We start from the raw sequence: 576,716 nt of genomic DNA on the forward strand, positions 1-576,716 counted from the left end.
TTAAGGGGCGGAGCAGGCAGGTAAGAAGAGGAAGGTTTTTAATCTGTTGGGTCTGTTTTTAATTGGGAGGGATTATTCTAAATAATCAACATTTCTGATATAGGGTTCCTCTTGTAAAGAGAGATTAGTGCGGCATGTACTTGAAGGTTTGAGGACCTGATGCTTACAAGTAATAACAGAAAACATTTGGAAAGGTCTCCTGTGACGTGTGGAGGAGGGTACGAGCTAACAACCTGTGTGGTCATACAGGGGACAGAAAAATACAACTTATATAAGGAATACATACACATCTGTGTGGAGTGAAATTTGTGAATATCTCCCAGCATCCCTTCAGCTCAATATGCAGCTTCCATCCTGACCTTTCTCACAATGTCAGCTGACCCAAACTGAGGATAGAGAGAGAGGGAGAGAGAGAGAGGGAGAGCATAGTCTTGGCCTGACTCTGACATCCTGTAATGACTACACACACACCATACACACACTGTACACATACACAGCACTCCTTCCTAATGAGCCTGCATACTCATATATGTGACACATGAATACACACGTTGCATACAGTTAAAACAGCCTTATGCATGCATGCATGAACACATGAGAATACAAATGTGCAGAGAGCAGGGAAAAGGGTGGATCGGGGTGGGGGTGACATTTAAGAACCCCCCGCCATCTTTACTCTGGATCCCAGGAGGCCAGCTGGGGGATAAAAAGCTAATGGCTAATACTCAGAGGAGAAAGTGATAGACTTATTTAACAAGGAAGCTGCTTAATAACACATATATTCACAGCAGCAGCAGCTCGGGGGATTTCAGCAGGTGTGTGATGGCGCGCGCGTGTGTGTGTAAGTAAGGAGGACATTTCTCTCTTGGTATGAAGTGCCATCAGGGTAGAAGTGTTTTTTAATTAGCTTGGAGGAAATATTATATTTGTTGATTAAGAATATTCTACAGCATAAATAACATGAAACGTATCTTTAAAGTGTGGCCTGCAACAAACTGCTCCGAGGTTAAACCATGCTATTAAAAGACATCAGATATTAGATGTGGGGTGTTTGTCACTCCGATGTGTGCTCTGCAGCTCATCATGCTGCACATGTGGCTCAAAGGTAATTTAGGACGGTGACTCAGGTGTTGCTTATTGTTAGAGCGGCGACTTTCTCACACCTCCTCTTGTATTTTGGTCTCAATTCGGCAGGGCTTTGCAGGTTTACTGGAAGGTAAAAACAGAAACCCAAATGTCCAAACTTCCATTGAAAAACCTTTAAATATACCGACAAAATACAACGCCTGAAATCAAAGCTCTTGGATGCAGGAAGAAATGTAAGAGGTACCTCAAAGACACATGTCAGGGATTACCAGGGTCATTTTAATCTACCTCTCAGATAAACTTCATCCATCTGATCCAAAGACCTGGAGTCAGGCTCAGTTTGGGTTCTCTTTTAGGTTCTTCAGGGAGGATGGACAGGAGAGACAGAGAGACGTCCAGATTACACCAGCTACGTGTCTAGTCCGACTCCGATCCGTCCCAGCAATGGATCTGATAGGTTTCTATCCTAGTCAATGTGTTAACTTCCACTGGATCCACTCCGTTGCGTTCCGGCTGTGTCTCTGATCCAGCAGGTCGGAGCCCTCCAGATCAGATACACAAGACTTTTCAATTTTTGCCGGATGCCGGAGCACGACGCATCAATCTCAACAGAGCAGATGGAGCGGGACAGGAAGTCAGGTTTCACCAAAACAAAATGAAAACATCCGGTTAATTTTCTGAATAAAACCCCCCTCAGCCCGATCTACTAAAGGTTTAAGTGTATAAAAACACGTGCAAACTTGATAGCGCACACGCAAAAGTTGACTCGCACTGTCCTGCTCTACTCTGGGAATCTGTGTTCAGCTCTTGAGTGACCCAGCACTTGGTACTTTGGTCATTATTGTGGTGATGTTAATTGTTGATGATGATAATGGAAGGTCCTAAATTGTTTGGTTGCTTCATTGTTGAAAAAAGAAAAAAAAAAATTCCTTACTTACTTTTGTGCATAGCCTTTACACTGCTTGGCAGTACCTGCATCCAAAAATTGACTCTGAGCACTTTGATACCCGTACTGATCCTCTTGTCTAGATCTTTGCTTGTGTTGTTCTTGTTCTCGTATGTACGTCTCTTTGGATAAAAGCGTCTGCTAAATGACATTGTAACATTGTAACATTGTAGCAAAGCAGATGGGTAACACTTTACAATAAGGGTCCCTTAATCAGCATTAGTTAATGCATTATTAAGCATTAATTAACAGTTTAATAATTGTTTAATAATCGTTACAATGTATTACCTAACATTAACTAACATATTAGTTAGTGCATTAATAAGCAGTTGATTAATGACCACTGCTCAGAGTTAATTAATACATTATTAAGCATTAATAAAAGTTACAAAACTTAATCAGTTAACCATTAGTGAATGCTTTCTGGACCCTTATTGTAAAGTGTAACACATGCATCACTTAAGTAACACATTATAAATGCTACACTACCTCATAAGCATCAGCATAAGCATAAGCGTGTGCATCAATTTTAAGTGTCCTCTGGAAACACTTCTGTTGTGTTGCTGTCTATTTGCAGCGCGTTTTTCTAATGTATTGTGTTGTGGTCTTTGCATCGCGTTTTCTAAATGCTGCGCATGTGTTGTCAATTTGATGAAGATGTTTTCTTAATTTTCTTGTGTTTTGTCTTTTTGTATGTGTTTTCTTAAGTTGCAGTGCTGTGAGCTCTCAGGGCCACCGTACTTCTCTGTGCCAGTTGAGATGTTATCTGTGATTATCTGTTTCATTCTAAATAAAATGTGTTGAATTCTTTATATGTGTTGCTTCAACTACATTTCAACTCATTTTGCTTCAGCGTATGTGTTACCTAAGGGATACATGTGTTACACTTTACAATAAGGGTCCAAAAAGCATTCACTAATGCTTAATTATGGTTAAGTAATGCTTATGAGGCAGTTTAGCATGTATAATGTGTTACTCAAGTGATGCATGTGTTACACTTTACAATAAGGGTCCAGAAAGCATTCACTAATGGTTAACTAATTAAGTTTTGTAACTTTTATTAATGCTTAATAATGTATTAATTAACTCTGAGCAGTGGACATTAATTAACTGCTTATTAATGCATTAACTAATGTGTTAGTTAATGTTAGGTAATACATTATAACGATTATTAAACTATTATTAAACTGTTAATTAATAATGCATTAACTAACGCTAATTAAGGGACCCTTATTGTAAAGTGTTACCAGCAGAGGTACTAACCGGGAGTACCGAGGATTGCGTCTGTCAAATGAGCAAAATAGCACTCGCTATCCATTTAGTGTGTTTTCCTTCATGAATATGCAGAATACATGCAGATCATCAGAACGTGCAAAATACTGGGAGCAGGAGATGCAAATGTAATCATTTAGCACACGCAATGTGATCTATCAAACCTGAAGCAGATAGCGGGCGCTGTTTTCAAATGGCTGCGGTCACTGTAAAGCTCATCATAACTTTACAGCATACACATGCCCGCAACAGCAGGGCTTACAAGCACGACCACATTTTTACACACGGTTATGTCATTTTGAAGTCAATCAAACGGACATGAAGTCTAACAAACCAAGAGAACAACACAAACATTATATGAAACAGTTAAAGTGGGTGTCAGAATGATGCGGTCGCTATCCGTGGTGCTGAACTGCTTTGAATTTGTGTTGTTTTATTATTAGCCTAATGAGAGCACAGTAGGTCAGTGTATCAACAGCTGGTTTAGTCAAATTGGCACAGCGGCCCACATGTTCACATACAAACAAAACATCAATATGAAGTACTCGGCCTACTCACCACTGTTTGGACGAGCCTTAAGCTCCGCGGACTTGTCCTCGATGCGCTGTATGTCCATTTTCTTTGCTTTCTTTGACGGTTGTTTTTGTTTGGTTGTTGATGAACTGTGATAACTCTGAGGTGGAAGAGATTTATCGTCATGTTCAGAAAATGACTGGAACAGCTTTAATTTAATTGAAGAGAGAAAGTAGTTTACAGCCAGAAAACCTCATTTCCTCCACGAACACAAAAGAAAAACACACGCTGTCACAGTCCATGCTGTTTGATTGACAGCTGTTTTTTTTTCATGCCTGTGCAGCACAGGAAAAACACAGCTATGACAAGCGAACAAACATACCGTTTCCATGGATTATAAAACTCTAATACTTTGATGAAATAAAACCTGTCTTCTGTCTCCCTATCCATCCTTTCGTTTTCTTTCACTTGATTCTTCTCTCTCTCTTTTTCTTGTCTCTGCTGAATACCGAACCTCCTCTCAGACATCAGGTGCAACTCGTGTGTCACTGTTGACACTTTTGTTGCTGTGTGGCTCCATACGAATCACAGCAGCTGTCAGACACGGTCAACTAAAGGAGCGTCAGATGACAGAGAGGCGGAGAAGGTGAAAGGACAAGAGACAGACAGTGCTGTAACACACCGGGCGCACTGGACAGGAAGGAGATTGATAGAAGCAGATCAGAGGAGGTGAAGAATCCGCTGAAAGGCCTGAGACGGGTCAGTCTGTGTAATTATGGTTCAGAGTGTTATGTAGGAAAACAGACGGAGGCTCTGTGACTGCCTGCAGTATTTATTCACACCACCCCTACATCAGACCAGTTTGAAAGTTACTGTTAGCAGTAGTTTTAGTCAAGAAACTCAGCTCCTTATACCTAACCTAGTGCATCAATCTTTATTTGTATAGCGCCAAATCACAACAAAAGTTATATCAAGACGCTTTTACAAACAGGGCAGGTCTAGACCACTCTATGTCAAATTATGAACAGAGACCCAACCCCAAGACAGGATAAGACTCAGTCTGACCCCACCTTAATCCACCATGAGCATTGCACCTCACAGTATTTAGCTAGTTACAGCGGAGAGGACAAACTTCCTTTAACAGGCAGAAACCTCGAGCAGAACCAGACTCATGTTAGACAGCCATCTGCCTCGACTCATATCGGTCCACCTTTAACACTTAATGCAACAAAAGGGTTTAGACTCCCATAACCTGATGTGATTTTTTTTCTTACTGATCTTCCAATTGTGTAAGATGCTCAATTCTGATTGGTCCAAACCCCTTGACGATGGTTATTAACTTTCACTAACATGAGCAACACCAGAGATATACTGATCACACGTCATGTCAAATCAATCCACAGAGAAGAGTTCATTTAACCTCCATTTGTTGACACCATAGACCGTAAGGTGAGTGTAACTCCCTCCAGTCAAGACACAGACACAAGGAGGTCTTTTTCTTTACGGGCATTTATTTTGCACATCCATGCCTTTGAGCATGCCATGAGAACTGTGATAAAAAATCATAATATCAGCTTGATAAAGCTTAAACACAAATCACATAAACATATAACACACTGCTTATCTAATCAAATCAATATACATAGAAACTATATGCTGTTTAACTTATAATCACATCAAAGAAAATAATTCAGCCATACAAACAAACTTTACTACATACCTTATTGGCCCCATGAACTGAAAGGGAGTAAAAATGAATTTCTGGCTTTCCAGGTCTTTCAATTGTGCAGCAGCTTCCTCCTCTCTGCATTAACCTTGCTACATGGCAAGCATGAGGTGCATCTTGCTAAGCCCCGCCCCCTTTCTCATGATCTGGAAGCTTCTCTCTGCTCTGGATTATTTCACTTTAACAATTTCTTAATAACTTATATACTAGACAGCTAAATATTTCAACCTTAAATTATTATATGAATTGAAATGAATAAAGTTAGTGAACATAAATGACTGGCAGCTACAGTGAGGTAAAACTGTTAGTTTCAGTTAGCATGCCAATCAGCAGGCTACAGACGTTTCCATATTGGATCCTGTCCATCAATATGATGAAGGAGCGGAGCAGGTGAGAGAAACTTTAGGTTAGTGATCTCTACAAAGAAAGTTAAACCATGAGTGGTGGTGATGATAGCAGCAGGGTTCAAAGTTGTGACATTAGTTTCTTTTTAAAGGTGTGTGAACTGCAGAGCTCAGAGAAGAAGGAGAGCTGTCCATCCAAAGGAAGAATCATGGGCTTTTACTTTGAAATGCATACTACTAGTGTTTTGTACCATCATTTTTCATGCCTGTGACATAACATTAGCTGATGCAAAACCTCAACTTACATGCTCCTGATGCCACATTGATTGATTGATTGATTGATTGATTGATTGATTGATTGATTGAGTAGGTTGATTGATTGATTGATTGAGTAGGTTGATTGATTGATTGATTGATTGATTGAGTAGGTTGATTGATTGGTTGAGTAGGTTGATTGAGTAGGTTGATTGATTGATTGATTGATTGATTGAGTAGGTTGATTGATTGGTTGAGTAGGTTGATTGATTGATTGATTAATTGATTGAGTAGGTTGATTGATTGATTAATTGATTGAGTAGGTTGATTGATTGGTTGAGTAGGTTGATTGATTGATTGATTAATTGATTGAGTGAGTGAGTGAGTGAGTGAGTGAGTGAGTGAGTGAGTGAGTGAGTGAGTGAGTGAGTGATTGATTGATTGATTGATTGATTGATTGATTGATTGGTTGATTGATTGATTGATTGATTGATTGATTGATTGATTGATTGATGAGTAGGTTGTTGCTACCCAGTGTGTTGCAGTATACTAACTGTTTAGATGCGCCTGTGATATTTTGAAGGAGATTCTGCATCAAGAGGGTCATCTTTTCACTTTTTGGTGGGCTTCCACTCAGTAAGTGGGTTCATGCGATGTATTCTCAATCTGATGACAGGGGATACACTCCACACACGCCTACTCATCACACATTGAAGTGGTCAGAGATGCCAAACATGCTGTCACAAATATGAGGGTCACTGCAGAGAGGCGCAACTCAAATGATTTATTCATTCCTCTACACCACGGGGAGCACGGGGAGGCTGCGCCACTCATTTTGTGGGAGGTGCTGGTGTTCAGTAAATTTTGCAAGACGGTATAAACCCGACATTTGGTTTCATTTCATCAGATGACAGTGTGTGTGAGTCCTGAAAGTGTGTGTGAGATTTAATCTAGCCCTCTGCAGTGTGGGGCTGATGAGTCCTGCCCTGTAGGGAGGGAGAGAGAGGGGCTGATAATGATCAAGACCTGGTTGATGAAGAAGCATTTCAGCCTGAATGGGACATGAAGAGAGAGGTCATCAGAAATCATTTTACATAAAACCAGATTGAATAAAATCACAGCGGTCAGGAGCGCTCTGATTTGTCATAATGGGCGAGGAAATGGGCCATTCAGCCTCCTCGAATCACTCCACACACTCTGCATTAAGAAAACACATTTCTCACTCCTGTAAAAACGTCTCAGCGCCAACAATATTTTCAATCAATGGGGCAGTGATGCCAGTGAAATAACATTTTGATTACAGCACAACATAATGGGAACATTTTCCTAAGTGCCCTTGTACATTCTGTAATTTTGAAAAGCGTAAATTACAGGAGGACCAGAGGAGGCTCCGAGGAGAGGTGCAGGGTTCACACTCTTGCTTTGTGTTGTATAATAAAGCTCTGAGACTGGGGCAATATCAGACGCTTTATATAAGACATGCAACTTTAAAATCAGTCTTCATGTTGAACTGATACCTACCTGTCCCATTAAAGTTACTAACCATAGACCTTTCTGGAGTCCCTGAGCTCCCTTGTCTCGTAGGTTCCTCTGAGCTGCCGTAGACGTCCTCCTGCTGTGGACGTTCCAGACTCCAGCTGATACGGACGTGCTGGACTCCAACAGCAACAGCTGCTACTACTCATCTCATCACTATCACCGCTCCATCTCTCTCTTATTCTCCTCTATCCCCCAACTCGGTCGAGGCAGATGTGTGTCTAACATGAGTCTGGTTCTGCTCGAGGTTTCTGCCTGTTAAAGGAAGTTTGTCCTCTCCACTGTAACTAGCTAAATACTGCAAGGTGCAATGCTCATGGTGGATTAAGGTGGGGTCAAATACCTTGGAATCCATTAGTCTCATTCATTTGTTTGCTGCAGGACGGTGGCGGAAACATGTTTGGTTTGCATTTTTGATCACGGCAACCCCGCCCCCCGCCCCTGACGTCAGCTGCTTGCGTTCTAGACCAGCAAAGTGTTGTAACCGCTCTGTGAGCCGGTTCACTCGCAGTCAAAACACACAAAAAAGGTTCTCAATTGAGCGCCAGCTCCGAATCGGCCCTGAACCAATCAATTGATTGATATGGATCTGATGACTGGAGCAGATTTTATGGTGAAATAAGGTCTTAACATAAACATGAATCTGACTCTTTACAGCTTACTTACCATGTATGCCTCTTTTTAATAAATACTGTCTTCCTACGGAGAGATCATAAATCTTTGATTGGTTGTATTTTGCATAAGAAACATCCAGTGTAACCACGGGGGAACAGCAGCAGCTTCCTATAGATTCTTTCTTCATTCACACCTTACAGTGAGAGGTTTTTTCAAACACATTCAGACTCAGATCACATTTGAATGCCAGGTATATTTAGTGTTTCTCTCCCTTGCTGCCTGCGGTTACACCTCTGTTGGTGGTCTCCTGAAACATGACTTCCTGATCTTTGAGGTGACTAAAATGTCTTCAGGTGGTCGGCTAATTAAAGACACACAGCGGCTCTAAAAGGCCGGACTGTGAGGGAGGAACAAAGGACACTTTTATTCTGTTAACTTATTTTATTATTCCCAAGATGTTCTTAAACTTCAGCTCTTCGCATTGCTGGATAGTTTGAAGTGTGGGCTGGTTTCAACTCTCAGCAGAAAGAAGAACATTTCACTTTAACTTCATGGCTGTAAGCCGCCATGTTCAAGAACTAGATGTGTTTGGAATTAGGATTTATCCTAAATGGTAAATAATTTAACAGCAAACAATCTCCTCCTGTCATTGTTTTCCCCTGTTTCCCTGAGCTCCCTTGTCTCGTAGGTTCCTCTGCTGCTGTGGACGTGCCAGACTCCAGCTGCTACAACTACTACTTTCCATCTCCCCACTATCCTCTCTTTCTCTCTTCATCTTCCTCTATCCCTCTCTCCAACTATGTCTCAGCAGATGTGTGTCTAACATGATTCTGGTCCTGCTGGAGGTTTCTGCCTGTTAAAGGAAGTTTGTCCTTGCCACTGTAACTTGCTAAATGCTGCAAAGTGCTCTGCTCATGGTGGATTAAGATGAGATCAGACTGAGTCCTGTCTGTAAGATGGGACTGGGTCTTATCCTGTCTTGATGTCGGGCTCTGTTTGGAGTCTGAGGAGTTGGGATTTTGCGCTTCATAAATAAAGATTGATTGATTTTGCTGCCAAATGCATCACTGTGAATGTCTGCTGTAGAAAAAGTAAAAAGACTGTCACCTGGACTGACACCTGCTCCCTCACAGCAGTTACAGGCATTACAAAGTACACTAAATGATCAATCTTGTTGCATATGGCCATAAAAAGGCATCATTGTACATTTCAGTCTGTTTCATAACCAGATAAAAACTCCTCTAATTGTATGAGAGTCATCATACAGTAACTCCTGCTAGCTAGCAGTTGTCTGCCAGCCGTATGGCGTTAGATTGATGTCATAACGGGCGAGCTCTTAAAAACATGTACATGAGCAGATAATAATGTTTCTGTTACAGGTCCCGGGCACGGTGACCACAACAACAGAAAGAACAAAGCTGTAGAATACAAGTAGAGTCTGAGAACAAGAAGAACAGAAGCACTCGTATCTTTCCCCAGATTGCGTCTCTTTAATTTCTTCAACCTTTATACATTTTAAATTCAGTGCATTTCCTTGTCCTGTTGATATAAAGCTTTAAAAAGCTAAATAAAGTTCCTTTGCCACAATAGTCATCTGTAACTACTCTAAACTGTTTGTTATCAATGCCTAAAACACTTTCAGGGGGCTTACAAACTGGACTTACAGATCACATATGGCACCTTTAACCATTCATAGACTTCAATGAACATAGTGCAAAACTCAGGATTTCTCATGCATACTCTTATATAAGTGCTGTAACGTCATCATATATGGACATTGCACCTAGACCAGTGGTGTCAAACTCTTTTCAGTTCAGGGGCCACACACAGCCCAAATTGATCTGAAGTGGGCCGGACCAGCAAAATCCTAACATAATATGTTTGTATGGTCTTTTTTGCCATGATGAGTCTCACAGTGGGCTTTTGCTCTTTAAGCACTGAGACCTGCTGCGAACACACCAAACACACAAGCTATCCATTCACCTGACACCAAATTTAATGTTTACTGCAAAAGAACAGATAGATTATAATAATGAAGAAGGTAAAGTTGACTATTTTGGACTCCTCAGTTCCAGCATGAACAGTTGTCTTGCTGGACAGTGTTGTATGCAGCGGTGTAGTGCTAGTGTTAGTAGTTAGTGGATCATCTTATAGTGCCCAAAAAAATCGTCATGAATCTCAATCGGATTATGCAAACAGCAAGTCATTTATTTTATCACTTTGAGAAAAAAAGTCAGTCTTAGTAGATCAGGCCCTATGTACGTTAACGTCCTTACTGCAGGAATAAGCAGTCTGTGATCAGCACACACACTTCATTTATTTCACTGAGCAGCAACAATCAACAGCTTGTATCAGTTGTGTCACCAGAAAAGTAATGTTTTAGTGTATCTTTAATGTATGCAAAACTCTGAGGCATATCTCTGCCTGCTCATGTACAAGTAACTGTTTTCATAAATATCTTAATACAGACTATACTGGTGGGGGGAGAGCGGCTGTGGGGCTCTGATCGACCTTGCCATATGAGCAAAGTGTCTTTCAGCTCTAAGCCGACATTTCCTCAGACATTTGGCTCTGAAAGTCTTCTCGCCACATCAACACTTTCCTCCTGTGGCTGATCTGCGGATCATGTGCAGCTGCAGTCTGTTCCTGAGGTGTGAATTAGATTTCTCTGGAATGTTCTCTCATTTGTAAAAATGGGACAGACCAAAAATGCCACAGGCTTACGAGACATTTCTCTCTCTTATATTTCGGTGTGAAATCTGATGTGGCATTTACGTGTTATTCTGCGTTTTTTTTCTGTCACATTTTCCAGATGATTGAACACAGATGATGTCACCACCTGATAGGCTGTGGTGTTATTTGGCGTCTTTTGGTATGAATTGTGTGCACAATCAGGATTACAGGGAGGAATTACAGGCAGCAGGCTGCAGCAGGGAAGGAGAGGCGCTGGCTTTTATTAGCTCTGCTATTGATCACGCTGACGATAAGATAACGCAGTCGACATAAAATGGAATATGATACATCCCACTGCATTCTGGGGCCATTTCCACAGTCACAGAGCAGCAGTTCTTATAATTAGACTGAACTGCAGCAGGGCTTAAAGGCTGTGTGATTGACAGGGCGGTAGAAACTATCTCACATATCTATATCAAGGATGTCAATACAATTCAGCTGCATTACATACAGTACATGTCCAAAGGTCTGTGTAAATCTGAGCAAAGGATGTGGATAATAGGCCCCAATTAATACAAATATGATCAAGTCCAAATCCAGCTGCCTGGTTTATGCCATAAATCTTCAATTCACTAGCAAGGACCACGCCACACAAGGATATAAGTTGAACATTTAATGAATTAGTTGTGCGTGGTGTGCCCAGCAGAAGGAGACTCAGGATGGGGGTTCCGTCTCAGCGTTATCCTGCCGGAGCTGATCTTGACCCAGGTTGTACCTGGAAGTAGACAGGGCATAGAAGGAGCGAGCACGAGTTGAGTAGGAGAGGACAAGGAAATAGGTTAAGTGCAGTAGAGTAAGGTGAGGGAGGGTGGGTTGAAGAATCACGGACAAGCAGTTGGAGTAGGCTGGCTACGTTTAAGGTGATTGAGGGTGTGGTTTAGGCGTGGTCCTGCTCCCGAATCTAAGTTAACACCTTAACTTCATATATGTCAATCCAAGATGTCCCAGGACTTCAGTTTTCAATCAATCAATCTTTATTTGTAGAGCGCCAAATCACAACAAACGTTATCTCAAGACGCTTTAACAAACATCAGAGGATGTTTTTACTCAGATTAGGTCTGAAGTTGCACTATGGCAGACCTGTGAGTCCTGCATTTGTTTTGGGTGTGAGTCTTTAATTTATTTTGTAATGATTAGAGTTCCGCAGCTCAATCTGAGCCCTGAGTTAGCAGAACATATTTCATCTATTAAAATGTCAATAGTAAATGTCAGGTTTTGTTGTCGGTCCCTCGTAATGAAAGAGCAAACAGCTTCTCTCTGCAGCTGTCACTTTGCTCTCATGTTTAACAATCATCCAGCAGGAGATCCATCACACAGCACACAGAGCAGCTTCACTCACAGCAGCCTCTGTGCAGCACAATGTGACACGGGCAAACCTTTAGTGTTGAAATAAGAACATTTATGACATTCAGTCTCCACAGAAGTCTGCAGAATCAGTATGAAAGAACAAACATGGCCTGTTGAGAGTAAAACAACCATAATAAACATAATCACCACAAAGAGGCACGAGAGAAACACAAAGGCACATAAAAACAATGATAGAGGTTTTAGCTAGAGCAGGTAAGTGGGCAGAATGAAAGCAATATGACGGCAATGAGTCATGAAATTAAGGAATAAAGAACAAGATCAAAGAGATGTGAAACAACCACAAAAGACTTCAGATATATTTGAAAAAGGACTGCAAATAAACAGAAACCTGCAACAAGAACACAACAAACACAACAAAGCACCAAACAACTACAGACAGACTGTCCAGAAATATGTGCTGAATAACAACAAAGAGACTGAAAGTAAGTGACTGCAAATATATATATAAAAAAATACATCCTCACCACAATCAGTCTATTATCCTCACATACGCACAATATATTTATCTTTTTAGATTTATTGTTGTTTATTTATGCTGCTCCTTGCAGTCTAAATGCTCTTGCTTGTCCTCTTTTTTTTATTGTGTGTGTGTCTTATTGTGGCTTTATAAAGGACCTGAGAAACACAACTTGGTTCCATCTCATGCGACAGCTAGTGTTGGTATGACACTAAAAACCCTTGAATCCTTGAAGAAGCATCCAAAAACATTAAAGACAGGCCGAACACCTACAAAGAGACAAACAGCCACAGAACTGTTGAGACTGTTAGTGCAAAATATAAAAACAACAATAGAGATATTAATGCAAAGACAACTACACTGTTAAAATGAAAAAGCTTGAAAACCCAAAATTTCAAGGCAACTGTCTGAACTAGATTTTTGAGTTTTGAGGCTGACTAGAAATCTTACATTTGAGCAAACTGATGAGTTTTTAATGAGATAACTTATCATTCATATGTAGTGTAACTTCAAGTTTTGAGTTCTTCATACTAAGAAGTTAGTTCAGAAAATGTCCCTTTGTTACTGCATGTTACTGCACTGTTTTCACACTTACAAGGTAGCTAGCTAATGTTCAAGGTGGCTAACTATTGGTAATGACCTCGCCTTATTAAACTAACTAAACAATTAAAGTGACAGTAACCAGTAATCAACTCATCATCAACTGACCAACTGTAAAGCTAGAGTTTCAATACAATACTCAAACCACACACTCACCTTTAGGGCGATCAAATCCACTCAGGACAGGAGAGATGGAGCCACATGTGGGGAATTGAAAGTGTGGATGAAGACCCCTGTAGGTTTGAGTTGGAGACCCCGTTCTTTGCCTGAAGCAGACTCACATAATGTAGCTGAGCCTCAAACCCATCATTTACAGTTTTACCAACCTAACTTATGAAATGAGACCAACTTTACAACAGACTTCATACAGGGAGTTCGGATAACTACTTTGATGGAGTTTGAAACAAAATGGAACATTTTTTGTTTACTTTACCAAAAAATAATTTTCAGGACAACAATTTAAAGTTTTAATTTTTACAGTGTACCTTCAAGCAGCTTCAGACATGCAGAGTGCCCAGAACTACATTTAACGTGACAGCCAACTATTAACACCAAACTTCAACAAAATACAACCTTTACAAAGAGACCCTACAAACGAGGTCAGCTGTACCACGTAGTTTAGCTCATGTTAAAGAAACTACAATCCAGACAGAGATATCAGTGTGAGTGACTTTAAGAACATTTTCATCATTTGAAAGCTTGTTTGCTTTTTACTTTTCTTAGATGTGGCACATCCGTGTGCCTCCGCTGTGACCTCCTGTTCAGGTCTGAGTGCTTCAAAAGAGACTAAGAAAGACCACAAACTTTACAAAATGACCACAGATAGGCACAACACATTTTTAAAGACATGAACGTCAACAAAGACGGACACAGAAAATACAAAGAACGAAACAACAACAACTGTAAAGCTGTAAAAATACATCAATACATCAAACAGGACAGTATAGAATATCACATGATTAAGTACTACATGTAAGTCCCAAACATTGACTGTATAAAATATGGACGTAGTCTCTGCATTGGCTTCCAGTATCTTTTAGAATAGATTTTAAGATTATTTTATTGGTTTTTAAATCTCTTAATGGTCTTGGCCCTTCTTATTTATCAGATTTATCATATGAGCCAGTGAGAGCCCTCAGGTCTTCAGGTAGTGGACTTTTAATTGTACCAAACGTAAAAACTAAGACCCACGGTGAGTCAGCTTTTTATTATCACGGCCCACGCCTGTGGAACACCCTGCCTGAGGATCTGAGGGCTGCACAGAGCATCAACATTTTTAAAGGCAAACTCAAGACCGACCTTTTTAGTCTTGCTTTTAACTAAGTTTTATTTTTATTCTTAACAGTTTTATCTATTTATTTATTTATCTATTTATTTATTTATTTATTTATTATCTATTTCAAATTTAGTCATTTTTATTCCACTTTATTTATTTATTTATTTATTTATTTATTTATTTATTTATTTATTTATTTATTATCTATTTCAAATTTAGTCATTTTTATTCTACTTTATTTATTTATTTATTTATTTATTTATTTATTATCTATTTCAAATTTAGTCATTTTTATTCTACTTTATTTATTTATTTATTTATTTATTTATTATCTATTTTAAATTTAGTCATTTTTATTCTACTTTATTTATTTATTTACTTATTTATTTATTCTAAGTCTCACATCTTATTTTCTTTTAATGGTTTAATATTTTTGTCTTTTATTATCTTAGAAATGTATTTTACTTTGGTGATTTTAATTTCCTGTTCTGAGTTTTAACATCTTATTTTACCTCCAGTGTTTCCTCATTAAGATAACATGAGAGTGTTTCCTCGGTTCGTTCAGCAACTTATTTAGATTTTGTATTTATTTATTTTATTGTTTTTATTACTATTGTTGCATATTGTGTTGTTAAACTTAGGATTGTGGGGTGGGTTTGGGGTCGGGCTGGGACTGGGATCTTTTTCTTAATTGATTCTGTTTTAGTTAGTAGTTTTGGCATACTGCAGATTTTGCTCTTGTTCACATACTACATACTGAATTCAGACCAAATCAGTATGATATCCTGTGGCTGTGCTCTGTTGTAAAGGATTCTGGGAAATGTAGGAACAGACTGGCCCGGCTGTGCATGCAGATCTGTGATTTTGGAGTCAGTGTTTTGTTCCTTCCTCCTCTCTTTTGTTCTTTCTTCCTGTCCTCTCTTTTGTTCTTTCTTCCTGTCCTCTCTTTTGTTCTTTCTTCCTCTCCTCTCTTTTGTTCCTACTTCCTCTCCTTTGTCTGGCGTCTCTCCGACCTGCTGCTTGGTCAGACTCTGAGGAGGGAGGAGAGAAATATGAGCGTACGTGTTTGAAATCGTCTGATCAGCAGAACAATCGCCTGGTTCTTCACCAGAGTCACTGCTGACACATCACTACGCTCCTCCACACGTGAAATGTGTGTGTGTGTGTGTGTGTGCGCGCACGTGCGTGTGTGTGTGCCCCACAGTCGACAAACTGGACCGAAAATGCTCTGAATATTTGGAAACTCCTGCTTCTCTCCTCTTTTCTGAATTCCCTCTTTCTTTTCCTCTTCTGTTACACTGTTGGCTGTCCACCTCTTCTCTCTGTCTTGCCCCCTCTCTCTCTTTTCCTCCCCTGTCCTCCTTATTTATAATTTTTGATACCCTTCCTTACTCCTCTTCTCTTTCCTTGTTTTCATTCTTCCATCATCTTTCCTTTTCAACTTCTCCACCTCTCTTTTTCGTCTTGTCCCCTTCCATCCTGACCTCCATTTTTGACTTCCCTCACCTCCTTATCTCTGTACTTCTTTCTCTCTTCTTTTCACTTCCTTTCTTTTCCCTGTCTCTGCTGTCTATCCTTCCTCCGTCTCCTATCCTGTCACCTTTCTTTTCCTTTTTTATCCATCCCTCTTACTCCTCTACCTGTTTCATTTTTACGCTTTCCTCTCCTCCTTTTCCTACACTTTTCTTTGTCTTTTCCTTTCTTTCATTTCCATTTTACTCATATCCTCTTTTCCTCCATTTGTTGTCCTTCACCTTTTCTTTTTTCTTTTAATTTATATTATCTTTCTTTCTGTCTCTCTTTTTAATCCCTCCCTCCATCCTTATTGTCACCCCTCTCCTATTCCTCCTATACCACTTTTACTTTTTTATCCTCTTTCCTTTCCTTACCATTTACCCTTTTTTTCCATCTCTCTTTCTTTCTTTTTCTTCTAACCTGCTTCCCCCTATCCCCCCCTTTTCTTCCCTTGTTTTCCCTGCTTTTCTTCTTCTGTCATACTCAGAGTTTCTATGTGTCCTTGAAGAACACCTTGAAAACAGCTGAGCAGTTTTCCACTCCTGGAGAACTCCTGGAGAACTCCTGGAGAACTCCTGGAGAACTCCTGGAGAACTCCTGGAGAACTCCTAGAGAACTTGAAGTCTGGTGCTGTCCTGGAAACTGTTAACATGTTGTTGTTCACATCGTCGTCGTGTGAAGGATCTGAACGATGCTTGCAGCCTTCCCTTATACTCATTTCCTTTCCTTTCCTTCCTCATCTTATCTCCTGTGTATATTTCCTCTCCTTTGTCTGTCCTTCCCTTCTCTCTTCCCTCCTCTTCTTCTCTTCCTTCATCACTTTTCATCTTTTTATTCATTTCTTCTCTTCCTCTTTTCCACATCCCCTCACCTCCTCTCCTTTGTCCCTTGTCTCCTTCCTTCCTGCTCCCTCCCTGCAGCTTTTTCTTCTTCTTCATTATTTTTATGAATTCATTCTCTTCTTCTCTAAATTAATCGATCCCTTCTTTATTGTATTCACCTCTGGGCAGTTATTAATTGGACTCTCTTACCTTTATTTAAACTCCGCTCATGTTCTCTTTCTTTTTTTATCTCACACCTCCCACCTCCCACCTTTCCATTTTTCTCTCCAAAGCTCTCCCTCATTTAATTTCCTTTCATTTCCTTTCTCCTAATTCAAAATCTTCTCCTCTTTTCCCTTTCTTCTTCTACCTAAACATCTCAGCTCCTCCTTTTCCCCATCTCTCTTGTCTAATTCATTTTTCTTTCCTCCTCTTTTATTATTCTCCTCCTCTCTATCTTTTAACCGATGTGCTTTGTCCTCATCTTTTCTTTCCTGTGTGCCTTCTCCTTTTTTGTTTTCAATCTTTATCCACTTCTTTTTTTCTTTACCCTTCCGTTTTTTGTTCCCTTACTCTCCTTTCATCCTTTCTTCCTCCACTTCCCCTCCTTGTCTTAAAATCCTCTCTCGTTCTGTTTCCTCCTGTATCCTCTCATACCTCCTTTTTGTAATTCCTTATCTCTTCTCCTGTTCCTTCTTCCACTCTGTCTGTTCCTTTCTCCCTTTTTTTCTCCTTCTCTCCTTTTTTTTCTCCGTTGCGCTCAACATCTCAGCTCACTTTTACTCCTTCTTTGTCTCTTCCCTTCTTCTTTCTTTTCTTGCTGCTTGTCATTCTCTCAGATCTCTTTCCTTTTTTTATTTCCTTTCCCCTCTTTTGACATCCTACTATCTTATTTCTCCCTCTCTTCCTTTTCCTTGCTCACATCTTTCCCTCTCTCCCCTTTTCATCCCTTCTTTTCCTTTCAGCTGCCTTTTTGTTGTCTCTTTCCTCATCTTTACCTCTCATTTTTTCTCTCTTCTCCATTTCTACTCCCATCTTTTTTGTCGTTACACATCTTCTATCCCTTTGCTCTCTCTCTCTCCTCTTTTTACTCTCATTTCCTCCCTCTCTCCTCTCCCTCGTCTTAAATCTAATTTCATCTTCTTCTCTCATATTTTACCCTCTCCTCTTTTGCCACCTTTTCTTTGATCTGTCTTCTCCTCTTTCCTAATCTTGTTCCATCCTATCTTCCTTCTCCTCTGCATCTAATTCTTCATCTCTCTCTTCATCACTTCCCTTTTTATTTCCTTTTCATCTTTTCTCCCCTCTGCTTCACTTTCAACTCCTCCGTTACCCCTTTCCTACTTCCTTTCCTAATGATCTCCTTCTGTCACTATTTTCCACTCCTCCTTTGGTCCTTCATCTGAACTCATCCACTTTCCTCTTCTCCTGTCTCCACATCCTCTCACTGCTTTCCTTTCCTTCTCTTCTCCTCTCTTCCTTTCCTTCTACATCTCCTTCTTTTCATTACCTCTATCCTTTTTTCTCTCCATCTCTACCCTCCTTTTATTCCTCTGTCATCATTTATTCTCATCTTTTCTCCTCTCTGCTTCACTTTCACCTCCTCCTTTACCCCATCATCTCCCTCCCTTAATTTCCTCACTTCATCTTTTCTCCTCCATCCTCTTTTTCTGTCCGCTTTTCTTTTCCTACTCCTTTTGCTTTTACATCTCCTTCCCCTTCTTTTCATCTCCTCTATCCTTTTTTTCTTTCCCTCCTTTTCCCCCTCTATCATCCTTCATCCTCATCTTTTCTCCTCTTGCCTATTATTTCCTCCCTCCTAAAGTCTCCTCACCTCTTTCCTCCCCTCTCTCCTAATGTCTCCTCCCCTCTTTCCTCTGTCATCCTTTTCTTTGCCCCCGACTCTCCTGTCTTCATCTTTTCTCCTCATCTTTTCTCCTCCCCCCTCTTATTTCCTCTCTCCTAATGTCTCCTTCCCTCTTTCCTCTCCTTTGTCCTCCTTCCTTCTTTTTATTTCCTCTCTCCTAATGTTTCCTCCCCTCTTTCCTCTCCTCCTCTCCTTCTTTATTTCCTCTCTCCTAACTTCTCCTCCCCTCTCTCCTCCCCTCTGGTTTTCTCTCTCCTAACGTCTAATATCTCCTCCCCTCTCTCCTCCTTCCCTCTGGTTTTCTCTCTCCTAATGTCTCCTACCCTCTTTCCTCCCCTCTCTACTTCTTTATTTCCTATCTCCTAACGTCTCCTCTCCTCTCTCCTCTCCTTCCCTCTGGTTTTCTCTCCCCTAATGTCTAACGTCTCCTCCCCTCTCTCCTCCTTCCCTCTGGTTTTCTCTCTCCTAATGTCTCCTCCCTTCTTTCCTCTCCTCTCTCCTTCTTTTTTCCTCTCTCCTAATGTCTCCTCCCCTCTTTCCTCCCTTCTCTCCTCCTCTCCTTCTTTATTTTCTATCTCCTAACGTCTCCTCCCCTCTCTCCTCTCCTCCCCTCTGGTTTTCTCTCTCCTAACATCTAATATCTCCTCCCCTCTCTCCTCCTTCCCTCTGGTTTTCTCTCTCCTAATGTCTCCTCTCATCTTTCCTCTCCTCTCTCCTTCATTTTTTCCTCTCTCCTAATATCTCCTATCCTCTTTCCTCCCTTCTCTACTTCTTTATTTCCTCTCTCCTAATGTCTCCTCCCCTCTTTCCTCCCTTCTCTCCTCCTCTCCTTCTTTATTTTCTATTTCCTAACGTCTCCTCCCCTCTCTCCTCTCCTCCCCTCTGGTTTTCTCTCTCCTAACGTCTAATATCTCCTCCCCTCTCTCCTCCTTCCCTCTGGTTTTCTCTCTCCTAATGTCTCCTCTCATCTTTCCTCTCCTCTCTCCTTCTTTTTTTCCTCTCTCCTAATATCTCCTATCCTATTTCCTCCCTTCCCTACTTCTTTATTTCCTCTCTCCTAATGTCTCCTCCCCTCTTTCCTCCCTTCTCTCCTCCTCTCCTTCTTTATTTTCTATTTCCTAACGTCTCCTCCCCTCTCTCCTCTCCTCCCCTCTGGTTTTCTCTCTCCTAACGTCTAATATCTCCTCCCCTCTCTCCTCCTTCCCTCTGGTTTTCTCTCTCCTAATGTCTCCTCTCATCTTTCCTCTCCTCTCTCCTTCTTTTTTTCCTCTCTCCTAATGTCTCCTATCCTCTTTCCTCCCTTCTCTACTTCTTTATGTCCTCTCTCCTAATGTCTCCTCCCCTCTTTCCTCCCTTCTCTCCTCCTCTCCTTCTTTACTTCCTATCTCCTAACGTCTCCTCTCCTCCCCTCTGGTTTTCTCTCTCCTAACGTCTAATATCTCCTCCCCTCTCTCCTCCTTCCCTCTGGTTTTCTCTCTCCTAATGTCTCCTCTCATCTTTCCTCTCCTCTCTCCTTCTTTTTTTCCTCTCTCCTAATGTCTCCTATCCTCTTTCCTCCCTTCTCTACTTCTTTATTTCCTCTCTCCTAATGTCTCCTCCCCTCTTTCCTCCCCTCTCTACTTCTTTATTTCCTATCTCCTAATGTTTCCTCCCCTCTTTCCTTCCTTCTCTCCTCCTCTCCTTCTTTATTTCCTGTCTCCTAACGTCTCGTCCCCTCTCTCCTCTCCTCCCCTCTGGTTTTCTCTCCCCTAATGTCTAACGTCTCCTCCCCTCTCTCCTCCTTCCCTCTGGTTTTCTCTCTCCTAATGTCTCCTCCCCTCTTTCCTCTCCTCTCTCCTTCTTTTTTTCCTCTCTCCTAATGTCTCATCCCCTCTTTCCTCTCCTCTCTCCTTCTTTTTTTCCTCTCTCCTAATGTCTCCTCCCCTCTTTCCTCTCCTCTCTCCTTCTTTTTTTCCTCTCTCCTAATGTCTCCTCCCCTCTTTCCTCCCCTCTCTCCTCCTCACCTTCTTTATTTCCTCTCTCCTAACATCTCCTCCCCTCTCTCCTCTCCTCCCCTCTGGTTTTCTCTCTCCTAACGTCTAAAGTCTCCTCCCCTCTCTCCTCCTCACCTTCTTTATTTCCTCTCTCCTAACGTCTCCTCCCCTCTCTCCTCTCCTCCCCTCTGGTTTTCTCTCTCCTAACGTCTAAAGTCTCCTCCCCTCTCTCCTCCTCACCTTCTTTATTTCCTCTCTCCTAACGTCTCCTCCCCTCTCTCCTCCTTCCCTCTGGTTTTCTCTCTCTTAACATCTCCTCCCCTCTCTCCTCCTTCCCTCTCTCCTCCTTCCCTCTGGTTTTCTCTCTCTTAACATCTCCTCCCCTCTCTCCTCCTTCCCTCTCTCCTCCTTCCCTCTGGTTTTCTCTCTCTTAATGTCTCCTCCCCTCTCTCCTCCTCCCCTCTCTTTATTTCCTCTGCGCCCCCTGCTCTCTGGTCTGACCCAGGATCACGGCGTTGTCCGGGGGCCCCTGGGCGCAGGCTGTGGGCAGACTGCGAGTCGCTCGGCTGCGACAGAGGCCGGCCTCCATCGATCCTCCGCGGCCTCGGCCTTCACGCTCAGCAGATCTAACATTTGTAGCGTTCATGAAGTTAGTGATGTCTCCGAGGTATTTACACCGCAGACCTGCTGTAAATATCCACCTTCCTCCTCACATTCATCCCTCCCCTCTTTCTCCTCTCCTGGTTTTGCTTCACAGCCGCTCACAGTTTTTCCATTTCTCTGAGTGTTTGGGCCCTAAAGTCTTATCGATGTTGGCTTAAATTAAATCAAATTAAAATGCACATATTGACGTGTTCGTTTTGTTCGGGCTTCTGGAACATAGAGGATTAAATGTGGCTAGTTTTTTACATATTTAATGTCTGTTTGATCGATATTGCTCTGGATGTGGAATTCCCGCAGCATACGTCGATTCTAATGAGATATTTTAAGTATTTTTCTTCATGGTGTAAGTAAACTATTACTGTGCTGTGAGGCTGCTTCAGGCTGCAGGTAGCTTTAGTCCACAATAAACACTCAACACAAGCATGTCAGACCCTCTCAGACCTTCTCACCTTCACTGTGAACTGAAGCCAGGTCGCTCTGTTAACACGGCTGCTATTCAAGCATCAGAAAGACCTTTCAGTCCTTGCAGAGACTCCGTCCTATTGATGCTTTAGTGAAAAGGTGTGTTAGCTAAAGCAAAGAATACACTTGCACAATCGTCTATCAGTCATCGTTTAAAGTCCATTTACCTTGTTGAGAAGAAGCAGGGAAGTTTGCCACAAGAGGGCCTGTTCATCTGTTAGTGATGAGACTCAGTTTCACTGTATCAATCAATCAATCAATCTTTATTTGTATAGCGCCAAATCACAACAAACGTTATCTCAAGACACTTTTACAAACAGAGCAGGTCTAGACCACTCTATGTCAAATTATGAACAGAGACCCAACACCAAGACAGGATAAGACTCAGTCTGACCCCACCTTAATCCACCATGAGCATTGCACCTCACAGTATTTAGCTAGTTACAGCAGAGAGGACAAACTTCCTTTAACAGGCAGAAACCTCGAGCAGAACCAGACTCATGTTAGACAGACATCTGCCTCGACCGAGTTGGGTCTAGAAAGAGGGATAGAGGAGAATAAGAGAGAGAGGGAGCGGTGATAGTGATGAGATGAGTAGTATTAGCTGTTGCTGCTGAAGTCCAGCATGTCCGTATAAGCTGGAGTCTGGAACGTCCACAGCAGGAGGACGTCTACGGCAGCTCAGAGGAACCTACGAGACAAGGGAGCTCAGGGACTCCAGAAAGGTCTATGGTTAGTAACTTTAATGGGACAGGGAGAGTTCAAGTAAGTGATGAGGGGGTGAGATAGGATCCCAGTGTCAGTGCGCCAGTTCCCCCAGCAGTCTAAGCCTATAGCAGCATAACTAAGAGCTGGTCCAAGCCTCTAACTATAAGCTTTATCATAAACATAAACAGTGTGTTCTTGTGTTCCTAAATGAGCAGCATCAGTGCAGATATATGAATGTGTGCTTCAGTGAAGTACAAAGATTTATTTTATTAGGTTTCATCTGATACAGAAGAATATCAAGCGAGGTCACAACCCCACCCTCTTCAGCCCAGACACACACACACACACACACACACACACACACACACACACACACACACACAGAAGTATGAATGTATTCACTGAATGAAGAGTGGAGAAAGCAGAGAGAGGAGATGGCGTGGAAGTGGCCCTGGGTTTATTTCGCTGCTCATAATGTACAGAAAGGTCAAGAATGAAGATCCACACACACAAAAAAACGGGTCATGGAGGTATGCCACACACACACACATACACACACACACACACACACACACACAGTGGAGTATGTTGGGTTTGAAAGGGACATGTTTGTTTGAGAGCACTTCCATGAAATGATCTGGGTGGGTGTTAAAGAAGGCCATAAAGAAGCCTGCACGTAGTCTCGAGGAGTCACCTGTTGGTTTCTGAAGAGGCATCATGAAGCCGAAGATGAAACATGAACTTCCCATTTCTTTTCACGTGAGAATGATGGACGTGTTGGTGAAGTACTGTGAGCGTTGTTCCAGACTGCTGTGGTGAAGACGGAGCTGAAGGTTAATCTATGTTCCAACCCTCAACCGCGGTCGTGAGCTTTGGGTAGTGACCGAAAGAATGGGATCCCAAATACAAACAGCAGGAATGGGTCACCTTCAAAGGGTGGCTTAGAGGGTCCTGAAGGAGCTAGAGGGACTTCACATCACATATATCCCATCCCTGATATGGGTCGGGTTGGGTACTGTTTCAATTTGATCCATTCTGGTTCTGCTTATCCATTCCATTATTTTTGGAGAGTAAAATAAGAATGCATACTGCGTGAATAAAAGTTACTCTGCCTTTATAGTTTGGACATTTCGTCTCTCAAAATGAATCGTCAACTGTGACAAGGATTTTTCTTATTTCCTTCAAGAATCCCTAAAGGGTTGATTGATGTTCTGACAGGTCTCACTTCTTCTGTGCTCAACTGAATAACCAAAACTGTTTGACATTAATCAAAATCACAAATACAATCTGTAGAAGATCTTAATTTCAATCATAGCGCTGTCTGTTGAAGCAGACATATAAATATCAGTATCAGTTAGGCATCTTCTAAGAGAGGTGTGAGTGTATTTAGTAAATCTGTCCTCATTAAGTGAAGCTGCAGGAAGTAAAGTCTAGTTTTGAATGTTGCTGCAAACTAAATATTAGCAGCTCTAATTAAAATGTGACGCTCTGCTGATCTAAGTTTGTTGAGTTCTTCATGTTTTTCTCTTCTGTTACATTAATGATCTAAATGTTACCAAATACATTGAACTTTCTCTCTGCATTCAGTTTGCTTTATAAACACACAACTTTTAATGATGATGCTTATAAAATATAACTAAATTAAAATGTCAACATTAAAGCTGGGGTTGGTAGTCTCGGAAAACTAGCATGAATTTGAATGTAGCATGTCTTCAGGACTCCGTCTAACCCCTCCCCCCCTCCCCTCAGAGCCTCCAAAGTGACGCCTCCGCTCACATGCACGAGCGCCGCTGATTCACGACCGATGGTGACTGATTCAAAACCGGTCCTCACCAAAACATTCTCATAGTGAAAGTTAAAAACACTAACAAACATGGCTGCTGTTAGCACTCACAGCTGTCATGCTAGCATTATCCAGTTGTACTGGTGACACGATATCAGGAGAAAAGTTATAACACATATATAATACTGTAACAACTCTACTGTTTGTTAAACGTGTTCAGTGTAGATGCTCTTAATTCCTACAGTGTTGACGGTCAGTGGAGGCATCAGGAGAGGTGTAGAGAGTGTGAGCTGGACAAGAGGAGAAGTTCTTCATTCATTCAAACATTGATTGTTGGTTGGTGTGATCACGGCCGACAGTGACCGGTTATTAAAGATCAACATGTTCACGAATCGGCTCGTCATCCCTACAGAGTCCGGACGGACGCTACAGTACATCTACATTTTCTGTAGGACTTACTGAATGTTATTAATTCTTCTGCTTGTCAGAGCCCCCGTGGTGAGAGCTTTTAAGACTCTGATCCGGACTACAGTCCTGAGCAAAGCACCTCATCGGGTCAGAGGGGACAGGCCCGAGGTCGAGCAAGAGGGGCAGTCAGTAGAGTCAGGGGAAGCAGAGGCAGGAGACGGGGTCTCGGAGTGAACGCCGGGGAAATGTACGTGCAGGAGGCGGGCAGAAAGGCAGGATGGGATTTCATTGGTTTCACCATTTGGCTCCTGATGGCAGGGATTGGTTGGTGTTTTCCTACATTAACTCCGGCTGTAGATAGCAGTAGATAGTAGATTGCCATTGGGACAGAAAGATCATTTTAACCAGTATGATCTAAATCTGACTACCAACCCCAGCTTTAAAGAAAAATCCCATCCCATCCCACTCTCGTTGTTGGCAGAAATCATCTGGCAGCGATGAAGAGAGGAGTCAGGGTTTAAGAACTGCAGCAGGTGATTGATTGATGAGAACCAGGTGTTCCTGTACGGAGCTCCAGCCCCTGGAAGCCATGCCCATCCTCTGACAGAAACAACTCAGAGGAAAGAACAAAGAAATGAAAGAAAACAATACTCTGTGTTTCATTTAGAAGTCAAAGAACTGCAAAAATATAATGTTGTGATTAAAGTACACAGAGTAAATTAATGCTTTTCCTTCATGTGTGCAAACTTCTTCACGCCACCCGCCATGAGTCAGCGCTCCACCCGGGCCACCCCAGTCAGAACGTGACCCCAGCTGTGTCTGATACCTCATCCCCCTCCTCTCCTCCCTGCGCAGTGAGTTAGATGTAGTGGACTGTATAATGAGATCAATAGTGAGCATAATAACAACATCTCAGACACTACTTGGGGTCCAGCCAGACACTGACATCATTGATGTCACCCATTTAAACATGCAGCTCCACTCTGGTCGGGGATTAACAGCATGCATCCAGTGATCAGAGGTATACTGAGCTTGTTTTCACAGATACAATATAAAATGCAAAGGTTGGGATGCAGGATATTTCAATTCCATGACTATTTAGCTCAGCTTCTTTAGATGTGAGTGATTGCAGCTACAAGTACAGGTGATGCTTTTTGTTTTGTAGCTCGTTGTTGGTGCCCTAAATATCAACAGAAATGTTCTCGTCGGCAGGTATTGTTACCTTAACCACACATTTTGTATCACAGCTAGAAATCTCATACACACATACCAGTCCCCTGTCCCCTGTCATCATCATCATGAGGAAGAACTAACGTCCCATTACTCTTTATCTTAATCTAGACTAGAATTTAAAATCCTTCTTCTGACCTACAAAGCTCTTAATGATCAGACACCTTCATATCCTAAAGAGCTCATAGTGCCCTATTACCCCTCTAGAACACTACGCTCCAAACATGCAGGCCCGCTGGTCCTACCTAAAGTCTCTAAAAGTAGTATGGGAGGTAGAACCTTCAGTTGTCAGGCCCCTCTCCTTTGGAATCATCTACCAGTCAGGGTCCGGGAGGCAGACGCCCTCTCTACTTTTAAGAGTAGGCTTCAAACTTTCCTTTTTGATAAAGCTTATAGTTAGAGCTGGATCAGGCTTGGACCAGCTCTTAGTTATGCTGCTATAGGCTTAGATTGCCGAGGGAACTGGGGCACAGACACACTGGGATCCTATCTCACCCCTTTCCCCCAAACCCCCTCATCCCTTATTTTAACTCTGCCTGTCTCATTAAAGTTACTAACCATAGACCTTTCTGGAGTCCCTGAGCTCCCTTGTCTCGTAGGTTCCTCTGAGCTGCCGTAGACGTCCTCCTGCTGCGGACGATCTGGACTCCAGCTGATACGGACGTGCTGGACTCCAGCGGCAACAGCTACTACTACTCGTCTCATCACTATCACCGCTCCCTCTCTCTATTATTCTCCTCTATCCCTCTTTCCAGACCCAACTCGGTCGAGGCAGATGGCTGTCTAACATGAGTCTGGTTCTGCTCGAGGTTTCTGCCTGTTAAAGGAAGTTTGTCCTCTCTGCTGTAACTAGCTAAATACTGTGAGGTGTAATGCTCATGGTGGATTAAGGTGGGGTCAGACTGAGTCTTATCCTGTCTTGGTGTTGGGTCTCTGTTCATAATTTGACATAGAGTGGTCTAGACCTGCTCTGTTTGTAAAAGAGTCTTGAGATAACACTTGTTGTGATTTGACTCTATACAAATAAAGATTGATTGATTGATTTAAGGTTTTTATCTTTCTGTAAATGTTTCAAAACCCCTCCTGCATGTCTTCAAACTCTTCTTCAAATCACCTTGTTAATGAGAAGAATCAGACCTATCATCAGGCAGGGCTGATCACAGGCCTCTCGTGGATGTGGAAGTGTTCTGCACTGGTTCCTGGTCTCTGGAGGTTACTGTCAGGTGAAATCAGTAAGAAATGTTCCTGGAGGGAAATAAAAACGACACCTGCTTTTCAACAGGAAGACAAGCCGTACATTTCATGCCGCTTCACGTGTAAAAGTGGTCAGAGCCTTTCATTTAATCACTGTAATACATGTCACCGCTGCCGCTTAAGCTTCGGGGTTTCCATGGCAACCAGGAACCCTGGAGGCCGCTGGGAGCGTGGCAAGTATCGATCCGCTGATATTACATGTAAGACTCCGAGGCTCGTCCGTGATTCACAGGTCATTGTTTGAGTGACTGAAAGAATAAGAAAAATGATGTTGGATGGACCGGTGGAAAGTAAAAGAGATGTGTGTGTGTGTGCGACTGTGTGTGTCTGTGTGTTTGTGTGTGTGTGTGTGTGTGGGCGGGCTAGGGATTGGCGGTCATGAGGGAATCAGTGAAACAAGAAGAAGACAGAGAGGAAGAAAAGAGAGGGAGGAAAAAAGAGTGTTTTTATTCAGCTTTTCTGCCTTCATGTCTGGCTAAGCAATCTGCTGCTGCTGCCCTCCACATCCATCATGGTTACAGCCAGTGAGCAGAGTGTCCGACTCAGGGCTGCCACCAGTCTGTTTGTGTGTGAGTGTGTGTGTGAGTGGGCATACCTGAGTACTTTGTGCATCCATGTGTATGCGAGCGCACGCACACACACACACACACACACACACACACACACACACACACACACACATACACACACACACACACGCACACGGACACACATGGACACACAAAGAGCAGAGGCTGTACAGCTCCTGTGCCTACAGGTTTGGTGTTTCTCATCGCCCTGCCAGAGCCTGACTGACAGGAACAAGTCCAACCAACTCATCTTAAAGTAGTATGATAATAATAATACTAATACTACTACTACTACTACTACTACTACTACTAATAATAATAATAATAATAATAATAATAACAATAATAATAATAATTATAATAATAATAATAATCATAATAATAATAATCATAATAGTTACAATCATAATAATAATAATAATAATAATAATAATAATAATAATGATAACAATAATAATAATAATAATAATAATAATAATAATAATAATATAGTAACATGATGATGATAATAATAATAATAATAATAATAATAATAATAATAATAATAATAATAATAATAATAACCTTCAGAATATTTCCATACCGCCATAACAGTAATACATCCATTACCTTGTGCTTATCCCGCTTCTGAGTCACGGGGGGCTGGAGTCTATCCCAGCTGACTACGGGCAGAAGGCAGAGTGCACCCTGGACTGGTCACCAACCTATCACAGGGCAAACATGGAGAGACAGACAACCATTCACGCACACACTCACACCTAGGGCAATTTAGAGGGACCAATTAAGCTGGAGAGCATGTTTTTGGACTGTGGGAGGAAGCCAGAGCGAACCCATGCAAGCACAGAGAGAACATGCCCGACCATAACAGTTATAATTATTATTATCATCATTATTATGGGATTTATTTGTACAGTCATAATGCAGAATGGTGACATAAACTAACACCAAAGTGTACTAAAGTATTGTGAAACCAAAGAGCTGCGTCACAGGGGGTGCTGGGCACTTGACCCCCCACACCCTCTCTCTAGAGAGGCAGGTGGGGACTCAGGTCATGTCTTTAGGTACCTGGGCACTTAGACCGTCCCCTACACAACATGTAGACTGTATCTGTAAGAAGGGCGTGTTTCTACTGAGGAGGCTGAAAAGTTGGACTAACGGGTTTGAGTGATTTTATTGTGGTTTGTTGTTTTTCTGTCATTACGTTTTCGACAGACTTTATTTAAATCTTGAACACAGATTCCATTGCTTAGCGCCGCTCCAGTGGCTGTTTGTTGCAGCAGCTCTCTCTTCGTTGTTCTTTTTTCAACTCTTTTTCATATCAGTTTAGTTCTCTTTGTATTTGGAGCCTGTCATGACTTTTAATGACTCATTGGTTGGCCATAGACACCAAACTGGCTACGTTTGCAGTGGTGTTTTTACTATTTTTGTTCCTGTGTGTGTCCAGAAACCCTGCGTGTAACCTTGGTGACATTGTTTACACACGAGATCAGCTGTTAGCAGCCCGTAGCATGTCGATGCTAAACGATGCTAGGCCCGATTTTCCCTGCAAGTTGAGAATGAGGCAAGGACGACGTGCTGGTACTGAGGTGCTAGCTAAGAAAGACGACATGGACCTGTCCTTCCACCCACCATTATGGGGAATGTAAGATCTATCTACGATAAGGTGGAAGAGCTAACCCAGCACCAGAGGGAATACTGGCAGAGTAGCATCACGCTAACAGAGCTAACACCGGACATGAACGCCACATTGGAAGGATTTCACCTGCTGTGGGCGGACAGGATACAGGAGAGCAAGACTGAACTAACTGGTGAAGAAGGCCAGCTCAGTCCTGGACCCTGTGGAGGTGGTGGCTGACAGGAGGATTATGGCCAAGCTGTCGTCTCTGATGGACATTTCTTTTCTATATATATTCTTGTTGAAATTCTTGAACAGTACACCTTCTTGTTTGCTGCTGTAACTCCATGAATTTCCTCATTGTGGGATGAATAAAGGAGTATCTTACCTTACCTTATCTTATAACTTCTGCTATAGTTTGTAGCTGTTCCATGTTTGGTCCACATGTCCCTCCGTCTGTGTGACAGTGTCCCTCCCTCTTTGTTTCACCTGTCTGTTTAGTATCACCTGTAGGATTACCTCATGTGTATTCAGTGTCTGTGTTTCTTCTCTTCTGAGCCACTTTCTCATCAAACTTTTCCACCTCTGATCCTTGTGTTGACATTTTCCTGAGGCTCAGCGTGGTTTCTGATCCTCGTTGTTTTTTCATTAGGACATTTGATTTCCCTGGACTCATAACTAAAGCTCTTTGTTCCAATTCAACCATCTTAACGTTTGCATTTGTGTCTTCTATAAGACTGCTCTACTCCCAAAGACGGGTCAAAACAGGTAACACGAGTTGGTTCCCCTGAAGTTTCAAAGTTAGACTCTGATTATATATGACTATGAGTACACCATAAGCAAAGTATGAGAGAAGCTAGACCATGTACTGGGCTTGGATCTCACATGAGAGAAAAACAGCCTCAGGGTTTGTGTCAGATGTTTCCTCAGATCAGTCCAAACTGAATCACAACACCGTCAGACGAACGTCAGGACTCATGTCTCATAGATTCACAGAATATGTGAATGTGCATCTCCCTGGAGTTTGGTGTCAGGAGTTTAAGCTGAACCCAGATCCAGACAACCAAACAAACATGTTGGTGTAAATGCAAGTGCTTCATTGAGAAGAGTCGTGAAGGGGGCTGAAGCTGGTGTTTGGGTAGGGAAGGAAGAAGTTACCTGGGAGGAAGGTGGCTGGCAAATTGGAGATCAATACATGGCAAAATAATGGAGCAGGAACTGTATCAGAGCAGGGCTCCTGTAGGGTGAAGTGATTACTTGATGGCACAAAGGTGTGTTATTCAAGATCAAGGGCAGGTTTGCAAAACACAAAATCATTTTTCTTTTACATAGATAATTTATATATATAATAATAATAATAATACCTAAGTTTTATATAGCGCTTTTAAACAACTCAAAGACGCTTTACAAATAAATAAATAAATACAAATAAAGACATACAAGACAAGCAGACGACAAGGGAAGAGGTGGAAAAATGAATGTGTGGGGAATGCCTGTTTGAAAAGGTAAGTTTTTAACTGTTTCTTAAATGAATGAAGTGAGTCAGAAGCACGGATGTGTGGGGGGAGAGAGTTCCAGAGGGTGGGGGCGGCTATGGCAAAGGCCCGGTCCCCCAAGGTACGGTGCTTGGATTTAGTGATGGGAGTGAGGAGGTTGGAGTCAGAGGATCGGAGACGGCGGGAGGGGTGGTAGTACCGGAGAAGGTCAGTGAAGTATGGGGGGGCCAGGTTATTGAGGGATTTGTACGTGGTGAGCAGGATCTTGAAATGGATGCGCTGTTTTACGGGGAGCCAGTGGAGCTGTTGAAGGACAGGGGTGATGTGGTCTCTGGAGCGGGAGTAGGTGAGTAGCCGGGCAGCAGAGTTTTGTACGTATTGTAGTTTTTGTAGATGGGAGGAGGGAAGACCATACAGGAGGCTATTGCAGTAGTCGAGTCGTGAGGATATAAAAGCATGAGTTAGGGTTTCAGCAGCGGATTTGGAGAGAGTGGGACGGAGGCGGGTGATGTTGCGGATGTGAAAGAAGGCAGTTTTGGTGATGTGATGGATGTGGGGTTGGAAGGAGAGAGTCTGATCGAAGATGACGCCAAGGTTCTTGATCTGAGGGGAGGGGGTGACTGAGTGACCGTCTATGGAGAGCTTGAAGTCCTGGGCGGAGGGGAGGAGGGATTTGGGGCCGATGATGATGATTTCAGATTTGTTACTATTGAGTTTTAGAAAATTGGTGGTCATCCATGATTTTGTTGCAGATAGGCAGGTGGTGAGGGTGGAAACAGTGGCAGCGCTGATTGTTTTGGTGGAAAGGTAGAGTTGGGTGTCGTCGGCGTAACAGTGAAATTGGAGTCCATGATGGCGAATGATGTGACCAAGGGGTAGGATGTACAGAATGAAAAGGAGGGGACCAAGCACCGAGCCTTGAGGGACACCATGGGTTACTGAAATGGAGTGGGATGAGCAGTTGTTAATGGAGATGAATTGCTGTCTGTCTGTGAGGTAGGATGAGAGCCAGGAGAGGGCTGAACCAGTTATGCCAGTGTAATGCTGTAAGCGGTGGAGCAGGATGGAGTGGTCGATGGTGTCAAAGGCTGAGCTGAGGTCGAGGAGTAGGAGAATTGAGAGGGAGCCAGAGTCTGAGGCGAGCAGGAGGTCGTTGGTGACTTTGATGAGGGCTGTTTCGGTGCTGTGGTGGCTCCGGAATCCTGATTGAAATGTCTCAAGTAAGTCAGAGGGGAGGAGATGGTGTTTCAATTGACCGGCAACAGTTCGTTCCAGAATTTTAGAAATGAATGGGAGATTGGAGATGGGGCGGAAATTATCAGATAATTTGATCTTTGAATCAATGTTTTGCGTCAGTTCATTTATAGCATTAGTTGGTGGTTAGGTACATTATAATCTCTACAAGGTGAGACAGGTCACATCCACTTAACATCAGATCACTCAACTCAACTTTATTTATATTGCACCTTTCATACAGACAAGCATGCAGCCCAAAGTACTTCACAACATAACAGAAAGACAGAAAACACCAGTAATGGTAAAATTATAAAAGGCATGTGTCACAGTTATCACCTGCCACACCTGCTCAGCCTCTCAGCCCAGTACTTTTCCACTCCCCTTCAGTTTCCTTTCTTTTATCTGAACCACACTCTCCTCATTAAGCCAACACAAATCACCTGTTCCTCATTACCTGCTGCCAGTATTTAAGTCCCGGTCTCAGCTCACTCAGTGCCAGATTGTTCTCTGCTATGCAAGACTCTCCCGCACTTTTCCTTGGACTGATCTCCCGTTTTCGACCCTACCTGTCCCCGACCTTCCTTCCTCGTTTCTGCCCTGGTTACTACCTCAGTCCCCGACCAAGAGATTTGCCCGCTCCTCGTCTGTTTCCAGCCTGATCCTCCACACAGCGGCTCGGCGCGCCTTCGCCACCTCGCCGCCTGAGAAGCTGAACAGCATTCCTGCTGAGGAGATCCAGCATCTCAACAGACTTTGTGTTTCCTGCTGTTTCCTCCGGGCTCCAGTGTGCTGCTTTTGGTTCACCCTCACACCCGTAACAGCATGATTATAAATAAAATATTTAAAAATAAAATCAATACAGTAAAATTATAAAAGGCATAATCGGACAGAAAATACAAAAAGATGAAATAAAATCAGTAAAGTAAAATTAATAAAACCAGTAAGAGTAGAGAGCAACATTAAAATCAGTTTAAGTTAAACATTTCAGATAAATACAAGAAATAAATAGATGAATAAATAAATAAGATAGATAGATTTTGTTAAAACAATGATTGTATAGTCATGGCCAAAAGTTTTGAGAATGACACAACTATTAATTTTCACAAAGTCTGCTGTTTCAGTTTTTATAATGGCAATTTGCATATACTCCAGAATGTTATGAGGAGTGATCAGCTCAACTGCAATTAATTGCAAAGTCCCTCTTTGCCTTGAAAATGAACTTTATCACCAAAAACACATTTCCACTGCATTTCAGCCCTGCCACAAAAGAATCAGTAACATCATTTCAATGACACACAGGTGTCACACACATTAACACAGGTGTGGGTGTTGATGAGGACAAGACTGGCGATCAATCTGTCATGATTGAGTGACTGGACACTTTAAAAGGAAGATGGTGCATGACACCATTGTTCCTCATCTGTTAGCCATGGTTACCTGCAAGGAAACACGTGCAGCCATCATTGCATTGCACAAAAAGGGCCTAACAGGGAAGTTTATAGCAGCGAGTAAGATTGCACCTCAGTCAACCGTCTATCGAATTACCAAGAACTTCAAGGAGAGAGGTTCAATTGTTGCCAAACAGGCTCCAGGGCGCCCAAGAAAGTCCAGCAAGCGCCAGGACCGTCTCCTGAAGGTGTTACAGCTGCGGGATCGGGCCACCACCAGTGCAGAGCTTGCTCAGGAATTTCAGCAGGCAGGTGTGAGTGCATCTGCACGCACAGTGAGGCGAAGACTTTTGGAGGAAGGCCTGGTGTCAAGGAGGGCAGCAAAGAAGCCACTTCTCTCCAGTAAAAACATCAGGGACAGACTGATATTCTGCAGAAGGTACAGGGACTGGACTGCTGAGGACTGGGGTAAAGTCAATTTCTCTGATGAATCCCCTTTCCGATTGTTTGGGGCATCTGGAGGAAGGCTTGTTCGGAGAAGACGAGGTGAGCGCTACCATCAGTCCTGTCTCTTGCCAACAGTGAAGCATCCTGAGACCATTCATGTGTGGGGTTGCCCAACCATCCAAGGGCAGTTTGGTGATGAAGAATGCCTTTTGCAGCATGATGGAGCACCTTGCCATAAAGCAAAAGTCATAACAAAATGGCTCGGGGAACAAAACATTAAGATTTTGGGCCCTTGGCCAGGAAACTCCCCAGATCTTAATCCCATTGAGAACTTGTGGTCAATCCTCAAGAGGTGGGTGGACAATCAAAAACCCACAAATTCTGACAAACTCCAAGCATTGATTATGCAAGAATGGACTGCCATCAGTCAGGATTTGGTCCAGAAGTTGATTGACAGCATGCCAGGGAGAATTGCAGAGGTCTTGAAAAAGAAGGGTCAACACTGCAAATATTGACTTATTGCATGAATTCTGTGTAATTCTCAATAAAAGCTTTTGATACTTATGAAATGCTTCTAATTGTATTTCATTATACCATAGAAACATCTGACAAAAACACCTAAAAACCCTGAAGCAGCAGACTTTGTGAAAATGTAATAATTGTGTCATTCTCAAAACTTTTGGCCATGATTGTAATATTGAAGTCCAGGGCTACAAGAAAATTAATCCAAATTAAAAGCCAGATGAAAAATGTAAGTCTTTAATTTACTTTTAAAAACACACAGAGAGCTCGCCGTTCTGATGTCCAGAGGCAGAGAGTTCAGAGTTTAGGGGCATAGAAACAGAAAGCTCTCTCTCTTTGTGAGGGACACATTGGGGACATTTAAAAGGGAAGCTTTCGAGGACCTCAGTGATCGAGCTGGAACATACAGTATAAAGACAGGATATCAGTGATGTATGGAAGAGCTCGAAAAACAAGTCAAGGTGTTTTTTCAGCAACAGACCACAAGCAGTCAGAGTAGGCACAATAACATCTTCAACCACCATCACCAACACCGGTGCCCCTCAAGGCTGTGTCCTGAGTCCCTTCCTGTACACCCTCTACACCAATGACTGCATCAGCCCCTCAACAACCACAACATATTTCAAATACTCTGATGACACTGCCATACTTGCCCTCCTTAATGACAATAACTCTGTTCTAAATTACCAGGATTCCATCTCCCACTTCACATCATGGTGCACGGACAATCACCTCCAGCTGAACATTTCAAAAACAGAAGAACTGGTCATTCACTCCTCCAGCACTCACAGCCCGGCTCACAACCCCATCCACATCAACAATCAAGCAGTCGAAATAGTGGATCACTTCAAATATCTCGGACTCACCCTGGACAATAAACTCAACTTTGATCAACACACCACTGACATTCACAAACGCTGCCAACAAAGACTCTCTGCCATCCGCAAACTCAAAGCACTTTCTGTCGCCCCCCACCTTCTACTGTTACTGTACCAAAGCATCATCCAACCCATTCTCCTCTACTGTTCCCCCTGCTACTACAACATGCTAACTGTCTCCAACAATAACAAACTCATACGCACCACAAACACTGCCACCAAAATCATCCGCCTCCCCACACCCAACCTGTCTGACCTCAACAACAGAGCCATCACACGCAGAGCACGCACTATAACACTGAACCCCCAACACCCCCTCTACTCGGTCTTCACACTACTCCCCTCCGGTCGCAGATACAGATCCCCTTACTGTAGGCGAGCCCGGTTTGGCAGAAGCTTCGTCCCATCAGCCATAGCACTGCTAAACAGAATGCCACTGTAATGTGTTCGGTGTGTTTATATGTGTCCGGTGTGCATATTTGTGTCCAGTGTGTTCATATGTGTTCGGTGTGTTTTATATGTGCCCAGTGTGTGCATATGTGTCTGGTGTGTATATTTAGTGGGATGCGGGGCACCATTGTTGTGAGGCTGGGTGGATGTTTATGGTTATTGTGTTCATACATGTATTCCTGTACAGACGGTGGCAACAAATCTCCTTATTAAGGACAAATAAAGATCTATCTATCTATCTAAAATCAATTCTGAAATCACCTGCTCAATGTACATGAACCCATACAAAGACAACGCTTCAGGGTCAGCTGATGGGTTCAAGGACTGCATGATGGGGGATTGTGTCCCTAACCTTTGGCCATTGGCTAACCATGAAACTTTGGTAGACAAGGCATCTTAGACTGCAAATGGAAACCATAACCTGGTCCAAGACCAAAAGATACTTCATTTTTATGCAGAATCTGCAGATAGAGATCAATGAGAGCTTCTGTTAGTTATATATTGCCAATCTTTGCCTTCTGTTTTGGCCAGGTCTGATTTTAGACCGACTACTGTACATTAAACCTGTTATCTTGGTGTGATACTCTAAGTGTCCTCAGTAGTAAACCACAAAGAGCTGCGGATCTGCAGGGTTTTTAAATCATCAAATGAAGAAGGACCAGGTGGAGCTGAGCGTGCTCTGTAGTGATGAGCATCACCTCCCCTCCCCCCTCACCCCTCATCATAAAAGCTGGAGATATTGACTGACTCAGCAGTCAGATGTCACAGCCTTCAGCTTTATCATCTCACCTCCACCTTCACTCAATTATTCAGCTGCTCCATCAATCAATTGTTCAATATATTTTACAGATGGCTGACCAATGAATAAAAACCCTCCCTGGTGTCCTGGTCGGTTCTTACACCGCTGTGAGCCTCCAGAAAAGCTCCTGTGCTCTTTAGATCACCTTCTCTAAATAAGAAGTGTTTCTAAAACCAGATCCTCCACACGGACTGTCCACACTGCTATAAGTGATCACATCAAATCTGTTTATCCAGACTGACTCAAGGATCAACCTCAATCTGGATTCAGAGAGGTCAAATCTTTAAACTGATTCTGCATTTCAATCCAGATTCTATTATGACATGATTTTAATCTCATCCTGGTTCTGTACTGTAGGATTTAGGTTGTATTTCCCTGCTGGCTGACTTCAGTATAGCTCATAAGCCCCGCCTCCTCCATGTTAACAGATGGGACATGGGTCAAACTGTAAAATCAAACACCGGTCAAATAAATGTTCCTCAAACATGGTTTCTCTCATTAGAATTAGTTCTTATCATCCTGATTTGTGTCTGTGTTCATGTTCATGACTAGTTTACTTTGAATTAGTTATTGATGATATAAGAAGAGGGGGTGTGACATCATGATTGACAGCTGTGTTGACCAATGAGGCTCCTGCAGCACTGTGTGCACTAGATTATCAGAGTAGAAGAGGAACGGTGAGAGGAGACGAAACAAACACTAACACAAGAGTCATTGAACGCACCATAATCGAGAGGGTCTGCTTCAAACCCACACAAGAACCTGTGATGCTTTGGACTGGACCCACCTGAGGCCTGGATAACCTAAACTTAGTTTTTAAGGTTAGCAGCAGTAGGGGAGGGTCACCAATACCATTGCTCAACCAACTGATCCATATCGCTCATACTCTTGGAAAACTCTACCAATGCAGTAAGTCAAGGAGGACAGATTGTCTTTAAAGGTAAGTTTGAGTTTTTTAAGCATGAATGCCTCAAAATCAGTTACCTGCACTGTAAAAATGCAGAATTAAAATTGCTGTCCTGAAAATGTTTTTTTGGTTATGTAAACAAAAAATGTTCCATTTTGTTTCAAACTCCATCAAAGTAGTTATCTGAACTCCCTGTATGAAGTTTGTTGTGTAAAGTTGGTCTCATTTCATAAATTAGGTTGGTAAAACTGTAAATTATGGGTTTGAGGCTCGGCTAAATTATGTCAGTCTGCTTCAGGCAAAGAACGGGGTCTCCAACTCAAATCTACAGGGGTCTTCCACACTTTCAGTTCCCCACGTGTGGCTCCATCTCTCCTGTCCTGAGTGGATTTGATCGCCCTAAAGGTGAGTGTGTGGTTTGAGTATTGTATTGAAACTCTAGTTTTACAGTTGGTCAGTTGATGATGAGTTGATTACTGGTTACTGTCACTTTAATTTGTTTAGTTAGTTTAATAAGACATGGTCATTACCAATAGTTAGCCTCCTTGAACATTAGCTAGCTACCTTGCAGGTGTGAAAATGGTGCAGTAACATGCAGTAACATTTAGGGACATTTTCTGAACAAACAACAATAAGTTGGCACAACTTTCACTTCTTAGTATGAAGAACTGAAAACTTTAAGTTGCACTACATATGAATGATAAGTTATCTCATTAAAAACTCATCAGTTGGCTCAAATGTAATATTTCTAGTTAGCCTCAAAACTCAAAAATATAGTTCAGACAGTTGCCTTGACATTTTGAGTTTTCACAGCTTTTTCATTTTAACAGTGTTTCCTGAAGTTCAGTTGCCTTCAGGTTGAGAAACTGGAGTTTTCTTCTTCGATGGTAGATTACACATTTTAAGATTTGTGCAGACATAATCTAGAAAACTTCCATCACCATTGTCAGGGCACAGATCCATAAAGAAAAGTCCCTGCTGAAGTTGAGATGATGACATTTCTAAATTCTGGTCCTGGCGGGTTTGGGCCCTTAAGCTCAGCCTGACCTCTCTTTTTAAGATTGTATTTATTTACTCTGCGTGTATTACTGATTTAAGAGAGTGGTGAATTGTCGATCATCAGGTCTGTTTTGGAGTGTACCCATGGATTATACAGGCACCTCTCATTGCATACAGAAACACTGTTCACACATTCTGCAGTAATAAAAAAAACATTTGTCTGTTTTCTTTGAATTGACTCTGATTTTAAACCTTTAGTCAGGATGGAAGACAATCCTTGGAAAGTCTCACTGATGTATAACTGTGTGCACAACGACACACAAATCTCACACATCCTCACATCCTCCTGCTCCGCCTCTGAGCAACAACCCTGCTGTGATTTGTTAACATGAAGAAATAAAGGGGCTGAATAAGGTCGAGAGAGAGAGCAACGAAAGCTTTATCTGTGGGTGACCGCTAATAAATACCCACATCGATCTCTCCCTGACATTTGTGGAGCCAGGTGCCGCTGCCCTCTTTTCTTCCTCCTCGGAGTGAGGAGCGGAGAGAAGTGCTTGACTTTTCTTCCTGCTGAAGTGAAACAGGGAGTGCAGACATTTGTTCAGCTCTGCTGCTCTTCAGATGGGTGCAGTGAGCATGTTCAGCCATGGAAAGCTGAAAGCATAAAGCTTTCAGAGGGCGCAGGTTTGGAGCAGGGGGGATTTGAACTGATAAAGCACTAACTGGTTTACAGTTTCAACCTCCTCAGCATGCTCTGATTTATTAGAGCGCTGTGATGATGCATTTAAGGAAGGACTGAAAACATCCAAACCTGAGACTGTACCTGTGTTTGGAGGTTCATCCTTATAAAAATGAACATCCCTCTGGGCTTTTATGTGCTTTTAATATGTACATCATACATGGAGCCTGAAACCGACTCCTGAGAGCGTGACGTGCAGAATCCGTAGACAGTACTCTGTAAACCCGAACAGTCCTTCTATCTCATAGCCATTAAGGGTACAGCACTCTAAACCAGCTATTTAGTTCAACCAACAGTTAATTATTGAGTTATCCCAACGATTGTTGTTGTTTTAATTATGTGTGGTCAATTTCATTGAGTTAATATCCATGTCCAAATAACAACTTTTGAGTGTACAGAGGGACGATGTGTATGACGTCATCAACGTCATCACGTAAGTCTTCACACACTTGAAAAACCACAATGGCTGTGGTTCAAGAAGCGGCAAAACTATACTGGATACACAAGGACTCAGAACTACAAAATAAAACAGGAAAAACAAGGATTCAGAACTACAAAATAAAACAGGAAAAACAAGGATTCAGAACTACAAAATAAAACAGGAAAAACAAGGATTCAGAACTACAAAATAAAACAGGAAAAACAAGGATTCAGAACTACAAAATAAAACAGGAAAAACAAGGATTCAGAACTACAAAATAAAACAGGAAAAACAAGGATTCAGAACTACAAGATAAAACAGGAAACACAAGAATTCAGAACTACAAGATAAAACAGGAAACACAAGGATTCAGAACTGCAAAATAAAACAGGAAACACAAGGATTCAGAACTACAAGATAAAACAGGAAACACAAGGATTCAGAACTACAAAATAAAACTGGAAACACAAGGATTCGGAAATACAAAATAAAACAGGAAACACAAGGATTCAGAACTACAAAATAAAACAGGAAAAACAAGGATTCAGAACTACAAAATAAAACAGGAAAAACAAGGATTCAGAACTACAAGATAAAACAGGAAACACAAGGATTCAGAACTACAAGATAAAACTGGAAACACAAGGATTCAGAACTACAAAATAAAACTGGAAACACAAGGATTCAGAAATACAAAATAAAACAGGAGGCACAATGATTCAGAACTACAAAATAAAACAGGAAACACAAGAATTCAGAACTACAAGATAAAACAGGAAACACAAGGATTCAGAACTGCAAAATAAAACAGGAAACACAAGGATTCAGAACTACAAAATAAAACTGGAAACACAAGGATTCAGAAATACAAAATAAAACAGGAAACACAAGGATTCAGAACTACAAAATAAAACAGGAAACACAAGAATTCAGAACTACAAGATAAAACAGGAAACACAAGGATTCAGAACCACAAAATAAAACAGGAAATACAAGGATTCAGAACTACAAAATAAAACAGGAAAAACAAGGATTCAGAACTACAAAATAAAACAGGAAACACAAGGATTCAGAACTACAAAATAAAACAGGAGACACAAGGATTCAGAACTACAAAATAAAACAGGAAACACAAGGACTCAGAACTACAAATTAAAACAGGAAACACAAGGATTCAGAACTACAAGATAAAACAGGAAACACAAGGACTCAGAACTACAAGATAAAACAGGAAACACAAGGATTCAGAACTACAAAATAAAACAGGAAACACAAGGATTAAGAACTACAAAATAAAACAGGAAACACAAGACTAGACTAAGAAACACAACAAGAGACATGGATCACTAAACACTGAAGAGAGACAAATGATAACTAATACAGAATAAACACAGGGAGGAACCAAGGCAGGTGGTTCTGTGGGTAGAGCTGTTGCCTCACAGTGAGAAGGTTCCTGGTTTGAGACCCCGGTCAGGCAGGCGCCTTTCTGTGTGGAGATTACATGTTCTCTCTGTGCAAGCATTGGTTCTGTACGGCTTCCTCCCACAGTCCAAAATCATCACTCTAAATTGCACACAGGTGTAAGTGTTGTCTGTCTCTCCATGTTTGCCCTGTTATAGGTTGGCGACATGTCCGCCTGATCTCAGCTGGGATTGGCTCCAGCCCCCCGTGACCTCGAAATGGGATAAGCGGCCATGATAATGGATAGATGGAACCAAGGCATGAAACACAAGGACAAACTAAACTAACCAAACCATGACATGGACTCAGTTTCATCTAGTATATATATATATATATATTGTTTTCTTTCTTTTTTTATTTTCCAGTTTTTTTATTCATATATGAATAAAAAAACTGGAAAATAAAAAAAGAAAGAAAACAATTGAGTAAACTGAAATAGATTTTATAATTTCAGTTAAACATTTGGAGTCATTTATACTTGTTCAGGTTTACAGTGTTGAGTAACTTGAGATACTCCCTCAGCTGCTGTTATAGTCACACCTGTTCATGCTAACATAATCCCAGCTGGTCCTACTGTCAGACTCCCCAACAAGTTATGACCCTGAAAAGAAATGACAAGAGAAACACACATTTGTAGCTAAAATTTAACATCAGCTCCAAGATACTTTCAGAGGAACACAGACATGATTCATAAATCAGAAAAATTGGCAAACATGGACACTGTTCGGACAAATGAAACCTCACTTACCTTTAAAAAACCTAAGGGAAAGACTTTTCTGTTGGTAACGGGGCCGCTATTGTGTAAACAAGGCCTCAGAGACACAACGTGAAGCAAATCTGACAAACTGAAATGTTTGAACTCACAAAGACAGAGTTCTCAGTTTTATAAATGTGTGTCCTCTGTTGATTATGTGTCTTCCTGTTGACTGTCTGTTTAGATTTGTGAGGCGAGGCAAGTTTATTCATTACATTTCATCAACAAGGCAACTCAATGTGACGTGACAAAGTTAATTTCCCTTTGGTCTGAACGTACCTCAAAACTAACCAACCCTAAATTTAACTGAAGTCTTATTTAGCTCAGATTGTAATTAAAGCCAGAATCAGAGTGTGAACTCAGCTCCTCGCCTCACTGTGAAAGATTTCCTCACTCTTTGTTCCTCTAAAGGTCATCAGCCCTCCTCGTACCAGCACACACACACACACCCACCCACCCACCCACACACAGCAGCAGCACCCGCAGTAACAGTCTCAGCTCCAGCGCAGGGTGGCCTGCAGTCGTCTGCCGTGTTTGAGATAGATTAAATATTGAACTGGAACTTTATGTAAGTATTTACATTTCTGGGGCTGGCTCAGCCTCCAGGGCAGCCAAACAGTCGCTAAATCATATTCAGTTTACTCGGATAATTCCATGGATTGTTTTCCCTCCCCTCCTCCTCCTCCCCTCCCGTCTCCCCCATCACCTTCAAAGAGCCACATCCAGCCGCTGGGAGTCCGAGGGGGCCGCTCGGGTCCTCTGTCCCCTTTTTTGGTGATTTCATGCGCTGTCAGACAAAAGAGAGATGACATATTCATACATCTGCGTTGTGTAAATGCTGAGCGTGGAGCACCAGTAAAAAGGGCGATTATTTTGATTTGTGCCAGGCTAGGTGGAGGCAGCAGGAGGGTGGGGGGTGGGGGGGGTGCTGTCTCTGGAGGCAAATACAGCAGCAGTCATCTTCTCGGCATGTGGCGCGGGTATCACTGTAAGCGAACAGGAGCTTTACTGGATGTTTGCACAGCGAGATGAGAGCTAAAGCACAACGTAGAATAAACAAGTGAAATCCTGTGGGAGCCTGTGGTAGCTAGGACCGGATCTGCACGCCTGTCTGCTGGATTTAAACCAGAGTACCTGTCACCATTAGTCCTCATTCAAAACAAGAGACAGAGACAGACAGAGGCTGAGGAACAGATATGAAGCTGCTAACACGGAGAAAAACAAGAGAGAGTGTCAAAGGCGGAGGAGCAGGGAGGGAGTGTGAAAATGACAGAAAGAGAACAGAAAAAGACACAGAGACAAACTATGTCGCACGCAGAATCACAGAAACAGGAAACAAAGCAGCTTCCTCCTCTATTGAGTGAGAAGACAGTACGAGTAATAAAACCGACACATGGCTGTCTGAGCAGGCTGCGATGGCCCTGATGCACTGGCAGCCATCCAACCGGCACAAACCGCGAGCAAAGGAGTCACGCAGGAAACCAAACAAGCCAACAACAGCACCGGAGCTGCTTTCTGCCTGATTCTGCCAACCGCAAACATGACGCACAAATAACCTCCCCCGCCACACCAGCAGACACCATGTGAATTAAGTTTTTCGACAAGGAATTTCTCCTTTCTTTGTGAACCTGTCATCCTGTACAGTCAACAGTCAACACATTGGCTCTTTGCCTCCCCACTCTGAGGGGAAATAAAAGCAGCCTGGAACACAAAGGGATAGCTTTTAGATGGATGATCGAGATGCAATTTCCAAATTGCGCCCGTGATGTGCTCAAAAAAGGCTTTTATGCTTGCCAGAGCAGCAAGCATCTCCATATGCTGATGTGTTTTAAAGTCTGTAGTATACTATTATTGAGCTGTCACGTTAAGAGACGCCTGTGTTTAAAACCTTTTATGGACCGGCTCCTGCAGGGAGGTAGAGATGCCCCTGCTCCCTGAGAGTGAAATAACACAGCAAGGAACTACTCTGGAGCCCTCTGATCAGGCCCCTAGAGGCCACAACCTGAATTACACCATGAAAAAGGAAAACCTGAGATAGAGCCGTGTCATTATTGTGTTAAAACCTGTGTCATCTCGCTCAGCTCAAAGTGAGGCAGCCACAAAAACTCCTCCCCCTAGTGGCTGGCTGCAGTATAGGTCAAAAACTCTGTCTCCCCCATTCATTTGAATGGGGCTGCAGTCAAATGTTGAAAAATAAATACACGTGGTACGAATGTTTCTCATGTCCATATGCTGTGGTGATATGTAGTTATTATTCGACTCAGGACGCTACGCTGTAGGGCGGAGCTTGTTACGGTGGAAACACACAATTTCTCTACTGCGCAGACTCTGGCTGCAGAAAATGTACAAGATGTCAGCGTTCTGGGACAGGATATTTTGGCTTCAAAACTGTACAATGGGAAAAGGCAAAGCAACGCTGTCCATTATATATACAGTCTATGGTTGAAACACCCAGCCTCTTCCTTTAGGATAGACCTATTTCAGCAAAAACAACATCTACAATTTACATCCAATCAGTGTATTCAGTCAGTTCTAAAAGTCTTTTGACCTTTCAGAATAAAACCACAGATTACTGATAATGTCAGTCTTTTACCTTCTTTGTTGCCCTCTATTTATCTGCCTTTCACCAAGATGCATGATTGCAACATGTGCTGGATGTGTTTTTAGTCTTGTTTTTTTTTAGACTTTTAGACATTAGATGGGACAGCTGGAGAGAGACAAATGGTCGTGGCTGGGACTTGAACCGGCAGACGCTGCAACTAGAACTAGAGCCTCTGTACATGGCAAGGCCAACCGGTGCCCCGCAGTAAACTAGTCATACTCCAAATTCATCAAATATGTCAGCTTTGTTAGGAGTGGGAGAAGATAGTGATAAAGCCATGCATTTGGGTTCTGACTCACAATACGTTATTCTGAACAGAAACTTGATTCACCACATTGCTGCTTCATGACTTCTTGAGGTTGCTTTAATGTTTTTGAATATTTTATTTGTCACTTTTTTTGTTTTCTTAACACAAACACACACATACACAATAGACACAAGACACCCAGCGACCCCATGTGAAATAATAAAGCCAGGGTGTTGCATTATCTAAAAAGACCCACAGATAATCCCCAGTTGATAACAACGGCAACAATCAGTTATCAGGCCCCTCTCCTTTGGAATCATCCACCTGTCAGGGTCCGGGAGGCAGACACCCTCTCTACTTTTAAGAGTAGGCTTCAAACTTTCCTTTTTGATAAAGCTTATAGTTAGAGCTGGATCAGGCTTGGACCAGCTCTTAGTTATGCTGCTATAGGCTCAGACTGCTACACTGAACCCCCAGCCCCCCCATCACTTACTTTAACTCTCCCTGTCCCATTAAAGTTACTAACCATAGACCTTTCTGGAGTCCCTGAGCTCCCTTGTCTCGTAGGTTCCTCTGAGCTGCCGTAGACGTCCTCCTGCTGTGGACGTTCCAGACTCCAGTTGATACGGACGTGCTGGACTCCAGCGGCAACAGCTACTACTACTCGTCTCATCACTATCACCGCTCCCTCTCTCTCTTATTCTCCTCTATCCCTCTTTCCAGACCCAACTCGGTCGAGGCAGATGGCTGTCTAACATGAGTCTGGTTCTGCTCGAGGTTTCTGCCTGTTAAAGGAAGTTTGTCCTATCTGCTGTAACTAGCTAAATACTGCGAGGTGCAATGCTCATGATGGATTAAGGTGGGGTCAGACTGAGTCTTATCCTGTCTTGGTGTTGGGTCTCTGTTCATAATTGGACATAGAGTGGTGACCAATTACTAGACCTGCTCTGTTTGTAAAAGAGTCTTGAGATAACATTTGTTGTGATTTGGCGCTATACAAATAAAGATTGATTGATTGATCTACAAAAAGGAAGGCTGCCCCTCCTTCCAAGAGATTCCTGGATTTAACAGAGTTATATTACTTAAAGAAAGAACGCAAACAGAAAACAAACAAAAACTACATGCATGATAATAAAATAAAGGACAGTATGTTGATAATAAAGACAAAATAATAATAATAATCATTTGGATGAATTAAGGTGAGTTTGCATCTTGGAAGTTAACATTGTCATAGCAGCAAATATTATGGGTTACACAATTGTAAAAAGTATTATCTTCATTTGAATTTATGAGTGTTTGTTGCTTTTAATAAAGGACAGCTGAAGGGAGAGGGGACACGATGGAGGAGAGAGTTCCCAAATCAAACCCTTGGCTGCTGCAGAGAGGACTACAGCCTCCTCCTGAGGTGCATACAGGGTTCATCTATTTACACTAGAACAGTTTTATTCTGAGTTGTATTGATTTTATTATTTGTATTCATTTGCAGTTTTTTGGAGGAGGTTTCTGGAGATAATTCAGGTCCTTGAGGAAATCTATAAACAAACTAACTGAGCTGACGTCATGAACAGCTGCTCAGAATTTAGGTTTGTTTTGATGCCTGCATCCGCTTTTAAAAAAGGTGTAACAACATTAGAGCATTTAAATAATGGTACTCTGGGTCCAGGTCCCTTCATAATAAAGACAGTTATTGATTTTATTAATTTTATGCCTTGATAAATAATGACTCAGTGATTGTATCTTCCCCGCTCTGAAAAGCACAGGCCTGCTCCTTTAAGAACATAATGGTAAAATAAACCAAGTGTCACATGTAGTTGTTTTTAAATCGCTGTCAGAAACGTACAAGGATAAATTATCTTCAGATTAAGGATTTGCACCCCTTTGCGTTGTCAACCTGTTTAGCTGCTTTGGGATTAAGGGACGGACTTCAAACGCTGCAAAGTGTTGGAGACAGTGTAGGATAAATACCCTGTTTTACCCATTTATCATCACAACATTTCAATAACAATCCCTCCATTTAACAGCAGAAGATTTCCCCCTGGGTATAAAATACTGCTGTGGAAGCACAACACACACACACACACACACACACACACACACACACACACACACACACAGAGGCAGGGAGAAAACTGGATCAAGTGGAATGAACGCACAATGATGGACTCTGTGCCGGTGCTAAGGAAGCGCCTTGAGGACTGTAACACATGCAGTGGCAGATAAGGAAGCAAGAGAGAGAGGATAAAACGAGTGTGGTAATTCAAGTAAATGAGATGGAGAGAGAGTCACAGGGAGAAAAGAAGAGTATGAAGAAAAAGAGAAATAAAAAGGTGGAGCGCACTCCTCCTCCTGCCGCCTGCATGTTTCTGCTCGGCCTCTCTAAATGAGAGAGCTCAAATTGATTTGAATTTTCCAGTAATGTGTGTGTTTCTGTACAGAAGCAGGTCACAGAGAGGGGAAACCTTCACTGATCTTGAAATATCTCTGAAGTGCTGCCGCTGCATCGATGCAGAGAGGCCCGAGTCTGCCTGCTGATGTCTTCACCCGTTATCCAACAAATCTGGGGGCCGATGCATCCAGAAACACAGATCCTCAGATAGATATGTCCTCTGTCTCGACTTAAAGAAGCCCAGAATCCAAGTGGAAGAAACACACAACATCTACACCCTTTCTTTTCATCAACACGGTGACGCCGGGTATATAAAAACAGTGATGACGCCCTGTGCACATCAGCGCCACAGATAAGAGCTTATTCCAGATTAGGTAACATGAGTGGCTGTTAGGGTCCACTCTGCACGTCATGAGACACATCAGAGGTTTTATTTTAACCACAAAAGGTCAACAAACAGATCTAATTCAATGAGACAAAGGGGAACATGTATACTGCATGTGCTGGACTGAACCAAATTGAACGCAAGAAGTAAACAAAATGTCAAAAAGTGCAACAAAAACAACGCAAAGCAACCAAACTTCATCCATTACATCATTTAATGACTTCAGACCAGCTACCAACCAGGAAGAGCCAACAGCTACCAGGTTACTCCAAAGAAAGAAAAAAAGGATTAATTCAACCCAATGTTTAAAAAATGTAAACATGCCTAAACCATCAAATAATTGCCAGAAAATTCTAATTCTTTGGAAATGGAGTGTTTATTGGACCTTCTGACAAATTAAAAAAAATGTAATCACAATAGTCATGTGAGTTTTAATTGTATATCATATTTGATACATCAGGAATTTTGGGGCAATTTGCTCAAAGTTTCTTCTTTTTTAAACAAACTAAAACATATAAAAACAACATTTTTAGTCTATTAAACTTTGAGTTTCCTTCAAATATTTCCCAAAGTATTTTCAAACCTAGAAAATTGTTTTTTTTCCACACTGCACAACAACATCAAACAAATGCTGTATCTGCTTCTTCTTCTTCTTCTTCTCTGAATTGTTCAGTTTTTAGTGGAAATCAATGAGAAAAAGATAATTATTTACAAGGGAGTCATGGCAACATTCAACCAGTCATCAATCATCATGATACAGCAGGTTACATATATAAAAATACAATATACGTTATAAATATCTCAGTTTATACTCTAAATATACCTCATTATGTCATTTAAACATGTTCTTAAATAATAAAAAGACTGTATGTTGCTTTATGGAATGAATAATGTATGAAATGTAATAAAATGATGATTGACAGGTCTGTAAATACATTTCCTTATATACTGTACCTGCTGTATCTATTCTGACATGTTCAACACGGTTTGACTATATATTAAGTTCAGAAATATTAATTAGTTTTACATTGAATCAATCCAGTAACTATTCCTCTTGAAGTTTCAGGAACAATTTGAAAGTTTTTTTCATCCAAACTTTTTCAAACCTGGTAAAAATATCCCTGAAAAACCTGGAGTGGGTCTCTGATCCACAGCTGACATGTTGGATGTCTCAGGTGACGTCCTTCTGGTGCATGAATGACTCACACCTGGTGGATTATCTGTGCACTGCATGTATCTGATTGTATACATCAGGTTTTTACTGAAAGAATATATCACACTGATGATGTAGAGGTCTCAAAAACTGATGTGTCAAATACGATACGCTTGGCATTATAGGGTTTTAGAGAAAGGTATCTGGTATTTTGTGACGTGATAACCACAGACTTCTCCATGCTGTGGCTGGAAAAATGGATGGAGGCTTCTTGTGCTGCTGTCTGCTAATGCTAGCATTGTAATACAGGTTTCATCATGGGGCCCAACACGTGAGATTATTGCCGCATCCGATGTGCATACCCCCTATCTTCAAAGCATACAGACAGACAGACGTTTGGATAGTTTACCATCCTTCATATTAAAGTCCACATCACCCGGTCTCTGAGGTGGAGACTGTAAGCCTGCCTCGATTACTTTACACTACCTAACACTACCTGACCAGCTACTTAAGCTAACGCTAGTCTTGTGAAAGTTAAAAGGTCAATGTCAGAGTGTCACAAGGTCGAAGGTGCTAAGCAGTTTGCCAGATCCCAGGTTTAAAACTGAGCCATGGACCAGTTCAGGTGACATTTTTGCAGATCCAGAATGGTACGGGCCGGTGCAGTCAGATCTTTGACATAATGATCCACTAATAGTCTTTTCATACCTTGTGAGAAAGTGTCTCCGGTCCATTCAGCTCATCGTCTGCTTGTGGACAAATCTGAGATCTGTGATGCTGACAGCTCGTCTCCACAATCAGACCCAAAACAAGAGCAAACTTCACCAAGCCGAGAAGCTCTGTGTGCTTGTTTGCACCTGAACACCATCAGGACAGTAGGCTTTGTGACTTGGACCTTGAGGTGGAGCACATAACGGGGCCAAATGATGAGCAAGTCCTGGTGTAATTAGCAACCGCAATCCATTAACAGTGAATCTGCCCCTGAGGGGGAATTCACTAAGAATGGACTACGGAGGATAATTGCACCACAACATGAACAGTGATGGTGGAAAATAATGAGGCCAGAGTGTCAGAGGACGTTTTGTTACCTGAGTGTGGCTGTGGCCAACACACTGACCTGTACTGGAACCCTGACCTGAACCCAACCCAACACCTCCTGGCTGACCTTAAAGAGACTATCAGCTTACACGGACCTTTCTTAATACCTGTCATACAGGAGCCAGACAGTTCCTTTAAGTTCATTTTCCACCTATTAAGAAAAAACATAGCATTGCAGCCAGATAAAAATATCAGATAATGAAATTGAAAAAGACAGAAATACATTTATGAAAAACTTTGGTAACACTTTACAATAAGGGTCCCTTAATTAGCGTTAGTTAATGCATTATTAAGCATTAATTAACAGTTTAATAATAGTTTAATAATCGTTATAATGTATTACCTAACATTAACTAACACATTAGTCAATGCATTAATAAGCAGTTAATTAATGTCCACTGCTCAGAGTTAATTAATACATTATTAAGCATTAATAAAAGTTACAAAACTTAATTAGTTAACTATTAGTGAATGCTTTCTGGACCCTTATTGTAAAGTGTAACACATGCATCAATTAAGTAACACATTATAAATGCTAAACTGCCTCATAAGCATTACTTAACCATAATTAAGCATTAGTGAATGCTTTTTGGACCCTTATTGTAAAGTGTAACACATGTATCTCTTAGGTAACACATACGCTGAAGCAAAATGAGTTGAAATGTAGTTGAAGCAACACATATAAAGAATTCAACACATTTTATTTAGAATAAAACAGATAATCACAGATAACATCTCAACTGGCACAGAGAAGTACGGTGGCCCTGAGAGCTCACAGCACTGCAACTTAAGAAAACACATGCAAAAAGACAAAACACAAGTAAATTAAGAAAACATCTTCATCAATTTGACAACACATGCGCAGCATTTAGAAAACGAGATGCAAAGACAACAGCACTACACATTAAAAAAAGCGCTGCAAATAGACAGCAACACAACAGAAGTGTTTCCAGAGGACACTTAAAAGTGATCCACACGCTTATGCTTATGCTTATGAGGCAGTTTAGCATTTATAATGTGTTACTTAAGTGATGCATGTGTTACACTTTACAATAAGGGTCCAGAAAGCATTCCCTAATGGTTAACTAATTAAGTTTTGTAACTTTTATTAATGCTTAATAATGTATTAATTAACTCTGAGCAGTGGACATTAATTAACTGCTTATTAATGCATTAACTAATGTGTTAGTTAATGTTAGGTAATACATTATAACGGTTATTAAACTATTATTAAACTGTTAATTAATGCTTAATAATGCATTTACTAACGCTAATTAAGGGACCCTTATTGTAAAGTGTTACCAAAACTTTAAAAGAGGCAACCTAGAGTGTTTTCTTACAAATGCTTCAGGACGCTGGGAACCCAAATCTAAAGTCCTGCTACAGTATGCAGTCGAGGATCTGTTCTGCATAAAACCTAAATGTATTTCTCTCATTTCAGATTCCGCCATTTGTGTTTCTTAAAGCGACATGATCTTGAGTTTAAATAAGGCGGAGGAAGCAGCTGTTAGCTAATAGCAGCATTATAAATCAACAATCAATCAAGCTTTATTTATATAACACCTTTCATTCAAGTCAAATGCAACTCAAAGTGCTTTACAGAGATTGAAAACAAGAAAGAACCAGAAATAAAATGAAGGCAAGACATATTAAAAAACAAAAATCGATTTTAAAATAGAGGCCAATGCACACCAAAAACAATACAATATAAGTAATTTAGATAAGTTAAAGCATCAGATTAATATTAAGAATATAGATAGTTAAAATAAATCAATTAAAGATGGTAAGGGTAAGAGTTGAAAATAAAATGAACGCAAAAATAACTGAGTAAATAAATTAAAATAAATAAATGAACAAATAAATTAATTAATTAATTAAAAAAAAAAAACAAGATAAAAAGTTAAAATTAATAAAATAATAAAACAACATTAAATTCAATATAATAGTAAAAGTAAGTAATAAAATTGGTAAACCCTTCATAAAACCAGGCTGAATAAATATGTTTTTAGTTTACTTTTAAAAGTCTCAGTATCTCTATCAGCTCCCCTCAGATCCTCCGGCAGGCCGTTTCATAGTTTTGGCGTGTTGCTGCTGAAAGCAGCGTAACTGAAAATTGCAGTTCTGCTCAGAGGAACAGCTAAAAGAGAGGAGCCAGAGGATCTGAGAGGCCTTCCTGGTTTATACACTAAAGACTGAGATGTAGTCTGGTGTGAGGCCATGCAGCACCTTAAAAACTACGTCTGCTAGCAAGCCACAAAGACATCGTCTTCTCCACAAAGCATGCACAGTGTTAATTGCACCAAAGACAGTGCTACAGAGCAAATAACATTGTGAACTTTGTTGGTTGCAAACACTGAAATGAGTCATTATGCATCCATTTGGATAACACCTAATAACTAACAGCTCTGCACAGAAAGCGTGTCCGACAGCACCCAGATGTGACCTTCAATAACCTGGCACAGGAGGCCGAGCAGCAAGAGGAGGACCAAAGGGGACATAGGAGGACAGAGGTAGCATGCACAGCTGTGGGGGGCAATAATTACTAAAAGTCTCGTTCTCATGATATAGACTGGAAAGAGGAGCTGAGGCAAGAACGTATGACGGAGTCAAATGGCCAGTTCAAAGATTGGACTCGAGAACTACATCAGAGAGCTGAAACCCAGGAGCCCACCTCAGGGACCCACAGCTCAACACCAGCAGGTGCGGCGGAGGCTGCGGATAAGGAGAACAATACAAGAGGAGCTTCCACTCGGCTGCAAAGGAGGAAAGAAACAGGACGCTGGGTGCATAGAGAGAGACGGTGCAAACTGAGAGAAGGATGAGACGCAACGGGTTCACAAGGATGCAGAACAGGAAACAGGCAACGGTGTGCGGAGACGGAGATCCATGTGATCGACAGCCGGAGACTGTCGAAGGGATCCCCCAACTAGGAGTGTCGGCAGAGCAGGTAGTGTCCACCAACGCTACTTCACACAGGCCTGGGTCGGTAGTCCTCAAACTCTGACCCAGGAAAACCGTCTCCTTAAAGGAGTCAACGTGAGGCGGGCCGCGTTGAGAAGCATCGGAGCAGCTGGAGAAAGTTCAGAGACGATGGAAGGAACGTTCCACCTCAGACTCTGACTTTTATTTGACTTTGCTAAGTAGTGTTTTATTGTTGCAGCTTGTTATTACACCTGTCACTTGTTCTGGAGTCTATTTATGAACCTTTTATGGTCATAAATGAGATCATTGTGCATTTTAGTTTCTGGTTTTTAACTCTGCTCCCCCTGATTTTAAAAACCTGTGAGTCCTAGGCTCCGCATTTTAAATCCTAGGTGGAATTGTTGGTATATTTTATTATTATCAGTGCTTTTAACTCTAAAAGTTTTTAGCCTGGCCACATTTTTGCCATTGGTATTTGCGCTGAAGTATTTATGAGTGTTGTGGCGATCAAACTTCTCAGTGATCAAGACAACAGCTCAGTTGTAAGAGAGGATCATATGATCTGAATCCGTGGGTTAATATCACTCTGCAGCTGCCAGTGAACTCATTTAGCACGTCATCTTTCAAATGATTCTGAAGCCAGCCTTGAAGGAGAATGTGCATTATCTGTGCGGATCATTCAGAGCCAGTCAAGTAAAGGGAAGGACGGATGGAGGCTCAGTGCCGACAGACAAACAGCTCTGACCTCCTCCTGACTCCTGAAAAACACCTGAATACTCACAGAGACAGAGCAACAAAGTCCTTTATGTATCTCTAAAAGCTAAAAGATGGAAAAGTTTTGAGTGCTGCCAAATGCAGGCTGGGTTAGGGGATGGAGGAGGGGCTGTGATTGAGCCATTATACTCCCAGAGTGCAGTTCAGTTGTGATGAACGGTACAGAAGCATTCAAGACTAGAAGCATGGTTTTGAAGGGTTGGGTCAGGGGCCGGGTTAGGACTGAAGTTTGAAGAGGTTGAATGCAAAATGTGATGCATCTGTGTTTGTGTGTGTGTGTGTGTGTGTGTGTGTTTAGTGCCCATGCTCACAGGTCTATGCTGAATTCCCCGTGGAGTGAGAGCCAATCTGGGCTCTAGACCTTGAGCTATTGATCTGCTCCTGCAAGCCCATCATTCACTCCTCTTACAGCCACCCTCCACCCTCCCACTCTTCTCCTCCAGCACTCTCCACACCCCCTCTGTGGACCAGCCGAGGAGCTGTGAAGACTTTCACACCACAGTGTAACAGTTACGTCATTTCCCAACAGATAGGACAAGAGCTGTTGGAAGGAAACATGACCTGCAGAGCGGTTAGCCTCCTGAACCTGTTTACAACCAGCTCACACAGATCATAGATGCATCTACACCAGCAGGGAGCTGACTGTATTGCAAAACATTCAGCATGAAGGCAAAGGTGTGTTAGGACGTAGTATCTGTGATGTTACCCATCTGTTTCTGATGCACTGTTTTGAAGCCAATCGTCGGCTGCAGCCATATTGGAAATGCTGAACTCAACATAACTGCTGTCAAGCTAGTGTGAGGTAAAGAGGCGGGCTTTGAGCCTCCTCGCCAACAGCTACAGTGTTCCTGCCTGTCAATCAAGTCAGCTGTGCCTCTCATAATGGAAAACTGGTAATCTCAATATCTTTGAAATTGCCAAGTTATAAAAAAATTAACCCCCGTACAGTGTGTGTTGATAGAGAAATGAGCTATCCAGACTACAATCGTTTTTTGAACCAGGCTGTAAACATGTTTATTTCTGCTGTAAAGATCGTCTTCTTTGAATGGGTGTGTATGTGGTTTCCAGTACTTCTGCAGCCAGCCTCAAGTGGAAACTCGATGAACTGCAGTTTTTAGCACTTCCGCATTGGATGAGATTCATTGGAGCCATCAGATTTGTGTGATGAGTGTTGTGTGATGTTTGCAGAAACACGCCCGACGCTGCGGCAGAAATGGTTGATTTGACCTCAGCTTAAAAGCTGGGGTTGGTAGTCTTGGAAAACTAGCATGAATTTGAATGTAGCATGTCTTCAGGACACTGTCTAACCCCTCCCATCCTACCCTCGGAGCTCCTCCTAAACGACACCCCCGCTCACATGCATGAGCGCCGCTGATTCATGACCATATGATGGTGACTGATTCAAAACCGATCCTCAGCACAACATTCTCATAGTGAGAGTTAAAAACACAAACAAACATGGCTGCTGTTAGCACTCACAACTGTCATGCTAGTATTATCCAGTTCCTACAGTGTCCGGACGGACGCTACAGTACATCTGCATTTTCTGTAGGACTCACTAAATGTCATTAATTCTTCTGCTTGTCAGAGCCCCCGTGGTGAGAGCTTTTTAGACTCTGATCCGGACTACAGTCCTGAGCAAAGCACCTCATCTGGTCAGTCAGTAGAGTCAGGGGAAGCAGAGGCAGGAGACGGGGAGTGAACGCTGGGGAGTGAACGCTGGGGAAATGTATGAGAAGGAGGCGGGCAGAACGGCAGGACGGGATTTGATTGGTTTAAAACTTTGGGACCAAAAAAGGCTGATTGGTTGGTGTTTTCCCAGGTTTACTCCGGCTGTAGATAGCAGCTTTTTTTACCTCTTTTTTAAGAACACATTATGTATTGATTACCATCAGGACATAAAGATCATTTTAACCAGTGTGACAAAAAGTGTATCTAAATCTGACTACCAACCCCAGCTTTAAAGAAGTACAACAAGTCGGCTGCTTGATTTTTTTTTAAAAGCTGTCAAAAAATGCGGTCAGGGTTTTTACAACATATATCATGTAAGGGATAATGTATTGTCCACCTTTAGTGTGAGACAAGACCCTGATGTGAAGCAGAGTCAGGATTCTATTTCCCATAATTACCTGCTAATCATACATTATCCTGCTTATCACCCAGCTACTAACTTAAGATTCAAACATGTTGTTAAAAACATTCATTAAAGATGATTTTATTGATTTAAATGATTTATGTTTACAGTTTTTAAAAATAGTCCCAGTGATTCCTCGTCAGTGATCGTTCCATGGTGATGGATTCTTCTCTGCCTGTTGCGGTGGATTTAACCATCATCAAGGGGTTTTGGACCAATCAGGCATCTTACACAGCTGGAGGATCAGGAAGAAAGCCGGGTAGCTTTGCTAATACTCATGATGGACTTGAACCAATCACAGCTCTCCTTTCTAAAGCTTGCATGACGTACGCAGGTGGTCTGTACGGAGCTAACAGGGACTGACTCGGCTGTACCGTCTGACAACACTGACAACACGACGCCTCTTCAGTGCTGCCATGTTTACAGGTGTGCACTGGAGAGTGCTCCGTGCTCCCCCGGGTCAGTGTGTCTGCATATGTTCAGTCAAACTCGGCTCCATCAGCTGTGCTCTACTTTTCAGCTATCAGTTGTTAGACGTCTTGTTTTCACTACAAGCTGAGGACGGTAGTGGCACCACACGACAACAAGAGACGTGAGGAGAATAAATCATGGATCTGTGGATGATGTGAGTTTCAACGCTCCCTGGAGGCAGAGCTGACACTTTTACAAAAGTTCTCAATGATTCAGAAGAAACAAGCAATTCATTAAATCTAAATCAGACCAAACCCACAAAGAGCTCAACACTACACTGAAATGTGGGACTGCTCCTTTATTTACATACCGTGTATACAGTGACAAGCTCACAAATGCCTAGACTACTGTAACTCCCTCCTCCCCGGTATCACCAATAAATCTCTCTCTCTCTTCCAACTGGTCCAGAACGCAGCAGCTCGGCTTCTAACTGGTTTTAACAGACAACATCACATCCCTCCTGTCCTCTCTTCTCTCCTCTGGCTTCCTCTGTGTTTTAGATTTTAAGATTTCACTGACCACTTTTAAAGCCTGCCTGAGTCTTGCCCTGAACTATATTGCAGAAATGCAAACAAATTACAAGCCATCCCCCGGCCTCAGATCCTCAGGTTGGGCATTTTTGGTCTTCCAAAGTGGAGGCTCAAATCCAAAGGAGATCGAGGTTTCTCCATCAGAGCCCCTCGACTTTGGAACGACCTCCCTGAGGAGATAAGGCTTGCAGAGTCAGTGACATCTTTTAAACCACTTCTTAAAACCCATTTTTACAGACTTGCTTTTATGTGACTTCATCCTTCTAACTGCTCTTACTTCTATTGTATTATAATTATAGTTTTTATCCAACTAATTAATTGTTTTAAATTTTATTTGATTATTCACTTCTTTGATTTATTTTAATATATTTACTTTTCATTCAATATTTGAATGTTTCTAGTTTATCATTTTCACTTTTTCTAATTTTCTTGATGTGATGTCGTCCTCTTATTCTGAAAACCTCTTTTATTGTCATTTTAATGCTTTTATTTATTTATCCATTCATTTTAATTTATTTACTTAATTATTTGTTTATTTATTTATGTTTGAAAAACCTCTTAAAACAGGGGTGTCAAACATGCGGCCCGCGGGCCAAAACCGGCCCGCCAGAGGTTGCAATCCGGCCCACGGAACGACTTTGCAAAGTGAAAAAATTACAGATTAGACATTAACTGCAAATTTTCAATAAAAGTAACTAGTATTTTAAATTTGTCCTCTGAGGGTCGCATACAATCATAGTGCTGATGGAGCGCACCTGAACAGCACTTTTTCCCGGGACTTTTTTCTCAAAGTGAGAAAATAGATGACTTGCTGTTTGCATAATCCGGTTGAGATTCATTAAGTCTTTTTAGAGCACTATAAGATGATCCACTAACTACTAACACTAGCACTACACCCCTGCATACAACACTGTCCAGCAAGCAAACAGTTCCTTTCGGAGCTGAGGGGTCCAGGATAGCCAACTTTACCTTCTTCATTATTATAATCTCTCTGTTCTTTTGCAGTAAACATGACACTCTGTGTCAGGTGAATTGATAACTTGTTTGGTGTGTTTGCAGCAGGTTTCAGTGCTTAAAGAGTAAAATGTTCTGCCCCACTATGAGACTCATCATGGAGAGCTGTTTTTGTAGAAAGATAGTTGATTACATTTTCAGCACATACTTGTACTATTTTGCACTAAAACAAAGGGAAAAATGTAAAGTTGTCGTTATTTATAGGTTATTATGTTATGATTTTACTGGTCCGGCCCACTTCAGATCAACTTGGGCTGTGTGTGGCCCCTGAACTGAAATGAGTTTGACACCCCTGTCTTAAACCATGATTTACTGGTCTATTGTCTCACCACTTCATTCTGTTTCATGTACATGTATTCTTTTTAACCTCACATTATATTCTGTTTAGTTTAAATTCCTCCTCCCTGTCTGTCAAAAGGTTTACTTTGTTATTCCAACCATGCTTTGTTAAAGGTGCTATATTAATAAAGTTATTATTATCATAATCACACTCTTTTACTCCAGAGTTAACGGTCATCAGTTTGGTCTTACTAACACTTTTTTATTGCCTTTTATTGAACAATGATTCCCTCTTTTATGTATGTAAACTATTTCCCACAGTATTTCAGAGTAACACAGGACTTTCTAAATGCACCTTGCTGATGAACAAAACCAGGGATGTTGCAAAATGAATTTTAAATTCAGCCAGATAATGTGTTTTTATTTTATCTACATCCATAAACTGGAGTTCAGTTTTGAATTTAAAGTGACAGCTTTCCACAGGATGTATGTGGTGTTGGGCTAGTTACTGAATTTCAGTAATAATGTCATGGTTGGGTTTTGTGTGGGTATTTTTAGTGTTTCCATGTACTCTTATAGGATGTTGTGTTTTTTTCTTTCACAGGCTGTGCAGGCTGGTGGGCGTGGTGCTGAGACACTGGGCTCTCTCGCAGCTGCAGCTAGTTGATGGTAATCAGTGGCTCCTCGTGGCAGCGTGGAAGCTGCCAGAGTATCTCAGCTTGTAGACGGGTACACAGCTCCAGCAGTTTTCTGTATCTTCTGCAGTTTTTAAGATGTTTGTTAACCATTTGATTGATTTCATCACTTGGCTCCTGATGGCAGGGATTGGTTGGTGTTTTCCCAGGTTTACTCCGGCTGTAGATAGCAGCTTTTCTTACCTCTTTTTTAAGAACACATTATGTATTGATTACCATCGGGACAGAAAGATCATTTTAACCAGTATAACAAAATGTGGGTCTCAATCTGACTACCAACCCCCGATTTAACCCTGCTCCCTAGTCCAGTGTCTCACTCCTGGGCTCTGCCTTGCTCAAACATCACAAATAAGTCACAATCACTTGTTAATACTATCAAAAAGTGACTGACTGAGTTAGTGCATTATGAAAGTAATGAGTTAGTCATTAAAGAAACTTTAGCATAACTTCTTTTTAGCTTCAGTCCTCTTATTGATGACCCCTGTCTCTGGTCTCAGCTGTATTTTGCTCATTAGTCCTCTGAAAGCAGCAAACTCAACAGCTGATTTGTGAAGGATGTCTTCAACATAGCTCAAAGTCGGTCTGCTGGCAGTCCAGCTGTATAGATGAAGCGGTTCTTCTTTGGTCTGCAGTGCTAACGTGAGCTGCACCTGGGTCACCGGTGTTGGCAGAGTCAGGCTCTCTGGTAGCTAGCTTAAAAGACGCGTGTTAGACACACATCTGCTGAGACCATGTTGGAGAGAGGGATAGAGGGAGATGAAGAGAGAGAGATGATAGTGGTGAGACAGATAGTAGTAGTTGTAGCAGCTGGAGTCTGGAACATCCACAGCAGCAGAGATCCAGAGGAACCTACGAGACAAGGGAGCTCAGGGACTCCAGAAAGGTCTATGGTTAGTGACTTTAATGGGACAGGGAGAGTTAAAGTAAGAGACAGGCAGAGAGAGGAAAGAGAGGGAAAGACAGGATCCCAGTGTGTCAGTGTGCTAGTTCCCCCGGCAGTCTAAGCCTATAGCAGCATAACTAAGAGCTGGTCCAAGCCTGATCCAGCTCTAACTATAAGCTTTATCAAAAAGGAAAGTTTGAAGCCTACTCTTAAAAGTAGAGAGGGTGTCTGCCTCCTGGACCCTGACTGGTAGATGATTCCAAAGGAGAGGGGCCTGATAACTGAAGGTTCTACCTCCCATACTACTTTCAGAGACTTTAAGTACGACCAGCAGGCCTACATGTTGGGAGCATAGTGTTCTAGAGAGGTAATAGGGCACTATGAGCTCTTTAAGATATGAAGGTTTGTGATCATTAAGAGCTTTGTAGATTAATGATAGCTGAACTCTTTGATCATGAAATAGTGGAGTGGGGCTCACAGAAGCTACATAGAAAAAGAGGAGAGCTTTTCTGCTCATGTCCTCATTATAAATAATATATACATTTAAAATGAAAATGTTGCAATAATAATCAAACGTTTGTAGAAAGCAGGAATATTTGTCCACTTCCATGTTGATTAGAGTTTAGAAGTTACATTTACAACACATAAAGAAATGTGTGATTACTTTGTACGTAATCATGAGTGAACTATGGACAATCATGTGCTTGTACCTAGTTACCATGTGCTAAATAAAGATGTAAAACTAACATTTCATCATGTTGTGTAAATGACTAGCATGGTCAGGCAAATTCATCCAGCTCAAATACATTGTTTTCATGGATGCCAGCATTTAAAACAACAACAGTAAGCCAAATACTGTGAGCTAAATTGAGATCACTCAGATATTCCCTCTCCATTAGCTAACATTTGACTAACAGAGTGTAACATGTCAAGTAAACTCCAGGGCTTTAGTGTCCAGTGAGGTCTTTGCTCACGTTTCATCATCTCTAGATTATTTTCATCTTTCTCTGAATACTCCAGTTTGTGCATCTAAAGCGAGCATACCTCTCCCTGTGTTCATCCCCATTTCGTAACGCATGCATTTGTTCTGCCTCATTTTGTGGATGAATATAAAGCTAAAAGGAACAATAGCAGCTTGAATGTGACATCAGTGCTGTCTGCAGGGGCAGAGGAATGAAAGTAATGAAACGAAATAAAAGGAGCAGGATGAGCAGGTGAGTAAAGAGGAGAACTGACTGGAGTGCTGCTAAGCCCGGCCAAATCAGGGCCTCTCTCTCTGATGGGAATAGCCAAGTGCCTCATTGCTTCATCAGCCAGCCTTTAAAAAGAAAGAGGCTGTCTGTGCACGCCGGCATGCAGCGAAGCATTCCCCCTCCACCGGCTCTGATTGCACAGCCGAGAGCGGAGGGAGAGAACAGAAGATGGACCAGATAAGGAGATGTAATAGTGGAGGGGAGAGAGCAAATGAACACTTTTATAGCCCTCCATGAGCTCGCCAGCAAGAGCATGGAACTGTGTGTGTGTGTGTGTGTGTGTGAGGATGTCTTGAGGTCGACTTCTACACAATTACACAAAGGAAGATATATGTCTTTATGGACAAGTCTTCATAACGGGAAATGATTTAACCCCTTCATGAAGCTTCTCTGCTGCTCATGGTTATAGTCCGATCATCAGATGCTCGTTTGATTTGTAAAGAAAATGAAAGAAATGCAGAAACAACATTAAACTGAGAGATACTCAGACTCCATCAGCAGTAACCCGGGACTTCCACCAGATCAGTGTCCGGTCCGCTGCAGTCCGGCTCCGTGCTCTCTAATCTGTCAAAGCCTACCGGTTGCGTTTTCAAAAACCAGCACGGAGAAGGACCTCCGGACAGCTGGAGTCATGTGACCGAGGTTTTCCTGCGGTAATTACTGAATCAAAGATTCTCCTCCTCCTCTCCTCATCCATGGCTGTTTTCGAAACTGCCTACTATGCTAGCAGTACATACTGATTTGGCCAAAATTCAGTATGTAAGTAATATGTGAACAAGAGCAAAATCTGCAGTATGCCAAAACTCCCCGGATATCTACTGATTCAGGAACATGTCTCAGTCTGCATCAGACCAGTCTCCCTCACGTACTGTTTCCCACAATGCACAGCGCTTGTTCCACTTTTTCTTTTCTCTTCTTTTTAGGTGCTGTGTAAATTCCATATAAACCACTTCTTACCTTTTTAAATCATAAGTGATGCTAAAGAAGCAGTTTATCTATCAGCTTGGCCGTTGTTTACTTCCTCTTTCTGAAACCTGAAATCCAGCGACGTCTGGCTCAGCTGACCCAGCATCCTGAAACACAGATCCAACAGAACAGTCAGACTACATACTCAATTCAAACGCAGTATGTAGTAGACAGTGCCTACTGCCTACTAAATTTGTAGGTAGTATGTAGCAAGCCATTTTCAAAAACAGCCCATGTTGTCTTTCTGGTCCTCTGAAAACCTCTGACCTGTTGACTCCAGGCCTGGCTCCGCTCATCATGACTTTGGTTTGTTGTTGTAGTTAAGTGAAATACGATCTGGTGATAACACAGAGTGTTTTATTCTGAAAATGATGATGTTTTCATTTTGTTTTGGTGAAACCTGACTTCCTGTCCTGCTTCATCTGCTCTGTTGAGATTGATGCGTCGTGCTCTGGCATCCAACAAAAATAGAAGTCTTGCGTCTCTGATCCGGAGGACTCTGACCTGCCGGATCAGAGACGCAGTCGGAACACAACAGAGTGGATCCAATGGAAGTTAACACATTGACTACAATAGAAACTTATCAGATCTGGTGCTGTGGTGCATCAGAGACGGACCGGACGCAGATCTGGTGGAATTTGGCCGTTAGTTCCTCTAGTTTCTGTCACCAGACTTCAACAAGACTGAATCTAAAAATCAGTGAGATTGACAGCACAAGAGGGAACACAGCGTCATAATATGATGTGTTAGACCAGATCCTAGTAAGACTTTGCTGGATTGTTGTAGTTAAGTGAAATACGATCTGGTGATAAGACAGAGTGTTTTATTCTGAAAATTAACAGGATGTTTTCATTTTGTTTTGGTGAAACCTGACTTCCTGTCCCGCTCCATCTGCTCTGTTGAGATTGATGCGTCGTGCTCCGGCATCCGGCAAAAAATGGAAATCTTGCGTCTCTAATTTTTAGTCCTTTACTTATCTATCCTCCCTAATTTGGTCTGTCTGTTTTGTGTGTTGGTTTTTTTTGTTTTTTTTGTTATTTATTTATTTATTTTTGTTGTTGTTTTTTGTTTTTGTTGTCTTATGTAAGTATTGTGAGGTTTTGGGTGGGAGGGACTTGGGGTTATGGTCGTGAATAGGCCAGTAAAATTGTTGCAATATGTTGCATTGAAATGCGGTCATTTGTGCACACTCTTTGTACCTACCTTTTTTTTATACTGTCAAGCTTACATGCACTGTACTATCAAAATCAATAAAAAGAATTGTGAAAGAAAGAAATCTTGCGTCTCTGATCCGGATGGTTCCGACCTGCCGGATCAGAGACGCAGCCGGAACACAACGGAGCGGATCCAGTGGAAGTTAACACATTGACTAGAATAGAAACCTATCAGATCCGGTGCTGTGACGGATCAGAGATGGACTGGACACGGACCTGGTGGAATTTGACCGTAAGATATTCACCCATCAGCTTGTTTTGGGGCAGTTTCCATAATGTGGTGGTTCACCTCATGGTTCACTCACCTCCAAAGACAGTTCTGAGCTGGTCTGAGGAGGTCACACAGGTACAACAGGAGCCCCAGCACAGAGAATAACTCACATTAATGATCACTGATGATAAAGTTCTCTGTTTTGAATCTCATTAGAGAAAGTCAACATTATAATTCAAATTATAATTCACCTTTTGTCAGGCTGCACATCACTAAACATTGTAATCAATACTACACATACACAGAGGTTAATCCAAACTAAAAACAGGGATCTTATCCAAAGATCTGAAATGAAATGAATACGAAATGAAACTGTCAATAGGAAACATGTTCTAGACGTCAATGCACTGAACAGCAGACACAAAATCAACTGCCCCAAACACCTTCTTCCATCGCTCTGTGGTCCAGGTCTGATGCTCTCGTGTCCATTGCTTGCACTGGAGTTCATCCTGACCGGTCTGCAGCTCCAAACGCAACAAACTGTGATCCCTGTGTGTTCAGACTCCTCTCTATCAGAACCAGCATTCACTGTTTTAGCAGTTTTAGCTCTAATGTTGGAACAGACCACACAGACCAGCATTCAGTCCACACTCACATCTTTGAGCCTTGGTCAGCAATGACCCAGTTCTCTTTTCTTGGACCTCTTCTGGTAGGTCCTGACCCCTGCAGACCGGAAACACCCCAAAGGAGCTGCAGTTTGGTCCTTGTCAAAGTCAAGAAAAGGTGTTTCCTCTTCCAAGAAGTGAGCCTTCACTCCAACACTAAAACTATTTTAATCAATCTTTATTTGTATAGCACCAAATCACAACAAACGTTATCTCAAGACTCTTTTACAAACAGAGCAGGTCTAGACCACTCTATGTCAAATTATGAACAGAGACCCAACACCAAGACAGGATAAGACTCAGTCTGACCCCACCTTAATCCACCATTACCCCTTTTCGACGATGCAGTTTGAACCGTCTCAAGAGCAGTTCCTTCTCTTTGCTGGAGAGAGTTAAAGTTAGTGATGGGGGGCACAAGCAAAGCCAAATGCTGCAGACGCATGTAGAATAACCTCCGATATATTGGCACGGAAAAACCCCTCTTCCACACGCTACTGAGGCTGTCTTGTTTCTTCAGTCACCAAAGGTGTCTTTGGACCGCAGGAACTTTGCCCCTGAACTACGTGCGTTTTGACAGGTGGACCCAGGGTCTAAATTTAGTTCAGGGATAGATAATCTCCCTCCTGAAAAGCGCCTGCCAAGGGGTAGTACTTTTCAAAGGTACCGGGACTTTCGGGGGGCAGGGCCTGCAATGCTGAACATGTCTAATTGGTAGATTAACCTCAGTGTTTTTATTTCGCCCGCCGTCCACAATAACATCACACACATCTGTGATTCACTTGATTTCTCTTTCTTTCATTAGTTTTTATTTGTTCTATCTTTTTTGTATGTGTGTGTACTTTTCAAAAGAAGAAGCTGTGATTCTCTTGATTTAGCAGCTTGTAACAGTAGTCTTCTCTCAGCCCACCGTGAATGAGTCTCTCCCGGTGTTCCGGTTTTAAAAGTGACCCTGTAAACTGGAGAGTTTAGTTTTTGTTAATATTTCAAAATATCCTCATCAGATATTTAATGATCGTCTAAAGACGTTTATGAGGGATGCATCCGGCTGAGAGTCTCCAGTTAACAGGGTCGCTGTTTAAACCAAAACACCGGTCGATCTCTGCCACGGCTTTTTGAGTTAAAAGGATTTTAAAGCCGTGTTGAAACGTCTTTGCTACTCGCGCTTATCTCCTCTCACGTGTTGATTCAGTGAATCCATCTGTGATGAAATATAGCACCATCTAAAACAGCGCCAGCTGAGTCTCTTCATGCTAACAGGCTAACTGTTGTGTTGCTCATAATGATACCTGCCTGTCCGTCTGCTTCTATGGTGTCATCTGTGATGAATGGCATTATTCTTTGTTTTACTGCCCTCTACTGGTCTGGTGGTGTAGTGCATTTACTTTTTTTTCTCCATACATCACTGGCCTGATTTGCACAATCTACCCGGAACTTCAGCCTGCGGTCAAAACGCAGACAACAATGGCGGCACAGGAACCTTTTAGTTCAGGGTAAAGTAGTTCTGGGGGCTGAAAGACCCCGGAACTCTTGGTCGAAATGCATCTTAATAAGCTCGTGTCGCCATCAAACTTCTGTGCATGATGAAATGGAAGCACCATGCCATGACGTCCATGGGCCATCGAGAGAATCTGTTACATGAACAGAGTAGAAGGTTTAAGAGTACTGAAGAGTAATTCAGGCGGGTCACCTCTCCACAATAAGTGACACTGATGGTAAATGTCATGACAGGAAGGTTGCACCTGGGGATCTTTTATCCATTTTGAGGGCGAATTGTTACCTTCTCATGCAAGGTTACTTTGATAAAACCCTTTTCAAAGAGTTCTTGAACAGCTACAGATGTAAACTGGTCTTAAAGAAAGTAAAGGATAGATGAGTGTCAAAGGAAAGGAAACACAAAGAGTAAGGGATGTGGTGTGACCTGACTCATGCATCCCTTCAGCTCAGTGTGTTAAAGCTCGACAGTGTGAGAACACTTTCTTTGTCCATGACCAATGAGACGCAACAGGACAACAGGAAAGTGAGTCATCACATCAATACAATCTGCAGTGGATGTATGAATGGTCGTAATAACACAGTGCGGGTATGTTGACTTCTGAGAGGACCCGTCATTAAAACATAACAAAGCACATGATTGAAAAACATGTTCCCAGCTGAGTCACAGCTTCTTCATGAGAGACCCAAACCAGATTTATTTGTTCTGAGTATGTGACTCAGATCTGCTTCTTTATGACAACTTGAAGGGCTCAGATCTCTCAATTAGATTCTGACCAGCTTCCAGAGTCAGGTGCAGACCTCAGTGTGAACATCCTGGTTCCTCCTCACGATACTCCTGAGCGACATTCATTGATGATTGCAATCAATGAAAACGAACTTGGAGGACAGCTGTGATGGAGGTAGATCATGCAGGGATGATGCCTTGAGAGTCTTGTAGAGATATGCTGAGAGATGTAGTCTGAGCCTGGAATGATGTGCAGAAGGACTTGAAACTGACACATCTTGTAACTCTGGGGGAATTCAAGTCAATCATAAAAGAGAAACAAGCTCCACTGGATCTTGTGATTGCACTGTGTAATCATGTAACCATGTCAAACTGTGACCATTTTTTATTTGTGTTGTTTTGAGTGCTTGTTGTGTGTTGTAACCTGTTTTGTGCTGCTGTCTTGGCCAGGTCGCTCTTGAAAAAGAGTGTTTAAATCTCAATGAGTCTTTTACCTGGTTAAATAAATAAAGAAGAAAGAAGAAAGAAGAACAGTCTGAGTTCTACCTGTCCCATTAAAGTTACTAACCGTCCTTCCTGGAGTCCTTGAGCTCCCTTGTCTCGTAGGTTCCTCTGGATCTCTGCTGCTGTGGACGTGCCAGACTCCAGCTGCTACAACTACTACTATTCCTCTCCCCACTATCATCTCTCTCTCTCTCTTCATCTCTCTCTATCCCTCTCTCCAACACGCTCTCAGCAGATGTGTGTCTAACATGAGTCTGGTCCTGCTGGAGGTTTCTGCCTGTTAAAGGAAGATTGTCCTTGCCACTGTAACTTGCTAAATGCTGCAAAGTGCTCTGCTCATGGTGGATTAAGATGAGATCAGACTGAGTCCTGTCTGTAAGATGGGACTGGATCTTATCCTGTCTTGATGTTGGGTCTTTGTTAATAATAGTAACATAGCGTACGGTCTAGACCTGCTCTGTTTGGAAAGAAGATACTATTTGTTGGGATTTGGCGCTTTATAAATGAAGACTGATTGATTGATTGATTGATTGATTGATGATTGAATGAACCTGGACTGGTAAATAATCTTTAAAAGACTTGGTCTACTTAGACGGAAGTATCAAACAGACTTGGATGAAGTGCTGTCTTTCATCCAGCATGTCGGGTTAACATGCGTGTCTTCGTGCAGTTAAACAGAGATTTGTTGTGTTACAGGAAACCATAAGAAGTATCATCAAGTCTGTCGAGAAGTCGTCAGTACAGCTACAGAGAGCCAAGCACACTTTGGCTCATGGATGGATATGATAAATTGAAACCATATAAGGCATTGTACTCAGGTCATTGAAGTTAATCTACAAGTTGTATGAGGAAGGAACTCAACATTATCAGACTTTGACATGTCAGAGCAGTAACAATTAATAAACATGTCTAACATAAAGAGGTTCAGGTTTGGTGCTCACAACAATGCTCACAATGCCAAGTTAGTGTGACTTAAACTCCACTTCTGTGACAACCTTGTTCATCACAGGTGTTTACCTCCGTGTAACAGCCCATACGCACCGATTCGTTCCCGCTGGCACCACTATTCAGGTTCCCCCTGTTTAGCACCCATTCAGATGGATCAGAGTGTGGCGTGAGTACACGTCAGAGCAACACACTCATTTATGGGAGACAAACAGTGAGGTTGTTCTAATCCTTTTCGCTTTTCATGTGTAAATCAGCCGTTCACTGACCATCCACCACTTCAAAGCAGATCTCCAAAAGTCTCCTGGTTTGTCCTCTTTCCATCTGCATCTCAGCTGCTCATGGAAGACGGTCAACTTCCCATGAACCAGCAGTAAAACTTGGACTGGGCTTTTGACTGACTGACCATAGGAACTGAGTGTTTTTGTTTGGTTTGTTTGTTGGTTTTTTACACTTTGAGGTCATTTCTGTTTGTTACTTATATTTTGGGAAATACAAATCAAACTTAAAGTCTTATGGAAGTTATTTGTTGTGTTATGAACTGTGAACAGATTGTAAGAAAACCCAGAGAAGAACTGGTTGGATTGTGGGGTGTGGTGGTGGGGCATGGTGAGGGCTACTGGGTACTGCAAGGAGTTGATCTTCCGGTCACCTTGAGAGAAAGACTGAAGCAGGACCCAAGTGCAGATTTTAAAATAAAATGTTTTAATAAACAAAATAACAAAATTGTACGAACAAAACTACTGAACTGCCTAAAAAACTAAATCCAAAAAGTCCAAAATAACACAGGGAATACAAGGAAGGCTGAAACAGAACACAAGATGCACAATGATCCAACAAGGGACAGGGGAAACAGAGGAACTAAATACACAGAGTCAGGAACACAGGTGAGGAACACAGGACACAGATGAGACTAATGAGGGGAATCACTAAAGGAGGGAAACACACAAGAACATGACGTAAAACTAAACTGGAAACACAGGGATCAAAAACTACAAAATGAAACCTCTTGTAATCACAAGACTAAGAAACAAGAAAATACAACAAGAGACTAAAACACAAGACATGGATCAGTAAACACAAGGATAACTGAGAACAGTGTAACCAACGACTAGACTTGACTAGACTTCTTTCAGAAAGTTGTAAACCTACCCAGCTGGGCACAGCAAATGAAAATTCAATAATGTCCACCCAAAGCCTTTAAATTAAACATTATAGATTCAAAATAAACTTAACTTCACATCCTAACAAATTATATATTAAACAAAACATCAATTCACTACTAACAGTCTTTTCAGTCATTTAAAGTTTGTTTTGGATGTTTCAGGTCCGCCGATGTGGCTGTCCTCCATTAATCCACAACCCAGAAGTTCACCATGGAAAAAAACCACCAAGAGACCATCCAAAAGAAAAAGGATTGATCGCGTCTGGTATACCAGGAAAAAAAACAGCTTACATCTCACCCGACACCGCTGGCAAGATGAACCCCGTCCAATATCCCCGTCTTTGTTGGACGTCCTGATGTCGCCCCAAGATGAGTCCACAGGAAGGTCTGCTTAATCTGCGTTTGGTACAAGTCTATCCACAGTCTCATTCAAGGCGGTTATGCATAGTCTTTAAACAAACTTCAGCCTCAATCAATCTGTGTGAAAGCAGTATCTGCAGTTAGCCATGGCGCTACTAACTTTTTGGTAACACTTTACAATAAGGGTCCCTTAATCAGCATTATTTAATGCATTATTAAGCATTAATTAACAGTTTAATAATAGTTTAATAATCATTACAATGTATTACCTAACATTAACTAACACATTAGTTAGTGCATTAATAAGCAGTTAATTAATGACCACTGCTCAGAGTTAATTAATACATTATTAAGCATTAATAAAAGTTACAAAACTTAATTAGTTAACCATTAGTGAATGCTTTCTGGACCCTTATTGTAAAGTGTAACACATGCATCACTTAAGTAACACATTATAAATGCTAAACTGCCTCATAAGCATCAGCATAAGCATAAGCGTGTGCATCACTTTTAAGTGTCCTCTGGAAACACTTGTGTTGTGTTGCTGTCTATTTGCAGCGCGTTTTTCTAATGTATTGTGTTGTGGTCTTTGCATCGCGTTTTCTAAATGCTGCGCATGTGTTGTCAAATTGATGAAGATGTTTTCTTAATTTGCTTGTGTTTTGTCTTTTTGCATGAGTTTTCTTAAGTTGCAGTGCTGTGAGCTCTCAGGGCCACCGTACTTCTCTGTGCCAGTTGAGATGTTATCTGTGATTATCTGTTTTATTCTAAATAAAATGTGTTGAATTCTTTGTATGTGTTGCTTCAACTACATTTCAACTCATTTTGCTTCAGCGTATGTGTTACCTAAGGGATACATGTGTTACACTTTACAATAAGGGTCCAAAAAGCATTCACTAATGCTAAATTATGGTTAAGTAATGCTTATGAGGCAGTTTAGCATTTATAATGTGTTACTCAAGTGATGCATGTGTTACACTTTACAATAAGGGTCCAGAAAGCATTCACTAATGGTTAACTAATTAAGTTTTGTAACTTTTATTAATGCTTAATAATGTACTAATTAACTCTGAGCAGTGGACATTAATTAACTGCTTATTAATGCATTAAGTAATGTGTTAGTTAATGTTAGGTAATACATTATAACGATTATCAAACTGTTAATAAATGCTTAATAATGCATTAACCAACGCTAATTAAGGGACCCTTATTGTAAAGTGTTACCAACTTTTTAACTAACTACATACCGCAGCGCTGAAGACTTTCTTACACTCTGGATGTTTTATTTGTCAACAGTAAATCCAACAGCAGCATTTCAGGCAACATTCTCTAGCTTACAAGTTTGTGAAAATTGGACAGTCAACATTATTCAACAATAACAACTGAAAGCATCCCAGTTAGACATTGTTAATATTTAGTTCTCCTCAGTCCAGACGTCAGAAATATGAACTCACCTGTCTTGAAGAAAGGACTTGATTTGTTCACCTTAAGATTCCTGTTGATGTATGGGTTCAGGGCTGACTACACTTTCATGCAACTCAACGAGGACTTACAATAATCTTACACATGGGTGCTGCACAATTTAGCAACTTACAGAGAAAGGAGCAAAAGAGTTGAATTACATTCTGCACACAGCAGAGATAAAACACGACACAAAACACACTCAAAATGCATCAAACACAAACAAGCAGCCGTCCAGCTGGAAGGTTTGTGTTTTTCACCCAGAGACCATGGATCCTTGTTTTCCTCAACATCTTTTGCAATTCTGCACAATCAGTTCAAAGTTAACACACATTTAACAGATGTCTGTTGAGGTAATGATTAGAGGAATCTAAACAATGTCCATTACTGAGATGTTGCTTTCAACGGAAATCTGGAAAGCTCTCATAGCTTTCATCCTGGACTCCTTGTGAACTCTGTCATGTCTTTGAATTCCACATGGATACCGGTTGTAACAACCAGATCAGATCCAGAGATTTCTGAAGTTTATTTTCATCCAGCTGTCTGATGAATCTTTTCAAGTTATTCCCCACTTCCTTTTGCTTTGGAGTTAAATCAGCATCCAACATCAGCAGTTAACAAACATTTTTAGAGGTTGCTTTTGAGGGTGATCTTGCTCCAGCAGTCCATAACAAACGTTGTTTTTTTGGACAAGCTGTTGCATCAAGTACTGTGGAAATGCTCTCAGCAGTGATTCTCCTCCTACAGCCAGAGCCATCAAGAACTTCCACAAGATCATCATAGTCAACCATGGATAAATCTCTCCCCTTCCTCATGCTCACAAAGCGAATGTGCTTTAAGATCACCGTCCACACTACTGATGGGCACCTGCTCAAGGAAGGGCAAAGCAAGTTTGTTTGGCAAACACTGACAGTGTTGATAACCTTTCAAAGAGATCCTGCTAACTGCCTCCATTTTTCTGCTGGACAGTCATGGTGAATGGACATTTAACTGTGGTACCAATGTGTTACCATGATGTAAGGTTATTGTTGTAACATCCTCTGGAGGGGCTGGACTGGCAGGGATAAGAAAACCTTCATGGATCTGTATCCTGATGAACATCATAAAGTGGACCAATCTCTGACGAAGACTGGGTTCCATTAAAATCATCTATGCCTTCTAAGACATGCTGGATTGATTTCACTGAAACTGTCTGCTGAGACGAGGACCACTTCACCAGTTGTATCTCTGACGTCTTCATCAAGTTCTGTCAGCTTGGTCGAATGTGGAAGCACAACATTGTCAGTCTTGTAGTCTTGTGCATTGCGCCAATGGACTGGTATGCCTCATATGTAAGGAGGTTCTGTTGGAAGTCCCACACCTCTAACTGGAAATTCATCACTGATCCTTTGAGAGATTCTCCATCAGGAAAGAAAAGTTTCTTTCCTTCTTGCAGGGTGCCCCTCCCTGCCTTGCCCTCACATGTTTGTCCATTGTCTGTCACTGTTGAGCTGGAGTCTGGAAGTCCACAGCAGGAGGATGTCTGCGGCAGCTCAGAGGAACCTACAAGACAAGGGAGCTCAGAGACTCCAGAAAGGTCTATGGTTAGTAACTTTAATGGGACAGGGAGAGTTAAAGTAAGTGATGAGGGGGTTGGGGGGAAGGGGGTGAAACAGGATCCCAGTGTGCCAGTTCCCCCACAGTCTAAGCCTATAGCAAAAAGGAAAGTTTGAAGCCTACTCTTAAAAGTAGAGAGGGTGTCTGCCTCCCGGACCCTGATTGGTAGATGATTCCAAAGGAGAGGGGCCTGATAATTGAAGGTTCTACCTCCCATACTACTTTTAGAGACTTATGTGTCTTGTTTGGATTAACTTCCTTCCCTCCACTTGATTACCCCTCATAAGTTTCACCTGTGTCTGTATTAATGGGGTGTTCACAGCAACTGCGAATACAATCATTTGTGCAAATGAATTACATGTAAGGTCGATGTAAAGATGGGAGTACAGTCATGGCCAAAAGTTTTGAGAATGACACAAAGATTACATTTTCACAAAGTCTACAGCTTCATGGTTTTTAGGTGTTTTTGTCAGATGTTTCTATGGTATAATGAAATACAATTAGAAGCATTTCATAAGTATCAAAAGCTTTTATTGAGAATTACACAGAATTCATGCAATAAGTCAATATTTGCAGTGTTGACCCTTCTTTTTCAAGACCTCTGCAATTCTCCCTGGCATGCTGTCAATCAACTTCTGGACCAAATCCTGACTGATGGCAGTCCATTCTTGCATAATCAATGCTTGGAGTTTGTCAGAATTTGTGGGTTTTTGATTGTCCACCCGCCTCTTGAGGATTGACCACAAGTTCACAATGGGATTAAGATCTGGGGAGTTTCCTGGCCAAGGGCCCAAAATCTTAATGTTTTGTTCCCCGAGCCATTTTGTTATGACTTTTGCTTTATGGCAAGGTGCTCCATCATGCTGGAAAAGGCATTCTTCATCACCAAACTGCCCTTGGATGGTTGGGAGAAGTCACTCTCGGAGGACGTTCTGGTACCATTCTTTATTCATGGCTGTGTTTTTAGGCAAGATTGTGAGAGAGCCCACTCCCTTGACCGAAAAGCAACCCCACACATGAATGGTCTCAGGATGCTTCACTGTTGGCAAGAGACAGGACTGATGGTAGCGCTCACCTCGTCTTCTCCGAACAAGCCTTCCTCCAGATGCCCCAAACAATGGGAAAGGGGATTCATCAGAGAAAATGACTTTACCCCAGTCCTCAGCAGTCCAGTCCCTGTACCTTCTGCAGAATATCAGTCTGTCCCTGATGTTTTTACTGGAGAGAAGTGGCTTCTTTGCTGCCCTCCTTGACACCAGGCCTTCCTCCAAAAGTCTTCGCCTCACTGTGCGTGCAGATGCACTCACACCTGCCTGCTGCCATTCCTGAGCAAGCTCTGCACTGGTGGTGGCCCGATCCCGCAGCTGTAACACCTTCAGGAGACGGTCCTGGCGCTTGCTGGACTTTCTTGGGCGCCCTGGAGCCTGTTTGGCAACAATTGAACCTCTCTCCTTGAAGTTCTTGATAATTGGATAGACGGTTGACTGAGGTGCAATCTTACTCGCTGCTATAAACTTCCCTGTTAGGCCCTTTTTGTGCAATGCAATGATGGCTGCACGTGTTTCCTTGCAGGTAACCATGGCTAACAGATGAGGAACAATGGTGTCATGCACCATCTTCCTTTTAAAGTGTCCAGTCACTCAATCATGACAGATTGATCGCCAGCCTTGTCCTCATCAACACCCACACCTGTGTTAATGTGTGTGACACCTGTGTGTCATTGAAATGATGTTAGCTGGTCCTTTTGTGGCAGGGCTGAAATGCAGTGGAAATGTGTTTTTGGTGATAAAGTTCATTTTCAAGGCAAAGAGGGACTTTGCAATTAATTGCAGTTGAGTTGATCACTCCTCATAACATTCTGGAGTATATGCAAATTGCCATTATAAAAACTGAAACAGTAGACTTTGTGAAAATTAATAGCTGTGTCATTCTCAAAACTTTTGGCCATGACTGTAGACACAAATTCGGGTCTGGCGGCGCATATCACAGGAAATGGGCGACACAGTACGTGGGAATGACACAAATGAAGTGAAGTACACATACAAATAATTTGTGAGAGTTGAAAAATCTGAACTCAAGCGAATCTATCGCACCCCGAAAGCCAATCAGTGTGCATATCTTCTGGTGATGTATGATGTGACGTACGGACTGGTGGAGGTTCCTTCATCTGGAACATAAAGCACACATTGATTGTATCTCTGAGCAGCTTCCCTGAACTCTGTGACTCTACCTGTTTTTATGGGATCAGGAATAACCAGGAGCTCACTGTGAGGACAGAGAGGGAGGAGGATTATGTGCTGAGTTGGGAAAAACTTTGTCTGTCACTTGATTCCAGCTATCGTTTGTAGTAGGAAGTTAGCTCCACCCCTTTTAGCATAATCGGCTTCCCCATTCAATGTCGTCAAGCTCAATTGATAATAACAGACTAGTGTGGCGTGGGAACCCCGGCCCCCACTTGCAAAAATTGGTGTCCTAGGTACTCGTGTACACACGATTTTGACGCACAAATCGAGTGAGTCATTTGCACGAATTAAGCAAGTAAACATGAAACATCCTAACGTTAGTATTTGCGTGAATAGCGTGATTGTTATGTGTCGGTGTGAATGGACATAAAGTCTCTGTGTTTCCTCCTGTCAGTGTCAGTTCCAAGCGGCAACCAAGTGATCGATGGGAGCCGGCTCCTGACCGGGAGACGTTTTTTTTTTTTTTCCTCGTCTTTTTCTGTTAAAGCCTCATGTGATTGGTCAACACATGTGGTGGCATTTTGACCAATCACGGGTCCACACTGAGCAGAACGGGGAGGGGAGGGGTTACAGACACACACAGTACAGTCAGCACACCAACAGGAGAGAGATGAGAGGGAGAACATGCGCGACAGACAGAGAACGCACTGGAAAGGTGAGAAAACCAGTGACTGCAGGAAACACAGTAAACTTTAGACACATTGAAACGGCATAGTCAGTTTAAAGGCAGAGTGTAGACCAGGGGTGTCCAAACTTTTATCAAAGAGGGCCACATATGATGTTGTCAGAATACCTCAGGGCCAGTGGCTCCTACTGAGACTTAGGAATCCCAAAAGTTATATATGATAATTTCATTTAATAACAATCATTTTAAATTTTGTCTCAATAAATCAGTAACTAGGTAGTCCTCAGTTCTCCACAAGCCATGTACACATGAGCAAACGTTGTCTTCTTCTGGAGGAATATGTTTCTTATTAGGGTCCGGCAATGTGGGAAAAGTATGTTATCATTATTTTCCTATGGCAGGATCATGATCTAGATTTCATCACACTTCTTTTTTATGTGGTTTTTAAGACCTTTCTGACAAGCAGGCAACATTTTAAGAACAAAATAATTATTTTCCTGAGTTCTGAACATTTTTGATGCACCAAATTTCGCCTTTTCTGCACAATTTCATAATTTGATCTTGTCTTGTGTCCTCTTTTGTGTCTTCTGAAGTTTTAGTTTAGTGTTTATTTAGTGTTCATCACATCATGATAAAAACCTTAATTTGAAAACTTGTCAACTTTAAGAGTTCTTGTGTTTCTTCTTTATTGCCGCCTTGCAGAATTCCCAGAGCTTTGGCTTTAGACAGGTAGTCCATATGAAGCTTTTTGAGACGTTTCTGGATTAACTTTAGTTTTGTTTGTAGAAAGAAACTGTGATTAATTTCTTTGCTATAAATAATACAATTTAAGATGGAAACTTGGGGCCATAAATAAATGGACCTGGGGCCGCAATTGGCCCCCGGGCCGTACTTTGGACACCCCTGGTGTAGACTGTGTAAGGTGAAAATGTCATCAATCAGGATCCACAAATAAACCTGAAAAGGCACATTAGAAGTGTCTGTGAAGGTTCTCAGTCATCCAGGTCATGGACATTAGAGCTGTTTATCCATCAGTGCAATAAGTGAAGAATAAAGACAGTGAAGGGAACCTGCTGTTAATGAAGGTGTTTAAAAGTTTATAAATAATATACATACAATCAGAGATTGGACCTTTTTGTCTAATTGTGATGAGTCTTGTTTTTCTACTTTATAATACATTTTTGTAACACTCTGCTCCATGTTGAGTATATAAATACAGCTTTATAAATAATAAACATTTGATATAATGTTTGTTTTTACATTAGTTACTCATTTGACATATAATTTTACATTATTTTAGGTCATACATTCATTTAAACAAGAAAAAATCTGAGTAGCCGAAAGAGCCGGCTCTTTACAGTGAGCCGAGTCAAAAGAGCCGGCTCTCTAAAAAGAGCCGGAATTCCCATCACTGATGTGGAAGTGTGGAAAACTGCAGTTCATCACGTGTCAAAACCACATACACACCCATTCAAAGAAGACGATCTTTACAGCAGAAATAAACATGTTTACAGCCTGGTTCAAAAAATGAGTGTAGTCTGGATAGCTCATTTCTCTATCAGCACACACTGTACGGGGGGTGAATTATGTCATAACGCAGCGATTTCCAAGGTATTAAGATTGAAGTCTTCCAATGAGAGTCACATCTGACTTGATTGACAGGCAGGAACACTGTAGCTGTTTGCGAGGAGGCTCAAAGCCCGCCTCTTTACCTCACACTAGCTCGACAGCAGTTAGGTTGAGATCAACATTTCCAATATGGCTCCAGCCGACGATTGGCTTCAAAACAGTGCTTCAGAAAGAGATGGGTGATGTCACGAATACTACGTCCATTCATTATTTAATCAGTTCATTGAGTCTTACCTGCATCTATTCTCTTGAGTCTTGTTTGTATATTTCCTTGCTTCTTTCAGTGTTCCAAGTACGTTTTTGTTTCATCTCCTGGCTTTTGTTATAATACTCTTTACTTTTAATCTCCATTTTGGGGTCCTCTTCTTTAGTTTTGCCTCTGCTGTGACAGCACACCTGCTTCTTGGTGTCACTCAACATTTAAACAAATGTAAACAGGTATGAATCTGAGTTAGACGTCAGGACTCCAGGTAAACACCTGATCTGTATCTGTTCAGTCTGAAAAACAAAGAGCTGTTTGACATGAAAGCAGGATGAAAAAGGTATCTCATGCAGCTGAGCCTCTCCTTGATCTTTGTTAAATCCTCCCGTGGCTAAATTTGGCTTCAGTGTGATGTTTAAAAGGTTTAGAGAGTGACTCATCCTGGCTCGGCAGGGCCGGTCTAATCCGCAGTGGATCTCTGTTTCAGTAATGACGGGAGAACTTGAAGACAAAGCAGAGAAGAGTTCCTGCAGATGTTCCCGTCTGTCTCGGGAGAACATTTTGTTTCGACCCTCCTGCGGCTCTGTGGATCCCAGCCTGGATTAGCGCTTTCATTCAGCTGAACTGAAGATTTAACCTGGCCTATTAAAACTGTGTTTGGTGGATTTGACCTTTGACCCTGAATCAGACGCCGGCTGAGACAAAGCACAATTAAAGAACAACAGCAAAGAGCTGAGTCTGCAGCGCTGGTCTTCTTCGGGGAGAGAAGAGGGGTTTAATTGGGAGAATTAGGAGAACATGAGGACTACATCAAAGCAGTGCAGAGGTTATTAGCATAAAGTTAGCTGAAGAGCGTTTAGCAGCAGCCTTTGTCTGTCTTTAAGTTACCAGATTTAAATGCCTCTTCAGACCTTTCTCAGACTGTTTGTTTCCACATTGTGTTCTTTAACCTGAGTGAGCCAGCAAGAGTTCCTTCACAGTCATCTGTGTTTATATAGTGGCTGAAAAAGAGGTGAAGAATGGATCTTACAAGTTAAAGGGCTAAAAGAAAGGCTTCATAATAGACCTTTATGTGACTAATGGCCTTCATCCTCATATCCAGGGACTGAATAATATAATCCCATACTGATTGAAGATTGGTGGCTTTGATTGTTACTGTTATATCAAAATAGTTGCTGCCTAATTTTGATTGACTAAATTGCTAATATTTTAGCTTTTGATATGAAAAGCGTTTAATATTTAGCATTTAAGCTAAAGACATTGCCACAACATTTGTTTAAACATTAGAAACTGAAGCCATGAATGGAAACAATACCATACTTACTAGGGGTGTAACAATTTTTTTTTTTACAAAGATTATTATCATGATTCATAGTTGCTGATATGATTAAAGGGCGACATCGGTTCATTTAGAACAATACGATCCGAAACGATTCAGTGACTTGAAATTGATTCCATTGGCTTCCCATCCCCTTCAGAATACAGTACAAGATCCTACTCATCACCTATAAAGCCCTCCATAACCTAGCTCCCTCCTACCTCACCGACCTTCTGCAGCCATATAATCCCTCCCGCAACCTCCGCTCCACCAACGCCAACCTCCTCACCCCTCTCACCAAACCCAAGCACCGAACCTGGGGGGACAGGGCTTTCTCTGTCGCTGCCCCCACCCTCTGGAACTCTCTCCCCCAACACCTCAGATTCTCTCCCTCACTCACCAAATTCAAATCCGGACTCAAAACACACCTATTTACAAAGGCTTTTAAACTAGAATTGACATATACATACATATATACATACAAATGCACACACATGCAGTGAACATGTTTAGGGAGAGAAGTCAGAGTGAGGATGCTGCCGTCAACCAGCGCACCCCGAGCAGTTGGGGGTTCGGTGCCTTGCTCAGGGGCACCTTGGCAGTGCCTAGGCAAGTGAACCAGCACCTCTCCAGCTACCAGTTCACTTGCCAAACTTTGTCCATGCTGGGACTTGAACCGGCGACCCTTCGGTTCCCAAGCCAAGTCCCTATGGACTGAGCTACTGCCACCCCCAGGCAGCCTGAATTGTGTAACGTTTAACGTCTTTATCATTAAAAGTGTAAAAAAAAAAACCATCCATATAAAGTCTGCCGTGCTTAAATCCAATGTGTTATTTCCTAGTATGGATACAATCGATTTATGACCTTTTAAAACGATGTTAGATCCATATATGTCGTCTGGAAGGACAACTTGCCGAGCACAGAACGATGTAGTCGGATCATAGGAATATAAATCAATACATTGATGTAGTAGATGAATCGTAACACCCCTAATACTTACACATTTATAAAGCATAGTAGTCATTCAGTGACTTGAATCATTAACTTCTGTTTGCAAACGCGAACATCATTGAGCTTCTGTCGAACCACACCATGTGAGGTGAGCGTTTCCCTGCTGATGGATTCATTTTATCTTAGCTCTACAACATTTACAAAACATGAACTCACTTTAAAGCTGAACTGTCAAACATCTGGAAGCTGTGTGGTTGATAAGGTCATTTCTATTTTAACTCAACATTAATTACTGCAGGTGTGGAAACCTCCAGAGGCTGTGTGGTGGCAGAGGTGTGAGTGTTGTGGACTCACAGTCAGGTTTGTTGGTTGAATCTCGGCTGGTCCCTTTCTGTATGTTCGCCCTGTGTACGAGTGAGTTCCCCTCAGATACCCCTTTTGCCCCTCACAGTCCAAATGCTGCTCGTAAGGCTAATAGTGACTGTAATGTTCCTAATGGGGTAAGCATGCCTGGTTGTTTGTCTCTGTGTCATAGACTGGTGACAAACAACCAGGTGTACCTTTCACCAAATGGCAGCTAGGCGTGCGAGATAAGTGGTATACATGACTGATGGATAAATGGATAGATGATGGATCAACAGCTGGATGGTAATTCTCATTCAAGGTGGCGCCACAGATGGTGACCTCAGTCTGGAGCTCCTTGGTACTTTTCTTTTTGTTTGTTTTCTCGGCCCTAAGCCACTCTACTCGCCTCACTTTTACCAAAGGTGAACTTTTAAACATCAGGCAACACACACCTGATCTTTTACAGCCAGTTTTGGATCACATAGACTGTGTACTGGACATTTTGGTTTGAAGGAGTAGTGTCCCTCTACACGCGCTTCAGACGGCGCAAACGGGGGGGAAGCGGGCCGGCGTTTTGGTGCGACTCAGACAACGGGGGTTTAAGACCGCTCTGCCGAGCATCCACCAGGGGAATCTCCGCTCCCTCTCCAACAAAACGGAGGAACTGCTGCTCCTGACACGGACTAACAGGGACTTTTCAAACTCTGCTGCTCTGTGTTTCATGGAAACCTGGCTGAATGCGGACATCCCGGACAGCGCATAACGACTGCCGGGGTTCCAGCTGTTCAGAGCGGACCGCATCACGGAGGCTACGGGGAAAATGAGAGGCTGTGGATTGTGCTTCTATTGTTAAGGAAGGTTGATTCAGAGATGTAACAACTCTGAAGAAGCAACTTGAAAGCGCTCTTTGTAAACTGCAAACCCTTTTATTCGCCGCACGAGTCATCCTCGTTCATCCTGGCGGGTGTGAGCGCAGTGCAGCAACTCCTGGCTGAACTGGTCACTGACACAGAGTAACAACACCCGGACCCTTTCATTATCATCCTCAGGGATTTTAACCCTCTTCTTTTATGATACTATAATAACAGTTGAAAGGGAAAAAAAGATAAAACAGATTAAGATTTGTCAGGTTTATAACAGCATAAGAACTCTGAAATGACATGAACAAACAATTTCACATGAACAATTTGAACTTTTAACTATTTCACATATGTACAAAAAAAAAGTAGCAGTCCAGGCCCGTTGCTTCTCAATAGGCCAGGCGTTTTTTAAGTGGTGCAGTAGTCCATGAAGCAAAAAGAATATTGCAAAACAAACGATAATGAAAAATAAGATTGTGGTGCGGCTCTCCCCCCTCTCTCCCGCCTCCCTTCCACCCCCCCTATTATAATGCACCTCACTAGATACTGATATAGGTAAAGATATAGGGTTGGGGGGGCGGGTTTTATACGGGGGGGGGGGGATTGTGATGCAGTAGTGCACTACGGCTCTCCCCCCTCTCTCCCGCCTCCCTTCCTGCCCCCCCTATTTTAATCCACCTCACTAGCAAACATACATACAACAAAAAAACAAACAAAACAAAATTCAAATCATATCACACACACACAGATCAGGTTTGGCGGGGCCTTAGTGTTTGGCTCTGCCCTACTCGTTGGGGGTCCATCAGGGCTGGGTGGGTGGCTGGTGTCACTGTCACCCTCCGTCCCCCTGCTGTCCCCTCCCCTGCGGGGGCCTGGTCCGCGGCCGCCCTCGGGGCCAGGTTTCCCGGGGGTTCCTTCGCGGTCCTCTTTGGGGGTGGGGTGGCACGCAGCTGGGGGGGTGCTACTACGGCAGCCATTGGGGTGTCCCTCCATGCCCCCGCGGCCTGGTCCATCAGTCGGGGGGCGGGGCTGGGGGGGCTGGTCGGGACAGCTGGGGGGGCGGGGGGGATTGGCCCTGCCGCCTCTGCCCTCCCCCCACTCCGGCGCGCCGGTTGGCGGGCTCTGGTCCTGGTCCTGCCCGGCTGCCTGGCTGTCTGCTCCTGGTGCTGGGCCCCCTCGGCCCTGGTGGCTCCTTTGGCTCCGTCTTGGGGGGCTGTGGGGGCGGTGTTGTCGAGGTGTTCCTTGGGGGGGCTGCTGGATCTCTCCCCCCTCGCCCCCCTTTCCTCCTGCTGGGTGACCTGGGGGTCGCCCTGGGTGCTCCGGCGGTACCTGTTTGCTTCCCGTCTGGGTCCTTGGCTTGTCCCCTGGCCTGGGTCTCCCGCGGCGCGTTGGGTCCTTCGGTCTGACTGCTCTCGCGGCCCGGGTGCCGGGCCGTACCGCTCGGCTGATCTGACCCAAGTGGTTTCATCTGCACCAGTGGTGGTCTTGTTACACAAATAGAACACAGCACGGCGGCAACCCTCTGCGACCCAAGCTTCAGTAATGATTGTGGACACTAAGGGTTGCTTAATCATTAGTATCACCACACAGAGTTTTTTTGGCATCATGGTGAGATGGTCCCTCTCCATCTAAGTGTCTTAGGTCTCTCTCTCCTTCTCTCTCCCTGTCCCTTTGTAAATCCTTATGTAATCTTTCTTTTACTTTCTTTTATTTGTTTTGGCCCACCTAGGTGTGCACGCCCTCTTTTACAGAACATGATATTAGCTGTCAATAAAAGATAGGCCAGAGTTCTAAGAGGGATGGTGATGGTTGCATGCACACAGTCACAAGCACAGAAGAAAAAGGTTCTCTTTCTTTTCTTTTGCTGCAAGAATAAATTGCATTAATATTTGACAGTTTGTGACAAACATGACACAAACCAGAAATATATATGCAGACAAGAGGAAGAAAGAAAAGGATAAAAAAAAAAATAATAATAATAATTTTACATTGAAGCTGAACCTTATTTTGAGCAATGTAAATATCCACTGCACATACAAAAATAATGTTGCAATGCAGTTGAATCTAACTTTATCCAAGAAAACACCTAACATTACTGTACATTGATTAAAAAAAACAAAAGAAAAACTTTTCTACATACCCTAGTTCGCATGAAGTCTCTCCATCCTGGCCACTGTCAAAATCAATCAGCCTCCTGGGACGTCTGCTCACTCTCTCTGACTTTCTAGACATGTTTTTTTTTTTTATCAGAGCTAAAGCTCAAATATGCTAAAATATTCTTATTCAATGCTCACAAAATCTATCCACAATGTCCGCTGGTCGTTCTCTCTCTTTCACTCCTTTTCACTTCACTCCAAATGGCAAGTCGTATTTCCCACGCTGAGCAATCTTTACCATAATGTGCAGAGTATCAAACCATACATCACTGGAAAGCTCTGGTTCTCTACTTTTGGAAACCCTTTGAATTGTTTGAATTGTGTCAACTGTTAAGGAGTTGCAGTACTGAGAAGCTCGCGTCACAGACGTGTGACACACTGCTGAATTTTGTCTAGGAAGTCCTAGGTGTTACTGTAATTAAAACTATATGGGTGCAAAGGTCTATTTCTCCACTCTCTGGTGGTTTTCAAACTTTCTAGATCTTAAAAGGTTCAGGAGTTATTGTTTTTTAGAAGTAGGCATGCCAAATCCTGTTGGCGCTGACAGGCTGGTAACAACCCGTTAATCCATAACATCATTTATTATTATATTCATCCACTAAATGTGCACTCTGGCTTAGGTTAATTTAACTTATTCATGTCTTTAAGGAGTCTTTAAGTACTTCTATACCTTTCTTTCTACAGATTGTATTTTTATTTAAAATTTAAATTTTTAGATTAGATTTTAGGTTTTTATATTTATTGTCCGTACTGTCTTGTTGTTAAACACCAGTGTTCAAATCACAACATCAAATTCCTTGTGTGTGCGAGCTCACTTTTCAATAAAGCTTTCATGATTCTTGATTCTTAAAGACAAAACAGGAATCTGCATTCCTGGGCTCAGACTCACAGAGGCCTGAAGAGAAACTGATATTATATCCCATTTCTACAAAGTCTGTTCCACTGAAAACAACGTACTGTACCTTTAATGATGAATATATCACTCTGCAGGAATCCTTCTAAAGGATTCGTGAACAAAGGAACTTATCGTCTGCACGCTCTAAATCACCTCTTTTGACACCGACCTGCAGGCAGCAGAACGAGGCATTACAAATAAGCATGTAGAAAAACAAACTCTCCTCTCAGCATGTTCCACATTTCTGTTTTCACATTCCACCCGACCTGTTGGAGAGGTCGGCCTCGGTTCAGCTCAGCTCAGAATCTCTCTGATGGTCAGAACTTTTGATTTGATACAGCTGTGGAGAGCCTATCCATCTCATTCCTTTATCAGATAGCAGGATTTAAGTTCCTTTCCTAAGACATACCCTCAACATCACAAGATTAAGACAGCTGTGATCAAACATCTGATGGCCCTCACCTCCTGCTCAGGTATTCTTGGGAGCATCATTTAGTTCCCAGGTCTCATGTTTTCCCAGCACTTCCATGTTGGGTCCAAACGGGGTGCACATGAGCTGATCTGGGATAACCAACTAGAGCCAAAAAACAAGTTCATCATCAGTTCTCCATTAGGGTCCCATAGGTCAATAATGGGCACCAAACAGGACCCATCAGGGTAAATTATACATCAGCTTGACCCAACCAGTTCCCATGTCCACTATCTATATGGTCACCTTTTTGTAAGCCAATGGTTATTTTATTTGTACTTTAATTAACCAATTAATCTTTATTTCTAACGCACCAAATCCCAACAAACGTTCTCCTCAGACTCTTTCCAAACAGAGCAGGTACGACTCGAGTCTTGTTTTGCAGGACTTGTGACTCGACTTGGACTCGAGCATTGATGGCTCGAACTTGAGCTCAGACTTGAGCATTGACTGCGTAAGGACTCAAATGATTGAGTGGAGGACTTGGGCTTATATATTGATACAGACTGTTTTAATGTTCATGTTTTATTTTGTATGTTTCATAAAATGTATTCAGTTCTGAGCGAGGGTTGGCACAAGCGTTCGCCTGTCTGCACATTCACCTGACGTCTGCCAGGATCAAGAGACGCCATCAGCCGAGCATTTCTCTTTCAAAGATTTCACAGTAAATGCAGAGAGAGCAGAGCGACATGTTAGAGATTTAAGAGACCCATCAAGGAAAGAGACCAGCTCAAACTTTAACAGACATCTACTGGATGAACCCAAAAGTGAGAGAGATGCTAAAGTTACTGAGCCCGTTCATCACTTTACTCGCAGCCCTATTCAGTTAGCGGCCGTGGGCCACATGCAGCCCGAAAGCAACCCTTGAGTGTTCCAAAAGCAACTGCTGAGTGATTGTGACTTTACTAATCTTACTAATATCTTTTACTAACACTGACAAGTGCTGCTCTTTTATTGTGTTTATGCCATTTTGGATGTGGCAATACATTAATAAACATCCAGTGTGTTTGTTACCTTATCTATTTGTTTTTCTTTTAAATGGTTAACTTTGCTGTAAGGTTTTATTTAGAACTCACTACACAAACGCAAGACTTGCGAAAATGTACCCTACTGTTAGTGATTCCTGTGGCAGATGTAAGTCATCTCCTGCGAATCATGTACATATGTTTTGGTCTTGTGCTAAACTGGGGACCTTTTGGTCGTATATTTTTGACACGCTAACTAAGGCATACGGTTACACTCTTGTTCCAAATAGTTTATCTGCAATCTTTGGCATCGCCACTTCAGCAGGTGCTCCTAAAAATTCGAAGCAGGCCTTGGCATTCACCACCCTGCTGGCCCGTCGGTTGATTCTCCTCAGTTGGAGGCTCCCCCGTCCCCCCTCACATTTACATTGGATACGCGAGGTGATGTATAATTTGAAGCTTGAAAAGCTTAGGTTCACACTAAGAGGTTCGGTGAAATTGTTTCATGCTACTTGGGATCCCTTCTTGAACTATATACATTCTCTAGATTTTTCCTCGGAGTTGGAGGACTGATGTGTGCAACGTTTATTTATTACCATTATTGTTTTATTTTGCTATTTGTCTGTGTTTGTATTATACACATATTTTTCTTGTTTTTTTATTTGTTTTTTTATTTGTTTTTGTTTTGTTTATTTGTCTTGTTTTTGTTTTGTTGTGTTTGTTGTTGAATGGCCTTGTAATGGGTGGGTGGGGAAGGGTGTTAACATTCAGATGTGCCAATTGATGTCTATTCTACCTTTTTTTTTATATACCTCTTGTTGTATGTCACACTGTCTGTCTAAAATGTTGAAAATTTTCTATAAATAAAGTTGGAAAAAAAAAAAAAAAAGGTTAACTTTGCTCACTGTGCTAAAAATGTCCAGCCCAGCTCATGTCCTTAGTCTGAAAATCTGGCCCGACCAAATATTTAATTGAATGGCCCTGTGTTAGCATGCTAACGGTAATATTAGCGACTGAAGTAAGTAAACCATCGGGTCTGAGTTGATTGGTTGGTTAAATTCTGATTAATAGTGTTAGGGCTGAGTTTATTGGACACCAGCAGTGATCCCAGTGCAGCAGAATCTCTGAGTGCGTCCCCTCATCAACAGAAGCTTAGCGCTCATTTACACATGACACACAGCGCTGTGACTTCATTCATAAATTAATCTACACACACACCGGCAGGGTTTTGTTAGAATTTCAGTGGCAGTTAGACCTTGTCAGTTTACTAAAATCAAATCAGTCAGTCGCAGGTGGAGAGCGGATCACACAGGAATCAAACACATTTTAAAGGTCCAGGAAAAACTTTGGTTTCTCTGAAGTCTTAATAAACTAAAAGGTTTCTCATTAAACAGTCTGCAGCGTCCTCATGCTCTAACGTCTTCTGGTAAAGACACATTCACCTCTCCAGGTGTCGGCCCCTTACCTGCCCATCAGGAACAAAACCATCAAACTATCAGAACACACATGACATTGATCTTAATGTAAACAACAACAAATAAATGACTTAAAGTCAAATCATTATGTACATAAAATGATGGAAATAACTCCAACACTAATGTTAATGAAAGAAATGTGTTTCCTACACATCCAAAAGGTTCCACACAGTCAGACCAGGTCCACACTGTCAGTCCAGGTCCACACAGTCAGACCAGGTCCACACAGTCAGTCCAGGTCCACACAGTCAGACCAGGTCCACACAGTCAGTCCAGGTCCATACAGTCAGTCCAGGTCCACACAGTCAGTCCCGGTCCACACAGTCAGTCCAGGTCCACAAAGTCAGACCAGGTCCACACAGTCAGTCCAGGTCCACACAGTCAGTCCAGGTCCACACAGTCAGACCAGGTCCACACTGTCAGCCCAGGTCCACACAGTCAGTCCAGGTCCACACAGTCAATCCAGGTCCACACAGTCAGTCCAGGTCCACACAGTTAGACCAGGTCCACACAGTCATTCCAGGTCCACACTGTCAGCCCAGGTCCAACCAGTCAGTCCAGGTCCACACAGTCAGACCAGGTCCACACAGTCAGTCCAGGTCCACACTATCAGCCCAGGTCCACACAGTCAGTCCAGGTCCACACAGTCAATCCAGGTCCACACTGTCAGCCCAAGTCCACACAGTCAGTCCAGGTCCACACAGTCAGTCCAGGTCCACACAGTCAGTCCAGGTCCACACAGTCAATCCAGGTCCACACAGTCAATCCAGGTCCACACAGTCAGTCCAGGTTCCAACAGTCAATAGTTTGGATTGCTGCCCTCCTTGTAATAAATAGTACTACTCATGAGGACTCGACTCAGACTCGGACTCAAATCATGAGGACTCAACTTGGATTTTTCTCTGGTGACTCGGACTCGAACACTGAGGACTCGGGACTCGACTTGTCTCAAGGTTTCGTGACTCGACTAGAACACTGCATCAAGTCAAAGCAAGTATGGCCACGGTATAAGAACATGTCACCATGTTCCATCCAAGAACCCCGCCCCACCCACTCATAAGCCACCCTGCCTTCTGCTCCTTTATCAGCAGTTGTTCCATAATGTAAACGTCGTCCTGCTGTAGCTGCAGTACAGAAGAGCTGCCTTCCTCATTCTCCACGGATTAATTACACACACACACACATCTGAACACTTACTCTGCACCACACTGCATCAGATGACTAAACTACCTGCGTTCTCGTCATTAAAAAGAAGGAGAGTGATGGAGACGGAGACTAAAGGTGATTCATACTGCTTATTTTACTCCAAACGCTGGCATTTATATAAGTGGTGTAAGTTATGTAAATGGTATTACCAGAGCCTGTAGTGCAGGGAGAAAGTAGTTTCCTCTATTGCCCATGATTCTATTAAATGTTCTTGTTATTTGACTTCAACGTCGACATGATGGAGGAAAATAATTTCAGTTTACAGTTTACAATTACTTGCAACAGAATCCTTAAATGGCCCTTAGACATAATGATTTCCAGCAGGAGCAGCAGTTAACAGCATAATGTGCATATAGATAAGCCTGTAATTGTGTACCTGCAGTAAAGATAATCACTGGAGTATGATGGAGAGAGTCTCTCACAGGGACTCGGAGGAATCTGCTGACCCTCGGTGTCATCGTCGGGGCTCGTCGCGCCATCAAAGTGATGAATGGTGCAACAGTTCTCCCAGCCGTCGTTTCAGAGAAGAGACAACAACCGGGACGAGATAGGAGAAAGTTATCTGTCGGGCTCGGTCGAGTGCCCCGTCCTCCGGTGACACGGAGCGTGACTGTCGGATCCTCCCTCGGCGCTACTTAACATCACGGGTCATTAACAGGTACAAATGCCAGGGTGACCGTGGAGCCCCCTCCGTCAGTGACCTCCCTGTTATCTCCATCTGTCATCGAATCTGACGCCAAGTGATGGAGCATCCTGTCACCTGAATAAGTCCTAACCCAGAGAGAGAGGGAGAGAAAAGCCCCTCACAGACAGACTTAAAAGAAGATGCCCTCCAGCTTAGCAGAGACGGTATTAGCAAGCGCTGCTTAATTATGAGAGCAAACCTTTGCGGATGGCCCCGAGATATTCTTTTTAGGAATTAATTTGGCACATAAAGAGATCATCAAATCTAAACAGCCCTATGGCGGAGGAGGTTTTATCCTCACAGCAGGCGGATATCAGCACAGGCGTTTCATTCCAACACTTTGTGATGTGGGATATCAGTCCAGAGAATCTACGACTGATCTCAGAAAACCTGACTACGTTACAGATCAACTGTTTGTGCACAGACTTCAGGGCCTGAAGTATGAAACCAACACAACACTCCCAACACTGAGGGGATCAGTTTGCTGCTTCAACAGGCTCGACTTCTGAGGGACTTACTTCAAGATTTTGGGACCTATGACCAGAAACTCCTGAAGTCTTCATGGAGATATGTTCCTGAAAACTGCCTTTCAAGAAAACCAACATGGTCCTCACAGATGCAGCACAATACATCCTTACTTTGTGAGGTTAAGACTTCATTCTGGACTTTAGGAATAACAGTTGAATGAACTCAAGGTCAATCGAGATCTAAAGGTGACATATCATGCAAAATGGACTTTTTAATGGTTCTCTACCTGAAATATGTTTCCCTGGCATGTCTACAGACCCCCCCGAGAATGAAAAAAATCCATTCTGCCCCTGTTCTGATTTCTCCACCTTTCTGTAAATGTGTGTGAAACGAGCCGTTTCAGACTTCAGTGTTTTTGTTACGTAACAACAATATCCGGTCTGTCACAGAGTCAAAGCTCTGAGCTTGTTCAGCCCATAGTCTGTATAAAATAATACTGAATCCCTCCTCTGTTTTTCATTACCTGCACACATGTGTGCTAACAAGGAGCTTAGGAGGGAGGCATGCTAGTTGTAGGCTGTCTTAATAAACACAAAGGTCAGTTTTACTCCCCACGTCTGCAGATTTGAAGATCTAGTGGATGATTTTTATTTATTATGGATAAGTGCTAGCGCTAGTTAGCATAGCTACATAGCTACAAGTCGTAGCTGTGTACCAAGTCACACGTCGACATACTGACAAATAAAACAACAAGAAACACAGGATCTGTGACCAATCCTTCAGAAAGGTCCTGCTGCAGGCGCCTCTCCGTCAGGATCAGATTCTGGATCAGATTCAGAGGGTTGAAGTAACGCGATCTATGAGCAGACGTGTATATTCAGCCAACATGTAAACATTAGATCAACGTGCTGGACAGCCGAGGCACATCCACTTCCTGAGGGGGCGTGGTCAGAGAGAAAACAGAGTGTTCTGAGGAGGACTGAAGAAGAGGGTTTTTCAGGCAGACCAAAATCTGATTTCAAAGTGTTTTTTTGAGCATAAACTTTAAAGACATGTTTTGGGGACCTCTTAGACCAATATATATTGATGAAAAAAGCGTGATATGTCACCTTAAAGTAAGATTCAGTGAGATGGTAGATACATTTTTATAGATTGTTATATATTTTAGTATTTTATGAAACTTAAGGGGTCAGGTTTTATTTGTGAGATGTGCACAGTGCTTCATTTAGGGCTATAAGCATTAGTTTGCCTCCCAGCTATGAAGAAAAAACTAACGCCTGTGGGAAGGGATCATAAAATCAACTCCAGCTGTCTTACCTCCATGAGCTGTGACTGGATGAACTCTTCTGATGCTTTCAGCCTTTAGAGACTGACCAAAGTCCAGTTTGCTGACCTGTTAGCAAGGATCAGGACAAGGATTCCTCTGGTGGCAGTCCACAGTGTATTCACTCTAAATGTTAACTTCAGCACACTATCTTCGCTTATAATTGTCAACATTGTTGAATTTTAACTCAGAATATGTATCAAGTTAAGACTCAAAGATTCAGTGGCAGTTCTGGGGAGGGGCCAACATGGGCCAGTGTCCCTGTAAAACTGAACCTGGACCCCCCTGTCCCCCCCCATCCACAACAAAATAATATTATACAATAAAAAAAAAAGCTTCGGTATTGCGCCGATGTTACAGGCGGAACACATGCGTGTGGCACTTGGTTCCAGTCCCTTAGAGCGCTGAGGGACTCATGTTGAGTGTAAACAGCCAAACAGCTGCTGTGAGTCTGCATGTTGATCTAGTACACAGTAGTATTGTATGTCTAGTATATAGGGATGCACTGATGTTTTGCCAGTTTGTTCTCAGCCGGTCCTCGCCCTTCTCAGTCTCTCTTGTCAGGGTTGAATGTGTCCCCTGACACCCTTGGACCCAGCCTGCCCCCCCCCCCCCCCCCCCCCCCCCAGTAAAATTGGCCTAGAACCGCCACTGCAAAGATTATTATGCAGACACATGATAACTGGACCTACACAGTAAGTGTAGCAGAGCACGTGGACAACTTGACACTCCTACCTGCTCACGGTGCTTGATGGAGAGTCAGAACGTCACCAAGCTATAGTAAGACAGTTCTTGTCACTAGACCAGTGTGTTTTCTTTTTACCTTGACATGTTTGGACTCCAAACTTCCTGCTGTCTTCCTCAGAAAAGTCACGTGATGTTGTGGCGTCTGTCAGCTGATTGATAGAGGTTTGGTCGTCCTACCTGAAGCTGCAGGAGGACCTGTCCCCTGTTGTCTGACGGTCTTAAGACAGCATCCATGGAAGCCCTTGTAGGCTGTTTGATTTCCATTAAGCTATTTTATAATATGTACTTGAAGGTATAAATACAGATAAGAAATTAAATTTCCATCAATGTCAAAGGTATTCAGTTTATACTAAACTTCATCTGATGGAAATATGGACATTACCGTCGTTGGCCCTTAAAGAGAGCAGACCCAGAGCAGGGAGGGATAGATGGATGGATGGTTCCATAATAGAAAGAGTAGGGGTCAAACACGGGTCATTTGAGGCCTGTAACGAATAAAAAGTTGCAGTCTTAGTCCTCTGGAGAGAGTCTCTGTTTCCCTCGCATTGAGCCACGACAGCATCCTGCAGGGTTGAGCCAAAACAAGTCTGAAAAACCACCAAAAATATTCCACTTCCAGTCCTTAACCTCAGCTTTATTGTCCCCTGGAGGAAATATTGAATTTTAAAACACCTTCGCTAACTAATTATCCCTGGATAGCTCAATAAGCTCTGTCACTGAATGCTGCGTCTCCATCTCAACCTTGAGCTTCCTCCACGGGGGACGTGGACTTCAATGAGCCGGTCAGAAGAAAGAGTGCTGAAGCATTCTCTTTCTTCACTGCCTCTCCCGACGGACGGTGAAAACATTTGCTAATATCATGTGGACATCTTCCCTGACCTTTTCCTCTGCCTCATCCGACTCTGCTCCGCATACCTGATTGGGCGTTGGACTGATGGAAAGGAGCCCAGAGAGAAACACATAATCTGCCTTGGAGCATATGCTAATGCCAATGCAGCGAGCTCATATCTGCACTTCTTCATATTATTGTGACCTCGTTCAGAGACAGGTAGAGGGAGATAGAAAGGGAGGGACTCACGGGGACTGTAAGAAGGTCAGATGGAAAGATAATAACCATCACAAAGAGAGGCAGAGAGTCCAAAGTGAGAGGAAACGGCTCAAAGTGTCATTAGAGATGCAGCGGAGGGAATATATATTCTAAACCCATTTCTCTCTCTCTCATGTAGGAAATCAGGCTTTAAAGTGTTTGATATGTTTCTGCTTTTCAACACTAAAATGACAGACTCCTATAACACAATGAACCTCTGCAGGATGAAAACATCAGGGTTGAACCTTTACAAAAAAAGTGCTGTGGGTGTTTCTCTGTAAATGGATACAACTAAATAATAGAGTCTCATTAAATCACAAACCAACACCAGGATTGAGTTTCTCCTCCACACTGATAAAGGTTAGCTTGTGTTTGTTGATACCTGAAATAAATCCTGAATAAGTGCATTCTTACTCTTTTAGTTACACTAGAGATACCCACACACGGGCCTGAGGTTAGCAAACATGTCAGGATGTTACATTTATCCAGGTGAGGTTTGTAAACAGGTAAGTGTTTATAGAGGTGTGTATTTAATTTCTGTATCTGTACTAAATGGCTCAACCCCAGTTCATTAATGTCTAACTATGTAGTGTGATATACTGTATCTGCATTTAATAATACCTGACTGTCAACTTAAATGAATTCAGTTCAATTCAAAATCTTTTGAAAAAATATTTAAACCAGGGTTGCCAACCCTGTGTTTGACAGGAGAGAGATTTTTATGACATGGAATTTATCACACCTTTAATCACGTGCACTTATTTTGATCACACAGGATTGAACAGAAGAATGATCAGTAGTGGACTCAGGATGCTTCGAGGGGTAGGGGTGAGGAACATAGAATAGTCCTCCCTTTCAGACCTGATACCAAGAATTTAGGATTCATTCAAACATATGGAAGCAGATCATTTTGAGGATTAAACTCTTGATTCCCTGAATTCTGGTGAATATGTATGTGACCATTTGTGCTGGAAATTTAATTATGAAAAAGGAAAACACAAACTTATTGATACATAAATGACAAAAACATGAATTCAAATCCCTGAAAGAAGGTTACATTTCAGTAACATTTGATCTGTTATTTTTCATGTGATCCCTTTAAAACTGAGTAGTTCAATTTAAATCAGAGGTAAAAAATAAATAAATACAATAATAATAATAACTGATGACACATTTACATCAATAAACACTCTCTGAGGTGTTAAACTAAACTCCCAAACCGGTGGCAGTCAGGCGTCCTGATCATTCAGGACTCACTTCAGATCTGAGTGGGCCTGTTTGTTCAAAACCTTCATGCTCTGTCTCATGACGTTTCACGCTGGCTCTTTTAATAAGTGCCATGGTTTCATATGAGATATGCTGGTTTAGTGCTTTCAGTGGGATGTATGAACAAAAAAGAGTCTGTCCTTTTATATCTTTGCACTGTTGCATCGAAAATAGAAAATAATTTAAAAAATATAAAAATAAAAAACAAATAAATGAGTCTGTCCAGTCTGAATTAAATACTCTGTTTTCACTGCACACTTTTCTTCTATGGAGAGGGTCACTAGTTCCTTATTGTCTAAACTTTCTCCAGAGCAGTCGTCTGTATCGCTCCATTTCTCCGTCTCACTCCTCTGTTTATCTCCCTTTGTTTCTCTAACTTTATCGCTATCTTTCTCTTTCTTTCTACCGTCTTTTCACTTATAACTTGCCTCTAAGTCTCTCCTCTGTCTGATCTCTGTCTTGAATGCACAGACTTGATTGGCTGAGTAGTATCACGTGGGATGGCTTAACTCGCATGCAATTGGTCCGTACGTTTCCTCCGCCGGTAAACCACTACCATAAAGACTATGAAAGCTGCACCAGTTAAAATAGAAGGACTAAACTTACCTCATCTTAAAAATTACTACTGGGCAGCACAACTCAGAGCCATCATTATGTGGATAACTAAAGATACAGAAACTGTTTGGGTGAGAATGGAGCAAAACTCATGTCAAAAGGTACCCCTGGAAGCACTTCCATTTCTGACCGAAAAGATACAGAAGGGTATAAGAATTAATAATGAATGGATTAGGGAAACAATGAAAATATGGGCAATAGTACGTAAGAAATTAGGACTGTCAAATTAAATCTGCAGGGTCACGAAAATAGCAGCAAACCCAGACTTTGTACCATCAACTATGGATGCAGGGTACAAGAATTGGGCAAACAAAGGGTTAACATATATCGCACAAATGTTCACTGATCAAACCATGAAATCTTTCGAGCAACTTAAAAGGGAATTTAACCTCCCAACACATGATTTTTATAAATTTCTACAACTCCGAAATTACCTTCAAAGACATAAACAATGGGATAATATTTGTAAAACAACATCCGAACTAGAGGAAGTGTTCCTGTCATTTAAAGAGAATGAAGTTAAAAAAGGAGTGATTTCAAGAATTTACAAAGCATTGCAACACGAATCTGGGGATGACAATTTAGGGGTGAAAGAAAAATGGGAAATGGAAGCAAACATCATAATAACAGATGAAGACTGGATGGAAACATTTAGAGCAGGACACAGACTGACACACAGCCCGGCATGGAGAGAATTTGATTGGAAGGTCAAAATGCGATATTTTAATACTCCTTCTTTAACCTCCAAATACAGTAACACATCTGAGTTGTGTTGGAGGGACTGTGGGTTAGTCGGGAACTTCACACATATATTTTGGGAATGCCCAAAACTTAGTGATTTTTGGAAAAACATCCAAAAAGAACTCCAACAAATCTTTGGGATCACATTTTCTTTAAATCCTTCTCTCTTCATACTCGGCATAACCCCTGATAACATTAAAGATGCAGACTTAATATCTTTACTAAGAATTTTGCCTTTAACAGCCAAAAAAACAATTACAATGTCCTGGTTGAATCCGCTTCCTCCCATCATTTCGCAATGGAGAGGCAGAGTTAAAGCTGTCCTTATAATGGAAAAAATCACAGCAAGGTTACAGCTGAAGACAAACAAGTTTCTCAATACATGGGCACCAGTGATACAAGCGATGCCTGAGCTCTAGTCACCTCTTGTTTTATTTATTTATTTATTTACTTATTTATTTGATTTGATTTGATTTATTGATTCCAGTTCAGTTTTTCCCTAAATACACCTCTGTAAATGTAAACTATAAGTAATGAATCTATACTGTGAATTAAGATAAGAATGTAATGACGACGATTCTAGTTATAGGGAATTTTCTCAATAAGATGTAAATATTAAGTGTAAGGGAATACATCTCCTGTATGTATGTGTGCTTGTTGTGTGTCAATTGAAAAAAGTATATAAATAAAAAGTAAAAAAAAAAATCAGATTTTATATCTGAACCTTCTGTTTTGGCTGTCGGTCCGGGTCGGTATGGGATGGCTTCTGGGTCCGGACCCGGACCACGGTCCACCAGTTAGTGACCCCTGGTCTGTATTGACCCAACCGGTTTTTCAAGTTGAATCCATCCAAGAAGAGAGAGGACTAAACCTGGTCTTCCTGGGTCCAAAATGAGGGTCCTGAGCTCTAATGGATGCAGAATTGTCTACTCCAGACCTCATCAGGTCTGAGACTTTCACAAACATCTGTGTGCGACTTGTTTTATCTTTAACCCAGGCTCAGGTCTAAGAGGATACAGACTATGGAACGGGGCAAGAAAACAGACCTTTCAAACGATGAAACTGCTGATGTTCGTCGATTGTAATAATAATTATTTGTGTTTAAAGTGTGAGACAGCTTGTCAGAGTGAAGCAGGAACCTTTAATTTGTAGTTCCAGGAACCTCTAACACACCGGGAGCGGACAGAGATGCATTCACACTATCAGGCTCAGAGAAGACCAATGTTCAGGAGTTATTAAATCAAGTGAATCACAGTTGTGTGTGATGTTATTGTGGACAGAGGGTGAAATAAAAACACTGAGGGTACTCTTACCAATTGGAAACGTTCGGCATTTCAGGACCGCCCCCTAAAGTGTCTGGACCTTTGGAAATTACTAGCAGGGTCTTTTCAGGGGAAGATTAACTACCCTGGAAAAAAACTTAGATCCCTGTTCCTGCTGCTGAGTTCCACCTTAAAGGTCTGTAGTTCCTAAAGCACCTTTATTATCTGGCTCAACCAAATATACCAACAAAGAACATGTAAGAGGTGGAGCTAAGGCGTTTAAACTCCTGACAAACAGCTACCTGCCCTCCATCGTTTCAGCTCCACCCATATTTATGACAGATTATACATAACTGTCTGCCTTGATATTTACAATTTAGAGATGTTATACAGAAAATGATCCCTGGTACAGTTATCAGGAATAAATTCAAACTTATATGGGACCTCATGTGGTGTTCCCCGAGTTTACGGTCAGCCTACAGTAGACACTTGAGGAACTGCAGTGTTTTACAATTTGCTTCATTTTTCTTGGTTGTTCTGGAGCATTGAACACCAACAGGAGACACTATCTATCTGAGCAGATGTGGGTTCACTCTGCTAGATAAACAGAGGTGTAGAAAAGAAGCTCCTCATAACCAGCACTGTGAAAAACTGCTCTAAGGATCCTTCTGATCAACTCTGCTGGACCAGGAAAACACACACACACTGACACACAGCATGTGCACAGCGACAGAATGTGAGGCTGCAGGGATCCAGGGTTAGTGAGGTGTCACAGTGTGTGTGTGTGTGTGTGTGTGTGTGTGTGTGTGTGTGTGTGTGTGTGTGTGTGTGTGTGTGTGTGAACATGGTCCTCGCTCATGTAGCTTTAGCAACCTGTGTCTGACTAATCTGGCTGACCAGAGACAGAGCCAACTGTCGTCCACTGATGTGACACCTGTAGTCATTACTGACGTCAGCAGACTTCACACACAACAGCAGCAGCAGCACACACACACACACACACACACACACACACACACACAACCCCCCCCCCCCCCCCCCCCCCCCCCCCCCCCCCCCACACACACACACACACACACACACAGACACACACATGGTCAGACGTCCCTCCAAGCTGTGGTCATTGCTGTGTACGTGCATGATTCACCATGTTGTGATATTTTGATACCCTGCTGCTCTCACAAGATTACCAGCTTATTCAAGCCTGGCTGTGGGCAGTGTGTGTGTGTGTACGTGTGTGTGTGTGCGTTCAGGAGGTTCTGTGTGCAGGAGGGTGTGGAGTATGTCCTCGGGCTATTAGCACGGTCAGCCATAGATGTAGTGCAGTCAGAGGTCTCAATGAGTCAGGACTCTGGGACGCTGACAGGCAGGATCTGACTGGACCTCATGGAGCTGGCTCTGGTTCAGATAACTTAACAACAGGCTTTGAGCCTCCTAGCTAACAGCTATGTGTTCCCGCCTGTCAATCAAGTCAGTCATGTCCTTATTTGGCAGGGCTCAAGAGTGCGACCAAAATTTTTAAGAGTGTGATTCTAAATGTTTCTAGGTCACACAGGTGCACCTGACGCTGCCCGGGTGAAAACATTGATTTTTTTTTTTTTGCAAGCCATCATCTCTGCTCTCCTGTGACCGAACTCACATTCATGTTAGGATCATATCCTGGTCTAAACCAATAAGAGAAAGAGCTCGGGCGGGTCTTTGCCTCTGATTGGCTATGGTCTTTGTGACCTGAGCGCCAAAGCAGCCTGACTGAAACAGAAGAAGAACGCGGTGAAACAAGGGATAAATGAAGAGAGGTCGAAATATTGAAAGTTTTTTCATTAAGAAAACAGACCCTACTGTTACACCCAGCCCTGCTCCTGTCATTCTATCCATCCCCACTCCTGAGATTCCATCCAGCCAAGACACAGAGCCCTCGGTCCCTGGTAAGATGCCAAGCCCCGGTCCTTTGGCGATAACATCAGACTTGGAACCAGAGGAACAACCGAGTCTGAGCTCAGGCCTGGACCTGAGACTCAAATTAAAAAGCCCAAATTGTATTCTTTCAGACAGGACTGGTTGAAATAATTTCCCTGGCTGAGGTAAGACAAAGGACGGAACACAATGCACTGTGTTAACTGTCAGGAGTGCGGTCAGAATATGGCAGGTAATAGTGCATTCATAAGCGGGTCAACAACTGTCATATCAAAAACATACTCAGGCAGGCAGTAATGAATAAGGTCCTCTGAGTAATCAGAAATCTGTGCATCAGCTGAGGAGCATTTCTTGACACCTTATATTTGTTTGAAGGTGACATATCATGCAAAATTGACTTTTTAATGGTTCTCTACCTGAAATATGTGTCCCTGGCATGTCTACAAACCCCCCGAGAATGAAAAAAATCCATTCTGCCCCTGTTCTGATTTCTCCACCTTTCTGTAAATGTGTGTGAAACCAGCCGTTTCAGACTTCAGTGTTTTTGTTACGTAACAACAATATCCGGTCTGTCACGGAGTCAGAGCTCGGAGCTTGTTCAGCCCATAGACTGTATAAAATACAACTCAACCCCTCCTCTGTTTTTCATTCCCTGCACACATGTGTGCTAACAAGGAGCTTAGGAGGGAGGCATGCTAGTTGTAGGCTGTCTTAATAAACACAAAGGTCGGTTTTACTCCCCACGTCTGCAGATTTGAAGATCTAGTGGATGATTTTTATTTGTCATGGATAAGTGCTAGCGCTAATTGGCATAGCCACATAGCTACATGTTCGTAGCTGTAGCTGTAGCTGTAGCTGTAGCTGTAGCTGTAGCTGTAGCTGTAGCTGTAGCTGTAGCTGTGTACCAAGACACACGTCGACATACTGACAAATAAAACAACAAGAAACACTAAATCTGTGACCAATCCTTCATAAAAGGTCCTGCTGCCTTTCTGGCAGAGGTCGGTTTTACTCCCCACGTCTGCAGATTTGAAGATCTAGTGGATGATTTTTATTTATCATGGATAAGTGCTAGCGCTAGTTAGCATAGCCACATAGCTACATGTTCGTAGCTGTGTACCAAGACACACGTCTACATACTGATAAATAAAACAACAAGAAACACTAAATCTGTGACCAATGGTTCAGAAAGGTCCTGCTGCAGGCGCCTCTCCGTCAGGATCAGATTCAGGATCAGATTCAGAGGGTTGAAGTAACGTGATCTCTGAGCAGCCGTGTATATTCAGCCAACATGTAAACATTAGATCAACGTGTTGGAGAGCCGAGGCACATCCACTTCCGGAGGGGGCGTGGTCAGAGGGAAAACAGAGTGTTCTGATGAGGACTGAAGAAGAGGGTTTTTCAGGCAGACCAAAATCTGATTTCAAAGTGTTTTTTTTGAGCATAAACTTTAAAGACATGTTTTGGGGACCTCTTAGACCAATATATATTGATGAAAAAAGTGTGATATGTCACCTTTAAAAATCATTCTCATTATATCAAAGTTATGGAGAGCGATAACTGACTTTATGGTGTTAAAGGCAATGCAATAAAAAATGTGGATGCACGTAAATTTTGTGCTGGTGCACCTAAAAAAAAGTTAATCGCATTAGTGCAACCAATGCAGAAAGTTAGTCTGGAGCCCTGTTTGGGCAAAACTCTTAATCTTAATATCTTAGAAATTGCCGCGCTATGAATAAACCCATACCTGGTACAGTGTGTGCCAATAGAGAAATGAGCTATCCAGACTACACTTGTTTGTTGTACCAGACTGTAAACATGTTTATTTCTGCTGTAAAGATCGGCTTCTTTGAATTTGTGTGTATGTGGATCCCGTACTTCCTGAGCCAGCTTCAAGTGGATATTCAATGAACTGCAGCTCTGCATTGGCCTCAATTCTCGTGGCCTGAGGTTGCTGTTTGAGCAAAACCTGCAAGTGAGGGGCGTGTTTAAAGCTCTGCTCATACTTTCAAACCTACCACATGATGATACGACATTGATTAGGTGCAGACTGGTAGCCACACCCCTTTTCAGCTGTCCTACCTGTTTCTGCAAAAGTGTGCCTGATGAAGGTCTCAGACCGAAACATTGCCATTAAAATTACTTTTTTGTAAGTAGAACATTATGCTGGACTCTTTTAATTTTCATTTTGTGAGCTTCTCACTCCTCTCCTACACACCAAGCGGCAACCTCCAAACTAAAAATATAAAGCCCATGCGGAAGTGTTATAAACTGCAGTTCATTGAGCGTCCACTAGAGGCTGGCTGCAGAAACACCAGAAACCACATACACACCCATTCAAAGAGACGATCTTTACACCAGAAATAAACATGTTTACAGCCTGGTTCAAAAAACGCCTTGGCTCTACGTAGCTCATTTCTCTATCAGCACACACTGTACGGGGGTGAATTATTTTCTAGCGCGACGGTTCAGAAGATATTAAGATTACCAGTTTTTGCCCAAATAAGGACATGACTGACTTGATTGACAGGCAGGAACACGTAGCTATTGGCTAGGAGGCTCAAACCCCGCCTCTTTACCTCACACTAAGTTTGGTTGAGTTCAGCATTTCCTATATGGCTCTCGCCGACGATTGGCTTCAAAACAGCGCTCAGGAACAGATGGGTGACAGATACTACGTCCATTATGTATACAGCCTATTCTACACACCTGTGCATGAAGTAGATGTGTGAAGCCTTTTCCTCACTTTAGACCTACCTACATCTCCCAGCATGCACCTGTATGCTCCCTGTATTAATATATATCATCACTCCTCAAATTTCTGCAGGTAAAATAAATCAGGAGGAATAATGATGCTAACAATAAAAAACGTTAGATAAACCATTACAACATGAGAGGTCAGAATAGAATTGTCTCAGTGTAGTATGGTGTGTGTGGAGAGAGTGATGTAACAGCTGTTTGTGGTTAAAATCATCTTTCTCTTCCTCATAAAGCTCTCTCTCTGTAGGGATCATTTCTGAGACTATCAGGGACAAAAACAAGAACTGTTAGTGGACACACTTTGATCCATCAAGCATCATGTTGCAGACATTTTATATATATATATATATATATATATATATATATATATATATATATGATTATATGATGTCCCAGCGTTAAAAATGAGCAGAATCACCCTTCAGTTTAAAACCCAAAAGTTCTCTTCAGGATATGAAACTTGCTAGGATGTCTTCTCTTTGCTCAAACTGAAACCACGTTGATTTGATGCTTTTAGGCTTTAACAGAGCACACGAAGAGAGAGTGCGGCTCACAGAGATCAGGAGGGTGAAAGACATCAAGACGACTTCTCCACATCAGGGTCTGCCAGCGACCATTGGTGCGCTTGTAAATGCACACTACTGAGCAATCCAATCAGCCAGGTAGTTTCAAGCCTGAACTTGCATGGCTGATTTATTTGACATTCAAATGTGTATAGGTCTACAGAGACATCAGTGGGAAAGGTAGTGATCTGAGAAATAGTCAGTGCCAGAGTGGATGTCTCAGGTACATTAAGTTAATGGATCGGCTCTCAGATCTTCCATCACATTATAAACTCCAGCATGCAGGCAGAGCCCCAGCCTGTCCTGTTTCTTTAGTAATAAGTGGTCAGTAATAAGGTTTCAAACAGAGGAACAATACTCCTCTGCAGAGTGATCCATGATTGAAGCTTCCATTTAACACACAGGTACCTGATATGAATCAGGCCAGGCTTAATGTTGTATAAAATTGAAAATGTAAGCACTCACATCAGCTGTTTGATGACTTCCTTACTGACTTTTGGTTCTCTTACATGTTTTCCTGTGAGAGGGAATATTTGCCCTCCACACAGGAGGAGACTGTGTTTGCGTCTGCTTGGCTGCAGAGTCCATTACCCTCCCAATGAGCCCCACAACCGGTCCTCACTGTTTGTTTGCAGATACCTTTTTAAAAAACATGGATATGAAATCCACGTACCTGCTGAAACACAGCCGTCTCTGCAGGTCTGGATCTTGGAAAGTCCAAGTCTGTTATAAATCAGCATGTCCAGTACCTCTAGTACTTTTTGCTTACATGTAAACATTCTTATTTTAATCCATTTAAACGTTGTTGCAGATGATTCACCACTTGTGCCCTCCAGCACCAGGTGAACAAACTCATCAGAATCCAGCTCCACAGTGAGGCATCCGGTGAGCTCACGTCGGTCTCTCATGCTGGCCAACTTCTGGGTTCTGACAAAAGAGGTCCTGGAGGGACAGATGAGAGATTTGTCGCCTGATGACTGGGATAAACTGTGTGCTCTACACAAAACAAATGAAATAAATAAATAAAAGCTTACATGTCAGCAGCTCTGGATGAAGTCCTGTGTCCATCTTACATCGGACTCCAACCAGATCCGTGTCCGGTCCGTCTCCAATCCGCTGCGGTCTGGCTCCTTGCTCTCTTGTCCAACAAACGGAGCAGGACAGCTGGACAGCTGGAGTCATGTGACCGAGGTTTACCTGCAGTAATCACTGAATCAAGGATTCTCCTCCTCCTCTCCTCATCCATGTTGTCTTTCTGGTCCTCTGAAAACCTCTGACCTGTTGACTCCAGGCCTGGCTCCACTCATCATGACTTTGGTTTGTTGTTGTAGTTAAGTGAAATACGATCTGGTGATAACACAGAGTGTTTTATTCTGAAAATTAACCGGATGTTTTCATTTTGTTTTGGTGAAACCTGACTTCCTGTCCCGCTCCATCTGTTCTGTTGAGATTGATGCGTCGTGCTCAAGCGGCAACCTCCGGTCTAAAAATATGAGTCTAATGCAGAAGTGTTAAAGGCTGCAGTTCATGGAGGATCCGCTTGAGGCTGGCTCCAGAAGTACCGGAAGTCACATACACATGAATGGGAAAAAGACGATCTTTACAGCATTAATAAACATGTTTACAGCCTGGTACAAAAGACGAGTGTAGTCTGGATAGCTCATGCCTTGATGTCCTTTCACTGTGAGGGGGGTGAATTTTTTTCTAATTCGGCAGTTTCGAAGATATTGAGATTACTAGTCTTCCAATGAGAGGCACAGCTGCCTGCAGGAACACTGCAGCTGTTGGCTAGGAGGCTCAAAGCCCGCCTCTTTATGTCACACTGGCTCGACAGCAGCAATATGGCTGCCGCTGCCAATTGGTCTCAAAACAGCTCTTCAGAAACAGACGGGTGACGTCACGGATACTACGTCCATATTTTTTTCAGTCTATGGTCGTGCTCCGGCATCCGGCAACAATAAAGTCTTGTGTATCTGATCCGGAGGACTCCGACCTGCCGGATCAGAGACTCAGCCGGAATGCAACGGAGTGGATCCAGTGGAAGTTAACACATTGACTAGAATAGAAACCTATCAGATCAGGGGTCCGTTTCACAAAGCAGGTTCAATAAAACTCTGAGTCTAACCCTGAACTCTAGTTGATCTACTCTGAGATAGGAAACTCTGTGTTTTCGGTTCCACAACAGCTGATTTGAGTTAGTTAAATCAACTTGGAGTAGTTTCACCTGGGGTTAAGTGCGTGCACCACAACTTTAAAAAGACAGCATCAATGGAGCCCCGATTCGACGAGTCACCATGGCAAAGGAGGAGAAGAAGAGGGCGGCATTTTTCACCCCACTGGAACTGGACATCCTTATTCACTCATATGGCGAGTTTGAGCATGTTTTTTTTTTAAAAAAGCAACACCGCTGCAGGTGCCAAACAGAGGGAGACGGTATGGGAGAACATTGCGGCTCGGGTCAATGCGTACGTTTAAATGTAGTCCTTTGCAATCACAGGGGGAAACTGCTTGAATGGTAGCCTATTAATTTATTTCATTTAGGTGCAATCACGCGGGGGAGAAGCGCACCTGGCTGCAGCTTAAGATGAAATATAAAAACATTGTTCAAACAGGTAAGACCTCGGCATAATATCATGGGGGTACCTCATTTTGATCATGTTTTACATTGTAAAGTAAATATTAAGTGGCTGCTTGACTGTGCAGTTGTTTTATCCCCAACATAATGCTGTTTTCACACACATGCATGTATTTTCATCTATATCATGTTCTGTTAAATAATTAAGCCTATTTAAACTAACACAGACTTCTACTCAGCCAACAGCAAGCAACGGGTGGCGGCCGAGCACCGCCACCTCTAACGGAGGCAGAGGCGCTGGCCCTGAGCCAGAATTTTGGAAGGCCAGTGACTGAGGGAATCCCTGGAGGGAGCTCATCCTCTGAGCCCACCCCCCAAGACACAAGTGCCTTTATAACATGTAATATTCCTAGACCTATATATCTTTTTTTTAAGCGTATTCATACAAATATTTATTTCCCTTTTTCATTTTTTTTTTTTTTTTCTCCCAACAGATTCTGATGGTGCTATATGCCTGGTGGAGCCCCCTCACGCCACAACAGACCTTGTAACTGTAAGTAGGCAATACTCCAAAGATTTTGCCAAATGGTGGTTTAAGTATACTGAGACATATCACTCATCTAGGATGAAGAGTGCGAGGAGACTTTGTGTGCTGCCTTCACAGAGGGGGAACCAGAAAGGCCTATAGAGGTAACATTTGATATGTTATTGCTAGTTCTCTTCCCATTCACATTTCTTAACATTATGGTGTAAAATAGAGTGTGACATTTAGCCTACACTGAATTTATTAACACATTCTCATCCTTTTTAACAGGGCATGGCTGGGAAGCAGCAGGAGGGTCCCTCAACTTCAACTGCACAGATTGACACAGTGAGATGGATGTTCAGTAAACACCAGAGGTTCATTCTGTGGAATTCATGTGCAACTGTATAATTTAATGTCCTCCTTGTGTATTCCCAGTTACCAGTTAAAGATATCTATAAAATGTTTCTTCTGAAAAAAATTGAAAAAACCAACAAAGAAATTCAGTTCTTGGACCGCCAGATGAGAAGGGCAGATCTCGAAATTGAATTACTAGAGCACAAGTTAGAGGTGGGTGCATGGTCACAGGTGAATTATGTTAATTATGTTAACTACAGGAACATTAACTAAACTATCTCTTGTATTTGTAGGAAATAAAGAAGACCAAATGAAATTTGTATTATGTTTTTATTTGACTGCTGCTGTGTTGGTGGTGGTAGTGGTGATGATATTGTCTTAATCTCTGAAGTGGATGCGGGATATGGTGTCTCTGACTGCTCTGCCGTCCTGCATACAGTGGCCTTACGTAAGTGCCCTGCATCTCCAACATTATACAAAAAACTCCCATTTGCAGAAAAACGCAGAGCAACACACAATATCTGCTGGGATGTAAGAGCACGACTATGGTGGGTAATGTTGCAAATGTACGGACGGATTAGGTTGTGTATGTAGATGACCGACTGTGAAGTGAAACGGTACCGCTCAAAAAGATAATTGTCCAGAAATGCTAAAACATCTATGCGCGGTCTGATTATCATCTCCAGACGAATATTTAATTCTCTGCGCAATAATGCTGCACCTTCATCCACGGGATCATTAACAAAAGGACATGCCATTTTAGTGAAAAAAGTTGGCACCTAATCTAGGCCTACTGATTGATTTTTGAATTATTATTTAAATAACAGACGGCAGAAATATGCTACGCCTGCCGACTGAATGAATGAGGAAATCAAATACCGTGTGTGGCTGAAAGGGGGCGGAGACTGAGAGAAACTTGAGGTTCATTGAGAAAAACCTGGTCCCGACCAGATTAGGTTCATAGAGTCTGTTACTACGGTAACTGACCGAGAGTTTGAGTTACCTCCCTCTGTGAAACAGGCTAGAGTTACCCCTCTTTCTCTGGTTTGAGTTACCTCCCTTTGTGAAACGGAAAACACAGAGTTTCCCTCATTTCAGGGTTAACAAACTCAGAGTATTCACTAAACCTGCTTTGTGAAACGGACCCCCAGGCGCTGTGGCGGATTGGAGACCAATCTGGTGGAATTTTGCCATAACTCTCACTCTCACCAGAAACCATGAATGTTCATAAAGCAGGAAATAATATCACTTCCCTTTTTTTTTTTTTTTTTTTTTTTTTTAAAACTGAACTAAGGCCCCGCCAAACCTGAACTGTGTGTGTGTGATATGATTTGAATTTTGTTTTGTTTGTTTTTTTGTTGTATGTATGTTTGCTAGTGAGGTGGATTAAAATAGGGGGGGCAGGAAGGGAGGCGGGAGAGAGGGGGGAGAGCCGTAGTGCACTACTGCATCACAATCCGCCCCCCCCCGTATAAAACCCGCCCCCCGACCCTATATCTTTACCTATATCAGTATCTAGTGAGGTGCATTAAAATAGGGGGGGGGGGGGGGGGGCGGATGGGGGGGCGGGAGAGAGGGGGGAGAGCCGTAGCGCACTACCGCACCACAATCTGCCCCCCCCCCAGTATAAAACCGGTCCACCCAACCCACACCCTCCACCCATGTCTTTACCTATATCAGTATCTAGTGAGGTGCATTAAAATAAGGGGGTGGAAGGGAGGCGGGAGAGGGGGGGGGGGCTTGAACCAGAGGCCGCGCAGGCACCCGGCAGGCATCGCCAGCCCCCCGTCAAAAGGCCCCGAGCCCAACCACAGGCCCCAGCCACCCACACCGCGAAGGGCCCCACCAAACCCAACGCCCCAACCACCCCGGGCGGTTCCCATCTTTCATCAACCCAAATATCCTCCCTCAGACCAATCATACATGACTGTAACCACTTCTGATTGTATGTCAGTATACTGTCTGTCTTTTATTGTTATTGTTTGTTTTTGTTTCTCTCTTTCCTTTCTTCGTTGTATCACACATGTCACGTATTTCTCACGAATAAACAAAAAACAATTCAAATGAAATACAGTTGGCAGATGTTTTAATAAAACAATACAATAAAAGAATGTGTTTTTCTGTAATTATTTATTTATTTATTATTTACTGTGCAGTATCATGAGACCCCCGCCTGCACAGACACAAATGCTCACATCCACACTGAAGCCTTAAACTGTTATTAGCACACCTGAACCTTGAGGTCGATGTGTGTGTGACAAGTGTGATTTGAATGAGTGTGAAGGGACACATCTCATAAAATGGAAGTATATGAGCTGCAGGTATGTGAAGAATAACAGAAGGGGTCAGCTATGAGTATTGTCCTTCAATTCTTACCTCTGCAGGCTTCTCGCTCCAAAACGCCCGACCCAAACACTTCTGGAAATGTTGCATGTTCATAATAAAAACAGATGATGTCAGAGTTCAAACAAACCTCTAAGTGATTGATCTACTGCTTTGTAATTGGCTCCTTTTTAAGGCCATGTTTGCCTCAGAGTTATACCTCTGTGAGTAAAAGTTCAACCTGTCTCCTGTCATATACCTGTGTGTTTACAGGAGCTGATACCTCCACAAACACACAGGAGCAGACGACGTGCTGTACAGCAGTCAGTCTGACAGAAGTGGGGCATCACAAACATAAAGAGATACAGCTTCTTGATTCTTCTCATGTCAGCGTGATACAGTGAGAGATCGACATCTCCTGCATTCAGGATGTTTTATAAAGCATGTGTGATTCTTGGTGACGTCTTTCAGCTGCTTTCACAACATCTGCAGCCTCCCCTCTGGCCTCATGGTAACCTGGCTGGTGACTCTTTGGATGGAAGAAGTGTGTTCCTGCCTCATCTTGTCCTAAACCACGTCCTCAATGAGGTCAACACCGTCAGTGTCAAGGAACACATGTGTCATAAAGGTGGCAGACAGGTTTTAAACCCTTAACAAATCTACAGATTCACTAACACTCTGATCTCTTGGTGTTAGCATTAGCACGAAACACAGCTCCAGTTTGAACAGGTGGAGCAGAAAGAATGACTGAGCAGCTGAAGCAAACAAGTTGCTCTGTTGCTGTTCTGTTGATTTGATGTTTTGTAAATTAAAAAACTCCAAAGCAGGGCGGTTTTAGGATCAGACTTTAGGGGTGCTCAGCCTTGAAAGAGGTTGTGATATGAAGAGTTCCTCACAAGTGTGAGAACCTTCCACTAAACCCAGTCCCTCCAGGAAGTTGCGATTTCGCGATCGCAACTATCAACGCAAATTCAACCAATCAGCGCGATTTTTTCACGGCCTTGCAATTTTTTACAATCACCGCAACTTTCCCGCAAATTTGACCAATTACCTCAATCTCAGCCCCTGTACGTCATCAGGTTTGTCATCAATTTGACTTCCTTGGAACATAAACATAAGTCCTCACTTGATCGGCACTTTTCAACAGAGAACGGGTGAAAAGAGGGGACAGCAGGCAGGACAAGTGAACATGAGGGGGGCGGCAGTAGCTCAGTCCATAGGGACTTGGCTTGGGAACCGAAGGGTCGCCGGTGCGAGTCCCAGCATGGACGAAGTTTGGCAAGTGGACTGGTGGCTGGAGAGGTGCTGGTTCACCTGCCTGGGCACTGCCGAGGTGCCCTTGAGCAAGGCACCGAACCCCCAACTGCTCGGGGTGCGCTGATTGACGGCATTATCCTCACTCTGACATCTCTCCCTAAGCATGTTCACTGCATGTGTGTGCATTTGTATGTATATACCAAAAAACTGTATGTGTAGCATGTCCAAAATAGCATGAGTGAAAAAATTGAATTTCCCCCCTGGGGATCAATAAAGTACCTTTCTTCTTTCTTTATGACAATGTTGTTATTTATAGATTGAGGGGCTCAGTGTTAGCTTGGTCTCTACCTGCAGCAGGTGTACTTCATGAACCAGCTCTCCTCACCTCCATGTATCTGTCTCATCTTCATTGATGATTTTTACCCCCGGTGTGTGTTAGTGACAAAGACACAACCGGGGGACGTCTGTTTACTATTTGACGTTTGACGTTGTTGCCGTGGTTACCGTAAAAAGCTCTGCATCTACAGCTTGATTTAATCCAGTTTGGTGAAACATCAGACACATTCAGTAAGTTTTGATCAACTCCTTGTCATCAAAGATTCAGATTCATTTCAGAGTGCCGTGAACTGACTGCATCAGTCGCTGCAAGGTGCATTCAGGGACCGTCGTAAATGTGCAATACAGTCCTTTCATGGCATTTTTCTGTGAATCAAGAGAATCAAAATACAGTCAGTGGCCACATCAAGAATGTTTTCTAAAAACAACTGTAATTTAGCATATTTACTTGCCCCTGAGATGTTATTGGGGGACAAAAGCAAAAAAAAAACAATCGCAACTTTCACCGCAATTTTTTCAAAAAGCTGTCGCAAATTCAGGCTTTTTGGGGACGCAACAATCACAAAAAAATCCTGCGAAATCCTGGAGGGACTGTAAACCACTCATTCACTAAACAACATCTGTTTTTCCACATTTGATATTTACATTCACAACAGTAATTCTAAATAACCTTTTTTGAAAATGAAAGGTGGAAAATTCTGTTTTTGCAAAGGTATCAAAAAGGTCTAATTATTATTTCACAGGTAAGAGGAGGTTGGGGAAAATCAACACTAGAATAACAAAATCACGTTGCATTAGTTATTGTAATACAGTAACTAACCATATTATAATAATTCTGGATCTGTTAGTGATTCAAAGTTCCACCTCTTCATATGTAAATTATCAGGGTTCTTTTCTCACCACTTGAAAACAGACCTGTTATCTGTTGTCTCCTAAATTAACCCACTCTTTGCTTTTCAAACCTCTGAGTTTCCTGAGGGAGATATCTTCCTCTACATCATGACAGGACATGTAGACTTCATAAAATTGTCAGCCAGCTCACTCACCGTCATAAGACACACACAGGTCTGAGCTCCACATGTTGATATTTAACAGGATGCTGCATTATCACAGGCTGTAGCTAACGTTAGCTAGCGAGCCACAGGACTAAACCACCTGAATAAGGGAAGGCTAATAGCTTTAGCTGCATTTTATTTTTCACATTTTATTTCGCCTTTCACTTTGTCTGTGCCCTCCACAGGTGGTGAGGGTGTTAGCCTTTTAGTTGGTGCGCAAGGCACACTGGAGGAAAGGACAGGTTATGGCATACAGTCATCAGTGGTGGACAAAGTCTTCATGACTTCAGTCACAGTATAGGTCCTCCTGGTCAAACATTACTCCAATACAAGTGACAGTTGTTCAGTCAGATTCTGACTTGAGTTAAAGTCCTGGAGTGCTTTCTTTTAAAAATACTGAAGTATTCAAAGTACTTTTTAAAATATCTCTAAAGGTATTTTCACAAAGCATGAGGTCAGTCAAGAATGCATGGGTGAACATTCTGCTCCGTTCTGTTTCTCTAGAAAACATGATTTCATATTTAAAAAGTCTACCATGAAATCTAAACTAAGTTACTACAAGCACAGACAAGTTTACAATGTTCCTCTGGAATCAAAGCAGTGTGTTAGCTCCAGACCTCCACATGCTGTCTCAGGTTAGATGCTGATGTTTTGGAGGCTGTGATGAAGTTTGTGTGGTAAACAGATCAGAGATTTACAACAATACAAACAATCATTCTTTATTTCAAAAGCTCAAACGTGGGTTTAAAATATGGCCGTGGTGCTCAGGTAGAGAATCATCATCCTTCTCAGTCATAGCCATCATCACCACGACTAAATGAACGCACTGATCTGAAGAACGTTTGATCTACGCTCAACCCAGGTACGGCTACACCACTGAGACAAACCAAACACAAGGACACCAACAGTTTACGGTCTTTGGGATCTGATTTCAGAAAAGAAGACTCATCAGCTGACTTCAAAGATAAAGTAGAGAGTAACTAGAGCACTGATAGAAATGTAGAGGAGTCAAAAGGATGAGATTTGTCTTTAAATGGAGTCAAAGTAATAAGTTCCCCAAAAAATAATACTCAAGTAAAGTACAGATACTCAAAACATGTCCACCACTGACCGTCATTGACCCCAGGCGTAGAAAATACTGGCATTCACTAAGTTTAAGTTGAACAAAAAAAAGATTGTTTTCTTTTTATCGATTTATTTTTTCATTATTGCAATAAAAAACCTCAAGCAACTTTAATCATTGCTCACTGGAGTTCTTGATTTGTGACTGAGAGCCTGCTGGTGTGATGTAGATGCCCGTACACCATATGCTGAAGACAACAAGGTCAGGGAAAAGGGTACAGGACAAACCTAATTTTCAAGGTTTTATCCACTTCATGTGATATTTAATATTGTAACGTTGTAGTGGCTTACTGTCCTATACTTCTTCAACCCACAGCTCTCCATGTTGCTCTCCTGTCTGTACGTGCATACAGCCCAATCATAAATTTTGGAGGAGACCAACTGCAGAGAGAGAGGGGGGCGTGCCTTTTTCCTATATGGATTGGGTAGAGTATTTTATTTAATGAAGGGATAATGTATGGTTAGCAGGTTGTTATGGGAAAAATAACTACCTGCTAATCATACATTCTACCACTTATTACCCAGCTACTAACTTAAGATTCAAACATGTTGTTAAAGACATTGATTAAAGATGATTTTATTGATTTAAATGATTTATGTTTACAGTTTTTAAAAATAGTCCCAGTGATTCCTCGTCAGTGATCGTTCCATGGTGATGGATTCTTCTCTTCCTGTTGCGGTGGATTGAACATGAAACTGTCCTCATTCAGCTCTCCTTCTTCTCTGAGCTCTGTGGTTCACACACCTTTAAAAAGAAACTAATGTCACAACTTTGAACCCTGCTGCTATCATCACCACCGCTCATGGTTTAACTTTCTTTGGAGAGATCACTAACCTAAAGTTTCTCTCACCTGCTCCACTCCTTCATCATATTGATGGACAGGATCCAAGATGAAAACGTCTGTAGCCTGCTGATTTAGCATGCTAATGGAAGCTACATTGTTTTGATGCTAATAGAAGCTAACGGTTTCACCTCACCTTACGGTCTATGGTGTCAACAAGCAGAAGCTAAATGTGTCTGAACTCTTTTCTGTGGATTGATTTGACATGACGTGTGATCAGTTTGTCTCTGGTGTTGCTCATGTTAGTGCAAGTTAATAACTTTCAAGTCAATTATTGATTTACTACTATTTACAACACCCATGCTTTGAAATGAAAGATGACTCTAACTAAGTGAGCTGACATGAATATGTTGTCATGTTGTGGTGTGCCTTTTCGGTTGAGCTAAATGCACCCCTATCATTGCCTTCTTCAGGCCCTGTGATGGTTCCTGAAATGAATAAATACACAAACAAAAGAGTCAGCTCTTATGAGAGAAGTCACTTCCTGTGCTGCTCATTCATACATGTCTTTATCATCATTGTATCTGCAGGCTGTTTGGTTCGTCTGTTGTTAAGCACAGAAAAGTAATTTGTATTAAAGAGTGTCATGGAGGCTGTTAACACTGAGGTTATTCAGAATCAGCTCAGTCAAACTGAATAAATGAAACTGCTAAATAAAACATGATGTTTATTAAAACAACCTTTTCTTCTCAGGTTTAAAAGATGCATTGTAAAAATGTAAACGATCAGATGTTGAAGCCTGTCAGGCTCGTGTAAACTCATTTTAAATCAAGCTCATCTATAAAAGAGAGTTTATTTATTTGGCATTTATTTGTATAGGGGCGAGTTTGAGGCTTTTATAGCTGGAGGTAATTTGTAATCCCTGTCCCTGGACAGGCCTTTAAAACCCATGAAAATCAACAACACACACACAAGAGACGGGACAAAACACACTCAACTATAACACAGATACAATAACACAGCTCAAATAATATCATGTTCATATATAGATCTGTCATATTTCATCCATATTTCAAATAAAACCAATATTTATCATGTTTCTGTCACAGATTCAGGCTCCATGCTGACAGGGACACGTGTAATGAACGGTTTAATGATACAGTTCAGCCTGTTTATGTCTCATTCAGGTGTCACAGTCATTTTCCTCTTATTTGAGGACTAGTTACCTCAGGGTCATTATAAATAGGGACGACAGTTAAGTGCTGTTAGCCTGTGTCGAAAGATGCAGATCTCTATCTCTGATCCCCTTTGGTCTAATTTAGGCTGAAAAACCTCCCGTCCAATTAAAGGTAGAGGTATGATTTCTTAATTTATCAAAATAACATCTGGACAGGTGTAAATGTCTCACAGTCTGATGTTAGTATCAGAGAGAAGAGACGCTGCAGGTTTGATCTTTAGTCCTCTGTTGGACTTTGGTTGGAATAGAAGCAGGTGTTTTGGTAAATCATGGTGTCTGAGACTGTCTTGTCATCTTTGGCTGTTTCTGTGTACAGTCATGTCTGTATGATGTCGTATTAGGGCCATTGCAAAAAGAATATAGATTTATAAGTCCAAATTTTGTGAGAAAAAAGTCACACATTGTTTAGATTAAAGTAGAGTTAATTGAAAGCAATCCCCTCATGGATTACCTGGTAACTCCACTGGCAAACCCTGCAACAGCACCGATACACTAGCTAGCACAGACGCACACAGACCACATGCATAAGGCTGTCTAATGCAGGTGTGCATATGTGGTCTGACTTACTGTGCAGGTTTTTCTTAAAAGTGCATGGTGACCGGGTCCACAGCCAGATGATCCCATGCCCAGCCGGGTGTGGAGTCTATAACGGCCAAATTCCACCAGATCCGTGTCCGGTCCGTCTCCGATCCGTCACAGCCCCAGATCTGATAGGATTCTAGTCTAGTCAATGTGTTAAAGCTAGAGTTGGTAGCCACGGAAAACTAGCATTAATTTGAATGTAGCATTTCCTCAAGACTCCGTCTAACCCCTCCCCCCCTCCCCTTGTATGTTGTTTTATATAGTCTCAGGTACAGTACAGTTTCATCATGCTAGGAAAGTCTGATGTTGTGTTTAAATGCTCATACTGCGGCGTCTCCTGTTCCCTGCAGACACACTGTTTCAGCTGGTGTCATTGAGGGTTTGTGTCCTTTTAAATCTTTTTTCAGAATAAAGAAAATCACCAATCTCAACCTCAGCTACATTGTCTTTCTGTAGGAAACTCTGATGGACAGAAACAGCTTCACTGAGTGGTGGAGGGAAACAACCTGAGGCAGTTATTCTAGTTCTCCTTAGGCAAGGATTAGTGCTGGACCGGCTGTATTATTGACTCAAAGACAGAGAAATCCTTCATTTGAATTCCAGTTTTAGCTTCGTATAAATTAAGTAAAGGACTGTTAACGTGTGACTGGAGGTCTACCCAGGAGTCGTTGCGTCTCTATGCCACGTTGGCCCCACAGAAGACTTTAAACAGAATTCAAAGACGGAGACAAATCAATACTGAGCCTGTGAGTGATTCAGCTATTACCAGACAACTTACCACCAAGGCTTCAGTCTCGTCATATTCCACTCCGCTGCACAACAAACCTTCAATGTCAATATCTGTCAGCCCGACCCGCATCGTCCTCCAACGTCCCTTAAATCTGAGCAGAATGCTGATCAGGGGGACGAAGAGAGAAAGGACGCTGCTAACTTTGATGAAACTCTGATGGTTGGTGTCCACGTGCCTGAGCAGAGATCAGCAGCAGCAAAACAAAAGTCTATCGTCTCTCATCTGATGACGCTGTTTACGTTCGGGACTGATGGCTGACTTCTCTTTCCACTGAAGACTTCCTTTTCTAAACACTGCATTGTTCACAATCACACCAACAACCTGAGAAGTTAAAAATAAACACTGCTAAATGAACACTGAGGAGTGCCCATTCATCTGTGTGTGGTGAGTCTCAGTTTCACTGTAAACAGTGTGTTCCACACTCGGGCTTCCTTCAGCGGTATCAGTCTGAAACAGAAACTGATGTTCTTGTGATGTTCTTGTAATTAACAGGTCTTAAGTTTACTGATATAACAACATCATGATCCAGATTAGTCAAAAGTCCAAAGTCAAGCTTTGTCAGGTCTGTAAGTGGAGACCATAGACTGTAGAAAACATGGACGTCTGTAGCTGAAGTCTATCACCAGCAGTCTCCATATTGGAAATGCTGACTCAACCTAACAAGAGGCACAGAAGTGATGTTGAGGCGGGCTATAGCCTCCTTGCTAACAGCTACACTGTGTCGCCTGTCTGTCAGTCAGGTCAGCCATGACCCTTATTTAGGCTAAACGTGTACATTTAATGTCTTCAAAATAATCACATTCAGCCCCAGTGTGTGTGCTGATAAAGAGATGAGCTAACAGTCATTTGAACCAGGCTGTAAACATGTTTGTTTCTGCTTTTTTGAATGTGTGTGAGGTTTCTGGGGATTCAAGAGACACTTAAGGAGCTGCAGTTTTGAGCACTTCCTCAAAGCCTAGATTTGTTAAGACCAGAGGTCACCACTTGGTGGAGGCTGAAACATATCAAACATATATTAGATTAAAGAAATGAAAACTCCCAAGACTTTTCCAAATCAAGATAACCAAAGGGAAACAAACACCCCTTTTCAACAAGCTCTGAACCGGGTTGTATTTCCAGGGTGGTGCTCGTGCAGTTCGGAGCTGGTGGAACTCGTGAACCAACACGGCACGCATTTGTTTATCCGCCAGCTGGAGCCTGTAGAAGAGGCACGTCATGACGTCAGATTTACATGACCGCTTTTCACAGCAGCTCTAGAACGAACTTTCCCTCACAACAACAACGATGGCGGACATCGGCAGCTTGTCTCCTCAGCCTACCACTGCTTTGTCTTGGAATCCATTAGTCTCTTTTATTTGTTGCTGCAGGACAATGGAGGAAACAAGTTTGGTTCGTGTTTTTGATCACGGCAACCCCGCCCCTCGCCCCTGACATAAGCAATTCGGGGTTCTAGACCAGCAAAGAGTTGGAGACGCTCTGGAACTGTTTTTTTCCCCACCGGGAGCCGGTTCACTCACAGTCGAAACACAAAAAAACGGTTCTCAACTGAGCACCAGCTCCGTACCGGCCCTGAAATGACCTCGGATGAAAAAGGGTAAAAGAGGTTCTGGAGACCCAGGCCAAGAGGAACGACACAGTGGCACAGTGGACCAACACGCCCAGCCCTGGAGGAGGAGGGAGACAGAGAGAGAGAGACTTAAAGGAGAATTAAAAGCCTCCTGATACCTGATTGGTCAATACTACTCAGACTACAAATGTACCACAGATTTAAACTAGAAGACTGCCCGTACTGAAATCCAGATTTCCACCTCCAGATTGTACATTAGACTGTATAATCTGTAAACAGAGATTACAGCAGATACAATGTGGCCGGTCAAAGCGGCGCTGACTGCTGGTTTACTGTCACTTCCTCCCGGCTCACCCAGATGGCACTTTGTCCTCCTGCTGGTGTTATCCGGCGTATGGAAGCCATGTGTGGCTTACAAGCACACAGCTGTCTAATTAACAACACACACCCGTGTACACTATGGCCCCCCGCTGAGACCCTGAACCCTGCGCTACATCTGCTTTAAGGCTTTGTGTCATGTACAGTGGCTTCTATCCTTTAATATCTGCTCAGCTCAAGGCTTAGTCTGCTGTGGAGTTGTGTTTTAATCTCAACACGGAGTTTCCTAAAGATGGAGCAAAATGAAAACAAACACAAAATTATGGCGACTGTTAAAGGCCAGCAGTATTCCCTCTCTGTAACACTTCTCTTGCTTCTTTTTAATGCAGAATATATTCCACCCCTCCTAATCTTTAATCCTCTACCCCACACCATTTCTCTTCTTCCCCTCCTTTCATTGAAGAATGGTATAGGATGCTGCATTCAGGGGGGCAGCATCCCACAATTATGGTTTTAGCTGATTAACATGTGTCTTTCAATTTACCCTCCAGCCTCAGCTGAAGGATCATACCCATCAATAATATCTGATGACGCTATCGATGTGGAGACTACAGAAGAGAATGAGTGCCACTGAAAAAAATGAACAAAATAAGGTCTAATATATATTTTGTATCATTATAATGAAGAAAAAGACAGATTTCTGACTTTAATCTCAGAAATCTGACTTTTTCCTCAAAACTCTGATTTAAATGTCAGAATTCTGATTTTACTTTCAGAATTCGGACTCTTAAAGTTGGGGTTGGTAGTCTCAGAAAACTAGCATGAATTTGGATGTAGCATCCAAGGGGGTGAGGGGGCCCCCCTCACCTCGGAGCTCCTCCAAAATGACGCCCCCGCTAGCATGCACGAGCGCCACTGATTCACGACCATATGATGGTGACTGATTCAAAACCGGTCCTCACCAAAACATTATCATAGTGAAAGTTAAAAACGCAAACAAACATGGCTGCTGTTAGTACTCACAACTGTCATGTTAACATTATCCAGTTGTACCGGTGACACGATATCAGGAGAAAAGTTATAACACACATATAATACTGTAACAGTTCTACTGTTTGTTAAACGTGTTCAGTGTAGATGTTCTTAATTCCTACAGTGTTGACAGTCAGTGAAGGCGTCAGGAGAGGTGTAGAGAGTGTGAGCAGGAGAGAGGAGAGACAAGAGGAGAAGTTCTTCATTCATTCAAACATTGATTGATGTTTTGTTGGTTGGCGTGATCACGGCTGACAGTGACCAGTTATCAAAGATCAACATGTTCACCAATCGGCTCATCATCCCTACAGCGTCCGGACGGACGCTACAGTACATCTACATTTCTGTAGGACTTACTAAATGTCATTAATTCTTTTACTTGTCAGAGCCCCCGTGGTGAGAGCTTTTTAGACTCTGATCCGGACTACAGTCCTGAGCAAAGCACCTCATCAGGTCAGAGGGGACAGGCCCGAGGTTGAGCGAGAGGAGCAGGAAATAGAGTCAGGGGAAGCAGAGGCAGGAGACGGGGACTCAGAGTACACGCCGGGGAAATGTACGCGCAGGAGGCGGGCAGAACGGCAGGACGGGATTTGATTGGTTTAAAATTTTGGGATCCAAAACCGGTGATTGGTTGGTGTTTTCCCAGGTTTACTCCGGCTGTAGATAGCAGCTTTTTTTACCTCACATTATGTATTGATTACCATCAGGACATAAAGATCATTTTAACCAGTATAACAAAAAGTGGATCTAAATCTGACTAACAACCCCAGCTTTAATCTCATAATTCTGACTTTTTCTCAGAATAATAATAAAAACAAGAGGGCCTTCGCCAACCTTGTCGCTGCTCAGGCCCTAAATATATATTGGACCTTAATTGTTTGTTTTTTTCAGTGGCCCTAATGCACTTCCGTAGGAGACAGAGGTTAAACATTCAACAGACAGATTTTTTAACATCGTTTTTCAAACAAAAACATATTGATTAAGTAATATAATACTTGAAGGAACAAAGCACAGAACAGATTGAAACTTGTTTTTAAAATGTCTTTATTGTAAGAGCTGGATGCAAACACATCATTAACCATGCATACATTTTTATTTTTGCCTTTGTTGAAATCATTTATGTGTTTGTTTCCAAAAGCTTTAACGACTTAAATGTATGGCTGTGCACTTCATCACAATAACGATGGTACTGCAGGATGATCAGTAACCATAAACACATCATGGAGGTCTGAATAATAAAAGCTTTGGATGTAAACAAGCTCTCTCCTCTCTCTCAGCAGGTGTACGATTCACCTGTCGGATGGAGGTCTGCGAATAACGTTCATGCTATTACATCATGTTGATGTACGCTAACTATTAGCTACACTCAGATTAATTGGGGCTCATTTATTGGTAAAAAAAACCCCACTGCTCTCAGGATCATTATGTTTTTAAATTAAACACAGGTTTAGAGTGAAGCACAAAGAGCAGCTATAGGAAGTATAAACTGTGAGTTAGAAGTTATACCCTCTTTAATATATATATTTATTTAATGCACTTTATATCATGCCACGTTATTGAACAATGCACATGTTCTCTCACATGTCCTGTAGACCTGAGATCTGGACCTTGTCATGTTAAAATAAGTCTGTTGACATCATCATTTTGATTCATCATTAACATTGAATAATCCCAATCTGACATAGTGACTGATCACACACAGCTGTCTACATAAACATGATGCAAAGTACTTGATCTACATTTTATAATCTTTTATTATGTTAGAGTGAATCTTCAGAGAAACACACAAAGAAACGTACACACACACAAACACATACAGAGACATGCTTATGTACGTCCAAACTCTGCAAACACAGACTGAGGTGAGACTGTTTGATATAATAAATCAATCAATCAATCAATCAATCAATCAATCAATCAATCAATCAATCAATCAATCAATCAAGCTGTATTTATTTACCTTTCATACAAATCAAATGCAATTTTAAGTGATTTACAGCAATTGAAATAAAATAATAATAAAAATAATAATTAATGCCGCATGCGGCGATGAACGGGCCCTCGCACACCTGCAGCCACCGCCTCATGTGAGCCACCGCCTCATGTAAACCACTGCCTGATATAAGCTAAGCAAGATCTGATAGTATATACCGCTTGTGTCCTTTAGGTGGTGCTAATGTTCCAAGTTTTTGGCAGATTGCCAAGAAAACCTCCAAACTTGACAGTCTGCCACGCCCACAATTTTAGAAAAAACCTAGGATGAGTTCTCAAAAGTATGCACCCTTATTTGGGCATTATTATTATTATTTTTTTATTTAACCTTTATTTAACCCGATAAGTCCCATTGAGATCAAGACCTCATTTTCAAGGGCGACCTGGCCAAGAGGTCAGCAGCACACGTCAGAATAAATGGCACAACTCAAAAACATGGAACATATATGCAGACAGTATGTAGAAGCAAACAATAATAATTTAAAAAGTGCAACTTATTTTCAAGTAAAGTGCAGTTTGTGAATATAAAACAGCATTTAAAAACACAGGCACTGTTCTGGGGTCTTTCTTTCATTTAAGATACACTTAAAGGTGTCCAGAGAGATGAGATCCGACAGATTCAAGTCCTTCTGGAGTTTATTCCAAGCAGTAGGAGCAGCAAAACTGAACGCTCTCTTACCGAACTCTGTCCGAACACGGGGAACACACATCCGCAAGGTGTCGCAGGAGCGCAAGGCATAGTGACTTCCTGATCTCTGAAGATAAACACATAAATACATTGGGATCAAGCCAAGTAGACATTTGTAAATTAGATGAAGCCAATGTGTTTGCCTGCGCACACTCAGGGATGGCCAGTCGGCTCTGACATAAAGCCCACAGTGGTGAGTGAGGCGTTTGCAACCCGTGACAAACCTCAGCGCGCAGTGATATGCACTATTTAAAGACAACAAACATTTAGCCGAGGCTCCCAAGTACAAGACATCACCATAATCAATAAGAGGCAAGAATGTTGCAGACACTAAAAGTTTCCTCGCTCTGAGGGAGAAACAGGATTTATTCCTGTACAGGAAACCTAGTTTCACCCTAAGTTTGGATTATTCTTATCATTCAAAGCTGTATGTGCGTTTGATACACCGCCTGAAAGCTTGCCCCGCCCACAATTTTAGTCAGAACTGAATGCCTCTAAAAAAATTGGAATCATCAATGTGTTTACTCTACAATGTGCCTAGTTTGGACTGAATTAGAGAAAAATCCTAGGACAAGTTCTTAAAGGTGTGCCCCTCCATTTTGAATTTTCAAAGCTAGGTGGCGCTCTTCCTGTATGGTTTTGGATATGGGTGTAAGAGGCTTTTTTGTGCGTCCTGATGCCATGAATATGTGTATTCATTTTCATGCATGTAGCTCAAAATAACCTCTATGGGGAGGCGTTTTTGAAACTGGAGGGGGCGCTACTGATCACATTTTTGAGATTTTTTTTGCAAGACCCAAAAAATCAAAATTTTTACCAGGCCTGATGAGCGTGTTGGATTTGGTGGGTTTTTGGGCATTTTAAAGCCCCCCAAAATCTATTTTCTGTTCATGGTGAGACGTGCATTTGATGCACCGCCTGTAAGTCTGCCACGCCCACAATTTTAGTCTGAACGGTATGCCTCTAATAATTTTGAATTGTCAATGTGTCTTCTACAGAAGGTGCATGGTTTGGACTTGATCTCTTAAAGCTAGGGTTGGTAGTCTCGGAAAACCAGCATGAATTTGAATGTAGCATTTCCTCATGACTCCGTCTAACCCCTCCCCTCCTCCCTCGGAGCTCCTCCAAAACGGCGCCCCCCGCTCACATGCACGAGCGCCGCTGATTCTCGACCATATGATGGTGACTGATTCAAAACTGGTCCTCACCAAAACATTCTCATAGTGAAAGTTAAAAACACAAACAAACATGGCTGCTGTTAGCACTCACAACTATCATGCTAGCATTATCCAGTTGTACTGGTGACACGATATCAGGAGAAAAGTTATAACACATATATAATACTGTAACAGCTCTACTGTTTGTTAAACGTGTTCAGTGTAGATGTTCTTAATTCCTACAGTGTTGACGGTCAGTGAAGGCATCAGGAGAGGTGTAGAGTGTGAGAGCGGAGAGGTGAAGTTTTTCATTCATTCAAACATTGATTGTTGTTTTGTTGGTTGGTGTGATCACGGCCGACAGTGACCGGTTATTAAAGATCAACGTGTTCACGAATCGGCTTGTCATCCCTCCAGCGTCCGGACGGACGCTACAATAAATATATATTTTCTGTAGGACTTACTGAACGTCATTAATTATTCTGCTTGTTGGTGAGAGCGTTTTAGACTCTGATCAGGACTACAGTCCTGAGCAAAGCACCTCATCGGGTCAGAGGGGACAGAGGACGATCGAGAGGGGCAGTAAATAGAGTCAGGGGAAGTAGAGGCAGGAGACGGGGACTCAGAGGAGTGCACGCCGGGGAAATGTACGCGCAGGAGGCGGGCAGAACGGCTGGACGGGATTTGATTGGTTTAAAATTTGGGGAGCCAAAAAACGGTGATTGGTTGGTGTTTTCCCAGGTTTACTCCGGCTGTAGATAGCAGCTTTTTTTTACTCTTTTTTAAGAACACATTATGTATTGATTACCATCAGGACATAAAGATCATTTTAACCAGTATGACAAAAAGTGGATCTAAATCTGATTACCAACCCCAGTTTGAAACACATACCCCTGCAAATCAGGTGAAAAACCGAAAAAAAAAAAAAAAGATGTCCGTCTTCCTGTTGAGATCTCACTATGACATTAGGAATCTTTTTTGTAGGTCTTGGCCAGACAGATACAGGAAACAAATGTTGCTGGAAGGAAGGTGGCGCTATTGAGCCATTTTTGGGACTTTTTGCACGGGACCATCAAAATATGAAATTTTCACCAATCCTGATGCATGTGCAACTTTTGGTGAGTTTTGGGGAATGTTGAAAGCTCCAAAAAGGCAATTTACTTGGGTAGGTAGAAAGAAAGAAAGAAAGAAAGAAAAAATACTTAGGGTTACAAGAGGGCCTTCGCTGACCTTGTTGGTGCTCGGGCCCTAAAAATGTAATATATCATGATTATACATAAAGCAGAAAAGGATTTAGAAGTAGAGACTAATGCACACCAATTGCAGTAAAATGTTTATAAATAAACAGCAAAGGGAAATAGTGAAGAAATAAGTAGATAAAACATAAAACATAAATAGTTAATGCAATAACAAAGGTAAAGATAAAAGTCTCAGATAAATAAAAGCACTAAAATAGCAATAACAATAGTATAAAGATAATTCAAATCGAAGAATTAAAAGTAAATGAAACATTATAATATGAAAATAAATAGACAGTGATAAATTGAAATAATTTATATGACATAAAGCCTACATGAAAACCAGACTAAATAGATGGGTCTTTAATTGACTTTTAAAACTCTCAATATCTCCAGCTCCTCTCAGACCCTCCAGCAGGCTGTTCCATAGGGTGCCGTGTCCGCTGCTACCGTTGTATGCGCTGTCAGAGCCTATATTATATTCAAACCCAATGTGATGCAGCATTTCCAGCGCTCAGCGTCCTTTTCTGAGTTATGATTAACCATCTCAAAGTAATGCAGTAAGTCCACCTGTAATGGATTGTTTCTCATATTAAAAACACGTGTGATTAAGTGTGATTGATTTTGATTCATCCATCATAAAGCCTGTGATTCATTACATTAATAATAGCTTGACAGGAGTGGTACAAAAAATGATGAACAAAGATTCAAACAGCAGCTTCTCCGTGTTTTAAACTGAGCCTAGTTTAATGCTCTGAAGTCTTCAACAAACACATCCCTCCATGACACACAGATCAAGGAGGAAGGCTTGCTTCCACCAGGTCACTTCCTCTCTCTCTCTGCCTCTGGAGTTTATGACTTTGCGTCATTCATTGTTTCTCTCACTGTTTTATGAGCGTATCCTTTCTGCCCGCTGCTCAGGACACCTATAAACCCCTTCACCTTTACACATCACTGTCCAATCGTTAACGTTCATTTAAGACTTTACTCTCTTATTTTCCTGGAAACATGTTCTCCCTCTCACCCCTCATCTTTCATCCTCCCTTTAGCTCTCCATCCCTCTTTCCTCAGTCTCCAGTTGTCTGATGCTCTTGTTTGTGTGAGCGCGAGTAACTGTGTGTGTATCTTTTATCATGTGTCTGTATTTACATCCCTGGCGTCCTGCCAGTTCCCGGGTTGCGTCTCGGCTGGCGAGGGTCCATCAAACATCCCGCGGGTCAGGAGGGAGGCATCATAACGCTGTAACACACCATCATCACGCTGAGCTGTCTCCCCTCGGACCACCACAGCTCTCATTCAGAGACTACAAGACTGTGTTTCTGTGTGTGTGTGTGTGTGTGTGTGTGTGTGCCAGAGCGAAGATTCATGCATATTTGATTGCACCTCTGATGCTACCATGATTACAGGGAGTCCCGTTTGCAGAAAAAGCAGCGTGTCAGATTCATCTCTGCTGACGTCAGACTAAGACAAGAGGACAGATAACGACACGTCTGCTCTCCTGCTGCAGAGTCTCAGGAGCCACACACAGCGTTTGTTTGCAGTAGCTTGTTGCCGGTCCTCTTCCCCGCTCAGATCCAGAACCATGTGTGACAGCTTTAAGGACTCAGAGCGATTTCCCTCCAAAGAAGAAGCTGCTTTGTTATGTAAGAGGAACAGCTCGGTAATTGGGTTAACTTTAGTCGTCAACTCCTCTCCAGTGCGTCATGCTTCATCGTAGAGCCGACAGGGCCCGAGTCCAGACTGCGCACCACTCAGCGAGCATCATTAGACCACATTAAGAAAGATTAAGGCCACCACGGCGGCTCTGGTGAGAGAGGGGCGGCCCTGCTACATATTCCTTATGACCGGTTTCTGATTCACCCGGACGGATTAGTCAATGTTTCCCTTCTTCCTTCAGTCCTGTCCCTCCTCTTAGAAGCTGCACTGTGATTGGTTCTTTCGCCTCCTCGCAGATGCTGCCCAGAGATGACTGTCCAGCCAGGGACAAGTTAGCAGGTTGTGAATCTGCTCAAAGACATGAAAGTCTGGAGCCAAGCTAATCCGCGAGCTCTGAATCCCCTCTCTGCTCTCTCTCTTTCACCCTCAGTGTCTCTGCAGCCTTTCACTCCTCTCTCTGCTCGCTTCATGCCAGAGAAGTGAAAGGAATGGCATGATGTTTAGTGAATTATTCAGATCCAGGGAGCCCGAGCGGAGGCTGCTGCTGCTCACCAGGCCTGGCCCTTTGACTGGATCCCCCCTGGGGGTGTGCTGAAACCAGCATGACCCTCCTCTCTGCCTTACACCGATGCACACACACTCTCATGGCCTCACTCAGGGACATATGAACATACACACACACACACACACACACACACACACACACACACACACACACACACACATATATATATAAGAACAGGATGCTACAGGAGGTTTGCAGGAAAAGAAAGACATCTAGAAAGTTTGGATCCTGACAGCATCAAACTGCAGGGTCAGCAGCAGGACAGGCTGAGCTATGAAAGCTACACCTAATGTAGTGCTTTTAATCAAACTGATGCTGATGATCCAAGATGACATGTTATTGAATATATAGTACAGATGCTACTCGTATTACACTGATTTAAAATCTGTTTACCTGTCTATAAGGCCCACAAATAACACCCAACATGTAATCCTCACCAGCTGTCTGCACATGAACTCACTGTTTAACATTTACCCATCAGTATCCCACATTCAGTAACAGACAGCATCCATATCTGTCCTTCATTATAGCACAGCAACCAGGTTTGTTCCTGACTAAAGCATTGAAGAAACATGTTCACCAGCTCACCTGTCTGCAGACTGAGGCTACATGTCAGAAACATCTATCCCTCGATCTGTCCTTGAAAGCAATAGGGAGCAGTACAGTTACAGCCGGTCCACCTCTGATCCGTCACAGCACCAGATCTCTCTGATCCGGCAGGTCGGAGCCCTCCAGATCAGATACACAAAACTTCTATTTTTGCTGGATGCTGGAGCATGCATACTCAAGCAGCAACCTCCGGTCTAAAAATATATAAAGAGTCCAATGGGGAAGTGCTAAAAACTGCAGTTCATCGAGGATCCGCTTGAGGCTGGAAACCACATACACACCAATTCAAAGAAGACGATCTTTACAGCAGAAATGAACATGTTTACAGCCTGGTTCAAAAAACAAGTATAGTCTGGATAGATAATTTCTCTATCAGCACACACTGTGTGGGGGGTGAATTATTTTCTAACGCTGCATTTCAAAGATATTTAGATTACGAGCCTTCCAATGAGAGGCACAGCTGATTTGATTGACAGGCAGGAACACTGTAGCTGTTGGCGAGGAGGTTCAAACCCCGCCTCTTTACATCATACTCTTTTGGATAAGTTCAGCATTTCATATATGGCACCCGCCGACGATTGGCCTCCAAACAGCGCTTCAGAAACAGATAGGTGAAGTCTTGGATACTACGTCCATATTTTATACAGTCTATGGATCAGATACACAAGACTTCTATTTGTGCCGGATGCTGGAGCATGATGCATCAATCTCAACAGAGCAGATGGAGCGGGACAGGAAGTCAGGCACAAAAACAAAATGAAAACATCCGGTTAATTTTCAGAATAAAACACTCTGTGTTATCACTAGATCGTATTTCACTTAACTACAACAACAAATCAATCAATCAATTTTATCTTCTTTATTATTTACTAAAGTTCAACACAGACTCAAATAAAAAGTGACTTCATTAATCCAATAAGTGTCCATTACAAATCTTCAGAATAAAAGCATCGTATGAAAGCAGAGGGAGTGTCTTCACAGAAGAAAAATCCAAACACACCCAGCTTTTATTTTGAAACGCATCGTGGAAGTATTAACGTACTAGGTAACACTTTACAATTAGGGTCCCTTAATCAGCATTAGTTAATGCATTATTAAGCATTAGTTAACAGTTTAATAATAGTTTAATAACCGTTATAATGTATTACCTAACATTAACTAACACATTAGTTAGTGCATTAATAAGCAGTTAATTAATGTCCACTGCTCAGAGTTAATTAATACATTATAAAGCATTAATAAAAGTTACAAAACTTAATTAAATAACCATTAGTGAATGCTTTCTGGACCCTTATTGTAAAGTGTAACACATGCATCACTTAAGTAACACATTATAAATGCTAAACTGCCTCATAAGCATCAGCATAAGCATAAGCGTGTGCATCACTTTCAAGTGTCCTCTGGAAACACTTCTGTTGTGTTGCTGTCTATTTGCAGCACGTTTTTCTAATGTATTGTGTTGTGGTCTTTGCATCTCGTTTTCGAAATGCTGCGCATGTGTTGTCAAATTGATGAAGATGTTTTCTTAATTTGCTTGTGTTTTGTCTTTTTGCATGTGTTTTCTTAAGTTGCAGTGCTGTGAGCTCTCAGGGCCACCGTACTTCTCTGTGCCAGTTGAGATGTTATCTGTGATTATCTGTTTTATTCTAAATAAAATGTGTTGAATTCTTTATATGTGTTGCTTCAACTACATTTCAACTCATTTTGCTTCAGCGTATGTGTTACCTAAGAGATACATGTGTTACACTTTACAATAAGGGTCCAAAAAGCATTCACTAATGCTTAATTATGGTTAAGTAATGCTTATGAGGCAGTTTAGCATTTATAATGTGTTACTCAAGTGATGCATGTGTTACACTTTACAATAAGGGTCCAGAAAGCATTCACTAATGGTTAACTAATACATTTTTGTAACTTTTATTAATGCTTAATAATGTATTAATTAACTCTGAGCAGTGGACATTAATTAACTGCTTATTAATGCATTAAGTAATGTGTTAGTTAATGTTAGGTAATACATTATAACGATTATTAAACTATTATTAAACTAATGCTTAATAATGCGTTAACTAACGCTAATTAAGGGACCCTTATTGTAAAGTGTTACCATGTACTTTATTTTTCAGGCAAGATAGTTGATCCAGAGCCAACACAGCCCTCAGTTTATTATGTTTCTGTCTGTTTTTGGAGACCTGCACGTGACTCGCTGAAAACAATAGGCAAGCTTTGTGTTCTCTAGATTTTAGTCACGAGACAGATGTGAGACATGCTGCTCATGTTAGCTCTAATCTGTTGACATGCACGCTGAAATGAAAAATGTATTTAAGAAAGGTTTTATCACTGTATGCCGCTCGGTCAGCCGCCTGCTGTTCCACAGACAATAAGGAAAGTCTTTAATGCCTCACAGATAACATGCTCTATCAACATAATGAGGACATGCTTTAATGTGCTTATCTCCTCAGTCCTAATAACAAGCATATCTAAAAGTCATGTATTTCATCTGTTTTCCCAACAGGCTGCCCGCGGCAAACTCGCAAAGTGAAGCTTCTTGTGTTTTCATCAGGGTGACCTCAGGCGCAGTCCAGACAGAAACCAGATGACGCATGTTGCAACAAGTACGACCTTGAAATCTTTTGTCTGAAGTCCTTCCAGTTTAGTCAGCAGTTAGTGATAAGAGACAAGACTTCTGTTTCCATGCTTTGCTTTTGTTCACTGTCCAATCAGCAACTGGAAAGGCGAGGATGGAGATGGAGGTGTGTTATTACTTAATAATAATAAGAATAATAAGAAGAAGAAGAAGAAGAAGAAGAAGAAGAAGAAGAAGAAGAAGAAGAAGAAGAAGAATACATTTTAGTTATGATTGCTTTTCAGACGAATGCAAGAACAATAAAACAGACTTCATATAAGAGAAGACAGTATGTGATAAAACAAACAACATACAATATAAAAAGAACACAATGATAGAAAGGTTAAAGGTGACATATCATGCAAAATGGACTTTTTAATGGTTCTTTACCTGAAATATGTGTCCCTGGCATGTCTACAAACCCCCCGAGAATGAAAAAAATCCATTCTGCCCCTGTTCTGATTTCTCCACCTTTCTGTAAATGTGTGTGAAACGAGCCGTTTCAGACTTCAGTGTTTTTGTTACGTAACAACAATATCCGGTCTGTCACGGAGTCAGAGCTCGGAGCTTGTTCAGCCCATAGACTGTATAAAATAATACTGAATCCCTCCTCCGTTTTTCATTACCTGCACACATGTGTGCTAACAAGGAGCTTAGGAGGGAGGCATGCTAGTTGTAGGCTGTCTTAATAAACACAAAGGTCGGTTTTACTCCCCACGTCTGCAGATTTGAAGATCTAGTGGATGATTTTTATTTATCATGGATAAGTGCTAGCGCTAGTTAGCATAGCTACATAGCTACATGTCGTAGCTGTAGCTGTGTACCAAGACACACGTCGACATACTGACAAATAAAACAACAAGAAACACTAAATCTGTGACCAATCCTTCAGAAAGGTCCCGCTGCCTTTCTGGCAGAGGTCGGTTTTACTCCCCACGTCTGCAGATTTGAAGATCTAGTGGATGATTTTTATTTGTCACGGATAAGTGCTAGTGCTAATTAGCATAGCCACATAGCTACATGTTCGTAGCTGTAGCTGTAGCTGTAGCTGTGTACCAAGACACACGTCGACATACTGACAAATAAAAAAACAAGAAACACAGAATCTGTGACCAATCCTTCAGAAAGGTCCCGCTGCCTTTCTGGCAGAGTTCTGTTTTACTCCCCACGTCTGCAGATTTGAAGATCTAGTGGATGATTTTTATTTATCATGGATAAGTGCTAGCGCTAGTTAGCATAGCCACATAGCTACATGTTCGTAGCTGTGTACCAAGACACACGTCGACATACTGATAAATAAAACAACAAGAAACACTAAATCTGTGACCAATGGTTCAGAAAGGTCCTGCTACAGGCGCCTCTCTGTCAGGATCAGATTCTGGATCAGATTCAGAGGGTTGAAGTAACGTGATCTCTGAGCAGCCGTGTATATTCAGCCAACATGTAAACATTAGATCAACATGCTGGACAGCCGAGGCACATCTACTGAAGAAGAGGGTTTTTCAGGCATGCCAAAATCTGATTTCAAAGTGTTTTTTTGAGCATAAACTTTAAAGACATGTTTTGGGGACCTCTTAGACCAATATATATTGATGAAAAAAGCGTGATATGTCACCTTCCAATACAATAAAAAGGCACATGTGACGTGTGTAAAATATATAGTTCTAAAAAGGTGGGTTTTTTAGGCGGATATGAAACTTGGAAGAGTGTAAGGGTTACGGATGGTTAGCAGTAAAGAGTTCCATTGATGGGGGCGTGAAGATGGTGGAAGGACTGAGTTTGGTTTGGAGGACAGATAGAGCTGGGTGTCGACAGCGTAGCAGTGAAAGTGGATACCACATTTTCTGAAGATGTGACCTAGAGGTAAGAGGGAGATAATGAACAGGTGGGGACCCAGGACAGATCCCTGGGGACCGCCAGATGTTACAGGGGAGGGGTTCAGGTTTGTAGTTTTTAAGCTGAACAAACTCATCTTCTAACAGATATCTGTTTAAAGAGAAATATGACATAAATCCTGTCAGATGTTGTTGATCAGTTCAATGATTTGATTATATGCACTGTATTTTTGTGCAAAAACTGTGAACAGACTACAAAAAACATGATTTCATCTTAAAGCTCCTGTTGTCAACTCTCCACTTGTGATGATTTTGGCGCCCCCTGTGGACAGAGTGGGAACTCATTGCTGGTCTTGTCCTGTATCTGTGTGAGTCCTGCTTCAAATCTGTCACTGAAGGCTCCGACCTGCCGGATCAGAGACGCAGCTGGAGCACAATGGAGCGGATCCGGTGCAGATCTGGTGCTGTGACGGATCAGAGACAGACCGGACACAGATCTGGTGGAATTTGGCTGTTAGTTGTCATGGTTAAAGCCAAACCATGAGGTGTGTCTTGGCTTCGGCTTAGTGTCTGCTAACTAAAGACAGAGCTGCATGTAAATCCTCAGGTTCAGAGTTTGGTGGAAACGTTGTTTTTCTTTCATGTTCCTGCTTCTCCCTGAGATCATATGCCACGGTCAGTTTGATGGTCAATCACTGCATCGTACTTTTAAAAATATTCCCACTTCAGCCGCAGTTTCTCTCTTTGTGTTCGACTTTAAACTACTCTGATGCTTTTCCCTCGTAGGTCTCATTGAATGAAGGCAGTGGAGCGTGGGCGCGTGCAGGAAACCTGTAATAATAGTGAATTAATGAGAGCGAGAGGTGCTGACTGACACGCTGTTTACCTTGTGTTTTCTCTAATGCACCGACACGCTGCTCTCCCCTCCAACGTACCCGCAGGCAGGACTTAGTTCACAGACACACACGAGCACACTTCCACAGAGCGAGGCAGTGCGTCTGAATCAGTCTGGATGAATGACAGGGAGAGATGAAAAAGCCTTCTGAAAAATCCACAGGCCTCACTTAAGGGTCAAGAATAGAGAGAGAGGAGGAAGGATCTACAAAGGCTCTTGAATAAGCTGGAGTAGTGTCTCTAATGATACTGATGGTGGAAGAGAAGCCGAGTTATAAGCTCGCTGAACGTCCAAAAACTCTTCCTGCACAAGCTGCAGTCAATAAGCAGATCTGCCAGAGAGGCTCTCCCCTTGCATAAATTCATCTCCTCTTTCTTTCCTTCCACCCCGAGCCTCTTCCCTCTCCATGTTTGTGTGTGTAAGAGTGTGTGTGCTGTCAGGCTGCAGGCACTTTTCCTCTACGACATTACAAATGAGCTCCAGTGCTCGACCCAAAAGCCCCCTTTTAATCTTTGGCCCTAAGAAGGATGACAACATTTATAAGTAGACAGAGTCGGACAGGGGGGAGTAAAAAAATCTCCTCTTATTGACGCTGCTGAGTTTCACTCGGCCCCTGCAGCTATAACACACACACACACACACTGACACACACACACACCAGGGTATAAAAGGAGCCGCGGCGCCGTAGCTCCAGGAGACCAAGAGCAGATTCCTCCTCTCCACCGTCAATTTTTCTCCCTCTTCCTCTTTATTTGTCTTCCTATTTCATTTCCTGTCAGCTCTCTCGCTTTATAAAACATGAAAGATGTTTTCTTTAGCTCTCTCCGATAATGTGAAGATGGTATCTGAAATGGAGCTGGAGGTGGAGGGGGCACCAGGCGAGTGCTCGGGGGCTGCCGGGTGAAGAGTTGGAGCTGCTTGCGTTCCTACTGTTGGGAAGGTTGAATCCAAAGTCACAAATCTCCTCTGGATCCCAGTGAAGTTTTTTTTCTTTTGGCTGTGTCATCTGCTGTGCATCTTCCACACGGGGGAGGGGAGGAGGCAAGGAGGCAGGGAGGGAGGAGGATCACTCCTTTTAATCAGAATTATAAATCTGCTACAGCCTGTAGCAGTTATCTCCCCTCACATCGGGCACCATAGCTCTTCAGCGAGGCCCCGCAGACAGGTTAGATTAGAGCGGAGCCGGATCAGATACACAACCATCCCAAAACACAGATCCCAGATGATGCAGCCGCACAGAATCCCAAACATCCTGCAGACTCTGAACACACACTGTTACTGTATTTATCTAATGAAGTTAAACCTCTACTGCTCTTCTATAGAACAAGTTCAAGATATAAATAAGACCTTTATTGTGCAGAGTAAAGACATTATAACAACATCTTGTTATGACCCAATCAGGACACAATGGAGCGCTTCATAGCATGGCGTGGTTTGTCAGTATGTTGATCTAGTAAATGGAGATGAAGTTGTATGTAGGCTGTCTGTTTAAACTGACATACTGTATAACCACTCCACCAGAGACATGAGGAACCAGCACAGCCATGAGGATGCTAACCTGCAAGGAGGACTGAAGGCTGCTGGAGCTAGCTCTGCTAACTTTAGACACACTCTGTAAACCAGTTTACCCACAGACTCTGTGATCCTTTATCTAGCCATTTAAAACAAACAGTGCTTGGTTTTTACTGTTTTCTGAGAGTTTTCTTACATTTAGACTTGTTGGTTGGTCGTAATTTAAATTTGTGTTAAACTGGCCAGGAAATGATCCCTGTGAGGTCCCTAGTCTCCTTCCCTCCCTTTTCCTTCTCTGTTTCCCTTTCCCTGTGCAGTACCTACTGCCTACTACATACTGTGTTTGAATTTATTATGTAGTGTGACCATAGACTGTATAAAATATGCACGTAGTATCCGTGACGTCACCCATCTGTTTCTGAAGAGCTGTTTGAGGCCAATCGTCAGAGGGAACCATATTGCTGCTGTCGAGTAATTGTGACATAAAGAGGCTGGCTTTGAGCCTCCTAGCCAACAGCTACAGTGTTCCCGCCTGTCAATCAAGTCAGCTGAGCCTCTCATTGGAAGACTCGTAATCTCAATATCTTTGAAATTGTAGCATTAGAAAAAAATTCACCCCCCATACAGTGTCTGCAGATAGAGAAATGAGCTTTCCAGACTACACTTGTTTTTTGAACCAGGCTGTAAACATGTTTATTTCTGCTGTAAAGATCGTCTTCTTTGAATGGGTGTGTATGTGGTTTCCGGTACTTCCGGAGCCAGCCTCAAGCGGATCCTCCATGAACTGCAGTTTCTAGCACTTCCACATTGGACTCATATTTTTAGACTGGAGGTTGCTGCTTGAGTATGCATGCTCCGTTGGATCTGGTCTGCAGGATGCTGGGTCAGGCGTCGCTGGGTTCCCGGTTTCAGAAAGTGGAAGTAAACAACGACCAAGCTGATAGATAAACTGCTTCTTTAACATCACTTATGATTTAAAAAGTTAAGAAGTGGTTTATATGGAGTTTAATCATTTTCACAGCACCTAAAAATGGAGTTCCCCCCTCAAAAAAAGATGAAAAAAGAAGAAGCAGAACATCAGTGCTGTGCATTGTGGGAAACAGTATGCAAGGGAGACTGGTCCGCTGCAGACTGAGACATGTTCCTGAATCAGTAGACATCCAGGGAGTTTTGGCATACTGCAGATTTTGCTCTTGTTCACAGACTACATACTGAATTTAGGACAAATCAGTACGTACTGCTAGGATAGTAGGAGGTTTGAAAACAGCCAGTGTCTTGTTTGTCTGCTCACCTGGAGATGGGGGTGGACTCAACTCACCTTGCTGTAATCAAGTCTGCTCACCTGCTGCTAATCATCAATCAAGCCTACACTCTGTCTGCCCTACTTTAACCCGGCTCAGTCCTCCACTCATCGCCAGATCATCCGTTTACCAAGTGTGGTTTTCAGCTCAGGCCCTCAAACTTTTTCTCTCCCTGTGCCCAGATCTCCAACTTTTCATGAACCAAACGCCCAGCTCCAGAACTAAAGCAAGCCACTCACAATCCATAACGCACCCTGGAAACCTGAACTCTACCTGCAAGTTATTTCATTAATACCCTGTTTTCAAAACCTCATCCTTGCCTGTGTCTGTACTGTGGGTCCTAACCTGGATTTGTTACAACAGTCCCCATATCAAACATTTAGATAAGGACATGGACACCTCCAAACTCATACAGGGCTGGACCTTGAATGTGCATCATCTATCCCATTCATTTGAAGGACACAGACATTTTGCTTGTCACTTTGAAATAACAGATCAAGATACTTTGACGGTCTGAGGATGCATCAGGAACATTTAAATATTTATTTTACAAGTTGTTTATTGAGTGTTAAAGACAGACCTGATAAAGCATGATTTTTTACTTTCTTCAAATCTGCAACACCCTTCAGCCTGGTTATTCTCTCTCTTCATCTCCCTCTATCCCTCTCTCCAACACGGTCTCATCAGATGTGTGTCTAACATGAGTCTGGTCCTGCTGGAGGTTTCTGCCTGTTAAAGGAAGTTTGTCCTTGCCACTGTAACTTGCTAAATGCTACAAAGTGCTCTGCTCATGGTGGATTAAGATGAGATCAGACTGAGTCCTGTCTGTAAGATGGGACTGGATCTGATCCTGTCTTGATGTTGGGTCTTTGTTAATAATAGAACATAGAGTACGGTCTAGACCTGCTCTGATTGGAAAGAGTCTGAGGATTTTGGGTTCATTGCGCTGTAGACAGACACATCCTGACTTTAAGAAGGACTTGTTAGTTGCAGTGAAACTTTCAGCTGCTAGTTGTTGTGTATCCAAGAAATCCTGGCACAGATACCAGCTGAGGGATCCTGACCTAACTAACAGGTCATCAAACTGAGCTCCGGTCAGCCTCAAGTAGCTGAAAGCAGCAGGAGAGTTCAACCAGACACAGTTCATGGAGGAGCAGGGGACACTGATCCGGCTGTGTGAGAGTCCAGGTGATGAGATGAACACAGACAGGATGCAGTTTGGTTTACTGACAGATCTGAGAGAGTGATTTGTGAGTTGGGTTTAACCAGCTAAAAGGAGTGAGGCTAACCACCACGGCACAATCAGCTTAGACACAAAAACAAAGTAACCTCAGATATACTTTATTGACTTAAAGAACAACAACATGTAGTTTGCTTTTACTGATGAACTTGGAACAACATTTAAACAAAATCTCCAGCTTCTGTTAGCCTCACAGAGGTTCAATGAGTGTTCTACTCTTTCCAAACCGAGCAGGTCTAGACCGTACTCTATGTTCTATCATTAACAAAGACCCAACATCAAGACAGGATAAGATCCAGTCCCATCTTACAGACAGGACTCAGTCTGACCCCATCTTAATCCACTATGAGCAGAGCCCTTTGCAGTATTTAGCTAGTTGCAGCAGAGAGGACAACTTCCTTTAACAGGCAGAAACCTCCAGCAGAACCAGACTAATGTTAGACACACATCTGCTGAGACCGTGTTGGAGAGAGGGATAGAGGGAGATGAAGAGAGAGAGAGAGATGATAGTGGTGAGACGGATAGTAGTAGTTGTAGCAGCTGGAGTCTGGCACGTCCACAGCAGCAGAGATCCAGAGGAACCTACGAGACAAGGGAGATTCAGAGATTCAAGGTTTTCACTTTCAATTTTCACTGACTATACAAGACATTCAGGGAAAACGAGATGCTGTTTCTCTCTCTTCCAATTCTTTAAATATCTAAGAATTTAAATATAAAAATACAATAAAATATAATAAATACAGTTCTATCTATAATAACAGCCTATGTACACAGTGCATGTAGTGCAGTGACAGTTTAAAAATGTACAATGGAAATGAAAATAGATAACAGTACAAATGATATTAAGGTGCAGACAGTATTCAGAATAAGTAAATGATTAAGTAAACGGTAAATGTGCAAAAAGCAGCTGAGGTAGAGTCCTTGTGTGTGTGTGTGTGTGCGTGTGTGAGTGTGTGAGTGTGTGTGTGTGTGTGTGTGTGTGTGTGTGTGTGTGTGTGTGCATGTGTGTGTGTGTGTGTGTGTGTGTGTGTGCGTGTGTTAGTTAAAGTCAAAGTCCAGGGGGCAGAGGGGGGAGGTAGTTAGTGGAGTTCAGCATCCTGACAGCCTGATGGAAAAAGCTGTTCAACAGTCTAAAGGAGCGGGCCCGGAGGCTCCGGTACCTTTTCCCTGAGGGCAGGAGACTGAAGAGGGAGTGGTAGGGGTGGGAGGTGTCACCAGCGATGCTGATGGCTCTGCTGGTGAGGCGGGTGTGGAAAATGTTTTTGAGGGGGGGGAAGAGGAGCACCGATGATCTTGCTGGCTGTGTTCACTATCCGCTGCAGAGTCTTAAGGCAGGAGGCAGTGCAGCCACCAAACCACACAGCGATGCAGCCAGTGAGGACGCTCTCGATGGTACCTCTGTAAAAGGAGAACATGATGGGGGGTGGGACTTGTGCTTTTTTCAGTATACGGAGGAAGTAGAGACGTTTTTGAGCCTTCTTGGCCAGCGATGCAGTGTTGTTTGTCCAGGAGAGGTCAACAGAGATGTGCAGTCCCAGGAACTTGGTACTGCTCACCCTCTCCACAGCAGCGCCGTTGATGGTCAGTGGGAGGTGCTGCTGTCGGCCTCTCCTGAAGTCCACGACAATCTCTTTGGTTTTCCCCACGTTGAGGAAGAGGTTGTTGTCGCTGCACCACTGGACCAGTTGGCTCGTCTCTCTTCTGTAGTTGGCCTCATGGTTGTTGGAGATGAGGCCCACCACCGTAGTGTCGTCTGCGAATTTTATGATGTGGTTGGTGCTGTAGGTGGGCACACAGTCGTGGGTCAGCAGGGTAAAGAGCAGCATGCTGAGCACACATCCTTGAGGGGCCCCTGTGCTCAGTGAGATGGTTGTGGAGGAGTTACTGCCGACTCTCACAGTTTGTGGCCTCCCTGTGAGAAAGTCCAGCACCCAGTTGCACAGGAAGGTGTTAAGTCCCAGGTGGTCGAGTTTCTGGATCAGCTGTTGGAGGATGATTGTGTGACAAGGGAGCTCAGGGACTCCAGGAAGGACTATGGTTAGTAACTTTAATGGGGAGAGGGGAGATTTAAAGTAAGTTGTCTGTATCATGTTTTCTACTGTTGTGTTTGTATTGTTGAAAAGTCCTTAAACATGTTGAAGTGATGTCAGAAAGTTCCTCTCCCTCCTGTGCTCGTTACCCAGCCGCCACCAAACCCAAACTGAGTTCATCGAGTTACGAGAGCCAGACAGAAAAGGTCTCCTGCTGTGAGGTGCATGTTGAAAAGTAAAGTGTCAGAGTCTGAAAGTCCCTGATTATCCAGAAAATGTCAGGAGCTCATGTGTGAAAGCAGCTCCTGATAAAACATGAGAGAGAGAGTGCAGACATATTTCTGTCTTCATCACTTTACATTTGCAGCTTCCTGCTGTTCTCTCGTCTTCCTCGCCTGTAAAGTCGAGTAAAGTCAAACAGTCTTGGTTTTTATCTGTGTGTTTCAGAAAAACATCAAATATATAATAATCAAAAGATTCAGACAAAAAAACCTAAATCGATGAAGCAACTTCTCACTGAATAAACGAGTGGATGGGAACAAGAGGGAATAAGTTTACTCATCATTTCCTCAACAGAGAAGAAGATGATGAAGATCACTCTGAAACACAGAGGCATCAAACTGTCAGTGTATCCCTGCAGCAGCAGACAGGTCACACAGTTAAAAGAAATCAGGAGCATTGAAGAGATCGTGCAAGAGTGTTAGTTAAAAGTTGTTGTGGAGAAGCGGTGATTAATTCATTTCAAAGAAGTAATTTCAGAGTGCAGAACAGTCTGTTCCATTTATGAGCAGACGCACACGCTGAACTCACAGGAGTCTAACGTGGTAAACAACTTTAATTGAGCATCATCCTCTTTTGTTTTTATTCCTCTTGTTTGTCTCCACTACAACATTAAATAAATGTTCTATACAAATACATCTGATTCTGCTACAAGCACAGACTAAAGTCACGCCGTGCTTCTCGCTGGGCAGTGCGTGCACGGTGGCTTGGATATGACTTCAAACACACAAATTAATTTTTGATTCCTTAATGAGCTTAACTGAATTGTTGCAGAGTGTTTGTACGGCTCCGGCTGTGAAAACGAGCGCTGAAGCACTTTGTGACTAAGTAACTCCCTTTACAATCACAGCCGTGCAAACAGTGGTGAGGCCGGTGCCACAGAAGCTCCTAAAGCCTAATTTTTCTCTTCTCCTTGAGGCCCAATTAAGAGTTTGCTTACAGCCCTTAGAGTCCAGTAGACCGATAGAGTAAAAAAAACAAAATATTTAGATGATTAATTACCTCTAAAGTGCAGCAGGAACAACAACAAACCATGGAGCGACCATGTAGAAACAACATAATTGGGGATGGAGCTCCTGAATAGCTTGATGTGGAGCACAAAAGCACCGTTCTCTGTGATGTTCTGCTGTCTGGCTATGAAATATTAATGCACATTGTGTTTTCTCCAGCTGAATGCTTCGTGCTCAAACATTTGCTCTAAACAGTTATTGCATTCAGGCCGCTTTAAAAGCAAACTCTGATTACTCTCTACTGAAGGAGAGAAAAAACAACATGTCTTTGCTGGACCACAGACGGAGAGATCCAGCAGTCAGCTCCGTCTCAGCTCGTCTGTCAGTGATACGTGATGGAGAGTGGATCCAGACCCTCACACACACACACACACACACACACACACACACTCACACTCCTTCGTTATCAGGACGTGTGTCTCCAATGTGGCTGGTTTTTCTCAGATAAAAGGAGTTTTGGGAGGATTGTTGTTTTAAAAAATCATTCCCCTACCACCTCCACTTCTTACTGTATCATGTTTTTTATAACACCTTTAACATCTACACTTGTATTCTCTAATGTCTTTCAGAAAATAAACTAGAAACATCACATTTCCTTTGCAAGAAATTGATGCATCTCAGGCTTGGACCAGCTCTTAGTTACGCTGCTATAGGCTTAGACTGCCGGGGGAACTGGCAAACTGACACACTGGGATCCTACCTCACCCCCTTCCCCCCCAACCCCCTCATCACTTACTTTAACTCTCCCTGTCCCATTAAAATTACTAACCATAGACCTTTCTGGAGTCCCTGAGCTCCCTTGTCTCGTAGGTTCCTCTGAGCTGCCGTAGACGTCCTCCTGCTGTGGACGTTCCAGACTCCAGCAGCAACAGCTTCTACAACTCATCTCATCACTATCACCGCTCCCTCTCTCTCTTATTCTCCTCTATCCCTCTTTCCAGACCCAACTCGGCAGATGTCTGTCTAACATGAGTCTGGTTCTGCTCGAGGTTTCTGCCTGTTAAAGGAAGTTTGTCCTCTCTGCTGTAACTAGCTAAATACTGTGAGGTGCAATGCTCATGGTGGATTAAGGTGGAGTCAGACTGAGTCTTATCCTGTCTTGGTGTTGGGTCTCTGTTCATAATTTAACATAGAGTGGTCTAGACCTGCTCTGTTTGTAAAAGAGTCTTGAGATAACGTTTGTTGTGATTTGGCGCTATACAGATAAAGATTGATGGATTGATGGATTGATTGATTGATTGATTGATGAACCACTGAAAGCTGACAATACATATCACAACACTGTTGAAGAGTATTAATGTGAGAAAACCAAATGAAAAGCTGTAGTTGGCAAACTGTTTTATTGTAGAAATGTTTAAATAAGGTTGAATCATTCAAAATGTACGAGGAGTACAATCAATCACAAAGTATCATGTGGAATTACATTTAAGCCAATGTGAAGATGCGAGTAGACGTGAGTTTTTGTTGGGCTGCATAAATGACTGGAATTGGGGGGTAAAAATGGCGGGTATGAATAAAATCATACGTGCAAATGACATGAATTTTCAAGGTGTTTAACACTCCACTCACTTCATTCGCGAGAGTTAAAAAAATCTGAACTCCTGCTAGTAATCTGCAGTGTTGTAGCGAATCAGTGTGGAGATCCTCTGATGATGATGTGACGTATGGACCGGTGGAGGTTCATTCATTTGGAATATATGGGACTAGAGCTGGGAGATATTGAAAGAGATGTTACCATGATAAAATATTTCATATCAGTGGATATAGATAATTATCGCGATAAATATCAAATCATTATTTCATGTAAATGTAAAGTCAGATTTTTGCTCCTGAGTGAGAGTTGAAGACAGTTTGTTAGTTTGTATCTGGATTTAGTTTTCTGATGAACTTCTTGAATCCATCATTTCTGACGGTGCTAACAGGAAGCAGGTCTTTAATGTAAGATGAGGTTTTTGTGAAGTTTTAGTTTGTAGATTCTTATTTTTCATTTTTTTAATTTACAACAAAGATAAATCAAATTATATTCTGTTTATCAGTTTATAGAGTATTGTTTTGAGTTGTGCTCTCCTCTTTAAGATTACTAAGGGTTACGGGCAGAGTGATGTTGTTTCCCACAGTGCAGTGAATGCATCATGGTTATTCAGTGTTCAGTTGTCCTACGGTCGTGGTGGACATTAAACACGTTCACAGCAGAAGTTGTCTCTGTGCTCTTCCTTTACCCACATCCTGAAAGTAGATTTAATGAAGTGTATTAAGTTAATAGTTAATGCAGAGTCGACTCAGTGTCAGACTAACGACTCTACTTTAAGCTGTTGGTTTTGAGTTTTCTTCAGTGTCGCTGTCCCTCATTTTATCTGTGTTTACATTCCGCTTCAAACGTCTGTCACCCCACCTACATCTCACCCTGTGACATGATTGGCTGTCCAATGCTGGGTGGCAACTAGTGTTTAAGTCTCATTAGCACCTCCTCCCGTTCCAGTGGTTGGGGGGTCTAATTACAGGTTTAAATATATCACATTTTTATCCAACATTTGTCATATTTATATATAGAAAAATTATATCAGGATAATTATCGTCATTGAATTATCGCCCAGCACTATATTGGACACATTGATTGTATCTCTGAGCAGCTTCCCTGAACTCTGTGACTCTACCTGTTTTTATGGGATCAGGAATAAACAGGAGCTCACTGTGAGGACAGAGAGGGAGGAGGATTATCTGCTGAGTTGTGAAAAACCTTGTCTGTCACTTGATTCCAGCTATCGCTTGTCCTAAGAAGTTAGCTCCGCCCACTTTAGCATAACCAGCATAAGCAACTTATTCGCACACATTAAGCGAGTAAATATAAACATCCAAACATTTGTATGACATGCTATGTCATGACATGTTACTCATTCATTAGGTTTTACTTTGTGTCTGTCCACTCCTAACTTGGTCCTCTTAAGGCTTTTCTTATCTCTTATCCTAACTTTATAAAGAACCAGCTGTTAGTCATTCAGTTAGTGTTTGATGACAGTAACTCATCCCTGACTCTACTGATTACTCATGTTCAGTGATTGTCCCAGCACTGGTGATCAGCAGGTCGATATATATAGTGATCAAGTTGTTGTGGAGGAGGGAGACAGCAGGGCTCCTCTTCCTGTCAGGTCCCGGTCTGCTGTAACACCCAGCTCACCTTCCACTCAACACTTCAAGCTGCTTTCAGTAAAACAAATCATCAACAGATTGTTTTTATACTTCCGCTCCTCCAACTCAACAAGGTCCACAACCAAACTCAAAGTGGACTGTTGCCAGGCAACCTAAAAATTCTCCTGCACTCTGCCACTTAGTTAGTGTCCATGGTTACCACAGGGCAGATACTTTGTGTTATGTATGTTTATTTCCTGTTTTAATTCATCGAGCAGAGAAACCAGAGAGAGTGATTCAGAGGGATCAGCTCTGAGATGTTCACTGTGTTCAGAGTACCAGGCTGAGGTGGAGTGATTGTGTGCTCTACAGATGACAGAAATACATCCAGGTACTTTGCACCTAACGTATGGCCACGCCCCCTTTTGGGTAAAGCAGACCATCCGACCGAATGACTGGTGGTAGATGGAAACGAGGGGTCTAAGGCATTTTAAGAGCCTAAATTAAAAGAACTGTTGACTGCAAATGCAGTTAAGATAAGATGAGACAAGATCAACTTTATTGATCCCTCATTACTTTTTTATACCAGTTTACAACAAGAGGCAGGGGAGTACGGCAATTTACATACAAAGTCAAAATAGAATAATTTTAAGGCTAGAAAATACAAATAAAATATAGCAAAAACATACACACTGGAAACGTCTTACTTATGCAGGGTCAGGGTTAGGGTTAAGTTATTACAGTATGTCCCATAATGATGCCCAAATATAGCAGCCAGTCAGATGAACATACAAATGACAAACAAGCAACAAGCAGAAGCTAAATGTGCCAGAACTCCTCTCTGTGGATTGATTGGACATATAAATGTTAAATTAGTGCAGGGTGATAATTTGATGATGATAATTATCCTGAAATAATTTTTCTCAATATAAATATAAAAAATGTTTGATAAAAACTGGATATAAATAAACCTGTAATTACATCCCCCAGCCACTAAAAATGGAGAGGGCGCTAATGAGCCTTAAAAGCTAGTTGCCGCCCAACATTAGACAGAAGAAGAAGTAGGCATTGCACAGCCAATCATGTCGCAGGGTGAGAGATAGGCTGGGCTTAGAGACGTTAGACAGCGACACTGAAGAAAACTCAAAGCCTAGTAGCTCAAAGCAGAGTCGTTACCCTGACACTGAGTCAACTCTTTGTTAACTATTAACTTCACACACTTCATTAAATCTACTTTCAGGATGTGGGTAAAGGAAGAGCACAGAGACAACTTCTGCTATGAACGTGTTTAATGTCCACCGTGACCGTAGGACAACTGAACACTGAATAACTGTGATGCATTCACTGCACTGTGGGAAACAACATCACTCTGCCTGTGACCCTTAGTAACCTTAAAGGGGAGAGCACAGCTCAAAACAATACTCTATAAACTGATACACAATTTGATTTATCTTTGTTGTAAATTTACATCAAATTATGGAAATAAGCTCAACCTGAGAAAAAATAAGAATCTACAAACTAAAACTTCACAAAAATCTCATCTTCCATTAAAGACCTGCTTCCTGTTAGCACCGTCAGAAATGATGGATTCAAGAAGTTCATCGGAAACTAAATCCAGATACAAACTAACAAACTGTCTTCAACTTTCACTCAGGAGCATAAAAACTGCATTTGAATTTAAATGAAATCATGATTTGATATTTATCGTGATAATTATCAATAATGACTAATATGAAATATTTTATCATGGTAACATCATTTTCAATATCGCCCAGCACTATATTAAATACAAATGAGAAGTCTGCAGCTCCTGCTGTTAAACTCTGCGACTGTATGAGCACAATACCTGTACCACAGTCTACAACGTTAACCCACTCTGAACCTCTGGGCTCTACTCCATACTGTCTTCCACCCTGACAGGAAGGATATAATATTGTAATAAAAAATCTTGATTTCTCTCAGTCATGATGCTTCTCGTGTTTTCTCATACCGTCAGTAGTTTTATGTTGCACGCTGGAAGTACAGGCTGGTTTTACTGTAAGTGAATTGGTTTTATCATGCATGATTTGAATGTGTTTTCATGCTCTTGCTTTTATAGTTGAGTAATTTTATAATTGTTTTATTGCATGATTTTAAGTTGACATGGTGTTTTATTTTGAAATCAGTTTTTTGTATTACCTCCTGCCATGACGAATCTAATCTAATACCAATGTCCTGCACCTGTTGATGGACATATGCCAGGCCAGCGGTCCATCTGTGAGGAGGTTACACGGACAGAAGACAGCCAGAACTGTTTAAACTGGACTCTCTGTTTTTAAAGAGACTTTATGGACTGGTTTTAAAAGACATTTTTTATTTCTTCTATCTTACTGTTGCTGTTCACTTATAATTTATTTTAATAAACACACTTGGCTCTGTCATCATACAATTTAGTTATCTTGTGGTTGAACATACAGTAGTGCTCACCACTTTATTTTAAAACAACTTTTTTACACAATTGTACTATAGGGGAGAGTGGGGTAAGATGAGCAAATTTTTCCTTATGTTGCTCTCTAGGCTAGAAATAAATAGACAGAAGTACACTTAAAACATATAATATATTTCAGGATGTTTCCTATCAATTGCAATTGTAAAAATGCTTCTAGTACAAAGAACCCTGGAAATATGACTTCCCAAAAAAAAGTGTAACTGTGGCTCAACTTGCCCCAGGTTAGGGGTAAGTTGATCCAAGTCAGTGGGTAAGTTGAGCCATCATGAGGTAAATTGACCTTCTGATTTTTTTAGTTTAAACCTGAGCCATCTCGACCTAAAACAATATAATTCATACTATCAAGATATAAGTTAGCCTTTGCAGACTTTCAGAATCATGTAATTTCATGCACACCCTACCTGCTAAACCCTTTTCGTTCCAGTTATTGGGTACAGGAATGTTGTTCCTCTCTGCTAGTTCTAATGCCAGTTCACAGCATTTCTTTGGAGTAAGGCCGTGGAACTGCTCAGCTAGCTTTTTTATGTGGTCTGCTAGATCCTTCACCTCCTTTGTGAAGACCCTCTTTGCTTCTGCTGTTCCACTGTACCCTACTGATTTTACTTCCTTTACCTCCTTCTTTTTTATGTATCTCCGCAGGGTTGACCTGTCAACATTTCTGTCTTTAGCCACTGATCTGATGGATTTTCCACCCTTGACATCAGCTGCTGCTCTCTCCATCTCTTCAAGGGGTGTTGAGCCCCAGTTGGTCTTTCTTTTGTAGCTCCTTGGCATGATAGCTTTTCTAAAATGTTTAAAACCAAATCAGGTGTGTCATTCTACACTGAAATTCAGTTTTATGCTTCAGAGACTTTACTTAACTTCAGTGCATGGTGGCGAGGTAAATTGAACCAGTGGCTCAATTTACCCCACAGCATATGGCTCATTTTGCCCCATAGACGCCATTTTGGAAAAAACAGCCTAGCTAAGCCATTTGGGCTAATCTTTAGCTAAATGCTTCACTTGGTTTTATACGTTAGCAAATCACCAACATGCATAATATGCATTTTTAGACCTATATACATTTGCTTTGAAATAATATTCATTATAGCTGACATGCAGAAAATGTACTTCGACTAGTAAAAACATGTTTTTTGTGAAAAAAAATACCAACCAATTGTCCCATGTGCTTCTCTTGAACAGTGCCAGGTACAAATGATGGGTGCTTCCTGAATTTATGGTCACATGACAACAAATGTACACAGTTGCCTAGAAACAAGGGGTGGGTCAACTTACCCACTGGCTCATCTTACCCCACTCTCCCCTATATTCGTTTTAATCACCACACCCTACATTGCATAACATTTGTGGCGTTGCCGGCAGGATCAAGTTAAGAGAGCGCTGTTTTAACCAGAGAGAATATTTACACAATTGTGTTCACCCGGATGGGGGTGTGGTCACTGCAAGCAGGAAGTTAAATTTGACTTCTCTCATCCTTATAAGCACTCGTGAAGGGCCTCTCATCCAATCATCAAACTGACTCTTGTGTAACACTCACTGTAACCATACAAACACCCCATGGTCAGGAACGTGACATTAATGTGTAAATCTTGTGTTTGAAATGAAAGTGTCTGATGTTTCTCTGTGCGCGTGTGTGTGCGTGTGTGTGTGAGACACAGCTTGATTTCTCACCCATTAGTCTCACTGGATCACAATAGTAACACACAACCCCGAGTATCAATGAGAGAACAGCTGGAGCACTCTGCCTCTCGACACTGAGGCATGTTGGGAAATGTTGTCCAGTGTGTGTGTATTTGTGTGTGTACTCCACAATCTGCAGAGTACAAACAGATGTTAAAAATGCTGTTGGCATCTCCTGCTGTTCCCCTAACCTCCACATCCTCAAATCCCTCTCTCCCCTCCTCCACCTCCCCTCCTCTCTCCTCCAGCTCCCTCTATTTTTATCTCCTCCCCTCTATCTCTCCCTCCGCCACTCCCTCTCTTTATTAACTTTCTTCCTCTCTCGTTCTCTCTCTTTGACACAGTAAAACAGAGGAAGTCATTGCTTATCTCGCCACCAATGCAAGCGTGCCCCCCCTCCCCGCCCCCCCTCGGGGCTTGTTATGGTGTGGCGCACGCCAATGACAGATAACGACCGGGCTAATGAATTTCTAAACTAATCTATATTTGTACACAGTTCACAAGGGGCCAAGCAGGCGGAGGAGAGAGGGGGGATGGGGGAGGATAAGGGGGGTGGAAGGGGCACACAGCCAACATTAATGAAAGAGAGGGGGGAGGCGAGGGGAGAGCTAAACAGGCCGACTCTCAGAAGCAGGACAGAGACTGAGCTAAACGACGGCATCGATACAAGGTGAGGGAGGCCGCTCTCACTAGAAAGTAATGCTTCTTTAGACGGTTCTGGTACTGGGGTCTACCTGAAGACCAGGAAGGATCATGTTCTGGGTTCTGTGCTGCAGGGTTTCCTGAACCTAATGCACTGCAATAAGCTGAGCGTCAACCTTACAGTGAATCAGAAGTCAGAACCTGTTTACAGAGTTAGTCAAAGTAGACCAGCTGCCTGTTTCTCATGAAGCATGCTCCAGGATAATAAAGAACAATAACACAGGGGGGAGATGGGTGGTAGATGGTGCCTCTGAAACGTTGTGGCTCAGATAGACGATGAGCTGTGGTGAGAAAGCTTTAGACGTTAGCTGGACTTCACAAGAATATGGTGCCTCAGTTTTGGTAAGGTCCTATTGACAAGACTATAAGAATATGTTGGTTGATGTGTGCCAACTATCAGGTCTCCTCAGGGTTTAAAAGAGAAGCTGGCTGACCCTCACTGGAAGACACTGTGTGGCTTTAAGGCAGCGTTTTGACAAAGGTTCAGAAAGTCGGTCAGCTGTTCAAAAAGGTTTCCAAACCCTTAATGAATTTGGAGTGTAACAATGACTGATATTGTTTCAGATCCATGCATGGTCAGTGGCACAGCCGACAGTTAATGCATAGATTTAATTTTAGCTCATTCTTAATAACTCTCATGTGTAATGGTGTGTTCACACCAAACGCAAATAAAATCATTAGCGTGAATGAATTGCATGTAAAGTCAATGTAGAGACCCGGGTAGACGCGAGTAGGGGTCTGGCGGCGTCTATCGCGCAAATTGGGCGAAGGGATTGGAGCTATTCGTCCGAATGATGCGAACAGAGTTGAAATATCTGAAGTCCAGCGAATCCATCGTGGCGCGATAGCCAATCCTCGTGCAGATCACCCAGTGACGTGTGTTGTGTGACATACCTTACCAGTAGGCCACTCAGGTCTTCTGACCAGGGCTTGCTGGTTGTCCCTCGAGCGCGCTTAAGAACAAAAGGTGACCGTGCTTTTGAAGTTGTTGCACCGACATTGTGGAACGCTCTTCCTGTAAATGTCCGTTCTGCTATATCTGTTGTCGCCTTTAAAAAACTTGTGAAGACACATTTATTTAAACAGGCCTTCGACTCACTGTGTTCAGACTGATGTTCTATTTATGCTATTGTCTGTTTCTTTTAATGTGTTGGATATTTTCCTGTGAAGCACTTTGTGATTTTATTCTGTGAAAGGTGCTATACTAAATAAAAATTTACTTTACATATGGCCCAGCAGAGATTCCAGTGGAGATTCCTTCATCTGGAATATATGGGACACTTTGATTCTATCACCGTGCAGCTTCCCCAAACTCTGTGACTCTACCTGTTTTTATGGGATCAGGAATAAACAGGAGCTCACTGTGAGGACAGAGAGTGAGGAGGATTATCTGCTGAGTTGTGAAGAACTTTGTCAGTCAGCTATCAGTTGTAGTAGGAAGTTAGCTCTGCCCTTTTAGAATAACCGGCTTCCCCATTCAATGTCCGCGAGCTCAACCTTGTTACTGCGGTCAAGCCAGCCTCCACTTCAGAAACGAAAGTCAAGCCAGCCTCCACTGTATTCTGTTTGATGACAACAGACAGCTGTGGCGTAGGAACCCCCCTCCCTCTTGCGTATATTTGCATCTGTAGCACTCTTTTACATGGGATTTTGATGCGCAAATTGAGCGAGTAAACACAAAACATTCTTGATTCTGTATTTGGGCGAATAACGTGATCGTTCGCGTTTGGTGTGAACGCACCAGTGAGAATCTGTACTGAGCATAGACTGTATAAAATATGGACGTAGTATCCGTGACGTCACCAATCTGTTTCTGAAGAGCTGTTTTGAGGCCAATTGTCGGTGTGAGCCATATTGCTTCTGTCGAGCCAGTGTGACGTTGAGAGGTGGAGTTTGAGCCTCCTAGCCAACAGCTGCAGTGTTCCCACAGGCAGCTGTGCCTCTCATTGGAAGACTAGTAATCTCAATATCTTTGAAATTGTAAAAAATTCACCCCCCTCACAGTGTGAGCCGATCGAGAAATAAGCTATCCAGACTACACTCGTCTTTTGTACCAGGCTGTAAACATGTTTATTTCTGCTGTAAAGATCGTCTTTTTCCCATTCATGTGTATGTGACTTCTGGTACTTCTGGAGCCAGCCTCAAGTGGATCTTCGATGAACTGCAGCTTTTAACACATTGGACTCATATTTTTAGACAGGAGGTTGCTGCTTGGTACTGAGCAAGAAAACAAGGTATCACAGGACCTTATTAAGTTATATTTTTGGGCATTTTTGCCTTCAATGAATATGACAGCTGAAGAGAGACAGGAAGAAGAAGAAAGAATGAAAGGTACTTTATTGATCCCCAGGGGGGAAATTTAATTTTTTCACTAGTGCTATTTTTTTTGACATGTTACACACACAGTATATACATACAATCATGCAGTGACCATGCTTAGGGAGACATGTCAGAGTGAGGATGCTGCCGTCAACCAGCGCACCCCGAGCAGTTGGGGGTTCAGCAGTGCCCAGGCAGGTGAACCAGCACCTCTCCACCCACCAGTCCACTTGCCAAACTTCATCCATACTGGGACTCGAACCGGCGACCCTTCAGTTCCCAAGCTAAGTCCCTAAGGACTGAGGTACTGCCGCCCCCAAGTGTGGGAAGAAGAAAGTCGAGGAGTATCCAGCCAATGGCAGAGGCCAGGAGTCGAACCTACAACCGTTGTAGGACTACAGCCTCTGTATATGGGGTGCGCGCTTGAACTGGTAGGCCAATGGCACCCCAAGCTTTTCTGGTTAAGTAGGTCTTAATCATGCATTCAAATAAAACAGGGGTTCACTATTAAGTATAAATGTAAGACTCAAGAGCTGATGAGGAGGGGGGAGTTCTGCAGGTGAATCAGTTGCAGATGGTCTTAACTATGGACATTACTAAACTTCATGAAAAACTACACAGTGATACAGATGGTACTGGAGAGAGCTACACAGCTTCACAGCAACTTAACATAGTGGACGTTACTGAACATAAAGAAAGTCATCATGCAGGGAGACATTTTAAAGGTAACATACAGTATCATGCAAAATGGACTTTTTAATGGTTCTCTACCAGAAATATGTTTCCCTGGCATGTCTACAAACCCCCCGAGAATGAAAAGAATCCATTCTGCCCCTGTTCTGATTTCTCCACCTTTCTGTAAATGTGTGTGAAACGAGCCGTTTCAGACTTCAGTGTTTTTGTTACGTCACAACAATATCCGGTCTGTCACTGAGTCAGAGCTCGGAGCTTGTTCAGCCCATAGACTGTATAAAATACAACTCAACCCCTCCTCTGTTTTTCATTCCCTGCACACGTGTGTGCTAACAAGGAGCTTAGGAGGGAGGCATGCTAGTTGTAGGCTGTCTTAATAAACACAAAGGTCGGTTTTACTCCCCACGTCTGCAGATTTGAAGATCTAGTGGATGATTTTTATTTGTCATGGAAAAGTGCTAGCGCTAGTTAGCATAGCCACATAGCTACATGTTAGTAGCTGTAGCTGTGTACCAAGACACACGTCGACATACTGACAAATAAAACAACAAGAAACACTAAATCTGTGACCAATCCTTCAGAAAGGTCCTGCTACAGGCGCCTCTCCGTCAGGATCAGATTCTGGATCAGATTCAGAGGATTGAAGTAACGTGGGTCTGTGAGCAGCCGTGTATATTCAGCCAACATGTAAACATTAGATCAACGTGCTGGAGAGCCGAGGGGATATCCACTTCCTGAGGGGGCGTGGTCAGAGAGAAAACAGAGTGTTCTGAGGAGGGCTGAAGAAGAGGGCATTTCAGGCATGCCAAAATCTGATTTCAAATAGTTTTTTTGAACATAAATTTAAAGACATGTTTTGGGGACCTCTTAGACCAATATATATTGATGAAACAAGCGTGATATGTCACCTTTAAACCTTCTGAGAGATCCCCAATAAACAAAGTGCATCATTAATCAGAGCAACCTTCTTTGTGAGCCCAAAACTGTGAAGGAAGAGAAACTGTGATCCTCAGATTAGGTTAACTCGAACCGTCCAACTGTTGATGCTCCAGGTGATGGAGGTGACTTCCTCCTGCAGGTATGTTGTGTGATTTATTTTTCATGTCACTTTACAAACATTTTATCTGCCAAATAAGTTTTTCTATGAGATGCATTTAAAGTTTTTGATGTTTCTAAGAGATTTAATCAAAGATGAACTGAGAAATGTGTATTTTTAGTCCTCCCGTCTCATGCAGACCTCCAACTTGAGTCTGACTTCATTTCCTTTCTTTCTCCTCCAAGTCTATTTTTCCATTGTTATGCTTCTTTCCTCCCAGCACTGGAGCGTCAGTAAGTTAGTTTGAAATCCTTACATGCTTCAAGTGCAATTCTTCACTCGGATGCACAACATTAGAGAGCTGATTTATGTTTTGCATTTCCTCATTGGACTCAGTGGGTTTGATGGACAGAACCGCAGGCTGCTACACACACCATCACTGGAGCGTCTGATGGACTGACTAAGCTGAATCTACAGCTGTTATATTTTAAATTATAATGAGCTCTCGAGGCTCAAACTTAACTTCAAAAGAAAATAAAGTGACCACCCGAGTGTGGAGACTCTCCTGAAGGGAGCCCAGTCTGGATTTATCAAAGTTTAGTCTTTCCAGGTGCTCTGACGGAGAGATCTGTGTTAGGAGAGGACAGTTTAGCCGAGGAGTAGAGAAGTAAACAGAGGAAGAAAAAGATTGGAGGAAACACTAAACAAATGTGAGCACTGCTCAGTCTGCCAGCCAATATTTGAGAGCACAGTTGTACAGATTTATTAGAGCAGATTTAGTATTTGAGCAGAGGAGAGGGATTGTTAGAAAGCTGAAGTGATCAAAGATGCTCGTTACACTATCGTTCACTTTCTGAGAGCAGACTGAGAGCAGAGGGTCACCTGCTCAGGCTGACCGGTGAGTGAAGATCATACAAGACACTGTTGACATTACAAACAAACAAATAAATCAGGAGGGGAAGCTGGTTTTCTTCAGCACAACAGGTCCTCATCAAACTTGTCTCATACTCAGCTCAGTCAGTGGCTCCAAACTTGAAATGTTCAAAGTTAGACACATTTTAAGGCTGTTTCACATCTGAAACAATGAGTGATGTTTGGTTATTAACCCTCAAAGACCAAGACGGCCGGCGGCCACAAATAGCTCTTCTTCTTAAATGATTAATAACTTTTGAACCGCTGATCCTATCAACAAGCTTTAAAAACTCAGTTACAGCGGACATTCTCAGCTTTCCATCATACCTCATTTGTCTCATTTGCATATTCAGCAGCTGCGTGGTGACCGTGATGACGCCATCACATTTTGCAGCATTGATCGTCAGGGAAACCTCCGTAGTTTCTTCCTCTGAGCCAATTGGCAATGGGTGTAGATGCTTAGTCCCACCCCTGTGTATCGATTGGTTCAAAATGTAAATGTCCAGGATGTGTTTCGCCATGACAACCTTCTACTCCACCAATAAATTTGTTTTTTGGGGGAAATTTGAATGTAAAGAGCGGAAAACAAGACGGAGAATCCGTATACAAAACCGGACAGCAAAATCGAACAGATCTGCACGTTATTTGAACTCAACACAAAATAAAAATGACAACACAAAGGTACACAACAGAAGAGGCACTGTTTCTAATTTTATCAAATTTTGCAGAGGAGTCATCTGATTCTGACGCAGACACAGCTGAGGCAGAGAGGAGGAGTGCAGCAGCTGCATCGATCCTTTCCAGGACATATATAGTATATGTGTCTGTAATTTATGTGTATAATTGGTGAAGATCATCTGCACCTTTTGCTCATTTTTACTAAATAATTTACAGCTCTCTCATTATGTTCAGAGTTAGTGAAAATAATTTACAATTTGTTTATTTGCACTAAGTGTATTTCAATTCATTTATGAACACAGTTTCCACTATTTGTTACCATGTTTGCATGTGTTCATGATCAGAATGTATTTATCTGAAAAGTCACTTTTACCTCTGTGTCCTAATTTATGATATAATAACATCTCTACTTACTCTCAGACCTTTTTTACACATATCCACAGGGTCAGTAAATCAAACATAAGAATACACCTGCTTTTTCCACTAAAAACGTCTTAGAAAATACTATAATAAATGGCTGTAACTTGCTCAGTAAAGGTTTGATAGTGAGAAAAATGTACAACTTTCTAACAAAACAAAACAAAACTTCCTGATGTATGTCTGAGTTCACAGTAAAAAATGACCAAAATTTCCAGACGATTTTTAAAAAACTTAAGTATTTTCATCCATTATCAGACAAAACTAAAGTAAAACTGGTGCTTTAAATGCAGCACAGTGAAAGATAAGGTTCTCCTGAATAAAATGCTGTATGGCACTTGATGCTGAGTGCTTCAATAGGTTAGAAAAACAAGAAAAATACAGGAGAGTCTGGCACCCCCAAAAATGGTCTAGGTCTTTAAGGGTTAATGCAAAACAGCTGCAGTTCAGATTCAGGTGTAAATCGAGCTGAATTTAGATTTACAAAATAATCAGAGTTTGGATTTAAAGTCAATGTGAGGAACTTTCCTTCATGGCATCTGGTGACTCCTGTTGGTAAGGTGTATATCTACTGTAAGAGCAAAAAAAGGTTTAAACCATCATCCCATGTTCAATAAAGTCCACACCATGCTTGTGCAGTTTCTTTGCAGCTGTGTAGCTCTCTCTAGAACCACAATGTGGATAGCAATCCTGCTATATACCAGTCTGGTTGATGAGCTCGACCTACATTAACGTGGATGTTTGCCTTTGACCAATTTGTCTGGAGTTGCGCCGCCCATGTCTGCCGATGACATGTCACTTTACATTGAGGAGTCTTTTCAGTTGAGGCACTTCAAAAGATGTACTTGAAGGCACAGCTCAGTTTTATTTAATTGGATAGGGAAGAGGTCAATGATTGGAGTCAAACCCAAGCTGCCTGCCTGAGGACTATAGCCTCTGTATATGGGAGACGCAAATTAACCACTAGGCCAAACTGGCATCCCCTCTGCAATTTATTTGTATTTTGGTTCCACCTACAGTATATAGAGGAATCAGCCCGCTTTTTGGGTACAGTATATAACGCGTGTCTTCAACACCAAGTTTCATGGTGATCAGCAGTGCTACTGATGGTCTCGTTGGTCACGACTGACTGTAGATTGATATGGACATCATGACTCCATCTCCCATTGTCAGATGTGGAGCCAAAACACCTCTTTGTAGGGAGCTGACGTGGTGAGCTGGGGAAGCCAAGGCATGTGCAGAAGCAATCTGGATTGACAGCTCACCCCCGTCCTCTAACAGACCCACCTTGTTGATGAAGATGATGAGATCCTTGTGTGGGTTTGAAGCAGACTCTCTCGGTTATGGTGCGTTCAATGACTCTTGTGTTAGCGTTTGTTACGTCTCCTCTCACCGTTCCTCCTCTACTCTGATAATCCGGAGCACACAGCGCTGCAGGAGCCTCATTGGTCAACACAGCTGTCAATCAGTCATCTTTTTAAAATGAAATAACTAATTGAAATACAAGTTATTTGAAAAGAGAAAATGTTAGGGAAAATGTAAGATAAGCAGACAGTTATGGGAAATGGAATTCCTGACGCATATCATGCTCACCTGCTCTGCTCGTTGCTAGGATTGCTGGACAGCTTCCAACATGTTTAGCATGCAAACAAAAGCTAACGTTTTAGCTACATTGTGTTGATGGTAACGGAAGCTAATAGTTTCACCTCACCTTACGGTCTGTGGCGTCAACAAGCAGAAGCAAAATGTGTCTGAACTCTTTTCTGTGGATTGATTTGACATGACGTGTTGCTCATGTTAGTGAAAGTTAATAACCATCGTCAAGGGGTATTGACCAATCGAAATCAAGCATCTGACACAACCGGAGGATCAGTAAGAGAGCCAGAACGAGAGGAACCAGGTTTAAACAATATATTTGACATGTATTTTATATTTCTAGTTTGACCCATGTTCCATCTGCCATGTCCATGGTATCACACAGTCTTTGGCACAATGTGTGTACTGTGTTTTCGATGAGATAACTAACACATTTCATTTGAGTCAAACCCTGTTCATCTGATCCAAAGCCAACACCCTAAAGTGGGCTTTGTTCTCCTTACATCACCTCACATTCAAAAATGGAGTCTGAAAAACAGCATCCAGAACTCATCCTTAAGAGATACCTTGAGTGCAGCATTTAAAAGCATGAAGGTAGCTATATTAATGTTGGGCTGAGAACAAGCTAGCTGGATAAAGTAAAATGCATTAATGTTCTGTTATGAAGGCTTAAAGGGCGAAGTGGTGAAACCAAGGAAACTGCCTTTCCAAGGAACGAGCATGTATTCCTCATAATCATGTTTTCTCTTCCTGTAAAACACTAAAGCATGTTAGTGACTCATCCTTTACCTTGGATTACATGTACCCTCAACTCAATGTGGGTTTAGAGTGACTAGGGCAACATCTCCCATCACACTGAAATGCAATATTTCACCAGCTTTATGTCTCTTGAAGGATGTATTAGTTTGCATCATTATCACAGGATTGAGAGTTGTGAATCTCTGCTCTTTTATTTCTCACTGTTGTTGTTATTTGTTTCCATCAGACTTCTTAATTAGTCAAAGCAGATGCGATTGTAGTGTTGGCCAAATTAGCAAAGTAATCCATGTCACATGACAGAATCTGACTCTACTCACAAAGACAGCCTCCACTGTTCCCGCGTCCCGTCGCTGGTCTCCTGATAAGTCTCGAGGCTATACTGTACTTGTGTGGAGTGGTAAATCTCATCAGTGGCAGCTGGTGCAGACTGGATTTTCCATGCGATGCGGTGCCAATTATCCAATTCAATTATTCCTCTTTTGTAAGCTTCCACAAATAGGCTCAGTCTTGTTTCAGGCAATGTCAAATGAGCACGCTCAGTGGAAGAAGTGAAGAAGAGAAAACAGACAGGAAAGATAAACTAACAGGTTGTCATTAGAGGGAAGTGAGTGAGACTGAATGGAAGGTTAATTGTTAAAGGGGTTGAGTTAGCTTAGCATTAAAAGCTGCGATGAACGTATGATTGTGAATGTTTTTTAATCTTTAACTTTAAAACCAAAGTGCCTTTTCTCTTTCAATATATTTATTCTTAAATAAAAATTTCACAATACACAAAAACCCCACAAAGAAAATAAACCCATAATGCTCACAGAAAACATTATCAAAACAAAGCAAAACAAGACAAAAAAAAATTAAAATAAAAGACAATTTTTTCTTTCACAGTGTTAGTACATGCAGCAAACACAACCTGAAACATGTACTGTATACATTTAACATTTTAATGTGATACATTTGATACCCCTATACTTATTACTCTTACCCATTCTTCTTTCAGATAAGTTGCTATGGGTGACCAGTCTGTTACAAAAACTTCAAGAGTGCCTCTGAGAACATGAGATAATCTCTCTAATGGTAAAATAGACATGAGTTTTTCATACCACATGTTAATGTCAGGAGGCTCTTCATCCAGCCACTTCTGGAGAATAGTGAGCCGTGCCGCATAAAGAGCAATTCTTAGAATGTATCTGTGTTTACGTTGATAGGTTGAATCTAATCCCAATACAAAACTAAATGGGTTTAAAGGAACATCAATTTTAAATATCTTCTTAATTTCCCTTTGGACAGATTGCCAAAAACTTTGAACTTTCGGACAGGACCACATCAGATGACTATAAGTACCACAGTTAGTTTTACATTTACAACAAAATGATGAGCACATGGAATCATATTTACTTCGAATAGCTGGGGTAACATGCAGTCTGTGAATAATTTTGTATTGCGTTTCATAGGATTTGTTAGAACATGTCATTTTCTTTGCATTTAACAGAATATTTTTCCACATTACATCATCTAAGTGGGACCCGAAATCTTCACTCCAACTTGTTTTACTCTTTAGTATATATAACCTAGAATGTTCTTCTTTAAAGATGAGGCCTTGAGTACCGTCATTTCAAGTTGATTCACATTCAAACCATGTTTATATATTGGAACAGCTTGGATGTAACTCCTAAGCTGTAAATAATGACTAAATTGTGTATTGAGGAAGATCAAAATCAGCCATAAGTTGAGAAAAGGATTTCATAGTCCCACCTGAGAGGAGGTCTTGTATTTTAACAATACCAGCATCCCTTCATGCTCTAAAACCCAGATCTGAACAAGACTGAGCAAAATCAGGATTACAGAAACTTTGCGCAAATAGGCAAAGTGCCTTTTAAATGTTTTCCTCTCGTGTTGTTGTTTATCATCAGTCGACAGCAGAGATGCCCTCCTCCACTCCCAGCACCAGTGACAGATTTACTGCCGGTGCCCCCGGCCCCGGCCCTGGCCCTCTCAGCTCTCCTCCATGTTTAGGAGGAATGCTTTCATGCCATCTTCAGGAGTTCTGCTCTTGCCCTTCACCGAGGCAGAGCGGGAGTTGGTCCCCAGGCGCAGCAGACTGGCTGCCCACTCCCCAGTTAGACTCCGGCTGGGTCAAAGGATAAGGACGAGTTTCCTCACAGGGATAAACAGAGTGGACCTCGTGTGTCTTCTACAGCCTCAGTGTTTGGTCTACTTTAGGCCACAGAAACAGCAGAGGCAAGAATACTGAGATGTTTTTTAATCATGCTACAGACACAACCTCGCTGTTCTCCAAACATTGAATGAAAAACAGATTGTTTCAACTTAAGCAGTGTGCGATTTGTGAAATAATCAGCATGTCTGTTAGCATGTGAAATAATCAGCATGTCTGTTAGCATGTTTATTTCATTTATTTACCAAACACACAAATATCACTGTTATGCCCGGTGTTATGTTATGTCCCCATTCACAAAAACATACCACTCTCATCAACTACACTGACGCGTTGGACATGAGGAAGGCGGGGGCTGAGATTTGTTCCACGTTCCACTCTTCAAATGGAGTGCTATCAATCCTCCGTCAAATCAGGGGTGGACACCTGCAGCACATGATGGGGAAGTAAAACAACAGAGCACACACAAAAAGGAGGACAGCACCACACCAGCTAGGGAGGGATTTTGGCATTTTTCCTTTTCATGGTTTCGGCTCTCCATCGTCCCATTGATGAAACCATCTCTGTTAATGGCACGCCATTGACGGTCTTTTCTCCTTCTATCAAAGTGGGCTGGCTCCACAAAATCTTCAATCAAGGCAGAAGGGTGAAGAGGGCGGAGTGTGAGGTGGACGTATAACCAATAGGTTAAGGAGGAGGTTCAGTCATCCTGTTCAGGGACTCATCAGCAGACCCTTACCCCCAATTTACGACTTTATGTTATGGCTGTGCCACGTATGTCACAGCAAATACGTCGTGGCCCGTCTCTGCTCTGTCTTTGGAGCGTGCCTGCGGCGCTCCGCTGCGCTAACGCTACGCTAACGCTACGCTAACGCTACGACAGAGTCCGAGCCCAGCAAACGTCAATCTGCACAGAAAAGAACAACCTGGACAGGAAGTCAGGCACGAGGATCACATGCAACATCCGCCAATTTCAAAATAAAACATCATATACGGACTCCAGACCGTTCAAAGATCGTACAGATCAGAAATACTCATTGATTATGAATATAAGATACAAACAGACACATATCAGTGATCCAGGTCGACTACAACAGGACTTTAAGATGATCACTGTGTCAGAAGGTAACAGGACTTTAAGATGATCACTGTGTCAGAAGGTAACAGGACTTTAAGATGATCACTGTGTCAGAAGGTAACAGGACTTTAAGATGATCACTGTGTCAGAAGGTAACAGGAAAACGAATAATCATTGAATGGATGCTAATGATGATCGAATAGTATTTTGGTTTGAATGTCCATCCCTAATGGTCCTGCAGCATACTCAGTGATGATTAAAGCACAAAAGTAACAGAATACTCTCCAAATGATTCAACCACAGAAAGGCTCTGTGACCTGTTGTTTGTATGTAGTTCTCTCTATTCTGGACCCAGCTGATCCTGGCTGCTCTACGCTCCAAACATGCGTCCTGTGCAGCAGGGTGCAAGCTGTCGGACGGAGCAAACACGCTGCACAGCCGTGACGCAACGTAGCTTACAACTGGGGGTTACAATAATACATGCATGATATGCATCACCTATGCAAGGGGGACGTCTGACTCTCCGGGGTAAAGGTGGGCTATGTTCCTCCCCCTCATGTTACTCTGGCTCAAGCTCAGGTTCTGGTTGAGTTTAAATGAGTGAATTTTTCAAACTATGATTTTCAAAGTGACCTCTTAAAACAGAGAAACTTTGAATGTTGATTTTCCTGGCAAGTTTCATTTCCATCCCTTCAAAATTTCCCTTAAAGGATGCCTGTGTCTCATTAAAGCTGTCTTTTTATAGTTTCATTTTTCATGTGGATGATGGTAAAACTGTATCCTCTAATAATATGACAAGCTGGAAACACGATCAGCCAGACAGGAGGTAAATAAAGCCTCCTGTTAGCAAATCTGTCTGAAGCCACTTGTGCTGCATTTAGACTCTGCTGTCCATCAGAGTACACCCTCCAAACCCTGACACACAGCGGACACACCTGAGTCCTCTGACATGCACGGAGCAGGAACAGAAGAAGCTCTCTTTTTCCTTGGTTAGAAGCTAAAATAACAGGGATGTACCTGAGGAGTGACGGGAGGCTGCAGCTCCACAGCTGGTGAGGAAGCTGCTCTCTCCCACTGGGTGACATCAACAGGGCCCCGGCTCTCTACGCCTCACCTGGCCCGGCCCCCAGCTGGCAGAGGCCACAGAGGCTGCTGCTACCTGCAGATGTTGTTTACGTGAGGGAGGGAGCAGGTCCACCAGGCGGCCCTTTTTGATTGCAGCCAGCAGTGTTTGGCAGATGCTCCGGTCGCGGCTGCAGCAAACAAACCCCTCCTTTGAAACGCGGCTCTTGTTCCTTCTGTCGACAGCACAGATATTTGGAGTTTTGTTTAACATGTTTGCGGAGCGCTAATGCCCTCAGCTGTAGAAAAGGAGCATGTAATCCTCCCTGCATGTAAACGCGGCCAAAGTAACCTGATTTTCGGTCAACATGTGTGAATTGCAACAAGAAATTAGTTCACAATGTGCTTCCTTAGTCCTATTACTGTGGCTGGTATCATCATTGATCCTTTCTCTGCTGGTTTCCACCATCTGTGTAAATCTGCAGCTTTATGGAAACAGTCAAATGTAAACTGAATCACACTGTCAAGCTGTACTTCACACAATCAGACGTATTATCAGAACATTTTACCTGCTGCTCCTCAGTAAGAGGCGGAGCAGCATTTATTGGTTATTAGAGGAACCTGTGAGATAGACCTACTGAGTGGTCATGACCATATAAGGAGGCAGAGGCAGGAGATTGCAAAAACCTACTCGGTGGGCATTTATTTTAAGTGCAGAATTCACACCAACAATAAATCAGCAGGTACACAACCACATGCACAGGACAGAACCCCCCTAAGAGACAAAGATCACACTTAAATACCCTCCCCAATTGGGTGCTACCAAGTGGAGGGGTGCTACACATCAATCCTTAAAAATCACCCAAGACACCAAAACACATATTGACATTCTTCTTCCCACAGTTGTAATTATGCTCTAATTCACTTAACATACATTTAAACATGAAACAATTTAAAAGGAATATAACCAACCAACCCTCGGGCATTAACCACCCCCTGTACCTATCTATCGGTGGAACCCTCTTGGCACGATAAAGGCGCTGCTGTTTCCCCGGGGACTCTTTTGTGCACACACCCTGGGACTGGAGACTATGGTTTGGCCAAAATTCAGTATGTAGTATGTGAAAGAGAGCAAAATCTGCAGTATGCCAAAACTACCCAGATGTCTACTGATTCGGGGAATTTTCTCAGTATGCATCAGACCAGTCTGCCTCGCGTATTGTTTCCCACAATGCACAGCGCTCGTTCCGCTTTTTTTTCTACTTCTTTTTTAACGGGGGAACTCAGTTTTAGGTGCTGTGAAAATTAAATTAAATTCCATACAAACCACTCCTCGAATTTTAAAATCATAAGTGGATGTTAAAGAAGCAGTTTATCTATCAGCTTGGCCGTTGTTTACTTCCGCTTTCTGAAATCGGAAATCCAGTGGCCCAGCATGCTGCAACACAGGTCCAACAGAACAGTCATACTACATACTAAATTCAAACGCAGTATGTAGCAGGCAGTAATGCCTACTACATTCATATGTAGCAGGCCATTTCGAAAACAGCCCAAGCAGCAACCTCCAGTCTGAAAATATGAAGCCCATGTGTGCGGAAGTGTCAAAAACTGCAGTTCATCGAGCGTCCACTTGAGGCTGGTTGCAGAAGTACTGGAAACCACATACACACCCATTCAAAGAAGACGATCATTACAGCAGAAATAAACATGTTTACAGCCTGGTTCAAAAGACAAGTGTAGTCTGGATAGCTCATTTCTCGGTCAGCACACACTGTACGGGGTGAATTCTTTCAGAGCCCTGCAATTTCCAAGATATTAAGATTACGAGTTTTCCACAACGAGAGGCACAGCTAACTTGACTGACAGGCAGGAACACTGTAGCTGTTAGCAAAGAGACTCAAAGCCCGCCTCTTTACCTCACACTAGCTCGACTGAAGTCAGGTTGAGTTCAACATTTCCAATATGGCTCTGCAAAAGATTGGCTCTAAAACAGCGCTTCAGAAACAGATGGGTGACTTCACGGAGACTAAGTCCATTATTTATACAGTGTATGGTTATTACATTGGGGCTCTTATGAAAATCATGCTCCCTTTTAATGAGGCAGCTCACCTCCCTTACCTCATCTCATGAAGCTACAACGTTACCGAGCAACAGTAAACCATGATGGATATGACACAAGGAAGGTAAATAGATCTAACATAAACCAAAACTAAAAACCTTCAGCTGTTAACTCAAAGACCAGGTTGGATTTTTGCAAAACTAAATGCAAAAGATCAGAGTCACAAAATAGATCCAGATTAAACTCAGAACATCACAAATTTAAGTTCTGTTTCCATCAAAGACCTCCAGACAGCTACAATTTCAACATTTGATGTAACACTTTACAATAAGGGTCCCTTAATCTGCATTAGTTAATGCATTATTAAGCATTAATTAACAGTTTAATAATAGTTTAATAATCGTTACAATGTATTACCTAACATTAACTAACACATTAGTTAGTGCATTAATAAGCAGTTAATTAATGTCCACTGCTCAGAGTTAATTAATACATTATTAAGCATTAATAAAAGTTACAAAACTTAATTAGTTAACCATTAGTGAATACTTTCTGGACCCTTATTGTAAAGTGTAACACATGCATCACTTAAGTAACACATTATAAATGCTAAACTGCCTCATTAGCATAAGCATAAGCGTGTGCATCACTTTTAAGTGTCCTCTGGAAACACTTCTGTTGTGTTGCTGTCTATTTGCAGCGCGTTTTTCTAATGTATTGTGTTGTGGTCTTTGCATCGCGTTTTCTAAATGCTGCGCATGTGTTGTCAAATTGATGAAGATGTTTTCTTAAGTTGCTTGTGTTTTGTCTTTTTGCATGTGTTTTCTTAAGTTGCAGTGCTGTGAGCTCTCAGGGCCACCGTACTTCTCTGTGCCAGTTGAGATGTTATCTGTGATTATCTGTTTTATTCTAAATAAAATGTGTTGAATTCTTTACATGTGTTGCTTCAACTACATTTCAACTCATTTTGCTTCAGCGTATGTGTTACCTAAGAGATACATGTGTTACACTTTACAATAAGGGTCCAAAAAGCATTCACTAATGCTTAATTATGGTTAAGTAATGCTTATGAGGCAGTTTAGCATTTATAATGTGTTACTCAAGTGATGCATGTGTTACACTTTACAATAAGGGTCCAGAAAGCATTCACTAATGGTTAACTAATTAAGTTTTGTAACTTTTATTAATGCTTAATAATGTATTAATTAACTCTGAGCAGTGGACATTAATTAACTGCTTATTAATGCATTAACTAATGTGTTAGTTAATGTTAGGTAATACATTATAACGATTATTAAACTATTATTAAACTGTTAATTAATGCTTAATAATGCATTAACTAACGCTAATTAAGGGACCCTTATTGTAAAGTGTTACCGACATATTGAACAGAGCAGCTGATGTGATATATTACATCGTGTGTTTTTAATGTAAGGGTTTGTGTTTGTCCGTGAAGACGTGTGGTAAGTCATTATTCTTGTTTATTACCCGGCTCTCTTACTGATCTTCCAGCTGTGTAGGACGCTTGATTCTGATTGGTCAAAACCCCTTAACAACGGTTATTAACTTTCACTAACATGAGCAACACCAGAGTCAAACTAATCACACGTCATGTCAAATCAATCCACAGAAAAGAGTTCAGACACATTTAGCTTCTGCTTGTTGACACCATAGACCGTAAGGTGAGGTAAAACCGTTAGCTTAAGTTAGCATCGAAACAATGTGGCTAAAACGTTAGCTTCAGTTAGCATGCTAAATCTGCAGGCTACAGACGCTTACATATTGGATCCTGTCCATCAATATGATGAAGGAGTGGAGCAGGTGAGAGAAACTTTAGGTTAGCGATCTCTCCAAAGAAAGTTAAACCATGAGCGGTGGTGATGATAGCAGCAGGGTTCAAAGTTGTGACATTAGTTTCTTTTTAAAGGTGTGTGAACCACAGAGCTCAGAGAAGAAGGAGAGCTGAATGAGGACAGTTTCATGTTCAATCCACCACAACAGGCAGAGAAGAATCCATCACCATGGAACGATCACTGATGAGGAATCACTGGGACTATTTTTAAAAAGTGTAAACATAAATGATTTAAATCAATGAAATCATCTTTAATCAATGTTTTTAACAACGTGTTTGTATCTTAAGTTAGTAGCTGGGTAGCTTCGGGTCGGGGTCTTGTCTCACCCTGTCGGGATTCTTTGTCCCATAACAACCTGCTAACCACACATCATCCCTTCTGTAAAATACAGAAATAGAAGTTAAAAGAGAACCTTAAACCCTTCCTCTTCCACCTCCACACATCAGGAGCCTCACTGTGGGCCGTCTTTGTGGAGTGTCTGCTCAGAAAGTTACAAAAAGTGTTGGCCTCAGCCATCATCCTGACACTGGGAGGATGTGGGGGGCCTTCAGACGCTGTTTGATAATCTGACAGGCTGTTCTTTTGAAGCAAGTTGAGACCCTCAGGCTCCTCATACCGAGCAGCATGCAAGTGTCACCAAAACAGGAGACCCTTTTCAGTCAGGCTCAGAAGGAGACTAAGGAAACTAGACTTCATGATATTAATTAATATTAATATTAACTGGTCTTTATTCAGTCTCACACTCAGTCATTAATACATCCCATCAGCTCACTCAGACTTTATGCAGACGTGTTTCCATGTACCTGAAGTCAGGATGAAACATAGTCGGTTTAAGTTCACACATGCTGCTCATCCTCGGGTAGTTATCAGGAGTTTTGTGCATGTGACAACACTTTTGGATGTTGGGTAGATGGTCTGTAGGAAGCAGGCATTAAAAATGAAACAAATAAAGAATACACTCTGCATGTTTGAGTCTGGCCGAGGCAGATGGTCCTACACGTCCATACAGCATCCATACTGAGGGCTTTAACCATAATGACTTACCTTGGACTTGCACCAGATCCGTGTCCGGTCTGTCTCTTGATCCAGCTCCATTCTCTCTTGTCCGTCAACACCCACTGGTTGCATTTTCAGAATGCAGCACGGAGCAGGACCGCTGGACAGCTGGAGTCATGTGACCGAGGTTCTGGCGCCTGCTCTGTTGAGATTGATGCGTCGTGCTCCGGCATCCGGCAAAAATAGAAGTCTTGTGTATCTGATCTGGAAGGCTCTGACCTGCCGGATCAGAGACACAGCCGGAATGCAACGGAGCGGATCCAGTGGAAGATAACATATTGACTAGAATAGAAGTCTATCAAATCCAGTGCTGTGATGGATCGGAGACAGATCCAGTGGAATTTGATCATATACAGTAGCACCAGCATGACATCATAGGAAAATGGCCACCGTGTAGATATGGTGAAGGCTTGTTAATAAAGAAGATCACTTAAACACAGCAGCAAAGACTGAAATGGTAATAGACTGGTCACATGTACAGGCTTTGCTTTTGTGTAACACTGAGGCATCCTCTGTAGCACTCTTGCTCTTACCAGTTTTAAGACCTGTCCGGTTTTATCTCACAACAGTTTATCCTTTAGGGGAGACGGATGGCATTTCAACTACTAATGTCAGATAAACTCCTCCTGGGGATCCTTCACAGAGTTCACAGTCCAGCTGCAACTTAGGATGCAAGAATGGGGTTTGATTGACGGCTGATGTGTGCAACAGTGTAATCAGCACATAAACACAAACATGTTTTAGCCCTATAAAGCCAAGCGTATCATACTTGACACATCAGTTTTTGAGACCTCTACATCATCAGTGTGATATATTCTTTCAGTAAAAACCTGATGCATACAATCAGATACATGCAGTGCACAGATAATCCACCAGGTGTGAGTCATTCATGCACCAGAAGGACGTCACCTGAGATATCCAACATGTCAGCTGTGGATCAGAGACCCACTCCAGGTTTTTCAGGGATATTTTTACCAAGTTTGAAAAAGTTTGGATGAGAAAAACTTTCAAATTGTTCCTGAAACCTCAAGAGGAATAGTTACTGGATTGATGCAATGTAAAACTAATTAATATTTCATGACTTAATTTATAGTCAAACCCTGTTGAACATGTGTGTATCAAAACTGATACAGCAGGTTTATAAGGACATTTATTTACAGATCTGTCAATCATCATTTTATTACATTTCATACATTATTCATTCCATAAAGCAACATACAGTGTGTTTATTATTTAAGAACATGTTTAAATGACATAATGAGGTATATTTAGAGTATAAACTGAGATATTTATAACGTATATTGTATTTTTATATATGTAACCTGCTGTATCATGATGATTGATGACTGGTTGAATGTTGCCATGGCTCCCTATTAAATAATTGTCTTCTGCTCATTGTTTTCCACTAAAACTGAACAATTCAGAGAAGAAATATACAATAAATTAGTTTTTTTTGCTACAAAATAGGTATGACGATGTTGTGCAATATGGAAACAAAATAATGCCTATGTTTGAAATTACTTTGGGAAAAATTTGAAGGAAACTCAAAGTTGATTCGGCAAAAAAATGTTGTTTTTATGTTTTAGTTTCTTTAAAAAAGAAGAAACTTTGAGCAAATTGCCCCAAGATGCCAGATGTATCACATATGATACAAATTAAAACTCATATATGAAAATTGCTATTTAATGACATTTTTTATTTGTCAGAAGGTCCAATAAACAAAGAATTAGAATTTCCTGACAATGATTTGATGGTTCAGGCTTTACAGGGATAAAGATCAAACATAACCCTGTAGTTCAGGGGTGTCAAACATACGGCCCGCGGGCCAAAACCGGCTCGCCAGAGGTTCCAATCCGGCCCATAGGATGACTTTTGAAATTACAGAGAAGACATTGACTGCAAGTTTTCAATGAATGTAACTGGTATTTCAAATTTGTCCTACAGGGGGGGCACCTGAATGGCACTCCGGGACTTTTTTTTCTCAAAGTGAGGAAAAAGAATATTTGCAGTTTGCATAATCCGGTGGAAAATCATAGACTTTTTGGACCGGCTGGGGGGTCCATAAAGTTCTAGTATAATCTATCTGTTCTTTTGCAGTAAACATTACACTCTGTGTCAGGTGAATGGGTAACCTGTGTGTTTGGTGTGTTTACAGCAGGTTTCAGGGCTTAAAGAATATAATATATGGCCCTATATGAGACTCCTCATGGCGAGAAATACAACAACTGTTTTTGTAAAAAGATAGTTCATGAAATGTAAACATTTTCAGAATGTACTTTTCCTTTTTTTTGCAAACAAAGGGAAACATTTAGAGTTTTTGTTATTTATAGGTTATTATGTTGTGATTTTACAGGTCCGGCCCACTTGAGATCAAATTGGGCTGAATGTGGCCCCTGAACTGAAATGAGTTTGACACCCCTGCTGTAGTTGATAAATGAGGCGGACAGGTTTCACTTTGATTGAATCAAATTTAAATAAATATTGTATCCGTCCACAATGTAGCCCTGAAACACACAACACAGACGTGATTATACTTCATATCTATATATTTGACAGCAGGTTAAAAGAGTTCATCCCTGCATGCTTTCATTTTCTAAAAACAATAAGTAAACATATAAAAGCGTCATGCTGTGACATTAAGGTGATGCATTCTTTGCTCTGGACGAACCTGATCTCTGCAGTGCAGCATAAAAACAGCTCTGCAGCCACACTGTTGATCTCTCCGCTCCATGTGCACTCCTGTGGAAGCTGCCACACAGTGTAATGAAGGAATAAGTCGCCCAGTGCAGTACAATGGCTCTTTTATGTGTTTTTAATAGTTTTTAGATGACAGTGCAGTCAAAAGGTGACAGAGGCATCAGTAAAACAGACCATAAACTCTAGCTTGCATCTTCGGAGCTCCGTCTATTGAGCGTCTGTGAGTGCTTTGTGTGGTTAAAAAGTCCTCGTCTGACCCCGCTGGTTTTGTGTTGTTCAAACACCTGCACAGTCAACCTTTCATTTAGCTAAATAAGTCTTGATGTGGGAGCGACGCCGCCTGCTAATGGTGCTGGATGGGAGCGAGCTTTGTAAAGTCTTTATTGGATTTTAAAGAGATTCATTAAGTGGACGTCTTTACCTGTTGTGTGAGCCGCACCGATCCCAGAGAGGGGGAGCTAAAAAATGAAATTAAGCCGCCAGGTTTCAGATGGCACATTAGCATAACCGTAGCACTCAGCTAAGTGAGTCTGGCGTTAATTTGGTGGGCTCACTTTGCATAAAAACGAATTACGGGTGGAGCCATGGTGAAAATGTCAGCAGGGATCAGGGAAAGGTGGGGGCAGGAGGGGGCAGGACGGTGTGTTTGGAGAGAGGATCAAGGCGGTCTTCACGCACGGTTGAGTTAATACCACAGAGCAGCCGTGGAAGCAAGGGATTTTATCTGCTGAACAAGTAGTTAGTGGAAAAGGCCCGGCTCACGTTCACCGCCCTGACAGGGACGGGCTGCAGGGTCGACTGCTTTCTCCACACACACACTCACACACACCTCCATGAAAAACGTTTGATGTGTCTGCACTACCGCTGCTGTTATAACACATATTTATTCAGAGCAGCATTTCCAGTGAGACACTGAACGAGCAGATCTGTCTGACAGTGTGTGGCAGATAGATTCAGACGTCCACACACTGATGGAAACTTTAACGCAGCCTGTGCTGTTTGCTGTTTGCTGTTTGCAGGATCACAGGTGCTCTGTCAGGTCAGGTTTCTTGGCAGGCCAATCATAACTTCCACGTCGTACTGTTTCCTCCTGCTTGGTCCTTCACGCTCTGAGACTGAACGAGACACACACAAACTGTTGACTCAGAGTTGGAGGATCACTTTGTAACATATCTTTGATTTCTTGATGAAGGCTAAATCTCTCAAAGGTCCTCTCCTCAGAGTCGTAACAGTCTGAACTGATCTCTATAAACAGATCTTTTTACATAAATTAAGAATCTGAAAAAAGTTCTGCTCTCCAAGAAGTTTGATCTAATCTCATTTTAATGGCTCATTGGTTGTGTTCAGTGAAACTGTGTGTGTGTGGAGACTGTGAGAGTTGGATCATGTTGGCAGTCTTCAGTCCCTCTAGGATTTTGCAGGTTTTTTTGTGATTGTTGCGGCCCAAAAAAACTGGATTTTGCGACAATTTTTTTTTCCTCCACAACAACATGTCAGGGGCAAGTAATGCATTATAGTGCTAAATTACAGTTGTTTTTAGAAAACATTCTTGATGTGACCACTGTGACTGTATTTTGATTCTCTTGATTCACGGAAAAATGCCATTAAAGGGCTGTGTTGCACATTTACGACAGTCCCTGAATGCACCTCGCAGTGACTGGGGCACCGGACAGTCAGTTCACGGCACTCTGAAATGCATCTGCATCTTTGATGACGAGGAGTTGATCAAAACTTACTAAATGTGTCTGATGTTTCACCAAACTGGAATAAATCAAGCTGTAGATGCAGAGCTTTTTACAGTAATGGCAGCAACAATGTCAAACATCAAATATTAAACAGACGTCCCCCGGCTGTGTCTTTGTCACTAACGCACACCGGGGGTAAAAAATCATCAATGAAGATGAGACAGATGCATGGGGGTGAGGAGAGCTGGTTCATAAAGCACACCTGCTGCAGGTAGAGACCAAGCTAACACTGAGCCCCTCAGATAATAACTCAGCCTGTCACAGGAAGTCAGCACTTCATCTTTAAAGACGCACAGCGGGGGAAACATGGATTCTTAACGTCCACTACTAAAGTTTCCGTCTCATCATCATCTTGTCAACAAAATCAAAAGTTATGATCTATATCTTATTAAAGGTGACATATCATGCAAAATTGACTTTTTAATGGTTCTCTACCTGAAATATGTGTCCCTGGCATGTCTACAAACCCCCCGAGAATGAAAAAAATCCATTCTGCCCCTGTTCTGATTTCTCCACCTTTCTGTAAATGTGTGTGAAACCAGCCGTTTCAGACTTCTGTGTTTTTGTTACGTAACACCAATATCCGGTCTGTAACTGAAGTCAGAGCTCGGAGCTTGTTCAGCTCATAGACTGCATAAAATAATACTGAATCCCTCCTCCGTTTTTCATTCCCTGCACACATGTGTGCTAACAAGGAGCTTAGGAGGGAGGCACGCGGATTCAGAGGGTTGAAGTAACGCGATCTCTGAGCAGCCGTGTATATTCAGCCAACGTAAACATTAGATCAACGTGCTGGAGAGCCGAGGCACATCCACTTCCTGAGGGGGCGTGGTCAGAGGGAAAACAGAGTGTTCTGAGGAGGACTGAAGAAGAGGACTTTTCAGGCAGACCAAAATCTGATTTCAAAGTGTTTTTTTGAGCATAAACTTGAAAGACATGTTTTGGGGACCTCTTAGACCAATATATATTGATGAAAAAAGCGTGATATGTCACCTTTAATACTAAAAGGGTATTTGAGTATCTATAAATAACAACGTTGTCATGGTCACTTGTCCTGCCTGCTGTCCTCACTCTTCACTCGTTCTCTGTGCGTGTTTTGTTGTTGAAAAGTGCCAATCAAGTGAGGACTTACGTTTATGTCCCAAGGAAGTCCAATTGATGACAAAACCGATGACGTACAGGGGCTGAGATTGAGGTAATTGGTTATATTTGCAGGAAAGTTGCGGTGATTGTATAAAATTGAAAGGCCGTGCAAAAATCGGGGACTGAGTCATGCAAGCTCGGAGCCTTCATATCCAAGCTTGAGTGGTTATCAATTTATCCAAGTCATGGTCCAACTTCAAATAAATATCCAGTACATGTCAGAGAAAGTTCTGGATCAGAGATCCTTTATTACAATAAGCATTAAACCTTTAATCCCCTGAGACAGTCATCATCATCATCATCAGATAAAGGCTCATGGGTCAGGAGGTTGGATCTGAACAAACAGGTGTGATACTAAATGTGCTGGACACTGTGTTTGCATGTTTGTACACACAAAGGGTTAACCACATCATCTAATAAATCCTGTAAAGAAATACTCCTAATACCTTTAGATTCTTCAGATTACAGTCTGCATGAGACATGACGTAGTCTCATTTTCCTAAAAACACACACTTACATGACTGAGTCACTGATTTCCACACCTCATGCCTTCTGTTAATTGGTTGATTCTCTTATTTGTAAATAAATTAATCTTTTTTTTTTAATCCACTCTGTCTTCTCGCATTTTTTGTGATTGGCTTTGAGCCAGCCATGACACTATGAACAGGACTTAATGTTAATGCTGTCATAGGAATGCTACAGTTAGCATGATGACAGAGCCTAGCCTCATGGCTAACAGTTGCAATGCACCACCCCATCAAATCAGCCACGCCCTTATTGTGCCTAGCTATACATAACTCATACACTAAAATAATCAAATCAGACCAGTTGTACAAGAGTTCATCTAAATTAAGTTGTTATGAATAGAGAAATGAGCCACAGAGACCAGAAGTGCTTTGTACCAGGACATAAACATGGCCGAGCCACAAGTGGACACCGGAGGAACTGCAGAATTTTTGTCCTTCTATAAAGACTTCATTATGAAGGTTGCCTCTTGGTTCAGAGGTGGTAAAACACAAACATGTAGCAACATATGCTAATGCTAACCATTGCTTTAATTTGCGTGAAGAGTAAGAAAGCCAAATAAAAAACTCCCTCAATAGCACCATGATACCTTTTGTACACCACTGAAGGAAGATGGGAACTGTAGTTCATTCATTGTTTCCAAGAAATAAATAAGAATCTTGAAAAATAAACTGAAACATGAATAATAATGTCATCATCACTGAGGCTTGTTATGTGCCATCATCACTCTCTTTAGGGTGTAAATATTTAATGACGTTTGTGTTTACAAAGCATCAACCTGTCACTTTGAACATGCTTACAATGACTTTAAAAAATAACATGTTCTGTACTCATAGCTGTATATCTCGTGGAAGTAATAATACAGAACACAAACACAGCTAAGACATGCATAGATCCTAGGACCTGATTCAACCATACATGCAACCATCGACAGAGCACACTTAAAACCAGTCAAGGCCCGGGAGGCTGACACCCTCTCTACTTTTAAGAGTAGGCTTCAAACTTTCCTTTTTGATAAAGCTTATAGTTAGAGCTGGATCAGGCTTGGACCAGGTCTTAGTAGTGCTGCTATAGGCTTAGACTTCCAGGGGAACTGACACACTGTGATCCTATCTCACCCCCTTCCCCCCAACCCCCTCATCACTTACTTTAACTCTCCCTGTCCCATTAAAGTTACTAACCATAGACCTTTCTGGAGTCCCTGAGCTCCCTTGTCTCGTAGGTTCCTCTGAGCTGCCGTAGACGTCCTCCTGCTGTGGACGTTCCAGACTTCAGCTGATACGGACGTGCTGGACTCCAGCAGCAACAGCTTCTACTACTCGTCTCATCACTATCACCTCTCCCTCTCTCTCTTATTCTCCTCTATCCCTCTTTCCAGACCCAACTCGGTCGAGGCAGATGGCTGTCTAACATGAGTCTGGTTCTGCTCGAGGTTTCTGCCTGTTAAAGGAAGTTTGTCCTCTCTGCTGTAACTAGCTAAATACTGTGAGGTGCAATGCTCATGGTGGATTAAGGTGGGGTAAGACTGAGACTTATCCTGTCTTGGTGTTGGGTCTCTGTTCATAATTTGACATAGAGTGGTCTAGACCTGATTGATTGATGGATGGATGGATGGATGAATGGATGGATGGATGGATGGATGGATGTATTGATTGGTGTGTACAGGTTGATGTTCTCAGGTGAGTGGACGTACTCTCGGTGACTTCCTGTACCAGCCCGTCCTCCTGTGATGAGTCATGCTCAGCAGACTAAATCAGCTATCTCCACTTTACACTGCATTCATCTTATTAAGAAGCTTGCTGTGAACATTTTAATGATGTAAATGTGTTTTTAACCAGAAAAGCTGAGAGCACTTACTTTGTAATTAGACATTTGTATTCATTGATTCTGTGTATTACAGCGCACACATATGTTAACTTCAGGAGGCCGCACTGGAGGCTACAGCAGACTCTGAAACTCAGTTTAGGCTTTTTAATGAAAAGATTACTTTTTTACCTTGAAGGGCTGAGATTAATCCTCAGGAATGGAGTTTTTTCATAAATAAAACATAAATTATTTGATGTTTATGTATTCTGTGTTCTTTGTGAGCCTGCTGGTCTTCACTATCTGGAGGTCATGGTTTCATTTAGCCAATTACCAAACTAAGAATTATTTCTGTTTGGTTGTTTTCTGTGTTGTGACCCGAGGCTTCTTCACCTCCTCTCCTAGCTCCTCGTCTGACCAGGTAAACCTGCAGCCTTAACCCCAGCAACCCCTCCTCATATTCTCCTCCTCAATGCCAGGGAAAGAGCAACACCGGGGAGGAGGAGGGAGGGGAAAGAGAGATGGATTAGAGAGGAGGCAAGCGGGGAGAGAGAAGAGAAAGTGGTTTGGTTAGAAAGAGAGAGAGAGAGAGAGGGAGAGAGAGATTAGTTATTTCACTCTAATGGCGAAGGAGAGGGACTTCATTAGCTGGGCCTTGACTGATGTGCTCATCAGACGCAGCAGTTGATGCATGATAAAAAGCAAAGGGAGCGAGGGAGGCGTACGGAGGAGGGAGCGGAAAGAAAGGGAACGAGAGAGGGGAAGAGACTAAGAAAGATGAAGGGAAGGAGAGATGAGTCAGGTGGGCGGGAGGGAGAGGGGAGAAGAAAGAGAAGGAGAGCAGAGGGAATGACAGCGAGCGAGGGGGGAGGGAGGGAGGGAGAGGGAGTGACAGTGAAGGGGGGGAGGGAGGCTCGGTTGATCGTGCACAGAACTTCAGAGTGAATCCTCTCGTCACAGAGAATACTGCCACGACGAAGCAGGGTTAGAAGAAACAGAACAACAAGGAGGAGATACGATCTGGATCTGATCAATGCATGAAAGTGTTTATAGAACAAATAAAGTTCACACAAATGACACGCAATCTAACCAGCTGTGAGGAAACATCATCTGATCAACTCAGAGGGTGTATCCGGCGTGGGAGGAAGGCATAAAGACGGTCTGAACACAAACACTACTGCACAAAGAAATCATTCTGGACAAAAACCTTCATTCTGGACAATGATGAATAAATCAGTCACTCATTGTTTTATAAACAAAGCACCAGTGACCATTACATCTATGTCAGGACCAAGCGGCCACCTCTGGCCAAGATAACTGAAGCCAAGCGGAAGTGTTAAAAACTGCAGTTCATCGAGTGTCCACTAGAGGTCGGCTCCGTAAGTCTGGTTGTGCTCAAGGTTTCTGCCTGGCTCAGGCTTGGACCAGCTCTTAGTTATGCTGCTATAGACTAAGACTTCCAGGGGAACTGGTGCACTGACACACTGGGATCCTGTCTCACCCCCTTCCCCCCAACCCCCTCATCACTTACTTTAACTCTCCCTGTCCCATTAAAGTTACTAACCATAGACCTTTCTGGAGTCCCTGAGCTCCCTTGTCTCGTAGGTTCCTCTGAGCTGCCGTAGACGTCCTCCTGCTGTGGATGTTCCAGACTCCAGCTGATACAGACGTGCTGGACTCCAGCAGCAACAGCTACTACTACTCGACTCATCACTATCACCGCTCCCTCTCTCTCTTATTCTCCTCTATCCCTCTTTCCAGACCCAACTCGGTCGAGGCAGATGGCTGTCTAACATGAGTCTGGTTCTGCTCGAGGTTTCTGCCTGTTAAAGGAAGTTTGTCCTCTCTGCTGTAACTAGCTAAATACTGTGAGGTGCAATGCTCATGATGGATTAAGGTGGGGTCAGACTGAGTCTTATCCTGTCTTGGTGTTGGGTCTCTGTTTGACATAGAGTGGTCTAGATATAGTGGTCTTATAGATAATGTTTGTTGTGATTTGGCGTTATACAAATAAAGATTGGTTGGTTGGTTGATTGATTGATTGATTTACCTCACATTAGCTCGACAGCATTTATGTTGAGTTCAGCATTTCCAATATGGCTCCCACCGACAATTGGCTTCAAAACAGTGCTTCAGAAACAGATGGGTGACTTCATGGATACTACGTCCATTATTTATACAGTCTATGGTCAGGACACTAAAAGAAAAGTGGAAAGCTCTCTTTGTTTTAATATTAACAACTGTATCTGTATGAACATCAGAGTACTCATCTGACTCAGTGGGCAAGGTTACGTCTATGTCAGCACAGAGAAAGAGAAAGATCATCTGGTAATTGTGACATCACTCACTCTGATAATTCACTATCATGTTAACCCTCCTGTTATGTTTGTTTCTTAGGAACAGCAATAATGTTCTAGGGTCAACTTGACCCAGGGCATATTTTAATGGTTCAAGTGTCAGAACCCAAAAAAATCCCAATAAACATTTTTAAAATCTCATTATTTACTCCATTACCAACCATTTCAATCAATATATATATATGTCAATATATATATATATATTGAACTTTAAATGGGTCAATTTGACCCGCAACATAACAGGAGGGTTAAAATGTTGCTAGTATTTATTTCTCCCTTTTGCCCTTCTTTCACCATTCAGAAACCTAGCTGCTAACGGTACTGAATGCTAACGGTTCCTGCATGCAATGAATCACATCAGCTGAGGGAGATGAACTGAGCACATTTAAACCTCACTGTGTGTCTTACTGCAGCTATTTGTAACATTTAATATATGGTTAAATAACATACTTGTTATGGGAAAACTAATTGTAAGCTTGCCCAACACTGGACACAAAATTAATCAACAATTAGACAAAAAAAAGTATATGGGTCCGTGAATGTATATACAGTTGTGCTCATAAGTTTACATACCCTGGCAGAATTTATGATTTCTTGGCCATTTTTCAGAGAATATGAATGATAACACAAAAACTTTTCTTTCACTCATGGTTAGTGGTTGGGTAAAGCAATTTGTTATCAAACAACTGTGTTTACTCTTTTTAAATCATAATGACAACAGAAACTACCCAAATGACCCTGATCAAAAGTTTACATACCCCAGTTCTTAATACCGTGTATTGCCCCCTTTAGCATCAATGACAGCTTGAAGTATTTTGTGGTAGTTATGGATGAGGTTCTTTATTTTCTCAGATGGTAAAACTGCCCATTCTTCTTGGCAAAAAGCCTCCAGTTCCTGTAAATTCTTGGGCTGTCTTGCATGAACTGCACATTTGAGATCTCCCCAAAACGGCTCAATGATATTGAGGTCAGGAGACTGAGATGGCCACTCCAGAACCTTCACCTTATTCTGCTGTAGCCAATGACAGGTGGACTTGGCCTTGTGTTTTGGATCATTGTCATGTTGGAACGTCCACGTACGTCCCATGCGCAGCTTCAGGGCTGATGAGTGCAAATTTTCCTCCAGTATTTTCTGATAACATGCTGCATTCATCCTGCCATCGATTTTGACCAAGTTTCCTGTTCCCTTGTAGCTCACACATCCCCAAAACATCAGCGATCCACCTCCGTGTTTCACAGTAGGAATAGTGTACCTTTCATCATAGGCCTTGTTGACTCCCCTCCAGATGTAACGTTTATGGTTGTGGCCAAAAAGTTCCATTTTGGTCTCATCACTCCAAATGACTTTTTTCCAGAAGTTTTTGGGCTTGTCTCTGTGCTGTTTGGAGTATTGTAAGCGGGATGCTTTGTGGCATTTGCGTAGTAATGGCTTTCTTCTGGCAACTCGACCATGCAGCCCATTTTTCTTCAAGTGCCTCCTTATTGTGCATCTTGAAACATCCACACCACTTTTTTTCCGAGAGTCTTGTATTTCAGCTGAAGTTATTTGTGGGTTTTTCTTTGCATCCCGAACAATTTTCCTGGCAGTTGTGGCTGTAATTTTTGTTGGTCTACCTGAACGTGGTTTGGTTTCAACAGAATCCCTCAGTTTCCACTTCTTTATCAGAGTTTGAACACTGCTGACTGGCATGCTCAGGTCCTTGGATATATTTTTATATCCCTTTCCTGTTTTATACAGTTCAGTTACCTTTTCCCGCAGATCCTTTGACAATTCTTTTGCTTTCCCCATGACTCAGAATCCAGAAGCGTCAGTGCAGCACTGGATGAAACATGTAAGGGTCTGTCAGGAGCCCAGAAACTCACTGACCTTTTATACACACACACTGATTACAAGCTAACAGATCACGGTGAGGATGGTTACCTTTAATAGCCATTCAAACCCGTTTGTGTCAACTTTGTATACATGTTATCAGGCCAAAATCACCAGGGTATGTAAACTTTTGATCAGGGTCATTTGAGTAGTTTCTGTTGTCATTATGATATAAAAAGAGTAAACACAGTTGTTTGACAATAAATGGCTTCACCTGACCACTAACTATGAGTGAAAAAAAAGATTTTCTCTTATCATTCATATTCTTTGAAAAATTGCCAAAAAATCACAAATTCTGCCAGGGTATGTAAACTTATGAGCACAACTGTACAAATATACCTTTTCATTTCAACATTAGGTACACTGTTGTGTTTGTATATCATATGAATACTCATGTGTAGGTGTGTATGTTTATTTATGTAAGTATACAGTTCTCTTAATGTCTAAATTATGAAAGAAGAGGACAGAGTTGGATTTGGGGAGGGGGGAGGGAGGGGAGAAAATGTTATATTTTTTTGACTGTACCTTTGTAATGTACCTCTTTTTTTCTGAAAATAGAAAAGTTGAAACAAAAAAAAAAAAAGAAAAAACCTACCATTAGCAGGCAGATACCTCGGACAGAACCAGACTTATTGGTTGGCAGATATCAGCCTACAGTGTTTTTTATCTCTTTGGTGGGGCCGCTGAAGTAAAATGAAGGAGCATCATGATCAAAATCTCTGGTCAGGGGGCGATAGATGTTAAAAACACACAGGTTGATCGAGGCTAGCAGGATTTAACGTGATAACTAAACATGATAACCTGTGTGGATGGACGTGTGCGACGTCTGTTTTAGGTTTCATTTGATTTATTTCTGCTTCTTGGTGTTTGATTGATCTGTAAGTGTCTCATATGTTGTCTGCATGCTTCATTATTTTGGTTTCTGTGTCTTACTCGTGACATTTGGAGAAAAAGAGAGAGAGAGAGAAAGAGTGAGCAGATTGGACATCAGATCGGGAACACCATCCCTTCACTGCCTGCTACCATCTAACAATCTGTCCTGCAGCCTGTGGTCATTATTCTGACTCTGCTCTTTGATCACAACTCAGCTTTCCGTCTTAAAATGGAAACATGAGTCCAGTTTTCTTGGCGCTCACATAAAAATAAGACATCACTTTCATTCCAGCTGATATCCGAACCCCCTCGACTCTGTTGGTGCGAGTTAAAACTAAATGCTGGAAAGTCAAAGTTACAGTGCTCATGAATTCAGTGAGGGTGAATATGTAAAGCAGTGTCAGTTTGTATGGAGACATTAAAGAGGCTCCTGTCTCTCTGAAGTGGCAGGAGGGGAAGGAAAAGTGGAAAAACATTTCACTTTGGTGAGTTATTTCCTTAACACACTTTATAAAACTGTTTGCTGTTTTTGCCAACAAGTATGGCCTCGCAACTTTAACAAACCGTTTACTCTGGACATAAATCACTGCTCATTTAAGACCTGCTCTTATGCTTCCTCTCTCTCTCTGTCAGCTAAGCAGTCGCAATATCTAAAAGGGATATAAACATGAATCACAGCAGCACTGTGGCTGTCCATAGAGATGAATAGTGTTGGGGCGGGGGAGCGGCGCAGAGTGATTTGAACTCATAATCGTAATGCACGTCGCCTTGAAGGAGACTTCATGAATATGCTCAGTGAGTCAGAGTGGCTGGCTGGCACCAGGTCAGATCTGATTTGCATATTGTTTACGGCCACTAGCTTAATTTGAAGCAGAGGTTTGAGCCTGCGATAACGCCGCGCCTTATCTGCAGAGTTGGCTAAGTGGCTGCAGGAGTAAACTTCTCAAAGTGATCTGCTCCAGCAGGCTGACGAGGAGCAGAGGCCCTGTTGCACGCGGCGCCGAGCTTTGTGTGAAAAATGCTCAGAGGATGTGCACAGTGCAGTGTTTGGATGGAGATGTAAACATGTCATTTCTTTAAATGTTATCGTGCATCACAAAAAGCACATCAGGATGTAGTTTGGAGTAAACACAGCTCCACTTTTACTTGCCGAGCAGAGTTTCTAAACCCTTCTTTAAAAAGCTGATTCTAATCTTCCCCAGCAAAATACGCACACTAACGTTTATTTAGTGTGAGTGTGATAAGCTGGCTAAAGTGAAGATAAGGTGTTTTACAGAATAAGAGCTTCAACTAATGCTCGTAATACACTTTTACCCTCAACATGAGGTTATTTTCCATCCTTTTAAAGAGAGGATGAAGACATTTTTCTTAAATTTCCTGTTGTGTTTGTGTTACTGCAGCTCTTAATGTGAGGTTTAAGTACATAACAGATGGATTAGCATGCTACAACCACCAGAGGCAATCCCATTTAGAGTAAACTGGCTGCAAATTCAGAAAGTCCAAAAACATTCAAAGTTCAAAAAGCCTGAATACAATAATGTGCTTTAGAGAGCGAAAACAGTCACAATATGCAGCAAATATAAACAATGCAAAGTCAGGCGCACACACACACACATACACACACACACAGAGAGAAAGCAATGCTGTAAATACAGTTATTACAACAGAAGTCTCTGGGCCTGTCGGAGCACTCAGCGGTGCAGCTTGATTTCGAACAGGAGATAGACAGACCTGATCAGCAGTTCATCAGACCACTAAATGGTGGGTACTCTGGAGCTGAGGGTTTCTACGTGCTGAGTCTAACTGTGCAAAATCACAGCTTCATACCTTATCGCTCTATGATTTTTGGGAACTGGGTCAGTTGGCAATGCGAGAGAACTTTGGCATCCGGGAGTCGTGAATGAAGTTACTGTAAATATGTTTTAATACAAAAAAAGACTCTGAAATACAAACACAGCAAATATGAAGACCAATTTGTAAAAGTGTTGTGTGAATTCACCTGATACCATGCTCTGCTCAGAGAATCAGCCACAATGAATGGGAGCTAATTATCTGACATGTTGAGACACCTAGGAATGTGTACCATGCTAGCAGCATTACCGTTATGTTGTGTTCTTTGAATAACACTCTTTATTACCCGGCTCTCTTACTGATCTTCTGGCTGTGTAAGAAGCTTAATTCTGATTGGTCAAAACCCCTTGACAATGGTTATTAACTTTCACTAACATGATCAACACCAGAGACAAACTGATCACACGTCATGTCAAATCAATCCACAGAAAAGAGTTCAGACACATTTAGCTTCTGGTTGTTGACACCACAGACCGTAAGGTGAGGTAAAACCGTTAGCTTCTGTTAGCATCTAAACAATGTGGCTAAAACGCATAGACTGCATAAAATATGGACGTAGTATCCGTGACATCACCCATCTGTTCCTTTTTTTTTTTTTTTTTTTTTTTCTCTTGTCTGCATATATATTTCTGGTTTGTGTCATGTTTGTCACAAACTGTCAAATATTAATGCAATTTATTCTTGCAGCAAAATAAAAGAAAGAAAACCTTTTTCTTCTGTGCTTGTGACTGTGTGCATGCAACCATCACCATCCCTCTTAGAACTCTGACCTATCTTTTATTGACAGCTAATATCATGTTCTGTAAAAGAGGGCGTGCACACCTAGGTGGGCCAAAAAAATATATAATAATAAATAAGAGAAAGTGAAAGAAAGATTACATAAGGATATACAAAGGGACAGGGAAAGAGAAGGAGAGAGAGACCTAACGCACTTAGATGGAGAGGGACCATCTCACCATGATGCCAAAAAAACTCCGTGGGGTGATCCTAATGATTAAGCAACCCTTAGTGTCCACAATCATTACTGAAGCTTGGGTCGCAGAGGGTTGCCGCCGTGCTGTGTTCTATTTGTGTAACAAGACCACCACTGGTGCAGATGAAACCACTTCGGTCTGACTGCTCTCGCGGCCCGGGTGCCGGGCCGCGAGAGCAGTCAGACCGAAGGACCCAACCTGCCGCGGGAGACCCAGGCCAGGGGACAAGCCAAGGACCCAGACCGGAAGCAAACAGGTACCGCCGGAGCACCCAGGGCGACCCCCAGGTCACCCAGCAGGAGGAAAGGGGGGCGAGATCCCGCAGCCCCCCCAAGGGACACCCCCACAACACCGCCCCCACAGCCCCCCAAGACGGAGCCAAAGGAGCCACCAGGGCCGAGGGGGCCCGGCACCAGGAGCAGACAGCCAGGCAGACGGGCAGGACCAGGACCAGAGCCCGCCAACCGGCGTGCCGGAGCGGGGGGAAGGGCGGAGGCGGCAGGGCCAATCCCCCCCACCCCGCCCAGACGGCCCGACCACTCCCCCCAGCCACACCCATCTGTTCCTGAGCGCTGTTTTGAAGCCAATTGACGGCGGCAGCCGTATTGGAAATGCAGAACTCAACCAGGCAGAGTGTGACGTAAAGAGGCGGGGTTTGAGCCTGCTAGCCAACAGCTATGTGTTCCCGACCGGGAGTCGAGTCATTTATGTCCTTATTTGGGCAAAAACTTGCAATCTTAATATCTTCTGAACTGTCGCGTTAGAAAAAAATTCACCCCCCGTACAGTGTGTGCCGATAGAGAGATTAGCTACGAGAGCCAAGCTGTTTTTTGTACCAGGCTGCAAACATGTTTATTTCTACTGTAAAGATCGTCTTTTTCCCATTCATGTGTATGTGGTTTCCAGTGTTTCTGCAGCCAGCCTCAAGCGGATTCTTGATGAACTGCAGTTTATAACACTTCCACATGGGCTTCATAGTTTCAGACCGGAGGTTGCAGCTTGCTAAAATGTTAGTTTCAGTTAGCATGCTAAATCAGCAGGCTACAGACGTTTCTGGATCCTGTCCATCAATATGATGAAGGAGCGGAGCAGGTGAGAGAAACTTTAGGTTAGCGATCTCTCCAAAGAAAGTTAAACCATGAGCGGTGGTGATGATAGCAGCAGGGTTCAAAGTTGTGACATTAGTTTCTTTTTAAAGGTGTGTGAACCACAGAGCTCAGAGAAGAAGGAGAGCTGAATGAGGACAGTTTCATGTTCAATCCACCGCAACAGGAAGAGAAGAATCCATCACCATGGAACGATCACTGGGACTATTTTTAAAAGTGTAAACATAAATCATTTAAATCAATAAAATCATCTTTAATCAATGTTTTTACCAACATGTTTGTATCTGAAGTTAGTAAGCAGGATAATGTATGGTTAGCAGGTGGTTATGGGTAAAAGAATCCCAACCTTCATAATGTCTCTCCAGAAACAAATGGATGACGTCAACAAGGCAAGGCAAGGCAAGGCAGCTTTATTTGTATAGCGCATTTCATACACAAGGGCAACTCAATGTGCTTTACATTAAAACATTAAAAGCATTGGAGACATTCAGACAAGCATAAAATAACACAATTAAAATTACAAATATGATAAAACAGAAAAGAAAAGGAAAATTAGAAATATATTAAAAATTACATTAAAATTTGAATTTAAAGTTAGTTGATATGAGCTAAGATAGGAAGGCAGTGTCAAATAAAAAAGTCTTAGTCTTTGATTTAAAAGAGGTGAGAGTTGGAGCAGACCTGCAGCTTTCAGGGAGTGTGTTCCAGATATGTGGTGCATAATGACTAAACGCTGCTTCACCATGTTTCCTTCTGACTCTAGGGACTGAAAGCAGACCAGTACCTGATGACCTCAGAGGTCGAGGTGGTTCATAAAGTAGTAGCAGATCAGCAATGTATTTTGGGCCTAAACCATTCAGTGCTTTATAAACCATCAGCAGGATTTTAAAGTCTATTCTCTGACAGACAGGAAGCCAGTGTAGGGATCTAAGAACTGGAGTAATGTGGTCTACTTTTTTGGTCCTTGTTAGGACTCGAGCAGCAGCATTCTGTATGAGCTGCAGTCGTCTGATGGACTTTTTAGGGAGTCCTGTAAAGACCCCGTTACAGTAGTCTAGTCTGCTAAAGATAAATGCATGGAGGAGTTTTTCTGCATCCTGCTGAGACATAAGTCCTTTAATCCTTGATATATTCTTAAGGTGATAGTAGGCTGACTTTGTAATTGTCTTAATGTGTCTGCTGAAATTAAGGTCTGAGTCTGAGACTACACAAAGGTTTCTGGCTTGGTTTGAACATTTCATCTGTGCAGATTGGAGCTGAGCAGTAACCTTTAACCTTTCTTCCTCCAAAAACAATCATTTCAGTTTTTTCTTTGTTTAACTGAAGAAAGTTCTGGCTCGTCCAGTCATTGATTTGTTCAATGCATTTACTCAGTGTTTGTATGGGACTATAATCCCCTGGTGATATGGTGATGTAAATGTGTGTGTCATCTGCATAGCTATGGTATTTTATTTGGTTGTTTCTTATTATCTGACCTAAAGGGAGCATGTAGATGTTGAATAGTAGAGGCCCCAGAATGGATCCCTGAGGTACTGCAGTCGTATTTCCCTGCTGTATCTTAAAGGTGTTTTTGTATTTACCTCTTTTAAACAGACCACCAGTCTGAGGAGAGAAACCAGCCCAAAGCTTTGGGTATTGAAGTGGGTGGAGGAGTGATGTTGAAAACCAAGCTGTTTTGGGACCGTCCCTCTGGATAGCACATTTTTAGGCAGCGCATAGTTTAAATTAGCACACAGGCCCTGCTCACTCACCATGTTTACATCTCTGTCCTCGGGCCCTCTCTCTCTAAAAGCACTCTCATGGCTCTGTGAAAAGTGAGCCTCACACTCACAGCTACACCAAAGGCGACTGGAAACTCTACCGGCCTTCTTTATGTTGCATTTAGTGGGTGTCAACATGCATCTCATCCAAGTGTGGGAGTGTGTGGGTTTGTAGCAGGGGTTTGTGTTTGCATGTGAAAGCACGGCTCGTGTTATTCCACAGCAGATTCTGAAAGCAGCATGCGTGGAGTTGGCTGCTTGAAGTGGCTGTGTTCGCTGAAAGATGGCTGGAGGACGGAGGATGGTGCGGTGACAGTTGGCGGTGCTGGTGTGCGTGTGTTTCTGTGTGTGTGTGTGTGAGAGTGTGTGTGTGCAGTAATAGTTGAGGGCTGGTTGGTTTGAGTGTTGTAATTAGAGAAACAGCCTCCAGAGTGTGTTCACTAACAACGTCTGCTGTGTGGAGCGTAATAAGGGACGGACAGAGGGAGATAATCAGATCGAGGCGGTTTGTTGGAGGAAAGAAAGCAGAGAGCAGCTTAACACAGGCTATACATTACAGAGTCAGCCTGATGAGGCACATATTGATCCATGAATTAACCCCTTACACTCAGACTTTCTCCTAACATAGTTCTGGAAGTGGCCGAGGGTAAAAACACAATTGTTTTCCATTAAACGCTGATTTATAATTGTTTCAGCTCTTTTAGTATCAAACAGTCTGAAATAATTAAAGCACAGATTCCATATTTTTTATGACTGTACACTTATACCACATCGATCACGTCCTGCAGGCTTTGAGAAGAAGTTTATGAGCATTTCTCCAGAATAAACCTTGTGTTTGAAAGCCTCTGTGTGTGGACTTTCAAACTGGATGTGGTTTTGGTATTTGGGGAATTGGATGAACTCTGTCTCACGTGTTGTTCTCATTACATTGATGTTAGTGTGATGAAACCATAGCCTTAAAATACTATTGGATGTGTTACCAGGACAAGTAAAGATGCAGAAAGCATTGATGATGTCACGCAATACTCACGGTGCCATCATTAGGACCAACCTGGGACTGCACATCAATAATTAATGATAACTATCCGCTGTGCTGTAATGACATCAAAGTATAAAGAGTGGACTGACCTTTGATACTTTGATGTGTGTATATATATATATATATATATATATATTATGTAATTAGCAGACCTCTCCTCAGCCTGCCCTACAGGAGCAGTGAGTCGTGGTGACCGGCCCATCCTCCTGCACTGTGACCAGTGTTGCCAACTCCTCAGTGAGGAAAGTAGCTATTGGCTAGACTCCAAACCTAGGTCCCTCAGACATAATATGGCCACGGGCTTTCCAACGGTACCATCCACGACTCTCTACGACCCACGGTCCCGGAGATATGGCCATTTTAAAAATAAAATATGACGTATCTCCGGAACCGAAAATCGCACAGATTTGGGACCAAGCTCTATCCCCCCAGTTTCGGCCATGGCCTTTCCAACGGTACCATCCATGACTCTCTACGACCTTCCTATCAGGAGTTATTCAAAAAAGACTGATCCTAAAAAGACTGATCGTGGTTATAGCCCCTATCTCCCCTAACCCTAACCCCGAACTCCTAACCCTAACCCTAACCCCCTAACCCTAACCCTAACCCTAAATCCTAAAAGTCGTTATTTAAATGACATCATCATTTAATTTGCATAATTGTTATTGTAATGGATGCTGAAGGAAAGACGTGTAACGTTGAGGGAGACACAAAAAGAGGTTAGAAAACACTCTAAATATGTTTATAATTCCACTGAGGAGCCTACAACAAATCAAAGTACAACATTACATTTTTCAACCAGAACATTTTCAACATGTTTATTGTATACAGTCTACACTAACAATCTAAATGGAACTTCTGGAGGGAGATGATCAATAAAGTCAGTACTATTTTGTCAGTAAACATTCCAGTAGACTCCAAGATGATCTTGTTACACATGATTCCGAGTGGTCTTCATTTGAAAACCCAGCAATGCAAGTTTATTGATTTTGCTATACTGCAAGCTAAACAAACATTGGCCTTTAACTGGAAGACAACTGAAGCACCTACAATGGGTGCTTGGATTAGAAATATGGCACGATGTATGTCAATGGAGAGAATAATGTACACCTTGAAAAACAAATTAACAGTTTATGAGGGACTCTGGAAAACATTTAATGATTGTATCAAAAGTGGAGAAATAGGAGGCCTTTTGGTAACACTTTACAATAAGGGTCCCTTAATTAGCGTTAGTTAATGCATTATTAAGCATTAAGTAACAGTTTAATAATAGTTTAATAATCGTTATAATGTATTACCTAAAATTAACTAACACATTAGTTAATGCATTAATAAACAGTTAATTAATGTCCACTGCTCAGAGTTCATTAATACATTATTAAGCATTAATAAAAGTTACAAAACTTAATTAGTTAACCATTAGTGAATGCTTTCTGGACCCTTATTGTAAAGTGTAACACATGCATCACTTAAGTAACACATTATAAATGCTAAACTGACTCATAAGCATTACTTAACCATAATTAAGCATTAGTGAATGCTTTTTGGACCCTTATTGTAAAGTGTAACACATGTATCCCTTAGGTAACACATACTCTGAAGCAAAATGAGTTGAAATGTAGTTGAAGCAACACATATAAAGAATTCAACACATTTTGTTTAGAATAAAACAGATAATCACAGATAACATCTCAACTGGCACAGAGAAGTACGGTGGCCCTGAGAGCTCACAGCACTGCAACTTAAGAAAACACATGCAAAAAGACAAAACACAAGCAAATTAAGAAAACATCTTCATCAATTTGACAACACATGCGCAGCATTTAGAAAACGCGATGCAAAGACCACAACACAATACATTAGAAAAACGTGCTGCAAATAGACAGCAACACAACAGAAGTGTTTCCAGAGGACACTTAAAATTGATGCACACGCTTATGCTTATGCTGATGCTTATGAGGCAGTTTAGCATTTATAATGTGTTACTTAAGTGATGCATGTGTTACACTTTACAATAAGGGTCCAGAAAGCATTCACTAATGGTTAACTAATTAAGTTTTGTAACTTTTATTAATGCTTAATAATGTATCAATTAACTCTGAGCAGTGGACATTAATTAACTGCTTATTAATGCACTAACTAATGTGTTAGTTAATGTTAGGTAATACATTATAACGATTATTAAACTATTATTAAACTGTTAATTAATGCTTAATAATGCATTAACTAATGCTAATTAAGGGACCCTTATTGTAAAGTGTTACCGGGCTTTTACAGGCTGAAAACACAGAATGAGATACTTATATGTACTTGTGGTAGATCCCAGAAAAAGGATGAAGACACTGAGAACTGGTGTAACTTTATTTTTTTGTATATGTGGATGTATATTTTACTTTATTCAAGGTGCCTTTAAATGTAATAGAGATTCTGTCTTTTGTGCTTAACAGACTTTGAGAGAGAGATGAATGTGGGTGGGGAGGGGTGTTTTGTTTGTTTGGGAGAAATTAACAAAAAAAAATGACTTTGTATGGTACAAAATGATGAGGTAATATTTATGTCTGTGTAATGCAAAATGTACATGGAAAAGTAAATAAAGATATAGTTAAAAAAAAATCTATATGGACCAAAAAGAGACAATAGGCGGGATCAGCCAGCGGTGTCTTCGTACATGCGTGATACATTAGCAGTCTGGATGCTGAGGGATGAACACTTCAAAAACACGCATCCTGTGGGGCAGGGTGTGCGCTGTTGGACAAAGCAAACGTAGTGCTGTCTGAACACTGCGCACACGCTCCCTCTATAAATCGGGGGTTTTACTGAAGTCTTTGCAGATTACAAGATGCTTCTTAAAATTTCAGCAGATCTTGAGCGCCTCCTACAGGTTTAACTGTGACAACTGGTACACAAGGGAACTGAACAGAAACATACTTCAGACTCACAGTGTCCAGTTCTCTGTCTACTCGTTCTTATTGAGAAAAATAAACATGTGAACGTGGGCAGGTGTCAGTCGTGAGTGCAACCGTGTCAGAATCAGTCCGGAGGCGGAGAAAAAAAGCGCTCGTGGAGACCTGTCACTCAGCTGAGTGTCTCTGAGTGTCAGCAGTCAGCTGGTTCTGAAACATGCTTTAGACTTAAAACACCTCCAAGCCCCATACACACCAACAAATAAACATGTTTACAGCCTGCAACATAAAGTGATTTTGATCAGTAAAACTAATTCCTCCATCGCCACACACTGTGAGTTGTAGATAGGCAGTTAAGTTTAAAGGGCTCCCAAGTGGACACTTGAGGAACTGCAGTTTTAAGCACCTCAGTATTGGCTTCTTTTTCCCCACACCTTAGGTTGCTGCTTGAACTATCACCTCCAATCAGCACCAAACACATCATCTCATTGTCACCTGATTTTAATGACATGTCAGATAAAGACAGAGGAGGCTAACAGAAAGACACCACAGAGGAACCTAGTCCATCACAGCAACTAAAATACCTTCAATCCTGACCTCCATACAGCTCACTTCAAATGTTTATAAGTCACAGAAACCCTTAGTAGAGTGTTTTGTCTGTCAGGAACCAACAGTTCATGATATTTGTAGCAATGATTATCACTTTTTTGAATTAATTGGTTACTCTGTGTCTCCTCGTGTCCTGTATTTATCCTCATCCTTCTGTAAAGCAGCTCATCTGCATCCACGTTCTGTTGAGGCTTTTCTAAGAATCCAAATGGACTTTCATACAGTTTCTTTTATTGTGTTCAATTCTTCTCTGTGTATTTTATTCAGTAGAGAACTCCTCTGTGAGCTCTGGATCAATATTTATTCATAATGTTTCTCTAGAAAGCTGCCATTTTTATTTAACTCTGAGAATAACGTCAAACAAAGATTTGATTGGTTAAAGATTTTGCCCTGGCTGCTGAAGTCTAAAAACATTTGTATCAGTTTTCCAAGACCCACATCTGTCAAATCCAGCATAATAAGACACATGTTTGCATAGACACACACACACACACACACACACACACACACACACACACACACACACACACACACACACACACACACACACACACACACAAACACACACTTCAGACACCCGTCCATCCCCTGCAGCCAATTGCAAACAGGGTCAAGGGCACTTTGACGGAGCTATTGTTCCCCTGTTTTACTTCAGCCAAGCAGAAGGCCAAAGCTGTGTCTGCGTTCAGGTCTTCAGCCAAAGCTGTCTCCCCTCCAAGGACGTGACCAGACCGGTGCCTGCAGGCCCGGACTCAGAGTTCATATAGATTATTCATGAAAGGAAAAAAAAAGCTGAAGAGGTAGATGAGGACAGTGGAAACCCTGGACGTCACAAACCCAGATATCACATGCACTGAGCTATTTTTTGTGACAGGCCTGAATCTGTGCTGCTTTTACATTCTTCAAATTCTCCTCCAAGGAGGAGGGCCTGGGTAGGCCTGATCAGACCTAAATACAATACTGTATACATCTGAATTAATTATTTCCAAATTCTCAGTTTGACCTCCTTTACAACATAACCCTCATGGATCTTAGAATGATAGAGGTAGGGATGGAGAGCAGATTCGAAGAACACGTTCAATTTCTGAGGATCTTCAATCAATCAATCTTTATTTGTATAGCGCCAAATCACAACAAACTTTATCTCAAGACTCTTTTACAAACAGAGCAGGTCTAGACCACTCTATGTTAAATTATGAACAGAGACCCAACACACAAAGACTGTATAAAATATGGACGTACATACATAAAGAGGCAGGCTTTGAGCCTCCTAGCCAACAGCTACAGTGTTCCTGCCTGTCAATCAAGTCAGCTGTGCCTCTCATTGGAAGATTCGTAATTTTAATATCTTCGAAATTGCAGCATTATGAAAATAATTCACGCCCCATACAGTGTGTGCAGAAATTAGCTATCATCACTACACTTGTTTTTTGTACCAGGCTGTAAACATGTTTATTTCTGCTGTAAAGATCGTCTTCTCTGAATGAGTGTGTATGTGGTTTCCGGTACTTTTTAGCACTTCTGCATTGGACTCATGTTTTTAGACCGGAGGTTGCCGCTTGGTCTAGACCAGAGGTTCCCAAACTTTTCAGCCTGAGACCCCCAAAATATAGGTGTCAAAGACTTGCGACCCCCAACTGTCCCTCAAAGTGATTTAATGTGTCTTCATGTAGCTGGTCTGCAGAAAATGACCCTACCTATATGAGCATGTGTCTGTGTTTCCTGTGCTGTTATGAATTAACCTGCTGCTACTGATGCTTTGATAATTAACTGTTCACTAACTCTAAACTTAGGAGTCATCTGGAAACAAAGAAAGGCAGAAAACTCATTACATTTTCTATTTTCAAGGTTTTATTTCAAGTTTAGCTACTACTTGTATACATATTTTTTACTGTAATGGGTACAATGTACTATTTTTAGATTAAAAAAAAAACCTTTGGAAGACATTTCAAGACCCCCCATTTGTGTCTAGCAACACTGTGGGAACCCCTGGTCTAGACCGCTTTATGTTATGAACAGAGACCCAACACGAAGACAGGGTAAGACTCAGTCTGACCCCACCTTAGTCCACCATGAGCATTGATTCTCACAGAAAAACTTCCTTTAACAGGCAGAAACCTCAAGCAGAACCAGACTCATGTTAGACAGCCATCTGCCTCGACCCAGTTGGGTCTGGAAAGAGGGATAGAGGAGAATAAGAGAGAGAGAACAGGAGGAAGTATTTGTGTTAAATATTTACATCTTGGCTTGAGCCCGGGCTCTCATCTGCATCTATGAAAACACATTTTCAAATACAAAAGAAACCTTTAAAATGTTAAGAAATCCATTTTTTACTTTAAAATGTTTGAGGTCAAAACTTGCCACACGCTCAGAGACAATATACTCAGTAACATTTGCAAATGTCATCCTGTTAGTCATGTACTTCAGTCAGGAGAGGCCAGTGATAACCCGAAACTGTCAGAGAGCATGTCTGACCAAACTGATCTGACCGACTTCATCATGAAGGCTGAAGATCTTCTGATTCTCCCCTGACACAGATCCACATCCAGCTGATTCAGTACTGAACACTTGGTGCGGTGTTTCTTTGTGTGGTTTGTTTTAAAGCTCAGAAAGCTCTGACAGCTCAACCGTTGATATTTGTGACAGAAGTCACAAAAGTGGAGTTGCTCTGATTGATCCGTGCTGTAGCTCGGAGACACACAGAGGACAATGTGGGTCAGTCCTTTACAAACTTCATCGATCCTGAGCGTGGGAAATTATAGCATGAAATGCCTTTTTTAACAGTGATAATTCCGTGCTAGATGAAAAAAGGAGAGCTTTTTTATTTTCTTATTACATGGTTCATCTAAATACTTATCCAAACACTGTAAAGCCATCTGAAGGTAAATGACTTGGACTGCGCTCAACCCACAGAGAGCGAGGAGAGGAGAAAGAGCCAGGGTGCATTAATTTAACTGAGGGTCCAATGCAGTCTCATGGAACTAAGCCCACAGAGACTGCAACCCAATAAATCACTGAGGAACTACAGCCACATGCTGGGGTTAGTTACAGTGTCTGGAAAAGGAAAACTTTCTAATAGGAAAGCGCTCTGCAGACGCTGGTGCCAGGCTCAGCTGACCCACAGTCCAAAAAGTGGAGCTGAGGACGTGGACTATCTCTCTTTTTCACTAAGGTAAAGAGACTCTGTGTGGAGTAACTGCAGGGCTGTTTATTAGTGCTGTGAGAAATATTTTCAGCAGGAGACAAAGATATGATAAGGACTACATCTCTGATTTACAAATGTGTCAGATTGCTCTGTCCAGGTGATGTCAAACAGCTGCTCTAAGTCGAAACATTTTCATACCAAAGAAGGAATTTAAGACCGCCAGCGAGGTGCATGCTGATTATTTTTTTTCCATTCCTGAGTTTGGAGGGGAAAAACTTTCAATGAAACAACTTTAGATCAGACGGAGCAGCGATCACGTGTCGGATTGAGAGCGACAACAAACAGTGCTGTCAGGAAAGCCAATCAGCATCCTGCAAACATTTCCACGTAACTGTTCACATCCAACTGATTGAACCGGGTCTAAAATCAGGATTCGAAAACACCAGCGCTTGCCTCTGAGAGAACAGGGAGCCTATGAGTCTGCCTTGGAAGAAGCTTGTAGTTGTGTTTTAGTGCTAAATTTTGCAGAGGATCCCTTTAAACATGGTGATATAAGGGGCTCTCAGACATGTTTGCTCCATGACTGATCTGTGAAAGGTTCAAAGCTACAGTTTGATTCAGGACCCTTCAGTTAGTTCAGGCTCTCCTCTTGCACTTGTTCATAAAGTATTAAAGTCAATTTTAATTATTTCACAGCTGGTCCAGTTTGGTGGTCTTACCTGTAGCTGAGGGAGGCTGATGCGGGAGACTCTAGATTGTTTCTGCTGGTGCATTGCACATATTTACTCCAAAGTCATTAAACACTAACGGCCAAATTCCTCCAGATCCATGCCCGGTCCTTCTACGATCTGCTGCGGTCCAGCTCCGTGTGCTCTCATCCATCAACACCCATCGGTTGTGTTTCCAGAACGCAGCACGGAGCAGGGCCGCCGGACAGCTGGAGTCATGTGACCGAGGTTTTCCTGCTGTAATCACTGAATCAAGGATTCTCCTCCTCCTCTCCTCATCCATGTTGTCTTTCTGGTCCTCTGAAAACCTCTGACCTGTTGACTCCAGGCCTGGCTCTGCTCATCATGACTTTGGTTTGTTGTTGTAGTTAAGTGAAATACGATCTGGTGATAACACAGAGTGTTTTATTCTGAAAATTAACCGGATGTTTTCATTTTGTTTTGGTGAAACCTGACTTCCTGTCCCGCTCCATCTGCTCTGTTGAGATTGATGCGTCGTGCTCCGGCAAAAATTGAAGTCTTGTGTATCAGCCTTGAGGGCTCCGACCTGCCAGATCAGAGACGCAGCCGGAACACAACGAGCGGATCCAGAGGAAGTTAACACACTGACTAGAATGATGGGTCGGAGATGGACCGGACATGGATCTGGTGGAAGTCCTATGAGACACCTCCTCAAGCTCCTTGACATCTCTCACAGGCTTTCAGTTTATTCAAAGGTCCTTTTTACATTAAATTCTCCATATTTTGATTCTTCTTAGACCACATCTTTAAATAGTCTCTCATTTTCACCTCAGTAACAGTTAATAAACACCTCCACACTGCTGCATAGACATGCAGGAAGGTGCCAGATCTTGTTTGCTACTGAAGTCATGTTTCTTCCAAGCAGCAACCTCCGGTCTCAAAGCTCATGCAATAGTGTTATAACTGGATTCATCGAGAATCCACTTGAGGCTGGCTGCAGAAACACCAGAAACCACATACGGACCTACGCTAATTTCTCTATCAGAACACATTGTACGGGGGGGTGAATTTTTTCTAACGCGACGGTTCAGAAGATATTAAGATTATGAGTTTTGCCCAAATAAGGACATGACTGACTTGACTGACAGGCGGGAAAACACATAGCTGTTAGCGAGGAGGCTCAAACTCTGCCTCTTTACCTCACACTAAGTTCAGTTCAACATTTCCAATATGGCTGCAGCCGAAGATTGGCTTCAAAACAGCGCTCAGGAACAGATGGGTGACGTCACGGATACTACGTCCATTATTTACTGTGTGTCTCTGCTCTGCCCTCCGTCACAGTCACTATACCGCTAACCTTTCCCATTAACAGGTTAGCAAATACAAACTCGTTTAAGGTCCTTTTGGCGTCTAATGAAGATGCACAAGTTCCATGTCTGCTGCAGACAGACTGGGAGCACAGGAGTTATGTTTTTGCTAAGGTATCAAAAAAGTAATGCATGGTTTTGCAAACGTTTGTACTCAGGTCCAAATTCTGGTATCATAAAAACTCATTGACATCAGTATGTAAAGCACAAAGCAACAGCTCTCAGAAGACAGACACGGTCTGCTTTGAGTGGCAGGCTGTTGAAGAGAGGAGCTCTATGAGCACTGTTTGAACATAAAGGCAGAAAATAGATCATAAACATGTCATACATAAAAACATGTAGACATGAAACAATATAGTACACTGAAGCTACCTTGTAGGTGTGTGTTACATGTTAAAAGGAGGCCTTGGAAAAGCACCTGTGTTTGACAACCTGAATGAGAACTTGTTAAACATCCAGATTATTTCTGGATTGAGGTAACACTGAGGTCTTTGAAACCGGGTAGATTGAATAAATATATCCACAGTTATATGGTTAAAGAGTGGCAGAAATAAAAAAGTGATTTCATTTTTAGATATACAGTGAAGCTGCTCAGAGGGTAAACATAATTAACTTTACCTGTGAGCTATATTTAAAACAGAAACCAAACAGTAATGAAGCTATAAAGTCTGAGTAACATCTGTGTATAATGCATACTGATGTCTTACATTTCAGGAAAGATCTAGAAAAGGAAGTCATCTGGAGAATAATGAACAATAAACAAGTATTTAGGTGTCGTACTTGCCTCCAAGCCCAGACATTAGACTCCACCCATCACACCGGCTAGGCTGATTCACTTGAGGCAGAGAGTAAGGCTGGCCACATGCTACTTGATTTTGGGCCCAATCTGTCAGGCCAAATGATCGGGGGCGGGGCCTGAAACATTGTTAGTCTGAACCTATCATTTGTCCAAAAAATCTTCAAGTGTGTCAATATGGCACAGAGTCTGGACCTCCTGACTTGGGATCCTAAATACCAGGTATGTTTGATATTATCTGATGGTAAACCTGCAGTAATCCAGTTCTATTATTACTATATTTTTATTATTAGATTGTTATTATATTTTTATTTTTATTATTATTATTATTATTATTATTATTATTTTAATTATTTTTATTATTATTATTATTATTATTATTATTATTATTATTATTATTATTATTATTATTTTTATTATTATTAGTAGTAGTAGTATGTTTATTATTTGATTTTTATTATATTATCATTATTTAATTGTTATTGTATTATTATTATTATTTTATTATCATCGTTATTACAATAATAATAATAATTATTATTATTATTGTAACTGTTATTTTTAAATTATGTTATTTTATTGATATCATTATTATAATTATTATTTTGTATCATTATTATTATCATAATATATTATTTTATTATTATCATTATTACACAAATAATTATCATTAATATGCATATTCATGTTATTATTATTTATAAATTATATTAGTTTATTTTAATCATTATTATATTATTATTTTTCTATCATTATTATTATATTATGTTATTTTATTATTATCATTACTAGTAGTAGTAGTATTATAGAGGAACTACAGCACTACTCATAGTCAACACATCTACCAAGAAACACCTTGGCTCTGTATAACTCATAAAAATTCAAATGTATCCACTCACTGATGCTCTTATATCAGATGCACACCGTCAACATTTAATGTTAGAGATAGAAAATCATCAACGTGGATTAATGTGACCATTAGTTTGTTTTTTACACTGTTTACAGATGGCCTTGAGTTTAATACGGTGTAGTGTCTGCGATGTTTACCTCTCATCTACTGCTGCTGCTCTCGCCTTTCATCTGCCGGTGTACGGTCTATGGTTTGAATGGATCATATACTAAGAGCATGCTTTGTGATCTCACAGTTACAGCACACTAATGGCTGAACTGCATTGAAGAGAAACATTGGAACGTTTTTTTAAGAGAACTCACTAAATGGTTTATGTTCTTATCCATACGTCTGTTTTGGAACAAGAAGAGGAGACTGAGTGTGTTCTGCAAAGACGCGCTGTAACCTGATGATGCATTCATAACAGTTTTGCTTTTTAAATGTTTTTAGATTTTGGTGTGGCGCTGTGCCCCCATGGTAGATCCGCCCCTGCTTTGAAATATAATGAGTACTTATCAGAGTAGCATGCATGGTGCTGGTCCATCTGTTCCGTGTGCACAGTTTATCTGAGCGCTGTCTGCTCTTATTTATTCACCCCTGAGCTGTAAGTAGTCGGCAAAGCTTCGCTGAAAGGAACTTTTACTGCGCTTGTTGAACATTAAGTACCATTTTGGATTTACATCTCCCTGCACGGGAACAACCCATATTGGCTTCCAGTGTTGATTGTTTGCTGTGAAGGACAACACATCAGTCACTGTGATGACACCATACATCATTACGCCTCTTTCATGCGACCATAGTGGGTCCAATCAATTCACGGAGATAAGAGTGCCAGGGAACATGCCGACGGATTTACAGCACCATTATGTCAGGAGCACGACAAAGCATCTGTAAAAGCACGAGCAGCTTTTTCATTTCTCTGAACAACTCTCACTTTTCTCCAACAGTCTCTCTGGTTTCCTCTAACTCGCCCTTTCCTCAGCTCTCACACATTCTCTCAGTTTCTGTCTGACTTTCTCTACTTTGACCAGCTCCTCTCCTCTCTTCTTTTCCCTGCTTCCTCAATGCCTCTATTTTCCAGAGTGCAGTTGTAAACTATGCTGATCAATGAGAATGAGCCATAAATCTAAATGGAAATGCAGCCATTGCCTTTTAGTCTGTAAATGGATGTATTTTCCCAGGTCTCTAAAAGCACAGCCAGGTGAATTATAGGATCCGCCGGCTGTGTTCCTCTGGAGAAGCTGCCTTGCATACTGAGCAGGCTGGTGTAATGCCACAGCTACCGGACATATGGCATCACTTGTATTGGTTAGTGGACTCTCGTGCAAAATGAGAGGCTTATGTGACAGCAGGACAATAAACATCTGGTATGGCAAGTTGCCTTTATTTAAAACTCTTAATTCAGATGAATTTTGACAAACAACATGAACACATCAGTGATTCTGATTACATTTTTAAACTGTACTGAAATCAGCCGAAACCTGGGAAGACGCAACAATGCGAGACAGTAAGTGTGCATCTGGAGTAACAACCCCTACAGGTCTGATTCTGAGCTGAGGCCTGGTGCTGATCTATGTCGTGTTGGCTGGAAGGACACTAATACTTTAACTGTAATTATATAATCAATGCCTGCAACATGAACGTCTGTATGGTGGCAGGTAACAAAGATTTAAGGGGCAGTTTGGTCAAGGGGAACACACGGGTCAATCAAACATGATTTGAGACCTTGAGACCAAAGTTTGGGTCGACGTGTCCCTGACATAACATCAGTAAAAAGTGATCAACAATCCACAATCTTGTTTCCACACCATGTAAAGTACTTTTTGGTGGCAGCACCAAACTGCAAAATGTTTTATTACCAACAAACTTTGTTAAGTTGGGAAAAGATCATGGTCTAGACCAGGGCTATTCAACTACAGTCATGGCCAAAAGTTTTTTAGAATGACACAAATATTACATTTTCACAAAGTCTGCTGCTTCAGGGTTTTTAGGTGTTTTTGTCAGATGTTTCTATGGTATAATGAAATACAATTAGAAGCATTTCATAAGTATCAAAAGCTTTTATTGAGAATTACACAGAATTCATGCAATAAGTCAATATTTGCAGTGTTGACCCTTCTTTTTCAAGACCTCTGCAATTCTCCCTGGCATGCTGTCAATCAACTTCTGGACCAAATCCTGACTGATGGCAGTCCATTCTTGCATAATCAATGCTTGGAGTTTGTCAGAATTTGTGAGTTTTTGATTGTCCACCCGCCTCTTGAGGATTGACCACAAGTTCTCAATGGGATTAAGATCTGGGGAGTTTCCTGGCCAAAGGCCCAAAATCTTAATGTTTTGTTCCCCGAGCCATTTTGTTATGACTTTTGCTTTATGGCAAGGTGCTCCATCATGCTGGAAAAGGCATTCTTCATCACCAAACTGCCCTTGGATGGTTGGGAGAAGTTGCTCTCGGAGGACATTCTGGTACAATCGGAAAGGGGATTGATCAGAGAAAATGACTTTACCCCAGTCCTCAGCAGTCCAGTCCCTGTACCTTCTGCAGAATATCAGTCTGTCCCTGATGTTTTTACTGGAGAGAAGTGGCTTCTTTGCTGCCCTCCTTGACACCAGGCCTTCCTCCAAAAGTCTTCGCCTCACTGTGCGTGCAGATGCATTCACACCTGCCTGCTGCCATTCCTGAGCAAGCTCTGCCCTGGTGGTGGCCCGATCCCGCAGCTGTAACACCTTCAGGAGACGGTCCTGGCACCATCATTTCCAAATAAATTATTTAAAAATCCTACAATGTGATTTCCTGGATTTGTTTTCTCATTTTGTCTCTCATAGTTGAAGTGTACCTCTGATGAAATTGACAGACCTCTCTCATCTTTCTAAGTGGGAGAACTTGCAAAATCAGTGGCTGACTAAATATTTTTTGCCCCACTGTAGAGAACAAACTTTGATTACTTGCTTTTGTCCACCTAGAAGTCAACAAAGGAACTGTAATTAAAGCCTGCATGGATGATCCATAAAACAGAAACAAACACTGGCTTGCCTGTAAACTTACAAGCTACTAATGAGAGAGATTGCACTTTTCTGAATGGACAATGGCAGAGAAGGACGGTTCATATGAAGTCAGGGCTATGTGCAAACAGTGATGCAATCTCTCGTTTGTCAAAGAGGAGCTAGCGTGTTTTTTTTTATGGCGTTCATGTGAGAGAAGCTGGATTCACAGGTGTATGTAGATCCAAACATCGTTAACACATAGATGACCAGTTTCTTCACGTTTGGGAATATTTCCACATCAGTAAACACAGTCCAAAACTCTGTAAAGCCCTCTCTCTCATGTGCATGCTTCAGATCAGATGATGCCTGCATATCAATGATCTCCAGTTGCAGGGCACCTTCATCAACATTAAGTGTTGCGAGAAATTCAAGCACTTTAGAGGAAATATCTGCGTTAGCAAATGGGTCCCTTACGAAATTCAGCAACTCTTTTGGCATGTCAAAGTCATTGAATCTGGATGCAAAGTTGTCTCTCAACCTCTTTAAAGGTGACATATCACGCTTTTTTCATCAATATATATTGGTCTAAGAGGTCCCCAAAACATGTCTTTAAAGTTTATTTTCAAAAAAACACTTTGAAATCAGATTTTGGTCTGCCTGAAAAACCCTCTTCTTCAGCCCTCCTCAGAACAGTCTGTTTTCTCTCTGACCACGCCCCCTCAGCTCTCCAGCACGTTGATCTAATGTTTACATGTTGGCTGAATATACACGGCTGCTCACAGACCCGCGTCACTTCAACCCTCTGAATCTGATCCAGAATCTGATCCTGACGGAGAGGCGCCTGCAGCAGGACCTTTCTGAACCATTGGTCACAGATTTAGTGTTTCTTATTGTTTTATTTGTCAGTATGTCGACGTGTGTCTTGGTACACAGCTACAGCTACGACATGTAGCTATGTGGCTATGCTAACTAGCGCTAGCATTTTTCCATGACAAATAAAAATCATCCACTAGATCTTCAAATCTGCAGACGTGGGGAGTAAAACTGACCTTTGTGTTTATTAAGACAGCCTACAACTAGCATGCCTCACTCCTAAGCTCCTTGTTAGCACACATGTGTGCAGGTAATGAAAAACAGAGGAGGGGTTGAGTTGTATTTTATACAGTCTATGGGCTGAACAAGCTCCGAGCTCTGACTCCGTGACAGACCGGATATTGTTGTGACGTAACAAAAACACTGAAAACTGAAACGACTCGTTTCAGCACACATTTACAGAAAGGTGGAACAGAACAGGGGCAGAATGGATTTTTTTCATTCTCTGGGGGTTTGTAGACATGCCAGGGACACATATTTCAGGTAGAGAATTATTAAAAAGTCCATTTTGCATGATATGTCACCTTTAACAAATCGGACATTGTTTGAGTTACTGTAGTCTGTGTTGACAACTTAATAAAGTCACAGAGTGTGGGAAAATGGAGCATCCTGTCTGTGAGGTCGGACGAGAAAAGATCTAGTTTCTTTTGAAACGTAGTTAGTTTTTCAACAAGATCAACCAGTTTTATCTTTCCCCTGAAGTCCCAGATTAAGTGCCTTCAAATGATGAAAGATATCACTCAAAAAGCACATATTTGCCACAAATCCATCATCCAGCATTTGAGAAAGAACGTAGCGGCTTTCTTGTGCTTGCTGTTGCAGAGAAAACCGACAATTTCCTCCCTGAGCTAACAGACCCTCTTGAGAGCATTGCCCTTGCTTAGCCACCGAACATCATTATGTAAAAGTAAGTCAGAATGTTCAGCTGATATATTGGCAAGTAGCTGACGAAACGGTCTGTGTTGAAGACTGGATGTTGATCTGATGAAGTTAATAACAGACATAACAATGTCCATTGTATTTTTCAGCTCGCCACTAAGTCGAGCGCGTAGTACGCTCTGGTGGAGGAGGCAGTGGAGCGACTTCATCTTCGGTGCAACAGCAGACAGTCGCGCCGAAAGTCTGTTGACTCTACCGGCCATAGATGGTGCGCCGTCTGTGACCAGCATGTTTACGCACTCCAAATCAAGTCCATTGTTAGTGAAAAAAGCAACAATCCTCTGGAAAATGACTTCACCAGTTGTATGTCCTTCTAGTGGTATTAGGCCCAGGATGTCCTCTCTGAAACATTCCCCATCAAAAAAAAAGTACTAATAATCAAAGTTGTGCTGTGTCTGAGTTGTCAGTGGATTTGTCCACAGCAAGGGACATACCTCAGCTTTCCTTAATTCAGCCAAAAGAGTTTCAAAAACGTCTTTGGCTAACACATCTATCCTCCTTCCAGTTGAAGTATCGGACATGGGAATTGTCTTGATGCATGACATCACCTGTTCTCTCATTTCATTGTCCGTAACCACCTCCTCAATAGCGGCGAGCATGCACTCTCCACTTTGCACTTCTTCAGCGTTGACAGTGACATTTTGCCAAATCCAAATCCTGCTAACTAGCAACAAGCCCTCCACCACAACAGTGCGGTGCACGAAGGCATTGTCTTTTCTACTGACAACACACGCTTGTGATAGGCTGCGAGCACAGGGCCAAAGATGTTCTATTAAACAGGAGTGCTCTGCTGTCTGTAACGCTTTACTCTGGCAACAATGACAGTCTTCGTTCATTTGCAAAAAGAACTGGTCCGCGAGCCGGTCTGAAGTCATCCGCTGGCTGTATTTGGCCCGAGGGCCGCCAGTTGAAAAGGGCTGGTCTAGACTATCGACTGGAATTGAAATGGACTTTAAGTGTCTACCGACTGTTGAGCCAAAGTATTTGGAGTTCCACATAGGCCCCGCCTCCTCCATGTTAACAGATGGGACATGGGCCAAACTGTAAAATCAAACACAGGTGAAATAAATGATTCTGTTGTGATAGTTAGTTCTTATGCTGATTTATGTCTCAGTGTTCATGTTTCTGACTAGTTTAGAAGGTAGAGCTTTCAGTTAGCAGACCCCTCTCCTTTGGAATCATCTACCAGTCGGGGTCCGGGAGGCAGACACCCTCTCTACTTTTAAGAGTAGGCTTCAAACTTTCCTTTTTGATAAAGCTTATAGTTAGAGCTGGATCAGGCTTGGACCAGCTCTTAGTTATGCTGCTATAGGCTTAGACTGCCAGGGGAACTGGAACACTGACACACTGGGATCCTATTTCACCCCCTTCCCCCCAACCCCCCTCATCACTTACTTTAACTCTCCCTGTCCCATTAAAGTTACTAACCATAGACCTCTCTGGAGTCCCTGAGCTCCCCTGTCTCGTAGGTTCCTCTGAGCTGCCGTAGACGTCCTCCTGCTGTGGACGTTCCAGACTCCAGCTGATACGGACGTGCTGGACTCCAGCGGCAACAGCTACTACTACTCGTCTCATCACTATCACCGCTCCCTCTCTCTCTTATTCTCCTCTATTCCTCTTTCCAGACCCAACTCGGTCGAGGCAGATGTCTGTCTAACATGAGTCTGGTCCTGCTCGAGGTTTCTGCCTGTTAAAGGAAGTTTGTCCTCTCTGCTGTAACTAGCTAAATACTGTGAGGTGCAATGCTCATGGTGGATTAAGGTGGGGTCAGACTGAGTCTTATCCTGTCTTGATGTTGGGTCTCTATTCATAATTTGGCATTGAGTGGTCTAGACTAGGGGTCTCATTTATAAACGTCGCTTACGCACAAAACGGGGCAGGAGATTGGCGTACGCCAGTTTTCACGCCAAGTTTGTGATTTATGAAAAACAAACTTGATGTGAAAATGTGACTACCGGTAAACAAACTCTGACCCAGGCGTATGTTCATTTTAGAGTGAGAGGGAGAACTGAAGTCAGATTATATTTGAATGCCTTTTACACATTTCATTCATTGAATAACAACATTAAGTTGTCATTAGCTTGTCATTAAAGATAAAAGCTTGTCTTAAAGTTCAGCAAATATTTCATCAGCTTTGTCTCACCGTCACATTTCTCCAAAGTGTAGAGGAAACACACGGGCCATAACGTGTTCGTCTGGAGGTTAAACCAAAGTAACATCAGAAGACCAGCCACGGAGCAAAGTGACAGTCATGTTTTCAATGTTTCTAATGCTGTGCAGAGTCACTGAGTGGAGTTATACTTTTAATAAAGACTGCTGTACGAAGACACGGCCCCGGCTGCCTCAAACACTGATCACGTCTTCATCACCTGCTCGTGTTTACTGTGTTAATGAGAACAGTGTGGAGTAAAGCCATGCCCGGTTCTCTCAGTTATTATTCTAAATATCATCATAATCAGTCAAAGCGCAGGCCAAGCTGCCCGTGATGAAACCAGCACATTAAAACTTATATCATGGATCAAACTTCAGTGAGAGAATATCAGAGAGGAGGTCTCTGAAGGACGTGAGCTCTCTGTGATGTGAAATAAAAGTGTGTGTCCTGTAAACATGAGACACTGCAGTGAGACCTGTGCGTAATGATGAATGATGGATGATCTGGCACTGGTGACTGGAGTAACTCCATATTATTATTTCTTTTGTGTCCCTCCTGCAGTAAGAAACAAACAATGCGTGCTCTCTGACCTCCACTTCATTCATGAGGACCACGGTTTGTGCGTCAGTAACTTTATTTTCTCCATCCTCCTCTCTGTTGTTGCCGTGATTCACAGTGAGAACCTTTGATCTTTCGGCTCATTTGTTCTGCATGTTCATTCATGAAGTGCTTTGCATTGACTGTATGTGGTTGAATGTGGGTGTGAAAAGGGTGGAATAAGATGCTGATCTACGTGCACATATCTCCAGGTGGTTTGTGATTTATAAACAGAACGTTGCCTAATGTTTGCATGCAAACGGTTTTATAAATCAGAATTATTTTTGGCGCACGCCATTTCTGGGTTTTCAGAATAAGTACTCTTTTAATAAGGATTCTACACACTCTTTTATACATGAGACCCCTGCTCTGTTTGTAAAAGCATCTTGAGATAACTGTGTTGGGATTTGGCGATATACAAATAAAGATCGATTGACCGATGAGGCTCCTGCAGTACTGTGTGCACTGGATTATCAGAGTAGAGGAGGAACGGTGAGAGGAAACACAACCAACACTAACACAAGAGTCATTGAACGCACCATATACGTGAGAGTCTGCTTCAAAACCACACAAGAACCTGTGACGCTGGAGAATGGACCCACCTGAGGACTGAACCCACCTGAGACAATATAAACCTCTTGGGACAACGACCAGTTTGTCAGGTGTTCTGGTGTCGCCTTGGTTGGCTATAAACAGCTTCCAGCTAAGACTTCCTTTTCTGTGCGCTGCATTGTTTACAGCTTGAGAGGTGACCCTGTGTTCAAATTTAAAAAATGAAATTCACCCTAAAGTGTTCAGTTATTGTGAAGATCAGCTGTATGTTCTTTGTGGCTTCCCTTTGTTTTAAAGAACTCAGGAAACTGTCAAAGCTGAAATCATGCTCTTACTAAAACTACCTTCCGGTTGTTAACTTGTGCAGTCAACAGACTTCACAGAACGACTGCCTGATAGTTGTTTCTGCAGTGATTCCCTTGCTAGTCAGAAATGTTGCCTTGTATTCAAACATGAAGTACTCACTTCATCATCCTTCAAACCCTCCAGTGTTTGAATTCTTTGAGGCACTTTTGGTTTAAACCTGTTCAAATATTTTAAATTTGCATTTTTTCATTATCCTTTAGCAAATGATTTGAGTTTTATCTTAATAACCTTCATAGTTGCACATAAATGCATTCCTAATATTTTGACTTGAATACTCTGACATGTAAAAGGGTTGAATTGGTTTGAATTCATAAACACTCTGCTTATTTTTTTGCTTTTAAAGACAGTCTGGTCCGTCTTTGAGCAGAACCTCTGAGCTCAAGGTGTACAGTCATGGCCAAAAGTTTTGAGAATGACACAACTATTGATTTTCACAAAGTCTGCTGTTTCAGTTTTTATAATGGCAATTTGCATATACTCCAGAATGTTATGAGGAGTGATCAGCTCAACTGCAATTAATTGCAAAGTCCCTCTTTGCCTTGAAAATGAACTTTATCACCAAAAACACATTTCCACTGCATTTCAGCCCTGCCACAAAAGGACCAGCTAACATCATTTCAATGACACACAGGTGTCCCACACATTAACACAGGTGTGGGTGTTGATGAGGACAAGGCTGGCGATCAATCTGTCATGATTGAGTGACTGGACACTTTAAAAGGAAGATGGTGCATGACACCATTGTTCCTCATCTGTTAGCCATGGTTACCTGCAAGGAAACACGTGCAGCCATCATTGCATAGCACAAAAAGGGCCTAACAGGGAAGTTTATAGCAGCGAGTAAGATTGCACCTCAGTCAACCGTCTATCGAATTATCAAGAACTTCAAGGAGAGAGGTTCAATTGTTGCCAAACAGGCTCCAGGGCGCCCAAGAAAGTCCAGCAAGCACCAGGACCGTCTCCTGAAGGTGTTACAGCTGTGGGATCGGGCCACCACCAGTGCAGAGCTTGCTCAGGAATGGCAGCAGGCAGGTGTGAGTGCATCTGCACGCACAGTGAGGCGAAGACTTTTGGAGGAAGGCCTGGTGTCAAGGAGGGCAGCAAAGAAGCCACTTCTCTCCAGTAAAAACATCAGGGACAGACTGATATTCTGCAGAAGGTACAGGGACTGGACTGCTGAGGACTGGGGTAAAGTCATTTTCTCTGATGAATCCCCTTTCCGATTGTTTGGGGCATCTGGAGGAAGGCTTGTTCGGAGAAGACGAGGTGAGCGCTACCATCAGTCCTGTCTCTTGCCAACAGTGAAGCATTCTGAGACCATTCATGTGTGGGGTTGCTTTTCGGTCAAGGGAGTGGGCTCTCTCACAATCTTGCCTAAAAACACAGCCATGAATAAAGAATGGTACCAGAACGTCCTCCGAGAGCAACTTCTCCCAACCATCCAAGGGCAGTTTGGTGATGAAGAATGCCTTTTCCAGCATGATGGAGCACCTTGCCATAAAGCAAAAGTCATAACAAAATGGCTCGGGGAACAAAACATTAAGATTTTGGGCCCTTGGCCAGGAAACTCCCCAGATCTTAATCCCATTGAGAACTTGTGGTCAATCCTCAAGAGGCGGGTGGACAATCAAAAACCCACAAATTCTGACAAACTCCAAGCATTGATTACGCAAGAATGGACTGCCATCAGTCAGGATTTGGTCCAGAAGTTGATTGACAGCATGCCAGGGAGAATTGCAGAGGTCTTGAAAAAGAAGGGTCAACACTGCAAATATTGACTTATTGCATGAATTCTGTGTAATTCTCAATAAAAGCTTTTGATACTTATGAAATGCTTCTAATTGTATTTCATTACACCATAGAAACATCTGACAAAAACACCTAAAAACCCTGAAGCAGCAGACTTTGTGAAAATTTAATATTTGTGTCATTCTCAAAACTTTTGGCCATGACTGTAGACGGGATGGTTGGACTCTACCTGCATAGAAAGGCAACTTTATTTGTATAGCACATTTCATACACAAGGGCAACTCAATGTGCAATTAAAAGCATTGGAAACATCCAGACAGGCATAAAAGAGCACAATTAAAATGACAAATATAATAAAACAGAAAAGAAAAGGAAAATTAGAAAAATATCAAAAGTAAATTTAAAATGTGTATTTAAAGTGAGTTAAAATGAGCTAAGATAGGAAGGCAGTGGTAAATAAAAAGGTCTTTATCTTTGATTTAAAAGAGGTGAGAGTTGGAGCAGACCTGCAGCTTTCAGGAAGTGTGTTCCAGATATATGGTGCATAGTGACTACAGTTTACTTACTTAATAGTAGACCACTATAATCTTTAGATGGAGCATGAGGACACAGTGAAGGAGAAAAGCTGGAAGTGGCCTTGCTGGCCTGCTGCTTCTTTCTAGGTATTCCTGCATGCTTTAAAGTCACTTAGCGACGAGGTTAGCGGAGCCACGTTTAGACTGTTCTTTCCTGTTATTACGTCAGAACGATTTAATGAGCAGACTGAGAGCATGTACACATCATCCCAATATGACTGAAACACAGCAGCCAATCAGAGGCAGGATATCTGTTTGATGTGCATGTAATGAGAGGTGACTCATAAAGACTGAGCAGTGCTCTGACTGCTCATGGCTTCCCCTCCTCTTCATCCCCCCCTCTCTGCCAACCACAGCTCAGGTGAGTGTTGTGATGTTGGAGGTGCGCCACGATCTGATATCCATTACTTACTAATGACTGTGAGTGTCGGGCTGATGTAATCAGATTGTCACCTTGTTCTCAGACGGAGGTCGTGCTGTGTTCGAGGCTTCAAACTGTCAGTGTGTTGTCAAAGCAGACAGACAGGTGATCCTCGAACACACCTGGAGTGATGATGATGATAGAGGTGTTTGAACACTTCTTTTATTACAGAGGCCTGGTGTCAAGGAAATGAACAGTGAGGTTATTAGTGAGGTTATTAAAGACCAACATCAAGACTTAGACTATGTCTTCTCCCTCCTCCACCTCGTCTGTTCCTTCCTCTCATGGCTTTGTGTTAAATGTTTCACTCACAGTGATGATAAAGATGAAATGATAATATGATAATAAAGGTGAGACTGGGTGTAAATTAAAAGTGACCTGATGTAAAATAATAACTAAAAATTAAACTAAATGACAAAATGTGAGAGTCCTTTGTTTGTTTTTTCAAAAAGGTTTTACGTACAGTTTACTTTAACTGAGTAGGATTTACCTTCATGCTCTCTTGTCTCGAATTCACTGTTTTAAATTGAAATCCTATGACTGAGTATTGTGGTCACAATACGAACAGAACAAAGAAGTCCTAATAGCATGGGGTTAAAGCTGTAACATAATGAGAGTGAAGTCAGGAAATACAGTGTTTTTAGAGTTAATTTAGGCTATGGTTAACCTATTTATTATATTATGGTTTAGCTTCTACTATTATTTTATTTTACTTCATTTGATCTTTATCTTATTTTATTCTATTTTTTAAATCTTTATTTTATTTTATTCCATTTTGTAAATCTTTATTTTATTTTATTCTATTTTTATTTGATCTTTATCTTATTCTATTTTCATTTTATTTTATTTGATCTGTATTTTATTTTATTCTATTTTTATTTAATCATAATTTCATTTTTATTTTATCTTTATTCTATTTTATTCTATATTCATTTCATCTTTATTTTATTTTAATTTATTTATATCTTATTTTGTTCCTTTTTCTATTAAAGCTGGGGTTGGTAGTCAGATTTAGATCCACTTTTTGTCATACTGGTTAAAATGATCTTTATGTCCTGATGGTAATCAATACATAATGTGTTCTTAAAAAAGAACCAAAAAAAGCTGCTATCTACAGCCGGAGTAAACCTGGGAAAACACCAACCAATCACAGTTTTTGGGTCCCAAAATTTTAAACCAATCAAATCCCTTCCTGCTGTTCTGCCCGCCTCCTGTGCGTACATTTCCCCAGCGTTCACTCCCTGTCCCCGTCTCCTGCCTCTGCTTCCCCTGACTCTACTGACTGCCCCTCTCGCTCATCCTTGGGCCTGTCCCCTCTGACCCGATGAGGTGCTTTGCTCAGGACTGTAGTCCGGATCAGAGTCTAAAAATCTCTCACCACGGGGGCTCTGACAAGTAAAATAATTAATGACATTTAGTAAGTCCTACAGAAAATGTAGATGTATTGTAGCGCCCGTCCGGACTCTGTAGTGATGACCGATTCGTGAACACGTTGATCTTTAATAACCGGTCACTGTCGGCCGTGATCACGACAACCAACAAAACAACAATCAATGTTTGAATGAATGAAGAACTTCTCCTCTTGTCTCTCCTCTCTCCAGCTCACACACTCTACACCTCTCCTGATGCCTTCACTGACCGTCAACACTGTAGGAATTAAGAACATCTACACTGAACACGTTTAACAAACAGTAGAGTTGTTACAGTATTATATATGTGTTATAACTTTTCTCCTGATATCGTGTCACCAGTACAACTGGATAATGCTAGCATGACAGTTGTGAGTGCTAACAGCAGCCATGTTTGTTTGTGTTTTTAACTTTCACTATGAGAATGTTTTGGTGAGGACCGGTTTTGAATCAGTCACCATCATATGGTCGCAAGTCAGCGGCGCTCGTGCATGTGAGTGTGGGGGGGGGTTTGGAGGAGCTCTGAGGGAGGTGGGGAGGGGTTACACGGAGTCATGAGGAAATGCTACATTCAAATTCATGCTAGTTCTCCGAGACTACCAACCCCAGCTTTAATATCTAACTTTCTTACATACTGTTTATAAGAAGTCTGTAATGACCAAATTTCTCTCCCCGGGATAAATAAAGTATATCAACCCCCTTGCAGCCATTTATTAAAGTTTCCTCGAAGTCCTAGGTCTTTCTCTGGAAAAGGAGTTTTCACTGAAGTTGAATTGTGGCTGATAACAGCAGCAGGAACTGTGCATCATTTGGTCCCTGGTCTCAAGGTCTAATTCACAAAGCACATTGCCCTGGTGATTTTCAGGCACACACACCCATACAGTTCTGCAGCTCTCTGCAGTCTGGCATGTCTGTATATAAATGATGAGCAGTGGTTAAAGAAAGTTTGAAAGGAGCTACATGTGACCTGGCACGTGCATACATGCACATGTGTCATAGGTGTGCTCTGGTACTTCTAACAATAGCACGACACCCCTGATCCAAAGTCACACTTATTCTGACATGAAATTCATAATAATGTATGCATTTACAAATTAGTCATACATATGTGTGAATCTATTTCTGCACCAGCAGTAACAGCTCTGGAAGGAGGCTGTACAGAAAGTGATGTCACCTGCTGGTCTGTGGACTTCTGAAGGCATGCCGACGTGTTGCGCTCTAAAGGTCAGAGGTGAGCATGATTCGACCAGCAGGAGGAGCTGGAGAGTCTGCAAAGGGGGAGCCGGGGCTAAAATATCAGCTTGTGCTAGCTTGGTTGGTAAAATATCTGTTAGTCATTGTCATGTTTATTTTAAATGGGATTATAATAAAAGCTATAAACCTCAACAGCTGACTGTTCAGAGAGTCCATCAGAAGAAGACAATCCTGAATAAGACATCAGCTGTAAACGTGGTACTGTAAGAAATGTTAAAACAGGCGGAACTGTTGAGCGCCTGAGACGCCTCAGGATGTTTGAGAGTCTGAGTACTGCTGCGTTCAATCAATCAATCTTTATTTGTATCACGCTAAATCACAACAAACGTTATCTCAAGACTCTTTTACAAACAGAGCAGGTCTAGACCACTCTATGTCAAATTATGAACAGAGACCCAACACCAAGACAGGATAAGACTCAGTCTGACCCCACCTTAATCCACCATGAGCATTGCACCTCACGGTATTTAGCTAGTTACAGAGGAGAGGACAAACTTCCTTTAACAGGCAGAAACCTCGAGCAGAACCAGACTCATGTTAGACAGCCATCTGCTTTGACACAGTTGGGTCTGGAAAGAGGGATAGAGGAGAATAAGAGAGAGAGGGAGGGAGCTGTGATAGTGATGAGACGAGTAGTAGTAGCTGTTGCCGCTGGAGTCCAGCACGTCCGTATCAGCTGGAGTCTGGAACGTCCACAGCAGGAGGACGTCTACGGCAGCTCAGAGGAACCTTAGAGACAAGGGAGAGAAAAAGTAAGTGATGAGGGGGGTTGGGGGGAAGGGGGTGAGATAGGACCCCAGTGTGGCAGTGTTCCAGTTCCCCTGGCAGTCTAAACCTAACCCTCTATAAGCTTTATCAAAAAGGAAAGTTTGAGGCCTACTCTTAAAAGTAGAGAGGGTGTCTGCCTCCTGGACCTGACTAGTAGATGATTCCAAAGGAGAGGGGCCTGATAACTGAAGGCTCTACCTCCCATACTACCTTGTTTGACAACATGTATTTAAGCACTTTAACAGCAGTACAGACGACCTTCAGTGTCAACATTTCAGAGTGAATCAGGAGTCATGTTGTCACTGAGAGTTTGAAAGTAAAGTAAAGTTCTCTCTCTCCTCGCTGCTGTTCTCTAATTCAGTCTTCGTCTCTCTCCACGTCTGCACATGGAGGACAAACTGAAGCCAAAACAAATTGATACGCCATATTTCGTCCTGTGACACTGACTTCTCAGGAACAACTGATCAACACAAAGTGTCCTCCAAACCTTGTGTTTGACAAACCTTGCAGGTGATTGAAAAACTCTCAGAGTCTCCTTGTAACATTTAATCAACAGTTTACAAGGTTTCATCGATCTGTCAGCTCCCAAATAAAATCAGCATGCACAGCGTATTGGTGTGTGCTGTGTGATCAATCGCACTTCAAACAGAAATTATAAAGCAACACAACAAACAAATTGGAACATAAGTAAGGTCTTTAAACATTAGTCTCATCTTTTGGCAGAGTTTGCAGAACTCCCACAGAGTCCAGCAGCTCCTTTAAAGAGGACTGAGGACAGTTTCATGGCAGCTTTCACCGTCTGCCACTCCTGAAGCTGCTGATCAAGATCCTCCCACACCACCGAGCCTCCAGAGCCAATCTGAATCCTTCCCAAGGAGGACAACACAGACTGACCAATATCTGAGTTTTCACATAAAGCCTGATTCTGTTTCAGCAGGCCTCTCAGAGCTGAGTCTGCTGCTGAGGAGAGCTAAGTGGACTCCTTTTCCTTTCAGGAGCAGTTTACATCCCCTTAATCCCCACTGACGGAGGTCACTGCCATACCTGTTCCCCCCAGCGTTGCCACAAAAAGGCCTGTCTGCAGGCATAATGGGGTGCAGATGGGGCTCCACCAACCGCACAATAAGAGGCATTCTGCTGTGTGGAGGAAACAACAAAGGCTATGAGAGAAAATGAGGGAGAAAATTGGGAGGAGACGGAGGGAGATACAAAATAAAAGAGGAACAGGAGGGACGGGGAGAAGTCTGATGGCATATGCAGAAAGAGAGGAGAAGAGAGGAGGGGGAAGAGCACAGATTGAAGAGGATAAGTGGAGGGAAATAGAAAAAAGGGAGACAGGGGCAGACAGTGGAAGTGGTAATTGGTGGATCCAGACAGCCCGAGTCTGAGGAGAGGCTTACAGGCTTGTCAGAGGGGCTCCTCGGGGTCCTGGAGGCCCCTCTGAGGACAGCTCACATTCTGTTACTGCGTCCCGGATGGCGGGGCCTTAACCCTCCAAAAAGGGCTCTCAATTAGGAGAGGTGTCGGCCAGAGAGGAGACAGGAAGCTGACAATCGCAGGGGTTTCTCTGCTGGGCTTCAGGGAGACAGAAAGACACTGTTTACTGCCAGTACAGTCACAGCCTTTGGTATGTAAATAACCTGCTGTTCCCTCTCTCTCCCTGACCCCATCCTCTCCACACACACACACACACACACACACACACACACACACACACATGCTTTAAATCCGTGGCTGCACACTCCCTCTCTCTGCCTCTGCCACCTCCAAAGGGTGTCCAATTTACATTGTTGCATGGGGTGTTAAACATTTCAGAGTACACGCACAAGCAGATACGCTTCAGAGGTGGAAAAGGCTGAGTTTTCACACATTGCCTGTTTTTGAGGCTTTTCCCAGCCAAGCCATGAAATGGGATATTGTGTAGTGCCAAACTGTGTGTGTGTGTGTGTGTGTGTGTGTGTGTGTGTGTGTGTGTGAGAGAGAGGGAAAGAGAGAGAGAGAGAGTCTTACAGTGTCTAGATACAGACACATATTCTTCTGTTCTTATGTCGGCAGGTCCGTGTGAGTCCTCCTGAATCCATCTCCAGAACCATCTCTTTAATATGTTGATATCATTACTGAACATTTTAATATCATTAGAGTGTCATGTGCAGTGTGTGTGTGTGTGCGTGTGTGTGTGTGTCAGTCCTCCAGCCTGCTCTACAAACCCATGACTTCCTCACACATGATCAGTCCGCATGTAATTAGGGGGAAATTGGATGTTAATTTAATAACCTCATTATTGCTGGAGTCAGTGCATCCCATTATGACAGGCTCCTCGCAGCACAAAGAAAACAGGATCTCCAGAGCAGCCACTTTGTGTAACTTTGTGACATTTGAATGTCAAGGATACAGTGTGAGAGTAATGAAGTTTTGTTTGCATAAAGATGTGTGAGAGTGTTTTGTTCCCCCCTGAAGATCTTTACCTTACACGACTTCATATTGTTATGCTCCATGGAAGAGATGACTTACAGCCTTTTAAAAAACGCAGGATGAAATTGGTTTGCAACTCCCCGGGGAAATAAGGAAAGTGATTAAAAAAGAGCATCAAACAGTGTCGGTTTCTTTTTTGTGTCAACAATACGAGCTGTCTGTGCATAAATCCCTGTTTAATGAACACTACCTGTGTATTTATCTGTTTAATTGATGACCCCGCTGAGCTCTCCTCTTCCTCTCCTGCATCTATCTCAACTATTCAAAATTAAAGTTGGAGAAAGAAAGGAAATTTCATTTGAAAGAAAAGTTTTTTTTGTACTCACAATTCTGCTGAAATGTCACAAACACAGCTCCAGCTACCTTCAGCCGAGAAGTTCTAAAGGGACCCGGGGTATTTTGGGATCTGAAGACTGACAGGTAAGAAGAAGGTGAGTGTTTTTTGGCCACAGATCAGATTCAATTTTGGTGTTTTTGGTGTTCAGCTCGTTTGAAAAAAACAACTAATGAGGACAATGGTAGACAAACAACTCCCACATGTAGCAAAGTAAAGTGAGTGATAGCCTCAGTGTAATGTGGTGTGTGTGTGTAGAGTGATGGAACAGCTGATTGTAGTTAAAAATCATCCTCTTGAACTATAAACCCTCAAAAACATGAACTTTGAGTGGAAGTGTTAAGTGTCACTGATTTTCCAGTTGTGTAAGATGTTTGATTCTGATTGGTCAAAACCCCTTGACCATGGTTATTAACTTTCACTAACATGAGCAACACCAGAGTCAAACTGATCACACGTCATGTCAAATCAATCCACAGTAAAGAGTTCCTCCCATACTACCTTGTTTGACAACATGTATTTAAGCACTTTAACAGCAGTACAGACGACCTTCAGTGTCAACATTTCAGAGTGAATCAGGAGTCATGCTGTCACTGAGAGTTTGAAAGTAAAGTAAAGTTCTCTCTCTCCTCTTCAGACACATTTAGCTTCTGCTTGTTGACACCATAGACCGTAAGCTGAGGTAAAACCATTAGCTTCCGTTAGCATCAAAACAACGTGGCTAAAACGTTAGCTTCAGTTAGCATGCTAAATCTGCAGGCTACGTACATTTTCATGTTGGATCCTGTCCATAGACTGTCTTAATAATGGACAGTCTCTGTATAACTTTACAGTAGTTTTAACCATGTTTTATTTAAGTGATATATGTTTCATGAGACCATAACATGGCTTTATTTGATTGGAGCATCCTGATCTCCCAACTGTGTGTGTGAAGTGGGCAGGGCTTACAAAAAGTATAGATAGTCCTTTAACTTTCACTTTCATTTAGTTAAACGTCAGGACTGGTACTTTGTCGGTGAGTAGTTGAATAGTCAGTGATTATGTTCCAGACAATAATTAATGTTAACTTATAGTTGTTAATTTTGAGTTGTGTTTGTGCTTTTGTTGCAGGTTTACAACCTATCTAACTAATTAGCTAACTAATTGGGAGTCTTACATCTTCTAGCCACCGAGTGTCGGTAGGCACGTGTGCGTTATTGTGTGAAATAAACGGAAAAAGAAGGAGACTTGAGTTGTCCGCCGTATCATTCCTGACAACCCTTCCAGGGGGGAGTTTACTAACTTACAGCAGGTAGATTAGTCAAATCTGGACAGTCTCAGTGATGTCACCCATCTGTTTCTTAAGCGCTGTATTTCCAAGGTCAATCATCGGCGGCAGCCATATTGAAAATGTTGAACTCAACCTAACTTCTGTCGAGCGATTGTGACGTAAAGAGGCGGGATTTGAGCCTCCTTGCTACAGTGTTCCTGCCTGTCAATCAAGTCAGCTGTGCCTCTCATTGGAGGACTCGTAATCTTAATATCTTCCAAATTGTCACATTATGAAAAAATTCACCCCCCGTACAGTGTGAGCAGATTGAGAAATGAGCTATCCAGACTACACTCATTTTTGAACCAGGCTTTAAACATGTTTATTTCTGCTGTAAAGATCGGCTCCTGTGAATGGGTGTGTATGTGGTTTCTGGTACTTGCGGAGCCAGCCTCAAGTGGACGCTTGAGGAACTGCAGATTTTAACACTTCTGCATCAAATATCACTGCCGGAGTTTGCCGCTTCAACCAATATGATGAAGGAGCAGAGCAGGTGAGAGAAACTTTAGGTTAGTGATCTCTCCAAAGAAAGTTAAACCATGAGCGGTGGTGATGATAGCAGCAGGGTTCAAAGTTGTGACATTAGTTTCTTTTTAAAGGTGTGTGAACCGCAGAGCTCAGAGAAGAAGGAGAGCTGAATGAGGTTTTATAAACTGTAAACATAAATCATTTAAATCAATAAAATCATCTTTAATCAATGTTTTTAACAACATGTTTGAATCTGAAGTTAGTAGCCGGGTAATAAGTGGGATAATGTCTGGTTAGCAGGTAACTTAGTGTGCTTTCAGCCATGCTCTCATGTTTACATGGATTTCAGATGTCCAGTCTTTGTTGGACTAAAACAATAAATCCATTTTACTACCATGAGTGAAGACAAGTACACAGCTGGTTCCTGCAGTATGTTGAACTTACTCTGTGCAGGCCTCCATGCTCCTTCTCTTCTCGTGTTCAGGCTCTGTGGTGGGCGGGGTTTAACTGGAAACATGTGACATGACAGTATGATGTATGCCTCAGGTTTAAGCTACATTCAGACACAAATATAAGGAGCAGAGATAAATGAATTACATCTCCTTTTTAAGATTTAAGCTGAACCTTCAGATGATTTGTCTTGAATGAGCTCTCTCTGTGTTTGCTGTTCAAACGTCAGGCGACAAACATGATCCACCTCTTTGACCTCACTCCAACTCCAACCATTGCTTCTGTACACTTTTCGAAATCCCCTTAGGTTTGTCTAATTATTTCTTCGGCTTTAGAGAAGGAGCACTATCTGTGTCGGGGGGCTTCGGCGGGCGCACACATTCACAGGAAGCTGAGAAAAGGGAAACACATCTGGACGGGCAGAATGGGATCAAGCTCAGCGCCTGTTTTCTCCCTTCAGCCTGATCCCTGCTATTCCTCGGTACTGAGCGCCGCTTTCTCCGGCCTTATCTCCTCAGCCGCTCGCACCTCGCCGCTGAAATCTCAAATCCCAGCCATACCTAGAGGCGAGGCAGCCCGTGCTAACGCGCTAACACTGTATGCCATTCAACAATGGTTCCTTAGCAACCGCCTGAATAAAAGGTGTTCCTGTGTCTGTGTGTGTCAGAGTGCACAGTGTGTGAGAGAGTGTGTAACAGGTGCTTGTGTAAAACTCCTGCAGCTTAGTTTTCATCTGAAAGTAAAGTCAGGTTCACAGGATTATTTTTCTTGCTTTAGAGGCTTGATTGAAATTAATTGTGAGCACGTGTTGTGTCCTTCATGAAGGCATAAAAAACTCTGCTGGCACTGGATATGTGCGAACTTGGCCGTCTCCACCTAAAAGTTACCATCTGCTTTGAGCAGCACTCGCAGATGAAGGAGAATAAATGACTAAAAAATGTTTCTAGGCGTCAGTACGACTGGAGACAAAGAGACCATCTGTTTTATCAGTGTGACCAGTAATCTATTACCACTTCAGTTTATTTAAATCACGCCAAATGAGAGCTGATCAAGTACTGTAAGCATATGCACACTAGTTTGTACCAAGGGACGGTTAAGTTTGATCAAATTGTACAGACGGAAATAGTTGATATAGTCAAGATTCAAACAGAAAGCAGAAATTAAAGACGTCCTCACAAGAACTGAAGCTGCGTGAAGTGCTGCTTCAGTTTTACCAAAAAAACCCACTCAACATTTAAAACCTTAAAAAACAGACCTGCAGAGGCTGTGAGGACTCTGGCTTTTAGAATCACAGCCTCAAGGAAGGGTCTAAACTAGCTGCAGTAGATCTCTTCATCCTGCAGCAGGTGAACAAGCTGTAAGGTCTGCAACATAATGGGTCAAAGTTAGTCCACTAACAGCCAAATTAAACCAAATCAGTGTCACAGCACCGGGTCTGATAGGTTTCTATTCTAGTCAATGTGTTAACTTCCACTGGATCCGCTCCGTTGTGTTCCGGCTGCGTGTCTGATCCAGCAGGTCGGAGCCCTCCAGATCAGATACACAAGACTTCTATTTTTGCCGGAGCACGACGCATCAATCTCAACAGAGCAGATGGAGCGGGACAGGAAGTCAGGTTTCACCAAAACAAAATGAAAACATCCGGTTAATTTTCAGAATAAAACACTCTGGGCCCGATCTACTAAAGGTTTGCGTGTATAAAAACACGTGCAAACTTGATAGCACGCGCAAAGCTGACGTCCTAACCGGGAGCACCGAGGATTGCGTCTTTCAAATGAGCAAAATAGCACTCGCAAATCATTTAGCGTGTTTGCCTTCATGAATATGCAGAATACATGTAGATCATCAGAACACGCAAAATACTGGGAGGAGGAGATGCTAATGTAATCATTTAGCACACGCAATGTGATCTATCAAACCTGAAGCAGATAGCGAGCGCTGTATTTGCGTCTATATTTAGCACGTTTGAAAGGCAGGTGCAAACTGGCACAGCGTTACGCACACATGGCTGCGGTCACTGTAAAGCTCATCATAACATCGCTTTACAACATGCCCGCAAAAGCTGGGCTTACAAGCATTACTAAATGTTTTAGTCAATCAAACCAAGATAACAAAATAATAATAATAAAACAACACAAATTCAAAGCAGTTCAGCACCACGGATAGCGACCGCATCATTCTGACACCCACTTTAACTTTTTCATATAATGAGAGCACAGTAGGTCACTGTATCAACAGATATACAGTTTAGTCAAATTGGCACAGCGGCCCACATGTTCACATACAAACAAAAAATCAACATGAAGTACTCGGCCTACTCACCACTGTCTGGACGAGCCTTAAGCTCCGCGGACTTGTCCACGATGCACTGTATGTCCATTTTCTTTGATCTGTCATTCTCAATAGATAACATGACATGTCCACTCAGTCTATTCTGTCCCATCGTGCTCATCAAGGGGTTTTTAGTTAGTTTTAACTTGGAGAATGAGCGCTCACTGAGCTGCGCCAGGCAGCTCTGTGTAACTCCTCATCTCGTGCTTGCAGCAGAGTGTTGGGGCGAATTGAGTCAAACATGTTCCCAGTTCCATTTAAGCTGGTGAATCTTTGGGACAGTTGCTGGATGATGATATCAGGCATTAAAAACGTTCACCTGAAAGTTGCTCCCTGGGACAGTGAGGCGACTGTCTTCATCCAAGTGACGCCTAACTTTTCTAGAGCAAGAGTGGCAGACTAAGCCTCATCAAATCGCTCTCTAAACTCCATCAAAACACTGATTGTGTTTTGGAGTAGAGTAGATGCGTTTATTTCATCAGCAGATCTTCTGTTTTTTCTCACATCATTCACCTTTTAACAGATGGACTCCCAAATCGTGTTTCTAGCTGAGATGTCTCTGCTGGAGTTCACCTATGTGTTTATTTCCCTCCTCCACTAAAACCACCAACTCCATGTCTTCAAACTTCATTTATCGCTTAAGACCACTCTGCTCTCTCAAACTCTCCATGGTGACAGCCGATAGCACACGCAAAATCCTCATTAAAATAGGGCGGTCCACACCACTTTTGCACTTGTTATCATTTGCGCACGCAGTCTTAGTAGATCACCCGCAACACGCCCAGAAATAACACGTGCAAAATTATTATTTGCACACGCAAATTAGCGCTCGTTATTTGGGATCTTAGTAGATCAGGCCCTCTGTGTTATCACCAGATCGTATTTCACTTAACTACAACAACAAACCAAAGTCATGATGAAGAGCGGAGCCAGGCCTGGAGTCAACAGGTCAGAGGTTTTCAGAGGACCAGAAAGACAACATGGATGAGAAGAGGAGGAGGAGAATCCTTGATTCAGTGATTACCTCGGTCACATGACTCCAGCTGTCCGGCAGTCCTGCTCCATTCTGCGTTCTGAAAACACAACCGGTGGGTGTTGATTCACGGAGCCGGACCGCAGTGGATTGGAGACGGCCCGGACACACTCTTAGTGTAGTATGAACATTATGGTTAAAGCCCTCAGTCCTCACTCTTTGCTGTGTGGACGTCTAGGACCATCTGCCTCGGCTACAGGCAGACTATAACATGCAGGGTTTATGTCATATTTAACGTCTGCTTCCTACAGACCATCTAACCAACATCAGAAGCATTTTTCCTACATGCACAAAACTATGCACTAAATTTACCACAAGTGAGCGGGTAAGAGGATGATGATTATGTCATGTGACCTGTGTGAGATCTGAAGAGTGATGAATAAACATATGTGAGGTTGAAGAAGGAGGAGGAGGAGGGCGGTGAAGATGTCTGCACATCGTCTGTTGCCATGTAGCATTGGTATATATGTAAAAACTGTCAGTGTACGTCTCTGTTGTGTCGTCCTCCATCATGTTGTAAACATTACACACCCTGACCCTCTGTCATCTCTTGCCCCCTCTGTTGAAGTATTTTATCTAAGAATAAAAACTCACCAAACGTTTTCATGGACAAACACAACAAAGAACAAACTGTTCTTCTCCTGTTTAGACTACTGCAACTCCCTCCTCCCCGGTATCACCAATAAATCTCTCTCTCGCCTCAAACTGGTCCAGAACGCAGCAGCTCTGCTTCTAACTGGTTTTGACAGACCACATCACATCCCTCCTGTCCTCTCTTCTCTCCTCTGGCTTCCTCTGCGTTTTAGATCTTAAAGGTGACATATCATGCAAAATTGACTTTTTAATGGTTCTCTACCTGAAATATGTTTCCCTGGCATGTCTACAAACCCCCCGAGAATGAAAAAAATCCATTCTGCCCCTGTTCTGATTTCTCCACCTTTCTGTAAATGTGTGTGAAACCAGCCGTTTCAGACTTCCGTGTTTTTGTTACGTCACAACAATATCCGGTCTGTCACGGAGTCAGAGCTCGGAGCTTGTTCAGCCCATAGACTGTATAAAATAATACTGAATCCCTCCCCCGTTTTTCATTACCTGCACACATGTGTGCTAACAAGGAGCTTAGGAGGGAGGCATGCTAGTTGTAGGCTGTCTTAATAAACACAAAGGTCGGTTTTACTCCCCACGTCTGCAGATTTGAAGATCTAGTGGATGATTTTTATTTATCATGGTTAAGTGCTAGCGCTAATTAGCATAGCCACATAGCTATATGCTGTAGCTGTAGCTGTAGCTGTAGCTGTGTACCAAGACACACGTCGACATACTGACAAATAAAACAACAAGAAACACTAAATCTGTGACCAATCCTTCAGAAAAGGTCCCGCTGCGTTTCTGGCAGAGGTCGGTTTTACTCCCCACGTCTGCAGATTTGAAGATCTAGTGGATGATTTTTATTTATCATGGATAAGTGCTAGCGCTAGTTAGCATAGCCACATAGCTACATGTTCGTAGCTGTGTACCAAGACACACGTCTACATACTGATAAATAAAACAACAAGAAACACTAAATCTATGACCAATCCTTCAGAAAGGTCCTGCTACAGGCGCCTCTCCGTCAGGATCAGATTCAGAGGGTTGAAGTAACGCGATCTCTGAGCAGCCGTGTATATTCAGCCAACATGTAAACATTAGATCAACGTGCTGGAGAGCCGAGGCACATCCACTTCCGGAGGGGGCGTGGTCAGAGAGAAAACAGCCTGTTCGGAGGAGGGCTGAAGAAGAGGGTTCTTCAGGCAGACCAAAATCTGATTTCAAAGTGTTTTTTTGAGCATAAACTTTAAAGACATGTTTTGGGGACCTCTTAGACCAATATATATTGATGAAAAAAGCGTGATATGTCCCCTTTAAGATTTTACTGACCACTTTTAAAGCTAGCCTGGGTCTCGCCCCAAACTACATTTCAGAAATGCAAACAAATTACAAGCCATCCCGCGGCATTAGATCCACGCAGGCGGTGGGTGTTAATGGATGAGAGAGCACGGAGCCGGACGGGACATATAACACCATATTGTATCATATCCTAAAGGTTAGTGTCGGTATGTTGAATGTAAAACAAGAAAACTCAGAGAAACAGATCAAACACCAACTTCAAGAGACAAAGAGACCTGACTCTGACAGATGTGTGAGAAAACAAACCAAAGAGCATCATGTTGTTCTAAAAGACAAGAAAATAAAAAAATGACAGAATGAAATTTAAGAAGAGATTTTCCAATCGATTCTAACAATTTTAAGAAAATAACTTTTATTTTTTACTGATTGTCAACACTTCAAAAAGGCAATGAAATATAATTTTAAAGAAAAATTGAGGCAGTAAGAAAAAGTGTCAATAATAAATGATGACAACATTTAAAAAATAAACATCAGTGAATTGGAAAATGAAAATCAATTCTAATAAATATCCAGTTTTAGAGCGTCTGCCATTGTGTGCTATATTCTACTCTCTCCATCACAGTAAAAGAGCTGTACGCCTGTGTGTGTGTGTGTGTGTTCAGTGAGTGTGCGTGTATGTGTGTGTGTGGGTCGGCATGGCATATGTTCAGGTGTGGGGCTGAGCTAATTGATGGTAATTAACAGTGTTAATAGGCACATCAGGAGCGGCTTTGAGCTGGATTCTCTGGGTTGATGCGTGAAGCCGCGCTGCTGCAGCAGCTTCTATTCATCAAAGCTCTGCAAAGTCACTGCAGGCTGTTGGCTCCTGTACAAAATACTTTCCAAAGTACTTTCTTTTTTTTTCATCTCTTGACTTTTCGGAGCTCTGGTGAGTGGGGGCTGTTTCTGCTTTGTGTAACGGGGAATTAGGGGCTTTAGTGTGAGCGATGGATGTGGAATTGTAATCCCGGTGTCTGGCTTGTCGGGGAGGCAGAGAGCGAGATTTACGACACCTGAGGGTCTGAATGGTTGGCCTTTGAGATAACTGGATGTGTGTGAGAGTGAATTTACAGCCTCGGGAAGCTCATAGATTTCATGTCTGGACTCTAAACTCTGACCCGGCTGACCCACTGCGATGTAAGGAGCACAGGTGAGTTGAGTTTTACACGTTGCCAGCGCAGAGAGCATCAAATCTGGAGTGATCAGCTTCATTTAACATGATGGAGTAAAATCACCCCTGAAGGTGTAATCGTTATTATTTTACGGGCACAAAGAGACCATCATGCATCAGTATGGGTTTTTAAATGTTGCTCTTAAATGCCGGTCACTCCTCTGTTACCAGTAATGAATGCTGTGAAATCCAGGCTTTAAACAGGCTCTGTGTACTTCCTGGAACAGATGCGCTCTCTTCAGAATCACTACAGACATGATCATGAAGAAGCACTGTACATGCAGTCAGTATGACGTCTAGAGTAAAAACACAACACATGTCTTAAACACTCGTCTTATGATGGCTGAGTCCTTCCAGACCCCTACAGCTAATTATGGGCTCTGTGTAATTGCTGGGATAGATAATGCTCAGGGCTCTTTGCGTGCTCCCCAGCACTGGGTATTTTTTACATGTCAGTCCTTTAAAGCTTCTTGTGCTATCTCCAGTTAATGTCCATGTTTCCTGTCCTCTTGAGGCCAATGTAAAACCTCTGTTTTTAAACATCCTGCATGAGTGATGTCTCTTTCTCAATGACATGCTGCGCTGAAGGGATCAGGCCTCTTCCTGAATGTAACATTAAGTAGCCCAAACGTTCACCTCGTCTGTTTACTCCTGTTATGTTTTAATGCTTGGGGGATTGTAAATCAGACGGGGAATACAACAACTAATCATCAAAAGTTTTATAACAGTATCAAACTCTGATAGGCATCTCTTCTCAAAGCTTCTGTGAAGACTTACTGAGTGGTGATGAGACAGATTGGAAGTATATGATGACTCCATATGTGAGTAATATGTTTGAAAGTTCAAAGACAGCAGGAGGAGATTTTTTTTCATTAAACACCACTGAAGCATTTACAGTCATGGCCAAAAGTTTTGAGAATGACACAAATATTACATTTTCACAAAGTCTGCTGCTTCAGGGTTTTTAGGTGTTTTTGTCAGATGTTTCTATGGTATAATGAAATACAATTAGAAGCATTTCATAAGTATCAAAAGCTTTTATTGAGAATTACACAGAATTCATGCAATAAGTCAATATTTGCAGTGTTGACCCTTCTTTTTCAAGACCTCTGCAATTCTCCCTGGTATGCTGTCAATCAACTTCTGGACCAAATCCTGACTGATGGCAGTCCATTCTTGCATAATCAATGCTTGGAGTTTGTCAGAATTTGTGGGTTTTTGATTGTCCACCCGCCTCTTGAGGATTGACCACAAGTTCTCAATGGGATTAAGATCTGGGGAGTTTCCTGGCCAAGGGCCCAAAATCTTAATGTTTTGTTCCCCGAGCCATTTTGTTATGACTTTTGCTTTATGGCAAGGTGCTCCATCATGCTGGAAAAGGCATTCTTCATCACCAAACTGCCCTTGGATGGTTGGGAGAAGTTGCTCTCGGAGGACGTTCTGGTACGATTCTTTATTCATGGCTGTGTTTTTAGGCAAGATTGTGAGAGAGCCCACTCCCTTGACCGAAAAGCAACCCCACACATGAATGGTCTCAGGATGCTTCACAGTTGGCAAGAGACAGGACTGATGGTAGCGCTCACCTCGTCTTCTCCGAACAAGCCTTCCTCCAGATGCCCCAAACAATGGGAAAGGGGATTCATCAGAGAAAATGACTTTACCCCAGTCCTCAGCAGTCCAGTCCCTGTACCTTCTGCAGAATATCAGTCTGTCCCTGATGTTTTTACTGGAGAGAAGTGGCTTCTTTGCTGCCCTCCTTGACACCAGGCCTTCCTCCAAAAGTCTTCGCCTCACTGTGCGTGCAGATGCACTCACACCTGCCTGCTGCCATTCCTGAGCAAGCTCTGCACTGGTGGTGGCCCGATCCTGCAGCTGTAACACCTTCAGGAGACAGTCCTGGCGCTTGCTGGACTTTCTTGGGCGCCCTGGAGCCTGTTTGGCAACAATTGAACCTCTCTCCTTGAAGTTCTTGATAATTGGATAGACGGTTGACTGAGGTGCAATCTTACTCGCTGCTATAAACTTCCCTGTTAGGCCCTTTTTGTGCAATGCAGTGATGGCTGCACGTGTTTCCTTGCAGGTAACCATGGCTAACAGATGAGGAACAATGGGGTCATGCACCATCTTCCTTTTAAAGTGTCCAGTCACTCAATCATGACAGATTGATCGCCAGCCTTGTCCTCATCAACACCCACACCTGTGTTAATGTGTGTGACACCTGTGTGTCATTGAAATGATGTTAGCTGGTCCTTTTGTGGCAGGGCTGAAATGCAGTGGAAATGTGTTTTTGGTGATAAAGTTCATTTTCAAGGCAAAGAGGGACTTTGCAATGAATTGCAGTTGAGCTGATCACTCCTCATAACATTCTGGAGTATATGCAAATTGCCATTATAAAAACTGAAACAGCAGACTTTGTGAAAATTAATAGTTGTGTCATTCTCAAAACTTTTGGCCATGACTGTACAGAACAAGAAGTGCAAAGAGGTGAGCACACACCATCACAGGGATGTATTTACGCCATGACATCACAGCCTCCTTTAACCCACTGTGGAGGGGGCTCTGCAGACACAAAGGCAGAGAAACTGTGACAGCAGGATGTAAAGGTATGAGAGCAGCTTTGTGAAAGAGGAGATTCAGTATTGAGGACAGGTTACTTTGTTTCTAAGCTGGACTAAAATCTCTGAACCTACTGACTCTGGCAGGTACATTCATAAAGCTATACGCCACACAGCAGATACGTATTTTTACCAGTATAGCTACTTTACTTATGAACAACTTTTACAGGGTTTTTGGTGTAACTGCAGCTTCTTTCTTCTCCTGCTCTGCATGGTGAAGCTTTGTGGGGTTGGGCTGGAACACACACAGTAGCATATGCACACAAACGCACACACAGTAATGCCACTGTTTACTTTACTGGACTCCAGTTAAATCAGGTTTTCAGGATCAAGACTTTATGACAGCTTCTAACTGAAGGCCCATTACACTTTTGTTTTCTGTGAACCTGGAAGAGGCTTGATGTGTGTTTCTTCCAGCGAGATGATGCAATCCACGCTGCACTGAGTGCACTCTCTGCACCGTACAGCCCGTCTCGCTCCCCTTCTGTTTTCCAGTCCATGTGGCGACCTTGAATTTGAAAAACCTTTAATTCTGCACCAAACCAAAAGTCCTGTTTTAAAACTGTGTGGTGGAGTGTGATGAGTCCAGCATTCAGGTTGCTGAATTGATGGCACATAAACTGCTCCAGGGTTTGAGTGGAAGTGAGCTGAGACCACCTCTTCCAGGCGATCTCGACCCACTTCATTTGTTTACATCAGAGGACGACTGCTGTGTTCACACTGGTCCAAACAACCAGAGCCAAGGAGGGAAACGCCCCTTGTTTCAGAACTACCTCTCTGAACGATCCAGGTGGAAAAGCTCCCTAAAAATAAAAATAGGGCTGCTGTCTTCACAGCGTGTCCTGAGATAACTTCTGTTCTGATTTGGCGCTGCATAGCTAAAAGTGATTGACTGCATATGAAGCTTGGAGTTTTGCATTTGGTAGCCACCATTGTGGTTTGCTAAAGTCCTGGATGTCTACTGATTCAGGAAAATTTCACAGTTTGCATCGAACCAGTCTGCCTGTTTCCCACAATGCACAGCGCTCATTCCGCTTTTTCTTGTCTCATCTTTTTTGCCTGGGGGAACTCAGTTTTTAGGTGCTGTGAAAATTATTAAATTCCATATAAACCACTTCCTAACGTTTTAAATATTAAGTGATGCTGAAGAAGCAGTTTCTCTTAGATGTTGTTTACTTCAGCTTTCCAAAACCAGAAATCCAGTGAAGTCTTGCCTAGCGTACTGCAACACAGATCCAACAGAACAGTCACACTACATGCTAAATTCAAACGCAGTATGTCGTAGGCAGTACCTAGTGCCTAGTACATTAGCATGCCATTTCGAAAACAGCCGGACAGTCTGCTACACTGTGGTTCACTTAAATAGACCACGCCCCTCACCCTCCCTCCCTTTAATCCTTAATCTGCTGTAAACAGGTGAGTTGTATATAAATTCAGCCGTACAGTTGTCATGAAGAGAGAAATGAGCTCTAGAGACCCAAACTGTTTTTGTACCAGGCTGTAAACATGGTTATTTCTGCTGCAACATTTTAACATGGGGCTTTATGGGGACTGACTCACTGCAGGAGACACACTCTAGTGGACAAAAGAGGAACTGCAGATTTTAACACTTATGAATTGGCTACATTTTTTTAGCACAGGAGGTTGTTACTTGGTGTTTGACTCAGTGAGTAAATGTTTCCAGAGTTAGTAACTGATGATAAATGTGCAGAAAAAACTGACGTAGAGTCCAGGAAAATGCAAAGTTTGAGTTCTGTGATTTCAGCAGATCTTTCCTTTTCAGAGTGACACAAACTACTTTTTTTTTTTTTTAACCTTGTGCTCTACGTTTAATGCCACTGTAAATATTTCTGTGCATCACAGGAGGTTCTCCCCTTAGACCACATGAATCACTCTGTCTCCGGGCTGTTTTTGGATCTGTTGATCCCCGCAGACTGCATGAGAGAGCTCTCTCTGTTTGTGTTTAATAGTTCCTGTTTAGCGTTCGGAGGCCTCTCTGGCTTTAAAAGTCGTGCATAAAAATTGAATGTAGATGGATTGGTCAGGGAAATGTACTGGAGCAGTTATTGTACAGTTTTTAACCTCATTGTAACAAAGATCAGACACATACTCGTGACTCTGTAGCTGTTATGTCGCCTATACATTTATTTTTATGAACAGCCTCCAGACAAACTTTAAATTACAAGTCTGTCTGTTGTAACCCTCCTCGCTATGGAGGGACATTTTGACCCTGCCCACGTCTCTTCAGCGGCCTGGGGACACAATAACTTGCCCAAAACTAAAATTCAATAATCAGCCAGTGAGACGGGCAGAAAACAAGACAAAGTCTCAGGATTGTTATCGGCACATAGCCAAAGTTTTCAGATCACATGAGAGTCATGAGGTTCTGCAGACTGAGACTCAAGTCCTCCACAGGGCTTGGTTGTGCTCAGGACCAGAAGTAGAACCTGGGTGTGTCTTTCTTTGAAGGCGTTTTTCAACCGCAGGAACTTTACCCCTGAACTACATGCGTTTCCACCAGAGGACCCATGGTCTAAATGTAGTTCAGGGGTAGATAATCTCCCCCCCCGAAAAGCCCCTGCTAGGGGGGTAGTACTTTTCAAAGGTCCCCGGGCTTTCAGGAAGCAGGGCCTGCAATGCTAACGGTGTCTGATTGGTAGATTAACCTCAGTGTTTTTATCCCGCCCTCCGTCCACAATAACATCACACACATCTGGGATTCACTTGATTTCTCTTTCTTTCATTAGTTTTTATTTGTTCTATCTTTTTTGTATGTGTGTGTACTTTTCAAAAGAAGAAGCTGTGATTCTCTTGATTTAGCAGCTTGTAACAGTAGTCTTCTCTCAGCCCACCGTGAATGCGTCTCTCCCGGTGTTACGGTTTTAAAAGTGACCCTGTAAACTGGAGACCTTCAGCTGAACGTGTCAGTGTTTGTGGAGTTTACACAGCTGTTGAAACACAGAGGGAGTTCCTGGGAATGCAAACTAGTTTAGTTTTTATTAAGATTTCAAAATATCCTCATCAGATATTTAATGATGGTCTAAAGACGTTTATGAGGGATGCATCCGGCTGAGAGTCTCCAGTTAACAGGGTCGCTGTTTAAACCAAAACACCGGCCGATCTCTGCCACGGCTTTTAAAGCCGTGTTGAAACGTCTTTGCTACTCGCGCTTATCTCCTCTCACGTGTTGATTCAGTGAATCCATCTGTGATGAAATATAGCACCATCTAAAACAGACCAGCTGAGTCTCTTCATGCTAACAGGCTAACTGTTGTGTTGCTCATAATGATACCTGTCTGTCCGTCTGCTTCTATGGTGTCTTCAGTGATGAATGGCATTCCTCTTTGTTTTACTGCCCTCTACTGGTCTGGTGGTGTAGTGCATTTACTTTTTCTTTTCTCCATACGTCACTGGCCTGATTTACACAATCTACCCGGGACTTCAGCCTGCAGTCGAAACGCAGACAACAATGGGGGCACAGGAACCTTTTAGTTCAGGGTAAAGTAGTACTGGGGCTAAAAGACTTCGGAACTCTTGGTCCAAATGCACCTTAAGATGCCCATTATCTTTTCTTAAATTATTTTAGGAGCCAAAAAAACAGAACATTTATCAAAAGCTGCTGATGAAAGAAACGTTGTCCTCACACTGAAGGAATCCTCCAGACTGAGGTGTAACAGTGAGACACTTTCTCTTCTAATAATAATACAAAGAGAAAGGATTTTAAAGCTTCAGCACGTTTTCACAAACCTGTTTACTTCCATCATAACACATCAAAAATAAAAGTCAGTCCCAGGGGGGTTTCGTGTGAAACATTAAGATTCATTCTGATCAGTAATAATTGGGGAAGTCAAAACAGCATTATTAGTAGTTGTAGTGACAGCGATGGTAATGAGAGACTTAGCGCTGACAGCAGACTAACCAATTTAATGTGGTTTTGATCCAGCTCCCAGAATTTATGAATTTATTATCAGCAGATCAGATTATTAAAAAAAGAATAATTACTTATTTTTTAGAGAACCTGACTGTGATGAAGTCTGAGCTCTCTTTTCTAAATATTGTGGAGTCTAAATGCCGAACAGATACAAAACCGTGTTCTTCAGCGGGAAAAGATAAACACATGTTATAGCTGGTTCAGGTTTGGATAGGTTTAGACTGCCGGGGGAACTGGCACACTGACACACTGGGATCCTATCTCTCTCCGGTCTGCCTGTCTCTTACTTAAACTCCTCCTGTCCCATTAAAGTTACTAACCATAGACCTTTCTGGAGTCCTTGAGCTCCCTTGTCCCGTAGGTTCCTCTGGTTCTCTGCTGCTTTGGACGTGCTAGACTCCAGCTGCTACAACAACTACTATCCATCTCACCACTATCATCTCTCTCTCTCTTCATCTCCCTCTATCCCTCTCTCCAACCCGGTCTCAGCAGATGTGTGTCTAACATGAGTCTGGTCCTGCTGGAGGTTTCTGCGTGTTAAAGGAAGTTTGTCCTTGCCACTGTAACTTGCTAAATGCTGCAAAGTGCTCTGCTCATGGTTGATTAAGATGAGATCAGACTGAGTCCTGTCTGTAAGATGGGACTGGATCTGATCCTGTCTTGATGTTGGGTCTTTGTTCATAGTAGAACATAGAGTACGGTCTAGACCTGGTCTGTTTGGAAATAGTCTGAGGATAATGTTTGCTGTGATTTGGCGTTATATAAATAAAGAAAAATTGAACATCATTTCAATATTCCCGTGAGACTTATCTCTAAACATTTTGCTCATTTACTTAGAAAGAAATGAAAATAAGAGTTGCAGGATATTCAATCATCTTTCCTTTAGTAGAGCCCTTCCACAGTCTCATTGTTATTCTTAGTGTCTGACACTAGGATAGGAGGGATCCCCACAGAGATCGACCCTTCTGTTCAAGTGTTTTTGAAAAAGTAAACTCACATCACTCTTTTTAAAGCCACCAGACTCCAGTGAGAGAAAAACTTTCAACTTACCCCGTAGAATTCAAGAGGCAACTGTGGCTCAGTAGTGGAGGTCAGGTCAGGATGCTGAAACTGAAGCCCAAAACTGTGCCAGCAATGTGTGACTGGGTTTAGCTAATACTGAAGGTCTCCTTCTCTTGCAACCTTTGCCATCAGTGTATGAATCTGATGTGAATGAGTGAATGTGACCTCTAAGAGCTCGGAGTGGTCAGAAGACTAGAGACAGAGATACAGTATATAAACTCAGTCTTTTTACAGTTTCGTCCCAGAACTCAGGAGTCTTTCTGCCTGTTAAAGGAAGTTTGTCCTCGCCGTTGTAACCATAGACTGTATAAATTATGGACGTAGTATCCTTGACCTCACCCATCTGTTCCAGAGCGCTGTTTTGAAGCCATATTGGAAATGCAGAACTCGACCAGGCAGAATGTGACGTAAAGGGGCGGGGTTTGATCCTCCTAGCCAGCAGCTACAGTATGTGTTCCCGACAGGGAGTCCAGTCAGTCATGTCCTTATTTGGGCAAAAACTCGGAATCTTAAAGGTGACATATCATGCAAAATCGACTTTTTAATGGTTCTCTACCTGAAATATGTGTCCCTGGCATGTCTACAAACCCCCAGATAATGAAAAAAATCCATTCTGCCCCTGTTCTGATTTCTCCACCTTTCTGTAAATGTGTGTGAAACGAGCCGTTTCAGACTTCAGTGTTTTTGTTACGTCACAACAATATCCGGTCTGTCACGGAGTCAGAGCTCGGAGCTTGTTCAGCCCATAGACTGTATAAAATACAACTCAACCCCTCCCCCGTTTTTCATTACCTGCACAAATGTGTGCTAACAAGGAGCTTAGGAGTGAGGCATGCTAGTTGTAGGCTGTCTTAATAAACACAAAGGTCGGTTTTACTCCCCACGTCTGCAGATTTGAAGATCTAGTGGATGATTTTTATTTATCATGGATAAGTGCTAGCGCTAATTAGCATAGCTACATAGCTACATGTCGTAGCTGTGTACCAAGACACACGTCTACATACTGACAAATAAAACAACAAGAAACACTAAATCTGTGACCAATGGTTCAGAAAGGTCCTGCTACAGGCGCCTCTCCGTCAGGATCAGATTCTGGATCAGATTCAGAGGGTTGAAGTAACATGATCTCTGAGCAGCCGTGTATATTCAGCCAACATGTAAACATTAGATCAACGTGCCGGAGAGCCGAGGCACATCCACTTCCTGAGGGGGCGTGGTCAGAGAGAAAACAGAGTGTTCTGAGGAGGACTGAAGAAGAGGGTTTTTCAGGCAGACCAAAATCTGATTTCAAAGTGTTTTTTTGAGCATAAACTTTAAAGACATGTTTTGGGGACCTCTTAGACCAATATATATTGATGAAAAAAGCGTGATATGTCACCTTTAATATCTTCAGAACCGTCCCGTTAGAAAAAAATTCACCCCCCGTACAGCGTGTGCCGATACAGAGATGAGCTAGGTAGAGCAAAGCCGTTTTTGAACCAGGCTGTAAACATCTTTTTCCCATTCATGTCTACGGTGTTTCTGCAGTCAGCCTCAAGTGGATTCTCGATGAACTGCAGTTTATAACACTTCCACATGGGCTTCATATTTTTCAGACCGGAGGTTGCCGCTTGGATGTAACTTGTTAAATACTGTGAGGTGCAATGCTCATGGTGGATTAAGGTGGGGTCAGACTGAGTCTTATCCTGTCTTGGTGTTGGGTCTCTGTTCATAATTTGACATAGAGTGGTCTGGACCTGCTCTGTCTGTAAAAGCATCTTGTTTGATTTGGTGCTATACAAATAAAGATTGATTGATTGATTGAATGATTGATCAGAGTTTATTTCTGCTGATGACTCCTCTATCTTCTAAAATAAAGATGAATAACACACGAGACATACTGTTTAAAAATAAGTGACTCTGTGATGTGTGATTTGTTCTCTCCTGTAGGTCGAAGTCAGTGTTTGTTGGGTGAAGTCTTGAGTGTAGGTGAGACACACGTTGAGAATGGCGCCCTGGATCAGAGCCGAACAGAGGCGTTAATGCAGACCGGATAAGGACAATAAAGTCATCAGTTTGGCTGGGAGCTGAGTGAGACTGCATAACAGCTCCGTCTTAATGAGGCCTGTTTTTCTTGCCGGGGTTGTTAATATTCCATGAGAATCTCATGTTAATTATGGGATGGAAGTAATTGTGTTTCCTGAAACAGTCAGACCCTCAGGTAACGCTGCGGAGACAGAAGCTGCTTGTAAGAACTTTTAATTCTGCAAAGCCCAAATCACCTCTCTTTTTTTAGAGGAGGTTTTTTCTGGTTAAACTCTTGTGTAAGCAAGAAATTGGATGTGAGTCTGGGCATCCTGCCTCGGAGGATTTACCTCAGGTAATTTATTAAGGCGGTTTGTAGACTGTAAAAAAGTCCCTGAGTAATTTCCCCTCATTAGAGAAGGTACATCTGCTGAAATATTGTTAGTACAAAGCCTGACCCCACTACAGAAGACTTCACAGTTCATCTCAGCACTCAGATCCTGTCCAGACTCACAAGCAAAGACATCATCAAATCTCACTCCGTTAAACATTAACCCCTTTACCTCTGAAAGGAAACAGCAAACCGCTGGCTCAGCCGGTAGGTAGCCTCTCTGTGTGATGTGAAGGAGGTTTTAATATTTCATAGTATCTGTACGAGGGATGTTAACAATTAATCGACAAACAACATGTGGGCTCATATTACATTCAGCTGTCAGGGTGCTCTTTAAAGTTTAAAGCATGATTCAATGGGAAACCAGCGGCTGAAGGTGTTGAGTCCGGTGAAGACACTCAGCCTGCAGACGTGTGCCAGGTCTCTGTGATGGATCTTCTTTTGGGGGGCAACTCACAACAGCTCCCACCACTAATGACACAGACATGGGGGTTTTTGTTTTGTCAGTCATTATATTTTCTGCCTGTGTTTTGTTAGTCTTTATCTTGTCTGCCTGCTTTTTGGTTAGTCTTGATATTGTCTGCCTGTGTTTTGTTTGTTTTGTTTCCTTCTGCCTGTGTTTTGTTTGTCTTGGTATTGTCTGCCTTTTTTTTGTTAGTCTTGATTTTGTTATTCTTGTTTTTTTCCGCCTGTGGTTTGTTAGTCTTGATTTTTGTCTGCCTGTGTTTTGTTAGACTTGTTTTTTTCTACCTGTTTTGTTACTCTTGTTTTTTTCTGACTTTGTTTTGTTAGTCTGGATTGTCTGCCTGTGTTTTGTTTGTTTTGTTTTCTTCTGCCTGTGTTTTGTTTGTTTTGTTTTCTTCTGCCTGTGTTTTGTTTGTTTTGTTTTCTTCTGCCTGTGTTTTGTTTGTCTTGGTATTGTCTGCCTGTGTTTTGTTAGTCTTGATATTGTCTGCCTGCTTTTTGTTAGTCTTGATATCGTCTGCCTGTGTTTTGTTACTCTTGTTTTTTTCTGACTGTGTTTTGTTAGTCTTGATTGTCTGCCTGTGTTTTGTTTGTTTTGTTTTCTTCTGCTTGTGTTTTGTTTGTTTTGTTTTCTTCTGCCTGTGTTTTGTTTGTCTTGGTATTGTCTGCCTGTGTTTTGTTTATCTTGGTATTGCCTGCCTGTGTTTTGTTTGTCTTGGTATTGTCTGCCTGTGTTTTGTTTGTCTTGATATTGTCTGCCTGTGTTTTGTTTGTCTTGATATTGTCTGCCTGTGTTTTGTTTTTCTTGATATTGTCTGCCTGTGTTTTGTTGGTCTTGGTATTGTCTGCCTGTGTTTTGTTAGTCTTGATATCGTCTGCCTGTGTTTTGTTAGTCTTGATATCGTCTGCCTGTGTTTTGTTAGTCTTGATATCGTCTGCCTGTGTTTTGTTAGTCTTGATATTGTCTGCCTGTGTTTTGTTAGTCTTGATATCGTCTGCCTGTGTTTTGTTAGTCTTGATATCGTCTGCCTGTGTTTTGTTAGTCTTGATATCGTCTGCCTGTGTTTTGTTAGTCTTGATATCGTCTGCCTGTGTTTTGTTACTCTTGTTTTTTTCTGACTGTGTTTTGTTAGTCTTGATTGTCTGCCTGTGTTTTGTTTGTTTTGTTTTCTTCTGCCTGTGTTTTGTTAGTCTTGATTTTGTCTGCCTGTGTTTTGTTAGTCTTGATATTGTCTGCCTGTGTTTTGTTTGTCTTGGTATTGTCTGCCTGTGTTTTGTTTATCTTGGTATTGCCTGCCTGTGTTTTGTTTGTCTTGGTATTGTCTGCCTGTGTTTTGTTTGTCTTGGTATTGTCTGCCTGTGTTTTGTTTGTCTTGATATTGTCTGCCTGTGTTTTGTTTGTCTTGATATTGTCTGCCTGTGTTTTGTTGGTCTTGGTATTGTCTGCCTGTGTTTTGTTAGTCTTGATATCGTCTGCCTGTGTTTTGTTAGTCTTGATATCGTCTGCCTGTGTTTTGTTAGTCTTGATATCGTCTGCCTGTGTTTTGTTAGTCTTGATATTGTCTGCCTGCTTTTTGTTAGTCTTGATATCGTCTGCCTGTGTTTTGTTACTCTTGTTTTTTTCTGACTGTGTTTTGTTAGTCTTGATTGTCTGCCTGTGTTTTGTTTGTTTTGTTTTCTTCTGCCTGTGTTTTGTTAGTCTTGATTTTGTCTGCCTGTGTTTTGTTAGTCTTGATATTGTCTGCCTGTGTTTTGTTTGTCTTGGTATTGTCTGCCTGTGTTTTGTTTGTCTTGGTATTGTCTGCCTGTGTTTTGTTTGTCTTGGTATTGTCTGCCTGTGTTTTGTTGGTCTTGGTATTGTCTGCCTGTGTTTTGTTAGTCTTGATATTGTCTGCCTGTGTTTTGTTAGTCTTGATATTGTCTGCCTGTGTTTTGTTGGTCTTGGTATTGTCTGCCTGTGTTTTGTTTGTCTTGGTATTGTCTGCCTGTGTTTTGTTTGTCTTGGTATTGTCTGCCTGTGTTTTGTTTGTCTTGATATTGTCTGCCTGTGTTTTGTTGGTCTTGGTATTGTCTGCCTGTGTTTTGTTAGTCTTGATATTGTCTGCCTGTGTTTTGTTAGTCTTGATATTGTCTGCCTGTGTTTTGTTAGTCTTGATTTTGTCTGCCTGTGTTTTGTTACCCCTGATTTTTCTGCCTTTATTTTCTTTGTCTGTATTTTTCCTGCCTGTGTTTTGTCAGTCATTATATTTTCTGCCTGTGTTTAATTAGTGTAGTTTTTTTCTGCCTGTGTTTTGTTTCTCTTGTTTTGACAAGGACAATGCCCAACCTTTGGATACACAATGCTGACAGACTGGAGAAAAGTGAAAGCAGAGATATCTCAGACTGGTAAAGCTGGCACACACCAACATTAGAGCTGTCTGAGCGTGTGTTTTCCTCTGCCGGACTGATTGTGACTCGGTTACATTTTCAAATTATTTCAAACAGCAACAAACTAGAGGATCGTAACTGGTACCCACAGAGCTGGTGAAGAGAGGTGGACGTTTCCCCAGCATCTCTTTAGAAATAAAAGTATACCTGTGACTTTATCTGCGAGTAGTTAACCATGTCCAACCCACCACATCACACAGAGAGCAGTGGTGAGTGAGGGATTAGTGATGAATTAATGTTTGATTCACTGAATCTGTGAAGTGGATGAAGAAGCATGCAAACAGTTCATCACCAGATTAATCACCGACATGAAGCCTCCTCAAGTTTTCTCTTGGCACTGAAAGAAAAGCAGGAATTATTTCTGAAATAAACGTCACTCTTTTTTAACTAGATCGGTAATAGTTTGCATTAAAATGAGATTGTGATGTCCATCTAAAGACCTGAGGATTCGTAAGAGATCACATGTTCAAAGGATTTACCGTCAGGAGTGAAAATATTAGAATCATCTGGCTGTTGTGAGCTTTGGAGAAAATTAGGAACTTTGTTTTTTGAACTAGTTTTAAACTCAGCAGAACTGTTTGTAAAGACTGAAACGCTGTCTGTAGCTCTGCACAGCTTTTGTAATGGCAGAAGTGTTGGTGTAGAACAGGGGTTCCAAAACTCACATAGTATAGGTGTGAAAGACTCGTGACCCCACTGTTCCTCAAAGTGATTAAATGTAGCTTTATACTTCATTGAGCTGGTCTGCAGAAAATGTGCAACCTACATGCAGCTGTGTTTCCTGTGTTGTATGAATTTACCACTACTACTGATGCTTTTGTTATTGTTAACTAACCCTAACTGGACCGAACCACAGGAGTCATCTCGCAACAAAGAAAGGCAGAAAACTAATGAAAAAATGTGTATTCATAATTACTATTTCTGTTACTAGGTCTGTTTCAGGGCACCCTTAGTGACTGTTTTAAGGTCTGTTTCAGGGCACCCTTAGTGACTGTTTTAAGGTCTGTTTCAGGGAACCCTTAGTGACTGTTTTAAGGTCTGTTTCAGGGAACCCTTAGTGACTGTTTTAAGGTCTGTTTCAGGGCAACCTTAGTGACTGTTTTAAGGTCTGTTTCAGGGAACCCTTAGTGACTGTTTTAAGGTCTGTTTCAGGGCACCCTTAGTGACTGTTTTAAGGTCTGTTTCAGGGCACCCTTAGTGACTGTTTTAAGGTTTGTTTCAGAGCACCCTTAGTGACTGTTTTAAGGTCTGTTTCAGGGCACCCTTAGTGACTGTTCTAAGGTCTGTTTCAGGGCACCCTTAGTGACTGTTTTAAGGTCTGTTTCAGGGCACCCTTAGTGACTGTTTTAAGGTCTGTTTCAGGGCACACATAGTGACTGTTTTAAGGTCTGTTTCAGGGCACCCTTAGTGACTGTTTTAAAGTCTGTTTCAGGGCACCCTTAGTGACTGTTTTAAGGTCTGTTTCAGGGCACCCTTAGTGACTGTTTTAAAGTCTGTTTCAGGGCACCCTTAGTGACTGTTTTAAAGTCTGTTTCAGGGCACCCTTAGTGACTGTTTTAAGGTCTGTTTCAGGGCACCCTTAGTGACTGTTTTAAGGTCTGTTTCAGGGCACCCTTAGTGACTGTTTTAAGGTCTGTTTCAGGGCACCCTTAGTGACTGTTTTAAGGTCTGTTTCAAAGCACCCTTAGTGACTGTTTTAAGGTCTGTTTCAGGGCACCCTTAGTGACTGTTTTAAGGTCTGTTTCAGGGCACCCTTAGTGACTGTTTTAAGGTCTGTTTCAGGGCACCCTTAGTGACTGTTTTATGTTCTGTTTCAGGGCACCCTTAATGACTGTTTAATGGTCTGTTTCAGGGCACCCTTAGTGACTGTTTTATGGTCTGTTTCAGGGCACCCTTAGTTACTGTTTTATGGTCTGTTTCAGGGCACCCTTAGTGACTGTTTTAAGGTATGTTTCAGGGCACCCTTAGTGACTGTTTTAAGGTCTGTTTCAGGGCACCCTTAGTGACTGTTTTAAGGTCTGTTTCAGGGCACCCTTAGTGACTGTTTTAAGGTCTGTTTCAGGGCACCCTTAGTGACTGTTTTAAGGACTGTTTCAAGGCACCCTTAGTGACTGTTTTAAGGTCTGTTTCAGGGCACCCTTAATGACTGTTTTATGGTCTGTTTCAGGGCACCCTTAGTGACTGTTTTAAGGTCTGTTTCAGGGCACCCTTAGTGACTGTTTTAAGGTCTGTTTCAAAGCACCCTTAGTGACTGTTTTAAGGTCTGTTTCAGGGCACCCTTAGTGACTGTTTTAAGGTCTGTTTCAAAGCACCCTTAGTGACTGTTTTAAGGTCTGTTTCAGGGCACCCTTAGTGACTGTTTTAAGGTCTGTTTCAGGGCACCCTTAGTGACTGTTTTAAGGTATGTTTCAGGGCACCCTTAGTGACTGTTTTAAGGTCTGTTTCAGGGCACCCTTAGTGACTGTTTTAAGGTCTGTTTCAAAGCACCCTTAGTGACTGCTTTAAGGACTGTTTCAGGGCACCCTTAGTGACTGTTTTAAGGTCTGTTTCAGGGCACCCTTAATGACTGTTTTATGGTCTGTTTCAGGGCACCCTTAGTGACTGTTTTAAGGTCTGTTTCAGGGCACCCTTAGTGACTGTTTTAAGGTCTGTTTCAAAGCACCCTTAGTGACTGTTTTAAGGTCTGTTTCAGGGCACCCTTAGTGACTGTTTTAAGGTCTGTTTCAGGGCACCCTTAGTGACTGTTTTAAGGTCTGTTTCAGGGTACCCTTAGTGACTGCTTTAAGGACTGTTTCAGGGCACCCTTAGTGACTGTTTTAAGGTCTGTTTCAGGGCACCCTTAATGACTGTTTTATGGTCTGTTTCAGGGCACCCTTAGTGACTGTTTTAAGGTCTGTTTCAGGGCACCCTTAGTGACTGTTTTAAGGTCTGTTTCAAAGCACCCTTAGTGACTGTTTTAAGGTCTGTTTCAGGGCACCCTTAGTGACTGTTTTAAGGTCTGTTTCAGGGCACCCTTAGTGACTGTTTTAAGGTCTGTTTCAAAGCACCCTTAGTGACTGTTTTAAGGTCTGTTTCAGAGCACCCTTAGTGACTGTTTTAAGGTCTGTTTCAGGGCATCCTTAATGACTGTTTTAAGGTCTGTTTCAGGGCACCCTTAGTGACTGTTTTAAAGTCTGTTTCAGGGCACCCTTAGTGACTGTTTTAAGGTCTCTTTCAGAGCACCCTTAGTGACTGTTTTAAGGTCTGTTTCAGGGCACCCTTAGTGACTGTTTTAAGGTCTGTTTCAGAGCACCCTTAGTGACTGTTTTAAGGTCTGTTTCAGAGCACCCTTAGTGACTGTTTTATGGTCTGTTTCAGGGCACCCTTAGTGACTGTTTTAAGGTCTGTTTCAGGACACCCTGAGTGACTGTTTTAAGGTCTGTTTCAGGGAACCCTTAGTGACTGTTTTAAGGTCTGTTTCAGGGCACCCTTAATGACTGTTTTAAGGTCTGTTTCAGGGCACCCTTAGTGAGTGTTTTAAGGTCTGTTTCAGGGCACCCTTAGTGACTGTTTTAAGGTCTGTTTCAGGGCACCCTTAGTGACTGTTTTAAGGTCTGTTTCAGGGCACCCTTAGTGACTGTTTTATGGTCTGTTTCAGGGCACCCTTAGTGACTGTTTTATGGTCTGTTTCAGGGCACCCTTAGTGACTGTTTTAAGGTCTGTTTCAGGGCACCCTTAGTTAGTGTTTTATGGTTTCCTTTCAGGGCACCCTTAGTGACTGTTTTAAGGTCTGTTTCAGGGCACCCTTAATGACTGCTTTAAGGTCTGTTTCAGGGCACCCTTAGTGACTGTTTTAAGGTCTGTTTCAGGGCACCCTTAGTGACTGTTTTAAGGTCTGTTTCAGGGCACCCTTAGTGACTGTTTTATGGTCTGTCTTTTTTCTGTTATTAAACTCAGCTGATGGTAAGTATCAGAGAGGTCTGAGCCACTGCAGCGTCCAATCAGTCAGTGATATTCGATAAGGGGGCCTGAGGGGTTTCAGTCATTCTCCATCCTCCATGTTTCTTATTTTAGAGTCATTTAACATAAAGCAGACACTCCGTGCTCTGTGTCCATGTGGAGGCTGCCCTTACTGCTATTTGTTTTCACCAAGTTTTGAACTGCACACAACACAACATAGGAACCATTGTCTATTGTCTGACAACAAAACAGCCTCTGGGAGCAGAGGCCAATTTTTCAGGGTTTCCAGCATCCAGACTTAAAGGCCTTCAGGTCAAGGCTTCTGTTTCCATGTGCTGGTCCTTGTTTACCGTCTGACCACAGACTTCAGAGGCAGAGCTGAGAAACGCTGCCTCAGAGTTGTTTGTTTCACTTTGATACAGATTTCTGTGTAAAGAGATTAAAATGGAAGAAAGCGAGATGAGCTCTAACATGCACGCTCGTTTTACCGGGCCTGACCCGTCTCTGCAGACCGTCTGCTCCTCTCAGAGGTTTAAAGGAGGTGAGGAATTACAGCATTAACAACCATCTCATTGGGATCACTTTCAGAGATTTGATGAAACACTGACAGATGATCAATATTCATCTGAAGAAATAAAGGTGTGCTGTGTAAGGTTTCTCTCTCAGCACCAACTTAAGAGAAGCTCATTAAGTATGCAGACAACACACAACACCTCAGTCATCTTTATAGCTTTGGTTTTCTGTGTTCTGCACGTTAACACAACCTTTGATATTAATAACTTTATTAATATAGCACCTTTAAAAACAAATGTTTGCAAAGTGCTTTAACAAACAAAGCATGGTTCAAAGTCAACCTTTTGACAGACAGGGAGGAGGAATTTTAACAATGCAGAACCGAATACAATGTGAGGTTAAAAAGAATACAGGTACATTAAACAGAATGAAGTGGTGAGACAATAGACCAATACATCTGTTATGGTCCTGATTTTTGTTATTTGCCCTAACCCTCTCTCTCTCTGCCTGCAGGTTGCATGGGTAGGGGCGGGGCCGGTCTCCTCAGGAGTGAGGATCATCAGGCACACCTGTCCCTGATTTTCTCATCAGCACTGGCTTCTTAAGCCACCACCAAACACTCCTCCAGTGCCAGATTATTTCCTCTAGCCGCATGCTCCATGTCCCATTGTAGCCTTGCTCCTGAGGAGATTCAAGCCACGTTTTCTGTGAACTTATCTCGAGTGTTTTCCAGAGGATTGATTCCTAGTTTTTTGTTTGTGAGTTTTTGATAGAACCTTTTCCCCCTTTTTGGGTGATTTTGTGTTACTCCTAGTTTTGTACTTTTTCTCAGTTGTTTTTACCCGCAAGGCGCTTTAGTTGAACCTTGGTTTTTTGCTTAATAAATAATTTTTTCTCTGTACTCTGCATTTGGGTCCTGGTCCTTTGCTCAAGCCGTAACAACATCATTGTTTAAGAGGTTTTTCATGAATAAATAAATAAATACAATTTCATTCATTAAAACAAATAAATAAAAATAAATAATTGAAAATAAATAAATACAAATAGATAAGTAAATACAAGCTTTAAAGGACATTAAAAGAGGTTTTCAGAATAAGAGGATGACATCACATCAGGGAAATTACAAAACGTGAAAAGGGTAAATTAGGAACATTAAGATAATAAATGAAAAAATTAAAATAAACTAAAACAATCAATTATCAAATTAAATAATCAAATTAAATTAAACACAATTATTTTTCTGGATAAAAACTATAAATAATAATACAATAGAAGTAAGAGCAGTTAGAAGGATGAAGACACATAAAAGCAAGTCTGTAAAAATCACTAGATTTGTCGCTTTTTTGTAAGAGTTGATAGAGGGGTCTGAAAACTCGCTAAATATAGCAACTAAGTTGGCAGCACTGGAAGGGACCGCTGAGGTGGCCGTAGTTCTGACAGGATGGGTTTAAAAACAATGCACACAGGTCTTGCACAGCAAGGCATGGTCACTTGTGTAAAAGGCCTTCCAGGTAAACGTGAGGCTGAGGATGAATCTACACCAAATGTATGAAAATAGATCATGGGGGCCCTGCAGAAAGAAGTCTGGAAACCACTGCTTTAATGAAAACGTTCCTCTCTCATGTATGTCTTCATATACAACCTTTTAAATCAACATTTAAAAAATGCACCAATAACGCTCACTGATGTGGCCACTAATGCTGATAACTTGGAGGAATGGGTGGATGATGGGTGGTTGATGGGTGGATGATGGGTGGTTGATGGGTGGATGATAGGTGGTTGTTGTCCTTCCAGCAGATAACTAGTGCATTCATTCAGTATGACCTAACTGGGGTGACTCAGAACAAGCTAACAAATCACTGCGCACTGCCTGACACTCGTAAGCCCCACATCAAGCAGAGAGAAAAATGGTCAGCCTCAGAAAGCTTCTTAATCCTTCCCATGCATTCTTTCCAGCAACTCCTCTGAGCATTCCCCTGTAACAGGATATGTTATCTAGCCGAGCAGTAAACCTGCAAAAATACAATCATGATGACATCTACAGCGAGGACAGAGTGATGGAGAAACACAAGAGACAGCAGGGAGGGGCAGGAGGGATTATCTGCAGACAGGTGGGCTGAGGTTTTCACAAGGACAGCTCCGGGTTCACTCCAGCATCTCCCCCCACCTTCAGGAAAACCATTACCATTAAATAAAACGTCACCCCGGCCTCCTCTGCCCTCTTTCTTGCCGCTATATAAAACATAAACTCCACTCTGCTAACGTTAACTTCACCTTACACAGATCAACAACAACAACAGGACAGCGTGCAGAACGTCAAAGACGCTGCTGCATCACATTTCAACAGCAGATGAGCGATAAGAGGTGTCCAACCTGGGCGGGGTCATGTTCTCGCCGTCTGAGTAAATGCAGAGGAGGAGCGGCTGTGAAAAGGTCGGAGGAGTCTGTGGGGGTTTAGCTGTGCCTGTCTAAGATGTCGGTTCATATCTCCACTCACTGTGAGGATTAAAAGAAAAGACCTTCCAGACGCTGCCGCACTAAAACGCAAATGCAGGCATGTAAGTCAGCCAAACGTGACACATGAATGTGAACTCTTTCATACAGCATCTGTCCATTAAGTACATTTATACAAAACACGCTCCGACCCCCAATCCTTACCCTTTAAACCCCTCACTGAGAAGTTATCTCAGACGAATACACCAGCAACCTTTGAGAATTTCTTCATACGCTGCTGCCTAAATCCCCGGCTCGTCTTTAATCACCACTCTGATTTATTCAGCACATTCATGAGCAATGCATTTACATCAATTCACTGTTAAGATGCATGTCGTAGGATGGAAGCAGGAGGCGGACCACTCAGGCTTTGAAGTGTCGACCTTTCTTTCTAGCTGCAACGGGAATGGTCAAACCAAACTCCACTCCAGATAAGAAGCATTTAAAAAGCTACTTAGTGCACTGCAGTTGAAGCAGTTAAGCTAAGATATACACATAGCAGGTATAAGGACACGTTTATTACTCTGCTTTCTTATGCTTGATTCTGATTGGTCCAAACCCCTTGACAGTAGTTATTAACTTTCACTAACATGAGCAGCACCAGAGACACACTGAGATCACACGTCATGTCAAATCAATCCACAGAAAAGAGTTCAGACACATTTAGCTTCTGCTTGTTCACACCATAGACCGTAAGCTTCTGTTAGCATCAAAACAATGTGGCTAAAACTGTAGCTTCGGTTAGCATGCTAAATCGGTAGGGTACGGACGTTTTCATCTGTGACAAAATCTGATTATTTAAAGCTAGGGTTGGTAGTCACAGTGAACTAGCATGAATTTGAATGTAGCATTTCCTCTGGACTCCGTCTAACCCCTCCCCCCCTCCCCTCTGAGCTCCTCCAAAACGACGCCCCCGCTCACATGCACGAGCGCCGCTGATTCACGACCATATGATGGTGACTGATTCAAAACCGGTCCTCAGCACATGGTTTGTTTTGCACTATGTCAACTCATGTCTCACTCAGCGGTAAGAAAACACCAAAACATTCTCATAGTGAAAGTTAAAAACACAAACAAACATGAAATGTACACTTTGTAGGAGGCGGGCAGAACGGCAGGATAGGATTTGATTGGTTTCATCATTTGGCTCCTGATGGCAGGGATTGGTTGGTGTTTTCTAGTGGTGCAACGGATCATCGTTGATCCGTGATCCGTACGGATGCCTCTCCACGGTTCGGCACGGACGTGGTCCGCGGATCAGTTGATGAAATAAAAAGGTTGCGCGTCAACTCACTCGTCAAGCGCAGTGGTAGTCATGGCAAGTGAAGAAGCAGAGGAACATTATAACCCTCCTGCATCTTGTAAGTCACATTTATGGGAGCATTTTGGTTTCCCTGTGAAATACAGTGAATGCTGAATGTGCTTGAGCCACGTTATGAAATTCCGTCACGCACCCACTAGACCAGAGGCCGTCAGTACACGGCCCACGGGCCGCATCCGGCCGCCTATTTGTGGCCCCCGAACTGTTACTCCTTCACTCTGTGTTTTGGTCGGGTCACCGCGTGTTTACCAGGATTTTTTTCTCCATGTCAACGATACGCAGACAGGATGTTACTGAGTCACTTAGAGTCCAATGCTGCGAGTGCAATTTTTAACTTTCACTTTCGTTTATGGAGCAGTTCACATGTTAGCACTTTGCCAGCTGTAGGACCCTAGAATAATACGGTGTGTTCAGTTTGCAGCTCAAAGAAAAGTGGACGGTGAAAATCAGCAAATGAAAGAAGAATACAGTGAAACTTTTGAAGTTCCTCTTCTCCTTCACTTGCCATGCCATGAAATGCAGTGAATGAGGTAGGACTGGGCCCACAGATGCTTTGCACATGCAGTAAATTTTGAGTTGAATGTTGTTTTTATTTAATGGGCAAAGTGTTTTACAAAATAAATAGAGGGACAAAGTTGTATTTGTCTTGTCTTCTTTCTTTTTTTTTTTTTTTGTTGATCCGAAAAATGATCCGATCCGTGACTCAAATCCGTGATACGATCCGAACCGTGAGTTTTTTGATCCGTTGCACCCCTAGTGTTTTCCCAGGTTTACTCCGGCTGTAGATAGCAGCTTTTTTTACCTCTTTTTTAAGAACACATTATGTATTGATTACCATCAGGACATAAAGATAATTTTAACCAGTATAACAATAAGTGGATCTAAATCTGACTACCAACCCCAGCTTTAAGTCAGAAAATGAGGAATCAGAATATGAATAGGGTTTAGCCATACTGGAGTCCAGAACTCAAAAAACTTTGGAATGATAAAGACAGGCTAAGAGGGAATTTTAAAAATGTGAGGACTCATCTGCTAGAAGGCAACTTAGGAAAAAATACAGGCAAACTCAATTTATTTTTGATAAAAACTGGATCTGTAAAAGGCGGTTTAAAAGAGGACAAGCACTGATGTTGGATCGGTTACAGAGTAATAATCCACAACAATTTTGGAAGGAGATAAACAAACTAGGCCCTCAGAAATGTAAGTAAATACCAGTCCTAATTTATTAGATAATGGTGAGACTGAAAATAAAAAGGAGGTAGTGTTTGGAAAATGGTAAAAATATTTTTCTGGTATATTTTCGTGTAATCATACTCCATTTGGATTTGATAAGTGTTCTTAAATTAAATTTATGTTAGAAAGAGTGAGCTGGAGATTAATATGAACACCCCAGAAACCAGCCAAAATTCAATTTTGAACCACAACATTACTGTAGGAGATGTTAAATGGGCTGTAGATAAAGCTAAATTGAATAAAGCATCTGGAATAGAAGGTATCCCTAACGAGGCATTAAAATCTCCACATCTCCTAGAGGTCCTTTTCAACATTTCCAATACATGCTTTTAACATGGTATAATCCCATCAGTATGGTACAAATATATCATCAAACCTTTACTAAAATCCTCAAAAATAGTGATCCAAGAATACTTTTAAACTATAGGTTTAAACAGTGTACAGTCTACAAATTGTATTCAATACATCTTGGATCCTGTCCATCAATATGATGAAGGAGTGGATCAGGTGAGAGAAACTTTAGGTTAGTGATCTCTCCAAAGAAAGTTAAAGCATGAGTGGTGGTGATGATAGCAGCAGGGTTCAAAGTTGTGACATTAGTTTCTTTTTAAAGGTGTGTGAACCACAGAGCTCAGAGAAGAAGGAGAGCTGAATGAGGACAGTTTCGTGTTCAATCCACCACAACAGGCAGAGAAGAATCCATCACCATGGAACGATCACTGACGAGGAATCACTGGGACTATTTTTAAAAACTGTAAACATAAATCATTTAGATCAATAAAATCATCTTTAATCAATGTTTTTATCAACATGTTTCTATCTTAAGTTAGTAGTAGAGTAATAAGCGGGATAATATATGGTTAACATGTAGTTATGGGTCCTATCTCTTATCTCTGGGCCAACATCAGAAATCCATGAGTCCGTATCTCATCTGACATTATGTTCTTCTTCTCTGTGTGTAATGACAGGTTGCATACCCCCACCAAGGGAGCTAATTCTCAATGTCTCAAGAAACTAAAAGTAGCTAACACAGATGGTGACAGTCTTTGGTTTGTGCTGTTTAGCACCAAACACACACACACACACACACACACACACACACACACGGGTGTAAATACATCCATGCAACAACAAAGTAACCTGAAATTCATTCAGATTTGTAACATCCATCCAAACACAGGCCCTAACCCAGTTAACACACCACACTCAAATCTCAGTGTTGCATTAGCCACCTCCCCCATGCCCCCCCCCCCCCCCCCCCAACCCCATCTCTTGCCCTTCCTCCCCCATAGCTGCTGCTGCTGTCACATTGCATTTCCCTCCGTGTCATTTTGGCCGGAGCTGCGTATCCAGCGGGGACGAAATGAAGTCTCCTCAGAGAGAGAGCGCCCCGCGAGGTGCGAGCGCCAGCGCCAGTGTCTCCTTCTGCCAAAAGCTGAGGGTTGGGAGGAGAGGAATAACAACCCGCTGACTCTCCTTCATTTTATATTTCCTCCATGCTCATTTTCTCAAGAGCTCCTCATCTATTTTGCCAGCCGGGCTCGTTCAGAGAGGCCGCCTTGTTAAATAAGGCATGAGTCATCTACGGCGAGCGGCGCTGAAATGATGCCGCCTGTTTCGGTGCCACCGCGGTGAGCTGGAAGCGGTGGTGGCTGTCGAGGCCTGCGAGCGGGAAAGAAAGGAGATGAAGTACAAGAATAGAACAAATTAATTCAATATTAATTCAATAAAAATTGAAAAGCTTAATGATTGTCTGCTGGACTCCTTCCTGTTGGATTTATTTTTAAGATGGCATGAATAATGACTCATTTTGCTGCTAAGCTTCAGTGTGTTGCTGCAGATATTCAGGACTTTTAAACATTATTTCAGATCTTATTGACAGTGTTATAAACTTATTCTCTATTTGAAAGAACAGAGACATTTAAATTATGTTCATGTGTCATTGTTAGAAGATTTGAATCTTTTGGATATCTGCCATATCTAAGACAAAGTGTTCATAATGTTTGTACCAAAGGGAAAGGCATCTTCATGATTTAGATCCATTTTAAGGCGTTGGAGCCTTTGTACCAAAAGTAGGTTTAGTTCTAGTGGATCCCATGCCATGGCCTGGATCTGGATCTCAACCTGCCATCTCCATGTGAACACCAAATGTCGGTCCACCTTTTGCAGCTATTACAGCTTCAACTCTTCTGGGAAGGCTGTCCACAAGGTTGAGAAGTGTGTTTATAGGAATTTTTGACCATTCTTCCAAAAGCGCATTGGTGAGGTCACACACTGATGTTGGTCGAGAAGGCCTGGCTCTCAGTCTCCGCTCTAATTCATCCCAAAGGTGTTCTATCGGGTTCAGGTCAGGACTCTGTGCAGGCCAGTCAAGTTCATCCACAGCAGACTCTGTCATCCATGTCTTTATGGACCTTGCTGTGTGCACTGGTGCACAGTCATGTTGGAAGAGGAAGGGGTCCGCTCCAAACTGTTCCCACAAGGTTGGGAGCATGGAATTGTCCAAAATGGTTTGGTATCCTGAGGCATTCAAAGTTCCTTTCACTGGAACTAAGGGGCCAAGCCCAGCTCCTGAAAAACAACCCCACACCATAATTCCTCCTCCACCAAATTTCACACTTGGCACAATGCAGTCCGAAATGTACCGTTCTCCTGGCAACCTCCAAACCCAGACTCGTCCATCAGATTGCCAGATGGAAAAGCGTGATTCATCACTCCAGAGAACGCGTCTCCACTGCTCTATGGTCCAGTGGCGGCGTGCTTTACACCACTGCATCCGATGCTTTGCATTGCACTTGGTGATGTATGGCTTGGATGCAGCTGCTCGGCCATGGAAACCCTTTCAATGAAGCTCTCTGCGTACTGTACTTGGGCTAATCCGAAGGCCACATGAAGTTTGGAGCTCTGTAGCAATTGACTGTGCAGAAAGTCGGCGACCTCTTTGCACTATGCGCCTCAGCATTCGCTGACCCCTCTCCGTCAGTTTACATGGCCTACCACTTCGTGGCTGAGTTGCTGTTGTTCCCAAACTCTTCCATTTTCTTATAATAAAGCTGACAGTTGACTGTGGAATATTTAGGAGCGAGGAAATTTCACGACTGGATTTGTTGCACAGGTGGCATCCTATGACAGTTCCACGCTGGAGTTCACTCAGCTCCTGAGAGCGGCCCATTCTTTCACAAGTGTTTGTAAAAACAGTCTGCATGCCTAGGTGCTTGATTTTATACACCTGTGGCCAGGCCAAGTGATTAGGACACCTGATTCTGATCATTTGGATGGGTGAGCGAATACTTTTGGTAATATAGAGCTTGCTTACTTCCTAACTTTTTAATCTACTTTTAACTAACTTATTTAACTTATCACTTACTAACTCAGACAGCACACACTGCAATATAATTCTTATAAGAAAAATTGAAGAATTGAATTAATTTAATTGTGTGTTTTTGCATTTTGAGGGATTTCAGTTTGCTGAATCTGCATTGCTGTTTTGTTTTATTTTGAGTAAAGGTTTGACCAAGATTATTGTTGTTTGCAATTCTTTAAATTTGTCAGACTTGACTGACTTGCACCCCAGATACTAGTCAAAACCCGCTACACAACCTTACTTTTTGTGCTATGTTTATTTGCTCACGCAGTCTCTCACAGAGTGGTGAACCTCTTCTTTCGTCTTAGAGACTTAGCCTCTCTGGAGTGTCCTTTTTGTGAGACAGCACAACTTTATATGGCGGCGTAAAAAAAAAACATGAACTCGTTGTTCCTTGTTCATACTTCAGCAGACTCATTTGCTTTCATCTCTCTGTGTTTAGACGGTGATAGAGATGCAGTCCATAAGTGGTTTGAGAACCTTTTAAGTTCCTAAGTGGATCAAATTCGGGGTAGAAACATGATTAATAAAAAGTTTTCAAGACTCATACAGAGGGAGTTCAGAGAGTCCATTTTCAACAGTAAGAACTGTGAGTCAGCTCGTTATGTGAGTGAAACCTTAGAAAATAACTTCAGTTAATAATCATGTAAAACAACAGGGCAGATTATCGAGGATCAATATGGTCAGGTTAGTATCAGGACACTGAAAACTGATGGAGGATTCATGGATCAGGCCGGGTCATGACACCGTGTGCTGTGAGAAAGTCTAATAAAGCCTTCATAATCCTGTGGATCTTAACACTCACCTGTACCAGAGAACAACCTGGACCACCCCTGATATCCCCAAAGTCATAAAGTGCCTCAGCGTCTCCGTCTGCCTAATGTTCCTGAGGTATGAAATGGGCAGGGGAAGCTTTACGGCAGCACATTCCTGTCGTGTAGCTGTGAAGCAGGAAGTCAATGAGTTGAAGCTGATTTGATAAATTGGTCATTTTCACTCATTACTCACGTAGTTAACCAAGCACTGAGCGCTGCCACAAAGACTTCCCTGCACACACAGCTCAATTCTGTGTGAGGAAGCCCGGGATGTCATGTTATAGCACTAATAACCTGTACCTGTACCTAGATGTAGGTATATTTTCAGTTTAGAGACTCTGGTTGTTGAATTAATCTGCTGTGCTGATCACATTGTTGCTCCCACGCATCATAAAAAAAGAAACTGTTAAAGGGATATTTCAGTTTTTTTGAAGTGGGGTCGTTTGAATTACATTACACTATTGCTACTGCAAGCCACAATGCGTGCCGGTGAGCTCTTCCCCTTTAATGAGAAAATTCCCAAATCTCTGCAGACTGAGCCTCCTATTTCACATAATTGTTGAAACAAATATGGTCCAGGCACTCATCACGGTGCAAATGCATGCAACAGTAGAACAATTTGAGCTATTCTCTATTAGTCTTGGCACTATTTTTGGGTGCACCTTGCAGACATGTGTTCTTCTGCTGCATGAGCATGGATACACGCTGATCAGCTGTAACTTTAGCCAAATTACTCAAAATGGGCGGCCCTGTCCACAGAGAATATAGCCTAGCTTGCCGGCCGGTCCTCTGGGAATTTTCTCATTAAAGGGGAAGAGCTCGCCGGCACTCATTGTGGCTTGCAGGAGCAATAGTGTAATGTAACTCATATGACCCCACTTCAAAAAAACTGAAATATCCCTTTAACTCACATTTCAACATCTGATCAGAGTTTAAAAATGTGTCAGTGTGGATCAGGCTTTACATACGTCCATATAATGTATGTGTATGTCTGGAGATCCTGTGTAACCATGGTCGCATTGTTTACATACGAGATCAGCTGTTAGCATCCCGTAGCATGTCGATGCTAAACGATGCTAGGCCCGATGTTCCCTGCGAGCTGAGGAGAAAGAGGCAAGGACGACGTGCTGGTACTGAGGTGCAAGCTAAAAAAGACGACATGGACCTGTCCTTCCACCCACTGTTATGGGGAATGTAAGATCTATCTACGATAAGGTGGACGAGCTAACCCAGCACCAGAGGGAATACTGGCAGAGTAGCAACATGCTAAGGAGGACAGCAAGACTGAACTAACTGGGGAAGAAGGCCAGCTCAGTCCTGGACCCTGTGGAGGTGGTGGCTGACAGGAGAATTATGGCCAAGCTGTCGTCTCTGATTGACTTTCTTTTTTTTTTTCTATATATATTCTTGTTGGAATTCTAGTACTGTACACCTTTTTGTTTGCTGCTGTAACTCCATGAATTTCCCTGTTGTGGGACGAATAAAGGAGTATCTTATCTTATCTTATCTTATCTTATAAAGTTCCTGTGCTGTACATTAGAGGGTAAACCCTGGAGACTGCAGCACCCTAACTCAATCAGATTAATGTGAAAATCAAATGTTCAGCAGTATTGTTGTGGTGATTGATCGGGGATTGAACAAGGTCAGCTGTTGTTCTATTTTTAAGAATGACTTTTGAGTTATTTGCCAATAACAGCTTCACCCAAAACCTGCTGCAGCTGAGTTGGGATTAGAAAGCTCTATTCACTGATTTGATGTTGAATTGCTACGTTATAGGAGACTGAAATGAGCTCTCAGTGTTGAGACTTTATTTACAGGATGTGGACGCTGTGGCTGATGGGTTATATTAGGAGGTTTGGTATGACTGCTTTGATTTGAACTTGGAGGTGGGTGCTGCTGATGAGCGCTTCATTAACTGTGTTTATTATGAATATACTCAGAAACTTACAGATGATGGATGTCTCTTGATCTTGCTCTGACCACAGAGTTTATTGCGTGTAAAATAACCTCATTTGACGTGTAGCCAACACGAACCTTCAGCCGCTCTTTGAATTACTCCTGCTGTCTGTCAGAAGTGAAGTTGGAGGCAGCTCCACATTGTTAGAGAGACACATGCTCCTCTTTGGAAGGAGGTCAGGAGGGTCAACACAGCCTCAGGCTTTGACCTGGCTGACCGCTGATTGATTCCATCTTTTAATCATGACCAAACAGAAACTTGAAACAGAGACAATTCACTGTTTCACTGAAACTGGAAGCAGCTTTTCTCTTTTCTCAGATTTCGTGCTCCGCAGCCACAATCTCTCTCAAACACAAACCACACAGGTTATTTCACCCCTGATGACGGGTCATCCTTCCCCCAAACAAAGCACCAAACTACTTTAAGCCGACCCTTATCTCAAACATGTGATGACGTTTTATTCTCAGGACATATTTCTGTGTTACCTGGCCCTAAGGCTGCATCTGATTACATCACACAAAAACAGACAGGTTCCTCTTTCAGTTCAGCTGCTGGTTTATGTTGTTTTTTCAAATACAGCAACATGAAACTGTTTTTACTTTTGCTTGTTTCAGTGATGTGTCATGTAGCACTTTGAGAGTTGTTCTGAATGTAAAGTGTGTAACAAGTACAATGTATTATTATGACATCTGTTGAATTTTTCAGAAGCTCTGCCTCCAAATTTGACCAAAGCTGCTTCTTCATCATCATCATCATCATCAATCTTTATTTGTATAGCACCAAATCACAACAAACATTATCTCAAGACACTTCTACAAACAGAGCAGGTCTAGACCAGAGGTTCCCAAACTTTTCAGCCCGCGACCCCCAAAATATAGGTGCCTAAGACTTGTGACCCCCACTGTCCCTCAAAGTGATTTACTGTGGCTTCATTTAGCTGGTCTGCAGAAAATGACCCTACCTACATGAGCATGTGTCTGTGTTTCCTGTTCTGTTATGAATTAACCTGCTGCTACTGATGCTTTGATAATTAACTGTTCACTAACCCTGAATTTAGGAATCACATGGAAACAAAGAAAGGCAGAAAACTCATTACACTTTCTTTTTTCAAAGGTTTTATTTCAATATTTTGTCTATATTTTTTACTATAATGGGTAAAATGTACTATTTTTAGATAACTTAAAACAAAAAAAAACATTCTGGAAGACATCCAATGATCCCCCATTTGTGTCTCGGACCCCTCAGGGGGTCTTGACCCACACTTTGGGAACCCCTGGTCTAGAGCCCTCTATGTCAAATTATGAACAGAGACCCAACACCAAGAACATCTTAATCCACCATGAGCATTGCACCTCGCAGTATTTAGCTAGTTACAGCGGAGAGGATAAACTTCCTTTAACAGGCAGAAACCTCGAGCAGTACCAGATTCATGTTAGACAGACATCTGCCTCAACCGAGTTGGGTCTGGAAAGAGAGATAGAGGAGAATAAGTGAGAGAGGGAGCGGTGATAGTGATGAGATGAGTTCTTCATACGTGTCCCTCTCAGAAGTCTTCCCTGTTGGAGGAGGAGGATGGTGGTCAGCAGGGTAGATGAGTCTCAGGAGGCAGGGCATGATGTCTGTGAAGCCTCAGTGTAGCGTCTATGACATGATGGAGGATGAAGCAAGCTACCAGTATGATGTTTTACATCAACGTTATGGGACACAGACAGATCTTCACTGTTCTTTTTTTTTTAAACCTTTATTCTACCAGATAAGAGCTCATTAAGATCAAGACCTATTTTACAAGTGGGACCGGGCCAAGAGGTCAGCAGCACACGTCAAAATAAATAGTACAGTTCAATAGTATGGAGCATATATACAGACAGTATGTAGAAACAACCAATCGTAAAAGTACAACTAATTTGGAAATAAAGTGCAATTAGTGATCACAAAACAGCACTTTTAAAAACACAGGCACTGTTCTGGGGTCTGTCTTTCTTTGAAGATGGACCCAAAGGCTTCCAGTGAAATACAATCAGACAATTTCAAGTCCCTCTGGAGTTTATTCCAAGCAGTAGGAGCAGCAAAACTAAATGCTCTCTTACCGAACTCTGTCCAAACACGGGGAACACACATTTGAAAAATGTCACAGGAACGCAAGGCATAGTGGCTTTTAGATCTTTGTAGGTGCACACACAAATAAGTTGGGACCAAGCCAAGAAGGGATTTATAAATCAGACGCAGATGGAGTCCCGAGGAAATGCTACATTCAAATTCATGCTAGTTTCCCTTGACTACCAACCCCAGCTTTAAGGTTCTTGTCTTCAAACTGATTCTTCTTCTTCAACCTTTGATGATTTTATTAGCCTGTGTTACGCCCAGCTCGTTTAAGAGCTCACCAAGGAAGGGAGGTCCCCACAGCGACAGCTTTTAAATTAGTAAATCATTTTATTAATAGTAATTAACAACGGAAAACTAATGGTGAAGTCAGCTATCAGTAGTGTGGTGAGGGTGTTGGGTGCTGTGCGACTATGTGTGCTAACTAACGCTATGTGTGAAAGGTAACCAAAAACTAAACTCAACATAATCACAAAAGGAAAACAAAAGAGGGTGCCTGGCAGGCACCAGCCTTCAGGAGGGAGAGAGAGGGAGCCATCTTTGATTCCTCCAGCTTTTAAGGGCACCAAGCAGGTGTAGCCAATCCCTAAACGAGCTGGGAGGGGCAGGCACTCCAGGAGGACCTGAAAGGGGAAAGCAGAGGCAGGAAAACACACAGACCCAGGCCTTTGGCCGTCACACCTGTTATTTGTCCCTTTTCCAGCTTTGAACCTCAATAAATCATTAAACTTCAACTGTTTGCATCCACACATGCAGCTCACCAAGAAAACCAAGTGTCTACTCTTAATGTGAAATAATGATAAATGTGTTTATTTTATTAAATCCCTTTGTTTTTACCTAAAATAAAAACCATGACTGCTGGTGAAAATGGCCAGCCTGCTTGTAAATGTACTTGAATAACCCTGATTTAGGGTGCATCAGAGATGAAAGGGGATGCAGTTACATCCAATTTTTGATATCCAGGATCCATCACTTGGATTTTTACTACTCTACACAATCATAGGCTGCAGAGGATGATTGGAGTTAACTCTGACGTTTGGTGCATGTTAAAAATGACATGCAGAACATGTCACGTGCAACTGTCACGACCATGGCTGTACAACCAGACTTACTGTTGTCATTTAAACATCTACTTAAACAATAAAATAACCATGTGATACTTTTTCATCCGTTCAAAGAGGGTGAAGAAATTTGAGATGAGGGGGCTATGCATCCTTTTGAACCGGCCTTGCTGCAACCATAAACCAAGTGTTGATTATGAATGCATCTTCCAAACACAAACAGCAATTGAAATGCTTCTCAGGAATCCTTATTGTGAATGCATAACCAGATTAATGTTATTGCTAAGTTGACCTGCCCGTGCAGATCTGACCCTGAGGGCTACCTTGGCTTCATATGAACTGGAGGGTCTCTGGTGTATCTGGTGAGTGAGGACGTGTTGGGTTTCTTCTGCTGTCAATGAACCTAACAGCAGACATATTTAATTCATTGAAGGAATGTGAGACGTGGGCAGTGATTCAGACTCCTGGAGCCTTGATATCACATCAGAAATGAACCAAACCTCTTTATGAATATAGATGTAATTTGGAGGTGTTTAGATTTCTGCAGGGAGCCAGTAAATGAAGCACATTAAACACAAACAGCGAGGTTGAGTTCAGTTCATGGGTACGCTGAAAGCCTCTCTGATGGTATATGTGATGTACACTACCCACATACAGAGCACCGCCTGCCTCCACATATCTATCACACATTAGCATTCCCTTTACCTCTCCCCTTGATATTGATTTGACTCTAGAAATTAGCGCTCCTTTCTTCCTACTGCCCACACACTCCCTTTCTTCCCTTCTTCCATTAAGAGGGCGCTAACTCGGCGCTGCCTCCCTCACGTGTTCGCTTCTCTCCAGCATTCGCCCGCTGTCTCTGCGGGTTAATGCGGGAACATTGGTATTCTCGTGCTGAACACAGGACAGGAGATGGGATGTGTAGCAGGTCAAGTCTGCCTCACTTTCATCCTGGTGCCTTTGAACAGATAAAGAGACTCTAATTACATTTGCATAATCACACTAAGACAAAGTAGCACACACACACACAGACACTCTGAGCACGCACATTTCACAAGTACGCCGAGTGTACGTCCTCATAGATGAAGATTTAAGAAAGAAGTGATGACTTAAACTAACTGCAGTGTGAGCTCTGCAGGCTTACTCAATGTCTGTATCAGATGGACCTGCTGCTTATTCCTCAGTCGACCCGGCGGTAACATCCAATGCTGTGTTCACCAAAGACCAGTTCAGGCTCATGGGATCGTCGTTAATATTTGTATATGGTACCAAATTAGAAGTCAAACTTGATAACGGCCCTTAAATAAATGTACAGATCACCAAAGTTACTCTAATTTCAACAACCTCCGCCCCATTTCTCACCTCCCTTTCATCTCCAAAATTCTAGAAAAAACTGTTGCCTCTCATCTTCACTCCCATCTCACCAGCAATAACCTCTATGAAAAATTCCAGTCCGGTTTCCGTCCCCGTCACAGCACAGAAACAGCCCTCCTCAAGATAACTAACGACCTCCTCATGGCAGCTGATTCCGGTCTCATCTCCATCCTCATCCTCCTCGATCTGAGTGCGGCCTTCGACACCATTTCTCACCCCATACTCCTCAATAGACTCGCCTCCATAGGCATCACTGACACCCCCCTGCACTGGTTTCACTCCTACCTCACAGGCCGCACTCAGTTCATCCAACTCAAATCCTTCACTTCACATCCCTCCCCCGTCACTTCAGGTGTGCCCCAGGGCTCTGTCCTGGGGCCCCTCCTCTTCATCGCCTACCTTCTCCCACTCGGCAATATCTTCCGCAAATTCGGCATACACTTCCACTGCTTCGCGGATGACACCCAGCTCTACCTCTCCAGCAAGCCCGACTCCACTCTCCCACCCTCCTCCCTCACCCTCTGCCTCTCTGAGATCAAGTCCTGGTTCACCTCCAACTTCCTTCAACTCAACAGCAATAAAACAGAACTCCTCCTTGTAGGCACCAAATCCACCTTATCCAAAGCCGACAGTTTCTCCCTCTCCATCGACAGTTCAACAGTGTCCCCCTCCCCTCAGGTAAAGAGTCTGGGTGTCATCCTCGACAGCTCGCTTTCTTTCAACTCTCACATCAGTAGCATAACCCGGTCTGCATATTTCCACCTCTGCAACATCAAATCCCTCCATAAACTTCAACTGGTCCAAAACTCTGCAGCCCGCATCATCACTAGAACCCCCTCCTTTCACCACATCACCCCCATCCTCCAGCAGCTCCACTGGCTACCAGTCAAACTCAGAATCAATTTCAAAATCCTCCTTTACACATTCAAGGCCGTCCACCCCCCGTATCTCTCTGATCTCCTCCACATCGTCACCCCCTCTCGCTCCCTCAGGTCTTCCCTCCACCTCTCTGTGCCCCCCGCCCGTCTCAGCACCATGGGGAGCAGAGCTTTCAGTCGCTCTGCTCCCCAACTCTGGAACTCACTCCCACCGGACATCCGAAACTCTGACTCACTACCCCTCTTCAAATCAAAACTCAAAACCCATCTGTTTCAAACTGCATTCCCTGCTTAATTTCCACTGCTTCATTTTTAACTTGGTGTTACTTTGCTTGTTGTTTTTATTTATCTTATCGTGTTCTTTTATTTATTGTGTTTTTATCTGTCTGTAAAGCGACCTTGAGTGTTTTGAAAGGCGCTTCTAAATAAAATGTATTATTATTATTATTATTTATAATTCCATTTATCCTTTACTTGACCAGAACTCTCTCACTGAGAAACAAACTGTCTTTAAAAGAGAGTCCTGGCCAAGACAGAGGCTAAAAAGTATCATACCAGCATCGAACACAATAACAGGAATACATGCACACACTTGTCAAACGATCCTTAATCCTGGTTTTAAAATCTGCCAAACTATAAAAAACTCAGTTTAAGCTGAGCCTAGTTAACCGGGTTAAGCCTCCTTCTTTCTTCATCTGTTGTTAATGTTTAAATATCACTCTCTTGACAATGTCTCCAGACTAGGGATGTTAACAATAAATCAAGTATGGATTAATTGATTGTTAAGAACTCAAACATATTTTTTTGTTTGTATTTTCTATCAAGAGGAACAAGCAACATGTGGTCTCATATTTGGTTCAGCTATCAGGGAGGTGTTTGAAGTTTAAAGCATGTTTGGATGTGAATCAGCTGACTGAAGGTGTTCCTCACAGCGGAGACGCTCAGCTGGGGGCTGCAGCTGAGTGACAGGTCTCCACGAGCGCTTTTGTTCTCCTCTGTCGGACTGATTCTGACCCGGTTTGCACTCCCGGCTGACACCTGACCACGTTCACATGTTTATTTTTCTCAATAAGAAGGAGTAGACAGAAAACTGGACACTGTGAGTCTGAAGTATGTTTCTGTTCAGTTCCCTTGTTGAAGTCTGAGCCTTCACTTTTATGACTGTATGTCTGCAGAGATTATGAGCCTGCTCCACATGTTGATATTCAGTGTGTTTAACATTTTGAACACCTCAATATGATCCGTAGATATTCAATACCATCAGTTATATACATTCAGTTGTGAAGGAAAGTTTGATTTATGGGCAAAAACGCATTTGGCATTATTTTTTTTATATGAAAACCTTTGGTAACACTTTACAATAAGGGTCCCTTAATTAGCGTTAGTTAATGCATTATTAAGCATTAAGTAACAAATTAATAATAGTTTAATAATCGTTATAATGTATTACCTAACATTAACTAACACATTAGTTAATGCATTAATAAGCAGTTAATTAATGTCCACTGCTCAGAGTTAATTAATACATTATTAAGCATTAATAAAAGTTACAAAACTTAATTAGTTAACCATTAGTGAATGCTTTCTGGACCCTTATTGTAAAGTGTAACACATGTATCCCTTAGGTAACACATTATAAATGCTAAACTGCCTCATAAGCATTACTTAACCATAATTAAGCATTAGTGAATGCTTTCTGGACCCTTATTGTAAAGTGTAACACATGTATCTCTTAGGTAACACATACTCTGAAGCAAAATGAGTTGAAATGTAGTTGAAGCAACACATATAAAGAATTCAACACATTTTATTTAGAATAAAACAGATAATCACAGATAACATCTCAACTGGCACAGAGAAGTACGGTGGCCCTGAGAGCTCACAGCACTGCAACTTAAGAAAACACATGCAAAAAGACAAAACACAAGAAAATTAAGAAAACATCTTCATCAATTTGACAACACATGCGCAGCATTTAGAAAACGCGATGCAAAGACCACAACACAATACATTAGAAAAACGTGCCGCAAATAGACAGCAACACAACAGAAGTGTTTCCAGAGGACACTTAAAAGTGATGCACACGCTTATGCTTATGCTGATGCTTATGAGGCAGTTTAGTATTTATAATGTGTTACTTACGTGATGCATGTGTTACACTTTACAATAAGGGTCCAGAAAGCATTCACTAATGGTTAACTAATGAAGTTTTGTAACTTTTATTAATGCTTAATAATGTATTAATTAACTCTGAGCAGTGGACATTAATTAACTGCTTATTAATGCACTAACTACTGTGTTAGTTAATGTTAGGTAATACATTATAACGATTATTAAACTATTATTAAACTGTTAATTAATGCTTAATAATGCATTAACTAATGCTAATTAAGGGACCCTTATTGTAAAGTGTTACCCCACCTTTTTTTTAAAAATGATTAATCGGTAAGTGAATGTTAATATTTCCAAAGATCTATCACGGAAAATACTTGAAATTTACATCCCTACTCTGGACCTCCTTGTTCATTACAATGTTGACAATCTGGGCAGGAGTGAAAGTATCAAACTGGGTCTTGGATGATCTGATCTTGTTTCCCCCGGTTTTCAACCAACTTCAACAATAAAGTCCAGGTTACTGGACAATCACTGCATCAAATAACTATTTCAAGCTACACCTAAATGAACACTGCGACATGAATCAGCATGATAAGAACTATGACAGAAACCATGTTTGACAAACATTTATTTGACCTGTGTTTGATTTTACAGTTTAACCCATGTCCCATCTGTTAACATGGAGGGGGCGGGGCTTATGAGCTATACTGCAGAGAGTCAGCAGGGGGAGCTCTACATGTTTTAGCTTCACCTTTAAGTATCTGCCATGGGGTCCATCTGTTTATGGAAGGTGCTGTGTTTTTAGCTGGTTTCTGAGGTAGTGAATAAAAATAGACGTTAGCATGACTTTGTTTTTTAGCAGTTTCCAATCTTGGTATTGGTTTTCTGCACACTCACAGCTCTCTGAGCAGGACTCTTCATATCTCGTGACTCCCGAGCCGTTCCCAAACCTTCCTCCAATCAAGCATTCAGAGACGACATAAATGAGTGGAGTAACAGAGCAGGCAGTGTTTTCTCAGGCTAACAGCAGAAACAGGGTGAAGTCGAGCTGATGGCTGCGTTTCAGTCTGTATAAACACTGAGCTTGTTTTCTCTACCTCACCTCATTTCACTTCATCAACACACGTCACTCCTCTGAAATGTCAACATGTTACACACACACAACTGTTGCCTGGCTCACACACCATCAGGATATTTGGATGTTCAGTCCGTCAGCAGAGCAGCTATTCAGACTCCCACTCTGAGGAAATAATGGTCACATTTTCTGCTCCGTGTTTTGTTCTGCTGGAGTCTATTTTAGGATTTTCTGCTCTGTTTTCTCTGCCCGGCCTGCTCTCCGGCTTGGTTCAGAGATGTGCAGCAGGAATATTAAGCAAAAACCAGAGTGAACTCCTTATTTAATTATTCTGTCATTCTCCATGAAAGGTCAGAGAGAATTAATTGGGGAGCAGTGTGCGTTGGATTAATTTAAATGTGCTCCTTTGTTTAGCCGAATAACTGTGTTCAGTGACCAGTCAAGGTTTTAGTCTGCGGGGCCTGTCTGAGCTGGATCTGATAAAAGGATCCTGCGGAGAAAAGCTCAGCTGACATGCCTTTTAAGTCAGCCGACCGACATTTGTTCTCATTCCTCAGAAAATTATGTGTGGGTACTGATTTCAGGGTATGCCAGGTCGCTGTGCAAAATACTGCAGAACGACTTAGTGCACGGAAATCAGAAGTAGATCAGGACAAGGTCTGATTAGGAACCTTTTAGCAGGTTTGTCTTTTAGCTGCAAACAAAATACACAAACAGTTGTTCCCTAGTTGACTATGTGTATGACTTAAAACCAAGTCTCCTTTTTGCCCTGCACTAACCTCCACTTCCTCCTTATAATGACTTCTTCCCTACATGCTAGACGGTTGAAGCAGTTGATTCGATTGGCTGACGTCGCTGCAGATGGGTTTATCTGATTCATCTCATGCAGACCCTAAAGGTTACACCTTCTATCCTAATGAGAAGTGAACATAGTGTGACAGAGAAGACCTGGTATCAGACGAGTGGGAAGGAGAGCAGACAGCTCCTCATGTCTGTTTTCTGGATTTCAGTGTGAAAGTGTCCTTATTAGGGCCCGAGCACCGACAAGTTCGGCGAAGGCCCTATTGTAACCCTAAGGATTTTTCTGTGTTTGTTTGTTGCTTGCTTTCTTGCTTTCTTTCTTTCTTTCTTTCTTTCTACCCAAATAAATTGCCTTTTTGGAGCCTTCAGCATGCCCCAAAACTCACCAAACTAGGCACACTCATCAGGATTGGCGAAAATTTAGATATTTAGGTGGTCCCGTGCAAAAAATCCCCACAACGGCTTAATAGCGCCCCCTTCCTTCCAACACGGCACCTCCTCAACACGGTTCAACCTACATGCATGACTTTTTTTCCATATCTATCAGGCCAAGACCTACAAAAAAGATTCTAATGTCATTGTCAAATCCCAACAGGAAGTCAGCCCTCTATTCTTTCTTTCAGTTTTTCACCTGATTCACAGGGGTACGTATTTAAGAGATCTTGCCCTAGGCCTTTTCTCCGATCAAGTCCAAACCACGCACATTCTGTAGTGGACACATTGACAATTCAAAGTTATCCCAAAAAATTTGCAAAATAAATAAAATTTGGGGCGTGTCAGACTGTCAAATTTGGAGGTTTTCTTGCCAATCTGCTAAAAACTTTAAACATTAGCACCGCCTAATGGACACAAGCGGTATTTACTCTCAGATCCTGCTTTTACCATGCTATAATCACAACTCTTTCTGTTATGATGTTTTCATTTTGATTTGGTGCCTGACTTCCTGTCCCGCTCCATCTGCTCTGTTGAGATTGATGCGTCGTGCTCCAGCATCCAGCAAAAATAGAAGTTGTGTGTATCTGATCACAGTGGAAGTTAACTCATTGACTAGAATAGAAGCCTATCAGATCTAGTGCTGTGATGGATTGGAGACGGACTGGACATGGATCTAGTACTGATCTAGTAAACTGCTGATCTCTGCAGAGTCACTGAAACCAGAAGAGGTTGAGATAACAGGAACAATGTTCAAAGATGAGACTTTTATTCTCCTATGAAGCACCACAGTGTCATTAATTCATCCCCCATGCACCTGTAACATCACCACCTGTGATATCTCAATCAGCAGCAGCAAATGTCAGAGATAATGATTTAGTTTATAGCTCCATCACAGAAAACTAAGCTCTTAATGTTCTCAGTATAAAAGTTTACAGCTTAAAGTAATGACAGGATGACAAACTCTGAAAGAAATGAAGAAGATATCACGTTTATTGCTTGCTTTGCTTAATTTCATTAAAGTCAGATAACTGAAGTCATTAGCGTTATTATAAGCATGTGTCAGATACTTCCTACAGGCTCAGTATAAATGGTTGTTAATGTAATACTTTTATAAACAACCCTGCATGTTCTCATCTCATGTTTTATTTCCTCTCCACCGAGCTGTCTCTGAAAAGCTGCTCCAGTCTTTGTGTGGGAAACAGTGTACGCAGGTTCTTTCTAATGCGCTCAGTAAAACCTGGTCCTTCAATGAAGCATCTACATTAGTCATGTTTCCACTTCTCATTTATTCAGGGTTCTCCCTTTGAAGGAATAGTTGAGCATTTAGTGAGCCATGCTTTTCTGTCCGAGCGCGATGTTCAGATGGATTCATATCTCCTCTCTGTGAGCTCAGAACAAAGAGGAGTCTGGACGTGGGTAGCCTGGATTATCATAAAGACCAGAGACAATACAACTAATGATGAAGACCATCACAGTTCTCTTTGAATCACAAGAAAAGCCTAAAAGCGAGATCTGAAATGTTCAAATGTTCAAAACTGGTTCTGTTGTGCCCCAACAGAGACCAAAAACTGAGGCGTCATGAAGCAGCTGAAGCAACCCGTCTGCCAGCGGACCCTCTGCACAGACATGCAGGGACACACTGAGGTACAGCTTTCATTAAATGTGAAGAAATGTCTGAGTAAGAAGCTAACTGACCTGTAAAGAGACAGCATTATCTGTTTGGCTTTATCTGTTATTTATGCTTTAACTACAATGACATAAGCATTCTGCTGCATCTCTGATTTTATTTGATGCTGAAGCTGTCTCTGTGTTTTAAATGTTGCAGAGAAAGATCTAAAACACGCTCTTTCAAAGAACCGGATACAATAAACGGACCATAAGGACTGATGTATAAGATGAACACTAAAGACATTTTCTCTGTTATTTGAACACCAAGTTTCAGTAACTCATTGTTTTTTGACAAAACAACCTTGGAAAAAACAACATGAAACGTGTAACGGCCAAACTCCACCAGATCCGTGTCCGGTCCATCTCCGATCTCTCACGGCCCTGGATCTGATAGCTTTCTATTTTAGTCAATGTGTTAACTTCCACTGGATCCACTCCGTTGCGTTCCCACTGCATCTCTGATCTGGCAGGTCGGAGTCCTCCTGATCAGATACACAAGACTTCTATGTTGGCCGGATGCCGGAGCACGACGCATCAATCTCAACAGAGCAGATGGAGCAAGACAGGAAGTCAGGTTTCACCAAAACAAAATGAAAACATCCGGTTAATTTTCAGAATAAAACACTCTGTGTTATCACCAGATCGTATTTCACTTAACTACAACAACAAACCAAAGTCATGATGAGCGGAGCCAGGCCTGGAGTCAACAGGTCAGAGGTTTTCAGACGACCACCAAGACAACATGGAAGACAACCTTCATTCAGTGATTACAGCAGGAAAACCTCGGTCACATGACTCCAGCTGTCCGGCGGTCCTGCTCTGTGCTGTGTTATGAAAACACAACCGTTGGGTGTTGATGGACAAGAGAGCTCGGAGCTGGACCGCAGCGGATCGCAAAAGAACTGGACATGGATCTGGTGGAAGTCCCGGGTTAGAGATGCACTTACCAACTCTGCTGCTGTTGCCTGGATTGCAGGACAGGATCGAAAAATTCAGAATGCTAACAGCAACTAATGCTTGTGCCACAGTGTCAACAGGCAGAGGTAAAATGTGCTCAAACAGATTGTTTTGATTAGGGATGTAATAGTATTGTAAATATCGCGGTATTTCAGTATCAAAATTCTCACAATAATACTGTGGCGTGTGACGGTATCAAACAGGGACTCGGAGTACTCCCGCTAGTGTAGTTTTTTTCTGGCGCCATTGAGTGGGCCGGTCTGAGAAGCAAACATCATCTCCCATGATCCCCTGCTCAGTGCAGGAAGAGATGACGGAAAGCACAGAGGGGGAGCAGAGCGGAAAACTTAAACTAGTGGAACCTCCTGCGAAGCTTAAACTGAAGTATGGACGCATTTTGGTTTTGCAGTAAACAAAAACGATCGAGCAGAAAACATGACGGACATGCAAAAAAAACTGTTTGCAGACACTGCCAGACCACGATCGTCTACGAGTCGGGGAATACAAGTAATATGAGAAGGCACTTGATGAATCATCACCCTGCAGTCGTTTTCACTTTGGGACAATGAGGGATTTAAAAGAGATTGTTTTTAATTTGCTTGTTACTTGAAACACTGGATGTGCCTGCACTGCTCATTGCACTTGAAAAGACCTGTTGGTAGTAGAGCTGTCAACGAATATTCTAAATTCGAATATTAAAAAAAACGGAGATTCGATTGTGAAAATTAATATTCAACTGTGGAAAAAAAACACATCAGCGGCTGCTTTGAGAGTGTGTGCCCTGCATGACGGGTCAGGGACAGGTCACAGGAGTCACACATGCACAGCATGAAGCAGACTGCAGAGAGAAATCCTTCCGTCCCCGGATCCTCAGTGCGCTCTGAACGCGTCTTTTCCTCCGCTGGGAATATACTGAATAAAAAGAGATCGGGCCTCTTCACATGTGGACTGGCCTCTTCACATGTGGACTGGCCTCTTCACATGTGGACTGTCTTATTCACATGTGGACTGGCCTCTTCACATGTGGACTGGCCTCTTCACATGTGGTCTGGCCTCTTCACATGTGGACTGGCCTCTTCACATGTGGTCTGGCCTCTTCACATGTGGACTGGCCTCTTCACATGTGGACTGGCCTCTTCACATGTGGACTGGCCTCTTCACATGTGGACTGGCCTCTTCACATGTGGACTGTCTTCTTCACATGTGGACTGGCCTCTTCACATGTGGACTGGCCTCTTCACATGTGGACTGGCCTCTTCACATGTGGACTGTCTTCTTCACATGTGGACTGGCCTCTTCACATGTGGACTGTCTTCTTCACATGTGGACTATCTTCTTCACATGTGGACTGGCCTCTTCACATGTGGACTGGCCTCTTCACATGTGGACTGTCTTCTTCACATGTGGACTATCTTCTTCACATGTGGACTGGCCTCTTCACATGTGGACTGGCCTCTTCACATGTGGACTGTCTTCTTCACATGTGGACTGGCCTCTTCACATGTGGACTGTCTTCTTCACATATGGACTGGCCTCTTCACATGTGGACTGGCCTCTTCACATGTGGACTGTCTTCTTCACATGTGGACTATCTTCTTCACATGTGGACTGGCCTCTTCACATGTGGACTGGCCTCTTCACATGTGGACTGTCTTCTTCACATGTGGACTATCTTCTTCACATGTGGACTGGCCTCTTCACATGTGGACTGGCCTCTTCACATGTGGACTGGCCTCTTCACATGTGGTCTGGCCTCTTCACATGTGGACTGGCCTCTTCACATGTGGACTGGCCTCTTCACATGTGGTCTGGCCTCTTCACATGTGGACTGGCCTCTTTTTGACTAATAACCTGTCAGGCCTAAGACCCTACATTGACAGTGGACTAAAAGAGCCCGACAATCAGTGACCCTGGGATAAAATGCAGTTTTTCCTCTTTTTTTATACTAGCGCCAAGAATGTAAGTGGACTACTTTTCGTTTTTAACTGTAACTTCAATTAATGTTAATAATATTTGCTTCAATCACTGAATGAAGCCTGCCTATATTAGGGACAAGAGTCAGGACCTTTAATTGCTCACACAAGTCTTGTTCAGCACCATGGACTGTTCAGCACTCACTCAGCGCATTACGCACAGAGAGAGGGGAGGGGGGCGAGCAAGAGGTCTCCGGTCTTAAAAGTGTTACGGTATAGACCATTAGGTCATTTACTTGTTTTGTAATGTGTAGGTATGTTTTAGCCATATTAAATCTGAAATAAAAATACATATACAAGGAGTTATGTCTCCTTGTATTAGTTTGTCCACCTGTGATTGACATAATGCGCAAATATAGATATTCAAATGGTTCGAACCTCTGGGTTTTTTAGAGCGAATATTCAAATGTCATTTTGGAGCAATTTTGACAGCCCTAGTTGGTAGTAATAACTGTGATTAGAGCATTTGAGCATTATGTTTGTGTTCAATTACAGTAAGTGTGTTTATCCTTAAAGGTGGAGTAGGAGATCCTGAGAAAGCCGCAGCAGTTAGCTTGATTTTGAAAGCACACAGCCGAACAGAGCCCTCCCCCTCCATTCAGAGCAGCCTGTAGGGAGAGGGGAGGGACACGCCTCCAAACACATGAACGCGCTGTGGCAGACTCCAGCTGGAGGATGACGTCATGATAGATAACTGTGGAGCGGCGAGAGATTGACTTTATTTTCATCGGAGGAAAAACACGTCTATCTCCCATGTAAGTAAACCGCGTATATTACCACATTAAAAAATTATGTAATTAGTTAGAATGCACAGCATAGCCTGCATGTTAGCTTTATGTGTGTTTGTTTTTTATCATCTGAAATACAGCTAGAGCAAGTTGTTGCTGCCGGGCTAATAACTCCGGCTAGCCATGTTTATTTTGATTTAGCATGTCATGATGTTTAGTTACTAGAAGGCTACAGTGCCTATATATTTATTAGCGTTCACCATTGTTGACAGTCTTCATTTTCGTGTTGGAACTACAACATATTGACTGTTTTTTGTGCTTGTTAGAGCTCTCATGATGACTGCTGATTACGATCCTGAGCCAAGCACCTCAGGTCGGAGAGGACGAGACCGGGGTCGAGTGCAAGGCAGAGCCAGACGAGCGAGAGGGAGAGCAACGACCGGGGACGAGCTCCAGATCCTGGGGACAGCAACAGAAAGTTCCGCCATGCTGCACTGACAGGTTGTTGTCTGGCAGCATGGAGCACTTGGTGCAGGTCATAGAGGAGTAATACCTTGTTGCTGTATCTGGAAAATCCGTGACCCTTCCACATGGACATTATAAAGGTTTCAGTGGAGAGTGAATGAAACTATGACATGATTACATACAATACTTTTATGGTGACCCTTTAGTTCCTTTGTATATATTTTATCTTCATGTAAAAAAATACTTGAGTGTGCTGTGTATACATTTGTTAAATAAATCTTTAAATTTACACTGGCCTCCTCTCTTCAAATCACAAAATAATTTAAATCCATATCAAGTAACATACAACATTATAAACAAATAATTGCAATATCAAAGAGTTGTTTTACATTTACTTTTATTAGAGAATGTATTTATTACAGAAATAAAAATAATGGCTGTTGAAGGTAAACATGTTGGCGTGGATCATCCCGCCTCCTGGTTCTCTTCTTTGGCATCCCCCCAGTTGCTGTCAGCTTTCTGTGCAGGATTGTGCTCTGGAGGTCTGTGATGTACTTGTAGTCCTTACCCACCTTCATTGTGTACAGGCTCCACTTTTTTGACTTCTTGTTAAATATTGTGCAATACCTGACATAGAAGAAAGAATCAGAAGTTTAGTCAAAGGTTCTCATTATCTTACAGCACTGTGCATTTGATTTCGATCATAATAACCCTTCCTTCAGCCCCATATGTAAACAGTTATTTCTTCTAGCCATGCAAGGAGTTGACACCACTATCACTAGTGTGTGCTTAGTGCCTACTGCAGTGTGTATTGTGCACATATGGTACATATACTGTATTTCTTATTGATATCTTGAATATTATCTAATATTTTCAGAGTAAGTGATGTCAAAATGTGCTCTCTCCCTCTTTGGAGAGGAAGACTGTGCCCACAGATTATTAATACAATTATTCTGTGTATTTGATTCCTCGTTGAACACTTTTATTCATGCTTTCCTTCACCAAACCAAGCTTTTAGAGAAGCAGCTAACGTTCACAGGATTTTTTATCAGCCAAACTTTTTGTCTCTCATCTCTTTAGTCTGTATGGTATGGTCTCAGATTGCGATTTAGCATGCAGATCACGTGAAGTGAAAGAGAATGGTTTGGATTTTATTTTGTGCGGACATTAAAAAAAACCCTTCTGCGTACGTAAATCAAAAATAGCTCATAATAAAAAAGAGAGCAGTATTTATACCTCCACGCAAGCAGTGGCCAAAGCAACGTTCATGTTCATGGAGTTCTTATCGGGCCTGAAACTCACCGGTCAGAGGGGGACTCCGAACACATGAAACAGCTGGGGTGGAGGCCTCTGCGTCCCGTGTTTTAACGGTGTGGACGTCCATGTTTCCTTCTCGTAGCTATGAAAACACAGACAAGACGGCATTTAGACTTAGTACAACACCCCATTCATGCTGATAAAGAGCAACCAAAGAGCTACCAGCTAACAGACTGTGTACAGGTCTCTATAAACAGAGCTACAAGCTAACAGACTGTATACAGGGCTCTATAAACAGAGCTACAAGCTAACAGACTGTGTACAGGTCTCTATAAACAGAGCTACCAGCTAACAGACTGTATACAGGTCTCTATAAACAGAGCTACAAGCTAACAGACTGTGTACAGGTCTCTATAAACAGAGCTACAAGCTGTTAGCCGGCCGCTAGCATTAGCCGAAATTATCGCTAGCTGTCTCATAGATGAACTAAACCATGAACACAAAGACAAATGAAATGACATGATTACCTGTCCAGTAGAAAATCAGCAACATGGCGTCGCTTTAGAGACCCTTCAAATCCTTCAGCCGTTGCAGAAATGCAGCCCGAATATTGACTCGTGTTTGTATCTTCATCCAGTGTTTTTAAGTCGTCTCCTTTTCCATCACAGTCTTCCTCTTCTTGCTCTGTTTAGCGGCAGAACTTGAGGGCAGAAGTTGAGCTAAATCGTTGGTTTCTCTCTCTCTGACATGTTTATCAGATGTTCTGCGTTAGTGAACAGCCTGTTGATGACGATCTCAGTCAGGTCACGCGCACTCCTGTAAACAGGAGGTGTGTCTTTCGGCAGGTCACAGGTCATCCGGCCGGTCAGCCAATCATTGCACTCGGTGGCGAATGAATGATTGGACGAACTTATTGCAGTCTAGCTGCTGACACAGACAACTGAGATTTCTCATCTCAGTGTTAGATCACTTTGTGTATTACTCCCTATCGATGTATACATCGCTTTTTGCTCGTGATTGAGAAAAATGCATCAAAATAACATGTCCTACTCCACCTTTAACTTTCCTGGCACTCAATTTTCCACACTATGACATTTTTTCCAAAGTCATCTTATGTTTTTGTAAAATACCGCAATAATACCGTACCGTGGCTTTAATACCGTGACGATACCGTACCGTGAGATTTTGATATCGTTGCATCCCTAGTTTTGATACATCATCCACAGCAGGAGGACGTCTACGGCAGCCCAGAGGAACCTACGAGACAAGGGAGCTCAGGGACTCCAGAAAGGTCTATGGTTAGTAACTTTAATGGGACAGGGAGAGTTAAAGTAAGTCATGGGGGGTTCGGGGGAAGGGGGTGAGACAGGATCCCAGTGTGTCAGGTATGTCCTGAACTGAACTGGGAACACTGGGATTTCACAGCTAGTGTCTCAAACACTTGAGAAGCTTTTGTTTCAGCTTGAAGTGAGAATATAACAAAGAAAGAAAAAAGAAAACACACCCTCTGGATTTGTTTGTGTCAGGTCCAGGTGTCAGATTGAGTCAGATCAGGTAAGGTAAGACGAGGACAGGCCGGAGCTTGCTGGAGGTTTCAGGCCTTAAAAGCAGAGCTGCAGTCGACACGTGACTTTGAATATGATGTGGAAACATTTCTTTATGCGCTTGTAGATCTTTTCTTTTCACTTTAACTCACACACCCTCAAACGTTTGGCTCCAACGTTTCATAAACTTTGACTCTTTTCCATTAAATGTTGAGAAATCCAAACTCTTGTCGCTTTGAGTGAGTTTGTTTTTCTGGCTGCTTCCTCCAACACACCATTCAAAGTTACATCACACGTGTGCAGTACAAGTCTGCGGCGCCCATCTGCAGCACTCAGCACAGATGGTGAAAGGTGACAGTTTGGAGATTTTGACTCACATTCAAACTGAAAAGAAGAATATTTGCTGGTAATCTCACATCATAGTGGGAGGAAAGAAAGCCTGGAGCGACACCAGTGGGGGGGCGTTCTTTAGAATACGGCACTCGCACACTTAACCGCTGTGAGGAACCAGAGCGCCGCTTCGTCTCAATACCCAGCATTCAATGCAGCCTTTCAGGGGAAGCTGCACACTGAGCATTCTATAGCTCCCATGCTTTTAGCTCCATGTAGCTGCAGGATAATTGCTCCAGTTATGTGCAATTAGCTGAATGTAACTTTGCATCTCACTCCTATACCCGGTCATTATCACGCTTCCATTTCAGGCAGCTAGAAAATGATAAACAGTGAGGTAGTCAAACACTTCCACAGTGCACTGATGGCTCGACCGCTCCAGAAGAATAATATCACTTTTCTGTTGGCATAAAAAATGCCACCGATGATTTCTGGGTCTCTCTCTCTCTCTCTCCTCTCTGCCAGCGCTCAGGTTGAAAAAGAGCTCTGATATTTTAAGCCTGTTAACCTATGAAATGATTGATCACCACATTTAAGTCTGTTTCATTTTTAATCACCGCTCCAATGATGTATTTAACGGGCGCGGACCCTGATGAAGATGCCTGTTAAATAAGGTGGGAGTCTTGGGGGGTGGAGGGAGGAGGTTCATAAGCAGCACTTCCTTCCTCCACCTCCTCCTCTTCATCATTTCTCAGATATATGATTCCAGTAAAAAAAAGAAAGGCTCACTCATGAATATTTTGTATAACTAATGGATCAGTGACTGTGTGTGATATAAAAGCAGTCAGTCAGATTGATGAATAGAAACAGCCTCCAACAGCCAGGTCCATTTTTTAAGAATCATCCAATCCTGCACAGTTTAAATTACCATTTCCTCTCAGCTCTTCATCTTCCTCTCAAATGTCGGTCACTGCTTTTCTTGGTGAATAACTTCCAGTGGCAGAGCAACAGAGAACGGGCAGACAGCATGTGCGGGGTGGAAACACACCGCTATGAGCTGAGGCTGATTGTGACCTGATTTTTAGAGTCACATGACTGATTTTAAAGTCTGTGTGTAGAGAGAGCATGGCCGGATCAGCTGCTCTCTGAAGTCCTGGCATCTTGGTCAGCCGTCAGCGTACTGAACCACACTGCAAAAACTCAAAATCTTGTGAAATTGTCTCATTTTTAGTCAAATGTCTTCTCCCACTTGATTTAAGATACCTTTACTAGTAACACTTTACAATAAGGGTCCCTTAATCAGCATTAGTTAATGCATTATTAAGCATTAATTAACAGTTTAATAATAGTTTAATAATTGTTACAATGTATTACCTAACATTAACTAACACATTAGTTAGTGCATTAATAAGCAGTTAATTAATGTCCACTGCTCAGAGTTAATTAATACATTATTAAGCATTAATAAAAGTTACAAAACTTAATTAGTTAACCATTAGTGAATGCTTTCTGGACCCTTATTGTAAAGTGTAACACATGTATCCCTTAGGTAACACATTATAAATGCTAAACTGCCTCATTAGCATCAGCATAAGCGTGTGCATCACTTTTAAGTGTCCTCTGGAAACACTTCTGTTGTGTTGCTGTCTATTTGCAGCGCGTTTTTCTAATGTATTGTGTTGTGGTCTTTGCATCACGTTTTCTAAATGCTGCGCATGTGTTGTCAAATTGATGAAGATGTTTTCTTAATTTGCTTGTGTTTTGTCTTTTTGCATGTGTTTTCTTAAGTTGCAGTGCTGTGAGCTCTCAGGGCCACCGTACTTCTCTGTGCCAGTTGAGATGTTATCTGTGATTATCTGTTTTATTCTAAATAAAATGTGTTAAATTCTGTATATGTGTTGCTTCAACTACATTTCAACTCATTTTGCTTCAGCGTATGTGTTACCTAAGGGATACATGTGTTACACTTTACAATAAGGGTCCAAAAAGCATTCACTAATGCTTAATTATGGTTAAGTAATGCTTATGAGGCAGTTTAGCATTTATAATGTGTTACTTAAGTGATGCATGTGTTACACTTTACAATAAGGGTCCAGAAAGCATTCACTAATGGTTAACTAATTAAGTTTTGTAACTTGTATTAATGCTTAATAATGTATTAATTAACTCTGAGCAGTGGACATTAATTAACTGCTTATTAATGCATTAACTAATGTGTTAGTTAATGTTAGGTAATACATTATAACGATTATTAAACTATTATTAAACTGTTAATTAATGCTTAATAATGCATTAACTAACGCTAATTAAGGGACCCTTATTGTAAAGTGTTACCCATTTACTTAACAAGTAACATTTGAGCAAGATAGAGGGACTTGTTTTAAGACATCTTGAATATCTTGTTAAGTCAAACAATCTTTAAATGATCTTGTTTTGAGTTTTAATTTAGAAGAAACAAGGTTTATTTAACATTTCAGACATTTTTCAAGCTGAGATCTTATTTGATCATATTCTTTATTTAAGACAAACCCTTTACTTGATTTAAGTAAATGCATTTTATCTGAGAATCTATCAGAGAACAGCTCCATTGATAAAAGAAAGAAAGAAAGAAAGAAAGAAAGAAAGAAAGAAAGAAAGAAGAAAAGTTGTTTTTTTAAGGGTGGGTTACAGTTTTCAGGCACTGTTTCTTTTAAATCAGATAAAAATAGACATCCTCAAGTTTTTGTGTGAGAAAATACAAATTGTTATCATTCCTGTCTTATTCTGAGACACTATAAAATATAAAATACTGGTCAAATATTGCTTAAAATAAGTTTTCCATGCTCATTTTAAGATCACAGTTTTCTAAATATTACGTCTTATTGTAAGAAATCTTACCAAGCACATTTTCACTTGTTCTATTGGCAGATTGTTTTTGCTTATTTCAAGGTAAAAGTACCTTGACATAAGTTTATTTTTCTTGTTTTTGGAGGGGCATTTTTTCCAGTGCACCAGCTGATTCTTCTTTTTTTTTGGATGACAGCCTGTGTTGCACCATGGCAACACACCGGGTGATGTGGATGACTGAAATACACACAGATATTCACCAATTAGCCATGACATCATGACCACCTAAAAACCCCATAAAAAACCATTACACATATAAAAGTGGTGATACAGAAGAATCATCTTTACTCAAAGTAAAAAAAACACACTCTCTTCAGACACCATGGATGAAATTATATATTTCTTAAACCCTGTTCACATGGGATCAATATTACTCTGGAACCTCTGATGTTTGAATTAATTTCAGAGGACATCAGTTTGAATCTCATGTGAGAAAATATAAAAATAAAAATCTTATGTGAATCAACCATGTCTTTTATTTGCGAAGTATAGGGCACATTTTTACATAATTTTACAAGGCTTAGGTGTCAGTGGTCAGCATGGCGCAGTCTGTGGCCTCCATTCTCGTCTTCATCATGGAAAAAAGGACATTAAACAACATTTATTGTCAAAGTTTTGTCAACAAATTGAACACTGGTTACAATCACTATGAGAACTCAAAGTTACCCTCCAACGCACTATCCCCAAAGACAGCATCTCTGAGCTTATTTGATTATGATTTTAGAGCTTTATTGGAAAATGCTAAAACCAGAAGACTTGATTATAAATCTGAGGATTAAGAAGAAGAAAAGCTCATTTTAAATACAGTCTCAATTACTGATAAACTGCAGATAAACTCCATCTCTAGAGACAACAAAGACTCTTAAAAGGGCCTCTTTGAGTTCAGTTGGCCCAGAACCAAACAGCAGTCAGACACTGTTCGGGACCAGCTGGTAAATGTACCTGAACACAAACACCTGAGGGGCCAGATGTTTTCAGCGAGACCTGGGAGAGGAGCTAATATTGGACCTACAGTCACCAGATGCACAGATGGATTCCAGCTTATCTGCCCTACCATGTGGCCTGAAATAGCATTCTAATCATATTTGTTAGCTTTACGGGACTTCTTCAGAGACTGTTACAAACATCAGCACAGAGATCTGATAAATAAATCCCTTAGAGAGAAATCCAAGAATACTTTCCAGCAGTGGTTCTTTGTATCAGAGGATGAGGAGACGTGCTTTCAGTGATGGAGCAGCATTGTGTGGTGTAGTTCAGCAATGAGAGCTCCCAACATTAGACTCATTCAAATCATTTATTCACATTGCTGTGTCTTCAGTGTTTGAAGGTTGAACTAAATTGAATGTGACCATCACAGCGCCTTTTAGGGATACGGCTCACAAAGAACCAATAGTAGCAGAGGCTGACATTAAGACTCTGTCCTCCTCACACACACACACACTCACTCCCGAGCGCACACACAGAGCCCTTGGTGGATAAAGGGAAGAGGAGAGCCTAATGGTGCATTGCAGGTGTGGTTTCAACAATCCATTTGTCAGGAGAGGCATTCAATTAGTGCAGGGAGCCACCGGGCCAGCATGACCGTCTGCTCGCCGTGTTCTCATGGACGCTCACCCAGCATAATGTGTGTTTGCTCCCCCGTTTTCATGTGTGACCGTGCAGAGGGTTTAACAGAGATTCACAGTCTCATCATTTCTTTTTAAGCATCATAATTTGTTATTTTGAATCCAAAGAAAACACTTTACAATTTCACCAAAAAAACAGACAAGACCCAAAAACAAACCAGAGAAACACCAAGGTCAGTAAATGAGTTTAAACCAGGAAATGAATCATTCCACAAGCTTTGGATGCAAATATTTATGACATTTATACAATCCTAAAAGGACTTCTAAAGACCAGATAGGATTTCATTAAATCTGTTGAAGCCTTTCAAAGTTCTTGAGTGAGAGCTCAGTGATAAACAATATGCAGATGACACTCAGATTTACCTTCATCTGGCACAAAGTGTCCCCAGTGAGATTGAATTAGGCTGAAGGTGCTGAAGTACAGTAGAAGCAGGCTGTTCTGATCAGTCATTCTTTTATTTATTTTAAACAGGAAACCTCTCCATTTCCATTATTGCAACATAGTCAGGAAGTATAATATTTTAAACATTGAACATTTTCAAACCTATACTGACATCTGTCTTGTTTTTAATTTTTTCAATGAGCTTGTCCCTCCATCATATATCAAATGTATAACAAAAAACACAATATGATAAATACTAGAACACGAACAAGAGGAGACTGATGGACCGAGACGTAAAACCAAATTCAGACAAATGGTACTGTCTGTCAGAGGCACACAGTCCTGGAACCAGTGGCGGCTGGTGGAGTTCTCAACAGCTGGGGGGGGGGGGCTATAACTCAAAAATGAACATATACCAAAAAGGTAGCAAACATGTAAGAGTATCACATCTGAAAAGTGCTGCAAATCAGTACTACCTGTCTGAATCCATGCTGGGTCAGATCCTGGCTTTGAAAAAGGAGGCAGGGAAAGCAGAATAAAGCATTAGCCTCACTACATGCAGTTAGCCAAGCCTTGTTGCTGAACCAGGTCCTGGAGAAAGACCGGGTGTGTTGTCTCCCTCTGTCTTTGGACTGCTGATTAATGGTGATGTTGGGCTGATCAAGTCCGGACTCTTTCACGTGGAGCTTCTCCTGGTATGTTCTCCTCTCTAAATGTGATGTCTGAAGTGATTTCACTGAATGATTTCATTTCTCTCTCTCCATTCTGCATCTCTGTCCGATCAACTCCAACTCCCACGGCTCGACTGGGCTCCGCCTGTCCATCAGCCACACTTTATGACAGACGGCTGTGACGTCGGCCCCGTCCAGCTGCATTCAGCTCTGGGCGCAGGGAAGGTTCACCCAGACCTGGTCCTATCTCTTGTATTGAAGAGGAGCGACTGCGCATGTACAACTTTTAACCAGAGTCTATGGACAAATATTTCTGAAAACACGTCACCGATCAGACAACACAGATCAACCAAACAACTTTACTCATCATTAACTATGATATTTATCATGCTCATCTAAAAATATATATACATATAGATCAGGATATTATTTTATTATTTCATTTTAATTTAGTTTTTTTATGTCTTATTGAAGGTAATGTGGTTGGAAGTGGGGCGGCGCCCTAGCACCGTCTATTGGCCAGCCGCCACTGCCCGTAACAAACTAACAGCTCACATCAGGGAGCTTGAGAACAACCGTACCTTTAAAAAAAACACTTAAACATTAAAACAAAGCAGTCATGGATACATGAATAATCTGTTTCCTCATTTGATGCTCGTTCCCGGGGGCTTTGTCCTCGACTTCCATCCTTTTTTTATAATGTCACAAAGGTGTACATTGTGTATTTAAAATCTGTTTGTAAGTCACTTCATGTAGTGTCCTGTTAACTGTCTTGAGAGATACTGTAATTTTAAATCTTGTTGTTTATGTTTTATATAAGTACCTGCCTTAGGACTACAGATGAAATTCAGCTATTGTGCTGATTCCAGCATATTAACATTGAGGCACACTGTTGAAAGGTGATTCATGTGCATTGTCCTAATCAAGTAAACTCAAATGAACCCTAGAACACTACCGTGACATTTAGTAACACCATCACTAACATCTGGTGTATTTTACCCGATTTAATAAAAAATACTTCACATCAAAATATATCCTAGTACAACAATATATTGTAAATTGAAGAACTGCTCTTGTATTTCCCAGGATAAAACATCTCATAAAACGCAAAGAAAGTATCATGGTGGGTTCTTATAATAATGCTCCAAAATTTGTGAACAAATAGGATAATAAATAATGAATGATTATTCTTTAAATAATGGTGCTTGGAACGTGTTCTTTGGGCCACCCATTACTAGGACACATTAGCCTAATCCAGTGAAGGCACAGTCTCCCTGGATCACTCATAACTGTGGGAGAGATAAACAAAGAATTTACTCTAAATCACTAACGTTGGTGAAAATCACCTGAACATGTGCCTGCTGAAAAAAACAGAGATGGTAGAAAGGAAACAGGCCTACTTTGGGTGACATCAGAGAGCAGCATGCAGCTACCCAGGGCCCTATATGCAACTCAGACAGCAGCAACATAATGGAAATCACATAATTTTTTTTTTTTATTGTTTTTATTTATTAGTTTATTTGACAGGGGCCATGCAAAACAAAAACTGTCAAGCCAGAGTTAGCTATAAGCTAATTTCCATCTGTGGTCCCTGGGCAGGAAGATGTTAACACATGTAAAATACAAACGAAAAAAAACATACTAGCATTTAAAACAATACATAGGCTACTCAACACAGTCCATCACTAATAACGACACATTTAAAATTACATTTCATTGTCTCTAATTTGATGCATTCAGATGATCACATGAGCCATAATTTTAGTTTACTTTTAAAAACACTGAGGCTTGTACAGTCTCTAATGTGAGTTGGGATTGAGTTCCATTTTCCTGCTGCTCTGACTGAAAATGCAGACTGTCCAAATGCAGTCTTCCTACGTTTAGCTGAACAGTCTCCTCTTGCTGATACCCTGGTCTCCCTAAGATTGTTCCTGCAGAGTAACACACATTGTTTAAGTGGTGGTGGGGCCTGATCATTAATTAATTTATACATCACACATATCTACATAACAAAAAAAAAACTGTCAAGGGTCATTGAGTTATATTTCGTAATGATTTTACAGTGGTGGTACTTCCCTGTTTTTTTATCTAGAGTTTTCAGTGACTGTTTGTAGAGGGTGTATAATGGTTTTAGAGTGGTTGCTCCAGCCTGAGACCAGCTCGTGGCACAATAAGATAAATGAGAAAAAAATCATTGAGTGCATGTATAGTTTAGCAGCGGCCAAAGGTAACTGATGCCTGACATGTCTGAAGTTCATAAGGCTGGCTCTTACATTTCTGCTGACATTTTTTACATGTTATTTAAAATTTAGGTTGGAGTCAATTGTTACGCCCAGAAACTTGAAATGTTGAACAATCTGTATTACCTCTCTGTTTACAGTCATATCAAGTTGAGGTGTATTGTTTCCCCTGATAGAAAAATACATTCCGACAGTTTTGCTCACATTAAGCGTTAGACAGTTGTGAGTGAGCCAATCTGAGACTTTGTTCAACGCTGCAGAGAGTTTGGATGCAGCTTGTTCTCTTGTTTTAGCATGGATATAGATAACTGTGTCATCTGCGTACATTTGGATCTGTACCTCTGGACAGATCAGGGGCAGATCATTAATGTACAAACTAAATAAAATCGGCCCTAGGATTGATCCTTGCGGCACTCCAACATTACAACTAGTAAAAGATGAGCACGTATCATTAATTCTTGTACACTGTTTTCTTGAGCATAGGTATGACTCCATCCATGTCAGTGCTTCACCAGAAAAGTTTAACTTTGACAATTTAGACAACAAGACATTATGATTAACGGTATCAAAAGCTTTTTTGAAATCAAGGAAAACCGCAGCAACAACACCTCCACTGTCAAGACTAGATCTGATTTGTTCTGTGAAATAGCAGATTGCTGTCTCGGTTGAGTGATGTTTCCTGAATCCAAACTGCATAGGATGCAATGGAAAATGACTGATATTTAAAAAAGCTATCAGCTGGTCACAGATGACCCGCTCTGTGACTTTAGAGAATACTGGGAGAATACTTATAATCACAATCGCATGGGTGAAAATCACCCAACGTGAGTGTTCTAGGGTCAATGAATTAATATTTTTAAAACACATATGGAAAAAGAGACGTATGAACGTCTGCTTCAAAGTCTCTCTCACGGTTTACTTCACCTACAAAGTGAATAACAAACTGCCTTTTCACAGGTTTCTGGCTCTTCTTCTGGGTTTTCAATATGTGCATGAAAGCAGGCGGAGGAAAGTCCACCTTTGTCTTTTCTTATAATAACAAATGACTGGTTTTCACACGTTCTTCCTTTCTCTCTCTTTGTTTCCATCTCACTAACGTGCTCTTTTTCCTGCATCCTCTGTCCAAGTCCGGCTCAGTAAACAACTTTTATTGGCATGCGTACTTCCTCCATAAACAACCTTCCCAGAAGCACTTGAAATTGAAATAGTAGATTGCAGGAAAAACACATTCACACAACTTCAGTCTCAGGCTTTTTTTTTTTTTTTGGCAGAGAAAGAAAGAGTGAGTGAGCAGGGAGGGAGAGTCTGCTGTGTCTCTCGCCGTCCGATTCAGCTGAGAAGGTTTTAATGAGCATCCGGTGAAGGCCCGCTTAACAAGAGGAGGGGGTGAGACAATGAGGGAGGACAGGGAGCGGGACGGACGCTTTAATAGTTTGGGAGTCGTGTCAATTGAGATGCTGCTGATGAGAGGGATTGGTCAAGCAGAGATGACATGACGCGGGGAATAAGAGGGGATCGAGACAGTCTCTGACTTCTCTCATCGCCCACACAGTCACATCAAATACACACAGAACCAGAGAAAGACCACCAATAAATCCTGCCACATAAAATCTGAGTTACTCACTTAAAAAAGGAAGCCTTGATTTAGAATCTTTAATCCCATGTGTGCTGAGCAGTGGATCAAAGCAGCACCTGTCCTTGTGTTTATGTGCACACAGTGGGAAAATGCAAAAGTGGTGACTGATGTTGAAAGAGGTTCAGGGGGGGTGGTGATAAACAAACGTAAGTCTGCACCGGTTTGCTCTTAACCATCCTTACTCCACCTCCTCTGACTGCTCCGATCAGCAGATGAGGATTCTGCAACACGTGTCCCGGCTGCCGTCAGACCGCCGCAGAGACTGAATGAAACTCTAAGTACTACATTTTCAGTCTCTGGGAACAAAAGCTGTAAAGAAAAAGTAAAGCACATTGTTATCCTGCTGTGAGTCAATTTAGACACGTTTTGGCAACAGGCAACTTTTGCTTGACACTTTGTCATAAATCCTTTGAGCGTTGAGATTTTCCTGATGTTGCATCAGATCCAAACTCCAGTCAAAAATCTGCCGTTTTAAAGTTGCTTGCAGTTTCATCCTGCAGACTCCTATTGACTTGACAGAGCATGAATTCATGGTTTTTACAAATCTGCATTGTGATGAAAGTATTTTGGCATCTTTATGACCTCTTTCTTTGATTCAAATCACATAAACATGTAGTTTTATTTGCCACAGTGCACGGATAGATAGATTTTGGCCAATTTGTGACATGCTGGGTCAGTGAAGCCTAGTGAACCAGTCATCAAACTGGACTCTGGCCAGCCTCTTGTAGCTGGAATCAGCCGAAAGGTTCATCCAGACACAGCTGATGGAGGAGGAGGAGACAGTAACCCAGCTGAGAGGGAGTCCAGGTGATGAGATTGTAATATTGTAAAATTAAACACACATTAGTTTGGCTCAGGTTTGGACCAGCTCTTACTTATGCTGCTATAGGCTTATACTGCCGGGGGGACTGGTGCACTGACACACTGGGATCCTATCTCACCCCCTTCACCCCAGCCCCCTCATCATTTACTTTAACTCTCCCTGTCCCATTAAAGTTACTAACCATAGACCTTTCTGGAGTCACTGAGCTCCCTTGTCTCGTAGGTTCCTCTGAGCTGCCGTAGACGTCCTCCTGCTGTGGACGTTCCAGACTCCAGCTGATACGGACGTGCTGGACTCCAGCAGCAACAGCTACTACTACTCGTCTCATCACTATCACCGCTCCCTCTCTCTCTTATTCTCCTCTATCCCTCTTTCCAGACCCAACTTGCTCGAGGCAGATGTCTGATGAGTCTGGTTCTGCTCGAGGTTTCTGCCTGTTAAAGGAAGCTGCGAGGTGCAAAGCTCATGGTGGATTAAGGTGGGGTAAGACTAGGGGTGGGAATCGAAAACTGGATCCGACTTAAAACCAGTTCCAAATGATGAATTCCATCGGAATTGTACACCTCAAATGTTATCGATTCTTCTTAACGATTCATTTTTCCAGCACGACATCACGCCACGTTGCGGTACGTTGAGTTACTTCACACACTGCGATGCAGAACTCCTCTCCAAATTCAAAGTCTTTTCATCCAGGACCCAGGGGCTACATCCGGACTCACAAGGACGAAAATGAGGCACCGAGAGTGGGTAAAATACCTCTGTGATGACCCCCGGAGGAAAAGCGTTTTTCCTCTCTAAATAAAAAAGTCTTTTCCTCCAGGCGGCAGAGAATGAGGTGAACCTATTGCAGTGGTGGAGCCAGGAGGTGGCCAGGGGTGGCCATCATAGACTGTAAATAAAAATGGACAGCATTGCTCCGCCTCTTCCCGTTGTACGGTTCTGAAGCCAAAAAATCCTGCTCCTGGGCGCCGCCATTGTGCAGCCAGAGCCTGTGAAGCCACTGTAATAAGCTCCGCCCTACAGCGTAACGTCACAAGACGCTGTGTGTCCTTTGAAGTTTCCCTCTACGGTGGCTGTGAATCAAAGGAAACAGGAAGTAAAACCCCGTTTTTTAAACTCTAATAACTAACGAAAAAGAAACTTTTCAGGAAAAAGAGGCCTTGAACACAAAACAGTCAAATACTAACTACATATCACCACAGCATACGGATGTGAGGAACATTCGTACCACGTGTATTTTTTTTTTTAAGTTCAAATGAATGAGGGAGACAGATTTTTTTTTACCTATACTGCAGCCAGCCACCAGGGGGCAGACACACTGCTGAAAGCTTCACCACCAGCCGAAGGAACTTCTCCCTTGGTGGCCATGGCCACCTCTGAAAACTGATTAGCCACCCCTGTGGCCACCCTGAAATTCTTAAACATGATTGGCTATTTGCCATGTCAGAGGCATTACTTACTATCAAATCAGCTGTTGTGTTTCAGCGAGCTGCAGAGACAGTAGTTTCTGTGGATTTGAATATTATTTTTGATGATGCTTTGACTTTGGACAATCATCTTCATTTTGAGCCTCTAAAGAGTTCAGTTCAGCAGATTTAAATGTTGACACTGTTGAGTTACATTTTCAATGTTAACGTTAGAAATCTACAAAAATTTAACATTTGTTAAATTATTTTAGAGTAAGAAGTTTGAGTAGATGTGATTATTGGAAGTAACCCTCCTAGGTTTGGGGTAAGCCTCTAATGTTTTCCATGCCTGTCCAACCCTTCAACAGTCAGTGCCCCAGTTTGGACACCCCAGTCAAAACTGTGTTGCTCTGCCACTGACCTATTGTTCAGTATGTTCAAGTTGAATATGTTCATGTTCAGTCTTGTGCAGACATCATTTTGGAAAAAATAAAATGGTTCCTTTTGGTGCAGAAGACTGTGTAGAACTATCTTCAGCTGAACATTTCAAAAACAAAAGAACTGGTCATTCACTCCTCCAGCACTCACAGCCCGGCTCACAACCCCATCCACATCAACAATCAAGCAGTCGAAATAGTGGATCACTTCAAATATCTCGGACAAAGACTCTCTGCCATCCGCAAACTCAAAGCACTTTCTGTCGCCTCCCACCTTCTACTGTTACTGTACCAAAGCATCATTCAACCCATTCTCCTCTACTGTTCCCCCTGCTACTACAACATGCTAACTGTCTCCAACAAAAACAAACTCATACGCACCACAAACACTGCCACCAAAATCATCCGCCTCCCCACACCCAACCTGGCTGACCTCAACAACAGAGCCATCATACGCAGAGCACGCACTATAACACTGGACCCCCAACACCCCCTCTACTCAGTCTTCACACTACTCCCCTCCGGTCGCAGGTACAGATCCCCTTACTGTAAGCGAGCCCGGTTTGGCAGAAGCTTCGTCCCATCGGCCATAGCACTGCTAAACAGAATGCCACTGTAATGTGTCCGGTGTGTTTATATGTGTCCGGTGTGCATATTTGTGTCCAGTGTGTTCATATGTGTTCGGTGTGTTTTATATGTGCCCAGTGTGTGCATATGTGTCTGGTGTGTATATTTCTGGGATGCGGGGCACCATTGCTGTGAGGCTGGGTGGATGGTTATGGTTATTGTGTTCATACATGTATTCCTGTACAGACGATGGCAACAAATCTCCTTATTAAGGACAAATAAAGATCTATCTATCTATCTATCTTTTCCCCTCAAAAAAACACTCAGGAATCATTAGGAGAATTGATAAGGAGTAGGATTGATAAGCAGAATCGACAATTGCATTGACATTGATAAAATCTTATCAATTCCCACCCCTAGGTAAGACTAGGTCTTATCCTGTCTTGGTGTTGGGTCTCTGTTCATAATAGGACATAGAGTGGTCTAGACCTGCTCTGTTTGTAAAAGTGTCATGAGATAACGTTTATTGTGATTTGGCGCTATACAAATAAAGATTGATTGATTGATTGATGTCAGGCCTCTGATAGACTGATAGCCTGTTCAGGGTGTACCTCACCTCTCTCCCAATGACAGCTGAGATTGACTTCAGTACCCTTCGACCCTGAATGTGATAAGCGTCATGGGTGGATGCATAAATGGTCGACTGTGAACCTTCACAGGCGTAAGAACCTACTTTAGTTAGACTTAGAGTGTCTTCATCTCCAGACGATAAATGTCTGCACAACATTTCATGTAACTCTATAAATATAATTTGTAAATTTTTTTCCCACAGTATTGGCAGAAGAGGTGGACTGAGGAGTCCCACATTGCGATCACTGGAGCCTCACTGCCAAACACAGACTGATGCATGGCTCCAATCTGCAGCTGCAAAGAGGTAACAGTTGCAGATATACAATTAAGATTACGGTGATAAGAAGAGCGATCATGTGTGATGTTTAAACTGCTTCATGGCAGGCTCACAGGATTATAATGAGTTTCATTTCTAATGAATCACAGAAGAACTGTTGATGCAGTGCTTTCACTCCTGCATTCACCTTGCATCCCGTGTTCCACCTCCACACTCGGAGCACTTTTCTAAGTTTGACTTTCGCTAAGTGTTTGACTTGTTCTGAATAAGTACAGCTGTGTGCCGCTCGCATGATTTCCGCCTGCTCATCATCCGAACGCCCCACGCTGACTTCGCCCGCTTCTTTCAGAGATGAGCCACGCTGTCCCACCCCTTCAACGACTCTCGCCTTTTCACCATCATGTCCTGTTCTCCTCCTCTTCCTCCTCCCCCTCCTCCTCCTCCAGTGTTCAGATGTACAGCCGGTGTATAACTCATGTCTCTCGGATGACTAAACTCGCAGCCATCCTGCCATCACACTCTGCTGAATGAATAGCGAAATATAGGGCAGTGAAGGAGTGGAGCATTCATCCAAGTGCTTTCACCCCCGTCGTGGCAAACGCACAGAGAAGACTTTTTCTTCCGTCAAAAGTGCTCTCTGCACTTGCAAACTGAACGCTCATCAACTTTAGATGAATAAGCATTGGTGACTGCAGTGGGGCTCGCAGCAGGTGTGGAGGAAGACACAAAAAAGCAGAGGGTGGAAGCACAACAAGGTGGTGGCAGGCGGAGCACCCGGGAGGCATATCTAGATGAAGTGAGGAAATTGGTGTTATGGAGCTGCAGCGCTCGCAGACCGACTCCCTGCCTGCAGCTCCACTCCGCTCTGAAGTGTTCATTTGTTTCTTCACCTTATCATACCTCTGTGTCCCACCCAGGTGAACACACACCGGGACAGAGCAAAGGTGCACACGGCACATCCATAACCAGACTGTGCGGAAAAATAAATGTTTCCTCCAGAAAACAAACACAAACAAGTTCTCTGAGTTTTCCCAGACTGCACTGCTGCTCTGTTGGAGCTGTTTTCATGAGACCACTATGCTTTAAATTTATCCTCTCCAGCACACACACACACACGCACACACACATACGAAAAACCCAATGACCCCTCAACCTTAATCATGCTGCACAATCCCAACACACACACACACACACACCCAGCCCAGCCAATCCCCCATTTAACGCTCATACACAGCCTCGGGGGCCTCAAACCCAATTAGCCAGGAATGTGAGCTACATATGCGGTAATGGTGGCACTGTGTCATTGTCAGCTGTGTTAGTGCTGGACAAACACAGCAAACAGGCCAGCAGAGCGGCAGGTTGGAGCAAAATACTCCAGACCACAAAGAGAGGACACGGTCGGTTTAACGGCCGAGCTCGCTACAGAGGAGGAAGTTAGATTGTTAGTGTCCCCAGCTTTGACTTTATTTCTGCTTTCTCTGCTGTGGCCAACGTTGCTTATGGAGGTGGCTTGGACTTATTGTACCTCAAAGATCTCCTCATTAGGACTCAGCGGTGAACAATGAAACAAGGCAGAGAAAAACATGGCTGATCCTGAAGCTTGTTTCAGTGTACGGCTGTGGGCTAGAAGGTTTGAAACTGCAACAAAATATGGAAGTGCAAAAGTTTCCATGAGGAATTGTGATAATGTGGTTAATAACTGTGCACAGAGGTGGGGGAGCGAGCTGCAGAGCATTGATGGTGGCCTGTTGTTGCTTGTAATTGACTTTAGATTGCTTTTTGTTGGGTCTAGTTAGTGACTCACGCTGTAGCAGGGTAGTTGGTTTAACAGGCTGTGTGGTCAATTAGGTAGCTTCACTAGTTCAGTCAATACCATGGCCCAACTCCAATCTCCTGAGCTTTGAACCCCCTCACAGACTTCAGGGATGTCAGGCGTGCAGAGTAAGAGTGTGTGAGTCCATGAAGGCTGAGACGGTAAGAACATGAGGAATGGGGTACGCTATCAAGACATCACAGGTTGCCTTGGAACAAGATGTGTCATTACAGAATAAGAGAAACCTGCAGTGTGTGTTTGAGTTTCTCACATCCCAGTGATAAATTATTTCAGCAAACTATTAAACCTGGTTTAGAAAATAAAAGGTCTGCAGCTAGACTTGTTTGTATTTTCATCCTTTCATGTCTATTCTTGCTTTATGTTGATTTTTTTTTTTTTTCCAACAACCAGTGTGTTTTTCTTTTTTACCTTGACATATTTGGACTACAAACTTCCTGCAGTCTTCCTCTGAAGAGTCACCTGATGTTGTCGTGATGTTGTCTGTCAGCTGATTTACAAATTTTTGTCATCTTACCTGAAACAGCAGCCGTATAAGGTGTCAGATCCTATGAACCTTTTGGGACTATTGGCTAGGACTGTTTCCACTGAGAGAAAAAAATAAGAAAAAGGATTGATGATTGTCTGTATGCCTTGACAGAGGTAGGACTTATGTTGAAGACATAGTTCTGTTTTCTTAGAAGTGTGGTCTGACACCACGCTTCAAATGATCTCAATCTGAGATGGTAAAATGTCAAAATTAACCAAAAATCAACACTTTATCAGAGACTCAGACTTTACAGACCTGGTAAAATGATCAGTGCTGTGTGAGTGTGGTTAAAAAAACAATGTGCTTTCCGTTAAAATGAGATGACCTTGTTAACTCTACTATGCATCATCTGAGTGATAGTAAACGTTAAAAGTTAAAGTATAAAAGAAGAAGACAGAACAGGAAATTAAATGCAATTTATGATCTGTGTGCTCACACATACTTCATACCACCCTGCGTTAGACAGTGCCCCAGAGAAAGTCTGGCTCCACCCTCACCTCTTTTCAACCATCGTGAACCAGGTTGTATTTCCAGGCTGGTGCTCACACTGGTTTTTCCACCTTCTCGAGCCCGTGGAAGAGCAAACTGTTCTTCACAGCAACAACAATGGCGGACAACAGCAGCTTGTCTCCTCGGCCGACCACTGCTTTGCCTTGGAATCCATCAGTCTCTTTTATTTATTCACTGCAGGACAATGGAGGAAACACGTTTGGTTTGTGTTTTTGATCTTGGCAACCCTGCACCTTGCCCCTGACGTAAGCGGTTATCGGTTCTAGACCAGCAAAGAGTTGGAGCCGCTCTGGAACCGGTTCTCCTGACTGGGAGCCGGTTCACTCACAGTTGAAACACGATAAACCGGTTCTCAATTGAACACCGGGTTCGAACCAGCCCTGAAACTGCCTCAGTTGAAAAGAGGTAGTGGGGTGCATGTAGAGAGGGAGGTGTTAGCACCTGCTTGAAGGAAGTAGTCAAGATCTCCAAAGAGGTCTCACAGCAACAATCTACTCCTTAGAGAATCCTCAGTCTCTGTATCTTTCTCTTTTCTTTCTCCAGAATCTCACTTACATTCATTTCCAGCTGTACTTCATTCACTTCATTCTATGCTGATGATGCTCGTGTCGTTTCTTTCTGGCCCTTTTAAACCAGACTTTTGATGTATTAGACTTTTTTTTTTTCTTAATGGTATTTGTACATTAACGTAAGGGTCTGAATATTTCTTCCTCTGCTGTTGTTATCTCCTTCAGGTTCACAAACTCATCTCACAGATACGGCAGGAGAGAGCACTCTGTCTGTTTTCTCCTCTTTCTTACTTTTCTGTGAGTGGCTTGGCTGAGAAGTGCGAAGCTCAGCAGCGAGTTAGAAAGGAGTGTGAAGAAGTAGAGAGAGGATGGCAGGCAACAAAGGCAGAGAGGCAGAGATGAAATGACGAGCCCTGAGGATGTGCCTCGGCTCGCTCCAGCATGGAGAATAGTAAGGATTGGATTTATGTTGTAGTCGAGGCTTAGAGGCTCGGCTGGGGGCTGAGAGGAGCTACTCTGCCTCTTTAAACCTCACAAGGTAATTTTCATGAGAGTTGGGTGTGAATTAGAAATAAATTTGCAATAAAAGCTCTTTGAAGTTGGCTGAGGTGTTATTCGATGGGCTCCAGCTCACCTTTATGGTTCGTCCAGTAGCTTTAACAGAGTTAGCTGTATGCATTTGGTGGATATTTAATGTAAGCACCTATTCACAGGTACCTCAGTAAGATGTGAACATGCTAATGCTATCACCCTAACGTGGGGGAGCAGCTGAAATCAATTGTACAGGTTGGCCTATGAACTGGGCAGCCTGTCAGGAGATTTAATGGAAACTCCACAAAAATGTCAGCTTTCACTTGAGTTAGAAATAATGTCTCATTCTGCGATTCATGTTCACAAGTTGAAGCATGCAAAGGTAATTTTTCATCTCATACAATTTATTAAAACCAAAAAATATCAACAGTGGCGGGTATACCACGACAAATACAGCGATGACATCTCCTGCTATTCACAAGTCGGCTTATCCTCTGCTGAGGCGTTCCTCTCCTCTTGAAGAGCTGCCCTCAGGTCATTCAGGTTCTGGGGTGCGAGGTTACAACTCTCTACACGAGGACTCAGTGCTGTTTTTGATGGATTGTTAGGAGTCGTCTCCTGATGTCAGAAGGTGAACAGCATGAGGAGTAGGACTGTATAAATACAAACCAGAACATTTAGAGGTGGATTTATGAATCAGACACTTGTTGATCACTGTACTAGAGAGCAGCATCAATAGATCAATCTTTAATTGTATAACACCAAATCACAACAAATGTTATCTGAAGACTCTTTTACAAACCTCTGACCTCTGCAGAACCAGAATACCTCACAGGTTAAACAGTTTATAGATTCTCTGACCCGGTTGTTTAACCATCACATCCAGGTGATCCCTCAACAACCAAACATGGAGATGAATGGGGACAGAAAGACAGTATATCATGAGGGCACCTCCCATGTTTCGTCGAGTTAGTCCTGGACCGTCCCCCTTCATACGAGCTGTCCCCTCTAAAAGTAGTATGGGAGGTAGAACCTTCAGTTATCAGGCCCCCTCTCCTTTGGAATCATCTACCAGTCAGGGTCCGGGAGGCAGACACCCTCTCTACTTTTAAGAGTAGGCTTCAAACTTTCCTTTTTGATAAAGCTTATAGTTAGAGCTGGATCAGGCTTGGACCAGATCTTAGTTATGCTGCTATAGGCTTAGACTGCCGGGGGAACTGACACATTGGGATCCTATCTCACCCCCTTCCCCCCAACCCCCTCATCACTTACTTTAACTCTCCCTGTCCCATTAAAGTTACTAACCATAGACCTTTCTGGAGTCCCTGAGCTCCCTTGTCTCGTAGGTTCCTCTGAGCTGCTGTAGACGTTCCAGACTCCAGCTGGTACAGACGTGCTGGACTCCAGTGGAAACAGCTACTACTACTCGTCTCATCATCACCGCTCCCTCTCTCTCTTATTCTCCTCTATCCCTCTTTCCAGACCCAACTCGGTCGTGGCAGATGGCTGTCTAACATGAGTCTGGTTCTGCTCAAGGTTTCTGCCTACTAGCTAAATACTGTGAGGTGCAATGCTCATGGTGGATTAAGGTGGGGTCAGACTGAGTCTTATCCTGTCTTGGTGTTGGGTCTCTGTTCATAATTTGACATAGAGTGGTCTAGACCTGCTCTTTTGAAAAGAGTCTCTAGATATAACGTTTGTTGTGATTTGGCGCTATACAAATAGATTGATTGATTGATTGACCTCTGACCACACCCACAGCCTGTGCCCTGCTCTCTCCTCAGTAAATGAATCGCTCATACTACAGGAGTTTCAAATATACAACAGTTTTGGTTCATAGTGTGAAGTCTGAGAAGACTAGAGACAGCTGACTGATGTGGATGACATCCTGCTCATGTCTGAGTAATGATTCCTCTCTGCTGGTGAGTGTGAGGAATGTTTTGAAGAGTTTATAAAGATTTTGAGGATATCAGGAGGAGTGTAAGGAACCCTGACATTAACATTCATATTTTTTAATGCATAATAACTCACAAAATCACACAAAGGAAAATTAATTATAGATTAATTTGCTGCATGACGGATAAAAGATAATTTAGGAGTCACTGATGTGTTCAGGTTTAAACACATACAAACACACACACACACACACTCATACACACATTCTGGTGACTGGCCTGTGTAAGCGGCCTGTGTCGAGGGGGGCAGATTAGATATAATAGAGTCCTATGGGCTGCTCGGCTTCTCTGTGATATAGTGGATGGGCCTGTCAGTTTGACAGACAGCTTATGGTTCTGTGGCTGGATGGCTGCAGAGAGGGTGTGGGAGGGGTGAGGCGCGGGAAGAGAGTGATGGATGCCACCCCTCTCTGGGCCGTGAGGAATGAGTGATCTCCACAAATCTATCACCTGACGAGAGGAAGGAGGGATGGGAGGAGAGAGAGAAACAGAGTGCACAGACAGGCACATCCATCCTGCCCTGGTCCGTTCCCACCCGGCCGGTGGGGAGCTGAGGGGTAAATCTAGCGCCTCTTTTTGCTGATTGCCCTTCTGACAAGATAAAGAGCACGGGAGCCCCTGAGGGACGTCCCGAGCCATCCCAGGGCCAATCACAGAGCAGACAGCAGGCGTAAATCTGCCCAAACACACATACACACATGCTAGCTGGCAGTGCTGTTTTGATGGATTTATATCAACTCACACACACACACGCACACACACACACACACCACCATGATGAAATACGCTGCAAAAGAACAGCAAAGTTCCCCTTTAAATGATCATGTAAAAGAAGACGTGTTGTTTAAAGAACTGTGCTTCTCTGAAGTCGACTGTCAAACAGTGACAGAGCAAAGTTAAATCGCTAAACTCCAAACACCCCATTGTTCAGCCGCGCTAACTGACTCCCTGCTAAGCCTTTATGTCTTCCTACATTCCCTAAATACAAACACAGGATCTAAGATCTTTGTCAGTCATCTCAGAGACAACCACAGATCTGAGAACACATCAACAGTCAGAAGAAGTGTCTCTTTATTTTTCTCTCTGAATCCCACGAGTGAATCTAGATCTACCTCAGCTGAAACTATACATTCAATGACCAGCAAACACAACTTACTGTATGTCCTGCATGACAAAAAAGACACGCTGTTCATCTTTTCCTGTCTTTGGTTTCAGTTCTTGTTAAATCTAAAGTTTTGAAGTCTAAAACACTCTGCAGATATTGGGTCTTTCAAGGCCATCATACAAGCTGCAAACACAATAACACAGGACATTACACACCCACTCAGTATCCCCTTCAATGAACCCCCCTCTGGGTGAAGGTATAAGTCTCTGAGCAACACCCTATGCTCCCAATACGGCAGATTGATCAGCAGACAAACACAAAATACAACCACCCATGTTCACCTCAGCGTCGGTTGAGCTTGGCAAAGTTAGAAAGAAGTAACAGACAAGCATGCAGTAAGTGGTTAAAGACAACATTTTTAAGTGGACTCTCCTAAGCATGTCCATAGCATGTTTGTGCATGATTGTATGCATAACAAACTATGTGTGTATGTAGCATGATCAATAAAGCACACGAGTGAACATTTAAGTTCCCCGCATGGGGATTAATAAAGTACGTTTACCTTTACCTATACCTTTAAAAATATGCACTGTACCATTAATGCTACACACTGTACCTCTAAAATCTACACAGATTACCTTTAAATACTACACACTGTACCTTTAAATACAACACACTGCACTTTTAAATACTACACCCTGTATCTTTAAATATTAGACACTGTACCTTTAAATACTACTTTCAGCACCATCAAGTACTGCATACTGCACATTTAAATACTACACAGTGCACCTTTAAACACTACGTGCTGCACCTTTAAATACTACACACTGCACCTTTAAATACTACACACTGCACCTTTAAATACTACACCCTGCACCTTTAAATAAATACTACACTCTGTACCTTTAAATACTACACACTGCACCTTTAAACACTACGTACTGCACCTTGAAATACTACACACTGCACCTTTAAATACTACACACTGCACCTTTAAACACTACGTACTGCACCTTGAAATACTACACACTGCACCTTTAAATACTACACACTGCACCTTTAAATACTACATACTGTATTTTTAAAAACTACACCCTTTATCTTTAAATACTACACACTGCACCTTTAAAAACTATGTACTGCACCTTGAAATACTACACACTGCACCTTTAAATACTACACACTGTACCTTTAAATACTACTTTCTGCACCATCAAACACTACGCGCTGCACCTTTAAATACTACACACTGCACCTTTAAATACTACAACACTGTACCTTTAAATACTACTTTCTGCACCATCAAATGCTACACACTGCACCTTTAAATACTACATACTGTACTTTTAAAAACTACACCCTGTATCTTTAAATACTACACACTGCACCTTTAAACACTACGTACTGCACCTTTAAATACTACACACTGCACCTTTAAATACTACGTACTGCACCTTTAAATACTACACACTGCACCTTTAAACACTACATGCTGCACCTTTAAATACTACACACTGCACCTTTAAATACTACATACTGTACTTTTAAAAACTACACCCTGTATCTTTAAATACTACACACTGCACCTTTAAAAACTATGTACTGCACCTTGAAATACTACACACTGCACCTTTAAACACTACGTACTGCACCTTTAAATACTACACACTGCACCTTTAAATACTACACACTGTACCTTTAAAAACTACTTTCTGCACCATCAAATGCTACACACTGCACCTTTAAATACTACATACTGTACTTTTAAAAACTACACCCTGTATCTTTAAATACTACACACTGCACCTTTAAACACTACGTACTGCACCTTTAAATACTACACACTGCACCTTTAAATACTACGTCCTGCACCTTTAAATACTACTGCACCTTTAAATACTACATACTGTACTTTTAAAAACTACACCCTGTATCTTTAAATACTACACACTGCACCTTTAAAAACTATGTACTGCACCTTGAAATACTACACACTGCACCTTTAAATACTACACACTGCACCTTTAAATACTACGTACTGCACCTTTAAATACTACACACTGCACCTTTAAACACTACATGCTGCACCTTTAAATACTACACACTGCACCTTTAAATACTACACACTGCACCTTTAAATACTACACACTGCACCTTTAAACACTACGTGCTGCACCTTTAAATACTACACACTGCACCTTTAAATACTACCCACTGTACCTTTAAATACTACTTTCTGCACCATCAGATGCTACACACTGCACCTTTAAATACTACATACTGTACTTTTAAAAACTACACCCTGTATCTTTAAATGCTACACACTGCACCTTTAAACACTACGTACTGCACCTTTAAATACTACACACTGCACCTTTAAATACTATGCACTGTACCTTTGAATATTATGCACTGTACCTTTAAATACTACGCACTGTACCTCTAAATACTACACACTATACCATACTATCAATCAATCAATCAATCAATCAATCAATCAATCTATCTATCTATCTATCTATCTATCTATCTATCTATCTATCTATCTATCTATCTATCTATCTATCTATCTATCTATCTATCTATCCATCTATCCATCCATCCATCCATCCATCCATCCATCCATCCATCCATCCATCCATCCATCCATCCATCTATCTATCTATCTATCTATCTATCTATCTATCCATCCATCCATCTATCCATCCATCCATCCATCTATCCATCTATCTATCTATCTGATGGTATGCATAATGTGAAGTACAGTATATATCTGCTGGGTCTTATTAAAAAGAAAATCCTCATCCCATCATGAGTGGTGCCCGGGCCTTTAAGAAGCCCTAACCTGATGAAACACCTTTACCTCAATGTGAACACATTCACTTCTGACCTTGAGCAGAAAATGTTAAATGTAATCTTCCCTGTAGTCTGGTTTTAGTATTAGTATAGCAATAATGGATGAATAAAGAAAGGAACCATTTGACAGTAGCCTGCTAATCATTAGTTCACAACCCTTCAGAGACATGTTATTCATAATTATCCTTTGCTCCCTGACTGACTATGGATCACTATTGTTCAATGTTAACCTTCAATAATTCCCTGTGTGAAATGTATTGATCAATTTGACATTTTCCACATTGATTGTCTTTGTGTAGATAATAATCACCTGCATACTTAGTATTGAGTCAGTCTATAAATATGATCTTCTTTAATTATTAATCTGAGCTTGAGTTAAATAATTATGAAGTATAGAAGCATAATGTAGCCTGTACCTTTATCAGAGCTTAAGATAAAATAAAGTGATTTATGTTTACAGTTTTTAAAAATAGTCCCAGTGATTCCTCCTCAGTGATCGTTCCATGGTGATGGATTCGTCTCTGCCTGTCACAACTTTGAACCCTGCTGCTATCATCACCACCGCTCATGGTTTAACTTTCTTTGTAGAGATCACTAACCTAAAGTTTCTCTCACCTGCTCCGCTCCTCCGTCATATTGATGGACAGGATCCAAGATGGAAATGTCTGTAGCCTGCTGATTTAGCATGCTAACAGAAGCTAGCAGTTTAGCCACATTGTTTTGATGCTAACTGAAGCTAACGGTTTCCCCTCACCTTACGGTCTATGGTGTCAACAAGCAGAAAGTTAATATGTCTGAACTCTTTACTGTGGATTGATTTGACATGATGTGTGATCAGTTTGTCTCTGGTGTTGCTCATGTTAGTGAAAGTTAATAACCATGGTCAAGGGGTTTGACCAATCAGAATCAAGCATTTTACACAACCGGAAGATCAGTAAGAGAGCCGAGTAATAATGCACATTTCAAAACCAGAGTTACGAGGTGTGTCACACAAGTTTAAAAAACAAGGGTAAAACAAGCTGATAAAACAGTTATATCTAGGAGTTAAAACAACCAGAAACAATAGAACAAATACAATATTAATAGCATCTTTTGCACATAAACACCGACTGTCCATGTGTGGTTACTAGAAGTGAGGGTTGTCATGCTTTGCACCTTAAATTGGATGTTTCCTGTGATGATTTTGTTGTATGCTAACCAGTGCTGGACAGTACACAGCTTCATTACTTAAGTAAGAGTGTACACTACCAGTCAAAAGTTTGGACACACCCTCTCATTCAATGTTTTTATTTATTGTAATTATTTTCAACATTGTAGATTAAAGCTGGGGTTGGCAGTCTCAGAAAACTAGCATGAATTTGAATGTAGCATGTCCTCATGACTCCGTCTAACCCCTCCCCTCCTCCCTCAGAGCTCACGGCCGACAGTGACCGGTTATTAAACCTAAACGTGTTCACGAATCGGCTCGTCATCCCTACAGAGTCCGGACGGACGCTACAATACATATACATTTCTGTAGGACTTACTAAATGTCATTCATTCTTCTGCTTGTCAGAGCCCCCGTGGTGAGAGCTTTTTAGACTCTGATCCGGACTACAGTCCTGAGCAAAGCACCTCATCGGGTCAGAGGGGACAGGCCCGAGGTTGAGCGAGAGGAGCAGGAAATAGAGCCAGGGGAAGCAGCGGCAGGAGACGGGGTCTCAGAGTGCACGCCGGGGAAATGTACGCGCAGGAGGTGGGCAGAACGGCAGGACAGGATTTGAATGGTTTAAAATTTTGGCACCCAAAAACGGTGATTGGCTGGTGTTTTCCCAGGTTTACTCCGGCTGTAGATAGCAGCTTTTCTTCGCTCTTTTTTAAGAACGCATTATGTATTGATTACCATCAGGACATAAAGATCATTTTAACCAGTAGAACAAAAAGTGTATCTAATTCTGACTACCAACCCCAGCTTTAACACTGAAGACATCAAAACTATGAAATAATCTGGTTTTGCCATAATCTGGATTACAACAGTAGTCAAATAGAGCTATCGATTGTGTACTAACCCTACCTCTGAACAACACAACTGATGGTCTCAAACACATTAAGAAAGCAAGTCATTCTACAAATGAACTCTTGACAAGGCTCATGTTCATTAGAAACCATTCCAGGAGACCACTTCATGAAGCAGACTGAGAGAATACCAAGAGTGTGCAAAGCTGTCATGAAGGAAAAAGGGGGCTACTTTACAGAATGTAAAATATAAAACAGATTCTGCTTTGTTTAACACTTTTTGGTTCATTCAATAATTCCATATATGTTCTTTCATAGTTTTGATGTCTTTGGTATTAATCTACAGTGTTTACAATCATTACAATAAATGCAAACCCTTGAATGAGAAGGTGTTTCCAAACTTTTGACTGGTAGTATAGATCCTCCTGGTCAAACATTACTCCAACACAAGTGAAAGTTGTTCAGTCAGATTCTGACTTGAGTTAAAGTCCTGGAGTGCTTTCTTTTAAAAATACTGAAGTATTCAAAGTACTTTTTAAAATATCTCTAAAGGTATTTTCACAAAGCATGAGGTCAGTCAAGAATGCATGGGTGAACATTCTGCTCCATTCTGTTTCTCTAGAAAACATGATTTCATATGTAAAAAGTCTACCATGAAATCTAAACTAAGTTACTACAAGCACAGACAAGTTTACAATGTTCCTCTGGAATCAAAGCAGTGTGTGAGCTCCAGACCTCCACATGCTTTCTCAGGTTAGATGCTGATGTTTTGGAGGCTGTGATGAAGTTTGTGTGGTAAACACATCAGAGATTTACAACAATACAAACAATCATTCTTTATTTCAACAACCTCAAACGTGGGTTTAAAATATGGCCGTGGTGCTCAGGTAGAGCATCATCATCCTTCTCAGTCATAGCCATCATCACCACGACTACATGAACGCACTGATCTGAAGAACGTTTGATCTACGCTCAACAGAGGTACAGCTACACCACTGAGACAAACCAAACACAAGGACACCAACAGTTTACGGTCTTTGGGATCTGATTTCAGAAAAGAAGACTCATCAGCTGAATTCAAAGATAAAGTAGAGAGTAACTAGAGCATTGATTGTTGTGGGACTGGTGACTCGTTTGTAGAGGTTTGTTGGTGTAATTTTGATCTATTTCTTCAGAGGGAGCTTCTGACTGGCACCCCAGAGTTAGCTAACCACTGCTATACCTTAGAGGATGAAAATGAGGAGAACAGCGCTTTGCTCCAACGTTTTGAAAGTAAGTTAAAAGCCCTGATAATAATAAAAGTTGCCAACAACGCCACCTAGGATTTGAAATGTGGAGCCTAGGACTCTTTAAAAAACACAGGTTCTTAAAATCAGGGGGAGCAGAGTTAAAAACCAGAAACTAAAATGCACAATGATCTCATATATGACCATAAAAGGTTCATAAATAGACTCCAGAACAAGTGACAGGTGTAATAACAAGCTGCAACAATAAAATACTACTTAGCAAAGTCAAATAAAAGTCAGAGTCCGAGGTGGAACCTTCTTCCACCGTCTCTGAACTTCTGATGCTGCTCAACGCGGTCTGCCTCATGCTGACTCCTTCAAAGAAACCTGAGGGGACAGAAGAACCTGAATGAGCCTGTTCTACTAAATCAGGTAGAAATTTGTGTCGCTCCAGACCTTTAAAATGTCCCTTTGCCACCTACAATCCGGTCGGGATACTCATGGTTTTCCCGAGTCAGGGTTTTACCAACTACCTGTCATGGACACTGCTGGAGCAGCCTGCTCCTCCTAGCCCCACCCCCTCTGCTCTCTCCTAATCACTCACACCTGCAACCTGTTGGTAATCACTCCCTGGTATATAAGCCAGCCAGTACCTTTGCTGGTTGCCAGATTGTTATGTGTGCTCCTGCCTGTTTGTGTTTTGGCCTGCTGTGTGTTCTTTCGTCTCCTTGGAAATTCGATCACTGCCTGTTGGCCTGTTTTTTTGGATTTGCCTGCTGTGAATAAATCCACTTTCTTCCTTAAATCTGCTCTTGGGTCCTTCCTGAACTGTGACACTACCAAACCAGGCCTGCATGAAGTAGCGTTGGTGGACACTAGCTGCTCTGCGACACTCCTAGATCCAAGGGATCCCTTGTGTCCGAGCCGCATCATTGTGAACCCGTTGCACCTTCTCTCAGTTTGCACCGTCTCTCTCTATGCACCCAGCGTCCTGTTTCGTTCCTCCTTTGTGGCCGAGTGGAAGCTCCTCTTGTATTGTTCTCCTTGTCTGCAGCCTCTGCCTCACCTGCTACCAATGAACTTATTACAGGTGGAGGTGTGACTCACCAGTGTCTTCTTGACACAGTCCCTGATTAAAACAACATCTAAAACATAATCAAATTAGTCAAGAGAAAAACTACAAATAAATAATTAATAAAACATACATGCAAATAAAAAGTAAGTAAAAACACACACAAAGAATCCTGATCTCTGACCCTGTCACACATACAGTACATCTTTCTTTTCTTTTAATATGTTGGAACTTCAAAAGTAAAAGAACTGGAGGTTTTTTGATAAATGTGGGTTTTTTGTGCTCTGAATTTCTGGTGTACATTTTGATCTACAGAGGAATTTCCCAGTGTGAGTGTGATTAGGATTTCCAGTAATTCAAACGGAACATGCAGTAAGGGTTCAATGTCACAGCTTGATGTCACATGAAGTCATTAAAACCTGTTGGATAATATTCCTCTCTCTAATGTATTTTTATTTCAGTGTGGATATTGAAGGCCAGGTGGATAAAGTCTCAGTATTACATGAGTGTACAGTCATGGCCAAAAGTTTTGAGAATGACACAACTATTAATTTTCACAAAGTCTGCTGTTTCAGTTTTTATAATGGCAATTTGCATATACTCCAGAATGTTATGAGGAGTGATCAGCTCAACTGCAATTAATTGCAAAGTCCCTCTTTGCCTTGAAAATGAACTTTATCACCAAAAACACATTTCCACTGCATTTCAGCCCTGCCACAAAAGGACCAGCTAACATCATTTCAATGACACACAGGTGTCACACACATTAACACAGGTGTGGGTGTTAATGAGGACAAGGCTGGCGATCAATCTGTCATGATTGAGTGACTGGACACTTTAAAAGGAAGATGGTGCATGACACCATTGTTCCTCATCTGTTAGCCATGGTTACCTGCAAGGAAACACGTGCAGCCATCATTGCATTGCACAAAAAGGGCCTAACAGGGAAGTTTATAGCAGCGAGTAAGATTGCACCTCAGTCAACCGTCTATCCAATTATCAAGAACTTCAAGGAGAGAGGTTCAATTGTTGCCAAACAGGCTCCAGGGCGCCCAAGAAAGTCCAGCAAGCGCCAGGACCGTCTCCTGAAGGTGTTACAGCTGCGGGATCGGGCCACCACCAGTGCAGAGCTTGCTCAGGAATGGCAGCAGGCAGGTGTGAGTGCATCTGCACGCACAGTGAGGCGAAGACTTTTGGAGGAAGGCCTGGTGTCAAGGAGGGCAGCAAAGAAGCCACTCCTCTCCAGTAAAAACATCAGGGACAGACTGATATTCTGCAGAAGGTACAGGGACTGGACTGCTGAGGACTGGGGTAAAGTCATTTTCTCTGATGAATCCCCTTTCCGATTGTTTGGGGCATCTGGAGGAAAGCTTGTTCGGAGAAGACGAGGTGAGCGCTACCATCAGTCCTGTCTCTTGCCAACAGTGAAGCATCCTGAGACCATTCATGTGTGGGGTTGCTTTTCGGTCAAGGGAGTGGGCTCTCTCACAATCTTGCCTAAAAACACAGCCATGAATAAAGAATGGTACCAGAACGTCCTCCCAGAGCAACTTCTCCCAACCATCCAAGGGCAGTTTGGTGATGAAGAATGCCTTTTCCAGCATGATGGAGCACCTTGCCATAAAGCAAAAGTCATAACAAAATGGCTCAGGGAACAAAACATTAAGATTTTGGGCCCTTGGCCAGGAAACTCCCCAGATCTTAATCCCATTGAGAACTTGTGGTCAATCCTCAAGAGGCGGGTGGACAATCAAAAACCCACAAATTCTGACAAACTCCAAGCATTGATTATGCAAGAATGGACTGCCATCAGTCAGGATTTGGTCCAGAAGTTGATTGGCAGCATGCCAGGGAGAATTGCAGAGGTCTTGAAAAAGAAGGGTCAACACTGCAAATATTGACTTATTGCATGAATTCTGTGTAACTCTCAATAAAAGCTTTTGATACTTATGAAATGCTTCTAATTGTATTTCATTATACCATAGAAACATCTGACAAAAACACCTAAAAACCCTGAAGCAGCAGACTTTGTGAAAATGTAATATTTGTGTCATTCTCAAAACTTTTGGCCATGACTGTACAGTATTTTTCCAGCTTTCTTCTCCTTCCTCCAAACAAAGGGCCTATCAGGGTATTCAGTCCCCCTCAGAGTGCTGCTGAAGCTGGCTCAAGGTTCTGCTGAATCTCCCCACAGCTCCTCCTCTCTCATTCACCGTGGATTAGCAGAGAAAAAGCTCTGTGACATAAGCTAGGAAGGATATAATGCAGGAGACAGTTGGCTAAGCACAGTGAGTGTGTGTTAGTGTGACTGTGTGTGTATTTCACAGAGGTATTTTGTGTGGGATCTTCTGCTCCGTACAATGGAGGGTTCAGGCCCCTCAGTGTGATGGATAAAGATGGAGAAAGAGAGAGAAAATGGAAAGAAGAGGAAGATGGAGTGAAATAGAGCGGAGAATATGAGATAATGACTGAGAGAAAGAAGAGATTTAACCGAGAACAAAGATGGCCATCGTTCTCAGAGTTTAAATATTTCTATTCAGTACGCCGAGCCTCAGTCTTTGAATCTCATTGTAGACATTTCACTTTGAGCTTTGTGTCCATGAAGGGAGCGTGGAGTGAGTCAGAGAACAGTGTGTTTATGTTGTCGTCGATCAGACAGCTTCAACGCTTTAAAGAACAACTATAGATTCCTGCTTCAAAGAAAACTAACGTCTTTTGTGGCCTGTGTTTGAATGCCTTCAGTTTGGTTTTCTGCGACAGCACCTGAGTTTGTGTTGCTATATTTAGAAACTCAAGAGCTGTCATCTTTGTCAACAGATATCTGCATGAAGAGCAGCTAACCATCTTTTCCAGATCAAACATTTACACTGAGACACAAACCTGCTTGATGCTGTGTCACTAAAGACAATCAGCATTTAGATTGCCTTACTTTCCTGAACGCAGCATCAGAAATGATGGATCCCACCTCCATTCAACAAACAAACATTATGTCAGTAGTTTTCTTCTCCTCTTGAGGACAGACCTGACAAAGCTTGACTTTTGACTTTTGACTAATCTGCATCACGATGTTGTTATTTCAGTAAAATGAAGACCCGTTAATTACAAGAACATCACAAGAACATCAGTTTCTGTTTCAGGTTCAAACGTTATCTGAAGACTCTTTTACAAACAGAGCAGGTCTAGACCACTCTATGTCAAATTATGAACAGAGACCCAACACCAAGACAGGATAAGACTCAGTCTGACCCCACCTTAATCCACCATGAGCATTGCACCTCACAGTATTTAGCTAGTTACAGCAGAGAGGACAAACTTCCTTTAACAGGCAGAAACCTCGAGCAGAACCAGACTCATGTTAGACAGACATCTGCCTTGACCCAGTTGGGTCTTGAAAGAGGGATAGAGGAGAATAAGAGAGAGAGGGAGAGGTGATAGTGATGAGAGGAGTAGTAGTAGCTGTTGCTGCTGGAGTCCAGCACGTCCGTATCAGCTGGAGTCTGGAACGTCCACAGCAGGAGGACGTCTACGGCAGCTCAGAGGAACCTACGAGACAAGGGAGCTCAGGGACTCCTATTACTACTCGTCTCATCACTATCACCGCTCCCTCTCTCTCTTATTCACCTCTATCCCCCTTTCCAGACCCAACTGGGTCGAGGCAGATGGCTGTCTAACATGAGTCTGGTTCTGCTCGAGGTTTCTGCCTGTTAAAGGAAGTTTGTCCTCTCTGCTGTAACTAGCTAAATACTGAGAGGTGCAATGCTCATGATGGATTAAGGTGGGGTCAGACTGAGTCTTATCCTGTCTTGGTGTTGGGTCTCTGTTCATAATTTGACATAGAGTGGTCTAGACCTGCTCTGTTTGTAAAAGAGTCTTGAGATAATGTTTGTTGTGATTTGGCGCTATACAAATAAAGATTGATTGATGAAACATGTCCTCAGCCTGTGTTTAGTTATCCTCTGATTGCTGCTCTTTATTAATTACAAACTCATCCATCCTTCATCTTTTCTTTGTTTTTCAGAGGAAACGTCTGAGGCTCAGGTGGAGAGGGTCGCCAGCTGATCACATAATAAAACATCTCTGAGCAGGACACCGAACCCACAATTAGCACTGACGGTTTGACAAGCAGCTCCTCAACGTGTGTGTTTATGTCTCTGTGAATGACAGGCAACAATTATAAAACACTTCATGTTAAAATTTAAAACATTTGGTAATTTATCTTTGAAGAAATCACACAGAGGGACAGAGACACGCTGAGACTATGAAAAATAACACAATAAGTGAGTAAACTGTGAGTGTGATTGTGTAGCTCTTTAACCCCTGATTACTTCTTTATGAATTATTAGGTTTACTGATTTCAGAGGACTTCATTATAATCAGTCTGATTAGAAGAGATTCACTGCATAAGTGTGTGCACTGACTGAATCCAGGATTCACTGAGCAGCAGAATACAGAACCAAATCACTGCTGCATCAAACGGTCTGCCAGTCCCTCTCTCTTTGGACTCTGAGACTTAAACTAACCCTGATGGAACAGTCTGGTGTTTTCAGGTAGTGCTGTGCATATTTGGATCTTTGTTTGGTGATTTAATGATGCCAAATGAGTCATTAACCTGCTTTATTATTTGATACCAAAGAAGTAGCACACATCATCTCTGGATTCTGCCCCCCTCTGAAAACCCGTCCCCACTGCAGCGATCTTCACAGTCACATTCGGTGTGTAGCAGCTCCAGAGCTGCTGCCTGAGCCGGAGCTGAACCTCCCTGATGTAATCACTGAACCACCCACCCTCCTCACCCACCTTCTGTGAACAAAGGCAGAAAAACAGGTAGGAAATTACACAGTGGATTTCCCTTTTCGATTTCCTTTTGGACTGGTTTGGTGCCTCATTACAGAAAGCAGACTGAGCTGCACCTTTTCCTCCCACATCTGGAGTTCTGACTGAGGGTTTAGTGACGCTTTTGGAGATTTGTGGGGCTTACTTTGAAATCTTGAGTCATTTATGCAAATCCCAGGGCCGATGGTCTCCGGTTTCCTCTGTCCCTGATTCCTGGAGCTTCTGTTGGAAACGACTCGCTCTCCAAATCCAAGTCTGCGTGTTTGGCCCCTTATTTAAGACACTTAGCACTGATCTGTGATGGATCAGAGGGAGGACTGGGACCTCTTTACGTTTGTGCTATGTTTGCAGGTGAGTCCAGCGATCACTGACACATTTCTCAATCACAACATCAACTACTACTGTCCTCAGAGGCAGAGTCGGCCCTGCACTTTGAAGGCCCCCTGAGACCTCTTGACTTCATTACCTTACATATATTTATTTAGTTATGTACCTTTTTATTTTTGTGGCTTTTATCCCTTTAATCAGATAGGATAGGGTAGATGGAGCAGTAAACTGGGAGAGAGAGGGGGGTGCATGAGGTGATGGGCTGCAGGATGGAATGAACAATTCTGTGACCTCTGTATCATGGTACATGTCATATCATTGGAGGCTTGATCAAACAAAACACCAGTGAGGAGAAGTCCATTATGATTCAATGTTCTCACTACGACCTGGACCGTGAAGTAAATGTGCTTGAACGTGAAATGCATGTTCTTTGGGCCTGATCTACTAAGATCCCAAATAACGAGCGCTAATTTGCATGTGCAAATAATAATTTTGCACGTGTTATTTCTAGGCGTGTTGCGGGTGATCTACTAAGACTGCGTGCGCAAATGATAACGAGTGTAAAAGTGGTGAGGACCGCCCTATTTTACGAGGATTTTGCGTGTGCTATCGGCTGTCACCATGGAGAGTTTGAGAGAGCAGAGTGGTCTTAAGTGATAAATGAAGTTTGAAGACATGGAGTTGGAGGTTTTAGTGGAGGAGGGAAATAAACACATCGGTGAACTCCAGCAGAGACATCTCAGCGTTAGAAACACGATTTGGGAGGCCATCTGTGAAAAGGTGAATGATGTGAGAAAAAACAGAAGATCTGCCGATGAAATAAACACATCTACTCTACTCCAAAACTCAATCAGTGTTTTGATGGAGTTTAGAGAGCGATTTGATGAGGCTTAGTCTGCCACTCTTGCTCTAGAAAAGTTAGGCGTCACTTGATGAAGACAGTCGCCTCACTGTCCCAGAGAGCAACTTTCGGGTGAACGTTTTCAATGCCTGATATCATCATCCAGCAACTGTCCCAAAGATTCACCAGCTTAAATGGAACTGGGAACATGTTTGAGTCAATTCACCCCAACACACTGCTGCAAGCACGAGATGAGGAGTTACACAGAGCTGCCTGGCGCAGCTCAGTGAGCGCTCATTCTCCAAGTTAAAACTAACTAAAAACCCCTTGATGAGCACGATGGGACAGAATAGACTGAGTGGACATGTCATGTTATCTATTGAGAATGACAGATCAAAGAAAATGGACATACAGTGCATCGTGGACAAGTCCACAGAGCTTAAGGCTCGTCCAGACAGTGGCGAGTAGGCCGAGTACTTCATATTGATTTCTTGTTTGTATGTGAACATGTGGGCCGCTGTGCCAATTTGACTAAACTTTATATCTGTTGATACAGTGACCTACTGTGCTCTCATTATATGAAAAGGTCAAAGTGGATGTCAGAATGATGCGGTCGCTATCCGTGGTGCTGAACTGCTTTGATTATTATTATTTTGTTCTCTTGGTTTGATTGACTAAAACATTTAGTAATGCTTGTAAGCCCAGCTGTTGCGGGCATGTTGTAAAGCGATGTTATGATGAGCTTTACAGTGCCAGCAGCCATGTGTGCGTAACGCTGTGCCAGTTTGCACCTGCCATTCAAACGTGCTAAATATAGACGCAAAAACACCGCTCGCTATCTGCTTCAGGTTTGATAGATCACATTGCGTGTGCTAAATGATTAGATTTGCATCTCCTCCTCCTCCCAGTATTTTGCGCGTTCTGATGATCTACATGTATTCTGCATATTCATGAAGGCAAACACACTAAATGATTTGCGAGTGCTATTTTGCTCATTTGGAAGATGCAATCCTCGGTGCTCCCGGTTAGTCTGTCAGCTTTGCATGCGCTATCAAGTTTGCACGTTTTTTTATACATGCAAACCTTTAGTAGATCGGGCCCTTTGAGTATCTGCACTAAACCTGAGTATTATTTCTCGGTGTAACTGAGACTCCTCTACATTTGACAGACAGATATGGTCATTTTGACTCCTCAACATCTCCATGAATGTGTAGTTCTGTGTGTCGTTTGTCTAAGTGGTGGAGCCATACCTGTACTAGGGATGGGCATATCAAGCGAAAATACTATTCAATAATCATTGGCATCTATTCAACGATTATTGGAATAATCCCCCCTAATGCGGTTAGCAAACAGCTTTAAGACGCTCTGTAGCCCCCGACTGGCCAGAATACCATATTACAACCAGGCACCGGTAAAAACAGTGAAAAACTGTACTTTTAAAATTACAGAATATTAAAATACTCGAAAAACATTGCCCATCCCTAACCTGTACATGCTGCATCGTCTCCACGGTAGAGCAAACATATACGTCATTCAGATCAGGCGGTTCTTTCAGTGGAGGTAATGACGGCTAGGACAGCTTCTACACCTAAGCACCATGTCCGTACCTTTAGCTCATGTTTGAGCGTTCTTAAAACAAAGAATGAGTGTATATGCATGGTTTGAAATCTTCGCTCCTTCTGCACAGACTTCATCCCGGCCTCCAAAAACTCACCGTCCAGCCTGAGAAAGCATGAGGAGGTCTGCAGCTGAACGTGAGTTTGATTCAGATGTGTTTATTCTATGCCTGGTTGTTCCTGTTGTTGATCTGATTATGCTGGAGCTGCAGATTAGGAGATCTGTAGCACGTTGGTTAAAAAATGTTAACAATGTTTTATAAATAAACATAACACAACAGAATGCACACTCAAGTATTCCTGACTACAGTCATCCATTGTGAAAATACAACCATGTTTAGAGATGTGTTAAAAAGTGGTTTGAATCCTGATGTATTTCTAAAAGTTAGAACTCCTGAACCCTACCTCAGGTCATACTCTGACTGAGCAGCTATCACCAGGAGGATCTGGACTTTGACCCAACTTTCTCTCTACCACTGACTACAACTCCCTTTTAAAATAGGAAAGAAAAATGAAACTTTGCATGGTGATCAAATCATTTTCTTACATTAATCTCTTAATAAAGGAGGATAATCCTTGTGAGGATGCTCAGTAATCAACGACTGAAAGAGATCTGTTCTTGTTATTCTTTAATTTTCTCCTCCTTGAATTATATTTAGTTGTGCCCGTTTTCATTTCACTCTTAGAAATTCCCCTTGTTAAAAAACGGTAAATAACTGGCAGTAGGGTTGCCAGGAAGTTACTGTAAAATTCACGGTATATTGCTGTTGCTGAAATTTACAGTTTGCTAATGTTTTTATAAATACTGCAAAAAGCTGTTATTTTAAACCTTAACAGGAAAATACTGTTGAAAAGTTTAGCAGCTTCTTAACGTATATTTACACTTTTTATATTATAGGTATATTTGCAGATTGTTACTGTTAATTGTAGCAAAATACTACACTTTGCTGTTAATCAATTTCCTTCTAACAAAATTGACAATGTATTTATTTTTCTAAACCTATTGATTTGATAAATCACCCCTTGCATGCCATGTTATAAACAACATGTTTTAATGTGATAAATAAACAGCCTTTGAAACTGCAACTTAAAATGTCAAGACAAATAATCAAAAAATCAAAGTGTCTTTTCAAACCATGTCTGTCTTTATTGAAATTGAACATACATACAGCTATGCACTGTATTAGGTATCGCTGTGTGTCTGCATGTGTGTGTCTGCGTGTGTGTGTGTGTATATGTGTGTATGTCTGTGTCTGCGTGTGTGTGTATGTATGTGTCTGCGTGTGTGTATCACTGACTACATGAAGACCCACTCGAAGTCCATTAGTCTTTTTAGGAGACTTGAGACCGGAGGTCTTTCCAGAGCTCTTTTTGACCTTCCCTTTGCCCCGTACAGCCTTTGTGCCCCGCTCAGGGTTGATCCCTATGTCCCGCCTGAAAAACAAGAGTGCATGTCAGAGTTGGGACTATTAGTTATTGAATTACAGGAAACACTTTGGTGGCTCATCTAAACATAAAAAGAATAAGAAAATGTCATACATACCATGGAATATCAGCCGAGGAGTTGTGGGAAGTGGGAGGGTTCTCTCCATATCAGCTGCTGTGACGGATTCCTAGGACAGTTCAAATTGTAAATAATTTTATGATTGGTAGTTTGAAAAGAAGTTAAAAAGTATGACAAGGACAAAATAAAAGTAGCAAAAAAGCAAAAATAATTCTCTGTATTGTATTATTGATACTATTATCAGTGTCTCCCTTTTTGAATAAAGAAAGAGGAGGCCTGTTCTGCTTGTCAGACCAATCTCTGACCAATTCAGTTTTATTTATGAGGCTGTGAACAACACGCACAATATATACTGTAAAAACTGCCTTTTTGGAGGTTGCCACTTTTAATTTATATGTTTCAACACATTGCAGACCCATATAACAACCCCTACCAACATTTAAATGACAAGAAAATGCTTTGTGGATATTTCCCATTCAGCAACTGTTAAGATCAAGCTAATGTTAGCTGGCAAGATTTACTCACTCTGTGTGACTGCTGTTTTTGTGTCATGTCAAACTCTAGCTAATGCTAATCTTACAAATGACTTCAAACTTAGTAAGTGATGGTTTTTGCCAATTTTAACAAGCAAAGCAGTAAGGCACTCACCTGTTTGTTGTTAGGATGGAGTTGGGTGGAAATTTGTCTTCTTACTCCGCTCTCCTTCCAAGCATGTGGTCTCACATTCTTTTTCCCAAAATGCAATGCAAAAATTACAAGAAATTGCTGTTTTCTTTCCTTGAAGCAATAATACAGTAAAATAATGTCATAAACCGTAATTATACAGGGTTGTCCTGTATTTAAACATAACAGGATCTTATTGTTGAAATTTCCTTGTAAATTTACAGCAATTCGTTAGATGAGTCAAATGATGAGTGATAATACTTAAATCATGTGACGGGTGCAAACCAGGAAGGGCGTCAAGTAATAGAACGAATGAAAGCATGAGAAGTTGAAGAAGGATGGTTATTCTAAAGAAATGAACAGAGAAGAGTTCTGCACATCCGTCTGTTTTCACTCAGCGTTGATATAAATGTAAACTGTCATCACAGTGTCGTCTCTGCTGCTTCGTCCTCCATCATGCTGTAAACCTTACACTGAGGCCTGATTCAGATGTCACGTCCTGACTCCCAGGACTCATCACCTCCCCCACCCTCACCCCTCCTCCTCCTCCTCGTCCGACAGGGAAGACTGAACGCTATAGAGACATATGAGAACATGTAACTGAGGACGATTTCAGGTGCAGAGCTCATGCACATGTAAAGACGCTGTAGACGTACTGGTACTGATCTCAGCAGGTGGGACGGACCAAATCCAGTATGTGACATGGCCTTAATTTGAAATGATTGCAGCTCTAACGTTTATATATCAAGATATCTTTGGGACAATTAAATGGATTCTATGCACAAACCGTCTAGCTCGATTAAATTTTCAATGTGGATGAATAGACTGATGTAGTGAATCTGACATTAATGGAGTTGGCTCAGGTTGGCTCAGAAAGCTTTGAAAGCACATTTTAGCCTTCAACGGACAGAGAAAGACATCTCCAGTGAAGGCCAGATTAAAAGAAGGATGATAGATTTTCATTACAGGAAGTCATATGTGTTTTAACAGCTAAGATATCTTCACCCAGCTCCCATGATTTACTTTTATGCATGTGTTAAGAGGACAAAACAAGTTTTTTGACAGTGGTGTGAAAGAGCCGGAGGGCAGCGCTTAATTGAGGCCAAAGAACAAAGAGAAGAGAAAGAAACGGAGAGACAGAGAGAGACGGAGGATGTGCATAGAAAGGTAGAGAAGCTGGGGAATGAAGAACAGAGCGGGGAACCCCAGCAGTGAATAAGCTCACATCTCTTTGATTCCTGCCCTCCCTTTCTTTCCCAATAATGAGCACTTTTAATGGTTTCTCAGAATGTCAACTCCCGGTCTGCACGCAGCCGAGCCCGGCTGTGTGTGGGTGGCAGAGAGACCGGAGGGACAGCGCGGGGAGAATAGGATGATGGGAAGAAAAGAGAGGGAGCATGGAGGGGAGGAAGAGGCACAGACACAGAGGAGTGTCTGCACAGTTGTCTAATGGAAGTCATTATTGTTAATGCTGCTTCTCACTAACTAATCATATTTAGCCTGGCTGGGGGTCAACGGAGAGTGTAATGTGTGTGCACGATCTGTGTGTGTGTGTGCGTGTGTGTGTGTGCGTGTGTGTGTGTGTGTGTGTGTGTGTTCCAGCTGCCTTATAAAGAATAAAGAAAAGATGCTGAATGTTTTAAAAGGCCATCAGTGAACTAAGTCCCACTCAAATTACTCAACACAAGTTCCATAAGAATGTTGTTTTTAAACCTGCATTATAGGGGTGTAACGATTCTTTTTAACAACGATTCGATTCGATTCACAATTCGTGGTTGTTGATACGATTAAAGGACGATATCGGTTCATTTAGAACAATACGATCCTAAATGATTCAGTGACTTGAAATCTATTCAGTAACTTTTCAGCCAAAAATTCAACCAGTGTGACTGTGAAATAAAGACCTTGATACTGGACAGTCCTAGATTACTGTTGTTTCTTGTAGGGAATCACATATCAATTATTTATGGATATAAACAAACAAGTAAACAACAATTAATGAGCCGAGTTTTGTCCTAGTCTCTGACTAATCATGCTGGGGAGGCCTGAGGCTTCTGCAGAGCTGATGTTACCTTGATGAACGCTGCAAGAAGCGCCTGGACGGTCGGCGTTGTGTGAAATCCCATGGCGCCTTAGTAGGTGGTTGGATAGATTTGTAGTGTTGCCGTGGTAACTTTACTTGACCTTTACATATCCTACAAGCAGCAATCGACTTATTTAGAACATCTCTGTCTTTGCAAAAGCCAAAGTGTTTCCACACGCTGGACCACAATGGTGTCTTGATCATTTCTCCTCTGCCATCCACCATGCTATGTTTTGATGTCTGTGGCGCTTGGCGATGACATCACAGACAGGCAGCCTGAATTGTGTAACGTTTAACGTCTTTATCATTAAAAGATTGAAAAAAAAACACATCCATATAAAGTCTGCCGTGCTTAAATCCAATGTGTTATTTCCTAGTATGGATACAATCCATTTATGACCTTTTAAAATGATGTTAGATCCATATATGTCGTCTGGAAGGACAACTTGCCGGGCACAGAACGATGTAGTCAGATCATAGGAATATAAATCGATACATTGATGTAGTAGATGAATCGTTATTGTCGACTTCTCAGGTTACTTGAGATCGTCTAAATAAACTCCATTATCAACTTACTTCAGCAAATCTCTGATGCATTCTGGGTAGAGCGTGCCTCATGCTAAGAGCCTGATTCAGGAAGGATTGAGAACCTTTTGCACGTACTGAACCTCTGCAAATCAGACAAAGAGACATCATATAATGAACAAAGCACAGCAAAGGGTTACCATCCAAACAGTGTGGTTGAACAAAGAGCGTTGCTGTTTGCGTATTTCATTGAGCATTCCTTTGGGGCAAAGTTAAGCTCTTTCTATGCAAGATACCTCTGATTCACAAACATCAGCCTCGCACAGTTAGAGTGACATTTCTACCGTCTGCTGACAGTTGGTATTAACTGTAACACAGCATTTATAAAGGATGTCACACTCAAATATTGTGACAACAACTCCACCTCTGGATGACCTTAAATGATAACTGAACATGAAGTCTGTTAATATAACTTAAACATGACTATATATTATTATTATGATCAGGTGTTAAATAAATCAGATAATGGCTGAGGCTCAACCCCAGCACTCAAACACAGTCATCTCCACATCAATTAATCAACCAATCAATCTTTATTTATACAGCGCCACATCGTTAACTCAATACGCTTTACAAACAGAGCAGGGCTAGACCACTCTATGTCAAATTATGAACAGAGACCCAACACCAAGACAGGGTATGATCCAGTCTTTTCTCATCCTAATCCACCATGAGCATTACACCTCACAGTATTTAGCTAGTTACAGCGGCGACCAGACTCATGTTAGACAGCCATCCACCGAGTTGGGTCTGTAAAGAGGGATAGAGGAGAATAAGAGAGAGAGGGAGCAGTGATAGTGATGAGACGAGTAGTAGTAGCTGTTGTTGCTAGAGTCCAGCACGTCCGTATCAGCTGGAGTCTGGAACGTCCGCAGCAAGACATGCGTCTACACGGTGTGGTGTGGAGCGATCACACATGACGTGTTCAGTAAGCAGCAGAGAGTGGAGATACCAACAGCTTAACCCCCCGATTTGACGCAAAACAAGAGCAAACTGCACAGAGCTGCTGGCATGCTTTTAGCACCATATGCTAATTGAAGCAAACATGAATTGAACGAACACACAAACTCTTCGTGGGATTAGGATTTACTCTTTCATCCCATTCTTGAGTGATTCAGGATCCGTCATCTCGGAGATGAGTTGATGCACCAACTCTTCAAAATACCATATCTTTGCTCATCCACGATCCTTCCCCTTAGTGCTCATTCCTCTTGTCAGGCCTCACCCTGCTCACATGCACTGGGTAGATTTAGCAACAGTGGCTGCATGTCATCAGATTCAAGTGTTACTCAGTCCTGATTGGTCCAAGCAAAACCTATCCACATTTAACCAAGCGGGAACCTTTGGCCGCGAGAATTGAAGCCAATGCCGAAGTGTTAAAAACTGCAGTTCATCAAGTGTCCACTAGAGGCTGGCTTTGGAAGTACTGAAAATCACATACAGACCAATTCAAAGAAGCCGATCTTTACAGTAGAAATAAACATGTTTACAGTCTGGTTCCAAAAACGAGTGTAGTCTGGATAGCTCATTTCTCTATCAGCACACACTGCACGGGGGGGGGGGAATTTTTTCATAACACAGCAATTTTGAAGATATTAATCAATGAAGCCAGCTGGGCCTCTGGTAATGGAAAACTCATAATCTTAATATCTTATAAATATATTTATACAGTATATGCTTTTAACTGATAAACATAAAGCTCACATTTTATTAAACCTTGTTTCAGTCTGTAGCCATAAAGGTTATGAATATCTAGATACTCGTGAAGTTAGAGGTGCAGTGATCAATGAATGGTGACTTTGTCTGAGAATAACTGTACAACATTAGAAAAGTTGTGAATGATTCCAAACTGCATACAAAGACTGAGCTCTGCAAAGAAAATCCTACCAAGCTGAAGTCTGTCAGACTTCAATGAGGCTGAAACATGCCCAGCTTAAATGAAACACCACTTTATGACCACAAGTATATATGAAATAAACAACCATAGTGAAGCATGATGACTAATATGTAATGTATTTATTCAATACACCGGTTTATTCAGTGAGTACATTTTCATGAAGCCTGAAATGTTGCAAACAAAGTGACTTCCACGTCTCCCTCGGCTGAGCTGGAGTCAACGCACCGACTTCCTTCATGTCGGAAAATACACCAATCACAATAATAGACAGGCTTTCAGGAAATATAACATCACTCATCATTGTAAGCTAATAGCAGCAATGCTCAGTCCTTCATCCTTATATTACAGCAGAGAAGGCTCTAAATAACAGAAAATGAGATTCACTCACAGCAGATAAAAGTCTGTGATCAAGCTCAATTCATTCCTCCAGATGAAAGAGGAGAAAACATGCGAAAAGAGAACTGAAGCAGAGGAATTTAGTGATTACCCGGCTTGCTGTGGTGAGAAGGAGGCCGTTTAAGAAGAGGAGAAGCAGATTTAAGACAACCTCCCGTAGAGAACTGAGCATTAAGAGTTTTATCTGTCCTCCACGAGCTCTGCCTCCAGGTACAACCCATTTCAAGTCTGATTTCCACCGTAACTTTCATCAAGTGAGGCCGCACAGAGCAGTGCTTTTCAAAAATACACTGCTTTGGAACGAATGGTTGGATTAGCAGAAGATGCTTCATGTGTACTAAAAAAACCAGCTGCAAGGTACCCAGAGACAGAATGATACACAGATTTAAGGAGAGCTGATGATCATCATTCAATCAGGGTGCAGAAACTCAAGTACAAGCAGCCATCTTCTCAAACTATCCACCCACTCATCCGCTCCATTCTCCACAGTAACACTTTCAGCAACCTCTGGTTCTCCACTCTGTTGGATGTGCTCCCATAACCATACCATGCCATGCGCTCCATGCCATGCCATGCCACACCGTATCACCCCGAACCCAATATCAGAAGCTAATGCAGTGTTATTGAGAAATCTTACAGCAAATCCTTCCCTCTTTGATGCGCTGACATTTGGTTATTTCCCTTACTGTTTTTAATGAGGACAGTTTTTCTCCCATAGCGGCCTTCAACACTAGCTCCTACCCCTGCAACAGTGCCTGCAACCACCATCATTACAGGCTGGCTCAGGGGGTAGAGTCGTCAGCTCTTAACACATCACAGACCAGGCCAAACACGGGCGTAAATATCCTGCCTTGAACTGGCAATGTGTGAAGAGCTTATGAAAAACATTCAAACCACCTCCCCCGAACAATGCTCCTAATGGTCAGCAATTAGCATATCTTAAAGAGCTCATAGTGCCCTACTACCCCTCTAAAACACTACGCTCCCAACATGCAGGCCTGCTGGTCGTACCTAAAGTCTCTAAAAGTAGTAAGGGAAGTAGAATCAGGCCCCTCTTCTTTGGAATCATCTACCACTCAGGGTCCAGGAGGCAGACACCCTCTCTACTTTTAATAGTAGGCTTCAAACTTTCCTTTTTGATGAAGCCTATAGTTAGAGCTGGATCAGGCTTGGAGCAGCTCTTAGTTGTGCAGCTATAGGCTCAGATTCAGAGGGACTATACTCATGTTTGAAGTTCTTTGCATTCTAAACTATGGAGTAAGAATCATACAATAATGAGACATGATTACCTACAGGGAGATACAGGAAAAAAATTGAGACGTAAAAGAGGGAATACAGTAGGTGTTTCCACAAGAGTGTAAACTGTCAGCTCTGCCTCCCATACTACTCTTGAATACTTCGGAGATGTGACCCAAGTCTTAAACTTAGACAGGATGTCTGCTTCTGAGACCCCTCCATGGGTCGCCAACTTAACGTGATAGAGGGGTTTGAGTGCCCCTATGATCCAAGGAGCTATGTTCGTCGGGGGCAATTGTCCCTGGTAGGGTCCCCAATGGCAAACAGGTCCTAGGTGAGGGGACAGACAAAGCGCGGCCCAAGACAACTGATGAAGAAAACCATCATTAACAAGTTTGCCACTTGAGCCTCGTCCTGGAACCAGGCCTGGGGTAGGGGCCCGCGGGCAAGTGCCTGGTGGCCGGGCCTTCACCCATGGGCCTGAATGGGTGACATGGGTTCCACAGGCGGTGCCACAGGCGTCCCGTGCAATGTGGATTGAGCAGCAGTCAAAGGCGGAGGCCTTGGCGGTCTGACCCCTGGTCACGGAAACTGGCTTTTGAGACCTGGGCAGGTAAATTGGGCCTGTTAATTGAAGGGGTTCCAGAAAATGTGCAGAATTATGGATGACATGAATGCAGCGTAATGCACCCCCCCACCCCACACACACACACACACACACACACACACCCACACACATATACACACACTCTCTCTGTCCGTGGTTCTTGTATTTGTAATAAACCCGTACATGTATCTTCCTCTGAATGACGCTGCGTTTTGCCTTCATATGTCATCTACATCTCCAAACCTCATTTATCACATTTACATTCTCTCAACTTTATATTGGCTGAAAAGCCTTTGCAAGCACATTTGCCTCCCCTTTACTCTGCACAGCTGCAGCTCCATTATGTAGTAAAACTGGTACAGCGGTCTCTCCACACCCTTGCCTTGAAGTATACTAAATTCCGGACCACCTCACCTTTCTGTCTGGGCATTAATTTGCTGCACGTCTCACCGGCTGCTCTTTTTTCCTTCACAACTTTAAAGACTCTTCATGCTCTCACGATCACTCTCTACCGTCTGACGAGGAGGAGGCTGTTTTAATTTGTGGTGGCATTTCCAAAGTCCACATCCTTCCTCCCACTTTGGTTAGTTTAGAAGTTGTTAGTCATTATAGAAACAATAAGGACACTAAAAATAAAACGTGTTGTATTGTATGACTCAGCATCATGGACAGCAAATAATGACTACAGATAATAACTTGACAAATGAAGAAAAAGTTACCCACCAGTGAATCAACAAAAACTTTAGACTATATATCTATTACTGTTTATCAACCGCAGGAACTTTACCCCGGAACTACGTGCGTTTCGAGGAACCAGGGTCTAAATTTAGTTCAGGGGTACTTAATCTCCCCCTGAAAAGCCCCTGCTTGGGGGGTAGTACTCTTCAAAGGTCCCGGGACTTTCGGGGGGGCAGGGCCTGCAATGCTGAACGTGTCTGATTGGTAGATTAACTGCAATGTTTTTATTCCGCCCTCCCTCCACAATAACATCACACACATCTGTGATTCACTTGATTTCTCTTTCTTTCATTAGTTTTTATTTGTTCTATCTTTTTTGTATGTGTGTGTACTTTTCAAAAGAAGAAGCTGTGATTCTCTTGATTTAGCAGCTTGTAACAGTAGTCTTCTCTCAGCCCACTGTGAATGTGTCTCTCCCGGTGTTCCGGTTTTAAAAGTGACCCTGTAAACTGGAGACCTTCAGCTGAACGTGTCAGTGTTTGTGGAGTTTACACAGCTGTTGAAACACAGAGGGAGTTCCTGGGAATGCAAACTAGTTTAGTTTTTATTAAGATTTCAAAATATCCTCATCAGATATTTAATGATCGTCTAAAGACGTTTATGAGGGATGCATCCGGCTGAGAGTCTCCAGTTAACAGGGTCGCTGTTTAAACCAAAACACCGGTCGATCTCTGCCACGGCTTTTTGAGTTCAAAAGGATTTTAAAGGCGTGTTGAAACGTCTTTGCTACTCGCGCTAATCTCCTCTCACGTGTTGATTCAGTGAATCCATCTGTGATGAAATATAGCACCATCTAAAACAGACCAGCTGAGTCTCTTCATGCTAACAGGCTAACTGTTGTGTTGCTCATAATGATACCTGCCTGTCCGTCTGCTTCTATGGTTTCATCTGTGATGAAATATAGCACCATCTAAAACAGACCAGCTGAGTCTCTTCATGCTAACAGGCTAACTGTTGTGTTGCTCATAATGATACCTGCCTATCCATCTGCTTCTATGGAGTCATCTGTGATGAATGGCATTCCTCTTTGTTTTACTGCCCTCTACTGGTCTGGTGGTGTAGTGCATTTACTTTTTTTTTCTCCATACGTCACTGGCCTGATTTACACAAATCTACCCGGGACTTCAGCCCGCGGTCGAAACACAGACAACAATGGGGGCACAGGAACCTTTTAGTTCAGGGTAAAGTAGTTCTGGCTAAAAGACCCTGGAACTCTTGGTGGAAATGCACCTTTTAACACTAATCAATATCCTCTTCATCAGTCCTTCACTGAGTGTGTGCTGCATCTGACTTTTACTTTGCATCACTTCCTTCAACATGTCCTCTGCGGTTAGAGCCAGAACAGACTGATTCTTAATCAATACTGAAGCATCAGTAGTAACAGACTCAGAACCACGCTCCTCTTCATGCCAGCGCTCTGAGTCTTTGTGTACTTGTTCTGCTTTTTTACAGTAAAATCTGGGCATCCAAGGAATAATGCCTAATCCGCCACAACTGATACACTTGGACTGCGAGAGCTCTTTAATCCTCTCTAATCTTGGTCAGTAGCACAATACTTACAGGGACTACCCGAGCCTCTGCACACAGCTGCAGTGTCAAATCACGTGTGACGCATGCCAGTGTTGCTCTCTTTAAAGTCATGCTCAGAGATCTCTCCTGACTCATTTATCGGTGAGAGTCCTGCTGCCCCTCTCCTGAGTGAATCCAGATCAGATGGTTTGAGTATCAGGAGATTTGAAGAAGTGAACCAGTATGCAGCACATCATTTCTGTTCCCTCTGATCCTTTGACATTTCCACTGGACTGATGAGTCAAAGCCTTCGCTTCGGTTTAATGAGCACTATTAACTCTTTTTCCTCCTGCTGCTCCGTCATTCTCTGCCTTATTGTTTTTAAATATCTGTCTCAGGTATCTTCCACCTGCATTCTTACACATCCATGCATACCTGGCCAAAAGCAATGCCAGAACACCAAAACGCGCTGCTCTCTGTTTTCTTTGTACAGCCTGAAGGTTCCTCCTCGTCACTTTTGTTTGCAAGCAAATGACAGAAAAATGCCTGAAAGCTGTCGAGTGGATGGATGCTCCACCATCAGGATGAGGAACCCAGAGCTAAGTGACGATCACTCAGAGAGAAATACAGAACATTAAGGGTGATACAAGTGTTTCCAGGTAATACGACATGAAGCGCCAGCAGGTAGAGGATCCTGACTTAACCCTCTTGTTACCCTTAAATTTACTATCATCTTTTATCCTTGGGGTCAATTTGAACCTCCAGACACTGATTGCTTACCAGGTTTATGTGTGAGGTACTTTATGTTTCTTTGTTGACTACATAAATACCCTTTAAATAAAACATATTTCAAGCATAAACACAATTTAAAGCATTCAGAAGGACTTTATTTGTAAAACAGAACATCAAACTGCTGGGAGTTTGTCATGCTCTCTTCGGCCCTGCCTTCTTTCTATGTTGTCAAAACATATGACACAGGACTCATCATTGAATGTCTTCAGAGACATGGTGGCTGGAAATATTATATCTCAATCTAAAGGTCGGCGGTTTGATCCCAGCTCCTACAGTCACGTGTGGAAGTGTCCCTGGTTATAGTGACCTCAATATCATCCAAAACAACCAAAACAAATGTGTAAAATGTTGATATTTCTTATGTTATATACAGCTAAAACAGACTGGGGTCAAATTGACCCCAAGGAACACTGATGCATGATTTTATTTTACAGGAAATTGGAACATATCAACATTTTGATTTTATGTTTTCCCAGTTGTCCCCATTAGATTAGAAAAAGCCATGAAATACGAAGCCTTGGCGTTTGAAGTGCTGTAGCTTCGTTCTCCATGCTCACTCTGTCAGTCTGTTTCAAAGACTCACTCTTTAAAACCAGTAGCAGTAAAACTTGATGAAGTCCTTGCTGGTCTGTTTGGAATCAACCCACATACCTCTTTGTCTACCTACATTTATTTAAACAGACATTTATTCAGTGAAATGATGTCACTGTGACATCACCTGCCGGTTTAGGGACCCCTCAATCCACCAGTAAAGTTCATCACTTTGTTTAGTTTTTGTGGAATGGAAGTGACCAATTTATAAAGAGAGGGGGCGTGAAAGGTTAGCAAACATTCACAATCATGCTGTAAATGTTTCCAAAGTATGAGATTATATTAGTGGGCTAAACTGATTTTATGTATTTGACTTAGAGCAGGGGTTCCCAAAGTGTGGGTTGGGACCCCCTGGGGGTCGTGAGATGTCTTCCAGAATGTTTTATATTGTAAGTTATCTAAAAATAGTACATTTTACCCATTATAGGAAAAAATTTCGTTAAAAATAGAAGCTAACCTTGAAATAAAACCTTGAAAATAGCCTTTCTTTGTTTCCAGATGACTCCTAAGTTTAGGGTTAGTGAATAGTAAATTATCAAAAGCATGAGTAGCAGCAGGTTAATTCATAACCAGGTTAAGAGTCTGGGTGTCATCCTTGACAGCACATTATCCTTTCAATCACACATCAATAACATCACCCGGACTGCCTACTTCCATCTTCGTAGCATCAATCGTCTTCGCCCCTCCCTCACCCCCCACACTGCCGCCATCCTTGTCCACAGCCTTGTCACTTCCCGTCTGGACTACTGCAACTCTCTCCTCTTCGGCCTCCCTCACAAATCCCTCCATAAACTCCAACTGGTCCAGAATTCAGCCTGTATCATTGCCTGAACCCCCTCCATCCACCACATCACTCCTGTCCTCCAACAGCTCCACTGGCTCCCTGTTCAGTTCCGCATTCAGTTCAAAGTCCTTCTGTTGACATTCAAGACCATCCACAACCCCGCCCCCCCATATCTGTCCGACCTCCTCCATGTTCCCACTCCCTCCCGCTCCCTCAGATCCCCTTCCTCCATACACCTGTCTGTCCGCCCGTCTCACCACTATGGGGAGCCGAGCATTCAGCCGCTCTGCTCCCCGTCTCTGTTTCTGAGTTGAGGTGGTCATGAGTTCCACAGATTCTTTCCCCCATTTCAAATCACAACTCAAAACACATCTGTTCAAAACCGCCTACTCCGTCTGACTCCAATTGCACTGTCATTTTGTTATTGTTTCTATTTTTTTTCTTACCCCTTGTTAGTTTATATTGTTTTCATTTCTGACTCTGATTTTGTTTCCTTTAATGTGAATTCGTGTATGTATATATTTCTATCTGTGCGGTGTCCTTGAGTGCAGAGAAAGGCGCCTTTAAATAAAATTTATTATTATTATTATTATAACAGCACAGGAAACACAGACACATGCTCATATAGGTAGCGTCATTTTCTGCAGACCAGCTAAATGAAGACACATTAAATCACTTTGAGGGACAGTGGGGGTCGCGAGTCTTTGGCACCTATATTCTGGGGTTGTGGGCTGAAAAGTTTGGGAACCCCTGACTTAGAGAAGCTAGCTTACACAAGTTAGCAGCAGCAACCTGTCATTCTAGGAGTCCACACTCAACTCAACTCAACTTTATTTATAAAGCACTTTAAAACGACCACAGCCGGAACAAAGTGCTGTAACTCTGACTCACTACCCCTGTTCAAATCCAAACTTAAAACTCATCTGTTTCAAATTGCATTCCCTGTCTAATTGCACTGCCTCATTTTAACTTGGTCTAACTCTGCTTGTTTTTATTTATTTCATCACGTTGTTTTTATTTATTGTGTTTTAATCTGTCTGTAAAGTGACCTTGAGTGCTTTGAAAGGCGCTTCTAAATAAAATGTATTATTATTATTACATAAATAGACAACGCAGGCATAAAAACAATTAAAACACAGGATAATAAAACAATAAAAACAATAAAACAATAAATAAAAACAAGCCATAAAACACTAAAACAGGAGCAGAGTCTCATGCAGGGTTGAAAGCCAACCCCTAAAAACACACAACATTAAAGTAATCCTTAATCAGCTGTAAACAGAGAAACAGAAAAACTGCATCTATACCAGGCTGTAAACATGTTTATTTCTGCTGTAACATTTTAACATGGGGCTCTATGGGGACTGACTCACTGCAGGAGACACACTCTAGTGGACATGAGAGGAACTGTAGTTTTATTTATTTTGTTGGTTGAGCTGAATGTTGTTCCTCTCTGCTTCAGCTCATGATTATAGAGAAACAAGGTTTCATCAAATAAGTGAAAGAGACAAGTACCTGACCAAACATGAGACAGAGAGACAGAGTCATGCTCTTCAGGGACATTAAGTCCTCCTTGAAGAGACAAGTGTTCAGTTACTATGACAGATTGAGACATGGTCCCTTTAGCACCATTATTACATAAATGAACTCCTCGTGTCCACATCACTGATCTCCTCACACACGTTTTCTGTGCACAGAGTTAATGAGTTTGATTTTGTCCTTCGAGCAAACACATCTCTAACGTGATGAAAAGGACTGAAAGCTCTCAGAGGGATCTTAAGTGCTTCAACCTAGAGATTTTTTTTTTCTCTTTTGCTGAGGGTAAGGTTTGTTTGCAGAGCAAATGAATTTCTACTGAAGGGGGGTTTCTAAATCCAGGATGAGTGTAACCTCAATTAAACCGCTCCTTTCATAAAACAACTGCAGTATGAGGAGAAAAGAATTCAATCAAGTGAAGGGAGAGAGGTTCATCCTAATTTGTTAACAAAGAAATGACAACACTGGGTTTGTCAGAAGACGACTTTGTGTGTGTACACCTGAAGGATAATACCACTTCTCCAACATAACAGCACTGCATCATGGCACTTACTTCCTCTGTGCTTTTAACACTCACCATCACCGGAGGTGCAGTTTTCCTGGATGGAGACTGAGCTGTTGATGAATGCACTTTCTTCTCATGAAGGTTGTTTCACTACAGATAGAAATGGACCAACTGAGACAGCAAATGTAATTTCAAGGCCTAAGGTTTATATTTTCATCCCACCTGTGCCTTCTTTAATACATTTTTGTATATCCTTTTTTTTCACAAAGAGTTAAAGAAGAATAATTTGATAATCACAAGACCTGTGTAGCTCATGTCCTTATAGGTTTAGCGATGCATGATGTATATAGTAGTGATGTGTCTAAGAGCCGGCTCTTTGAAATGAACGACGGGAGCCGGCTCCTGATTGGGAGCATTTTTTTTTTTCCTCGTCTTTTTCTGTTAAAGCCTCATGTGATTGGTCAAAACATGTGGTGGCGTCTTGACCAATCACATGTCTACATTGAGCAGAACGGGGAAGGGAAGGGTTACAGACACACACAGCACAGTGAGCGCACCAACAGGAGAGAGGGAGACGAGAGGGCATAGAAAGTTTAAAGGTGACATATCACGCTTTTTTCATCAATATGTATTGATCTAAGAGGTCCCCAAAACATGTCTTTAAAGTTTATGCTCAAAAAAACACTTTGAAATCACATTTTGGCATGCCTGAAAAGACCTCTTCTTCAGTCCTCACTCTGTTTTCCCTCTGACCACGCCCCCTCAGGAAGTGGATGTGCCTCGGCTGTCCAGCACGTTGATCTAATGTTTACATGTTGGCTGAATATACACGGCTGCTCACAGACCCGCGTTACTTCAACCCTCTGAATCTGATCCAGAATCTGATCCTGACGGAGAGGCGCCTGTAGCAGGACCTTTCTGAAGGATTGGTCACAGATTTAGTGTTTCTTGTTGTTTTATTTGTCAGTATGTCGACATGTGTCTTGGTACACAGCTACAAAAATGTAGCTATGTGGCTATGCTAACTAGCACTAGCACTTATCCATGATAAATAAAAATCATCCACTAGATCTTCAAATCTGCAGACGTGGGGAGTAAAACCGACCTTTATGTTTATTAAGACAGCCTACAAGCATGCATCCCTCCTAAGCTCCTTGTTAGCACACATTTGTGCAGGTAATGAAAAACGGAGGAGGGATTCAGTATTATTTTATACAGTCTATGGGCTGAACAAGCTCCGAGCTCTGACTCCGTGACAGACCGGATATTGTTGTTACGTAACAAAAACACTGAAGTCTGAAACGGCTCGTTTCAGCACACATTTACAGAAAGGTGGAGAAATCAGAACAGGGGCAGAATGGATTTTTTTCATTCTCGGGGGGTTTGTAGACATGCCAGGGACACATATTTCAGGTAGAGAACCATTAAAAAGTCCATTTTGCAAGATATGTCACCTTTAAAGGCAGAGTGTAGACTGTGTAAGGTGAAAATGTCATCAATCAGCTAAAAAAATGCGAAGGCACATTAGAAGTGTCTGTGAAGGATCTCAGTCATCCAGGTCATGGACATTAGAACTGTTTATCCATCAGTGCAATAAGTGAAGAACAAAGACAGTGAAGTGAACCTGCTGTTAATGAAGGGGTTTAAAAGTTTATAAATTATATACATGCAATCAGAGATTGGACCTTTTTGTCTAATTGTGATCAGTCTTGTTTTTGTTCTTTATAATTTAATTTTAGTAGCACTCTGCTCCATGTTGAGTATATAAATAAAGCCTTATAAATAATACACATTTGATATAATGTATGTTTTTTGACATTAGTAACTAATTTTGACATTACTTTAGGTCATATATATTTTAGGTCATTTAAACAAGAACAAATCTGAGGAGCCACTAAGGAGCCGAAAGAGCCGGCTCTTTGTAATGAGCCGAGCCAAAAGAAATGGCACTCTAAAAAGAACAAGAATTCCCATTGCAAGTGCTTATAGGTTACTGTCTTCATAAAGGGAATACTTCAGAATTAGTACAATACAATTTATCCAATAAAACAACCAACCAAGGTGCCAGAAGAGCAGGCGGAGCTCCAACAAGCTGGTGAGAGAGTAAAGATGGCGTCACCGGTGTGGATGTTTTTCACAGTTACATAAGAGAGGAGGAGTCATTGCATTAAAGAGGACTTCAGCAGCTCATATCTGGACCAGTATCCTGAGTCTCCTCTGCAGACTCTACCTGCCCTGTATGATGTGATCTCTACACACACTCACAGTCAGGGACACAAGTCTGACCACGGACAGACATACTTCTGACGTCAGTTCTGAGAGGATGCTGAGTGTGACGGCCCAGTGATGAAGACTTTAACGTGTAGAAGACGCACTGCAGCTCAGGAGAGCTCTGGGTCACAGGGACTGAATACACGAAGAGTCAGAGCTGATCAACTGAATCAAAACAGTTAGGAATCAACAAAGACAGACACTCAAAATAAGATATCTCTCAGATATAAACTGAGAGAATAAAAGAAGAGATGTTTAAGAGTCGTCTGTCATCCTGAATCCAGCGTTTCCTCCTCTCTGCATTATAAAACTTGTGTTTGCGTTAAATGTTTTATTCCCGCTGTGTTTTTATATTGAACATCACCTTGATAATTTCACATCAGAAACATCTCAGCCATGCTTTTTTCATTTGTTTGTGTGAAACAGAGAGATGAACTAAATATGTATGGTTTGATCAAATGTGTTTTTATTATACATTAAGGAGCCTACTCTCAGACCCTTTTCAAAGCAATCACAGACTGTAGGTAGACTTATTCTTTATTCACAATAATAGAAATTGTTAGCATGTAATCAGAGATGCAGACTGGATTCCTGCAGTGATGTCTGACTCCTCTGTGTGGGAGACAAGACAGACAGAAAACAGGAACAGAATAAGTTCTCATGCTCGTGTTTGTGTAAAAGTTTATCATCAGAGAGCATTTAGGATCAGTGTTTATCAGTTTACTGCAGGCTGCTCATGCAGGACGTTTACAGTGCATTTGGACCAAGAGTTCCGGGTCTTTTAGCCCCAAGAACTACCTTCCTCTGAACCAAAAGGTTCCTGTGCCCCCATTGTTGTCTGCGTTTCGACCGCGGGTAGAAGTCCCGGGTAGATTGTGTAAATCAGGCCAGTGACATATGGAGAGAAGAAAAGTAAATGCACTACACCACCAGACCAGTAGAGGGCAGTAAAACAAAGAGGAATGCCATTCATCACAGATGACACCATAGAAGCAGACGGACAGGCAGGTATCATTATGAGCAACACAACAGTTAGCCTGTTAGCATGAAGATTCACTGAATCAACACGTGAGAGGAGATAAGCACGAGTAGCAAAGACGTTTCAACACGGCTTTAAAATCCTTTTGAACTCAAAAAGCCGTGGCAGATATCGGACGGTGTTTTGGTTTAAACAGCGACCCTGTTAACTGGAGACTCTCAGCCGTCTTTAGACGATCATTAAATATCTGATGAGGATATTTTGAAATCTTAATAAAAACTAAACTAGTTTGCATTCCCAGGAACTCCCTCTGTGTTTCAACAGCTGTGTAAACTCCACAAACACTGACTCGTTCAGCTGAAGGTCTCCAGTTTACAGGGTCACTTTTAAAACCGTAACACCGGGAGAGACGCATTCACTGTGGGCTGAGAGAAGACTACTGTTACAAGCTGCTAAATCAAGAGAATCACAGCTTCTTCTTTTGAAAAGTACACACACATACAAAAAAGATAGAACAAATAAAAACTAATGAAAGAAAGAGAAAACAAGTGAATCACAGATGTGTGTGATGTTATTGTGGACGGAGGGAGGAATAAAAACACTGTGGTTAATCTACCAATCAGACACGTTCAGCACTGCAGGCCCTGCCCCCCGAAAGCCCTGGGACCTTTGGAAAGTACTTAGGCCTAAGCCCTAGCAGGGCCTTTTAGGGGGGACATTAACTACCCCTGAACTAAATTTAGACCCTGGGTTCACTTGTCAAAGTGCACGTAGTTCCAAGATAGTAGTTTCAAGTTCCTTCGGTCAAAAACGCCTTTAGACAAAGTTTCAGTCCCTTCAAACAAAAGCTGAATGTTCTGCTGCTTTTGTCTGTTAAAGGATCCTGAGAGTAGGAGTCACTGTGGGCAGTCCGCAGAGGACTGTGGTCACATTCATGCTTGAATATACAACAGTGAAAAAAACTAAATTTGGCTCTTTTGTGAAGAATGAGAGGAGCGAAAAAAGAAACAGTAATTATCAGGGGCATTATTCGTCCTCCCTTTTTTCGTATTTCACCAACATTTCCTCGACTTTGAAGGGCAGACCGATCACCCGAACAACCTTCAGAGGTTAGAGACTCGTTTGGCTGCATTATCAACAGAGTGTGAATGCAACACTCCAACCCAGAATACAGTAATAAGAGCAGAGGTCAGGGATGTTTGTGAGGGAAAATGCATCTAAATTATCACTCACAGTCCCACAGTGGATTCAGCAGAGGAGAATCCACAGTATTTACAATGTCTGCATGAATAATTAGAATCTCACATTGAAGTTTGATATTTAGTGGAGGCAGTTTTCTTTGTTTACTACAATCGTTTCTTGTCTCGTGGCCAACAGCAGGTTTCATTTCACTACAACAGATTCAGAGTGTGAGGAAGCTGCAGCAGACGGTGGTGGGAGGCTGACTCCAAAAAACTCTAAAGACTCAGAAATGTTTTACCTACACAGAACACGAGTTACAGAAGTGTTAAAAAACAAACAGAAAATCATCTTAAAGTTGCTTAAAATCAGAAGTATTCAACTCGTGGAGTGAACATGAATCAGCACATCGTGCAGAACCTCAGCCTCCCTCTCCCCCAAGAAACCATCAGTGCAGACAGAGCCGTAATTCAGCGTGTCAGGACTGTCAGTAAACATCATCTCAGACACAATAATCTAAATATCTCTCCTCAGACTGCCAAAAACAACATTAAGAGCATAAAAGCAGGAGGAGCGGCGTGCCCCCCTTTTAACTCCTGGCAGGCAGGCGGGTGTGGGTGACTGAGAACAAAGAGCTGATATCCAACCCAAGGAGAACCACGAGTGAATAAGTAACTCAGAGACTCGTCTGTGTGTCTCGTTTCAATCTGAAGATGTTGTAACAGTAAAATAACACCGTGCAGAGTAAGAGCTAGCATGCTAGCAGCCTCACAGATGGAGAGTGTTTCAGAAAGCAGACGGCGGAGTTCAAGATACGAATCAGAGGAAAACCGCCGAGGTGATCCCGTCGACTGTCTGCCTCTCTCAGGCGGTTGTTCAGCTGCTCTGTTTGTGCAGACCTGTGTGTCTCAGAAGCTGCACTGTTGTCTTTTTATGGTTATTAGAACTTGTTCCTCTATCAGCCCCATACAGATGTGTTTGGCATCTTGTGACGTGCTGCTAAGACACCATAAAGGTTTACAGATGAGGGAAGCAATATTCAGTTAGTGTATTCAGGTAAACAAAGACACTCTCTGCCAACATGGCGCTGTGTCAGCCCCCCCCCCCCCCTGTGTTCTGGTCTCTGGGTGCCCTGCATGTTGGAAGCATAGTGGTCTAGAGGGGTAACAGGGCACTATGACCCCTTTAAGATATGAAGGTGTCTGATCATTAAGAGCTTTGTAGGTCAGAAGAAGGATTTTAAACCTTAGTCTGGATTTTATGGGGAGCCAGTGTAGAGTAGCTAACACTAGTTCTAGTCAGTACTCCAGCTGCAGCGTTTTGGACCGGAATAAAGAGTTGTTTATTATTATCTTAAAATCCATTCTTTGGGATTGTTACACCTTTTATTAGAGAGGAGAGGACTGTGGGTTGAGCTAGAAACGGGGAGAGATTGGGGGAATGACATGCAGGAAGGGGGTCACAGGCTGGAATCGAACCCGGGCCACCCGCCAAATGGGCGTGTGATTTAACCTTAAAGCCAAACCTGTGCCTAGATTTGTACATTTGCAACAGTCGACTTAAAGGTGACATATCACGCTTTTTTCATCAATATATATTGGTCTAAGAGGTCCCCAAAACATGTCTTTAAAGTTTATGCTCAAAAAAACACTTTGAAATCAGATTGTGGTCTGCCTGAAAAGCCCTCTTCTTCAGTCCTCCTCAGAACACTCTGTTCTCTCTCTGACCACGCCCCCTCAGGAAGTGGATGTGCCTCGGCTCTCCAGCACGTTGATCTAATGTTTACATGTTGGCTGAATATACACGGCTGCTCAGAGATCACGTTACTTCAACCCTCTGAATCTGATCCAGAATCTGATCCTGACGGAGAGAAGCCTGTAGCAGGACCTTTCTGAACGATTGGTCATAGATTTAGTGTTTCTTGTTGTTTTATTTATCAGTATGTCGACGTGTGTCTTGGTACACAGCTACGAACATGTAGCTATGTGGCTATGCTAACTAGCGCTAGCACTTATCCATGATAAATAAAAATCTTCCACTAGATCTTCAAATCTGCAGACGTGGGGAGTAAAAGCGACCTCTACCAGAAAGGCAGGGGGACCTTTCTGAAGGATTGGTCACAGATTTAGTGTTTCTTGTTGTTTTATTTGTCAGTATGTAGACGTGTGTCTTGCTACACAGCTACAGCTACGACATGTAGCTATGTAGCTATGCTAACTAGCGCTAGCACTTTTCCATGATAAATAAAAATCATCCACTAGATCTTCAAATCTGCAGACGTGGGGAGTCAAACCGACCTCTGTGTTTATTAAGACAGCCTACAACTAGCATGCCTCCCTCCTAAGCTCCTTGTTACCACACATTTGTGCAGGTAATGAAAAACGGAGGAGGGGTTGAGTTGTATTTTATACAGTCTATGGGCTGAACAAGCTCCGAGCTCTGACTCAGTGACAGACCGGATATTGTTGTTACGTAACAAAAACACTGAAGTCTGAAACGGCTCGTTTCACACACATTTACAGAAAGGTGGAGAAATCAGAACAGGGGCAGAATGGATTTTTTTCATTCTCGGGGGGTTTGTAGACATGCCAGGGAAACATATTTCAGGTAGAGAACCATTAAAAAGTCCATTTTGCATGATATGTCACCTTTAACTTGATTTCTTGTCGATGTTATGCGCTAAGAGGGTTCTTTCGGAAAGTTGTAAACCTACACACTTTGGAACCATACTAACCTGACACAAAACAGCTTCAATAATGTTTACCCTCTTCCTTTTCAGTAATTAACAGATACTTCATAGAGGATACCGCACTTAAATAATACCTGAAACCACTGGTCAGGTATCTGCAAACACTCAGCTCGGAACAGCAAATGGAAATTAAAACCTTTAAAGTGAACATTTAAAATAAACTTAAATTCACATCCTAATGAAATATATGTTAAACAAATCAACAATTCACTTCTAACAGTCTTTTAAGTCCGTTTAAAGTTCGTTCAGGTGTTTCCAGTCCGCCGATACGGACGTCCTCCATTAATCCACAACCAAAAAATTCCTTAGTTCATCATGAAAAATCCCCGTCAAAGGTTCCTGTCTTTGTTTGACGTGTCCAGGAGCCTGCCTTCGCCGCGTGAGGGATCCACATGGAGGTCATTCGCATTTGTTGAAAGTATAATCCCAGTTCTGTTTAATGCTTTCATGAATATCTTTAGAAAGAACCTGAAACAGTCTGTGGACATGCAGTAGCTGCAGTCTGCCCTGGTGCTACTAGCTTTTTACTTTACCGCGGTGTCCTCTGTACCTCCCTTATATCCTCGTTATATTTTGGGGCGGCAGTAGCTCAGTCCATAGGGACTTGGCTTGGGAACCGAAGGGTTGCCGGTTCGAGTCCCAGCATGGACGAAGTTTGGCAAGTGGACTGGTGGCTGGAGAGGTGCTGGTTCACTTGCCTGGGCACCGAACCCTCGACTGCTCTGGGTGCGCTGGTTGACGGCAGTATCCTCACTCTGACATCTCTCCCTAAGCATGTTCACTACATGTGTGTGCATTTGAAGGAGATTCAAGTTGAACACTTAAACATGGGGCTCTATTACCTGTTTTCGACCGAGGCAGTTTCAGGGCCGGTTCAGAGCCGGCACTCAATTGAGAACCGCTTTTTTTGTGTTTCGACTGTGAGTGAACCGGCTCCCAGCCGGGAAAACCGGTTCCAGAGCGGCTCCAACTCTTTGCTGGTCTAGAACTGCGAAACGCTTACGTCAGGGGCAAGAGGCGGGGGGTCCAGGTTGCCGTGATCAGAAACATAAACCAAACCTGTTTCCGCCATCGTCCTGCAGCGAAAAAATAAAAGAGACTAATGGAGTCCAAGGCAAAGCAGTGGTCGGCCGAGGAGACATCCACCATCGTTGTTGAGGGAAAGTTCGCGCTAGCGCTGCTGGGAAAAGCGCACATGTAAATCTGATGTCATGACGTGGCTCCTCCACAGGTTCAAGTAGGTGGAAAAACAAACAGTAGCTGTGTTGGGTCACAAGTTCAACCAGCTCTGAACCAGCGCGAGCACCAGCCCCGGAAATACAACCCGGTTCACGTTGGTCGAAAAGAGGTATATGAGGGTTGACTCACTGCTGGAGACAGACTATAGTGGTAACTGGAGGAACTGCAGGTTTTTGCACTGTAGCAGTATCATCACTTTGAAACACCTGAAGTGACAAAGACTTCATATTTGGAAACCTGTAATCAGAACTTGTTGGAGGATCTGAAGTGCTGAGGTTTTTGGATGAGGACGGAGGATCCTCATCAAAGAGCTCTTCCTTCATGTTATGATAAATGATGAATCATTAAAGACGGGATTTAATCTCAGTCCAAATGATGGAACCTTTACAATGCAGAGAGGAGAATGAGTGAAGCTCTGCCTGGAGCGCCGGGTCGGCTTTTGTTCCCTCCGACTGTGGGTGAGATGCATCAAAGCATGATGGGAGCCATTTATGGAGCTGTTAACTTTGTCAGCCAAACAATGACTCCTCCTTAATTGACAGAGCCCATTGTGGTTAAGTCTCTCTCTCTCTCTCTCTCTCTCTCTCTCTCTCTCTCTCTCTCTCTGAGCCTCTCTTTGTTTTTGTCTCTCTATTCCACTCATTCTGTCCCTCCTCTTCGCCCTGCAGGGTGCCATGTTCTCAACTGTGTGTGAGGGCTACCATTAGACCCTGACAGGCCTGTGTGTGTGTGTGTGTGTGTGTGTGTGTGTGTGTGTGTGTGTGCAGGCAGGTATAAATAGATCCTCTTACCAGGCTGAATTGATTAATTGCATGTTGGGGCCCAAAGAGTGGCGTTTGGAGAGGCCACTGCTGGAAGAGAAAAGAGCCATTAGGATTTCACTTTCATGTTCATCGACTCACTTATAAACACACGCTAGTACACACTCGTGCACAACTTGCATGAAGACTTCTTCCTCAGCGGCAGATTCAGAGTCAATACAAAAGAAGACACACACACACACTCTTTCACACACGCACACGCACGGTGTAATGGAGATGCCTGGCAACTGTGGCGCTGAGAGGTTTGGAGAGAGGGAATAAAAGAGGCCACCTGCCTCAATTAGTTTGAGGACGGAGGGGTAGATGAGTGTGTGAGAGAGAGGGATGAATAGAGAGAGAGAGTGTGGGTGGAGAGAGGCTGGAGGGAGACAAAGATTGAAAGAGAGAGAGAGGAGAGTGGAGGTAAAGAGAGATGTTTGTGGGCGGTGGAGAGAGGGAGAGAGCGCACAGGGAGCTGCTGATTGGGGCTTTTGAAGGCTGATACTGTTGCCTCCAGATTTTGGGGGAAGATGCTGATTTCTCCCAGAGAGAGAGAGATAGAGAGGGAGGCCATTTTGTTTCCTCTTTTGTTCACTCTAACAGAGAGCTGATGTGAAATCTGAATTAAAGTAACGTCAGTGATAATGAAGCCTGAATCTTGTCAAGCAGTCAGGTCCAGGTAAGGCCTGTTTGAGCAATTACTTAGAGGAACAGGTGTTTGCTAAAAGCCTCTGGTAACCTAAATCAACAAAAACATTCTACCTATGATATTTATAGTCACATTTACAGACTGTTATATTTATATTTAAAATATCAGAACTGAACTTTAATCCATTTTTGAATTATTATCGGTACAGTTTTTGATACTGTTCTAACACTAGGATGAAGAAGACGGAGTTAACTTGGATATTTATGACAAAATAAATATCCAACCAATCATAATGAAACACTGAGTCACGTGCACACATGATCAACAAAACTACTCCACTCCTACTCAGACCGCCTCCTGACGTCTCAGCCGGCTCCCCTCAGTGTTGTCTTGTTTGCTAGCTAATCATGCACTGCCTGTAATCTGTCTGTATATCTGTCTCTCTGCTCTTTGCACCGCTGTGCTCGTGTGTCCCTGTCTGCTCATCCACCGCTGAAGATGACAGCTTGTTGTCATTCTTCTATTTTCATAACTGTGGTGGATTTGGGGAAACTTTAGGACGCGGTTTAGTTGAGCTGCGGCCAAGTGGCTAAAGCAGCTAACTTTCCCCAGGGCTGGTTCACTAACTTTCCCCAGGGCCGGTTCACTAACTTTCCCCAGGACCAGATCACTAACTTTCCCCAGGACCAGATCACTAACTTTCCCCAGGACCGGTTCACTAACTTTCCCCAGGACCGGTTCACTAACTTTCCCCAGGACCAGTTCACTAACTTTCCCCAGGACCGGTCCACTAACTTTCCCCAGGACCGGTCCACTAACTTTCCCCAGGACCGGTCCGCTAACTTTCCCCAGGGCTGGTTCACTAACTTTCCCCAGGGCTGGTTCACTAACTTTCCCCAGGACCAGATCACTAACTTTCCCCAGGACCGGTTCACTAACTTTCCCCAGGACCGGTTCACTAACTTTCCCCAGGACCAGTTCACTAACTTTCCCCAGGACCGGCTCACTAACTTTCCCCAGGACCAGTTCACTAACTTTCCCCAGGACCGGTCCGCTAACTTTCCCCAGGACCGGTTCACTAACTTTCCTCAGGACCGGTCCACTAACTTTCCCCAGGACCGGTCCGCTAACTTTCCCCAGGGATGGTTCACTAACTTTCCCCAGGACCAGTTCACTAACTTTCCCCAGGACCGGTCCGCTAACTTTCCCCAGGACCGGTTCACTAACTTTCCCCAGGACCGGTTCACTAACTTTCCCCAGGACCAGTTCACTAACTTTCCCCAGGACCGGCTCACTAACTTTCCCCAGGACCAGTTCGCTAACTTTCCCCAGGACCGGCTCACTAACTTTCCCCAGGACCAGTTCGCTAACTTTCCCCAGGACCAGTTCGCTAACTTTCCCCAGGGCCGGTCAAATAACTTTCCCCGGGACCAGTTTACTAACATTCCCCAGGGCTGGTTCACTAACTTTCCCCAGGACCGGTTCACTAACTTCCCCCAGGACCGGTTCACTAGCTTTACCCGGGACCGATGGACCAAAGTGTGTCCACTAACAGTTCTTGTTTTTGTCCCTGACAGGCTCAGCTTGTTATTATAAGAGAACATTACATAAAGGATCTCTACAGAGAGAGAGAGAGAGCTTCATGAGGAAGATGAAGATGATTTTTAACCACAAACAGCGGTTACATCGCTCTCTACACACACGCCAGACAAGAAAAGGAGCGTTACCTCACGGGACACAGCAGCCGCCTTGTTCGCTTCATCTCTCCTGAGCTGTTGATCATCTTTTGGCTTTTAAAACGGTAAATTCAGGTTAAAGAAAAGATTTAAAGAACAGAAACTTATTCAGATCACAGGAGCTTTCCCACCACTGATTTGTTCTGTTTGTTTTCTTTTGTTTCTCCATGAATGTTTGATTGAATGTGAATTCATCAATGTAAACACACAAACATACAAACAGGCTCCCAGCTCTGATTTATCCTGTAGTTTGATGGAGTTTCAGAGGCGACAATTTAACAAATTATTGTCTGTACAGTGTTTCAAAACTACCACGAGGATACCTGAGCTCTCTTCACAGTCAAACAATTACCTGTTACTCAGTTTAGTAACACACAAACACACACACACGCTACAAACATGAGAGGAAAAGAAAGCAAAACAACATGTTCAGCAAATCTAAGAAGTTTCACATCCTCAAAGTGTCCTTTTCCCCCAACATGAAACAGAAACACCTTCTTCAGCTCAGCTCTAGAGCCACACGAGCTGTTCGTTCACCGCTCAATTTGTTCACCAAATTCACCAAGAGTGAGCCCTCCTGTTTGCTCACAACTCTTTGTCAACACAGTGAAATACACATCATTTATCTGTTCCAACTTCAACTCAACACTCTTTGAGAAAGGCAAAACAGAAACTGAAGTGTACGGCACTGACACTCCAGCTGCTGTAGGGGGGTTCACGCCTATATTCCTAAAGCTCAATGGTCCCACACTTTCCCACATTTCTAAGAATTAGCTACAATCACAAGCACAAAATCAGGTGCAATTGGCACCAATCTATGCCAACCCGGCTTTCCAGAGGCATTGATGCATTGCAAACTATGGTTTGCATCCAGTTGCTGCGTTTCATTCGACCAGAAGCTAGTCAGTGCAAGGCCTCTGTGCTGCTTAGTTTAGTTTGTTTGTTTAAAAGGACAATATTCACTTACATTAAATTTTTGCAATAAACAAAGAGATGGGCACACCAGATTTAGCTAAAAGCCACATTCCATCTGTAGTCCATTGCGACTGGATAATAGGTTGGGTGTAATTGGCTACTAATTGTATGAAAAAAGGAAATGTGGGAACATATGCACGCTCCCACTGCAGGATGCAGAGATATCCTCACAAGAGAAAAGAAGAGGATCTTTAAGCCAAAAAAAGGTCCAAACTAACACAGACTGTAAAAGTAAAGGGTTGGGACAGCCATGCATCCTCCTAACTTCTTCCTTTTGCTTGTGACCATTTTTTTTTAAGTGTTACCATCATGCCGAGGAGCCTAACACATTTCAACCATAGACTGTATAAAATATGGACATAGTATTCGTGACGTCACCCATCTGTTTCTGAAGAGCTGTTTTTGAGGCCAATCGTCGGCGGCAGCCATTTCTGCTGTCGAGCGATTATGACATAAAGAGGCGGGCTTTGAGCCTCCTCGCTAACAGCTACAGTGTTCCCGCCTGTCAATCAAGTCAGCTGTGCCTCTCATTGGAAGACTCATAATCTCAATACATTTGAATTTGCCGCGTTAGAAAGTAATTCACCCCCCGTACAGTGTGTGCTGATCGAGAAACTAGCTATCCAGACTACACTTGTTTTTTGTACCAGGCTGTAAACATGTTTATTTCTGCTGAGAATATCGTCTTCCTTGAATTGGTGTGTATGTGATTTCCAGTACTTCCGGAGCCAGCCCGAAGTGGATCCTAGATGAACTGCAGTTTGTAACACTTCTGCATTGGACTCATATTTTTAGACCGGAGGTTGCCGCTTGGTTTCAACAGGGGAACAGATTCCAGGGCGTTAATGAAGTGAAGGTGAGAATGAATTAATGAACACCTACTTCCCCAACACAAAACATCTGATTGTCATATGTCCTCAAAAGTGAGGCCAAAATAAACTCTGTAACAAGTGACGTCCTGTGCTGGTGACATATTTGGACTTAGAGTCTGTGAAGTCGTGATCTGCTGGTGGAGCTATTGTTCTGATTTCCCGCCCCTTCCTCTAACCAAACCCACATTTAACTTTTTCTCTGCCTCAGGTGGGTCCAGTCCTCAGGTGGGTCCAGTCCTCAGCGCCACAGATCCTTGTGTGGGTTTGAAGCAGACTCTCTCGGTTATGGTGCGTTCAATGACTCATGTGTTAGTGTCACACCCCCTCTTTTTATATCATCAATAACTAATTCAAAGTAAACTAGTCAGAAACATGAGCACTGAGACATACATCAGCATGATAAGAACTAACTATAATGACAGAAACCATGTTTGACAAACATTTATTTGACCTGTGTTTGATTTTATACTTTGACCCATGTCTCATCTGTTAACATGGAGGAGGGGGGGCTAATGACCTGTACTGGTTTCCACAATCACCAGCATCAGTTTTTAGGAACAGTTAGCTGAAGGTTTTGAATGTAATGATTAGATAAATATGCAGATTTAACTTTCATTTATTGTTACTTCTGTTCTCAGCAACTTCTTTCTCTTTCGCGTCGTATGTTTGTAAAATCAGGAAGACATCTTCATCCTCATCCTGCCTGATTCAGGCTTTGATTGACACACAGAGCTGTTTGTTTGCTGATGTGGGTGGTTTAGTTTCTGACTCAAACGTGCTTTAACCAGAGAGTGAAGTAAAAAAATAAAATCTTACATTCAGTGTTTTACATCAGGCGCTGAGGTCACTGTGAGAGCAGATCTATCCTCATGCCGTGAGGTCATGTCTGATTGATCTGACATTTTAGTGGAGAATGAGATTCAGTTTCATCAGTCCATGGACCTTTTTCTCTTGACCATGCTGTGGGTAATTTCTGCCGTGCTAATGAAAACCTCTGAGGGTTAAGAGCTCTTTGAGGCAGGGCGGTCTGACACACAATGGCAGATAGAACCAGGAACAGCAGGGCCTTAAAGGTCAATTCTGACCTTTTACACCGAGAGTTCAGTTCAACTGTCGATCCTTCACATCCTCATGGAGCGCTGCTTTCAGGTACGAGCTGCTGTTCTGTTGAACAACTCTGAAAGAAGAAAGACGAGGACAATTTCTTCAATAGTGGATTCAATACAGCAGAACACAGTACAGCTGCAGCACGGGCTGCATTTAAAGTATCGGAGAGGAGTCAGATTAAGGATATCCAAACCTCGCCTTTCTTACCACACTGCCCGTCATGTGGAGCTTTGTACCCGAGGTTTGGTTCTAGTTTTGGCAGCCATCTCTCCAGGGTACAGGGGTCTTGTTTTAGTCCATTTTCCATGACTGCAGTGGGTGCATGTTGCAGACCTTGGTGCAGACCTGTGAGTCTGACCCCTTCATTTAATACAGATATGTGTTTAGTAAGAAGTCATTTCAGTGGATGGAGAAGGAGACTGAAGTTTACAGCCGGTTTGCTGAAAATCAGGTTTTTTTTTTAATACAGCATTTCTTTTCTTTATGTTTGAAACAAGTTTTTATTGCCATGGTTCAAAGCAGTCACATAATCAAACTCAGCAGGAGTCACTGAGGTCTTGGAGTAAGAATGAGCATCCAGACGACGTTGTGTATGTAGCATTACTGTCGTTGGTGTGTTGATACTTTTATGAAATCCATGACTTTTTCCAAAACAGACCCATATACAAGACCTAAACATAAAACTGCAACCCTGAGGTGTGTGTTCATTTGTTGCGTGTCTGAAAGTCTTTCTCAGCGAGCTTTGATTTTGAAACTCCTCCTTTTGCATAATTACTGTTTAATTTTTGACCATTTTAAAGGGATATTTCATTTTTTCTGAAGTGTGGTTGTATGAGTTTTATGTCACTAGTAATTGTACGAGCCACAACAGATGCCGCTCAGCTCGGCCCCTGTAATGAGAGACTGCAGGGAGAAACAGCATGCAAGCTAGTCGTCCCGTGCCAAACTGAACACTAAAGTTTATTTCTGACTCCCTTCAATATCAGGAGTTGAATCAGAAAACCAGAAAAGGTGAATGAAAGAACGTCTTCAAAGTAAGTGTTCTGCTCTCATTGTTTTTTTATTGCACAGTGACGCAACCCATGATCTGCACGACATGCTTACATGATCAAAATAAACTGTGTGAGCTGAAGGGGAAGACTGAGCTCATATAACGCCACTGTCTGTGCTGGGTAATCTTAGGTGTTTCCTTCTTCACATTATGAAAAACTGAGATCCAAAAATGAACAAAATATCAGTGATGTACATTATAGATCGGATTAGCTGCAGGCAAATGTGTTGTGTCTGCAAATAGTGCAAGAACAAACTGGCCTTCTGGTGGTAAAGTAAAGTGCTGAAAACATCATCAGAAGAGTGTACACCTAAACCGAGGCGAGTACTCGGTCAGCGTCTTTCAAAAGTGGCTAAATTACATGGCAGGACTGACTCCGTCTGCAAAAACCTGTAGCCTAGCTTGCGCTTGCTGTTCTCCCTTCAGTTTCTGATTAAAGGGGCTGAGCTGAGCAGCATCCGTTCAATTAGTAGTTTGAAAATACTGAAATATCCCATAAATTCCTCTGAAAAGGCAGCAGTATATGATGTGGTAGAAACAAGAACTCGTTGTCAAAATGGAGCATCAAGCAGTAAAAAAGACAATATTTTAGTTTGGTTGGTGGAGACCAAAACGGAGCTAAGAGAGCGTTAAGTAGCAGCATATATCTCTTGGCTCAGAATGTTGCGCTCCTGAATGATGCCTAATGCACCATATTTCAATATGCATGCAAATAACTTGGATCCTGGCAATCCTGGGCCCGTATGCACGTCCAGCCATTATACAAACGGGACCATTAGTCTTAAGGTATCATTAGGGAACGGCCCATTTAGCCGTAGCGTTAGCCGCATGCACGACTGCAAATAATTGACCAATTAATTAATTGCGCCATTAAAGTGAGGCTGGTACAAAACCTCATATGTCCAGGGAACCTCCTGGAAAACCCCTATCCAACAAATTCAAACTGTGCATGCCTACTACGCATAAACAACAATAAACATGGTGAGTGGTACTGGTGTGACTGAGAGAAGATCAAGAAAAAACAATGTTTCAGAGGAAGAAGAAATGGACATTTGATTAGAAGAATCTAGAATGAACAAACAGCTGTTATCAGCAAGTCAATCATCAAAGATAACAAACAAGGAGAAAGGGAAAGTTGGGCTTCAGATCTTGAACTGGGTAAATGCGTGTGATGTTTCTGAGCGCGCTCAGTAGAAGACCTACTAAATAAAATAAGCAACATGAAAGTGGCTTTGAGCAACAAGCACCGCCACCAATGTGGTCCAGGTGGAGGACCACCTGTTCCCCCATTGAAGGATGAGGACTTGTTAACAGAGTTGTTTGGTAAGGATTCACTTCACTGTATTGCTGGTAGGTTACCTAAGAATGATGTGGTCTCCTAAATCTAAATTTGCTGTATATTTTGACATCATCATACTTTCCCCAAGGATTCATTCGATCCCTAAATATCCGTTGTCTTCTCAAATTTGGTCTTGAACTGTAACACATAAGCACGATGTCCTCCATCCTTTAAACAGCCTAACAGGTGAGGTAATCCTGCCATTAGCACCTGTAATGGTGGGGTCTACCTCCATTACATGTAATGCTTTGTTGGGGTGTTAACCTGGCTCATGCAGACCGCTAATCCATTTTGCTTTCACCATCAGTACAAACAGCCTGTTTTCATCTCTAATGACTGGACTTGCATCAGAATCAGAATCATATGGGCCCTGGTCCTGATGTGAACAATTAATAAAAGCACAGAGTCCTCCAGACAACACAGCAGAGCGAGGTAACAGTCGGAAGTTAGAATGGAAGCTCTGTGGCACACAACATGGAGAGAGCGAGGGATACAAGAGAGAGAGAAAGAGAAACTGTGGTTTTGTTGTTAGCACAAAGCAGCTACAGGTATTTTGGCTCAGCTTTCTTTAGATGGTTCTGCTTTTTAATAACTGCCAGCTTGACTCTGCTGCAGACTCCCTGCTGGGCCAGCTAGTATTCAAGATTATACACCACTCTCTCTCTCTCTCTCTCTCTCTCTCTCTCTCTCTCTCTCTCTCTCTCTCTCTGTCACTCTAAAGCGGTTAAGTAACAGCACTGCATTACACAGGAAGGCCGTGAGGGAGTTAAAGTAAGGAGATGGAGATATGGAAGGTAGGATCAGATGTTGGTGGTGGTGGTGGGGGGGTCTTTGATTTCTTTGTGTGTGTGTGTGAGTGTTCTTGTGCTCCTATCCTTGTGAGAACCAGTTTGAGCTGGAGATTTCCACAATGAGGACACTTTGCCAGCTCTCATTTCTTCTTGGGATTAACTCTGTGGTTGTGTACACAGACAGCACAGTGGCAGATATGAGCACTTGTCTTCCTCCCTTCAGAAGAAACCATTTACTGCTGTTCATGATTGCTCTGCAGGAGAAACCCGCTTCCACAGGGACGGCATCCATCTCAGTAAACAAGCAGCCGGGCTTTCTTTTATCAGACTTTCTGTTTAATTCTGTCTTCATTGTGTCGGAGAGGAGTTTTCTATGTCAGTGCACACATTCAGGGACTCCTCCTCAGACCACACAACTTTCCAGACTCTTTGATGAAGCCAGGGGGAGAGCTGTTTGCAATCAAGCTGCTTCAAAATGTCATGTGCAGCTGAGTGTGAGGGAATGTTTAAGGAAATGTTAACTTCATGGACATAAACAGGACTAATTCTTCAAGTAAAACACTTTCATCCACATCACTGAGACACACAATGGTACCCACCCTGTGCAGCCCAGGCTCACTGCGAGAGGTCAAATCCAGCAGTGTGGTCAGTCCCCGAAGCTTCAACATGCAACGCTGTATGTTCTCCTCCGGCGTCATTTAAGGGTGCTCTCCTCTTACTGTTTAGATGTGATGGGGATGTCAGGTGAGGCAGCACTAAAGTAGCTCTAAAGGTCAAATTCCACCAGATCCATGTCCGGTCCGTCTCCAATCAGTCACAGCACCAGATCTGATGGGTTTCTATTCTAGTCAATGTGTTAACTTCCACTGGATCCGCTCCGTGTAAGAGGCAACAAACAGGTTCAGGTCTTCAGTCCAGGCGACTTTGGTTTAAATATTATTTTCGTATGACATAGACTCGGCCTGCACGAATGAAAAACAGTCTCTCATATGTGATAACACCCTGCTCTGAATGAACAGTGACTCCAAAGACCTGAATTGAAAACCAGTGGCAGCTATGGGCAACATGAATGACAAAAACAATGTAAACACATGACTCAAAACACTTCATCTCCCTCTGTCCCTCTCTCCAACATGGTCTCAGCAGATGTGTGTCTAACATGAGTCTGGTCCTGCTGGTGGTTTCTGCCTGTTAAAGGAAGTTTGTCCTTGCCACTGTAACTTGCTAAATGCTGCAAAGTGCTCTGCTCATGGTGGATTAAGATGAGATCAGACTGAGTCCTGTCACAGTTTTCTACAATTGCTTAGACTCGATTTTGAAAACAGGGCCCATTTTGTCAAAACACTACAGCCAGTTCACATAAATACACACACAAGGAGCAGAACACCTCAGATCCTTTGACAATTAAACACTCTTGTAAAAACTTTATACTCATTTATCAAAACCATATTTTGTTACCATCTGAAACACACACATTTCATATGACTTCATTCTGTTTGAACCATACACACTGCTGCTGCTAACCTAAAACACTTTTAGCAATTCTACTTCTCAGTGATCAGAGGACTGTAAGTGAAGTACACAGAGAAAGTGCAAATATACAATAAATTCACCAAACACTACACAAGACCAACTCTGCTGAAAATATCATTTATTTCTCTCTATAGACCCAAATCAGTCAACATGCCAACATGGAGAATCAAAACGTGTCCCAGTTTTCATGCTACTACAGTAGTGTGCATAACACTGTAAGCTCAGCAAATATCAGACAAACATACAATACTGTATCCGGTTGCAGGTGAACTCACCTGCTGCATTGTTATAGTGCTTAAACCTGATTCTGATAGTGCTTAAACCAGATTCTCTACCTGAAATATGTTTCCCTGGCATGTCTACAAACCCCCCGAGAAGGAAAAAAATCCATTCTGCCCCTGTTCTGATTTCTACACCTTTCTGTAAATGTGTGTGAAACAAGCCGTTTCAGACTTCAGTGTTTTTGTTACGTCACAACAATATCCGGTCTGTCACGGAGTCAGAGCTCGGAGCTTGTTCAGCCTATAGACTATAAAATACAACTCAACCCCTCCACCGTTTTTCATTCCTTGCACAAATGTGTGCTAACAAGGAGCTTAGGAGGGAGGCATGCTAGTTGTAGGCTGTCTTAATAAACACAAAGGTCGGTTTTACTCCTCACGTCTGCAGATTTGAAGATCTAGTGGATGATTTTAAGTTTTCCTGGAAAAGTGCTAGCACTAGTTAGCCTAGCCACATAGCTACATGTTTGTAGCTGTAGCTGTAGCTGTGTACCAAGACACACGTCGACATACTGATAAATAAAACAACAAGAAACACTAAATCTGTGACCAATCCTTCAGAAAGGTCCTGCTGCCTTTCTGGCAGAGGTCGGTTTTACTCCCCACGTCTGCAGATTTGAAGATCTAGTGGATGATTTGTATTTATCATGGATAAGTGCTAGCGCTAGTTAGCATAGCCACATAGCTACATGTTCGTAGCTGTGTACCAAGACACACGTCTACATACTGACAAGTAAAACAACAAGAAACACTAAATCTGTGACCAATCCTTCAGAAAGGTCCTGCTGCAGGTGCCTCTCCGTCAGGATCAGATTCTGGATCAGATTTAGAGGGTTGAAGTAACGCGGGTCTGTGAGCAGCCATTTATATTCAGCCAGCATGTAAACATTAGATCAACATGCTGGAGAGCCAAGGGGATATCCACTTCCTGAGGGGGCGTGGTCAGAGAGAAAACGTAATGTTCTGAGCAGGGCTGACAAAGAGGGTTTTTCAGGCATGCCAAAATCTGATTTCAAAGTGTTTTTTTTTAGCATAAACTTTAAAGACATGTTTTGGGGACCTCTTAGACCAATATGTTTTGATGAAAAAAGCGTGATATGTCACCTTTAAACAATAATGTGTTTGCGCACCTGATGGCTGTGTTTAACCAATCGGCTCATAGGTGTGGTCATGTGACAGTCAGTGCTTTGGAATTGAAGGAAGTGACATCATGATATACTTCTGTGTCTAATGTACACAAGTGTGTTTAGTGTTTGTAAATCACTGTGTGTATTGTTTTGCAAAAAGTGTGAGGCTGACATTGTGCTCAGTGGTGCAGATCTGGGCCCATGTTTTACTCCTTGAGTGTAAGGTTTTGATAATTGTGTAATACTTTTGATTTTAGTGTTTATGCAGTTGAAAAAACTGTAATAGAACATAGAGTACGGTCTAGACCTGCTCTGTTTGAAAGAGTCTGAGGAGAACATTTGTTGGGATTTGGTGCTATATAAATAAAGATTGATTATGGGATCTCTAGCAACACATTTCTTAACAAACCAATCAGCTTGAAGATTTCCCAACTTACTGGAAGGCATCAGAAATTATCCGGCTTCCATTACAACAAGTCTGCATCATGTTGTTGACATGTTTGTGAAATATTGAACTATTCATTGGCAGGGAAATCAGTTTCTGTTTCAGGTTCATACCGCTGAGGGAAGCCAGAGTGAAGCCTCTGGAACTTACTATTTACAGTGAAACTGAGACTCACCACGAACAGAGAAATCCACAATGACAGATATGGACTAATGTAGAAAAAAACAAACAGAGGCAGAGAATAAAGCAGGGAAACCAGGTTGTTCTTCAGTAAAGCATCGTGATTTCTATAAATCCCTTTTCCCTGGCACAAATTTGCAAATGTGTCTCTCACAAATTTGTGACCTTGATCTCAAATCACTCTTCTCCTTTATCTCTTTATTTGTTGTTAATTTCTACAATGGCGCTAATATGCAGTCATAGAAATCTCCTCTGGAGGACTTAATGAACCAAATAATGAAGGCATTGATTGTACCAACATATCTGGAGTGCTAGTTCAGAGAGAACTTATAAATTGATGTGTGTTTTCTTGGATTCACTGACGTATGGAAATGAGCCTGGATCCTGTACTCATACTCAAGTGGGGAAAATGAGGGAAATTGTTTATTCTGTTCTTGGTCTGAGCCCGACTTTGAGGTTTGTCTCTGTGCTGCTCTGCATGATTTACACAGAACCTGTGTTTCTAACAAAGAATCTCTCCTGAGTCTAAAATGGCAGATGTGATGTTTTTGTTCACCACAAAGTCTATCTGGAACTCTTAAACTCTCACATTGGTAAATATTTAGGTGCAGTTACTTCACTGTGTGGCTGTTTTTCAAAAGAAAGACTCAGACTTTTACTCTGAGCTGAAATGAATCCAGTGTTTACTGGTTGGTGACGGGAGAGCCAACAACTGAGCTGGTGGAGTCAGCAGGAAGTTGTCCCAAATTGTGAATTTAACGTACTGCAGCCTCCCGTTCTTATGAGTTTGGACTCTGGAGTTCAAACTGCCATGAACCCAATTTCAGACTTGGCACACTCTGTCTGGGACCGGACTCAGAAAAAGGAACAGCGGACAAAACTGAGAGCCGGGAGGAGAGAAAGATTTGATCAATGTGGTGTAATGAAGGAAAACACCAGCGTTTCTCCATCACTGTCTTATCAAAATGCTTGTTTTGAGAAAAGCTGCTGTCAGTCTGTGACCTCGCTGAAGCCTTTTCTTCTTCTGTGGTGCTGTTACATTATTCATCAATGACTTTTTATCAACAAGCATGCAGCCAGACTCCAGACACACCAGAGACGAAAGAGAATAACTGTGGAGGATCCCACCAGTGCTGCAAGAGAAGAATGTGTGTGTGTGTGTGTGTGTGTGTGTGTGTGTGTGTGTGTGTGTGTGGGTGTGGGTGTGGGTGTGTGTGCGTGTGCGTGTGTGCGTGTGTGTGTGCGTGCTGTCAGGCTCTGGTTTCGTGTGTCGGTCAAGTTAACATGTCAGAGGGTTTAGGGTTCAGCAGAGAGTCGAGACGCCCGGATCAGGCAATCAGACCCGGGCCGGAGACGAACACAGGCCTCCTGTTCTCTGCTGGACAGCAGCTGGCCAATGGGCCCTGGGAATTGGGGTTGATTTACACACAGGCGCACACACACACACACACACACACACACACACACACACACACACACAGAGGGTCTCCGGTCACAGGCCTAATCCACACTGGGACATGGGCTCTGCTTCCCTATCTCTAATTGAGATGTATTGCCTTTTGTTCCACAGCTTAGATATGCCACAGTGTACACACACACACACACACACACACACACACACACACACACACACACACACACTCCAACACACACACACACACACACACACACACACTCTAACCTCTGTATCCTCAAGTCTCCTTCAGAAGCTTCCAAACTGTGGTCCGGGGACAGCAAGGGGCCCTCTGGGAGGTGAGATTAACTATAGAGGGCTTTAAGAGGAAGATAAATGATAAAGCTTAGGAGCCTGACTTTTTTAGGCTTCAAGTAAGTGATGATGTATAATCAACAGGTGATCATACAAACTAGTATCCTGACAGGGTGAGCAAGACCCCGACACATAATGGATTTAAAACCTTCTTTTAAATTCAGTTTTCTGTAAAGTCATTTCCATGTTACCCGACTTTCCTGCAGGAACTCTGAGGCAGCAGACATCTGAGCTGAGGATGTTTACCTGAGACCGAAGAAGGAGCCAAACTCTGCTCTTACACGGTGAGATGGATCACAGCAGTGTTCATTTCTTTAATGAGAATTGTGACAATAAATGTTCGTCAATGACTCTTTTTTTCATGATGAAAACTAGACTATGACGAGTTTAAGTGCATCACTGATAATAAAAACTCTGATGAACATATGTTTTGATTTTGTTGACGAAACGATGACGAGATGAAAACTTTAGTGGCCGACCGTCGAACATTAAGAATCCATGTTTCCCCCGCTGTGCATCTTTAAAGATAAAGTGATGCAGTCCTGTGACAGGCTGAGTTATTATCTGAGGGGCTCAGTGTTAGCTTGGTCTCTACCTGCAGCAGGTGTGCTTTATGAACCAGCTCTCCTCACCTCCATGCATCTGTCTCATCTTTACTGATGATTTTTGGTGTGTGTTAGTGACAAAGACACAACCGGGGGACGTCTGTTTAATATTTGATGTTTTCCATTACTGTCACTGTAAAAAAACTCTGCGTTTACATCTTGATTTAATCCAGTTTGGTGAAACATCAGACACATTTAGTAAGTTTGATCGACTCCATGTCATCAAAGATGCAGATGCATTTCAGAGTCCTCTGAACTGACTGACTGTCCAGTGCGCCTGTCACTGCAGGTGCATTCAAATACAGTCACAGTGGTCACATCAAGAATGTTTTCTTTAGACTTTTTAGCAGAGACAGGCGGAATTATTTAACTTCAGATATTATACGAGCAAAAGTGTTAAAAGAGTGAAATGTTGACGATTTTAACACTTGGAAGAACCCTGATACCGACATCTGATCAACTACATGAATGAGTTTAAAGAGTGAAAATGTTCTGGCACGAATCAAAGACTAAAATGTGACTAAAACTAACAGGCATATTTGTCTAAAGACTAAAACTAAATCTAAAATAGCCGCCAAAATGAAGACTGGACCACAGACAACCTGAGCAGAGCATACAGCCTTTATAGATTTGAAGTAGTCAGGTGATTTTTATAAATATAATGTGTTAGGATTAAATCTTTAACTGGACTTTGATTGAGGGGACCCTTTTTGTTGCAGCTGGAGGGGGGTCAGACATTGATATTGACTTATGTTGATTTTAAACACAATTAAGGGATTACATGTGATTAAAGTTAGATTTTTGTCAACAGATTAACAGTTCATTGACTCCACGACCCCTGCATACATTTTTGCCACAGTGTCAACAGGCTGAGGTAACTCATGTTTCAGCCTTAGATTGGTTTTATTCTTTTTAAAGCACCTTGTTTACCTAAAACTCTGTGATAGTTGTATCAACCTTTGCTGTGGTTACAGTGTTTTCTCTGACTGATTCAGGATCTATGTTTGAACACAAACATCGTCCATAGTTTTCTTTTCCCCAGCACTCTGACTGCCTTCATTTTCCATATCCTTAAAACAAGCTCTTAATGAGTAACTCACCAAGAGGAAAATTGCAGCCTAACACTGGAAGTAATTACTATGCCGACAGTAGAGCGATATTATTAGAAGTAATGAGCGAGGATTATACTTCATACTTGGTAAATTGGCACGGACGAGGGCCCTTCAATTGAAACTGGAATGAGGAGAATTAATCACGGAGGAGTGTTTGAGTTAAATATCAATTATCAGAAATGAAATGTTTCAATTCATGTATGGGAGGCAGTTCAGGCCCATTTCAGCAGAGATATCTCCTCAGTTATCCCTGTCAAAGTTACCATCGTGGTTATAATCCCAGCATCATCACCACCAGCAGGTCGGACTGCCATGGCGGCTCACTGCGTTAACACATCCTCTCATACTCATATTGGAAATTCATAACAGAGGAAATTAATTCAGAAGCCACAATGACTATAACAACCAGCATCATTATCACCCTCTGTGTTGTATTTGGCAGATGGTGACTCATCCGCAGTATTGATTCTCAGTTCACTCACTTGAACTTTATTTGAAGCGGGTTAAGTGAACATGGGTTCAGAAATCTGATCCCTGTCGCCTCCTGAAACGGCAGCTGTGCGGGGTCAGTGGATCAATCATTTCTAACCCTTCACATGTCCCTGCATTCCAGAAAGAGAAACTGTGCCTGCTGCAGTGAAATATATCAGACAAGATCAGAAAAATCAGCTTTACATGAGGGTAAATCAGAGAGCAGGTTTCAGACATGAATGCTCTGGGTGAGCCAAAGTTTAGATGATACAGAGCTCCTCTATAGAGCCACAGTGGATCTAACTTTAAACACGATTTATTCAAAGCAAGTTAAAGCAAGATGGTGGATCTGGATGAGGAGAAGTAATGCCAGTCCAGGGCTAAACAAACATAAAACCCTTCATCTCAAACTTCTGTCCAGCCCTCTTTTATTAGAATGGGGAGTAAGGGAGGTAGAGTGTACAGCCTTACCAGCAGTGTTGCCAACTCCTCAGTGAGGAAAGTAGCTATTGGCTGTCTTAGAAGTCGCTAAATGACATCATCACTTAATTTACATAATTTGAATTGTAATGGACGCTATAGGAGAGACGTGAAACGTTTAGGGAGAGACAAAAAGAGGTTAAAAAACACCTTAAAATGTTTATAACTACACTTAGCAGCCTCAAACAAATCAAAGTAAGACATTACATTTTTCAAACAGAACATTTTCTACATGTTTATTGTATACAATCTACATTAACAATCTAAATGAACCAAAAGAAAACATTAGGCGGGATCAGCCAGCGGTGTCTTCGTACATGTGTGATACATTAACAGTCTGGATGCTGAGGGGTGAACGCCTCCTGCTCTGAATGCAGCTAGGAGGGACTCACAGCAGCATCCATTGCTCGATGACGTCAGTCTCCAAAAGTCTCCATTAACACCAGAAAAAGTCGCTAGATTTGTCGCTAGTTGCTTTTTGGAAGGAGAGTCGCTAGAGGGGTCTGAACACTCGCTAAATATAGAGACAAAGTCACTGAGTTGGTAGCACTGCTTACAGGGTGATGGTGAGTCTTTGTCCAAGCAGGCTTCTCACCCTGGCTCTGCCTGACTGTTTCCTTCATAACATTTCTAAACAGACTCCTCTCCCTGCTTTTCTCTTCTCACGCATTAAGGGTTGTTGACTGTTGAGCCTCCCTGAGGTGACGTGGGCCTAACATTATGAAACACTGGCAAGGTGAGATGCCTACTTGATGGCCCCAGTGATGTGTTGTCTCTCACTGCCCAATCTTCGTCTACTTTTAGGTTTGGATTGTTAGCGGACATGCAGGGCCATGGGGTCAGTACCATAGACTGTATAAAAAATTGACGTAGTGTCCGTGACGTCACCCATGTATTTCTGAAACAGAGTTTTGAAGCCAATCGTCGGCGGGTGCCATACTGGAAATGTTGAACTCAACATAACTGCTGTTGATCTAATGTGAGGTAAAGAAGCAGGCCTTTAGCCTCCTTGCTAACAGCTACATAGTCCCTACCTGTCAATCAAGTCAACCATGCCCATAATTGAGCAAAACTTGTAACTTTAATATCTTCAAAAATAATGAGTCATAAAACAATTCACCCCCCGTACAGTGTGTGCCAATACAGAAATGAGCTATCCTGACCCAAACTGTTTTTTGTACCAGGCTGTAAACATGTTTATTTCTGTTGTAAAGATCGTCTTCTTTGAATGGGTGTGTATGTGGTTTACAGTACTTCTGCAGCCAGCCTCAAGTGGACACTCGATGAACTGCAGTTTTTAGCACTTCCGCATGGGCTTCATGATATCAGACTTGAGGTTGCTGCTTGGTTAGAGCATATACTGGAATGAGGCTTTAATGGGAATGCGTATCCTTTTCAGCACAAGTGATTAGTAATCATTCGTTTTTACAGATTCTCCTTCCATAACTAGTTGGCAACGTCAATGTTAGAGATTCTTTGGTAACACTTTACAATAAGGGTCCCTTAATTAGCGTTAGTTAATGCATTATTAAGCATTAATTAACAGTATAATAATAGTTTAATAATCTTTATAATGTATTACCTAACATTAACTAACACATTAGCTAATGCATTAATAAGCAGTTAATTAATGTCCACTGCTCAGAGTTAATTAATACATTATAAAGCATTAATAAAAGTTACAAAACTTAATTAGTTAACCATTAGTGAATGCTTTCTGGACCCTTATTGTAAAGTGTAACACATGCATCACTTGAGTAACACATTATAAATGCTAAACTGCCTCATAAGCATTACTTAACCATAATTAAGCATTAGTGAATGCTTTTTGGACCCTTATTGTAAAGTGTAACACATGTATCTCTTAGGTAACACATACGCTGAAGCAAAATGAGTTGAAATGTAGTTGAGGCAACACATATAAAGAATTCAACACATTTTATTTAGAATAAAACAGATAATCACAGATAACATCTCAACTGGCACAGAGAAGTACGGTGGCCCTGAGAGCTCACAGCACTGCAACTTAAGAAAACACATACAAAAAGACAAAACACAAGAAAATTAAGAAAACATCTTCATCAATTTGACAACACATGCGCAGCATTTAGAAAACGCGATGCAAAGACCACAACACAATACATTAGAAAAACGCGCTGCAAATAGACAGCAACACAACACAAGTGTTTCCAGAGGACACTTAAAATTGATGCACACGCTTATGCTTATGCTGATGCTTATGAGGCAGTTTAGCATTTATAATGTGTTACTTAAGTGATGCATGTGTTACACTTTACAATAAGGGTCCAGAAAGCATTCACTAATGGTTAACTAATTAAGTTTTGTAACTTTTATTAATGCTTAATAATGTATTAATTAACTCTGAGCAGTGGACATTAATTAACTGCTTATTAATGCATTAACTAATGTGTTAGTTAATGTTAGGTTAAACTGTTAATTAATGCTTAATAATGCATTTACTAACGCGAATTAAGGGACCCTTATTGTAAAGTGTTACCGATTCTTTATAGACTGAAGCTAGACTGAGATAAGGTTTTGTAAAAATACTGAAAGACAGTCCTACTCATGAACTGTGGATCCACTATGTTTTCAATCCTGATGTAAAAGCAGAAACAAAGACAGGATCAGGCTAACTTTAAAAGTAGATACTGAAGCGTAGCATCTGTTAGCATCAGTTGTTTAAACTTGACAGAGATGGTCTTGTTAGGGAATGATGTTATTGGTTTTATCAGGGCTGAGTCAGTTTGAGTGTTGGTCCTGATGGTTCTTCTTCACCTGTTTTAATGTTCAGTCTCAATGACCTGTAGGTGGACTGGACTCTGAGCCCTCCCTCTCTCTGTAAACCCGAGCTGTTTGGAGAAGGAGCCGGGGTCATGTCAACATTTACCGGCTGTGTTCGAAAGCATCAGGCCTGCAGCCTGTCAGTCCATTAAAGAAGAGAGATGGAGCATGCACACACTCTTTCAATGGCATATGAATTATTTCCTCCATGCAGACACAACTGAAACCGTTTATTTACTTGACTCAACAAAGGATCAGATCAATCGTCTCTGATTCTCTCATCAGTCTAACTGAAGAGACTGCTCTTCTCTCAGAGTTAACACTGATTGATTTTTAAAGACTGTAGTTTGAAGTGTAATCTGATTTTGATACTAGAAGAGATTATATATTTTCAGTGTGAGACTTATTGAAAGAATGATTGTTTGAACAAAGCGGATGTTTTTAATCTGTTTTGTGGGGAAACTCATCTCTGTGTTCTAGACATTATTCCCTCTTATAGGTTTTGTTCCTCCTGTAGTTGACCTCATGAAGGATCCTCTGGTTTTTAATCACCTTCAGGTCAACATGTAAACTCTCTATCATATTTACATCAGTGCAGGTGGCTCCAGTTGACAATGTTAGAAAGGTCGTTTTAAGCAAGATAGCATGTAGCCCAAAACCAGCTAACCTCTTATCTCATGCTCACAGTGCAGCCTGCACAGATTCACAGCATGGCTAACTTTTCATCCAGTTAATGACATTTGGACATCATTTTAACTTTAGAGCACACTAAAAAGAAGTTATAAACAGGTAGGAACACAAATTTAAAGCCTACTGTGTCAGTTTAACCCTTTAAAGCAAACTCAAGACTGACCTTTTTAGTCTCGCTTTTAACTGAGTTTTATTCTTATAATAGTTTTATTTCACCTTACTTTATTTATTTATTTATTTATTTATGAACTACTTCAAATTTTAGTCACTTTTTATTTATTTTATTTATTTATTTAAAGTATAGCATCTTATTTTCTTTTACTGGTTTAATATTTGAGTGTTTTATTATCATATTAATGTATTTTATTTTGGTGAGTTTAATTCCCTGTGTTGAGTTTTAACATCTTATTTTACCTCCAGTGTTTCCTCATTAAGATATCATGAGAGCGTTTTCTCAGTTTGTTCAGCCACTTCTTTTTTATTTTTCATTTATTTATTTATTTATTCATTATCTAGTTCCAATTTTAGTCAAATTTTATTTATCTAATTGTACTCATTTTTTTAAGTATAGCATCTTTTTTGGCATCACTGCACCCCCCTGCACTGGTTTCACTCCTACCTCACAGGCCGCACTCAGTTCATCCAACTCAAATCCTTCACTTCACATCCCTCCCCCGTCACTTCAGGTGTGCCCCAGGGCTCTGTCCTGGGGCCCCTCCTCTTCATCACCTACCTTCTCCCACTCGGCAATATCTTCCGCAAATTCGGCATACACTTCCACTGCTTCGCAGATGACACCCAGCTCTACCTCTCCAGCAAGCCCGACTCCACTCTCCCACCCTCCTCCCTCACCCTCTGCCTCTCTGAGATCAAGTCCTGGTTCACCTCAAACTTCCTTCAACTTAACAGCAATAAAACAGAACTCCTCCTTATAGGCACCAAATCCACCTTATCCAAAGCCGACAGTTTCTCCCTCTCCATCGACAGTTCAACAGTGTCCCCCTCCCCCCAGGTAAAGAGTCTGGGTGTCATCCTCGACAGCTCGCTTTCTTTCAACTCTCACATCAATAGCATAACCCGGTCTGCATACTTCCACCTCCGCAACATCAACCGTCTCCGCCCCTCTCTCACCCCTCACACCACTGCTATCCTGGTCCACAGTCTTGTCACCTCCCGTATCGATTATTGCAATTCACTCCTCTTCGGTGTCCCTCACAAATCCCTCCATAAACTTCAACTGGTCCAAAACTCTGCAGCCCACATCATCACTAGAACCCCCTCCTTTCTCCACATCACCCCTGTCCTCCAGCAGCTCCACTGGCTACCGGTCAAACTCAGAATCAATTTCAAAATCCTCCTTTACACATTCAAGGCCGTCCATAACCTCTCCCCCCGTACCTGTCTGATCTCCTCCACATCGTCACCCCCTCTCGCTCCCTCAGGTCTTCCTCCTCCCTCCACCTTTCTGTGCCCCCCGCCCGTCTCAGCACCATGGGGAGCAGAGCTTTCAGTCGCTCTGCTCCCCAACTCTGGAACTCACTCCCACCGGACATCCGAAACTCTGACTCACTACCCCTCTTCAAATCAAAACTCAAAACCCATCTGTTTCAAACTGCATTCCCTGATTAATTTCCACTGCTTCATTTTTAACTTGGTGTTACTTTGCTTGTTGTTTTTATTTATCTTATCGTGTTCTTTTATTTATTGTGTTTTTTATCTGTCTGTAGAGCGACCTTGAGTGTTTTGAAAGGCGCTTCTAAATAAAATGTATTATTATTATTATTATTATTATTATTATTAATATTTTAGTGTTTTACTACCTTAGAAATGTATTTTATTTTGGTGAGTTTAATTTCCTGTGTTGAGTTTTAACATCTTATGTTTCCTCCAGTGTTTCCTCATTAAGATATCATGAAAGCATTTCCTTAGGTCATTCAGCAACTTCTTTTTTATTTTTCATTTATTATTTATTTTATTTTTTATTGTTATTATTATTATTGTTGCATATATTGTGTTCTTAACCTTAGGATTGTGGGGTGGGTTTGGGATTAGGATGGGGGTCTTTATATTTATATATATATATATACATTTTTTAAATTCTATTTGAAGTTGTTTTTATGTACAGTACTTTGTGTTACAATGTCATTGTATGAAAAGTGCTTTATAAATAAAGTCTGATTGATTGATTGATTGATTGATTGATTGATTGATTGATCCTGCAATAGGAATGGTCTGAGGGTCCTGCTTTAAAGTCTGGTTCAGTCAGGAAAATCTTGAAATATGTTAATGTTCAGCGCTGGTTGCTTTGCTATTAGGATTCTTCATGTTTAGCTTAGCATTTGCTACAGTTTTCCAAGGAGCTCAATTAAAAAACTAAGACCCTGGTATACAGAATGACAAGAGGCCCTGAAGAGACAAAGCTGTGCTGCTGCAGAAGGAGTGTGTTTGGACTCATTTCTGAGTGTTTCTCAAATCCATCAAAAAACAGGACGAAAGAAAACTCTAAAGGCTAAAAGTTAAAACAGTTCAACTAAACAGAGCTGTCAAACAAACTATTCATGTTTGGAAAATATCATGAGGAGAAAAGACAAAAATGAAACACTTTACACTAAAATAAACGCTTTTAACATTCTGATCCAACCGGAAAAAAACATGAACACTGCTGTTTGAACCTTGAGCACGTTTTAGTTTGAGTCTTTTTGGTGACTTGAGAATGTGAGCTCATTTCATCTCCCAGTTTTATCTGCATCGCAAACACAAAGCCTACACTTAAAGTTCATTTTGACGTTATGTCTGCTCATGCTCAGCCTTTATATCGTCCCTCTGATTGCTCTGCAGCAGCTTCACATGATTCACAGCTCAAACAACTCTGAGCAACAGGCGAGAGGCTAATGCATGCTTTCATAACTAACAGGCCAGACTACTGTGATGTTCTCCTTCATGGTCTACTAAAGAACACAATTAATCAAATGTTAAAATGTTGAAATTTTAAACTATTCATCTGTTTTTTTAAGGAGCTGCATGGCCTAGCACCAGACTGCATATCAGAGATCAGAGGAGCTGATGGACGTATGCATACTTTAAAGGGTAAATTAAAGACCCATCTATACAGTCTGGCTTTTTTGAAAGCTTTTTTGTAACTTATTTTAACGTATTATTTTAATGTCATTTTAAACTCTCTGATAGTCAATATGGCTTCCGATCAAATCGGTCAACATCACTGGCTCTAACTGAACTCATTGAAGAAATCACTAACTCCATGGACAATAAAAAGATCACTGCCGGGGTATTCATCGATCTAAAAAAAGCATTTGACACAATAAATCATGAAATATTAATCAATAAACTGGAACAGTACGGGATCAGGGGATTGGTTTTGAATTGGGTAAGAAGCTATTTTAAAAACAGGCAACAGTTTGTGAAGATGGGACAGTTTGAGTCGAAATGTTTGGACATAACTTGTGGTGTCCCCCAGGGGTCTGTGCTGGGACCTACATTTTTTATTCTCTATATCAATGACATATGCAAAGTTTCTCAGGCATGTAAAATAGTACTTTTTGCTGATGATACAAACTTTTTAGTTTCTGGTGAAAATTTCCAGCAACTTTTCGACTTAATCACCTTGGAGATCTGCAAATTAAAAATATGGTTTGACAAAAACAAATTATCGTTTAATTTAAACAAAACAAAAATCATGGTATTTGGAAACAATAAATCTAACAATAACATACAAGTACAGATTGGGGGGGTCAACATAGAAAGAGTGCATGAGCACAAATTCCTTGGTGTAATAATAGATGAAAAAATTTGCTGGAAACCTCACATCAAACACGTTCAATCCAAGCTGTCAAGAATTTCAGTTCTCGCCAAAGCCAAGCACACTCTGGATCATAGATCACTTCTTATTCTCTACTGTTCACTGATCTTACCATATCTCAGTTACTGTGCTGAGGTGTGGGGAAACACCTATAAAAGCTCCCTGCAACCACTGTCAGTCCTACAGAAAAGAGCTATCAGAATAGTTCACAATGTTGATTTCCACGAACACACAAATTCATTGTTCCTCAAATCAAAATCACTGAAATTATTTGACCTCATAGATTGTAAAACTGCACAAATTGTGTACAAGGCTAGCAAAAATCTCCTTCCAGGAAATATTCAAAGATTATTCTGTGAAAGAGAGGGGGGTTATAACCTCAGAGGGAAGTTGAGATTAAAGATGATGAGTGTTCGGACCACAAGGAGAAGCTTTTGTATTTCAGTCTGTGGTGTTAAACTATGGAACAGTCTCAGTATGGAACTAAAGCAATGTCTGAACATAATTCAATTCAAGAAGAAGTACAAAGAAATGATTTTAATAAGGTACAAGGAGGAAGACAAGTGTATATAATCACGAGGGGTTTACTTTTGTTTGTTAGCATAAATATGAAGATAATATATGAAGATTTGACATGTGGGACTGCACTCATATAATGGCAGAAAACAGTGAATAGAGGGGGTAGGATTAGATAAGTTTTAAACTTCTTCCTACTCCTTTTCGTACATGTAGAGTAAATTGTTTCACTGCTTGCTAATATTGATTTTGTTTCTTTTGTAAAACTGTTTCTTTTTATTTTATGTTTGTATAACTCTTTCTTCTTTTCTGCTTTTTTTTAATTGTATTTTTTACTTTTACATGTTCGAAATAAAGTCATCAAATCAAATAAACTTTAATATTCTAGTTTTGTATTTATTTTTAACTCTTCAATTTGTATTATCTCATTCCTTTTTCTTTACTATCTTTATTTACTTTAATGTTTTATATTGATTTTAATGTTCTTTTATTATTGTATTTATTTTGAACTATTTGTTTTTATTATTTGTCTATTCAGTTTTACTGATATTTTAGTACATTTATTTTATCTTCAACTTTTATCCTTACCCGTTTTTTACGTATTTCTTTCAACTATTTCTACTCTTATTGCTATTTTGATGTTATAACTTATTTTGAAATACATTTTATTTTTGTTGGTGTGTATTAGTCTCTACTTAAATATCCATTTCTGTTGTTGTTTTTTTTCATGTAGTATTTTGCCATTATTTTATTGTTGCTTTTTCTATTTTCCAATCTCTGTAAAGCTCTTTGAATTACATGGGATTTGTATGACATGTCCTATTTACTGTAGATCAAGCTTGATTGATTGAAACACCCTTCACTGAGCTCAGGCTGCTGTGTTTAAAATCCTAATTTCAGCTACTGTCACTTTATGAACTCCCCCAAGAGCCCACATTCCTCTGATTGGCCAGCTCTCCAGAAGCCTCCCTCACTGCTGCCATGTTACAAAGTGATTTTGAATGCTCCGTATGTTTTGGACCTTGACTCTGACCCTGGAAGTTTGGAAAGGGAACAACAAGGAAAGCAACAAAGAACAGAGCAAGATGTTTCTGTTACCTGAGTGTTGTTTATTTTAACTCTCTCATGTGACAAGCTGTTCAGAGCAGCCTCATCGTGGAAACACTCACACACAGGTTCACCTCACAATCTGAAACTTTGCCTGCAGGGCTGACATCCAATTTTTTAAATGAATATCTGTTTGTGAAGTATGAAAGAAAGCACACTACCACCTCTTTAACATCCCTAAGATCCACCCATTCTTCAGGTTATTTAACCATGTAACTGGTTAACCCTTCTTGAGATAACATTTGTGGTGATTTGGCGCTATACAGTGTATTGGTTCCCTCTCCTCTGCTGTCCAGTCTAAACTCAGAAATCTTGGAGTTATATTCGATCAGTCCATGTACTTTGATCACCACATAAAACAGCTGTCCCGGTTATGCTTCTTCCATTTACGAAACATTGCCAAACTCAGGTCTGTTGTGTCACATCCCGAACTGGAAATGATCATACACGCTTTTGTTTCATCCCGACTGGACTATTGTAACTCACTTTTCACCTGCCTCAGTAAATCGTCCCTCCATTGTCTTCAATTAGTCCAGAACGCTGCTGCAAGGCTGTTGACCAAGTCCAGCCGGACAACCCACATCACTCCGATTCTAAATTCCCTACATTGGCTTCCAGTTAAATTTAGGATTCATTTTAAAGTTCTCGTTTTCGTGTATAGAGCTCTGCATGGTCAGGCTCCTGAATACATCGTCGACCTGCTCCATCCCCTACCTTACCAGTAGGCCACTCAGGTCTTCTAACCAGGGCTTGCTGGTTGTCCCTCGAGCGCGCTTAAGAACAAAAGGTGACCGTGCTTTTGAAGTTGTGGCACCGACATTGTGGAACGCTCTTCCTGTAAATGTCCGTTCTGCTATATCTGTTGTCGCCTTTAAAAAACTTGTGAAGACACATTTATTTAAACAGGCCTTCGACTCACTGTGTTCAGACTAATGTTCTATTTATGCTATTGTCTGTTTCTTTTAATGTGTTGGATATTTTCCTGTGAAGCACTTTGTGATTTTATTCTGTGAAAGGTGCTATACTAAATAAAATGTACTTACTTACTTACTTACTTACTTACTTATACAAATAAAGATTGATTGATAAAGCCAGCTTCACACCCGGTCTGATTCTCTGTGAGAGTGAGTTTATAATTCACTCATTCTTATTATAAACCCTGCGTGTTGGACGTCCTCCTCGAGTTCTCTTGACGGTCTGTAAATGTGATTCAGATTAAATCGTGTCTGAATTTGTCACTTGTCACTTCATCGGCGCTCTCATTCGGTTCACTCACTTTTCAGTCTGCCGGACTCGATTTTCATCAAGTCTCCTCACATCATTTCCTGTGAGTGAGTGCACCGCACCTCCGCTGCTATTACTACCATTTTCCTCCATCACATTCAATCATATTCTATTACATCCCATCACTGACCCTGTGAGGCCGGGCGCCACGCTCCTCTCCGTGCCAGCTGAAATGTCACCCGTGTTCCCTCACGGCTGCATTATTCCTCCAAGAATAGGACCCTCAGCCGCCGGCACAGGCACTTCATTGTTCGGGGACATCTCTCTATCGGTCCCTCGCTCCTTTCTTGCATCACACCTTCTTCTATTTTCTCTCCTTTCACTGACCTGCAGCAGAGAGCGGCTAAACTCTGCACCCAGCCAGGCTAGAACCATGACGGGGAGTGTTGTCTGGTCATCATACTCGCTTTGTTCTAGAGAAATAAGACCTGCAGGAAGGAGGCACACACACACACACACACACACACTGACACAGACACACACGTACGCACACACACACACACACACACACACACACACACACACACACACACACACACACACACACACACACACACACAAAGGTGCTAACAGCACAGCTTATTGTGGAAACTGTGTGTATGCATGCAGAAACATGATGCAGGCGATGCAGTATTAGGTGAAACGTAGCTGCTGTTCCTCATCACATCACGTCAGAGAGATGTAAAACACGTTTAAAGCCCCTACACACACACACACACACACACACACACACACACGCACGCTCTCCTTCATGCCCTCTCTCATGGCACCTTCAGAGCGAACATAATCAAGGATGACTTGACATTGCTTGGAGGAAAAGTGTGCATGTACGCTTGTGTGACTTTTTAAGAGAGCTGCACAGTTTGAGGAGAGGGAAGATAAAAAAGAAGACAAAAGGAAGAAGAAAGAACGACAGGATAGGTTGACAACCGTGTTGTCAGACAGGATAAAGAAAGATAAATGAGGTCTTAATTGCTTTCCTCCATTTGTTCTCCACACACACACACACACACACACACACATGCAGGCTGCTGGTCTACCCCTGCCTCAGGAGGTCACTCCGTTGGTGTATTTGTGCTGAGCCGGGCTGAAGCCGGCCTCTCAGCCACTGTGTCGGCTGCCTAACGGCTGTCTCCAAATGTTCACCCAAATTAAGGCCATAAAGTATCTTTTCTCAAAATGTCTCGGCCGTATAAACGTCACAGAGATTGATTCCTGAAGAGATGAGTGTGAGACGTGCTGCTCACACCGGCGATGTGAAGGGTCTGATCCTGATGCACATGGAAATGGAATATGAAGGGGCCCTGCAGCCTTCGTTTTCTGCTGTGCGCATGCGCCAACCATGCAGGCAGCCTGTTATGGCCCTTTTCCACTACACAGTTCTGGTCCTACTCGACTCGACTCGGTTTGGATACCTTTTCCACCAGCCCGAGTACCGACTCACGGTTGGCGGGGTCGTCATAAACACAGCTGTGCGAAACTGGAATCATGTCATTTTGAATGCGACACAACAATCACAAACAATGGAGGACATGGAGGCAATGGTGTACTTGCTGCTCGGTCTGTGGCTTTTTGTCACAGGCCGAGTGAGAGAGGAAAGAAAAAGAAGAGCAAAGGAGTACTGATGTCGTTTTTTAAAAATGGTGGGTTTGATTCCTGTGTTCCTGTGTTCCTCATGACTCTTCAGTGAAGACATTCTCTGGCCAATCAGTGGCCGGCAGTCCGTCGACGTCACCTTTTAGTATCAGCTCAGTTCGCTTGGAACCAGAGCAGAGCAGGTAGGAAAACTGGTATCTGACACGAGGTACCGTGCCCGTGGAAACATAACACAAACCGAGTAGAGTCGGGTCAAGTTGAGTAGAGTAGGGCTAAGACGGGCCAGTGGAAAAGGACCATTAGAGTCGCTCCTCTTCGTCTGTTCTTCTTTCTGATTTTTCTTCTCTTTCTTCATCAAACTTTGACAGATATTTCTCTGGCAGTTTGTTGAAGTTGTGACCTCTTTTGGCCTTCTGTTGGTGAGAGTTGTGGACTGTTTTTCATGATGAAATCATCAACTATAACTTTTATTCGCAACTGCCCAGGAACCCCGCTATGTTTGTTTTTACTCATGCTCAGCTGGTTGAGCTGAAGCCGGCCGGCTCGTCAGCTCAGGCCTCTGGATGTTCCTACAGAGCTCTGGATATTTAGGATGTATAGAGGCAGAGGAGGCATAGAGCTACGAGGAGGAGAGCTGGTCTAAGGAGGTTTATGGAGAGGAGATAGAAGCCGTGTCTCTCCTCTCTCATCATAGGCAACGTGAGATCTCTGGATAATAAGATGGACGAGCTAACAGGACTAGTCAGGAGTCAGATGGAGTTTCAGGAATGTAGCATGGTGTGCTTCACTGAAATGTGGCTGCATCAGGATATTCCCGACCACAACGTCTCCATTGACGGCTTCCAGACTGTCCGGGCAGACCGGGATAACACTGAGAGCGCTGTGGGCCTCTGACCATATTATCTGCACAGGGAGATCTCACATGTCATACTGGTAGCTGTTTACACCCCCCCTCTGCCAACCAGACTACGGCGTCCAACGTTCTCAACACTGCCATAGCCTGATCTCCAGACAGACCACCAGAGTGCCCTCTTCCTGATCTCCAGACAGACCACCAGAGTGCCCTCTTCCTGATCTCCAGACAGACCACCAGAGTGCCCTCTTCCTGATCTCCAGACAGACCACCAGAGTGCCCTCTTCCTGATCTCCAGACAGACCACCAGAGTGCCCTCTTCCTGATCTCCAGACAGACCACCAGAGTGCCCTCTTCCTGATCTCCAGACAGACCACCAGAGTTCCCTCTTCCTGATCTCCAGACAGACCACCAGAGTGCCCTCTTCCTGATCTCCAGACAGACCATCAGAGTGCCCTCTTCCTGATCTCCAGACAGACCACCAGAGTGCCCTCTTCCTGATCTCCAGACAGACCACCAGAGTGCCCTCTTCCTGATCTCCAGACAGACCACCAGAGTGCCCTCTTCCTGATCTCCAGACAGACCATCAGAGTGCCCTCTTCCTGATCTCCAGACAGACCACCAGAGTGCCCTCTTCCTGATCTCCAGACAGACCACCAGAGTGCCCTCTTCCTGATCTCCAGACAGACCACCAGAGTGCCCTCTTCCTGATCTCTAGACAGACCACCAGAGTTCCCTCTTCCTGATCTCCAGACAGACCACCAGAGTGCCCTCTTCCTGATCTCCAGACAGACCATCAGAGTGCCCTCTTCCTGATCTCCAGACAGACCACCAGAGTGCCCTCTTCCTGATCTCCAGACAGACCACCAGAGTGCCCTCTTCCTGATCTCCAGACAGACCACCAGAGTGCCCTCTTCCTGATCTCCAGACAGACCACCAGAGTGCCCTCTTCCTGATCTCCAGACAGACCACCAGAGTGCCCTCTTCCTGATCTCCAGACAGACTTCCAGAGTGCCCTCTTCCTGATCTCCAGACAGACCACCAGAGTGCCCTCTTCCTGATCTCCAGACAGACCACCAGAGTGCCCTCTTCCTGATCTCCAGACAGACCATCAGAGTGCCCTCTTCTTGATCACCAGACAGACCATCAGAGTTCCCTCTTCCTGATCTCCAGACAGACTTCCAGAGTGCCCTCTTCCTGATCTCCAGACAGACCACCAGAGTGCCCTCTTCCTGATCTCCAGACAGACCATCAGAGTGCCCTCTTCCTGATCTCCAGACAGACTTCCAGAGTGCCCTCTTCCTGATCTCCAGACAGACCACCAGAGTACCCTCTTCCTGATCTCCAGACAGACCACCAGAGTGCCCTCTTCCTGATCTCCAGACAGACCATCAGAGTGCCCTCTTCCTGATCTCCAGACAGACTTCCAGAGTGCCCTCTTCCTGATCTCCAGACAGACCACCAGAGTGCCCTCTTCCTGATCTCCAGACAGACCATCAGAGTGCCCTCTTCCTGATCTCCAGACAGACTTCCAGAGTGCCCTCTTCCTGATCTCCAGACAGACCACCAGAGTGCCCTCTTCCTGATCTCCAGACAGACCACCAGAGTGCCCTCTTCCTGATCTCCAGACAGACCACCAGAGTGCCCTCTTCCTGATCTCCAGACAGACCACCAGAGTGCCCTCTTCCTGATCTCCAGACAGACCATCAGAGTGCCCTCTTCCTGATCTCCAGACAGACCACCAGAGTGCCCTCTTCCAATTCCAGACAGACCACCAGAGTGCCCTCTTCCTGATCTCCAGACAGACCACCAGAGTGCCCTCTTCCTGATCTCCAGACAGACCATCAGAGTGCCCTCTTCCTGATCTCCAGACAGACCACCAGAGTGCCCCCCTTCTGATCTCCAGACAGACCACCAGAGTGCCCTCTTCCTGATCTCCAGACAGACCACCAGAGTGCCCTCTTCTTGATCTCCAGACAGACCACCAGAGTGCCCTCTTCCTGATCTCCAGACAGACCACCAGAGTGCCCTCTTCCTGATCTCCAGACAGACCATCAGAGTGCCCTCTTCCTGATCTCCAGACAGACTTCCAGAGTGCCCTCTTCCTGATCTCCAGACAGACCACCAGAGTGTCCTCTTCATGATCTCCAGACAGACCATCAGAGTGCCCTCTTCCTGATCTCCAGACAGACCATCAGAGTGCCCTCTTCCTGATCTCCAGACAGACCATCAGAGTGCCCTCTTCCTGATCTCCGGGGACTTCAACCATGTATGTATTGTCTACATAGCTTATTATTGTACTTGTATAACTTATTGTGTATAGAGCAACTTCAATGACTGAATTGACCCCAGTATTTCTGATTCTGATTCACGTTCAGCCGGTCTGAGGCTAACCCTGCTCTGTGACACACTATATCTGCACTTTATAAAGCTCCATCTGCTGTAGTTTCCCCTTCTTTAAAGAGACATGAGTTTCATTGATGTGATCTGGAAATCTGACCTGTTTATTGAGCCTGATGATGAAAGGTCAGTGAGCCACCAATCTGTCACAGGGAAACAATCTCAGATGTCTGGACGAAATTCACTATTTAGAAATGTTGTGCACGCTTCAGAAGAGACCAAAGAGTCTGACATTAACTCCCCCGATGCCCCTCAGCTAGCGTTGGTGAGCAGGAGATAAAAACAGGGGTGAATTGAGACGGAATAGAGGAGCATTAGCATCAAAAGTGGAATGTGGGAGGAAGCAAAGTGGAGGAGGAGGAGTGGCAGATCCAAATTTGTGCTGACCCTCCGCCGCTCCCAGAAACAAATTACATGGGCGAGCCATTTTCCCCGCTCTCCCCTCATTCATTACAGCTCTCTGCAGGATAACAACAAATGAATGGCTGCTGGAGGAAATCTATGTTCCTCTAACTGTGTCAACATGGCCTCCACCATTCAACGGCCAATCCCTCCCTCCACAGCCAAAATACCCTATAATGCTCTTCATTCCACCCAGTGTAATCCTCATCGACAATCGTTAACCGCCACAGAGAAATTAATTCTGCACAATGATCGAGTTATGAGGCGGATATTTCTCCGTGCAAACACACGGCTGGGCACAACATTAGCCCGCTGATATATGAAGCCAATAGTGCTGTTTTATGGCTTTTATTAGAATTCAGATATCCTCCAGTTAATCCATCCTCTCTCTGTTATGGAGCTTTCTCACTGACTGCAGTTAATCCATATGGTTTTATTACTATTCTGCAGAATCTGGATCGGCTTTATTGGAAAAGAACGAGCACAAGTGTGTGCTTTTTTCATCCTTTCCAATGTTCTTACACAGAAACAGACGTAGAGCAACAAGAGCAAGGTCAACAAAGCTGAAGTAAACATAAACACTGAACCGTCTAGACCCCGGCAGACTTTAAAAATGAGTCTGCGTTTCACAGAGAGCTGTCGCTTACAGGAGCGTTTTCCAACCCCATCTCAAACAGAGAGAGAGAAAGTGAAGACTTTAAGTTGTTTTCAGTTCAACAAACAAAAACTTCAACTTGAATCCGACATTTAAAATGTGGCTTTTAAAACAGACCTTGAGTCAAAACATTAAAATACAGACAAACAACAAATGGCTCCTAAAATGTTGTAAATACTCATAATGTCTCATGTTAATAAATGTAACGCCGAGCTTTAACTTTTAAGGAAGAAGATGTGAACATTTATTTAGTTTGCTTCATCTGAGAGTTTTCAAGAGTTGGGACCACAGAGATCCTTCCCTGAGAGAGACTAGACTTTGAAACTGGAGACTTTGAGACTAGACTTGAACTAGAAGTCAATGAAAAGAGTTTGAAACTGCAGCAGAGTTTAAACGTACAAAGACAACGTGGTGTTAGTTATTTTACTGGTCACTAGTGAGAGGGACACATCAAACTCAACGGTCACTATGGGCTCTGATTAATTTATTTAAAAGACTGCTTCATCATTTAGTTTTTTCTAAATGAGGACATGATCATTTATTCACTTTTAAACAGTTGACTTTTTAAAAAACATTCTTCTTCTTCTTCTTCTTCTTCTTCTTCTTCTTCTTCTTCTTATTATTATTATTATTACTATTATTATTTTTATTACTATTATTACTATTATTATTATTATTATTATTATTATTATTATTATTACTATTACTATTATTATTATTAGTACTATTATTATTATTATTATTATTACTATTATTATTATTATTATTATTATTATTATTAATAGTATTATTATTATTATTATTATTATTATTATTAATAGTATTATTATTATTATTATTATTATTAATAGTATTATTATTATTCTTCTTCTTATTATTATTATTACTATTATTATTTTTATTACTATTATTACTATTATTATTATTATTATTATTATTACTATTACTATTATTATTATTAGTAGTACTATTATTATTATTATTATTATTATTATTATTATTATTATTATTAATAGTATTATTATTATTATTAATAGTATTATTATTAGTATTGTTATTATTATTATCATTATTAATATTATTATTATTATTATTGTTATTATTATTATAATTATTATTATCATTATCATTATTATTAGTAGTATTATTGGTATTATTATTATTAGTATTATTATTATAATTATTATTATTATCATTATCATTATTATTATTGTTATTTGTATTTGTATTGGCCATATATATATAATTTATATATATAATTGTATTCATTATTTTTATATTTTTATTTCATATATAAATGTTTGTTTTTTTTTCTTTCCTTTTATTATTATTGTTGTTGCTGTTTTTTTCATTATATAGATGTTAAGTAATGTAGAAACTGTGTGTCAAGCTGCAAAAAATCCAAAGAAACAGTTGACATGTGTTCACCTGCAGTCTCGTTCAGCAGAAGTTCCTGCCAGGATGACTCAAGAGTCGCCAAGAATCCTGAGATTTGATTTCAAAGACTTGATATTAAAATTAAGCAAGAGCAGCACAGACATCTGTCCAGGATGGATCAGGAAAAGTCAGACAGATGCTAAAGTTGGATCCCTTGGTCTGTAGATTATGATACGACGAGCAAGCTAATAGTAATGTTAGCAACTACAGTGAGTCCACCACAGGGAAAACCTCTGACCTGTTGACTTGTAGTTAAGTGAAATACGATCTGGTGATAACACAGAGTGTTTTATTCTGAAAATTAACCGGATGTTTTCATTTTGTTTTGGTGAAACCTGACTTCCTGTCCCGCTCCATCTGCTCTGTTGAGATTGATGCGTCGTGCTCCAGCATCCGGCAAAAATAGAAGTCTTGTGTATCTGATCCGGAAGAATCCGACCTGCCAGATCACAAACGCAGCTAGAAAGCAACGGAGCGGATCCAGTGGAAGTTAACACAATGACTAGAATAGAAACCGGTGCCGTGATGGATTGGAGACGGACTGGAGATGGATCTGGTGGAATTTGGCCCTCAGACTGTTTGTCTGGCACTCAGGTGTTTGTTAAGACTGTGTAAAACATCTAAACTTACTCGAGAGACCGATATCAGCAGGATGAGCTCCGTAAGCTTGTGTTGAGACAGAAAGTGTAAAATCAGCAGCCATGATCTGGTCTCAGTGAATTTGCCTCTAGCCCTCGTAGTTTGAATGACTTGTCTGAGCAACAAGCTTCCACACATTTAGGCCAGACTATGACTGAAACATAAAAATGTGCCTTACTTGTCAAATCTGATCTAAAAAAGAACATTTTACTGACAGCTGATCATAAAACAGTAAACAGATTCAGCACCGTGCAGCACGAGGAGAACTCAGGCTTACAGAGGAGAGACATCCTGACTGCTGCCAGTCCAGGAGAGTTTGAATCCAGAGCCTGTGGGCGCAGCCTCAGGTGCTCCAACAAGGGCCTATCAACTGTGTTTGTGTATGCGTGGTGTGTGTGTGTGTGTGAGTGTGTGTGTGTGTATGTGTGTTGGGGTTGGGAAACATTTTGAATCCAGTGTCTTGCAGGTTTTGCTGACTGAAACCTTCATGAACTGTTTGTCAGTGAGACACTCTGAGGCATGTTTTTGTTTAATGACTACACGGCACTTTATTTCCCCGTTCATGTTTTCATCTCCTAAAGTACTCACACACACATTCATTATCTGTAATCTGCTCACATGTTGGATATTCATGAGATACAGGAGCATCCAGCAGCACGATGGATGAGGTTACACAGGGCCAGATGGGAGAGGAGAGCTGGAGACGAGAGGGAGAGAGAGAGAGAGAGAGAGTGGTTTTAAAATGAACGCATCAAACCACACCTCGACACAGAGAGAGAAGGAGAGAGAGAGAGGAGAGAGACAGAGACAGAGAGAGAGGAGAGAGACAGAGAGAGAGAGACAGAGAGAGAGAGAGAGAGAGAGGAGGAGAGGAAAGGTCACCACAATTCGCCTGGTGGGTAGTGCTCACTTTGTGTGACCGCAGAGTTCAGACGAGTGGGCAGAGAGGTCTCTCTCTCCTCCTCCTCTTCCTGTTGCTGTGAGCTTCTTTTTCTTCTTCTTCTCGTCTCTGATAAGACATCCTTTCCAAAGTCTCACTTCTCATCTTCACTCTTACATTGACATTTTTCAAATCACAGTTCATTGTTCAAGGTTTGTGTTTCTTTTGAAAGCAATGTTTCTGCCTTTCATGGATGGAGAGAGATTCAAAGAATGGACAGTATCCAGTCACAGTTAATGGAGACGACTGCACACAGTGTGATTACATGATCTTATAAAAGCTGCACCTGTAGGCTGCTGCATGTTGAATTGTATGTAAACATGTTCAGTCATGAAAAATGCACTGCTTCTATTATCCCCATAGATGCATGTAGAAACAGGTTTGTGGTGAGGACTTTGGGAAATTTTTTGACAAGCTTTAGTGTAGTAAAATTTTTTGCTGTCTGGCCTGGACCTTCAAGCCTCTAGTAACCCAAATCAACAAAAATGTTCTACCTATGATATTTATGGTCACATTTACAGACTATTATCCATATTTAAAATATCAGAACTGAACTTTAATCCTTTTTGAATTATCATCGGTACAGTTTTTGATACCGTTCTAACGCTAGGATAAAGAAGGTGGGGTTAACTTGGATATTTAAAGACATAAAAAACTCCAGAATCATAAATCCAATGATAAACGAAACACTGAGTCACGTGCACAAGTTCAACAAAACTACTCCGCTCCTGCTCAGACCGTCTCCTGACGTCTCAGCCGGCTCCCCTCAGTGTTGTCTTAGCTGTTAGCTTGTTTGCTAATCACGCACTGCCTGTAATCTGTCTGTATATCTGTCTCTCTGCTCTTTGCACCGCTGTGCTCGTGTGTCCCTGTCTGCACATCCACCGCTGAAGATGACAGCTTGTTGTCATTCTTCTGTTTTCCTAACTGAGGTGGAAATGGGGAAACTTTAGGACGTGGTTTAGTTGAGCTAGGGCTGGGTGGCTAAAGCAGTCCCGCATATTAATCCGCTCAGTTCCCTAAGGACCGGTTCACTAACTTTCCCCAGGACCGGTTCACTAACTTTCCCCAGGACCGGTTCACTAACTGTCCCCAGGACTGGTCCACTAACTATCCTCAGGACCAGTTCACTAACTTTCCTCAAGACCGGTTCACTAACTTTCCTCAGGGCCAGTTCACTAACTTTCCTCAGGACCGGTTCACTAACTTTCCTCAGGACCAGTTCACTAACTTTCCTCAGGACCAGTTCACTAACTTTCCTCAGGACCGGTTCACTAACTATCCTCAGGACCAGTTCACTAACTTTCCTCAGGACCAGTTCACTAACTTTCCCCAGGGCCAGTTCACTAACTTTCCCGCAGGACCAGTTCACTAACTTTCCTCAGGACCGGTTCACTAACTTTCCTCAGGACCGGTTCACTAACTTTCCTCAGGACCAGTTCACTAACTTTCCTCAGGACCGGTTCACTAACTTTCCTCAGGACCGGTTCACTAACTATCCTCAGGACCAGTTCACTAACTTTCCTCAGGACCGGTTCACTAACTTTCCTCAGGACCGGTTCACTAACTTTCCTCAGGACCAGTTCACTAACTTTCCCCAGGACCAGTTCACTAACTTTCCTCAGGACCGGTTCACTAACTTTCCCCAGGACCAGTTCACTAACTTTCCTCAGGACCGGTCCACTAACTTCCCGCAGGACCGGTCCACTAACTTTTCCCAGGACCAGTTCACTAACTTTTCTCAGGACCAGTTCACTAACTTTTCCCAGGACCAGTTCACTAACTTTTCTCAGGACCAGTTCACTAACTATCCCCAGGACCGGTCCACTAACTTTTCCCAGGACCAGTTCACTAACTTTTCTCAGGACCAGTTCACTAACTATCCCCAGGACCGGTCAACTAACTTTTCCACAGTACCAGTTCACAAACAGGTCCGTCTGACACCCGGAGCTGAGCTCCTCTGCGTGCACATACTACACTTCAGCCTCCTCTGCTCCGGGCGTCCCATGGTCCTGATGCCCCGGAGACTACGGAGTGATAAAACTAATAAATGATAGAAGTCCTGATTCTGAAGTATTTTGTGACTCAGCACTCAGAGACCATTGTAAATGAATCATTTTCAGATTCTGGAGTTTTGATGTCTTTAGATTCAGAGTCAGACGGCTCAAACATGCAGGCTGTGAACTCTCTCTTGACCTGTCAATCAAATAATTTTGAACAGAGTTTTTTCAGAGTTATGGATGTTTAATTTCACTCTGATTTTTGTTGAAGCTTCATTACACATTTTGATATTCTATGTGAATTTTGAATTTTCAAATTAACGTTTCCAGAAGCTTTAACGCATAGAAACACTGTGTGGGGGTAGGTGTTAGATGAGGCGTTACACAGCACCACGAAGAACAAACCTAATCAGCTCTACCACTACAAATACTCTCTGGACGCATTTGACTGTTAAAAGAAAGCAGGATGAGAATTTTAAAATATAGGCCTACAGGACAAGATGAGGAGATATCTAAGAGACATGCCAACATCAACACAGACAGGAAGTTGTTCACAGGAGATTTAAACAAGATAACTCTTAAGTCAAACATCACATCCTCTGCTGAACATCTGGTTTTATTATGCTTTCTAAACTAAAGAAACAACTTTATGATTAAATCTGCAAATATACAAAGTGAAGATGATAAAGACAGATATTTTAGCGTTGTGCTGCAAATAGAATAAATACAGTATTTTATATATTTTTATGGAATTAATTAAAGTGATGGCAAAATCCCTTTATGACCGGTCTCAGTGAGCCCAGACAAAGACCATAGCTTTGGTCTGCGTCAAGAATAATGTCCTTTCCTAAGTAGACTTTATTCCAGATTGATATTTACAGGACGACATAAAACCACACGTCTGCTTCCAGAGGTCTGTTTCCATCAGGGAAAGCTTTTATGTGAAAAGACTGCTCATGTCTGTGTCTGTGGATCCACTGATACATGTTGTGTTTCCATGTGCAGTATGTGGTGTCTACAGTGCTGTCTGATTGTGTTTTAGTCCACACTCCTGAGCGTCCGGCGCAGTGATTTGCAGCTCAAAGTGGACGCTTGTATGGCCGAATGACGGATGGCGGCTCCATATTATCCTTTTAATTATGCACATTGATTCCCTCGGCGGCCGCTGCCTTGTTTACTTCCCGGCTGTAATGCATTTGTGTCCGCCGCTGCATTGATGAATGTATCCTAATCTTAATCTGCACACTGCAACATCCATCTGACTAATGTAGGACTGTGGGATAAATCACTGGGGTCCCGCTCTGAGGTCTGCCAGCTGACTGCCTCCACTTCTCTCTGAGTCTGCCAAACACTTGCTCCTCCACTCCTTCCCTCTGTCTCAGCTTCTCCTTCTGTCTCTCAAACTTCACTCGCTCCTCTCCCTAGAACTTTGACTCTCCTCATTTGATTTCTTCTGCTCCTGCTCTCACTCCGCATCCTTTCATTTGGAGTTCATTTGAATCGTACACTAGAGTCGGTCTACATCTCAGTCCAAATCTCAGCAGCTCGTCTGACTCCCGAACACGTCTTCATCTCGGGCCCACACACTCTCAGAGATGAAACAAGACTGAGGAGCACAGACTCATCTTATCTGCATACCTGCTGCTGAGTGTTGGATGGCTTCTGTCCAAATTGCTCAATCAGCAGAGAGGAGGAAACTAAATCAAATATCCCTGAGGTCTCTTGTTCCTTAATTGAGCAACATTATTACAGCACAGTCCGCAGCTTCCAGGTGTAAGCACAACTCTCAACACTCCATTCTTGTTTTTGTTTCTGAATTCAGCTGGTCGGTCTGCAGGACTCTGTTCACTGAGGGTCTCATTCAGGCCTCATATGAGTATCAATCATTTTCCAATAATGCATCCGTTAAGAGGATTCAGAAGCTAGGGGCTATGCATGGATTTGCATTATTAGGGACACTACAAGCCATGTCTATGTCTCTCAGCTTGCCTGGGAGCGCCTCGGTATCCTCCCAGAAGAGCTGGGGGAAGTGGCCATGGAAAGGAGTGTCTGGGCTTCCCTGCTAAGGCTGCTGCCCCCGCGACCCGGACCTGGATAAGCGGAAGAAAATGGATGGACTACAAGCCAAAAGCCCGAAACCTCTAGTAGTATGTACTGATTTGGCCTAAATTCAGTGAATAAGAGCAAAACCTGCAGTATGCCAAAACTCCCCGAATGTCGTACTGACTGTGGAACATGTCTCAGTCTGCAGCAGACCAGTCTCCCTCACGTACTGTTTTCCAGAATGCACAGCACTTAAGTTCTGCTTCTTCTTATTTTCTGTATATGAGAGGGGCACTCAGTTTTTAGGTGCTGTGAAAATGATTATGAACCACTTCTTAACTTTCTAAATCATAAGTGATGCTAAAGAAGCAGTTTATCTATCAGCTTGGTCGTTGTTTACTTCCACTTCCTGAAACCGGAAATCCAGCGACGGCTGACCCAGCATCCTGCAGACCAGATCAAACAGAGCAGTGAGACTACAGACTACCTTCAAACACAGTATGTAGCATGTAGTACCTGATGCATACTGCATCAGTAGGTAGTATGCAGCAGGCGGTTTTGAAAACAGACAGAATTTTCAAAACTCCCTACATCTTTGGGCATCACCAAAGACTGACGTCACAGAGTTTACGTCCATGGACAGTCTGTGGTCTACACCAGAGCCCTCAGGAGCTACATCCTCACCAGGTGATGGTTGAGAGGGATTGGAGATTGGGAACATAAACAACCAAGAACTGCTTTTACAGAGATCCTGAAGGAATATGAAGGAAAACCAAGCGGTAACCTCCGGCTGCGAGAATTGAAGCCAAGGCTGAAGTGTTAAAAAAACTGCAGTTCCTCGAGTGTCCACTTGAGGCTGGCTTCAGAAGTACCAGAAACCACATACACACCAATTCAAAGAAGACAATCTTTACAGCAGAAATAAACATGTTTACAGCCTGGTTCAAAAAGGAATGTAGTCTGGATAGCTCATTTCTCAATCGGCACACGCTGAACAGGGGGGAGTTTTCCATACTGAGAGGCACAGTTGACTTGACTGACAGGCGGGAACACTGTAGATGTTAGCAAGGAGGCTAAAGGCACTAGCTCGACAGAAGTTTGGTTAAGTTCAGTATTTCCAATATGGCACCTGCCGACGATTGGCCTCAAAACAGCGCTTCAGAAACAGATGGGTGACGTCACAGATACTACGTCCATTTATTATAAAGTCTATTAGAAAAACACTCTTTTAGGTGATCTGAAGAAACACAGTTTGGACCAATCTCATGAGATGCCACATTCAGATCACTGTGCAGCAGAAACTGTTGTCCAGCTCAGAAGACAGCTCATACTGCTCGTCACTGACCTTATTAAGGTTGTAAAGAGGTGCTTTTGTAAAAGCAATGTTCAACAGAGGAGTTGTTGACACAGGAAGGTAGAATCTGTGAATATAGTTCTGGAATGTATGATGGTGGACACACTTTGATCAATGAAGGATGATGTTCAATCAATCAATCTTTATTTATAAAGCACCAAATCAGAACAAATGTTCTCCTCAGACTCTTTCCAAACAGAGCAGGTCTAGACCGTACTCTATGTTCTATTATTAACAAAGACCCAACATCAAGAAAGGATAAGATCCAGTCCCATCTTACAGACAGGACTCAGTCTGATCTCATCTTAATCCACCATGAGCAGAGCACTTTGCAGCATTTAGCAAGTTACAGTGGCAAGGACAAACTTCCTTTAACAGGCAGAAACCTCCAGCAGGACCAGACTCATGTTAGACACACATCTGCTGAGACCCTGTTGTAGTCTGTTAACCTGCTGCAGCATGAACTCATCGACTGAAGCATGCATGAAACACCTTTACATAACAGTTGAAAATGTCATCTCTTTATCTCTTCCAGGCATCCCCCCTTCAGCTCCTCCTCTCCTCCTTCATTGCCCGGTGAGTTCCTCTCAGTTTGGTGGACAGGTGTGGGAAGTTTTTGTCCCCTTTATGCTTGATTTCCAGAGTTAATTGAAGGCCGTCTCCCTTGAGTTGTTGTGGAGCGTGATTAAAATCTAAACACCTCTAAAGACACTCAAAATACAGGTCTGTGGGTTCCTTTTTATGAGCTGTCTCAATCCAGCCAACGTCAGCCCTCTGTGGGGCGACCGAGCCACATTTTACCCACCTTGAGTCTTTTATGGGCCACTGGTGAAAACACACACACACACACACACACACACACACACACACATTGTCCCCTTCTTCCATCCAGTTCTCCAGCTAATCAAATCGGTTTTAATCGGTTTTATTAAAATGACACGACAAACGCTTATGTGACCAGCGCGCTCTGTATCACATTCTGCATATCACTAATAACATCAGTGCTGTCAGCAGTTTCAGCATTATTGTATTCACTCTCTAATCTCTCCGCCTCGCTCTCTCAACCTCTTTTCATTTGCTCTTATTATTAAATGGCCGGCGCTCACCAGTGTTCAGTTAATTCCAGTTTGATTCAACACACCAGGATTTATTGGCTCGCAGACAGCAGTAAGATAAAAGATGAGAGTGATTGGAATGAATGTGTGTTCATCTAAATACAGGAGCTTTAATTTCATGCTAGCACAAAGCTCATATTGATATCTGGCAAGTGATCCGTTTTAAGGGCTTCTGGAAGCCGGGTTGTTTTTCACTGTGGTGGTCTCGTATCTGTCTGGGTTCCCTTCTGGAGGAACAGCAGCTGTAAAGGATTCAGTAGGACTGTTTGAAGACGCTCAGCTGTGGACACTTGAGCAACAGACTGCTCCTCCAAAGAGAAATCCTGGCCGGCTTTCAAAAACATGTCTGCACCAACTCTAGAGGGTCATTAAAATGATGCAGAATGTTTCTTATTGAAGCGAAATCTGAAAAATCATCATTGAGTACCCAAAGGGCCTGGTTCAATAAAGGCTGGCTCCCACTACTCAGAGACAGAAAGACTTGACTGATTCACAAAGTGCACACAGAGGGCCCGATCTACTAAAGGTTTGCGTGTATGAAAACACGATAGCGTGCAAAGTTACTAACCGGGTGCACTGAGGATTGCGTCTGTCAAATGAGCAAAATAGCACTCGCTATCCATTTAGCGTGTTTGCCTTCATGAATATGCAGAATACATGCAGATTATCAGGACGTGCAAAATACTGGGAGGAGGAGATGCAAATGTAATCATTTAGCACACGCAATGTGATCTATCAAACCTGAAGCGGATAGCGGGCGGTGTTTTTGCGTCTATATTTAGCACGTTTGAAAGGCAGGTTTCAAACTGGCACAGCATTACGCATGACTGCGGTCACTCTGGCGAGAAGGAGGCATAGGTGCAATGACAAACGACGGAGAAAAATAATCCTCTGTGCGTGTGTCAACATTTTTGGACCGTCAGAAATAAAAATAGTAGAGACATATCGTCTATCCAGCAATGTAAGTTTTTGAGCTGCTGGATGACCTAATTAAGGGCTGATTTGGAGCCAGTCACAAAAAGAATACCATATCTCCTATGGAGAAACTCCTTGCAACACTGCATTTTCTTGTATCTGGATCATTCCAGCGCACCGGCGTCTCCCTGTGTCCACCCGTGCGTAATGAAGGGGTGTCCCGGCGGAGCACGCGGAACATTAGACACAGCACTCACCTCCTGATCAATGGCCCGAACCCATCCATCTGTTTTCTGGTCTGAGCTGATTTGAGGAGTACAGCGGGGATTGTCAGACATCTGATGAAGATTCTCCATTTAAGAAAAAAGAGATAAACATTATTTTTACGGTCATGATGGACAACTTACTAACCACTATCATCTCTCTCTCTCTCTTCATCTCCCTCTATCCCTCTCTCCAGCACGGTCTCAGCAGATGTGTGTCTAACATGAGTCTGGTCCTGCTGGAGGTTTCTGCTTGTTAAAGGAAGTTTGTCCTTGCCACTGTAACTTGCTAAATGCTGCAAAGTGCTCTGCTCATGGTGGATTAAGATGAGATCAGACTGAGTCCTGTCTGTAAGATGGGACTGGATCTGATCCTGTCTTGATGTTGGGTCTTTGTTAATAATAGAACATAGAGTACCGGCTAGACCTGCTCTGTTTGGAAATAGTCTGAGGATAACATTTGTTGGGATTTGGAGCGATATAAATAAAGATTGATTGATTGAACAGTGGATGGACAGACATCAGCTGAAACCAGAAACAGTCATAATGTGAAACCTCTTCCCATTTTTCGGAGGAGCTAAATGAAGTGAAGCAGGCCTCTGCTGCTGCTGCTGCTGCTCCTGGTTCAGAGACTGTTGGCTCTGTCCATGGTGCTGAATGTGCTCCAGTGCAAACACAGAAGAGACTAGGGCTCTCTCTTTTACTACATAGACACACATACAGTATGCTTCTATATTCACAAAGTCATGTAAACAGAGACTCTTACCCATCACCGTTTGACTGTTAGTCTGCCTAATGACAAGTTTAATTTGAGATAAAACTTAAAACTTGCTCTGGAGTCTGGTGGTTTGGAAAAGAGTGATGTCGTTTGTCTAAAGGGATCCTTTCTCTTATGTCGTCAGACACTTAAAATAACAACCTGAGCCTGTCAGGGAAAAACACAGAACTTTTAGTGGACACTTTGATCGAGGTCATTTGCCCCTCAGGACTTTGTAGCAGCCATAACAACCGTTCTCACTGCTGCAGAGTGAAGCTTTCCGCTGGAACAATCCAAACAATGTTTTGAATATTAGTCATTTAAACCTTTGTTTGATTGTACAGCTGATGAGAGACTAGTGATACTGGGAGAGAAAGCAGGAGGTTTATTATGTCTTATTGAAATGAACCGAAAAATCCCAGATCTGATCCGGCAGGTCGGAGCCCTCCGGATCAGATACACAAGACTTCTATTGTTGCCGGATGCCGGAGCACGATGCATCAATCTCAACAGAGCAGATGGAGCGGGACAGGAAGTCAGGTTTCACCAAAACAAAATGAAAACATCCGGTTAATTTTCAGAATAAAACACTCTGTGTTATCACCAGATCGTATTTCACTTAACTACAACAACAAACCGTCATGCTGAGTGGAGCCAGGCCTGGAGTCAACAGGTCAGAGGTTTTCAGAGGACCAGAAAGACAACATGGATGAGGAGAAGAGGAGGAGAATCCTTGATTCAGTGATTACCGCAAGAAAACCTCGCTCACATGACTCCAGCTGTCCGGAGGTCCTGCTCCGTGCTGCGCTCTGAAAACATAGTTGGGGGGTCGGTTCTCATTTCCCATCCTTTAATAGAGAAGAGGATCTGTATTAATTCATTTGAATACAGATGTCGGATCTCATCTCTCTGGACACCTTTAAGTCTATCTTAAATGAAAGAAAGACCCCAGAACAGTGCCTGTGTTTTTAAAATGCTGTTTTACATTCACAATCTGCACTTTACTTGAAAATAAGTTGCACTTTTTAAATTATTATTGTTTGCTTCTACATACTGTCTGCATATATGTTCCATGTTGTTGAGTTGTGCCATTTATTCTGACGTGTGCTGCTGACCTCTTGGCCAGGTCGCCCTTGAAAATGAGGTGTTGACCTCAGTGGGACTTATCTGGTTAAATAAAGGTTAAAAAAAAAAAAAATTTGCTTCCACACCAAGTGCAGGCTTTGGAAACAGCCCCATCTTTACCACAGTGGGTGACAGTGCTCATGGGAAATGCAGTCTTTATCCCAGAACAAACACTTCTGATTTCATCAGGAGCATCAAGGGCTCACCATAATCAAGACAACATAAAAACGCTCACAGGGCCTTTGAACACTAATTCCACTACTTCTGTAATTTAATACATAATTAAACAGTCACAGAGGACGTTTCTGAATACACTCACTTTTATTTAGTCTGAGGAACATCTTCAAAACAGAACCATTGCTTTCAATTGATTTCTTTTTTAATGTGGCTTCAGAACTTTAAGTCTAGTAAAATATTTGAGCTTTTCCCTCTTCTCTTGAAACAATCAGAGTTTTTGTTCCTCTCTCTTTATAAATTCGCCAATCATGAAAGAAACCTCCAAAAACTCTGAGCGGAGAGATTATAAAAGCAAGACTTTGGCTTCTCTTAAATCACTCTGTCTTCTTCTTTCTACCTCACAAAAAAAAAAGTTTAAAGAGGAAGAACAGTGTGACCTTCATCATTGTGTGTGTGTGTGTGTGTGTGTGTGTGTGTGTGTGTGTGTGTGCCTGTTTTTTCTCTGCAGATCTGAGCGAATGTAGCACTCTTAACTACATTTGAATTACATGAGGTGTGTCTGATTTATCTCTGTCGCCCTGGAACACTATCAGAGGAGGTCACATCATTTGCATGAAAAGATAAACAAAGTGAGATGGGATAAACTTTTCTGCAGATTTGTCTCAGCAGCAGCAGCAGCAGCAGTAGCAGCAAGGACACGGAGCTGTGGAGAGAAGAACACAAACTGAGGATTAAAGTTCTGAAAATGTGGCTTAAAATATTAAAAATGCAGTAACGGTATCGGAGATGAAAGACTTATTTGGCAACCACAAAAATCTGAGTGGAATAAATACTCATTACTGGGAAAATATGCTTTTAAATACAGCTAATTTTGCTGTTTAGACTATTCTTCAGGAAGATGTAGGAGTGGCTGTTTGTGTCTCAAACAACTGCCCACAAATATTGGAAACATATTTGGCGATTGCAGCATATATTTTCAGAATCAGATGACGACAATCAATTATGTCTTATCTGTTTGGTATTCTGGTTTTTCTTAGTTCATAATCACAGAGCAGAGGTGGAACCATAATATAAAGAGATAAGACAAGCAGTGTTGTGCAAGTTTACTCAACACACAACTAAATGAACTATTTCAGGTTTTTATTATTTGGATATTTTATCTGCATCTATATTCTCCTTCATTAGAGCCTCCTTTACTTCAGTCTCCAGCCCTTAATCAGTGACATTTACTAAACTACATGAATCACTGTATTCTAAAATAGAATCATAGACAGGTATTAAGAGTAGAAGTCAAGAAAATCTGCAAAAACACACATCTAACTCTACAACCTGTCAGCTGAATATTTGGATAAAGGATCTGACTTTAACGCCCAATACACAGGATGATATCCTAAAATAGAAGAGCCATGACACTGAACAAACACTAAAGTGGACTATTCCTCATTCTCTAAAAGCTACACCTCTCTAAAACCAGACCAGCCTGTTGGGTTCTGTCCTGATTCGTTCATAAACTCCTTTAAATGTTCAAACAGCTGTTCTACAGGTACCGCTCACTACACCTGAAAGTTACTAACCATAGACCTTTCTGGAGTCCCTGAGCTCCCTTGTCTCGTAGGTTCCTCTGAGCTGCCGTAGACGTCCTCCTGCTGTGGACGTTCCAGACTCCAGCTCCCTCTCTCTCTTATTCTCCTCTATCCCTCTTTCCAGACCCAACTCGGTCGAGGCAGATGGCTGTCTTACATGAGTCTGGTTCTGCTCGAGGTTTCTGCCTGTTAATGGAAGTTTGTCCTCTCCGCTGTAACTAGCTAAATACTGTGAGGTGCAATGCTCATGGTGGATTAAGGTGGGGTCAGACTGAGTCTTATCCTGTCTTGGTGTTGGGTCTCTGTTCATAATTTGACATAGAGTGGTCTAGACCTGCTCTGTTTGTAAAAGAGTCTTGAGATAACATTTGTTGTGATTTGGCGTTATACAAATAAAGATGATTGATTGATTGATTGATTGATTGATTGATTGATTGATTGATTGATTGATTGATTGATTGATTGATTGATTGATTGATTGATTGATTGATTGATGATAAGCCATGCTGAATACCTGTCAGGTGCCGTAAACCTGACTTTGGCTACAGTAAACACAGCACTCGGTAACACTTGGTGTCTCTCGGATGCTGTCAGAGTGTGAGCGTTCGTTCTCTGCCTCCTGAGTGAACAACATTCACGTTCCCATTCATGAGCTGCAAACTGAGCAGTTCAGTTCACTGTTAAATATGAGCGGGTTTTCATGAAACCGTTCATTTTACGCACAACACTGGTAAGAGGAACCAGATAATACACACTGAAACCTTGAAGACAGATCCCTTAAGACTGGTAGGGGATGAGAGTTAAAAAATCACATGAGCAATGTTAAAATCTGCGAGATGAAAATGAACATGGATGCACTTTTTTAAACAACGGAGGGTGCTATCTGCCTCTGACCTCTCTTGTTGGACATCATAAAGCATCTTACCTGAAAAGAGGTGTACAGACATGAAGGCAGCAGGTGTCAATGTTTCCTCAGTCAAACTGAAAGTAGTTACGGACCCGTCATGTTAAAAAGCATCCCAAAGCTCTTAATGCTGCTCAGATAAGAGAGGATCGAGGAGAGAGGAGGGAAAGATGAGGAGCGCTGACACACCCCTGTATCAAATATCCCTCACTGATTGGATGCTGCAGCAGTTCACACTTCAATACAATTTCTCAGAGTCTGATACTGGAGAAAAGAGGAACTTAAAACAGGAAGTAAAGGGTGCCTTGAAACAGATCATAAACATTCAGCGGTTTCTTAGCGATCGGTATGAAATGAGCTGGAATATAAAAGTGTTTAACATGAGTATTAGTAATGAAATATTGAGCCTGGCATTCATCATATGAATGAAACAGAGAATCACTCAAGAGTTTTGAATCAGATGAATAACAATAATAATTAGTCATACAGTCAAATAGCATTAGGATCATAGAGTTATGTTCTCTGCAACTCTACTCATCAATTATTCTCCCTTTAAAGTTTATTAAAGAAACACTGTGGGCGGAATCTATCTGTAAGCAATTAGCACATGTTAATAATACCATCATGTGGATAAAGTTTTATACAGCAATAGAAAGAAGTGTTACATGATTAGATCATTTGTGCAGTTCTTTAGACATCAAAGGTTACTGTAGTTCAAATGCAGAGTTCAGAATCACTCCATATATAAACAGAGGTTTCACTACAGGGGGAGCTTATACAGCCAATGCGTTCACTGTTGATCTTTATGTTAGCTGCTTTCATTTATTCCACAAACTTTACCCTCTACAGGAAGAACCCAATCATCCTTTCAAAATAAAAGCATTATTGTTATCAAAAGATGAAATAAAGTAGCTCAGGTGTAAAGCAGCAAAGAAGGCAAAATAAATCTCTCTTCTCTAAAGCTTGTACATTATCTGGTTACAAACACCCTTCAAACATGTGAGAAAGAATCGTGTTGTGAGTCACGCACATGGAAACTAACCTGATAGATGATCTAATAGATAACCATGTTGGTGCCATAGTAAATACACTTTCCACTAATTCTATTGATTGGCTTTAATTCTCATGGCCAGAGGTTGCCGCTTGAATAAAACAAATATTTGATTTTGACCAACCATAACTCAGAACTTATGACTGCAAAGTTAACTTGCATTTAATGAAGATATTCTTAAAGTGGATCAGTCGAATATTTTCATCTCTTTGACAAAAATTTCTATAACATCACATGTTATGTTTATTTATTTTTTGTATGTTTGTTTATGTATTATTATTATTATTATTATTATTATTATTATTATTATTATTATTATTATTATTATTAATTATTATCTTTTAAACTTGTTTATTTTAAAAAATATTATTACATATTCATTCATTTTTTACCAGTATTATAATTTGTTTTCTTCTCTATTTATATTTTTTACATATATTTTAAAGTATTATTATTATTATTATTATTATTATTATTATTATTATTATTATTATTACTGTTGTTGTTGTTGTTGTTATTATTATGCATATTTTATAGTTAATATCTGTATTATTATTTTTATTATTATTATTATTTTTTTTTATTATTATTTTTTTATTATTATTATTATTTGTATTACTACTGTTGTTGTTGTTGTTGTTGTTATTATTATGAATATTTTATAATTAATATCTGTATTATAATTATGATTATGATTATGATTATTATGATGATTATTATTATTATTATTATTATTATTATCATTAATGTTTTTTCCATATTTAACATTTTTTGTTTTATATTACAAATTATCATTATTATAATTTTTTTAGTTTATAAATTCATTCTATTATCTCCTGTTTGTGTTTACCTATAAAAGTACAACATCCCTTGCCTTAATTGTTTACATTGATCATCTGCTTATAATGTTTAACAATTCAAATAAACAGATCTTTGGGGGAAAAAAGGAGTTCAGGAACAAAAACAGAAAAATTGGAGACTGTGATCTATGGTGCATGAACCAGATAGAGGATATTTTATTCCCACAGTACTCATGATGCAGAAGAATCCAGCACAAATGTGTTTTAATGTTCACAATGACATCGTACAACACGCAGCAAACACTGTTATGCACAGGTCAGACGGCCACATGTGTGTTGGGCAGGAGGAGCTTGTGTGTGAGTGGGTGAGGAGGATGCTGATAACAGATCACTGACTGTCTCATTATTAATAGAACAATCAAATGAATACGACGGCAGGACCCTGTCTTCTCAAGTTACAGCCAGTGAAAGGTCTAATGTAACTCCTGGTTGGACGTGATATTTCCTTTACGTTTGAAAACATTTCATCATGAAATAAAACCTGAAAACAAAGTCAGGAGGTTTTTGTCAGGTTTAGTTTCCAGGGGTTCAGAAACATCTCCAAACACCTCCTAACATAAAGCTGTTTTCTACCTCCCCGTCTCTCTGTCTTCATTAAACAATTAGTTTTTATTATTTCGTTTCATGCATATGCTTCATTCTGTCTCCTGTGTTTTTTTTCTCTGCTTCACTTTGAGTTTAACGATGAAATAAATGATGTAATAATCCTTTTTTTTCTTTTGATGATGCCATCTCAAGACACATCTGGACCCCCAGCCTCCCCCTGCCCTGAGGCTCTCCCCCCTCTCTCCCTCTTATCTCTGTCAGTCTGTCTCTATCAGTCTCTGATCTGCTCTCTATTATCTCTACAACACACACTGAGGAATAATTGCACGCCGGCAGCAGAGGGAATGATATTTAAAAAAGCAATCTGCCACAGGTTAAAGATTACCTCCTTAAAACTGTCATCCGTAATAAAAGTCTGATAGAAATCATCAGGTTTACTTCACCTGGAAAATCCAATCAAATATTCACATAAATGAACAATCTGTCTGCAGCACTGTTATCATTATCACACTCTTATATTACACTATAGATTACTGTACTCATATAAATGTCTTTTCTCTGCCAATAACTCTGAGAAGCAATCAGCTTTACACAAAACCCCAGAATATAATGACAAGCTGAAATGACTGTTTAATGTCATTTCTTGTAATTCAGTCACATGGGGACCATAAACAGGAAGAAGATAAAACTGTGCAGCAGCTTACCACATGACATTAAATCTCTAATTTTTCCTCCACTGCAGATCATGTGGAGTGATATAACAGCAGACAAACACAAACATGGCCGAGACGGGGACAGGGTGGAACTGTAGAGGAAGAACGTCTGAGAAATAAAGGAGCTAAAGATCACAGATTTATGGAAATATTTCAGAAAGTGTCTTACTCTCTTCTGTTCTTGGTAGAGAAGTCACTGTTCACTTGATTCCTCATGAAGGAATATTTACATCCACCTTAAACTTGCTCAAACTAAGACTTTTCAGTGGGAGGAACTGGATGTGGGTGCATTATGAGCTTTGCTTTGCAACAGCATAGCAGATCATAGCAGGACCGTCGGACAGCTTGAGACATGTGACCGAGGTTTTCCCACTGTAATCACTGAATCAATGATTCTCCTCCTCCTCTCCTCATCCATGTTGGAATCATCTACCAGTCAGGGTCCGGGAGGCAGATACCCTCTCCACTTTTAAGAGTAGGCTTCAAACTTTCCTTTTTGACAAAGCTTATAGTTAGAGCTGGATCAGGCTTGGACCAGCTTTTGTCATGCTGCTATAGACCTAGACTGCCAGGGGAACTGGCGCACTGACACACTGGGATCCTAGCTCACCCCCTTCCCCCCAACCCCCTATCACTTACTTTAACTCTGCCTGTCCCATTAAAGCTACTAACCATAGACCTTTCTGGAGTCCCTGAGCTCCCTTGTCTCGTAGGTTCCTCTGAGCTGCTGTAGACGTCCTCCTGCTGTGGACGTTCCAGACTCCAGCTGATACGGATGTTCTGGACTCCAGCGGCAACAGCTACTACTACTCATCTCATCACTATCACCGCTCCCTCTCTCTCTTATTCTCCTCTATCCCTCTTTCCAGACCCAACTAGGTTGAGGCAGATGGCTGTCTAACATGAGTCTGGTTCTGCTCGAGGTTTCTGCCTGTTAAAGGAAGTTTTTCCTCACCACTGTAACTAGCTAAATACTGCGAGGTGAAATGCTCATGGTGGATTAAGGTGGGGTCAGACTGAGTCTTATCCTGTCTTGGTGTTGGGTCTCTGTTCATAATTTGACATAGAGTGGTCTAGACCTCCTATGTTTGTAAAAGTGTCTTGAGATAATGTTTGTTGTGATTTGGCGCTATACAAATAAAGATTGATTGATTGATTGATTGATTGATTGATTGATTGATTGATTGATTGATTGATTGATTGATTGATTAACTGATTGATTGATTGATTGATTGATTGATTGTTGGTTGTCTTTCTGGTCCTCTGAAAACCTCTGACATGTTGACTCCAGGCCTGGCTACGCTCATCATGACTTTGGTTTGTTGTTGTAGTTAAGTGAAATACCATCTGGTGATAACACAGAGTGTTTTATTCTGAAAATTAACCGGATGTTTTCATTTCACTTCCTGTCCCGCTTCATCTGCTCTGTTGAGATTGATGCATCGTGCTCAAAAATATCCGGCAAAAATAGAAGTCTTGTGTATCTGAACCGTAGGGGTCGGACCTGCCAGATCAGAGACGCAACAGAGCGGATCCAGTGGAAGTTAACACATTGACTAGAATAGAGACCTATCAGATCCGGTGCTGTGATGGAGCTGAAATGGACCCGACAAGAATCTGGTGGAATTTGGCCGTTTGAGAGCAGAACAATAAAAAAAAGGTTCAACAAACTGCAGTTCCTCAAGTATCCACTGATAGCAGTCTTTGTATGTGAGTCTATTCAATCCTGCCTAAACCTCCAGTCTTTAAATATGAAACCCATGCAGAAGTGTCATAAACTGCAGTTCCTCGAGAATCCGCTTGAGGCTGGCTGCAGAAACACCAGAAACCACATACACACCCATTCAAAGAAGACGATCTTTACAGCAGAAATAAACATGTTTACAGCCTGGTTCAAAAACGGCTTCAGTCTAAAGAGCTCATTTCTCTATCAGCACACACTGTACGGGGGGGGTGAATTATTTTATAGCGCTACAGTTCAGAAGATATTAAGATTATGAGTTACACCCATTTAAGGACATGACTGACTTGACTGACAGGCAACACTGTAGCTGTTGGCGAGGAAGCTAAAGGCCTGCCTCTTTCCCTCACACTAGCTCCACAGAAGTTAGGTTAAGTTCAACATTTCCAATATGGCACCCGATTGCCTTCAGAAACAGACCGATGACGTCACGGGGACTACATCCATTATTTATACAGTCTGTGGTAAACCTGTTGTAAACCTGGACCCTGGATTAAAGCCTCATTTGTCTGATCGATCTGTCGCCCCTAGTCTCCTCCATAGGTGGATTTATGTCTCTTTCTTGCACGCCTGACTTTAACAGAACACTGAAACCATAAACTAACTCACAGTGAAAACAAACACTGGAGAAGCAGGTAGTAAGATGGAGCTGCTGCTAATTATAAACAAACTAACATGTTCAGTTGGAGTTGGAGCTGATTGCCAACACCGTTTTGGCGTCTACAACAAAAACTACATAAGAGATGAAGGAAAAGTGCTTCAGACACACTTCAAACGCACATTTGATCTGCGTCAAAGATGTGTTCGCTTCACTCCCTTTGAACGCAGAGAGGATGAACACGAGGGGGCAGGACTCAGAGTGAACAGGGCCAGAGTTCTCCCAGGCTTGTCTAAGGTGTTAACATATCACACACATAAACACACACACACACACCCTCTCCTGCCAGCTTGCAGCAGGGACCTTGGCCAGACCTCGACGAAGAGTGCAGCATCTATTTGTCTGCTGCGTCTCCCCCAGGAGAGCTATTTCATTATAGCGTTAGCTGCCTTATTTCCGCTTAAAACTACCTCTCGCACAACAATCAACTCGGAGCGTCTCACAGGAACACCGCATGATCCGTGTTTGTGAGAGTGTGTATGTGTGAGTGTGTGTGGGATATTCCCAAGAAAGGAGTGTTTCTCCACCTCACTGAACAAGAATAATGAGTTGCTGGTCCGTCGAGGGAGGGGACAACTCGTATCGCCCCTCTCCTCTCTCTCCTGCCATTATTTGCCAATTACCAGCATGTAAAATGTCTTATAGGTATCCACCAGCAGCAACCACACTCATAATAGCTTTGTAATTTACTCATTCATTGTGAGGATTTGAGGTATTATTTGATGAGCTACTTCAGCTCAGTAATTGGAAAGCAGAGGTGGGGGGGTTGCATCGCTATGATTAACCAATTAGTTCAATTAGCAGGCCGGGTAAACCCCAGACTCCTCCTCCCTGTAAGCGATTAAAGGTGTTTTCTGAGTTTGTTTCTGATTTTCTGCACCTTGTTACAGCAAACCGAGAGCTCTCCTCTGAATTATCTCCTGTAGAAAGGCATTAGCAGGAGTGCTGAAGGGAGACTTTCCATTACAGTAGGGATTGGCTCCACAGTCAAGGCAACTTTCATTATCTCTGAGAGGTTTGCATCGGAAAATATCCTCCGGCAGTGCCGTGGTTTCTCAAACAGTAAGTTCTGCTTTCTGCCTGCGTGGATAAATAAAATGGAAATTGTAATGAAACTTTGATCCAGTGATGTATTGTATTAGACTTGTGGTAAGAGATCCAGACCATTTGCACCATAATGAACCCTGAGGCTCTTACCCATTCGTTCTTATTCCAAGCTCACTCATATCAGGCCTCTTTCATCACACGTCTCTAACTTTGTTTCTGAGGGCCCGCCTGCATGGAGCGTGATCAGAAATAGATTTCTTACACTTTCAGAAATGTTCAGCCTGCCTCAACGTCAATGCACCAATTCACCCTGTTCTGGTTTCTGATGAGTTCTGAGCTTCTATTTTTATGCAGACTGACAGTCTGACATGGAGTTGACCTCTGCTGCAGAGTGGATGTATGGATGAAGTCAGGCCTTTATTCATCCCCAATCCCGTAATACCAAACTCAAAGACATCCATTCTGCAGTCAGATTTACTATGTCCACATTTCATTACATCATTCACTGTGTATATGAGAATATATAAGGCAGGTCACCTTAGAGCTAGGAAGAACACATTGTGTGTTTATGAGACGAGAAGACAGCTTGATTTTAGCAGCTTTTATCGTTTTAATAGAACACTAAAGAAAGTACCAACTCCATCTCCAAACCCCAATGGATGCAGAAACACACTCGCACAGCACTATAAAGACTGGGTTTTAACCATAGACTGTATAAATAATAGACGTAGTATCCGTGACATCACCCATCTGTTCCTGAAGCGATGTTTTGAAGCCAATCGGTAGCCGGAGCCATATTGGAAATGTTGAAATGAACCTAGCTTCTGTCGTGCGAGCGTGACGTAAAGAGGCGGGCTTTGAGCCTCCTGGCTAACAGCTACAGTGTTCCCGCCTGTCAATCAAGTCAGCTGTGCCTTTCATAATGGAAAACTCAAGAAATGATCTATCCAGACTACAGTACACTTGTTTTTTGTACCAGGCTGTAAACATGTTTATTTCTGCTGTAAAGATCATCTTCTGTGAATTGGTGTGTATGTGGTTTCAGGTACTTCCAGAGCCAGCCTCTAGTGGATCCTCGATGAACTGCAGTTTTTAGCACTTCCACATTGGACTCATATTTTTTGACCGGCGCTTGCCACTTGGTGTGATTGGATTGTTCCTGCCATAGAGACTTAATCACAGTTGCTATGGGGTTTTGACCAATCAGGATCAAGTATTGAACACATTAATAATCAGGAGTAAAATATGTATTATCCCAAACCTGACTTCCTGTTTCTCAGGTTATAATAACACACTGCGTATTTATTGAGGCAAACCCAAGCGACAACCTCTGGTCTCAAACGATGAAGCCCATGCGGAAGTGTTATAAACTGCAATACATGGAGAATCCTCTTGAGGCTGGCTGCAGAAACACAGGAAACCACATAGACATGAATGGGAAAAAGACGATCTTTGCAGCATTAATAAACTTATTTACAGCCTGGTTCAAAAAACGGCTTGGCTCTACGAAGCTAATCTCTCTATCGGCACACACTGTACGGGGGGTGATTTTTTTTCTAACGTGACGGTTCAGAAGATATTAAGATTTTGAGATTTTGCCCAAATAAGGACATGACTGACTCCCGGTTGGGAACACATAGCTGTTGGCTAGAAGGTTCACACTATGTCACACTCTGCTTGGTTGAGTTCCGCATTTCCAATATGGCTGCCGCCGTCGATTGGCTTCAAAACAGCTCTCAGGAACAGATGGGTGACATCACGGATACTACATCCATATTTTATACAGGCTATGGGCAAACCATATCTCTGTATGTTGAGTCTACTTTTGCTGCTTTATTCTGAAGTCCTCCATGTTTCTGAAGCTTCCCTCCTTTATTTTGAAGTTCTAACTGGACATGGCAAATTAATGTCTTATTTAACTGTGGAGCTCTGCATTGGCAAAACGAATGCAATAAAGACACTATTATATTTTGAATTTGTGGCAGGACATTATTTATGATTGATTCATCTTTGGAACACAAGCTTCTAATTCCATCACTGAAGGACGAGTTGTTCAGCAGAGCAGCTGCTGTAGTGTCGTCGTTTGCTGAAGCATCAGTTCCTGCAGTAAACAGGGTCAGATCAGACTCCTCTCAGGTGATTATCTAGAAATCAGAGCTGCTCTGATGTGCTGCTGCATTTGCATCATGAGAGAAAAGAGGCTGTCAATACACCTTGTTAGAAGCAATGACTGAGAAGAGTTTGAGCCTCCACGTTCACTTACATCCGTCAATACGGCCTGATTGATTTTCCTCCTGCAGGCTTTGGTCGCTCCTGAGCAGCTGTTTCACTCTCTAAGTGCTAATCCATGAGTTCTGTGTGTGTCTTTGTGTTGAAGTTTTTAGCAGCAAGATAAATAAACCCCACTTAAAAAAAAGTATACAAAAGCAGAATGTCAGGGATGATGTATGACGGTGGGAGAAAAAGTCATTGAGCCTCCACACCTGGCAGAAGAGGGCACCTGGGGACGGAGCAGGGAGCAGCGTTTTAGAGCGCTTTCTGGAGGGTCAGCACAGGTTAACTTCCAGAGCCACAGGAGAGCCAGTGCCCACACCACAGTCCAGGTAGAAATCCTCTCCATGCAGGTGTGGGGCAGCAGGTCAGGCACAGAGGCCCAGACTAATCGAGCCACTTGAAGATCATCCACAAAGGCTCCACCCACACAGGACCAGACCGATGGAGGCCCTGGAGGGAGGCAAAATACTTATTACTTGAAAGAGAGCAGTGGGAAGGTTGAAAAGAAAAGTACAGACACATAGTTAAAGGACAATATCATCTTTATGAGTGGAGGGGATGCATTGACGTCAGTTTCACCCTTCAGCCGGGCTCAGTCAAGCTGCTTTCAGTGGAAGACACAAAAACCTTGAGTTAACAAACAAATATCGGCTTCAGTAAACGACAGAGATCACTAGAGTCCACCAACGACACAGTGAACAGTGTCTAAGGCCTGATCAGCCCTGGTCCTCCGCTGCTGATTGGTTGACCTCAGTGCTCCAGCTGGAGTACGGACATGGAGAACATGGAAAAGTTCAGCTAAGGCAATGCCGATCCATTAAGAGCCTTATAGGTCAACAACACAATTTAAAATCAATCCTGTGACAGACTGGAGGCCGGCGTAGAGAGAGCAGCACAGGTGTGATGTGATCTCTCTTTCTCTCTGCAGTCAGGAGGCGAGCAGCGAGCTGAATGGATGACTGCTCTAAGCCCACATACAAAGAATCACAATAGTGAAGACGAGGTGTTATAAAAGCAGGTGTCACCCTCTCTTACATCTTTAGGAGGGGGATTTACTTTACTGTAGCTTTCAGTTTAGACTGAAAGAAACTGGACTCAACAGAATTCTGACACATTCACAAACACAGTGAAAATAAAAAACAAAGTTCAGATTTAATAACGATTTAATATCTTTAAAATAGTGAAACCTCACTTTTCAGTTTATACAAGTATGTCTGCACATCATCTGCAAAGAAGTGAAATTAGATAGTGTATTTCTGGATAATAGACTCCAGGGCAGCAGATATAGAGAAAACAGGATGGGGCTCAGAACAAAGCTCTAAGGGACACCTCAAGAGGGACCAGCTCAGAGAAGTGATCTCCTCTGTGGACGGAGAAACTTCTATTTGTCTGGTAGGATTAAAACCATCTGAGCAGTACACACTTCAGTCCAACACAACCTTCTAACCGTGACAAGAAGACTGTGTGATCAGTAGGATTGGGTACCGTTTAATTTTATCAATTCCAAATTCTGATTCCAAGAAAATAATGACTACTACAAGAACAAAAGTTAGCCTGCCTTTATTGTTCAGGCTAAAGGCATTAAAAAAACATGATGACAAACGCTGGTTGCAAAGAGGTGTAGCCCCTCCACCATAAATCTTCCCCCCTGCACAGTCTTTCCTACTCTTTCTCCTCGTTCATCTCACTCTTCATCTCTAAAATGAAGTGTTACAATCCATCCTCCTGTACTGCTCCACCTTCTTCTACATGCTATCTGTTAAAAACAAGGCCCAACTCATTCACATAACCACCACAGCTTCTAAAATAATCGGTCTCCCCTCACCAAACCTCACAGACTTAAACAACAGGGCCATCATATGCACCGCAATCTCAATAGAACAGGACATAAACACATCCACTAAACACCCACCTCATCCCACTCCCCTCAGGACGCAGGCAAAGAGCACTGAGGTGTACAGTCATGGCCAAAAATTTTGAGAATGACACAAATATTACATTTTCACAAAGTCTGCTGCTTCAGGGTTTTTAGGTGTTTTTGTCAGATGTTTCTATGGTATAATGAAATACAATTAGAAGCATTTCATAAGTATCAAAAGCTTTTATTGAGAATTACACAGAATTCATGCAATAAGTCAATATTTGCAGTGTTGACCCTTCTTTTTCAAGACCTCTGCAATTCTCCCTGGCATGCTGTCAATCAACTTCTGGACCAAATCCTGACTGATGGCAGTCCATTCTTGCATAATCAATGCTTGGAGTTTGTCAGAATTTGTGGGTTTTTGATTGTCCACCCGCCTCTTCAGGATTGACCACAAGTTCTCAATGGGATTAAGATCTGGGGAGTTTCCTGGCCAAGGGCCCAAAATCTTAATGTTTTGTTCCCTGAGTCATTTTGTTATGACTTTTGCTTTATGGCAAGGTGCTCCATCATGCTGGAAAAGGCATTCTTCATCACCAAACTGCCCTTGGATGGTTGGGAGAAGTTGCTCTCGGAGGACGTTCTGGTACCATTCTTTATTCATGGCTGTGTTTTTAGGCAAGATTGTGAGAGAGCCCACTCCCTTGACCGAAAAGCAACCCCACACATGAATGGTCTCAGGATGCTTCACTGTTGGCAAGAGACAGGACTGATGGTAGCGCTCACCTCGTCTTCTCCGAACAAGCCTTCCTCCAGATGCCCCAAACAATCGGAAAGGGGATTGATCAGAGAAAATGACTTTACCCCAGTCCTCAGCAGTCCAGTCCCTGTACCTTCTGCAGAATATCAGTCTGTCCCTGATGTTTTTACTGGAGAGAAGTGGCTTCTTTGCTGCCCTCCTTGACACCAGGCCTTCCTCCTAAAGTCTTCGCCTCACTGTGCGTGCAGATGCACTCACACCTGCCTGCTGCCTTTCCTGAGCAAGCTCTGCACTGGTGGTGGCCCGATCCCGCAGCTGTAACACCTTCAGGAGACGGTCCTGGCGCTTGCTGGACTTTCTTGGGCGCCCTGGAGCCTGTTTGGCAACAATTGAACCTCTCTCCTTGAAGTTCTTGATAATTCGATAGACGGTTGACTGAGGTGCAATCTTACTCGCTGCTATAAACTTCCCTGTTAGGACCTTTTTGTGCAATGCAATGATGGCTGCACGTGTTTCCTTGCAGGTAACCATGGCTAACAGATGAGGAACAATGGTGTCATGCACCATCTTCCTTTTAAAGTGTCCAGTCACTCAATCATGACAGATTGATCGCCAGCCTTGTCCTCATCAACACCCACACCTGTGTTAATGTGTGTGACACCTGTGTGTCATTGAAATGATGTTAGCTGGTCCTTTTGTGGCAGGGCTGAAATGCAGTGGAAATGTGTTTTTGGTGATAAAGTTCATTTTCAAGGTAAAGAGGGACTTTGTAATTAATTGCAGTTGAGCTGATCACTCCTCATAACATTCTGGAGTATATGCAAATTACCATTATAAAAACTGAAACAGCAGACTTTGTGAAAATTAATAGTTGTGTCATTCTCAAAACTTTTGGCCATGACTGTAGAAGGGCTCGCCTTGGCAGGAGCCTGATCCCTGTTGTACAGAGACCTTGAACAACATGCCTCCCTGAATGAGACCACTTTGTTTGTTTGAGTGTTGATGTCTTTGTTGATAGTTTGTTGAGCTTGCAGTGTATATTCCGTGAATGTCTATGTCTGTGGAAACACAGAAGGTAACTGTGGAAAATTATTTCCCCAAGGGGACACTAAAGTCTAAAGTCTAAATCTAGTTTCTGCATGACAGGTACTCTTCATAGGTACCAGGTGGGAGGGGAGCTCTGCAAACTTGTGTCGAACAAAAACATATTTAAAATATTTGTAGAGAAGCTTCGTTTAGCTCTATATAAATATGAACGTGAGCTCAGCTGTGTTTTGTACCTTAGTGTGACGAGACGTTACTACAGCTGCAGTGGGGAACTTTTAAGAACATGAGACTGCAGCACATCGAAGACAGAGCTTCCCTCAAATTCACACTGTGTTGAAGTAAGTCTCATAATGGACCTGATTCCTCCCTGTGCTCTGTCGGTATCATTTTAGTGAAGCTTAGCCAAACTTTAGATATCTTGCTGTAGCCATGATCCTGTCCTTGCCACTTTGTTGACGTGCTGTGTCACACATGATGTAATGTTACATCGACACAGCAGGTCCTGACAGATGAGAAGAACTTTCTTTGGACTGCAGAGTTCTTACTGAGGTTTAATCCTGAAAGGTTTAAGTCTCTGTGAATCCACAAATCTGAGAAATTTGGAACTGGTCCCAAAATGGAATGGGTACCCAAGCCCAGTGTTCAGCAGGCAGCTTAGGTCCAAAAGTACCAGGATAAAATCCGACTGTTAAAAACTCTGTGAAGCAGTTTAAACCCGGACTGAACTCTGCATGTGCCCTCATTAAATACAGATATCTGCAAGGTGATTATCTTTGAAATAAAGTCATGTTATCACTATCTTTAAAAATTAGTTTGTCTTATAAAATAATAATAATAATAATAATAATAATAATAATAATAATAATAATAATAATAATAATAATAAAAATAATAATAATAATAATAATAATAATAATAATAAATACATACATACATACATACATACATAAACACATAAATAAATAAATACATAAATAAATAAATAAATAAATAAATAACAATAATATGAGTAATAATAGTAATAATAATAAAAAATATAATTATAATAATATAAACAAAATAAATGGGATGGTGGATAAATACAGTCTGGTATCCGTTTTTAAATACAATAAAGTTTAAAATTAACCTGTGGTCTTTGGATGGAGGACACAGCTGACACTACTTGTATTGATCAAGAAGATAAGGTCATGTGTTGATTGGTTTCTACGTCAGATGATGAACTGTAACGTAACGACTAAACTTTGTAAACTTTGATTTATTACCATAAGTTAGCTTACAGAAGGTGAGCAGACGTACCGGTCATGATGTGAGCTCCAGTGTCCCAATAAATGTCCAAATAACATAAATATGCACACGGTTCAACTCTTTAGTCCTCACAGAGCAGTGAAGCAATCATACGCTGACATCAACATTAAATCCTGTTCATAGATGTTCTGCTCTTTTAGCTAGCAGAGACCTGGTTATAGAGTTTCTCTCTGTATGTTTGATAATCCTGCTCCAGGATCAGACATGAGGACTAAACATTAAGAAGAAAACTCCTCCTGTTAGTAACTTTCTCTCTCTGACAGACTTTAGCAGCAGAGCTCTGAACAGCAAAAACTTCTAATCGCTGATAATCTCATTTTTAGGAGGTATAATTTCACTCAATGATCCGACAATCCTGATATAAGAAAGCAGCTGCAAAGCAAGGTTTCAGTTCTTTCTCTTCCATTTGTTTCTCTTTCTTGAGCTTTTGTCGCCAGTAAAACAAAGGCTCATTGTCTGTACAGTCAATCACACAACAGATCTACTTATTTTCAAAGCTTTCTTTGTTTATCCAGCTCTTAAACTGAACCCAGTGATTAAATGTGCTACATACAGTAGATACCTGCACATGAATACAGGATCTGCAGGTAAGGGCAAAGAGGCCTAATGGTCCCTGCTTTTAGTCTGATCCAAGAGCTGAAGTTGTTCTTCAGAAAACAAAGCGGAGGAAAAGAGGCAGAAAGCATCAAACAAAATGCAATCCTGCAACCTGCTGACTTTCATCTGACGTCTGTGAAGCTTTTTATTCATCTCTACAAACAGTTATCGTGTTTGGATGCAGCAAATGGCCAAAGTCTGACAAGTGAACCATTAAATGTTTTGAAATTCCTCCCTGATGAATGTGTCGAGAAGGCAGAGCTGAAAGAAGACAAATAAAAGAGAAAGAAAGATTCAGAGATTACATCTTCCATTTCTAAAGGTCACAGAATCCAAAGTACAAACTGAACTCTTCTAAATGCAGAGAGAAATATCACGCAGGCTCTCACACTTTGGGGATTCATTAGATTCAAATGTCTCGTTTCCAACCAAAGGGAAGATCAGAGGAAACGTGTATTTTTAAATATTACATTTAATAAGTCAGAGTTTATCTTTGACATTTTCTTTTCAGTGTATCGTCCTTAAACACCGCCGTTCCCCCGTGCTCTGTTAACTGTTCACTTACTGTCTCACCTTCAGTTTCTTTTATATTTATTTCATCATAAATATCTAAGTTAACCCTGCCTTCTTTATCCTAGCGTTAGAACAGTATCAAAAACTTAACAGATAATATTCTTAAAAAAGGATTAAATTTCAGTTCTTATATTTTAAATTTATATAATAATACGTGTGACTATAAATATCACAGGTAGAACATTTTTGTTGATTTGGGTTACAAGAGGCTTTAAAATGAAATGACCAATCAGAATCAAGCACTCAAAATCTAACAAGGATCACTAATAGGACTGTTATAGTTATTTCATTCATTTAATTGTATTTGTAGTTTAGTGGACACACACACACACACACACACACACACACACACACACACACACACACCCTGCTGTCATAAGCTTGTATGAATCCGTCTCTCATGTTAACAAACCCTGGGCTCTCCCTGACAGTCCTAACAGGATTGTAAAATGGGTTTGCTCGTGGTAATGAAACACACATGGCGGCAGCTTGTGTTGCTCGGGGCGGCTCCAAACATGTCAACAAGGATGTTTTGGAGGAGCTTCTCTCTCCGTAAGTAAGTTAGGTCCACTGTTCCCTCCCCATTACTGTCAGAGTGACACATTTTACTTGTTTACACCTGAACTTCTTAGTGACCTCAAGAGGCAAAAGGTCAAGAACCCAAGAGGCAATTTTATCTCAACCAGCTTAGTTATTCTACAAACAGCAGGAGGAAAATAAATTAGACTGGGCACTTCCTCCACTGTTAGACTGAGATCAGTGTGTTATGGTTACATGAGGGATTGTAGGACAAAACACACCACAAAGGTCCGGATCATTTACACCAGGAGACGTGTGATGCAACTTCAGAAACAAGCCAAATCCAAACCAGACACAGATTCTAAAATGAATACAACAAAAACTGCAAAAAAAGCAGCAAAGCAGCTACGTTCCCCAAGATCACACGAGGGACTGTTTGCTGTGAACAACCAACAATGGGTGTAACATTGTCACCGCGGAGGTACTCAACACATGGTGGAGGATGCAGTGTGTTGGTTCCTTCATCTGGTCATTGGTGAGAGCAGTGCTGAATCAAGTGATTAAAAAATATCAATCAATCAATCTTTATTTGTATAGCACCAAATCACCTAACGTTATCTCAAGACTCTTTTACAAACAGAGCAGGTCTAGACCACTCTATGTCAAATTATGAACAGAGACCCAACACCAAGACAGGATAAGACTCAGTCTGACCCCTCCTTAATCCACCATGAGCATTACACCTCACAGTATTTAGCTAGTTACAGCGGAGAGGAAAAACTTCCTTTAACAGGCAGAAACCTCGAGCAGAACCAGACTCATGTTAGACAGCCATCTGCCTCAAAGAAATATAGAGTACCAGGTCTGAATCTCAAAAAAGACTGTTGGCAATAAAAAAACATTCAACTCAACTCAACTTTATTTATATAGCACCTTTCATACATAGAAACATGTAGCCCAAAGTGCTTCACAGAGTAACAGACAGTGAGAAAACAACAGCAATAGAAGGTAGAATTATAGAAGGCATGAAAAAAGAAGAAATACTTAAAAAAGAAAAGAAAATCAACACAGTAAAATTAATAAAATAAGTAAGAGTGGAAATAAAAGTTAAAAATAAGGTAGAGTTAACGAGATCAGGTGAACACAATAAATAAATAAGATAAATAAATACATGTTAAAATAATGGTTTAGATAATAATGATGAAAATAATAAAAATGATAATAAAATCATAATAAAAATAATAATAATAATGATACTGATAATGCAGTCCAGGGCTAAAATAAATTACTCCACATTAAAAGCTAGATTAAAAAGGTAAGTCTTAAGTTTACTTTTAAAAACACCCAGAGAGCTCGCTGTTCTGATGTCCAGAGGCAAAGAGTTCCACAGCCTAGGGGCATAAAAACAGAAAGCCCTCTGGCCGGTACCTGTGTGAGACACACGAGGAACATTTAAAAGGGAAGCATTCGAGGACCTCAGTGATCGCGCTGGAACATAAAATGACAGGAGATCAGTGATGTATGGAGGAGCAAGGCTGTTAAGAGCTTTAAAAACAAGTAGAAGGACTTTAAAATGAATTCTAAAAGAAACAGGGAGCCAGTGCAGAGTTTTTAAAAGAGGAGTTATGTGGTCAGTTTTCTTTCTCCTCGTTAAAACTCTAGCTGCAGCGTTCTGAACAAGCTGCAGCTTTCTGAGAGATTTTTTAGGCAGGCCCGTAAAAAGGGAGTTGCAGTAATCAATGTGGCTTGTAATAAAAGCATGAATTAAAATTTCGGCATCTTTCTGCGTTAAAAAAGGTCTGACTTTTGCAATATTTCTAAGATGATAAAATGAAGTACTTAGGACCTTGTTAAAATGAGCATTAAAATTAAAATCTGGATCTAAAACCACTCCCAGGTTTGTGACCTTTGATTTAATTTGACTGTTAAAATCTCTCAGTGTAGTCTGGAGCTGTACATTGACAGCAATATGCTTACCTTGTGTTTAATCCCATATTAATCACATTTTGTTGGTATTGCTACTTCATTGATTCAGCTGAAGAGAGACAGGAAGTGTGGAGAGCAGGGGAAGGGTCTTGGCTGGGAGTCAATCCAGCGTCTGCTGCGTCCAGGACTACGGCCTCTGTACACAGGGCATGCCAGACCAACCAGAGCCCCAAGAGCCCTGAATGTTCATGATCGCTATGATAATGAAGGATTGCTGTACAACAATAGTTGAGAGGTCTTAATCAGACCTCACTACCTGACGAGGTATGATTGAAATACACCTGAAATGTAAAACTCCAGGTGACTGATGTCCCCGCCAGTAAAAAACAGTTAGCAGCTAACATCATGACACTACTTCACTCTGGTGGATATTCTCTCTGATGGAAACCCACCACAGCTCCAGAGAACTTTATTCCATGCACCTTCATATTAAATCTGCTCCCTGCTGGCCTGTCATGTGACCCTGTCCCGAGGATTAATCGAGAGATTAATTAAAGGAAATGAAATTACTAGGTTAGGGTGGGAGAAGCTTCCTGTGCTAAATGAAGGCACAGTGCTCTAATTTGTCTCCACTTCCTCTCTGCAGTCAGAGGCCAGGGGGTCAGAGGTCACAGATGAGTTAATATGGATGGTAATGTGACAGCAGCAGCAGCAGACAGAGGAGACATTGTTCCTCCTCACAGTCCAGATGAACACTCATCTGTCTGTAGCTTGGAGCTACACAGAGAAACACACGTGTCTTTGAGAGCTCGGCGTCCCACGAGATCTGAACGTCTCCTGAAACAACCAAGATAATAAAACATGGAGTTCAGAGAAGAAGGAACGCACGGTTCAACCATAGACTGTAATAATCAACGTAGTATCCGTGACGTCAACCATCTGTTTCTGAAGCGCTGTTTTGAGGCCAATTGTCGGCAGCCATATTGGAAATGTTGAACTCAACATAACTGCTGTTGAGTTAGTGTGATATAAAGAGGCATGCCTTTAGCCTCCTAGCCAACAGCTACAGTGTTCCCTCCTGTCAGTCAAGTTAGCTGTGCCTCTCATCATGGAAAACTCATAAGCTTAATATTTGAAATTGCTGCGTTATGAAAAATTCACCCCCCGTACAGTGTGTGCTGATAGAGAAATGAGCTATCCAGACTACACTCGTCTTTTGAACCAGACTGTAAACATGTTTATTTCTGCTGGAAAGATCGTCTTCTTTGAATGGGTGTGTATGTGGTTTGTAGTGTTTCTGCAGCCAGCCTCTAGTGGACACTCAATGAACAGCGGTTTATAACACTTCTGCATGGGCTTCAATTCTCATGGCCGGAGGTTGACGCTTGGTTAAAACTCTCTGTCTTCTTTGGTGGCATTTCTTTTTGTAAACAACATCCTATTTTCATCCTGATGTTTATTAATTACTTCTTTTTTTTAAAATCCTTGTAAACATAATCAGATGAGCATGTGAGCTGTTCTTCAGCCTCTAAAGACTCTTTATTAGATCCTGAATATTAGATAAACTTTACACCAGCAGTTTACGTCTGTACAGGTTACAACATGGAACTTTAATCCATGGGGGGCATGATACATAATAATAATAATAATAATAATAATAATAATAATAATAATAATAATAATAATAACTTTATTTATACAGCACCTTTAAAAACAATTGTTTACAAAGTGCTTTGACAAACAAAGCATGTTTCAAAAAACAAAGTAAACCTTTTGACAGACAAGGAGGAGGAATTTAAAAAAATGTAAAACCAAATACAACGTGAGGTTAAAAAGATTACACGTAAATCAAACAGAATGAAGTGGTGACCAATAAATCATTGTTTAAGAGGTTTTACAGGGGTAAATACATAATAGAAATAAATAAATAAATGATTCAAATAAAATAAATGAATATGAATAAATAAAATAGAAAAATAAAAAAATTGAATGAATAAAATAGAAAAATAGAAAATGAAAATAAATAAAATAGAAAAATAAATAAATGAAAATAAATAAACGAAAATAAATAAAAAATATGCTTGTTTGTTGTGTTTTTATTTTATTTTTTATTCTTTGATATTAAGATTACTAATTATTTGAATCACAGGATATACTGAGGTATTTAGACCTGCACACTTAATAAAATAAAAAAATATTTAAAAAAATAAAATACAAATAAATACAAATAAATAAAAATGGGGTAACACTTTACAATAAGGGTCCCTTAATTAGCGTTAGTTAATGCATTATTAAGCATTAATTAACAGTTTAATAATAGTTTAATAATCGTTATAATGTATTACCTAACATTAACTAACACATTAGTTAATGCATTAATACACAGTTAATTAATGTCCACTGCTCAGAGTTAATTAATACATTATTAAGCATTAATAAAAGTTACAAAACTTAATTAGTTAACCATTAGTGAATGCTTTCTGGACCCTTATTGTAAAATGTAACACATGCATCACTTAGGTAACACATTATAAATGCTAAACTGCCTCATAAGCATTACTTAACCATAATTAAGCATTAGTGAATGCTTTTTGGACCCTTATTGTAAAGTGTAACACATGTATCCCTTAGGTAACACATACGCTGAAGCAAAATGAGTTGAAATGTAGTTGAAGCAACACATATAAAGAATTCAACACATTTTATTTAGAATAAAACAGATAATCACAGATAACATCTCAACTGGCACAGAGAAGTACGGTGGCCCTGAGAGCTCACAGCACTGCAACTTAAGAAAACTCATGCAAAAAGACAAAACACAAGCAAATTAAGAAAACATCTTCATCAATTTGACAACACATGTGCAGCATTTAGAAAACGCGATGCAAAGACCACAACACAATACATTAGAAAAACGCGCTGCAAATAGACAGCAACACAACAGAAGTGTTTCCAGAGGACACTTAAAAGTGATGCACACACTTATGCTTATGCTTATGCTTATGAGGCAGCTTAGCATTTATAATGTGTTACTTAATTGATGCATGTGTTACACTTTACAATAAGGGTCCAGAAAGCATTCACTAATGGTTAACTAATTAAGTTTTGTAACTTTTATTAATGCTTAATAATGTATTAATTAACTCTGAGCAGTGGACATTAATTAACTGCTTATTAATGCATTCACTAATGTGTTAGTTAATGTTAGGTAATGCATTATAACGATTATTAAACTATTATTAAACTGTTAATTAATGCTTAATAATGCATCAACTAACGCTAATTAAGGGACCCTTATTGTAAAGTGTTACCAAAAATGGATTAGTAAATAAAAGCATTAAAAGACAATAAGTAGGTTTTCAGAATGAGAGGACAACATCACATCAGAAAATTAGAAAAAGTTTAAAAATTAATTTGGAAAATTAAAATAATTACTGGAAAAAAAAGTCAAATTAAATAATCAAATGAAATTGAAAACAATTAATTAGTTGGATAAAAGCCAAAAACAATAATGAAATAATGAAAGCGGTTAGAAGGATGAAATAAATGGCGTTACCTCTGATCAGTCAGTTAAAGCTCATAGAGGAGGAGGGGTTTACCAAACTGTGTTTCTCTAAAGATTATATAAGTCATGATATTTTTGGACTCATCTGTCAGAGCGTTCCTTGTTGTGTTTTACTGACACGTGTAAGGAAATGATCCGGCTGTCAAACTTCAGAGATGTTGCTTTATCCATTCTTATCTCACGTCACATTCGTGTATCTCCATCTTTTGTTGCCGTGTTGATATAAATGAGATGAATCCAGCCATGAGCTTCAATCAGACATATCAGGATTGTTGTTAATGTTGAAGCTTTAATTATCCTCTGTGTAGTTAGTTTCTCTTCGTCTGCTTACAAATCAGATCCAGTGTCAGGATGAGACTCCATGCTGAGGGCTGAGGAAGATATTTGGAGGTAAACAACACACCCACACATCCACTATGTTCAGAAGACATCTGAAACAGCTCTGTCTTTGTGTGAGCAGATTGCTGCGAGGATGATTTAGGATTCTGTTCCTGAGGCTATCCTGACCTTTGAACCCCCCTTCTTCCCCTCTGGTGGCCCTCGTCTCTTGCTCTGAAGCCGTTTGAAGTCTGACACAATCTTCTCTTGGTGCATGAGACGAGTTAAAGCCAAAGAGAAGAAAAGAAAAGAAGTGAAGGCCTGTGTGAAGGAACAGAGCGTTAGTGTCACCCAGCTTCCACTCATTATCTGCTCCATTTCATCTGAGACACAACACACTCTTCCCTTTAATTGGGAGGAAAGTTTCCCTGTTAACGCGTCAGGAATCACAGGAAGGATGTTTTCTGTTTGTATTCCCCGCAGGCAGACACACACAGGTAGACAATGTGTGTGTGTGTGTGTGTGTGTGTGAGTAGAACAGAGGGTGGGCAGAGGAGCATTCAGCCTGCAGGTGACAAAACAGCAGTTAGACCCCACCCACCTTCCTCCATCCCGCTGCTGTCAGGAACAAAGCGAGGAGGTGGGAGGGCTGGCATGATCGGAGCGAGCACGGGGCGACGGTAGGGGACGTGGTGTGTGTGTGCTTGTGTGTGTGTGTGTGTGCTTGTGTGTGTTTTCACATGTGTGTTCGCGGTTGGGTTGTCGTCACTGGAGCCCAGGGGTTAGCTTGTTAAGAAGAGGCTGTAAATTGAAAGTGGCGAAGCAGCCGACGTGACTTAAGAGTTACAAATCAGTACAACACGCTCCAGTCAACCTGACACACTGCACACACACACTGCACACACACACACTGAGACAGCTAATTAGACTACATGTGCATGGTTTGGGCTTAATGACATCTGCACACGATGTTTCTACACCTCTCACTGTAGCATGTGTGTGTGTGTGTGTGTGTGTAGATGTCTGTCATTGCCACTTTTCTGCTTCACAGTGTGTGTTTGTCCCGACTTTTCCCCTGTGAGAGCGCGTCTAAGTTTGCCTTTTCTCTGGCTGACAGCGGGGGTGTGTGCATGTGTGTTAGCACCTAAGTGTGTGTGTTTGTGTGTGTGCAGCGTTCCTGCTTATACAGCTGGTGTTCAGTGTCGCTGGCTGTCTGTTCGGCGGGGCTTGACTTTTTGGATACAGAACGTTGGCCTCTGGAAGTGAGGGCTCCATGTTGTCATTTTGGAGGAAACCGCATGCTTCACACTTTTATTTGAAAAAGGTGCTAACTATCATTTTTGGAGGAGAAAAAAAGGACTCTGACAGTTTGAGAGTGAGACAGACTAAAAAAGGAAATCAATTAAAGTTCTGTATGAAAATATGATGCTTTAAGTTCTCATCTCAGGATGAATGTGTCATCAGACTTCTGGTGTTACTTTGCTGCAGGAGGTAGATTAAGTAGTTTTTACACAAGCAGTGGATTTGACTTCAACAAGTCATCTCTGCTTCTTATTGGACTTATTTCAAACTCAATTAACTTTCCTTCAGGGCTTTGGATACATTTTTTCCCCCAACTTCAAAATGTCTTGTATTGACAAACAGCAACTATTACATGGGACTTCCATACCCGGTCTGTCTCCGATGGTATCATTATTGTTATTTTTGCTTTGGCAATATTGTTTTTCAACTTTCATGACAATAAAGCTGTTTGAATTGAATTGAGAGACAGAGACAGAGACAGAGACAGACAGAGAGAGAGGGAGAGAGAGAGAGAGAGAGAGAGAGAGGGGGTGCATTTACTGAACCTTCTCTCTTGATGATGAATCTGAGCATCGTCACTGTTTGCAGTCATGTATTGACCCCAGCAGAGACAGAGCTGTTGGTGTCCCTGAACAGACATGGCTCATCTTTCAGCTTTGTTTTCTGTGTTTACGTTCACTTCACTCTGCATCTCAAACTCCACGTCAGCATGGGGAGAAGACAACAGAAACAACCAGAAAACGTCCCTCCTCGTGGAAGAGAGGAGTGTGTGATCTTTGCCCCTCAGAAACCACCAGATCCTGCTGGGATGGAGCAACAATTATGATGTGACATTTATAACACAGACATGTTTTTAACAATGTACAGTCTGGAGCTGAAGGGAGTTAAACAGAGAGGCCTCAGCGGTAATGTATCACTCTGACATTTAAAAGAATTCCCCCATGAACCAGGTTTCCTAACAGAAACTCTCTCTGTGTCAGCCTCAGATGGATTATGATTTGAAGTGAAGGCCCAGGAGGGGACCAGCTGGTGATCAGAAGACTAGGAGCCCTGTTGAACACCCGACACAAAGCATCTCATCTTCAACGTAAGTGTCATTGTTGTTTTTGTCTACCTATCATCATTTGAACTCCCAGCGCTCATGTTGTTTAGGTACCTAATGAGATTGCGCCCACTTTTAGCACCCATAGGTGTCGGTCGGTGATGTGTTGCTATCTTGAGGAAACAGCGTCTGCACCTTAGAGCACCAAAAACCTGGTCCTAGTCCAAAGTCTAAAGTCAGTGGCGCAGTACTTTCCTGATATTTAGAGGGCACATTAGTGAGATGGGCTCACACATGGGGCGGCTGTGGCTCAGTTGGTAGAGTCAGTCGTCTTACACTCGGAAGGTTGGCGGTTCGATCCCAGCTCCTGCAGTCACATGTCGAAGTGTCCTTGAGCAAGACCCTGAACCCCAAATTGCTCCCACTGTTGTTCAGCGGTGTGTGAATGTGTTGTTGAGAGATCAGCTAATACTGATGGCTCCTTACATTAGCAGCCTCTACCATCAGTGAGTGAATGGGTATGAATGGGTGAATGCCACGAATAGTGTAAAAAGCGCTTTGAGTTGTCAGACAGACTAGTAAAGTGCTATATAAGTACAAGTCCATTTAAGTCCATTTAGATATGTGCTTCACCCATAGACTGTATAAATAATGGACGTAGTATCCGTGAGGTCACCCATCTGTTTCTGAAGAGCTGTTTTGAGGCCAATCGGCGGCGGCATCCATATTGCTGCTGTCGAGCGAGTGTGTAAACCGTGTGCAGCAGAAATTTCCACGGATTTCCGTATTCATCAATCTTTTAGTACAATGTTACAATGTTACAATGTTACAATGTTACAATGTTACAATGTTACAATGTTACAATGTCATTTAGCAGACGCTTTTATCCAAAGCGACGTACATATGAGAACAAGAACAACACAAGCAAAGATCGAGACAAGAGGAAACAAGATCAGTAAGAGTAACAAAGTGCTTCAAGTCTATTAGGGTGCAGGTACTGCCAAGCAGTGTAAAGGCAATGCACAAAAGTAAGTAAGGAATATATATATTTTTTTTAATAAAATAAGGAGCATCTACAATGAAGCAACCAAACCATTTAAGACCTTCCATTATCATCATCAACAATTAACATCACCACAATAATGACCAAAGTACCAAGTGCTGGGTCACTCAAGAGCTGAACACAGATTCCCAGAGTAGAGCAGGACAGTGTGAGTCAACTGTAGCTGGAAGACATGATCTGCCACTGGGGACAACAGTGGAGAACAGTCTAGCTAAGTGCATAGTGCTTCCTAAAGAGCTGGGTCTTTAGCTGTCTTTTGAAAGTAGAGAGGGACTCTGCAGATCGAATGGAGCTGGACAATTCATTCCACCATTTAGGGGCAACAGAAGAGAAGAGTCCAGCTAGTGATTTTGATTTTGAGGCCTTGTGTGCTGGAAGCACTAGGGGCTTTTCAGAGGCTGAGCGTAGCGGGCGAGAAGGGCAGTAGACCTGGAGGAGGGGTTCCAGGTAAACTGGAGCAGTTTTGTTGACTGCTTTGTAAGTCATGATTAGAGTTTTGTATCTGATGCGAGCTGCAACTGGAAGCCAGTGTAGCGAAATGAGCAGGGGAGTGACATGAGCTGTCTTAGGCTGGTTGAAGACCAGACGTGCTGCTGCGTTCTGGATCATTTGCAGAGGTTTAACTGTGCATGCAGAGAGGCCTGCCAGTAAAGAGTTGCAGTGGTCAATGCGTGACATTACAAGAGCCTGAACCAGAAGCTGTGTTGCGTGTTCTGTCAGGTAGCGCTGATCTGTGAGTAACTACTCCCAAAATCTACACCTGCTACTGACTGTGTGTAGCACTTGTATAAATGTAGGAATACACATAAATACTGCTTGTCACTAAAACCAACACAGAATAACTGGAGCCTAATCTGACAAGGCCAACTACTTCTGGAGCCAGCCTCAAGTGAATCCTTGATGAACTGCAGTTTTTAGCACTTCCACATTGGACTCATATTTTTAGACCGGAGGTTGCCGCTTGGCTTCACCTCAGCCCTGCATGGGCCAGAAACTCCTGATCATGATGGGGACCAAGCTTTCTCTTCAATCAGTCAATCCTTATTTGTATAGCTCCAAATCCCAACAAACATTATCTCAAGGCGCTTTCCAAACAGAGCAGGTCTAGACCGCCCGGATTGTGTGCTGCTTAACCAGCAAGATGCGGCTCAATGCACCAATTGATTTTGTGCCATGTGCAACTGTGCATGATAGCGCCCAAAGATCAAATCCCACAAGTCAGAAAATAACCTTTATGATCGTCATAATAGAAACCCAAACACCATCGAAAAACATCAGTACCCGCCTTCTGTGGCTTTAGCAACAAAAACTATACATATCAGGATACTTGAGTCATTTAAAACCTGACCACTCCCACTACTTTAACCTGCAGAGACACAACATCTGTCTTTGTGTCAACCAGGAAGAGATGATCTGAACATACACAAACAGGTAAGAGGGTTCTGGATTAAAAGTATATCAGGAATAGAAAAACATCAGTGTCCCCTCTAAAATGGAGAGGACCAAACCCAGACACAATTCCTACATGATACTGACCTGACTACAGTGATCTAAAATATGCAGGGTTAGGGTTGAAACTTGTGCAGTGTAATTTCAGAGCCTGTGTCCGTTAACACTGTTGTTTGTATGCTGGCAGAGCCTCTGATGTGCAGAGTGCAGCTCAGGGTTTCCAGCGCTCGGCGTCCTGAGTGCAGAAAACGCTCTCGGCATCAGTGTGTTTTTTGTTGTTGTTGCTGCACTCTCAGATGGAAATAGTTCAACTTTTGGAACACTGCTGAATTCATCAATGTCACTTCTCAGAATCCAATCAGAATGAAGAAGTGGCGGGGCTCCTGATATCAGTCCTGTCATGAGTTCACTTCCAGGCGTAGAGCTGCTGTTAGAGCTATGATACATGCTTTCATTGTTAATCGATGTTGAATGAAAAGTATGTATGAAATTTAAACCATTTAATGGTCACAACGGATGCCGAATTGCAGCTGGACAACTTCTGTAACCTAGCAACAGTAAGTGGCGGTGAGAAGTGCTCTGACATTGAGGTTGTGGGCTAGAAGTGGCGTGAAAGGACACAGGCCCTGAGGATGACTGATTCAACAAGAGAAGGGTTTCAGGACGAAATACTGGAGGAAGCATAACTTTTCTGTTGCCATGGATTGGATAAGTTAAAGCTTATCAGCTTTAAATTAAATCATCACATTTAAATGGAATTAAATATGATCGTGAGTTTAAATGAAACACCTTTAGTATATACTACATTAAACCCTATCAGATGTTAAAGCTAGGGTTGGTAGTCTCGGAAAACTAGCATGAATTTGAATGTAGCTTTTCCTCATGACTCCGTCTAACCCCTCCCCTCCTCCCTCAGAGCTCCTCCAAAACGACGCCCCCCCGCTCACATGCACGAGCGCCGCTGATTCTCGACCATATGATGGTGACTGATTCAAAACCGGTCCTCACCAAAACATTCTCATAGTGAAAGTTAAAAACACAAACAAACATGGCTGCTGTTAGTACTTACAACTATCATGCTAGCATTATCCAGTTGTACTGGTGACACGATATCAGGAGAAAAGTTATAACACATATATAATACTGTAACAACTCTACTGTTTGTTAAACGTGTTCAGTGTAGATGTTCTTTATTCCTACAGTGTTGACGGTCAGTGAAGGCATCAGGAGAGGTGTAGAGTGTGTGAGCGGGAGAGAGGAGAGACAAGAGGAGAAGTTCTTCATTCATTCAAACATTGATTGTTGTTTTGTTGGTTGTCGTGATCACGGCCGACAGTGACCGGTTATTAAAGATCAACGTGTTCACCAATCGGCTCGTCATCACTACAGAGTCCGGACGGACGCTACAATAAATATATATTTTCTGTAGGACTTACTGAATGTCATTAATTATTCTGCTTGTTGGTGAGAGCTTTTTAGACTCTGATCCGGACTACAGTCCTGAGCAAAGCCCCTCATCGGGTCAGAGGGGACAGGCCCGAGGACGAGCGAGAGGGGCAGTAAATAGAGTCAGGGGAAGTAGAGGCAGGAGACGGGGACTCGGAGGAGTGCACGCCGGGGAAATGTATGCGCAGGAGGAGGGCAGAACGGCTGGACGGGATTTGATTGGTTTAAAATTTGGGGAGCCAAAAAACGGTGATTGGTTGGTGTTTTCCCAGGTTTACTCCATCTGTAGATCTTTTTTAGGAACACATCATGTAATGATTGTCATCAGGACATAAAGATCATTTTAACCAGTATAACAAAAAGTGTATCTAAATCTGATTTCCAACCCCAGCTTTAATTTAATAACGACAAACAATTTAAGATTAATTAATTTAAAAAAAGCTCATATAACCACAAACTAAGAAACAAAGAACTAAACAAACAAACCTAACTGGTGTTTGATGGGCAGATCACAATGACCAGGCCCCCTCCTAAAGGTCTGGGAGCAGATTTAATTGAATGGATCTGAGTCAACATCTGCCAGGACAAAGGGCAAACCAATTTATATAAAATAACTTCAAACCAAGAAACAAAAACTCAAGAAACTGAAATAATTAGAGTTAATTTTAACACCAGAGTGATCATGTCAGGGTGATGCTTTGGCTCACAGGGGTATACTACGAAGCCGGATTCGCGGTTATCGAGGTAACTTCAGGGTTAACTCTGGATTTCCAGTACTACGAAGGTGGTTCACTCCTTACCAAGGTAGATCACCATGGTTACTCATGCTGAACTCCTAACCTGCTCCGGAGCAGGTTATGCTCAGGATCAGAGATCAGTTTGGAGAAAACTCCTCCCACTGACCAATCAGCTCGCTCGATCACGGAGCTCTGTGAGCTGATCGCGAGGGGAGGGGGGAGCTGAGGTCAGGCCAGCAGTGGAGAGGAGAAGGGCAGGACACTTTGTCTACCTGTATGATTTTATATATAAATTACTGATGACAGTTATTGATTATCTTTCCTGACATCAAACTTAGACAGAGTCTGAAGTCAGATTATTCAGATTAAATCGTTTAACTGCATTAAATATAAAACTGCGCGTGCTTATCACTTTGAATCATGTTCTCATTGTTATTAGTCCTTTAACCACAGAGCTCAGTTTGATACCGTCAGGACTGCAGCTGAAATATTAAGTCTAAAACTGTCACATGACACATGACACAAGATGAAATCAGAGAGAGATCACTGTCAGGGAATTAACAGAGTTATTATAGTCAGATATATCTAATGATTAATAAACAGAGTTATTATAGTCAGATATATCTAATGATCAATAAACAGTTATTATAGTCAGATATATCTAATGATGAATAAACAGAGTTATTATAGTCAGATATATCTAATGATTAATAAACAGAGTTATTATAGTCAGATATATCTAATGATTAATAAACAGAGTTATTATAGTCAGATATATCTAATGATGAATAAACAGAGTTATTATAGTCAGATATATCTAATGATTAATAAACAGAGTTATTATAGTCAGATATATCTAATGATGAATAAACAGAGTTATTATAGTCAGATATATCTAATGATGAATAAACAGAGTTATTATAGTCAGATATATCTAATGATTAATAAACAGAGTTATTATAGTCAGATATATCTAATGATGAATAAACAGAGTTATTATAGTCAGATATATCTAATGATTAATAAACAGAGTTATTATAGTCAGATATATCTAATGATTAATAAACAGAGTTATTATAGTCAGATATATCTAATGATGAATAAACAGAGTTATTATAGTCAGATATATCTAATGATGAATAAACAGAGTTATTATAGTCAGATATATCTAATGATTAATAAACAGAGTTATTATAGTCAGATATATCTAATGATTAATAAACAGAGTTATTATAGTCAGATATATCTAATGATGAATAAACAGAGTTATTATAGTCAGATATATCTAATGATGAATAAACAGAGTTATTATAGTCAGATATATCTAATGATTAATAAACAGAGTTATTATAGTCAGATATATCTAATGATTAATAAACAGAGTTATTATAGTCAGATGTATCTAATGATGAATAAACAGAGTTATTATAGTCAGATCTGCACTAATGATGAGAAATAAGACGTCATTACTTCATTCAAACAGTTTTTGTCTGATCCCTCAGTTCTTCCTTCATGTTTCAAACTCAGCTGTGTTGAAGTTAATCTGGATTATGTGTTTAACTTCTTCATATTTTTCTAATATCAGTTCAGTGTTTGAAATTAATTTCGATGTGCTGACAGCAGACTGTCCATGTCTGTGATTGGTCACATGTTGCCTTCTCCGCCCCGTTCATGTGAACGCGCTCAGTGTAACTCTGGATTGACTCAACATGTTGATAACCAGCTTCGTGTGACAGATTAGCATGATCTCCTTTGTCAGGTTCAGTGAAGCCGGATCAGGAGAAGATATCTAGGATATGTTCAAATCGCTTCTTAGTATACCCCTCTGGTGTTGCTTCCAAGATTGGGAGGTTTCCACCAACCTTGATGATGATTAGATTAGGATTCAAATAAGTTTATTATAATTATTATTATTATTATTATTATTATTATTATTATTATTATTATTATTATTATTATTATTTATTTTTTATTATTATATGTATGCAGTACTATAATGATGATAATAATAATAATAATGATAATAATAATAATAATAATAATAATAATAATAATGGTTAATATTATTATTATTGTTGTTGTTGTTGTATTTTCTTTATTAATATTACTTTAATAATCATTACTATTATTACTGATATTAGTATTGTTGTTTTTATTATTATTATTCATAATTATTACTAATATTGATCTCATTTTATTAGTATACTAAATATTATTTCAATATTAATTTACTATGTATTTATTTTAATTTTACTTGAGTTTCTTATTTTTTATGTTTTCTTTAACCATTTACCTCCACTGCCAGAGAACCATCAAGAACTCTTTATCTGCTCTGCTCCACAATCTCAGACACACACCACACGTCCCACACACACACACACACACACACACACACACACACACACACACACACACACACACAGAGACCGACTTCAGATTAAATTTGAAACATGTGCCTGTAATTGTAGCTGTCTTCCTATGTCATTGCGCTTCTGTCTTTGTTTGTCTTTTGTCTTCAAATAATTATAATAATTTTTAAAAAGATATACATTTGCATAGCACATATGCAGGCCTGATATGCAGATTTGCATGACTCTTGGTTGTGTTGTGTTGTGTTGTGTTGTGTTGTGTTGTGTTGTGTCGTGTTGTGTTGTGTTGTGTTGTGTTGTGATGGTCACAGACGTTATAAAAGCCGTATGACAAACAGGATAATCCTTAGAGTTACTCCGGGGCCTTAGCACTACTTTCTGCTTGGGCATTAATAAGTAATTTTCCTGAGCAAAGTTTGGTTTTAAGAGTAGCTTCTGTGTGACTTTCACTGTCACTCACCGCACCACAAACTAATCCAACCCTCTGATGTAAAGAGAGCTCTCTGTGGCTGTGGGCTGAGCGTGCCGCTGCTGGTGAACCACTCCTTCAAACTTTAATGGATTTTTCAGGTAAAAACTGAAAGTCTGCTCTCATTTTATTCAGGCTAATGTGGCCGCTGGAGTGTTTCTGCAGAGTGTTTGTTGTCCACAAACAGCCGATGGATGTGTTCCCAGACTGACAGTACAGTAACAACATGCTGCGACTGTGTGGGAGTGAAGTGTGCCTGTGAATGTGTGTGACAGGCTCAGGCTCGTAATCAGACCGCTGATCATCAAACACTCTGAAAACTTACCAGGAACTTTTCCTCACACGTTCTCTGCCAGTTGCTCTACTTTCTTCCACCTGCATCTCTTCCGACATGATGATAACCAACCAACTCCTTCTCCAGCATGAGATCTCCTGCAGCTGCTGGGAATCAACAAACGCCTGTTTTGAGAAAATTTGCTTTACATTGTAATCAGAAAACAATATGTCCACCCACCCGTTCAACCAGCGTGTTTGTTCCTGTCTGTTAATACAGCAGATCATCTCCAAAGCCAGGAGTTCTAAAATCCCCACACAAGGAGGAACCTCCTGTTCAACTTTAGAGACTGAGAAACATTTCACAATGAGTGAGTTTAAACTTATGAACCCAGGAGTTCACAAGCCTTCATATTTTGGATTGTGAGGTACCAAAATAGGCTCAAAAGAATGACTGATGTCTTTGACATACCTTAGACTACGAATGTACATGATATTTTGTAACTTGAAATAATTAAACGTCTTAAGTTTGCTTCAAATCACAGATTCATCAATTTATTTTTAATGCTTGTTTCATGCAAACGGCCACCTCTCGCAGGTTTTACCACCAAATTCCACCGGATCCATGTCTGGTCCTTCTCCTATCCTTCATGGCACCGGATCTGATACTAGTCAATGTGTTAACTTCCACTGGATCCGCTCTGTTGTGTTCCAGCTGCATCTCTGATCCAGCAGGTCGGAGTCCTCCTGTACACGACGCATCAATCTCAACAGAGCAGATGGAGCAGGACAGGAAGTCAGGTTTCACCAAAATAAAATGAAAATATCCAGTTAATTTTCAGAATAAAACACTCTGTGTTATCACCAGATCGTATTTCACTTCACTACAACAACCAACCAAAGTCATGATGAGTGGAGCCAGGCCTGGAGTCAACAGGTCAGAGGTTTTCAGAGGACCAGAAAGACAACATGGATGAGGAGAGGAGGAGGAGAATCCTTCATTCAGTGATTACTGCACGAAAATCTCAGTCACATGACTCCAGCTGTGCGGAGGTCCTGCTCCGTGCTGCGCTCAGAATACACAACTGGTGGGTGTTGACAGACGACAGAGCACAGAGCTGGGCCGCACCTGGTGGAAGTCCGATGTTAGCTGTGTCCAAGTTGAGGGGCTGCAGCCTTCAGAGCATGCATCTCAAGTCTGATCGTGCCACAGCGGCTTATCAAGACTTTCTCAAATCCAAATAATGAATCCTACTTCTTCTAAACTACAAAATACTCTCCAGGTGCATCATACCTGGTCCGACATATTCAAAAGAGATAGAGCTTTATATGTATGTTATCGGTTTTAACTAATTTAGACTGGTCCAAAACGCTGCAGCTTGAGTTCTGACTACAACCAGGAAGAGCGAGCACATCTCTCCAGTGTTAGCTTCTCTACACTGCCTCCCCATAAAATCTAGAGTAGAATTTAAAATCCTTCTTCTGATCTACAAAGCTCTTAATGATCAGACACCTTCATATCTTAAAGAGCTCATAGTGCCCTATTACCCCTCTAGAACACTACGCTCCCAACATGCGGGCCTGCTGGTCCTACCTAAAGTCTCCAAAAGTAGTATGGGAGGTAGAACCTTCAGTTATCAGGCCCCTCTCCTTTGGAATCATCTACCAGTCAGGCTCCAGGAGGCAGACCCCCCTCTCTGCTTTTAAGAGTGGGCTTCAAACTTTCCTTTTTGATAAAGCTTATAATTAGAGCTGGATCAGGCTTGGAGCAGCACTCATTTATGCTGCTATAGGCTTAGACTGCTGGGGAACTGGCACACAGACACACTGGGATCCCTTTAAAGTTACTAACCATAGACCTTTCTGAAGTCCTTGAGATCCCTTGTCTCGTAGGTTCCTCTGGATCTCTTCTGCTGTGGACGTTCCAGACTCCAGCCGCTACACCTACTACTACTATCCGTCTCACCACTATCATCTCTCTCTCTCTCTTCATCTCCCTCTATCCCTCTTTCCAACTTGGTCTCAGCAGATGTGTGTCTAACATGAGTCTGGTCCTGCTGGAGGTTTCTGCCTGTTAAAGGAAGTTTGTCCTTGCCACTGTAACTTGCTAAATGCTGCAAAGTGCTCTGCTCATGGTGGATTAAGATGAGATCAGACTGAGTCCTGTCTGTAAGATGGGACTGGATCTTGATGTTGGGTCTTTGTTAATAACAGAACATAGAGTACGGTCTAGACCTGCTCTGTTTGTAAAAGCGTCTAGAGATAGCGTTGGTTGGGATTTGCGATATATAAATAAAGATTGATTGATTGATTGTTGGTCCAAACATTGAGAAAGAGTGTGTCCTTGACGTCCAGTTTGTTTTAAATAGCAGCTTAAGTTATGTGATGCTAGTTTTGTTAGCTAGTTACTGTACAGCTTTTGAGGTTTCTAGATGACAGGAGCAGGACTTTGTACCGTGAGGATAAGAGCAGGAACAGATGGTGACATAAACGAGAAAGAAAAAACAGACGTTGCTACTGTGTTACCCCCTTGATTGGGAGTTAGATTTGATACATCATCAGACTTGACGGCACATGAACACAACACCTGCAGAAGAGCATCTGAATGTACAGAAAGGATAGGTGTATTATTGGACCAGTGATCCCGGCTGTACTCTGCTTTTACTTCAGAGCCTTTGTTTCCTTTCCCAGCAGGATTTTTATTTCACAATCCTCTGCTAACCCAAAGGTATTTATTTCAACCTGAACCAAAACCCTCTCCCTGCTTGGATGGGGGGGGGGGCTTTTGTGGGCAAACCAAAGAGGTTGCAGATCAGAAAAAGCTGATAAGAATATTTTTAGAACCAACAATGATGTCCTGGAAACAGAGTATCATATAATCAGATAGTTTGTCTATTTTTGGAGAGCCTGAGCTTTTGATTCTCTGTGATACTGTGCAAACTTAGAGCCAGAGGGAAAGCAGGCTCAGTCTGTTGATCATAGACAGGTTTACAGATGGAGCTGGAGATATATGTGTCGCTTGTTATGGCCAAATACAGCATGTGTGCTGTGATTCAGCGGCTCATTTAAATTTAAACACAGAAGCTGCTGATGTGTTTCTAGCCAGAGACTGAGCAGCACATCACCTGCTGCTGCTTTCCAACACTGATAGTCTTTGACACAAACACTCCCTGATTCTGCTTCTCTTTTCTGCATTTTTCTGTCACTTACCTGTCCCTGTGTTTGTAACCCTTGCTTTCACCAGAATGTCAAGAATCATTTAAATCTCCTCCTGGTCTGAGAGTCTGAGACGACTGCACTGTTCTGTTGAATATATGAGATACGACAGAGACGTCCTGACTGACACAGGAGGATGTGCAGCAGCAGCTCCAGTGCAGAGATGTCTACAGTGAGAATGAATGTAGGTCATGTGTAGATCACCCTGGGGCTCGTGTAGCTCAAAGCATTGTGAAGTCGGATAAAGGATTACTTCAACAGACTTTGGCGGCCCGTGGAGAGATGGGCCGCAGGTTAGAGGTGGGGGCTCAAACTGCATGCGGGGATGTCGAAGACCTCCCCTCCACCAGAGCCTGAAGGGTTTTCAGACTCAAAATGTAGAACAATAAGGGCCTTTCTAAAGCAGTTAGACCTGCCTAGATCACCTGGGTTGGTGCACACATCAGTTTTGAGGGGCCATGAAAGGGTTTCTGTTTTTTTCCCCTTATCAAAGTCCTGTCGTTGTCTCGAGCATCCATAATCTCTGTGTGTGATTCTCTGTGAGTTCAGAGGTTCAAATGGATTTCAGAAGCTGGACACTGACAGAGACTGGTGTCGGATTCTTATTTGGATTCAGGACACACAGGCATCGTCTCCTGGAGAAGTTTTTATCGACATTTTAATGCTTCTTTTTCAGATAACAGAGGACTCTTAGAGAGGATTGTTCAACCCACAGACTTTTTATAAAGGGTCATGTTACGACTGCTTTGATGTGACTTGTGGACACTGGCTCCTCATTAAACCTAGACTAGGATTTAAAACCCTTCTTCTGAACTACAAAGCTCTTAATGGTCAGACACCTTCGCATCTTAAAGAGCTCAAAGTGCCCTATTACCTCTCTAGAACATTACACTCCCAACATGCAGGCCTGCTGGTCGTACCTAAAGTTTCTAAAAGTAGTATGGGAGGTAGAACCTTCAGTTATCAAGCCCCTCTCCTTTGGAATCATCTACCAGTCAGGGTCCGGGAGGCAGACACCCTCTCTACTTTTAAGAGTAGGCTTCAAACATTCCTTTTTGATAAAGCTTATAGTTAGAGCTGGATCAGGCTTGGACCAGCTCTTAGTTATGCTGCTATAGGCTAAGACTGCCTCTCTCTCTTATTCTCCTCTATCCCTCTTTCCAGACCCAACTCGGTCGAGGCAGATGGCTGTCTAACATGAGTCTGGTTCTGCTCGAAGTTTCTGCCTGTTAAAGGAAGTTTGTCCTCTCTGCTGTAACTAGCTAAATACTGTGAGGTGCAATGCTCATGGTGGATTAAGGTGGGGTCAGACTGAGTCTTATCCTGTCTTGGTGTTGGGTCTCTGTTCATAATTTGACACAGAGTGGTCTAGACCTGCTCTGTTTATAAAAGTGTTTTTAGATAACGTTTGTTGTGATTTGGCACTATACAAATAAAGGTTGATTGATTGATTATCAGGCCCCTCTCATTTGGAATCATCTGCCAGTCAGGGTCCGGGAGGCAGACACCCTCTCTACTTTTAAGAGTAGGCTTCAAACTTTCCTTTTTGATAAAGCTTATAGTTAGAGCTGGATCAGGTTTGGACCAGCAGTTATGCTGCTATAAGCCTAGACTGCCGGGGGAACTGACACACCGAGCTCCTGTCTCTTCCTCTCTCTCTGTTTTTGGAGCCAGAAATCATTCATAGACAAAGGGATCATAACATGAGGAGCAGAGGTTATCAAAGTTCGGATAATCAAAGCTGTACAGCCCATATCCCCCCGGCTAATCTGTTAGTAGACTTAAAAGTGAGTCATCAATGGCATTTCCCAATGAAAGAGATTACCTTAATGGTGGGAGCAGACCAGAGTGACAACTCCTGCGGGAGCATGAACCATGCAAATCAGAAACATGTCCTCTCACCTCAGCACTCCATCTTCCTTTGTGGAAGAGGCCATCAACAATCCTGTCGCCAATGCTCACAGTGCCACACTGTAAAAATGAAAACTTAAAATTGTTGTCCTGAAAATGATTTTTTGGTCAAGTAAACAAAAAATGTTCCATTTTGTTTCAAACTCCATCAAAGTAGTTATCTGAACTCCCTGTATGAAGTTTGTTGTAAAGTTGGTCTCATTTTATAAGTCAGGTTGGTAAAACTGTAAATTATGGGTTTGAGGCTCGGCTACATTATGTGAGTCTGCTTTAGGCAAAGAACGGGGTCTCCAACTCAAACTTACAGGGGTCTTCCACACTTTCAGTTTCCCACATGTGGCGCCATCTCTCCTGTCCTGAGTGGATTTGATCGCCCTAAAGGTGAGTGTGTTGTTTGAGGATTGTATTGAAACTCTAGCTTTACAGTTGGTCAGTTGATGGTGAGTTGATTACCGGTTACTGTCACTTTAATTTGTTTAGTTAGTTTAATAAGGCGAGGTCATTACCAATAGTTAGCCGCCTTGAACATTAGCTAGCTACCTTGTAAGTGTGAAAACGGTGCAGTAACGTGCAGTAACAAAGGGACGTTTTCTGAACAAAAAACAATAAGTTGGCACAACTTTCACTTCTTAGTTTGTAGAACTCAAAACTTGAAGTTGCACTACATATGAATGATAAGTTATCTCATTAAAAACTCATCAGTTGGCTCAAATGTAAGATTTCTAGTTAGCCTCAAAACTCAAAAATATAGTTCAGACAGTTGCCTTGAGATTTTGAGTTTTTACAGCTTTTTTGTTTTAACAGAGCATAAACACCGGACGGTCTGTTAGTCCAATAAACAGCACAGCAAAACAGAGCATCTGAGTCATATATTCATAAAAAAATCTCCTAAAGGCTTCAACACCACAAAGAGGTGAAGTTCAGAGACAGATTCAGCTCAAGTGACACCTGGCAGACCACTAGTAGCTCCCACCTTGTGCTTAAAGAGGACATATCACGCTTTTTTCATCAATATATATCGGTCTAAGAGGTCCCCAAAACATGTCTTTAAAGTTTATGCTCAAAAAAACACTTTGAAATCAGATTTTGGCATGCCTGAAAAGTACTCTTCTTCAGTCCTCATCAGAACACTCTGTTTTCTCTCTGACCACGCCCCCTCAGGAAGTGGATGTGCCTCGGCTCTCCAGCACGTTGATCTAATGTTTACATGTTGGCTGAATATACACGGCTGCTCAGAGATCGCGTTACTTCAACCCTCTGAATCTGATCCAGAATCTGATCCTGACGGAGAGGCGCCTGTAGCAGGACCTTTCTGAACGATTGGTCACAGATTTAGTGTTTCTTGTTGTTTTATTTATCAGTATGTCGACGTGTGTCTTGGTACACAGCTACGAACATGTAGCAATGTGGCTATGCTAACTAGCGCTAGCACTTATCCATGATAAATAAAAATCATCCACTAGATCTTCAAATCTGCAGACGTGGGGAGTAAAACCGACCTCTGCCAGATAGGCAGCAGTACCTTTCTGAAGGATTGGTCATAGATTTAGTGTTTCTTGTTGTTTTATTTGTCAGTATGTCGACGTGTGTCTTGGTCACAGCTACAGCTAGGACATGTAGCTATGAAGCTATGCTAACTAGCGCTAGCACTTATCCATGATAAATAAAAATCATCCACTAGATCTTCAAATCTGCAGACGTGGGGAGTAAAACCGACCTTTGTGTTTATTAAGACAGCCTACAACTAGCATGCCTCCCTCCTAAGCTCCTTGTTAGCACACATTTGTGCAGGTAATGAAAAACGGGGGAGGGATTCAGTATTATTTTATGCAGTCTATGGGCTGAACAAGCTCCGAGCTCTGACTCTGTGACAGACCGGATATTGTTGTTACGTAACAAAAACACTGAAGTCTGAAACGGCTCGTTTCACACACATTTACAGAAAGGTGGAGAAATCAGAACAGGGGCAGAATGGATTTTTTTCATTCTCGGGGGGTTTGTAGACATGCCAGGGAAACATATTTCAGGTAGAGAACCATTAAAAAGTCCATTTTGCATGATATGTCACCTTTAAAGAGGCCACACCCCTAATCCTACCTCCCTTTAATCCTTCATTTGCTGTAAATGGGTGAGTTGCATATTCATTTTGTTTTACACTTGTTTTCTTTTTAATGAAGGAAAATGTTTGGTAATCAAATATTCTATAGTCAACATGTTTGGCTTTTAAAAGATCTGCTGCAGTAAACACAGTCTGTATATTATCAGAGGTTGATTTAAAGAGAAAGCTGTGGTTAGTCTGGCCCCTCTCTGTGTGTGTGTGTGTGTGTGTGTGTGTGTGTGTGTGTGTGTGTGTGTGTGTGTGTGTGTGTGTGTGTGTGTGTGTGTTTAAATCTGGTATCTTCACTTGAGCTGAAAATGTTGTATAAACCATGAAGTCTGAGCAGGGCCTGGTTTTTAAACCAGTTGGATTCAGTTCATCAAATATTTGTTGGAGTCCATGTTTTCTGGAAACTTGTTTGGCAAACCGAGTAATAATGTGATGTTTACTGGAGCGACAGGCATACTTTGTTTGCTAGAATAAAAACAGGAGTTTGATTTACTGAGGCGACAGACGAGTTCAGATAAGTGGATGAGAGGACTGAGCTTTAAAGGAAAGGGGAGCTTAAAAGATGCACCAGAATATAAGCACAGACACAAACTTTGAATTAGAAATAAAGGGATAAACGTCGTGCTCGTCTCCCGCAGTAGATCTGATCCTCTGGTTCCCTCCTGACTGTGATGGGTGGATGGCTGCTCCCTGAGCGTGGGCTTCCTTCAAAGCAGCTCACGGTCATTACGGACAAACAGAATGCTAAAATAAGCTGATGGACTTCATTTACTAAAACTCCCAGTGGACCCTGGTTGACATTTATTTAATCACACTGCGCGGTACATCACAGACAACAGTAATTAAATCCAGCCCAGCTAATTTCCCCCAACATATACAATCATGCTGCCATGATTTCCTTCCAATTAGCTCATTTTGGGAGTCTGAGGATACATTATCAGCGTGGTAAACAAACCTCTGACAGCTTCAGAGTGAGTGAGGATGATAGCTGGGAGGGCAGGGAGATGCCTGCCTTCAAAGTAAGATGTAAATCAGCCCTGGTGTGTGTAGGCCGGACTGACTTCAGGTCCGTGTGCTACATGTGTATCAACGGCCTCTGACAGAAATGTGACATCCTCGCTATCAGCACTTTCACATGTCATGGTTTCTGTCACACATACATGAGGGCCGTTATCCCCTGCAGGGCTCTGCCCATCAGGCTTCACATGGTGAGCGGTGGGTAGAGTAAAGGCTGCTGTAAACGGAGCTCCTCTGATGTGTGGTTTTTTTTTCTGTGCGGGAGCGTTTCAAAGAGCTGACAGGATCTGAGGCTGAGGTGAGGATGTGAGATTTTTTATGCATAGGCTCTACTGTTCTACCTGCCCAAGGCCCACTTCATTTAGTAGATGTGTGCAGATCACACCATCACTGCACACAGCTCTGTGCTGGCTACAAATGTGTCCTGCAGAGCTGCTGTCTCTCTCTGTGTGGGTATCTTAATAATGCCATAAATTGTGAAGAAGTGCATCCTCACAGTTTGTACAAGTGGGGCGTTACATAGGCAACCAGGATGTTGACAGGTTGGTCAGTCCCAGGGATGGATACCCGCAAATGTATAAAACGCCAAAAAGTGCCCTCTGTAATATCAATAATATAGAAATGAATAATTTTGTGTTTTCCTTTTTCATAATTCAATTTCCAGCACAAATGGTCATATAAATATTCACCAGAATGCAGGAAATTAAGTGTTAGCCACAGACCCCCCCTCTTGGTAACGCTGCCTCAATTCATTTAGATTCACCCTAAACTGTGAGTACCAGGGGTTTGAAAGGAGATGCCCTTGTTTTTTGTTTTCGCCCCTTCCCCTCAAACAGCCTGATTGCGCCACTGGTGAGCCCTTTCATCTACATGTGTGCTGATTGACTGACTGTCATGACAGTTGGTCTAGTTTGTTTTGACCTTCATGTTTCATGTCTTGTGTTTCCTGTTTTATTTAGTTTACTTTTTGTCTCTGGTTAGACATCCCATCATTTTGATTTTGATTTTGTTTCCTTTAATGCATAAATTCATGTATGTACTGTATATATATATAAATCTGTGTGGTGTCCTTGAGTGCAGAGAAAGGCGCCTTTAAATAAAATGTATTATTATTATTATTATTATTATTATTATTATTATTATTATTATTATCCCTTACCCCTCTGTCTCCTATGTTCCCGTGTTTGTGATTACCCTAATGTGTCTCACCTGTGTCTTGTTGTCCCCTGTCTTCTCTGTATTTAATCCCTGTGTGACACACAACTGTCTCGCAACTTCCGGTCAAGATGGCGCCGGTGTGTTCGGCCAGCCGTCTGCCTGCATCTCGTTACCTCTGTTTTGTATTTGCAACTGTTTTACTCTTGTGTATGTGTTTTCAGGATGTCACCACTCTTCTCGGGTTAGCAGCCCGTAGCATGTTGATGCTAAACGATGCTAGGCCCGATGTTCCCTGCGAGCTGAGGAGAAGGAGGCAAGGACGACGTGCTGGTACTGAGGTGCAAGCTAAGAAAAGACGACATGGACCTGTCCTTCCACCAATCGTTATGGGGAATGTAAGATCTGTCTAAGATAAGGTGGACGAGCTAACCCAGCACCAGAGGGAATACTGGCAGAGTAGCATCATGCTAACAGAGCTAACACCGGACATGAACGCCACATTGGAAGGATTTCACCTGCTGTGGGCGGACAGGATACAGGAGAGCAAGACTGAACACACTGGTGAAGAAGGCCAGCTCAGTCCTGGACCCTGTGGAGGTGGTGGCTGACAGGAGAATTATGGCCAAGCTGTCGTCTCTGATGGACATTTCTTTTTTTTTAGATATATATTCTGATAGATTAGATATAATTTGACATAGAGTGGTCTAGACCTCCTATGTTTGTAAAAGCGTCTTGAGATAACGTTTGTTGTGATTTGGCGCTATACAAATAAAGATTGATTGATTGATTGATTCTCATGTACGATCGGCAAGCTCTGCTTAACATCCGAGCGTCCTTGGGTGATTTAAAACTGTCAAGTGGTGCGTTGGGGGACCAGACTACAAGTGTTCCCCCTCTGCCGTCATATATCCCGGATCACCTGCGCCGTCTACCATGCTGCCTTCCAAGGAAAAAACGGAGCAAAAGAAGGGGAAAGCGTGTTGGTGTGTTGGTCCATTTTAAGGCTTACCTGAGATGCTCAGGTGTGCCTCAAGCCTGTCTTTCCTGACCTGAATGCTGCTGTGTCTGCCTCTGGTGCTGTAGAAAATGTCTCGGCAGGCCTGATCTCGCCGCCTCATGTTCGTGCCGCCTCATCTTCGTGCCGTGCGCATTGCTCCGGCTGTCCAGCCTGTGGTGCCTGGTTCTGGTGATGTCCCTCCGGTATGGCTCCTTCCTCCCGGCCTGACAGCTGATTCGCCTTGGAACGCCACCGGCCCCGTGAAGCCGGTGTCCAAAAGGGGATCTCACCAGGCGTGGTGTGCATACTGCAAACCTCCGCCCTGTGCGTCTTGCCTCAGGACCGGACTGTGTGGATTTAACTCTTCGCTTTGCTCTGATTAATGCTAGGTCTCTAGCCAACAAAACTTTTGTGCTGAATGACTTCTTCACATCTCAGGAGCTGGACTTCATGCTTCTGACTGAGACCTGGCTCCACGCTGGTGAGTCCACATCGCTCTCTTTTTCGGAGCTTCTCCCTCCTAATTGTACACTTTCAGCTCTCCTCAAACCACTGGCAGAGGTGGTGGGCTTGCCACAGTTTATAAATCCACTTTTCAGTGCAAACTGTCTGTGCCAGCTGCCAACTACTCGTGTTTCAAGCTGCAGCTCTTTGAGTTGAATGTCTCTTTTCCCGTGCTGTTCGCGGTAATTTACCGTCCTCCGAAATTTAACAAGGATTTCATGCAAGAGTTTGCGGACTTTCTTGCGGATGTAATGTTGGCATATGATCATGTTTTAATTTGTGGTGATTTTAATATACATACAAGAATTCTTGGATCTGATTAGCTCTTTTAATCTCATCCAGTGGGTGTCAGGTCCCACCCACGAAAAGGGGCATACTTTGGACCTCGTCTTGTCTTCTGGCTTAGGTTTGCATATCAATGAAATCTGTGATACATGTATTTCAGACCATCTACCTGTCTTGTTCAGCACTATTGTTCCCTGTTCATTGGCTAAGTCCTGTCCTCCTGCGCGCTACAGCCGAGTAATTAACCGCCATGTTATGTCACAGTTCTCAGCTGTTTTTGAAGGCTCTGTGTTTTATACTATGGACGGTTCTGATGCTCTCTGTGCTGATGAGATTGTGAATCTCTTTAACAAAACCTGCACAAGCACTTTGGACTCTGTGGCTCCACTGAGGATGAGACGCACTAAGGCATCTTCGGAGCCCTGGCTTAATGACTCCACTCGTGCCCTCAGGCGTGCATGCCGGCAAGCTGAGAGGAAGTGGAAGATGGACAGGCTCCAAGTGTCATATGAAATCCTTAAGCGTTGTCTTTGTGATTACCAGAAAGCTGTAAAATCTGCAAAAACTAATTTTATTTCAAACATGGTCTCAAAAAACTGTCATAGGCCCCAGGTTCTTTTTAGTGTCTTTAATTCTCTTGTAAACCCATGTGATTCAGCTCCTGTCACACCTTCTGTGGTCCGATGCAACAACTTCCTTCAATTCTTTGTTGAAAAAATTGCTGTCTTAAGATCATCCCTAGACACACCCACTGATCCAGACCCCTCTATCCCTCTTATGTGCTCAGCTGTCTTAGACCAGTTTGAGCCCATATCACTCTCCTCCTTATCAGAGGTGGTTCACCATCTGCGGCCTGCATGCTCCCCCTCAGATAGCATCCCCTCTCGTCTTCTTAAGGAAGTATTTGACACCCTTGGACCATGTATTCTGTCTCTGATGAATACGTGTCTTGCCTCAGGCTGCTTCCCGGCTGCCTTTAAACATGCTGTAGTGCAGCCCCTGATAAAAAACTAAAATCTTGATCCCTCTGCTCTTACAAACTTCAGGCCCATTTCTAAACTCCCATTTTTATCTAAAGTCCTGGAGAAAGTGGTTTTTGCCCAGCTGCAGACTTTTTTAGCAGATCATGACATTTATGAAAAGCTTCAGTCTGGTTTTAAAGCACGTCACAGCACAGAAACTGCACTTTTAAGAGTTTTTAATGATGTGATTTTAACTGTTGACTTGGGTGACTCTGCCATTTTGATACTTTTGGACCAATCTGCTGCGTTTGACACTGTCGACCACACAACTCTCCTGTCACGCCTTGAGAGTTGTGGAATTAAGGGTTTAGCACTCAGTTGGTTCCAATCCTACATGACAGACAGAAGTTTCTCTGTCCATTTGGGAGATTTTTCCTCTGAGACAGCCCCTCTTACTTGTGGTGTTCCTCAGGGGTCTGTTTAGGGCCCGATCCTGTTCTCATTGTATATGCTGCCCCTGGGATCTATTTTCCAGAAATATGGCGTCTCATTTCATTGTTATGCTGATGATGAGCAAAATTATATGCCGTTCAGCTTAAAGAGGAATGGATCCCTGCAGTCCTTGTTCAACTGTTTGCAAGATGTAAAGTTATGGCTGAGCCTAAATTTTCTGCACCTTAATGAGGAAAAGACTGAGGTCATTGCGTTTGGACAGCCCCAACAGTTCAATGGGAGCACTCTCGGCCCTCTCGCAGCAAATATTCACTCCTCTGTAAAGAGCCTTGGAGTTCATTTTGACAGAGCCTTCAAATTTGGAAAACAAATATCTTCTGTGGTTCAGTCCAGCTTCTTCCAGCTGAGACTCATAGCTAAGGTGAAGGCCTATCTCCCTCCCAAGGATTTAGAGAGAGTTGTACATGCCTTTATTACGGCTAGGCTTGATTATTGTAATTCTTTGTATGTGGGCTTAGACATGTTGTCTATTCAGCTTGTTCAAAATGCTGCTGCTCGTCTCCTGACTGGCAGGAAAAAGAGGGAGCACACCACACCTGTGCTGCGTGCTCTCCACTGGCTCCCAGTCTGTCACAAGATTGATTTTAAGATTGCACTTTTAACGTACAAGGCCCTAAATGGATTGTAACCATCCTACTTGGCTGATCTTCTCCATGCTCACAACCCAGCTCGAGCACTAAGGTCAACAAACCAGCTGCTCCTGGATGTGCCTAAAAGTCGCCTTAAAACCCGGGGGGACTGAGCCTTTGCAGCAGCGGCCCCCAAGCTCTGGAATGGCTTGCCACTCCAATTAAGATCGGCCCCCCACTGATGAATGTTTTAAATCTTTGTTGAAGACCCATCTCTTCTCTTTGGCCTTCTCGATCCTGGCCTCCCTCCACTGGCTACCTGTGCACTTCAGAGTCCACTTTAAGATTCAGTTATTTGTTTTTAAATCTTTAAATGGTCTGGCCCCGCCTTACCTCTCTGAGCTCCTTCACCCCTATGCTCCTGCTCGGTGCCTCAGGTCAGCTGATCTGCTGCTCCTGGAGGTACCGAGGGCAAAACGGAAGCTGAGAGGGGATAGAGCTTTTTCTGTTACTACTCCAAAATTATGGAATGAGCTTCCCCTCCACATAAGACAAGCCTCCTCACTGTCCATTTTTAAAACTCACCTTATAACCCATTTTTACTCCTTGGCTTTCAACCCTGCATGAGACTCTGCTCCTGTTTAAGTGATTTTATGGTTTGTTTCTATTTACTGTTGTATTGTTTTTATTGTTTTATTATCCTGTGTTTGAATTGTTTTTATTGTTTTATTATCCTGTGTTTGAATTGTTTTTATGCCTGCATTGTTTGTCTATTTATGTACAGCACTTTGTTCTGGCTGTGGTCGTTTTAAAGTGCTTTATAAATAAAGTTGAGTTGAGTTGAGTTCTCCTCGTGAAGAGGACGGTAATATCCTGATATGTTGTTGTTTATTGTTGTCTTCATGTACCTTTTACATTTGACCTTGTAAAGCACTTTGGCCAACACTGGTGGTTTGAAATGTGCTATATAAATAATGTTGACTTGACTTCACTTGACTCCCTCTTGTGCCTGTTCGTCTTGTCTCTATGTCAGTATCCCAGAAAAACAAGAGCCAATAAAATGTGGAACGCGTGACAAAATGCGGTACACCTGTCACCCTACAGGACGAGCAGGGTCAGTCATGTGACCTAAAACAGGTTTCTACTTAAGTCTGTCTGATGCAGCCATCACTTGAACACACAGAGAGTTGACCTCTGGGCCTCTTGGTAATTGTTTTCTTCACTCATACTATAATGCAGACTTGTTTTCAGCACGTTCAGAGTTACCTGCTGACAGCTCATGTCATGTGACCTTTATTGTGCAGATATATCACATTGTTAAAAACTGTCTTCATGACAATCCCACTCTCTCATGCAGCACATTAAACCTTCTCTATGTGTTGGATTATCCGAGCTAAACTGCTGTTATCGAATCTATCTTTTAGAATAGATTTTAAGATTATTTTATTGGTTTTTAAATCTGTTAATGGTCTTGCTCCTTTTTATTTATCAGATTTATCATATGAGCCAGTGAGAGCCTTCAGATCTTCAGGTAGTGGACACAAAGCTAGAACTAAGACTCACGGTGAGGCAGCTTTTTTTCATGATGGCCCACGCCTGTGGAACACTACCTGAAGATCTAAAAACAGATCGACTTTTTTAGCCTCACTTTAACTGAGTCTTATTCTCATAACAGTTTTATTATATTTTACTTTATTTATTTATTAACTAGTTCAAATTTTTGTCACTTTTTTAAAGTATATACTGTTATGGTCCTGATTTGTTGTGTGATTTGCCCTAACCCTCTCTCTCTCTGCCTGCAGGTTGCATGGGTAGGGGCGGGGCCGGTCTCCTCAGCAGTGAGGCTCATCAGGCACACCTGTCCCTGATCTGCTCATCAGCACTGGCTTCTTAGGCCACCACCAAACACTCCTCCAGTGCCAGATTATTCCTCTAGCCGCATGCTCCATGTCCCGTTGTAGCCTTGCTCCTGAGGAGATTCAAGCCACGCTTTTCTGTTTACTTATCTCGAGTTGTTTCCAGAGGATTGATTCCTAGTTTTTGTTTGTGAGTTTTTGATAGAACCTTTTTCCCCTTTTGGGTGATTTTGTGTTACTCCTAGGTTTGTACTTTTTCTCAGTTGTTTTTACCCGCAAGGCGCTTTTTGTTGAACCTTGATTTTTGCTTAATAAATACTTTTTCCCTGTACTCTGCATTTGGGTCCTAGTCCTTTGCTCAAGCCGTAACAATATACTATCTTATTTTAGATTATTATGGACACATATTATTTATTTATTTTTATATATATATATATATATATATATATATATATATATATATATATATATATATATATATATATATATATATATATATATATATATTTCATCATTTATGTCGTTATTAACTAGATCTTTTAATTTTAGGATTTTTACAGATGACCTCTCAGCATTTTAATATTTCATTCTAATTCTAATAATAATAATAATAATAATAATAATAATACATTTTATTTAAAAGCGTCTTTCTCTGCACTCAAGGACACCGCACAGATATAAATATATACATACACGAATTTACATTAAAGGAAACAAAATCAGAGTCAAAAATGAAAACAATATAAAAATGAAATCAATATAAACTAACAAAGTGGTAAGAAAATAGAAACAATAACGAAATGACAGAGCAATTGGAGTCAGACGGAGTAGGCGGTTTTGAACAGATATGTTTTGAGTTGTGATTTGAAATGGGGGAAAGAATCTGTGTTTCTGAGTTGAGGTGGTCATGAGTTCCAGAGACGGGGAGCAGAGCGGCTGAATGCTCAGCTCCCCATAGTGGTGAGACAGGCGGACAGACAGGTGTATGGAGGAAGAGGATCTGAGGGAGCGGGAGGGAGTGGGAACATGGAGGAGGTCGGACAGATATGGGGGGGCGAGGTTGTGGATGGTCTTGAATGTCAACAGAAGGACTTTGAACTGAATGCAGAACTGAACATGGAGCCAGTGGAGCTGTTGGAGGACAGGAGTGATGTGGTGGATGGAGGGGGTTCGGGTAATGATACGGGCAGCTGAATTCTGGACCAGTTGGAGTTTATGGAGGGATTTGTGAGGGAGGCCGAAGAGGAGAGAGTTGCAGTAGTCCAGACGGGAAGTGACAAGGCTGTGGACAAGGATGGCGGCTGTGTGAGGGGTTAGGGAGGGGCGGAGACGATTGACGTTACGAAGATGGAAGTGGGCAGTCCGGGTGATGCTATTGATGTGTGATTGAAAGGATAATGTGCTGTCAAGGATGACACCCAGACTCTTAACCTGGGGGGAGGGTGAGACGGAGGAGTTATCAATGGTGAGGGAGAAGCTGTTGGATTTGGATAGAGTGGATTTGGTGCCAATGAAGAGAATCTCGGTTTTATTACTGTTTAATGTGTTAATGTATTCTGTTTTACTTTGCTGCATTTATTATTAGTATAGCATCTTATTTTCTTTTACTGGTTTAATATTTTAGTGTTTTATTATCTTTGAAATGTAGTTTATTTTGGTGCGTTTAATGTCCTGTGTTGAGTTTTAACAGGGCTGCACGGTGGTGCAGTGGGTAGCACTGTTGCTTCACAGCTAGAAGGTTCCTGGTTCGAATCCCCGGTCGGCCCGGTGTCTTTCTGTGTGGAGTTTGCATGTTCTCTCAGTGCATGCTTGGGTTCTCTCCAGGTACTCAGGCTTCCTCCCACAGTCCAAAGACATGCTCACCAGCTTAATTGCTCACTCTAAATTGCCCGTAGGTGTGAGTGTGTGCGTGAATGGTTGTCTGTCTCTCTGTGTTAGCCCTGTGATAGGTTGGCGACCTGTCCAGGGTGTACCCTGCCTTCCGCCCGAAGTCAGCTGGGATAGGCTCCAGCCCCCCGTGACCCCTAACGGGATAAGCGGTCAAGATAATGGATGGATGGATGGAGTTTTAACATCTTATGTTTCCTCCAGTGTCTCCTCATTAAGATATCATGGCATATTATTATCAGTAATTATTATTGCATACATCATGTTCTTAACCTTACATGTGGATTGTGGGGTCGGTTTTTGGGTCGGGGCTGGGGTTGGGATTGAGATGTGGGGGTCTTATTTTCTTTTCTTCATTTTTAATTTATTCTATTTTTATTATTTTTATCTACAGCACTTTGTGTTACAATATCATTGTATGAAAAGCACTTTGTAACTCAAGTCTGATTGATTGATAAAGTGCTGAACGAACAGGTCTGTTAAACAAACTGCCTGATGAGTGCGGGGGTGTTTCAGTCTTATACCTTAGACAGGTTTTGGTCTGTGATGCTGTTGACTCTTTGTAGGCTGATCTTTGCTCCTGCAGCATGTAGTGTGGACTGCAATAGCTGTTTTTATCATTTTAACACAGACTGTTGCATTTATATATCACACTTCTTTTGTCTTGTTGTCCTCGGCCTCAATACCTCAACGTTTTTAAAGTCCTTTTTTTTCTTAAAAAACATTCGCCTACATTCTACTAGCCCTAAGATTACATTTCTGCTCACACTTCTGGCTCTGGTTCAATCAAGTGCAGTCCTGTTTTAATTCATCTAATGTATTCAGTGATTGGAAATGGATTGTTTCCTCTCTCTGGATTGGTTTCACAGCCTTCAGATCAAAGATAAAAACATTGTTCTGCTGAGCCTTGGTTGATTGTTTCTCTCCTGCACTTTGATTTTACTTTGTCGGGCCGACTTAAAACTTTACACATAATCTGCATTTGAACCGTTTTAATGTCAACATAGAGAGCACTTTGAGTTGCTCTGTGTCAGATGAAGAGATCTATACATAACTCCACCATTATGAGTGTAAGTGTTAACTGAAATAAATCAACCATCTCTCTATCCTGTCCATTGAAACCTGTAGATGAGCTGAGCGGTGTGTGTGCTGTCAGTGAGAGGATTAGAGGGAGACTAATGGAGGAGTGATGAAGACTGAGGGTGGACTCATTGTGTGTGTGTGTGTGTGTGTGTGTAATCTGATAGCAGGTGAGCTCTCCCGGCCCCCAGATGTTGCAGCGTGGGGCTAACAGAGGGAGGAATCCTGCTCCATGGAGAGGCAGCCAGCATGCCGGCTGGTGGAGCGGGCAGCTGAGGGACTCTGGGGCCGAGGGGCCAAGCTCATGAAAGATGCATTAAAGCAGCTTCTTTCTCTCTCATCGGGCCGGTAATATGGCTTCTGCTCCCTGGAGGTTTGTATCTGTAATTTGACTCACATCCTTTCTCTTTCTGTGAGTGCATACCTGTGTGTGTGTGTGCAGTCAAACCCTTTGTGTGTGTGCATTATTCATCTCTGCGTTCCTCTTCATGTTGTGTTGACACCAGAACCTTTGAAGTCGTTTTATGTGTTGATGCAGGTGCTTCGGCGGCGTGTCGCCATACTTTTGTCATTCTAATTAGTGATGAGGTTCAGGTAGGCGGCTACAAATAGCTCGGCAGACAAAGCAGAGCAACAACGTGTAGGAGAGAGGATCACACCTCCAGAAGGTGAATTTTTTTTCAGCGTGAAACCCCCGGGCATTTCAGCTGGTGACAGCTTGTCAAAGAAACAAATCAACACTGCTGGACTCCGTTTTTATTTCAGTCTGATCAGCACACGCATGCGGCTCTTTGTCAGTAATTAGCACAGCCCTGCAGGAGTCAAACACAATGAAGGTTGATGCTTTAATGCCCTTTGTAACTTTTCTTTTTAAAGTATTTATGATCGAAAGTGTTATTACAGGAAGCCTGCAGTACATCACGCTGCTGCAGGGGATATAAAAGACACAGCCACGACGCTCTGCAGCTCTCGACTGAAGTAACGACTTCTCACGATGCTGATTATCAAACTTATTAAACTCTTGGGTTTTACACATTTCTATCATTAAGAGCAAAACTGCTCACACCCAGTGAACACATCATAGATTTAGTATCTCTGAACACAGCCTCATATTTGGCTCCTGCTGATTAACAACACATTAGTGTGACTTTGTGAACACAACGTGATGAATTCAGTGGGCATAAACACACAAGCAAAAACATGCAAATATCATCAGTTATTTCTTTATTCTTACCTGGCTTTCTTACTGATCTTCCACTGTGTAGGAAGCTTGACTCTGATTTGTCAAAACCCCCTTGACTACGGTTATTAACTTTCACTAATATGAGCAACACCAGAGACAACCTGATCACACGTCATGTCAAATCAATCCACAGAAAAGAGTTCAGACACATTTAGCTTCTGCTTGTTGACACCATAGACCGTAAAGTGAGGTAAAACCGTTTCAACCAACCAAGAGTTCCGGGTTTTTTTAGCCCCAAGAACTACTTTCCCCTGAACTAAAAGGTTCCTGTGCCACCATTGTTGTCTGAAGTCCCGAGTAGAATGTGCAAATCAGTCCAGTGACGTATGGAGGAAAAAAGAGTAAATGCACTACACCACCAGACCAGTAGAGGGCAGTAAAACAAAGAGGAATGCCATTCATCACAGATGACACCATAGAAGCAGACGGACAGGCAGGTATCATTATGAGCAACACAACAGTTAGCCTGTTAGCATGAAGAGACTCAGCTGGCGCTGTTTTAGATGGTGCTATATTTCATCACAGATGGATTCACTGAATCAACACGTGAGAGGAGATAAGCGCGAGTAGCAAAGACGTTTCAACACGGCTTTAAAATCCTTTTGAACTCAAAAAGCCGTGATCGCAGAGATCGCCCGGTGTTTCGGTTTAAACAGCGACCCTGTTAACTGGAGACTTTCAGCCGGATACATCCCTCATAAACGTCTTTAGACGATCATTAAATATCTGATGAGGATATTTTGAAGTCTTAAGAAAACTAAACTAGTTTGCATTCCCAGGAACTCCCTCTGTGTTTCAAGAGCTGTGTAAACTCCACAAACACTGACACGTTCAGCTGAAGGTCTCCAGTTTACAGGGTCACTTTTAAAACCGTAACACCGGGAGAGACGCATTAATGGTGGGCTGAGAGAAGACTACTGTTACAAGCTGCTAAATCAAGAGAATCACAGCTTCTTCTTTTGAAAAGTACACACACATACAAAAAAGATAGAACAAATAAAAACTAATGAAAGAAAGAGAAATCAAGAGAATCACAGGGGGGAGATTATCTACCCCTGAACTAATTTTAGACCCTGGGTCCACCGGTTGAAACGCACGTAGTTCCGGTGTAAAGTTCCTGCCATCAAAAAACGCCTTCACGTTAGCATCAAAACAATTTGGCAAAGTTGTGACATTAGTTTCTTTTTAAAGGTGTGTGAACCACAGAGCTCAGAGAAGAAGGAGAGCTGAATGAGGACAGTTTCATGTTCAATCCACCACAACACGCAGAGAAGAATCCATCACCATGGAACGATCACTGACGAGGAATCACTGGGACTATTTTTAAAAACTGTAAACATAAATCATTTAAATCAATGAAAGACTCAATGTTTTTAACAACGTTTTTGGATCTGAAGTTAGTAAGCGGGATATAAGCAGGATAATGTATGCTTAGGGGGTAGGTATGGGAAATAGAATCACAACAGGGTGAGAAAAGACTCGTCTCTATTTCCCATAACCATACATTATCCTTTATATATTTCACCCATCAGTGGGTGAGATATGTTCTTGAAGTTGAAGCAGTCTTTGATTCTTTGACTTCAGCTTCAGACCTAGACATCCTGATCCTCCTCCTGACTGCTGCACACTCAGACCCACCCAGACTGAGCCAGAGGTCACTGCGGGCCAAGACCAGCAGGACTACATCTCAAGCAGAGAGTGGAAATAAAGTCCTGAGGTCACAGAAATGAACTCTGTCGTCTGGGCTGAGCCTGGAGATTCTGTCATTTAAGAGAAGTGGTGACAAAGAGCAGAGAGTTCTGACTCTCAGCAGGAGAAGCAGGATGATCAGACACGCTGTGGAAAGTCATTTGATTAAAACGCTGATAAACCCGAAGCAGCTCACGAGAAAGTCCTCGAACACAGAAAGTAGTTCATACAAACCATTATTTCACCATCAAGGCAGTAGTACCTGCTCTGAGAGCTTGGACATGGGTTGTACAGCAAAACAAAAAACAAAAACAACAACATATTTTCAGACAGCCCCTCTCTTCAGACTCTCCTCTCAGACTCTCTCCATAGCCCCTCTCAGGCTCTCATGTTGTTTTGAAGGTGTGTAAAGATGAAGTAAGGGCAGCGCCCCAATTTTTGTTTCAGACGGTCCTGGTCCTCTTTTAAAAAAAAAGATTTTACCGATGTGCCTCAAGAGGCTTTTATTCTTTTTTTAGCCAGTATCATTGGTAGGATTTTATTTAATTCAAAAAATATATTTTTTATATTGTAAATTACTGATTTCTGATTTTTAATTGTTTAAAATGTTTGTATCTTTTGTTGTTTTTATCAAACATTGTTTTATTTCCTTTAATTTGTCTTCCTCTGATTTCTCTTTTATTGTCTTTTAGTTTCTTTCTTATTTCTAAATCACTTTGTAACCCTGTTTTGAAAAGTGTTGTATAAATAGAGATTATTGGGGCGGTGGTGGCCTAGTGGTCTAAGCGCCCCACATACAGAGGCTACAGTCCTCGTTGCAGGGGTCGCCGGTTCGATTCCCGGTCGTTCGACCATTTCCTGCATGTCTTCCCCCACTCTCTACTCCCCACATTTCCTGTCTCTCTTCAGCTGTCGTATCAAATAAAGGCAAAAAGGCCAAAAATAATAAATAAATAAAAGAAATAAATAGAGATTATTATGTTGAAATGCTGAGAATTTTAACATATTGTTATTCTACTTTATACTTATTATTATTATTCCATATTCTGTGCCGGGTTTCACAGCCTTCAAATTTTGTCAGATTTTCACCGTTCAACTTTTCAACTATTCAGCTCCTTCACCTCTTTCAGGCTATAACTTTTCACATATTCAACCCTTATACTTTTTGAATTATTCAACTTTATTTTAACTTTAGTTTAACATTGAAACAGATGGGGTGGAATCTTCAAATCCACTTCAACTTCTTCAACTTCTACAGCTCATAGCTTCAGCATACTTTCACTTATAGACTCCATTCAAACTTTAAACTGTTCACAAGACTTTCAGCTATCTACACTTGTTTCACTTTTCTGATACCTTTCACAGTTTCACAGCTTTCACTGTTCAAAAATTCATCAAATTTCAGCTCTTCCCTCACTTTAACATTGGTGTGTGTGGGGTGGAACTCTGGTGGGCAGAGTGAGAGGTTCAAATCTTAGAGTGGGCAGGCTGGGAAAACAATGGGACATGGCCTCTGAAAAAATTGCCAGAAAATCCACAAATTTCACTCCACATACACAAATAAGACATCAAAACGTTCCCAGTCTTCTCCTGCTTCTGTCAAAGAAGCGGTTCGAGTCCCAGTATGGACAAAGTTTGGCAAGTGGACTGGTGGCTGGAGAGGTGCTGGTTCACTTGCCTGGGCACTGCCGAGGTGCCCTTGAGCAAGGCACCGAACCCCCAACTGCTCGGGGTGCGCTGGTTGACGGCAGCATCCTCACTCTGACATCTCTCCCTAAGCATGTTCACTGCATGTGTGTGCATTTGTATGTATATACCAAAAAAACTGTATGTGTAGCATGTCCAAAATAGCATGAGTGGAAAAAACAGAATTTCCCCCCTGGGGATCAATAAAGTACCTTTACCTTTACTTTCTACCTTTTCCACTCCTTCCACTTCTTGCACTTCTACTCTTCCACTCCTTCCACTTCTTGCACTTCTACTTTTTCCACTCCTTCCACTTCTTGCACTTCTACTTTTTCCACTCCTTCCACTTCTTCCACTACTTGAAATGTTTAAGACCCTTCTATTTATTCTGCTCTTATTAACTGTTGTTTATTTTTTCTTTACTTCACATTTCCACATGTTCAGCTGTGTTTCACAGCTTTCAGCCTTCAGCTTCAGCATTTCAACGCATTTGCTTTCAGGAAATGCAACCTTTCTAGTTATTATTAATATTAAAAGGTTTGAGATACTTAAGAGTTCTAAACTGTAGGGTGTGTCAGATGTAAAGGGATAGTTTGAGAGGGTTTCATAAAGGGGGGCTGATTTCAGCACGGAATGTGAGCAAAGTTTTTGACTGAGGAAAATGCATGTTGGAGTAGTGAGAGGGACTCAAGGCTTACTCAGTTTGTGATGTCATTGATCGGTGTGTGGTTTTCCAGGTACACCTGCACCCTGCAGGGCGGAAATAAAGAATCACATACACGGCTTGTGATACAAACTCTACTGCAAAGCCACTTGATAAATCAGGTCACTTGGGTGATAAAGGTAAAGTCATCATCACAAACGTTCTGCTTTGTTCTTCGTTGTTCTTGTTCTTCGTCTCCAGACTCTCCTGGTCAAATTCAAGACCCAAAAGATGAGAGGGACGTGCATCCCTATGTCATCATTTGTCAGATAAAAGAGGAACAACAGAAACAGAGATGCAGACCTCAACCCCATAGAAAATTTGTGGAGGGAGTTGAAAGTCTGTGTTGCCCAGCGACAGCCCCAAAACATCACTGCTCTAGAGGAGATCTGCATGGAGGAATGGGCCAAAATACCAGCTACAGTGTGTGCAGACCTGGTGAAGACTTACAGGAAACGTTTGACCTCTGTCATTGTCAACAAAGGTTATGTTACAAAGTATTGAGTTGAACTTTTGTTATTGACCAAATACTTATTTTCCACCATAATTTACAAATAAATTCTTTAAAAATCCTACAATGTGATTTCCTGGATTTTTTTTTTCTCATTTTGTCTCTCATAGTTGAAGTGTACCTCTGATGAAAATTACAGACCTCTCTCATCTTTCTAAGGGGGAGAACTTGCAAAATCAGTGGCTGACTAAATGCTTTTTTGCCCCACTGTAAATGCACATTTAAAAACCACAAACAAAGTGAATTACAAGCAGATAACTTTTAAAGGATTGACAGATGTATCATCATAAGATTAAAACTCATTGAAAATCACTTTTTTCAGTAGTTTCCATATGAAGGAAAAGAGACAACAGGGGCCTGAAAACTTTGCAGCAGAAGAGGCTGCTCTCAATCACTTAGGTCTGATCCGAACAGCCCTCCAGAGGGACCAGTCCAGTCTTTAAATGGGTTGGGGATGAGTTTTGGCTTTTCAAAGACACCAGCCTTGGACACTCTTTGGAGCTGCAACACATAGTTGCCCGCTGAGTCCGTACTTTCCTGTAGCACGTATCAGTCTAAAGACTTTCCTGCCCTCCAATTAGGCGGTTCCATAAGTGTGCAATGTCACATGAAATGAGCGCAGTACCCCCTCTTTAAGGGGTCGTATGAGGCACTTAAGGATAAGGATAAACTTTATTGTCTTTGACAACGGTACCATCAGTGTCTGCAATCACCCTGCATACATCCATCAGACTGTTTCACACAAACATGGTAAAGAACAATTTGACAAAATCAAACAAAGACACAGAAAACTATGATCCAGTCTACACTGTCACACAAGAACTGTTCCCCTCAAGTCCGAGTGAATGTCAGTGACTAGCTTATATTGCACTGTCATAAATATTGTACCTGACCCTTTTGATGAATTAAGTATTGCACATTAAAGGTGACATATCATGCAAAATGGACTTTTTAATGGTTCTCTACCTGAAATATGTTTCCCTGGCATGTCTACAAACCCCCTGAGAATGAAAAAAATCCATTCTGCCCCTGTTCTGATTTCTACACCTTTCTGTAAATGTGTGCTGAAATGAGCCGTTTCAGACTTCCGTGTTTTTGTTACGTCACAACAATATCCGGTCTGTCACAGAGTCAGAGCTCGGAGCTTGTTCAGCCCATAGACTGTATAAAATAATACAGAATCCCTCCTCCGTTTTTCATTACCTGCACACGTGTGTGCTAACAAGGAGCTTAGGAGGGAGGCATGCTAGTTGTAGGCTGTCTTAATAAACACAAAGGTCGGTTTTACTCCCCACGTCTGCAGATTTGAAGATCTAGTGGATGATTTTTATTTATCATGGATAAGTGCTAACGCTAGCTAGCATAGCTACATAGCTACATGCTCGTAGCTGTGTACCAAGACACAGGTCGACATACTGACAAATAAAACAACAAGTAGCACATAATCTGTGACCAATCCTTCAGAAAGGTCCTGCTGCTTTTCTGGCAGAGGTCGGTTTTACTCCCCACGCCTGCAGATTTGAAGATCTAGTGGATGATTTTTATTTATCATGGATAAGTGCTAGTGCTAGTTAGCATAGCCACATAGCTACATGCTCGTAGCTGTGTACCAAGACACACATCAACATACTGATAAATAAAACAACAAGAAACACTAAATCTGTGACCAATCCTTCAGAAAGGTCCTGCTACAGGCGCCTCTCCGTCAGGATCAGATTCTGGATCAGATTCAGAGGGTTGAAGTAACGCGGATCTGTGAGCAGCCGCGTATATTCAGCCAACATGTAAACATTAGATCAACGTGCTGGAGAGCCGAGGCACATCCACTTCCTGAGGGGGCGTGGTCAGAGAGAAAACAGAGTGTTCTGATGAGGACTGAAGAAGAGGGCTTTTCAGACAGGCCAAAATCTGATTTCAAAGTGTTTTTTTGAGCATAAACTTTAAAGACATGTTTTGGGGACCTCTTAGACCAATATATATTGATGAAAAAAGCGTGATATGTCACCTTTAAGTATTGCACCATATCTGCTTTACAACCAAGGCAACAAGACCAAGAAACATAAAGAAGGATATTCAAAACTCTTCTAAATTTGTTTTAACGCCCAAGAGAGAATAAAAGGAAACCAGATAAAAACAAGGCTAATACAATGGATACAAGAAGGGTAAATTACTAAATGTTTGAGGACAGTAAAATCAGCACGATGAAACTAGATGAAATAATAAAATGTTCTGTTGTTGATATTCAGTATATTACGTTTTGATGCCACTGAGAACCCTGTTGTTGTTGTGTGATTTTTAATACGTTTTAATCTTATGATGATACATCTGTCAATCCTTTAAAGTTATCTGCTTGTATTTCCCTTTGTTTGTGGTTTTTAAAAGTACATTTATGTCTGTTTCTGTTGTTCCTCTTTTATAAAAGCTCTTTGTGCTTCTTTCTTAAAATAACCTGTATCAAATACAGTTATTTTAATTATTTATAGCAGTAATATATATGGTAATAGTATGATGAAGGCCAGACAGACCCTTATTAAAGAGTGTTGCTGTTCCCAGAGACCAGGGAGGATTGTACTAAATGAATAAGAGAGACTTGTTTATCTCAGTGTCTGTCTGTCGTTATGAACATTGCTCTTGTGCCAAAAGAAAAGGTGGTCTAACAACACAGGGAAAATGTTTCAAACACTCAAACTGATAAGAGTTCTTGTAAGGATTTTATTATTATTATTATTATTATTTTTAATTTTATTTACTTTTTATTTAAGATGCTTTGAATGTGGTGGTTAGACAACCAGGTATTAAAGTGTGGACCCAAAAGCACAACCGAAGGCAGATGAAGCAGTTAAGTGAATTTATTGAAAGGAGAAAAGGGTGGAGGGACGGGATCCAGGGTCCAAGGCGTGAGGAGGGAATCCAAGGAGAGGTAAGGGCTGGAGACGTGAGGGCTTGAGGAGGAGGCTGGTGAGTGAATCCAGGGAGAGATTTTAAAATTATTTATGCGTGGCTGGGGGGAGTGGTCGGGCCGTCTGGGGGGGATTGGCCCTGCCTCCTCCGCCCTCCCCCCGCTCCGGCGCGCCGGTTGGTGGGCTCTGGTCCTGGTCCTGCCCGTCTGCCTGGCTGTCTGCTCCTGGTGCCGGGCCCCCTCGGCCCTGGTGGCTCCTTTGGCTCCGTCTTGGGGGGCTGTGGGGGCGGTGTTGTGGGGGTGTCCCTTGGGGGGGTTGCGGGATCTCTCCCCCCTCGCCCCCCTTTCCTCCTACTGGGTGACCTGGGGGTCGCCCTGGGTGCTCCGGCGGTACCTGTTTGCTTCCGGTCTGGGTCCTTGGCTCGTCCCCTGGTCTGGGTCTCCCGCGGCGGGTTGGGTCCTTCGGTCTGACTGCTCTCGCGGCCCGGGTGCCGGGCCGTACCGCTCGGCTGATCTGACCCAAGTGGTTTCATCTGCACCAGTTGTGGTCTTGTTACACAAATAGAACACAGCACGGCGGCAACCCTCTGCGACCCAAGCTTCAGTAATGATTGTGGACACTAAGGGTTGCTTAATCATTAGTATCACCCCACGGATTTTTTTTTTTGGCATCATGGTGAGATGGTCCCTCTCCATCTAAGTGTGTTAGGTCTCTCTCTCCTTCTCTCTCCCTGTCCCTTTGTATATCCTTATGTAATCTTTCTTTCACTTTCTCTTATTTTTTTATTTTTTATTTTTTTTGGCCCACCTAGGTGTGCACGCCCTCTTTTACAGAACATGATATTAGCTGTCAATAAAATATAGGCCAGAGTTCTAAGAGGAATGGTGATGGTTGCATGCACACAGTCACAAGCACAGAAGAAAAAGGTTCTCTTTCTTTTCTTTTGCTGCAAGAATAAATTGCATTAATATTTGACAGTTTGTGACAAACATGACACAAACCAGAAATATATATGCAGACAAGAGAAAAGGAAAGAAGAATAAAAATCAAAAAAAAAAAAAATATATATATATATATATATATATATTTATTAGTTTTTAAGGCACTGCATGGCCTCGCACCAGGCTACATCTCAGAGATGCTTTTAGTGTATAAACCAGGTAGGTCTCTCAAATCCTCCGGCTCCTCTCTTTTAGCTGTTCCTAAGAGCAGAACAAAAACATTAGGTGACGCTGCTTTCAGCCACTACGCTCCTAAACTATGGACCAGCCTGCTGGAGGATCTGAGAGGCGCTGATAGAGATATTGAGACTTTTAAACGTAAACTAAAAACATATTTATTCAGTCTGGTTTTACGTAGGGTTTAACAATTTTATTACTTGCCTTTTACTGTAATATTGATTTAAATGTTGCTTTATTATTTTAGTAATTTTAACTGTTATTCTATTTTATGTATTTATTCATTCATTTATTTAATTTGTATTTATCTACTCAGCTTTATTGACATTTTTAGCCTTAGTTTTATTTTTCAACTCTTATCCTTACCCTTTTTTAAAATCTATTTATTTTAAATATTTTTTATTCTTAATTTTAATGGTTTAACTTTTTTTAATTACACATATTTTATTTGGGTGTGCATTGGTCTCTATTTTATTTTATTTTATCATATGCTGTTCCTATTTTTAATTTGTATTATTACTATTTTTCTTATTATTATTATTATCTTCCCCTAATATGTCTTGCCACTGTTTCATTTCTGCTTCATTCTCGTTTTTCAATCGCTTTAAAGCACTTTGGGTTGCATTTGCTTTGTATGAAAGGTGCTTTATAAATAAAACTTGATTAATTGATTAAGAGTGTGGCAGCGTGGCAGAGATTGGGTGCTGGCACTGGGGGTTCGGGGAGGCTCTGGAAGAATGGAAGACAGCAGAGTTAGTCACTGGTAAAAACACACCAAGCTGGAAAACTCAAATAATCTGGCACTGGAGAGGCCTCACAGCAGGGCTTAAATGCAGGTGGTGATTGCAGTAATCTGGTGCAGGTGTGAAGGTGCAGGTGGAGCCGCCCAATCTCTGCGAGGAAGAGACAGAGACTCCACACGAGAAAACAACTTCCAAAAAACGCCAACTAAGAAGCCAAAAACATGTTGCAGTCACCACATTTAGTACATTCTTCTCCAAACCCCATCCAGAGAAGCACGTGACCTCTTGATGGTTTCACAGCCTGGCTTCTCCAAACAGGTGCCCTGTGGGTAATCTACAGCAGGTAATACTGAGAATAAATAAACACCTCATACAAACCCACTATAAAGATCCTTCCTCCCCCCATAATACACGTTTGTATAGTACAGAAGTCTGTGGTAGGACCAGACTGTGTGTAAGAATAAATGTGAAGCAGGTTTCTCAGGAAAACATGAGCCTCAGTCAGGATGAATGAAGGTTAAAGAAACAGTCAAATATTTTCCATTTTTTTTCTTCACCTGGCAGCTGAGGCGGCTGGATGGCGGCGGTGTCGGCTGACAGCGGCTCTTCTCTGCCTCTGGTGTGTATTTTCCTGTCTGCACTGTGACGCGGGTCAAGCAGCAATTGCAAAGGGTCAGTCGAGCCGGGCAGGAGAAAACAGCCTGCTTTATTGACAAAGACTCCGGCTGATTGGTCCTCAGGGAGAGAAGCTGTTACTGCAGCAATCAAGATAGCACGGCTGGGCGGGCGCTCTATTGTCGGGTCCCCCGGGACTCGGCGACGCAGAGAATACTTGAGTGGCTCTAAGAGATCTGGGAGTTTGTAAAGCGTGTTCAGTGCACTTGTGTCATCTCTGTCACTTAGGGTGCAGGATGCAAAGTGCAGTGTCTGGAGCTCGGGGGGAGTGCAGTGGCATGAAACAGACATCAGCGGGGGGAGGACAGAAGATGTTTTTGTTTTAGTGGTGGATAAACATTTGGTGTGTGGCACAGATGCTTCAGAAAAGATCAGATCCCTCTCAAGAGTTTAATGATCTGCAGAAATTAAGAAGCTCTTTAACTCACAATGAGGATGTTTGTTTAAAAGAATATGTTATAGGCTTTCTGCAGCTGAGAGTGAAGGACAGTATAAAGTTTCTACACACAATCTCTGCTACTGAACTTGAGTAGCTAGCTTTTATTAGCATGGGTTTGTTGACGTTAGTCCTCCAAACTCCAACTCCTCATAAATTCAAAGAACCACATTTGATTGCACAGGTAGGTGGAATTTCCTTCCGGGCTTTTCTGCCTTACACACCTGCAACGGCGCCGTGGAGACAGCTGCGGGGTCGTCAGCTGGAAACAACAGCTCATCGATGTTTCGCTCCTTTGAATCCAGAACACCTCCTGGTGGCGCAGCAGTGGCAGGGACGTCTCGATGCCACCCCCCGCAGCTGTCTCCTTTCACTGGCTTGACCCCTAATCCTTGTTTCTCCTCCTCAGCCACAGAAGCTTGCTTTCTAAGCTTCTTCTGCAAGGGCTTTGGTAAGTCTTCGGAGCTACGTCCCAGATAAGCCTGCATCTCAAAGAAATCTGGTTGTTGAGGTGCTACCAAGGCCCAGACAGCCCATTAAAGTTACTAACCATAGACCTTTCTGGAGTCCCTGAGCTCCCTTGCCTCGTAGGTTTCTCTGAGCTGCCGTAGACGTCCTCCTGCTGTGGATGTTCCAGACTCCAGCTGATACGGACGAGCTGGACACAAGCAGCAACAGCTACTACTACTCATCTCATCACTATCACCGCTCCCTCTCTCTCTTATTCTCCTCTATCCCTCTTTCCAGACCCAACTGGGTCGAGGCAGATGTCTGTCTAACATGAGTCTGGTTCTGCTCGAGGTTTCTGCCTATTAAAGGGAGTTTGTCCTCTCTGCTGTAACTAGCTAAATACTGTGAGGTGCAATGCTCATGGTGGATTAAGGTGGGGTCAGACTGAGTCTTATCCTGTCTTGGTGTTGGGTCTCTGTTCATAATTTAACAGAGTGGTCTAGACCTGCTCTGTTTGTAAAAGAGTCTTGAGATAACGTTTGTTGTGATTTGGCGCTATACAACTCAGCTCCCTGTAATCCTGTGTTAGTCCAGATCATTTCTCGCCCCCAAGAACAAAACAGCAATTTGCCAAAATCCCAAACTTGAATCGTTGGAGTGGTGGTCAACCGACCAACTGGCTACATCCGGGTGGTTTTGTGTACTACCCACACAGTCCGAGCCCCCCTGCAGCTCTTTTATGTCTTTTAGAGCAGTCTTTATTTGCAGGAACACACCCACTTTGTATTCCAATGGTTCCAAATGGAAATAGAAACAGCATTCACACATAATGACACACACGATTAAATCTGCCAGACCTATGATTACAATAAACACAGGTTGTGGAGGAGAGGTTTAAAAATGTGCAGCAATTCAAAATACAGATTGCCAGAGTTTGAAATCACCAACTGATGGTGTTTTTTTAATAAATCTTTGCCCTGTTATTCCATGTTTTCATGCAGACGCTTTTACTCTCTTACGTCAAGCTCAGGTAGGACGATGAAGAGCTGTTCAAAAGTTTCACAAGTTCTGTCAAGAAAATCAGCTCTTGAGTGACCCAGCACTTGGTACTTTGGTCATTATTGTGGTGATGTTAATTGTTGATGATGATAATGGAAGGTCTTAAATGGTTTGGTTGCTTCATTGTAGATGTTCCTTATTTTACTAAGGAAAAAAATAAATAAAAAAATCCTTACTTACTTTAGTGCATTGCCTTTACACTGCTTGGGAGTACCTGCACCCAAATGGACTTGAAGCACTCTGTTCCTCTTACTGATCTTGTTTCCTCTTGTCTAGATCTTTGCTTGTGTTGTTCTTGTTCTCGTATGTACGTCGCTTTGGATAAAAGTGTCTGCTAAATGACATTGCAACATTGTAAAATGCTTAAAAACAAACTGTAAACAGGCTAAAGGTGTTTAAAATATACTGTTTTACTATGTTCTCTGTGATCTACTTAGTAGTCTGTGTCAGATATTCATCTGTGATCGATTGCTTTGGAGCTGGAAGATCACGTTTTTTTCTGCATTCTATTAAACGCTCTTGATGAGGAAACACACCAATCATGCTCGTGATTATTCCTTCACTTTTTCAATGTGTAACATGACCGCCATCTTTATGCTTCTCTTCAGAAACTGATGGGTGGCGTCCCTGACTCCACGTCCATGTTTCTACAGTCTGTGGATTTAGCATGCTTTATCTGCAAACGTTTCAATTTGCTTGTTACATTTCATCCTCTATTGTTCGTTAATACTCGATCATTCTCTCCCCTCGTATGAAGGGGTTTAAAAAAAGAGGTCTCACATTATAATTGTGATTATTTGAGTTTCCCCCCCCTCAGTGTGCTGTGAGGAGAAAACAACCGATGTGTGAATGTGTTGAATTGGTTTCCTAACACTCCTATCTGTCCCTCCTTCTGTCTCTCCTTCATTATCAGGCTCTAATCTTCAGAGAGTGTGATTACTGTGATGCATGTTTTCAGAGTTACAGAGCTCACACTGCTGGAGTCACAGTGCTTTAAAACTGGCTCCCAGCACCACTGTCAGCTCCGTATCAGACAGCAGCCATCACTCCACCACCGGGCCTCGTAACACGAGTTAGTTTTTCCTCTGATGGGCCCATTACATCTCAGTACATCTGTCATCTCACAGCCGGCCTGACGTCTGCCTGCCTGCACCGAGGCAGCTCTGAACAAAGCAGGAGCTGCTAGTTAACATTTTACTGCTGAGAAAAAAGCCACTTTAGCGCTGTCATGTCTCATTTCTTTAATATAACACACTCCGGGGTCGTGTTTTTCACCAGCGCCATGTTCTGAAGTGATGTGATATGACTCACTGAGGGTTCGCTCATGCTCAGGAAACGCTGCTGAAGCTTTTATAGGAGCTAGCATGGCAGACACTGTTTGTCCAACAGTTTATGGATGCTGCTGATGCTCTGACGAAAAAAATACAGCACTGATGAAACAGATGTTCAGACCTACAAAATCACAGCTAGGTGTCATAAACATACATTCATACTTCAGTGGATTCATGTAGACGTCTGTGAATAAACACACGGCTGCATGCTAACAAGCTGAAGCTGTGATTGTGACTGTACGATGGCGTGCAGCAGGTTTAATGAAAGAGAGATTACTGTGCCTTCACCAGAGGAAGAAGCCAGAGTGTTTTTATTATAAAGCAGCTCTGATTATTTTTGTCTGATGTTGGAGGAAAGCATGATCCACTTTCCATCCTGCTGATTCATCATCATGACTCCTCATGTGTGTGATGAGGGTTTTTATTTCTGTCTGAGTGAAAAGAGCAACATTTGGAGCTAGGCGACGCTCGCTAGACGCAGACACGCTGACTCTCCAAACCAGTGGAGTCCACATTTACAGGAATAATACCACACATTTGAACAACACAACTTTAAAACTTTGAGGCTCAGGGTTGTGTTTGTTGTGACCCCCTCTGTCGCTAAGCTGAAATGAAGACCTCCTGCTGGCTGCTCCAAATACACGACTGATAGCACTGTATGAATTGATAATACAACACCACTCCTAAAATCCCTGAGTGTCTCTTTAAAGTCAAATTCTTAACATACAAACAAACTTTGGAGCCATTAATATGTTGCAAAAATAATCTTTAACAAAGATGTTTTTATATTGTTTGCTGAATAAATGAAAAACAATTAAAACTTTTTCATGATACATTAAAAACTACCTCTGATTGGACGGAGCTTATATTTGATTGACAGCCAGAAGGAGCATCATTAAAACGTGTTTCAGCTAACTACAAACCAGAGACAGTTAGTGCATGTTTATCAACGGTATTAAAAGTTATGTACTCTTGCTCATATTATATCATTTTGTTCTATACCTCATTTTATTTGAATACAGTAAAGAGAATTGTGTATGGTGTGTGGTTTAAAGTACACACTAAATAAAGGTGTGGTCAGTGAACTATCGCTGTTAAGGTGTGGGCATCCAGTGAGGCATTATAATTGTGGTAAGAATACTGATAAAAAAACATAATAATAATAATAATAATAATATTATTATTATTATTATTATTATTATTATTATTATTATTATTATTATTATTATTATTATTATTATTATATTGTTATTATTATTATCATCATCATCATCATCATTATTATTATTATTATTATTATTATTATTATTATTATTATTATTATTATTATTTATTGTTATTATAATTATATTGTAATTGTTATTGTTATTGTTATTATTATCATTATTATTATTATTATTATTATTATTATTATTATTATTATTGTTGTTATTGTTATTATTATTATTGTAATTATTATTATTATTATCGACTACAATAATATTGAAAATAACAATTCTAATTATATTAAGAAGAAATATGAATAATACATATATATTTTTAAAAATAAATAAATAAAAATAAATAATAATAATAATAATGATAATAATAATAATAATAATAATAATAATAATAATAATAATAATAATAATAATAATAATAATAATAATAATAATGATAATAATAATAATAATAATAATAATAATAATAATAATGTTACAAGGTCATTTAGCAGACACTTTTATCCAAAGCAACGATAATAATAATACATACTACTACAAATTAAACAATAAATATAATAAATTCCACTACTACTACTACTACTACTACTACTACTACTACTACTAATAATAATAATAATAATAATAATAATAATAATAATACAATAAGAAGAAGAAGAAGAAGAACAATAATAATAATAATAATAATAATAATAACAATAACAATAATAATAATAATAATAATAATAATAATAATAATAATAATAATAATAATAATAATATGTATGTATGTATTATGTGATATTTAATATATTAGAATAATAATATATTTAATTTAAAAATATATACATGTAATGTTACGTAACTTGATCAAAAAAGATTAGATATATGTAACACAGAGCACATACTTAGATTAAGTTTGTTATGTGACGTACATAAATCCACTCATATCAGTACATTGGTTTCAGACACGTTAGTATAAAGCTTCATTAAATACTTGATTCTGATCAACATCCAGTCCTGAGCAGAGCTGGAGAGAGCATCTCTAAGCTGCTGATCTCTACAAAGTCACTGAAACCAGAAGAGGTAGAGATAACAGCAACATGTTTAAAGAGGAGACATTTGACTCATTCATGTTTACCTTCAATGGAAATGTTCACTTTAATGTGGATTATAACAAATACACAGGCTAACCGGGGAGATTGCTAAGTCTGTTGATTCTAATTTTCATAACCGCCCGTTCATGATTATCTGATTCTAACTTTCTATATATAAAGCACCTTAAATTAATGAATCTCTGTTAACATCTCAAACCATTACAATCGATGTTAGTTAGCAGGCATAAAGCTGAGTCTAACTGGACTGCACTCTCCTGACGGTCGACCAGGACTCTGCTCACAGGTTTGTTCTCTCTGTTTTAACCCTTTAGAGCTCTGCACATCCAAATCTGACACAACCTCGATCGTCTCACTTCCACAGCTCTTCCTCCCACGCAGTGGAAGATCGTGGTCACCAGGTAGTTTCTCTGGATACCAGGAGATGAACAATAATTCACGCTCTGCAAGATATTTCTACAAATCAAAGAACAGCGGCTCTGACATCACTCAGCTTAATGACTTCTCGTGCAGCAATTAGAGCTGATTGAGAGGAGAAAGCTCTTTAATGAAACGTGTCAGCCGCTGATGGAGGACCGCACAGAGACGTCTGTGACCATCAAAAAACAACAGAGCAGAGCGTCGTCACTCATCCACAGCCCCGATTCACACCTAATATACATTATTGATGGTTTTTGTTCTTTGTTTAAAGTAGCTCTCCAAACTCCCACATGCTCACACAAGAAACACACACACACACACACACACACACACAGGTACACACAGGTACACACACACGCAGAGCTTCTCCAAGCTGTTGTGGCTTGTCATTCGGCTGTGCTGGCTTTGTGATGTGGCTTGGCTTGGGACATTAATCATTGAAGACTCCAGACTGTAGGGCTCCTATTGTGTGTGTGTGTGTGTGTGTGAGTCTGTGTGTGTGTGTGTGTGTGTAGAGATAGAGGAAGCAGCAGAGGCTGTGTCCTGCTCTGTCTCAGGGGAAATCTGAGCGTTCATATCAGCACTATCTTCCTTCTATCATGGTCACCCCACCCACACACACTCACACACACTCTCACAGACTCACACACACACACATGCACACCTACACACACAGGTTATGTGACAGTGATGGCCATCTGTGCCGTGGGGATCAGGTTTATGGGGTTCCACTTGTATTTATGATCCTCAGCATGTTGGTCTCATAACCGGTCTGTGAAAACAGATTAAAAGCTGCGTCACAGAAACTTCACACATATTAAACACACATTAAACGTGATATGATAATTATAAAACAACAACCACCTGACCTCTCCTTCATTCTACAGCTGCATGTTTTAATCTATCACATTAAATTAATAATGTAGACTTTAAATATGTTGGGATCACATCAGGGTTTGGTGAGCTTTTGGGGGGATGGCTGGAGTCTGATTGGTTGCAGGTCAAATATAAAGCGTGGTGGGCATGTGACTGAGGTTTTCCTGCTGTAATCACTGAATCAAGGATTCTCCTCCTCCTCCTCTCCTCATCCATGTTGTCTTTCTGGTCCTCTGAAAACCTCTGACCTGTTGACTCCAGGCCTGGCTCCGCTCATCATGACTTTGGTTTGTTGTTGTAGTTAAGTGAAATACGATCTGGTGATAACACAGAGTGTTTTATTCTGAAAATTAACCGGATGTTTTCATTTTGTTTTGGTGAAACCTGACTTCCTGTCCCGCTCCATCTGCTCTGTTGAGATTGATGCGTCGTGCTCCGGCATCCGGCAGAAATAGAAGTCTTGTGTATTTGATCCGGAGGACTCCGACCTGCTGGATCAGAGACGTAGCCACGTAGTGGATCCAGTGGAAGTTAACACATTGACTAGAATAGAAACCTATCAGATCTGGTGCTGTGACGGATCGGAGAAGAACTGGACACGGATGGGATAGAAAAAGTTATTTTCTCTAACATTCACCTTATTTATTAGTCTGACTGCTCTTTTCTGTAAAACATACAAATCAATCAATTTTTATTTGTATAGCCCCAAATCACAACAAACGTTATCTCAAGGCGCTTTTACAAACAGAGCAGGTCTAAAACACTCTATGTCAAATTAGAAACAGAGACTCAACACCAAGACAGGATCAGATCCAGTCCCATCTTCCAGACAGGACTCAGTCTGATCTCATCTTAATCCACCATGAGCAGAGCACTTTGCAGCATTTAGCAAGTTACAGTGGCAAGGACAAACTTCCTTTAACAGGCAGAAACCTCCAGCAGGACCAGACTCATGTTAGACACACATCTGCTGAGACCATGTTGGAGAGAGGGATAGAGGGAGATGAAGAGAGAGAGAGATGATAGTGGTGAGACAGATAGTAGTAGTTGTAGCAGCTGGAGTCTGGCACGTCCACAGCAGCAGAGATCCAGAGGAACCTACGAGACAAGGGAGCTCAGGGACTCCAGAAAGGTCTATGGTTAGTAACTTACAGGGAGAGTTAAAGTAAGTGGGGGGCAGTCTAAGCCTATAGCAGTATAACTAAGAGCTGGTCCAAGCCTGATCCAGCTCTAACTATAAGCTTTATCAAAAAGGAAAGTTTGAAGCCTACTCTTAAAAGTAGAGAGGGTGTCTGCCTCCTGGACCCTGACTGGTAGATGATTCCAAAGGAGAGGGGCCTGATAACTGAAGGTTCTACCTCTAGGTACAAAGGTCTGGTATTAGTCATATATGTGTTGCCCTCAGATTAACCTTGTTTATGCCTTCAGCTGGTTGATGGTTAGTAAGCGGGATAATGTTCATAAATATATTCTTAATGAGAGTATTTTGGAAGCTCTCCTGAAATTTGCTTCTTCATGTCTCAAAGTTGACCAATCAGCCTTTAAAACCTGACACCAGAGAGAGTTAGTGTCAGGAAGGAGAGTGCATGTCTGACTTCACAGCAGGAAAACAAGCTTTGCTTTTTTAGAGATGACTACAACAAGGTTTTAGTCCGCACATCCTGCTGTACCTTAACCTCCTCAGGTCACAGTGCAGTAAATAAATAAAAAGCAACTTCATTACAAACGTGAAAGGAAGGCTTTATTTCATGTTTGAGAAGAAAGAGAAAAGAAGTTATCAATAACTGGAGAACTAGACGCTGCATGGCTCTTTGTGTTCAGTTGATGAACAACATTTATTCCTATAGATCCATCCATCCTGCTCTCCATCCTGCAGCTCACACACCTCTCAGCAGGGGAACGACACTGTGAAGCAGTCAGACGTTTTTCTCCACTGAAGCATCATTATTCTCGTATCGATCTCTACAGTGGCACCTCATAATTATAAAAGCCACCTGTGTGTTTGTGAAAATGTATAAATCACGCCACTAAAAGCCAGAGTTTCACCCCGAGGAAGCTGTTTGCCTCCACCGAACACCCCAAACATCGCTCTGCTGTCACACTGTCAGAGGAAATACCTCAATGAGTTTCCACGTTTATTTACTCTGCTCCTTTCCTCACATTTAAAAAGCTAAAGTCTGAAATAAGATGGCAATAAGTAACATTTTATATTTAATACTGAGAAAATACAGCTCAAACTGCTCTGTGGGGACGGAGGTGTTTGTAATTTCTGATGAAAGAGTTCAGCAGCAGGAAGTCAAAGTGAAACATAATGAATATCTTCATGGACATAAAATAAAACATTATCATGAGTAGGGGTGTGTGATGGGACGGTATTAGATCATGAAGGATCAAAACATGTTTGCAATCTGCAAATCCACAGAGTTTGTTGTATCTGCACTGTCCATCCATTTCAGTTCTGACACTGATACATGGGTGCATGGTGATGCTGCTGCAGACCAAGGGATGTATGACAACAACACATTTTAAAGGTTTCCATGTGAATCAGATTACTACTACTACTCGTCTCATCACTATCACCGCTCCCTCTCTCTCTTATTCTCCTCTATCCCTCTTTCCAGACCCAACTCGGTCGAGGCAGATGTCTGTCTAACATGAGTCTGGTTCTGCTCGAGGTTTCTGTCTGTTAAATGAAGTTTGTCCTCTCTGCTGTAACTAGCTAAATACTGTGAGGTGCAATGCTCATGGTGGATTAAGGTGGGGTCAGACTGAGTCTTATCCTGTCTTGGTGTTGGGTCTCTGTTCATAATTTGACATAGAGTGGTCTAGACCTGCTCTGTTTGTAAAAGAGTCTTGAGATAACGTTTGTTGTGATATGTTGACATATGCAGTGCAATGCAATGATGGTAAACACCAAGACAGAGTCACGCTTTAAACATACTGAGTGCTGCCTCAGAAACCAAGTTAAGTTAATAGACTGATAAGCTAGCTTGATACGCTTAGCAAGAGTGCACTTTACCTCAGTGTTGTTGTTGGTGTTGGATTTTAAAACAATGATTACATTTTTTGAATTAAGCAACAAAGTCTTAAGCTGTGACTATTTTATGCCTTGGGTCATTTTTAATTGTACGGTGCTATTTGTAATTTTCTTTCTTTTTTCTTTTCTTCTTTTCTTTTCTTGTTTTTGTTTCTCCTCTCCCTTTTTTATTTTCATTTTATTTTACTTAATGTATTTTTTCTTTCTATAGGGAGCCTTTTAACATCTGGCAAGGGACTACAGATGTAAACTAGTCTTTTGGACAATTCTAGCATATTTACAAAAATATTAATTAATATACTTGGTCCTTTTAAATGAAAAATAAAATAAATCCAAAACAGTGTGTACTCGGTACAAGGAGACCAAATTTTACACAGAGATTTAATCTGTTCAAAGAAGTTCTTTGGTCGAAATGATCATCTTCTTTCTTTTTGGACTATATTTTTTAATAGACACGTTAGTTTGTTTGGTCAGTAACTTACAAAATAGCCTTAAAAAACATGGCAAACAGTGGTGATAAAATCAAGACTGTGATCCCACCTAAAAAAAAAAAAAAAGTGATATGCTATTTTTGCCTATCTCTTCTTGTGCAGGGGAGGTTAATTGAGTAAACTTGTGTCATTTGCCCTAACCCTCTCTCTCTCTGCCTGCAGGTTGCATATAGGGGCGGGGCCGGTCTCCTCAGCAGTGAGGCTCATCAGGCACACCTGTCCCTGATCTGCTCATCAGCACTGGCTTCTGAAGCCACCACCAAACACTCCTCCAGTGCCAGATTATTCCTTCAGCCGCATGCTTCACGTTCCTGTTTTCAGTCCCGCTCCTGAGGAGAATCCAGCCACGCTTCCTGTATAGTTTTCTCGAGTTTTCCCAGAGGATTTGGTCCTGTTTTTTTTGTTTGTAAGTTTTTTTTGATAGAACCTTTTTCCCCTTTTGGGTGTTTTGTGTTTGCTCCTAGTTTGGTACTCTGTCTCAGTTGTTTTTTTCCCGCAAGGTGCCTTTTGTTGAACTTTGGTTTTTGTTTAATAAATAATTTTTTCCTGCACTCTGCATTTGGGTCCTGGTCCTGGTCTAACCCCTCCCCTCCTCCCTCAGAGCTCCTCCAAAACGACGCCCCCCCCCCTCCGCTCACATGCACGAGTGCCGCTGACTTGCGACCATATGATGGTGACTGATTCAAAACCAGTCCTCACAATAACATTCTCATAGTGAAAGTTAAAAACACAAACAAACATGGCTGCTGTTAGCACTCACAACTGTCATGCTAGCATTATCCAGTTGTACTGGTGACATGATATCTGGAGAAAAGTTATAATTCATATAATACTGTAACAGATCTACTGTTTGTTAAACGTGTTCAGTGTAGATGTTCTTAATTCCTACAGTGTTGACAGTCAGTGAAGGCATCAGGAGAGGTGTAGAGTGTGCGAGTGGGAGAGAGGAGAGACAAGAGGAGAAGTTCTTCATTCATTCAAACATTGATTGTTGGTTGTTGTGATCACGGCCGACAGTGACCGGTTATTAAAACTAAACATGTTCATGAATCGGCTCGCCATCACTACAGAGTCCGGACGGACGCTACAGTACATCTACATTTTCTGTAGGACTTACTGAATGTCATTAATTCTTCTGCTTGTCAGGGCCCCTGTGGTGAGAGATTTTTAGACTCTGATCCGGACTACAGTCCTGAGCAAAGCACCTCATCGGGTCAGAGGGGACAGGCCCGAGGTTGAGCGAGAGGGGCAGTCAGTAGAGTCAGGGGAAGCAGAGGCAGGAGACAGGGACAAGGAGTGCACGCCGGGGAAATGTACGCGCAGGAGGCGGGCAGAACGGCAGGATGGGATTTGAATGATTTAAAATTTTGGCACCCAAAAAAGGCTGATTGGTTGGTGTTTTCCCAGGTTTACTCCGGCTGTAGATAGCAGCCTTTTTTACCTCTTTTTTAAGAACACATTATGTATTGATTGCCGTCGGGATATAAAGATCATTTTAACCAGTATAACAAAAAGTGGATCTAAATCTGATTACCAACCCCAGCTTTAACCTATGTAACACCAGAAACCTGATATGGAAAACACAAAGTCATGATTCATGTAGCCCTAGTACAACAGTATACTACTCGAAGATATTCTTCTGTTCCTCCTTGTCTTTGTCTCTTTGTTCTTCTCTCTGTCTCTCAGCCAACAAGCAGCCTCTGTGAACGCCAGGATGGCACGCTCCACAGGGGTCACACAGCAAACACACCCCCTGTCTGAAGCAACCATAACCCCGGCTTCTCAAACTGCTGTCGCACCAGTGTGAAGTCGTGCTTACAATCTTCACTTTCTGCATGAGCCAAAAGACAAAAAATGTGCTGATAATTTAAACATGTTGGGTTCTATCAGAATACCTACAAAGAATAAGACTGACTTCAGACAGCTGGGACCGAGTTTTGTGAATACCTTACAGCAAACGATCAAGCTTCAGCAAGACTCTCATAAATTCATTTGAAACTTGGAAATTCAAAACTAAGGCGGAGGAATCTGTCTGGAAGATAAAGGAGCATCTCTGACTTTTTATGCAAATCCAACAGTGCTGCTGTGAAATCATTTTTTAGTGTAATATGAAAGTAAAATGTAGAAACATGATTTGTATTTCACCCTAACGACTGTAGCTTGTAATTTTGCTTTTGCAGCTCCGTGTTTGTGACACATCTCTCCTGAAGCTCGGAGCTGAAGGCTCTCTGCAGGTGTGTCTGGTGTTCCTGGTGTTGGTTTATTGAAGGAGGACTGCTGGGTGGACGGCCGGTCCTCGGGGAGTTCTGTGATGTTGGAAGTCGATGGAACTTTAGAACAAAAGCTCACTCCCTCTGGATTTCACTGCCTGTGATCTGTTCATAATGTATCTCATCTTTAGTACAATTACTGGAGATCTGCAGTCCGTGAATTACTGCACAGATTTACCCCTGCCGGAAAGAGGAGTTAAAATCATGTTATTTTGTGGTTTCCTCCTGCAGTTAGAATATAAAGAAGCCTGGCCGTCTCATCCTTCTCCTGGCTGGAGAGAAAGCGGCTTGGTCAGAGGCTCACTTTAAAAACTAAGACTCGGTTGGTCCCCTGCAGTGTCATTTCTGAGCGCTGCTCCCTGGAAAATAGTTTTGATGTGTTCACAGGTCACAAATAAAAAGAGAGTGAAAGTCTGCTTCAGGTGGTAAGGCTGGTTTATACTCCTGCATTGACCCTACGTAGCAGTGGTCAACGCTGAAGTGAGCTCTGCATACTTGTGCGTCGATGGGTCGCGCAGCAATACTCCCCCGAAAAGCTTGAGGTCAGTGTGGTCTCTCTGATTGTCCGGTCGCCTGTTTCCAGCCCCGCTACGATCTCTGTTTACTTTTCCACAGTGACTCAGAGCGTGTTCTGTTAATCTACAGCTGATACATGTTGCTGTTTATCATACAGACATTATTACATGGAGAATAGAGAGGAGGAGATGAAAGACACGGCAAATGTATGGCGATTCAGGAAGTGCTGTAAATGCAGGAAATGGAGCGGACCAATCAAAGGGCTTGCGGTCTGCGTCAATAAACTCGTAGTTACATTTTTGAGGAGGTGCATGTCAGCTACGTGTGTATACGGGAGCTACGCAGAGGCCTACACACGTGGGCGACGCCGTCGATTCAACACAGGAGTAGAAATCCGGCTTTAGTTGCATGCGTCCATACATTTTTTTTACTCCATGACACTACCAGTCAAAAGTTTGGAAACACCTTCTCATTCAAGGGTTTGTATTTATTGTAATTATTGTAAACACTGTAGATTAATACTGAAGACATCTAAACTATGAAAGAACATATATGGAATTATTGAATGAACAAAAAAGTGTTAAACAAAGCAGAATATTAGGATATTTGATCTGGGTTTGTCAGGTCCCTCTCTCTCTTATTCCCCTCTATCTGTCTTTCCAGACCCAACTCAGTCGAGGCAGATGTCTGTCTAACATGAGTCTGGTTCTGCTCGAGGTTTCTGCCTGTTAAAGGAAGTTCGTCCTCTCCGCTGTAACTAGCTAAATACTGTGAGGTGCAATGCTCATGGTGGATTAAGGTGGGGTCAGACTGAGTCTTATCCTGTCTTGGTGTTGGGTCTCTGTTCATAATTTGACATAGAGTGGTCTAGACCTGCTCTGTTTGTAAAACAGTCTTGAGATAACGTTTGTTGTGATTTGGTGCTATACAAATAAAGATTGATTGATTGATTTATCTATTGATTGATTGATTGATTGATTGATTGGTCAGTGTAGTGTGGCAGTGTAGTGAGATATTTTGACATGGAATCTGACATACACTACCAGTCGAAAGTTTGGAAACACCTTCTCATTGAAGGGTTTGTATTTATTGTAATGATTGTAAACACTGTAGATTAATACTGAAGACATCCAAACTATAAAAGAACATATATGGAATTATTGAATGAACCAAAAAGTGTTAAACAAAGCAGAATCTGTTTTATATTTTAGATTCTGTAAAGTAGCCCCCTTTTTCCTTCATGACAGCTTTGCACACTCTTGGTATTCTCTCAGTCTGCTTCATGAAGTGGTCTCCTGGAATGGTTTCTAATGAACATGAGCCTTGTCAAGAATTCATTTGTAGAATGACTTGCCTTCTTAATGTGTTTGAGACCATCAGTTGTGTTGTTCAGAGGTAGGGTTAGTACACAATGGATAGCCCTATGTGACTATTGTTGTAATCCAGATTATGGTAAAACCAGATTATTTCATAGTGTTGATGTCTGTTTTTATCTTCAAGTCATCTGATAATGTAAGGGGTGATGTATTTATATTTAGGTGTGCATTAAATAAAGTTTTAACATGAATTTTCATGAAAAACAAGCAAGTTATCGTCATTGAACCATGATCTGAGAGTTAAAGAACACCATTGCACGAAATATTGATTTGAATGGTTAGTCATGGAGTTAATGCCTCGGGTCAAATTGGCCCAGGAACATTATTGCTGTTCCGGGAGAAATGAACATAACAGGAGGGTTAATATCAAAAACTGAGATAGACAAACGGAAACTTACTTTCAAAAATCCACTAAGAACACAGGCACACAGAACACAGGGAAGACAAACACAGGGAAGACGAACAATGAAACAACTAAACTAAGCAAACCATGACAGTGTGTTTCATAAAGATGCAAATTCAAAAACACATGAAAAGTTGCTGAAACTTACACCAAATGAAAACGTGTGCTGCAAAATGCCAAAATAACGACATGGATAGCACACTCGCTGCAAACACACGAAAGATGCAATGCAAAAAACAGCCACACTACGGACAAAACAACTGCAAAAGATTAGGACTTTTATACATAGGTACTCCTACGTGTAAGCATTGTTTACATACGAGATCAGCTGTTAGCAGCCCGTGGCATGTCGATGCTAAACGATGCCATGCCTGATGTTCCCTGTGAGCTGAGGAGAAGGAGGCAAGGACGGCGTGCTGGTACTGAGGTGCAAGCTAAAAAAGACGACATGGACCTGTCCTTCCACCCACCGTTATGGGGAATGTAAGATCTACCTACGATAAGGTGGATGAGCTAACCCAGCACCAGAGGAGCATCATGCTAACAGAGCTAACACCGGACATGAACGCCACATTGGAAGGATTTAACCTGCTGTGGGCGGACAGGATACAGGACAGCAAGACTGAACTAACTGGTGAAGAAGGCTCAGTCCTGGACCCTGTGAAGGTGGTGGCTGACAGGAGGATTATGGCCAAGCTGTCGTCTCTGATGAACATATTTATCTATATATATTCTTGTTAAATTCTAGTACTGTACACCTTCTTGTTTGCTGCTTTAACTCCATGAATTTCCCTGTTGCAGGATGAATAAAGGAGTATCTTATCTTATCTTATCTTATCTTATCTTATCCAGGACTCTGCTTTATGATGGACAGGACAGAGAGGAGAAGTAGTCACTGGATTTATGAGTTATCATTGAACTGAGTAGAGTGTGTCTGGCTACGATGTCCTCATGTCTAAAACATCTAAATAAAACCTGCTCAACTTGAACTGATCGTTTGTTTCTGATGAAGGGTCGCAAAAAGGGTCCAAATAAAAACAAAAACAAGATGGCTTGAGTTGCAAAGATGAATAATGTGCCTTTATTTACAAAGAACAAGATCTCTGGAGGACAAGGAGGGAAAAAATAAGCTATTCTCACATCATTGTTAAGATAGTGGTGACCAGAGGCTTTGAACCGCTAAGCCCCTCCTGACTCATTTATGACTAAAGGAGCATAACGCTGGACCAGATTCAACATGGGACCAGCTACAGATCTCAGTGGTACTATAAGCTACTCTGTGTCGGGCTCTGAGAACGGGGATGTGTTGGTGTCTTTCAAAACCACAGGGGCTTCAGAGCACTGGGAGACCAGAGTTATCAGGCCTGGGGTATGATGCACGGCTAAAAGCGACACGTGCAACAGGGGGTCTGAAGAGGGAAGCTTCCTCCAGCAATGGACCCCACTTAGCTTTGAGGCTAACAGTATAATGAGCCGACTCTGCCCAGTGTGAGGCTCAGATATAACAGGTTTTGAGGCTACAAAGCTCTGAGAGTTGTTAGCATTAGTTCAAGGCATCGAATGAATCGAGTGAATCACAGAAGAAGCTGATGAGAGAAGTGATGCCTGACTTCCATCTCCTTTGTCTCATACCTACGTAATTACTGGTGTCTGAGTCCAGATACGGTAACAGTCTCCCAGCTACAGTAGTTTAAGCATTACTCTCTGACACCAACGATGCTATCAATCAATCAATCTTTATTTGTATATCACCAAATCACAACAAAAAATATCTCAAGACTCTTTTACAAACAGAGCAGGTCTAGACCACTCTATGTCAAATTATGAACAGAGACCCAACACCAAGACAGGATAAGACTCAGTCTGACCCCACCTTAATCCACCATGAGCATTGCACCTCACAGTATTTAGCTAGTTACAGCGGAGAGGACAAACTTCCTTTAACAGGCAGAAACCTCGAGCAGAACCAGACTCATGTTAGACACACATCTGCCTCGACCGAGTTGGGTCTGGAAAGAGGGATAGAGGAGAATAAGAGAGAGGGAGCGGTGATAGTGATGAGACGAGTAGTAGTAGCTGTTGCTGCTGGAGTCCAGCACGTCCGTATCAGCTGGAGTCTGGAACATCCACAGCAGGAGGAGGTCTACGGCAGCTCAGAGGAACCTACGAGACAAGGGAGCTCAGGGACTCCAGAAAGGTCTATGGTGCTACATGTAGTTGTTTTGTCTTCTTACAGCATGTTTCTTTTTAGTTGTTGGTTTTTTTTAAGTTGCATCATTCCTCTATTTGTCCTGATGAAGATCATTCTAGCGATCAAGTTGACCCTAGCATTGCTTTGCTCTGAATACTTTTTATCGTCTGATGAGCATTTTAGTCACTTTTTATTCTTTCTTATTTACTTTTTAAGCATCTTATTTTCCTTTTATGGTTTAATATTTTAGTGTTTTATTATCTTAGTAATTTATTTTATTTTATTTATTTATCACTTTTAAGTATAGAATCTTATTTACTTTCACTGGTTTAATATTTCAGTGTTCTTAGAATCATAGAAATGTATTTTATTTTGGTGAGTTCAATTCCCTGTGTTGAGTTTTAACATCTTATGTTTCCTCCAGTGTTTCCTCATTAAGATATCATGAGAGCGTTTCCTCAGTTCGTTCAACAACTTCTTCTTATTTTGTATTTATTTATTTATTTTACTTTTATTGTTGTTATTATTATTGTTGCATATATTGTGTTCTTAACCTTAGGATTGTTGGGTGGTTTTTGGGGTCGGGCTGGGTTGGGAATAGGACTGAGGGGTATTTTTATTTATTTATTTATTAATTTTTGTACAGCCTTTTGTAAAGCGCTTTATAAATAAAGTCTGACTGATTGATTGATTATTTCATCCCCACTACCAAAACACTAGTTATATAAGATTGTCACAAGATGATGATATAAAGGAAATGCAGAACATAATAAAGGGAAATTTCAGGCTTCCTGACCAGTCTCTGGTGGTGCAGGTGTGTATCTTGCAAGCTAATGCCGACGGACCGAGAAAAATACTTGCTGTCACGAGTAAGACTTGGTAACAGCAGCACTTCTGGACTTTTGGGAATCAAGATATACCAGCGGATCAAACAGGGCTGCAGTCTGCGACACTCACCAACCAGAATCCACTGCCGTACTGAATGCAGAAGTTTGTTTCTGACTTTTTTCAAAGTAGAGCAATCACCTAAACTGAGATGAATGCTTGGGTCAGACCCTTTCAAAATTAGCTCAATTACGTGGCTGAAATGACCCGGTCTGCAGAAACGGTACCCTAGCTTGCGTGCTGTTTCTCCTGCAGATTCTCATTACAGGGGATAAGCTGAGCGGCATCTGTTGTGGTCCCTACAATTACTAGTGATATAAAACGCATGCAACCACCCTTCAAAAACACTGAAATATCCCTTTAAGGTTAATCAATCGAAAACAAGTTGAGCTGCAAGGCAACAAATCAAAACCAAAGGGTAACACTTTACAATAAGGGTCCCTTAATTAGCGTTAATTAATGCATTATTAAGCATTAATTAACAGTTTAATAATAGTTTAATAATCGTTATAATGTATTACCTAACATTAACTAACATATTAGTTAGTGCATTAATAAGCAGTTAATTAATGTCCACTGCTCAGAGTTAATTAATACATTATTAAACATTAATACAAGTTACAAAACTTAATTAGTTAACCATTAGTGAATGCTTTCTGGACCCTTATTGTAAAGTGTAACACATGCATCACTTGAGTAACACATTATAAATGCTAAACTGCCTCATAAGCATTACTTAACCATAATTAAGCATTAGTGAATGCTTTTTGGACCCTTATTGTAAAGTGTAACACATGTATCCCTTAGGTAACACATACGCTGAAGCAAAATGAGTTGAAATGTAGTTGAAGCAACACATATAAAGAATTCAACACATTTTATTTAGAATAAAACAGATAATCACAGATAACATCTCAACTGGCACAGAGAAGTACGGTGGCCCTGAGAGCTCACAGCACTGCAACTTAAGAAAACACATGCAAAAAGACAAAACACAAGCAAATTAAGAAAACATCTTCATCAATTTGACAACACATGCGCAGCATTTAGAAAACGCGATGCAAAGACCACAACACAATACATTAGAAAAACGTGCTGCAAATAGACAGCAACACAACAGAAGTGTTTCCAGAGGACACTTAAAAGTGATGCACACGCTTATGCTTATGCTGATGCTTATGAGGCAGTTTAGCATTTATAATGTGTTACTTAAGTGATGCATGTGTTACACTTTACAATAAGGGTCCAGAAAGCATTCACTAATGGTTAACTAATTAAGTTTTGTAACTTTTATTAATGCTTAATAATGTATTAATTAACTCTGAGCAGTGGACATTAATTAACTGCTTATTAATGCACTAACTAATGTGTTAGTTCATGTTAGGTAAAACATTAAAACGATTATTAAACTATTATTAAACTGTTAATTAATGCTTAATAATGCATTAACTAATGCTAATTAAGGGACCCTTATTGTAAAGTGTTACCAACCAAAATTATCCAAAGACAGTACACAGAAAGAGTGTACTGTCCTCTTTGTTGTATGACAGACAGAGACCTGACATCAATCCACCATGAGACAGAAAACTTCTTTAACAGGCAGAAACCTCAAAGAGCACCAGACTCATGGTGATCTTCTGAGACTGGACGGGCTGAGAGAGTGGCAGGAGAAGAGGAGGCTGTGGAGCACAAAATTAGAGCTGCCAGACGGCTGCTTAAGGAAACAAAGAGCCGTGTTGTTCCAGAGATGAATACTTTCAAAGACTCTGAACAATAAAGAGGAATATTAAATACATTGGTCAAGGCTGTTGTGGTGAGTCGTGCGGTTTTAGTTGCCCTCCTGTCTCTCTAAATCAGAGGCAGCTAAAGATCCACCGGGGAGCCATTTTGTAGCTCAGACCTCATGGGGGCCGTTTGCTGCCTTTTTAAACCCGACGACTTCATCCACAGTAATCCTTAATTAGGCCTGTGGCATTTTAGAGCACACTCTCCCTGCACTCACCTCGCCCTCCTGCCAGTACACAGCCACGCTTTAAACAGTATCGATCAGCGGCCCTGCAGGGGGCTGCTGCCTGCACATCAACATGCAGATATATGTGTGTGTACGCGTGTGTGTGAATGTGTGTGTGTGTGTGTCAGTTTGGTGCAAGACTTAGAAACAATTTGAAGGCACGATTACAATCCAGTCGCGTTTGCTGACCCTTCTGTAGTGCTCACAAATGAGGGGCAGCTCTGAATAATGATTGGTCGAGTAGTTCACAAGCACACACACACACACACACACACACACACACACACACACGCACACACACACACACACGCACGGAGGATTGGAAGTAGGCCGCACTGAATGCTAACAAAGTAAATGGATTTTGAGTGGGATGCTGTGACAGATGGGTGTGTATGTGTGTGTGTGTGTGTGTGTGTGTTTGCGAGCTGCAGTGGGGAGGTCCGTGGGCGTGCTGCCAGCTCCTCCGACTCATACACACTCATTCTCACACACACACAGAACTACACACTTATGGAGCATGCAACATAAAAACTAACAGAGGGTCTTAGAGTGTGGAACGAGCGAGAATCCTGAAGACCACATCTCTGTCGTGCTTCGGAAAAATCCCAAATATCCCCCAACTCGAGCCAATTAGGACCCATCTGAGGAAATATAAGACGCCAATAAAGCCCAGAAGATGTCCCCTCTACAGTGTGTCTGGTTCTGTTTGAGGTTTCTGCCTGTCACAGGAAGATGTTCTCACTTAGAGTGGATCAGTGTTGGGTCTCCTTAGACCTGCCCCATGTGGAAAGTGTCTTCAGATAACATACACAATAAAAAACTGGTTGTTGGATTGATCCATGCGGTCTGGTTGAGGACATTATCATTATGATTAATGAGTCATGCCTGATCCACACCCTGATTTCCTTCACCTAATCCGGACTGTTTTCTTGCCCTGACAAAGTTCCAAGTTCACAACGTTTAAGACAGAAACAAGTCCAACCCTTTCACCAGACCCTGACAGACAGTACCCGGTCCACCATGCATGTACAGTATGGTAATGCATGGAACACTGTGCACACTCTTTCATGAGTTATATTATTTTTAGTCTTTTTTCTTCACACCTGAGATGACTGAAGGTGTGAAAGCTGACAACGTGTGTCTTTAATGCAACATGTTAAGTTTGTTAAAGCTGGGGTTGGTAGTCTTGGAAAACTAGCATGAATTTGAATGTAGCATGTCTTCAGGACTCTAACCAAATGTCTCTAACCCCTCCCCTCCTCACCTCGGAGCTCCTCTAAAATGACGCCCCCGCTCACATGCACGAGCGCCGCTGATTCATGACCATATGATGGTGTCTGATTCAAAACCGGTCCTCACCAAAACATTCTCATCGTGAAAGTTAAAAACACAAACAAACATGGCTGCTGTTAGTACTCACAACTGTCATGCTAGCATTATCCAGTTGTACTGGTGACACGATATCAGGAGAAAAGTTATAACACATATGTTATGTTTTGTTTTAAACATAAAGACGTGGGCTTTATAAACACAGACTTTTAATGTCACTCGTAGTATAGCTTAACATACAACGTCGCAGCATTGCAGGTAACTTCTTCTACAACTCTATCTCAGTGTAACCATAGCAATATGTACTTAACAGGTCATGGTACTTAGCACTGACACCTAGTGGCTAGAAGTAGTAACAACTCCTATCACTACATCCTCCTTTCTTTCAGCTGTAAATTTAACACTGAGACATCATTCTTCTATATGAATGAAACTGTAATGAAAAACATCAAAACTGTAATACAGTGTTATCAAACGATAAACATTCTGTCAACACAGCAACAACAATAAACAAAACATTTTTTCATCTTCTCCATCCTTCAACATTGTTGTGTTTTAACAGTTCAGTCCTTAGCTTTAAAGATCCAGTCTATTAGGAGCTTTAACACTGCGTGCAGACCTTCTCAGAACAGGTAAAGTGTTTGCCTGCTCAACTGAAACACAGTTGTCTGGCACAGCTGTCAGAGGGTCAGCCGATGAGGTCACAGTCAGCTCTTTTCCATCTGTGTGCTCTTGCAGTGTCTCTTGTGTTTTCAGCAAACTCTTGCGATTCCTCCTTAAGATCTGACCATCTTCTGTTCTGACATTGTAGGATCTAGGACTTACTTCCTCCAGAACAGTAGCTTTTTTGCTCCAGACATTGGAATCTTCCACTCTCACAGTGTCATGTGTAGCCAGTGGTGCTAGACTTCTTGATGACTTGTCATAGTTCGCTTTTTGTCTCTTTTGAAGATATTTCAGTTTACGCTTCACCTCCCTGTGTGTCTTCTGTTGTGTTGTGTAGGGAAGAGTAGTGCGTAGCTGACGTCCCATCAGAAGCTCAGCAGGGGATTTTCCATGTTCCATGGGTGATGCTCTGTAACTTAGAAGAGCTAGATATGGGTCCGAGTTACTTTCCTGTGCCTTCTTGAGTAACTGTTTGACTATGTGAACTCCTTTCTCTGCTTTACCGTTCGACTGGGCATACAGGGGGCTTGAAGTCACATGTCGAAAGTCATACTCCTCAGCAAAGCTCTGAAACTCTCTGCAGCTGTAGCAGGGCCCATTGTCACTGTAGACAACCTGGGGGATTCCATGCCTTGCAAATATTGACTTCATATGTGTAATAACAGAAGTAGCAGACATGCTGGGAAGTAGCGCCATCTCTGGATAGTTTGAAAGGTAGTCTATGACTAACAAGTAGTTTTTTCCATCCAGGTGGAACAGATCAGTCCCAACTTTCTGCCATGGCTCATCTGGCAGATCTGTTATGACCATAGGCTCTTTGGGCTGTTTTGGTTGATGCTTGAGACAAATCCCACAGCTTGAAACCATCCTGTCAATGTCAGTGTTGATCCCTGGCCAGTAAACCGCAGTCCTTGCTCTTCTCTTGCATTTTTCCATGCCGAGATGACCCTCATGCAGTCTTTTCAGCATCTCAGGTCTCAGTGACTGAGGAATGACAACTCGGTTCTTCCTGAGCAGGAGCCCATTGACAACACTCAGCTCTGCTCTGATGTTATAATACTGCTGACATTCACCTCTAGGCCACCCTTCATTCAGATTTTTAATAACCTTCTGTAGGCATGTGTCTTTCTCTGTTTCTGCTTTGATCTGCCTAGACTTCATGTCAGACATGGGTAGTGAATCAGTGATCAGGTTAACATGCAGATTAACATCAGTCTCTGTGGAGCTCGCACTGAGCACCTCACTGTGTGTTGTGGCTCGGGACAGTGCATCAGCTACTACAATGTGTTTACCTGGCGTGTAGATCAGGTTGAAATCATAGCGTTGTAGTTTCATCATCAGTCTTTGGATTCGCGGTGACATCTCACTGAGGTTCTTCTTGATGATGGCGATGAGAGGCTTGTGATCTGTCTCTGCCACAAAAGTTGGTAGGCCATAGACGTAGCTGTGGAATTTCTCGAATCCATACACAAGTCCCAAACACTCTTTTTCAATTTGAGCGTAGCGACATTCAGCTGCAGTCATTGTTCTTGAGGCATAAGCAACTGGCCTCCAATCCTCTCCATCCGCTTGTAACAACACAGCTCCAATCCCATCTTTTGAAGAGTCAGTTGATATCTTCAACTCTTTAGATGGGTCAAAGTACACAAGTACTGGCTCCGTAGTGAGTGCAGTTTTTAGCTTTGACCATTCTTCCTCATGGCTGTCTGTCCACTTGAACACACAACCGTCATGCAGAAGCTGTCTCAAGTGCACTGTTTTTGAAGATAGGTTCGGAATGAATTTTCCAATGAAATTAATCATGCCAAGCACTCTCAACACACCTTTTTTATCCTCAGGTTGGGGCATCTTCAGTATCGCATTTACTTTGTTCATGTCTGGCTCAACTCCTGCCACTGACAGCTTGTCTCCCAGAAATGTGATTTCAGACACACCAAACTGGCATTTAGCTCTGTTCAACTTCAGTCCATATTTTTCGATGCTTTGCAGCACTTTGTGGAGCCTCTCATTATGCTGCTCCAGAGTAGTCCCCCAAAGTACAATGTCATCCACATACACCCGAACGCCATCAATGCCCTCTATGATGTGCTCCATTGACCTGTGGAAGACCTCAGGAGCAGAGGAGATTCCAAAGGGCATCCTCAGGAAGCAGTAACGGCCAAACGGCGTGTTGAATGTACAGTACTTTGTGCTGTCCTCATGCAGCTTCAGCTGCCAGAATCCTTGAGATGCATCCAACTTGCTGAAAAACTTTGCACCTGCCATTTCACTTGTTATCTCATCTCTGGTAGGAATCTGGTAATGCTCTCTTTTTATGTTGGCATTAAGGTCTTTTGGGTCCATGCACACACGTAGATCACCTGTTTGTTTCTTGACACACACCATTGAGTTAACCCATTCAGTGGGTTCCTCCACTTTCTTTATTACTCCCAGTGATACCATCCTATCAAGTTCCTGTTTTAGCTTTTCACGTAGGGGTGCTGGAACCCGTCGGGGAGCATGAATAACAGGTTGTGCATCTTCTTTTAGCTGTATCTTGTAGGTGAATGGTAGGACACCAAACCCTTTAAATATGTCAGGAAACTGGTTCACTATTGACTCCACACTATTCAGAGCATTACTGTTAATGTGGTATACCCGCTTCACTAGACCCAACAGTTCACATGCTTTGTCACCTAGTAATGACTCGTGTCCCTCAGGAACTACTACAAACAGGAGGTTGTAAACCTTTTCTTTACCTCTCAATTTAAGTCTGCAGTTTCCTATGGTGTTAATAGACTGTCCATTGTAGGCTTTGAGCGGCTTACAATTTGGATGAATGCGTGGCTTTACCGTCATGGCCTTGATGTCCAGCACATTCACCAAGTTAACCTTTGCTCCTGTGTCCAGTCTGAAAGTGACTTCAGCTCCGTTTACATGCAATGTCTCTGTCCATTTGTCCTCCTCGACACTGTTGACGCTTGTCTCTCCAGACCCTGCAGGCTGGGATTCATCCTGTGTTACCATGCCCACAAAAAATGTGTCACAGAGATCAGCCACTTCAACAGTCCGTACACGCTCACCTGGGCCTTTACCTTTGGAGAAGCAATTCTTTGCAAAATGATTTTTTCCTTTACATTTATTGCAGATTTTACCATAAGCTGGACATTGTTTTGGTGCATGATTTGTGCCACATCTCTTGCAACTGAAGGTGTCGAAATCCTTCGGACGTTTTGCTTGCGCTGCTTTGGGCTTATAGGTCCTGGTCGACACTGTAGCCACTGTTGCACTGTCTCTGTCCGCGTCTCTCGCGGTCCCACTGAACGTTTTAGCATGCTGCAGGGCAAGCTCACTTGCATGACATACTTTCACGGCTCCTGCTAAGCTGAGCTCAGTCTCTCTTAGCAGCCTTTCCCGCACTTTTCTGTCATTAATGCCAAACACAATCTGGTCACGTACCATTGATTCTTGCAGCACTCCAAAGTTGCATGTTCTAGCTTTCAGTTTCAGGTCCGTTAAAAAGGAATCAAAGCTCTCACCAGGCTGCTGCATGCGCGAGCGAAACACGTATCTTTCAAAAGTCTCGTTTTTCTTAGGTGAACAGTGTTCATCAAACTTCTGCACAACTGTGTCGAACTTTTCCTTATCTTCTTCGGCAGCGTACACAAACGTGTTGTAGACCTCCACAGCCTGCGGTCCCGCCACGGTAAGAAGCAGTGCTATCTTCCGTGCATCCGGCTTGCCATCCAGCCCAAGGGCCTGCAGGTACAGCGTGAAACGCTGCTTAAAAGTTCGCCACTCACAGTCGACATTTCCCGTCCAATTCACAGCGTCAGGCGGCTTCACACTTTCCATGACTTCCGTTTCTGGACCACTCCTGGTACCATGTTATGTTTTGTTTTAAACATAAAGACGTGGGCTTTATAAACACAGACTTTTAATGTCACTCGTAGTATAGCTTAACATACAACGTCGCAGCATTGCAGGTAACTTCTTCTACAACTCTATCTCAGTGTAACCATAGCAATATGTACTTAACAGGTCATGGTACTTAGCACTGACACCTAGTGGCTAGAAGTAGTAACAACTCCTATCACTACAACATATATAATACTGTAACAACTCTACTGTTTGTTAAACGTGTTCAGTGTAGATGTTCTTAATTCCTACAGTGTTGACGGTTAGTGAAGGCATCAGGAGAGGTGTAGAGTGTGTGAGCTGGAGAGAGGAGAGACAAGAGGAGAAGTTCTTCATTCATTCAAACATTGATTGTTGCTTTGTTGGTTGGTGTGATCACGGCCGACAGTGACCGGTTATTAAAGATCAACGTGTTCATGAATCGGCTCGTCATCCCTACAGCTTCCGGACGGACGCTACAATACATCTACATTTTCTGTAGGACTTAGTGAATGTCATTAATTCTTCTGCTTGTCAGAGCCCCGTGGTGAGAGCTTTTTAGACTCTGATCCGGACTACAGTCCTGAGCAAAGCACCTCATCAGGTCAGAGGGGACAGGCCCGAGGTCCAGCGAGAGGGGCAGTCAGTAGAGTCAGGGGAAGCAGAAGCAGGAGACGGGGACGAGGAGTGCACGCCGGGGAAATGTACGCACAGGAGGAGGGCAGAAAGGCAGGACGGGATTTGATTGGTTTAAAATTTTGGGACCCAAAAACAGTGATTGGTTGGTGTTTTCCCAGGTTTACTCCGACTGTAGAAAGCAGCTTTTTTTTTACCTCTTTTTTAAGAACACATTATGTATTGATTACCATCAGGACATAAAGATCATTTTAACCAGTAGAACAAAAAGTGGATCTAAATCTGACTAACAACCCCAGCTTTAAGTATGTAGATTAAACTTGGCAACATGTGACCGACTCTACACAGTCTTATTTAAGACTGTTACTGCAGTGGGCTGCTTCATCAGACTCCAGGGTGGAGGTCGGTTAATCCAATTTATCTGAATAAATCTCATGACCACAGTTATCTCAGGGTATTTCACTTATATAAAGAGCAGGTTGGGCCATACTATCTGTGATTTTACTCACAGAGAACAAACATTAATCCACTATGAGCCAGAACTATTGTTAATTTTGGGATCTATTTTAGATTTAGTCTTAGTCTTTAGACAAAAATGCTTGTTAGTTTTAGACACATTTTAGTCTTTTCAGCCCTTTTTAGTCTTAGTCTAGTTTTAGTCGACGAAAACTCAAAACATTTTAGTCTATTTTTTGTCCGATTTTAGTCTTTGATTATTAGAAAAACATTTTCTCTCTTTAAAATAATTAATGTAGTCGATCAGTATCAGGGTTACCAAGTGTTCAAATAGTCAATATTTCACTCTTTTAACACTTTTGTGTAATATCTGAAGTTAAATGATTTTGAACTGCTAAAAAGTAAAAAGAAAACATTCTTTATGTGACCACTATGAAGGTATTTTGATTCACAACACCAAGACAGGATCAGATCCAGTCCCATCTTACAGACAGGACTCAGTCTGACCCCACCTTAATCCACCATGAGCAGAGCACTTTGCAGCATTTAGCAAGTTACAGTGGCAAGGACAAACTTCCTTTAACAGGCAGAAACCTCCAGCAGGACCAGACTCATGTTAGACACACATCTGCTGAGACCGTGTTGGAGAGAGGGATAGAGGGAGATGAAGAGAGAGAGAGAGATGATAGTGGGGAGACAGATAGTAGTAGTTGTAGCAGCTGGAGTCTGGCATGTCCACAGCAGCAAAGATTCAGAGGAACCTACGGGACAAGGGAGCTCAGGGACTCCAGAAAGGTCTATGGTGAGTTACTTTAATGGGACAGGGAGAGTTAAAGTAAGAGACAGGCAGAGAGAGGGGTGAGACAGGATCCCAGTGTGTCAGTTCCCCAGCAGTCTAAGCCTATAGCAGCATAACTAAGAGCTGGTCCAAGCCTGATCCAGCTCTAATTATAAGCTTTATCAAAAAGGAAAGTTTGAAGCCTACTCTTAAAAGTAGAGAGGGAGTCTGCCTCTCGGACCCTGACTGGTAGATGATTCCAAAGGAGAGGGGGCCTGATAGCTTAAGGTTCTACCTCCCATACTACTTTTAGAGACTTTAGGTACGACCAGCAGGCCTGCATGTTGGGAGCGTAGTGTTCTAGAGGGGTAATAGGGCACTATAAGCTCCAGACAAAGATGGTCAGAAGCAAATGACACAGTTAGTCCTTAACTTGTATTTTATTACCCAGCTCTCTTACTGATCGTCCAGCTGTGTAAGAAGCTTGATTCTGATTGGTCCAAACCCTTGATGACGGTTATTAACTTTCACTAACATGAGCAACACCAGAGACAAACTGATCACACGTCATGTCAAATCAATCCACAGAGAAGAGTTCAGACACATTTAGCTTCTGCTTATTGACACCATAGACTGTAAGGTGAGGTAAAACTGTTAGCTTCCGTTAGCATCATATTTGTAACCAATGTGGCTAAAACGTTAGCCTCAGTTAGCATGCTAAATCAGCAGGCTACAGACATTTTCATCTTGGATCCTGTCCATCAATATGATGAAGGAGTGGAGCAGGTGAGAGAAACTTTAGGTTAGTGATCTCTCCAAAGAAACTAAAACCATGAGCGGCGGTGATGATAGCATAAAATTATTTTTATGAATGTTTTTACCAACGTGTTTGTATCTTAAATTAGTAGCTGGGTAATAAGCAGGATAATGTATGGTTAGCAGGTGGTTATGGGAAAAAGGATCAAGTATCAACCTGATGATGATGATGATGATGATGATGATGATGATGTCATGTTGAGGTGTCAGCTGTTATCCTGCGTACGTGGAATCTTAAAGTCTTATAAGAAGTGACGTTCTGATGAAGTTAATAATATCCTGATCACAGTCTATAAAATAGTTTCAGGGTGAGTACACAAATCCTCTTTCATACACAAACACACACACACACACACACACACACACACACATATGCATGCCCTCACAGCAGGATGCTCTTATGCTGCTTTAATCCCGTATCCATCGAGACCAATCTGTCCATCGCCCCGGGGACAAGAAAAGATCAGCCAGCATCTGTTTTCCTGTCCGTCTGTCCGTCTGTCCGTCTGCGTGTCTGTCTCTCCCCCTCGCCCGTCTGTCTGTCAGCCTGTTTGCACATGTTGCCGTCTGTCAGGAGATGTTTCCATCAACCACCGACCGACTTTTCAAATAACAGCCCATGACATTTTTATAATAACAACTGTCCTTTCTGCTCGTCTCTGACTTTGATTGATACCAAACAGTCGTAGTTCACCTCCAGCCAAACCAACAACAAGTGGAAGAATTACAAAATGAAGCAGAAAATATGAGCAGTGATATCCAAAGACTAGAAATAGAAAGTCTCAGATATCACAGGGGACCAATCTGGAAACCCTCTGTCCTGAATCATGACTACAGTCAGCTTTAACAACGTGATGATGAGGAAGAGGAGGTTGGAAAGAGGACCCAAATTCACCTTGGATGCACATCAGGCCTCTATTTGAATCAGGCGTCACTTACTCAGCAGTGTTTTGGGGACAGATGAGCAAACATGGTCGATAATTCTTCAGCATTTAAAGCTGAAATCGCTTTTTCCACACTTCATCTGCACTTCTGCACGATTCTGCATTTTCCTTTTCCCTTCATCACTTCCATTCATCATGGAGCATCCTGGAGTTTGTTCCGTGTCATCCATTAAAGTCTGCAATTTTTTTGTCTGTTACATTATTTCTGTGAGTATTCTTTTTTAATCAATCTGCTCTCGAACTGCAGTACCACACACACAAACACACACACGCACACACACACACAAACACACACACACACAGAAACACACACACACAAACACACACACAGACACAAACACACACAAAATTGATAATATCAATTCTGACTTGATGTTCAGTGTGATGGATTACAGAAGTGAAGCAATCTTTGAGTCTGCAAATAGATTTTCATACCGTAGAAAGATGAATGGAAACCAATCGATGCCTGAACCAGTAGTCCAAATAATTCAAACAGTCTGAAGCATGCAATCAGACATGGACCCAAAACTGTTTCATACAAGGAGACAAAAACAAGAAGCAACAAGAAAAAAACAACCATCATGTTAAATCCTGATCAGCTAACTTCTGCAGGACCGTTAGTCAAACGTGTTCCATCAGTGGCCACCAGAGTCATTCATTTGTTACCCGGGACTTCCACCAGATCTGTGTCCGGTCCGTCTCCAATCCGGAGCAGGACTGCCGGACAGCTAGAGTCATGTGACCAAGGTTTTCCCACAGTAATCACTGAATCTAAGATTCTCCTCCTCCTCTCCTCATCCATGTTGTCTTTCTGGTCCTCTGAAAACCTCTGACCTGTTGACTCCAGGCCTGGCTCCACTCATTATGACGGTTTGTTGTTGTAGTTAAGTGAAATATGATCTAATGATAACACAGGGTGTTTTATTCTGAAAATTTACCTGGATGTTTTCATTTTGTTTTGGTGAAACCTGACTTCCTGTCCCGCTCCATCTGCTCTGATGAGATTGATGCGTTAGAAGTCTTGTGTATCTGATCCAGAGGGTTCCGACCTGCCAGATCAGAGACGCAGCCGGAACGCAATGGAGCGGATCCAGTGGAAGTTAACACATTGACTAGAATAGAAACCTATCAGATCTGGTGCTGTGACGGACTGTAGACAGACCGGACCAGGATCCGGCGGAATTTGCCCATTATGCATTATTCATGTTCCTGGTTAAAGCTGCATGCTCTGGAACTAGTATAAAAAACCATCTCTGTCACCATATTTGATATACTTTATTATTATTTATTTATTTATGTAGTTATTTCATTTGTATTAACATCTAATTTTGTTCCTTCTTCTATTAATATCTAACTTTCCTACGTACTGTTTATAAGAGCTCTGTAACGACCAAATTTCCCTCCCCAGTATAAATAATGTGATTTGATGTCAATCTGAAACACTGAGGTATAGTTGAGCAGATTGGCATTGCTTAGCTTGATTATTAGCATGGCCCTGCTAATGATACCCAGGTGAGGGGTCTTTCCTCAGACTGGAGCGTTGAATCAATGAAGTTGCATTAATGGGAGGAGGTGTGTTGGTGACGTGCACTGCTCCTCAGACTTAAAGCTAAGCTAATCACAGCCTGAATCAAGCTCTGAAATGTCCAGTCATACATTCAGTCCCTCTCTGAAAGGCAGTGGTTGCGTGTGTTTGGAGGTTTAAAGACCTTGCACAGAGTTCCTGAGAGCTCATGAAAATGGGATGAATTATTTCGAGTGAAGTTTAAGTTTGAAGCTTGTAAATGAACAACAGAAAGAAGAAGTTAGGGTGAGCTTGTTTTTGTCATTTTTTATCTATGTTTCCAGACCCTTCTTTAAGTCGCTGTGATATATCACCACTTTTTTTTTTTCTCCCTTATCAAATTACTGTAACACAGACACATGTAATCCATCACTCTCCTCCCTCACCGCAGTGTCATACAGATGAGGAGTGCAGGAGATGAAGAATGAAGGCACAGAGGTGGAGAATAAAGATCCTGGAGGTCTCTGCAGTCCTTAATGGATGCCTGAGGGCCGGACAGGTGACGGTGCTGCACACTGGGACCATTTGATGCTGACTTATGTGTGAGTGAGGGAGAGAAGAGCAGAGTGAAATATGGAGGGAAAGAGAGAGAGAGAGAGAGATGGCTGAGTGGAAAACAGACAGAGAGAAACTGAGAGGCAGAGAGAATCTCTATCTGTCGCTCTGATTCTGTCTTAATCAATCTCTCCATCCGTCTATATTTCTGTTTAAACACATCCCCCCATCAGTCTCACCCCCAGCTCATTCTTACCTTGAACACACACAAACACATGCTCAGATAAACCCTTCTGTAAAACCACTTGGTTGGAGACCTGCTCTGACTTGTTAACAACAAGTTCATACATTTTTTATACCCATGCAACGACACAGAGGCCGACCAAGCTGACCCATCTGCACAGCCCGAAAGATCTGCATTAGAAGAACCCTGCAGCAAATGCACAAACACATGTAAGAGGCCAAAGTAAATACATGTACATGAAATGTGCTGAGAACAAACAAACAAAAACAAGTGTAAGACTAGCTGGAACTATCCACTATCCACTAACTATCTATTACACTATACTAAAACACAAAATATGACTTGTTGGTTGACGCTACTACAAAATATATCTGGCTTACAGTAGCTGCTTGTGAATAAGTGCCTTTATATCACTCAGTCCTTTCATATTTAAAGCTTTATATGTATACATATGTGTTTATGTTCAAATGTGAATGGGTTGATTTGAAATTTTAAGTGTGCGTGTATTTTCGCAAATACGTTTGCTTGTGGATGTGCTTATGCACATGTCTTTATCTGGGTGTATATACTGTATGCATTCATGTGTGTTTTCTTTTTCATGAGTGTGTATGTGTGCATATGTATATGTGTATTTGTATATATATATATGTGTGTATGTATGTACATTTATATGTGTGTATGCACACTTGGTGGAAGGATGGGAATCTTATATATACATTTACAGTCATGGCCAAAAGTTTTGAGAATGACACAACTATTAATTTTCACAAAGTCTGCTGTTTCGGAGAAGACGAGGTGAGCGCTACCATCAGTCCTGTCTCTTGCCAACAGTGAAGCATCCTGAGACCATTCATGTGTGGGGTTGCTTTTCGGTCAAGGGAGTGGGCTCTCTCACAATCTTGCCTAAAAACACAGCCATGAATAAAGAATGGTACCAGAACGTCCTCCGAGAGCAACTTCTCCCAACCATCCAAGGGCAGTTTGGTGATGAAGAATGCCTTTTCCAGCATGATGGAGCACCTTGCCATAAAGCAAAAGTCATAACAAAATGGCACGGGGAACAAAACATTAAGATTTTGGGCCCTTGGCCAGGAAACTCCCCAGATCTTAATCCCATTGAGAACTTGTGGTCAATCCTCAAGAGGCGGGTGGACAATCAAAAACCCACAAATTCTGACAAACTCCAAGCATTGATTATGCAAGAATGGACTGCCATCAGTCAGGATTTGGTCCAGAAGTTGATTGACAGCATGCCAGGGAGAACTGCAGAGGTCTTGAAAAAGAAGGGTCAACACTGCAAATATTGACTTATTGCATGAATTCTGTGTAATTCTCAATAAAAGCTTTTGATGCTTATGAAATGCTTCTAATTGTATTTCATTATACCATAGAAACATCTGACAAAAACAACTAAAAACCCTGAAGCAGCAGACTTTGTGAAAATGTAATATTTGTGTCATTCTCAAAACTTTTGGCCATGACTGTACTTTTCTGTCATCATGATAAATATTTGATTATTATTGTCATCATAATTATACATATGCTTAATTTTAATTATTATTATTATTATTATTATTATTATTATTGACTATCTGTTAGGGTCTTTTTCTTCTTATTTTCTTCTTTAGGTGTATATGACCATGTCCTCTTTTGTTACTACCCTATGTACACTGCCATTCTGTGCTGGGGGGATGGGGGGGGGGGGGGGGTTGGGGTCAATGACATGGCTGAACCATCACTTGTGCTATGTTTTGCAATGTCAGAGCCACTGTAAAACAACTAATAAATGTGAATGATGCAAATCTACAAACCCCAGCACAGAAAACATGCAACAAAAAAATGGATGCTGGAAATCAAGACATGACAACAGCAGCGCTCCAGGCCTTTAGGGGGCGCTCACTGAAACACCTCAGAAGATGTATGACTGATGTAGGGAAAGTGAAGAGGATGAGGCAGTGAACTTATATAGGACCACATAATAAGACACACTGTCAGGCTGAGTGTGTGTGAAGGCCGGGCCTCAATGACTCCAAAAACGAAACACGTCTTTATGAGAAGTACAAAAAACATGCGACTTCAGTGAGAAACAGTCTCTAAACGACAGATAGTTATGCCACAGTCACCGCTTCTAAATGTGGTTGAAGTTAGCTCCACATCTCAGGGAGCTAGCAGTACTGCTAGCTGACCCTGCCAGCTGTCAGGCTCTAAATGCAGCATGTGCGTTAGCCACAGAGCTAAACTAGCCTTTGGGCTTCTACAATTTTAATGTTATACATCACCACTTACTCTTCTAAATAATACATTCAGTTCATTGTGAAGTTTAAATTGAGTTTTCTGCCCACATCAAAAATAAACTGTTCCACTGAGCGCCCCCTGCTGGCCTGGGGAGCTTCCCATGTCATGTCTAGAGTTCTTCTTTAGCGTCTTTTTTGTTTTCCTGTTTTTGTTTTTGGGTTTGCATAGTTCATGTGTTTGGAGCATGTTTCAGCTTCTAATAGCACATTTAAAAATATATGTTTCCAAAATAAATACATTAAACATTATGAAACCTGTATTTTATGATTCAGATAAACATTGTCCAACTCATTTAAGACAGCCATCAAAGGATCAACAGCAGCAGAAACACACACATCTGCTTTTCTCTTTGATAAATAAAGATGCTGAGTGAAAAGAATCCAGAAAAGGCCTTTGGACATGTTTACTATGATGTAAAGCTGCCCCTGCATAAAGAATAAACAACATACTGTATCTGTCTGTGTTTGAGTGAAGATGAGGATGAAAGTGGAGAAATAGCAAAGAGAAAAAATAGTGAATAAAGGAGAGATGGAAGCCACATAAAAAAGTCATACATATGTGGAGAGCTTGTGGATATGTCGGATTCTTTATAATTATTTATTTATAAGCCCGGCTGCCTCTGATTCCCCCCTTCAAACTCAGCACCGCCCCAAACTGGAAGCAGGTTTGTGGGAGGCCCAGATGTGGAACATGTTTCTCTGGGTCTTGAAGGAAAGATTGGAAAAATATTTCAACATTTTCATGTTTTGAGGAGAAAAAATATCCAGGTCGGCTGTTTCTTGTGCTGTGGGCCAGAGGTTGATTGACAGAAAGGTTTTCAGAGTCTCTCTCTCCTTCTTCTGTGTGCAGGGGAAGCCAACAACAGTCCTGACTCCCACGCTGAATGAATCAATTTATGACGAAAACACTGAACAAGATAACGAGCACATGAATAGCACGGACAGAGAAAGCTGCTGATCAATAGAGGGCGCTACTGTGTCACCCCGTCACTCTGCAGGAGAAGGATAGCAGACTATTATTGAATATGATTTTTAAAATTATTTTGAGATGTAGATGAAAGTGTTTTTTAAGATCAAGTTCAATATTTCACAGCAAGCGAATAAAATGAATAAGCAGCAATAAGAATGTAGATTAAAATCATTTGCACCCTCCGGTCTCCATCGACTCTGGTTTGAAGTTGCACAGTACAAGAGATAGGAGCAAGAAAGCTTTACACACCACCAGGTAGCAGTCGGCAGCAGCATGCAGCCTCGTGGTAAATGACACTCAGCCATTTTCAATTAGCTCACAAGGATGACTTTTTTTTGGGGGGGGGGGTTGGGGCATTTTTGCCTTTATTGATAGGACAGCTGAAGAAAGACATGAAATGTTGGCAGCAGAGAGAGGGGGAAGACATGCAGAAAGTGGTAGAGGCCAGGAGTCGAACCTGCAACCACTGCTGGACTTTAGCCTCTGTACATGGGGCGTGCACTTAGACTGCTAAGCCAATAATGCTAATGCTTGCCTCCCTACTTTATGTTTTCAAACATCAGGATCCAGCATGGATTCAGACGGGTACGTATGATTTAAAGCAACGTTTTAAAACATGAATATGAACTGAAGAAAACTGCACCAGCCACCACTGATGCTAATCAATGCTAAAAATAGGTTAATGTTAGCATGTGACTTAAAGTTGATTTATACTTCTGCGTCATATCGACGGCGTAGCCTACGCTGGAGGTCCGCATAGCTCCCGTACCTAACTAGAGGCCAACTCATGTAGCTGACGTGCACCTCCTCCAAAATGTAACTACAAGTAGAATCGACGCGGACCTCAAGCCCTGTGATTGGTCCGCTCGGCGGCATTGTATTTCCCGCATTTACAGCTCTTCCAGGATCCTGCTAATCAGCTGTGTATTTCATCTCCTCCTCTCTATTCTTCATGTAATCATGTCTGTATGATAAACAGCAACATGTATCAGCTACAGATTAACTTAACACGCTCTGAATCTCTGTGGAAAAGGAAACAGAGATCGTAGTGGTGCCGGAAGCAGGCGACCGGCTATCAGAGAGACCGCACTGCCCTCAAGAGTTTCGGAGGAGAATTGCTGCGTGACACGGACACATCGACGCACAAGTCTGTGGAGCTCATGTCTGCGTCAGGTCCTGCTGCAGGGGCGACGCAGCAGTATAAATCAGCCTATAGAGTAGATACTGTGTTAGGCCTCACTGATGGTCTGACAATGCTGTCTGATATTTACATGAACAAGGCTCCAACACCACAAACACAGCCCAGAGGGGAAGTTCAGAGACTGGGTTAGCAGAGGGGACGCCTAGCAGACATCTAGCAGCTCCCACCTGTCACTCAAAGAGGCCACGCCCCTAACCCTACCTCCCTGTAATCCTTAATCTGCTGTAAACAGGTGAGTTGTATATAAATTCAGCCGTACAGTTGTCATTAAGAGAGAAATGAACTCTAGAGACCCAAACTGTTTTTGTACCAGGCTGTAAACATGGTTATTTCTGCTGTAACATTTTAACATGGGGCTCTATGGGGACTGACTCACTGCAGGAGACACACTGTATTGGACATGAGAGGAACTGTAATCTCTGTTTACAGATTCTACATACAAATGCAGAATCTGTATTTAAGGGGGGGGTCAATATTTTAGTCTGAGAAGTATCGACCAATCAGGTGTGAGCAGAAAAAACTGTCTGTATGGAGAGCTAAAGCAGGCAGAACACAATCCACCGTGAGATTGGAGGAGCTGCAGTTTTTGCTGCTGTAACAGTGGTTTTATTTATCAGGTTGCTGCATGTTAAAATAGTCGCTAGCTGGGTTATTTTGGTCCATGTAAGCTCTTTTAGGCTCTATAATAAAATCAGGGCGTGTATCTTTAAACGGCTCAGTCAGTGATCTGTGAAAGAACACATAATCTGCTTCCAGACTCTGAGAGATGCTGTGCGACAGCCCTGAGCTGCGTGCTAACAGGCTGAGCTGCTCTCCCTCTCCTTTTCAGCATTAGAATATGACTGTGTTGTGAATTTCCTGCAGAGTTTTCCCTCCTCTCTGCTGCACCTGAACCATTGTCCTGTGTGCTAAATGCAAACCCTGATTGTAATAGCTTCTTCCTGCTGTTTATGGGGAGGGGGGTTACACACACAAGCTACTATCTCTTACACTCACAGACAAACATTTATGGGTTTGTGGGAATGCAGACACACACGGCGGCGGCGGTGCATTAGCAGCGGTAGTCCATTAGCATATAAATGTGTTCCTGTGTGAGTGTATTGAGAAAGGAGAGTGTGTGTTAACTTGTGCACGCTTAATATGCACATCAGGCAGAGTGGGAGATGATAGTGTTCTTTGTAAATGTTGATCGATCAGTGAGATAGCACAGCCTGTGTCTGCCTACCTCGCTCCACCATCCCTCCCTCACTCCCTCTCTCTCTCTCTCTCTCTCTCTCTCGCTCCGTCTCTGTTCTTGACATTAATTAAACGTAAACCGCCGACCATCTGCTGCCACTTAAGACGACTGACCTGCTGACCCAGAGACTTGGCATGCACGGAAACTCTCGTACAGCGCGCGTGTGTGTGTGTGTGTGTGTGTGTGTGTGTGTGTGTGTGTGTGTGTGTGTGTGTGTCGCACTCCTACACACACATTAGTGTTACCATTCCTGTGAGGTCTTAGCATTGTTTACATACACACATTAAGAACGGATGCTGACTGCTGGATCTGCTTGTTTTTATAGCAGAGTCTGACTTTGATATAAATCTGTATGTTTGGAGTTATATTTCCATCTTACACATAATATTCACGGTTATGCATGAAAATATGATCTTGAATATTTTGTATATCAGACAAACTAATCAAAGCCTGAAGCATTGATCTGCAGGTTGTTCAGGGTTTCCGTCTAGGGTCTTTGTGTGCTGGTTTCTCCCTCCATAGTTTTGACTCTGTTACAGATATAAGAGGTGGACATGGTCACAGTGCTGTTATTCATATTTATTGAAAGGCTGATTAACAGTAATGAGGTTTCTGTCAGGTTGTTTTATTGTTTTGTTGATTTTATACAACTATATTTTATTCATTTTCCCCTCTTGATCCATGTCATTGATCATTTGTCTGTATCAAAACTTTAGCTCTTTTTTTATTGCCCTTACTTGTTTCTTTTATTCGTCTAATCATTATTTGACTCACTTTTCACTTCCTCCTTAGTTTTTAATGTGAACCTGACCTCCATCAGCTGCCTCTTTGATTTATTTACTTTTCTTTTGATCCAGGATTGAAGTATTAAATCAAAAATGATTGAAATTCCTGCTGCTCAATAGGGATGCAGGATGATATGATGCCATTTCATTTGATATGATACAATCATAGACTGTATAACCTTCCTCTTGTGTTAGGCACTGACCCGTTTTTAAGTTTTAATGCTTAAAAGAACCAAGTCAATTTAATTATTGCATCAAGGCTTTTTGACTTTGTCAGGAACCTCTATTTCAACAAATTAAAATAAATAGAAACATTTTCACTAAATTATAAAACTACCTGGTTGTAATTATGACCTTGTGTTGTTAGGGTTGGTTTTGACCCGGTTGTAAAAAATAAGATTATAAAGCAATAATTAAAGCCAAAACTGAAATCATAAGTACACTGTCAGCCAGCTCCTCTCCTAATCACGTGAGCTTTAAGGGATTCTCATTTTGTTGATTTCCAGCTTAAACATAGATAAAACAAATGTATTTCAGAGATGTGTTCTTATTCCCCTCAGTAATAGTCAGGTAACATAACAACCTTTTATTTCATATATATTTAGAGGTTATATTGAGGTTCATTTTACATTTTTTAAAATTGAAATCAGGGGGTATACTGACAAAAAGAGGCCCAGAGGCCCACACCAGAAATATTAAAGGTGACATATCACGCTTTTTTCATCAATATATATTGGTCTAAGAGGTCCCCAAAACATGTCTTTAAAGTTTATGCTCAAAAAAACACTTTGAAATCAGATTTTGGTCTGCCTGAAAAGCCCTCTTCTTCAGTCCTCCTCAGAACACTCTGTTTTCTCTCTGACCACGCCCCCTCAGGAAGTGGATGTGCCTCGGCTGTCCAGCACGTTGATCTAATGTTTACATGTTGGCTAAATATACACGGCTGCTCAGAGATCCATTTCTTCAACCCTCTGAATCTGATCCAGAATCTGATCCTAACAGAGAGGCGCCTGTAGCAGGACCTTTCTGAACGATTGGTCTCAGATTTAGTGTTTCTTGTTGTTTTATTTATCAGTATGTCGACGTGTGTCTTGGTACACAGCTACGAACATGTAGCTATGTGGCTATGCTAACTAGCGCTAGCATTTATCCATGATAAATAAAAATCATCCACTAGATCTTCAAATCTGCAGACGTGGGGAGTAAAACCGACCTCTGCCAGAAAGGCAGCGGGACCTTTTCTGAAGGATTGGTCACAGATTTAGTGTTTCTTGTTGTTTTATTTGTCAGTATGTAGACGTGTGTCTTGGTACACAGCTACAGCTACAACATGTAGCTATTTAGCTATGCTAACTAGCGCTAGCACTTATCCATGATAAATAAAAATCCTCCACTAGATCTTCAAATCTGCAGACGTGGGGAGTAAAACCGACCTTTGTGTTTATTAAGACAGCCTACAACTAGCATGCCTCCCTCCTAAGCTCCTTGTTAGCACACATTTGTGCAGGTAATGAAAAACGGAGGAGGGATTCAGTATTATTTTATACAGTCTATGGACTGAACAAGCTCCGAGCTCTGACTCCGTGACAGACCGGATATTGTTGTTACGTAACAAAAACACGGAAGTCTGAAACGGCTGGTTTCACACACATTTACAGAAAGGTGGAGAAATCAGAACAGGGGCAGAATGGATTTTTTTCATTCTCGGGGGGTTTGTAGACATGCCAGGGAAACATATTTCAGGTAGAGAACCATTAAAAAGTCCATTTTGCATGATATGTCACCTTTAAAACCAATATTTTCATGAATAAGGAAGCCTAACAAGGTAACCAAGAGATGAGAAACACATTGGATGATAGTAAATTGTTTTTAGTGCATGTTACAGCTGATTTAAGACACAGGTCAAAACTGACCCATTAACACAAGAGGTGGTAACAGACAGCTAACACAAGAGGAAGGATAAATAAAGGACGCAGTCACCGTGACGACGCCCCTCTGTTTCTGAAGCCAATCGTTGGCAGGAGCCATATTGGAAATGTTGATCTCAACATAACTGCTGTTGTGCTAGTGTGAGGTAAAGAGGCGGGCCTTTAGCCTCCTAGCCAACAGCTACAGTGTTCCCTTCTGTCAATCAAGTCAGCTGTGCCTCTCATTATGCAAAATTCATAATCTTAATGTCTTTGAATCTGACACGTTATGGAAAAAATTCACTCCTCCGTACAGTGCTTGTGTCACGGCCCAAGAGTAGTTAAGTTGTGTTATTTCATTCCCTCAGGTTTCTTGTCTTGTGTGTTTCCTGTTTTATCTTTGTTCTCACCTTGTCTCTCATTTCAGGTCTTTGACTTCCTGCACCCTTGTGTTTCCCACTCCCTTGATTACCTCAGTGTGTGACACCTGAGTCTTATTATCCCTGCTCCCAATGTGTATGTAAGCTCAGTCTTCCCTCCCCTCTGTGCCAGTTTGTTCTTACTGTGCGTCAGCAGTCCAGCCTTGTATTTCCCCTATGTGTGATCTTCAGTTTTTTGGCCAGTTTTCTAGTTTTGACTGCAGCTTTGCTCAGTGTTTTTGATCCCTTTGCCTGTGCTGCTTTTACATCTTGTGTACCGACCTTGGACTGAATAAATGGATTGAACTTTAGAACTGTGGAGTTTTGCTTTTGGGTCTGATTTCTGGTTCAGTGTGCCGAGAGTTTCAAGCGGACACTCGATGAACTGCAGTTTTTAACACTTCTGCACTGGCTTCAATTCTTGTGGCAGGAGGTTGCCGCTCATGTTGTTAACATCATGTTGCATTGACGAAGACTTAAACCTAGAGATTGAGATTATAAAGTCAGGAGGGAAATGTTTACTGAGGTAATAAACAAGCTGAGAAGGAGGGCCATCTTCTCACAGACTTCTATACAGTCAGATAATAAGACACTTCTTTAATACAAATACAATCCAAAACCTACAGGTTAGTCTAGGATGAACCACCAGATCAGATTCAGCCTCAAGTTAGAGTTATTGTTTCATACGTTGTTAAAGTCTTAAAGCTAGATAATTAATTGAACCCTGACTCTGTAACTCTGGAGTCTTTATTATTAAAGTGCAGACACGTTATATTAACAGTATTGGTCATAATGTTCCAAACACAAACTTTCATGTCTAAGCAGATGATCCAGTTATTTACTGCTCTGCTTCGACACAGCATCAGGCTCGCTGTCTCTTACAGGAAGCGTTCCACACTGTGCAGGAAACCTTTGTTAGTTACAATTCTTATTTAATTCTTGATAAAACAGAACTCATGATGTTTAAAAATGCAAAGTTAAAGCCATTAAACCTGCCTTCCATTACTACATCTCAGGGTGATGTGATTGAGCCAGTATCATCTTATAAATACCTGGGATTCATAATTGATGATTCACTGTCTTTTAAGCTTTACATTCAACAACTTGTAAAGAAGTTGAGGGTGAGGTTGGGTTTCTATTTCAGAAACAAGTCATGTTTTTCTTTTGCCGCAAAGACAGAACGTACTTACTTACCCTTAGGCTAGATCACTGGCATGTCCTTGTTTATAAGGCGATTCTTAACTTGCTTCCCTCTTATTTATGTGTTTTATTCATTTAAAAAATACTGGAAGCTTCAGTCTCCACTCTGTGACTCGGTCACAAAACTTCTTTTTGCTTTCTGTCCCCAGAGTGCGTCTTGAAATGGATAAAAAAAAAGTTTCAGATCCTCTGGTCCTGCAGCCTGGAACCTGCTGCAGGAGAACTTGGGATCCTGGGCAAGACACTCTGGTAAAAGAGATTCTTAATCCCAGTGAGGTTTACCTGATTAAATACACTTAAAATAAATACAATTAGACACACTGAGGACTGAAGTGAAGACTGATGTAAGGTTGTAGTTTATTTTATTTTTTTAAAGGTGACATATCATGCAAAATGGACTTTTTAATGGTTCTCTATCTGTAATATGTGTCCCTGGCATGTCTACAAACCCCCCTGAGAATGAAAAAAATCCATTCTGCCCCTGTTCTGATTTCTCCACCTTTCTGTAAATGTGTGTGAAATGAGCCGTTTCAGACTTCAGTGTTTTTGTTACGTCACAACAATATCCGGTCTGTCACGGAGTCAGAGCTCGGAGCTTGTTCAGCCCATAGACTGTATAAAATACAACTCAACCCCACCTCCGTTTTTCATTCCCTGCACACATGTGTGCTAACAAGGAGCTTAGGAGGGAGGCATGCTAGTTGTAGGCTGTCTTAATAAACACAAAGGTCGGTTTTACTCCCCACGTCTGCAGATTTGAAGATCTAGTGGATAATTTTTATTTATCATGGATAAGTGCTAGTGCTAGTTAGCATAGCCACATAGCTACATGTCGTAGCTGTGTACCAAGACACACGTCTACATACTGACAAATAAAACAACAAGAAACACAGAATCTGTGACCAATCCTTCAGAAAAGGTCCCGCTGCCTTTCTGGCAGAGGTCGGTTTTACTCCCCATGTCTGCAGATTTGAAGATCTAGTGGATGATTTTTATTTATCATGGATAAGTGCTAGCGCTAGTTAGCATAGCCACATAGCTACATGTTTGTAGCTGTGTACCAAGACACACGTCGACATACTGACAAATAAAACAACAAGAAACACTAAATCTGTGACCAATCCTTCAGAAAGGTCCTGCTACAGGCGCCTCTCCGTCAGGATCAGATTCTGGATCAGATTCAGAGGGTTGAAGTAACGTGATCTCTGAGCAGCCGTGTTTATTCAGCCAACATGTAAACATCAGATCAACGTGCTGGACAGCCGAGGCGCATCCACTTCCTGAGGGGGCGTGGTCAAAGGGAAAACAGAGTGTTCTGAGGAGGACTGAAGAAGAGGGGTTTTCAGGCAGACCAAAATCTGATTTCAAAGTGTTTTTTTGAGCATAAACTTTAAAGACATGTTTTGGGGACCTCTTAGACCAATATATATTGATGAAAAAAGTGTGATATGTCACCTTTAAAGTCTCAGTTGAGTTTTTGATCCTAAATGTGTAATATTTCCAAATTAAGCATTCCATATGAGTATCCTTATACTGTATATGCGTGCTGTGATGCTGAGTGTGTGCATTAGATGCATGATTTTATGGAGCAGTAAACTTTATTAGTCAGTTCAGCAGATCAGGATCTGCTCTGTTTGTTTTTCTTCTTTGATTGTTTTTGAGTGTTTTTGTTTTTGGCGGTGGCGATGCTTGCTAAGTGAACTGCGTGTGTGTGTATTTGGAGTGTGTGTTTACATGAAGCCTTCTAATCCACCAATAATCTGATTAAGACCTGAATGAGAACAATAACCCTCTTTAATACGCCCATTAGAGGAAACGGATCCCTTATTAAAGACACAACACTCTGCCGGAAAGGACTCGCGGAAGCCTTAATAACACATCACAAAAATGAAAAGAGAAGCTTTTCAAACACTCTACCTGATTACTTTATTAATTCCTGGAAACTGAACTTGCACTGAGCATGCTCAAAGCAACCTCTCTGTCTCCTCTGCCTCCTTAACGTGCACTCTGAAAGACTGACAGCAGCAAGTTTCACTGAATCATTTCTAATACTGCAGAAACATTTCAGACATGCAGTCCACCTCTCCACATTTCTTTTAAACTAGAAGCCTGAGCGAGTTTCCATCAGTGGACGTGGAGCAGCAGGTGATCCATTCAGCCACCGGCACTCTGAACAAAGCTCATTACACCTTTAATAAAGAGCTTTTTAACTGTGGATTCAAACCAAATACAGTTAAAAATAATGCATTTTACATGAAGAACCATTTGAAAGCAAATGTTAAGGTTTGTTACAAATTCATTTTCCTGTTGTTTATTTCCATCACAGATTAAAACATGAAAACTTGCTGCCAGGAGGCATTATGCAACTGTAAATTATTGTTTTGAAAGGTTCTTGTGATTTACTAACTATTAAAGATGCAGAGTACAAACTTTTTTAAATGGTTCAAGGAGTGGGATGGAATTGAGGGACATATAATGTTTTGGGGGTTTTCATCAGTGAAGACTAAAATAAATAAATGAATAAATAAACATAATTAAATAAATGAATAAAAAGCTGAAATAAATGTATTTACTTTCTGTGAACCAACTGGACCATAAATTAATCGATCAGATGATCAGACTTTATTCTTGAAGCATTGTTCATTGAACAATAATGCTTTGCACAAAAGTATGTTAAAATAATATGACCCCTCCACCACCCATGTTTCATTCACAAGATAAAAAAGATGACATCAATACTTTGAATAAAGGAAGCCACAGATACAGAAGAAGCACTGAAGGGGAAATACAAATATTAGTCATCAATAAAAGTCATGAAAATAAAGGAAAATTAAGACAATAATAATGACTGGATGAGAGAACAAAAGTGAAAATGTAAAAAATAATTAGATATAAAATCAATAAAATAGACTTAGATGCTATAATGAAATATGAAAAAATAAGCCAAAGATTTAGAGAATACAGTATAGTTATATAGTTAAATACAGCAACAATAAAACAGACACAAATGTAAAATTAATGAATGAATAAATAACTAAATAAATAGCTAAATAAATTACTAATAAATAAATACATTCATATGAAAAAAAAACATAAATTTCCTTTAAGAATTCAAAGATCTCATTCCCTTTGAGAGTCATATGGCCTCTGGGAAAGCATGTTTATTTACATTTTGTTTAACCAGGTAAACCCAAACAACACAGAATTATTAAACATGACAACATATCCTGGATCACATAACAAGAAATCATCAGTCAAAGCATCAACAGCGTGATGCATCTTCCTCCAAATCCTTCAGTCTGTTTTAAAAACATTAAAAGAGACAAGCTCCCCATTTCAAGACCCACTCTGGGGACCGAAAGCAAAAACAAGTGTTGTGTTATTTAATAAAAGCATCTTGTTCTGATACAAAAGTCTTTTTTTTTTTAAATGAAGCTTTAAAATGAAGAAGTGATAATTATTTTAATTGATTATTCATCCAAATCACATTTAACAGCGCCCAAAAGTACAAAGTCCTGTACTCGTTAAATCATGGTCTAATCATGTAATCCATATAATCCTGCCTGTAAACAAAAGGATAAAGACAGAACCCTCACCAGAGTGTGACGTGAAAGGATTATAATTCAATTATAATCCAGAGAGTGTGTCCTCCTCTTCTCTCATTGCTTTGGTCTACACACTGATGGGCAGATTTTAGGTTTTATCTGCACCCCCTCCAGAAAATCACTACAGTGTTGGTAACTGAGGGTTTGATGCTCTGCCTAAATAATCCTGAGGTCAGGGAGTTTACTGTCCAAAGGTAATCCGTTGATGGAGATCTGTGACAGTATTTCATATGAAGGGATGATGTAAGGTTAGCAGGTGGTTATGGAAATAGAATCCGGACAAGGTGAGACAAGACCCTGACGCAATATGGAGGTTTACAATGCTAACCGGAGCTAACGTTCAGCTACAATGTTTTGATGCTAACAGAAGCTAACAGTTTCCCCTCACCTTACAGTCTACAGAAGCTAAATGTGTCTGAACTCTTCTCTGTGGATTGATTTGACATGACGTGTGATCAGTTAGGGTTAGGGTTATAAGAAGCGGTGATGTGCAGTGGATGCTTTGAGTCAGAGTCCTTTTTATCCACACACCCACCAGCTCTCCATACATTACCACTCTAGAAACCAGGGTCAGGTCATTCAAGCCCACAGATAGAAACTGATCCAGAATCTGGAGGTGTGGGTTTTCATAGAGCCACCACAGAGTCTGATGTCCACAGTTTTCCTTTGACGTGGCGTTGTCCTTTCTATAACTCTGACAGTTATCTAAAGTGTGAGGTCAAGTTCCTCTCTAGTGATGTCCTCCACATCCAGGAACCTTCAGGCTTCATCCAGCTGAATGTTCACAAATGCACAATTTATCATCTGGCTTTTACTTCAAGAGGCCCTCCAGATGTGTTACCAGCCTCTATTGTTCATGGCTCCATTCATCCAGAGGAGAGGGTTAGCTTTAACCTCTACCAGCACCAAAATGTCTGCTTGTTGCATAACTAGTTTTCAAAATTCCAAACATGGACTCACTTTAAGGTGTTTCAGTTTAAATAATGACAGTGTCGAAATGAGACATCATTGTTGTATATGTTTGTTTGTGTATAACTGTCGAAAAACCAATAAAAAGAACTTGACCAAAAACAAATAGTGGCTGTGTCAACTGGTAACAATCAATCAATCAATGTTTAATTATAAAGCACCAAATCCCAACAAATGTTCTCCTCAGACTCTTTCCAAACAGAGCAGGTCTAGACCGTACTCTATGTTCTATTATTAACAAAGACCCAACATCAGGACAGGATAAGATCCACTCCACTTTAATGGGACAGGGAGAGTTAAAGTAAGTGACAGGCAGACAGAGGGAAAGACAGGATCCCAGTAGCATAACTAAGAGCTGGTCCAAGCCTGAGTCAGCTCTTACAGATAGAGGGAGAGAGAGAGAGAGAGAGAGAGAGAGAGAGAGAGAGAGAGAGAGAGAGAGAGAGAGATGATGATGATCCATGAGCTCATGCATTTGCAGTAAAATGAAAACATCCCTATTTGGAGGTTTAAAGGTCACCCTATGTTAATAATAATAATAATAATAATAATTTTATTTGTGGAGCGCCTTTCAAAACCAGGTTACAAAGTGCTTTACATGGGTAGCAAATAAAACAGGCAGATCATAAAAACACACAAGTCAAGATAAAGAAATAAAACATATTTTAAAAGACATAAAATTCCCTTAAAAGAACTCTAAAGGAATAAAATTATTTCAAAATATATTTCTTAAAGACGGTTAAAATAAAATAAAATTCAGATAAAATCCGGGAAGGCTCTGTGATAAAAGCATGTTTTAAGAAGGGATTTAAAAGAGCTCACCGACTCAGCAGACCTGATCTCCTCGGGCAGAAGGTTCCAGAGCGTCGGACCCCTTACTGCAAACGCTCTGTCCCCTTTTATTTTCATTTTAGTGTTTGGAATGCACAGTAAACCTCTGCCCGAGGATCTCAATGTACGTGTCGGCTCACAGGGTGTTAAAAGGTCCGCTATATAACTCGGAGCAAGCCCATGCAGGGCTTTAAAAGTAATCAGTAAAATCTTAAAATCAATTCTAAAACATACAGGGAGCCAGTGCAAGGAAGCTAAAACTGGAGAGATGTGGTCGAATTTTCTGGTTCTGGTTAAAACCCTGGTAGTTAACATTTGACGCACACTGTCTGACCCAGAGGTCAAATGAATGTCACAGCACAAGCACAGGTGAAGAAGACTCTAGTTCTGCAGACAAAGAACCAGGAGGAGTTGTTTGTTGAGGAAGTGGTCTCAATGTTTTTTGTTGTGAAGCTCTTCATTAAGAAAAGTGTTCATAAATAAATTCATTATTATTATTATTATTATTATTATTATTATTATCATTATTATTATTATTATTATTAACTGGTTCACAGACACACTGAGGAGGTCAGAACATCTTCATCAAGAAGAGAAAGTATCTGATGATCAGTCACTGGCTCTCTGCGTCAGTGTCCTGCAGACAGTAAAGGACACCTTTGCTGACAACACTTCATCGTTTGACAACCTGGGAATGAAAACACATCGAGGCTAATTAGTTTTCCAGCAGGTCGAGGCGTCTGTCGAGCATCACATCGTGCTTTCTTTCACGCCGCAAACACAACTTCTCTCTGGCTTTCGTAAAGTTGCTGAAGTTAAAATCTTCAGATTTAGCTGTTTTCACTCTTTCTATTTTCCTCGTGAACAAAAGAGCTGCGGGATCCTGCCTCCCATGTTTTACAGTCTGCTGTAGGGAGGTCCTATTATTACCTGCTGCAGACACAGACACAGGCCTGTAATGTAGATAATTACCTGTACAAGCCAAACCTAATGTGGAAATAATAAAGAAGTGCTTTATCTCCCTCATCCCTCTTCAAGGCAGCGCTCTCTGCTGATATCTGCTCTGTGAATTTGTCTGACACCCTGAGAAAAGCGCGGTGCATGATAATAACCACAAACTCAAAAGATTTCCTCTCCCTGATTAGTTCAAAGCGGCGTCACATATTTCAGCAGGTGATGGCTCCTGTTCTGCGCGGAGCCGAGCAGCGGGCTGCATGAATAACACACCGAATCAGACGCTGTTTGTCTTTGTTGGAATGAAAGGCTCACAGAACAAGGCTTCTCTGCTTTATTATTCCCACAATGGAGAGACAGAGTGTGTTCATGTAGCGCCGGAACAATGGAGGCTTTTCATGTGATGCACGGCGGCTGCGGCGGCGGCGGCGAAGCTTTTCATGCTGGCTGTGTAACGAGGCTGCATTTACCTTGCAAATAGGTTACAGCGTCTTTCTTGTCCTTTAGGTCTCTGTCTGCTTTCAATTCACCAAAACATCCAAAGACTTTCCACGAGTGAGTGTGTGTGTGTGTGTGTGTGTGTGTGTGTGTGTGTGCATATGTGTGTGTGCATATGTGTGTGTGTGTGTGTGTGAGTGTGTAGGTGTGTGCATATGTGTGTGTGTGTGTGTGTGTGTGTGTGCATATGTGTGTGTGTGTGTGTGTGTGTGTGTGCACATATGTGTGTATGTGTGTGTGTGTGTGTGTGTGTGCATATGTGTGTGTGCGTGCCCCCTGGTGCATTTACTCTTACTCTATCTGTGTTAGTGGGTGCATATGTAAATCTGTGTGTGTGTGTGTGTGTGTGTGTGTGTGTGTGTGTGTGTCTTTCTAGTTGCCAGAGCACTTGGCCTCATTCTCAAAGCGAGCCACCATATGTTGATGGTCTTGAAGAAGGCAGAGAAGGAGAAAGAGAGAGAGAGAGAGAGAGAGAGAGAGAGAAAGAGAATATTGTTTTTTTTATTTTTATTATCATTATTATCATTATCCATCCATCCATTATCTTGACCGCTTATCCCGTTAGGGGTCACGGGGGGCTGGAGCCTATCCCAGCTGGCTTCGGGCGGAAGGCAGGGTACACCCTGGACAGGTCGCCAACCTATCACAGGGCTAACACAGAGAGACAGACAACCATTCATGCACACACTCACACATACGGGCAATTTAGAGTGATCAATCAACCTGAGCATGTTTTTGGATTGTGGGAGGAAGCCGGAGTACCCGGAGAGAACCCACGCATGCACGAGGAGAACATGCAAACTCCACACAGAAAGGCACCCACCCGGCCAGGGATTCGAACCAGGAACCTTCTAGCTGTGAGGCAACAGCGCTACCCACTGCACCACCGTGCAGCCCTATTATCATTATTATTCATATATTTTCTTTCTTCTATACAGCTCTGTTAGTTTAACATTGAATCTTATTATTCTATAATTGTTTGTAATTTTGTGTTTTATTTCTTTAAGCTTTAGCAATGATTACGTATGTTTTCCATGCTAATAAAGCCCTTTGAATTAAAAATTGAATTGAGAGAGAGAGAGAGAGAGAGAGAGAGAGAGAGAGAGAGAGAGAGAGAGAGACGGCAGCTCAGAGGGACCAAAACACAACATAAAGGGGAGGATCAGGGAACGCTTGGACTGTTTGAGAGTTACACAGGACTTTCACAAGATCCGTCTCCAGTCCGTCTCTCATCCGCTGCAATCCGGTTCCGAGCTCCCTTGTCCCTCAACACCCACCGGTTGTGTTTTCAGAACGCAGCATGGAGCAGGACCTGGAGAGCAGGACAGCTGGAGTCATGTGACCAAGGTTTTCTCGCGGTAATCACTGAATCAAGGATTCTCCTCCTCCTCTCCTCATCCATGTTGTCTTCATGGTCCTCTGAAAACCTCTGACCTGTTGACTCCAGGCCTGGCTCCGCTCATCATGACGGTTTGTTGTTGTAGTTAAGTGAAATACGATCTGGTGATAACACAGAGTGTTTTATTCTGAAAATTAACCGGATGTTTTCATTTTGTTTTGGTGAAACCTGACTTCCTGTCCCGCTCCATCTTCTCTGTTGAGTTGATGTGTTGTGCTCCGGCATCCGGCAACAATAAAAGTCTTGTGTATCTGATCCGGAGGACTCCGACCTGCTGGATCAGAGACGCAGCTGGAACGCAACGGAGCGGATCCAGTGGAAGTTAACACATTGACTAGAATAGAAACCTAGCAGAATTTGGCCTTTAACGTCTCCTTCAGTGACGATGAGCTGACCTGAGGAGTCACCGTGCAGAAACAAAGAGAGAGGCTGGACTCACACAGAGATGAAGTTCTGTGTCCTCCATGAGCGTGTGTGTGTGTGTGTGTGTGTGTGGATGCACAGTGTGGTCTGAAGTAATGGCCCAGCACAGGCTTCACTGTGTGTGTTCGTGCGTGCTTGTGTGAGTTTGTGTGTGTGTGTGTGTGTGTGTGTGTGTGTTAGCTCTCATGATCTTCAGCAGGACAAACACAGCGAGGATCACACAGCTCCTGTTTGCTCCTCTTCTTCTCTTGTTTTATCACTTCTCTACGTTTCACTGGTTCCCTCTCTCTTTGTTGTTCCTGTCTCCATCAGTGAATCAGTTTGTGTTATTTTTATTTTCACACTGTAACTCTCGTGCTGTCTCGAGATCCCAGTCTCCAGGGACTTCCTAAATTAAGAGTGGTGATTAACAATAAATAACTCATTAAAAATAAATTATTAGTAGCTATTTTTGAGATTTGGGTCATTATTTGTGGTTCCACCGAATTAAAAGTGATGTCTAAATTAATAAAGCATCTTCACACAGGTATCATCAGGGGTTTGAACGATCTGCAGAGGACAGGAGTTCCTTTTTTAACTTTATTAAAGTTTGTTAATACACAAAGATGGCAGACGTGCTTCAAAATGTGAACAAGGAGAATACAAAAAAAAGACATTGATTCAAAATGACATTAAAGTAAATAAACTGTCTGATAAATAAATATTTGGAGGTTGAATTTTCAGAGTTGTTGAATTGTTTCACCGGCTTTCTTACTCATAACCCAGCTCGTTCAATATTTGATTCTGATAGGTCAAAACCCTTAACTGGTCATTGAGTCTGAGTGTGACGGAGTGGCACTGACACTGACTGCGGGCAGTGCATGCAGGTACACACCCACACCCACATACACACACACACACACACACACACACACCAAACTTTCCCTCCCTGTCAGTTTCCCCTCTCTCACTGCAACTCCAGTATTCTGCTGTCCCTCTACGTTACATAGCGTTGCCAGGGGTGCACACCTGAAGACTAGATAGAATATTCTTCTATTTATTGCTTAATTTGTCATTACCAACCATAATCACACCATGTCAACCTGTCACTACTGAAACATTTTTTAATACTGCCTGTAATTACTGCTATTTAATTTAAATTCCATTTGTAACATTGTATATATCTAAATTGTATTCTAGCTTTATTTATCTATTTTATTTTACTTATTTATTTATTTTTTTATTTTTTTTATTTATTTTATGTTATTTATTTTATTTTATTTGATTTTTTTTTATTTATTTTTTTGTACTTATTATTATTTTTATTTTTTTATTTATTTATTTTTTATCTTATTTTGTACTTATTGTACTTATTTTGTACTTATTGAAACTTCTTTCTTGATTGTACTTATGTCTGGGTTGCTGTAACAACTGAATTTCCCCCCCGGGGGATCAATAAAGTAATATCTTATCTTATCTTATCTTATCTTATCTTATCTACACTTTTACCAAGCATACACTCACACACTGCAGGACACTTACCGCAGCTTACCGGCTAGGGTACGTGGAATCCATGGAAACAGAGCGTCCCATTTTCACAAACAAAATAGAGGCCTATGGCGGGCGAAAAGTGCCACATGGATGCGGAAATTGAATGTTTGCATGTTGGGGTACTTTGTATCCTATAAACAAGGTTTAAGGTTGACTGAATTACCACCATAAAAGTGATATACTGCATGTTGTTGTTGAGGTTTGTATTGTTGGTTGTTGTTGGTTTAGGTGTTAAAAAGAAATGTTTTTGAACAGTTTCTGCAATTTGGTGACACCCAGTGGGAGGAGCCACTGGCTTTAAATGAAGTTAAGGTGTTAACTTAGATTCGGGAGCAGGACCACGCCTAAACCACACCCTCAGTCACCTGACAAGCCTTCTTAAATGTAGCCAGCCTACTCCAACTGCTTGTCCGTGATTCTTCAACCCACCCTCCCTCACCTTACTCTACTGCACTTAACCTATTTCCTTGTCCTCTCCTACTCAACTCGTGCTCGCTCCTTCTATGCCCTGTCTACTTCCAGGTACAACCTGGGTCAAGATCAGCTTCGGCAGGATAACCCTGAGACGGAACCCCCATCCTGAGTCTCCTTCTGCTGGGCACACCACGCACAACTAATTCATTAAATGTTCAACTTATATCCTTGTGTGGCGTGGTCCTTGCTAGTGAAAAGAGGGCTGTGTTGAGCTCCCTCTGGCAGTTCTTGTCTGGCTCATGTAGGAGGTAGCTCGCTCTGCAGCATCTTGTAAACGGGTAATTGTGGACTCGTGCTGTTTTGAATTTTGTTTGTGAATTTCTGGAGAAGAGAGAAGAGAACCTTGCAACACCGAGTAGCAGACGACACTCAGGACCATCTGATAACACGTCACACATATCATATCGACCTTCGAAACAGAGCTAAGGTACATGAAGTGAACTGTTTATGATTTCACCTCAGCCTGTTGACACTGTCACAAAAATTAGCATCAGTAAACAACATGGATGACAATTGTAATATGCCTCTCAGTTATTTGGAGAGCAGAAAAGTGTATAAGTGTGGTTAATGGCGGAGTAGTCAGCAGCAGAGAGAAGAAGAGTGGCAGTGAGAAACAGTGGAGAAAGAGACTTTGTCAGACATCTCTTTCTCTAAGCTCATTGTGTGTCTTAACATCCCTTACTGTCTCTCTTCTTCTTTCCTCTGCTCAGCTCAAAGTTTGGTGCTCTCCAAATACATGGAGAGTAATATCAAAAACATCCTCCATGTTTGTTTGCCACAGTGTCAACAGGAAGAGGTTACATCATTCACTCTAAATGTGCCAGACTCCTTCTGCATGTTGATTTGATATGACGTGTGTGATCTGGTTGTCCTTGGCATCATTCCTGCTATTATGGGGTTTGGCCAATCAGAATGAAGTATTTCACACAGAAAGCTTGGTATAAGGAGTGTAATGAATAGTGAGCAAGTGGATGATTCACCTTGAAAGAGTGAATAAGTACAGTCACAAAGTGCATTATCGTCCATCATCCTCCAGACAGTCCACAGACAATAAGCATAGTGTTATAGTACTCTGTAATAGTTGCAGTATAATGCCACATCATCACTCTGCATTATGGTGGTATGAAAAGCAGTGAGGAGTGAATGGACTGAACTATGAGACTGTTCCAGGATGAAACAATGACTGACTCAGTTGTGTAAGTTGGATAATGGACTGATTATTGTTGTACTGATGAACCATGTACACAAATGTATCAAATCGTCAACTTTCAAAATGACCAGATGATGTTAAAATGAAACAAACACAGGGAACAGATGTGATAAAGTCTTCCAGTCATCCACCCTCCTATAGTGATGGGAAGTTCGGCTGTTTTCAGAGAGCCAGCTCTTTTGACTCAGTTCCAAAAGAAGAGTCAGCTCTTTTGACTCAGCTCCCAAAGAAGAGTCAGCTCTTTTGACTCCTGAAGGGCTCTTAATTAAGGATCTTTTGTAGCCGTATATTTTACCTTAACTTTGCAAAAAATAATGGTTTGTGTGTTAAAAACCCTTTTCATGAGAAGCCTTATATTTGCCTAATTTTGTGCACTTATTCTGTTACAAAACCATTCTTACTTTTGATTAGTATTTTAATCAAACTTTTTTATTGCACAAATAAACAAAAAACTGCAAACATATCCACAGAACAGAACCAGAACCAAACTCAAGCACAAAGAACCAGAACCAAACCAAAGCAAACAGAACCAGAACCAAACTCAAGCAAACAGAACCAGAACCAAACTCAAGCAAACAGAACCGGACCAAACTCAAGAAAACAGAGCCAGAACCAAACTCAAGCAAACAGAACCAGAACCAAACCCAAGCAAACAGAACCAGAACCAAACTCAAGAAAACAGAGCCAGAACCAAACTCATGCAAACAGAACCAGAACCAAACCCAAGCAAACAGAACCAGAACCAAACCCAAGCAAACAGAACCAGAACCAAACTCAAGAAAACAGAGCCAGAACCAAACTCATGCAAACAGAACCAGAACCAAACCCAAGCAAACAGAACCAGAACCAAACTCAAGAAAACAGAGCCAGAACCAAACTCAAGAAAACAGAGCCAGAACCAAACTCAAGCAAACAGAACCAGAACTAAATCCAAGCAAACAGAACCAGAACCAAACTCAAGCAAACAGAACCAGAACCAAACTCAAGAAAACAGAACCAGAACCAAACTCAAGCAAACAGAACCAGAACTAAATCCAAGCAAACAGAACCAGAACCAAACTCAACCAAACAGAACCAGAACCAAACTCAAGCAAACAGAACCGAAACCAAACTCAAGAAAACAGAACCAGAACCAAACTCAACCAAACAGAACCAGAACCAAACTGAAGCAAACAGAACCAGAACCAAACTCAAGCAAACGGAACCAGAACCAAACTCAACCAAACAGAACCAGAACCAAACTCAAGCAAACAGAACCGAAACCAAACTCAAGAAAACAGAACCAGAACCAAACTCAACCAAACAGAACCAGAACCAAACTGAAGCAAACAGAACCAGAACCAAACCCAAGCAAACGGAACCAGAACCAAACTCAAGCAAACAGAACCAGAACCAAACTCAAGCAAACAGAACCAGAACTAAATCCAAGCAAACGGAACCAGAACCAAACTCAAGCAAACAGAACCAGAACCAAACTCAAGCAAACATTATTAATGTCCTCAGTGCAGGTTGGCAGTGAGAACAATCCGATGCCTCAGCTTGGATGGCAGCAGCAAAAGGAAAAAACTGGGAGCTGGCTCTCTCTCAATGTGAGCCGGCTCCTCTGATTCACGATGAAGCATCGGCTCTCAGAGCCACAGCTTTTGATCATGACACATCACTACCCTCCTATACTTACGTCATTCCAGATATATCCAAATGAACCAACATCCATCCATCCATCCATCCATCCATCCATCCATCCATCCATCCATCCATCCATCCATCCATCCATCCATTCAGATACATCCAAATGCTATCACATCTATCCATCCACCCACCCAATCATTCATTCTCCTATACATACATACATACATCGTACATTCATCTTCTTCTGTCCTTTCTTCGATCCATTCTTCTATACATCCATCCACCCATTCTTCCATCCATTTTTCATCCATCCATACCTCCATTCGTCCATCATCAATTCCTCCATTCATTCTTCAATTCATTCTTCCATCCATCCCTCCATCGATCCATCCATTCTTACATTCACCCATCCATCCTTCCATTCAGAGACCCCTCAATCCATCCTATTCCGTCCATTCTTCAATCTATTCTTCTCCACTTCCATCTTTCCATCCCTCCACCAATCCTTTTTTATCCATCCATCCGTCCACCTATAGATACCTACATCGAGACACATCCAAATACACCAACATCCATCCATCCATTCTTTCATCCATCCATTCACCCATCCTTATACATCCAAATACACTAACATCCATCCATTTAGCCTTTATTCCATCCCTCAATCCATTTTTCCATCCATCCTTTCGTTACACAATCCATCTGTTCTTCCATCACTCTATTTTTCATCAGTTCTAACATCCATCCCTCCATACATCCATCAATTCTTACATCAATCCATCCACCCATTTGTTCTGCAAATGATCTATTCTTCCATCCCTCCATTTTTCCATCCATTCATTTTTTCATCCATCCATCATCCATCTATCCATCCTCTTCTGTCCATTCTTCTGTCCATTCTTCAATCTATTTTTCCATCCATCCATCCATCCATCCATCCATCCATCCATCCATCCATCCATCCATCCATCCATCCATCCATCCATCCATCCATTTAACTCCAGATACATACTGTATACCCATTTATCTATCAATTCATCCATTAAAGCCCACACAAGGCTCTGTTGTGCTAGGGACTGGACCCACCTGTGGACTGGACCCACCTGTGGACTGGACCCACCGAAGGCCTGGACCAGCTGAGGACCAGAATGTGGAGTTTGAGATATGTATATAAGTCATAAAAGCTGTACTGCTATTACTGGTCATAAACAGGAGAAGAGAGGAGCTGCCAGCAGGCTCCACTGTGATGTTCTGATCTGTATGAGAATTAACACCTCCTGAATAACAGAGCTCTCTCTCTCTCTCTCTCTCTCTCTCTCTCTCTCTCTCTCTCTCTCTCTCTCTCTCTCTCTCTCTCTCTCTCTCTCTAGAGGTGTGTTATATTTTCAATCTAGAGGAACATTTCTCTGGAATAAAGCAGGAGACTTGCATCTGCATTCAGACGCCCCGATGAGAGTCTGACCAAAGATCACCTCCCACCTCTGTGCATCACCTGCTCCCGACAGACCTGCTCCCTCCCTTTGAAAGAGAGACCACATTATCCTGCAGCCGCAGCAGAAACAGACGCTTATAAATAAATGCACCATTAATGCATTTATCGGCGGCCTCCGCAAACAAGCAAGCACAGCAGGCTGATGTAAGTCACGGACTGAGTGTGTGTGTGCGTGTGTGTGTGTCTGTGAGAGAGAGAGAGAGAGAGAGCTGGAGTCTCTGCTCAAATCAGCAAGTATACTGCAAACCCTCAGAGAAGAGGGGAGTCCTCGATGTGAGGCCTGGTCTGTCCCCTCCTCTTGCTCTCTTCAGCGGGTCTGAAGTCTGACGCCGGCCGGTCGTTTGTCACGCCTGCTCTGCTCCAGCTCTCTGACATGATTGATGCCCGGACCTCCCTCCGCTGTGATCCACAGACCCGCCCGCTCCGGATTAAAAATCCATCCCTGCTGACGTTTACATATTAAAATTGGTAGTTAGGGCGATTCTCCGTGTGGAAACAAAAGAGGCCCGCTCCGCAGAGAGAGTTATTGATCACCCTGACAATACATCGCACTGAGCCTGAACATGAGGAGAATTTGTTTCTGATGATACCACAAAGATTTTCAGCCTGAGTTCTTCTTCATCACTTCCCTGACGGCTGACACCTCGTGCAATCTGACTGAGCTGAATCTTTACTCCTCCAATAACAGCTGACAACCCTTTATCAACTTTACCATTTACTGATATACCGAGCTATATGATATCTACACGGTCAGTTAGTTTTGCTCTGAGCTCGTCCATGCATGCACGCCCATTTATCTTGAATATTGTCATGTTAACACCTGAAACCAATAAACAGAAGAGGCAAGTTCTAAACTCTGAATGAAACTGTTTCCAGCATCAGAACGCCTGGCTGCTGCGGCGTGGCTGTCAGCATCCATATTTAGATGCTGGACTCAAGTTCTGCAGAATTCAGACGGGATCACGACCGTGTCAGAGCCATGGACTTTATAAATAATGGATGTAGCATCTGTTCCTGAGCGCTGTTTTAAAGTCAATCGTTGGCCGGAGCCATATTGGTAATGTTGAACTCAACCTAACTTAGTTTGAGGTAAAGAGGCGGGGATAGAGCCTCCTAGCTAACAGCTATGTGTTCCTGCCTGTCAGTCAAGTCAGTCATGTCCTTATTTGGGCAAAAACTCATAATCTTGTGCTGATAGAGAAATGAGCTGCGTAGAACCAAGCCGTTTTTTGAACCAGGCTGTAAACATGTTTATTTCTGCTGCAAAGATGGTCTTCTTTGAATGGGTGTGTATGTGGTTTCTGGTGTTTCTACACCCAGCCTCTAGTGGATGCAGTTTGTAATACTGCCGTATGGGCTTCATATTCTGAGACCGGAGGTTGCCGCTTGGTCAGAGCGACCGATGGCGTCCTATGCTGATAGTTTTTAAACGTGATGACATGCTTGATGAAGCCCTGGTGTTGAATGAGTTACACAAGGATTGAAACTCCAAATAAAAAAAAAACTATTATCTGACTTGATTCAGTTTAAACCAAGATCTTATTCCAAACCAACCAAGCAGGGACCTTTTCCATCAGCTTTAAGCTGTATTTGTTGTATGTTCGATTCCCTGACGAGGCCAGATGCTGATGAGCTTTGTTTTGAAGGAGATGTTGACATGCTGAGCCTGAACATGAAGTGACGGCCCGGTAATGAAAGCACGTCACGGCCATGTCCAGTCCGTCTCTGATCCATCACAGCACCAGATCTGATAGGTTTCTCTTCTAGTCAATGTGTTAACTTCCACTGGATCATCTCCATTGTGTTCCGTCTACGTCTCTGATCCAGCAGGTCAGAGCCCTCCAGATCAGATACACAAGACTTCTATTTTTGCCGGATGCCGGAGCACGACGCATCAATCTCAACAGAGCAGAGGGAACGGGACAGGAAGTCAGGTTTCACCAAAACAAAATGAAAACATTCGGTTAATTTTCAGAATAAAACACTCTGTGTTATCACCAGATCGTATTTCACTTAACTACAGCAACAAACCGTCATGATGAGTGGAGCCAGGCCTGGAGTCAACAGGTCAGAGGTTTTCAGAGGACCAGAAAGACAACATGGATGAGGAGAGGAGGAGGAGAATCCTTCATTCAGTGATTACTGCAGGAAAACCTCGGTCACATGACTCCAGCTGTCCGGCTGTCCTGTCCCATGCTGGTGGGTGTTGACGAACGAGAGAGCACAAAGTTGGACCAGACCCGGATCTTGTGGGAGCCCGGGGTTAGAAAGAGTGATTCAAAGAACCAAAATAGGAGGACTGTATAATAAAACTATTGAAATGTGTTTTGCTCGCGAGGCTTTCTAAATGTTCCAAATGCTCTAAAAACCCTTTTCCAGGCATGATGGTGTAAAAGAATGAAACCTTTCTGTCTGAAAAAGTAATGAAAGGGGTCAGAAGTGTTGGAAGTGATTTGAGCTGCAGCAGCTGATGCTCTTTAAACTCTGGGGGCAGGAAGACGTGAACCCTGTGAATCGTCTGAAAGCGCCTGAAGGCTGACGGGCTCACACTGAGGTGTTGTGATTGTAAGGAAATCACACCGATCACATCTGACGACTTGGAAAGCAGCTCAAAGGTTATTCCTGCTTTTTCAACCCACCCCCCCCTCTCTCTCTCTCCAAAGGCAGGTGAGTGTTTTGAAGGCAGCGTCTGTGATGTGAGAGCATCACAGAGAAATCTTCACAGGAGTCACAGAGAGCGGGGATAGTTAGAGGAAACACCAACTCTGGAAATGTGCAGATTCTCAGATGCAGATTTTGGAATACTTCTGTTTTATTGAATAGATTTATGTGTATACATACAGGTAAGATGTGCATTAAGCATTAAAAACCTTCTTTTAGCAGGAACTTCTGCAACAGTCATGACAAATATCAGACTAATGGCTTTGATATGTTGGTGCACTTTGTTAGGCAGATTTAGTGTTTGAACATGAACCTCTAACAGCAGCTCGGTTGGTTCTTTAATGAGTTTTCCTCAGTCTGTTGGGTAATCACTGCAGCCCCAACTATGTGTGTAAAACAGTTAGTTTTACAAATCAATTGTGTGTCTTCTAGGGATGTACACAATTAATTGATTATCGATTAATTGATTGTTAAGAAGTTACTCGAAACACACATTTTTGTTTTCAATTTTCCGTCACGTGAACAAACATCATGTGGTCTCATATTTGGTTCATCAATCAGGGAGGTGATTGAAGTTTAAAGCATGTTTCAAAGTGAATCAGCTGTTAAAGGTGTTGAGCAAAACTCTGAGCTGCAGCTGAGTGAAAGGTAAAAAAAAAAAAAAAATGAGGTTTTTGTTACACTTACTAAATGAGTGGTGGACAGTGACTATGACCTTTAGTACTGTGCACATTTGAAGTCGTCCTCTTGTACTCTGCTTAGTGTTAATCTGTTTCCTGTCTCTTTGTTTCTCACCTCTACTTGGATTAGTGTTAAAGGTAAAAACTGAACTTTGGACTTCACAGAGTTTAGAACAGCTTAGTTTGGATTTACTTTAGTTTACTTTTCAGAGTTAGACCACAATTGCAAAATTTAAAAAAATCAATTATGATAACATGAGTAGAAATCTTATGGAGGAATTCTTACATGGGCCTTCTCCCGATCCGTGTCCGGTCCGTCTCCAATCCGATGCAGTTTCGGCTCCAATCCGATGCGGTCCGGTTCTGTGCTCTCTCGTCTGTCAACAGCCATGGGTTGTGTTTTCAGAACGCAGCACGGAGCAGGACCGCCGGACAGTTGGAGTCATGTGACCGAGGTTTTCCCGCGGTAATCACTGAATCAAGGATTCTCCTCCTCACACAGTTCAGGTTTGGCGGGGCCTTACTGTTTGGCTCGGCCCTACTCGTTGGGGGTCCAACGGGGCTGGGTGGGTGGCTGGTGTCCCTGTCACCCTCCGTCCCCCTGCTGCCCCCTCCCCTGTGGGGGCCTGGTCCGCGGCTGCCCTTGGGGCCGGGTTTCCCGGGGTTCCCTCGCGGTCCTCTTGGGGGGGTGGGGTGGTGCGCAGCTGGGGGGATGTTACTACGGCAGCCATTGGGGTGTCCCTCCATGCCCCCGCGGCCTGGTCCATCAGTCGCAGGGCGTGGCTGGGGGGCGTGGCTGGGGGGAGTGGTCAGGCCGTCGGGGGGGGGGGCGGGGGGGATTGGCCCTGCCGCCTCCGCCCTCCCCCCGCTCCGGCGCGCCGGTTGGCGGGCTCTGGTCCTGGTCCTGCCCGTCTGCCTGGCTGTCTGCTCCTGGTGCCGGGCCCCCTCGGCCCTGGTGGCTCCTTTGGCTCCGTCTTGGGGGGCTGTGGGGGTGTCCCTTGGGGGGGCTGCGGGATCTCTCCCCCCTCGCCCCCCTTTCCTCCTACTTTCTTTTGCTGCAAGAATAAATTGCATTAATATTTGACAGTTTGTGACAAACATGACACAAACCAGAAATATATATGCAGACAAGAGGAAAAAGAAGAAGAAAAAAAGGAAAAAAAAAAAAAAAAAGGATTCTCCTCCTCCTCTCCTCATCCATGTTGTCTTTCTGGTCCTCTGAAAACCTCTGACCTGTTGACTCCAGGCCTGGCTCCGCTCATCATGACTGTTTGTTGTTGTAGTTAAGTGAAATACGATCTGGTGATAACACAGAGTGTTTTATTCTGAAAATTAACCGGATGTTTTCATTTTGTTTTGGTGAAACCTGACTTCCTGTCCCGCTCCATCTGCTCTGATGAGATTGATGCGTCGTGCTCCAGCATCCGGCAAAAATAAAAATCTTGTGTATCTGATCCTGAGGACTCTGACCTGATGGATCAGAGATGGAGCTGGAACACAACGGAGCAGATCCAGTGGAAGTTAACACATTGACTAGAATAGAAACCTATCAGACCTGGTGCTGTGACGGATCAGAGACGGACCAGACACGGATCTGGTGGAATTTGACCGTTAGAAATTTAACAAATCAGCAGCACTCCTGGCACCTCAAGGAAACATATGTACAGCCACCAGCAAACAAACAAACAAACAGGGGTCGTCACAATATCCTGAATGGGCCATTCTGCATAATAACCAGTTTTATGGAATATGGACTTCACTGTAAGCATCATTTTCAGCCAACCATAAGCCAAAGCAGACACAGAAAGGATAGGAGAGGTTGGTGGGGCAAAAAACAATTATGTGATGACCAACAAATAATTTAAATGATCTTTTGTTGTTTGGGTTTAGAGGTTAATATATCACACCCGTGCAAATAGAGGTTTATTCCTGCCGTGCAAAAATGAGTGTTCGTTTTTCTATTATATTTAATATTTAAAAAGTCTTTAAAAGTATTTCATTTCATTTTTGAAAATCTGTAGGAACTTTGTCCAGGGCAGGTCAATGAGAGCGAAGCCTTCTTGTAGTCAAGGAGATTTCTGTCAGTGTCCTACTTTGCAGCTCAATGAGAGGCCCTTGTCAGGTACGCTCAAGACCCTTAAAGATGGCAGGAGAGAAGAAAAGTGCCTCGGCTGGAGCCAGGCAGGGAAAACATCTCTGAAGTGCTTTGCATGAACCCCTGGATATACAAGGGTAAGGAGGAGTCTTTACACCTTGGCTGCATCACTGGGACCACCTATAGTTCTCATTAGGTCGGTTCAGGAAGCACTATAGTCTCTTTTCCTCCTACGTTTGGTCTCCCACTATAGGAACTCTTATCAGAGTCTGGAACATGTCCACGTAAGGGTCGGGCCTCTGTACTCTGTTTGAATGCCACGGGCTGACACATTCATCAACATTCATCACTTTATATGGTCATGGTTTTAAAGGTTTTATGGTTGACTTTCCAAACCTCAGACTGATCAGACTTCTGGGTTGTGATACATTTTAAAGAGACAAGCAGCCGGTGCAGACGCTGGAGGACCCGTTCCAGAGCTGTGAGGGTTAAACCACCAAACCACCTTTCTTCCTGAAGCACATGTACCTTACATTACACTTCCATCACACATGAAGCAGCTGACACATGAATCTTGCTGGGATTGGTAATCCATCACAGTGAAGTACAGGTGGAGCAGGAGAGGGGGGTTCAAATCTGTCTGGACACCCCCCACTGTGAACATCATGTCTGCTACATGCTTACATGTATTTTGTCAGAGTTAAATTAGGTTCCTGTGGTGCTGCAGCGTATATTTTATAAATCCATCTGTATGATTCAGACATCAGAGACCTCTACATCCCAGGACGTTCCAAAAGCTCTCGTCGCGGCAGGAATACAATCCTGGCAGGAGTCTCCCTCATTATCGCCTCAGAGAGGATCTTTAAAGCACAAATTCACTTTATTGGTGATCTAAGAAAGACCTGATATCTTCTTAAACTGAGACCCTGCTTATAAAACGCCTATCCTTAAAGGACAGCAGAGAGCACAGGGCTGTGACAGATGAGCTGTGCAGACTGTTTGTTCCATGTTGTAATCAGAGGATTACTATCAGGGATCTGTGAGCTGGGATATGGCTCGACTAGAACGTCCAACACATGGGACATTTGGCTCTCAGAGCTCACAGAGAGCAGCAGACAGAGAGCATACTGACAACAGTCATACAGCAGCTTTCTAATGGACAATGACCAGAGGACATCGAATACAGCAAACAAAGGGACAATGCAGAGTGTTTCAGCAGGCTCAGGATCGACTCGGATCAATCTGTTTAACGAATCATCGTTTAGAACATGACACTAAATCAGAAATCACTGGTTTCAGCTAAAAGAGATCTAATCGTTTGAGCCACGGCTGAAGAACGTCCAGTCTTGTTTGTATCAGGTCAGAAATAAAGCAATGGTCAAATCCCGAAACATGTTCACGCTTTTATATCCTCCCGTCTCTCAAGTCAAGTCAAGTCAAGTCAAACTTTGTTTATAAAGCACATTTAAAACAACCTCAGTTGACCAAAGTGCTGTACAGATATTAAAATACAATATAATCATACACACTATAACAATAAATAAAAACAATTAAAGAATAGTAAGAGCTCAATTTAGGAAATAAAAGAGTAAAAAAGTAAAAAAAAAAAGTCAAGGATTCTTGCTTAGTTGGGACTGAACACCAAGGAGAAAAGATAGGTTTTTAGGAGTGTTTTAAAGTGCTCAACAGACTGTGCAGCTCTAACCTGGAAAGGTAGGCTGTTCCACAGCTTTGGGGCCGCCACTGAGAAGGCTCTGTCCCCACGAGTAGAGAGTCTGGACCGAGGTACTGCCAGGAGCAGCTGGTTTGACGACCTAAATGCTCTGCAAGTACTGTGAGGCTGTACAAGGTCTAATAAACAAGACCATTTAAACACTTAAAAACAATTACTGACACCTTGAACTGGATCCTAAAGTTAACAGGCAACCAGTGCAAAGAAGGACAAGGACTGATGTGATCCTGCCGTTTCTTTCCAGTCAGCAGGTGGGCGGCTGCATTTTGGACGACTTGTAGACGCCACAATGCTGACTGTTCAAGACCAACAAACAAAGAGTTACAAATCGTTTCTGGGAAGATAAGGCTTCACTTTGGCTAATATTCTTAGCTGAAAGAAGCTTGTTTTAACAATTTAGCTTATCTGCCTGTCAAACTTAAAGTCACTGTCCAAAATAACACAGAGGCTCCTTGCAAAAGGGTGACAGTACGACTTAACGGTGCCAATGGTGCTATCACAGCCATCCAACAGATTTTGTTGGCCAAATAAAATAATCTCTGTTTTGTTTTTGTTCATGGAGAGAAAGTTCACTTCCACCCCAATCATAAAAACTGGCTGCCTGTTTTAGGACCATCAAGTTCGTAGGCATTATGCAGAACATACATGATTGAGTATGTGATAGAGAGTACTGTAATTTGTACTTCCAGTCCCAGTCTAACACCAAACACAAATAAAGGCAATGACGTGAATGAATTACCTGAACTCTGTGACTCTACCTGACGTGAATGAATTACCTGAACTCTGTGACTCTACCTGTTTTTATGGGATCAGGAATAAACAGGAGCTCCCTGTGAGGACAGAGAGGGAGGAGGATTATCTGCTGAGAAAAACTTTGTCTGTCACTTGATTGACCTGCAAAGCTCTTAATGATCAGACACCTATATATATCTTCAAGAGCTCATAGTGCACTATGACCCCTCTAGAACACTACGCTCCAAACATGCAGGCCTGCTGGTCGTACCTAAAGTCTCTAAAAGTAGTATGGGAGGTAGAACCTTCAGTTATCAGGCCCCTCTCCTTTGGAATCATCTACCAGTCAGGGTCCAGGAGGCAGATACCCTCTCTACTTTTAAGAGTAGGCTTCAAACTTTCCTTTTTGATAAAGCATACAGTTAGAGCTGGATCAGGCTAGGACCAGCTCTTAGTCATGCTGCTAGAGGCTTAGACTGCCAGGAGAACAGGCACACTGACACACTGGCATCCTGTCTCACCCCCTTCCCCCCAACCCCCTCATCACTTACTTTAACTCTCCCTGTCCCATTAAAGTTACTAACCATAGACCTTTCTGGAGTCCCTGAGCTCCCTTGTCTCGTAGGTTCCTCTGAGCTGCCGTAGACGTCCTCCTGCTGCGGACGTTCCAGACTCCAGCTGATACGGACGTGCTGGACTCCAGCGGCAACAACTTCTACTTCTCGTCTCATCACTATCACCGCTCCCTCTCTCTCTTATTCTCCTCTATCCCTCTTTCCAGACCCAACTCGGTCGAGGCAGATGGCTGTCTAACATGAGTCTGGTTCTGCTCAAGGTTTCTGCCTGTTAAAGGAAGTTTGTCCTCTCTGCTGTAACTAGCTAAATACTGTGAGGTGCAATGCTCATGGTGGATTAAGGTGGGGTCAGACTGAGTCTTATCCTGTCTTGGTGTTGGGTCTCTGTTCATAATTTGACATAGAGTGGTCTAGACCTGCTCTGTTTGTAAAAGAGTCTTCAGATAACGTTTGTTGTGATTTGGCGCTATACAAATAAAGATTGATTGATTGATTCCAGTTATTGGTTTTACTAGGAAGTTAGCTCCTCCCCCTTTTAGCATAGTCGGCTTCACCATTCAGTGGAGTCAAGCTCAACCTTGTTTCATGACAAAAGACTGGAACATCATTTGAAAGGACCCACTCCCCCTTGCTGAAATTCGTCTTGGGTACACTTAATTTTGATGTGTAAATTGAGTGAGTTATTCATGCAAATTAAGTAATAAGCACAAAACATTCTCACGTTTGTATTTGTGCAGGTTTGTTGTTGCTGTTAGCCTGGTGGCTATGTTCTGAAACCCACATAATTCCTGTTTCTGGAGTAGCAGGAGGATTGTTTGTTTGTTTGTTTTCGCCTCTTTAGACACCAGTGGGTGAGGACATTAAGACTACAACCATGTTTTATACAGACTCTGATCTAAGCTCATTTTGTAACCCCAAAACTAAAACTGTAAAGTCAAGTAACAAAAAGGTCCGACTCTGTGGGGATCCTGTGTGATATGTTGTCAGTTTTTATGAGTAAGACAGTGAAGGTTTAATGATATCAGAATACTCTTTGATTATCTAACATGAGCAGATATCCTGTTAAATAATCAGCTGGTGATCAGTTGGACTTTTACTTCTCACAGATATAAAGCACTACAAGAAGATGTTTGGGCCAGCTACACTTCCTACTCTGAGAGGCTTAAAATAAACCATCCCTGTTATTTTATTGTTTTAGATGAATCACACTGGACATGCATCCTGGACAGAAGATCCAAAAGGAAGCTCACACATCGTGAAATGACACACACAGGGGAATCGGAGCTCCGTGTTTGGATCGGAGACGTCTCTGTAATCAGCCGCGTCCTCGTTGTAGCACAGAGTTGATGATAGTGTCAATAAATGAGTCAGTGGAAGCTAAGTGATTCAACCCTGCTGATAATTAAACACAGAGCATGAGTCACACAGCAGAGGTGGGTCATTACGAGGCAAAGAGGGACGACGTGCTGGAGGTAGCGCTGCTAAGACGGAGGAAGATGCTCTGATTGTTTTTTCAGAAGCACGGCTGAATCATTAAAGGTTAAAATCCCAAAAATCCCTTTAACACACAGTTTCACAAGATGAGGAGTTTATACTCTCTGTAGAGTCAAAAGAGCAGATTACTACCAGGGAAAGTCCAAACAGCATTAATATTTACCTGCTTGTTAGCTAACGTAGGTTTCTTTAACTTTGACTGCACACACATCCTGCAGTGATCAAATAATCATGAGCGTTCATGTTAAATATGCTTTATGATGTTATTTAAGGCAGATAAAAGAAGCTCATCATAGAGGGAGTCGTCTGATGAGATCTAACACGTGATGGTGTCTGAGGGGGATTTTCTCTCTGCTCCGAGGTAAATCCATCTAATGATGGAGCGAGCCCACATGAATGAATCATCCGGCTGCACCTGAACAAACTGCATTCTGAAGCCTGCTAATTTGTCAGGTGTGATGTTGGCACGGTTCAGCTTGTTTCTGAACCACTCAGACAGATGAGACGTTTCTTTCTTGGAGGCGTGATGCATCATTCGGGCGGCTTTCTGGATGCAGCTCAAGAAAGGACGCAGTGGACGGGAGCAGGGCTGCAGGTAATAATCATCCAGATGAATATTTTAGTATTTATTATTCATGATAGTACATGAGTTTTCTGGCCCCTTTCATTGACACATTACTGGATAAAAAATGTCAAATTCTCTCCCTTTAGTTCCTGTAATCATGATGACCTCATGACCTCCCTTCCTGCCCCCCCTATTTTAATCCACCTCACTAGCAAACATACATACAACAAAAAAACAAACAAAACTAAATTTAAATCATATGACACAAACACAGATCAGGTTTGGCTCGGCCCTACTCGTTGGGGGTCCATCTGGGCTGGGTGGGTGGCTGGTGTCCCTGTCACCCTCCGTCCCCCTGCTGCCCCCTCCCCTGCGGGGGCCTGGTCCGCGGCTGCCCTCGGGGCCGGGTTTCCCAGGGGTTCCAGCGGTCCTCTTTGGGGGGTTGGGTGGCGCACAGCTGGGGGGGTGTTACTACGGCAGCCATTGGGGTGTCCCTCCATGCCCCCGCGGCCTGGTCCATCAGTCGCGTGGCGTGGCTGGGGGGTGTGGCTGGGGGGAGTGGTCGGGCCGGCTGGGGGGGGGGGGGGGGGGGGGGGGGGATTGGCCCTGCCGCCTCCGCCCTCCCCCCGCTCCGGCGCGCCGGTTGGCGGGCTCTGGTCCTGGTCCTGCCCGGCTGCCTGGCTGTCTGCTCCTGGTGCTGGGCCCCCTCGGCCCTGGTGGCTCCTTTGGCTCTGTCTTGGGGGGCTGTGGGGGCGGTGTTGTGGAGGTGTTCCTTGGGGGGGCTGCGGGATCTCGCCCCCCTTTCCTCCTGCTGGGTGACCTGGAGGTCGCCCTGGGTGCTCCGGCGGTACCTGTTTGCTTCCGGTCTGGGTCCTTGGCTTGTCCCCTGGCCTGAGTCTCCCGCAGCGGGTTGGGTCCTTCGGTCTGACTGCTCTCGCGGCCCGGGTGCTGGGCTGGACCGCTCGGCTGATCTGACCCAAGTGGTATCATCTGCACCAATGGTGGTCTTGTTACACAAATAGAACACAGCACGGCGGCAACCCTCTGCGACCCAAGCTTCAGTAATGATTGTGGACACTAAGGGTTGCTTAATCATTAGGATCACCCCACAGATTTTTTTTTGGCATCATGGTGAGATGGTCCCTCTCCATCTAAGTGTGTTAGGTCTCTCTCTCCTTCTCTCTCCCTGTCCCTTTGTATATCCTTATGTAATCTTTCTTTTACTTTCTTTTATATTTTTGGTCCACCTAGGTGTGCACGCCCTCTTTTACAGAACATGATATTAGCTGTCAATAAAAGATAGGCCAGAGTTCTAAGAGGGATGGTGATGGTCGCATGCACACAGTCACAAGCACAGAAGAAAAAGGTTTTCTTTCTTTTCTTTTGCTGCAAGAATAAATTGCATTAATATTTGACAGTTTGTGACAAACATGACACAAACCAGAAATATATATGCAGACAAGAGGGAAAAAAAGAAGAAAAAAAAAAAACAGAAGAGAGCAAAAAGAAAGCAAAAAAAAAAAAAAAAAAAGAGAGAGCAAGTCGCAACCTCCCGTCTTAAAATTTGAAGCTAATACAGAGGTGCCAAAAACTGCAGTTCCTTGAGCTTCCACTTGAGGCTGGGTGTAGAAACACCACAAACCACATACACACCCATTCAAAGAATACGATCTATGCAGCAGAAATAAACATGTTTACAGCCTGGTTCAAAAAACGGCTTGGGTCTACGTAGCTCATTTCTCTATCGGCACACACTGTACGGGGGGGGAGGGGGGGGGGGGGTTATAACTTGGTATTTTTTTAAGAAATGTATTACCAGTTTTGCCCAAATAAGGACATAACTCACTTCATTGACAGGTGGGAGCACTGTAGCTGTTAGCGATGAAGCTAAAGGCCCACTTCAACTCCACATCTTTGCCTCACACTAGCTCGACAGAAGTTAGGTTGAGTCAGTTTTCTCCAATATGGCACCAACGATCAGTTTTAAAACTCTGCTTCAGGAACAGATGGGTGACGTCACCGAGACTACCTCCATTTATCATACAGTCTATGTTCATTAGTGATAGTTGTGATGGAGCATCTTAAAATGAGTCAGTGTATGTACTGTAGGTCTCTGCTACTTAATCCTCCATCATGCTGTAACCATAGACTGTATAGATAGTGGACATAGCTTCCATGACGTCACCCATCTGTTTCTGAAGCACTGTTTTGAAGCCAATCATCTGCGGGAGCCATATTGGAAATGCTGAACTCAACCTAAATGCTGTCGAGTGAGTAATCTTAAAGGTGACATATCATGCAAAATGGACTTTTTAATGGTTCTCTACCTGAAATATGTTTCCCTGGCATGTCTACAAACCCCCCGAGAATGAAAAAAATCCATTCTGCCCCTGTTTTGATTTCTCCACCTTTCTGTAAATGTGTGTGAAACGAGCCGTTTCAGACTTCAGTGTTTTTGTTACGTAACAACAATATCCGGTCTGTCACGAAGTCAGAGCTCGGAGCTTGTTCAGCCCATAGACTGTATAAAATACAACTCAACCCCTCCTCGTTTTTTTATTACCTGCACACATGTGTGCTAACAAGGAGCTTAGGAGGGAGGCATGCTAGTTGTAGGCTGTCTTAATAAACACAAAGGTCGGTTTTACTCCCCACGTCTGCAGATTTGAAGATCTAGTGGATGATTTTTAGTTATCATGGATAAGTGCTAGCGCTAGTTAGCATAGCCACATAGCTACATGTTCGTAGCTGTGTACCAAGACACACGTCTGCATACTGACAAATAAAACAACAAGAAACACTAAATCTGTGACCAATCCTTCAGAAAGGTCCTGCTGCAGGTGCCTCTCCATCATGATCAGATTCTGGATCAGATTCAGAGGGTTGAAGTAACGCAGGTCTGTGAGCAGCCGTGTATATTCAGCCAACATGTAAACATTAGATCAACGTGCTGGAGAGCCGAGGCACATCCACTTCCTGAGGGGGCGTGGTCAGAGGGAAAACAGAGTGTTCTGAGGAGGACTGAAGAAGAGGGTTTTTCAGGCATGCCAAAATCTGATTTCAAAGTGTTTTTTTGAGCATAAACTTTAAAGACATGTTTTGGGGACCTCTTAGACCAATATATATTGATGAAAAAAGCGTGATATGTCACCTTTAATATCTTCAAAATTGCTGTTTTATGAAGAAATTCCCCCCTACTGTGTGTTCCGATCAAGAAATGAGCTATCCAGACTACACTTGTTTTTTGAACCAGACTGTAAACATGTTTATTTCTGCTCTAAAGATTGTCTTCTATGAATGGGTGTGTATGTGGTTTCCTGTACTTCCGGAGCCAGCCTCAAGTGGACACTGCAGTTTTGAACACTTCCGCATTGGCTTCATTTCTCGCTGTCGGAGGTTCCTCTTGGTTGTAACCTTTACACTGAGGCTAGTGAAGCCTCCTCTCTGTGAGGTGGACAAGCAGCTTTAGATCATTTCATGTCCTGAAGTTGTGTGAAAAGTTCCCGGACTGCACGTGTGAAAGCAACTTGTGATAAAACTTCCTCTGTGACTGATCATCATCATCATCCCAACCTGTACACCTCTTTGCAAAGCATTCTCCGCCCGCATGCTGTTTTCTCAAATCACTGTTCTTTTTCATAGTGAATAACACGTGTAACGGCGTCTGGGATGATTTGATTAAATTGGCATCTCAGGTTGAAAACAAGTTTTTCTGCGTGTTCGGTGTTTACGGAGCAGAGACGAGCCGCTCGCTCGCTCTGAAGGTGAAGCAGCCGAGAGTGTTGTCGGGATATTAATTACATATTCCAAGTCTTTGAACCAGCTGCATCTCCAGAGACGGGGCCTGTTGGAGAGAAGGGGGGGAGTCAGATTCCTGCCAAGCAGACAAATCACACAGCCCCCCATTATTCATCCTCAGCCTGTTATTGTTCTGCTTCCTCTGCAGAGTTATCGGCACTGTTCTCTTTGTTAGCCCACGCTTTTTTCAAATTATTTTTCATTCATTTGGATATTTGTGTCATAAAGAGCTTAAGTAGTGTGGAATTAGTGGGGCGGTTGTGTATACACGTGTGTTTGTGTGTGTGTGTGTGTGTGTGTGTGTGTGTGTGTGTGTGTGTGTGTGTGTTGGGGGGGGGGGGGGGGGTGTTAAATGATCTGCATTCCCCCGGGGGGCACAGACCTAAATCTATTTGGACATGGGCTTAGAGCTTGTAAGCCATTATTCCCATCTGATTCAAAAAAACAGCACATTGTGTGAGCAGTGGTTAAAGTGATTGCTTTCAGTCTCACACACACACACACACACGCACACACACACAACCACACACACACACACACACACACGCTAAAGCATGCACTTAATATGCATGAATGTGTTTGGAAATGTGAGAGCTTTGCATTGTGTTGCTGAGTGTTTTCACACAAACACACACACACACACACACACACACACACAGAGGCTGTACCTGTGGCCCTGCATTGTCACAGAGCTGGGTCTAAGCTGCAGATGAAAGCTGGTTGTTTGCTGCTCCCTGATTGGCTCTCCTGCAGTCACAATGATGGCTCCCAATCGCTCTTTCTTTTTTTCTCTCTCCCTCATTGTTGTTCTTTTTCCTGGAAGTGTTGAAATGAAATCTGAATTGGAAAGAATTGAAAGGACGGAGAAAAAATGCCTTTGTGTGATAACAGAAATGCCATGAGGCGACAGACGCTGTGTTGTCGTCTGTCAGTCCCCCCTGACGGACACAGCTGATGAAGCGACCGCGCGTCCATGAAGTTCAACCCGGCTGGAAATGGAGTGGAAATCAAGAGAAATTGGATCCCTTGAGGTTGGGATTGTGGAGGATAATGGGAAAAAAAAGCTCAAAAGAGGCCTCATAGAAAGCTGGAATAACCAGTTAATGTATTAGTGAGGTGGGGGTTCAGCCCCCGCGGCTCTTTTATAACACACTAAAAACATTTCAACCTAGTTTCCAGCATCTGCCATGAAAACACTCTTACATGATTCAGAAAAGATTGATTTATTGTGTTAGACCCACTTAAACTGGACTTTTCAAATACACGTACCAAACCTAGAATTTAAAATCCTTCTTCTGACCTACAAAGCTCTTAATGATCAGACACCTTCATGTCTTAAAGAGCTCATAGTGCCCTATTTCTCCTCTAGAACACTACGCTCCCAACATGCAGGCCTGCTGGTCCTACCTAAAGTCTCTAAAAGTAGTATGGGAGGTAGAGCCTTCAGTTATCAGGCCCCTCTACTTTGGAATCATCTACCAATCAGGGTCCGGGAGGCAGACACCCTCTCTACTTTTAAGAGTAGGCTTCAAACTTTCCTTTTTGATAAAGCTTATAGTTAGAGCTGGATCAGGCTTGGACCAGCCCTAATGTGAGAGGGGTGGGGAGCTAACTTTCTCAACTCACCACATAATCCTCCTCCCTCTCTGTCCTCACAGTGAGCTCCTGGTTATTCCTGATCCCATAAAAACAGGTAGAGTCACAGAGTTCAGGGAAGCTGCTCAGAGATACAATCACAGTGTCCCATATATTCCAGATGAAGGAATCTCCACTGGTCCATACATCAAACCTCACGTAACCAGGTGATCTGCATGCTATCCCGGCGCTATGGATCGCTGGAGTTCAGATATTTCAACTCGCGCGAATGAATTCCCATCGCCCAATTCCTGCCATTCTCACCGCCAGACCACTACTCGCGTCTATTTGTATCTCTACATTGGCTTTACATGTAATTTATTTGCGCGAATTATATTATTTGCGTTTGGTGTGAACACCCCATTAGTGTTGCTGCTATAGGCTTAGACTGACTGGGATCCTGTCTTTCCTTCTCTCTCCTCTCTCTTACTTTAACTCTTCCTGTCCAATTAAAGTTACTAACCACAGACCTTTCTGGAGTCCCTGAGCTCCCTTGTCTCGTAGGTTCCTCTGGATCTCTGCTGCCAGACTCCAGCTGCTACAACTACTACTATCTGTCTCACCACTATCATCTCTCTCTCTCTTCATCTCCCTCTATCCCTCTCCCCAACACGGTCTCAGCAGATGTGTGTCTAACATGAGTCTGGTCCTGCTGGAGGTTTCTGCCTGTTAAAGGAAGTTTGTCCTTGCCACTGTAACTTGCTAAATGCTGCAAAGTGCTCTGCTCATGGTGGATTAAGATGAGATCAGACTGAGTCCTGTCTATAAGATGGGACTGGATCTGATCCTGTCTTGGTGTACGGTCTTTGTTGATAATAGAACATAGAGTACAGTCTACCTGCTCTGTTTGGTCTTCAGATACCATTTATTGGGATTTGGTGACTCACAATGGTTTAACTTCTCCTCCAGCTCCATGTTTTTTTCTGTATTTTGCTGACTTCAAATTGAAAATGTTTAAATCACCTCTTCAGTGTGCCTGTTTTGTTTCTTAAACCCTCCCCGGTGATATCACAGCTGCTCGGTCTAAACCCGGTTCAGCATAAAGATCCAGATGAATCCAGCAACAGAGAGAGTTTTACTGGTGTTTCTTTTTTTTTGCTTTTAGCCTGAAAATGACTCCAAACTTCTCTCTGATTTCCATAAGAATCAAATGGAGCATCTCATTGGCTTTTTGGAATATCTGCCACAACACTGCATGACCCCCCAGCTCATCAGACCCTGTGGGGGTCCCACTCAGAGGAGGATGTCGTTCCAGCTCTCGTCTCAGCTCGGGCCGGATAAATGGCCCCGCTGTGCGCCTGTGAGATCCGGCTGTTATGCAACTCAACATGAATATTTAATGTCCGGCTCGCCGCAAACACGGAGCAGTCAGGATGTTTGGAGCAGGAGGACAAATGTAAGGAACCTGAGGAGGACACGGGTGGCCACAGAGCTGTCAGCACGGATTTACAGGAGGATGTTTACCAGCTGTGAGCTAACCTCTGTGGTCACCGTCAGATCAATACTGTGGGAATAATTTCTCACAGATATGGAGGTTATTAGAGGGGGAAGCGTATGTCTGTCTGAACCCCTCCTCTTCATTTGACCATGGTTTCATTGCAGCACCTGACAGTCATGTTGACGAGCTGTCATCTCGCTGCAGACCGAGCTAACAGCGTCTGTGAGGCAGCAGATGGAGGACACAACTCATCTGCATTCAGGAAACTCTTTTCAACTTTTACTTCTTCACTTCTTCTTCTTCTTCTTCTCTTTTTGTTGTCTTTGTAACTCAGACTGATCTGTGTGCACCGCGGCTGCCAGCTCGCACCTTTGCCTGTCAGCTTATTTATAAAAACAGCTTCTTTGTATATTCAGCTCAATGTTTCACAAGTCAGAGATATTCTTCTTTATATGTTGTTAATGTAAACGCTGCATGATCTGGACTCAAACAAAGATGCATATATTAATATTCTGTATTCAGCAGCTCTACCTGAAGTCTCTATTATTACCACACAGAAACAAAGACCAGCTCTGACTCTTCAGTCCCTGTGACCCGGAGCTCACCTGAGCTGCAGTAACGTCTTCTTCACGTTAAAGTCTTCATCACTGGGCCGTCACACTCAGCATCCTCTCAGGACTGACGTCAGAAGTCCGTCTGTCCATTTATCCTTTCAGCCAAGTGAAATAATTAAATTCTTAAACTTACTGTGACGCTTGATGAGAATGCCTTCTTTAATAATCAGCTAAATATTTACTGTCAGAAGCAAAAACTCAAAACAGAGCAAAGTCGAATAGACAGTCTTTGGTTCTGCAGACAGTTTGACATAAAACAAGTAAACATATCAACCTGAGGGGAACATGAAGGTCTGAGATACAATTTACAGTTCTCCAGAGACATGTATATCAAACTGCTCAGACTTATGATGGTCCTGAACTGGAAATCAACACAGCAGGAAGGATTTGACCTCTACTGCTCTACGTACCATGAATAGATGTTTCAGTTCAGCTCTGTCTTACCTGATGAGTTTCCTTAGATCTGGTTCAGGCTGATGGACTCACTTTTAGATTCAATGATAAAATTTATGAAACTGTGAGATTTATCTTGACAGCGTTTGTTTCGCTGAACACCAAGATTGTTCCTCCAAAATTACAATCGTTCTGAAAGTATATCCACATTCATCAGCTCTTTCACCATGCACACAAAAACTGTATATAGCTGTCTACAAACCCCCAGGGCTAGTCTTTAGTTTAGTTTAGTTTAGTCTAGTTTAGTATAGTTTAGTTTAGTAGTTTAGTCTAGTTTTTTTTTACTTTGTTTTTCTTTATTTTATTTAACTGTATTAATTTTATTTTATTTTTATTTTGTTTTATTTAATTTTGTTTTATTTAATCTCATTTAATTTTATTTTTATTTGGTATGGTTCTTTTATTTTGTAGTATTTTATTTTAATTTACTTGTGGTTCTTTTATTTTATTTTAATATAGTTATGGTTCTTTTATTCTGTAGTATTTAATTTTAGTTTACTCATGGTTCTTCTAATTTATTTTAATTTACTCATGGTTCTTCTAATTGATTTTAATTAACTCATGTTCTTCTAATTTATTTTAATTTACTCATGGTTCTTCTAATTTATTTTAATTTACTCATGGTTGTTTTATTTTATTCTATTTTATTTAATTTTAATTTAGTTATGTTTCTTTTATTTAATTTTAATTTACTCATGGTTCTTCTAATTTATTTTAATTTACTCATGATTATTTTATTTTATTCTATTTTATTTTATTTTAATTTAGTTATGGTTCTTTTATTTAGTTTTAATTTATTCATGGTTCTTTTAATTTATTTTAATTTACTCATGGTGCTTTTATTTAATTTTAATTTACTCCTGGTTCTTTTAATTTATTTTAATTTACTCTTGGTTGTTTTATTTTACTCTATTTAATTTTATTTTAATTTAGGTATGGTTCTTGTATTTCTAATTTTTTATTTTATTTTGTTTTATTTTTGTTTTGTTTAGTTTAACTAGCTTTTTTTCTTTATTTTGTTATATTTTATATTATTCATATTATTTATTCGATTTCAGCTTAAGAAGTAGCAGACATAATTTAAAAAAAAATGGAGGCAGAAGTTGAGCAGCCTTACTGAGAGTAAAGTAAACCATGATCGCTCAAACCAACAGAAGGAGCAGACGGGGAGTTTGGACCTGTACAGAAATCCTCACTGCAGGCTGTGCAGCACTGCAAAAAGACCAAACTGTTCCTCTTCAAAGATCATCTATTGTGCACCTGCATCATCACCTTAGGGTGTAAAATGACAGCTTTAATGGTTTTAATTACATTTATTAAAATAATGTATCCCAATTGTTATAGAGTGTAAACATTTGTAGGTTTGAATGAGACTAAAGCTTGTTGAGAAGTTAGTCACTTTAAAAAATATAGACTATTATGAGTAAAAGAAAAAAGCTCTGTATGAATTATCACCCAAACTCTAACATAGCATCTTGTTTTGTGATATTACAACGCTCCACAGTCTGGCAGCAGGTCCTGTAGTCCAAAGAGTTTGATGTGGTGGTGACCGGGGATCAGTGTCTTACCCAAAGACGATTCAGCATGTGACTGCAGGAGCTGGGATCGAACCCCAAACCGTCTAATTGAGAGACAACCCGCTCTTCCACTGAAACCCAGCCACCCTTCAGTTTCACTGTGCACGCAGGGAGGCCTGGTCATTGGGAGCTGCAGCATCGATGTGATCAGGCTCAAAGGCTGCGTTACAAAAAAAGTGAGAGGGATGAACGAACAGCAGTCAGAGAAAAAAACAACCATCAGAGATTGACAAACAGAAGTAAACTGTGATAAAAACCTGTTTGTGAAAGAGATTAAAAGGCTGCAGCTGACTTTAAGCTCAAACTCCTCTGATACGCTGCTCCACAAACACACAGTCACCTTCCCATTGAAGCACGGACTGAGGAACACATGAAAGAGCTGCAGTTTCAGGATTTCCAGCAGCTGCTCGGTTCACAAACAGTTCAGCGGTATAGCTCTGAGCGCACCTCGTCTGTGCTTTGAAAGCAATCAGAAGAACCTTAAAATCACTTTTAAACTTCCTCATAATTCATGCATGTGTGTGCTCCAACAGGAGGGACGGGTCCCTTTGTTCGCTGCTCGTTATAATTCTTGCAGATGCATAGTTGTGAGAGGAAATGTGAGATGTAATTCACAGGCTGCACTCAATAGGAGACATTTAGGGAAAGCCCAGAGGAGGCAGAAGTTTTAAAGTCTTATATCAGATATAGTTTTTCATTTCAGACGCTCCTCTCTGTGTGGAGGCATGTCCTCCTCCGAAATATCTCCAGGTGGCTGCAGACTTCTTGATGTCGGCTGCACTGTTCCTCTTTAAAGCATTCAGGTTTTATTCTCTGCTGGCAATAACTCAGAGATAATAAGCAGACACCTGTCCTCTGACCTGCTGCATTCTTATTAAAGCGCCGCCATATCTGAGACCTGGCAGCTCCACAGTCCCCCCGACAGACTGACCCAGCCGGCTGAGAACACGCCGCTGATGAAGACGTTCCAGCCTCCTCGCGCCGTCCGTCTCTGCTTAATGAGTCTCTCCCCCAAAGTTTTATTAATTAGTCTAATTAACTCTTTTTGACAACTTACTATGAAGTCAGGCTGAGATATTTGCTCATTTTTTAGCCTCCACTCAGCGCTTGTGCCACACAACATTAATAATGCTAATTAAGCACTTTGACAGTTAATTTAAGATAATTAATACAAATACTAATATTAGACGGCACACATCGGAGCAAAGCTAGTGAAACAGAATATGTTTCACATGTGCCAAAAGACTTTCAGACATAGAGAGAGAGGGAGAGAGAGGTGGCTCTGAAATACCTGATCTATTTTTCACTAACCGGCTGTCAGAGTCTGAAATAAGCTCTGAAATGTCTGTGACTTCTCCGCACAGGAGGACACAGCTGGCAGAGCTGGAGGATCTTTGTCTCTTCAGACTCCAAAAGTTCATTACATTTCACCCATTAGGTCTGTTTATAACCCGCGCTCTTTCATCTCCTCCAACCGTAATGAGCAAATCACCATTTTCTGCATATAGAGATACAAAAGGCCTTTAAAAAATGACGGTCCGGTTCGTGCTGCCGGAGCTATAACAGGCCGTCCAGATGGTGCCGAAGACGTCTTGGCTGGCTGAAGACGGAGGGGGAATAAGTCACTGTCTCAGCCTTAACTACCAAACACATTACCTCTGAAGTATCTGCCATGTGGAATGCCAGCCTCATTTTTAACTTCTCCGAGGCCGCTTAGCCTGATCCCCTCTTCTGAAAGAGTCCAGGAGATTAACATAGTGCACCGGGTGAATAGTCCGTCTCCTGCAGTCGATACGGCTCAGCTTTATCTCCGGAGTGCTGCTCACTTAGAACCCTGCAGCAACTGGAAACACCCAGCTCCTCTTTCACAGCCAAGGACCACGCACACGCTGCAAGACACGCCTGGATGGGTGAGTAAATAAAGAGTAGAGCTACAAGTGGAGGGGGAGTAAATAAAGACTAAAGATACAAAAGGGGGAGTAAATAATGACTAAAGATACAAGAGGAGGGGGAGTAAATAAAGACTAAAGATACAAGAGGAATGAGTAAATAAAGACTACAGATACAAGAGGAGGGGGAGTAAATAAAGACTAAAGATACAAGAGGAGGGGGAGTAAATAAAGACTAAAGATACAAGAGGAGGGGGAGTAAATAAAGACTAAAGATACAAGAGGAGGGTGAGTAAATAAAGACTAAAGATACAAGAGGAGGGGGAGTAAATAAAGACTAAAGATACAAGAGGAGGGTGAGTAAATAAAGACTAAAGATACAAGAGGAGGGGGAGTAAATAAAGACTAAAGATACAAGAGGGGGAGGAGTAAATAAAGACTAAAGATACAAGAGGGGGGGAGTAAATAAAGACTAAAGATACAAGAGGGGGAGGAGTAAATAAAGACTAAAGATACAAGAGGAGGGGGAGTAAATAAAGACTAAAGATACAAGAGGAGGGGGAGTAAATAAAGACTAAAGATACAAGAGGAGGGTGAGTAAATAAAGACTAAAGATACAAGAGGAGGGGGAGTAATAAAGACTAAGATACAAGAGGAGGGGGAGTAATAAAGACTAAAGATACAAGAGGAGGGGGAGTAAATAAAGACTAAAGATACAAAAGGGGGAGTAAATAAAGACTAAAGATACAAGAGGAGGGGGAGTAAATAAAGACTAAAGATACAAGAAGAGGAGGAGTAAATAAAGACTACAGATACAAGAGGAGGTGGAGTAAATAAAGACTAAAGATACAAGAGGAGGGGGAGTAAATAAAGACTAAAGATACAAGAGGAGGGGGAGTAAATAAAGACTACAGATACAAGAGGAGGGGGAGTAAATAAAGACTAAAGATACAAGAGGAGGGGGAGTAAATAAAGACTAAAGATGCAAGAGGAGGGGGGAGTAAATAAAGACTAAAGATACAAGAGGAGGGGGAGTAAATAAAGAGTAAAGATACAAGAGGAGGGGGAGTAAATAAAGACTAAAGATACAAGAGGAGGGGGAGTAAATAAAGACTAAAGATACTAGAGGAGGGGGAGTAAATAAAGACTAAAGATACAAGAGGAGGGGGAGTAAATAAAGACTAAAGATACAAGAGGAGGGGGAGTAAATAAAGACTAAAGATACAAAAGGGGGAGTAAATAAAGACTAAAGATACAAGAGGAGGGGGAGTAAATAAAGACTAAAGATACAAGAAGAGGAGGAGTAAATAAAGACTAAAGATACAAGAGGAAGGAGTAAATAAAGACTAAAGATACAAGAGGAGGGGGAGTAAATAAAGACTAAAGATACAAGAGGAAGGAGTAAATAAAGACTAAAGATACAAGAGGAGGGGGAGTAAATAAAGACTAAAGATACAAGAGGAGGGGGAGTAAATAAAGACTAAAGATACAAGAAGAGGAGGAGTAAATAAAGACTAAAGATACAAGAGGAGGGGGAGTAAATAAAGACTAAAGATACAAGAGGAGGGGGAGTAAATAAAGACTACAGATACAAAAGGAAGGAGTAAATAAAGACTACAGATACAAAAGGAAGGAGTAAATAAAGACTAAAGATACAAGAGGAGGGGGAGTAAATAAAGACTAAAGATACAAGAGGAGGGGGAGTAAATAAAGACTAAAGATACAAGAGGAGGGGGAGTAAATAAAGACTACAGATACAAGAGGAGGTGGAGTAAATAAAGACTAAAGATACAAGAGGAGGGGGAGTAAATAAAGACTAAAGATACAAGAGGAGGGGGAGTAAATAAAGACTACAGATACAAGAGGAGGGGGAGTAAATAAAGACTAAAGATACAAGAGGAGGGGGAGTAAATAAAGACTAAAGATGCAAGAGGAGGGGGAGTAAATAAAGACTAAAGATACAAGAGGAGGGGGAGTAAATAAAGACTAAAGATACAAGAGGAGGGGGAGTAAATAAAGACTAAAGATAAAAGAGGAAGGAGTAAATAAAGAGTAATTGTGAAAGGGAATAGGGAAGCAGGATAAAGAGGAGGAAAAAAAGAAGAGAAGGAGGTGGAAGGAGAAAGCATGGAAAATAGGGGGAGGATCTGAAAAAGGGAAAAAAGGAAGTGGATGAAAAAGACAAGGAGGAGGAGGAGGTGACAGAATAGGAGGAGAGTTGGATGAAAGGAGGGAAGAGGAAGAGGAGAAGAAGGAGGAGGTTGCTTGCTGGAAGAGGCTTTTGGCTCAATTAAGAACATATCCGTGCATGGAGTCTGAACTTTCAGGAACATGCATTAACTATACCAGCAGGGACCAAATGATCCAGTAACCATCCGATGTGTAACACCGCTGCCTCACTGCACGGAGCCCCTCCTCCTCTGATGGATATTGAACCAGCGATTGGAAATGTTCTTATTTATCTCCTTCTGACCTCCTCCCCTGACACTTGTCTTAACCTTCCTGTGCTGTCTTAATTGAATGAGCATGAAGTGTGTGTGTGTGCGTGCGTATGTGTGCGTGTGTGAGAGTGTGAGAGTGTCAGCAGGTAGGAGGAGTTTATTACCCCACTGTGGTTAGTGTTCCCTTAATGAAGCTGGAGCGCCGCGCGGCCAGAGCTCGTTAGCCGGGCCCCAGGGTTAATTTGTGATGGAGCGGCTGGCGGGCCTCGGCGGTAAACAACACAGACCTGAACCTGGAGTGTGTGTGTGTGTGTGTTTGTGTGTAATGCGTGTCGGCACAGTTTGTTTCCTGATGTCAAACACACGGCGTTCAGGTGCACAGAGTTCCTGTGGAGGAATGGTCCTGTGAGAGCTGGACTAAAATTAAAGATTGTTTAGAGAGTAAAACTAACAAACAAGGTCAAAATGACAGATTACACACAATACACACACTGCGCACACAAACAGCACACACTCTGTGCCCACACTGCACGATGGAGAAGTTCATTCAGACTGTGTGTGTGTGAGACTGTCAGCTAAACGTCCAACATCAGGGGCTGAGCGAGGTTTATGACGTGTGGGGCTTTTTAAAGGTAGGACATGAGCCCCACAACAACCCACCAAGAGGATCCTGTGAAGCCCCTGTTAAATAAAAAACTGTAGGTTCTCCCTTAACTCTTTTTGACCAACATGGAGCGGGTTGTATTTCCTGGTGCTAGCGCTGGTTCGGAGCTGGTTGAACTCGCAAACCAACACGGCACCCGTTTCTTTTTACACCCACTCAGGAAGAGGCACGTCATGATGTCAGAATTACCTGACCGCTTTTCCCAGCAGCGCTAGCACAAACTTTCCCTCCAAATTCGCGCTGCTCACGTTTCAATGAATGAGACCTAGTGTGTGCCGATAGAGAAATGAGCTATGTAGACCCAAGCCGTTTTTTGAACCAGGCTGTAAACATGTTTATTTCTGCTGCAAAGATCGTCTTCTTTGAATGGGTGCGTATGTGGTGTGTTTCTGCAGCCAGCCTCTAGTGGATGTTTGATGAACTGCAGTTTATGACACTTCCACATGGGCTTCATACTTTGAGACCGGAGGATGCCGCTTGAGAAGAACACGCTGAGAGCAGAGAAGAGGAGGGAGCAGCTTCACACCGGTCACATGATACAAACGTAATAGCTCCGCCCACTTTCTGCCTTCAAAGGTTTTTTTAGTGTTAGATTAGTTTTTGTATGTTTTGCACATTAAGTAGATTGTTCTGTCTGAAGTCTATCTTGTAATTTTGTATCGACCTAACATCTCACTGGCTGCAAAACAAGTTTACCTACGGGTACAAATAAAGTAACCTGAACCTGAACCTGAAACATGAGCTCAAAACCCGACTCTGGACATTTCACTGAGGCTGGAAGGAAAATAGTAGTGTGAAAAGTTTGAGTTCTTTTGGTAACTTTTGTGGAGGTGAGTGCAGGTGTGAATGTGTCACAATATCTCTGATCTAACGGTTTGATCACCTCTGTGCATATCAATAATTCAAGAGGGAATGATTGAAAACACAGATTGTGAATTAGCTTCCTGTTCTGTTCCGTAGCTGGCTCATGACACAGTAACTCTTCATCACGCCATAACTCTCTCCATACAACCCTGAAACGATCTCTGCCTTTAGCCGCCTCAAAAAGAACAAGCACTGAAGAACAGGAAACTCATCAGACGACATTAAAAGCTGAAGACTTCTCGCCTGTCGATAAAAAAGCTTCCTGAGAGGAAAAAATGACGTAAACTGAAAGTGTGAGAAACGGCCCCAGAAGAGAAGAGGGCCACTCAGACTTTGTCTCGCTCCGCCAGTATGAGCTTTCATCAAGTTAGTCTGCCAACAGGATTGCACAAAAACTGTTGCCATCAAATGAAGAAGTGGATAATCAGCCGGTTGTGTTACTGCATGTGTTTTTCCTGCTGTGAGTGGACTGAATGTTGTTTTTTCTGCAGCTGAAGAGTGGCTCATTTAAAACAGCGACTGTAAATAACAGGTACACAAAGCTGCAAAATGGCGGTAGATGATTCAGAGCCATTGTGTGTGAGGACTTGTGAAGTCTGAGAGCGTCTCAGGCTCAGCGCTGCAGAGAAAAGGACGCCCTGTAATGTTTGTAAAGCGGACCTTTCTTATCATCGAGCACGTCGGTGTGTGAGAGCGTTTGAAGAGGAGACGGCCGGCTTTCTTTTGAAAACAACCTGTCATCTTTCTCTCTCTGTGTGTGAACAAAACATTGCTACACACACACAAAAGTGTAGCTACGTTTCTTCACACATTCACACACTCTTTACCAACTCAGTCTGTGGCCTCTTGTTTACACCACACACACCCTTCCTCAAATCAGTGTGTGTGTGTTGTCAGGGAGAAGCCTGAAGAGGATCCTGCAGGTGGGACTGAAGCCTCTTGAGCCTGACCTGCTCAGGTGTGAGACATCTCTGACAGCTCTAAGCTCCGCCCCCAACTTCCTGAAACAAATGGAAAACAAAGAAGGACGAGATGCTCCTTCTTCTCATCATGGTCTTAATATTCTGAAGACCATGAGTGTGTTTGTGTGTGTGTGTGTGTGTGTGTGCGTGTGTGTGCAGTCCTTCATGAACACTTGACTTTTCTTTCTGCGGTGACTTTGCTCTGAGCTCTTTCTCTTTGACTTTGCCTCTCTGTCTTTAAGTTAGGAGAAGGCATGTGTGTGTGTGTGTGTGTGTGTGTATGCGAGGCAGCACCGCTGTGCATCAGAGCAGGAAACAAAGTCTTATATTTTTCTCCCTCCGCCCCCTGACTCCCTCTTACACCTGCCCCCCCCCCCTCTCTCTCTCTCTCTCTCTCTCTGTCTCTCGGCCATCCCTCCGTCCCTCCGCCCTGAGCAGTGAGTGTGGGTGTGGAGGCGGTCTCTGCAGGTCCGGGGGGCTCTGTCCTTGGCTGAAGGTCTGCGTCAGGGCTTGTTTCACTCAGACTTCGGGGGAATCTGTCCTCTGCTGCAGCCGCCGTCGGCTCTTTGAAGTGGCCTCGAGATGCTGGTTGAGACTCTGGTCCCTCCTCCCTCCTCCCCCTTCTCACCCTTACGGGTTGCCGTATGGCTCCTGTCTGTCGCTGCCCTAACCTCCCCATCCCTCCTGAATGTTTCCAGCTCCGGCCTGAGGCCCTTCCCCCCCTCCTCTCCCCCCTGGTCCTGGGTGACTGCAGAGGTTCATTAGAGGCTCACACCAGGCGGATCCGTCGCCCATAAGCATCTTAAACATCCATTAATGCGATTCATCATCATAATGGAAGTGTGTGTCAGCTCCATGCTAATGATTTGTAAGCAATAAAGTAACGCGCCCCTTTTTAGCAACCCGGCTAATTTAGCTCATATCAATTAGCCTGGTTCACAGCGTGTGTGTGTGTGTGTGTGTGTGTGTGTGTGTGTGTTTGTTTTGCAGTGAAGTGACTTTAATGAATATTAGGGAGCATGAAATCAATACGAGTGTTTCTGCTTCCGAGGGCGAGCTCGGGCGGTGAGTAAGTTTCTGTGAAACACGACACATCGCAGCACAGATTGGCTGTGATGTGTCGTGTCCTGGCCAGACTGTACCCACACCTTAGGCTGCTGCGTGACACATACACACACACACACACACACACACACACACACACACACACACACACACACACACACACACATACAGAAACACCACCTTCAGATCTGAAACTTAACTTTCACAGTAAGGTTTCCGATGGTCATGACTGCAATTACTGGAAATACAGGATGTCTGTGTTTTGACAGTCTTCTGTTTTTTTAAGTAATTTCAGAAGACTGATGAGAAATGATTCTAAATGAATCATATAAAGTAGATTTTTAATCAATCAATCAATCTTTATTCATACAGCGCCAAATCACAGCAAATGTTATCACCAGACGCTTTTACAAACAAATCATTTCTAGACCAGGGGTTCCCAAAGTGTGGGTCGGGACCCCTAGGGGGTCGCGAGAGATTTCTTCCAAAATGTTTTTTTAAATTTAAAAATGTATTATTATTATTATTATTATTATTATTATTATTATTATTATTATTATTATTATTATTACTATTTATTTTTAGTTTATTTACCCTGTTTTCTTATGTATATTTTACTTGTAAAACTTCTAATTATTATGATTTTTTTTTTTTTTTTTTGTATATATTAATTTTTTCATCTCTATATTGGTTTTGTATTACTGTAAAAATGCAATAAAAAAATGAATGAGAAAATGTATCTAAAGTTATAGTAAAAAATATTGATAAAAGTAGTAGCTAAACTTGAACTAAAACCTTGAAAATAGAAAAAGTAAGGAGTTTTCTGCCTTTCTTTGTTGTCAGATGACTCCTAAGTTTAGGGTTAGTGAACAGTTCATTATCAAAAGCATCAGTAGCAGCAGGTTAATTCATAACAGCACAGGAAACACAGACACATGCTCATATAGGTAGGGTCATTTTCTGCAGACCAGCTAAATGAAGACACATTAAATCACCTTGAGGGACAGTGGGGGTTGCAAGTCTTTGGCACCTATATTTTGGGGGGGGTAGCGGGCTGAAAAGTTTGGGAATGCTCGGTCTAGACCACTCTATGTCAAATTATGAACAGAGACCCAACACCAAGACAGGATAAGACTCAGTCTGACCCCACCTTAATCCACCATGAGCATTGCACCTCACAGTATTTAGCTAGTTACAGCAGAGAGGACAAACTTCCTTTAACAGGCAGAAACCTCGAGCAGAACCAGACTCATGTTAGACAGACATCTGCTGAGTTGGGTCTGGAAAGAGAGATAGAGGAGAATAAGAGAGAGAGAAGTGATAGTGATGAGACGAGTAGTAGAAGCTGTTGCCGCTGGAGTCCAGCACGTCCGTATCAGCTGGAGTCTGGAACGTCCACAGCAGGAGGACGTCTACGGCAGCTCAGAGGAACCTACGAGACAAGGGAGCTCAGGGACTCCAGAAAGGTCTATGGTTAGTAACTTTAATGGGACAGGGAGAGTTAAAGGCACTTTGAGGAGTTTTTCACCAGCTGAGAAACAGACTGAAACCAACACTAATGCCTCTTTATGACCCTCAAAAGCAAACAAAACCATAAACAACAACACTGATACCTTCTCTGTTGTGATTTCTAATGCCTTAAACCACTCAGAGGGGGTAGGTGTCAGACCACATGATTGACATTTGACTTTAGAAACATCCTTTTTTGGCTGTTTTCATGGCAAATAATCACATGAAGTGATAAATCTGGCTGTTAAAAGACAGCAGGGTGGGGTTTTTGTTGAAAACACTACTTTTGCGTGTACAGAAGAAGAGATAAGAGGTATCACTTTGTCCACTATGGGGCACCAAAATTGATATAAATCAAAAGTTCCTCACAGCAGCTTTAAAGTAAGTGATGGAGGGGTTGCATAAACAATAAGACTAAGTATTTATCAATATTTTTTGCAATGTTTGAGGACAATGATTTCTCTTCTGCTGTTGTAATAATAAAACATCCTCTTTCAGAGTCTGACGTCCAAAATATACACATTTCTTTCCATGAATTCACTCTCACACCATGATACTTGTAGACAAACATTGTAAACACTTAAGGCTAAACATGCAGCATCCATGATTAACCCTCATAGATGTGCCTTCTGTACAGATTTGTCATTGTGTGTTGGAGTATTTTCATTGTGGTTGTGATTCGAGGTTGAAATATGAAGGCTTATAGTCAGGGGTCTAATTTCTCCAACAGCAGAGATATCTTCAGTGTTTGAAATATGTCCCCATGGCCCTGAATATAAGTTGTTATCGTCTCTCTGATTGGGTAATCTAAAACTCAACGTTTTGATATCATTACAGCATGATGTCAGAGGAACATGGCAGTCGTGTGAAAAGCCCACATGACACAGCCTCCCTCTCTGTCCCTGTTTTGACACCCCGCTGCAGGTTCTGAACTGGTGCCATTGAGTGGATAAAGTGACTTCACTTAGACCGCGAGCTGACACTCAGGAGGCGAGAACCCAAACAGGTTCTCACAGAGCTGCAAGAACACAACGCAGTCTGAGCACTTAGCGCTCTGTGTGTATGTTTGTGTGTGTGTGTGTGTGTAGCTCAGTGCACTCAGTGATGTAATTAAGTGCAACAGATGTCCCACTTGCTGCCAGGTGTGTTATATGTTGAGCAAATCTCCCATCGAGAAGCACATAATCAATCGGGTTTAGTTGTGTATCCTTCAGAGTACACACACACTTACATGCCCTTCCAGCGTTTAGACACACACCTGCTGCGTGTGTGTGTGTGTGTTGGAGTGTGTGTTCCTGTAGCTAAACGACCTGGCTGAGGTGACTTTGTTTAATGTGTATCTTTAATGCTGATGTGTGTGTTCACTGGCTGCTCTGTCTTCTCCATCATGGAGGAAATTGTTTTGACGGTTGTTGTCAGACGAGGGCTGTCTGTGCTGATATCTGCATCTCCATGTTTCCATAATGTATGTGCACTTCTTCTCCTACATGCGATCCCCTAATTAAATGCTATTACTCATAGTTGACGGCTGATCCATGGTGACAGATGATGTGTAATCTGCTCCTGTAATGTCACACTAACCAACGCAGACACTGCGGAGGCCGTCTCCAGAGCAAACAGAGCTTGGCTCCTTCAGGACTCCTCCGTGTGGCCGTATTTCCTCCTGACAGGTAGGAGGCTCCACAGTTTGAACAGAACTCAGAGGCTAATGAAAGGGTCAAAACAACAGAAGGAAAACACTCTGATCCACTGTGCTGTTTATTTGTGACAGGATATTATGCTGCACTGTTTGTTTGGTTAGCTAATACACAGCTAATACAGTGACTTAGCTGTGCTAACAACAGTCTGATTGAAGCTCCTGTAAGAAGGTTTTATCTGATTCTGTTCAGGAATGTTCCAAAGTTACACATTTCCTGCTTGTTAATTTTAAATACAGAATAATAACTTCTCTTAGAAAACCCTCATAAAACAGTCAATATGGATCACAATTTAACACAACTCAACAGGTGATCACAGATTGTGTGTACATATGTGTTAGTGTGTTAGAGGGCTGCACGGTGGTGCGGTGGGTAGCGCTGTTGCCTGACAGTGAGAAGGTGAGGCCTTCCGCCTGATGTCAGCTGGGATTGGTTCCAGCCTCCCGTTACCCCAAACGGGATAAGCGGTCAAGATAATGGATGCCCGTTACGCCGCACACGTCGCAGCCAATGTGTTCCCATTCTAGTCAATGCTCATGTTGCTTTGAGCTGGCACTACGCTCTGAACAGGCATCCTGAGTAGCAGGGCGCACGCCATCGGACAGAGCAAACACACTGTGCAGCTGTAACGCGATGCGGCGCGGCGTATCCCGTGTAAATTGGGGGTTCGTGCTGTCAGAGGGTGATGTTTGCATCTGTTGTTATGCTTCAGTTTCTTTCATGTCAAATAAAGGGTTATTGAGAGAACACCCGGCCTTACATCCCTCCTACTGTCCCCCCCTTGGTTCTGGTGCATCAATGGAAGGAAAATATGACTTAATTTAGCTGTGAAGAATGTTAAGTTCTTTGAAGATAATTTACCTTCAAATGTCATTCTCCAGTCTACAGACATCTCTTTCACACTGATAGATATGGAAAGTATTTTGAGTCATCTCATGACTTCTCTGTAATTTTGATTTCAAGGTTCAAAATAAATCAGTTTTCAACAGCACTAAAACTTGATCTGCAAACCAGAGCCCCCAAAAAGAGAAAAATAGAGGGTTCTGAGACTCAGAGACAACAGAACTCTACACACTTTTTTCATACATGAAGTTGTTGTCGTGTTATCTATAAAAATGTTTTTCTAAAATAAATGAGAGGACCTCTTTATCTGTCAGTGACTGAACCACATTGATTGGGTACTGTGTTAAATCAGCGTCAAAGATGGTACTCTCTCTCTCTGCAGGACCGGACGTCATCAGCTTCTCCATGTGACAGCAGTTTTTACTGAAACACAACACAGTACACATCAACAAGGAGAGTCTGAATGTGTACTGATTTTACTCTGGAGTACATGTTTGCTTCTTCTCTACTATAGAGCTCTATGTTTGTTTAAAAAGTGTAGAAAATTAGTCATACAGCAATACTGATAACTGTTTCTGCATCAACATGAACACAAAGTAGTTTGACATTTCTCACTGAATCACAGAAACAAACCCAAACACACATTACAGCACTGTGGGTTAATCCGCCACTGGAAATAGTCCCCAAGGACATGCTCTGTTTGTAAACAACAAGCTGAGCAGCTGTTTAAAAAATGGTCAAATATTGTAAAAACATAATTAAAGTGAATTTTCATAATGAGTGATCCTCCATCCTCTCTCAGTATCAAGTCAAAATAAGCATGCTCCATATACATTGTTTTATATTGGGCGGTGTGAGGAAATCTTAACTCAATTCAATGAGCTGCATATTAGTTTATTCAAACCTAACATTAACACTATGGTTATTTAAAGTTATTACTCAAGTATGACTAAAAAAAAAAAAGTGATATATACATTTTTTAAAAAGGGAAAAAAATCAAAACTTATTACATCATGAAATATAAAAAGGCCTAAAACAAATAACAATACAATAACTAATCAAATACATTAAATAATAATAATAATAATAATAATAATAATAATAATAATAATAATAATAATAATAATAACATCAAAAACATTGTTTATTTAAAAAGTAAAAAAGCAAAAAAAATCACAAAATAATTGAAATAAAATAAATATTAATACAAGAATAATCCCATTAATACCATAACAATGATAATAATAGTTATAATAATAATAATGATAATAATAATGATTATTATAATAATAATTATAATAATAATAATAATAATATATAAAAAAAATTATAATAATAATAATATTAATGATAACATTTATAATAACATCAACAACATTTATATGTGAAATTAAAAAGTTAAAAAGCAAAAAAATCTCAAAATAATTACATCATTTAATTTAAATAAAATAAATATTAATACAAGAATTAATCCCATTAATCCTATAATAATGATAGTTATAATAATAATAATAATAATAATAATAATAATAATAGTAATAATAATAATAATAATAATAATAATAATAATAATATATAAAAATAGAAATAAGCATGATTAGATTAACGTGTTGATCATGATGTGATTAAAGTCTGAGGATAAGAACTTATTCTAAATCATGGTTATTTTATTTTCCTTTAAACAAACTGTAGGTAAGCCAACACTGAGTCTCTCTGCTCTGTTGGCACATTTAACTTTACCAAACTCCAACACAGCTCAGCTGACAAGGCATAGTAACCTGCACTCTGTGTCAAACAGAGTTAAATTATCATGAAGTAGATTTTGAGCTACTGACATGTGGCTTAGATCTAATGGTTGTCTTCAGGTTTGCATGTTGTCTTGGGGAACAATAGAAGATTTCATTTGCAAAAACAGATAACTCATTTTTTTTTTATTTTCAAAAAACATATTTTTCCTTTGAGTAGCTTTAGGTATAATCAATCAACTGAAGTTGGGTGGCTTTGCCAAAGTCAAAATTACATTAATAACAGGGGAAATCTTAAAAAATTAACTTTATTAAAAAAGTATATTAAAAAGTAACATGTTTTTTTTTTTTATTATAGACATAAATTATAACCAAACACCACACTTACACTGATTGGACATATTTTGCATGAACTCCTGCATATTTCTGAATGTGTAACAGTGTTTTCCTTTAAAACAATAAACCCTGTATCTGACAGAATAAACTCTCAGTGTTAATATGGATTTTACACACTGGATTGGATTACCGTGAAGTCAGCTTGTTTGTGATTTTGGCACTTAAAGGCTAAATCAATGAACGACAAGATGTGGAAGTGATAAAAACCATGAGTGAATGAGTACTTTCACCTGTAATGTAAGGCCTCTCACATTATGTGATTAATTATTCTCCGACATGTTGACGAGTTCATGTTTTAAAGCCTTCCCTTGTGTGTGTGTGATGTAAAGGAACAGATGTGGCTGTGCTGCTTCTCCACCCTCCTCCACCCTCCCTGACCTCTGAGCGACTGTGTGACCCACACAGCAGCTCATCTCTCTAAAAATATCCCCCTAAAGTCCTGCAGGACTCAGTCAACAACAAGACGTCATAAATTGACACATATCAGATTAAAACTGATCAGACTGATCCCCTCTGTGTTGTGTACAAGGGCCCGGCTATAATCAGATTTCCAGAAGCTCCTCACTTCCTGTAAATATTAACTTCTGGAGCTTTCTGGGGGGAGCAGACGATGAAGACGCTACTTTGGGGAATTCTCAGAGTTAGAGAGAGCAGCTCTTTATTGTTTGGAGGAGTGTGGAGATCCACAGAGGATTATTTGAGTTAGTTTCAAGGATTCTCCTTCAATGAAAAGTCCTTCTGTGAACCTAGAGGGATTCATTCCTGATTTCATCTGAAATGATAAGTTAAGGCTGACAATCTGCAGCTCTCCGCAGCTCAAAATGAGTGAATATGTACAGACAAAGATATAATAACACACTTTGGTTCTGAACACACCTCAGTGACAGCTTTAAAACAGTCCCCAAACACGGCCTCGTGAATTCACTTCAGAATCTGTTGTTTTACTCTGGATTTGTTACCAAGCCCAAATACAACGTGAAAGTGTCATTTAGTAAATATGTTTGGCGAGTTCGCCTTCGTTCAGCCGGTCTGTATCACTGACATCAGAGTCATGAGGAAGTTACAGTCAGTTCACACTGATCACCTGACTGCTTTCATCAGTGCTGCAGCACTCACTGCCAAAAAGAGGATCTTTATTCTCAATGAGCGTCGACAAGAAGAGATGAGCGTTCAATAAAAACATTAAATCAGCTTCAGGGTGGAAACTTCAGAGCTGTTATCAGAAGTAAAAGCTGTACTGCTGTGTGTAAAATCACATGACCTAAAGACTAATGTACATTTATCCTTCTTTCTCATTGGTCAGCAGCTACAACACTGAGCAGAAGAAATCTACAACAGGCCATACTTCAATAAAACAATATAAAATTACAAGCCCCATCCACTAGCCATTCAGCGTTTTTTTGAAACTATCTTTTGTGATCATTTTTTTATTATTATAATTTCTTTTTACAACAAAGAAATCCAAACCAAAAATAATAAGTGTACATAAACGACAAAAAGAAAAGTAGGGGAGAGAGGGATCATGTCCATTGCCGATGTCAGATGGGGATGAGAAAATAGAGACCAAAAGAAACAGGAATTAAATTGTCTCTCTCTAGGATCACCATAGCATGAATGACAAACATAAGTAGGCAAAAACTAGAAATCAATCAATCAATCAATCAATCAATCAATCAATCAATCAATCAATCAATCAATCAATCAATCAATCAATCAATCAATCTTTATTTGTATAGCGCCAAATCACAACAAACGTTATCTCAAGACTCTTTTACAAACAGAGCAGGTCTAGATCACTCTATGTCAAATTATGAACAGAGACCCAACTTCAAGACAGGGTAAGACTCAGTCTGACCCCACCTTAATCCACCATGAGCATTGCACCTCACAGTATTTAGCTAGTTACAGTGGTGAGGACAAACTTCCTTTAACAGGCAGAAACCTCGAGCAGAACCAGACTCATGTTAGACAGCCATCATGCCTCGACCGAGTTGGGTCTGGAAAGACAGATAGAGGGGAGTAAGAGAGTGAAGTGATAGTGATGAGACGAGTCGTAGAAGCTGTTGCCGCTGGAGTCCAGCACGTCCGTATCAGTTGGAGTCCAGATCGTCCGCAGCAGGAGGACGTCTACGGCAGCTCAGAGGAACCTACGAGACAAGGGAGCTCAGGGACTCCAGAAAGGTCTATGGTTAGTAACTTTAATGGGACAGGGAGAGTTAAAGTAAGTGATGAAGGGGTTGGGAGGAAGGGGGTGAGCTAGGATCCCAGTGTGTCAGTGTGCCAGTTCCCCCGGCAGTCTAGGCCTATAGCAGCATGACCAAAGCTGGTCCAAGCCTGATCCAGCTCTAACTGTAAGCTTTATCAAAAAGGAAAGTTTGAAGCCTACTCTTAAAAGTGGAGAGGGTGTCTGCCTCCCGGACCCTGACTGGTAGATGATTCCAAAGGAGAGGGGGCCTGATAACTCAAGGTTCTACCTCCCATACTACTTTTAGAGATTTTAGGTACAACTAGCAAGCCTGCATGTTGGGAGCGTAGAGTTCTAGAGGGGTAATAGGGCACTATGAGCTCTTTAAGATACGAGGGTGCCTGATTTTTAAGGGCTTTGTAGGTTAAAAGAAGGATTTTAAATTCTATTCTACATTTTATTGGGAGCCAATGTAGAGAAGCTAACACTGGAGAAATGTGCTCCCTCTTCCTATAAAAACAACCCCCCGCCCCCCCACCCCATCCCCCCAATCACATAGCATAAAAGGAGGAGACAAAGCTATTGGAGTGAATCAGGGCTGCATGAAATGGATGGGAATCTAATGGGCTATTCCAAGGAACGCCATAGGTCCGCATTGCTGTGCGTAGCTGGAGGTAGAATAAAAAGAAGTTCCAGGTAAAGTGAACAGCTCCTGGATGTCTTGGAATGAATGAAGGCCTCCATCCCCAGTGATATCGTGAAAGGTGTGTACACCATTATTGCTCCATGCAGGGAATAAAGTTTGTTCCAAATGTTTATCTGGAGAAGTTATTTGGTGGAAATATTCACTTAAAGTTCTGGTGTTTAGAACACAGCTCATTTCTTAATGGACAGAAGGTGTTACAGGTGTGTCATATACATTTATTTTTACAACAATGAAAATGTTGGCAACTCACTGAGCCAACACTGCTCTTAGTTTCAGCCTTTATTTCAGTCTGTGATGATGTGAGAATCATGTAGCCAAATCGACTCTCCACAGTGTCCTGAGAGCCGACCCAATCAGAGATGACATCAGGTGAGAGGCGGAGCACACCTGAGAAAAGACTGCGTATCATTGGCAGCTCTTCTCACACAGCCCTTTCAGGACAGGTGAGGGAGCTCCAGGTGTGTCGGTTCAGTCACAGGTAGCCTCACCCCGAGGGATGCTGGGATCCCTGAGCCACGTGACTGTGTTTGTGACAAACACCACCACCACCCCTCCTCCTCCTCCTCTTTATGGGTGTGTGTTTATGTGTGTGTGCTGATGCAACAGGCTGCAAACGCTGATGTTAGCTTACGCTCGGACGCCAAAGAAGGCCTGGTTAACCTTTTGAAGCACATCTTCAGGGATTTTTGTAAAGGTGGTTGTGTGAGGATCACAAGTGATTAAGTGTGGTGTTATGAGGCTGCAAGCCGCCTTGCCAAAGCTTACATCATGGTGTTAATGATGGCGAGGAGGTGTGCAGAGCAGGGGTTGTGCGTTTGTGTGCAAGGTGAGGCTCGTTCTTTGTGTTTTTAATCTTTATGTTGAAAGTGGAATCTGAAAGGTGCAAAGAGAGAGAGAGAGAGAGTTTCTGATGGAGTGTTGGACAGATGTAGCGAGGAGTGTGTGTGTGTGTGTGTGTGTGTGTGTGTGTGTGTGTGTGTGTGTGTGTGTGTGTGTGTGTGTGTGTGTGTGTCATGAACACAACACACATGAACACACAAACCTGCAGCTATGAGGGAGCGTAATTGCAGCCGCCGTCTGGTTGCTGCTGTAATGAAGGCAATCAGGCAGCGAGAAGATAAATATTCACTCAACACAAAATGTTGAAGTGATGAGAAATGTTGTGCAGTAGTTTTGCTGCTGGGCTGCAGTTTTAAATGTGTAATTAAATGTAAATGTGTACTCGTATTTGCATTACACAGTTAAACATTGTTGCCGTTTGCAGACGCTGCATACATTAAAGCTGTTTCTCTTTAATCATGTCAGGTATTCATTTGTGCTGTCAGGTAAACACAGCCTCTCTGCAGACAGTTAGCCTCACGGTTCACAGACAAGTGTTATCATCATGTCTCAAAAGTCCTCATTGTTGTCTTATAATTGAGTTATTCATGTTTCTATCGCTCTAAGAATAACAAAGGAGTACTAAAGCACGGTGGAGATGCTCTTTCTGTCGAGTCTTAACATCTGTAGATTCCACACAGGCTTCATTTTCCAACAATAGAGTTGAAGCACAGTGAAGCTAAGGATCAATCAATCTTTATTTGTATAGCGCCAAATCACAACAAACGTTATCTCAAGACGCTTTCACAAACACAGCAGGTCTAGACCACTCTATGTCAAATTATGAACAGAGACCCAACACCAAGACAGGATAAGACTCAGTCTGACCCCACCTTAATCCACCATGAGCATTGCACCTCACAGTATTTAGCTAGTTACAGCGGAGAGGACAAACTTCCTTTAACAGGCAGAAACTGAGAGAGTATTCTCTGAGATGAGAATAAAAGAGAGAGGGAGCGGTGATAGTGATGAGACGAGTAGTTGTAGCTGTTCCCGCTGGCGTCCAGCACGTCCGTATCAGCTGGAGTCTGGAACGTCCACAGCAGGAGGACGCCGATCAGCTGCCAATACACTGATGTGTATCTGTATTAGACTGATAACATCTATACGACATAGACTGTATAATAAATGGACGTAGTACCCGTGACGCATCCCATCTTTTTCTGAAGCCAATCGTCGGCGGGTGCTATGTTGGAAATGCTGAACTCAACTTAACTTCTGTCAAACTAGTGTGATGTAAAGGGGCGGGTCTTAAGCCTCCTCGCAAACAGCTACATGGTTCCCATCTGTCAATCAAACTCAGCCTTGTCCTAATTTGGGCAAAACACAAGTTTGATATCTTCAAAAATAACAAGTTATAAAAAATGTACCCCGTACAGTTTGTGCTGATAGAGAAATGAGCTATTCAGACCTAAACTGCTCAAGGCTGTAAATTTAATCTCAAAGAGTGGTGATGCACAAGCCAAGAAAGTTCAGGAAGTTCATCCAAACTTCAGAAAGCACCAACAGATCAGGAACGCTGGAGACAGCATGTACAGACAATGACCCCAAAGACCAGATGCCATACTGGTTTAACAAATACACCAGCCAAATAATGAAGAGTACTGACTCTTTTTGGCCTTGACTGACCGAAACAGCTGGAGCAGACTCTAGAGACAGTAAGTTAGTGCAAGGAACCAAACGGAGAGACAGAATGTGTCCATGTTTAGAATGAAAAATCCCCAAAGGTATCAACATCACATTCACGGCCGAGGCGTTAGGTTCAGTGATTGCACTGGATGAGTCTCTCAAACTGACCACGCCCCTGATTGTAATTACTTTGGGGCATTAATCATAGTCTGTATAATAAATAGACGTAGTATCCCTGACATCACCCATCTGTTTCTGAGGCGCTGTTTTGAAGCCAATCATTGGCAGGTGCCATATTGGAAATGTTGAACTCAACATAACTGCTGTCGATCTAATGTGAGGTAAAGAGGCGGGCCTTTAGCCTCCTTGCTAACAGCTACAAGTCAGCCATGTCTTAATTTGGGCAAAACACAAGTTTGATATCTTCAAAAATAACAAGTTATAAAAAAATTCACCCTGTACAGTGTGTGCTGATAGTGAAATGAGCTATTCAGACTAAAATCATTTTTGACCCATGCTGTAAACATGTTTATTTCTACTGTAAAGGTTGTCTTCTTTGAATGGGTGTGTGTGTGGTTTCTAGTGTTTCTGCAGCCAGCCTCAAGTGGACACTGGAGGAACTGCAGTTTTTAACACTTCCTCATGGTCTTCATATTTTGAGAACGGAGGTTGCCGCTTGCTATCCAACAGTGACCTCACTGTCTAATCCTTCAGCTGATGCTTACAGCGTCCCTGCTGCTGGCACATGTGCAGATGCAAACAAGAAGCCAATGAGATCAGATTAAAGCCATGCCAGGACAGTCCCACAGCTAACCCTAGCGTAAACAGACTGATTTAAACTCTGATAAAGTTATCACTCACTCACTAAAGTTACTGGAGCACTGTCATGTCCCTCAAAACCAACAACCTAAATCAATTGTCCTCCCTCCAAACTGTCTGGCTGCCGTTCAAGATGTCTCTAAACTTCCTCCATCCAAACCCAAATAAAACAGAAATACTGTTAATCGGACCCGACAACTTCACCACCGCAGTTCAACAGTCTAGCTGCCCATTAAAACCAAATATCAAACCTACTGCAAGAAATCTAGGAATCAATTTTGACCAACACATGACTTTCAACCACCACATCTCCAAACTCTGTTTCCTCCAACTCCACAATATAACCAAAATATCAGATCAATGCTTTCTCTTTCCGACCATGACACATTCATTCATACTTTCATTTTCTCCTGTTTAGATTATTGCAATTCCCTCTACACCTGCCTAATCAATCATCTCTACACTGCTTACAGTTCATCCTAAATGCAGCCGTCAGATTACTAACTCGTACTAGCCGTCAGTCCCATATCACCCCTGTTCTGTTAATCTCAGCCTTCTGTCCACCCCCCCGCTCTAACTATAAAACAAAAGGTGACCGTGCTTTTTCCATCTACGCCCCCTCCCTCTGGAATCTGCTCCCTCAAGCCCTCAGGTCTGCTGAGTCTGTTGATAGCTTTAAGAAGTTACTCAAAACACGTGTTTACACAAGCCTTCATAGAACCTCCCATCTCATTTCTATGGTTGTCTGTCTATTGCTTTGTCTGATTATTTCTGCTTATGTCTTTGTTTCTATCTTGCTTGTTTTTATTGTTTTGTGCCAGTGAAGCACTTCGTAACCAAGTGTTTTAAAAGTGCTATATGAATACATTATTACTTATTTACTCTTTTTGCAGATCAGGCCTTTTTGCACATTTTATCGGAGTGGGAGGGGCCTCAGCAGGACCACTTTTTTTCAAGATAAATGGTTCAGAGTTGAGTTAAAAATGCTCCATCACTCAGCCAATTTACATTTATTCATGACAGCTACAGCGAAACTACTGCAAAGAATAAACAAACGTTATTCAAAATAACTCAGCCTAGCAGCGCTGGTGTTTTCTTGTGTAGAGAGCATCAGTGATGAAGGGATAAGAAAACCATGGCTGTGCAGCCAACTAGGTCTGTGTTTCCACTTCATTCTGCTCTGGATGGTTGACTTTGGAGCTGGTCTCCTGCCTCCAACAGACCAGCTTTGGCAGCTGCCGTGATGGTAGTCTTGAGTTTTGTACCCTATTGGTGGCCATGTTGGAAATGCTGACCCCAACTTACCTCCATCTAAGATTTTAAAAGTCAATAAAATACCCATCTATTCAGTCTGGCTTTTATGTAGGCATTTTTTATAAATTCTTTTAATTTATCATTTTAATCATCCATCCATCCATCCTCCAGTTTAGGTCGCAGGGGCAGCATTCACAGCAGGGAAGCCTAGACACTCCTCTCCCCGGCCACTTCCATCAGCTCTTCTGGGAGGATACCGAGGCCAGCTGAGAGATATAATCTCGCCAGCGTGTCCTGGGTCTTCATGGTGGCCTCCTGCCAGACGAATATGCCCAAAACACCTCCCCAGGGAGACGTCTGGGAGGCATCCTGACCAGGTACCCGAACCACCTCATCCTGCTCCTCTGGATGCAGAGGAGCAGCGGCTCTACTTTGAGCCTCTCCCGGATGTTGTGCCCCTTTAATCAGCCAATTTACATTTATTCATGACAGCTATGACAAAACTACTGCAAAGAATAAACAAATGTTTATTTGTTCCACCATCAGGTTCTTGGGTTCATTGCACACAAACTGATTGCTGGTGATTGCTGATGAATTAGCATAACCAACCACAGTCAAGACAACTCAGCTAGCAGCACTAGTGTTATCTTGTGTATTTTGACCCAGGTCTCATACGTAGCAGTCTTGTAGTGCGTGTAGACGGTTTGTTTAATGTGGAGTGCAGAGCGTAGCCCAGTAGCTTAGCTCGCTACATTTTACAAATAGCCTTCCCAGCACTGGCAATAAATAGTGATTAAATTTAGAGGTAAAAAAAAGATTTAATTATGAAACAGAATTACAGGAATGTTTATCATGAAGCGTCTCCATGTTTATGGCTGTTTTTATTGCTCCTCGCTCTCTGGAAGCATTGTTCAGAAATATCATTATGGTGATTGGATGTAATATCAGGTAATGAACAAACAAAAGCATGCATGTGTGTGTGTGTGTGAATAAGTGTGTGTCTCCCAGCTGCACAGTGTGTGTGTGAATCTGCTGTTTAATTACCTCCAGCGGAAGCAGCAGAACATAATTACTTTGTGTTTCACTGTTTTGCTGCCTGATTGGGTTCGTTGGCATTTCGTTCTCTTCCCTTGTGATGAATGTGACAGGTGAGGTGGAGGCCACTTCTGCCGCCGCCGCCGCAGAGTCTGTCGAGGTGGATGTGGATGGATGGACGGGTGGATGCAGACAGTGACGCAGGCGTGGGCTCATCAGGGGAAACAGAACAATGGATGTGAGCTCAGGTGGAGCTCTGGGAGAATTTGGATCCATTTTTCATCTGTGTTGCTTCTGAGAGCTGACAGAGAGCTTCAGGAGCAACACGTCGATTCTTCTTTCACTGACATTGTTTCTCATCGCCTGCTTGATTCAATACTTTATGACCTTTGACCTCTTTTCTCTATACTGTTATAGCTCATAGCACATCCAATACATGCCATGCATACAGAACAAAAGAGATGCTATATGATCCAGACTACCTTCCCTTTGGTTTGAACCATTTATATTTTCTTTCTGAGTGTGAAGGCCAGTGCATCCTTCTCTTTCTCACAGCACAACCATCAGTGTATTCACTGATGCAGGAGAGCATCAGTGATGAAGGGATAAGAAAACCATGGCTGTGCATCAAACTAGGTCTGTGTTTCCACTTCATCCTGCTCTGGATGGTGGACTTTGGAGCTGGTCTCCTGCCTCCAACAGACCAGTTTGGCAGCTGCCGTGATGGTAGTCTTGAGTTTTGTACCCTATTGGTGGCCATGTTGGAAATGCTGACCCCAACTTACCTCCATCTAAGTTTTTAAAAGTCAATATACTACCCATCTATTCAGTCTGGCTTTTATGTAGGCATTTTTTACAACTTCTTTTAATTTATCATTTTAATCTCCATCGATACTGAGGCGTACACAGGCCAGCTGAGAGATGTAATCTCTGTGGCTCAGTGGGTAGAGTGGGTCGTCTATCAATCGGAAGGTTGGCGGTTCGATCCCAGCTCTGGCAGTCACATGCTGAAGTGTCCTTGAGCAAGACACTGAACCCTGAATTGCTCCCTCTGTTATTCAGAGGTGTGTGAATGTGAATGAATGAGATTAGCTAATACTGATGGTCCCTTCCTAAACTGCAGCCTCTACCATCAGTGAGTGAATGGGTATGAATGAGTGAATGTGACGAGTAGTGTAAAAGCGCTTTGAGTGGTCAGAAAGACTAGAAAAGCGCTATATAAGTACAAGTCCATTTACCATTACCATCTCCACAGCCTGTCCTGGGTTTTACAATAAAAAAGAAATACAAAAATACAAAAAAAAAATACATTGAAAAAAAGAAAAAAAAACTCTAGTGGACACTAAAGGAACTACAGTTTTTATGAACTTTGGTAGAGCAGCAGCTCCTGTGTCCTGTGAGGTTACCCTCCTTCCTCATAAAGCGCTCTCTCTGCAGGGATCCTCTCTGTGATGTTGTCAGACTCTTAAGGCTGATTTAAACTTCTCCGTTGAATCGACAGCGTAGTCTACGCCGGGGGTCTGCATAGCTCCCGTACCTACCTAGAGGCCTACACACGTAGCTGACGTGCACCTCCTCCAAAATATAACTACAAGTAGAATCGACGCGGACCATAAGCCCTGTGATTGGTCCGCTCGGCGGCATTGTATTTACCACATTTACAGCACTTTCAGGATCCTGGACATCGGCCGTGTATTTCATCTCCTCCTCTCTATTCTTCATGTAATCATGTCTGTATGATAAACAGCAACATGTATCAGCTGTAGATTAACATAACACGCTCTGAATCTCTGTGGAAAAGGAAACAGAGATCGTAGCGGGGCCGGAAGCAGGCGGCCGGCTATCAGAGAGACCGCACTGTTGCTGCGCTACACGGACACATCGACACACAAATATGTGTTGCTCATGTCAGCCCCTGCTGCGTAGGGGAGACGCAGAGGTGTAAATCAGCCTTTAGAATAACCTGAGCCTGTCAGGGGCAAAAACAAGAACTGTTAGTGGTTACACTTTCTCATCATGTCGCAGTCATTATGACCTGATTCAATGCTGCATGCTGAAGACATTTACTGGAGACATTTTTAATTTGTTCGTCAATTAGTACGGAGTTTCTGTTTCTGCATTATTCATTCAAACAAACACATTTAAGAGAAAACATTCCACACTGCTTTCCTCTGAGTGACACTGACGAGTGATTATCTCAGTGTTTTGATTTGCAAAAAAATAAAGTTTGCAAATCAGTAACATTTGCCTTTTGTGTGTGTGTGTGTGAGTGTGTGTGTGTGTCTGTGTGTGTGTGTGGTTCTGTGTGTGTCTTTATTATGCAACAGTACAAAAACAGATTTCAAAGTAAAAATGTCTAAATAGCAGTGAAAACAGATTTGTGAGAAAAGTTTTCACAATGCAATCTTTGTTTTTGTGAGTGAAATGAATTTCAGTTTATTGAAAAGTTTAGTTTGAAACTAAAAACTGTTTCCCCTCTGAAACATGAACCTTTGGGTGCAGATTGAAAAGTATGGTTGCCAATCTCAAATCTCGAGGGCAGAACACAAGACATCAGACATGTCTCAGCACAGTGAGCGGCTGTAGTTCAACAGTCACATCTCTCTGCAAAGCAATGACTCTTTGTCCTTCACACATCTCCAGAGCTGAGCATCCAATCTAGGCAAGGCAAGGCAAGGCAAGGCCAGTTTATTTATAAAGCACCATTCATACATAGAGCAATTCAAAATGCTTTACAGAGTTAAAAACAAAAACCAGAAAAGTATGAATCTATGTCACACCTGGTGAGTGAATAGCTGGGAGTACAGTGTCTGTGTGTGAAGTTGTTTAGATGAGCATCTCTCAAGAAAGTGAATTTGAAAGCAGAAACACAGAGAGCACCACTTTGGCATTGAAACCCACCTGGTGGTCGGAGGTGGGATTGTATGGCGTTACATTTATGTCATAACGGGTGAGCTCATAAAAAAAACATGTACACGAGCAGATAATACTACTTCACACATGCAGGTATGAAGTCCTCGTGAGGAATTTCAACAACCCAGAGGTACTTAGGCAGCTGTGAGCGCTCATAAAAACATAGGGACAGAGGGAGGGAATGACGCTGCTTGTGATCAACAATTCAGAATCTCTGAAACAGTTTCTGTCCCTGAGGCGAGGCGTACGCGCTCACTCGCGCAGGCACTGCTCTGCTCTCGAAGCTGAGTTCTGCTCGCTCAAGTCAAACTACTTCTGACAATTGGGAGGCGGGGACCAAGCGATGCACTGACTCTCTGATGATTGCTCGGCTTTCAAATTGACCACACCCACATGACCTCTGAACCTGAACCTGGATTGGCAGCAGACACAAAACAGCCTCCTTCCTCGCGAGGACTTCATATCTGCATGTGTGAAAGATTATTATATGCTCATGTATATGTTTTTTTACAAGCTTGCCTGTTATGAAATTTAACGCCACAGGATTGAATCTGAATGTCTAACTAATGATGTCTTGAAATGTGTTAACAAGCGATGAGAGAGCTGCTCTGTTCTGCAGGGCTGCAAACGTTACAGCCATGCCATCACAAGTGTTGGGCAGGTTACCTCTAAAATGTAATACATTATATATTAGTAGTTACTTCCATTTGAAAGTAATTAGATACATTACAATATTACTGTCTCTGAGTTGTAATGCATTACACTACTTTGAGTTACTTTCACCAAAATAACTGCAGAAGTATGACTAGCATTCTAAAATGTTAAATTGTAGTTTATTGCAGCTCCATTCTCTTGATTCCAGTAGCACTGCAGACCAAGAGAAAATTTGTTTCTGCTGCTTTGTCTGACTCTTTCCCTCACTCTCACCCTCTGCTCTCTTTCTCTTCTCCACGCCTGCATCTCTCTCTGTCAGCCTGGTGTTGCCGTGGCTCCGCTCCAGGTGTTTCTTCAAGTTGCTGCTGCTGTTTTTGGATGTAGAAAGTTATCTCGGTGTCGCACTCGCACACAGATCGCACTTGACAATAATGTTCTTGTCCTTTTCTCAGAGGAACTGAAAATAATGCGTGTATGTCCATCTCCCAAATGTTGAATCTGTCTCTGTCATCTTAAAGGTGACATATCATGCAAAATGGACTTTTTAATGGTTCTCTACCTGAAATATGTGTCCCTGGCATGTCTACAAACCCCCCGAGAATGAAAAGAATCCATTCTGCCCCTGTTCTGATTTCTCCACCTTTCTGTAAATGTGTGTGAAACGAGCCGTTTCAGACTTCTGTGTTTTTGTTACGTCACAACAATATCCGGTCTGTCACGGAGTCAGAGCTCGGAGCTTGTTCAGCCCATAGACTGTATAAAATAATACTGAATCCCTCCTCCGTTTTTCATTACCTGCACACACGTGTGCTAACAAGGAGCTTAGGAGGGAGGCATGCTAGTTGTAGGCTGTCTTAATAAACACAAAGGTCGGTTTTACTCCCCACGTCTGCAGATTTGAAGATCTAGTGGATGATTTTTATTTGTCATGGATAAGTGCTAGCGCTAATTAGCATAGCCACATAGCTACATGTTCATAGCTGTAGCTGTGTACCAAGACACACGTCTACATACTGACAAATAAAAAAACAAGAAACACTAAATCTGTGACCAATCCTTCAGAAAAGGTCCCGCTGCCTTTCTGGCAGAGGTCGGTTTTACTCCCCACGTCTGCAGATTTGAAGATCTAGTGGAGGATTTTTATTTATCATGGATAAGTGCTAGCGCTAGTTAGCATAGCCACATAGCTACATGTTCGTAGCTGTGTACCAAGACACACGTCGACATACTGATAAATAAAACAACAAGAAACACTAAATCTGTGACCAATCCTTCAGAAAGGTCCTGCTGCAGGCGCCTCTCCGTTAGGATCAGATTCTGGATCAGATTCAGAGGGTTGAAGTAACGTGATCTCTGAGCAGCCGTGTATATTCAGCCAACATGTAAACATTAGATCAACGTGCTGGAGAGCCGAGGCACATCCACTTCCTGAGGGGGCATGGTCAGAGGGAAAACAGAGTGTTCTGAGGAGGACTGAAGAAGAGTGTTTTTCAGGATTGCCGAAATCTGATTTCAAAGTGGTTTTTTGAGCATAAACTTTAAAGACATGTTTTGGGGACCTCTTAGACCAATATATATTGTTAAAAAAAGCGTGATATGTCACCTTTAACAAATTCCTTGTTGTTGTTGTTATAATTTTTACGGCGTGAATTCCAGCAACAGGAAGTACTCTTATTCGCTGTATTTCTCTCTGTTGGCGGAATATCTTGTGGAGTCCCAGTGTTGATGAATTCTTAATTCTTTACTCCCAACACTGGCCATCACTTAGAAGAATGCTAACATACCTACATTGTTAGTGTTTCCACTTGTCTGACATGATGAAGAATGGCCAATGAAACACGTGTCTCACATCTGTCAGCTCAGGTCCATCTCATGAAATCCATAAAAACAGGATGCAAACATTTTCTGATCTCAACTCAGATCCACAAACAAATGATCTTAATCACAGATGGAACTTTTTGATAATTGAAAATAGATTTTACAGCATTAAGAAAATATTTCAGCGTGCAAGGTGTTCCTTACAAAAGTCACTGCAGATTAAAGATTGCTCTGGACTCTCCTTTTTTTGATTGCAGTGGAAAGTTTTGATCTCAAACCTTGTTCTGTTGGATATATTGCTAAATTAAAGACCCTGAATGTGTAAAATTAGGACCTAGGTTTTGAAAATACTTGCTCTGGAAGATACTGAACAGGTTGTATGAATGTCTTTAAAGCCTCTTTAAGTCCATCATGAGAGAGTACAGGTTCAGCAGCCCTTGAAGGCAAGTGACCCGGCCCACCTATTGAATGGTGCAGGCGAGGCCCTTGTACTCTGCAGTCGATTCTTCCTGACCTGTTTGGTAATTCAAGACGAACAAATCAATCATGCACTGCTCTCTGAATTCTGTTTTCATTAAAAAGCATGAAAACCTAAAGTCCATATCACGTCTAATGACAGGAGATCTCTCCTCCCAGCGTCTTTATTTAATATTCAGCCCGCTGTGCTTCATTCAGTCTGTGATGGTCTATGCCCTTTGAATTTAACCGAGACATATATGACATTTGTAGTTCTCAGATCTTCACCAGAGAGCAGCGCTTTGCTTCAAAGACAGAGAAGAGAGAGGAGAGCGCCATCCAGTCCTTGACTTCAGAACCTCCTCTCAGAGAAAGATCGCCTCTATAAATTGGCACCCGAAGGCTTTCAGTAAAGAACCGGTGCGGCCACAGATCAGCGGTGTCGTGGGATCTCGCTGCTGCTCCGGCCTGCAGCGACATGACCACTCGCTGCAGCAGGAAGGCCATGAAAACTGCAGCAGAGGGAGCATAAAGAACGGCTTCCAAAACACCCAATCCAAAATAAATTCCCCCCTGTCAGCTTTAAATGAGCTGAAAATAGAGCCTCTGTCTCTGCATCTGTAAAAAAAAAAGCTGCAGAGTCCACCCACCCTGAAATCCCCAGATGTGCAGAGCCTCAGGCAGGAGCTGATGGGATACAAAAAGAGGAGACCTTTTCAGCTTGACCTATCAGTTCCCTGTCAATACAGCTTCCCCTCCTCAAGGGGTGACCTCCGACCTCTGAGGCAGCCAACAGGAGGTGGAGGAGTCGCAGGGAGGAGGGAGGGGCAGGAAGAAAGCGTCTAATTCATCTGCAGAGTGGGAACAGATAGATGGAGGCAGGCAGGCTGGCAGCGCTTTTTCAGCAAGGTAATGACGCGTGGTGTTTTCGGTCTCTAAGTGTGTGTGTGTGTGTGTGTGTGTGTGTGTGTGTGTGTGTGTGTGTGTGTGTGTGTGTGTGTGTGTGTGTGTGTGTGTGTGCCTTTCTGGGTTTGGTGATAACACACAGAGAAGACTCCATGCGGGTATTCACATAAAGGAGGACAGAGAGGGAGAGGGGGAGCGATGAGGGAGGTGAAAAAATGTAGACAAACAAAAGAAGAAGACGGATCCGGAGGAAGCGCTGGACGCAGTGACAGAACGGGTGCAGAGTGAGACGTCAGCAGGTGATGGAGGTGCAGCGGAGGTGAGCGCAGAGGGAGGTGGGATGTATGGGTAGAGATGGAGAGGCTCCTGCACTTATCGTCCGTCATCAGAGCTCCAGCCGGGGCCCCCTGTCCTCCCACACTGAGCCCCAGGAGAGGAGCCTGGGCACGGGCCACTTACACACTGACAGACCTCCTGCCTGGATACTTCATCATTGAGAGCAGACAGGAGCAGGAGGAGGAGGGGGGCACAGACAGGAGGAGGCGCTCCCTCCATCTTTGTTTCTTCTTTTACAGAAAGATAGTCATCGCCCTTTAACAAAACATGCGTCATCATAATGCAGAACAGTCCGTGACACAAACACTCTCTACTTCATTAATATTTCATTTCACATTTTTAAGGACTAAAAACACTTTGAATCCTCAAATCATATTTTCTTCTTAGACTTGAGTCTTCAAATTGAGACCCAAGCGAGCACAAACCTTTTTAACTGTGTTTGAACAAAAATGATGAGAGCTGAAGCTGACTTCTTTTGGTTTGGTCACCTCTGAATGTGTTACATACTTGATTCTGATTGGTCAAAACCTTGTAATAATGGTGATTAATTCTCAACAGAAAGAGTGATGCCAGGAACAACCTGATCACACATCATATCAGATCAATCCACAGGAAGTAGTCTGTCTCATTCTCCCTCAGCCTGTTGACACTGTGGTAAAAACGTTGTGTGGCGTTTTACCTTGATGGTGAAGATGGCTGCGTGGGAGAAGAGGTGTCCCCATGGTGTCCTGATTGGGGATGTAAACAATGAATCGAGAACTTCAAACAGGACATTTTAACCTTTAGATACAAAACCAACAGACTGGTGGGAATTGTTAGTACGTTGTGTTTGTAACGTTTTTTTTGTTGATTCATCGATAATTGATCGTCAACATTTCCAAAAATCGATCAAGGAGTATACTTAAAATTTACATCTGTAGTCCTGATCTCCCCTCCCACTCATTCCTAAATGCAATTAGAGTAAATGTGTATTTGTCAATAATGTGTAATTTGACCGCTCCAGTGTGGCAGCTCGCACTGGAGCGGTTTGCAGCCGAGTGTGAAGCAGCAGGGATGAGGATCAGCACCTCTAAGTCTGAGGCCATGGTGCTCAGTTGGAAAAGGGTGGCTTGCCCTCTTTAGGTCGGAGGAGAGTCTTTGCCCCAGGCGGAGGAGTTTAAGTATCTTGGGGTCTTGTTCAGGAGTGAGGTGAAGAGGGAGCGCAATATTGACAGACGGATTGGGGCAGCGTCTGCAGTGATGCGGACACTGTAGCAGTCTGTCATGGTGAAGAGAGAGCTGAGCCAGAAGGCAGAGCTCTCAATTTACCGGTCAATCTATGTTCCAACCCTCACCTCTGGTCACGAGCTGTGGGTAGTGACCGAAAGAACAAGATTGTGAATACAAGCAGCCGAAATGAGCTTTCTCCACAGGATGTCTCAGTCTTAGAGAGAGGGTAAGGAGCTCAGACTTTGAGAGGCTCAAAGTAGAGCCGCTGCTCCTGCGGATCGAGAGGAACCAGATGAGGTGGTTCGGGCATCTGGTCAGGATGCCTCCCAGACATCTCCCTGGGGAGGACACGCTGGTGAGATTATATCTCTCAGCTGACCTGGGAGCGCCTCGGTATCCTCCCAGAAGAGATGGTGGAAGTGTCCGGGGAGAGGAGTGTCTGGGCTTCCCTGCTGAGACAGCTGCCCCCGCGACCCGGACCCTGATGAGCGGAAGAAGATGGATGGATGGGTCATTTGTTTAAAGTTGCAACAGCCCTACAAAACTTTACTAAGTAACTTCTGCTTATTTCACAACTAGTTTGCTGATGCCACGAGGAACTAAAACCAGCACTCTGCAACCTGCCTTGGAGGGAACGCTAACAATGGAGATGACTGAAACATGGTCTATGTTGAAACATGGTCTATGTTGAAACATGGTCTATGTTGAAACATGGTCTATGTTGAAACATGGTCTATGTTGATAGACGCTGCACTGGAGTCTCGAAGGACTTTGAGCATCTTTTTGATGCCTTGCAGTCAGATCCATCACCATTCAAGAAAGAAGCCAGTACGCTCCAGGCAGACCATGCAACTTTAAAGAAGTGCACAGTAAAGGTAGTGCAACTCACAAGCATTGATGGCAGTAGAAGCAAAGTTAGCGGAGCTCAAAGATCACAGCAGGAGAAACATCATCTGTGTTCATCTAACACTGATAAAGCTCATATTCTTAAAGGACAAAGAGAGGTCTGGGTCACAGCAGACTACAGTGCAGTTACCAGGATCGGCAATGGAAAAGACGGGTTTCTATGCTTCCTTATTTATCCAGCTACTATAAAAATGTCTCCAAGGACAACAAGCATAACTTCTTGATGATCCTGTCACATATGAGGACTTAGGATACTGCGCCAACTTTTAAGTAATGTTGATGACGGCTGCCTGACATATCATTCTTGTAATCGTTGGCCCCTTATTGATGTATTTCATCTCCTATTACTTTTATCCTCACACTGGTCAGCCAGCAGACACCTGGCTGTTTGTTTTGGGTCTTGTAACTGAGACTACTGCTTGCTGATTGGATGATCCTTGACTCATCATCACAAGACCGTGGCCGTTGTGTGCCAGAAGAGTTACACCAAGTCTTGGTGCTACTAGGTTAGAAGAGATGTTTATAAATTATATTTCTTCTCCGCTTCTAATGGGACTAACATCAGACTTCTAACCAGATCCATGTCCGGTCTGTCTCTGATCCGCTGCAGTCCGCCGGCTCCGTGCTCTCTCGCCCGTCACACCCACTGGTTTCATTTTCTGAACACAGCACTGAGCAGAACCTGATAACAGATGGAGTCATGTGACTGAGGTTTTCCTGCAGTAATCACTGAATCAAGTATTCTCCTCCTCTCATCATCCATGTTGTCTTTCTGGTCCTCTGAAAAACTTGATGCGTCGTGCTCCGGCATCCAGCAAAAATAGAAGTCTTGTGTATCTGATCCGGAGGACTCTGACCTGCTGGATCAGAGACGCAGACGGAACGCAACAGATCCAGTGGAAGTTAACACACTGACTAGAATAGAAACCTATCAGATCCGGTGCTGTGACAGATCGGACACGGATCGGACACGCTACTTTGTCACTTACTTACCTGCAACAGGTGTGCTGTGTGAACCAGCTCTCCTCTCCTGTGATTTTTACCCCCGGTGTGCATTAGTGATAAAAACACAACTAGCTCCCAGCAGTCTGTTTCACTTTTCACATTAAATTAACTAGAACCAAGAAGAGAGAGCACATTACTCCTGTTTTAATGACCCTACACTGGCTGTCCATTGCTTTTAGAATAGATTTTAAGGTTTTACTTATCACTTTTAAAGCACTTCACGGCCTGGCCCCCGAATATATATGTGATCTGCTGTCACCCTACCAGCCCGGACGCAGCCTCAGATCCTCAGGCAGGAACCTCCTTAAAGTTCCCACTACAAAGCTGAAGTCTAAGGGTGAGCGAGCGTTTACTGTGCAGGCTCCTCGACTGTGGAACGACCTGCCTAAGGATCTCAGGCAAGCTGCATCAGTATCTTCTTTTAAATCACAGCTGAAAACACATTTTTATCGAAAGGCCTTCCTGTAATATTGTTTTATTCAAGATGCTACATTTATTTTTAATCTATTTTTTATTCACTCATCGTTTTATTGTTTTACTGATTTTATTTGTTTTACTGATTTTATTGTTTTAACTGCTTTTAGTAGTTTCTCTTTTGGTTTTTCTGCTTAAATTGTCTTGCCAGCCCATATATCCCCCCCCCCCCCCTTTGCTTTGTTCTCTTTATTGTGGGTTTTTATGATGTTAAGCACTTTGTAACGTCTGTTTTGATAAGTGCTTTATAAATAAACTTTATTATTATTATTATTATTATTATTATTATTATTATTATTATCATTATTATTATTATTATTATTATTATATATTAAATGTTTTACTGTTATCACCGTGAACAGCTCCGTGTCCACAGCTCTATTTATTCCAGTTTAACTAGATACGTTAGTTATGTTTGGTAAGACGTTTGGATGTTTTGAAAGTGTAATAGAGTCCATGTGTTGTGTGTTTAGAGTACTTTTATTTGAATCCAGAAAATCAAACTACAGCCACACAAAAGGCAAAAAAGACTAAGGCTGTTTTGAAACCTCCTACTATACCAGCATTACGTACTGATTTTGCCAAAATTCAGTAAGTAGTATGTGAACAAGAGCAAAATCTGCAGTATGCCAAAACTACCCAGATGTTTTACTGATTCAGGAACATTTCTCAGTCTGCCTGTTTCCCACAATGCACAGGGCTTGTTCCGCTTTTTATTTTCTGGTCTTTTTTTGACAGGGGGAACTCAGTTTTTAGGTGCTGTGAAAATTATTAAATTAAATATAACCACTTTCTAACTTTTTAAATCATAAGTGATGCTAAAGAAGCAGTTTCTCTATCAGCTTGGTCGTTGTTTACTTCCTCTCTCCGAAAACTGAAATCCAGTGACGTCTGGCTCAGCGTACTGCAACACAGATCCAACAGAACAGTCATACTACAGACTAAATTCAAACGCAGTATGTAGTAGACAGTACCCACTGACTACTACCTATGACTAGACTAAAACTAACTGGTGTTTTCATCTAAAGACTCAATCTAATATAGGTGCAGAAATAAGCACTGTGCTGACTTCAGATTCACACTTCCTGAGGTGAAAACAAACCTATTGAAGAGGACTGTGGTGTGCAGAGCCATGGTGACAGTAAACTCTACCTGAGCTTATCATAAAAGAAAATAACAAACATCTATCAGAGACAAACATCTCCTGTCTGAACAGCTCTCTGTGTCTGTTTTTTAGGGGCTATTTTGCCCCTCAGGTCATGAGTGGCTTCTGTTTAGTTTTAGATTTTGCTCGTCCTGTGTTTCTTAGTCACTTCCTGTTTTGTTGATCTTGCCCAGGGCTGTGTTGTTCATCGTTACTCTGGTTCTGTTTTATATTTCTCTTGTTCTGAGTTTATGTTTCCTGTTTCACGTCTTGTGTTATTTTATTCCTTGTGGATCAGTCTCAGTGTTTTTAGTTTGGATGACTTGTTCCTGGTTAAGTTTTACCTCCTGTTTGATTGCACTCATTAGTTTCACCTGTGCGTTTGGTCATACTTGTGTGTATGTAGTTTCTTTAGTCTACATTTTGGGTCCTCCTTTTGCTCAATCAATCAATCTTTATTTATAAAGCACCAAATCCCAAGAAACATTCTCCTAAGACTCTTTCCAAACAGAGCCGGTCTAGACCGTACTCTATGTTTTATTATTAACAAAGACCCAACACCAAGACAGGATCAGATCCAGTCCCATCTTACAGACAGGACTCAGTCTGATCTCATCTTAATCCACCATGAGCAGAGCACTTTGCAGCATTTAACAAGTTACAGTGGCAAGGACAAACTTCCTTTAACAGGCAGAAACCTCCAGCAGGACCAGACTCATGTTAGACACACATCTGCTGAGACCGAGTTGGAGAGAGGGATATTTACTAAAATAGTAACAAACTTCCCAACATTAACCCCAGAAGAGAAACTATCAGTTCTCCTGGGGGAAGGTCAGCGGCTCCTCTGGCTGCTAAATATGTGTCTGCCTGTCACAGCCTTAGGGATCCCCATCCCATAATATGTGATTTTAGGTGAAGGTTTTATGAGCATACCGCATCAAGTGAGGACATTGAGATATGCTGGATGGGTGACAACATCGTTCATTAATGCAAATAAAATCTGTAATATATATATAATATGTAATGAATATATATGTAATGTATGTGTATAAATCGTATGTGCTTTGGCAACAACATGTCTTTGTTCATGCCAATAAAGAAAATTGAATTGAATTGATAGAGGGAGATGAAGAGAGAGAGAGATGATAGTGGTGAGACAGATAGTAGTAGTTGTAGCAGCTGGAGTCTGGCACGTCCACAGCAGCAGAGATCCAGAGGAACCTACGAGACAAGGGAGCTCAGGGACTCCAGGAAGGTCTATGGTTAGTAACTTTAATGGGACAGGGAGACAAATTCCACCAGATCCGTGTCCGTACGTCTCTGATCCGTCAAAGCACCGGATCTGATAGGTTACTATTCTAGTCAATGTGTTAACTTCCACTGGATCCACTCCATTGCGTTCCAGATCCATCTCTGATCCAGTACTGTAGGTCGGAGTCCTCCGGATCAGATACACAAGACTTCTATTGTTGCCGGATGCCGGAGCACGACGCATCAATCTCAACAGAGCAGATGGAGCGGGACAGGAAGTCAGGTTTCACCAAAACAAAATGAAAACATCCGGTTCATTTTCAGAATAAAACACTCTGTGTTATCACCAGATCGTATTTCACTTAACTACAACAACAAACCAAAGTCATGATGAGCGGAGCCAGGCCTGGAGTCAACAGGTCAGAGGTTTTCAGAGGACCAGAAAGACAACATGGATGAGGAGAGGAGGAGGAGAATCCTTGATTCAGTCATTACCGCAGGAAAACCTCGGTCACATGACTCCAGCTGTCCGGTGGGTGTTGACAGACGAGAGAGCACAGCGCCAGACCTCAGCGGATTGGAGACAGATCTGGTGGAAGTCCGATTTAATTTGGGCATTTCCACTCAGTGTTATAATGTTAAACTTGTACTCCTCTTGTTGTTACATGGCTGTAACACTCGTGAACACAATATAAATATATCACCGTCCTGCTTGTTGATTCTACAGGTCATGCTTCACACTGAAAGTCAGTTGTGGCATAAGTTATCTGGATTCATGATCTCCAAATAAATCAATAAATAACTTGGGTATGGATTTGTGCGGCACGACGTCGTACAAAGTCAGAGCAGGAATCTGAAATTCCTTCAATTTGACTCAGATCACTTGAAGAAATAGAGCTTAGATTTGAGTCTGAAGTCAGCCCAGAAGTGTCTGAGTTATTAATAAACACAGAAGCGAAGCGAGATCAGTTTATGAGTATGTGAGTGATGGATACCTTGGCTGTGGCTGTTTTTTGGCTTCAGGATTGAAAGCAGACAATGGAGGGATCTCACAGGAGAACTGTGTGTGTGTGTGTGTGTGTGTGTGTGTGTGTGTGTGTGTGTGTGTGTGTGTGTGTGTGTGTGTGTGTGTGTGTGTGTGTGTTTTCGCTCAGACAATAGAATCATGTTCCAGGAATAAACTCACCCGGTGCCTCTGAACTGCAGAAACCAGCCTCCCAAACTCAGAATCAGCCCTCACAGATGGATCCGCTCTTCTTTCTTGGAAAGCAGATATGGAGTAAATGCACTTACAACAAAAAAAAAACAGACTTCTAAACGAACCCAGGAGCTCAGAGCAGACAAACTTTTCTCATTAAAACTCATTAAGTTGTTGGCATTTTACAGAAATATGGACAGAATGCAGAAATGTAACCGTCGGCTCAGACTGAAGAAAAATACTTGACATGAGTTTCATTTCCAGAGATGAGTTTGTAAACGCTGTCAGGTGGATGGGACTTGGGTCTGCTCGCAGTTCTGACATCCTCAGGGACTCTGTGTTGGCTATCTGGGGCGTTAAATACCATCAATACATACAGTTGTGTTCAAAATTATTCAACCCCCACAGTAGATAAGTGTTTTTGCAAGTTTGACATTTATTTTTCATCTTGTTTATAATCACATTAAACAATGACATGTCAAATAGACAAATATAACTGAAATTACAACAAAAATGTTTGTAATATTCAAATTAATGGCCTTTCTGTGATTACCTCATTGACAAAATTATTCAACCCCCCTAGTCCACCACTCTTAAGAACAGAGGTTTCCATCAGGTGTTGTCAAACAGCTGCTGAAAACACCTGTAGATGTGAACGGAACCCTAATGAGCAACAATTAAGCAGATTTAAAAGGACTGTGACACATGGCTCTTCTTGGCAGTTAAGGACATCTTTACAACATGGTGAAGTCCAAGGAATGGTCAAAAAAGTTCAGAGAGGAGGTCATTTCACTTCATAAGCAAGGATATGGATATAAAAAGATAGCAAAGAGGCTAAACATTTCAAGAGACACAATTGGGAGCATAGTCCGCATGTTTAAAGCTAAAGGCACAGTGGAAACGCTACCTGGGCGTGGTACAAAGAGGTTACTGTCTGCAACTGCTGTGCGATACCTGAGGCGAAAGGTGGAGAAAAATCCCCGGGTGACAGCTGAGGAACTACGACAGGACATGTCAGAGGGAGGTATTCAGGTTTCATCCCAGACAATAAGACGCACACTGCGAAATGATGGCTTCCATGCAAGAACTCCCAGGCGCACCCCCCTGCTGACTCCAAAGCACAAGAAGAGTCGACTCCAGTATGCCAAAAACCATGTGGACAAACCACAAAGGTTTTGGGATACTGTTCTCTGGAGTGATGAGACCAAACTGGAACTTTTTGGGCCAATGGATCAACGGTACGTGTGGAGGAGAAAGAATGATGCCTATAAAGAAAAGAACACCCTGCCTACTGTGAAGCAGTAGGGTCAGTCATGCTCTGGGTTTGTTTTGGTTCTTCAGGTACAGGGAATCTTCAGCGTGTGCAAGGTATTATGAATTCAGTTCACTACCAGGAGATCTTGAATGCAAATGTCATGCAGTCAGTGACAAAGCTGAGGTTTGGGAGACGTTGGACCTTCCAACAGGACAATGATCCTAAGCATACCTCAAAATCTACCACAGCTTGGTTATAAAAGAAGGGCTGGAAGATTCTGGAGTGGCCATTGCAATCACCAGACTTAAATCCCATTGAAAATCTCTGGTGGGACTTGAAGAAGGCAGTTGCAGCACGCAAGCCAAAAAATGTTAATGAACTGGAGGCTTTTGCCCATGAGTAATGGGCAAAGATACCTGTGGATCGCTGCAAGAAACTTGTGTCAAGCTATGCTTCACGTCTAAAGGATGTTATTGTTGCAAAAGGATGTTGTACTAAGTACTAAAGTTATACATACCTAAGGGGTTGAATAATTTTGTCAATGAGGTAATCACAGAAAGGCCATTCATTGGTATATTACAAACATTTTAGTTGTAATTTCAGTTGTATTTGTCTATTTGACATGTCATTATTTAATGTGATTATAAACAAGATGAAAAATAAATGTCAAACTTGCAAAAACACTTATCTACTGTGGGGGTTGAATAATTTTGAACACAACTGTATTAGATTAGACGGCGATAAAGCCTATATGTGTAAGATTAGGGCTCTATTTATGAAATGCAAGGTGTGATAGATTAAAAGTCCTTCACTGAACTTCAGAATTTGTCTCGAGTCAAACTTTGTTCTTACATATAACGTTTCAGATATTCCTTGATGTCATACAAGTTGGTTAAAAGAAAGTCCCAACAGAGTGCTAATCAAGGATCTAAAGTATCCGACCACATCCTAATTACGCAGCGCACAATCTGGGTGCTTAATTAGACACAGGGCGCCATGAGTTAGGATTAAGTCAAACAACTGCAATGCACTCTACAAGAAGGGACAAAGCAGACTCTTTCTGCGCAGGAGACTCAGGTCTTTTGGTGTGGAGGGGGCTCTTCTGAAGTCCTTCTTTGACTCTGTGGTGGCATCAGACATCTTCTTTGGAGTAGTCTGCTGGGGAAGCAGCATCTCTGTTGCTGACAGGAAGAAGCTGAACAGACTGGTGAAGGAGGTCAGCTCTGTCCTGGGCTGCCCGCTGGACCCTGTGGAGGTGGTGGCTGACAGGAGGATGATAGTAAAGCTATCTTCTTTGATGGACAACACGTCACACCCCCTCCAGGAGACCATAACAACACTAAGTAGCTCGTTCAGTGACAGACTTCTTCACCGCAGGTCTTTTCTTCCTGCAGTGGTCAGACTCTATAACCAATAATATAGATTTTGTAAGATATTCTTATATTTACCTATTTAATTTTGAATTGCTATTAACTTTTTAATAATTGATATTTAATAGGCTCTTGTTTGCTTTATACTCTTTTGCACTTTCTACTCTGCTGCTGTGACACTTACATGTCCCTGTATTTAGGACGATTAAAGGACTATCTTATCTTATCTTATCTTATCTTATCTTTATTATTCAAAGGTGTGTTTTGAGCGTAACATGACTCAAACCAGTCAGTGTGTCTGTTCCAAGCAGCAACCTCCAGTCTAAAACTATGAGTCCAATGAGGAAGTGCTAAAAGCTGCAGTTCATGGAGGATCCGCTTGAGGCTGGCTCCAGAAGTACCAGAAGTCACATACACATGAATGGGAAAAAGACGATCTTTACAGCAGAAATAAACATGTTTACAGCCTGGTTCAAAAGACAAGTGTAGTCTGGATAGCTCATTTCTTGATCAGCACAATTTTTTTCTAACGCAGCAATTTTGAAGATACTGAGATTACGAGTTTTCCAATGAGAGGAACAGCTGACTTGATTGACAGGCGGGAACACTGTAGCTGTTGGCTAGGAGGCTCAAAGCCCGCCTCTTTGGGTGACGTCACGGATCCTACGTCCATATTTTATACAGTCTATGGTCTGTTTTCATTCCCGTTAAGAGCCAGGTGATCCTGCAGGCAGGTGTGTTGCTATATAAACAGCAGATTTCAACCTTTCTATAGCTGACTTCCCTCCTTCCATTGTGCCCCTAAAAACAGAAACCACTGAAACAATCACAGACCAGCAGGAATGATCAGGGACGTGTGTTTGCATGATGTTAAAAAAATCAGTTTGGGGCACTGGTGTCCTAGCGGTCCAGGCGCTACACGTATAGAGGTTATAGTCCTCGTCGCAAAGGTCGCCGGTTCGACTCCTGGCCGGTCGACCCTCCGGTTCCCCCACTCTCTGCTCCCCACATTTCCTGTCTTTCTTCAGCTGTACTATCTATAAAAAGGCAGGAAAAAAGCCCAAAAATATAACTTAAAAAAAAAAAAATAATCTGTTTATTGCTTTACTTTAGTCCAACTAAAATAATACATTCTAAAATACATGTTAGCATCTTCATCATCATCTTATTCCTCTATTACCTGCAGACTGGACTCACGCTGTGCTTTGCTGCCTAGATCGGTGATGTAAACATGTCAGTTTTTCTGAAATCACATTGAGTCAAGCTTCTTGAGGTCACACTAACACATCATATATTGAACACACATTAAAGGTGAAAACAGAGACCAGGACTGAACACTGGGAGACTAATGAGCGTGTCCAAACATTCACAAAGGCTCCTGTTGTAGTTTAAAAGACTTTGAGGGAGTTTTGTGGAGAAGAATGAAGACAAGTGAAACCTTTATCTGCTGAGAAATGACACCACCTCCTCTTTTAGTCGGTCTCTCTCTCACTCTCTCACTTTATGTCTTTTTCATAAACCCAGAAAGAGACCAGCGGAGAGCAGGAGTAACATCAAGAGGCTCTCAGCAGAGCGGTGTTAGCCTTGAGGTTGAATTAATAATCAGTGTGATATATCTTTTATAAGGAGTAATAGTTAGACTTGCTGGGGTATTTGCAACAACATGGAACAAGATGTCTTCAGACTGTAGAACCAGTTACAGACATGCTCAGATTTTATGTCAGGACATAGATCTGGGTTTGTCTCTGCTGCAGACTGATCTAATGTTTATTAAAGCTGAAACGAACAGCCCAGAGGATGATGCTCACGCGGTGTATTGATCACTAATGCAGTTAAAAAGAAGCAGGGTTAAACAGAGACTAACTGGCTTTGTTTTGCGTCCCCTCAGTCGTGTTTCTGGAGCTGCTGATGGACGTAGCTCTGACGGCGTGTGTGCATTTAAAGCGTCCATCTCACACAGAGCTGCAGAGAGCACAAACACGCTGTCAGAGCAGGATGGCTGCTGCTCCTCACAGGTTTCACTTACTGCTGCAGGAATCTGTGAAAGCAGACTTTTTTTTAGGGTTTCAGGTACTGAAAGTGCTGGAGAGAAAATGGGCCGAGACAGAGAGTGCACCGCTGTGAGGTGAGCTGCTTTTAACACACACTCTCCTGAGCATCAGACGCTCCTGCGGGGACAACATATGCAGGACAAAGAGAAGTAGATTTTACATGAACATGGCAGATTGTTACTTTAAAGAGTGTAAAACTCAGAACCTGAGAGGCAGTTTGTCTTCTGTGTAACGCTGACAGCTCCACAGATGGCTGATTTCTGATGAACACTGACGATAAAGTTTTATTAACTGTTTCAAACTTTATCTGTCGAGTGAAAACTTAGACGAGTCGCTTCACTCACACAGAGCATTCACAAACTGGTGAGTTGATCTAAAGTGCATCACTGACCAGATCTGCATCAGTACAGGCAAGGGCGTAGGTTTGATTTTTACATTGGTCGGACCCCCCCTCCCGCTCATGTGAAAATATGTTAACTTACTATGACCCCATCACACAATTCTGCAATACCCAACTCATGTCTGAGCCTGAGACCACAGAGAGATGTTTTATTACTCCTCTTTCTGTTCAGAACTCAGGAATTTGTAGCTTCTTACTAAATCTGTATTATCTGACTTTCATCTCCTCTCCTCCTCCCCTGTTCATATAATTTAGACATCAACAGGTACTTTATTTTACTCTTTGAGGTCTGTCAAGTTATTGCAGCTGACAACATGCTGCTTCCTGTTATAGCCCTTTCAAAGGAAAGATTTTGGGACTACGAGATAAACATTTAATTTCTGAAAAAAAAAAGTTTTTTCGGAAATGAAATGTTAGACTTCGAGGTAGCTTAAAGCTGGGGTTGGTAGTCTCTGAAAACCAGCATGAATTTGAATGTAGCTTTTCCTCATGACTCCGTCTAACCCCTCCCCCTCTCCCCTCGGAGCTCCTCCAAAACAACGCCGCCCCCTGCTCACATGCACGAGCGCCGCTGACTTGCAACCATATGATGGTGACTGATTCAAAACCGGTCCTCACCAAAACATTCTCATAGTGAAAGTTAAAAACACAAACAAACATGGCTGCTGTTAGTACTCACAACTATCATGCTAGCATTATCCAGTTGTACTGGTGACACGATATCAGGAGAAAAGTTATAACACATATATAATACTGTAACAGCTCTACTGTTTGTTAAACGTGTTCAGTGTAGATGCTCTTAATTACTGCAGTGTTGACGGTCAGTGAAGGCATCAGGAGAGGTGTAGAGTGTGTGAGCGGGAGAGAGGAGAGACAAGAAGAGAAGTTCTTCATTCATTCAAACATTGATTGTTGTTTTGTTGGTTGGCGTGATCACGGCCAACAGTGACCGGTTATTAAAGATCAACGTGTTCACCAATCGGCTCATCATCACTACAGCGTCCGGACGGACGCTACAATACATAAACAAAGCAAAGCACCTCATCGGGTCAGAGGGGACAGGCCCGAGGTCAAGCGAGAGGGGCAGTAAATAGAGTCAGGGGAAGCAGAGGCAGGAGACGGGGAGTGAACGCCGGGGAAATGTACGTGCAGGAGGCGGGCAGAACGACAGGACAGTATTTGATTGGTTTGAAATTTTGGGACCCAAAAACGGTGATTGGTTGGTGTTTCCCAGGTTTACTCCGGCTGTAGATAGCAGCTTTTTTTACCTCTTTTTTAAGAACACATTATGTATTGATTACCATCAGGACATAAAGATAATTTTAACCAGTATAACAAAAAGTGGATCTAAATCTGACCAACCCCAGCTTTAACTGCGATTAGAGATGGCCTTCAGGAGTTAGATTAATTACATTTCTTCATATTGCCTCAAGTCACAGCTACAGCCATCGATCCCACACGTTTTGGACTTTAGAAAACCGAGTGTTAACACACTTTGAAGCAGGTAGAGCCGTGGTAACAGATTAAAATCCCTGCAGCGCGAGCTGCAGAGCTCTGCTTCTGTTTGATGAGCGTGGCTCTGCCCTCCCGAAGTGTTGTACCTTTGCGCTGCCTCACAGTTTGGGGAAGCACTGGCCTACAGGGAGCTAAGCCAATCAAAAAACAAACCGGTCTCAAAGACGTATTTGGGAGGTGGTGCCAAAGTGGGAAAGGATTTAACCCTTTATGTGTTGCATGAAGCGCATTTTTTTCCCTTCAACCTTAATATTGGTGGGGACATTTCAGCCATCGTTTGAGATTGGTAGGGACACGTCACTACGGTCCATACACAATTCTACGCCACTGAGTACAGGTACACATGAAAAAGATTATATCATATGCAGTGCTGCTTGAAAGTTTGTGAACCCTCCAGAGATGGTCACTGTTTCTGTGAAAAACATTAAAATAACCTTATTACACAAATATCCAAATCACAATTTGTAAAGCAAACCTTCCAAATAATGGATACAAACACAAAAAGAGATATATTTTCATTAGTTAATTCAACAAAGGTGGTTTATTTCATAAAAACTGAAAATTTAACATGTGCAAAAGTATGTGAACCCTCATATTAGTAACTCATGGCTCCTCCTTTTGCAGCCATTACTTCAACCAAACATCTTCTGTAACCACTAACCTGTCTCAACGTCTGCTTATGGGGATTTTTGCCCACTCCTCCCTGCAGAACTCAGCCAGTTGAGAGAGGTTGAAGGGACATCTGGTATGTACCAACTTCTTCAGGTCTCGCCACAACATTTCAATCGGTTAGTTTTGCTGGAATGCTTTAGGTCATTGTCTTGTTGGATAATCCATTTTCGTCCAAGCATCAACTCCCTGACTGGCGGGCTGTCACTGCCCTGTTCTTCATGTCCTCAGATATCTCCTTTGGTCCTCCTCAATGTCTTTTCAAGAATAAATAAGGGTTTTGAATTGAACTGAATTAAAAAACCTCTGACCTGTTGACTCCAGGCCTGGCTCCGCTCTTCATCATGACTTTGGTTTGTTGTTGTAGTTAAGTGAAATACGATCTGGTGATAACACAGAGTGTTTTATTCTGAAAATTAACCGGATGTTTTCATTTTGTTTTGGTGAAACCTGACTTCCTGTCCCGCTCCATCTGCTCTGTTGAGATTGATGCGTCGTGCTCCGGCATCCGGCAATAATAGAAGTCTTGTGTATCTGATCCGGAGGACTCTGACCTGCTGGATCAGAGACACAGCTGGAATGCAAGGAGCGGATCCAGTGGAAGTTAACACAGAATAGAATCCTATTAGATCCGGTGCTGTGACGGATCGGAGATGGACTTTTGAAAATTCGAGGAGCACTTTTCAGGAGGGCATGGTGTGATAGAGGCGAAGGACAGAATCATAAAACTGTTCCTCTCTGAGCATCATTTTGAAAGAGCTGTAGTAAAAAAGATATTAAACCTAACATCCCCCAGAGTTCATCACTGTCATTACACTTACATACCAGGTTGTTTTGATGATGTCACTTCCTGTGGGGGCGGTTTCCTCGGCTGTAGCCATCCTTGCAGAAGCGGTGAGGAGGCAATGCTGTGAGTTACATTTATTAACAAAGAACATCTGCATGTTTGTGTGAAGTTATGCACCATGTGTGGAATAAGAGGAACAAGGACACTGAATGTTCTTTATTTACAGTTTTCACTTCATGTTGATGAAGAGGAGTGGAGGACTTCTTTGGCACTGGATTAATTTAGAGTTTGGAGCCACTGCACAGGAACTTGGTCCATCCAGCCTCAGCAGACGAGTTCTCCAGTGAGAACAACCTGTCCTCTGCTTTCTCTCTGTGCTGCAGTTTTACAGCAACATGTATTAAAATCCTCCCTGCAGAGCTACACTGACTTAGACAATGTTTTTTCCTCTTGCACTCGTATTTCATTTTATGAGTAATGTGAGGATGGTATCCAGCAGAGCCAAGCACCAGACCATGAGGAAATAAACTGAATCCTTCTATTTTAAGTTTTAAAACACAGAACAGAGCGAGTCTATGTTTCCTTATAAAACCTCCTCAGACTCAAAGTGTTAACGGACACTGAAGGAGCCCTCAGGTGTGTGTTAGGTATGAGGTAAACACTCAGAGTCCTGCTCCGTCTGTAAGCTGCACATAGAGCCTGCAGAAGGAACACACCGGGCAGGATGATGCGGAGCATCGTGTCGGTGCCAGTTCTGAGCTGCGAGCACTCTTAACAAGAACAGGCTGTTGGCTCCCTGTTTCAGACTTAATGCCTGCCTATCAGCTCCTCTTCATCAGCTCCTCTTCATCAGAGTGACAGGCTGACTGAGTGTGTCAGCTGCTGAAAGCTCAGGTGTTCTCTGTTTGTTTCCGCTCCATAATGAAGAAGTAATGAGCAGTCAGACAAGCTGTTGATTACCTTTTCCCACCCGTTTGCAGAGCGCTCGCAGATGGTTTGCAATTGTCTCTTCTCAGGTGTGTAGGTGTGTGTGTGTGTGTGTGTGTGTGTGTGTGTGTGTGCTTGTGTGTGTGAGAGCATCTGTTTGCATGTGTGTGTGTTTGTTTCCTGCATGAGTGAGTGAGTGAACGAGGAAGTATTGATAGAGTTTCCGTATGAAACAAAGCAGTTAGCAGCTCTCTCTCTCTCTCTCTCTCTCTCTCTCTCTCTCTCTCTCTCTCTCTCTCTCTCTCTCCCCCTCCCTCCCCCCGGGGGTGAATTAGGATTTCCTTTGTGGTGAAGTCCTAATAAGGCCAATGGACAGTGATGGATGAAGCGCTCCTCAGAGACTGACACATCAATTGTTCTTTCCATAATAGTTTCCTCTCGAGTGAATCAGTCGGAGTTTCGGAGCGCTCCTCTGTGAGACTGTGTTCACGTTAAATCAAAGCGCTGAGGAGCGGCGCTCTGATATCAGCCGATACTACACTTAATATGTGATAAAGACACAAAGTGTCATCTGTCTCTGTCACACAGATGTTTCCGAACCATTACACCTTGGTAAATTGTTTCACTGAAGTTTATGTGAAAGACGAAAAACCCAGGGTAAGATTTACAATGTGGCAGGTTAAAGAAACTCCAGAGGAGGAAAATGAGACTCTGGAAGCTGCTGAGTCTGTGCTTTGACTTTCTGTTTGTAGTTAAACTCAATGGCCTACATTTCCCGTAATGCCACTCACAGGTGTGTTTTGATTACTCTTAAGTGTTCTTTTCAAAAGTTCCCATGAAATCAAAAAGATGTTTATTTTTTATCACCAATGACTTGAAGTGATCTCCTCCCTCTGCCAGTCTCTGCTCACTGTTGCCAGATGGGAAATGTAGAGTTATCGTACCAGAGACTCAAACTTATCTTATTTTGGGGAAAATGATCGTTCACCCATCATAACCAAAACAGCAAGCTTACTGTTGCACGATATAGTCACTCTTAGTTAAATGGCGTCCTACAGGCACTCACAGCTTTGTGTCTTCAGTACAGAATGGTCATTCACTGCCCCACATCAGCAACTATGATCAGCAGCCAGAATCGCTACCTCCTCTGTGAAGAAAGTAGCTATTGGCTGTCCTAAATGTTGCTAGAAGTCGTTAATGATGTTGTTGTATCTTGACCGCCCGTGATGTGTAGATGCAGAAGGAATCTTCGTGACGCTGGCTTGCTTGCATAGTAATACGTTTATTACAAGAAAACAATACCAGTATCGAACAAGCACCCGGAATGCTTGGGAGAACAGCTCTGCAAATCTGCTGACTCCCAGAATGCTGTTGACCAGCACCTTTTATAGGTCTGCCAACCAATGACATAGCCTACTGCAAAGCCCAAACGTATCTTGATCTCTAGTTATCTATTTTACCCTCCTGGGCTCTGCTAGCATAATGGTTACAAAACTTATCCATGCATGTCGCTAAATTGGAAGGGGGTCTCAATCTAATTTCCTTGAAAGTCTGGGAGAACATAGGTTTCTCCTTGACTTGTTTTACGTCAGTTACTTATTAACTATCAGATACTTCAATGTCATCATTTAATTTGCATAACCTGAATTGTAATGGACGCTGTAGGAGAGACGTGTAACGCTGAGAGACAAAAAGAGGTTAAAAAACACCCTAAATATGTTTAGAACTACATTGATACGTATGATCAGCTGACCCCTCACACCCTGGACACAAATTCTTCAAACTCCTCCCCTCCGGCAGGCGCTACAGATCACTGTGCGCCAAAACAATCTACAAACAATCACAAAAAACTCTAGATAAAAAAACAGGGAAGTACCACCACTGTAAAATCATTACAAAATATAACTTAATGACCCTTGACAGTTTTTTTTTTTGTTATGTAGATATGTGTCTGATGTATAAATTAATTAATGATCAGGCCCCACCACCACTTAAACAATGTGTGTTACTCTGCAGGAACAATCTTAGGGAGACCAGGGCATCAGCAAGAGGAGACTGTTCAGCTAAACGTAGGAAGACTGCATTTGGACAGTCTGCATTTTCAGTCAGAGCAGCAGGAAAATGGAACTCAATCCCAACTCACATTAGAGACTGTACAAGCCTCAGTGTTTTTAAAAGTAAACTAAAATTATGGCTCAAGGAAAAACAATCATGTGATCATCTGAATGCATCAAATTAGAGACGATGAAATGTAATTTTAAATGTGTTGTTATTAGTGATGGACTGTGTTGAGTAGTCTATGTATTGTTTTAATGCTAGTATGTTTTTTTATCGTTTGTATTGTACATGTGTTAACAAATTCCTGCCCAGGGACCACAGATGAAAATTAGCTTATAGCTAACTCTGGCTTGACATTTTTTGTTTTGCATGGCTCCTGTCAAATAAACTAATAAATAATAAAAAAATAAATAAACACAACCCATAAGAACAGTTTCTTCCCCCAGGCTGTCACTCTGATGAACACTAAACCATAACAGTGTCATACCTGTCAGATAAACACTCTCTGTAAATATACATGTAGATATACAATGCAACAATTCTCCAAGCAGAATTCCATATTTCTATTTATTTTATTATTGAACTACTATTTTTATAATGTAAAAACTACCTCTGCTACTCACCACTGCACTTTATCATATTATTTTAGCCTGTACATATTAGTCATGCCTATTTGTTGTTCTTTTGTATTTATAGCTGATGTTATTGTTAATATATTTTTATTTTATTTTTTATTGTAGTTCTTATTCTTATGCCTTGTACAAAGAGAGCACAGTTTACCGAAGTCAAATTCCTTGTGTGTTCAAGCATACCTGGCCAATAAAGCTGATTCTGATTCTGATTCTGATTCTGATACATTAACAGTCTGGATGCTGAGGGATGAACGCCTCCTGCTCTGGATGCAGTTAGGAAGGACTCACTGCAGCATCCACTCCTCGTTGAGTAAGAACAATACATGCTTTCACGTCAGTCTCCAAAAATCTCCATTTAACAACAGAAAAAGTCGCTTGATTTGTAGCTCCAACTCAGTTGTGTTACACTAATGTGTCATCATGAGAGCATCATGATTGGCTGTCAATCATACTCGTTGTTCTGAGACAAAAGTCACTCGTATCTCACGCCTCAACCGGCTAAGGTTGGCTGGAAATGTCACGTGGTAAAAGATGCCTCTGGGGTTCACAATAAAATGTCTGGCAGACTGGGGCAGGCCGATTGCAATCACACATTCATGAAACGGTCAAATTATCTACATTTTGCCTTTTTTGGGATTATTGATCGTGCATCGTACAGAGGGCCAAATTATCGTACAAATACGATTATTATCGTACATCTGGCAACACTGTCTCTGCTCCTCCAGGGAAGAAAGAGGTGGCTTGTAAATTATTCAAAGCCCATATTTAATTTAAAATAGTACAAAGACGGTCGCCGAGGCCAAAACTCTGGATGTTGTAGGGCTGTCCTGGTTGACACGCCTCTGCAACGTTGCATGGACATCAGGGACTGTGCCTCTGGAGTGGCAGACGGGCGTGGTGGTCCCCCTTTTCAAGAAGGGGGACCAGAGAGTGTGTTCCAACTATAGGGGGATCACACTCCTCAGCCTCCCTGGAAAAGTCTATTCTAGGGTGCTGTAGAGGAAAGTCCGGATGTTGGTTGAACCTCGGATGCAGGAGGAACAATGCGGTTTTCGTCCTGGCCGTCGAACACTGGACCAGCTCTATACCCTTTGGAGGGTGCTGGAGGGGGCATGGGAGTTTGCCAAACCAGTCCACATGTGCTTTGTGGACCTGGAGAAGGCTTATGACCGTGTCCCCCGAGGTATCCTGTGGGGGGTGCTTTGGGAATATGGAGTGGATGGCCTGTTGCTACGGGCCATTCAGTCTCTGTATTGTTGGAGCCAGAGTCTGGTTTGCACTGCCGGCAGTAAGTCGAATTCATTCCCAGTTGGGGTTGGACTCCGCCAGGGCTGCCCTCTGTCACCGGTTCTGTTCATAACTTTTATGGCCAGAATTTCTAGGCGCAGCCGAGTGGTGGAGGGTGTCCGGTTCGGTGACCTTAGGGTTCCATCTCTGCTCTTTGCAAATGATGTGGTCATATTGGCTTCATCGAACAGTGACCTCCAGCTCGGACTGTTACCTTCTGACACAGTGATCATCTTAAAGTCCTGTTACCTTCTGACACAGTGATCATCTTAAAGTCTTGTTACCTTCTGACACAGTGATCATCTTAAAGTCCTGTTACCTTCTGACACAGTGATCATCTTAAAGTCCTGTTACCTTCTGACACAGTGATCATCTTAAAGTCCTGTTACCTTCAGACACAGTGATCATCTTAAAGTCCTGTTACCTTCTGACACAGTGATCATCTTAAAGTCCTGTTACCTTCTGACACAGTGATCATCTTAAAGTCCTTTTGTAGTCGACCTGGATCACTGATCTGTGGCTTTGTAGCTTACATCCATGATCGATGAGTATTTCTGATCTGTACGATCTTTAAGCGGTTGGGAGTCCGTATATGATGTTTTATTTTGAAGTTGGTGGATGTTGCATGCGATCCTCGTGCCTTACTTCCTGTCGAGGTTGTTCTTTTCTGTGCAGATTGACGCGTGCTGGGCGTGGGCTCCGTCGAAAATATATTTGGCGTGGATCTCTGGCTGAGCGACGCAGGTGTATGTTCCCAAGAGACGCGCCGCAGAACTCCCTGTGTGAACATGAGCATTGACTAGAATGGGAACGTATTAGATGCGCAGTGCGCGGTGCAGCCGTAACGCGGCGCTGCACATCCTGTATAAATTGGGGGTAAGGCCAACATCTACATCCTCCACAAAATATCGTGACAATGAAAACAAATGGAGACAGTTGACTGAAATGAGTTTTCACTGAGTTTGTAACTGTGAAGGAAGAAAGGCCTTTTAGTGATCTGCTCCTCTGAGTGCTGCAGACCTTTCTCAGTAACTTTAAACTCAGATCCTCACACTGCAGAGCAGCAGAGGTTCTCCTTTTTCACACCTTTTGTCACACACAGACAGCACTCCTGCTCTGTGCAGCTAACACTGCTTCAAATGGATTTACATTTGAGATACGATGCATGTCATGTCGACGCTAAAGGTATGCAAGAGTTTTCTGAATTCTCCCCACATTGGTTTCATACTCAACTCTATGAATTTCTGAAAGTATGAGCAGTGAATGAAAACACTTTAACTTGATGTCCTCTTGAATATTGATGAAAGAGAAGCACGGGGACTCTGCAGAGATTCAGAGGAGAGCAGAGTGACTGGCTGCTTTCTTTAGTGTAGGAGGAGACAACAGATTATCTCTCCCCCATACTGTGACTCCCCCGTATATAGACACACACCCCTACTTTAACACAGTGTCTTATCTTACCAGACTCCCAGCCACTGGCAGGCAGATGTGCTTTTAAGGCCTAAAAAAGCAGAATATGAAATTGCGTGGAGATATGAATCAGTAATAAAGATTGGAGCTTTGATTTGTACAAGTGAAGAGGAGCTCAGAAATCATCAACCAAATTAACATCAAAGTCTCCCTCAGCCGCTCTGCCAGAGCTCTGCAGGCTCACAACCAGCAGCCCCCTTCATCTCTCACACACACAGACACACAACCAGAGTGTGTGTCTGTGTGTGTGTGTGTGTGTGTGTGTGTGTGTGTGTGTGTGTGTGTGTGTGTGTGTGTGTGTGTGTATAAATTTAAAAACCATGACATGTAATAAACACAACGCTCTTCAGATGCTTCCTCTCACCCGCCAGGAGTGAGCTTCACCTGGACGACATGTGTGGGAGGTTCCCTGTAGGCCCCACTAGTCCTGCCTCCACACTGGATCAGATCCTAGACCTGCTACAAAGACAGCATCCCTCACAGGCTTCCCAACACCAAACACAGAGTTTGCTGGAGAGTCACATCAGAGGTATCCGTGTGAAGTCAAACACCGGGAGTATGCAGTCTCTGTTAACAGAACCTGAGGAGGGCTGCAGCTTTTAGTTTGAATCATATACCATGAAGATGATGATGAAGATGATGATGATGATGATAAGCCCACCACAGCTCCCTACATCCACTCATCATCTCCTGATTCTGAACCAGGCCGTGCTCTTTTACTTTTTTACTTTTACTGAACGTTCAATAAAGACGGCGTCTGGTGTTTGCTCACAGCGCTCCTCAGAGGACACAGTGGCTGCTGCTCTGCCCCCAAAACCAACTTTCACCACAAGAGTTTGGGAACATGTTGGTGCTTTTAAACTGAACCAAAAGAGACCCAACCAATTTAGATGGGGACATATCAAAAGTTTAACCAAATCATAACACATTCCATCTCCACAGACAAGCTTGAAGTATCCTTTGTGTTCTTTGTTCATCAATGCAACCATCAATAAACTGAAGGTCCTCATAAAATGCTCTGTGCAGGGACAGAGTGAGTCTTTAACAAAGACCAGGTCCAGGAGGGGCATCGTCTGACCTCCAGATGAATTACTGAGAACTTCAGGTCTCTGGGATGTTCAGGTAGACAAACTGAACAACGTTTTCTGCACCAAACTTTGAACTATCTTTCAATCCTTCAATATGTTTCTACAGAGGAGTTTTGAGTTTGTGTTGGTCCCAAAATTTAGAGTCATAAGACCAGCTAAGACCTGGACTTCTCTGATCTAGCAAAAACAAGATAGCCTTGCATATTCTAGCTCAACTTGTGCTCGCTGGCGTACTTTCTTTCAGTAAACTCACTTGGTCATTTCATACTACTGAGTGTCGTTCCAAGGCTGAAGATATGATCATCTTTGTGTTTTGACCTCTCATTTTTTTACATTGCACTGTCATAAAGCCAAATATGTATAATCAATAATAATCACGTGTCATATACAAAGAAATCAAGGAATTTATAAAAAGTAAAATACTGTCAAACTTCAATTAGTAGCCTAGGCTTTTATTTGAGGTATTTGAGGACGTATGATGTTTCAGTGTCAGTACGAAAATCCGGTGCTTTGTTGCACAGACTACCATAAAAACAGTTCATGTATACAGGCCTTTATTTGTCTAAACGTGCATCTACACCCGGCTACTAAAAGGACTATTACACACTATATAATTTTTTTGCACAGTAGAAAATGTAGGTAATGTGTATTACACTCGTTTTGCACGGTATATAGTGTATATTGGAACACCCTACATCCTACCTGAAGATCTGATGGCTGCACAGAGCATGAACATTTTTAAAAGCAAACTCAAGACTTTTTGGTCCCTAACTGAGTTTTATTCTTATAATAGTTATATTTCACCTCACTTTATTTATTTACTTTTATTATGAATATTATAATTTTTTATTTTTTTTATCTAGTTCAAATTGTTGTCACTTTTTTTAAGTATAGCATCTTAGTTTCTTTTACTGGTTTAATATTTCAGTGCTTTATTATCTTATTAATTTATTCTATTTTGGTGAGTTAAGTTTCCTGTGTTACCTCCAGTGTTTCCTCTTTAAGAAATAATGACAGCGTTTCCTCAGTTTGTTCAGCAACTTCTTTCTTCTTATTATTATTATTCTTAATATTATTATTATTATTATTATTATTATTACTATTATTATTATTAGTAGTAGTAGTAGTAGTAGTAGTAGTAGTAGCAGTATTATTAGTATTATTATTATCTGTATTATTATTATTATTATTATGATTGTTGTTGTTGTGGTTGTTGTTGTTATTATTATTATTATTATTTATTTTTATTTTTTTTAATTATTATTATTATTATTATTGCATATATCCTGTTCTTAACCTTAGGATTGTGGGTTGGGTTTGGAGTCGGGGGTTGGGGTTGGGGTTAGGATGGGGGGTCTTTTTATTCTAACTTGTATATTTTTAATTGATTCTCTGTTAAGTTCTTTTCATGTACAGCACTTTGTGTTACAATGTCATCGTATGGAAAGTGCTTTATAAATAAGATCTGATTGATTGGTTGATGTTGCAAAGTAAATCATGTATTTCCCATGTTAAATAATGTCTACTGCACAGTAACAAAGGTGTTTTTATCGACTTAAAGCCTGATCCAAAGGTACTTATCACCAGAATGTTTAAAGGTAAAGGGGTTTCTTATTAATATATGGACTGAGACTGAATTCACATGCTGTAGTTGGAGTAACTAAATGTTGATCAAAGGATACTTTTACTGAAATTATGCAAGACAAGAAGAAAAAAAAACAGAGCTGAAGAATATCACAGTTCAGGTTTTAGAGTCATGTGAAGCTAACAGGCTGCGGCAGCTAGCTGCAGCTAGCATCTAGAACAGTGTCTGTTGTAGTTGTGATACCAAATCGACCAATCACAGCTGATGTTGTGAGGTGATAAATCTAAGCTGAGGGCAAATATCTGATGCAGGAGTAAAAATGAAGTGTATTTATTTGGCTCTTATTGCCTTTAAACCTAAAGGTTCTGACAAAGGTCTCCAGTGAGTCCTCCAGAATCCTGTACCTGATTTCGTGCTGCTGATGTCTACAGGTGTTTAACCCTGACTTTAAACACTCTGAGTCTGAGTCAGCAGCTTCAGCAGGATCACCGCAGCATATTCCAGGACTTCAAGGATTAGGATTAACCCTTTAATCACGTATCCCTCATTAAGGTTGGCTGTGTTGTTTTGTCTTAAGTCTGCATGAAGCGTGACAGATCCAAGCTGCTGACTCGGTGGTTTCCAGACAGTCAGACGTTTATGTAAGAGAGGCTTCATTTTCCCCTGCAGACCCAGATCCAGGCTTTGTTTCTGTAATAGTACCTGTCAGCTATCCCTGGATTAAACCCAGTGTTTTGGTGACCTCGCTGAAACTGATTTTGCATGATTTTTCTTTTGAAATTTGAGAAATGACTTAGCAACATCCCTCATTTAATCTGTCTACAAAGCTCTGATGATCAACTTTGTCTGCAGCTGACACAAAAACACATCAATGTATTCAACAATGTGTTTGAACCCACCTGGAAGTCCAGTAAAGAGGTGTTACATGTGACAGGGTCAGAAATGAGGATTCTTTGTGTGTGTTTGCATGTATGTTTCAGTAGAAGTCCAATGGATTGCTGGGTTTTTATGCATTTGTGTAATGTTTTCATGAACTGATGTTATTATGTATTAGATGTAGGTTTAGTCCTCAAAGACCTAGACAGCTGCTGACAGCTATTTGTTCTTAAATGTTTGATCACTTTTGAACCACTAATCCTGTCAACAAGCTTTAAAAACTCAATTACAGCGGACATTCTCAGCTTTCCATTAATACCACATTTGTCTCATTCAGCATATTGAAAAAAAATTCAGCACAGTCTGGCGCCCCCAAAGATGGTCTAGGTCTGTAAAGGTTTATCAGTAGACTGTGTCTAGAAGACTCTGAACTGGGACCTGGTGAGTCACACCTCCACCTTTAATTAGGTCATCAGTAGCAGGTGAGGCAGAGGCTGCAGACAAGGAGAACAATACAAGAGGAGCTTCCACTCGGCCGCAAAGGGGAACCAAACAGGACGCTGGGTGCATAGAGAGAGACGGTGCAAACTGAGAGAAGGACGAGATGCAACGGGTTCATAACAACGCAGAACAGGAAACAGGCGACGGTGTGTGGAGACGGAGATCCATGTGATCGGCAGCCGGCCCGCAAGAAGGAAACGCAGCACGGAGATGACGGATCCCCCAACTCGGAGTGTCAGCAGAGCAGCTAGTGTCTGTGGTATCCAGTGGCGTAGAATTACCTATTGGCCATAGGGACGTGTCCCTACCAATTTCAAACAATGGCTGAAATGTCCCCACCAATATTAAGGTTGAAGGGGAAAAAAATGTGCTTCATGCGACACATAAAGGGTTAAATCCTTTCCCACTTCGGCACTGCCACCCAAATACGTCTTTGAGACCGGTCTGTTTTTTGATTGGCTTAGCTCCCTGTAGGCCAGTGCTTTCCGAAACTGTGAGGCAGCGCAAAGGTACAACACTTCGGGAGGGCAGAGCCACGCTCATCAAACAGAAGCAGAGCTCTGTAGCTTGCACTGCAGGGATTTTCATCTGTTACCACGGCTCTACCTGCTTCAAAGTGTGTTAACACTAGGGCTAGGTACCAAACTTTGGTTCTTTTTTGGCACCGACCGAAATGCTTCGGTACCTCAGAGTATTGAAACATGACTTGTTTTTCTGTACCAGGTTTCGGTACCTAAAGAGTTAATCACAGGATCGAGATCTGATAATGCTGCCGGTGATTGGCTGTAATGTTACACGTGGTTGAGGCATGCAGGAAATGTGGTTACGCCCACAGACAGGGTTCACGTCATGTGTATCTGTGTTGTGAACTACAGCGTGTAATGAAACCGGTTAAAAGAATGCCAAGGTCAAAAGTGTGACTCCATTTTACCAAAATTGATGCAAATGCTCTGTGATGGGTTGGAGACCTGTCCAGGGTGTACCCTGCCTTCTGCCCGAAGCCAGCTGGGATAGGCTCCAGCCCCCCGTGACCCCTAATGGGATAAGCGGTCAAGATAATGGATGGATGGATGCAAATGCTGCATTATCTGCAAAAAGGAAATCGCTGCTAAGGCCGGCAACACGACCAATTTGCTGAAACATTTGATGGTGCACGGCATAAATTTAAGAGCAGAATGTTGCTCCGTGTTTGACGGCAAGAGCGGACCGCATCTGTCATCCTCTGTGGACGTTGCAGAGCCAGAGTGGCCACCTTCGACGTCATCTGCACCACCGGACCCCTCTTCATCAGGGATTTCAAAAGGTAATTTTACGTTTAGCAAAATTCGGCCATCTTTATGTTTGTTTACTTAAAGCTAGGGTTGGTAGTCTCGGAAAACCAGCATGAATTTGAATGTAGCATTTCCTCAGGACTCCGTCTAACCCCTCCCCTCCTCCCTCGGAGCTCCTCCAAAAATTTCATAATTTTGATCTTGTCTTGTGTCTTCTGAACTTTTAGTGTTCATAAAAAAAAATTTGCCTCCCTTCCTGCCCCCCCTATTTTAATCCACCTCACTAGCAAACATGTATACAACAAAAAAAAACAAACAAAACAAAGTTCAAATCATATCACACACACACAGATCAGGTTTGGCGGGGCCTTAGTGTTTGGCTCGGCCCTACTCGTCGGGGGCCCATCGGGGCTGGGTGGGTGGCTGGTGTCCCTGTCACCCTCCGCCCCCCTGCTGCCCCCTTCCCTGTGGGGGCCTGGTCCGCGGCTGCCCTCGGGGCCGGGTTTCCCGGGGTTCCCTCGCGGTCCTCTTGGGGGGGTGGGGGGGTGCGCAGCTGGGGGGGTGTTACTATGGCAGCCATTGGGGTGTCCCTCCATGCCCCCGCGGCCTGGTCCATCAGTCGCAGGGCATGGGTGGGGGGCGTGGCTTGGGGGAGTGGTCGGGCCGTCTGGGGGGGGCGGGTGGGATTGGCCCTGCCGCCTCCTCCCTCCCCCCGCTCCGGCGCGCCGGTTGGTGGGCTCTGGTCCTGGTCCTGCCCGTCTGCCTGGCTGTGTGCTCCTGGTGCTGGGCCCCCTCGGCCCTGGTGGCTCCTTTGGCTCCGTCTTGGGGGGCTGTGGGGGTGGTGTTGTGGGGGTGTCCCTTGGGGGGGCTGCGGGATCTCTCCCCCCTCGCCCCCCTTTCCTCCTACTGGGTGACCTGGCGGTCGCCCTGGGTGCTCCGGCGGTACCTGCTTGCTTCCGGTCTGGGTCCTTGGCTTGTCCCCTGGCCTGGGTCTCCCGCGGCGGGTTGGGTCCTTCGGTCTGACTGCTCTCGCGGCCCGGGTGCTGAGCCTTACCGCCCGGCTGGTCTGACCCAGGTGGTTTCATCTGCACCAGTGGTGGTCTTGTTACACAAATAGAACACAGCACGGCGGCAACCCTCTGCGACCCAAGCTTCAGTAATGATTGTGGACACTAAGGGTTGCTTAATCATTAGTATCACCCCACGGAGTTTTTTTTTGGCATCATGGTGAGATGGTCCCTCTCCATCTAAGTGTGTTAGGTCTCTCTCTCCTTCTCTCTCCCTGTCCCTTTGTATATCCTTATGTAATCTTTCTTTCACTTTCTCTTATTTTTTTATTTTTTTTGGCCCACCTAGGTGTGCACGCCCTCTTTTACAGAACATGATATTAGCTGCCAATAAAAGATAGGCCAGAGTTCTAAGAGGGATGGTGATGGTTGCATGCACACAGTCACAAGCACAGAAGAAAAGGTTTTCTTTCTTTTCTTTTGCTGCAAGAATAAATTGCATGAATATTTGACAGTTTGTGACAAACATGACACAAACCAGAAATATATATGCAGACAAGAGAAAAAAGAGAAAGAAAAAAAAAAAAAAAAAAAAATTTCAAATCATGATAAAAACATTAATTTGAAAACCTGTCAGCTTTAAGAGTTCTTATGTTTCTTCTTTATTGCCGTCTTGAAGAATTCCCAGAGCTTTGGCTTTAGACAGGTAGTCCTTATGAAGCTTTTTGAGACCTTTCTGGATTGACTTTAGTTTTGTTTGTGCGCTTAAAAGAAGCTGCAAATGTACAGATGATTTAGAATGTGATTCATTTCTGTCCTATAATTAACACGTTTTAAGATGGAAGCTTGGGGCCATAAATAAATGGACCTTGGGCCGCACTTTGGACATGCCTGCTCTAAACATTGCTGCCCAAAAGCTGTACACTTGCAGTCTCAAGGTGGGCAGGAAGAATCAGAGCTATGGTGGTGTGGTTAAAAAAGTCTAGCTTGGCTAAACCTGTCCTAAAAGAGAAGCAGCGTCTTCTTGGTAAGTGGAAATCAACATGGAATAAACTTAGAGCAAAATTCCATGGCTAAATCAGTTATTGAACTATTACTACAAATACACAACCAGTTTGACAACCACACACACACTGTCTCTCTTTAGGTCTTCCAGAACATGCTGCTATGATGGAGCGATTTCTGGAGCAGTTCCCTGCCATCAAGGCAGCCTCCATGGACCCTCGGTTAATAAATCAATGGAGAAAGACAGGAATTGTAGATAAGGATGGACATTGATATAACCTTATTCCGTTATCAATATGATTTAATGTGCTCTAAAGGCTGCAGTCTAGCTAATTAAACATAGAAAATGTGTATATTTTTTCAGACTGGAGAGGCTTTCTGATGAGGATTACAGATAAGCAGAACAGTTTGTCAGAGTTATGAAGATCCTCTATACTTCAACCATCTGCATCTCCAGTGAAAGGAGTCCAACTCTGGACCAGATTCTACCCATCTTGGGGAAACTCCAGCACCACTTCACAGTTACTGATGAGGACTCCTCCTTTATTCAGTCCATAAAGGAAAAGATCTGGGATAACCTCTCAAAAAGATACCAAGTGTGTGGCATAATCCCAATTTCTCAGTTGTTTTCATTAGGTATACTCCGAGACATGACTACTATACCATGTTTTTGTTGTGCAGGATGAGAGCATCAGGCAGTTCTTGGAGGAGGGCACAGCCTTAGACTCAAGATTCAAGACGAAAGTGGCCGATGGAGTGTGGAACAGACTAGAGGAGGAGCTGATGAGCAGGATCTCACAGCAGGTGTTTATTGTTATTGGTAATATTTTTTTTCCTCTTCCATTGTAGATCAGTGTATATGACTCCCATAATCTATTGAATACAGAATAAAGGTGTAATGACCCAGGCCCAGCAGATGGAGCAGAACTTCGAAGAGAGTGCTGGTGACCATGTCGACGACTCGTCTGATGAAGACTGTACAGCTGCAGGAGCAACAATGGTAAAAATATATATAGATATCCTGTTTTTTCCCACTATTTCATTTTCAGAAGAAAAGGAACTTGTTGGCACTAACCCTGATTCTCTTTTTTCTTCTTTTTTTTTCCTTGTCTTCTTTGTTTCCAGAAGAAGCCAAAGCTCTCTGCCCTTGAGGAGCTGTTTGCTGACGAGGACATAGCAGTTGAAATAAGACAAGAGAACACTCTCAGCACCGCAGAGAAGGTTCAGGGGGAGTTACAGGATTACAGAGGTCTGCCATCTACCCTAACCTCAGTGAATCCAGTAAGCTGGTGGTGGAATGTGAGGGACACTCTGCCAATGCTATCAAACTTGGCAACCAGGTATCTCTGTGTGCAAGCATCATCCACACCCTCAGAGCGTACTGCTGGGGACACCATCAACCAGGAGTGGGCTTGTCTGTTACCTGAGAAAGCGGACTGTTGATTTTTCTAAAGAAAAACTGCTAAGTGAAGTCTTAGTATGCAGCAGTGAGCGATAGGCTGACTTGTTACTTGTTTGCAACTGTTCTTTTGTTCTGTAGCACTGAAAATTATTTATTATTTATATTTTATGTTAAAAAAACTGGTTTGAGTTAAAGAATAACAAAGCTGAAAAATAGAACGCAACATTTGTTGATAATGTGTAATGTGTTTTTCTTTTTGTTACAATTGATTTTATAAAGTTGATATCGAAAAAAAGTATCGTTGAGGAACCAGTATCTAAATGAAGGTACCGGTATCAAAAGTTTTTGAACGATACTCAGCCCTAGTTAACACTTGGGGCCTGATCTTCTAAGATCCCAAATAACGAGCGCTAATTTGCGTGTGCAAATAATAATTTTGCACGTGTTATTTCTGGGCGTGTTGCGGGTGATCTACTAAGACTGCCTGCGCAAATGATAACGAGTGTAAAAGTGGTGTGGACCGCCCTATTTTAATGAGGATTTTGCGTGTGCTATCGGCTGTCACCGTGGAGAGTTTTAGAGAACAGAGTGGTCTTAAGCGATAAATGAAGTTTGAAGACATGGAGTTGGAGGTCTTTGTGGAGGAGGGAAATAAACACATCGGTGAACTCCAGCAGAGACATCTCAGCGTTGCCAGAAGAAACGCGATTTAGGAGGCCATCTGTGAAAAGGTGAATGATGTGAAAAAAAAAGAAGATCTGCCGATGAAATAAACGCATCTACTCTACTCCAAAACTCAATCAGTGTTTTGATGGAGTTTAGAGAGCGATTTGATGAGGCTTAGTCTGCCACTCTTGCTCTAGAAAAGTTAGGCGTCACTTAGATGAAGACAGTCGCCTCACTGTCCCAGGGAGCAACTTTCAGGTGAACGTTTTTAATGCCTGATATCATCATCCAGCAACTGTCCCAAAGATTCACCAGCTTAAATGGAACTGGGAACATGTTTGAGTCAGTTCACCCCAACACACTGCTGCAAGCACGAGATGAGGAGTTACACAAAGCTGCCTGGCGCAGCTCAGTGAGCGCTCATTCTCCAAGTTAAAACTAACTAAAAACCCCTTGATGAGCACGATGGGACAGAATAGACTGAGTGGACATGTCATGTTATTTATTGAGAATGACAGATCAAAGAAAATGGACATACAGCGCATCATGGACAAGTCCGCGGAGCTTAAGGCTCGTCCAGACAGTGGTGAGTAGGCCGAGTACTTCATGTTGATTTTTTGTTTGTATGTGAACATGTGGACCGCTGTGCCAATTTTACTAAACTTTATATCTGTTGATACTGTGACCTACTGTGCTCTCATTATATGAAAAAGTTAAAGTGGGTGTCAGAATGATGCGGTCGCTATCCGTGGTGCTGAACTGCTTTGAATTTGTGTTGTTTTATTATTATTATTATTTTGTTATCTTGGTTTGATTGACTAAAACATGTAGTAATGCTTGTAAGCCCCGCTGTTGTGGGCATGTTGTGAAGCGATGTTATGATGAGCTTTACAGTGACCGCAGCCATGTGTGCGTAACGCTGTGCCAGTTTGCACCTGCCTTTCAAACGTGCTAAATATAGACGCAAATACAGCGCGCGCTATCTGCTTCAGGTTTGATAAATCACATTGCGTGTGCTAAATGATTACATTTGCATCTCCTCCCAGTATTTTGCTCGTTCTGATGATCTACATGTATTCTGCATACTCATGAAGGCAAACACGCTAAATGATTTGCGAGTGCTATTTTGCTCATTTGAAAGACGCAATCCTCGGTGCTCCCGGTTAGTACGTCAGCTTTGCGCGCGCTATCAAGTTTGCACGTGTTTTTATACACGCAAACCTTTAGTAGATCGGGCCCTTGGTTTTCTAAAGTCCAAAACGTGTAGGATCAATGACTGTAGCTGTGACTTGAGGCAAGATGAAGAAATGTAAATAATATAACTCCTGAAGGCCACCGCTAATCGCAGTTAGGCTACCTCAAAGATAAATATTTCATTTCTGAAAAAAACATGTCACAATAAAAGCCCTCTTATGTTAGGTAGTACCAAAAACTTTACTTTGAAAAGGCTATAACAGGAAGCAGCATGTTGTCAGATGCAATTACTTTACAGATCTAAAAGAGTAAAATAAAGTACCTGTTGATGTCTAAATTACATGAACAGAGGAGGAGAGGAAAGGCAAGTCAGATAATACAGATTTACTGAGAAGCTACAAAGTCCTGAGTTCTGAACAGGAAGAGGATTATTAAATCATCTTTCTCTCTGTGGCCTCAGGCTCAGACATGAGTACAGTGTTGCACTGCAGACTTGTTTGATGAGGCTCACAGTAAGTTAACATATTTTCACACGAGCGGGGGGGGGGGCTATGTCCTGACCAATGTAGAAATCAAACCTACGCGATATATACCTACGATATATCAACACACACACACACACACACACACACACACACACACACACACACACACACACACACACTACTCATTTGAGGATTGATTACGCTGATAAAATATCTATACTAATTCATAAATGTGAAATAAAAGCGCATGTGTCACTTCTGATTCTTAAAGGGTAACTTACTCCCTTCAAGTGTTGCATTTTATTTTTTTAAATCACTGAAAGTATCAGGTATTGAATAAATTGCAAAAAGAAGTTATCCTATCGAATCATAAAAGTGTGGTATCACCAAGCACTAGCTAGTGTCTGCCGACGCTAATTCATGCAGGCCTGGGCCTGGGTCTGGGTCTGGGCCTGGGTCTGGGCCTGGGCCTGGGTCTGGGTCTGAGGAAAACCGCCTCCTCAAGTGTTGCATTTTATTTTTTTAAATCACTGAAAGTATCAGGTATCGAATAAATTGCAAAAAGAAGTTATCCTATCAAATCATAAAAGTGTGGTATCACCAAGCACTAGCTAGTGTCTGCCAACGCTAATTCACGCAGGCCTGGGCCTGGGTCTGGGCCTGGGTCTGGGCCTGGGTCTGGGTCTGGGCCTGGGCCTGGGCCTGGGCCTGGGTCTGGGCCTGGGCCTGGGTCTGGGCCTGGGTCTGGGTCTGGGCCTGGGCCTGGGCCTGGGTCTGGGCCTGGGCCTGGGTCTGGGCCTGGGTCTGGGCCTGGGCCTGGGCCTGGGTCTGTAGTTTACAAACTCTGAGGAAAACCGTCTCCTTAGAGGAATCAACGTGAGGCGGGCCGAGAAAGTTCAGAGACGGTGGAAGGAACGTTCCACCTCAGACTCTGACTCTTATTTGACTTTGCTAAGTAGTGTTTTATTGTTGCAGCTCGTTATTACACCTGTCACTTGTTTTGGAGTCTATTTATGAACCCTTTATGGTCATAAATGAGATCATTGTGCACTTTAGTTTCTGGTTTTTAACTCTGCTCCCCCTGATTTTAAGAAGCTGTGAGTCCTAGGCTCAAACCTAGGTGGCGTTGTTTGCATCTTTTATTATTATCAGTGTTTTTAACGTTAAAAGTTAACATATAGCCAGAAACACCTGAGAGTAAAACATTTAAAGATGCAGATGACTTTTAGATTTACATTTCATATCACTTCATCCTGACATCACATTCAGATTTCAGCTGTTAGCCTCGAGCTAATGTCAGAGAAAGAAACCAGAGTTTCTGACATTTTTCAAACATATGTCACTTGTTGACTTTTTATCTGACTTTAGTCTTAACTACAGAACACTTCTGCACGGTGTGACTGATCCAGCATCGTATGAGTTTGCGTCTGAGCCAGATAAAGTCCCAGATGTGAACAGGCAACGCTTTGATTAGCAGCCAAACTTCCCCACGTTTGGTGTTCTTCTGAAGAAAGAGACGTAGCTACAGATCTACCAAAATCTGCTGCTTTTACTTCCTCTCACACCTCAGGCAGGAAACTCTGTAAAATTCATGTATTTTTTAAGGAACCAAACAGAAAATAATCACTACAATGAAAACCCATAGCTGGAAGAAGTGTGTGCAAGAATATTAAAACTCTGAATTCAGTGTGTGCAGGGTAAAAGAAAGCTTCAGACATATTTAGAGGAGGAGAACAGGAGTCTTGTGCTGTTTGACTCTGAGCAGATCCATCAGCTCTTCTCTCTTTCAGGGTCAGAGCTCGTGGTTGAAGTTGAGCCAGAGGTCTCTCCCGGTCAGGACTTTGTGCCTGACTCAGAGAAAACAGACTTCTGCTCCACAAAGAAACTTTTCTCTGTTTCTGTTTTCTGACATTTATACCTCGTAAA

General features: G+C 42.1%; 1 protein-coding gene across 1 annotated transcript; it reads left to right on the forward strand.

Annotated features, from left to right (window-relative positions):
- Positions 1-570,985: 570,985 nt before the first annotated feature.
- LOC117817560 (zinc finger BED domain-containing protein 1-like) lies at positions 570,986-575,624 on the forward strand. Its single transcript, XM_034690301.1, has 6 exons — positions 570,986-571,639; positions 571,725-571,847; positions 571,930-572,043; positions 572,169-572,457; positions 575,217-575,294; positions 575,431-575,624. The coding sequence occupies exons 1-6, from the start codon at positions 571,463-571,465 to the stop codon at positions 575,622-575,624; spliced, it is 975 nt and encodes a 324-aa protein (XP_034546192.1). The 5' UTR covers positions 570,986-571,462.
- The last annotated feature ends 1,092 nt before the right edge of the window (positions 575,625-576,716 follow it).

Source organism: Notolabrus celidotus, chromosome 8 (genome assembly GCF_009762535.1).
Source record: "Notolabrus celidotus isolate fNotCel1 chromosome 8, fNotCel1.pri, whole genome shotgun sequence".
Lineage (NCBI taxonomy): Eukaryota > Metazoa > Chordata > Actinopteri > Labriformes > Labridae > Notolabrus > Notolabrus celidotus.

Coding starts and splice junctions, on each gene's coding strand:
- LOC117817560 (XM_034690301.1), top strand. CDS start 571,463: ATGAAGATCCTCTATACTTCAACCATCTGCATCTCCAGTGAAAGGAGT. Junction 572,458..575,216: donor CATCAACCAGGAGTGGGCTT/GTCTGTTACCTG, acceptor TAATTCATGCAG/GCCTGGGCCTGGGTCTGGGT. Junction 575,295..575,430: donor GAGGAAAACCGCCTCCTCAA/GTGTTGCATTTT, acceptor TAATTCACGCAG/GCCTGGGCCTGGGTCTGGGC.